Source organism: Panthera tigris, chromosome A2 (genome assembly GCF_018350195.1).
Source record: "Panthera tigris isolate Pti1 chromosome A2, P.tigris_Pti1_mat1.1, whole genome shotgun sequence".
NCBI lineage: Eukaryota > Metazoa > Chordata > Mammalia > Carnivora > Felidae > Panthera > Panthera tigris.
Genome location: NC_056661.1, coordinates 8,921,664 through 9,387,246, shown reverse-complemented (window position 1 = coordinate 9,387,246; position 465,583 = coordinate 8,921,664). Strand labels below are relative to the sequence as shown.

The following is a 465,583-nucleotide window of genomic DNA, read 5'->3' as shown; positions in this document are numbered from 1 at the left end:
AAACATACAGACACACAGGTTGATTTAATGTTACATGTGTTTTGCCAAAAGAAAGAAAAAGAAAGGAAAGAAGGAAGGAAAGGAAAGAAGTGGAAGGGAGGGAGGGAGGGAGGGAGGGAGTGGGGAGGGCAGGCAAACCCACTGACCGCGACGGACGTGTCTCTAGACCCAAGGTAGTGACAGCGAATAGCACCCAGCGAGGGAGGTGACAGCAGGTGACGGCAGGGAAAGGCTGAGGAAAAGGGAAAACACTGGGACAGCAGAGGGGACGTGGCGGCTGGTTAGATGGGCCGTGGCTCTTGGGGTGGTTCTGTTGGGGCTGGAACCCTCACCGCGTGTCCCGGCTGTGCCCGCCCCCCTCCTGCCCCGACCCGTTGTTCAATCCCACTCCACTTTGAAGGCCCAGATGTCCCCCCACCGCCTGAGGACCATCCTAGCCTCCCCTTCCCAGCATGATTATCGGTCCCTGTGTGTCCCCGAGCCACCCACACAAACGCCACCCACCTGTGCACTGAGGCAACATCCCCAGAAGCCCTGAGTCAGAGGAGGGTTGACGCTCAGTTCTCAGGCCCTGTAGAGCAGGGGTCTGCAAACTTCTCGGGGGGGGGGGGGGGGAGGCCAGACAGGAAGTATTTTTTCTTTTCGGCTTCGAGGGGTCAGGCAGTCTCCATTGCAATGATTCAACTCTGCCACTTCGAATAAAGGCCGCCACAGCCGACAGGGAAATGAGCGGGCGCAGCTGTGTGTCGATAAAACTTTATCTGCGGACACGGAGTTAGTCCACGGAAATACATTTGCCGGGGAACACCGTGTGGATTCGAGGAGTCCGAGATGTGAATCTGACGCATTTAGCTGTTGGAATACGATTGCCATCGGAACGATAACTAGCACCTGTATTGCATCGTGGAATTATCATCTCCTGGTCGGAGTTGCAACGATCAAGAGTTCTGGTCTCTTAGCAAATCTGATGGTTATGATATTGTGTATATCCACTCTACCCTGCGTTAGCTCTTCAGGACTTATTTTCTACTCGTTGCCAGGTTGTACCCTTAAACAACATCTGTCCTATCCCTCCAACCCCCTTGGATACTGAAATCTGAACTGCATATAATTTTCACATCGTGGTGGGTTGTCTTTTTTTTTTTTTTTTTTCCCAACCATTTAAAAACGAAAAGGCCATTCTCGACTCGCAGGCTGTGCAGAAACAGGCAGCAGGCTGCATTTAGCAAATGAGGGCTGTGGATGGTTCCAACGCCACCTCTTGCCCCACATCTGCTCCTTCTAATACCATAGCAGGGAGTCTGGAAGGATGATCCGGGGCTTTAAAAAGATAGCATCATGAAGATAATAGAGGGGCGCCTGGGGTGGCTCAGTCGGCGAAGCATCCGACTTCCGCTCAGGTCATGATCTCGCGGTTCGTGAGTTCGAGCCCCGCGTCGGGCTCTGTGCTGACAGCTCGGAGCCTGGAGCCTGCTTCAGATGCTGTGTCTCCCTCTCTCTCTGTTCCTCCCCCACTCGCACTCTGGCGCGCTCTCTCTCTCTCTCAAAAATAAATGAAGATTAAAAATTTTTTAAAAGATAACATAGACTCACATTGCTATAAGCAAAAGGTCCCGTGGTACAGAGTCCTTCTGTCTCCCATCCTGCACCCATAGCTTCATGGGGGTTCCTTAGGATCAGAGAACATTCAGGCTCCGGCTACAGATGGTTCGGCACGAGGCGCGGGCAGCCGCTGGAAGCAGGGAGCGGCAGTACCTCTGTCCCTTCCCAGGACACCCTGGAAGGACAGTTGCGAAGGGCAATCCTCCCAGCCTCCCGGCGGGCAGAGCTTCAAACAGGGCACCTGGCTGTTCATTTCCGTTGGAGGGAGAAATAGCCGATGTGCAATCATATGCCGGTTCGTGGGCTGCAGCCGGGAGGTCAATGACTTGAAAGGAAAATGACTGGAAAACTGGTGACGGGGTCGCCTGGGAAGGTGTGTGGACCCACCTCTCTGAGTGGACAAGGGAGAGTGAAGGTACTTACGCCCCCTGATGGTCTAAATATGTCCCCGCCCCCAGACTCACACCTGGAAATCCTAACCCCCAAAGTAATGATATTAGAATGGGGGTTGGGGGGCCCATGGGTGGCATGCTAAGCATCTGGCTTCAGCTCAGGTTGTGATTTCGTGGGGTTTTTTTTTTGTTTTGATTTTTGAATTTTTTTTTGTTACATTTATTTATTTTTGAGACAGAGAGAGACAGAGCATGAGCGGGGGAGGGGCAGAGAGAGAGGGAGACACAGAATCTGAGGCAGGCTCCAGGCTCTGAGCCATCAGCACAGAGCCTGATGCAGGGCTTGAACTCACCAACTGTGAGATGATGACCTGAGCCAAAGTCGGATGCTCCACGGGCTGAACCACCCAGGTGCCCCAACACTACTTTTTTTTTAATTAATTAATTAATTATTTTATTATTTATGTTACATTTTTTTAAATGTTTACTTTTGAGAGAGAGAGAGAGAGTGCGAGCAGGGGAGGGGCAGAGAGAGACACAGAATCCGAAGCAGGCTCCAGGCTCTGAGCCATCAGCACAGAGCCCGATGCGGGACTCGAACTCACAAGCCGTGAGATCATGACCTGAGCCGAAGTCGGACGCTTCACCGACTGAGCCACCCGGGCACCCCATCCGCAGGGGAGGATTTTAATAAGCAAGTGAATAGGAGGACCCATTCTGTGGACACCAACAGGCCTCTTTCTCCAGACACCCCTGTCATCATTCCAGGCCCCCCCCCCCCGCCCCATCTCCCCTCCCGCCTGGGTGACCCGTTAACCACATGCTCTATGCTGTGGCTCCGCTGTCCCCACCATCCACCTACCTCGGCTTCTGAGGACCTCCAAGGGGGCCGGCACCCGCGATGCACCCCCCCACACACACAGGCCGAAGGCCAGGCCACCTCCACTTGTGCAGACAGGTCTGGGAGGAGGGAAGCCTCAGGCTCCTGCAGGAGCAGGGCCTAGCACGGGGCAGGCTCCTTCCCCTTACTCCTGCGCAGCGCTGCCTCCCACCACACACCCCTGTAAATCCTTTCATTTGAAGCCAGAGCAGAAGCGTGAAACACTTCCAGCTTGCTGACTTCCTTCTGTTTTTTTAATTGTGATAAAATTCAGAGAACATAAAATTAACCCTTAGCCACTGTAAAGCGTATGATTCAGCGGCACGTGGGACTTTCACAATGTTGTGCAACCATTGCCACTATCTAGTTCTAGAATATGCCCACCGCCCCGCCTCTGAGCCCCCTGCCTCGCCAAGGAATAATCTGGACCCCTTAAGCAGTCGCTCCCCGGGGTGCCTGGGTGAGTCAGCCCACTGAGCACTGACTCTTGGTTTCTGCTCAGGTCCTGATCTCAGGGTTCTTGAGTTCGAGCCCCGCGTCCAGTTCTGCGCTGACAGCTCGGGGCCTACTTGGGATTCTCCCTCTCCCTCCCTCTCTCTCTGCCCTCCCCCACTGGCGTGCGTGCTCTCTCTCTCAAAATAAACAAAAAACTTAAAAAAAAAAAAAGGCAGTCACTCCCCATTTCCCCCTCCCGGGCCCCTGGCAACCACTAATCCACTTTCTGTCTCTATTTGCCTGTATTGAATATTTCATGTAAATGACGTCACAATAGTGGCCTCTTGTGGTTGGCTTTGAACATAATGTGTTTGAACATAATGTGTTTGAACATAAAGGTTCATCCACGTGGGAGTATGTATCAGAGCTTCATTCCTTTTTATGGCCAAATAATAGTCCATAGTATGGAGGGACCACATTTGTTTATTCATTCTTTTTTTTTTTTTAAGATTTTATTTTAGGGCCACCTGGGTGGTTCAGTAGGTTAAGTGTCCGACTCTTGATTCCGGCTCAGGTCATGATCTCAAGGTTTGTTAGTTCGAGCCCCACATCCCACTCGCTGCTGTCACCGCAGAGCCCTCTTCGGATCCTCTGTCCCCCTCCCTCTGCCCCTCCCCTGCTTGCGCGCTCAAAAATAAATAAACATTAAAAACACAACAGTACAGCAAGGACATGACAACGGAGAGCTAGCTCAGCAAATGTGGGTGGAATAAATGAATGAATCAACGTTTTGAGGAACCTTTCCTCCGCAGCACTGCCGTTTTGGGTGACTGAGAAGCTGTCTGGCTAAGGTGAGAGCCTCAAATGCCCTAGCTGGGGGGATAGGGGGATGCAAAGGCAGAGGAGCCCCGCGAAACAGAGGGAGGGGTATAGACTCCTTCCTGAACTCCTAGTGGTTTTCTGGAAAGGTCCCAGAGGTAATGCCCAGCTCTAAGGGACAGAGGAAGAGGCTGCCAGGGTTCTCCCAAGACAACCCAGGAGGTGAGGTCAGCCTGTAGAGCGGAGGCAGCACCCCCAGCAAGGATGGGCCCGCTGTCCCACGGGGCTCACCGCCCCCCTGGCCACCTGCTCCCAGCCCACCAAGTGCCAGGGAGGGGAGGGCGGAGGAAGGAGAGGCACAGGAAACAGACAGGATCGGACAAGCCCCTCGACAGGACAAGCTCTTGGAAAGGATCAAGGAACCATGTACAGGTGCCCAGCCTGGCCCTGCATCTGCCAGCTCAGTGTGGCGGTGAGGAGGATGGCAGGTCACCTCAGTCTCTGTCACCGGCCGGGGACGGCCTCTCTCTTGTCTTCCTCCCCTGTCCCGGCCCCCCACATCTGTCACCTTCCAAATCCCCAGGGCAAACTGCCCAGAGACGCCGTCCCGAACCCTCAGACACGTCACTCGGTCACGGCCACAGTCGGAAGCCACACACGCCACCACCCTCCTGAGCAGCAGCCACTGAGGGCCGGGCCTCCACCGGTGGAGACACACGGGAGTCCCTGAAGGCCCCTGTGGACTCCCAGGAACCCCCGCTGCCCGGGAGAAACAGGCTGCAAGAGACCAGATGAGGGCCGTTTACTGCAACAAACAGAGACCTCTCCCTTCCTGGCGGGGGGTGGGGAGCAGAACATTCTAATGTGCCCCTGCCACAGGCTCTCCCTGACCGCCTTCCCAAATCAGCCACCACTCTCCCCAGTCCCCTACAACTCTCTCCCTCTCTCACAACCCTATTGTATTTCTTCGGAGTGTTTATCTCTATCTGACTTCACAGTGTCTGTGGCCACTCAACCCCGCTTGGCCCCCACCCCGATAGGAAACAAGGTCTCCACAAACCATAAGAGACTCTTTAAATTAAAAAAAAATTTAGTGTTTATTATTTATTTTTGAGAAAGAGAGAGAGAGAGAGAGAGAGAGACAAGGCATGAGTGGGAGAGGGGCAGAGAGAGAGAGGGAGAATCCAAAGCAGGCTTCAGGCTCCGAGCTGTCAGCACAGAACCCGACGCGGGGCTCGAACTCACAGGCTGTGGCATCATGACCTGAGCCGAAGCCGGACGCTCAACCGAATGAGCCACCCAGGGGCCCCCCCATAAGACACTCTTAAAACAGAACAACCTGAGGGGTGCTGGTGGGCTGTTGGGTAGGGGGATGGGCTAAATGGGCAATGGGCATTAAGGAGGGCACTTGCTGGGATGGGCACTGGGTGCTACATGTAAGTGATGAGTCACTAAATCCTGAAATTATTACGCTATATGTTAACTGATTGGGACTTAAATAGAAATACATACGTACATACAAGGTCTCCAAAGACGGGGACCCCCTGGACCCCCAGTCCAGGGATTGGCAAACTTCTTTTTTTTTTTTTTTAACATTTTTTTAAATTTTTTTTTTTTAATTTATTTTTGAGACAGAGAGAGAACATTAGCAGGGAAGGGGCAGAGAGAGGGAGACACAGAATCTGAAGCAGGCTCCAGGCTCTGGGCTGTCAGCACAGAGCCCGACGTGGGGCTCGAACTCACAGACTCGGAGATCATGACCTGAGCCAAAGTCGGATGCTCAACCGACTGAGCCACCCAGGCGCCCCGGGATTGGCAAACTTCTGCAAAGAGCCAGATAGGAAACGTGCTCGGCTTTGCGGGTCTCTGTGGCAACAACCGTGCTCTGCCCTCTCACCCACGGTGGTGGCCACCATCAAAAAACCCCAAACGGGCGTCAGTGGGGAATGTGGAGAAATCGGAGCCCCTGCACACTGTTGCCACCAACATAAAACGGTGTGGGTACCCTGGAAAACAGCATGCTGGTTCCCCCCAAAATTAAAAATAGAATCACCATATGACCTGGCAATGGCGCTTCTGGGTCGACGCCCCCAAAGAATTGAAAGCAGGGTCTTCAAGAGATATTTGTAGGGGCGCCTGGTGGCTCAGTCAGTTAAGCATCCGACTACGGCTCGGGTTCCTGAGTTCGAGCCCCGCGTCGGGCTCTGTGCTGACAGCTCGGAGCCTGGAGCCTGCTTCGGATTCTGTGTCTCTCTGTGTCTCCCTCAGTCTCTCGCCGTCCCCGGCTCATGCTCTGTCTCTGTCTCTCTCTCTCTCAAAAATAAAAAGATTTTAAAAAAAGAAGAAGAAGTGGGGCACCTGGGTGGCGCAGTCGGTTAAGCGTCCGACTTCAGCCAGGTCACGATCTCGCGGTCCGTGAGTTCGAGCCCCGCGTCGGGCTCTGGGCTGATGGCTCGGAGCCTGGAGCCTGTTTCCGATTCTGTGTCTCCCTCTCTCTCTGCCCCTCCCCCGTTCATGCTCTGTCTCTCTCTGTCCCAAAAATAAATAAAAAACGTTGAAAAAAAAAATGAAAAAAAAAAAAAGAAGAAGAAGAAAAACAATCGCAGACAATATGGACGTGACTGCCGAAACTGTAATTTCCTATGATTCTGTGTCTCATGGAATACTCATTTTCTCTTGCTTTCATCTGTTTAATCATGTAAAAACCATTCTGAACCAGAAGGCCGTGAGGAGGACGGGCGGATGTGGCCCGCGGGCTGTGGTTTCGAGACCCCGGTCCAGTCTGCCGGCCCTGCGTGTTGTGCCTCTGGACTGGCAGGGGCTGGGGTCGTGCACTTGCTGCACGAACGGATGCATGCATGCACGAATAATGGCACAGCTGGCCAGCAAGCAAACCCCAGAACCTTCGCTTCTGTCCTGAGCACCTTCGGGAAAGCCAATTAACCTCTCTGGGCCTTGGGTTTTCAGCTGTAAACGATCTAGGCTGGCACCCGCGCTGGGTGTGCCTCCACTCACCGGGCCTCCTCTGGTTCCTCCCACTCCTTCTCCGGCTCCGGGGCAGGGGTGGGGGAGGGCGGTTGGGAAACCAGGAAGCTCTAAGAGAGAAGATAGGAGCCTCCCGCCCTGGCTCAGAGCCGGGACCTCACTCCTTGTGTGCACCCCTCCCCAGCCCAGGCCGACGCTGAGGTCTGCTGGGTACCACACACACGGTCTCTCGTCCAGGCCTAAATATATTCCAACCTCAGGGACATTCCACACCCCACGCTCATTTCCGCCTTTCTGCCCAGCATGGTGTCAAGAACAAAGATCCAAGTGGAAGGTTGGGGGCCATGGAGGAAGAGGAGGAGGGAGGGAGCCAGTGTGATCAGTCTGAGATGTGGCTTCAAGGGTCCTGGTGGTGATGGGGATGCTGGGAAAGCTGAGAATGAGGGGGCCTCCCCCCCTCCCTTCCAGCCTGCACAGTGCTTCCCTCCTCTGCTCGCAGCTTCGTGAGTCACCATTCCGGCATTCGCTGGCACAGAGCCAGGGCTGGGTGGGATGTCAGGGCGGCAGGCGGGCGGGCGGGGAGACCTACTTTAGCCTTGGTTTCTCCCCCACGCCCACAAGGGCCTTGGGTCTCAGAGCACACACCCCACACCTACTCAGTACATCCAGAGGCCAGGTTGGGGCTTCCCACGTCTGCTGCCCTGGGAACCAGGAAGGAAGGGCTGCCACCCACCTGGGGCACTGCCCAAGTCCAGCCACCAGGGGCTGGGGAGGCCAGCACCCCTGTCTCCAGGTAGAGCGGATGTGGCCTAGAAAGGGCGCCCTGCTGGCCCCTCCCCAAGATGCCAGAACCTGCCAATCACCTCCGTGCCCAGGACTCCAGCCAAGGCCCCAAGTTTGACTCCACATCTGTATTTGGGAAAAGACACACACACACACACACACACACACAGTGGGGAGAGGCAGGGCAGTAGAAGGCGGGCGGCGAGCCTACGCCTCACCCACTCCACCCCAACATTCAGCCACGCTGGGGGACGTTTTTCGGCTGCCACAACTACAGGAAGAGGCACTTGTGGCACCTAGTGGGTGGAGGCCACCGCTGATGCTCGACACCCTCCGATGCACGAGGCAGCCCCACCGCAGAGAGCCATCCGGCCGCAAAAAGTCCAGAAACGCCAGCCATGTGCCCAGGTTCAAATCCAGGCTACAGCACTTTTCAGCTGTAAAGACTATATGCAGGATAGCCCCGTGGTGCCTCAGTTTCCTCCACGGGAAACAAGGAGAATGTCATAATAAGGCAGTGAGGACTCTGGGAGTGGAGCACTTTAAGTACTAAGCAGTAGCTTCTATGGTTGTTGTCATTCTCCTTTTTTTCTTTTTTTCCTTTAAAAGTAATCTCTAGGGGCGCCTGGGTGGCTCAGTCGGTTGAGCATCCGACTTCGGCTCAGGTCACGATCTCGCGGTCCGCGGGTTTGAGCCCCGGGTCGGGCTCTGGGCTGATGGCTCAGAGCCTGGAGCCTGCTTCCGATTCTGTGTTTCCCTCTCTCTCTGCCCCTTCCCCGTTCATGCTGTGTCTCTCTCTGTCTCAAGAATAAATAAACGTTAAAAAAAAAAAAAATTTAAAAGTAATCTCTATCCCCGGCGCGGCGCTCGAACTCACGGCCCCGAGATCAAGAATCCTATGCCATACTGACTGAGCCAGCCAGGCAATCCCGCTGTCATTCTTAAGACGTCAGGCTTCGGGGCGCCTGGGTGGCTCAGTCGGTTGAGCATCCGACTTCGGCTCAGGTCATGATCTCGCGGTCCGTGAGTTCGAGCCCCGCGTCGGGCTCTGTGCTGACAGCTCGGAGCCTGGAGCCTGTTTCAGATTCTGTGTCTCCCTCTCTCTGACCTTCCCCCATTCATGCTCTGTCTCTCTCTGTCTCAAAAATAAATAAACGTTAAAAAAAAAAAAAAAAAGACCTCAGGCTTCAAGTCCCACAGACTTGAATTCGAATTTGACATTTGTCGTGGGGCACCTGGCTGGCTCAGTGGGGAGAGCATGAGCCTCTTGATCTCGGGGTCGTGAGTTCAAGTCCCATGTTGGGCATAGAGCTTACTAAAAAACAGGTAAACAAACCACACACACACACACACACACACACAAAATAAAACAAAAAAACCCTGACACCTCTCAGCTGGATTTGGATAAGTGCTGTCACTGCCTGTCTCCGGAGTCACTAGGGGCAACAGATGAGATACTGGGCACACAGCCTTAATGTGCGTTGGGGACACAGGGGTGCTGAGTAAACTCTTGCTGAGCTCAGGAGGGCCTGAGCCTGGAAGGGGCAGGAGGGGACATAAGACCATCTGGCTTCTGGGTTCCACGGATGCCATGGCAACGGGACAGGATGGGCTCAGGTGCAAGAGAGTTGGAGGCGAAGGTTTCAGGGAGGATTCACGCTGGCCACAAGCACCAAGCGGGAAGCATATGGCCCCGTGCGTGCGTGAGGCCAGGCCAACCTGGAGTGTGGCTGCCAGGAGCCTTCTAGCTGAGGAACTTTCCCCAGCTTTCTAGAACATACAGGCCAGCTGCAAGGAGGGGAAGTCACTGAGAGCAGGGAACAGGCACACTAGGGTAATCTAGGACAATCGGGGACAGAGGATTTCTCCGGAGCCGCGTGTGTGTGCGTGAGCGAGCGTGTGGGTAACCCACTGGGCCTAGACTCAGCGCACGGTGTCGAGGGGACTGAGCCCGCTCTCCCCGGCCGACCAGAAACCCGGGTCCAAGCTTGGGACATGGCCCTGGGGGAGGCTCCTCGCTCTGGCCTTCCCAGCCTTCAGGGATAGGGCTGGCTTGAGTCACAGCGGAACTGCTGGGAGACTGTGCATGTGTGTGCCCACACCCCCCCCCATGGTGAACAGACAGTCGTGAGAGAGAGGGGCAAGCCTAAGGAGAGAGGAGGGAGGCACAGGGAAATACGATGATGCCCGGAAGCAGCCATTGATGCATAGCGTCCCCAAGGGCCCTGCAAATGGCAGCCGGGGCTCCACAGAGGCCAGGGACGCAAAGCAAAGCAGGAGAGGGGAAGACATCCCCCCCCCCCCGCACCCCCTATCCCGGCTGAAAGGAAAGCTTCGGTGGTCCCAGTGCGGGCCCCGTTCCCACGGCCCGCTTCTCTGTTTTCTTCAGAACCGGCCTCACACCCACCCCTCTCAGAAGAGAATGCCTTGTCCCAAGCCACATGTGGCCCCTTTGAAAATTCCGGTGACTGTTTATAAGGCAGTGTCCGTGGGGATTTGGAGGGTAGCTGGGGAATACATGGCACTCAGTGCGGCAGGCTCCAGCCGCCGCTCCGATTCAGAGCCTGAGCGGGAAAGGGTCTCGAGACTACCCCCCCCCCCACCCCGCCTCTACCCCCCCCTACCCCCGAGGAGTCTGAAAGTTGCCGCCTGCAGGGACTCGGCAGTGGGTTAACTGCAGGCCTGCTTTGCCTTCCCCGGTGGGGTGGCGGTGGCTAGAAGCCAGGACAAGGTTCATTCCGGAAGGGCGGGCCACAGAAGGGAGGGGAGGAGAGGGGAAGGGGGCCTCAGGTGGATGCTGGCTGGCGGTAGGCTGGCCTGGGCCCGAACCCCAGCTGCTGGGCCTCTAACAGGCCCCCCCCCCCCCGCCGCCTGCCCTCCGGTCTGAAAGGCAAAGCAGTGAGCCACTTCCTGTCCCAGACACCAGCAAGGGGGCCTGCCAGCAGCCTTTGCAGTCTAGAAGTTTGGTTTTGCTCAGTAAATAATGATTACAAAAAAAAAAAAAAAAAAAAGAACAAAACAAAACAAAACACCCCAACCCCCAAACCAACTTGATCCTCCTCAAGCCCTTGGGTTGAACGTGCACACATTGGCCCTTGGGGAGGTTTTTGCTGTGAGAAAGGGGAGGAAAAAATGATACAGTCACCCAGCAAGTGGGTGTGAAAAAGCTGAAGAGGGCATTTGGTGGGCCAACCTGGGGGGCGGCGGGCCAAGGATGCAAGGAGAGAGAGAAAAGGCTGCCCAGTGGTGGCAGGGAGACCTGGGGCCCCGTGGCCCTCGCCCTGCCCCACCCCACCCCACCCCAGCTCTCTTTCCTTATCAGTGAATGGAAGATAAGCCACTGGGTATATACAGGCAAAAGTCCACTGGGGTGGACAAGGGCCTACGTGACCCCTGCCCCCCACCCCATCCCCCCCAATCCAGGAGAGAAAGAGAAACAATGCACTTTGTTTTACTAGACACACGTTTGCTCTAGGCCTTAATTCCCTCATCTGTAAAATGAGGCCAGTGAAAGTGTCTACTTTAATTGTTTTTGTTTCTTTTGAGAGAGAGCGAGCGAGACAGCAGAGAGCCCTGCTAGCGCACAAGTGGGGGAGGGGCAGGAAGCAGGAGAGAGAGGATCCCAAGCAGGCTCCACACCATCAGTGCAGAGACTGACATGAGGCTCGAACCCACGAACTGCGAGATCATGACCTGAGCGGAGATCAAGCGTCGGATGCTTCCCGGACGGACTGCGCCGCCCGGGTGCCCCAGGCCTACTTGAGCTCTGATTTAGGCTTGCAGTGATGGGTAACTGAGAATGTGGGAGGGCCAGGCACAGCACCTGGCTGGGCGGGAGGCATCACTGTGTGCAGTCTCTTCTTAGAACAGGGCATGTTATCTGGCCTGTAACTACCCAAAAGCCTCCGGGGCCGGATGCTGGGGCTCCAGGGACCCTCAGAAGCTCCTGGAGCCTCACAGACTCTCCTGAGGGTGAACCTCTCTGGCTAGCTCTGTAAACAGAAGAGACTTCGCATGAATTCTCAAGGAACACAACAGCTAATTCCCCAGCGTATCTTCCCGGAGCTCCAAGAGACAGCAAAAGGTCTCCCAGACCCCCAGCTCAGGTCGCTCGGGCCCATTAGGATCACGCTGTGCTCCTCTCAGGCCCTTGGAAGAACTTCCCAAGCAGGGAAACTGAGGCCCGGACCAGGGAGCCAACTGGCTGGGGGGTCGTGACCTCCGGCTCATCTGGCAGGGCAGCAAGACCTTGGATTCACCTGGGTCCCTCGGCCGGGCCAAGCCCATCCCCCAGAGATCCTGGGATGTCTCAGCCCTCAGCACAGCGGATTCTCCCAGGCTAGCTATGCCCCGTCCCCCACCCCCCGGGGGGGGGGGCACAACCCTCAGCTCACCAGAGAGCAGAGAACCAGGCTCTATCACTCCACTGAGGACCGCAAGGGGTGCATTCGCCTTGCCCTTTCTGATCATTTGTGAAAACAAGACCTGGGACGGGAGAGAAAGAGCTGCACGTTCCCTAGCTCGGTGGACAAATCCCCTCCGGCTCCCTTTCCACAGGCCAGGCCCCTGAGATGCTCCCCCAAGCTGCACCCCGAGGGAAGGGTTAACAGGAAGCGCCTGGCCGTCCAGCAGCTACAGAAGCCCATTGTTCTGTCAGTCCCCTCCCCCTCGTCCAGGATGACCCTCTGGGGAGCCCCTTCAAAAGGGCCGGACTGGTGTCTCCAGGCTGCTGGCCAGCCAGTCGGGAGAGTGAGCACAGGAAAAGGAAACCCGCCGGGCGCGGGCTGGGGCACAGCTGTCACCGCCACATCCCCCGGGGGCTTTCCGAGGAAGGGGCGGGGGTGCTCAGCCTTGCCTGCCCCCGAGTGGGCAGCCCTCCCTGCGGTCCCCATCTGGAAGCCAGAAAGCTTTGATCTCGGGCCTTTAGGTACAACTGAAGCTCCTGCCTCCCTCCACCCCGCTTCCCCCTCCCGCCCCCGCCCCTCCCCCCCCCCCCATCTCTGGTTCAGAAAGTTTCACACCCCGCCCCTCCTCCATCGGATTTCAGATCTTCTCTTCTCCAGGTCCCGTCAGCTTTTTCTGATTAGCAGCCTCGGGTGGGGGGGTGGAGGAAGCGGGTGCTTTGGTAGGGCGTCCTGGGTTTGAGGGGCGCTCGGAGGAGGAGGGCTGTTAGCAATTCCCTGGGAGACCCTGGGGGCGGGCAGGGCGAGGACGAGCAGCTGGCCACCAGATGTGGGTGGACAGACGGAGGAGGAAATTAATTGGTGCCAGTCGGTGGCGGGCGAGGAAAGGCAGGTCCCCAGGGGCCCAGGGGAGCCGCCCAGGTGCGGGAGGGAGCTGAAGGAGTGAGGGGGGCAGTGAATGTTTAGGTTATTATTATTTTTAATGTTTATTTAATTTTGAGAGCGAGAGGAACAGAGCACAAGCGGGAAGGGGCAGAGAGAGGGAGACACAGAATCCGAAGCAGGCTCCAGGCTCCGAGTTGTCAGCTCAGAGCCCGACGCGGGGCTCGAACCCACGAACAGTGGGATCGTGACCCGAGCCGAAGTGGGACGCTTGACCGACCGAGCCGCCCAGGCGCCCCTGTTGAGGTTATTTCTTCACTGAGAGCCAACAACGTGCTGGGGGAGAGGGGGTCGATCTTGGACGGATTGGGTATGTAGGTGGAGGGCCTTAGGCCTTGGGCTCAGCTCTCCTGGACACAAATTTCGAGGTGGGCGGAATACACCTCCAGGCTGAGCCTGGGGGAACAGAACAGGTGCCCTAGTGAGACCCATTGTGGACACAGGTGGGAAGGTGTGGACCCCCCCTGAGCACACGTGTGTGGATCCGAGCGCCACGAGACACTGCTGCGGGGGCTCTGGTTCCCCGTGGACACCGGTGTGGGGTTCTGGGCTCCTCTGGGCACGTGGGGAGCTTCAGCAGCCTGCACGACAGCGGTGGGTAGCATGAACCCCAAGCTCTGGCAGCCCCCTTTCCCTCCCGCTCCTTCCGCGATTTACCTGATTCGATCAGGCCCCCAGCCCCACACGCCCCGGCGCGGCCTCCGCCTTCCGGCCCGGCCCCTCAGTCCCACTCCCGCATCCGCGGGGCGTGCTTTGTGGAGGGGGGGGCGCCCCGCGCGGAGAGCCTGGGCGGAATCCGGTCCGGAAGAGACCGGTTTGGGGGGCGAGGGGCGTGGCCCAAGTCACTGACTACGCTGGGAGTTCTTGGAAGTCGCTCGGTGCGGCGCGCAGGGGCAGGACCCGGGGGAAGAGCGCGAGACGAGGTGAACTCGTCTATCCCGCCCCCGTCCGTGATTGACACCCCGATCGCTCCGCCCCGCGTTGTGGTAGTTACTGACCTCGACCTCCCCGCCTAGGACTCACATTTCCTGGCGGAGATCGAGGCCCCGCCCCGCCTGGCCTAGGCCTGCGCCTGCCCGGCTCGGACGCGCGGACCTCGCCCCAGGTTCCTGGAACCGGGCAAACCGGTCCGGGTGCTGTTTCTGTGGCTCAGCCCTTTCCCGGGTTTGCGGAGGCTTTAGCGGGGCGCCTGTCCCTTAGGTCCTGCCGAGAGGAGAGTGGAGGGGATCTTGGATGGCCGACACGACTAGAGCCGTCCCTTACTTGCTCTCCTGCAGGGCGATCCTCTCTGGCGTCAGTTTCCCATCCGTAAAAGGTGGAGTTAAAAGGACCAGTCTCAAAGGAGAGGGTGCAAATGAATCATTCATTCACAAAAACCACTTAGTAAGCACCTGCTAGACTCGTCTCTGGCCTGGAAAGGAGGCCCCAGGCCAGAAGAGGAGACAAACCCAGAAACGAATATAAAATTGCTTTGTGATGTTACAGGGGAAAAAAAAAAAAAAAAAAAAAAAAAGCTCCTAATCTGAGCGTCCGTAAACAAAGGTCGTGGACCAAAATGGGGGGCATTTGTAGCTTTGTCTCTCTTCCAGAGGCAGAATTTTCCTAACTCTGGAACGGTGGCCAAACTGATTCAATGCTATTTAAATAAGAGGACGAATCCCTTTGTTTCTCTCTTTTCAGCTTTTAGACTTTCCCTAGTCTTCTGACTGAAGATAGGCCCTTTCCTGTCTCCTGTGGTAATAACGCTAATCTCTGTGCCTAACTAAGAAAGCTGTCTGGACCCTCATACTGGCTACTGTTTCAGCAGAATCTTATGACATTGTTTTGTTTTCACTGTAGCTTGTATTAAAGGTTACCTTCTAAGTATGGTCCGTGATTAACAAGTGACTTACGTTCAGAAAAATGTTTAGATAAATAATAGTACAGTTGTTTTGCAGATATGACAAAAATCCTGGCCATCAACGGTCTGAAATTTGGTAAATTCTATGCTAAGAGTCATGGGCAGCCACTGATGAAATGCGACAATAACTACTAAGCACTTAGCACTTGCCTCCCCCAGACAACCTCATCGACTCTTCCAGGCCTGGGTTGGGCATTCCTGGAACGGACATTTGAACACAGATGCGAACTAGAACATTAATTTACCCTTTCAGACAGTGAGTAGTGTTTGAAGGAAGGCTGAGAAGAGGGGTAAAGGGGCTGGGAGGCAGAGTGGGGAGCGTCTTTAGATCAGATGGCCAAAGAAGGCCTCTCCCAGGAGGTGACAGTCCAGCAGAGATCTGAACGAAGTGAGAATGGACGTCTGGGAGAGGAGCATTGCAAACGGAAGCAACAGCAAGTGCAAAGGCCCTGGACTGGGACATGCCTGGCCTGTTCTCCAAGCAGAAAAGAGGCCACGGTGGATGAAGCAGAGGAGAGCTGGAGAGTGACATTATCCAACTTGCATTTTTAGAAGATCTGTGTGGCTGCGGGGTAGGATAGATTGTGGGGGCGAGAGCAGGGGGGAAGCCACTGCCCCTGATCCAGGTGAGAGGTAATAGCAGCCCACACCAACATCCGACCCAGGAGGTGGAGAAAGTGGAGTGGGATGAGAGGTCAAGTTGACAGCACCTGTGACTGGGTACCATGGGCGGGAAGGAGAAAAAGGGATCCAAGGAGGATTCCTCCGTTGGGAGGCCAGGGAGACATGGGGAGGGGCCTTGGACAGAAAGCCTGGGGGTGGGGGAGGGGGTCCAGGATGGAGAGCAAAATTTGGGAGCCGGCAGGCATGGATGAGACCACCTACAAAGGGGTGAGTGTAGACAGCAAGAGGCCCAGGGCCTGAGGTGGGAGGAAACCAGAAGTGTGGAGGCCTGGGAGGAGGCAAGAGTCAACCGGGTCAAATCCCTAGGATGGAACCAAACTCGAGCTGAGCGGGGACGCTGACCCTCATGCACACGGAGCTGTTGGAGGCAGGAACTATGTCTCCAGCTCTCTGGGATGAGCACGGCATCCGCACACACATTCCCACACCAAATGCCTGTGTTGCTGTATGCGCCTTTAACTGGACGGCACTGTTACCATTCTGAGTTCTACCAATAATAAAATAACACCGCTTCCGGTGTGCCAGGCATCCCACCAGGCCCTTTATATGTATTATCTCACTTAATCTTCGCAACGGACCCCAAGAGGTAGGGGCTATTGTTGCCCACAGTGTACAGCCAGGGAAACGGAGGCCCAGAGAGGTGAAGTGACTCGCTCGAAGCTGCACAGCAAGCAAGTAAGACCCGGTGGTCTGGCTCCAGGATCTGTGTTCCCACCCCCACAAGGTCTGCCGCCGGCCCTTGTCACTCAGCGGCATGGTTCTGAGCCATTGGTGTCGCCAGAGAGTGTAGATCTGTCCCCGCTCAGGCCATTTATTCTCCGGGGAGGCATGGATAGTCCGAATTCTACCAGACCGGTTAGATGGGATGGGCATGTAGGTTGTTTCCAATTTGTGCGGTGGACGACACTGTAATGAACAGCCTTCTGGAGCCTCCTGCTGCAGGCCTGAGGTTCCCCCGGGGGACCCTACTGGTCAAGGGACTTGTGACACTTTTAGTTTTCACAACTATTGTCCCATGAATTACTCCCCCAGAGGGCCTAGCCCAATGATCCAATGCCATGTAACGGCGTGAAAACCCAGGTTATTGTGACGAATATTCAATGTTGCCTTTTCGGAAGGGTGGAATGGGGTCTTGGGAAGGGGGATATATTAAAGGGATGGGGGGGGGGGCTTCTCCTGTCTCCCACTTCATCATCTCCAGCCCCCAGCCCGGAAACCCCCAGGAGGTGGGGCGGAGATCAGCCTGACCGCTTCGCTTCCCGGGGAGGAAGGAAGGGCCAGGAGGTTCCTGCGACAGGATGCGCACTGAGGGCCCCCTCCCCAGCCGCCGGGGACTTCCCGGGGCAGGCCAGGTTCTCAGGGGAGCTGCTCCCACGCGAACGCACTGAACTGCCGCTGGGGTGTGGGGCTCCAGTCTCCCCCCCCCCGCCCCCCACGTCCCACTGGGGAGTTACGGGTCAGGACCCCGAGTGGGTGGCGCTTAAGTCTCCCGTGTTTCCCCAGGAAAGAATCAGGTGGCCGCGGAGGCGAGCTGGGCTAGATTCCCCTGGGGGAACCCAGAGGGAGGCGGGGAGCGGGGTGGGTGGACGAGGCTGGAGGGGAGACGGAGGCGGGAGTTCTGGGGCGGGTCCACCCTCCATCTCACCCTCCTCCTTCCACCCTACGGCCTCGGGGTCAGGTCCCCCGGGGTCGCGGGAAGCTGGCAGGGCCGGAGCCAGCCGTCTGGAGGCGGGGCGGCTGCTTTCCCGGCGCCTCCCGCCGCCCTCACTGCCCGCACCTGCGGCTCCTTTGTCCTCCTAACAGCCACCCCGCCACCCGCCCTGGGGCGACGCCTCGCAGCCCCTCTCCTAAATCAGCACTGGATACATTATGAGCGTTTTCTCCTCTGGGGTGACTGGAGCTGGGATGGAGCCAGAGCAAACAACTAGGGCTCTCAGGGGGGTGTTTCTACATCTACAGCCACCTTTCGGGGAAGCTGTTTAGAGGCCCACTTCACAGATGGGGAGACTGAGGCTGGGAAACTCCCCTCCCAGCCTGAGTCACAAAATGGTACCGCCAGAGATAAGAAGGGTATAAAGGGCGCCCCAAAGCGCACTTCAGCTCCCCCGCAAGCTGAGGGACCCCCGCCAAAGCTGATTCAGTTGGTCAAGTGGGGTGGGGGGAGCCTCCGAAGGAGGCGTGGCCTTCCCAATTCTGTTTGGGGCGCTGGACCCATCGGTAATCCCCCTCAAAGGTCTGAACTCGTCAAGCCCTCTCCGCGCCCCCCCCCCCCGCCCCCGCCTGCCCCGAGTTGCAGGATTTCGACGGAACCACCGAATGTGGGGGAGCTGAAGGAGTCAGAGGACCAGAGCACCCAGCACGGAAACGCTCTGGCAAAGAAAAGGGGGCCCAGCCCCATCCCGCCCACTCTACCCACGTGATAGCCGGTCAGACCGGTTTCTGGGGCCCCAGCAAGCCGCCGCCAGCTCCTGACCCCTTAACCCTGCCCCTCCCCCATCAGGGAAGAAAACCAGACGGGCAGCACAGACTTTATTCAAATGGTCTTTATTTTCCTATCTGGCGTTTCTAGCAGAAAGCCAGATAGATGAAATTAAACAGAATCCACCACAGTAAAGGTAAACAGACCTCAGCACGCCCTGGCAAGAATCTTCCCCTTCCCAAACTGGCCCAGTCTCACCAGCAACTGGTCCCAGCGCAGCCTTACAAGCGCTCTAAACACCCCCACCCGATTTTGTGATTCAGACCAGGATCGTCTGGGTTGTGTCTGTGTGTCTGAGGGACGGTCACGCCGGAGACTGGGAACGTATTACCACCTCTAACGCACCAGACGAGGAAAATTTTAACCTGAAATTGAATCGGGCCCCCACCTTGCCCCCGCTATACAGCCGAAGGCGCAGGGGCGCGGGGCACAAACCCGCAGCGCGCGGGGCGAGGTGATTCAGGACGCCCTCCTCCCATTCCCCAGGGCGGTCCACACCCCAGACCCTCCTCCCAGGCCCCACACCCACGCAAGGCAACAGGAAGCTCCCCACGTCTGCCCCATGACGCAACGATGACCGCTTGCACAAGTATGTCACTGGTGGGGGAAGGGAGCGCCTGCCTGGAATTCTGAGGTTGGAAATGCAAACACCAACTATTGAAAAACCTTGAAAGGGCAGTACAGCTCCCAATAAAAAATAAAGTCCGACCCTGAGGAGTTTTAAAGAACCTAGCCTCCCTGCTCCCAGTCCCAGAAGGAGAGGGAAAGGTCCACGTCCCAGTCCGTTAAGACAGCACCTGTGGGCGCAGCAGGTCTCGGCGGAAGGCGCTCGCGCTCCCCGCTCAGGCTCCTCGGCGCCGCCGCTGCGCGCAGGCGGCGACGGCTCCCCGGGGGCAGAGTCCCTCTTCAGGCCTCTCAGCAGCCCGGGCGGCAGCTCCTCTCCACGGTTTCAGCGGGCGCTCCCCCGGGGGCGGGCCTCGCCTCGGGTGTGCGCACTCCGGCCGACGGTTCGGCCCGCGCTCTGGGCTCCCGTAGCGCCGCTCGGGGACCCTCAGAAGGCCACCACGGCCCGCACGAGCACGTTCAGCATGCTGTCCGCAGGGCGGCAGGCAGGCTTCGCCTCGCACGCCGGCGGCGCCGTCGGGGGGGCGGCGGGGCTGCAGTTCAGGAGGCCAGAGAAGCGCCTCTGTAGGACGCGCGCCAGGTTGGGGAAGGCGCCCTCCGCTTGAGCGGGAGGTGGCTGCAGGCGATCAGGGACCTCCGAAGAGGCCCCTGCCTCCTCCTCCTCTTCTTCTAGACGGGCTTTCTTGCTTGGGACCAGTCCGACGTCCCCGCCGTCACTCAGGCTGCTGCTCCGCCGCTTGCGGCTGACTTTATTGGGGCGCGGGGCACAGGGAGCTGGGGTCTCCGCGGCTCCCGGCGCCTCCCGCGTGTCCATGGGCTCCGGGGAAGGCTGCTCACCGTCGGGGGGCGCTGCCTCGGCTACAGCTTCCGCTTCCCGCAACTGGTGCAGGCGAGGATCAGAGGAGCGGACGGGCGGCAAGGGCACCTCGGGCTCGTGGGCTTCCACCTTGGCCGAGAGGTAGAGCTCTCGCGCGCTGCGCATGACCAGCGACAGCTGCAGACTCCGGTGCAGCCGCAGGCCACCGCGCTGCATGCGCGAATGGTACATCTTCCACACCGACAGGGTCATGATGCGTTGAGCCTCCTTCTGCACCTCCATGGCGGCTAGACGGCGGGGGCGAGGACGGCGGGGGCTCCCTGACTGGGCAGGACAGGTAGCAGGTGCACTCCGGGCTACGCGCTCGTTCACGCTTCTCCCCTCGCGCCAACCCACGCCGTGACACTGCTAGGACGCTCTGCCCCGGCGCCCGCCACCCGGACCCTTTTGTACCCGGGGTGAAGTCACGGAGACGCCCCGCCCAATCCGAGAGCCGCATCCGGGCTTCCCAACGCACCACGGCGAGAGACTCCTTAAAGCGACAGGGTAGAATTTACCGAGGCGGGAGAAGGGAGGGAGTCGGGGCGTGGGGGAGCATTCCCCAGTCCACGCAGAGCTCTCGGGGTGGTCTCCTTTCCCAGGGCCCTCAATGAGCAGACGCGCGGGCCCAGAAGAGCAGGGCGGCGGATGGGGGATCAGAGTCCACCCACGTGCCTGCGTTTGAAGCCCCAGTGGCTTGTAGGCAGCGAGTTTCCCTTCGCACCGGGGAAGACCGGGGTTCGAACCGGTATATCCCCCGTGGGCACAGTTCCTAGCAGCTACTAGGTGTCTAGTTAATATTTTTTGAATCAGTAACCGATTCGTATTTCTTGAATCAGTAACCGTGCTAACCCTTACGAAAGCACTTACTACCCGTCAGGCGCTGTTAAGGGTTTTCCTTTACTAAATGCCTCACCTCCACTCCGCGGAGGGTACCGCTGTACCTGATTTCTTCCGCTGGGGAAATCGAGACAGAGTGACTCGTCCAATATTTGCTAAACGAATAAACGGCCACTGCAGTGAAAGGGGACACTGGGGCCTCCAGCTCTTGCGTCTTTCTAGCGTAAGCCAGCCCTCCTCACTCCTCTGTAGGCAGTAAGCAGGCGGGCAGCGGGGGCTGGCTCCTAGGCATAGCTGCCCACTCCACGGGCATTGGATGTCTGCAGACACGAACGCAGCCCTGGGTGTCATTCCTGCGCTCCACACCGAACACCCCCCGCCCCTTTCCTCTACTCGAGCTCCACGGGTGGGCTGGGTGCTCGCAGGACGCAGGACCCGGGCAACAGGACAGTCCGGGTGAACACGTGGCTGCGCCCCTTAGACAACACGGCCCTGCTCCGCCCCTGCGCCCCAGGAAGCGTGCTTGGGGTAGGAGCTGTAAACTGAGCAAGGCAGAGATAGAGCGGATAGATAGAAAACATCGGCCCCACCCTCCGCTACGCCCTATTGCTCCAGTTCCTCCAAAACAAGATGCAAAATTGTTCCTATAGCTCCATTCATTCGTGGCAAGGGCCCTTTAAGGGAAGGCTCGTCTCCCTCCCCCCTTGCCGCGCCGAAGGGAGAGCGGAGTCTTCCGGCCACTGGAAGCGCCAGACTTCCACGACTAAATTTGGGTATAATGACGTAGGGCAGGCGCGCGAGCCGCTTCCGGCTGCCCATATAAGGACAGGGGCCGGGATCTCCGCTCTGAGCTGAGGCAGCCTCCTTCCGGGCGGGCGGGGGCGGTGCCTGGCCTCCGAACACGCCCCCTTCCCTTCCCTCCCCCGCTCCCAGCCGCTAAGGATGGCTGTAGTCCCGGGCTTCCGGACCAGAGTTTAGCGGGGCGGGCGGGAAAGGAGGGGAAGGCTTCGCTTCCTTCCCTCCGGCGGCCGAGAAGGCGTGACGCCTCTCCGGGAAGCCCCCCGCCGGCAGGTAGGGGCGATCTCTGGACTTCCACTGACGCCATCTCCCAGAGACCCTCCCCAGAGACCTTGCTAACACGAGGGGCGATTCGCTGAGGACCCATTCGTCCCTGTTCCCCCATAGAGACCCACACAATTATTTCTCCCTACAAGGTTCTCTCCCAGGTGTTCCTTCTCCCCCCCCCCCCAAATCATGCACCCTTGGAGAACCCCACGCCCCGCCTTCCCACCTCCTGTACCTAAGGACTCAACAATTTTATCTTTTTGACCCCTCCAAAAACTGTCCCTAGTCATCGATCCTGCCACACACTAGGGCGACCCGCTGGGGACGCCCCCATCTCCCCCAGGACCCCCACGGCGAATCCACAATGATATTCCCAGCCCAGGCTCTGTCTCTGAGAGACTCCGAAACACAGGGGCACACAGGCTCTCCAAGAACTTCAGACATCCTGCCCAGACTTCCCCAGAGACAGACTAGGACCTCACTCTGGTGATGGCTCCCCCCGCCCCTCCAAAAAAGAGTGCTTTTCCGGAGACCTTGTCACACAGATCGCCTCTGTCACACAGGGATCCACTCTATGAGTCTCCAGACATTCCTGGCCCCTCCCCAGACGGAGACCCCACACACCGAGAACTTTCTTGTATACAGAAGCCACCACCACGCCCCCTTTTCCCGACTCCTAGCCTCGCACGCAGAAAGATCCCACACCCCAGAAGCATCTCTGGGGCTCCCACTCACAACCACCCCACCCCAGGGCGATCTTGGGGCGCCCCCCTCCGTAGAACAAAAGAGGAGGGGCAGTCCAGCAAGACTCTCCACCGGAGAATGCCCGCACCTCACTCCACCTCCTGCGGTAAAGTGGGGAGGACTACCTCTCCCCCCACCCCTTCCCAACTCTGGGCTGGGACGATCTCCGAGTACAGGATCAAGGTGTAGGCTCAGGAAGTCTGTTAAGAGCGTCTTCAAATTGGGGGCGCCTGGGTGGCTCAGTCGGTTAAACATAAGACTTCTGCTGGGGTCACGACCTGGGGTTCGTGGGCTCGAGACCCGCGTTGGGCTGTCTGCTGTCAGCGTGGAGCCCGCTTGGGATCCTCTGTCCCCGCCATCTCTCTCTCTGCTCCTCCCCGGCGCTTGCTCTGTCTCAAGAATAAACAAACATTAAAAAAGAGAGAGAGAGAGAGAGAGAGAGAGAGAGAGAGAGGTTCTACCAATCGAATGATCGCCTTCCCTAGTCATAATCTCTGATTTGAAGAAGGTTATTATTATTCACATTGCCCAAAAGGGAAACTGAGGTTGCTGCGGCAACAATGCGAAGGGCTAGCCCTCCAACCGAGAGATTAGGAGCTCCGACCCCCAACCCAGCCAGACTTAACTGGGACTCTGCTGGGGGCGGGCGCGGCGAGCTACGGGGACGCGAAGCTGTTTCTGCCCACAATAAAGATGGCCACGAGGAGGGCGGAAGCGCGGGCCTCCGAGGCCTCTCTTTCTACCCTGGCGTCCCGGTTCTCGATGGTGATGCGGCTCACGTGACGGGGGCGGGGGAGGCGGCGCTTTCCCTTCTTGCTGGAAGGGAACCCGCTACCGAAGCCGAGAGGGGAGGGGGGTTTGGCCTCGGGCGGGGTTTGTGTGACATGTCTCTCGAGGACCCATTTTTTGTTGTCCGAGGGTGAGTGACAGCAATGGGGGAGAGAAGAGGGTGCTCGGTCCCCCCGCCAACTAATGCCCGCGTGTCCGGCAGAGCGTGCTAGGCAGTTTGGGCACGGCCGTCGGGGTGCGCGGGTCAGGGAAGACCCGTGGCCGAGTGGGATGGGTGCGCAGGGGGTTATCAGGATATCCTGGGCCCTGACTCGTTTGGGGGCGCAGTGGCCGGCGGGAGGACCGCCTGCCCCCAGCCGTGACCGCTGTGTGTGCCCCTGCCCGGCAGCGAGGTGCAGAAGGCGGTGAACACGGCCCGCGGGCTGTACCAGCGCTGGTGCGAGCTCCTGCAAGAGGACGCGGCGGTCGGACGCGAGGAGCTGGACTGGACGACCAATGAACTGCGGAATGGCCTGCGCAGCATCGAGTGGGACCTCGAGGACCTGGAGGAGACCATCGATATCCTGGGGGGTTGCAAGGCGTCCTGGGAGAGCCCACTGTTGTGGCAGGGGGCAACTGGACACCTGGGTGGAGTGGAGGGCTTGAGGCAGAGGAGGGGGGTCATGTCTGGCTTTGGCCTTGACCCTTGACTCGCGACTTACGCATAGTGGAAGCCAACCCGGGAAAGTTCAAGCTCCCAGCCGGAGACCTGCAGGAGAGAAAGGTGTTCGTGGAGCGGATGCGGGAGGCAGTCCAGGTGAGGAGAGTGTTCGGTGGCGCGAGTGTGGGGAGGTTGGAGTATCTTTACTCTCTGATGGCGTCCTCACCCCCCAGGATATGAAGGACCATATGGTCAGCCCGGCAGCCATAGCCTTTATGGAGAGGAATAAGAGAGAGGTAAGGCATCCGGACCCAGCACCCTCACCCACCCGAGCCCAAGCCTGACCCCTCTGTGTGTGTTCACTTGTCTCCCTTGCACGTACAGTCTGTCTCTTCTGTGCCAGTGCCCATCTCCTCTGAGCAGTTGGTTCCTGGCTGTCTACCTGCCCGCTCTTTCTGGGTGTAGAATCCTTTCTGCCTCCTAGTGCGGGTCTGTATCCCACCCCCTCTCTCTTTTTTTTTTTTCTTTTTGCTTGTTGCGTCACTGTTTCCAGGATGTATGCCTGCCTTTTTTTCTGTGTCTGTACCTGGCCCTTCTGAGCCTGTGAACTTGGCCTCTGAGTAGATCCCCATCTGCAGTCGGCTTGCATACCATTTCCCTTCGTGGGTGTGCCTGCCCTGTGTGTGCCTGCGTATGCCTTTTGTGCGCACTCCCCCGGCTGCCTCTGTTGGTACTTTTTTTCTTCTGTGTGTCCATCCAGCCTGTCTCCAACCCGTCGTGGGATGCCCATGTGGGATCGGGGAGGGTGTAGGGCCGAGACCTGCACGAGCTTGGGGTCGTATAGCAGTGCCCACGGGCTTTCCAGGTGTGCTGCCTTGAGGGTCAAAGTCCAAATTCTTAAATACATCTCTTTATATGATGAGTCCACCATGGATTCGGGCAATCCGCATTCCAGCCCCAGGAACTCCCCGTTTTACAGAGGAGGAAACTGAGGCACAGGGAGGTCAATTGATAGGACCTTGGGGTCACCTTGTTAGCAAGCGGTGGGCTTGGGGAACCCGGGCTATCCCATTCCTAAGACTACCTTCCTGAGCAACAGCCATCTAGATTTGCCACCGGTCTGTGTCTGGCTTTGCTGTGAGTGGCCCTCTCTCCCTGAACGTGTGGTCTGTGCCCCCATAGATGCTGACAGGCAAGCCAGCCGCCCCACAGTCATCCAGCGACCTGCTGGACGCCAGCATGGCCGCAGCCACCTCTCGTTACATTGAGGAGCAGCAGGCCACACAGCAGGTCCGTGCGGGTAGTCGGGGATCCTGGGCCGGAGGGGCCTCCGGGCAGCTCAGGGCCCCCCGCTGACGGCAGTTCCCACTCCTCCAATCTGCAGCTGATCATGGACCAACAGAATCAACAGCTGGAAATGGTGTCCGGGAGCATCCGGGTTCTGAAGCACATGTCTGGCCGTGTTGGGGAGGAGCTGGATGAGCAGGGCGTGTGAGGCCAGGATCCTGGGGGTGGGCCGGGTGCCCTCAGCTGGCCGCGCTGGTGTGCCCAGAACTTTTGGAGGCTAACGCCATCTCGGTATCAACAGCATGCTGGATGCCTTTGCTCACGAGATGGACCACACCCAGTCCCGGATGGATGGGGTCCTCAGGAAGATGGCCAAAGTATCCCACATGACGAACGGTAAGCCCCCTTGGGGAGGCAGCTCAGGGGTGGTGGGTGGGGGGCGGAGGTGGTACCTGGTCCCCCCACCCCCCCGTGACCTCTGACCCTTTTGCCCCCAGATCGCCGGCAGTGGTGTGCCATCGTCGTGCTGCTGGGGGTGCTTCTTCTGGTTCTCATCCTGCTCTTCTCCCTCTGACGCCGGCCCTCCCCAGGGCGCCGGTCCCTCTAGCTGTGGGAGCTGGCAGGGTCCTGCCCCCTGGGAGAAGGGGCTCCTTCCTGGAGAGCTGTCTCGAGGTTCTCATCCGGAGCCAGTGGGACCCTCGGGGCCCTGGGCCAGAGCCCCTGCCACTGGTCCTGTCTCAAGTGTGCTTAGGAGGTGGCAGAGGTAGGGGAACCTCAGACCCGCCCCTCCCCATTTCTACTCTGGTGCCCCAAAGCCGTTTGCTCCTGTGCCTTCCGCGCGTGCCAACTTGGAAATAAAAATCCCAGCCTTTTTTTTTTTTTTTTTAATACACGTCTATGCCTTACTGTGTGTTGTGGCTCGTTAACTCGTGCCCGTCCCCTAAATGGGACTCCCATTGCGAGCCCCTTGCTTGCACATGCTGGGGCCCGGGTGCGTACCTACGTGCACAGGCACGCGCCTAGTAGGGGTACCAGTGGTCAGGCTTTGGTGCAGAAGAGACTAGTCCAGTTTATTTCTTGGTTTCACGGCGGATGAGGCTGAAAAACCCCAAGCCTGATTCTTCCTTGAGCGTTTGAAGTTTAGTCTAAACGTCTTCTGCTCGTCCTCGGCCCACCGGAGGCAACCGCCTCAGCAGTGGAGCTGAGCAAGCCACTTCTGAGGCGCCCGAGTACCGCCGGGCTCCAATGTACACCTGGTCACTGACAAGGCCGTGTTTGTAAATTCCAGGGCTTTGCCAGAGCTTGCCCAAGTGATTCCTGTGAGCCAGGAAAACTCCTAAGTGCCGCGAACCTTAGATTGCCATCTCAGATGTTTCCATTCCGACGCAGTCCCGCATCAGAACCTCACGTCTTAGCGGCTCATTTACACATCGCAAAGTGCTGCCTGTTACAAGGGTGTTGTTCCGTTAGGCTGATTTGTCAAACCTTAAAAAGAACCCGTGTTCAATGCGCCGATTCCCTTCTTCATGCAAACCCCCTAGAGGTTTGGGTTCTCTTGATCGCTCTGTTCCAAGTCTTCCTGAGGTTAAAAGGTGCACTTCTGGGAGGGGGTGGTGTTCGCACGTACGTGGGTTTGCCCGCATGTTAAGGCAGACGAGACTTCCTGTTACCCAAGGTGACTGGATCAGTCACCTCTGGATTTTTGGTGGTGGTGTTGCTGGCTGTCAGAACCCTACTTTCTGGCAGCCGAGGCTGGGGCTGGTCTTCCTCAAGTACGACCGAGCCTCCCTGGGAACTGAGATCCCACCCGATCACCTCTCCAGGACGTCTGTCTGGATGCTCTTGCTAGTTACGAGGGCGGCCAGACCTGTCCCGGGCAGGGATGAAACTTCCTTTCCCACCCCAAGGCGAACACTTTCTGATTTGATGGGCTCCCTAACCTCAGCGAATAACCTTCCTACACTACTAGAGACATTTCTGAATCGGGGAGACCTTAGCACACATCTGCGTCTTTCCCATCTGGTTCGAGAGAACATCTTGGCTTCATAGCCTCAGAACCTGTGGCTCTTCAAGGTACCTTAAAGGATGCCCACCGAACGGGACTTACCGTCTCAACTTCTGTGTTCCTTCTGATGCGTGCGTGGGCCCAACGGCTCAGATGCCGTGAAGGGTGTGGGTGTGTTCAGGATGTGTATCTGGGGCTGGGGGTGGCAAACAGACCACAGAAGGGGAGGGAGCCAGCGGCTCGGTCATGCAGCCAACTCAACAGAGGCCCTTCTTGGAGGCGATCCTGTAGGACACTGATGTAGGACCTAGGGCTCATGCGTGTGTAGGAACAGCCCTGCCCTGGGGGGGATGTATATATATCCCAGTGTCTATATACTAGGGTAGCCAGAAGGGGGTTTTAAGCGGAAGCTACTTAAGTATGCTCCATACCCACTGTGGGGCTTGAACTCAGGACCTTGAGATCCAGAGTCCCACGCTCTACCGACTGAGCCAGGCCAGGCACCCCGCCGTAAGTGGAAGCTATTGGCCGCTTGGCTTGGAGCCTGTTTCCCAGTGGCAGGGGCTCTGGCCCAGGGCCCCCCTCGGGACCCCCCCTCACAGTGGCGTTCTGAGGTGTGATGTTTGGACTGGCTGTCCTGAGCACACGGTGCCCTAGTGTGCAGCGACCGTCCCTTCCTGGGCCCGGCGCCCCCAGAGAGCAGCATGCGGCAGGGCTGTTACAAAGGCGTTTAGTTTATTTTCCTCAGTGTCACTGATATTCTCATGGTTCACATTTCCCAGTGCGGCTCCTCTCCTTACAGTAGTTAATGTGCAATCTCACTTACGGGCCCGGGGAGTGGGGGGTCGGCCCAGGGCGGGGAGGGCGTTGGCACTTCACACGGACAGGGCGGGCGGTCTGTCCTGCGTGAAAGAGGCGGGTGAGTGGGCGGCCGGGGGAGGCGGAGGGGGGGGCCCACAGTCTTTTTTTTTTTTTGCGTTGGTTGGTGATTCTCCATTCGTGCTCCTCCCTGGGCTGCCCGGGGTGGGGGGGACCATGCAGCTCAGAGCAGGGCAGGGCAGGGGAGGGAGAGAAGGAAAAGCAGCAGGCCGCCCAGGAGGTGGGGAGGGCAGGGCGGGAGGGGCGCAGGGGTGGCTCCTGGGGTAAGGCACAACCCTGTCTTTGGCTCTCCTGGTGAGGAGTTTCCTCCCCGGCACCCCTGCCCAGCCCCCCACCCCCCAACACGGTCCCGGGAGCCAGGGGCACCTCCTGGGGTCCCTGAAACGAGGGGCTCTGCCACCCAACCCAGTGCTGCAGGGGCTTGGAGGAGGGACAGGGGCAAGCCCCACCCGAGGACAAGGCAGGGAGGGGCTGGGCAGGGGCCTGTCCAGGACAAAGGGGTGGGGAGGGAGAAGACCCCAGTCCCAGAGAGCTGGCCCCTGCTAAGGCCTGGAAGGAGGGGAGCGCCTGGGGACTCCTTCCTTGTGGGGTCTGGCTGGAGCCCCAGCCCGCCCCTTGGCCTCGGCCGGCCCGGCAGCTTGCCAAGTGACCAGGATATTGTGCTTTGGGATAGATGCTGGGGTGGGATGTCAAAGCCAGGACAAGGGCGTGGGGGAGGTGCGACTAAGGTGCTTGTGCTTTAGCTGGGGCGTCGACTCCCCCCATACACTGGGCCGGCTGAGGGCTAAGGTGCAGGGGCCAGGCCAGGAAAGTGGGATGCCAGGACCCCAGCCAGACCAGACGCCCCCCCCACCCCCACAAAAAGATGTCAGGAGGGGACCCCTTCACAGACTGGTGGGGGCTGCTGGAGGGGGTGGGGGAGACCTCTGAGTCAGATTCCAAGGGTTGGGGCTGACCCCCACCCCACCTCCCACAATCCCCCTGCCTCTGGAGAGGCTGCCGGAAGCAGTGGGCTGGTCAGATTGGGGAGAATGCGGCGAGAGGCAGTGGGGACAGGGCTAGAGGGAAAGGTGAAATTGTAAAGGACACCCAGTGTGGGGGGACAGGGAGTAAAAAAAAGAACCCTCCACAGAGTTCACATGTAAAACTCAAAAAAACACAACCCCCTCGCACTGGGCGAGGACAGAAAGAGGAATGGTTAGAGAAAATTCTGCAAACTGCTAACAATGGAAGTGGGCCCTGCCTTGTCCCCAGAAGCTGGGCTCAGCCAAGAGGCCAAGGCCAGGGCCCCCCCCCCCTTCAAATGGAGCCCCGCTGGGGAACAGAGGAGCAAGGGGGGAGCTGGTCAGACCCACAGGAGCCTGAGCAGAGGCCTGGCCGGGTCCCCACCTCAGAAATGCGCACCCACACTCCACACTCACGCACGCACGCATTCAGCCTGCCCCCATCCCCCACCCCGTCCTGCCTGCCGCGTCCCCCGGGGACTGAAGGGGACATCAGACAGTCCCGTTGGTTTGAAAAATAAAAGGAATCTTATACTTCAATATTTCATTAGCTAAAAAAATGCTTTAAAAAGTATGTACAGGGGGTGGGGGCAGCGTGGGATGTGGGGGTGGGGGGGGGAGGGCAGCAGCCCCCCAGCCTGCTCCCCTGGCTGCTAGCCCTGGCCCTACTGCCTCGCATATCCATTTGTTTAAAAGCAAAACTTCTACACACACACACACACACACACACACACACACACACACACACACACACACACTTCTGTGAGCCCAGGAAACCTGTCGTTCTATTCGCAGAGACCCTCAGTCTTTCCCCAAGAGCCTCCCACTCGGGACCTGCCCCACTCAGGCCCCAGGGGAAAAGTGGGGGCAACAGAGGTGGGCACAGGGTGGGGAGAGAGAGGGGCGCCGGGCCCGCCACTGCCCACCACCTTAGATCAGTTGTGAAGTTTCTCTGAGCCTCAGTTTCCTCAGCTGTGAAACGGGCAGTCCCCTCAGCCTCGCCTACCCCAGCCCCCAGGCGCAGGGACAGACGAGGGAGACAGGAAGGCGCTTTTGGAAACATGGAAGCACTGGGAGGTGGTGGCAGGAGGGGTCCTGAGAACCCTGGGGCCCCCGCAAGTCCCAAGAGGTTGCAGCAAGGAGCCCAGGGCCTGGGGAGGGAGCCTTCCTGAGCCCCCCAGGCCGGCCCCTCCCCGCCTGGCCTGGCGAGTGGGGAGACCACTGCTAGGGGTTAGGAGAGGGGGAGCAGGAGCCCCCCTGACGGCGCCCGAGTGTGCTAGGGAAGGCAGTGCAGAGCTCGCACCGGCCGCTGCCCTCTCCCAGCCCGCTCGGATTGGGGTCAGAGAGTGGGACGGGGAGGCAGAGGGGCTGGGAGCATGCAGCGCCCCCCGCGGGTCCTGGGGAGGGACAGACAGTAGCTCGTGACCAAGATGGTAGGTGGGCGTGATGGGGGGGGGCGGGGGGGGGGAGGGAGTGTGACGGCCCCGCGGGGAGGGTCCGGTGGTAGTTACTGGAGGGCCTCGGCCGAGGGGCCGGCCTCGCCGTCGTGGCTGGCCGTCTCGAAGCTGTGCTCCACGCCCATCATGTCCGGCTCGATCTTGCCCGTGTCGCTGATGAAGGTGGTGTAGGCATCGCCCTCCGCCATGAGCACCTTGAGTTTGGGAATCCAGCTTTTCCGCACGACGCGGCGGGCGTTGGTGCACATGTCGGCTGCGATGGCGTTCATCTCACTCTCCTTGAAGTTGGGAGCAAAGTTCTGGCAGTAGTCTGCGAGGGCACAGACAGAGCGGGGCTCAGGCAGAGTGCGGCCCCGGCCGCTCACACTGCCAGCAGCCACGCGGCCACGCTGCTCCTTGCTTCCCAAACACACGCCCAGGGCAGCCCCGAACCCCCCCCAGAGGTGGCGGAACGGAGGAACTCGCGAGCCACGACGTCAGTCGACCCCATGCCTGACTGGGCTCGGCCGTGTGTGGGGTTTGAGAGGACGGCCCGGGGCTCTTGAAAAGTCTGGGTCATTTGCCAGAATTTAGGAACTGCGAGATTCCACACGAAAACCCGGACTTCTCTCCCGACAGCTGGCTGGGGCCTGGCTGCTGCACCGCTCCCATGACTCCCCGAGGACCCCTCCCCCCGCACTCCCACCCCCACAGCTGACACAGGCTGACCTTCAGTGCCCCCCGCCCCTCACTACGGGGAAATCTCTATCCAGTCACAGCCTTCTTCCCCACAGGCCTAGATCGAGCCTCAGAATCTTGACCCCAAACCCCACCCATCTGTCAGGGCCAACGCGGAAGAGGACCATCTGCCTGCCCTGGGCCCCACCCCTCCAGAGACTCACACTTGACAGCGTGAAGGACGCGACTATCCAGCGGTTTGCGGCTGGGGTTGTTGGAGGAAGAGCGGATGCCGGTGCCACAGCTGTTGGCCAGCGTGTTCCTGGGGTGGAGGGCACGGAGGAGGGGAGTCAGGCCGCCCGTGGCAGGGGGTATGGGGCGGCCCCCCTCCCCTCCAGCCGGGCTCTGCGAGGGCCTCACCGGTCAAAGAAGGAGGCCAGGAGGCGCCGCAGCAGGACCTTGTGCCGCGTGCCCGCGCTGACGTGGCAGTTCATGAGCTGTGCCCTCGTGATGTACACATTGGTGCCTGGAGTGGGGAGCAGGAGGGTGGCCGGGGGGCCCCAAACTGCCACGTTCCCCACTTGGCCGGGCCCCGGCCTGGGCCCGGCCAAGACGCTCCCTGACAACTCGCCCCGGCGTGGCCTCGTCAGCGGTCAGGCGAGGACAGATGGTGGTGCCGCTGTGCGCGGGGCACCTAGAACATGCCGGGCCCTGCTTGCACACGGGGGGCTTTTGCCCACACAACCACCTGGGCATCAAAAAGAACAGGCAGTGGAAGCTCACGCCAAGGCACCCTGCCTCCAAGAGCCGAGATGCTTAGCCACCGTATCAGGTAACCCCCAAACCACCCTAAGAAGCCGCTCATCCACCCGCGTGGCCAACAGTGCCGACCCACGATTATACCAGCCTCTGGGGCAGAAGCCTGGAGGCCGGCCTTTGGGACGAATCAACACCAAGGGGTGTCAGCTGCCCCAAGACACGGCCAGCGGTGGCGGCGGGGCTGGAGTCAGATCCCAAGTGTGGCTCCTAAACAGCGGGCCAGGGGCGCTGGCTCAGAGGGCGGACGTGGGCGAGGAAAGGGGGGTTCTGGGGAGGAAGTGACGCTGGCCCACCTGTCACCAGCTCCAGCTTCTCGGAGGGGTCCCCCTCGTCGTAGAGCTTGGGGTGGCAGCGGTTGCCGATCTGGTTGATGAGCTCGGCCGGGAGAGACGCCAGGTCTTGCCGCACCCGGATGCGATTCCGAGACTCGGGGGCCACCTGCTCAGGGAGGGCCTCCACCTTCTCGGCTTCGGGGGGCAGAGAGCAGCACGTGTCGGGGACGGGGTGGGGGCGGGGACTGGGGGCGGGGACTGGAGCGGGAGGGCAGGGCAGGCACCTCACCTGTCTGGCCGACGTTCATCATGCTGTACATGGTGTACATGTTGCAGATCTGCCGGTACTGCTCGTCCGTGCCCTCCTCGCCGGCATCCTCCTCCTCATCCTCCTCGTTGTGGTAGGAGCCGGGGCTGTCGCTGGTATAGGCACTCGAGGTGCCTGGGCTGGTCCGCTCTGACGTGCTGGGCCCGCTCACCACGCCCCCTGCCGCCGCCGCGGCCGCCGCCGCCGCGGCCGCCGCCCCCCCAGCCGGTTGCCCGGTGCCGGCCCCCGCCGCCGCCGCCGCCGCCGCCACGGCCACCCCGGCGGGCTGTGCCGCCGCCACCACCGGGGCCTGCTGGGGCGGCCGGTTGGCAGCCAGGTCTGGCGTGGAGAACTTGGCCATCTTGCGGCTGCCGTTGCCACCGCCACTGCCGCCGCTGTCCCACAGCCGCTTGGCCACGGGTGTGCACTGCACGGAGTCCGACTCCTGCTGCTCCGTCTTGACGCGGGACACGAGGGGCAGCGGGGTGCCACAGGCCGGCCAGCTGGACGTCTGGGCCACGGGGCTCTGGGGCTCGGACGATGGGGCCTCCTCGGCGTGCAGGCCCTGGGAGTCGCAGCTGGGGGAGCTCACCTTGAGGAAGAACTCGGTGCCCTTCTCCATGATCTCCTGGATCTGCAGGAAGCCGGCCGTGTACATGAGCAGGAACTGGTCCCCCACGTTCATGCTCAGCCGGCCTGTGTAGCAGAAGCTGAGGATCCGCTGGAAGGACTGGGGCTGCACGGCAGCCGGCAGCTCCACCACCGCGCTCCGGCTGCTGTTGAACAGGTCCCGGAAGTAGGAGCTGCTGGCGGCCAGCACGGCCCGGTGGGCCTTAAAGGCGTGGCCCTTGACCACCACGGACACGTCACAGTACAGGCCCTGCAGCCGCTGCTCGTTCAGACACTCCAGAATGCTGTTGCCGAAGTTCGGGATCTCCATCTGCAGGGTCTGGGCCATGGCGGCAGCTGTGCGGGGGCGGGGCGGGGGGGGGGGGGGACAGGGAGAGACAGACGGAGGGACGGGGTCAGGCAGCAGACTCAGCCCTCCTCTCCTCCTCTCGTGAACCTCACCTGCTGCAGGGAGGCACGTGGGAGCAGCATCCACAGGGTGGACTCGGCCGCGGTTGTGAGAATCACCGGGAGCCACCCACGCCTTCAGTCCCGGCACAGACTTGCCTCCATGACAGACTGTCAGATCAGTTATGTCAGCCACAGGCCCCGGGTGGGGGGGTGGGGGGGCGTGCTGGCCGTCCCTTGCAGACAGGAGGGCAAATGCACACTTACACGTATGTGCCTGAATTTGAAATGAGCGAACACGGTGAGCGTCTGTGAGCCTTAAGCATCACCAGCACGACACGCACAGATAGGGCAACCCCTAGCGAAGGGCACTGGCGTCAAAACACCAAGAGGCCAGGGCTGTCTGATTTTTCACACTGCGTCCACGGGGCTGAGCACGTGACCCCCAATCACCGTTTGATGAATGAATGAATAACCTACTCAAGAAACCCCGAAAGCGCGCGAGAACATCACTAGTCGTCAGGGTAACTACGCGAGCCCAAACCACAGTGAAACACCATTTCATACCAACGGGGCTGGATGGGATAAAAAAGACAGACAAGTGTTGGCAAGGATGAGATCGGAATCCTCCTACGCTGCTGGTGGGGATGCAAAATGGTGCAGTTGCTATGGAAAAAGTCTGGCAGCTCCTCAAATGATTAAACACGGAGTTACCATATGACCCAGCAATTCCATTCCTTAGAATTATACCCAAGAGAAACAAACACCTAGATCCACAGAAAGTCCTGTGCACCGTTCACAACCGCCAAAGAGGTGGAAACCCAAATGTCCGTCAACTGATGAGTGGATACATAAAACATGGTCCAGTCATACAACGGAATATTATTCAGCCATATAAAGGAACAAACATGGATACAGGCTATGATATGGGTGAACCTTGAAAACATTACGCTGAATGCAAGGCAGACAAAAGACCTGTGTATTATATGATTTTATGTATGGATGGGTTCTTTCATTTACTTATTTAGCTAAAAGATCAGAAGTAATCTCTACACCCAACGTGGGGCTCGAATCCACAAAATTGAGATCAAGAGTCACGGGCTCTGCTGACTGAGCCAGCCAGGCACTCTTACATGATCCCATGTATACAGAATCTCCAAAACAGGCAAATTCAGAGCTGGCAAGGTGGGGGGGTTGGTGAGCAGAAGAATGCAGTGTTTCTTCTTGCCATAATGTAAAATGGTCTAAAATTGTGGGGATGTGTGCACAACTCTGAATAAGCAATTGTGATCTTTGAATAACATAGGTCTGAACTGTGTGGGTCCACTTATACACAGAATTTCTTCAACACGGCTCAGTACCATAAATGTTATTTTCCCTGCCTTATGATTTTATTTTCTTTTAAGTAATCACTACGCCCAAGTAGTGGGGCTCAGACTCATGACCCAGAGATCAAGAGTCGCATGCTCCTCTGACAGAGCCAGCCAGGTGCCCCTTCCTGATGATTTTCTTAGTTAACATTTTTTTTTTCTCTAGCTTACTTTATCGTAAGAACACAGTAGGGGCGCCTAGGTGGCTTAGCCAGTTAAGCGTCCAACTTCAGCTCAGGTCATGATCTCCCGTTCATGGGTTTGAGCCCCCGCATCTGGTTCTGTGCTGACAGCTCAGAGCCTGGAGCCTGCTTTGGATTCTGTGTCTCCCTCTCTCTGTCTCTCTCTCAAAAATAAAGTGAACGCTTAAAAAAAAAAAAAAGAAAGAACATAGTATAGACTACTTATACAAAGTATGTGTTAATGGACTGTTTTCATTATCGGTAAGGCTTCCGGCCAACAGTAGGCTGTTAAGTTTTTGGGGAGTCAAAGATTATGCATGGGCTTTCGACTCTGCACATCCCCCCCCCCCATCTCAACTCGTTGTTCAAGGGTCACCTGTAGTGAAAACCATGGAGTTGTACACTTTAAATGAACTTCATGGTATGGGTATCTCAATAAAGCTCAAATAAAGAAATAAGAATCCACAGGACCGGTTTCTTCTGGGCAGAAGACATGAGAAACTTGCCACGAACACTCCTGAGTCTTGAATTTTGAACCTGGTGATCGTATTACACCTACTTACAAAAATAGGTAATATTTTAAAAGACGTAAAATGTGTGAAATCGTATCATACATGTCTAACTTGTGAAAATTAACCCCAAAGTGCTAGAGGGGGATAGAAATGCCAATTTAAGAAACTGTGGCCCTTCTCAGGGAGGCCCAGGCACCTCTCAAATGGGAACTTCTGCATCACAGCCGATTCCATCAGTGCACATGCCAGCACATTCCAACCCAGAACTGGTGGGGTGGGATGGGTATGTCCAGTACTCTAAGGGCACTCATAAAAGGGCACTGAAGGACAAGGCGGCTTTATAACTGTACCCATGGTAAAAGTGAGTCCCCTGCAATTCTATGGAATATAGAAGAGAGTGGTCCTGAATGGGCTGGGTGAGTATGAGAAGAGTCCAGCTGGTGAGAAGGAAGAAAGTCGGTGTGCAAAGGCCCTGGGGCAGGTACCAACTAGAGCCCCCAGCTGTTTCCCCTCATTCTCAGATTAGCTCGCCTGCTTCTTTCACATTTTTCATTCACTAGCAAGTCCATTCTGAGCTGCTTCCACGGGCTGAACCCTGGGACACAGTGGAACTGTGGTAACACCAGGTACCAAGAGGACAACAGAAGCAGCCATGCGCCCATGGGTAAGTCCTGGCTCTAGGACCAACTTGTTCCTGAAGGCAGGAACTCCAAATCTCTGCTTCTCCATTTGGAAACAGATGTTGGTTAAGGCCAACCCGATTGTGCAAGCTGCTACCTGTGGTGGACCCTGAGGGAGACACTGGCAGGCCCTGCCCCCCCCGGCACCCGGGCCACCAGAGAGCTGACAGTTGGTGTTGGTGACCTACAGGAGTTCTCTGAATCCTCTTAGCAAACCCACGGGGCTGATTTCATACTCCCAATTTTCAGACGGGAAAACTGAGGCCACGGGGGGATGGTACAAACAGTCTCAAGGTCATTGCTGAGTAAACAGTAGGGACAAGATTCAAATCAGGGTCTCTGTGGGCACTGACACTTGTGATTTCCCTTAGCTATGCCCTCTGCTTCCTTGTCCTCATCAAAATCACTGTCACCCCCAGGAAAAACAATTTAAGGCAATCCCGGGGGGAGACAGGGACAGGGACTCCACCGCCAGAAGGCAGCACCTTCCTTCAGGAGTTCAAACTCAATACCACACGGGCTAGGAGCTGGCCCTCTGTGTGTGGATAAGAGAAACTGAGGCACCAAGTGGAGGCAAAGGACGCAGCCCAGAGAGCCCGCTCCAGGGGCCTGGCACCCCCAACCCGATTCCCAAGGCTGCCAAAACGAAGCTACCCCAGGTACTGGGGCCCGAGTGACCAGAGCCAAGGGGGTCAAGGGTGAGGCTAGCTCCCTCAACAGGATCACTAGACCCCCAGTTGGGAAGGCTCTCACGGTAAGGGGAAGGACCAAGGCAGGAGAGGCCTGCAGTGGAGTCCAACCCCAGACCCTCCCCTCTGTGCCTTGGTTTGTTCATCTGCAAAATGGAGACTCACTCATCCAACCCACCCTGACAAACCGCAAGGCGCGAGGGACACAGCCCTAAAGGAGACTGGCTATTTCCACGTGCAGTTGTCTAGCGGGAAGACACCGGGAGGGACACATTTACCGCTGGGGTGAGTGTGTCAGAGGGGCTGGGCTGACTCTGGGGGTGAGGTGAAGACAGGGGGACAGAGGGCCACCAAGTCTCGGGCAGGAAGGAGTGAGGTGCAGTCAGAAGACCCCCAGGAGGCCAGCGGCGGCTTGAGGCGAGTGCAGGGGCAACAGGGCTGCCGGGAAAGGGGTGGGACGGGGGGCCCTGGTCTGGTGAGGGGAAGGGAGCAAGGGAGACACAGGCCCAACAAAAACAGGGGAGACGCTGAGGGCTGGGCCAGTGGTGGGGCAGGGGGCAGTGGGGCAGCCACAGACAGAGGATGGTCAGACTCAGGAGTGAGCGGCTAGGAGGGGGGAGCACCAAGGCGAGAGTAAATGGCTCCAGTCTGGGACGTGGCAGCTGCCGGGGGAGGTGCTGCATCCCAGGGCTGCAGGAGAAGTTCTGGGGGGTTCTCCTAACTGTGCTGGTGTGCCAGTTGCTGCTAAGGGCACAAGGACCGCCCGCTTCATAGGTGAGGGCTGAAGCGCGGCCCTGCCCCCTCACCGGGAACCGGCACCGGATGGCAGCTCAGCTCAGCTCGGGGAAAGCTCAGCAACGAGAGTGCTGAGGTCCCTGGGGTGACAGCGGGAACACACACAGGGAGGCGCTCCCAAAGGCGAGAACCAACCTGACACTCAGGCTGGGGTCCCCCAGGCCTTGTGAACCCCAGCCTCACAGCCCAGCACCCAGGGCTTTGACGCCTTAACCATTGGGCGGGGGGAGGCAATTAGTGCCAACGGCTCAACCAGTCAATGCCAGGAACCCCCTCCACGGTGCAGGGGAGGGGGGTGGCAGGGCTTGAGATGCAGAGACCCCGGGTGGCCTTGCTGTCCCTGCAAGGGCAGCGAAAGGCGAGGGCTTGGCTGGTTTTAGAAGCATAGGACAGGTCACCCCCAGGCTCCCCTCCTTCCCTCCCTGGGCAAATGCCCCAATCCAGTCCTTTGGACTCAGAAAGAACGGCTGTCCTGGCTCTCCCTGAAGCCCCTCAGCCACACTAGCCCTGTGAGGGGAGGGACCGTGGAGCACGACGGGCTCCCAGAAAACAGGTCTATAGTACCTGCTGCCTAGGCAGTGGTGATGGAGTCGAGTCGGGGGTTTCTAAACCATCCAGCAGTCCTGTCCCCGCCAAGCACACTGCATGGCTCTCCCACCCGCCCCAGGCGTCTGTCCCAGCTGTGCACCCTGCCAGGAGAACCCTTTTCCTCCCACTGCCCACATCTTCCTCTCCCACTGTTACCCCCTGGCTCTGAGAATTCTCCAGACTGGAGAAGATGCCCTTCTTCTGCACACTCTCCCCGGCTCCCACACGCAGCGCCCTAACGCTTACCTCTGAGAAAACTAAATCCCACTCGACTAGAGACTCCTTAAGGGCAGAAGACCTCACAATGTGGCATATTAGCCTGCCCATCTTCTGGGGTCCCCAGACTCCCCTCGAAGGAAGGGGCGGCTCCCAGCCCTATGCAGGGCCAAAGGGACCCTCCCAGCATCGCTAGTGTCGTGGCCCCAAACACGAGCAGGTCTCCCAGTGAGATGCAAGGGCCCAGCACTCCGTTTCCATGACCTCCCAAGTCACTCAACAAATATTTGCCCAGCGCCTGCCTGGGGCGTGAAGTGCCTGGGAGCCCGGGGCAGGCCATGAGCGAGACAAGGCCTGCCTCCAGGGCTCATGGTCCAACAGGGAACGTGGTCTTACATCCAAGTTCCACAGATCAACGTGCCGCATGTGTGGGCCTCTAACATTACAGCTGACATACTGGAGCGGGGACGGGGGGTGGGGGGGCAGATATGACGAGGCAGTGGTGGAATGGGAGCATAGCCCTCAACGTACAGGGAGACCATGCAGAGTCCTGAGAGAGAAGCAGGCACAGTCCTTCCAGAAAGTGAAGGTAAATGAAGGCTGGTGCTGGGCCCAATCCTTGGTTAGTTTCTCTCTTCCCAGGGATTGAACCCAGACCGAGGGCTCTGCTCTGGACCCAACTGTGCCTCCTCGCCCCAATTCATGGGTTGAACTCTTGCCCCCCAACACGTCTGTATTTGGAGATACAGTCTTTAGGAGGTAATTAAGATTCAACAAGGGCCTGAGAGTGGGGGCCCTGATCTGCTAGGACCAGTGAGTCTTGGAGAAGGGAGAGATTTCTCTCTCTGTAAGGACACACACCAAGGCCGTGTGGGCACATCTGGTCTTGAACTTCCAGGCTCCAGAAGTGGGAGCCATGTCTGTTGTTTCGGCCACCCCGTCTCCGGCATGTTGTTAGGGCAAGCTGGCTCAAGACAGGCTTGAGGTAGCACCCTCTCGCCTACAACTCCCCCGTGGAGCCCCTGTCCTGGGCTTCCTATGGGTGCCAGACGTGTATATGTCCCAAATACTAACTCGACGTGCCTGCGGCCAAACCCCTCCCCACACCCCCAAGTCCACCGGCCAAAGCTCTCACCAGCTCCAGCCTTCCTTGCTCAGGCCAACACCCTGATCTGACCCCCAAACTCTTTCAAAACCTGTTCTCACCACCTGCTCTTGGGACTTCCTAGAATGCTGTCCCCGAGATGGCCACAGCTCATCACACCTGCCCAGTCACTTATCTCAAACTCCCAAAGACAGAACCTCTCCCAACCCCAATTCCTTCGCTTCTCCTGCTTGATTTTTCCTCCTTGGTGCTTCCTACCATCTAGCTAGCTAGATGCGGCCTTGGCTTTGTGTCAGTTCCACCAGGGCAAGGTGCCTGCCTATCCGGTTTATACTGCAGTGCTCGCTGCCCCCTAGGACCAGACAGGTACACAGTGGGTGCTCAATAGTTGTTTGTGGAATGAAAAATTATTTCCGTTACTTCCAACCTAACTCCCCTTTTTGTTCCACACGAATGTGACCCAAACAGGGTGGGAGCCCCCAGGGCCAGTGTAGAGGGTGCCGCGCAGACCGGTGCCCCCCTCGGGCAGCCGCACCAGGCGGGTGGCCTGCAGTCAGGGTCCCGCTCTGAGCTCAGTGTCACCGCATTTCGGATTCCCACCAACTGTTCAACTACTGCCTGATCATGCCGGGGGTGCGGCAGGCTTGAACTGCAAGCGCTTGGGGGGCAGGGCGATTCCTGGGAGTGGAAACTGGCAGGGATTTGGAAAGGGAAGCTAGGGGTACAGATGTGCGCCATCACCAGGGACGGACCGTCCGTCTTTCCGGCTGACTTTCCAGGGAAGCTGTGAGCTGCCCGATGTAGTGCAAGCCAGTTCAGGGAAACCACCAGCCCCAAGTGAAAGGACCAGAGGCCCTTGGAAAGCCCCACAGGACTTCAAGCGGCTCAGCAGGAGGTCAGAGTAAGGTGGGGGGAGGGGATATACCCCCAGGCTGCCAGAGCAGCCTTCCTGGCCCAGAGCCATTCTGACCCTCAGTAGGCGCCAACTGCAAAGCAGCTGAGGCAAACATTTGCTAATGAAGAACAAAGTGTTACCTGACTGTACAGATCTCTACTGCTGGCATTTAAAAAAAAAAAAAAAAAAAGGACTTTATTATTATTTTTTTAGTAATCCCTACACCCAACATGGGGCTTGAACTCACAACCCCAAGATGAAGAGTCGCAGGCTTTTCCGACTGAGCCAGCGAGGCACCCCCCCTACTGTTGGCATTTTTAAAGTAGGTGCACATCCCCCCCCCCCAAAAAAGTGGCCACGATATCCACAGTGGGTGACAGGATTGTGACAGGGCATTAGCTGGCAAGTAGCATTTACATTGCCCCTACTGTGCACCTGCACAGGGCAAGGGCTCTGTTACACTTCTCTGGTTTCTGAGGAAGAAACAACTCTTCCCGCCATTTTCCGGGCGTAGAGAGCAAGGCCCAGAATTGCGCCCAGGCCCTCTGGCTCCTGTCCCAGAATCGGAGGTAACAGTGGCTGAGGCTTCCTCGCCACGGCTGGCCCATGCCAAGCTCGTCCCCCACGTGGTCCCATCGCTCCCCGAGGCACGCAGGCCACCGTGACTAGACCCATCCCACGGATGGGAAAACTGGGGCTCAGAGAGGCCAGAGCTGGGGCTCTTTATCTTCACTGGGTATGTCTTCTCCACAAATGGGATCTCGGGTGCCCTCTGAGGGCCAGGCTGCGCGCCGTTCCTGCCTCCCCTACGGGAGGCCCTCTCCTTTGCCCAGCCTCCCCCAGCTACTCCCTCCCCTTCCCCGCTGCCACCTCTGGGAAATGAGCAGTCCAGTCCCACGCTGGCCCCAGGGTCTCCCTCTCTCCTCCCACTCTCCCTTCCTCCGCCCACAGCAGCAGCCCTACCCCCCACCCCAAGCCCACCTTTCGGAGTTACACCCTAATCCCTGTGTGCCTTCAAACTTGAAGGAGGAGGTGGTGGCAGGCACACAAAGGGTCGTGGAGGGAGTGTCACATGCTAAGGCCCTGAGGTGACGCTGGTGTGGCTAAGGCAGGAGGCCTGGAGGGCTGGAGGGCAGGTGGTTCCTGGGAAGGGGCCTGTCGAAACGGGCTTGGAAGGCGACGCAGGACCTTGGCAGGGCTTACGAATACGAATCTTGTTATTTTACACAAAGCGCAAAGCTTCCTGCTTAGAATTGTGCTTCCTTTCCTCTACACCGCCAGAAAACATCTCCCTGTAGCGGCGCTGACAGCCTGACATCAGTCTGCCCAACTCGAAAAGGGGCTAACAGCAGCAGCCACCTCCCGCGGCCATTTCAAGGACTGAACCAGCAAGCAATGCAGGCAGACTGCTGCTTACCCTGAGTCCGGGACCCGGTAACACCAGCTGTTATTAGCCACGTCCCCTCTGTTCCTCCCCCTAAGCCCCTCGCAGGGCTGTAAGGTCTCTGACAGCAGCGGCCACATCCTACACCCCCAGAACCTTATGCCATTTCACGATTAATCGAGCAGTACTTGCTGAGGGCTCCCTCCCTGCCCCAGTGCCTTCCCAGCATCATCAAACACCCCAGACACCAATCTCTGTGCTCCTCATGGTAACAACACAGCGAGGATGCCCCGACCTTGTGGCCACTGGGACCAGATCACTCTTTGGCGGGGGGGATGGACGCACCACCCTATACATTACGTACGATGTTGAGCAGCATCCCGGACCTCTACGCTCACTAGAGGCCAGTACCAGCCCCAGCTGTGACCACCAAACCTGTCTCCAGACATTTCCCAGACACCCCTTAAGAGGAGGCGGAATCATTCCTCATTGAGAACCACTGGCGCACAGACATGCCTGCTTGTCCCCACTCATCAGAGGGGGACACAGGAGGTGCCCGAGGTCGCAACCTTCGCCCAGGGTCTCGTGGCTGAGGAGGATGGCGCTGAGGGAATCCGACTCTCCACGAGACCGTGGTTGCTCACCTTCAGCCACCCTCCGCCTAATTCAGAAAAGAGCCACAGTCCTCACAGGGGGCCCTCGGGTCTCGAAGGATGCTGAGACCTTCACCAAAGGAGGCAGCACAGGAGAGATGGGACGATGACCACAGGCAGGCACTGGGCACAGCCTCTAACAGCCAGCCACCAGACCGGATTCGCTTCACTGCAGCTGCAAGCCGCAGCTCAGAGGGCTCTCCAGGGGGGACCCAGAGAGCAGAGGCAGGGAGACGGGCCTCCCCCGCACACCCCTGCTAGGCACAACGCGCGCCGAGGGCCTGGGGAAGGAGGAAAGGGATCGGGGTGATGAGGAGCCGGGAGGACCCCAAGAGGGAGCACAGGCTGTTCAAGCAGCGCCGCCTCGTCTTCAAGCCCAGGGGGGCTCGTCATCGCCTCAAACACAGGCTCCCTTCTCCACCAACCTGCTCTGGCACGGACACTGATGAACTCCGAGTCAACCTGGCCGGACCCACCCCCAACCCTCTTCAAACCCGCGCCTGCAGGCTGACCCCAACGACAGATCCTGCAAGACTGACAAAAACTCAGCTGTCCTCACAGCCTTGCTCGCTGGGGCTCCCCACTGGCTGGCCAGACTTTAAAAGGCCTGGAGGCAGGCCAAGGGGTCTGGACTTTCATCTGGGGGCAGCGGGGAGATCCAGGAGACCCTGCGACCCGGGTGCCTTTCTGTAAATGGCACTAAGGGTCTTCATTTCCACACTGGGGTCACCCCCCTCACTCCTTCCCTCACGAGGACAAGATATTTAGAGTACTTAGCAGGAGGCTGGCACATGCTCAATAAAGGCTTTCAATGTGCTGTCCCCTCTGCCCAGAACATTCGCTCCTCCCCTGCCCCAGCTTCCCTCACCAGGCCGATTTCTTCTTATTCAGGGCTCAGCTCTCCCACAAGCCGTGCCTGACCACCCAATTTGAAATTCTCCACTGTCCCCCCACCCCCCCCCCCACCGGATCTGTTATTCAAGGCTGTTCCCCCACCCCCACCCCTAGCAGGCAGTCGACACCCTAGTGAAATAAAACTGTCCCAAGGGTCCCCTTACTTGCTGTACTTGCTATTTTGGCCTCCTCTGGCACCCCAGGTCTGTGTGCCCCGAAGTCCGCACAGCAAAGCAGCCTTTGAGCACCTTCTCCTCTAACTCCAGAGGCAGCTCAGAGCCACTGCCCTCCTCTGCCATCCACACACCACGGCCAGCCCCCACCAGTCGCTGGCCCCATTCCAGCCATGTGACCAGAGGTAGCCACCCCCGGCCTCAGTACCCAGCCCTGAGCCCCAGTCTGTGCCACAGCAGCCAGCCTCGGCCCAACCAGACAGGGAAAAGGCACCTTTAAGTGGGGCTGCTGGCCCAGCTCCTCCCGCTCCCAGAACCAGGAGGCTAGCCAGGGAGAGGAGGGCAGGGCCCAGGTGGGATGGGTTCGAGGAACTACAGGCCGACTGGGGGAAGGCAGGGAAGGAGGGTGACAGCCCATCATTAAGCCCAGGCCCAGCTGATAACCACTCGACCCAGCAGTTTGTGGCTCTTGCCTCAGGTGTGGAAGATCCCAGAACACACTGGTAACAATTAGCCCAGGGAGAGCAACGAACGCTGTGGACGTCTGACCGGGAACCAAAGAGGGGGAAAAAGACAAACCAGGCAAGCAGAGCACGATGCAGCTCTGGAGCCAGGCTTCGTCCTCGAAACCGCCTCCCCGAGCCAGCCCACAGTTCCGTGACCTCTGGGCTCCCAGAAGGGAGTCGGGGGATGAGGTGTGACCAGGCCCCTGAGAAAGACGCTTCCACTCTTCCCGCCCCTGGAACGCCAGGAAAACTCTGTCCGCAAGGGCACGGATCCATTCCTTGGGAGGGCCAAGAGGAAACGCCCGGGCACAGAAGCCCCGCCAGGGAATCCCAACAGCGGAGCTCCTCCAGCCATGCCCCTCAAAAGCCAGCTGGGGAGACTGTGGGTTTGAGCCGAGGGCCCGTCAGTCCCAATCTGCCACTGTCTAGCTGTGTGGCCTGGAGCAAGCCACCCGAAGCCTGAGCTTCCTCCCATCATGGAGAAGGCGGAAGCGGATCCAGGGGTGGGCCGGCAACCAACGAGCTCATCCCCCCAGAGGGCACCTCACAGGCCAAGAGGCCCAAAGGCCTGGGCCAGGGTGGAGACACCAGACTTGGTGTCATCACGAGCCTCCAAGACACGATGAACAGAGCTGTATACGCTCCCCTCCCAGTCCTTCACCCCTGGGGAGCTGGTGCCTGGGAGGCCATGGTATAAGATGGTGGGTGGCCGCGAGGTCCCATCGCCTGGGCTGGAGCCCCGAGGCTCTGCTCACAAAAAGTGGGGAAAGAATCTAGCACCCCAGGATACTCAGGTAAGGGCAGCTGGGCGGCCTCCCAGCAGATAAACATGCCCAGCTAGGTGTTGCGGACTTTCCCAAGCTCTCCACGCAAACACCCACCCGGTGGGCCAGCGCTTTGGAAGAGCCAGCAGAGGCTTGCTCCAAGGGTAGGTCGGGGACCCAGAGCCCGAGAGGGACGAGGAAAAGAGGACACAGCCCAGGTCTGGCCCGGAGCGAACACCTGGTGGGGGAAGGGGTGGCATGTACCTTTGGATCGCACTAGTTTCTCGGGACGCCCCGTGTCTCCACTAGCCGAGCCCAAAGGCGCTGTCCCCCCCCCCCCCCTTCTCCCGATCTCCTACAGTAGTTCCTCAACCTACCTGATGGCCCCCGGATCTGGCCTTCCCCCCGCCCCGCGCATCTCTCCAAGCCCTAACCTCATATGACCCCTGCAAACATCTCTGGGATCTCCTATCCGCCCCCACCCGAACTAACTCCGCCCACACCCACCCTGCCCCACTTCCTGGGCTTCTCCTCAGCCGCCCCCAGGCCTGTAACCTGACCCACCCACCTCCTCCGGCGCCCGGACACTACCTGCAGGTCGGCCCCTCCCCGCCCCCCCCCCCTCTGGGCCCTTTCCCTCCGGCCGCGCCGCTCTCCCTCCTCCCCCCACTCGGCCGGCCCAAAGCCCGACTCCTCCCCCCTCTCCCCCCCCCCCCCCCCGCCCCGGCCTCCCCGGACGCCTCCTCACTTTTCTTCCTCTGGCCTTCCAACTTCCCGGGCCTCCGACACCTGCCCGGGCCCAGCTCCGAGCCCCCAGTCGCCGAGAGTGAAGGGGGGGGGGGGGTTGGTCTGGGCCCGATCCCGCCACCCCCAAGCCCCACGGCCCAGCCCGGGACTGGACACTCAAGGCCGCTCGTGAGGGCCGGGCCTCTCCGCACTCGCCGGCCCGGGCAGAGTGCAGGCTGCGGACCCGGTTCCTTTTCTGTCGGAGGAGGCCCCCCCGGCCCTCCCCGCTCAGCCCTCAGCCGGCCCTCGGATGCCCTCGGGCCGCCCCGGAGAGAGGAGGCCGGAACCGGGCCTGGGGCGGGCCGCCTCACCTGCGCCGTGGCCGCGCTCCGGGGGCTCCCAGCGGGCTCCGCAGCGGCGGCTGGGGCCGGGCCTGGGCCCGGGGCGCGCCCCCCTGCGCCGGGGCCTCGGCCTCCGCCTCCGCGGCCTCCGCGGCCTCCGCCTCAGCAGCAGCGGCAGCCGCGGCGGCCATTCATTGTGGGCCAGGCCGCCCCAGCCGAGCGCCGAGCGAGCGCAAGCCGCGCCGCCGCCGCAACCCGGCCGGGGAGGAGCGGCCGCGGCCCCGCCCCCTGCCCGCCTCCGGCCCCGCCCCCGAGACGAGGCCAGCTGAGCGCCGAGCGCGCCCCTTCTCACCTCGGTTTTCTCCCTTCGCCCCTCAGGGTCCCCCGCCTGTTCCTTGATCTGCCGGAGAATTCGACTCCCGACCCTGCCACTTCCTAGTTCCGCGACCTTGGACAAGTCTCTTCGCCTTTTCGATCATTCGTTTCCTGTAAAACGAAAACAACAATGACTTCTATTTATTGTGCCTGGCACTGTTTTAGGCACTTAATGGGCATTATCTCGTTTAAACGCCACAGTAACATTTTTAAGTAGAAATGACTACACACTTATACACCCTTCATAGAAAGAGAGGCACACAGAAATGAAAAATACCTGCTGAAGATTACCAGCAAGTACGTGATGGAGGGTGCCAGGATTCAAACCCAGAATCAAGAATCGACGATGAAATTAATGCTTTCATGGTTATGCCACACCTGATTCTGTTCTAAGCATTTAACCTGCACTAAGTCGTTTAAAACTCACCACAACACAATAACGAACGTTAAAAAGTTATGTCCATTTTGCAAATGGGCAAACTTAAGCATAGATGGAGACAAGAACAAGTAGCAAGGCTAGCTGGGACTGGAATCCAGGCAGTGCAGGCAACTATGCTCCCCTCCCGTCCTACACAGTTAGAACCTCCTGAGAACTTACTACGTAAGAGGGGATGCTTTGCACACTTTCCAGGCATTCTGTCCCTTAATTTTTGCTCTATATTGGAAGTTAGCATTCCTATTTAGCAGGTAAGGAAAGTGAAGCCCAGAGAGTTTAAGTAACTTGCCAAGACCATGTGATAGGACTGGGATTCAAACTCAGTAAATCTGATTTCAGAGCCTTAATTATTCCTGCAGAGTGCCCTGAAATAATGTGCTTACAGCACTCAGTGCACAGAAGCCGATCAGTAGATGTTGAATTTCTCCGCTTACCGCCCCTTTTCTGAGCCTCACCTTCCTCATCCGTGAAATGGGGCGAGTGATGCGTCCCTTCCCAGGGGAGCCGACGTGATTAAGGCTATCCACACTACACTTTCCGAGCTTTCCGCCGTACATTTTGATCCCGGCCACCCACTGTAGGTAGCATCACTGACTGGCTAAATTCTATCATGTGACCTGCCCTCCCACTGTGCCAACATGGCGACGCCCAGGTCCTAATCCGGGAAACGTGCATCCAGGCTAATACTGTCCTGGGCGCGGGGCGCGAAGGTGAGAAGGACGTGGGCGACGCGGGGAGGGATCCAGGCCAGTGTCGGGCCCGCTAGAGGGCTTCTGGCCTCTGGCTTCTCAGGGGCCGGTACTCCGAAGATGGGGTGTAGTGTCAGCTTACCGAGGCCGCAGGGTCTTAATCTTTACTGATGTATAGGCCACCTGGCCCGGGGACGCAGCTCCCTGATGCTCTTCCTGTGCCCTCCCCCGCCCCCCCAAACCAGGCTTGGCAGGGAGAGGCTCCCGCGGATGCCCCGTGCGAGAATCGGTCTGTGGCTGAGTCTAACTCTCCGCTCCACGCGCAGTCTCTGTAGAGCCGGGTTTATGGAGGGGCAGCCGCAAGGGCCGCCGAATCCAGCCGGCATGGAGAACGGCACCGAGCCCTGCGGAGAAGAGCGAGCATCCGAGGCTCAGGAGACGACGGTCACCGAGGGGGCCGCCAAGATAGCCTTCCCCAGCGCCAACGAAGTCTTCTACAACCCGGTGCAAGAGTTCAACCGGGACCTGACGTGAGCAGGGGTGTGGGGTCAGCTTGGCAGAGGGCAGTGCATCTGCAAGGTTGAGGGAGTGTGAGCTAACCAACCCCCCGTCTCTCCCGCAGATGTGCCGTGATCACCGAGTTTGCTCGCATTCAGCTTGGGGCCAAAGGAATCCAGAGTGAGTTGAGGTCCAGTCTCCCTGTGGGCCGGGGTCACGCAGAGCTCTCTCCCTGCCCTGCCCCGCCCCCTTTCCCTTAAAGTTCTAAAAGGCTCCAGGCACCTTGCAGGCCCTGGGTTCATTTTCTTCAGGCTTTCCCCACGGGGTTTGAGGAAGATTTTTCTCCCATGAATCTTCTGTATACGGAGGAATAGGGGGAGGTCTCTCAGAGGGAGCTTTGAGACCCCTGACTTGTGCTTCTGGGTGGCTGCAGTCAAGGTGCCAGGTGAGAAGGACGTGCAAAAGGTGGTCGTGGACTTGTCAGAGCAAGAGGAGGAAAAGGCTGAACTGAAAAAGGGTGCAAACCTGGCCCCGGGAGACCAACCTCGAACGGCCGCCGTTGGGGAGATCTGCGAGGTGGGGCCTGGACAGAGGAGGTGGCGGCCCGGAGTCCTCCAGTAACGGAGGAAGGAAGGCTCCTGAGGCCGGAGAGCTATAGGAAGTGGGTGGTGGGGGCTCCTCGGGGCCCAGCAGAGGACAGAGGTATCCACGTGAGTGGGGCTCCCCGATTACTCCAACAGGAAGGCCTTCGAGTGCTAGAGGGTCTGGCAGCCTCGGGCCTACGTTCCATTCGCTTTGCACGAGAGGTGCCTGGACTCCAGTCTGTAGTTGCCAACGATGCCTCTGCCCGAGCCGTGGATCTCATGTGCCGTAATGTGCAGCTCAACGCTGTGGCCCACCTGGTACATCCCAGGCAGGCCGATGCCAGGTAGGTTTGGGGCAGCCGAGCCTGATGGCTGGAACGTGCATGCCAGAGCAAGGCTGCCTGGGCTCAAGTCCTAAGTCCGTCGTATTCTTGCTCTTTGGCCTTGGGAGAGTGCCTTAGCCTCTCTGAGCCCCCGTTTTCTTGTCTATAAAATGAGAATGTTAGTATTACAGGAGTTGCTCTGTTGATTAAGTGAGAGATGATGCTTAGCCAGAAATAAGTCCCATTATGGTTTCCATTTTATTTTCATTTGTATTTATTTTCTTATTCTAGAAACAGTGCATGAGCAGGGGAGAGGGACAGAGGGAAGGAGAGAGAGAATCTCAAACAGGCTCCATGCTAAGGGTGGAGTAGGGCTCCATCCCATGACCTCCAGGACCATGGCCCAAGCTGGTCACAGGTCACTGAGTGGTCCACCAGCTGAGCCACCCAGATTCCCCTATGGTTTCCATTTTACTTTTATTTTTTTTAATTAATTAATTTTTTTTTAATTTTTTTTTTTTTAACATTTATTTATTTTTGAGACAGAGAGAGTCAGAGCATGAACAAGGGAGGGTCAGAGAGAGAGGGAGACACAGAATCCTAAACAGGCTCCAGGCTCTGAGCTGTCAGCACAGAGCCCGATGCGGGGCTTGAACTCACGGAGTGCGAGATCATGACCTGAGCTGAAGTCGGACACTTAACCGACTGAGCCACCCAGGCACCCCTAATTAATTAATTTTTTAATTCACATCCAAGTTAGTTAGCATATAGTGCAATAATGTTTGCAGGAATAGATTTTGTGATTTATCCCGTGTGTATAACACCCAGTGCTCATCCCAACAAGTGTCCTCCTTTTTTTTTTTAACGTTTATTTATTTTTGAGACAGAGAGAGACAGAGCATGAACGGGGGAGGGTCAGAGAGAGGGAGACACAGAATCTGAAACAGGCTCCAGGCTCTGAGCTGTCAGCACAGAGCCCAACGCGGGGCTCGAACCCACGGACCGCGAGATCATGACCCTAGCTGAAGTCGGCCGCTTAACTGACTGAGCCACCCAGGCGCCCCCCAACAAGTGTCCTCTTTAATGTCCCTTACCCATTTAGCCCATCCCCCCCCCCACAACCCCTCCAGCCACCCTCAGTTTGTTCCTTGTATTTAAGAGTCTCTTGTGTTTTGTCCCCCCTCCTTGTTTTTATATTATCTTTGCTTCCTTACCCCTCTGTTCATCTGTTTTATATCTTAAAGTCCTCATATGAGTGAAGTCATAGATTTGTCTTTCTCTGGCTGACCGATTTCGCTTAGCATAATACCCTCTACTTCCAACCATGTAGTTGCAAATGGTAAGATTTCATTCTTGATTGCCGAGTAATACACTATTTTGTGTGTGTGTGTGTGTGTGTGTGTGTGTGTATATGTGTGTGTATATATATATATATATATATATACACACACATATATACATGTACATATATATATGTGTATGTATTTGTATATGTATATGTATATGCCACATCTTCTTTATCCATTCACCCATCCACGGACATTTGGGCTCTTTCCATACTTTGGCTATTGTCAGTAGCACTGCTATAAACATGGGGGTGCATGTACCCCTTTGAAACAGCACACCTGTATCCCGTGGATAAATGCCTAGTAGTGCAATTGCTGGGTCGTAGGATAGTTCTATTTTTAATTTTTTGAGGAACCTCCATACTGTTTTCCAGAGTGGCTGCACCAGTTTGCATTCCGTCCAGCAGGGCAAAAGAGAGCCTCTTTCTCTGCATCCTCCTCAACATCTGTTGTTGCCGGAGTTGTTAATGTGAGCCGTTCTGACAGATGTGAGGTGGTATCTCATTGGGGTTTCGATTTGTATTTCCCTGATGGTGAGTGATGTTGAGCATTTCTTCATGTGTCTGTTAGCCAGGATGTCTTCTTTGGAAAAGTGTCTGTTCATGTGTTTTGCCCATTTCTTCACTGGATTATTTGTTTTTTGGGTGTTGAGTTTGATAAGTTCTTTCTAGATTTTGGATACTAACCCTTTGTCTGATACGTCGTTTGCAAATGTCCTCTCCCATTCTGTTGGGTGCCTTTTAGTTTTGCTGATTCCTTCGCTGTGCAGAGGCTTTTAATTTTGATGAGGTCCCAATGGTTCATTTTTGCTTTTGTTTCCCTTGCCTCCGGAGACCTGTTGAGTAAGAAGTTGCTGTGGCCGAGGTCAGAGAGGTTTTTGCCTGCTTTCTCCTCAAGGATTTTGATGGCTTCCTGACTTACATTTAGGTGTTTCATCCATTTTGAGTTTCTTTTTGTGTATAGTGTAGGAAAGTGGTCCAGGTTCATTTTTCTGCCTGTTGCTGTCCAGTTTTCCCAGCACTATTCACTGAAGAGACTGTCTTTATTCCTTTGGATATTCTTTGCTGCTTTGTCGAAGATTAGTTGGCCATATGTTTGTGGGTCCATTTCTGGGTTCTCTATTCTGTCCCGTTGATCTGAGTGTCTGTTTTTGAGCCAGTGCCATACTGTCTTGATGATTACAGCTTTGTAATACAGCTTGAAGTCCGGGATTGTGATGCCTCCTGCTTTGGTTTTCTTTTTCAGGATTGCTTTGGCTATTCAGGGTCTTTTCTCGTTCCATACAGATTTTAGGGTTTTTTGTTCTAGCTCTGTGAAGAATGCTGGCGTTATTTTGATAGGCATTGCATTGAATATGCAGATTCCTTTGGGGAGTATCGACATTTTAACATTTGTTCTTCCAACCCAGGAGCAAGGAATCTTTTTCCATTTTTTTGTGTCTTCAGTTTCTTTCATAAGTTTTCTTTAGCTTTCAGCATATAGATTTTTCACCTCTTTGGTTAGGTTCATTCCTAGATACTCTGTGGTTTTTGGTGCAGTTGTAAATGGGATCAATTCTTGATTTCTCTCTCTGTTGCTTCACTATTGGTGTATAGAAATGCAACTGATTTCTGTGCATTGATTTTATATCCTGCGACTTTGCTGAATTCATGGATCAGTCCAGTAGCTTTTTTGTGGAATCTTTTGCGTGTTCCATATAGAGTATCATGTCATCCTGCAAAGAATGAAAGTTTGACTTCTCCTTGCCGATTTGGATGCATTTTATTCCTTTGTGTTGTCTGATTGCTGAGGCTAAGACCTCCAATACTATGTTAAATAGCAGTGGCGAGAGTGGACATCCCTGTCGTGGTCCTGACCTTAGGGGGAAAGCTCTCAGTTTTTCCCCACTGAGGATGATACTAGCCGTGGGTCTTTCATACATGGCTTTTATGATCTCGACGTATGATCCTTCTATCCCTACTTTCTTGAGGGTTTTTATCAAGAAAGGGTCCTGTATTTTGTCAAATGCTTTCTCTGCATCTATTGAGAGGATCACGTGGTTCTTGTCCTTTCTTTTATTGATGTGATGAATCACATTGATTGTTTTGCTATGGTTTCCATTGTAGACTTAACTTCTCAACTTCTGGTACTTTTATTCATTCAAATGAGCCAGCACAAAGCCAGTATCCACAATGTGCCAGGCATCAGTAAACAAAATAGGCAAGATCCCTGACCTTGGGGCATTCACATTCTAATGCTGGGGTCCAGCAAACAGCAGCCTGGGAGGCCCCCTGGGAGGCCAGAGCCTGGGTTGTTGTTGTTTTTGGCCCACCAGCTAAGAATGTTTTTTGCATTTTCTGTTCTTTTCTTGAGAGAGCGCTCGCACTTGCTGGAGAGTGGGGAGAGGGGCAGAGGGAGAGAGAGAATCCCAAACAGGCTGCCTGCTCAGCACAGAGCCCAGTGTGGGGGTTCCATCCCACGACCTTGGGATCATGACCTGAGCCGAAATCAAGAGTTGGACCCTCAACCGGCTGAGGCAGGCATCCCATGTTTTTTGCATTTTTAAAGGGTTTAAAAAAAAAAAAAAAAGGGGGCACCATTTGTGGCCCACAAAGCCTAAAATATTTACTGACTTTTTACAGAGCACAAATAAAGAAAAAGTATTTGTTTTCTGGACTGTATTAGAATCTGATAGGAAACAAAGACAGTGACAGCCAGATCAATGAGCAAACTATAGTAAAAGTGGTGAAAAAGTAAAAAGAAAAGTAAAAGAAAAGTAAAAGGTGAAAAGTGCTCTGGGAAAAAACTGGAGGTTGGAGGGGATGGAGGAAGGTGGTGGATGGGTTGTAATTTTATTTATTTTATTTTATTTCATTTCATTTCATTTTATTTTTTATTAAAAGTGTTTTTCAATGTTTATTTTTGAGAGAGAGACGGAGACAGAGCATGAGCGGGGGAGGGGCAGAGAGAGACAGGGAGAGAGAGAATCCCAAGCAGAGCCCGATTCGGGGCTCGAACTCATGGACTGTGAGATCGAGACCTGAGCCAAAATCAAGAGTCGGATGGTCAACCCACTGAGCCACCCAGGCGCCCCAGGTTGCAATTTTAAATAACAGTTAGGGTTGGCAACTTGGAGAAGACAGCATTTGCATTTCCTCACCTACAAAGGAAATGATAATGATTCCAAATTCGTAGATTTGCCTGGAAGGTTATTTGATTAAATGAGTTAATCTATAAACGGCTTGAAACAGTTGTCAGGCATATGTATGTCACATCACCATTGGCTGTTTATTATTCCTGTTGTTAGACACGAGTACACTGAGGCCCAAGGAAGAAAAGTCACATGGTTGGTTAGCACATGGCCAGGCCAGGGTCCCAACCTAGCCAGCTGGCCTCCAAATGCAGGCCGAAACCATCACACCCAATGAGAGGACACGTGTAGGGGACAGAGCAGGTCCCTAATGCAGGGGGCTGAGGACCGGGGCCTTCTCGCTCCCAGGATGCTGATGTACCAGCACCAGAGGGCATCGGAGCGGTTTGACGTCATCGACCTGGACCCGTATGGCAGCCCCGCCCCCTTCTTGGATGCAGCGGTGCAGGCAGTGAGTGAAGGAGGTGAGGCCACACTGACCTGGGCACAGAGCAGGGCTCGGGGTTTCCGGAGGATCCTCACTGCTCAGGCCTTCCTTGCAGGTCTGCTGTGCGTCACCTGCACCGACATGGCAGTGCTGGCGGGGAACAGCGGGGAGACCTGTTACAGCAAGTATGGGGCCATGGCCCTCAAGAGCCGGGCCTGCCATGAGATGGTGAGCCGCCCTCCCCCCACCCCTTCCCACCCCGCAGACTTGCTTCACTTCCTCCAGGCAGCAGGGGCCAGATCCGTCCCAAGATGTCAAAGACAAGCAGGTCTATAGCCAGAATAGTTCTAGAGCCCGCACTTCCAGTTCTGGTCACTCGGACGGCTGCGGTTTTGCCCAGGGCAGGAGCCAGTGGCCACATTATTTTTCCTAGTACCCTCGGTTTTAACAACTTGTTCAAAATTGTTATTTAAGACGGTTTCCAGGAGTGGGTTTGGCTTTGGGTTCAAATCCTAGCTTTGCTGGCGCCTTTGGGTGATTCATTTCACCCTTCTGGGCCTCGCTTTTGGCCTCTGTGAAACGCGCACGACGGTGAATTGCCGTGGGGATTCGAGAGGGCGGGAGCCGGAAAGGAGGATGGCTTGGCTTTGTTCCGTAAGGGCCCTGTCACCAGGTCAGTCTGGAAAACCGGAACACAGGTCCTTGGAGCCCATCGCATAGCGCGGGGCACGCGGATGGTGCTGCCCTGGATGGCGGGCCTGTGCGCTCCGTAACCACGTAGCACCCCCAGGAGGCCCATAAAGAGACATAGGCTGTTGTGATTCCGTCGATGGGGGAACTGAGGCATTCACTTGGCAGGGGTCACACGGCCAGGACGCTTGGGCCTGGGCTTGCAACACCGGGGAGCCGCCCCTGAGCCTGTGCTTATGAGCACCTGGTGTGGCCCCAGGGTAGCTGGGAGGCGTCCGTGGAGGCAGGGCTGCTGGCTGATGCCCGCCTCCCACCCTCAGGCCCTGAGGATCGTCCTGCACAGCCTGGACCTCCGAGCCAACTGCTACCAGCGCTTTGTGGTGCCACTGCTCAGCGTCAGCGCTGACTTCTACGTGAGAGTTTTTGTCCGCGTCTTCACCGGCCAGGCCAAAGTCAAGGCCTCAGCCAGGTTAGTCTGGGGCAAGCAAGGGAGGCAACGAACAGAGGGGGGCAACAGGGCCCTTTGGGGCACGGGAGGAAACGGGACTCCTAACGGGGAGGAGCTGGGGTGCGGCGGTCAGGCTGGGGAGCTTATGAGCCCTGCCCCCCCCCCCCCCCGCCCCCCCAGCAAGCAGGCACTGGTGTTCCAGTGTGTGGGCTGCGGGACCTTTCACCTCCAGCGCCTTGGCAAAGCGTCCGGAGCCTCTGGCGGCCGGTGAGCACGGGTGAGCCGGGGGAGGAAGGTGAAGGAGGCGGCCTAGGGTCGCCGCCTCCTAACCACCCCTCTCTCCGCAGGGTCAAGTTCTCTGCGGCCTGTGGTCCCCCGATCGGCCCTGAGTGTGAGCACTGTGGGCAGCGACACCAGGTGAGGCAGGGCCGGGGAAACCAGGGGGACGCTGGGGTTCCGGCTCTCTCGCCACCTGGCCCTTCGCCCCCCCCCCCCCCCCCCCCCCCCCCCGCCCCAACCCCCGCCACGTGTCTGTAGCTTGGCGGTCCCCTGTGGGCGGAGCCCATCCACGACCTGGACTTCGTGGGGCGCGTGCTGCAGGCTGTGAGCACCAATCCCGGCCGCTTCCACACCTCGGAGCGAATCCGAGGGGTCCTGAGCGTCATCACCGAGGTGGGGGCCCGGGGTGACGGGGAGGGGGCCCCGCCCGTGCCCAGCCATCCTTCCCCCACCCACCCCGCGCCCGTCCTGTCCCCACCGGCAGGAGCTCCCGGACGTGCCTCTCTACTACACGCTGGACCAGCTGAGCAGCACCATCCGCTGCAGCACGCCCAGCCTCCTGCAGCTGCGGTGAGTGCCCAGTCCCGGGCGGGAAGGAGTCTGCGCCCTTCGCCCGCCCTCCGGGGGCCCTCCGGGGGCCCTGGGGCAAGGCCGGCCCCCCTCAAGGCCAGAGTCTTGGGTAAAACAGCTTCCCAACAGGCCTCTGCGCAGGTGCTTAGAAGAGAGCGCGGAGGCCTTGAGCCTTGGGGAGGGAGATGGTCTCGCCATCACGATCACTGGCATTCCCCGGGGCCGCGTAGTCACCGTGAGACGTTCAGCTGCGTCACACCCGCACGGATCAGCACTGGCTTTGGGGTCCGGCCCCCCGCCCCCCCACCCACGGCCCCTCTTGGTCCCCAGGTCAGCCCTCCTCCATGCCGGCTTCCGGGTCTCACTCTCCCACGCCTGTAAGAATGCCGTGAAGACGGACGCCCCGTCCTCAGCCCTCTGGGACATCATGCGCTGCTGGGTGAGGGCTGGCCTGACCAGATGGGGGTGCGAGGGCGGGACATGGTCAGGCCCAGCGTCCCCTGACCTTTGAACTTTACCTCCCAGGAAAAGGAGTGTCCGGTGAAGCGGGAAAGGCTGTCAGAGGCCAGCCCTGCGTTCCGTATTCTCAGCGTGGAGCCCAGGTACGGGCACTGGTGTGGCTGCCCGCGGGCGTGGGGGGCTCACGTGTGGGCAGGGGACAACGCAGATCCTTCCCTCCGCAGACACATGCTCATTCAAGTGAGATCCAAAATCTTCCCGCTTCCCCTCCCCTTCTGCCCCTGCCCTGGTCTGGCCCCATCACTGCCCAGCTGGAGCAGTGCTGCTGGCTTCCCCCCCCCCCCCGCCTCCGGCCCCCAGCCTCTCCCCACAGCAGCCACAGTACATCGGTGAGGACCGGAGTCAGACCTGTCCACCCTCTGTTTAGAACCCTCTGTGGCTCCCACCTCACTCACTAGAAACCCAAGTTCTGCCTGCAAGCTGTGCGCCATCTCCCTGTCCCCTCCCTCCCCCTTCATCCCCACTCTCCCTCCCTCCCTCCCTACTGGGCCTCCGCACTCACACTCCCCAGACCGCAGCGCCCCCTTACGGCCTTTATAAGGGCTGTTCTCTGTGCCTGAAGTGCCCATCCCGGGTCCCCTGAAGGCTCTTCCCTCCCTCCTGCAGGTGTCTCTGACCGCTCTGTCCTGTCCTGCGCCCCTTCCCCCGCCTCCCCATTCCCTTTGTCCTGCTCTGTTTTTCTCAAAACTCTCATCCGTGCCCTAACACGATACACTTCACTCACCTCTGATCTGTCCCATCGTCTCCCGCACTGGAACGTCGGCCTTACCAATGGCAGATCTTAGGCTCGCGGTAGGCACTGGATACACGTTCATTAACTGGATGAGAATCCCGACCCGGGCGGACACGGCCTTCCCAAGGCACGTGGAGCTGCACGGGGCTTGGCAGGTGGTCCGTGCGCACCTGCAGGGCACCTGCCCCTCAGCCCCCACTCCCACGTCCCCAGGCTGCAGGCCAACTTCGCCGTCCGGGATGACGCCAACCCCAGCTCCCGCCAGCGAGGACTCAAGCGTTTCCAGGCTAATCCTGAGGCCAACTGGGGCCCCCGGCCCCGTGCCCGGCCAGGGTGAGTGAGAGCGCGGGTGGCGGTGGGGCCTGTCCGGGGCAGGATGGGGTCCCAGCTACTCCTCTGCCTGCACAGGGGCAAGGCCGCAGGTGAAGCTATGGAGGAGAGACGCAGGCTGCACCAGAATAAGAGAAAGGAGCCAGCTGAGGACCCGGTCCAGCGGGCTGCCCGGCTCAAGACCTTTCCCTGTAAAAGATTCAAGGAGGTGAGGCACCCCCACCACCCCACACAGCAGCACCCAGGGATCGCCCTCCCTGCAGCAGGGCTGGGAGAACCGGGGCGGGCAGGGCGTGCGAGCGAGCTCCCCGTCTAGGAAAGGGACCCAGCAGAGGCTGCTGAGCACTGAGCCAGGGTTCACACCCACCGTTCTCCCACCAGGGCACCTGTCAACGCGGGGACCAGTGCTGCTACTCCCACAGCCCCCCAGCACCCGAGGACACCGCTGCAGCCGCCTCCCCTGACCATCCCAAGACCTCTTACCAGAACCCGCCTGGGTCTGGCGTTGCCGCTGGTCCGGGTGTAGACTGAGCCAATAAAGATATGTCACCTTTCCGACTGCCATTCGTCTGGGTCGGGAGGCTGCCTGCGGGTCTGTCTGTCCATCTGCCTTAGGGGCTCTGTCTGTCTCTCCAGCTTCGTGTCTGGAGCCTGCGTTCCTCTGTGCATCTTTTTTTGTTTCACTCCCTGGGGAAGCGCTACGCATCTGGAGGTTTGTTTGTCCCTGCCCGACCGAAGTGCTGTCAGTATTGCCATCTGGAGTGTTCTGTCTGTATGGGGGTGTGGGAGCTGACCGTAGGCCAGCGGGATGGTCTGTCTCGCAGCACGAGGCGCTCAGCCCCCCGCCCCTTTCCTGGCGCCTGCAGTTCCCGAGCCGGCCACGGGGCGGCAGCCGTGCGCTCGCGTTCGTGGGGCCTCCGCCCCCCTGGTTGGCGCGCACCCAGACACAGGCGGGCCCTCCAGTCACCCAGCCCCTACCCTGCCTCGCGTCGCCGCCCGGTTTCTCTGGCCGAGCTCCCCACAGGGCCGCGGTGGCGGAAGCCGGACCGGAACCAGGCGCCTTGTGCATCCGCTCCAGGCCAGGTGCTTCCTGCTCCGCGGCCCCTCGGGCGAGCACACTGAGGCACTAGCCGGCCTGCCGCTTCCCCTCCCCTCCGGGACGGAGGGTTAGCAGCGTTAACGGAGAGGCTTAGGGCAGAATCCCCACCCCCACGTGGTAGCCGTGGGGCCCCCCCGCAAACACCTTTCCCTTGGCTTCCTCCCCGCCTGTAAAAGGAACCTAGTTTGTTGGGGTGATCCGTTAACTTGGGGGCTCAGAGCTGACCTCGGGCTTCCCTGGGGCAGTGGGATGGTTGGAGGCCGGCTGGCTCGGGGCTTCACCAGACTCCTGGGAGGGTGGTGGTAGTATCCGTGCTGGGCGGCTCCTGCAGGCCCCCAGATACACTGGAGGCAAAGTGTGATGGACGCGGGTGAGGGGGCCCTGGAGAAAAGTATTGTCCCTGCTCCCTAGCTATTCCCAGGGCCCTGCCTTTCGCCTTTCTAGCAGGCTCCAGCCGGGTGCTGAGCACCCCCACCACTGCAAGATGCTTGCCCAACGCCTCTTTATCACCGTCCTCAAAGCGGCCTGTGATGTGGGAGGAGGGCCAGAGACCATCAAGTTGGGGCTGTGTGACCCGGTGGCCTAGAGGATCCACGTGGCCACAGGGCGGGCTGGGGGCACCTATTGTAACGTTCTGCCAGCCCCGGCTCCCTAGGAAGTCCCTCCCAGCCATGGTGCTTCCTCTCACCCTCCTGGGCCTGAAAAGGTGGTGTGGAGAGCAGGCCTGGGGGCCCAGGACACTTGGGCCAGGCAGGACACTCGAGGGCAGACTGTCAGAACTGCCTTCCCTCCAGTGCCCCAGTCCCGGGTGGGGGTGGCGCGAAGCCCGGCAGGCGGTCTGTAAAAAGAGGAACAAAGCAGGGTGAGGAGAGGAGGAGCAGGAGGGGGCCCTGGGTCACGAGGCCGCAGACTGCCGGAAAGGGCTCTCCTCCACCCCCATCAGCGCGGACACTTGAGCAGGGGGTGTTCAAAGCCGGAGGCGAAACCCAAGCGCGATACTGGAGGCTGCTGCTTCCCTGCCTCAGTTTCCCCCTCTGCGTGCATCCGGGTACCTCACTCCCAGCGGCGCGCTGGGTCGGGGTCCTCAGAGACCCTGGGCCACTCCAGTGCCTGGGAGGACGTAAGGTGAGGCCCTGAGGGGTGACGGCCCTGTCCGTCGCCGGCCGGGGGCGGGGCCGTGAGGCCCCGGCTCGGAGCTCCCCGCCCGCCGGTTTCCTCCGGGGTCAGCCCGGCTCCTTATCAGGCGCGGCCAGTCGGCCAGGGCCTTATCTGTGCCGGCCCGGCATCCTCCGGCGCGGCCCGGGGGTGAGAGGGAGGAAACTGGGCCGCCGGGGGCGGGGAGAGGGCGGGCCGGCCAGGAGCAGCTCACTTTCCCTCGAGGGATCCACGCCGCCGTCGCCGGGGCCCTAGCGAGCCCGGGAAGAGGCGCGGCCCGACGTCGCTGCCGGGAGGGGGCGGCAAGCTCCCAGCGGCCCAGAGCGCAGAGGCCGGACCGGATCAGGGCCACGGAGCCTGGCCTGCAGCCGAACCCGCATCCTGGCCCTGCGGGACAGAGCCGGGGCTCTCACCAGGCAGCAGGACCAGCGCCGGGGTAAGAGCGGAGTCCGCCTGAAGGTGGGGTATCCCAGGACCGCCTGTATTCATTCATTCCATCCATCCTTCATTCATTCATTCAACGGGGGGGGGGGGGGGGGGGGGGGGGATGCTCACTAAGTGAGAGCCCAGGGCCTAGGTAGGGAAGACAGGACAGAGGGGCCAGGAGTCCCAGAAGTTGCTGGGACACTCCAAGCCGTGGGGCCAAGAGTGAACAGGGACGGCTACGCAGGTTGCAGAGGAGTGGATGCTGATGGGGTGGGGAGGGTGGGGGAGGCTGCTGATAGGGCCAGAGAAGGATTGGGACATGACCCTGTCTACTGGGCAGTGGAGTCCGTGTTTGGGATCCTGGGTCAGCATTTTTTATCATCATGTCAGCAGTGGGGTTACAGGGTTAGTAAGGGGGACATTTTCAGTGGGGGCGGGCGTCAACGGAGCGATTAGAGAGGACTTTCAGGGTGTGACAGGGAGGCGTTGGGAAGAGCCTCTCGGGGTCATAGCTGAGGGCCACATGGTCAGCTGGGGGAGGGGTGGGGGGAATCGGCGAAGGGCCAGAGTCAATTACAGAGGGATTCTAAGATCACACGCTACCGGTGAGGGGTCTTGGGATCAGATCTGAAGGTTACGGGGTCATCCTGGGGGCCGCAGGATCCGTCATGGGTTCCTGGCCTCGCCCCTCGCTCCCGCCTCCAGGTGAGGAGGGATTCTGGAATAAGGGAAATTTGCTCAGGAGCTGGGCAGCTGAGGCCCTCGTGGGTCACAAACAGCTCAGAGAGAGCACTGCCCAGCTCAGCGCTGCCCAGGGGGTCACTGGGTACCTCCTGCCCTCGCGTCAGGTCCCCTCCCGTGTCCTGGTGGTTTCGGAGCCCGCCTGCTTTTGCCCACCGAACCCCCGCCCCCACCCCCACCCCCACCTTTTCCCTCTCATTTGAGGGCTCTGCTGGGCTGAGGGATGTGCGTGGCATCTGATTCTTCCCTCCCCACTGGCTTCCTTGTCTCCCGCAGGTGAGCACCCCTTCGGGGTCCATGTGCCCTCCCCAGGCCCAGACAGAGGTGGGCCCCACCATGACTGAGAAGGCGGAAGTGGTGTGTGCCCCCAGCCCAGCGCCCGCTCCGCCCCCCAAGCCTGCCTCACCTGGGCCCCCAAAGGTGAAGGAGGTTGGCCACCGAGGCTCCTCACCCCCCAGGCTGCCCCCTGGCGTGCCAGTGATCAGCCTGGGCCACACCAGGCCTCCCGGGGCAACCGTGGCCACCACGGAGCTGAGCACCCTGCGGCCCCCGCTGCTGCAACTCTCTACCCTGGGAACTGTCCCGCCCCCCCTGGCCCTGCATTACCACCCTCACCCCTTTCTCAACAGGTCAGTGGCAGGGGGGGGGGCTGGGACCTGGGGGGAATTCGGGGCCAGGGTCCTTGCCCACAAGGCGTTAGTGACCCACGACCCCTTACAGCCTCTACATTGGGCCGGCAGGACCTTTTGGCATCTTCCCCAGCAGCCGGCTGAAGCGGAGACCTAGCCACTGCGAGCTGGAGCTGGCCGAGGGTGAGTGCGGGTTCGTGTGTGTGTCGCCATCCCTGCGGGGGCTCGCGTCTTCCACGGGGAGAGCTGTTGCAGGCGCGCCCAGGCACACACAGGATAGCCCACACGGGGGCTCAGTGCTCAGGTTACACTCCTGTGCAAAAACCACAGGCCCGGGGCCAGTCCCACACGACCACAGCCACCCAACAAGCCACGGAGAGTCATGGCAAAACGTACCGCGTGGCATGGGGGCCGCGAAATGACAGCTCCAGGCGAATGCACGGCCACGCAGGGAACAGCCACAGGACGACCACCACAGCAGAGACAGCCACACAACCACAGCCACTCAGGACCATGGCCCCACAAGAGTCAGCCACAGAACCACAGCCACACGACCACAAGCACCCGGCAACGATCATAGGCAACCACAGCCATTTAGATATCCCAGGAGTTCAGCCAGCCACCCGAGTCGCGCAGGCCCACGTTCACACCCAGAGAACCTCTCAGACCCGTGTGCACATCCAGCCACGTGCAGGGCCACACTCAGAATGGGGACCGCAAGGACAGCTCTCCAGACTGACAGCCACAGGAAACATTTCCCTAGGGAGTCTCGGCCACTGACATAGAAGTGTGGACAGTCGGGTTCGGAAGGCTTCGGCTGCCTGCAACCTGGGCCGGTGACGGTCCTTGTCTAGGCCGCTGGGGTGAGTAGGGTGGGAGAGGGGCGGCTACCCAGCAGGGGAGCGACCCATGGATCCTACTTGTGGAGCCCTTGCGTGGAAAAAGCCCCAGCCCGCCGCCTGTGTGGAAGTCCCCTCGGAGATTCTGGGCGCTGAAGTGAGGGCCCCAGGGGGCGCCCCCTGGGCCTCCGCGCCAAACCTGCCCCTCGTGTTCCCCAGGGCACCAGCCCCAGAAGGTGGCCCGGCGTGTGTTCACCAACAGCCGGGAGCGCTGGCGGCAGCAGAACGTGAACGGCGCCTTCGCAGAGCTCAGGAAGCTGCTGCCAACGCACCCGCCCGACCGGAAGCTGAGCAAGAACGAGGTGCTCCGCCTGGCCATGAAATACATCGGCTTCCTGGTGCGGCTGCTGCGCGACCAGGCGGCCGCTCTGGCCGCAGGCCCCGCCCCGCCCGGGCCCCGCAGACGGCCAGCGCACCGAGGCCCGAACGACAGCGCCCGCCGCGGGCCGTGTCGCAGGGCCGAATCAGTGATGCGCTCGCAGCCCGCGCCCCCGGCCGGCCCCGACGGCAGCCCCGACGGGGCGGCCCGGCCCATCAAGACGGAACGAGCGGCCGTGAGCCCTGAGGTGCGGTGACCTCCGCGGGCGTGGCCTCGGAGCCGAGGGGCACCGGGAACTCAGCCCGGGGCGGTCGAGAAAGGGGCGGCCGATGCTCTGCGCCTGCTCGGGAGCGAACTCCCCGGAAGAGGGACCAGTGAGGACGTTCCCAACGGGGGAATAGGGCCCGGGGATCTGGAGGGGCGACTGTCGCCCGCGGGGGGCCCTGTAGGCCTTTTTACCACCCACCGCCCGCTGGAAATGACCTTTCCCGCGTCTTCCTCCGGGGGACGAGGTCCGGGAACCAACATGGCAGACAGGTCATCGGACTAAAGTGGTGCCTTTTTTTCCGGGGCTGGGGTCACCGAGAGAGGTGGGGAGGGACGGGGTAGGGGGCTGGGCTTTGCCCTTCTCGCCGGCGCCCCCTCCTGGAGACTCACGGATACGCGCTCCTGGACCGCGTCTGCGGCGCGCCAGGTGCGCCGAGGGAGGCGCAGAATGGACGCCGGGACCCACCCCCCACCGATCCCGAACCGGTCCCACACGACGGCGTTAGCAAAGGCTCGGGCGCTCTTACTTTTGTTTTTCTTTATTTCTTTATTTCACATACACATTAGCCATTCAATGGAGAAGCCGGAGAGAGTCAGGCAAAGATGGTGTAACAGAAGCGCAGTGACGGGGGCGGGGCGGGGCGGGGCGGGGCGGGGCAGAGAGGGAACAGACGGGCTGGCTGCCTACTTGCATTCCGCTAGGACACTGAAAACCCAGAAAACAAAACAGACAGTAAACTACCCTTGTTTCTTATGTATCTCAGTGCAGAGACGGGGGTGGAGGGCAGAGAGAGGGGGAGACCAGGCTGAAGGAAGAGGAGCGGAGGGACGGGGGACGCTAAGGGGGAAGCACACCAAATCCATTAGTACTATATATAGAGATACTCGTATATACTGCGTTTCTTAGCCTAAGAAGAAACTTGTTTGACGGGACGGGCGGCCTTTGCGGTCCGCGATGCTGGTGCTGGTCGGGCGCACGGATCTCCCGGGAGGGGCCGAAGCGGGGCTGGCCCAGGCTGGCTTGGGGGGGAGGGGGGCGCCCCGAGGGTGGGGGGGGTGGGGGGGAGCAGAGGCGGGGCTGGGGTGCCCCTCGGGCTCTCGATTGGGGGACGAAATTTCTCGTGACTTTATTGCTCCTTTATTTTCTCTCATGTGGGGGGGGGGGGGTCCGTTCAGCACGGTCGGGGTGAGGAAATGGTGGGTCGTCTGAGCCACCCGGCCCCTCTGGGACCCAGAGCGCGGCGTCCGCTCCGCCAGCACGGGGGTGAGAACAAGGCACTAGGTCGGCCGGCCAGCGCGGGGGCGGGTGTGTAAGGCAGTCGACGGGGCTGGTTGCAGGGTGGGGTGGGGCTGTGTGCGGGGCCGTGTGCGTGCGTGCGTGCGGGCGCGGGCCTGGGCGAATCGACCTGTCAGCTTGGCTGGTCCTGTCCTGGAGCTTCGAGCCTTCCTCGTGCTCCCCGGTGGGTGACGGGGCTAGGGGTAGGGGTGGGAGGAATGATGTTGAGTTGGGGGCGCCGGGGAAAAGGGAGGGTAACTACCAACTTGCTGAGCGCGCTCCTGATAATGCTGGTGAGGGTCAAGTTGGCGTCTGGCTCAAAGAAGGGCGCTCGGGGCGGAGAGGGAGAGGGAGAGGGAGAGGGAGGGAGGGGACGTTTGTTCGTTGGCATTGACCTCTGCGGGGGAGGGGCTGGGGACCCCCCCGCCGCGCCCCCGTGCCCGGACGGGGATGGGGCGAGGAGGGGGGCGCTGGGCCCTGGGGAGGGGGCGCCCGGGGAGACCCGCGACCAGAGCAGCCCAGCCGCCGGGCGTATGCCGCTGTCCCGTTCCGTTAAACTCAACAAAGAAGGGATATGCGTGTTCCTAACAAGTGCAGGATATTTAATTGATTCATAAACTTATGTATAATAGTTTGTGGGTTTTTTTTTTAAAACGTACTTTATAATGTAAGAAGCACCAGGGTTTTTATGTTGAATTATCTTAAAAATAATTTTCTCTCGTCCTTTTCCTTTTTGATCTTGTTTTTTTTTTTTTTTTTTTAGTGTCGAGGTGTTTTTTTTTTTAAACTCTAAAATGTGAACGTTTCCTTCAGCCCTCCCACCGAAACCGAGAACGAACGACGAAACAAATAAAAACCCCAGATCATCCTCGTCAACGCAGGAAAACGACTTAAAAAAAAAAAATTAAAAAAAAAAAAACTTAAAACGAACAAAAAAAAAAAAAAAAAGGAAAAAAACACTCAGCTTTCGTTATCCCCGCGCAGGGCGGGGCGGGCCCAGTTCTTTTAGCGTCCCCAGAGCCGCGAGGACATTACAACAAAAATAGAATTTTTCTTAACAATCTCTTAACATACAAAGATAGGAAAACTCTCTGATGCATTGCACTTGGTTCAATGAAAAAAAAAAAAAAGTTCATTTCCCCCATATATATTTTTTGTGGGTTTTTTTCTCTTCTAACACGTCCCCACATCTCCTGTCGCCCTCGTAGCCCCTCGCCTGCCCCTCACAACGACACTTGGGAAAGGAGCGGCCCCCCACCCCCACCCCACCCCTGCCCGCCCGGGCAGCCCCGCCGGGCGCGCTCCCGCCCCGGCCCAGCTGGCCTGCAGCTTCCGACCTCGCCCGGGCGGGCGCCCCGCCGACCCCGGCTCCCGCGGGCCCACCGCGCCCGCGGCCCCGATTGTCTTCGAGGGAAGGGGCGCGTGCGGCCGGGCAGGGGGTCCCTTCCGCTCCCCTCTCAGCTCTGACCCTGTTTAGCCAACCAAACTGAAAAATCATTGCACTTTGACCGCGCGTCACGCCCGGCCCACCCGGCCCCCCCACCCCCCGCCCTACTCCCCACGCCCCCCACCCCAGGCTCCCGTGGGATCCCCTGTCCCCTGCTTCTCAGTCCCGGTCTTCCCCGAGGGCTGCACGCGGATGGGGGGAGGGCCTTCGCTCAACTTCCAACAAAAGCCACTCCTGGGGCCAGCCGCCTTGTGGCTTCCAGTCGAGGACCGCACCGCACGGCGCGCTGGCCCCTTCTGCCCCAGGTAAGGGCCCTCCTTGCCTCCCCAGCCAGCTCCCTCCCCTCCTTCCCTCCCTCCCTGCTGGGGCCACAGCCTCGCAAACTAGATTCACAATAAATAAAGCCCACAACCCGCCCCTGCGGTGCAATGTTGGGTTGACTGACTTTCAGAGGATCCTGACCTGTGCTTTGTGTTTTCATACAGTTAAGAAAGAGAGAGAGGCACGAGGACTCGAGAAGGGGGCCTAGGAAGGGAGATGCAGGGAGGAGGGAGTAAGGCACAGAAAGACAAGCCAGAGGGGCCAAGTCACACCCTGGAGGGGGGGGGCTGGGCATGCTCTTGCTTCCCTCCCTCCCAGGGGGCTTCTGAAGACCCTCTGGACAGGCCCCCATCCATCCCTTGGGAGGAGGAAGGGGCTGCAGGGAGGGGGAGAGGAGAGCTACTTCCTGTCGTGTGTTACCAAATTGTTCCCAAGTTGCTCAAATGGAGGAGTTCCCAATTGCAACAGCAAAAAACCCAAACGATGAATGCCCCACCCCTAAATAAAGAGTAAAGACATTACAGCTGAAATCCAGAGAGAAGTGGCCAGGAGGCCCATGTGGTGGAGAAAGTGGGGCTGGGGGGGGGGGCGGACAGAGAAAGCTCCAAAACACTTTTGAAAAAGGACAACACCCAACACCCTCCAAAGGAACTGAAAGTCGGCGAGCAGGACGCCTACCTAGCGCAGGTGGCGGCTTAGCCAATGGCAGTGGCGGCTGCCTCGTCCTCCTCGCTCGGCTCCGGGGTCCCCTTTCTGCTCCACTCTCCGGCCCCGGCCACAGCAGGGCTGTCTGTGTGAGGGGCAGGGGCAGGGACCGGTGGGGCGGAGCGAGGGCACCTGCATGCGGGGCTGGGGTGTGGGGGCGACCTAGGGCCCGCCTCCCCTCACTTGTGGCGTGGCAAGAGAGTGATTTTCCTGGCCTGCAGAGAGGAGGGAAGAGGGGGCCTGTCCCAGGCTGGGACAGGCTGTTGTAGCATTCCGACTTTTTCCTGTGGACTGTACAGAGAAGTCTGGGGCCCTGAAACTACCCCCGAAGCTCAGGGTGGAGTGGCAGAACGCCCTCCATTCCAGGAGCAAGAAGCTAGCTCCAGAGGACGCTTCCTGACCGCCCCGGCGGGAGGGGGGGCCTTCTAGCCCAAAGGTAGGGCAGGGAAACCTGGAAGCCACCGTGCCTCACCTAGTCCAAAGCAGCTGGGGGTGGGGGGGCGGGGAGAAGCCAGAGGCCAAGGCAGTGGGGGTGGGGAGGGGGTTGGGAGAGAGGGAGACAGGCAGGGAGGAGGCAGAGTCTGGAGGGAGAACCCTCTGGATCTGCACCCCGTCATTTGTACAAGCTTGTCCTCTGAGCTCCCTAGTGAAGCTCCCGGACTGAGTTGGGGGTGGGGTTCCCCTAGGAAGGGTGACGGTGGAGGAGAGGCCCTTTCGAACCGTGCTGGTTGCTTTGTTGGGTTGATTTTGTTCCTTCCCCGGAAGGTTGGGGCGGGGTAGGGAGGGGAGAAAGGCAGTTCTGCCGCATCCTTTCTTTCTTTCTGTCCTCTACTTAACAGAGTCCGTTTTGCATGTTTCTTTCTGCTTGGCTGCTGGTGCACAGCTCCACCGAGACCTCTTCTGAGGGCTCTCCGAGAACTGGGCTGCTTCTGGGGGCCTGCAGGGGTCCCCGGGCTGGAGGAGAGAAGGGCTGAGTGGCTGACGACGTCTAATTTTTGCTTTTTCGGTGGGGCTGGGCTGGGGGATTTTTCCACGTCTCAAAATTTCTTCTCCCCCCGTTTGAGGAACCTCTTCTTTACATTTTGTCATTTCTTCTGTCGATCTTATCAGAGGAACCAGGACTGAAACGGGACAAAAAAAAAAAAAAAAGAGGCGACATTGAAAAGAGCGGGGGTGGGCACCGCTCTTCTTGACCCACCTGGCCAGCTGACTGGCGGCCAGTGTCCAAGGTCCCTGGAGGGCCCGGTCCCAGCAGAGCCAAGGACACCGGCACCCCACGAAGAGGTACCTCCCCATTCTGTCGAGACCTCCGATGGGAATCCTGCCGCCCCCAAGAGACCCTGCCCCCGGTGCCAGAGTCCAGCTGGCCTTCCCGTGGGCACTGTGCCCAGCGGGTGGGACCCCCGTGGCTGAAGCTGGCACAGGCACAGACCTGGGATCTGGCCATGTTTCCAATTGTTTAGGTTTTTGTGTGGGTCCTGGAGGGTGGGGAGGATGCCAGGCTGGAGCTTTTGTCCCCAGAGGGGTTTTGGGAGTGGGGTGGGGGGTGGCACAGCTTCTTGCTGAGTTTTCTTTCTGTCTCTTTGGATTAAAAGCAGAAATTCCCGTCTGTACTCCCCAGCCAAGGTCCCACAGGCTGAAAGGCTGGGGAGGGGGCGGGGGATGCCACATGGCTTTAGTCCCTAGCGGGACCAGGCCTGGGGGAGGGGCTCTGGAGCCCACTGTGCCTGATCCTCTATCCTCAGGGCACCTGGTGCTGGGGAAGGACCGCAGTCTCCCTGGGGCAGGAGTGGCTTCCCTAAGGGTGCCAGCAGGGGGAGCCACCTTCCCACAAACGAGCCTTGGTGGCTCCTGCTCACAAAACACACCTGACCCGGAGGCCGGGCCGCCCGGCAATGCCCTCCACCAAAGGCTCTGGCCCCACCTTGTGGCCAAGGGGCAGTGGGGGAGGGCTGGAAGGGGGACGTGTTCTCTCTGGCCTACAGTACCTGGGTAATACCCTTGGGGCCAAAAAGGGGTCCCTGAAAATGTATTTCAGGGCCCCTCTGGGGCTCCGGGCCGCAGACTCAGATCGGCAGGGGCCAAGCCGGTCTAACAGAGCCTGCACTGGGTGGTGACCATTCTCCCCTTGCTCCAAGAGAGGGTGGCTGATCTGCCTGAGGCTACACCGCCCACCCACGTGGCCTAGCCAGGACTCAAATGCGGGGAACGGTTCAGAGTCGATGCTCCTAACTGCTTCATGTGGCATGCTCCCAGGGAGCCCAGGGCCAAGGCTGCCACATTGGAGTGAGGGCCTGGGGGGGGGGGGGTAGGTGGGAGGGGGGGGCCCGATCGGCCAACTCTTCAAAAGAAGCCAAAAGGCCAGACGGATTTTCATGCGAAAGTTGTCAATGTTTAACAACACTTGTTTCAGACACACAGATCATGCCTGCAGGCCGGGCCTGCCCCGCAGGCTCTGGTTGGGGACCGACCGCAGGTTGTCATCTACTGTGAGATAAACACATGGAGTTTTAGTGTTAGAAGGGGCCTGGAAGATCACCGAAAACCTTCTGTGACGACGGAAACATCCCCTGTTTGCTCTGTCCAATCTGGTAGCCAGTAGCCACGCGGTGGCTTCTAAGCAACTGACATGGGGCTCGTGTGGCTGAGGGACTGAAAGTTTTCTCTAGTTAGTTATTTCATTTAAACTTCAACCGCCACACGTGGCCAGCGGCTGCCCGGGTGGATGGTGCAGAGGGAAGGCATTTGGAAGCATGGGGCTCTGGGGGTGCCCCAATGACTGGGGTGCTGCTGGCATTTACCGCACGGGCAGAGATGCTCACTGCCTGCGCTGTGCTGGACGGCACGCACGGAGGAGACCGGCCGTCCTGCGGCGGGGCTCCCAGGGGACCTGCCCGAAGTCCAGCCCCATCCGCTGACTGAAGGCGAAAGGGAGGCTCATGGGACACGTGGCCCTGCGTGGGGGAAACCCAGGCACAAGGCACCCCCTGAGCTGTTGGCGGGGCCTGAGTCGGCAGCTAGCCCCTGGGCTTCCAGTCCCGGCCTGAGAAGGTAGGGGAGCTGTCTGCAGTGAGCCCCTGTCACTGCGGTCTCAGGCCTCGGTGTTCTTTGGAGCCCCCTTCCCAAGGGGAGACCACACCGGAACCCTCACGCCACGGCTGTGCGAGCCGGGTCCTCACCCTCCCTGTGACGGAGGGGGCGGGGGACAACCGGGACACGGAGGGCCTGCTTGGCCCCCGTCTTTGTCGGACCAGGCCCAGACCCCAGGCTGGTCACCTTGGGGTCCCCTGAGCTACACAGCAGGGGGACAACCACCAGTGCTCGGACGGGGCGGGGGCTGGGGGGTGGGGGGAGCCCCCCTCCCTCAGAGGAAGACGACTCCAGTTCAAGGCCTGGAGTTAGGGACAAAGGTGTTTCCAGGAAAGCTCCCCAGTGCCTCCTCACGGATCCCAGGAAAGGGGGGGGGGGGTGCATCGGCTGCCAAGCACAAAGTGGTTTTTTCTGCTCACCCTCTCTGCTTCCTGAGCCAGGTCCAAAATTGATTAAAACTAAGTAAAAAGCGCTGCCCAGGGAATGACAAAATTGCTAAAATTCTCTTTTCTTCCCTCATTCTATTGTTCTCTCTCCATCTGGTGCTCCAGAGATCAGCTAAAGTCACTGGTTACTGTGGAAACCGCCCCCCACCGTACCCCCTGCGCCCGCTGCAGTCGCCTGCCTGCCCCCAGGCCCAAGGGCTCTCTCAGCGGCTGGGCCCTGTCCGGCTCCAGTCTCCCCCACCGGCACCCCCAGACACACCTGCCTGCTGGGGCCCGGGGCCCAGGCCCCTTGCAAAACAAGAGGGAGGAAGACCGTTTCCCAAACTTGCCTCAAACTCTGACTTGGCCCCAAAGTCTAAGCAAAGTGCGCAGAGAAAGTGAAGAAGGGAAAGCACACGGAGGCGGAAACAGGGTGAGTGGGGGAGGCCGGGGCCGTGGTCCCCAAGAGTGAGTAAGTAACACAGAGCTATAGGCGGCTGGGGCGGAGGGAGGGAGGGAGGGAGGGAGGGAGGGAGGGAGGGCGAGAGTGCGACGCAGCCCTGCTGCCTGGTGCCGGCCCACAGCCAGGAGGGGAGGCCCGCCTGCTGTCCCTTCCTCTGGCACCCCCTCCCGCCCTCTGCCAGCAGGGCTCTCTCTGCCTCCCTGGCACAGAGCAGCGGAGGGGGCTGGCTCCAGCCCCTGCTCGGAGCCATTGTTTTTCTTCTCAACACCCCCAAGTTCAAGTTCATCTGGGTGTTACATCATGTCTGGTTGCTCCTGGAAACCAGACGGGTCAGACGTGACTCTGGGGAAAGGGGGTGGGAAGCTGGAGGGGGTTGAAGTTCCCCTCCCCTCCCCTCCTTGCCACTAGGGAGCTCTGAAGTTTGAAGTTTGACAAAGTTTTTTGGCTTTTTTTTTTTTTTTTTTTTTTTGAGGGAGGGAAAGGAAAAGGGAAAAAAAACAAAAAAAACAAAACCTCAAACCACACACACAAAACTTCCATCCACCAACTTTCTCTGGACTCAGGCCTCAGAGCAGTAAAGGAGCCTGGGCTGAGGTGGATTTCCTGGGGCTGAGAAAGCCTCCAAGGCCTTGGGCTCACAGGGTGATGTTTTTGTAAACCGTGAAAAAGAGAAAGATATTTGCATGTTCTTTTCCGAGAAGCCCCCGCGCTGTAAAAGCTGCCTCTGCCCGGCTCCTGAGGTGGGTCCTCCCTGCACCCCGGGGGCCCTGGGCTCCGTGGGCTATTCCCAGCCTCTTGGGGACAGGCACAGGGAGGAGGGGGCCCACATGCGTGTGTGTGCACAGATGCCTGTACAAAGCCGGATCCAGGAGATTCCAGCAGGAGGGCTGGAGGTTTCCTTGTGAGGACTGGGGACAGACGGGGAGCTGGACTGGAGGCTCCGGCAGCCCAGCCTCCCCTCTAACGGGATTCATGGGGACTTGAGGGAGGGGCCTCCAGGGTGGCAACAGGCCCTGCCCTACCCTGGGTGCCAGAGTCTCTGGGCACGCAGCCCACCGGGACGGCTCTGTCCCTCCTCCACCCCTCGCCCAGCCCACCCAAAGCCAAGGAAGAAAGGAGGGCTGGGGGCCAGGGCTTCCAGCTGGAGCGGGAGGAGAGCAACAGGCAGACGCTGTCCTCTTCCTGACGGGGCCTCGGGCTCCCACCAGGCCTGGCCCAGAGCGCCTCTAGCCTCAGGTCTTTGGCCGCCTTCCCCAGGGCCGGGGCTGTCAGAGCTAATTATCCAATTAGCTGATTAGCCAGAGGACCTGGGGGCTGCCTGGGGAGGCAGGCTCAGCTGGGCGCGCAGAAGCCCGGGCCCTCCAGCCCTGCCCTGGCCCTTTCTCCCGGATTGGCCTCAAGGAACCGGCCTCTTCCCCAGATGCCCCCGCCGCTGCCTGTGCGGTGGTCCCCCCTCCCCTGCCCTTGCCCACATCCACAGCGTGGGTGGGGCCTCCTACCTGAGACTGCTGTGGGATGTTCAGAAAGTTGCCGTCCCGGGGTCCGATGCTGACAAACCGGTTGGCAGAGGAGGCGCCTGTCGTTGCGAATGCTGTGGGGAGCAGGGAAGAGAGGGAGAGACCCCGTGAGGCCTTGGGGCCTGCCCGGGCACTGCCCTTCGGGGCTGCTGAGAGAGGGAGAGACGGGATTAGACCATGCTGCCAGGGCTTAGGCTGGCAGTGGGAAGGACAGGCCGGAGGGGTCCCATCATCCTCTCACTGACCAGGAGCACACTCCGTCCCCCACCCCTAGCACCCCGCCTCAGCCAGGCGTCCTCTTTCCTGGCCCAGGGCGAGGGAGGGGCCCTGGAGGCTTCAGCCGAGGTCCCACAGACCCTGTTCTGTTCCCTAGCCAGGCACTGAGCAGGACTGAGGACAGCCTTCACTGAAGCAAGGCACCCTTGCTTTCCCACTGACCCTCCCGGGTCCGGAAAGAGGGAGCCTGGGAGGGCAGGAGGGTGGGAGCTCTGGCGGGCCGGCCCCACCCTGCTCAGGGAAGGACGGCTCAGCCAGGCCACCTCTCCAACCAGGTCAGCTAGGTGGGTGCTGCACCGCTCAACCCCACTGGGCAGTCCCAGGGATGGGGCCGATGGCTCAGGGAATTTGAAGGGGCCCAACAGAGGGCTGCGCGGGGTGGGACAGGGTCAGAGAGAGGAGCCGGCTGCCAGCTCGGGCCCAAAGGTGGCAAGGCTCAGGCCCAGCAGGCGCTCTCGTCCTCTGATGGATGAGCCAGGTCCTGTGGTTCCCAGGGCCTGAGGTGGGCCAAGGCACCAGAGGAGGAGGGCGCTGGAGGGCCTGGCAGAACGCTCGGGCTTCGGTGCCCAGGGGTGGTTGTTCTGGAGCCTGAGGGGGCAAATGGGCAGCCAAACGGCCCCGAGCTCTTCTCAGGTTTTCTGGCTGGAGCCCCATGGGAGGGAATGGGTCCTGCACCCCCGGTAGAGAAGATGTCCCCAGAAGGGACAAGGAGTGTCACAGGCTGCCGGGGATCCCCCCCCCCGCCCCCACACGCCCTCCCCACCAGACACACTCCAGGGACTGCGTGCTCACCAGATTCTGTCCAGGGTGCCCCCCGCCCCCCGCCCCCCTGCAGCCGGGCGCCTCCTCCCCCCACCCTGCCCACCTCCAATGACCATGACCATGACTTCGTGTCTTATGGCGGATGTAGATGGGAAGATGGCATGAAGAGGACGGAAAGGGGAAAAGAACTCAAACCATGAGAAAGAAGGCAACAGAGAGCGCGAGACGGAGAAAAGTGAGATGGGCCGCCCCTCCCACTGCTGACCAGGAAGTCCTGCCAGCCCCCAGGGCGCCCAAAGTGCTGCCCACCCCGCTGCCCGAAGACGGCACGCTGCCCACCCTCCACCTCTCCTGTCCTTCACGCGTCGGGTCTACCTTGGGCCTCTCAACTCAGATTTTCTTTTCCCTTTGACAAAATTTGTCGTTGGTTAAAAGAGAGAGACAGAGAGAGAGAGATGAAGGAAGCCAAGGCCCAGAGCCCGCCCTTGTCCTTGGAACATTCAACCTGGGGAAGGGACAGGGGTGGGAAGGGGGGGAAGGAACAAAAAGAGGAACAACGAGAAACCAAACGTGAGATTGAAGGGGAGGAGGTCAGGGGCTGGCCTGCTGCACCGTCAGAGGCCCACGGGCCCCGAATGGAGGTGAGGGAGCAAGGCCAAAAGGGGATGGTGGTGGCGTCGCCTTGTGGTCACAATTTTTTTTTTTTTTTTTTTTTTTTTTTTTTTTTGGTGTAGCGGGGCACAACGAAACAACAAAAATCAAAAAACAAAAAAAAAAAAAAAAACGAAAAATGAAAAAAAAAACAGCAATCAGGCATGAAGATGGGATGGCTGCGCCTCCCACCCCCCTCCCACCCTGGCCAGCACCCCTGGCCTGCGTGCCCCACTGTGCTCCCCCTCCCGCCCCCGGGAGGGGCCTGGGCCGGGGGCGGGGGGGGGGCGCCCCGGCTGGGAGCCGCGGGTGGGCAGGGGGGGGCTTGTGGGGTGCTGGCTGGTGCAACTGAGGCCCAGGAGGCCATGACTGGGGGGGCTCAGCTCTGCTCTTGTCCGGGTGGGAGGCTCCATGGCGCTCTGGGTTGGGGTGCTTTGGCGGTGGGCGGGGCAGGGGTTTTTCTTTTTGCAGTGGAGACTGTTTGGACGGGCCAGGGATGCTGGGCGTTGTGGTTTCGGTTTCATCGTCCACTTACAAGGTGATGGAGGAGTCAAGGCGGCGCCGTCTGGGGCAGTGCTGGTGGATTTGGAATCAGGCATAGGAAGGGGCACAGGTCTGGCCACTGGAGGCGGCGGCGGTAGCAAAAATGACCCCGGGACTTTGCCCTGGCCGCTACCGTTGGGCTGCGAACAACATAAATAGAGTGACGCATGAAGGCACATCACACACAGACACACGCTCCCCTGCGCGGCCACGCCAGCTCGCTCCTGAGAGCGGGCGCTCCCGGTAGAAGATGCAGGATGGGGTCCTCTCCTCCGGGGCACAGGGTGGGTGAGGGTGTGAGGCTTCTATTTGGTCTCTCAGGTGTTTCTCTCTTTTTTTTTTTTTTTTTTTTTTTTGTGGTCCTCTTTTGAAGTTGAGGGAGGGACGGAAGGGGGCGTCCGACGAGTGGTCTGTTATTTCTCAGGGAACATGTTTTAGGTACTAAAACATGTCTCCTAGCCATATAAGCAGCTGCGCCTAGAACGCTCACGCTCTTGAAGACCTTCTCCCTCAGCAGGTAAGATGCGCCAGCTCGCCCCCACCCCACACACACTGTCCCCGGAAAACACACGCATGCCTCCCTCTGTGGGCCCCCGGGGTGGGGCCGGCTGACCCAGCCAAGAACTACAGGCCCTCCAGCGTCCATCCCACATCGCGGCCTGGGGAGATGCTGGGCGCTGGGGGGGCTCGCCCGTGGCTCCGGCAGCCTGAGGATCCCGGGGTGCCGGCCTCTTCTCTACAGAACGGCCCGAGAGGAAAATCCATCGCTGCTCCGGTTCCCACGAGGCTCTTTGAGAGGACTTCCGTGTCCAGTGCCCTCGGAAGCCTGGGCTGCCCGGTCACCAGGTCCGCTCCTTGTCTTTCTTCCCTCTCTGGCGCCTCAGATTCAAGTTTCCTCCCCAGACCCGGACGTGGCCTTGGGTGCGTCAGCCTCGGGGATTCAGGGGGCGAAGGCACCACAGGGAGGGGCGGAGCACAGCTTCCCTGGAGAGGCCTCCCCGGAGCTCCGGGCGGCGCTCTCAACCACCACCTACTGCCTGGGCCGGGCCAGACCTCTGGGTCCTGAACGGGCCCCTCTCCCGAGGGGCGATGTTCTGCCACCCAGCCACCCAGGTGTGAGACCTTGGGAGCTTCCTGTGCTCCTTCTTCTGCTGGTGGGCGGGCCCTGTGGAGTCCACTCCCTTGATGTCTCCAGCCAGCCCAACTTCTATCCTCCCTGGTTTCACCCGGACTAGGACAATGAGACTCCCAAGGGGTCTCCCCTATGCCAACGGTGTACTCGTTAGCCCGGGTCTCGGCCTAGCTCTGTACCAGGCACTTGACTCACGTTCCGTCCAGTCCTCAGACCCAGTAAGGCAGCACTGTTTGCTTGGGGCAGGGACGGTGCGGTGGATTCTGCCCCGGCAGGGGACACTGGCAAGGTCTGGAGACATTCTGGGTAGCAAAGCTTGGGGAGGGGGGTGCTGCTGGCATCTGGGGGCCGGGGCTGCTCCTACACACCCTGCAGCCCACGAGATGGCCCCCAGGATAAAGGCACAACAATCCAATAGTGTCACGGGTGGGAATCCCTGATGCAAGGGGAGCTCCATTCTCCCCCCTTTCACAACCGGGGAAACTGAGGCTCTGTGCAGCTAAGCGGTTTCTCCAAAGTCACCCGGCTGTAACTGGTGAGGCCTGAAACTCACAACCGTGTCTGTCTGATTCTGGGGATCCTATAGATTCTTTCCAGCAGGCTCATCCCAACCCTCTTCTCCAAATCCAAAGGTTCTCGGGCTTCTCCCCTTGCTTTCCACAGCTCTGACCGCGTGTAACACAAAATACAAGCTCCCCAGTTGGGCATTCAAGGCCCATGTGGTGGAGCCCAAATGGGGGGTCTCCACCATTCATGCCCCTACACTCCCTTCCCGCCAAGTACGTCCCACTGCCGACCACCTGGGCTTTCCGGAACACAGCCTGAGCAGGAGTTGCACACGCGCTCCCTGCAGAACGTCCTGTCTACAACACCCCTTCCCACGCCCTTCAAGGCCTGCCCAGAAAACACCGTCCCCGACGTGGGGCCAGCCAGATACCCTAAGCCACCATCCATCTCTCTCTGCCCCTGTTTTCTTTTTTTTTTTAAATTTTTTTAAATGTTTATTTATTTTTGAGACAGAGAGAGACAGAGCATGAACGGGGGAGGGGCAGAGAGAGAGGGAGACACAGAATCAGAAGCAGGCTCCAGGCTCTGAGCCATCAGCCCAGAGCCCGACACGGGGCTCGAACTCACGGACCGCGAGATCGTGACCTGAGCTGAAGTCGGCCGCTTAACCGACTGAGCCACCCTGCCCCTGTTTTCTAAGATGCTCTTGACCTCCACTGGAGCCTTTTAAGTAGGCTGCCTCCCAGGCTCCCCAACAAGCCTGCGGACTACCACCTCTGGCCCATGCGGCACCTGTCAAGTCCCACTGACTGAGTTGAATCCACTCGTCCATCCGGCCGCACTTTAAACCATCGAGCCCCATGGCTGACTCGTGCAGGCCATACCCTTCTGAACTCTGGCTGTTCTACCCACTACCCTTCACCTCTGATGACCGACACCAAGGTCTAACACCATCCCTCCATATGGTTCCCTTGACTTCATCTTTCCTGCGCGCTCAGAGGCCCCTGACCAAAGCAAGCCGGGGCTGCTGGTCCCTGTTTGTGTCCTGGGCTGGAGACCCTTTGTGCCAGGTGTCATTTCAGAAACAGGCAAAAGCACAGGCCGGAGGGCAGGGGTCTCCAGCCCTACAGGGGTGAGGCTGAAATGCACACGGCACCTGCCTTTCCCCATTTCTACAGCCTATCTTGTGCCTATCCTCCATCAGGGCAGGAAACAGACAATCCCAACAGATCACAGCCTCACTCCTTCAGGCCAGGCCATCCTGAGCTTGGGCCCCCAAGGAGCTGGGACACGTGGCCTTCCAGGCAGCCCTTGCTCCCATAGGGTGGCCCGTGCCTCCTCCTAGTCCTCAGACCCTGTCTCCCCTCAGGAGGATCTAAATCGTTAATCGCACTCGATAAAGCCAATCCCAGCCCCATATGGCCGGACGTTGAAAACCGCTGATGTACGACATTTAGTTTCTGGAAGCTACTTCCAAGCAGGCTAGGATGTCTCAGCTCTGATTGGGGTACAAGTTGAGGTTTTAAAATCTCAAGGTCTTGTGATTTTGTGGTGCCTGAAAACCTCAGGAGTTAAAAGCCAGAAGGAACCTGGAGGCTGGGATAGCTCTTCATTCTCCTCTGACAGGTGAAGACGCAGGCCTGGCTGCTCGGGCGCTGCTGGATGAGGCCGAGCTACGACCAGTCTTCCCGCCTCCCAGACTCACGCCATCCCATCAGGCCCTGTGACCTCTCCATCGCGTTCGCTTCGTCGTCTCTTCTCTGCCAGAAAATACAGCGAACCAGGCATCCTCCTTCTGCCCTTTGCGTCTCCTCCGAGCGGTGTCGCCACTTGGCCTTGGCCGTCAGTGATTTGGCGCTTCTCAATTAGGGGCTCGCGCTGTGGTCCGAGGATGAACACAGGGGTGCCTGGAACCCTTCTGCAAACGGTTAACATTTCTGGGCGCGTGTATTTTTCTGCAAAGATGGTCTGTGACTCCCGGTTCTCAAAAAGGTGAGGAACTTACTCCTTCAGGCTTTCGATCAGTGAGTCTCAAAGTGGGGTCACCCGACCAGAAGCAGCATCACTGGGCAACTTGGGGAGAAGTGCGGATTCTCGGCCCCTCCCTGGACCTGCTGAATCAGGATCGGGCGAGGCCCAGGCAGCTGAGTGTTAGTGGGCCCTGGAGGGGACTCTGGAGGTAGCCACGGAACAAGTGCAGCCTGCTACTGCCACTCCCTGTCACCAGGTCAGCTGCAGAGTCTGGGGCCTCCGGCTCTGTCCTCCTCCATGGCCTGGTGACGTCTCTAGCCTCCTCTCGGAAGCTGAGCCCCATGGAGCAGGCTCACTGAAGACAACCCTCCTCCCTACCGCCCCCCCCCACCCCGGCTCTTGGCACAACGGGCCACAGGAGGAAACCCAGAGAGACTCCCCAGCCGGGCTAGCCTCTCTGTTTAACCAGGGTGACTGCTGGCCCTCCTGTCTGCAGTGTTTTATCCACGGAGCAAGCATCTGCCTTGAGAAGAAAACTTCTGGACCCAGTGAGCCCTTAATCTTGAATGGTCAAGTCAAGGGAGAGGCTCAGGACCCAGCCAGCATCAGGATGCTTAAAGATGGACTGACCCATATTCTTGAAGGTCCTGTGGGTTTAGGCTTGACTCTCTGGGCTAAAATGGTCCTTCGGGTCAGTCTCATTTTGACTCCAAACCCCAGCTGCCTCTGTGGGCGAGAAGGCAGGCGAGGCGGAGCTTCTGGCCTCCCTGATCCATAATCCAGACCCCAGGCCTCTTGGACACTGGGACAGAGGCTGGCGGCTCCCGCAGACTCGGCTGGCATCTCTGAAGGAGGTGTCGTAGCTGTCGGGGGTCATGGCCACTTCTCCCTCCATGCCCCTGAAAGTGGACAGAGCTTGTCCAGAGAGGTGGGTAAGGCTCCGAATGTGCTAAGGAGCTACAGAGCCAGCAAGAGAAGACCTCACAGGGAAAAGGGGAAAAGGGAACAAGGAAAGCAGAAGGAGGGAGAACAGGAGACGGAAGAGAACTGGCTTCCGTTCTGGACAGCGAGAGCGAGGAGGCCGAGCCGTAGCCCTGCCCCAAATCAATACACCAGCACTTAGAAAATGCCCACTCTGCACAGGGCGCCCTGAGGCAGTACCGGGCTGAGTCGCCAAGAGCCGCCCACGGCTCTCCCCGGGCTGCGTCTGGCACGGGCTTCCGAACGCCTTTCCCCACCACGGCCCTTTGAGCATCCCCCCCCTACCCCACCCCACCTGACCTCTCACAGCAGGTTTCCAGCCTGGACCAGTGGCAGGGAGAGGAACTGGGCCTTCTCACAGCGCAGTGTGCTGCTGGGGCTCTAGAACCTTCTCAGAGGTCTAGAGACCACCCGTGTCCCAACCCAGAGTGGTCTCCCAGGGACTAAGGCAGAACCACTGTCCCATTGAAGGGTCACCTGTGGCCCAGCACTGTCTGGAATAAGCCCTTTGCTGAGTGGCCTTTGTTTCTGCTGGTCAGTGACTGGGCCCTAGGGCTTGCCGACGGACAAGGGCAGTGGGGCGGCAGAGCTCCAGGGGGAACCAGTGTCTCTTCCAGGCTGAGGAGCGCAAGGGCTTTGCTCCAGAACAGTGAATGGCCTGGGAAACTCTTGTTAAGAGTTCTGCCAACAGGAGACTCCGAACAGCTCCCGTGGTGGGGGGCCTTTCCTCTACTCAGGCCTTCTCACCAGGAAACAATGATGCCCCTGGGGCCCACTGAAGTCTGGAGACATCCTGGTCATCGGGGCTGGGAGGGGGTGATGCTGCTGGCATTGAGTGGGTAGGGGCCACAGAGGACACAGCTCCACAGAACAGAGAATGAACAGCCCCAAATGCTAACAGTGCCAAGGCTGGGAAGCGTTGGTCTAGAACCTACCAAATCCCTGTAGCCCTGAGGTTTTGAGAGGGGTGTTAGGAGGCAAGGAGCCCAGGTCGGGTCGGATAGATCACGGATACACTCCTACCGGGGGAACAGACACCAAGGGCGGGGCAAGGAGCCCGAGCAAGGTGGGCCCAGCCACTGCCCCGCCCTTCTCTAGACCGTGACCGACAGACCCCGGCATCATACACAGACCCCTACCCCCAGATCCAGGAGATCGAGGCGTCTGGAGTTACTGGCTGTCTGCTGCTCCAGCCCCAGGAGGGCTCCTGGCTTCTGGACCCTCTCCCTGTGAGCCCCGAGACAGACGGACAGATGCAGAGATGAGCTGTGGCGGGGCTCCTGGGGCCCTCGGGACTCACCTGTCCGGTAGCCTGGCCCGAGCCGTCCGAGCACACAAACTGCACAAACTCCTTCAGCGAGTCCTGCCCGTGGTGGTGGTGGTAGCGGATGGTCGGGTGCGTGAAATACGGGCTCGACTGCTGGATGATGGACGTGGAGGGGAAGTGCAGCGCTGATGCTGTGGCCCGAGGGCTCCCTGCGTGTACATGAGCGGGAAGAAAAGGGCATCAGGGCCTAGGAGGCGGGGGGGGGGGGGGCACGGTGGGCGACAGTGGGGGCGGGGGCCGCTGGTCAGACAGAGAGCACTGAGGAGCCAGAGGAAAGGGGAGACTGGGGTGGGAGCAGGGCCAGGACCAGGGCGAGGAGAGTGAGAGACTTAAGGCAGCGCCTACTAACTCAGCAACCGGGGTGAGGAACATTTTTTCAACGTTCTCCGTCTTCTTTATTTACGTAATCTCTGCACCCAACGTGGGGCTTGAGCCCATGACCCCAGGATCGAGAGTCGCAGCTCTACTGACTGAGCCAGCCAGGTGCCCCGAGGTAAGTAACGTTTCCTTTTTAACTTGAGAGAGAGCGTGCCTGCTTGTGCAAGCACGACTGAGGGAGGTGCAGAGGGAGAGAGAGAATCCTAAGCAGGCCCCAGGCTCAGCGCAGAGCCCGACGCGGGGCTCGATCCCACGACCCTGGGATCACGACCTGAGCGGGAATCACGAGTCGGGAGGCTCAACCGACCGGGCCACCCAGGCGCCCATGAGGTAACTAACATTTCAATGCAATATTTTTAAAAAAGTCAAATTGGCAAACCAGGGCTAGTCAGCCAGCTGCCTGTCTTCGTAAATATTGATTAGAACCAGGGCTGGAGTTAGAGCGACACGAACAAAGCAGGACCGTGCAAGTACAAGGCCAGCCCCGTCTTTTGTTGAGAACGTTGATATCTGTCCGTCGCGTGTTTTTCTCACTGGTTCTAATTTTTAAAAATACGACACTACATTTCATGTGTCTCGATGGCTAGGGTTTCGGCTCCTCGTGACGTCCTGCATCCTGGTGAATGCCGCACTGGCTTCACCCCGGCCCAGGGCCCAGGTGGGAGCCTGGATGAGGGACAGAGGAGGCCAACAGCTCCTGGTCTCTGGGTAGAGACAGGGCCCCTTGCCCGTGTAGGATGAGCCCTGGACACGCATACCCCCCCCCCCCGCTCCTGCATACAAATGACCGTGCATCTGGCCGAGGCGCCCAGGCCACGTTCTGGAGCGCTCAGCCCCAACCGTCTTCGCACACGCATACATACAACTCCCACCCCAGCGCAGGCCCCGGCTCTTCCCTGAGCCGAGTCCTCCCCCTCCAGTCTGTTTCCAATCAGCTCGCTCTTGCTCTCGGTTTCATTAGGGGGCTGAGGAAACTTGGCTTCTCTCTGGAGTTCATAAAAGCGGAGCCGAGCTGGGCCTGCCGCCCTCCCGCTGCCTGTACAGAGGGCCTGGGGTCCCCGCCCCCACCTTGCGGCCACCACACCCTGCCCCAGTGCAGGCTGCCTCTGGGCTCTCAGCCAGGAGGCCCTGAGGAGGAAGCCGGGAGGGTAAACCTCACTCTTCTCTGCGTCCTACAAAAGGGCCCACAAGACGGCGGGCGGGCGGGCGGGCGGACACGGGGCAGGGTCCTCTTTCTGCCAGAAGGTGACCAAGGGGGTGGGGGGCAAATGAGGGAGTGGCTAGGATGAGGACTCAGCTCCCACAACTCCCTGCCTGATTCCATCCCCTCGGGAACACTGAGGTGTTCCCCCCGCCCCCACCGAGCCCCCTCTCCCAAGACTGAAGCGAGACAGCCCCCCACAGCAGTGGGCCTGTTCCTCTCCCTGGAAGACAACCCAGGAGCCAGCCCAGCCCTTCGCTTTCGGAAAAGGGTAGGGAGGGCCTCAGAAGGGAGCCTGGCTTCCCTCGAGTGCTCTTGTCAATCTGTGCCCCCACACCGCCCTGGGCTGGTGCCGGGGACACCGGACCCCGACCCCGGGCTCAGCCGGCGGCCCGGAGAGAAGAGGCAAAAGGGGGACCGAGGGAGGAGTCGGTGCTTCCCCAGCCGCCGCTGGCAGGAGGAAAGAACTGGGCAGGCGCAGGCCCGAGGCCTGGCGAGTCACGCGACAAGTCGCAGAGGGCCTCAGGACGGGCCCGTGCGGCACAGCACACACGTGCGCACACACCCAGGCACACACGCAAGCACACACGCGTGTGAGAAGCCTGGGAACAAGGTGAGGAGGTGCCGCCTGGGACGCAGGGCCCGTTCCCGTGCCCTCTGCCTACTCAGAGGGCCTGGGGCTGTCACTCGGGGTGGCCCTAGCTCCCTCACCTGGCCAGCTGGCCCACCGCCTCCCCCGCTGCCCCCCCTCGGGGCCCGCAGTTCTCACCTGGTCTGACTCCAGCAAGCACAGGCAGCGGGTGGTGAGTGAAAGCCATGCGCGGGGAGCTGCCCTGAGAGGAGAGGGCACTGCAGAAGTCCAGCTTTCCTGACTTCTTTAGAGAAGCCGGGCCTGGGGGGAGGAATCGGCAACACAGGGCAGGTTTAGCTGGGCTGGGGTGAGAGCAAGGGAGGGCGGGAAGCCAGCAGCTAGCTCCTTCTCTTCTCAGGCCCCCTCCCGGCTGCCCCTGCCCCACCACACCCCTTCCTGCCTCCTTTGCCCAATTCCAGCTCCGACTGGCCAGCTACTTCTGAAGGGAGAGGAAAAGGAGAGCCCTTGGGTGTGCCGGGGAGGGGACAAACCCGAGGGCCCATCTTGCTCTCTGCCGAGCGGATAAGTTCAGAGGGCACAGAATGAAGGGTGGGATGTGGCAAGGGGGGGGGGGAGAAAGGTGTGCAGGAGGAGCCCTAGAGAGCTAGGTTCAGGGTGAAGGAGACCTCAAGGAAGCACATGCCGGGGTCTACTCTGTGGGGCCCTGCAAGGGGGGAGGCTCTGGTAGGAAGAAGCCACCAGTCCTCAGGAGGGACCGAGGGGGTGATACCACACCCGACAAGAGAGTGGGGAAGGGGCTGGAGGGCCTGGGTGGGCCCTGGGGACAGAGCTGGACAGGAAAGGACTCCCCTGCCAGGGGATCCAGAGGCTGGGCAGCCACAGGGAGGGATATTCCAAGGCTTTGCTCTGCTCCCGCTGCCAGAGATGGGATGGCATTCAGCGGGAACCGGGGCACAGAGCACACCCCATCAGAGCTCCGCCTGTAGGATCCTGATGATGCCAACCAAGTTCATCTCTGAGCCCAGGGGGGGCACGATGTCCAAATGGTGCTATGACACAGCAGGGCCCCTGGGCCAGGTCCTCCAGGGGAGTCTGTCTCCGGTCCTGGGCTGAGCCTTGAGGCCGTGCCCAGGGCTGGGGGTGGGGGGAGGTGGGGGGGGGGGCGGGTAAGATGGTGTGGAGACCTCCAGAGCTGCCACCTTTGAGGCAGAGAATCCGTTTGCATGGGGGGTGAGGGGGCTGCAGTCTTCACTGCAGGAAGGGTGGGGGGAAGGGCGAACTCCCAGCCGCCAGCAGAGGCGTTATCTGGCAGCAGCTGTGTGCCACCTGATAGCTGGCACAGTGAGGGGGTGGGGAGCACCCCCACCAGCTGTGCACAGCTGTCCCCGTGGCCGCACAGCGCCTCCCCAGCTGTTCCCTGTCCTGCAGCTGGGCTGCTTAATTGGCGATTTGTCGCAGCACGGGGAAACAACACAGCGGGGGGAGGGGGGGGCGGGCATGGAGGAAAAGAGGGGAAAGCGAGGAGCCAGGGGTGCTGCAGGAGGATGTTGGGGGCCGTGCGCGGCAGGACAGCTAGAAGGAGCAGAAACGGCAGGCACCAGAGCAGACAGCTGAGAAAAGAGAGCGGGAGCCAGGGAGGGGACATCTCCTCGGGAACCAGGTCTGGGCAGAGGGACTTGGGGGCTGAACCCCAGGAAACAGCTGTGGATGTGGCTCTCGAGGCACTTGAGTCCTTGAGGGGGCAGTCCCTTAACTGAGGCCCTGGCTGGGGAGTCTCCAGGGCCTTTTCAACCCCTTCTCTCTTCCCCCGGGGAAGTATCTGGGCTGTGTTGGCCCGGGCACCTGCTTGCCACGAGGGAACCCTGGGGGAGGCACCCAAAGGCCTGCCAGGGAGCTGTCCCACAGGGATGAGCTTCGCAGTGGTTACAGCCCGTACCCTCAGACCCTCCTCCCCTCCTCCCAGGGAGCTGAGAGCGGGAGCCTGTGTCTGGGCAGCGGGAAAGCAGGAGCGCCTCCCCGCCCTTCTGCCTCGCTTTCCCCCAGTTCCTACCCCTGCCCATCCACATGGCCCATCTCTGTAGATGCACTTCTGGAAGACGCCAGGCAAAGGGACATCGAGTCAGACCCTTCTCTTCCGGCTTCGAGAGCAAAGCCCCAGGCCTGACCACAGCAGACGTGCCCCACGTACAACGCCCACACATGGGTCGCACTCTCTGGCCCCGAGAAACCCACACCTCGAGGACACACACAGGTTGTACCACCCGTGCGTCAGGCAGAAATAGCCTGCAGCCAGTCTCCTCATACATTTATATGTGATGCACACACACACACACACGGGAATACACATGCACACACTCTCCCTCCTTTCCATCTGGGCTCTCTGGGTCTGCTTATGCCTCCCGTCAAGACTGGAGGTGAAGGTGGGGGGGTTCACCAAGAAAGGGGTGGTTGGAGGCTATTGGGAGGACTGAGCTAGCTTCCTTTAGACCTCTGCCCTTCCCTACCTTTCCTGCTTGATTGGAAAATGACTCTGGTCATTCTTTCCTAGGCTCTGCTCCTCTCTGTGATGCTGGGCCCGTCAGACCAGTGGTTCTCAACTCAGGATGATTCTGGTCTCCTCTCCCCCTATGCCAGAGGATGTTCAGCAATGTCCAGACGTTTCTGGTCATTATACTTTGGGGAGGACGGGGGAGTTGCTACTGGCTGGCGGCTGGAGGCCAGAGCTCTGCTCCGTGCCCTGCAGTGCATGGGATGGCCCCACTACGGAGAATGACGTGGCCCCAAATGTCAACAAGTGCCCAGACTGAGAAACTGCTTTAAACCATGAGGACCGCGGGAGCTAGGGCAACCCCTCCAGAGAAACGGCAGGAGACGGAGACCGAGGAGGCTCGAAGTCTAGGGCCTCTGCCTTCCTTCCACCACACCTGTGGGCTCTGCGGCCGAGTTAGCCGCAGCCCAGCTCCTCACCTCCACTCCCTCCTTTGGCCCGGTCTGCCCTCCTCCGGAAGATCAGGAGGTAGCGCCTCCCATGGCAGGGGAAGCAGAGGGAGGCTCGCCAGGTACACCGAGAGGGAAAAAGAGGCGCCAGCCGCCCCGCTCCGGGTTGGCCCTGCAGCACCCATACCTGCATCCACATCGTTGGGCCACCCACTGGACTGGCTGCTGCCAGCTGCTGGGGAGCGGCCTGTGCCAGGATAGAAGACATCATCGACGGGGCTCTCCATCTCGCTGTCATCGATGGACTTGGGGCGCTTGGTGGTGCTGGGGAAGAGGATCAGGCGGGACAAGGCAAGATTGACGTACCGGCACCGGAACTGCTCCCCGGTTCGCGCCCGGTGACCCGCCGGGTGGGGAGCAGGCGCCTGATGACAGCAGCATTTCCAAGTGCTCGCTACGTGCCTTCCCCTGAGACCAGACGGGCCCTAGAGTCCCTCGGGACCCCGCAGGTCTGCTCCTCCTCCTCGAACCCCTTCTCAGCCCGTGATACCTTCATCCGCAAAACCCCCCTCAACTGCTTCTGTGGTCCCACCTTCTATTTCCCATCAGCCCCCAGGGCCAGGGCAAGTCGAGAGGCACTCGCCAGGGACAAAAATGCCAAGGGGTGCTACGGAATTCAGACATCAGGATACTGTGTTCTCTTATGTTAAAATATCACTAATACGAAAACATTATAACATCATAGTGCGATACTTTAACAAATAAAAATAAATTCCCAAAACCTCACGATGAACCAAACGTTCAAGCTTTTTAAAAAAGCACAGGGTCCCTTCCTGCCCCCCAACAACTGGCCCTGACAAGGGCCGGATGTGCCCACCTCCCCAGAACCTCTCAGCTCCGTCCTGTCCTCTCATGCCATTCCCCCGCCCAACTGAGGCCCTCCCCTACTCCAGCCCGCTGGGAGGGCCTCTAACTGGCTGTCAGCCCCGCCCACACGTGCTGCAGCTAGGGGTACTTTCTAGAACACAAATTCCCAGCATCTCCTGCTTGAAACCTAAAACCCTTCAGTGGGTTTTACGTCTAAACACCTTCCGCTGGCCTCCAAAGCCCTCTTTGGGGGTCCCACCCGGACGTCCACCCTTGCCTGGGACAGAGGCTACTCTACCTGGAGCACCCACCCCGTGCCTATACCAGCCCCCGTATGTCTGGGCTCATGTCACTTGCCCAAGAGAGAGGCCTTCTCAGATCCCCATGGGGAGTGCCTTGTAGGCAGAGCTGTGCCCCGTTGGGGTTTCTGTCCCCAGCACCAAATGCCCAGCGACAGCACAAAGCAGGAAGCTCAGGGGGCTGGCGGCACGCTGGGCCCGGGGCTGCTCTGGAGTCAACACCCTCAACAAGGGGTGATAGCTGCCTGCAGCCCCCCAGACGGCCTGGGGATCGGAGGGGAGGGCCAGGGTCCTGGGCTCACCTGGTGGAAGGAGGGGAGGTGATGGACCGCCGCCCCAGGGTCACCTGGTTTATGTTGTAGTAGCTGGGACTCTCCAGGTCCGCCAGTGAGAAGTTGGGCCCTGATGCTGTGGCAACAGGAGCTGGGAAAAGGCGAGAAGGGGATGAGGTTTGGACGGTGTGGAAGGCTCAATGGGGCCTGTTTTGTTGTCACGAGCAGCTCCCCAGAAGCCTCCTCCTGGCTGGGGGGGGGGGGGTCTTTGGGGAAGAGCCCTTGGTTATGATTTTGTTTTCCTCCAAAACAGTGGAGATTAGAGATAGGGCTCTCTGGGCACCTCTGCTCCACCTAGCCCAGTACCAATGGGCAGAAGGTCCCAGGAAATCCCATCTGCCCCCTACTAGGACCCCACCAGCTGGGGGGGGCACATGGGGTCCGAATCCCCCCTCCTTACACCCCCGGTCTGCTGAGCTCAGCCACGGCTGGAAGAAAGAACTCACTTACTCTGTGATACTCTCACCAGCTCCGTCACATTCCAGACCCCGGAAGTCACAAAACAGTCCTGGAAACTTAAGTGCCCTGAAGAGTGGAAAGGACAAGTGAGTGAGTCAAGCAAGGCTCGGAGGGGCTACCTGCCTGTCTCCCCAAAGCTCTCCCCACTCTTGCTGCGACTCGCTTCCTCCCAAGCCTCGTGTTCCAGACACAGGCTGGCCCTCAGGCCCTCACGTCCACACGGGGGACCGAGCATGCTTCAGGGGAGCCCCCACCCCCTTGGACATCAGCTGAAGTTCAGCTGAGGAACAGCTGAGTCGAGGGGAAGAAATGGGGGCAGACAGGAGGCCAGGCTGGCCAGGGTGTAGGAGGGCAGAGGAGGGCGAGGGGGGCAGGGCAGGCCCAAGAGGCCAGGCGTGGGCCAGCGGGAGTTGTGGAGGGGCACTGACCGTTGGGCAGTGGTTTGATGTCCGCATCTCCTTGCTGGTTTGAACTATCTGATTGTCCGGATTCTGCGGGAGACACAAAGGGGAGAGGAGGTCAGGATCGAGGCGCCCCACCAACGCCAGCCAAGGAGCTGCGCCTTCAGCCCTGCAAACACCTTCACAGCACCCTCTCCTCGGAGGGGAGCAGCCTGGGGAGGCCTGGAGAGAGGAGGAAGAAAACACTACTGACAGTGGAGCCAGACCATTCTCGGCGGCGGGGCATCCTGGGCACCGCAGGGTGTGTCTGGCAGGAGCCCTGGCCTCCACATTCTAGATTCGAGTAGCCCAGTGTGCCAACCAGAACTGCCCCCATGCACACTGCCCCGTGCGCCCCGGGGGGCGAAGTCGCCCTCAAGTGGGCAGCAGTGGCTGAGAACCAGGGCAAGGAGGGTGCCCGTGAAAGAAGCCAGTGACCGCCTCTCTGCACAGCTGGGACGAACCCCAGGGTCCCCCATCCTCCGCTCAGCCCAAGCCCCCAGAGGAGCAGCCCCGTCCTTCTCTCACTTCATTAATTACAGCCATTCCTGTCAGCCTGAACCACCCCCACCTCACCTTTATGCTTACAGGCGGTGCCTGGCAACACAGAGGGGGGAGGCTTGCCCTAACGCTGTCGCCCGCTCTGTGCCAGCCTGTCTGGGCTGTCTCATGCCCCGGTGCCACAGCTGCTCAGAGGGAGCCCCGAGACAAGGGCCCATTGTGCGGTGGGAGCTCACAGAGGGCTGGGGCAGGGTGGAGTGTGTGTGTGAATATTTTGCTGAGCTTGGGAAAGCCCCCCCCCGCCCCCACCCCCCCCCAGGTCCTCAAAGCTTTGTGTGCCAGGGGCACAATGGGGACCTCCAGAATGCCTGCCCAGGCACGACAGCTGGCGAGAGGGTGGCAGAGGGGGGCCAGGGCAGGTTGTGGGGCAGGAGGAAGGCAGGCGTGGGGGTGGCATCAGAAAACCGTGCCCTGGTATTGGCCGGGGCTTTGCCCAGCTCTGGCCCTGCCTCCTGGGTCTCAACCACCGCCCCGAGGTCAGCCTGCTGGCCAGAGAGTCCACCCCTCGCTGGCCTCACAGCCAAGCTGTTCACACTGGGGAGTGACCAGCGAGGAAGTTCCCAAAGGGCAAGGTGTGGGCCCAAGAGATTGCAGCAGGGGGCCCTGCGGCCACTCGGGAGGGATAGAGAGTGATGGCCACAGGGGCTGGTAAGAACAGCATCCCTATGGGAGCGCAGGCCCAGCCTTGGCTCAGGCCAAGTTCTCGGCCACCTGCCTCAAGGTGACCAGTGGGAAAGGACAGGCTGCCTATAGGACAGGTTTAGGCCCCACTCCCCCGGATTCTTTACCTGTTCAATTTTCTTTTTCTCTAATTCCAAAAAAGAACAGTAAACCTTGTCACAAATCAAACACCCAGAGAGGTTCACAAGGGAAGTGCTAATGGCGGTCCTTCGCCCCCCCCCCCCCACCTCCAGTTTGGGGTGCAGCCTTCCAGGGTTCCCTTTGTGCTCACCCCTGTGGTGTGCGGAGGGGTGGCGAATCCTATCCCAGGCCGCCTCTTTGCCCGTGGTGCTCTCCGCTCTGGAGAGAATCCACAGGACCTCCCCCCACGCAACCTCTCTGTGCCACGGTGCCTTGTGGGTATGAATTTCGTCCTTCTCTCACCTTGGCCTCTTCCCGGCTATTTAGGTCTGATTCCACCCCCAGCTTGTCCAGGAAGGAGCAGCTGAGGGGCTAAAGTCGTGGACACCCCACGCTAGGCCCTCCCTGGACCCTGAGCCTGCTTCCTCTCTCCTCCATTCAAAACTCAGGAAGGGCACAGCCAGGGGACCAGCATGTGGAGCCCACTGAGGGGCACATACTCTGCTGCCCTGGGGTGCCCGCTACCGACCCCACCCATCCTGGGACCAACTCGTTCCCCACCGGCCTTCCGGGGCCGGGTCGGTGGAGCTGCGGGAGACAGGGGAGTCCCCCCACGGGTGCGGTCCCGGGCCCCCTGAAAATGGCCACGTGGAGACAGAAAGCTGCGCGCATGCGCACACCCAGCCCAAGGACAGAAAGGCTAGAGAGAACCCGACAAAGAGATGGAGATGGGCCAGCGACTAAGGCAGAGACAAATGGGGCTCCAGGAGAGCGCGATAGGCAGGAAATCCTTCTGAACCAGGACACTGCCCCGAAACGTTATTGCTGTTATTACTATTAGCTTGATGTAAAGGAGCAAGCAGGAGCGAGGATCCAGCGCGGGCGAGGCCCGCTGCCACGCGCCTCCAGGCGCTGCTGGCAGCCATTTTAGCCCTTGGCAGCCATCTTACGGCTGGCGGCCCAGCCAGCGTCCCCACAATGCCACCCCCGCCGGCCCCCGGCATGCTCAGCTCGGCTCCAGGACAAAAGGCAGAAACACTGGAGATCTGGACCCAGGCTCGGAGGCTCAGGAGGCAGCCCTGCAGCAGGGGCAGCTTCAGCCAGGGCCCCATCGTCCTGCTCCAGCGGCACCCCCTTCACCCTCGGGGCCAGCACCCAGCAGAAGGAGAAGGGAGGGTTGAGGCAGGGGCCCTGGGGACGCCACGTGCTACTCAAAGGCAGCCGAAGCCCCCATGGGCCATCCCCGGGCCCAGGGGCTCAACTAGGACCCCTGCCCTGGCAGGACAGTAAGGGACACGAGGGGGGCAGGCCCTCGTCCACCCAGTGGGCTTAGGGGTGCGCCCTGGACGGACGGGGGCAGGGGACTGGCAGGAACCCATACAGCAGCCGTGGGGCCCAAACCGGCCACCGGGCCCTGGTGGACAGGCTTCTAGGGAGGGTAAGGAGAACCCCCCCCCCCCCCGCCCCAGGAGTGGGAGCCAGCTGGGCCGGCCTTTGTGGGCTCTTTGGGGAGCCGCGCCTGGAGGTCGGGGCTTGCTCTAGACAACCCTCTGGGATCAGCCTAGCCCACCGGGGAGCACGCCAACCCAGCATCGTGACTCCCTTCCCTGTTGGGAGGGGATAACCCCAGGCCTCAGGACAGACAGGAGGAAGGTCCCTTTATGACACCCCTCCCCACGCCCCGCCTCATGGCTGCTCAGCTTTTATCTGGCAGAATGGGGCTTATCAGAGCCACCAGCTGAACAAACATACAAATCCACGGTTAGTGAGAAAAAACCCTCTGCCTGAACTCTTTATCTCCTGTTCACAGGCCCCACGCACTGCCCCCTGCCAACAGCACAGGAGGAGACCTGACTGCTGCGCGGCGGGGGCTCCTGTCTCCGCTGCCCCCCCCCTTCTCCCCTCGCCCCCGACCCAGAACAGGGTGGCTCTCCCCTGGCAGTCCCTGCCGGGCGGGTTTGCATGGGAGCCCCCCTCCAGTGTCTGCTTTCTCGCCAGGGATAATGGGCCAGCTGGTGGCCTGTGGGCCAGTGGAGGGGCAGGGACAGTGTTGGCTAGCACAAGGCAGACAGGTGCCCAGCTCCATCTTTTATCCTCCCTCCCCCAACCACCCGGCCCACGCCCCCCCCCCCCCCCGCCCACCCCCAGAGGCTGTTACTCTGGTTCCCCGGGCTTCCCGGGCCACATCCCCTGGAAGCCTCTGTGGCCTCGGCTCTCCCCAGCCTGGCTGCCAGAGCAGTGGGGACCCTAGGTACACACCCCCAGTTCAGGGCCACCCTGACCAAGGTCAGCAAAGCAACCCTAACCCCGCTGCCTACCCCTCTCTTCAGAGACAACTGCTGCCTTCACATCCTAGAGACCGGAGAGGGGACGCAGCAGCCGGGGGGGGGGGGGGGCACCACTACCCGCTCTTGGCCTTGACACAGCTCAACCTTCCCCTCTTTCCTGGCGCTGGGACCAAAGAGCACCTTCCCTGGTTTGAAGCTTTCTCACATGAGGCCTATCAAATATAGCCTCCTAGGAACAGTCCAGCCACTGTGTCTGATGCCCTGGGATGCACGCCCTGGGCAGGCAGGCATCAGGGTCCCTGAGCCCGGGGCCAGGTTTGGGGACGGAGAGAATCTCAGAGCCCACAGCTTATTCTTCATGCTGCCGAGGGTCACGCCAGCTCATGTCACCCACAGGAGCATGCTCTGCTGACTGCCCTCTGCTTGGGACCTGGGCTTCTCATGTGATCCACACCTTTGAGGGAGAGGCCACCTGCCAGTAGTGCCTTAGGGCTCTGGCCGCTGTGGAGGCTTCCAGAAGGGAGGATTATGCAGAGGCAGGTGACAGATCTGGACTCTTGTCTCAGCATGGCTCCTGGGTCTGGGGCTACTCCCCATTCGTCTGCACACCTGTCATCGGTCACCCCCCTGCATCAATGGCTTGTGGCCTCCTGCAAATACCCGGACCTGGGCCAAGCTCGGCCAACAGTTGGCAGGCAGTGTGGACCCCTCTCTTCCTTAGGTCCCTTCACATCCCCTGGAACAGCCACGATGTCCCCCTCAAGCACGGCCTCTCTCAACCCTCCACCAGCCCTTCTCAGCCCTTGAAGCCCCACTACTTTCTTTATGGAGCTCTTCACCTTTCCTTTTGGAATCCCATTTCTGATCTCCTTTTTCTCTGCCTTGGCTCCGACCTCCTCTCTGTCCTTCCTTCTCCTTCATTTTCCCTCTCTCCCACTCTCTTTCCTCTCCTGACCTTGCCGGTTCTGTGTGTGTGTGTGTGTGTGTGTGTGTGTGTGTGTGTGTGTGTGTGTATCCAAAAGGGACACTTCACTGGAGCTCTGGAGGGGAAGCTCCAGCAGCCAGGAAGAGCCCAGTGTTGCATCCGAACCCCAGTTGACAGCATGTTATATATATATGTATAGATATTTCCACTCACAGACGGGGAGATATTTACGGCTCCCGCTAGGTGAAGGACGAATTCCTGCTCGCTGCAGGGAACGCTCTGCCTCAGCTCCCACCCGAAACAAACTCTCTCCGCGAAAGGGGCCACATGCAACTTGCTGGCCGGCTGCCTCCACGCACATCACTGACAGAGTGAGTTCTTAGGTGGCCAAGAGGGGCGGAAAGACCCAGCTCAACCACACCCACAACGTGCGTATACTGAGGCAAGCGCAGTCAAACGCGCACGCGCTTGGACACGCAGCCAGCGATTTCCTGCTGCCCCGAAGGGGTAGGAGCAGACGATGCACGCAGAGCCGTGGTCCCACCGGGCACAGCATGTTCAGTGCTAAGCACTGGGCCAGACAGGAAGCCACCTCTAGCTCGGCCGGACCTCTGACCTTTGGGGGCTAGCGAGGACAACCCCCGGAGTTTGCAGTTTGCTTGCCCCTCCCCGGGCTTTCTCCAGGTCTGGGGTTCGGGAAGCAGGCGGGAGCGTGCGCTGTTCTGGGGGTCCTCTGAAGGGCCGATGCAATTCAGGAGCTGATCCTGGCCCTCCCCAGTGTGACACTCCCCTCCCCCTCCCTGGCTCCCCCTCTTCTGCGATTCCGGAGCATCCAGGGCACTGGAAACCCAATCTCAAGGGGAGCCAGAGGCCTGGCCTGCGGCAATCAGAGCCGGAGAATGTAACTATTGTGCCTCTTGAAACCTAAGTCTGAGAATCTGAGACACCCTGAGGAGGGGAGCAGTGGACGGATGGGGGGCTAGGGAGACGGGTCACAGAGGGGTTCTCCCCATCTCTGCAAACAGGAGACCCAGGGACGGAGGAAGTCCTTGAGAGGGCAGGGCAGCCAGAGGGCAAAGAGGGGAGGGGCTCGGCCTGGGCCCGGCCCAGGGGGCTTCTAGGATCTTTCCTTCCTTCTTTCCACTCTGTGCTCCACCCCCAGCTTCATGCCTACACACGGGCCCTGGAGCCATCCTGAGGTTTATCCCTCTTCTGTCACCCCAGAGCCCCACGTGGTGGGGACAGGGGCATGACCAGGAAGCACAGCCCCGAAGATCTGGGCCGGGGTGTGGCCAGGGGCAGGATAGGCACACACGTCACCCCCTCATTACCTTCCTCTCTCCTTTCCTCACTCCCCCTCTACTCATGGATCTGAAGGGGCTTGAGCCTTTGACCTGAGTCACCTGTGCAGGGGAGGGAGGTGGCGTGCCAGTCACACCTGCGTAGGCTAGACCTGCTCTGGCTGCCCCTGAGGCCTGAGCTCAAGAAGGCCATGAAGGGAGGATGGGGCAGGGACAACAGATCAGGCCGCAGGGAACATCTGGATGGGACACTGCAGTCGCAGGCCCTGGCCCTGGAGGCAAGCACGACCGTTCCCACCTCCACCCACCCTGCCTCCGCCAGTGCCGTCTGTGGTCCTCCCCTGGCGTGAGCTGCTCAGCGTCTCTGCCCCACACCCGACGGGAGAACCTTCCTTGGCATTGCCCCCAGCCCAGGGAGAACTAGAGACGCGACCCGGTCACTGAAGCCCAAGGGAACTCGGTGCCCGACTGCTTATTCCCATGAGAGGTCAGACAGCGGCCCATAAAGGAGACAGGAGGAAGGATACACTTTGATGCAGAGCACAACACCCAGCAGGTGGATGGAGGGGCAGAGGCCAGGTCCATCCGCGAGTTGGGGGCCTCTCCACGCCCAGCCCGGCAGGCAGCCCTGGGGGATGCGGGCGGACCCACGGGCTCCTCCCAGGTCCCCCCTTTGCAGGGGACTCAGCACCGACCTGCAAGACCTCAGACGTCAGTGCTCCGTGGCTCTCTCTGAACAAGCAGACCCCGTGCCTTGCAGTAACACCATCTGGGGTGTTCCAGAGGTGCCCAGGGGCCAGCAAATCCCATCAGATCAGAATTCCTGTCAGACAGGGATTGGGGGTGAAGTGGCCACTACTGAAGAAGCCAAAGGAAGGGGTCTTTGGGGAGGGGGGAGGAGGGAGGAGGGAGGAGGGAGGCAAGAGGTGGGAGCACCCCCGCCCCGGGCCCTGGCCCACCTTTGCCCAGAGCCTGCCCTTGGCCTATCCAGGGGAGATGTCCTTGGTCTGGACCCCATGTCTGCTCTAAGTGGGGGGGGGGGGCCTCACCCCAGCGCAGGGAGGGCAGAGGGGGACAGAGGTGGATAACCAGCGACAGTGGAAACTCCTCTCGAGTTCACATCCATGCTCTAGAATCTACCAGCACAGTGACCTTGGCCAAGTTCTGAGCTGTTTCTTCCTCTGTTAAATGCAGGTGCTACCCACCACCCAGGGTTCCTGGGCGAGGAAAATGAGAAAACAGGTAAAAGGTGCTTCACCTCCATGAGCTGAAACTGCTCCTCCTTCTCCCACTCTGCTCACAGGCTGCTTCGTGGGGGAGTGTGGCTGGCCCTCAGCTCCCTGCCCTCAGGCGTGCATACTCTTTATGACACCCTGAGCATGCCCTAGATTACTATTTTTCGGTGTCTTGCCCCAGAGAACACAGCCAGTAAGCTGAGGGGCTCCCTCAGGGCCTGGCCCATGACGATCTGCAAAGAGGCGCAGAGAGGTTTGTCTGGAAATGAAAGAGCGGGATGCCTTCTACAGGCGTGTCCCTCCCCAAAGTCAGTGGTCACGGTAAATGGGTCTCTGGACGGCCACCACACTGGAAATCCCCTTACCCGGGGGATGCGTAAGGGCAACAGGGAAGGGGGAGAAAATGCTTGTGCCCCGGATTCTGAGGACGCTGGGCCCTAGGCCCTGCCTATGCTAGCCCAGCGGTAAGGGTATAGAGAGCTGAGGACACCAGAAGCATGGGTGCTGCCCCAACGGGTGCCCAGCTGCCTCTCCTGGGAGCGCCGGCTGGTGCCACGGCTCAACCAGCAGCTCGAGCCAACATTTCCAAGAGGGCCTGGGGCCAGGAGTCATGTAATAGTGGGGTCCAGAAGAGTGGCCCCCAGCCCCTAAAGCTTCTGTCCCCTCCTCAGCCTGACAGACAGAAACTGACAGTGGGCCCAGCACACCAAGAAAAGATGGGCCCTGTGGAGGGTGTCCCCCCATCCAGGCTAGGGGCACGCGGAGCTGCTCCCCCACCCCCACCCGCTCTATTTCCAGCGTTGCCCTTTCTGGCCCTGTAAACTGCCCAGGCCTGGCCAGACAACTGCCCCCACCTCCAGCTGCTCTTAGGACTATTAATAGTGTCCCCACCTCCCAGGGTCAGGCATCACCCTCCCCCCATCCCCCAAATACACTTGTCCTTGGTCTAATTATTTGTTAAGGCACAGAGTCCTCTGGGCGCTAATGCCCACCAGGGATGAGAAGTGGGGGGGGGGGCGCAGAAGCTCTGGAGGGACACACCTGGCACAAGTGGGAGTTTGGGGAAAGGAGGGAAGGAATCATTGAGCCCCCGAGCAAGAGAATGACAAGAAGACAACATGAAAACTAAAAGAGAGAGAAAGAGGCCAAGACAGCACATCAGAACCAAAGCAAAGTGGTTCAAAACAAGGCTGCCATAGAAAGAAATCAGAGAAGGAGAAGGTTCCAAGAGGGAGGAAAGAGGGAAGAAAGCAGAGAGAGAAAGAGAAAGGAAAGGAGGAAATGACTCCTTAAAAAAAAAACAAAACAAAAAAACAGAAGGGGAGAAAACTTTCCTGAAAATACTCAGGAGTGGCTTCCTAAGCACAGTTGTGCTGCAGCCAGCCGTTGGCTGCCGAGGGCACTCATCAGGGTGAGGGCCTGGAGAGCCCCCAGGCCAAGGAGCCTCTACCCACACACCCTTGCAATGTGCTGGGGAAGGGAGGGGAAGCAAAGAATGAGAAGAAGGGGCAGAAAAAAGGAGCAACTGACCAGGAAAAGAAGGTGGCAGAAGTGAGTCCCCACAGAGAGGAAAGGTACCCTCGGCCCTGGGCAGGGGAAGCCTCCCACACATGGAGCTTCCTTACCTATGGAAAGACGGACAGACTGGCCAGGAGACGGCAAGGATGGGGCAACATGAGGGCTCCCTGGCCTCCTTGGGCTCCATGCTACCACTCCCGTCGTGGCCATGAGCACGGTCTTACCCCACCTGCCCCCCCCCCTTCCCTAAGGAGAATCCCGGGGGCCTGGGAAGGAGAACCCACTTAAGCGACAGCCGGCCGAGGCCACCTGCCTCCTACCCTCAGGCACTCTAATTTCCTCAGCCCCCTAAGGGGCAACACCTGACATTCAGGCTAAAGGAGCCTCTTTACCAAGGACTTGCCTTCTGCGGGAAGACAGACTTGGGTTCACGGAAGGGCAACAAACACAAACCTGTGCCACAATCAAAGGTCTAAGTGGAGGACCGCTGCCTGGAGGCTGGAGGCCAAGTAGCCCTTTCTTCAAATCCCATCCACACTGGGAGCCTCTGGCTGGGCCAGGGCTGGAAGAGTGGAAAACTCTGGCTTTGGAGGGCTCAAGAGCCCTAAGGACTTGGCCACCAGGCCTCCCAGGTCCAAGGGTTCCTGCCTGGGAGCACCCCACCAGACCATCATCCCCTTGGGGTCAAGGCCTATCAGTGTTTTGTTCACGACTATATCCACCACTCCTGGACGTGCAGTTGGGAGCGGTTGACAAGACTCTAAACAGATCCTTCTAGATCCTTCTTCCAACTGTGGCTACACTGACCACCCGGGGGACAGAAGCACCAGGTGTTTGGCACTTTCCGCGTCCCGAGAACATTTTTTCCTGCAGGTCCGTCCTTGACGCTCAATACCCGAGGAATTGACGTGGAAACCCCAGTAGCACTAATTCTCCTGCAAAGCCCAGTTGGGCCCGGAGTGCAGGCCTGGCCACACAGACCCCCGCGCCCGAGGGCTGGACTAACCAGAGGAAGGATGCAGTGTCTCCCTGTGGCGGGCAGGGCAGGGAGACGCTCTCGCCAGCTTGCTCTGCTCCCCACTCCCCAGCCCCAGACGCCTTCAGGCAGCCACCGTCCAGAGCTGTCCAGATAAGACGTGAAGAATCTGGGCCTCTGACTCAAAATCTCCAACTTACAGCCCTGAAAGCCCAGGCTGGGTTGAATAAGTGGGTAGGCAGGTGGCCTCCTGAGGGGATGAGACGGCTCTGGGTGCCAGAACGAGCCCCGGGCCTGGAATCCAAATCCTAGACCTGCTGTTATGAGGCACCCGGTGGTCTCCCAGGCCTCCTTTCCCTCCCGGTCCAACCCATGCCAGGCTTGCCTTGGACGGCACAGTGAGCTGTGAGTAGGGATTTTTACAGAGAAGACCCGATGGTTTTATACTCTATAAAGCGTGAGGCACACATAAAGACAGCATAGATGGGGCAAGGAGGTCAGCTTCCAGGGCCCTGTGTCTCAGCTTTGCTGTGATCCTCAACAGCAGCTTGAGGGGCATCTCCCAGAAGCTTGGACCTGCACACAGTACCGAGGCTGGCCACCTGTCAAAGGGCAGCTACGCAGAGTCACAGGGCTGGGATGGTCCGGGCTGCTAGATATCGACCCTCCAGGTTGGCAGGTGCCGAGTTCTCCACTGACAATGCCCTGAAGGGCCGGATGGGGCTTTCCGGAGAGCGGGGCATCTGGGCCCAGGGGCCGCACCCCGGGGGAGCGGCGCGCTGCATTCCCGGACGCCGTAGCTAGGTGGCGCAGCGAGTTAACACTAGCTGCCCTCCGCCGGCAGCGCCAGGGACCCGGCCGGGGGCGGGGGCGGCGAACCCGCGCGCCGCCCGCGGGAGGCTTCAGGGGCCCGGGTTCCCTCTGCAACACCCACGAGGCCTGAGCAGGAAGGAGGACCCGGCCAGACCTAGGCCGCTCGAACCCAGGGCTGTGCTGCCCGAGGCAGCGGCTCCCGTTGCCGCCGTTGCCGCTGCCAAGCACATCCCGTGATGTAATGTGAGGGCCGAGCTTCCCGTTCTCATTGATTAGGAACAGCTTGCGGTGCGGGGGCCGGATGGAGGGGGGCCGGGGAATGGGCGAGCGAGGAGGAGCGGGAAGGGGGGAGCTGCCAGGTGCATGGCTGTGGGGGTAAACCAGCGAGCCCGGGCCCACCCTGCACGGCGCCAGCGCGCCGCTCGGTCCCTACCTGCCTTCCCCCGGAGCGGGGCTGCTCTGGATGTGGGCGAGTCTGCGGCCGCGTGACCCCAGGACTGTTCCCAACACTCCCACGACGCCCCCACCTTTGGGCAGCACAGACCTGCCCCTGTACTTGATACACGCTTGTACTTGATAGACGCTTGAAGAGGAAGATTTCCGCCTCCCCCCCCCCCGCCCCCGCCTCTCAAAAAGTTAAAAATGGAGACTAAAAGTCAGAGATCAGGCACCAAAAAGAGGGAGAGAAATGGAGAAAAGTCAAGAAGAAGAAGAAGAAGAAGAGGAAGAAAAAAACAACAGCGCTCTCTGCAGTGGCGGCAGCCGTCGGGCAGGCACACCCTCCCAGGCGGGTGTGGAGAAAGGCCCCTTTGTTCGGCAGGGAGGTTAGCCGAGGTGAGGCCCGCTCCCCCCACCCCCCTGACCCTGGGCAGTGCAGATCGCTGCTCAGGGCTCCGGACTGGGTCTGGCCGCTTCCCTGACCCCCCAATCCGTCTCCCACTCCTCCCGTCAGCCAGTGGAGCAGCCTAGCAGTGGGGGGTAGTGGGGGGAGCCCTGCTCCGTACCCCCTGCCTTGTCCAAGTACCTAGGGTCACACGTGTGGGGCTGGGCTGGGCTGGATCCTCCAATGGGCCTTCTGGATGCCTGCACTACCGGCCATTAGCAGTTTGCCCAGGCTGCTCTTAAGCTGTGGGGTTTTGGGGGGAGGGCAGATCTGCATGCAGCAGGCCTCCCCACAAAAGCATGGCCAGGGAGGGTGGCACATGCTAGAAGATGGAGCCCCAGGAGGCACAGGCTAGCTGACTACACCCCTCCCGCCCACAGTGAGGCCCAGGGCGTCCCCTGTACCTACTCTAGACATGGGACCTTTCTAATACCCTTGGGCTCTGGGCTCCTGCAGGGCTTCCTCAAAGTGAGGGCTGGGTTCTGGTGCTGGAGTCATCCTCAGATGACAGACCGGGACTGAGGTCACTCCTTGTTTCCCAAGAAGGGGCCAGAGTGGGGTTGTAAAGGGAGGCTGAGAACAGGCCCACCTCCACAGCCTGCCAAAGCACAGGCTTACAGAGGGAGCCTGGCAGCAGTGGGAGGGAAGAGACGTAGAAAAGCATCCCCTTCGCCTTGCACACCCTATGCCCTACCCCACCCCATGGGCTCAGGTTGGGGAAAGGACCTGAGGCACGGTAGTCCTCCCACCCCAGCACTGTGTGCCCTCTGCTGGCAATCCCGCTCTGCCCATTAGGGAGGCCGGGCGTGCGGGCTCCCCGGAGCCCTCAGGCCTGGCAGACAGAGCTGGATGGCTATACAACGGGCCAAGAAGTGCGTCCCATTTCCAACCAGTGACACCCTGTAGCTCCGGACCCTGGCATGGGGCAGCAGGAGACCTGGAACGAGGGACTGGACTGGACGGGTCTGCTCCAGTCCCCTGGCCTCATGCTAGGGGGTACCTGCTTTTCAGGAGGCCCGACCCCCTGCCAGCAGTATCTGAACGCAAGGCAGGGAGTGGAGAGAAGAGGAGTAGGGTGTCGCTGACCTGGCCCCTCCCAGGCCCCTGGCTTGAAAAGTGGGGGAAGGAGAGGGGAGAGGAACAGCAGCAGCTGGAATCGCAGGGAGCCTGGACCATCCTGTCCGGAGCTGAAACGGCTGCGAGAAGCTGCAGCTCGGATACACGATGTCCTGCCAAACCCCAGTCCTTTAATTCAATTAAGCGCGGGACAGACTTCCCAGATTTTTCTGTGTGTGTGTGTGTGTGAGTGCCTGTGAAAGTCCTGATGTGTGTGAATCCGGGAGCTGGGAGCATGTGGCTGTGTGAATCCTGATGGGGGCAGAGGAAGACAAAAAGGATGCAAATGTCGGGGGAGGAGAGGGGTGGGTGGGGCAGGATGGCTCCAGGAGAGGGTGGGCATCTAAATCTTGCCGGAGGGCCAAACTCCAGGGTTCTCAAAAACCCCACCCCATGGCCCATTCCCTGTGGTGGGGCAAGATTTGAGCATCTCTGGCCTCCACCCACTAGATGCCAGTAGCATCACACCCCCTCAAGGAGTGACAACCAGAAGTGTCCCCGCCATTGGCGAATGCCGCCTCGGGGAAGAATCAGCCTGGTGGGACCCGCCACTCTGGGGCACAAGATGAAAACTGAGACTCTCGTATTTACTACCAGGGCCTTGCCCTACCTCTCCCCCTTTGGGCTTACATCCCAGTGGCTTGACTTCCCAAGTGTCTCAGGTCTGGCTCTTTTTTTTTCTGAAATATTCTCCCCACCTTACCCATCTGGCCAGAGGAGTCTGAGGGCAACTCCAGCTCAGCAATGGTCTGATAAGGAGCACGGAGCTAGGAAGTGACTTGCCCCCACCTCCACAGAGGAAGGGAGAGCTGTCATGGTCAAAGTCAGAAGCCAAAGTCATGCCCTGAACCAGACCTGAAGCCTGACCTCTGTATCGCTGGAGTGGGGGGGGGGGGGCAGCGGAGTCCACAGGAGAGGTGGGGACTTGCCTGGGGACAGACCCCTGGAAAGATACGCTACCCTGCTCAGTCCCTGGAGGTCGGTGGAAGGAAATCAATGCACCACCCTCTCAGCATCCTACCACCCCTCCTGCTTGGGGGCTCCAGAAATGCCGGAGCTGGGTGTCCCCAGCTCAGCCGTAGCAGAGGCCAACTCGCCTCCCCTGTTCCCGGGGTCACCTGTGGCTGTCCTGGCAGGGATGGGGGGAGGGGAGACTTAGTTCCAGCAGCCCTTCTCCCCGGGCCCAGGGAGCTCGCTCGCTTCTCTCCCTAAGCCCTCCTGGAGCCTCGAACAGCCCCCTTCTGGGAGCAGAGCCAAAAAGATGGGAGAAGGATGTTTATAAGCTGCTAAAAGGGAAAAGGAAAAAAGTGGGAGGTGGGGCAGAGAGGCCCAAGCCTCCAGGTAGTGAAGACTGGAGACTCAGGTAGGGAGAGAAGGAGGGAGGCCACCTTCCCCAGTAGCCAACATCTGACTAAACTGACAGGTGGTGCCCCCCACCCCGCCCTGCCCTGCTGGACCACAACCAGGCCTAACCATGTACACACGCAGGGGTCTCTCACCCCACGCTGACCTGCCAAGCGACTCTTATCCCACCCCAGAGGATGCTGAGACACTACTGGTTTTAGCTTGTTTCCTCCGCTCAGCCTGAGAAGGACAGAACCAGGGAAGGGTGCAGGGCCCTGGGGAGCCCGGGCTGGGGGTGTTGTGACAGGAGCCAGGCTCGGCGGGAGCGAAAGCCGAGTCCCCAGCTCTGGGGCTCGGCACACAGCTAATGGGAGGCTGGCAGCGCAAATTGTTGTTTACTTTTAATTAAGTAAACAATGTCGGCTTTCCGCCTCCTCCCCTGCCATCCCAGCCAGTAATTTGGGGGATGACAATGGGGTTGTTTCCTTCCTCCTGCCTCCTTCCCTCCCTCGAGCACTCCTGCTCACTCCCTGCTCTGCTCAGCCTTCACAACTTGCCAGTGCTGGGTGAGGCCCCACCCAGGGGGTTGGGGGGACAGGAAGGTCCAGGCTGACGGGCAGGCTCTCTGGGGAGCAATCTCACGGTCAGGTTCACCTCAGGTGCCAAGGGCGGCTAAGCACTTGGATGCGGCCCATTCTCTTTCTGCCCCCTCCTCCCCCCCCAATAACCCTCGTCCCTAACCACCAGCTCGAAAATCTAAAAAACAGGTGATCCAGAGTCTGAGCAAAGCAGTGGAGACCAGAGCCCCAGGTGAGGAAAGTATTTTCCCAGGAGTGGGATAGGTCTTCCCCGCAGGTAACCAGAAGGTGGACCTTCTGGTTCACTGGGGCAGGGCAAGGGCACGCCCGAGGCTGGTTCATCTGTGGGGCTGGAGTTCACGGAGCCAACTGGCAGCTGAATTGTAGGTACCAGCTTTCCTCAGAAGCAGGGCTGTGGCTTCGGGGCCTTGGTTTCTGCTCTTCCTGTAGGTGGTTCTCCTGAAAGGCTGGAGCAGCCGAAGAAAGCAAGCTGAGCTGGCTTTCCACTGAGTGGGTCCCCTAGCCTGGTGGGGAGGGGGGGGGGCGCAGACACAGGGCTCCCCCCGAGTGCAGGGGCAGCAGGCAGGAGGGGCTGAACCCTAAGTCTTTGGGAGAGGCCGAATTTCAAATTACTCCTGGCGGGATCGACTTGCACCCAGGATCTCCGTGGAGACAGAGCGCTCTTCGCACCCTTTCTCAGTAAACCTGTAAATGGGTCCACCTCTCTGAGGACCTCCGCCCGCAGTGGGGGCTCTGCGAACGTGGTGGAAGGGAGAGGAGGAGAATCTCTCCGTCCCCTCTCCCGCCTCTGCCTCCCAGGGATCAAGCTGTAGGGTCCTGAGCCAAGCCTGGCCCTGGAGCTCACTTGAGTCCCCTCCTCCCCCGAGAGCCCGGAAGACTCTCTCCAAGGTGTTGGGGGGGGGGCAGGGAGGAGGGGGTCTGAGTCTTGTGCAAGCCCCGCTCCTCCCCCTGCCCAGGGCTGCTCCCCCACCTCCTTCCGAAGGGCGGGACTGCGGCAGCAGAGTTGGCTCGGGCTGGATGCAATTTCAGCCGCAGAGCAGGGCTCCCTGGCTGGAAGCAATTTTCTCATTAGGACCCCAGGCCTGCCTGCCCGTTGGTTCTCAGCCCTCACTCCCCTTCTGCGAAACCGCACCCCACAGGCCTCCCCACAGACCACTCACACGCACAGGGAGCCACACGTGTACAAGTCAGAGGGGGCGATCACGGGGTCACCACAGTGGAGCCGGGCGCGGGAGAGAGGTGCTGGCACAAAGCCGTGGCTGGGGAGGCCCTAAGCGGAGGTCGGAGCTCCCCCTCCACCTCCTAGGCGCCCACTTCGGGCTCCCAGACCCAGACAGCTGGCTCCTCCCTGCTGCCCCAGGGAGAGAGGATCGCGGACCCCAGAACCGGCAAGGGAGGCCGGCGGACCTCGAGCCCCGCGGAGCCTCAGGGCCGGCCTCCTCGCCCAGCACTCCCGGGAGCCCCGAGCACTCAGCCGCCTCCGCGGCCCTCCTCGCCCAGCTGGGCCGGCGGCAAGCAGATGGGCTCTCGGGAGGCAGACCCCCTCCCCCAGCCCCGAGGCTGCTCCGAGTGGAGGGTGGTCTCCGGCGAGGGAGGGGAGCCGAGGCCCTGCGAGGGGCGGCTCCTTGCTCCGCAGACACATGTGGTTGGACTTAAAAAGCTATTAGGGAGCGAGGCGCTGGCGGGAGTGCGGCCGGCCCTCGCACCAGAGAGGGGGAGGGCAGATGCCGAGGCGGTGAGCTCAGCACCTCTCGCCTCCTCCCCGGAGGGGCCCCAGGACTCCTGGAGGACTCGGGGGACCCTCACTCAGCAGGGGAGTGGGGCAAGCCCTGGGGGAGGGCGGGCACGGCTGGGGCCCGGGGCGATTCTGGGAAGGGCTGCTCTCTGAGGACTCTAGGCCCAGGTCAGAGATCTCTGGGGGCGAGGGAGGTGGTGCTGGGGCTTGGCTGAGGCCCAAGGTCGGGGGGGGGGGGCACAGACAGGTCCCCAGCCTTCCTTCAGCTTTCTGGGGGTGACAGCCGGCTATAGGTCGCCTAAAGCGTGTGTGTGTGTTTAGTGGGGCTGGGGGAGGGGGATTATTAGGAGAGCTCGAGAGAAGGAAGGGAAAAGTGGGCCCCACCCATCACGAGGCCAGAAAGAACCCGACGGAAAGTTCCCTAGAGCCGCCAGCTTGTAAAAAGCTTCTTTTCTTTCCAAATTATGAACATTTTTTTTAACAAGGGGGGGGGACCCCAGAGCAGCAATCTAGGACTTCATTAGGACCGTGTGTGACCATGAGTAACTGGTGACTGGAGGTGACAGGGGGTGTATCTGCCGACTTTCCAAAGTGCTCTATTGCTAAAAGCACAGCCGTCTCTCCATTGGGCTCCCTGCCTTCACCCTTCCCAGGTCCCCTTATTCAGAGATCTAGCCCCTGCCCTGGCCCACGTCTAACCCAAAGAGGGCTGCCCAACTCTGTTACAGATTGAGGTAGGTGCCAGGAAGGGCAGGGGGCACAGGGAACAGGACCATGCCTGGTATTGGTGGGCCACTGTTAAGGACCTAGCTCTATCCCACAGGAGGGCAAGGGCTCCCCTAGCGTAAGCCTTGGGTTCTGGGTCTCCCATGGGACTGTAGGAAGTGTCCCACTCAAGGCTCTGGAGACCCTCTGAGCTCCTTAGCCATCCACCGAAGTTACCACCGGCTCCCCAAGCGCCCGGGGTGCAGTGCCGATGCGGGGAGCTTGAGTTACTTGGTACAGCCGCTGTGTGGCAGGCAGGAGCTGGGTGTTTGGGAGACATTTGACCGGTCTGATAGTTCCACGGGGTAGTTATTTCCCCCCATTCGCACAGAAGGGAACATTAAGGCTCAGCCGAACGGACTGAGATCAGTCAGAGCCAGGATGGCTGGAATCTCCGCTTGCCCCTGATAGCTCTGTGGGCCCAGAGGCTGAGCTCCTAGGGCTCTCCCTTCTCGACCCACATCTGTTGACAGGAGGGATGGGAGCTGTGGGAGGACCCTGGGCAGGGCAGCAGAGAGGGGACTGCTCTGAGCCCAGAGGAGTTGGGCCAATGGGGGAGGAGCTGACCACTGAGCTGGGATCTGTGCTCAGGAAACACGCAAAGAATGTGGCTGGCAGCGGGCCAGTGGGCCAGGACCACAAAGAGGCCTTTGTTTTAGGAGGTGTCCAGGGAGTGGATGGACAGAACGGCAGAGGTGGGGGCAGCGCCCCTTATGGGTGCGACCAGGGGAGGACAGTGGTGCCTGCACGGTCCCCCCACACCACCCCCTCAAGTCTGTCCCCCCACCCTTCGTTCCAGCAGTGGTGGGTTCTCTTATCAGGCCCCAGAATATGGGGGAGGGAGCCCTTGGGGCCAGGTTACCTCTCTTCTCAGCTCCTGACCTCACTCACTCAGCTTGGGGGGTTGGTGCTCTGTCCCAAATTCAATCCTACTGAACCCCAGAAGTCACTTCCTTTGCAATGTGATACTGCAGTCCCTAGGAGCCCTGTGGACATTATCCTCTGCTTCTGCCTCCCCACACTGGCGGGGGGGGGGCGTTAAGTGAGGCTGGGCACATGTTGGGGATGGCAAAGTGGCCCTCTGACCTCCAGGTGGGCTGTCTGAGGTTCCAAAGTCACCCTGTTCCCCTAGTTTCCCTCCTTTCCACCGAGCGGGGGGGAGGCCTTGGAACATGTTCCCCACCCCACCCACCCACACCCCCGCAGTTGCAGGGTTTCTCTGGCCTCTTCTTGGCATCTGGAAAAGTTTGGGAAACTTAAAAAAATTTTTTTTGAAGAGTTTGTCTATTTCTCCCCAGCCTTGCCAGGGAGCCACAGCCAAGAGGAAGAAGGGAAGGAGGGGTCTGGGGGAGTGGGGGGACAGAATAGAAAGTCACAAGAGAGTAAGAACACCCAGGGAAGGCGGGGAGCACCCAGGGGTACCCCACTGGCCAGCCTGACCCCCAGCTGGGATTCCTGGGCCCACCGGCACATCCACAGGCAGTAAGAAAGACCCCTGCAAAATGTCAAGCCCACCCAAGCACACAAGGCCTGTGGTGGCCTCTCCCTGCTGGAGCCCCACCAGCGCTCTGTTCGGCACGTTCCCAGGGGCCATCGCCGGCCGACAAGTGTGTATCTAGTCGAGACGCGTGGGGCAGCCTGTGGCTCTGCCCCCCACAGAAGGAGAGAATGTGTTACGATGGGCGAGCGGGGCAGTAACAGAAGCTCAAAATGGGGGCAAAGAAGGCAGGCGGACTCCCGGCCTGTGGGGTCTCTTCCACCTGGGTGTCCTTCTTGCTGTGAGCAGGACGAGGCCAACGTGGGAATACAGACTCCTGGGTGTCAGGGGCCATACGGAACAATGCCAGAGGTCAACGTCCGTGTGCCCAGCATTCTCCCTCCCCTGGGTGTGTGGGTGTGTTACACGCACGTGGGCGTGGGGGAGGCCCCCTGCAGCACGCAGCAGCTGATGCTATGCGGAGATGGCCTACGGTTCCATCAATGGGTAGAGTTAAGGGCACATTCCAAGAAAGGGGACACCGGTGGGGCACCTGGGTGGCTTAGTCGGTTAAGCGTCCAACTCTTGATTTCAGCTCGGGTCATGATCTCACAGTTCGTGGGTTGGAGCCCCGCATCAGGCTCCGCGCTGACAGTGCAGGCCCGCTTGGGATTCTCCCTCTCTCTCTCTCTCTCTCTCTAAATAAATAAATAAGCTTAAGAAGAAAGAAAGGGGACACATGTGACACATAACTCTTGGGAGGACCCAGATTGTCTTGTCTAAGTCAGGAGGGTGGCCCCTCATGCTGACATGGCCCCGAGCAGAGTCAGGGCCAGGGGGTTCTCCCTTGCATGACTCCCAACAAGGGTCCCACCCAGAAGACCCTGCGTTATCTTTTTCTTTCTTTCCTTTCCTTTCCTTTTTTCTTTTCTTGTAAACTCTACCCCTAACGTGGGGCTCAAAGTCATGACCCCAAGATCAAGAGTCTCGTGCGGTGCTGACCGAGCCAGCCGGACGCCTCAACCCCTGCATGATCACCCTTCAGGTGACCCACTCCTGTGCTCTGGGAATACAGTGATTGCTGGAGGGGAGGGTCCGTGCCCCACAGGGATGACTCCCGTCTGAGCTTCCCACCAAGGTGGCCAGCAGTTTGCCTCCTCAGCCTCCCAAGTGTGGCCTCACCCCTGGGGACAAAGGTGCAGACGGGGGTGGGGGGAGTGGGCAGCTGGCAGAGGCTGGGGTGGGGAGGGGGCAGCCCGGAGGGCCAGCAGCACCTGGCAACTAGTTGGAAATGCAGATGCCCTCAGGGCAGGCCCAGGGATCGGTGTCTAACAAGCCCCCCAGGGGATGCTGATGTAGACTCCTGTGTGTGAGAACCCCAGGCAAAGTGGGAGGATCCTGACCAGGATTGAAAATGAGAGGAGGAGGAGGGAGAGGAGGAGGAGGGAGAGGAGGAGGAGGGAGAGGAGGAGGAGGGAGAGGAGGAGGAGGGAGAGGAGGAGGAGGAGGAGGAGGAAGAAGAGGAGGAGGAGGAGGAGGGAGAGACAGAGAGAGGGAGAGGGAGAGAAGGAGTGCAGATGGGGGAACAGCAGAAGGGCAGCACGACCTGGACACGAGGGGGCATTTGGTCCTGATTTCTACAAGGCAGAGTGGAGAGCAAAGGAAAGACCGGAGGAAGTGGTGGCAGAGAGGAGGGGACCGTGGGCTGGAGGGGGTCTGCAGAGTAAAAGAGAATCCCAGAGAGCAGGAAAGGGGGAGCAGGAGGGCGGGGTGAAGTGGGGAGGGGGCGGTGCTCAGGAAGCTCCTTTCTGCCAGCCGCACTCCCAGGAGCCACCCTGCCCCCTCCAGGCACCTGCTAAGGAGGCAGCTCAGCGGTTGTGTTTCTTTAACCCCTGGGGCCTGTTGACACAGATTAGTATCGCTGGTCAGGGGTCAATAGGGAAGGCTCTTGAGGTCAAGACCTGAACAACTGGAGTTGTAATGAGCCACGTGGGGAAGAGGCCCAGGGAGAGGAGAGGGCTGCTGAGGGAGGCGGAGGAGGAGGAGGGCCAGGCAGCGCCTAGGAAGGCGGCGAGTTGCCAGGAGCGGGGCCGCTGGGCCTCCAGCTTGTCTGGGGAACCTGCCTGTGTGTGGCTGGCTGACTACAGCTAGACCCCCAGCTAGGAAAGGACAGGGTAGGATTCGGTGGCAGTGGGGGGGGTGGGTAGGCCATAGGGAGAAGAGGGTGGCCTCCCCTGCCTGCTGATTGGTGCAGACCCCCTCAGGTGCAGACTGCATTTCCCCTTCTCTTTCCATCCCCCCTACCCTGAGTGAGCGCACCCCCGCTTCTCCCTGGGCCCGCAGTGGGGTGCCCGGCATGGTGCTGTGCCCCCTTGAGCCACCCACCCACCCGGGCCACCTGGCAGAGCCTGAGTGGGGTTGGTGTGGGGGGGCAAGCAGGGTCCTTTACACCTTGTGGGACAGCCTCAGCCCTACCCTCTGTGACGGGATCTGGGATCCAGGCACAGCATCCATCCAAGCCTGGGGCAGCTGCCTCCTGGCTCCTCTGCTCGCCCCCTGCCCTGGCCTCGGGAAGGTCCCCAGGGTGCACAGGGCCCTTCAGGCGAGCCCGTGCTCATAGCCAACGACACTTGGCCACGGAGGCCACTCTGGGGCCACCTCCAGACCGGCTGGGTCTGGATGGGAGGAAAGAACGACCCTTCTGTGCTTAGAGGAGGAGCGAAGAACAGCGAGAAAATGGGTCACAGGTGACCTGCTGTTCACCTATTTGGGTTAAAGGGGGCTGGGTTCCGTCAGAATCACCTCTGGGGCTCCTGGAATCCCGTCCCATACGCCTCCTTTCATTGCTCCCATGGGGCCATGGAGAAGCGAATGTGAGGACGCTAACACCCTGGGGCCCAGAAGGTGATGGGAGGCATACTGCATGAGTATATTCATTTGTGCGTCTGCAGGGGCACCCAGGTGGTTCACCCAGAGACCTGCCACTTGCAAGGAAGGCACATACGATGCCTTAACGTTAATCCAACAGGTTTGTTAAGCACCTATTACCTGCCAGATGCCCCTGAATACAGGACCAGAGAAGCTGCCCTGGGAAAATCCCCCCACAGTTCGAAGCTGGGGGGCATAATGGCTAAAATGCAGGGCCTCCCAAAGGAGGGCTAGGCTCTGGGGGCGAGGAGTGAGGTGGGAGAAGTCTGCACCAAGGGTAGGTGACAGCTGGGCTGGGGCGTAAAAGATAGAGGTGTTTGGACAAAGGGGTAAAGAGGAAGGTAGATGGAGAGAACCGTGAGCAGAAGCCGAGAGGGGAGGACGAGCACAGCATCCTTGAAGCCTGCAGGGAGCTCTGTTTGCAGGAACACAGTGCCAGGGACAGTGAGGGGAGATGATGCTGGAACCACCAGCAGAGGCTAGACTGTGAGAGATCCTGGGTTCCCACCTAAGAAGACGGCAGCTGGTACGACCAGAATGGTATGGCCACCTGCCCAGTCGAAGGTGGTCACAAAACTCTAGAGGAGAGAGCAATTCCCCCCCTCGGTATATACTCGAGAGAATTTAAAAATATATATATGTCCACGTAAATTACTTGTAACACACATGTTCACAGCGGCACTGTCCACAATCGCCCCCAAGTGGAAACACCCCAAATGATCATCAACGGGAGAATGGATTTAAAAGACGTGGGACACCCACAGCGGAATATTATTCGGCCAGAAAAAGGAAGGCAGTCCGGATCCACGCTGCCGCGTGGATGAATGACAACAGGGTGTTCAGTGAAAGAAGCCAGGCAGGAAAGGCCACAAAGCGTATGATTCCATGGATGTGAACGGGCACATGCATAGAGACAGTGGCTGTGCCTGCACCATACTGTGAATGCACTAAATGCCACTGAATCATACACATTATTTCTCTTTTTCAAAGGTTTTGTTTTTAAGTAAGCTCTGCACTCAGAGGCTCACACAACCCCGAGAGCAAGAGTCGCATGGCCTTCCAACTGAGCCAGCCAGGCCTCCCTAAATCACATACTTGAAAGAGTAGCATGTGGGGGCACCTGGGTGGCTCGGTCGGCTGAGCGTCCGACTTCAGCTCAGGTCATGGTCTCGTGGTCTGTGGGTTCGAGCCCCGCGTCGGGCTCTGTGCTGACAACTCGGAGCCTGGAGCCTGCTACGAATTCTGTGTCTCCCTCTCTCTCTCTGCCTGCCCTCCCCTGCTCGTGCTCTGTCTCTCTCTCAATCTCTCTCTCTCAAAAACAAATAAACATTGGGAAAAAAAATAAACCCAATGGACTGCTCTTAAAAAAAAAATAGTGGCATGTGGGGCGCCTGGGTGGCTCAGTCGGTTAAGCGTCCGACTCTTGGTTTCGACTCAGGTCATGATCTCACGGTTCCGTGATTTGAAGCCCTGCGTCGGGCTCTGTGCTGGCAGTGCAGAGCCTACTTGGGATTCTCTCTCTCTCTCTCTCTCTCTCTCTCTCTCTCTCTCTCTCTTCTCCTTCCCGACTCACGTTTTCTCTATGTCTCTCAAAGTAAATAAATAAAACTTAAAAGAAATAATAAAATAGTGGCTTGTTTCCCAATAAAAAACAAATCTGGAAGAGGGAAGCTGAATTTGGAAAACGACGGTGATGGTGAAGAGGCAGGGATGCTTCAGAGCCACCATAGGGCCACATTAATTTGGTTGCAAGGGCTCACAAGCTTGGGTAGTTGGTGACAACCCAAAGGAGACAGGCATGGAATGGATACAAAAGCAAGGAGCAGGGAGTGTTGTGAGGTCACTATGGATACTGTTTCAACTGGCTGTTGGCCGGGGTGGGGGGGAGCTCGAAAGAAGAGTTTGGAGAAATCAGTCCTGAGATGAGCCAGGGAGATCAGAGGTTGGGGGCAGATGTGCATGGAGGGGACAGGCCCCCAGGCTGACGCTCCCTAATGCACGGCCTCCAGCAAGGTTCTTCTGTCCACAGGGTTTCCAGGCATAACTCGGGGTAATCCTTACAACAGTGGGAGGGGACTGTCGTGGGCTTAGGTGAGATGGGGCTCGGTGACACTGACAGGATCATCCATTACAGGAAGAGGAGAGGAGAGTGGGAGGACCCTGGGGAAATCAACCTTTAGAAGGCAGACAGAGCAAGAGAACCTAGGCGAGGTACCTGGAAAGAAAGGAGCCTGGATGCCGCAGGGCAGGTGGGGGCGGGGTGTGTGTGTGTGTGTGTGTGTGTGTGTGTGTGTGTGTGTGTGTCTGTCTGTCTGTCTGTCTGTCTACCCGGGGTCAAGGGACTAACGGGACCACAGGCAATCGCAGATGGAAAGCCAGACCTGGGAGAACAGGCCAAGCGGCAAGTTCTCGGATCCTTGACCAAGGCACGTGGAGAGGGCGGCAAGCAAGGCTCTCGTCCCCAGAGCCTCCGGAGGCCGAGCTTCCACCCTCCTCGCCCGGAGCAACGCCCTGCCCGTGGTGCTGGGCCCCGGAGCTCAACACGGGGCACCACTCAATGGTTTCTGGCACCGGAGAGGAATTTATTTCCTGGACGAAGCAGCCAAAATCGTTCTGCACCTTTGTTGGCAAGACGGTGTGGTTGGAGCCGACATTTTCTAACAGGGCCGGGGAAGAGCAGCGCAAAATGGATTCGGGGAGGGTGTCAGCTGAGGAGCAGCTGAAAGGGAGGGTATTCCGCGGTCTGGAAGGCTGATGGCGGGGAAAACGGATGTGGCTGAGCTAGCAAAGTCAAGTGCACCGGGGTTTTCAGTGAGTTTACTACGAGCCCAAATCCTGGGATAGGTAAGCCACCTGAAGCTTAAACAGGGGGCCAATCCAAGGCAACAAGAAGCCTTACTCTCTTTATTTTTTTTTTATTTTCGAGTAGGCTCCGAGCCCAACGTGGGACTTGAACTCAGCCCTGAGATCACGAGTTGCGGGCATTACCGTCTGAGCCAGCCAGGCGCCCCAAGAAGTCTTACTTTAAAACAAAACCAAACAAGGGGTGCCTGACTGACTCAGTCGGCAGAGCATGCGACGCTTGGTCTTGGGGTCATGAGTTCGAGCCTCACGCTAGGGGTAGAGGGTACTCTTTAAAAGAAAGCAATCAATTAATTTCAGAAACATTAAAAGCACAGGGAGTGGCTTTGTATTGCCTAGGAGACAGCCTCGTGTCCAGGGAAAAACGGGCCCCCGCCCATGGGTAGAAGACCAACACTGCTCCCGAGAATCTGAGGTGACCAGCTGATGCTGGGCGGGAGGAATAGTTCCCTCCATGACCCATCTCTCAGGGCCTCCGAATCCTAGATACCCAGAGTCACAGGCCCACCGTCCCATTCCAACCTTCCAAACAGCCAGTCCAGAAACACCATAGCACACAACGGCTTCTTCCCTGACAGTCTCCTTGGCCCTCGAAGGGTTTGGGCCTTGGGCCCTCTCCTGATCAGGGCCTGTGATTTAGGCCAAGACAATGTCCCAGAAGGAAGGGAACCAGGACCCTCAGCCGCGATCCCTCTCCTCTCTCCTCCTCCTCTTCTCTTTCTCTCTGCTCCTGACTTTCACAGGCACGGAGACGTGCACAGACACAAAAAGACGCTCTAGTGCACAGGGATCCGTGTAGAATTAATGCCTCACAGCCTATTTACAGACACTTTACCAAACAAAACATCAACTCCCAATGTTTGACAGGAAGCCCCTCCCCTCTTGTCAGGAGCGATTCCTCCTAAAGGGGGTTCCCAGAGACGAGCAGCAAAAACCCCAGGAAGGGGAGAGGGAAGGAAAGGAGCAACCGCGAGACGGGAGAACGTAAAATTATAAGGTTGGAGCTGTCAAGGCAGAAAAGGGGGGGGGGGCAGGCAAAGTGACTCCACTATTAAGGACTCGGTGTGAAACACAGAATTCACAACAGCTGAAAAGCTCAGCGCTTTGTCTGCGGAATAACAGAGACTCGGCTGCCTGAGGGCGGAGAGGGCACCAGAAGCCGCTCCGCGCACAGGCCGCTCGCAAGGAGTGCACACACCCTAAGAGGGAGGACCGAGGAGTGCCCACATCCACCTTGCCCAGCACCACGGTCCACTTCCTCGTGTGCCTCCTATTCGACCACCCTGTCCTCTCTCCCAAGGAGCACCTTGCGGCGGCGGGGAGGGTGGGGGGGGGGCAAAGTTGGGAGCAAAAAGTGGAAACAGGAGTGGAAAGGGGGCAGCAGTGTCTCTTGTGGACAACAACGAACAGTGAAGGAAGGCTTCCCGCGCCCATCCAGAGAAGGGCAAACTTGGGTTCACTGGTGAGGCCGCTGCCCTGCTCTGCTCCATGCCTCAGAGCAGAAGCCGGGCCAGATGTGCATTCCGGAGAAGCCAGGGTGTGGCTGGTGTCCTCGCAGGATGGCAGCAGGAGGGCGAAAGCCCTTCCCATCCCTGTACACCCTCCTCCCCGCCATTCCCACCAGGAGGGGCCTGGGAGGCTCCAACTGAGGGAGAATATCTGAGCCCCTCCCTTCCAGATGCCTCAGTGGGCGATGAGGACGTGGGCCGGGGGCAGTGAGAAAGGGCGAGAACCCCAATCTGGGTCTAGCTCTTGCTGCCAGAAAAGGGAGGGAAATGGCTAGGAACGCCCATAGCCTGTGGTCCCCCGACATGGGGTCAGGACACTGGGTTGCTGGCCTGGGCTGCCACCAGGGACAGACTTGCTCAGGTCTCCAGGAAGCCCTCAGGGCCTTCCTCTAGTCTGACTTGCCCGCTGCCATTCCTTTCCTCTGCTGTGTTGAGGGTTCCCCACCGTGACACCTGTGACATTGGGGAAGGATCATTCTCTGCTGTGGGGGGCTATACTGTCCACTGTAGGACAGTTGGTAGCATCCCTGGCCTCAGCCCACTGTCACCAGTAGTGACAACCAAAAATGTCCCCAGACATTGCCCGAAGTCCCCTGGGGATAGAATCTCTCCCTCTCTTTCTCTCTCTCTCTCTTTTTCTCACACACACACACACACACACACACACACAGACACACACACACACACGCTGAGAACCTCTATGTAATATGATCACCCGGGTCCTTTTCTAGGAGCATGTCACACACAACTCTGGGCTGGCACACACCAGGTGCTCCTGCGTGTCCACACAAACCAGTGGGGGGCTGGTGGCTGCGGAGCCCCTTCAGAAAGAGCCACTGTCCCATCCTGACAAGTGCCACCATGTCTCCTCCATTCTCGGCCTGCAAAGGCTTGTTCCTTCAGCATGGGGCCTGTGAGGTCAGAGTGGCCGGGGGCCCTCGTCCTGCCCTCCCCGTCCTTAGCCCCGTTGACCTCCTGTGTCACGCCAGAGCCCACAGTGGGAACCCAGCCCCCCCCCGAGCCTCCCTCCGCCCCCCCCCGCCCCGGGAAGAGCTGTTGTCCCTGTGCCATATCAAAACATGGGGCTTTTAATAGCAGCTTCCTGTGGGGCTGGACTCCCCCCACCCCTCGCCTCTCACTCAGCCCTGCTCCTGACGGTGGAGCCATAGCGCCCTGTAATTATGGCAATTGTAATCTCTTTTACTAACAGGTAGATTAATAGCAAGGCAGGTTCACAAAGAGCCCCAGAAAGGAGCTGCTCAGGCGCCGAGCAGGCAGGGCAGGCCTGACACTTTGTGGCAAGTGCACACGCTCCCTCCGTGGACGCTCGCTCCAGGCCAAAGGGGCTCAGGGCCTGGAGTCCTCCGGCTGTGCCCCTGGGTGACCTGGGTGCCACTCGCTGGGTGGCGGGGGTGGGAGGGGCAGGTAACCGCACTCTCCTTGGGCTTCTGCGTCCTCATGGGAGCAAGCACAGGGCGAACCTGGTGACCCTCCAAGTTGCCTCTTACGTCCCCAGGGTGTGCTTCGCGCTGACATTTACGCACACCCTCCAACCCACACTCACACACAGACGCCCACCTTCTGACACTCAGACACACAAGCACCGCACAGGCACTCACAGGGTAACACTTGCCGAACCCTCGCGGAGGAAAAGAACGGACTAAGTTTCATAAACACGCGTGCCACCCACGGCGGCGTGGCCACGGGCCCTGGAGGCAGGGATGCCACACCACAGCTGCTGCAGCGAGGAGGGAAGAAAGGCCTCCCTGTCCGCGGCTCCCTCCGCCGCTGCACCTCACAGGCCTCCCGCTGGGCCGCAGGGGTCAAGAGGAGGCTCCGACCTTGCCGTGCCTGGGGACGGTCCAGTTCCGGGCGAGACGGCGCACCGAGCAGAAGGGTGGGGGACGAGAGTCGCCAGGGGTCTGAGGCCCCGCAGCCTCAACGGGCCAGAGAGGGAGAGAGTGACGACACAAGGCCCGGGTTCAAGGCAAACGAACACACGCGCGTGCACACGCAGAGGCAGGGGCACGGGACAGGTGCCGGTGGGGACGGAGCCTGAGGAGAGCAGCTCACGCACGCGTGCCTAGACACCTGGGGGAGGAGACAATCCTGGCTCCGGGGTAGGGCATGGGGGCTGTGTGGCCCTGGGGGATGCCATCTCTGGGGCATAGGATGCATGTCCGTGTGTGTGTGTGTGTGTGTGTGTGTGTTAGTGAAGACAGCGTCCACGGCCCAGAGTGAGGGATTCGCCCTCCCTTAGCCTCCCCTCCAGGCACAGGAGGAATGCACCTCCCCAGGCAGGCCCAGGGTGCTGGCGGCAGACGGCCGGGCTGGCCTCGGGGGTCAGCAGCAGCTGCTTCCTCGGGAGCTCTCGGGGCGCTTGCCGGTGGCCACCGTGGGCCCGCGCCTCCGCCGTGGCGCTGGGGGGCTGCTGCCTTTCAGATGCTGTGTCCAGCACCTGCTCACTGCCAGGCGGTCCCGGGGCTCCCCTGCCAGCTGCCGGCCCGAGGGAACGGACACTGCCATGCCAGGACCCCGAGGACCTCTCCCCTGCCAGCAGTGCTAGCCCAGAGGTGTCCTGGGGTGATGTCCAAGATTAGCTCTTACAGGGGATGACAGCGCCATGTCTCCTGGGGACACGTGAGCTGACGCAACAGACAGACGTCTATGACAGGGACGGGAGGGTGGGCTCATACAAAGCGCATCCTGGGGGCACCCGGACATGGTAGAGGACACGACTCTTGATCTTGGGGTTGTGAGTTCGAGCCCCACACTATGGGGTGGATTGTATCAATTAAAAAAAAAAAAAGACATCCTCATGTAACATATACAGGATGGGCGTGTAATGTGTGTAAATGATGGTGGTGTCTTTCTGGGGCTCTGGGTGGCATGAACAAAGTCCTCATGTGTCGTCTGTGGGAACCCAACTGCCAGATAGCAATGTAACAATCCACATGAAGAAGAGTCTGTACCCCTCGCCTGGTAATTCAACCGCTAGGAAGTCTTGTCTGAAGTTCATACACAGAGCTGCAAAGTTCGGTGCACCAGGATGTCCACCCCAGCAGGATGTACCCCGTAAAGGCTTCCATCGATGAGGGATTACATCAACTCTGGCCCGCTCAAGTCTCACGCAGCAGTTTAAAAAGCATGTTTGTATTTTTTTAAGTTATCTGTACACCCCACGCGGGGCTTGAACCCATGACCCCAACATCAAAAGTCACATGCTCTTCTGACTGAGCCAACCAGGCACCCCTGTATTTTTTTTTTTTAAACAAGCACCAATAATAGGGCACCTGGGTGGCTCAGTCGGTTAAGCATCTGGTTCTTTTTTTAAAAAAAAATTATGTTTTTATTATTTTTTTAAAATTTTTTTAACATTTATTTATTTTTGAGACAGAGAGAGACAGAGCATGAACGGGGAGGGGCAGAGAGAGAGGGAGACACAGAATCGGAAGCAGGCTCCAGGCTCTGAGCCGTCAGCCCAGAGCCCGACGTGGGGCTCGAACCCACGGACCGCGAGATCGTGACCTGAGCTGAAGTCGGACGCTTAACCGACTGAGCCACCCAGGCGCCCCTGTTTTTATTTATTTTTGAGAGGAGGGGGCAGGCAGAGCATGAGCAGGGGAGGGGCAGAGAGAGAGAGGGAGACAAAAGCTGAAGCAGGCTCCAGGCTGTGAGCACAGAGCCTGATGCAGGGCCCGAACTCATGAACCGTGAGATCATGACCTGAGCCGAAGTCGGACGCTTAGCTGACTGAGCCACCCAGGCACCCCAGCATCCAACTCTTGATCTTGGCTCAGGTCATGATTCCACAGTTCATGAGTTCGAGCCCCACATCGGGCTCTGCACTGACAGCGCAGAGCCTGCTTAGAATTCTGTCTCTCCCTTTCTCTGCCCCTCCCCTGCACACACCTGCTCTCTCTTTCTCTCTCTCTGTCTCTCTCAAAATAATTTTTAAAAACCCAAGCACCTCTTACATTAATAATAAAAGGTAATTTCTCATTTCCAAAATGAAAAGAGGATAGAATTCATTAGAAATGTTGAAAATGAGGGGAAATGCAGCTAAGAAAAAATGCTAAACCACCAAAAATTAGTTTTTGAAAAATTGTGATACGGTCGAATACACAGAGGTGTTAAAATTTTTAAAGTAGCACCCAAAAGTGTTAGTATCATAAACTCGAGAATTTTTTAAAAATAAAACATGTGCACAAATAGGTACAAAAAATACAACAAAAGCTTAATAGTGGCTATTTAAGCGGCAGAATGTTGATAAAAACGATTAAAAAAATTAAAATTATTTTATTTTTTGAGAGACAGAGACAGACAGAGTGCTAGTTGGGGAGGGGCAGAGAGGGAGGGAGACACAAAATCGGAAGCAGGCTCCAGGCTCCGAGCCGTCAGCACAGAGCCCGACGCAGGGCTCGGACCCACGAACCGCGAGATCATGACCTGAGCCGAAGGCGGACGCTTGACCGACCGAGCCACCCAGGCGCCCCAGAATGTTGATAATTGTTGACCCCTCTAGACTTTGTGCTTATGTGGTGTTTTTATGATGAATGTGCACGAGTCTTAGAATCGGGAAAATATCTTTTTTTTAAACCAGCGGATGGATGAGAGACTGTATGTAGGTGACCGCCCCCCACATCGTAGAAGAACATAACGAGGCAATGGGAAACCACAGCGCTGCGGGTCCGTCGGTGTTCACATGAAACTTGCATGCTCACGTGGACACTAGGCCAAACGACACAGAGCAAGGAGGAGCGTGACACCCCCAAACCACTGCCACACCGCAGCACGCCATACTCCCACCTGCCCCACCCCCGAGATCAGGCAGGGGGCCACTCCTCTAACTAGACAAGGGGGACTCTGGAGGGGAAAGGGGCCTCCTAGAATGTATCGGGCAGGCGCGTGGGGCCTGAGGAAAGAGGCTCAGGGAAAGGAGGAAGCAGCTGGCTGGAGAGTCTTCAGGCGGAGAGGGAAGAGCTGGGAATCACCTCGAAAACGAATGGGACCCACTCTGAGGTCTGAGGCCAGCAAAGGGGCAGCAGTGGCGGAAGAGACGTTGGGATTGGCCCAGAAAGGTGACTGTGCGTGTGCCACTGTGCGAGAGACTGTTCACATTCCTTTAATAATTTATTGTTAAGAACCAAAGCCAGCCACCAGAGCCGGGAGCACAGGTACCAGCTGGGGGACGGCGGTCATCTTCGGCCGGGGAGGCCAAGGCCAGAGGGGTCTTCCCGAAGACAGGGCTGGAACAGCAGCCACGAGTCTGCCTCCACAGGAGGGGCCTGGAGGCCAGGGCTTCTGAAGCAAGAGGAGGGGGGCGAGGGGGAGAGCCAAAGGCAAACACTCCGGATGCCTGAGCTCCACGCCAGCGGGAGCGGATGCTCCGGGCCCGCAGCCTCCCAGCCTACGCTGCAGGGCATCTACGAGGTTAGCAGGGGGGGAGAGGATCTGACACGGGAGGAGATCCTGTCACGGGTGAGCTCGGCAGCCCCGCAGGCTGCCTCTGCAGAGGCCACGGGCTCAGGGGACCATGTGCTTGCCGCAAGGCCAGGAGGGGGGGGGGGTCACCCCTTCTGGTCCCGCAGGGCCAGCCAGAGAGACAGAGGGAAGGCCAGAGAGCGCGGGCCGGCCGAACCAGGGCCGGTGGCCCACCCAGAGGGGCCCCTCTAACAAAAGGCCAGGGGAAGGAGGGGGCCAGGAAGAGAGCTGCTCTTTCCCTATCTTCTTGATATGTCAATGGCCATAAAGCAAAAAATCATATACATTTTTTGAGAAACCGAACCCCTTTCAACCCACTAACCCACAGCTTCTCACTTGCCTGCCGCTGTCCTTCCAGAAGCTTCTACCACTCCTCATCTGTCAGAATTCTCCCCTCGTGATGGCTACTTAGCACACCGGCCACTCTCCCCTGCCTTCAGTCCCTTCCTTCATCGGCCCCTTCTCTGATTTGTAGGCCATTCGGTGCCTTTGTGTCATCTCAAGGATAGGCAGTCGGCTACTTCCCATCTGAAGGTAATTCAATATTCAAAATGGGTTTGGGGGTGGTACAAAGCTACACACTGGGCAAGAGACCGATGCAAAGGCAGATACAACACAGTCCTAGTTCCAAGATTCTAGCCTAGCGAGAAAAACCTACAAAATGAGCGCAAAGTGTCCCAGGGAAGCAAAATTACCCGGCCACCCGCCGAGCCCGGGTCAAACTTGCATTCAAATGGGGCCTCGCCCAGCTGACTGTTCACTTCTGCCGCAGACTCCCCAGAGGTGCCGGTCTCCTAATGAGACACATCAAGGCAGGACTTGCCACCATGGGATCGCCCAGCCTCTCCCAGAGAGGGTGTGCCAAGGAGGCCAACACATGCCTCTGCCCACAGTCCACAAACCAGTGAGTGGGGCTCTGGCACACCAGGGGCATCCCTGCAGGCAGAGCGCTTTGTCGGAGAGGAACACAATTCAAGAGACCTTGCCAAGCCAGGCTGGCATCTGAGTAATTATATTAATGAATCTCTGAGTTACAAAATCTAATATTAAATGGTGGCTTCAGAATCATCATCCTCAGTTACTGACCCACGTGGCCGAATACTCCTGGGCAGCAGCACGGCTTGAACAGACCGGGTGTGTGTGTGTGTGCGTGCGTGCGTGCGTGTGTGTGTGTGTGTGTGAGAGAGAGAGAGAGAGAGAGACAGAGACAGAGACAGAGACAGAGAGACAGAGAGACTGCATGTGTTGTTTAATTTAAAAGAAATGTTTGTATTTGAAACTGTGCCCAGAGATCCGTGTGCCGGGCCCGCTTCATAAACCACAATACCATAAATAAGTGAGAGAAATCTGGCCCATCCTCGGGGCAGGGGCCTCTCATTTGGCCATATTCTCGGGCTGGCAATACCCTGAAGATTACTACTCCGTGGAGCAGCGGCCTTTGTGCTCGAAGCCAACGCTGCTCCCCGCAGAGTTCCCCGTGGCGCAGCAGGCAGGGCCTTGCCTACAGACTTGTGGGCCCTGCCTCCCCAGCCCGTGCTCATTAGCTATCTCGATCCCAAGTCCAAACTCAAAAGTTGAGCTCAACACACATAAGGGGCAGCCTGCAGCCCAGCTGATCCTCCTGCTCTGGCCAGCTACCCGGTGCAGACGAGACCACGGAACCACCATATTGGCCATCGTCTGTGGGCCCCCTCCCGGCAGAAACAATGACCTAATTGGCCACACTATGCATGTGATCAGGGCCAGAGGGCGCCAGGCAGGCCACAGCCGGGCAGTAAACGAAACAGGCACGAAACACAGGTGAGAGAGAAAGTGCTATATACTTCCGTGATTACATTTCACGCATGAAGGCAAAATGTTGCCTGCCACCAATGACATCAGGTAAACCAGATTTCTGTGAACCCCACGTGCCAGAACAGGATTCAGAGCTTCCTCATCTGTCCCATTTGCAAAGTGTTCCATTTGAGTGGCAGAGTCCTGCCCTCGTTGCCGGGTCTGGGAGTGGGCTTTTGTGAAAACAAGCTCTTGCCCTGGGACTGGTGCACTCAGGGGACCCCTAGGGCCGGCAGCCACGGTGGCCTGCTCAGGCCTACACGGGAAGAGCTTGCCTGAAAGGCGAGGGAAGCAGGCAGGTTTTGCCTCTCGGGAACTCTTTGGTAGGCAACCAGGGATGGCTACTTAATGGCTTTTCCATTTTTATTATTTTTTAGTAACAAGCAAAAGATCCACACCAGGGCCATGCTGCCTAGCAGGCCTCATGCTCAGCACGGTCTTAGCTGCAAAAGCCTCTGAGCTTTGAGAGGGGGAAGGACCCTCTCAGAAGCCCCAGGATTCCCTAGAAAAAAAGTCTCCGGGCCCCAGAACCCTACACATCACCAATCAAAGCACAAAAAAATAGAGCCGCAAGAAATGCAGAGAGGAGGCGGGGTAAGTAAGGGGCTCTCTGCTAGGCAAGGGAGGTCTTGAGGAGACCCGGAAGCTCTGCTTACCACACCCCCCGCAACACAGGGCTTCTCCGTCTCACCACTAATGACATTTGGAGCCAGACGATTCCTTGTTGAGGGACTATCGACTACCCTGTGCCCTGGCCTCGACTCACTAGATGCCAACATCATCCTCCCCTGGCTGTGACAAGCAAAAGTGCCCACGGACATTGCCAAAGGATCCCCGGTTCAACCCCTGGTTGAAAACCATTGTTCTAGGATGACCAGCCGTCCTGGTTTGCAAGGGACAAAAGGATTTCCTGGGACAAGGGACCTTTAGTGCTGAAATCAGAAAACTACCGGTCATACTGTGACAAGTTGGTCACTCATCCTTCCTTCCTCCCAGCCAACCTCAATCCCACCACCTGCCAGCAAACGGATCTCTTCCTCTACCCTCAGGAACTCGAAGAGTAGCTCTTCGCCACCCAGTACGAAACCACTGCGTCTCAGACACATAAATAGATTGCATCCCACCCCCTAGCTTCTTCTGGGGCCAAACACTTTCCGTGTCTCCTCTTTCTTCCCGGGCGCCATCTCCCAGTGCCATGACTTCCACAAGGCTCGCTGAGATGCGCTCCAAATTGTTCACATATTTCTTATATTACTAAGGCCAAAATTGGCCTAAAACCTCTGGTAGGGGAAGCGGTCCCGCCCCGTGGAGGATATGACTGGGGTGCAGAGCCCTGGTTTGCCCCTGTTCAACTCCCCTTCAGCGAGTGGCCCCAGAGCCACGAAGAGGTCACCTGGGAGAGGGAAGGATGGAGAGACCATGTGGCTCCCCCGGCTCTCTCGCTAACAGGCAGCAGAGTCAGCACCACCTGCCACACAAGGAGGCGCCCTGAAACCCTCTGAAGAAGAGACGAAAGAAAATGGAGTTTCCTGCCCCGGCGTTTCCTACACCTGCGGGGAGATGGCCTGTCTTACGCCTGCAGCCCTCTGCCCAGGGGATCCCACCCTGGTCAGCCCCAGGCAAAGCACCCCCACCTAGCTTCCTATCCATTTGCCTCCTCCCTTTAAAGGCCTCTCTTTGCTTGGTCCCCCAGGGAGCGTTCTTATTACTATGGAAACAATGATGTCATGTGGCCGGGTGGGGCTGAAAGTCCCTCCCACCACCTCCTAACTGCCTACGTCACCACTCAGAAATTTATAGCCCACTGCTGGGTATTTATAAGGTGGCTCTGGTGTGACCACAGATTCAGTGCAGGGCTGGCAGCTATTTATAGCCAGAGAATATACACTTATTACACACACACACACACACACACACACACACACACACACCCCGTATTCTGGGCCACGTGTTATATAACTGCCATTATGCAATAACACCCATTATATAATAATTATGCGCTAATGGGGATATAATAAGGACACACTCCTCAAAGGCTGCACTCAGTCAGCCTCCTGCAGGCCACCTCCGGGGATCTCCTGATCTCTCTGCACACTCTGCCCAGTCCAGAAGAGTCACCAGGTGTCACCCTACTCCCAGCTGTCATCTGCAGCTTCCCCTAGACCGGCTGACCCAGCCGCAAAGCTCTCTCCAGATTCCTTCCAGTCTTGTCCCTGCCCCTGGCCTGGAGAGGACACTCTCCTCTCTGCCATACCTTTAAGCCCAACATAAAGAATTATGATGGGATAAATCCTGGAAGGCTGAGGGACATTTCACCCCCTTTCCTTTAAGAAAGGAAAAAGGCAGCAGCCACCACCAACCCTGGAAGGAGACTGGAGGGTCTAGAAAAGCCTCTAGGATGCCAGGCTACTTGAAGAGTCTATCCCACACAGAGGATCACTCTGGCCCTCTAGGAAGGAGCTGGGAAGCTGGCTCCAGAGAGGAGAGGCTGGGGCCAAGCGGGGCACAGCCAAGCAGGCCACTTCTCACCCGCCCCTCCTTCCCTCAGTGCCCCTGCCACACCCCAACCCCCATGGTGGCTGAGCCTTTGGCAGGGGGGTGCTCAGCAGGGGCTGGGCCTCAGGCCCTGACTTCCACCATCGGTGTCATACTGCCAGCAGAAATGCCCACGGCAGGATCCTGGCTGCTCAGATACCAACGTACATCCTGCTGGTCATCATGCTCCCGGAAGGATAAGCAGAAACTGTCACCTGGCAGGGGAGGGGGGTCAAAGAGAACAGATACCGGCTCTGCACCTGGGGTGATGGGGGACACATTGCTGGAACGGGCAGGGAATGGGTAAAGTTAAGACCACAGTGGCACTCCCTGGACCCGGTTCAATTAGCCCAAACATACCATCTGCTCTTAAAATAGATATCTCCATATTTAAAAGTTATTTGATACGGGAATTAATGAAAAGAAATGAGAAGAACTTACACAGACCTGAGAAGTGAGTTTCCCTCTGGCTCAGGAGGGTTATTTGGGGAGCTTGTCTGTCTCTCTCATTTCTCTATTGTTTGAATTTTTTAGAAAGAGCGTGTTTTACTACTGTAATAAAAAAAAATCAAATACATCATTTCAAAAGAGTAGTGCTGAGGCTCAGGCGACACTTCTGGTCTCTGCATCCCACGCTGCAGAAACAAATGTCTGCTGCTCTCTGGGGTCTGGGATGGGCCTGACGGAGCCGCTGGCTCGCCACATAGGTCTGGGTCAGCTGGAGAGCAGACCCCCTCTTCTAGTCCCCAGATCAGTGGCCTCAGCACATGGAGAGACCATGATGCGAGATATGAGGAGGGATATTCGGTAGGAGACTCTCAGATGGGCTCATGATTCCCAGGAGGGAGAGGAGCCCCCAGATGGCTTCAGCCCAGGGTCCTGCTGCCCAGAAAGGGAAAATGGCATAGGACATACAGGGGAACAGCCAGGGCTCAGAGGTTCTGTTGCCATGCGACTGAGGGGAGAGGCCAGAGGTGAAGGCGGGCAATGTTCTGCCTGAATCCCTCCGTTTCTTCTACGCCAGAGGCTCTCAGCTGGGGCAATTCTCTCCCCGTGGAAATGTCCTGAGGTATCTCAGTTGTCACACCCGGGGTGGAGCGTCGCAACTGACATCTAGCTGGTCGAGGCCAGAGATGTTGTTAACCACCCCGCAATGCACAGGACGGTCTCCACAACACAGAATGATCTGGCCCCAGTGCCGAGAGAGCTGTGGTTGGAAAACTCTGCTCTACAGGAGCTGTTATCAGTGGTTAAGAGGTTATGTCCCTATCTTACCAGCCACGGAAACAGGAAAATCTCTAGCATGGGCTAGCCGCTCCTATAACCCGACCCCTCCACGTGCTGGGAGAGTTTTTATGTACGCAGATCCAAAGTTTTCAAACTTTAAGAAAGGGGTAAGCGTGAGAGTGTATGTGAAGGAGCATAAAAGACAATGCAGAGCAGATTACTGCAAAACTTCCAGCCATCATCTGGTTAATTGCGACAACTGCATTCATTTTTCTTATTTCAAACTTCAGTTCCAAGCAGACTCCCAGGAAAAGGGCGTGACACAGCAAGGATCAGGGATCCCAAGATCCAGCCGAGCGGCCTGGCCCCAGGCCTGGACTTCCTGCCCGCTCTACCTGCCCTTCCCCACACTCCAGGGAGAGGTGCCAAGAAGCCGGGCTGGCCACAGCAGGGTGGAGGCATCCAGTGGGCCCAACCCGTATCATGCTGCCTCTTGGGTCAGAGGCAGGGGGCCAGCTGGTGGGGAGGCCAGTGTCAAGGACAGGCCAGGTGCCCGATCACTGTCTCCACCCCACGTGCTCAGCAGCTGGGGGAGCCCTTGAGCTGAGCCACAGGCTAGGCTCCAGCCTCAGCGTCTCAGCTCCTAGAGAGCAACGGAGACCATGGGGACCCGCACAGCTTTCTCCTCTGAGACTCTGCCAAGGCCAGCAATCCCCATGAAGTTCCAGGAGCAGCAAGGCCCACAGGTGGCAGCTTTGGGGTCCTTCTGCTGGAAACTCATCGTGTGACCTCAGTGCCGTGACATCTCTGTACTTGGGTTCCCTTCTCTGTACACTGGGGATAATAATACCTGCCCTGCCTATATCACTCCACCATTGTGAGAAAGGGGATCAGCTTCGGGCGGCTGAAAAGGCTCAGCCAGCTGACGAAAACGAGCTAATTCCTCACTGTCCTTTCAAGATGGGGTTCAAACAGGTTATCTTCCGGGAAGACTCCCAGGCCCCCGGGTCTGATTCACTGATCCCCCACCGCACCGATCCCCCCGCTGTGTGTCACCTGAGCACAAACACACACATGCAGCCAGGAGCACAGATTCAAACTCGGAATCGGTGTGAGAATTGGGGTGGTTAACACACAGACAGGACTCGGCACGATGCCTTGGCCACACGGGGCCTTCGGTGGAAAAAATGGAATTAAAGAAGGGGATGGAGAGCAGGGGTGTGCCCCGCCCCCCCCCCCCCGCATCGACGGGGAACAAGAAGCTGTCGGGAGCCTGAACAAATGGGTACCCCTTCAGTTAGCAACCCCAAAATATTTTTGTGCTCCCCAGAGGACCAGAAAATCAGTTATGAGATAGCCATCCGGACAGAGGCAAAAACACAGGCACCCGGGGAGGGGGGGGCCGAGGCAGAGTCCAGCCAGACCTCCCTGCCGCAGCCCCTCCGCCTGCTGGGACCCTCTTCTAACGCCAGCCACCCCTCGGCTCAAACATGCTTAAAATGGCGACGGCGGCCTGTGGGGCCGGCGTTTGTCGTGCTGTTTTCCACGGTGCCCTTGGTGCCAAGAAAAACCTATCATCAGAAATGCCATCAGCTATATTTATCTATCTCTCAGCCCCCCAGCCTCCTCCTCCCGTCTGCCAACCAGGCCCTGCGGAGCCCCCTCACCCAGTGGGCACGCTTCCCTGTTGCTGACGCCCGTGACCACCTGCCCAACACTCACTCTCCGGCGCTCCCTTCCGAGCCGCGGCAGTCGGGCCTCCACACAGGCATGACAACCCATGGGCTGCCCCTCTTCTTACTGTATGTTGGGACGCACCCACGTGTGCTTGAAGTAGGCACCCCGACAGGCATCGGTCTGGGTGCCTCTGGTCCCAGACTGCTGGCGAGGGAGGCCGTCCGGCTCCCTTCGGCCTCAGCCCCCTGTCCTCAAAGTCCTCCTCGAGCCATGGGCCTTGTGCTCTGGGAGGGGCACCCGCGCTGCAGCGGTCTCACAAACCATCACGGAGAGAGGCAAGAGGTAAGGGGAGGGCCGGGGGGGGGGGCGGGGAGGTGAGAGAGCAAGCCTGCGAAGACAGGGGCTTGTCCCAGGCCCCGCCCCACAGGACACCAGGCTGCTGGGTAGACCGGTCACCCCTCTACTTCACGCCCTGACAGACAGTGGGGAGGCCAGTCTGTATGTAAAGGATTTTCAAGGAGTCCACATGCTAGAAGGGCCCCCGCTCCCTTCCCATCCAACCGAGAGGGAAACAGCAGAATCTGGGACGATAAAGGGAAAACGGCAAAGTCAAGGTTCAGGACCACTCCAATCCTACAGCTGTGACAAAGGCCTCTACAGGGGACGTGGCTACCAGGGGAATGTACTTCGGTCCCCGGCACGTCGGACCTTTCCCTACCCAAGCAGTAGGTTCTAACCTGCCCCTTCCGGCCCTCTGGCCTAGCACAGGCCCGAGGTGAACCGACGACTACATCCTGAGCCCCCCACGCTTCCCCCTCTTGCTTGGTGGGGGCAGCCCCCACTTCCTGCGTCAGCCCAGAAGACCGCCCATCGCCTCGAGCCCCCAACTCAGAAAGGAGTTCCAGGGACCCGACCCCTCTGAGAATGAAGCAACCCAAATAAAAATTTTAAAACCCAGAAGCTCTTTCTCTCCAGCCCCCTCCCCCTCCACTGGCAAATGAAAACAAACAAGAAATCAAAGAGGCCTTTTGTGCGAGCACCGCGCTGACACGGCTGGGGCCTTTGAAAGGACTTCTGAATCGGACACTGAAGGATAAAATAACTGAAGCGTGGCAGCTCCTGAGACAGGGGTGGGGGGTGGGACTGATGGGGCAAAGAGAAAAAGGGGTGGGGAGGGAGCCACCCTCTCCCTTGGGCAGAAAAGGGGATGCTCAGCTGTGTCCTCTCCACACAGCTGCTGCGGACACCAGAACAGAGGGGGACCATGGCACGGCCCTCTGGCCAACCCTTCCTTGGCACCCCAGGTCTCTGCAGCACTAGAAAGCGGCAGAGGTGGGCCCTGCCTCCCTCTTCACGGCCCCTGGTGAAGCCCCAACGGGTCTTCCCTCCCTCCCAGCACGGATCACTGCACACTCAACGCCCACGGGACCGCATGTTCTAGAAGTCACTATGAGGCCCTCACCCAAACCCCGCCAGCCGAATGCGGGAGTCTCTCATTCTTAGAACGGCCTCGCTCACAGTAGGTTCACCAAGCGCGTGTTTCACGAATAAAGGAAATTCGACCACCCTCCAGCAATGCTGAGAAGTAAACGGAATCCTCAGGAAGTCCTTCCGCGTGTCTGGACCCCGGCCCTCCTGCTGCAGAGCGGCCCCGTTTCCTCTGGGTGGGTGGTGGAGCACAGCTGGTCCCCATGCTCAGGGCGTCCAGGTCCCCTCTGGCTTGTTCACAGCCCACAGCGCTGGTTCAAGCTCAGACGAGGGAGATTCTTTTTTTCCCTTGAGCTATAGCTTCCAACTCAGCCAGCAGAGTGAGCACTCCACCGAGAACCCCTGTGCATCGCAACCAGCGTGGACCCGACTGGTTGAGCAGACAGGCTATGGACAAAGGTGACACGAGCAGATGGTCAGGGGAGTCCTAGAAGGAGACCAAGCCAAAGGACTGTCCCAGGCCTGTAGGCAACAGCTCGCCTGACTGGGCATTTCCCATCGCCTCTTTGGGGTCACATCCCCTTCTTGAGGCTAGCCTGAGCCCCGTCACCCTTCCACCCCACCAAGCAAGGCATCCCATGTCACGTTAACAGAGCACAGGCGGCCCGGGCCGCCTTCACAGGTATGCAACCTGGACAGTCACACGCACCCCGTGCTCGGTCTTAACGCTCTCACTGTCGTCCCGTCGCAATCCCTAATCATTCTGAACTAGGAGCCCCGCACTTTTCGTTTTGCACGGGGCCCCACACATTACGTAGCTGGAAGGCCCTGCAAATCCCGCAGCGACCATGGGACCTGATCGCGCCTGGAGTTTCTGTGTTCCATACCAAACGCTCCAGTTTAAGAGGGCCTCCAGGAAGTGGTGACCACAATGGCAAGGGCTCGAGGAGCTGCATCCAGTGCGGGAGGCGTGAGGGACAGGCAACGTTTGGCCTGGAGAAAGGACAGCTTCCTGGGGAGAAGCGTGGAAAGGAACCATGAGAGCAGGCTTCAGCATCCGAGAGGCTGCCGTGGCACGGAAAACTCAGCGCTCACCTGAGTTGTCCCCTGACAGAAATGAGACTGACAGGTAAAGGCGACAGGGAGGCAGCCTTGGGCTCATGAGATCCTAACAACAGCAAGGACAGCCAGCAGCGGCGATCCGCCACCTGCCTGCTATGTGCTGGTATCTTTACAGGCTAGCTGCAACCTTCTAACCATTCTCTGGGTTGGACGAACGGAAGAATTTTACAGTGGCCAAAGCTGACCTTTGAACAACAGCGACACCTCCTCCAGGATGTTCTGAAGGGGACCCTGCGTTGGGTTAAAAGATGATCCGCACCTCTCGCGAGCCTTACGAATCTGGTTCCTGGGCCCTGCAGTCTACGCCAGCCCTGGCACCAGATGGTGCTGCCTCAACGACGCAGACCAGTGGCATTTCTGGGCCTTGAAAAAAGAGGCAGTGGGTGAGGTGGCCCAGAGGCCGCGCTAGGGGCCAGTCCCCCAGGAAGGCGGCCGGCGCTCCTGTGGTCTCTCCCACGCACTGCCACCAGAGCCACCAGATGGGCCGAGGATCCAGCAAAGGCTTAGGGCCATCGCTGGCATCATCTGTATCTTGGCAGGGCTACCATGGCCGAACGATGCCCTGTACCACCATGGAAGGGCCCCGAGGAAGAGTCCTCCCTGGGACCTGAAAACCAGCACTCACTGCAAAGCCCCGAGCTCTGAAGCAGAGAGCAAAACCAGGGAACTCTTACACCGGAGAAGGGTGACTGTACACTTGAAAAAGTTCACTTAGACAAATCCTTAGGTGCTAATCCATTTCCTGCGACAGGTAAGGTCCGGCCGTCCCAGGACCCGGAGGCGAGGAGGGAGGCAGAATCTCCTTTCAGAGTGTTGCACACACAACCCAGGGGAGCACAGTCTGCAGAGCCCAGATGGAGAAACCCTACAGGACAAATGACCCACTTCCTTCAACAGCAACAACCCAAAAACTGCCCGAAAAGAAACCAAGATGGAGGAGGACCGCCTAGAGGTCGTGAGTCTGAAAGACGTAGCGACCCGTCGCAATGCGTGCACCTGATTTTCTTCCTTCCTTTCTTTTTTTTTCTTTTAAGTAAGCTCTACGCCCAGCGTGGGGCTTGAACTCACGACCTGGAGATCAAGAGTCCCACGCTCCACCAACGGAGCCAGCAAGGCGCCCCTGTGTGCACCTGATTCTGGTTTCGATTCCGATCCTGACCCAGACAAACGAAACTGGGAGATAATTAGGGAAATGTGAACACTGACTAGTCCGACCATGCTGAAGAAACGGTTGATTATTTTTAGGTATAGTGATAGTGTGGTTGCGTTCTTCAAGACTCCTCATCTTTAGAGACATGCACAGATATATTTACAGATGAAAAGCTACAATGCCTGGGTTTTCTTCTAAACAACCCAGCGTGGGTGGGCAGTGGGGGGTATGGATGAGTGAGTGGAGCCTGACCGTAAGTAAGTCAGCAGCTACCGGCACTGGTGATGGGGGCTCCTTCTACATGTGAATTTCTCCATCGTGAACACGCCGAGATAAAGAACAGAAGCACCACCCGAGTATCTGGACTTCACGGGCTTCCACTGGGGCCTGTCAGAGGAATCCGACAGGGAGAAGCTGACATGTCCATTCGGTGAAGCTTTTTATTACTTTCAGACTCTTTTTTCACTTTTAAGCAATCTCTACACTCGTTGTGGGCTCAAATTCACAACCCCAAGATCAAGAGTCACATGCTCTACAGGCTGAGTCAGACGGGCGCCCCAGATTTTTCCATTTTCTAGGACCGAAGCCTAGGTTAGGGCAGGTCCGAAGATACCAGATCACCTTCAGAGCCCTGCAGAAGCAGCTTTGGAGATAGCCCAGCAGCACTTCTGGACCAGCTTGCCACCCTAGCCCCTACTCCTGGTTTATACTAGGAGGAAGGAGCAAGGGGCACCCTGCTGAGCATGTCCAGGGGTGGGGTGGGGGGGGGCAGGGGCAGGAGAAGGCTGTGCTGTCAGATCCATGCTGTTTGGGGGCTCGGCCAGAAGAAGACATTTTCTAGCCAACTGGGGTGGCTTGGGGAGAAGACTGTGGCTGCACCTCACTATCTTGAGACCATCTACCCAAGGCCCATGCTGCACCGATTCACCCCTACTCCTTCAGTAAGGCACATGTGAATTAAAGCAATTCCAGCAAGAAATCCTACCTTCGCCGAAACTATCTGGAGTCCAGGGAGCTAGAGTATAGACGAATTCTTTTGAAATATCCCCAGTTCTCCACTCAGCTTTTATCAAGGAACTGGACCTCAGCCGGGACAGAAATGGCCGCGGCCGCATTCGATGGGGCAGGAATTCACTCATATTCCTGGGCAAATGATCTCATTATAGCTGGGGGGCGGGCGGGGATGCCTCCTTTCTCACGACAGACACCTGCCTGGTTAGTCCAGGAGCCAGGAGGCTGGCCAGAAACGGTCTCCTTCCTCACACACACTTCATCCTACCTTAGCCTCATGCTGGCAGCCGTCAAGAATTTGGCCTAAAATAGAGGCGCCTGGGTGGCTCAGTCGGTTAAGCGGCCGACTTCGGCTCAGGTCATGCTCTCGCGGTCCGTGGGTTCGAGCCCCACGTCGGGCTCTGTGCTGACAGCTCAGAGCCTGGAGCCTGTTTCAGATTCCGCGTCTCCCTCTTTCTCTGACCCTCCCCTGTTCATGCTCTCTCTCTCTCTGTCTCAAAAATAAATAAATGTTAAAAAAATTTTTTAAAAAGAATTTGGCCTAAAATAAAAGAGTCCAGGGAAACAGCTCGGCTACAGGGATCTAGCTAGAGAGCAGGGTAGGAGGAAGCCAGAGAGAGGTGAGTATTGATTTCCATCTCAGCGGCCCTAGTTCTAACATCAGAAGGTACAGAATCCCCTTGCAGAGGATCTATCTGACAGACACAAACTCAAGGCTCCAAGCCTCCCCCAAGCTCCCTTCAGCACTACCAGGCACACACCCTCCCCACTCCGACTTGCTGTAGAGACAGAGAATGAGAGGATAACTTTAAATTTTGTTTCTTCAGTCTCATTTCCAGAAAGAAAAAGGACGAACAGAGGAGAGGACTGGCAGCTGGTCATTCTTCATGAGGGGTCACGATAGTCACACCGGGCCAAGTGCAAGCCTAGAATGATCCACGGAGGGAGGAATGGCTGTGGGGGCGGTGGGAGGGGGATGTCCACTGCCTCCAACAAACTATCAAAGCCACCTCTCAGAATGAGAGAGAGTGTGAGTAAGGAGAGAGGCCTCAAATACCACCTTTTCATCCCCAGAGTTCGCCAACATAGAAACCCTCAGTGCTAATCCTAGTGGAAGTTACTTTCCCGACGCAATGCTAAAAGTTCCCCAAAATTTCATTTCTGGATTAAGTCATACGACTCCTCCCAACTTCCCAAACAGGCAAGGGAGTGACCACAGCAGAAAAGTGAGTTGCTTTTCTTTTTTATGAATGAACAGGAAGGAAGACACACACACACACACACACACACACACACACACAAACACACACACTTGCGGGAAAGAACACTCACTAGAGTTGAAGTTAAGCCACATTCTGTTACATTTGCATAAAGACAGAAAGAAGGGAAACAAGGGAGAAAAAATACCGGAATAGTGGAAAGGGAAAACACACACACACACACACACACACACACACACACACACACACAGAAAAAGGTTTGGTAGCCCTCTCATTACAAGTTGGTTGGGCATAATGTAAACACACTTCTGCCTTGCTTAATCACAGAGTGCCGCCCGTTTAGGTTTCAAAGGCGGCAGTAAATTGGGCGTAGCTGAGTGGAGGCTAAAAATTAACCAGCCATCTCTGTTTCAATTTGTAAGAAAACAAAAGCGGAAAGAAATTATAAAAAGGGAAAGGGTGGGGGGAAGGAACGGAGGAAGAGAACTGAACCACCCCGACCCAAAATGCTGGGCAAAACTGGAAAAGCAAAGCGGAGAACTGGAACTGCTTGGAACACAAAAGGAAAAGGGAAATTTACAGAGTTTTTGGATTGTTTGTTCCTTTCAGACCACTGCTGCAACTACGCCACTCCCCGACATGCCTGTGCTGGGGACTGCCTCTCCGCTTCCCAGCAGAGGGGTGGGGGCCGTGGGCATCCATCCTGGGGTCTCCCCACTTCAGCCGGCACACACCTCGGAGGGGAGAGCGGAAGGAATCTCATGCGCCTTTTCACTCTCTGTGAAGTCAAATGACTTTCCTACTCTCCGACAGTCAAATCCCAATCCCAGCCCAAACGGCTCCGGCTCCGGCTCCGGACTGGGGATCTGGGCCCCAGAATCTGCCCACCTCTGCCTTCTCTCCTCTTTTCTATTCATTCTGGCTCATAACCCGGGCTTTTACACGCCCCTCTCTCCACCGAACCGCTGCCCACCCGGCTTGTGCCAAATCCCGCTTTTCCCCAGGACTTGCAGGGAAGCCGCAGGCAAGCCAGCACCTGGCTCCCGGTGCCTCTTCTGACTCATTTTAAATCTGAGCAACGAGTGATTTCTGCATGTGTGCAGTAGTGTTCATCACCAACTCTCACCCTGGTGGATAATTCTGGGGCAGCCTGGCCCCGGTCCTGAGACCTGCAGCGCCTTTGGGGTAAGATGAGTCCTCCAAAGATGGAGACGGACGACAACCCCGCAGGTAATGTGGCAAGGGAGCAAAAGAGGGAGCATAGAGAGCGTGGAGGGAAACGGAAGAAGGGAACAGGGAACATCAGACCGGCTGCAGCCCTGGGCAGGACGGGCGCACTCGTGAGGCCTACTGCCTGCATCCCTCGGAAAGAAGAGGAACCGTACACGAAACAAATGCCAGCGAGTAAAATAAAATGGGGGGGGGGGGGGGGGGGTTGAAAGTGACCTACCTGGAGTGTGGACAAAGTAAGCCAGATAAAGATCTAGTTCTTTGATTGTGACTCCAATGTGATGTGGCTGGACGCAGAGGCCGGGGTTCGAGCACTGGGGCGACTTGTAGAGCCGCTCCCCATCAGTACTTTCCAGGGGGATCCCCTTAAACAAAATCACCATGACCAGGTCCAGCCGCCACACCTTGTCGGCCTGGCGCAGGCAGTCAATCCGCCGGATCTTGCCCTTCTGGTCGGGGTTGGAGAGCACGCAGCAGGGGGGCTTCTTGCCCGTGATGGTCAGCACAAAGTCCTCTCGGAACTCGGGCCGGATGTCTTTGCGCAGCTTGGCCAGCAGCCGGGATGCCCACTTCTGCTTGATCTCGGGCTTCTCGCCCAGCAGCTCGTCCTTCACCGCGCGCTCCTCGTCCTTCGACATCCGCTTCTCGTGCTTCTTGAAGTACTTGCGCTTCCGGGCCTGCAGGTTGAACCAGGTGTAGGAGAAGGCGCGGACGTGAGGCAGCAGCGCCTCGATGAACGGGTGGAACTCATCCTGCAGGCGGCAAGCCGGGAGCATGCGGGGCGAGGGAGGACGGGAGGAGGGGAAGACGGGGTGAGGGGGAAAGAGAAAAGGAGAAAAGAAGCGTTAGAAGGGGGGCACAAGAAAAAATCGCCGCCTCCTCCTCCTCCTCCTCCCCCCCTCCCACGGCAATTTTCGCTCGTGATTGTTCTACGAAAGTGTGGTCTGGAGCCACCGCCAGCCGAGCCAGCCGCTCGCTCCCATCTCAGCCTCAGCAGCCAGACAGAGGCACCCAGAGCCTGAGCACACACCTATTCTCTCTCTCTCTCTCTCTCTCTCTCTCTCTCCCTCACTCACTCACTCACACACACGCGCGCACAGACAACGTTGCCGTCCACACACACACGCTGCTGGTATCCCCGCCAGGCTCTGTCGCGCCCATGACATCTCCATGGTCTATCGCAGCCGCAAACTCCCGGCAGCTCGCCCCGGTGGCGCGGCGTCCGGGTCTGCGCGGACTCCCGTGGACGCACAGACGAGGCGCGCGGGGGCCGCCTCGTGTCCCGACACCGGTCGATTTTTGGCCACCCCCAAAAAGAGAGAACATGACATCCAGGAGCCAGCGAGGAACCGGATTTGGCTGTCCCCTCCCCACGCTGTTTTCATTCCCTTTTCTCCTGCTCCAATTGGAACATCCACCCCAGCATTTTTTTTTTTTAATCAGATCTAAATCCTAAATATGTGATTTCAGCTTTGTTACCGACACCGATACTAATGTTAATTACGGTAATAAGGAACAAAACACTTCTTGTTAGCACAAATAAGGTGGTTGCCTCGGCCACATTAGGGTTAAAAGCCTCGTGGGGCGTCCTGCAGCCCCTTCCCCACTGACCCCTTCACCCTCTTTCCCACTCAGGTGACAGAGGGCTGGGCTCTCGCTTTTTGGTTTTTTTTTTTTTTTTTGGTTTTTTTTTTTTTTTTGCTTGTTTGCTTGTTTGAAGTTTAAATAATAATTGATTTCTGTTTACAAAAATAAAACTGGAAAAAATTAAATAATTACCATTGATCTGAAGCACCCGGCAAAGCCCAACGCCCGATTCTGAGCTTCTGGACTCAACAGAGTTGTGAGTTGGGGGCGGGTGGGGGGAGGGGGGAGGGGGAGGAGCAGGGGAGGAAGGTAAATGTTTTAAAGGGGGTTATTATTGGTGTTCTGGGGAATAGGGGCCGGGCTTGGGTGGATTCTCAAACCCTTCCCCCTCCTCCCCCCTCCACGCTCCATTGCACAGAAGGGGGAAATTAATATTTTTTTTGAAAAGGAGCAAAAAGAAAGAAAGGTCAGGGATAGCAAGCAGAGAGAGGGAGCGAGCCGGTTGCCACACACGCCAGGTAAACAAAAGCCAACAAAAAAAATGTTCAATTTCGCCTCCTGTGCATCCTCTTTCAGTTTAAGAAAAAAGAGAGAGAAGGAAAATATGCAAAATTTCAAAATCAAAACCTACCTCCCAATCACCACCCCCAACACACAGCACACCCTACCCCACCCCCCACCCCACTCCACCCCCCCCCCACCCCGTGCAAAACAAAACAAAAACAAAAACCAGGAGGGGGAAGGCGGCAGCTGAAGAAAAAGGCTTTCGGCTTTGGCAGCGGCACAGGGATGTAAACTTCTGCCGCCTCCCTCCGCCTCTGAGCCTGATCACAGGCAAAGGGGGAGCTCGCAGATTCCCGGGGAAGAGGACGAGTTCGGACCGGCTGCAGACCGTCGCTGGCAGACGCGTGCAAAAGAGAGAGAGGGAGTAAGGGAGGGAGGGAGGAAAGAAGAGAAAGAGGGAGAGAGCGAGGGAGGACGTGGATGGGATGGTGCTGTGTGTGTAAGTGTGTGCGAGTGGTGTGTGTGTGTGTGTGTGTGTGTGCGTGCGCGTGTGTGTGTGTGTGTGCTGGTTGGATTTTGGATATATATATATATATATTTTTTTTTTTTTTTGCTTTTCTCTCTCAAACTCCCTCTCTCTCCCTTTCATGCTCAATCCCCATCCATTTGCCTGTGCCAAAGCCAGTAAAAAGGGGGGGAAGGAAGAGAGAGAGAGAGAGAGAGAGAGGGAGAGAGAGAGAGGGAGAGAGAAGGATCCACCTATTTGGCAATGAGACATCCTCGAGCAGCCAATGGCTGTGTCCAAGGGGAGGAGGGAACCAGGCGAGCCGGGAGGGTGGGGAGAGCCCCCGGCAGTTGGAGACCAAAAACAATTTGCCCAATCGACAAGTTCACGTCTAATGAACAAGCAAAGTCCAGCAGTTATGAATTTTTCATTCCAGGCTCCCACTCGGGTCCATTTGGCAGCAGCCAGCCAGCAAATTCGGAGTGGGGGGGGGGTAGGGCTGGGGGGACTAGGATTGAGGAAGACACGGATTTTTTTTTTCTTTTTTTAAGCCAGAAAAAGAAATAAATAAAGGCCTGGCTCGGGCGGGCGCCCCAGAAGGCCTTGGGGAGAGCAGCTGCGCCTTCTCTGTGTTTTGGTTTCAGTCTCTTTCTCTCAGGCCCTCACACTCTCTTTCTGGTTCTATTTCTTTTTTTATTTATGGAGCGCACAGGGGCGAGTGGAAGTTTTCCTCCCTGGCCAGACCCGCGAGCCTGCGGTGCTATGAATAGAGAAGAAGAAAGAGAGCTCGGAAAGTGTCCGTGCCAGCCGCACTTCCAGGGCAGGGACCTGGCGCCCAGGGTGCGGCCACCCCTTCCTCCCCGGGGCCTGGCTGCCGCCGGCAGGAGCACTCCCAGACGAGGTGCACCCCCACCCCCAGGCCCCCAGCGCGCTCGACCGCCTCCCTCAGCCCACACCCAGCCACGCACGCTCCATTAGCGGTGACGAGGGATGCCAACGCAATGCAGCTCGGCTCGGGGGAAACCGCAACAGTTTATTAAAATAGCCTCCTGTCACAGCACTCCGCTGACAAGCACTACATGCAGCCACAAACACAACAGCCAATCCCAGGGAGAAGTGACAAAGGCAGGAAGATGGACACTGCTTCCGAACAGAACAGTCGCCGAGTCTTACGATGGTGCCTCCCCCCAACCCCCAGGAGCTTCATTCTTTGCCGTCTCTAGCTCTGCCCCTTCCGTCCGTCCACTTGATCCGTGTTTGGGGTTTCTTGGCTGGAGCAGGGACGGCACTCCCCTAGCCCCCAGTTCAGTTCAGGCTAAGGGGCCCGAACCGTACGGAGCAAGGTGCAGGAGCGTACAGAAAGAAACCGATGTGAGAGGGGAAAAGCTAAGAGAGGAAACAACAGAGAGGAAAGGGCTCTAGCAGGAAAAGCAGGGCAACTTTGGGGAAACCGAATCACAGAGAAGAGCCCTCCCCGCCCCCCCCAACCCCCCCCCCACCCCGCCCTTCCAAGCCAGGCAGGACCAGGCAGGAAGGTGGGCACGAGAGAGGGAGGCCAGGAGAGCCATCTCCACAGGCCTGTCTCTACTAGGGGCTACTGAGCGGCCTGCCGTAGGCCTTGGAGAAGCTGTAAGGAGGAAACAGTTATGAGAGGACGAGCAGAGGGGTACACAAACAGACATGGAGAGACTGATCCCGCTCAGAACTGTCCCTACAGCTCCCCTCTCCCCAGGCGAGGCTCAGCCCTCAGCTGGCAGCAGAAAAAAGGTCACTGCTCACTCGTGCCCCTTTCTTCCCCATCTGAAACCCTGTGCTCAATGGCCTTTATGCTGGCAGAAAGGTTCCCGGAAGAGCGCCTGGGGTGTGCCAAAACCAAACATACAGCCCTGGGCTGGCGCTGAACCCTGACAATGAGAAAGGTGCTGGCCAGCACCTGGGACCCCAGTCCAGGTCCCCGAATGGCCTGAAGTGAGCCCACAGCTGACCCCAAGAGAAACAGAGGTGAACAAGCAGGAGGCAGGTGTCGTTGCGGACAGGCCTCTTAGCGTAGGGTTCAATAATTAACATCACGTTAATAACCAGCTTCAGTCCAATTAGCCAAAGATGTTAACTGAGTGACATAAGATACCAAACGCTGCCTTTCCACCTGGAGAGAAGCAATCTTTCTAAAGTCAAGATGGGATGGTAAAAATTACAAGTGAATTTATATTTGGCATACGGGTCTTTTCCTGGTATTTTGATTTATACTGAATATTGGACACCACACAGAATATGACCAACAGGAGACTCCTGGAGAATTCTGGCATATCCCGTCTCAGAGACCGCAGGGTTGAGTGGAAGAGATGTGCCGAACACGGCTTGATTCCGAATCCGAATCCGCTGGTACAGCTGGGTGGGTGAGGGGGAGATGGCAGGTGGAAGGATCCACGTGGAAGTTAAGGACATAGGACAAGATCCATGATTCACTCCTGGATGGATGGAGGGGTCAAAGGTCGATGGCGTGGCAGAGAGACTGGACATAGCAGAGGCCCAGGAGGGCCAGTGAAGCATCTCAGTAGAGCCTCAGGGATCCACACAGGGCCCACTGTGCCCCCTCAATGATCCCTTAACAGAAGCAACAGGCCCTTCCCAGGGGAGTAACACGGAAGGAGAACAATCGCCAATTGTCCTTCTCCTGCCAGTTGCTGTAACCTTGAAGGTGGGCAGAGTGGATCCCCAGGGTGTGCTCTCCCCTCACCCTGTTCCCACAGGGGCCGCTGTCTGCGGTGTGAGGGAGAGTTTACTGGAAGAGTGGCCAGGGGCCAGGGTATTCCTAACTCTTGGAGAGGGAGGGGAGAAGGTCTCTCTCTCTCTCTCTCTCTCTCTCTCTCTCTCTCTCCTGTGGGCACACACAGAGAAGAATCACTCGGGTTCCATTAGAAACACTTGGTGTGCCCCTACCCCTGCAGCCTCCTCCTCCTGCCTGCCACTGGTGGTGGCTCCAGGCCCTGGCCACGCCCCTCAGGAGCCCCAGACAAAAGGGGACTGTCCCCCTTTTGTTACGAGAGTGGAGGCTCTGTTGGAAGATTACCTGTCCCAGACTCAGCCTCCTTCCCTTCTCCCCTCCCGCCGGGGCTGAGAGCTCAGAGACTGTGCACCCTGCACACGGACGAGAGCCAAGACAAAAAACCCCCAGACAATTCAAGGCTTCTCAGGGCTGAGTCACCCACAAGTACAAGGGTTAAGGGGATGGAGGGAGCAAGGGGACGGGCAGGCCTCTGAGCCACAGAGGGGAGGGGGGAAGAGAATGACAGAAAAAAACAGGGAGGGGGAGAGGAAGCCAGCGGTGCTGGGAAGAGAAGTGAGCAAAAAAAGAAAACTAAAGACAAGAGGGAGGCATAAAGGAAAAGCAGGCAATTTGGGGGGAAAGGTATTTTCTTCATGTAAAAGAAAAATTGAGAAGCCAGAGATAAGACTTTTAAAAATCAACATAAGGGATTTTTCTGCCTTTGCAAGAGGAGGGCCTCTCTTATTCTGGTCAAGTATATAGAATTTGATTTTTTTAAAGCAACAGTTTTCACTGGAACATTTCTGAAATACCCAAGCCAGTTTCAGCCATCACTAGGAAAAATGTGCCTCCAAAAGAAAAAGACTGATTAGACCACAGAAAAAGAGGAAAAGAAAGAGGGAGAAAGAGAGAGAAAGAGAGAGAGAGAGAGAGAAGAAAGCCAAACCTGGAGAGAGAAAGCCAAGCTGGGCCCAAAACTGCAAAGAGAGAAAGAAAGACAAAGATGGAGGGAGAGAGGACAGGGCTGAAAAGAAAAAAGAAGAAAGAAAAAAAGAAAAAAGAAAAGAAAAAACAGGAGCAAGGACAAAAGACAAGGGCTCTGGGTCAGGGGCCAAAAAGAAAATCCAGCTAAGGAAAATGACCGCTTCCATCGTAAGAAAGTAAAATGTGTGCTTTTCCAGAACGCCACCAAATAAATGAAGCCTTGTGTATTATTTAAGGGAAAATAGGAAAATTCATATAGAACTTCACGCAGCCTTCAAAAGTCTTCAAGGAAACAAAATAATTTTCCTAGCCCAAGACAGGTTTCAAAAGCGGCCTATACCTGCCAATAATGAAACACTGAGAAGGGTAAGAAGTTAGATCTTTAAGGGCAGGGCTGCTGTTTGAACGTTTCTTTATCGTTAAAAATAATCCTATTTGTCCACATCCTGCTTGCTTTAAGACCCAAATTTATTCTCTCAGACCCTGGACACATGCTAACTATGTGTGTGTGTGTGTATACACACACACACACACACACACACACACACACACACACATACTCACTCCATGCTAATTTCGATAACTATACACAGTGAGCGCAAATAACTGACAAAATCCAAGGCCTACATAGGAATAACCAGATATTTCAGTATCCATTTTACTACTATATTATCTGCAGCCTGGGTGAAAAAGGAAGCAGGAAATTTTAAAAAGCCACGAATAGAGCCCTGATTAATCTGCCCAATTCCTGGGATTTTCTAATTCATCCTTGGGCCGAAGCCAAAGAGGCCAACTTCGTATCCCCAACATCTCCCAGCCTGCCCCACAGAAGGAGGGACACAAGAAGGTGCAGGAGAAGGCAGTGTCCCGACTCTGGGGCAGCGATGGAAAAAAAAAAAAAAACAAAAAAAAACAAAACAAAACTGTAGGAAGCAGAGGGAAGGGGCCAGGCTGCTTATCCTGGAGGTAGGTGGGGCCTCCCCTCTCCGGGGGGTGGGGGAAGGCGGGAAGGGGCTCTGCAGCCAGAGTAAAATCATCCAAGAATCTGGAAATGCCAAGCATGGAAACCAGAAAATGCACATTGCGAGGAGGCTCAGAGAATTTGGACAAAGCGGGTTTTTGGCTGACTTGGGCCTGTTTTCCTCTGCTCAGGAAAGGCAGGCCCACACGGTTTTTCTAGCGTCCTCACGCTTGCTGAATGGAATCGCCCCACACCCCCATGCTGGGTCTAGGACAGGGCCTGCATCAGAACCAGGCCACTCATTCCTCTCCTATAAAACCGCCTCCCTTTCCCTTCTTTTTCTCCTCCTGTCTACAAACCGGGAACGGTGGCCTGGGACCGGGCCAACAGGCAGCTTCGGTCTGGCTCCCAACGCTACCCTGTTCCAGGCACATCTCCCCTCACCCTCCTGGCACAAATAAAATAGGGTAGGAAGAGAGGTATTGGGGAGACCGTCTATTCTCTCTAGTGCCTCTGTAAATTCACTTTCATCCTCTGCAGAGAATAGAAAAACAAAAACTCTAGGCTTTAATTCACTATTTAGCTTCAAACTTCCTTGTGTCACTGAACAGAAGTAAAAGCCAGGGAGGCCAGAGCCCAGACCTCCGCCCCGAGCACACAGGGCAGATGACAGACAGGCACCGGCCTCGAGGGGCAAGAGCGGTGCAGAGCCTGAGTCTCACCCACTGAGTACCACTGGAAAGGGTCACCCCATGTGGCCAAGGCGCGCCCCCCCCCAGGAAGGAAGAACCCCCACAAGCCAGCTTCATAACTTTCTCTGAGAACTGAAAAACTGCCGAAAGGCAAGGGGAAGAAGAGAAACCAGCACGTCAAGATGAGGTCCCTGCGGGGCCACTGTAAAAATACCCAGAGGCCAAGAGAGAAGGCCGGAGCAAAAGGCAAAATGTTGAAAGGCCAACTGTAACTCCTGATCCCAGAAAAGGCTTGCGGAGCGGATCCTCCCGAGGGGATGTCCCCCTCCCTCCCCAAACCAGTCATCCCCGCACCTCCAAGACCCCTCTTGCAGCCTCCCCAGGCCCTCTTCAAGAGCTCCGTCGGCATCCCTTGTGACACCCCTTTGCTTTACCTGGTCTGCTCTCCCTGCCACAGGACAGAAGGGCCAAGGGCAAGAGGAGAGTTTCTCCAAACCCCCGGTGCCGGTCTGCACTCCTCACACCCTTGGCCCACAGAGAGAGCCTATTTCTTGCAGTTGCTGCGGCAACAGGCAGTGCCCAGAGCCGGGGGCAGAGAGCAGGGTGGCCAGGATAGGAACGGCCTGGGATTTTGCACTGCTTGAGGGCTCAGGGTAGCTGGGCCGGCCCTGTCTGGGCAAGCGGCTTTCCCAAAATGTACAATTTTAGGAGTTGGAAGGAAGACATTTTTTCAATCCCTCAAAATGTATTGCTCCCCCCCCCCCCCCCGCCAACTATTTTATTATCGGGATCATTGCCAAGAAAACCCGAGAATCCTCATTCCCCCTGGTGTCTAGGCCCCGCAGGGGCTGGCACGGGGCGGGGCCGGGGGGGGGGGTGCCGGGAGCTCAGGACCTGACCACCCCTCGGCCACAATCCATCCCTCTCCAGCTCCCTTTCTTTCTCCCCCTCTCTCCCCCTCTGTGTCCTCCAGCTCCAACACAAACTGTTTGCACGGGAAGTCTCCCTCTATGACCCGATTCAGCACACACAAGAGAAAACTGTGGGCGACAGACCCAACGTCCTAACGAACTTGAGTTAATTAATGCTAAGGAAGAAAAGAGGCGCCCTCGCTCTGTTGAATCACGGTTCACTAGCCCTTTCAGTTTGCTGTGGGTGGAGGAAAAAAAAAAGAGGCTTTTTGGTTCAAATATTTTTGGGGGGCGAAGGGAAAACAAAAACACCGCAGAAGGGCCGTGGAGGGTGAAGCCGGTAGTACCTGCCCAGAGGAGCAGAGGCGAAGGCAGCCCAGAAAGTCCTCCCTGGAAGCCTCTGGCCTAAACAGTCCCGAGAAGGCCGAGAAGGGGAAAGAAAAGGGAAGGGATGATCAATTGATTGCCAGCCTGCTCAAATAAACTGCTCAAAAAATTATACTGTCAGACTAGAAGATACATGTGTATGTATTTAAAGCCCAAGCCCAAAAACAACTCGATTTGAACAGAGCCGTGAGGATGTTTTAGCAGAGCAGAAAACCGAAATATGGATGGCACGCGTACAAAAATTTAAGTGTACAGAAAAAAGGAGAGGTGGTGATCGGGGGGGGGGGGGGGCAGGGAGAACAGCTGCAATTTCGCTTTCCAGATGTTGACAGCAAAATGTAATTGGCAAGTAACTTCTTCCTTAACCACTTTTCATCCTTGGGTCCTGAGATGTGAAAATCCTACGGCTAAGCCTGAGTCTGCAAGCAGTTTCCTGGCGCTCGGCACACACGTGGATGGGTCTGGGAGCCTCGTGGGCCACACGCCCCGTGAGCTTTTTTATCAGCCCACTGATTTTTACAAGCCCTCCCACCGCTCCTTAGCGGGAGACGTGAGCACAGCAGGCTGGAGGACGTTCTTATTTAAATCATCATTTATTACGATGATAATAACTATTGTTGTTATTATTATTATTTTGTGAGGTGATGCCTTTTCTTTTGAGGCTGGGTCTTCCTTGCTTTCTTAAAACTAAACTTTTTAATTGAAGTGTGCGGAAAGAGCAGGTCGCACGCTTGTAAGGCTGGTGCGCGATACACGTTCACGAAGTGAACTCACCTGTGTGACACCACCCGGATTGAGAAATCGAGCATATTCGGCACGGCGGAACAGGCCTTTAGCGTTTAAGCCATGGAGTTCTCAGAGTGTATGTGCCTTAGAAGGAGCTCCTGCCCCACCAGTCGTGTCAAATGTGAGCACCTCTGCACACACGTGTGTTAACAGAGCGGTCTGTACTCCTCCTAGGGCCACAAAAAAATGCGTGGTGAAAAGAAGCCCCTCGAATCCTCACTGCTCCAAAGGGGTTTCGCCTCTCTGTCCCTCTTTCTCTCTCTGTGCCTGCCCAGCTCTGATCCCATCAACAGGGCAACCAACTGTGCAGCGGGGTTAGCGGACCAGCAGGGCATGTGTATGGTGGACAAACAGGGCCCACCGAGCTGAAAACCAAACAGCCATGGCGACCAAGGGGGGAGTAAGAGACCCTCCGTTCACCCTGCCTGCAGGCGGGCAGAGACTGCGGGGGAGGCTCGGGTGTGTGTGGGTAAGGGCGGGGGGTGGGGGGGTAGCTCCGTGGAGTCAGAGATTCCTGAGGGGTAAATGAGCACCTATCCAGGCAGGCTGCCCTCATTCCCGTCCCCAAGAGTCTAGCGGGGAGAGGAGTGAGGGGGTCCTGGGGCAGAGCTGGCTCGGGAAGGGAGGCCCAAACCTCCTACATCTGCCTCCCCCTTCCCTGGCTCCAGCCCCAGCTGGCTCCCCCCCTCACTTTCACTCGCACTAAATTTACTTTATAATTTTAAAATTAAATTTTAAAAAAAGCAGGAAAGAGAAAGCACTGAAGGCAAAGTACCTCCCACAATATCTCTCCGAGGGGTGGGGGGGGTTTTGCTTATGTAAAAAGACAAATGCAAGGGATCGCTGAAAAGTCTAAGCACCAAATAACAAGGAAAATCAAAAGAGAAACACATTTAATGAAAAACACCTGAAGCAAATAAAGAACTCCTTTGCAACGCGAAGGCACTGCCTGTGGTGCCTGTGGGCACAAGTCTCTACCCCCGTTTCTTGTCCACTTTTCCCTTTCCTTTCTCACAGGGAGCCGTGACTTCCCCAAGCACTACGGAAACCCCTCTTCCTTTTGAGCCCATCCACCCCACCACTAAGGGGAAGACCAAGGGCAGTCACTTAGCACCCCACCAGCCTGAAGCAGACCTCTGCAGCCCTAGTGAAGAGCCCTTCCCTCTATTCCCACATCTCCCCAGGCCGTGCCCGCCACTGGCCCTGTACCCTGTTCCCCTGCCTCAAACCTAGGCCCCGTGGGCGGTAGCACTGTCCTGGGGCTGGACGCCAGGCCCAGCCCAAGTGGGCAGCTCGCTCCCCTACCACGGCTCCTCCGGGCTGCCAAGGCAGGCTCAAGGACCGAATTTTCACTTCCTATTGCATATGGGGCCGAGAAGAAAGAACTGTTCAGCTTAATTTAAAATATGACAAGGGATCTGAGCTCTCTAATCCTGCGATCTTTAGAAATACTTGATTCTTTTGCGGGGGGGGGGGCGCTGGTGGTGGTGGAGCGCAGGGTAGGCATCAAGACTCTGCCTCTGAGACCCCACACCCCCCACCCGGTTTGACTTTCCCACCAGCCCGCCGCCTGGGAAACGCGCCCTCGGCTGGCACAGGGGTACCAGAGCCGGGCTCCTTTCTTCCTTTCTTTCTTTTTTAAATCGCTCTAGCGCAAACCAGGCAGTGGGTCAGGGCCCAGAGGCGGGGGAGGGAAGAGGAGAGGGTTGTCTCTGAAAGAGGGGAAAAAAGGAAAGCGAGGCTCCCAACTCCGGGAGAAGAACGGCCTGCCGCAAGTTTCCCGGCTGGTGCCAGTTTGGGGATTTGCGAATCAGACCGGAGCGGAGGGAAAGGCAGGCGAGAAAAAAAAAAAAAAAAAAAAAAGCCCGCATTAAAACTAACCAGCTCTGCCTAAAAGCACGCTTTTCACCCTTAAATAAGACAATGACGAGGGGAGAGAAGAGACGAGTTATTTCTCACTCTTTAATTATTCCAATGCTTAGCATTATTTAAAAAAAAAAAAAACCACACACATTAGCCAATGATACATTCTAACCCTCAACAAAGCTGGTATTTTTCTCTGATTACAGACTTTGCCGCGGCAAACCCGGGCTCCGACGACAGAGGCAGCGCAGAAGCGCGCTCCTAAATGAGACACAATTTTATTAAAATCATAATAATTCCTTGCATTTCTATAGCGCCTTTTCAGCAGCGGAGATCCCAGGTGCCCCCATGCCCGGTTCTACAAGGGAACTGGCGACCAAAAAGCTCAGTCGTGAGGCAGGCGAGGCTCGCCAGCTCCAGAGTGCCACCGGCATGTATCTTTCTTTCTTTTTTTAACAGCCCGTTTCCATCAGCCTCGGTCTCACGCTTAAAAAAAAAAAAAAAAAAAAAGTAATAAAACTCCTTTAAATTAAAAAAATATATTTAAAAAAAAAAGGGGGAGAGAGAAAATGACCTGAGATATAAAGTGGAGGGGGGGGGGGGGGGGGGGAGAGCCAAGTGTGGTCTGGGAGCCTGGGGCCCTAGGGTGCTGCTGGGATGGGCCGCCTCTGGGTTCAGGGTGCAGGGTCAGCCGCTGCCCGGGTCACCTCCCCAGGCGCAGCTGGAGTAGGCTGAGTCATCTGCACATGGAAAAGTTAAAGGACCTAACACCACCAAAGCGCATTTAAGTAATTTGGGCGATAAGAAGTCGGGTTAATGACTGGTTTCCGCGGGGCCGGCTGGGAGGCCCCCGGGGGCAATTTCTCCGAATGCCAGGGTGCTGCTCGGAGCTCCGGAGGAGCGGCTGGGTGGCTTTATCCGGACACCAGCCTCCTCCAACAGGTTAAGTCGGGCCCACTCGGCGCACACGTTCTTTTCCCACTTTTCCATCCTTTTCCCCCCAGGGCCTGCCCAGGTAGTGCTGCAAAATGGCTGGCAACGGTGGGGGGAAGGGGGCTTAGCACCCCCAATTCAAGAAGTCAGCCAGGAGAGAGAAGGCAGTGTGGCTCAGAGGGGATCTGGAGGAAATTTTTTTAAAGGTTCTTGGAGACTGCGCAACTCCCGCGGCCTGAAGGCAGAGGAGAGGGGAAGGGAAAGCACATTTTCTGCCACTTAGTCACATTTCTTCCCCGTGCTTGCTGGAGGCCAAACGCCCCCAAACCCAGCCAACCCTCGAAACAAACAAAAATCTCCCCTGGTAAATTTCTCCTCCCTCGTTCCCCCTCCCCCCCAAAAAAAGCGGCCTGGGGAGAAGCCGGGAGGCTCTTCGGAGGCCTGGGGTCCGGAGACAGCGCTGCGCGCACAACGCGGCGCAGAGAAGAGACCCTCTCCAGATTGAGGACCCAAAGTTGCCGTCGGATTCTGGGGGCATTTAGCCCCCAAGGTCCTCCGCGCAACCAAAGAATAACAGGAATTATCAACATCGCATTCATTCCAAAGCCCTCGCGCGCATTATCCCCTGTCGCGTATCCGGACGGGCACGAAAGAGGGAAACTTAGGCAAAGGCGGCCCACAGCCCCACCCGGGGCGTCTGGGGACCCAACCAGCTTACAGGCCAAAACGCCGCCATTTGAGCCCCTTCTGGCGGCGGCCTTTGCCGCTGCAAATGGCAAGGGCCTCCGAACGCGAACCCGGCCGGCCCTCGACGCGGGGCCACTTTTGGGTTGTCGCCACGAGGGGTTAGGCCGCGCCCGGGCGGGAGGGAGCCCGGGCGGCTTGGTGCTGCTGGGGCGGGGAGGGAGCAAGGACACCGAAGGTTCCGGACCTCAGGGCCACATAGTTCAAAGCCTCGCCTTGTGCCTCCGCTCCTTCACACCTGTTCCCGGTTTCCCCTCACCTGCCCTCGGGGGCAGTGGTCCTCACTCCTCTCTCAACGCCCGGCGCGGCTCCGCCCAAGCGACCCAACCGTCGTGTGCACAGGCGCCTGTTGCACGACGGCTTCCCGCCTTTTCACCTCCGCGCACGCGCACACCAACCAAGTCCCGCTCAGGGCCAACGGCCCTCTTGGTGTCCTAGGGCCGGGGCCATTCGTCCCGTCGAGGGGTATGTTGTCCTTTCCCACCCCGTGGTGTGTGGCGCAAGTGACCGTGACTGTCAGCACCCGTGTTCTGCCGGGTGGAAAGAACACTGCCCTCCTCTTGCCCGAGCCGGTGAGGGGGGTGCTCCCCATGACCTCCACCCACCTGTGCCCCACCACCCTACCCCTTGGGGCGTGAGCTAATTGCAGCGGGTCCGGAATGCCACGCAGAAAAAGAACACCTTGGAGGCGACAATGAAAGGAGCTCGTAGGTGGCGGGCACCTGGCAAGGGGCATAGGCTGGGGCTAGTACGTGGCACGGGTGGCACATTTCTGCCGGGGTTTGCAAAGGCACACGATTGTGATGCATGGCGCACTGGTGGGGAGGAGGGATATCTTCGGGGCGACGTGGGAGACGGCCTGGTTGGGGCATCAGAGCGCCACAGTGGGGCAGTGGGGCCATCTACGGAGTCCTGAGGCAACCCCACCACCACCTCTACTCAGCAGTGTGCTTCTATTTTAAGATTATCTCCCACTCCTCCAAAATCCACCCACCCTCGCTCCTGAGGTCCGTGGTGCGCACCAGGGAAACTCCCTCGGCCCCAGGCACACCTGAGGGGAAGGCCAGGAGGGCAGCGCAGGGTCTGAGTCGCCCAGCTGGACTCAGGGGGGCAAAGGGAAGTTTCGGCGGAGGAGGGGGCATTAAATGGCCTCTTTGTGGAGAGGAATTGTGGGCCGTCACTCAGGATTAATTTAAGCAGCAACAGCAAACACACACCAAAAAGCAACGTCTGGCCGCCAGCACCCACCCCCGCGATTGTGTTTCGGGTGGGGGGGGGAGCGCGGCAGGATTCATTGGTGTGGCCCGGCCTTTAAGAACGTGGGGCGTCCACAGTGGGAAGGGGGAAGGCTGCTGCCGCCTGGCCCCACGTCCCTGCTTGGCGAAGTGGGTTTGCAGGTTTGGGATGAAGCCGAGTGGGGGGGTGGCAAAATCCAAGTAGAAACGTGGAGCAGAAATGGGGGGGGGGAGGTTCTATATAAATTATATTTAAAGGTACAAATTTCCAATATAAATATATCACATGCAGGGCGCCACTGGGTAGCAGTTCTGGGCGCTCACCTTCGCCCCAGGGACATTTGGGGAGGCGGGTGTTCTAAGAGAAATCCGGCTGGCGGCTGGCGGTGGGAATCAGGCCTCCGCTTCCCGGTCTCCTCCCCCAACAACCTGAATGCTGCTTTGGAGCCAGGTGCCCTGGGCGGCCTGGCAGGTGTGCGGCTCACGTGAAACACACGCGTGTGCAGCCTGGGGAGGTGAGTACCTGCGTGGGCCTGGAGCCGCGTGTGTGGGCACCAGCAGCTCCCCTAGGCTCACTGGCCCACCTTGGCCCAGCACACCCATGGGGGCACAGGGCAGTGCCTGTGCTCGCTCGGAGCCAGGTCCGGGCACAAGCAGGAGAATGCATGTGGGGTGTGTGTGTGTGTGTGTGTGTGTTGGGGGGACCCCATCTGATGTCGGGCAAGGGCATGTTTATGGCCATGTGTGCTCCTGGCAATCTCACTGGGGTGCCAGGCCTGCGTGTGCATATTAACTGGTGGTGCCTGGGATCCCCATGGGGGGAGTGCCAGGCAAGGGTGTGCTCGAGACCCATCTGAGCCTCTGTGCAGGACTGTGCTTAGGTGTGCACACGAGAGCCCGCCTAAGTGCCCTGCTGGGTGGTCAGACGTGGGTATGCGGGTGCCAGGGTGCACCGTCGGGATGCTGTGCAAGGGCGTGCACATGTGCTTTCAAGCCCCCTAGGAGTGGCCACGTGTGCTGGGGCCACCGTTGAGGCCAGCAGAGCCTGAGCAGGCCAGGGGGCAGGGCCAGCTGCCCGGCCAGCCTCGGCGGGAAGTCATTGGAGGCGTGTTGGTTTTGGCCAGGGCAGCTCTAATGGGGGAAGCCCCGGGGAGCGGCAGGGGTGGAACAAAGAAGGGGAAAGTGAGGGAAGGCGGGCAGCAGAGGGGGAGGAGGAATCGCCCTGGAATGCGGAGGGCCTTGGGGAGTCTCTGGGCCCTGGCTAGGGCTGAGGGACTTCACTGGTGCCTACAGCTGCCAGTTCCCCGCTCCCCCGCCCCCACCCCGTGGACAGAGACCCTGGCCCCAGTCAAAGGCTCCTACACACGGAATCCTGCCACCACGGGCCCACAAGGAGCCAAACAGCATTTGGGGTGGAGAGCATGGCTCAAATTTCCTCAGCAGAGGGCAGACAGTTTGAGGCCCCTTCCCCTGTTTCTTGGCTGGACTGCTCAGAACCTCAGTTCTGCCCATCCAGGGAATGGGAAGGGAATTCCCACGGGGGGGGCCAGGAAGGTGAGTACTGGCTGAATAGGAGTGAGTTGAAAGGCAGGGTGACCTGTTTAAGCCTTGCTTGCCCCTGGGGGCCTGACTAATTCCTCCCCCACCCCCATTTCTAGCGCCATGACCTTGGCACTTGACCTTGTGGCCTCTGTTTCCTCATCTGTAAAACAGGTTACTCATAGCCGCCTCAGGTTGAGAGGGTTACAGGAGGTCACGTGCATACACGCGCTCGCACGCGCTCGCGCACACACACACACACACACACACACACACACACACACTCCGCCTGCTGCCCAGGCATAATTGCTCTGGAGTTGGTAGCTGTTATTTTTATTGTGAGGAGTCTATGGCTGTGACAAGCTGTGACGCTTGGTGTGATGGCGGGAGGCTGGCTGTGCGTGCGACTGTGCCGCTGTGTGTGTGTGCGTGTGTGTGACAGGTTGTGTGTGAGACTGTGCGTGGACGACAGATTGTGCCGGTGTGCGGCAGTGCCTGTGACAGGCTGTCACTGCGCGACAGACTGCGGGTGGCGGGGTGTTGCGGGTACCGACTGTGAGTGGAGATGAGGCAGTGTGTAGGGCTGGGACTGGGGGACTCCCGAAAACCTACCTCAGTGAGGGTCTGGCTGACAGTGAGAGAGGGAGGCTCTCAGGGACCACAGAGAGTCAGTCCAGTGTCTTCTCGGGCCTTGGCTTTTCTGTTGTGTCCAGTGGACTCCACTTTGCTTGTGAGCCTCGGTAGGTGACGGGTCAGGGGGACCCTACGATAAAGCCTCCCCTTTACCCGCTGTGGTCAACTCGGGTGCCCACCGCTTCCCCCCCCCCCAGCTTCTTGCTTGGGTTCAGAGGATCCCGGGAGGGCCATCGGGGATCTCAGGGTGCGCAGGACCCCCCGGTCAGGCTGGCTTCAGTGAGAGACACAGACCCCAAGCCTGTTTCCCACACTTTCCCTGAGCTCCAGGCCTGGGCAGGGCTGGTGGAGACCAAGAGAAGGAGGGATTTGGGGAAAGCTCAAGAAAAACCAGGGGAGAAATGGAGGGGAGAAATGGAGGGGAGAAATGGAGGGAGAAGGTGAGAAGACCAGACACTTCTTCCCTGGGACCTGGAGAACCCGGGGCTGCTTGAGGTTGGGGCCTCCAGTCGCGCTGGGCACGTATCAGGTTTTGGGGGGTGGCCAGGGCTGCCAAAAATGCCCGCTAACACTTAAAAACGCTGCTTGTACTCTAGGCTCGTATCAGACCCTGATTTTAGGGACTCGCTCCTTATATCAACGCTGCCGGAGGGACGAGAACACACACCACCCCGGCCCACCTCTTCCCTCTACAGCTGGGGAAACTGAGGCCGAGAGAGGGGAAGGGACTTGTCTGAGCACCAGCTCATGCCCAGGAGACCTGAGAATACAGGACTTCAGGTTTCGAGAAACCTCACCGGCTGGAAAACTCCCAGGCCCTGTGGGCTGGGGGCAGCACCCTGTGAACCCCGCCCCCCTCTCGGTGTGTCAGGACGTGTATGTTTTGTGTGCTATATGGGCTGTGGTCCACGGCTGTTGTGCGTGTGGTGTGCAAGACACCGCATGACGGATGCGTCCCTCGGTCGGTGCGGGCCTCTGTGCGTCTGTGTGTCCATTCAGGGCCAGCCCCTGCCACAGAGGGGGGAGAGACATCGAAGCACACCCCCCCCCCGAAAGCGTGTCTTTGATACTTGTAGCCTCGGCAGCGAAAAACAAGTTTCCACAGGGCCGCCTTGGGCTGAGGCCAGGCCGTCCTCAAATAACATTTGAAGTTACTTAGCAAACTTTGTTTAGTGCCGAGAGAGGCAGAGAGGCCCGGGCAGCGAGCTTGGGGGGTGGGGGGGTAGTAAACCGGTTCCTCCAAAGTCCCTTGCCCCTCTGGGGGCATGAGTGCCCAACATGGGGCTGAGTTCCCCTCCCCAAAGTTCCAGGAGGAGGAGCAGGAATCTTGAAGCCCTGGGGGGACCTGGGGGCGGGGGAGGAAGGATCTGGGCACCCCACAGATAAAGCCTTGCCTCTGCCAGTCCAGGCCCTGGACATTGGCAAGAAGGCCCACCCTGGTCTCCTGGTGGCCCAGAGGCTGACTCTGGGTCCCTGGGTCTGGTTAGAAATGGGTCTACGCTTTCTGTGCTGCCCCCTTTCTGCAGCCCAGCTCTGCCAGCCTTGAGGCAGGTTGTACGCGCTGGCTCGGAGCACGTGTCCCCCTCCAGACAGACAGACAGACACACACACACACACACACACACACACACACACATGCACCCAGAAAGCCCCTGGTGCCCACGCGCCTGGCCCTCCCAAACTCTTATTTCCAGGGTCCCAGCCCCAGGCAGCAGAGAAGGCCTGAGAGCCAGCGATGGCGGGTGTGGAAGTGAGGTTGGTGCCTAGGGGAGGGGGAGGGGGAGGAGATGCCAAAAATGGTGAGCCATTACAGGCAAGCAGGCGAGCAAGGGAGGAAGCGAGCAGGGATGATGGAAGCCAGCCGGGCATCCTCGCCGAGCTCTGGGCTGCAAAGGGGTGGCGAGAAAGGCAGCCCGGGGCCTTCTAGGCAGCAGGCATGGGGGCACAAGCCCCAGGTGGCACGGGACAGGCAGGGGGCCGGGAGGCGCCCAACGCTCCCCCACCCCCACCCCAAGCTTTGAAATGGAGACTGGCAGCAGCAGCCGCTGGGCTCTGCCCGGGCGTGGGGTGGGGGTGGCGGGCAGGCAGGGCGCCAAACCGAACGCCACCAGGCTGGGCACGGTGGTTGCCGGCCGGCGGCGCTGACCCCAGCGGCCCCGGCCCAGGACCCCTCACATCTAGAGCTTTGGGGATGGAGGAAGGCGGCGGCCCAGCGGGGATCAGAGGCCCGGCAGACAAAGCCGGGTCCCCTCGAGCCGTGGGCAGGTCCCCAAGACCCTACAGAGATGGCGCGGCCTGGCATGGCCAAGGTGACGGGCTGGGGTAAAAATAAACTGGGCCCGCCCCGGGGGAGCTAAATCGAGGGGCCCAGGTGGAAGTGCCACTCCGGGCCACCAGCTGCCCCCGCCCCACCCCCAGCTCGGAGCAGCAGGGTCGAGAACACCGGGTGCCCGTCGACGCCCAGTTTCTACGCAGGGGAAACCCCGGCCATCTTGTCTCCTGGTCTTGGGGGGGCAGCCTACGGTGTAGCCACAAGCACAGGGAACGGGTGATCTCAGGCCGCACCGACGACAGGCCGCGCGTTTGGGGCAGACGGCGGGGGCATCCGTGCTAAGCCACATATCCTTGACCTCCAGGCTGTCCCCCCTGAGAGGGAAAAGGGCCTGGGAGGCCACACTTGAGCTGTGGCAGAGCTGCGTGGGGTTGAAGGTCAGCACCGTGCCGCGAGGCCTCCCGGATCACCTCTGCTAAAACCACGGCTGCCCGGAGCTTCCGTGGGCCCTACCTGTGCTTTCCCTCTTAGCACCTGTCACTGTCTCAAGTACTGGGCACTCCCTTGTTTATCAGGTTCACTGTCTGCCCTCCCACTGGGGCCGGCGCCTCTGCTGATTTTGCTCCCTGCTGAGCCCCCGGGGTCTAGAACAGGGCCTGGCACCCAGAGGTACTTGGTAAATATTTGTTGAAGGAATGCAGAGGCCCCCAGCTGCACCCCCAGCACTCAGGCTCCAGCAGGGTGCCCAGCGAGGTGTGGGAGAAGGCATCGTGCCCATTGTCAGGGTACCGAAGGCGAGCCTGGCCAGTGGTGGTGCAGGGGGGTGAGGCAACCAGCCGCTGTCACTCAGAGCCCCGAATGGAGGAAGATCTGAGGGTCAGAGTGGTAAGGAGGCTTCAAGGGCTGATAGCTGGGGCAAGCTTCCAATGGGAGTGTGGGGGTGTACCGGCCCACTCTGAAATTTTGGTAAAGGCCAGAGAATAAGCTGCCGAACGATTCTGTTCCATCAGTGGGACTTAGAGTGGCGGCCACCAGAGAAGAGGCGCAGGCTCTGCCACCTCCTAGCCCTTGACCCTGACGCTGGATAGGTCTCTCGGCTTCTCATCTATAAAATCAAGCGCTTATTTCGCATCAAGCACTATGTGAAAGCACGTTCTACAAGCCAACTCCTCTGATCCTTACCATAACCTGGGAGAGGAAACTAGAGGCCCAGAGAGGTTGAGCGACTCGTCCAAGGTCACACAGCTAGTGAAGAGCAGAACCGGGATTCAAACCCAGGAAACTGGCTCCGAGTCCCCACTCCCCTGATAATGACTAAATGTCCCAAATGCCTGCCTTATTAGCACCCACATGGGCACAGCTAACCCCTGCCACCCCTGCCTCACGTGGAAGGATTCCACGGGGACAAGCTGGGAAGACACTCAGCACAGGGCGCAACATAATAAGCACACACACGGCACACTTTAGCCAATCACTATGGCTTTTAGGACATGTCATTACAATCCTAGAAAATGCTCTCTCCCTGCACAATTCTGCCAGCCATCTTTCTGGTCTCTTTCTGCGGAGTCAGAAATGAAGAGTCCGTGGCCAGAGGAGTAACGAGACAGCCCCACGGAGGACAAGAGTTTCAGAAATTAGCCTCGCCTCCATCCTGGACTGTCTCGATGGCTTCCAGAAGCGGGACGGTCAGAGCAGGGCCGTGAGGCCGGAGGGCTGGGGGTGCCCCGGGGGCAGGGTAGGCATATGGCTCCCCAAGCTTCTTCCCCAGGCTGCGACAAACCGGCCCAAGGGATTCAGAGTCCCAAATTCCACCAGGAGAGGTCAGGGTGGTTGAATCTGCCGCTCAAAGACAGCCAGAGGGCAGGCAGGCAGAGGGGAGGTCCGAGGAGGCCAGGTGTCATCTCTCAGACACCATTTCCAAGCAGGGCCAGGTGTAAGCCAGGTGTGAATGTCTGTGTGGGCGTGACGCTCAGCCACATGGACCTGGCAATTCGGGACTGTGTACCGCCAGACCGTTTGTGCCCGGGCTTATGTATAGGGGGTGTTGCATCTGCGACAACCTCTGGGTCCTGATGAGCAAGACTGTGTGTGCGGCTGCTGGCAGCAGCCTCCTGTGCGTGTGTGTGCGTGTGTGTGCGTGTGTGTCGTGGGTGTGAGTTGTGTCCACGTGTGTGTTACTGCGTGCGTCTGACAATACGAGGGCTGGGTGTCTCCATTTCGGCGCTGGTGACATCGGGGGCCGGATCGGTGCTTGTGGTGGGGGCGTCCTGGGCGCTGCCGGGTGTTGGGCGGCATCCCTGGCCTCCCCCCACCGGCAGCGGACGCCCCTCCGAGTGCGATGACCAAATGTATTCCCAGACGTTGCCAAGTGTGTGCGTGTGCGTCACGGCATGTCTGAGGGTGTGTTGCTGTGTGCAACACACTGTGTGCACGTGCACGCTGAGCGCATGTGCTCCTGTGTGTCTGGGGGGTGGGGTGGGTGCGGGGATCAGGGCTCTCGCGTGCGTTTCTGGGTGCCTGGCACGTGCACGTGCCTCTCGCCGAGTGTCTGTGGGTCCGTGAGACGCTCCACACCCCTGTGTGTTTGCCAACAAGCAGCGCGTGTGTCTGCGCCGTGTGCCGCGTGGCGCGTCTCCGTGTGACCGTGCGCGGCCGCGGGTCTGCGCCCAAGCGCACGTCCCTGCGTGCGACGCCCACGCCAACGTGTTCGGGTGTGGTGGGCGTCTCTAGGCGTTGGCGTGCTGAAGGCAAGTCCCTTTGTGTGGGGACGCCGGTGTCTGTGCGCTCCCGATTCAGGGAAGGTGTGCTGTGCCTGTGTGTGACGGCGTGATCCTTTGTGCCCGCGTGTGCCGGTGACGGGGTGCGACTTTGTGTGAGATGGGCCCAGGATAAGCCGCCCGAGACGATTTTACGGGAGCCAATATTTCGATGGGATCTCCCGGATGATCTGCCCCCCACCCCCACCCCCAGGTCCCGACTGCCCCCGGGGCTGAAAGCCACCTCCTCAGGTCAAGGGGGTAGGGTGGGCCTCTGAGCTGCCCCTTCCTCCGGCTGGGCTCCCGCAGATTCAGGTGGGGACAGACCCCCGCCCTTGCCCGATCGGTGCCAGGAAGACCGGCACCGAGCTTTCGGCCAAGGGGGCAGGGTCCTCAGCAGCGGTGGTGGCACGGCCCCCTGCCCGCTGCTGGCCACCACCCCCCAGCTTCCCCTCAGGGTGGGGCCCCAGTAGGGGGAAAGCTCCCCAGAGCAACCCTGGCTTCCGATTGGCTACGGCTCGCCGCAGTGCCCGCCACCCGCCTCCCCCTCCCCGGCTGGCGCAGCCACATCGGTAGTGGTGGCAAACGCAGCTCAGAGTTCTGGGCACAGCTGCGCCTCACAGAGGCCTGCCAGCCCCACCAGAAGCCAGACACCCCAGCTCCATGCCCCCGACCCCTCCCCACCTGCCCGCCCGGCCAGCCAGGCAGCACGGTCACCCTGGCGGCCGCCCCCCTCAGGCTGCCAGGCCCTGTCCACCCAGCCCCCTCACCCATCAGGCCTGTGCCCCCTTGGCCCAGCCCACTTGGGGGGCCCAGGCCCCTACACACGGCCACTCCCGCTCTCAGAGGGGCTCCTCAGGAGGGGGGAGGCAGCGAGGAGGGGGGGGTAGGGAAGGGGGGAGCTAGCCCTTCTTTTAGTGAACGCGCCCAGAGCTGGAGCCAAAAATCGAGGAGGAGAGATATTCAGACAGAGCCAAGACGCGTTTGGCAGGAGGAGAGAGAGAGGGAGAGAGGGAGCGGGAGGAGGGGAGGAGAGAGGGAGGAAAGACAGAGAGAGAGAGAGAGAGAGAGAGAAAGAAGGGGGGGCCCTCAGTTTCCAAATCTGAGCTCTCAGAGCCTCTGAGGGACAGCGGGAGGCACAGGAGGTGTGGGACTCAGGGCAGGCTTGACTGTGGGGGCAGTGGGGGCGGAGGGCTCAGCCCACAGAGACAGCCGGACACCCCAGCTGGCCAGGCCAGGACGGACACAGGCAGAAGCCAAGATCAATGCGCACCCGGCAGACAGAGGGAGGCCTGTGGGCGGCCCAAACACACACCCGCACCTCGCCACACAACGGGCTTCTGTCCATGCCGGGCCAGGGGCACGGGCGGGGCCCACAGCAGGGCCACCACGGCTGCCCGACCTCATGGGAAGCCGTGGAGAGGCCGGCCCGCTCCCAGCCGCTAGCCTGGCCGCCATAGTGGGCATTTCGCACGCTGCCAAAAAGCCAAGGGAGGCCAGGGAGAGGGGCCCTTGTGGTGAGATGCACATTGGTGGTCAGAGGGACGAGCCCAGCACGCAAAATGCCACGGGGGAGGTGACACCTGGAGACGCAGGCACGGACACGGTTGCTGACACAGGTCGACACGCAGAGTAAGGCGCACGGATACGACCTTTGCCACACATCCAGAGGATACATTGGGTTGCACAGGGACATGCCATGCCACCGCAGCACCGCGACACAAAGACGACATCAGACACCCAACGGGCACACACCCTCAACCTCACTGCTGCCAGAATACACAGAGATAGAACTTCGGATGACCCCCGGAGACACAGGCAGGCAGCACCCAACGATGGACACCTGGAGACTCGGGGACACTTGCAAAGGGACCCGTGCAGACATTCGCGGCCACATGGCCGTCTGCAGCAAAATGGTGGCTCTGAAGCCCAACACGCCAGCGACCACATGTGGATCAGGGAGAACCCAGTTGGCCATTCACAGCCCTCCCCCTGGCTCCTGCGCCTCCATATCTGGGGCTTTGTGGACGGGAAAATGAACACACACCCTTCTTTCCCCCACCCCAGCTTGGGGGGACGGGAGCCCCGTCCTCAGCACTTTGTTGGAGGAAAACGCAGGTGTCTGTGCCTCCTCTACCTCTCTTGGCCCAGCTGGAGGAAAGTGAGGGACCCCAAATCTGTGCTTCGAGAGCAGAAAAACAAGGACCAAGCCGACGGAAAAGACCAGGCTCCCAGCAGGTTGAACATGGAAGGCAGCAGTCAGACATTCACTACCAGGGGAATTTCACCAGCAGGCACAGCTGTGTGCCCACCCCCTGCACACACCCGCAATGACTGCCTGACCCTGCCAAGTGCCCACATAGGACCCCCCCCAACATGCATCCTATCCCCGTGGTGGGCCCAGGTGACGCCATTCGGGTGCAAACGCAGAAACGGCTCTGGAGCCACGCAGACATCCCTAAGCCATCATCGGGACCCACCCCCAACCCCAGGCTCTTCGCCCCACTCACATTTGGACACTCATGTACACACACATTCCTGCACACTCCAGAACAAGACTTCAGAGCCCAGCCCCAAAGTGAGCCTGGTTGAGGTCAAGGTCAAGATCAGGGAAAGGGTCAAGGCAGCCAGTGGTCCCCAAAAAGGTATCTGGTCCCCACAGGGCAGTCAGCGCGTGGCTTGTCTCTCCCCTGCCACCCCCTGCCCACGCCCCATCACCTCTGCTGCCCTCTGCCTGCCTGATAGGACCCCACCCAAGGGAAAGGAGCTGGGCCATGAGCCGGCTTCCCTTCTCCCAAACTCTTCTCTTGCTTCCTCCTCCAGGCAGTCCACTTGGACTCCTATGGTTGGGAGGCACTCACTCCACTCTGCCTTCCACCCGCCTCAAGCGGTTTTCCCTCAGTCAGGAAGGCCTACGGGTGATTTAACGATGATAACCAAAATGACAACAAGTCATTCCATTTCTTGTACGTACCAGGCACTGTGCTAAGCCGAACCACAGCCTGAGAGATACCCATTTTGCAGACCAGGAAGATCGTGTGGTTCAAGTCACAGGATTAGAAGATGCAGAGGCAGAGCTCAAACCCTGTGCTGTCTTATAAAAAAAAAAAAAAAAAGCCCAATTCTTGATCTCTGCACCCACAGCCTCCATCTGGGAGCCCTTGAGGCCACACAAGACATTCCTGGCTCGGCCAGGACCCCTGGCTCCAGCAGCCGGCAAGAAGGGAGCATCCAGCCCCCCAGATTAACCCAGCATGCCCCTCGGCTCCAAGCTTGGCCTGGTCCAGCCTCAAAACATCTAACGGAGCCTAACGGAGCCCCCAGCATGGCCCGCCCCATGCCGGCTCCGGCCTGCGCACACCTCCTGTCCCAGAAGTGGGCATGAAGCAGGCAGGGCCGGGGACAGGAAGAAAATGTGCCATACAAGGGGGGCGCTGCACTGTGCCAGGGGAGCAACGGCATCATGGGGACAGCAGGGCGGCCACAGTGACCCAAGGAGACAGCTGAGGCAGGGGCTTCAGGGACACCCCAGCCATTCCCCCTTCCCTGGAAGGAGCGTGTGCGTAGCTGCACAGAAACAGGGGTCCGTGAACATTCTACTGCCCACGTGGCTGTGTGGCAGGAAATGTCAGCAAGCACGCAGGTCTATATATGCACCAAGGTGAGCCAACAGCATTGCGTCTTCCATACAGGTGTGTGTCTGTCCATCCCTCGGTCCTTGAGTCTATCTGTCCTCGAGTCTATATGAGCGAGAGCGGGGTGCGGGGGGGGGGACACACACTTGAGTCAGCCTCTCGCGGACTGTCTCTTGGATATGTCTTCATGAGCCTACATCGATGTACATGTCCCATCACAAGGCGGGGTGTGTGTGTGTGTGTGTGTGTGTGTGTGTGTGTGCGCGCGCGCGCGCGCGCGCGCACGCGCGCGCGCTGTGAGTGGGAGCGAACACAGGTCCACCATTTCCTGTGTCTGTAAGTGTGTCAATGTCCATGTGTCTGTCTGGATGATCAGCACGAGCAGGTCATTTATGTCCGCATTTTCGGGGCGACGGTGACGTATGTGTATGTCCACGTTCTGGAGCGTGTCTATTTGCCGGGGAAGGGGGTCCCATCCGTCCATCCCCTCCTGTCTGCCGAGGACTCAGGCCTACGGCTGCAGTGGGCTCATGCAGCGCCAGCAAGCGCCCCGCCCAGCCGCCCTGGATTTCGATGCTTTTTCCAGAAGGAGATTTCCCCCCCCCCCCCACCGCCCTTCCCCCTCGCCCACAGTGCCTTTCCCCGCCAGGGCCCCGCTGCTCCAAGCTCGTTCCTGCTCAATCATTTATTGACTTTAAAATCGAAGCCAATTCTGGGTTGAAAAAAAGAAAAGGGGGAGAGGGAGAGAGAGAGAGAGAGAGAGGCCACAGAGACAGAGAGAGTCCGAGACTCATGGGGAGGGGAGAAGCAGAGATGGGGCCAGAACCAAAGTCAGAGACAGAGACAAGGAGAGACAGGGACAGTCAAAGATCTAGAAGGACAGAGGCAGAGAGAGAGAGACAGAAAAGGGGCAGAGCAAGCCAGATATAGAGACAGAGACAGAGAAAAAGGCAGAGACTGGCAGGGCAAATTATGGAAGCAGAAAGATTTGTAAAAACAGAGACTCTGGATCCAAGAGATGTGACTGTCGGGAGGGGCAGACCAGACCCTGCTGACCAGCTGACAGCAGCCGCCGGCATAGAGCTGAGGGATGCAGCCCAGAGACACCATGCCCGCTCTCCTCCCCATCCACCCTGGCACACTCAGGCCTGTGACAGAGCTGAGCCCTTGCTCCCTTCTGGGGTATCATAGAGTCAAGCCCTGGCCATGGCCCACGGCCATGGTGTGCCCCAGCCCTTTCCTAGTCTTATCACCGGGGGATCGGCTGGCATTTTCTTTCCCAGGGGCCCAAGCCCTAGCCAGGTCTCAGGGGGCAGGCCAGGGTGCCGGCGGTGTAGCCGGTGGGCGAGGAGACACCCGAGCATGGGGTCTTGATTCCACTAGGCCCCGAACACCAGCACGCAGTCCAGCCAAACACAGCCCCAAAGGCAGCCACAGCTCAGACCCCGCTGGGTGGACGGGGTTGTCATGCGGCCCAAGACAGGGCGACTGGCCAGTCAGAGGCACAGATGCGGGGGCCGGGGGTGGGGGGTGGGGTCCCTCATACTGACACAGTGGCCAGAGTGCCTGCCCACACCTGCATGCACACTGTGATACATACATGTGCGCGTGCACCTCACCAACACTCACGACACCCAGTTGCGAAACAGGAAAACCCGCTTTCTGGGGCACACACATGTCCATACCACGCAGGCCTGCCCACCGCCACCCAGAGGAGCCACAGGCAGACCCCAAGACTGACACACACATACACACTCGCATCTGTGGTTACAGGAGTATGGTGTGGCCACGGCTGACACGCAGCCCCTGACATGCTCTCTTGCCCCCTCGCCGCACATCACCACCTGGTAGCAGCCATATTCACTTGGACTCCCACTCCCATCTGTGGGCACGCTTGGCAGAAGGCTGGCAAGGCTCAGGCTGGGCAGAGGAGACAATTAGGACCCCGGGCCCGGCCTAAAGATTCCCCTCACACACGCAGGCCTTGCTGGCAGGCAGGGCTAGGCAGCCCCCAGGTGTCCCCTCTTCCGAGTCTGTGTTGCCAGCAGCGGCCTGGCCCGGCAGGCAGCGCTACCAGGGCCACTGCGGGACTCTGGACAGTTCTAGTGCCCTCTCGGAGCCTGGGGCCACCGCCCAGGGAAGGCGGAGCGGCAGGGCAGGCATCCCCCGCGCTTTTGCCTCCGCGGAGCGCTGCGCAGGGAACTTCGCTGGAGGCGGGACGCGCTCTGCTCTCGCAGCGCGCCAAGGTCGGCTCTGTAGTGCCCGCGGCTGACCCGACGGCGTGGCCGCAGCACCGTCGGCCGCATCCACGGTTGCCTCCCGCCCCTCCCGCCTCTGGGCGGCAGGACAGGATTCCCCCACCCCGGCCCGCCTGGTCCACCGCGCCGCAGCCGGGGTAGCTGGGGCCGGAAAGTTTGCGCCGAGGAAAGTTTGGGGCGGCGGGGGGGGCCGCGGCTGCGACGTCCAGGGTCGGCCGAGAGGCGCGGCCCCGGCTGGCAGCGCGCCCGTCCCTCCCTCCCCTCCCCTAACCCTCCGAAATTTGGGAGCCCCGCCATTTTCTTAGCCCCGCTCCCATGTGAGGCCTGAACAAAGACTTTGGGGCGACGCCCGGGCCGCTCGGCCGGCCCCGGGCACCCCGGCTGCACGCAGGGGCCGCCGCCACGCATGCCGGCCGCTGCCACCCTCGGGAAAAGCTGCGCCCGCCCCAGAGAGCGCCGCGGGACCCAGTCCCCGCTCTGCGCCCTCGGGACCACCCCCCTGCCACTCTGTCACCCCCGCAACCACTGCCAGTGGCCACGCTGCCCGGGTGCACAGCACAGTCGCCCACAGGTCGGCGGGAGTCCACCGCACCCCAGTCGAGCGCGCGCGCGCACACACACACACACACACACACACACGCACTCCCGCTCCGCGCTCCAGGGGCAGCGCCACGCACGCAGCCGGCCACCCCCAGAGCCCCCAACAGGAGTCCGCCCGGTGGCCAGGGTCGCACGCGCACTGTGACGCCCGCAGGCGTGCCGGGACTGCCCACAGCACGGCTTGCACCCCTCGGCCGCCCGCAGGCTCACTCCCCCCCCCCCACCCCGGCCGCCGCGCGCCCCCTCCGGCCGCCCGCCCGCCCGCCCGCCCGCCGGCCTCCTGCGCCCGCTCCCCTCCCCGGTCGCCCAGGGGCGGCGGCCGGTACCTGGGTGAGGCAGTACGGGGAGTACATAGCTGGGCGCCCGGGCGGGAGCGCGGCGGCCGGCCGCGGCGAGGGGAGGCCCGGCAGGCGGCGGCCGCGCTCGGGCTCCGGCTCCGGCTCGGCTCCTCCGGCCTCCGCCGCGCTGCGCCCGCCCGGCCCGCGGCCCCGCGCTCGCCGCTCGCAGGCTCGGCCCCGCCGGCTCCGGGGCCGCCGCCGCCGCCGCCGCCGCCGCCGCGCTCGCCGCTGCCTCTCGCGTCCGCTGCTGCCGCCGCCGCTGCGCGTCTACTCCATGCCGCCGCCGCTCGGCCGGTCACCCTCGCCCGCCGCCGCCGCCAACGCCGCCGCCGCCGCCGCGCTGTGAAAGTGAAAGTTTAGACAAAGTTTGGAAGCGGCGCACTCCGGGGAGAGGGAGCGGGCGGGCGGCGCGGGCGGGAGGAGGGGCGCGGGGAGGGGCGGGCAGGGCGGGGGAGCGGCGGCCGGCGCGCACACACACATACACACACACACTCTCACACGCACACACGCACACATGCACACACACGCGCGCGCGGGGGCGCACACCGACACAGCCACCCCGACACGTGCTGGCTCGCGTTCCATCGCAGACACATGCTGACACACAGCAGGGTTCGGACCCCGCCACACATGTCACGTACAGAACGCATTGCCACACGTTCCACGTTCCAACAACCGAGCACACACAGACCCCTACACACACACACACACACACACACACGGCATGGACACACGCCCCCGCACACCAGCCCACGACCCACACGCTGACGGGCACCCAGGCCCACCATCACATGATGATAACCTGCACACCCGCGTTCCAGTTACGAACCACGTTTAGACGTGCCAGCAAGGGCCTCACATGGACACACACCGATCCACACGAAGACACACACACCAGCGCATGCTGGCACATACATGGTATTCACACTGACACACTGACAGGCATCATCACACAACCACATTCTGACGCACTCCAGACACACAGCTCCTATACATAGACACCCAAAGGCACACACAAAGCCACACCAAAACATCTTGGCAGCTGTGGCATTGCAGAGGACACAGCCGGGCACGCAGAACGACACTACTTAAGGGGAAATGTGCTAACACGCTCTCGTGCAAACATACGCCATCAGATACCTGGACACACATGCCTAATGACCCAGAGAAGGAGCACACTGACCCTGATACAAAGACATACGAGGTGTCACTGACACAGACACTGGCAGTCACAACCACACAGGGACATACATAGCACACACCCGGTGCCCAGATGTCCCCTTGGGCCTTGGGCACACTGACCAGTCGTCCTTCAGAGGATCACCCAGCCACGAACACGGGTATGACATACATACACCCAGGCCCCTCCCACACCCCACCCTTATGACACTACACAAACACACACACACACACACACACACACGTACTTGGATCTGATCATGGACATACACAGATCTAGCAAGTGCCGTAGAGCCCAACCCGCAGGGACAGAAATGGGCATAGACATGTGTCACACCCCCCCCCACCATGAGACCAGTCTCTCATGCAGGCCGCTGACCCCTCCTTTCCAGAGCAGAAAGGAATGGAGGCAGAAGTTGGTGCTGAGGACCCGAGTGTGGGGGCAGGGGGAGCCCTTAGGTGACCCCCAAGGTGGGCGGGGAGGCGGTGCCTGCAGCCCCTGGGCAGCTCCTGCTGAGACAAAGCTCTCTCCTGCTGCCAGGTGCAGCCAACACCTTCTTGCCCTCCCGGGCCAAGAAGCTGTGGCAATTCTAAGCCATGCATTGTCTGCTGGAGGGGTGTTGGTGCCCAGGTGTGTGTGTGTGTGTGTGTCTGTGTACGTTTGTGCAGGGCTGGCTGTGTGGGGGCTACCATGGCTGCGCCCATTGGCTCCCAGAAAGCAGGCACAAGAGTGTGCATGTGAGAGAGAGAGAGAGCGAGCGAGCGAGCACACCTGAGGGGGGTGTACTTCTGGTCGCATTACATCACTGAGGCAGGGTGACTAGACTTGTGTCCTCAGGTCCGGGTGTTCTCTGGGGGGAAAGAGACACAGGTCAGTGAACGTCCAGGAGTCTCTCTGCGTGGCCCTGTGTTACGTAGTGGTGGGTCTCTCGGTGGCGGGGGGGGTTGGGGAGGCTGGGGGGTGTCTGCGAGCCAGAGAGGGTGCGCGTCTGCCAAACCCTGTGCCAAGCGCTGGGGACATCATGGGGAACAGGATAAAAGAGCCTGCCCTCAGAGGGCTGACATTCCAGGGGGAGTTAGGTGTAGACGGGGTCTGGGTTGGACAGAAAGTACTGGGTGAACAGACACGTGTGTTTCAAGCTGCCCGCGCTGTGTATGCCAGCTCTGGGGATCTTTCCGTCAGAAAGTGTCAGTGTGTGTGATGAACTTGTGCGTAACGTGGCAGGGATGTGAGTCTGTGTGTCCCAGAGTATGTGCCACCAAGCGGGCAGGTGGGCGAGGGTCCCAGCGAATCTGTCTGTGATCAGGGTGTCCGTGTGGCGGAAAGTGTTAACGGGCGTTATTAGGCGTGTGCTTCTGTGGGGTGGTCTCTGTGGGTCTGGGGCGGTGATGAGGATCTGCGGGAGTGTGTGTGTGATGTGTCACGGAGGGGGGCTCTGTGCGCCCGAGGGTGCGTCTGGTACGTGTGTCAGTCATTCAGCGCTTTGGGGGCTCCGTCCCTAGAATCCTGCGGGTCCCACATGGCCTCGCCCGCTGTGCCGCAGCCACTGCCGGCGCGAGGCCGTGGCAGAGGGAATCGATACGTCCTTAAAAATTCAAGGGCTTCTCGTAAACAGAAACTTTTAACACCGTTTAAAGTTTCAGGGCCATTGCTGCCTGCTCCTCACCGCTGCAGGAGGAATGCAGGGGCGGGGGGGGGGGTCATGAGCAATGGTTTGGAGAGAAGGGGCCGGCTGCATGATGCATGGGGGACCGGGGTGGGGGTGGGGGCTGTGAGGGGCTGAAAGAAGAGACCGGAAAGGGATTTAGAGATCAAGGGGGCCTGGGGCCTTAACGGCTCAGGGAAGAAATTGAGAGGGTTGGGGTGTCTGGGACTTTTAATATAGCTGGAGGCTTGGGGCATCCTGAGAGCCGGGCAGACCCTCCTTGCCCCTCTGCAAATGGCCACAAAGGGCCACGCCCCTCAGAAGCCTACCCCCCCAACTTGGGTCCAGTTCTCCCCCCACCCAATGGCCTGTCCTCCCAGCCCCATCCACCAGTCCTGCCGGACCCCGAGGCTGGGATCTGCCCACTCCCTTGTCACCCTCCTAGTCCTGTATCTGGCCCCAAACCTAGGCTCTTGACCAGCCTCCCATACCCACTTACACCCACACTCATACCACAATTCCATTTGCACACACACACACACACACACACACACACAGGCACATTATTCATCCTCCATTTACATACACACTCACACCACAATATTCACCCCTCTGCTCATACTTACATGGACACACACTCACACACACACACACAGCAGCTATATATACACACATACAGGACATCCTTTCATTGACACACACACACAGAGGACACCCATCCTTTCATTCAGACAGACAGACATATACACACAGAGGCAACACCCATTCATCCATCCAGACGCACACAAACATACACAATATCCATACACACACACACACACACACACACACACACACAGGACATCCATCCTTCCATTTACACACACACACAGACAGACACACAAATCCAACATCCAGATACACACACAACACCCCTCTCGCCATTCATAAACACACAATACCCATTCTCCCGTTTACACACACTCTCGCACCACCGTGGGCACCTCCCCACACCCGCTTCCTTCTGCAGTCACAAACTACATCCAGTCGTGTTCACACAAATACTCGCCCCCGTGTTCGTGCACGTCCGCCCTCAGAATTCTCCCCACGCTGAGACCACCTCCCCACCTCCCGCGACACCCCCCACCCTGTACCCACACCCACCCACACATATGCACGCACACATCCGCTCTGCTCCCCGCTCCACAGCTGCCAGCTGGGAGGATTTTTGTGAGGCAAAGGAGGGGGGGGGGCTCTACAGGGCACCCGTGCCCCCCACCCCCTCCCCCACAGAGCCCGGGTCTCAGGGCACACCTGGCCTTCGAGAATTCTCGGGGGAGGAGGGCACTGCCAGGGGGCTGGGCACAGCTGGGATGCCGCAGCTGGAATCCCCCACATTCCTCCCTGCCGGGACTGCCCACCTGGCTGCAGCTGGCAGCAGGTGTGTTCTTACAATGCAGGTGTGTGGAGTAACGAGGAGGAGGGAGGATCGGGAACCAGGCTGACGGCATTACCTGGCCAGGGCGCTGGGGGTTGGTGGAGGGGAGGGCACTGAAACATCTGGGCTCTGGCGGCCATGCCCCGGGCCACTGAAGGCGGGGCCGGGCACCGCTGGGCTCCGAGACAGCTGGGCAGGCCTCCTGGGGGAGGCGGGAAGACATCTGGCCCACAGGATAAGTGAAAAGCCAGTCTATAGGTGTGGCCAGGGTCAGGGAGAGGGGTGCTCTAGGCCTTCCCGAAAGCACTAGGGATCCCCACTCTCCAAGAGGGCCTGACGTCTCCCCTGCCCAGCCTGGCAGGCATGGTCCGCGCCCCAAACCCGGGGTTCTGGCATTGTGCTCGCTGCCCTCACCCCGGGCTGGGAGCCCCTGATGGGTGGGGTCTGAGCCTGAGGTATTACGGGCCTGGCTCCCAAGGCACTCACACCTGGCCAGGCACCCGGGACCACGGCTCTCACGCGAGAGAATCCCAGAGACACACGGGCATACTCAGACGCACAGAGATGCGGACCCTCCCCCTCTGGGGGAGGACATCCAAAACGCCATGATCACACACAGACCCACAAACACACACAGAGCCACACAGAGAATCCCACCAGACCTTCCCAGATCCATCCACAGAAAAACACCAGGAACGCTCTCACCATCACAGAGACCCCCACAGAGACCGAAACCCACACAACTTGCCAAGACACAAAGACACACTCAGACATAGGCAGCCAGAGCTGTACAGACTCCCAGAGTCAGTCACCCTGAGCCCAGTTACACAAAGTCACGTAGGGCCCCCAAATCCCGTACGGGACAAGCCCATGCGGTCATCCACGCCGATCCTCTCAAAATCATCCATGGAGGTGGCACGCGCAAAGTCACACAAAGGTACAGAGATCACATACATACAGACGCACGGACACCCAGAGACACAAGATCGCCTGTGATCACAAATGGTCACACACACAGATAGCTGGTCGCGCCAACACCCAAACACGCACACGCACACACGCACACACGCACACACTCCTAAGTCACAAATGGGAACCTACAGGCCAGCCCACAGCTGCACGCAAGGCCCACAGGCGCATATTCCCACGCGCCCCTGGTGGCACAGCCTGGCCGGGGCCAAGGAAAGGTGGGCAGCAAGGCCTCCTGTGGCCAGCACTCATCTGCAGGCAAAGGGAAGGAATTGGGGAAACGTTTCATTTGCAGCCGGCAGGAGACCCACCCCACCCGCCCTGGAAACCGAGCCCGGGCTCCTGAATGGGGCCTCTGTATGCTGCCACCGCCCAGCTGACCCAGGGAGTCGGTATGGGGGGGGGGGTGAGGCTGGCTGCACCGTGTCCCTAGCCAAGCCTCAGGGGCCACCCAGCCACACACCAGGACCCAGGCTGGAGTCCCCCAGACCGGAGGAGCCCTCCCCGCACCCGTCGCCACTGCCTCTGCGGGCCGCTCCCCAAACCCAGCCTGCACGCAGAAGACGGATGAGCGAGTGGTTATATCTCCAGGTGTCCCTGCCTCAGGCCCACGTGCGTCCCCAGCCTGGGCGGCTGCCCGTCTCCCGCCATGAGGCCCCTTGGTCCAGCGCGAAGGTATGACAGCAAGGCTGTCTGTGACAGCGTGGCTGAGGATGTGACCGTGTAGTCGTGGGTGACAGTGTAGCTGGGCTCCCTGTCGCAGCCTGGGGATGGGGGTGGGGCAGTCACAGCCCCTTGGCTCGTGTCATCACACACACTTGTCACACACACAGCGTCACTGTCACACCTTCGATCGCACAGCCACACACACAGCCACGCTATCTCATCCTCAGTCACACTGTCACACACAACCACACTGTCACACATGCTGTCACACATAGTTATGCTGTCACACCTTCAACCAGCGACACTGTCTGTCACACCCTCAGCCACGCTGTTACACGCAGAGACACCATCACGCCCTCAAACAATTCTGGTCACACGCGCCGTTAGCCACGTGGTCTCGTGCGTCCTCACGGCTAGCCTGGCATGCTGACCCTCACCCTGCACCAGTGTCACGCTGACCAGCAGAGGCACACTGACATACTCGGCCGGGTCCCCCCTGCAGCTGCGGTAGCCACGTGGCCACGCGGAGTCACCGCCCCCGCCCCCACCCCCCCACGCGGAAGGGAAGCAGAACGATCACTTCATCCCCAGGGTGTGGTGCACAGCTGTCCCTCAATCAGCGCTTGAAGCAAACCAGTCCCTCTGACAACACGACAACATACCCCCCCTGTCACAGTGTCACAGAGCAGACGGCCAGCAGGTAGGGGCCCCTGCAGAGCTGCTCAAAGACCCTCCGGAGACATACACTCAAGGCCTCGCTATTGCAGGTGACGGGCACACATCTCACGTCGCCGCACAACACCCAGAGTCCCCGGACAGAGCTACAAAGAAACGGTGGGTGACAGCCGCCACCACTGTTACAAGAACATCCTGTCATCCAACAGTCTCTCTCCCCGGTGCCTGTCACAACATTGAGACAGCCCCTTAGCTGTCCCACCCGGCAGCCAAGCGTTCTGACATGGCCCCCACGATAGTCACCAGGATACCCCCCCCCCAGCTTCCCAAGTCGTGGAGACAGGCACAGGCCCACCCTGGCACCCCCCCCCCCGACTCTGCTGCAGCCAGTGTGTGGAAAGCCAGGGGGCTAATGGACTCTCAGCTGTAGGCAGTGGGTGTCAGCCCCCCCCCAGTTCATGAATATTCATCAGCTGGGGCAGTCCTGAACCCGTGGGGAGTCGGAGGTCCCAAGCAGCTGGGCACCCCCTTCTGTGCCAGGAGGCCCCCAGGTGACGGGGGGGCTCAGCCAAGCCCCGGCAGTCCTCAGAGCTCAGCCCAGTTCCACACACACACACACACACACACACAAACCTGTGAACCAGACCCCCAGACACACAAGCAACAATCCCACAAACTCAAAACCACACCCAACAACACAGCCGTCCAACACACACACACACGCGCGTCATGCAAACACAGGGGTACGCAGTCACACAACCACAAACACACAGAGACACCACCACCCCCACACTGCATAGACACTATCACACACAGGTGTTTATCACACATATAAAACACACACACACACACACATGCAATCACCTCCAAACCGCAAGCTCCTTCCCACAAAAACACGCACGTAAGCGTGCAAACATGGACCCACACGTTCATACATGTATAGTCCCACTGACTTTCAAATGCAAACTCGCAGACACACAACCATCCCCAAACGGCAACTTCATGGGCCATCTCGCTCTTTCTCTCTCTCTCTCACTTTCTCTCCCTCTCGCTCTCTCTCTCTCTCACACACACACACACACAGGCACGCACCCACTGCAATCTCACTCTGCGCACCACTGCCGTTTTAAAGAAGGGGAAACTGAGGCACTGAGTTCCTGAAGGCCCCGTGGAGGACGGCCCCTCCTGACTCCCGTCAGAGGCTGCGGCCGGGCGCCCCCTGCTGGTCTGGTCCCTTCAAGAGCGCGCGGGGCGGAGGCGCGCGGGACGGGCACGCGCCTGACGTAACCATGGCATCCTCTTGGCACGCGCGGCCCGCGCGCGGGGAGGGCGGGGCGGGCGCGTTGCCATGGCGCCGACGGGCCGCGTGAATGGGGCATTGTTCGTCGCGGCGCCCGGGCCGGGCTGTCCAGGACCCACCCGGACCCACCCGGTCCGGCAGAGACCGGGAGACGGGGCGGGGAAAGACAGAGATGGAGAGAGATGGAAAGACAGGGAGAGACAAGAGGTAGGGAGAGACAGACAGAGCCGTAGAGGGGAAAAGAAAGACACTTAGAAGAGACGAAGGAGAGACAGATGCGGAGAGACAGAGAGATGATCTGGAGAGACCTGCGAGATGGAAAGACGTGCACAACCGAGGAAGGACGGACAGAGGAAGAGGGCCACGGAGAAGCAGAGGAGGGGATCGAGATGGAAGACGAAGGCTGGGTGGGAAACAGAGGCCCACTGTGCCCGGCGCCTTGCCTGGCAACGGGAGGAGGCAGAGGACCAAGACCCCCCCCAGGCAAAGTCGGAGATGCCGAATGGGGGAGCCAGCCAGACGGAGGGTCAGAGAGACCCAGGAAGGAAATAAAGGGGAACCCTCCGAGGGTCTCTGGTCCCACCCACCTCAGTCCCTTCTCCACTCCCTTTATAATTATTATTTTTTTCCATTCCCTTCTAGAGGACTCGCCTTCCCCTGCCTGACGCTCTCAGAAGGCAAACCTGTGTTCTACACATCTTTACACACCCGCTACAAGACACCATCAACACAAAGATCCAGTCCTTGGGGACGCCGCCCCAGACACCTTCACAGACACAGTGACACCTACGAACATGCCCACAGTCACCCAGAGACACTCACAGTCATGGTTACGGCCAGACACACCCATGACAGGAACTCCTGCCCGCCATCAGTGCGACAGTGACACATATAGTTCCATAGATGCACCATCGTGCAAGGACCCTACCAGACATGTGGTCCTAAGCCACACATCACCCCACAGGCTCACACTCCAGGAAACGCTGTCATATGTGCCTACCCTAGAGACAGAGTGCTCCTTCACACCTACACATGTCTCCCTACATTCATTGACACCTTCATAGACACACATGTGCCTTCCCCCTGGTCTGACTCACTGACTGGCTCCCTGTCCCCTGGTCCAGATTGGGGGTCTGTGGGGCTGCTGGGTCCAGTTCTCCATGTTTGACATACAGACATCTGTCATCAGTGGAGGTTGGGAAGGAAAGGGACGGAAGCAAAGCCCCACCCCACTCTGCCTCAAAGGGCTGGGTCAAGCCAGGCCAGGGTGTTCCTCTACTCCGGGCTAGCTGGGTCAACTTGGCCCAAACCTGGACCAAGGGTGGCCCCTGGTGGCCATGTGTGGTCTCTGCACCCATCACGTGGGGAGACGGTGGGCGGCCCGATGGCCCAGGCTGAATAGAAGGGCAGAGAGGACAGGCCCAGGCTCAGCCCAGAGCCTGGAGAACACATCAGGGTCCAGAAGCGGGAACCCAGACCGAGAATTCAGAGCTTGAAATCCAGATCACGGTTTTCAGAACCCGATCTCAGAATCCAAAATCCAAAGCTGGATTCCCAGCTACCAGATCCAAGAACTCAGTTCCCAGAATTTAAAATCCAGGTCCGAATGCCCAGAATCTAGAATCCAAAAATCCTATCTTCCAGAATCTAAAGCCAAGGACCCGGAATCCAGATCCAAGAACCCAGAGCCCAGAATCCTCCTGAGAGCCGACTCCTGCCTTCCCCAAGCCCCCCACACTAGACCCTGGGCCACAGAGGTTGTCGAGGGCAAGGACGCTCTGAAGGCACAGGAGACGGGCCCTGCGGTGACCCCACAGAGCCCCTCCCAGCTGCTGTCCCCGTGTGTTGACACACACACACTTCAACAGGATCTTACAGACCCCGCGCCCCAAAACACACAGCCCGTGACCATCACAGGCACAACACCACACACAGCGTGACACAACCTAAAGAAAAGAACCGCCATACGCTCCTCTCCCCAGCGCGTGGACGCATGGGGGCCCTCGCACCCATACAGCCTCAGCGCCACCCCCAGCCCCCACCCATCCCACCGGGCTCAGGCACACAGCCACCATACCCAGAGATCCACAAAAACCCAGGACCCCCAGGGTGTTGTGCTCCGCGTCCAGACACGCTCACAGAATTGTGGAGGCTGTCCACACACGCGCACACACACACACACGCGCTCCCCCAAGCATGGAGAAGCCCCGTGCCTTGGCAGCCATGCAGCCCCTGGGAACGGGACCCCCGGGACAGGGCTTGTCGTGCACCCCCGTGCCCACCCCAGCCCTCCCCTGCCCGGCCGGCTGGCGGGCTTTAATACAGATGCCAAACTCATAATTGTAACTGAGGGTGACAGGGTCACCTTGAGCCCCAGATGCTCGCGCGGTGACAGATGGCGCTGGCAAACCTGATTAGCGGCCCCCGTGCCAGCGCCTGTGGCACCTGCATCCCTCGCCCCTCCCCCGCTCCCCCAGCACTCATTACCCACCCATTACTGGGCCTGGGGGGGCGGGGGCCGGCTGGCACTGCCCAGGAGGGGGCAGGGACTCCGGGGGCCCCCTGGCACCAAGGCTCCCAGCTGGCTCCCCGGCTGGCAGGAGGTGGGCACAGCTGAAGGGGGGGAATCAGGCGCCTCGTGCCTGCCAGAGCGAGGGGTGCCCGCGGTGCCAGGGCTGAGCTGCCCGCTCGGACTCTGCCTGGGGTTTGGCACAGAAGCCTGGAGGGAGGGGGGGAGCGTGCGCCCCCTGTGGGCCCCTGGTGACCCTGCCCCCCACCCGGGGCCCTTGAAGCAGGGCCTTGGGAGCTGGCCGCCTGGCCCGTTCCCACCCCTCTGTGCAGGCCTGTAGGGTCAGAGGTCGCAGGCTCCCACGCCCTGCTGGCCCATCTGTTTCCTCGGGTCCCCTCCTTCTGCTCCCCTCACCTGGGGCCTTCCTTCCTGAGGCAGGAAGAGGGCTGAGAGGGGCCTGGCCGCCCCCCCCCACCCCGCCCCACGCTCCGGGGGGCATTTGGAGTCAGCCCTGACAGCGCCACATGTCCCCACGTCTGTGCCAGACGAGCCCATCTGCCAGGGCCCCGGTTCCAGCCGCCCGAGCCAGGCTGCCCTCATGCGCTGCAGACCCTGTGCCCAGCTAAGGAGGGAGCACCCCTGACGCCCACACCCCAACACAGGGCCACCCGTTCCCAGGGAGCCCCAGTTGGAGGAACACACACACACACACACACACATGCACACATGCACACACGCACAACTGGGTTTGGCCAACCTTTATGGTTCCTGTTCAATACCACACTGTGCGTGGGGCTGTGTGGAAACTTAAGGGAGCGGGGCAGGAGGGGCGCTGGGATCACACGGGTCCTGCCTCTGACTTGGGGGGGGCCCAAGTCTCCCCCAGCAGCTATGTCTGCCTCCCTGTCTTGGTTTCTTGGGGGGGGGTCCCTAGGACGGGGTCATCCCTGTGTCTCCTGGTCCGTGTGGGACCATCTGTCCTCCCTGTAGCTGGGAGCGTGTCTTTCATTCTAGGAGAGGAGGTCCAGCCTAGGGGTCAACGTTGGGTGCCACACTGTCCAGGATTCGAATGCCAGACCTGCCACTTACTGCTGTGGGACGTGAGCGAGTGGCTTTGCCTCTTAGAACCTCAGTTTCCTTCTCTGTAAAATAGGGTGATACTAACCCCCATCTCATTGGGCTGCTCCGGGGATGACGTAAGTCAGTGTGTGTCAAACGCTTAGCGCAGGGCCTGGTAAACTGAGTGCTATGATTATGAGTGGCCCAGCCCCACAGCTGGGGACGTGCCTGGTGTCCCTGGGAGCAGGGCAGGGATGTTGGAGACCTGTCAGGCTGTCCCTGTGTCCCTAGTCTCTTGACCCAGCGTACATGATCCAGGTTGGCATCTTTCTGGGCGCGTCTGCCCCCATCTCCCCAAGATGTGCACATTTGCGTGTCCCTCCGTCATGCTCAGATCACGCCTTCGGGCTGCACTGACACCCTTCAACCAGCACAGTAGACGTCTTCATCCGTCGACGGGAGCCGGGGCCGCTCGCCCGACACCACAGGACCACGGGTGTCCAGCGTTTTCGAGTGGGCACACAGCCGTTGCAAAGGACGAGTGGGGTGGGGTCCAAGCCGGGGACGTAGAGGGACGAGCAGTGGCCAAAGCAGAGGTGGTTTCGGAGGTGAACTGCCGTGCAGCCGGGCTGGGAGATCACCTGGGACAGGGAGATCAGTGGAGTGTGGGGCCAGAATGGTGAGAATAATCTCCCATCCACTCCCACCCCACCTCGAGAGGCCAGGTTCAAATCCTGACTGCCATCGGCTGGCTGTGTGACTTGGGGCAAGCTACCCAGCCTCTCTGGTCCTGTTTCTTTACCTGTGAAATTATGGAAGTTCAACCAGGAAAAAGAGAAATCAACCTACCCTTTTTGTTGTTGTTGTTGTTAATGTTTGTTTATTTTTGAGAGACAGAGCGTGAGCGGGGGAGAGGCAGAAAGAGAGGGGAGACACAGAATCCGAAGCAGGCTCCGGGCTCTGAGCTGTCAGCACAGGAGCCGGATGTGGGGCTCGAACCCTCGAGCCTCGTTTGGTGCCCCAATCTACCCTTTCAACAGAAAGGATTAATACAGGGAAGGGCCGCTCCTCCTGAGCAGGAGATGATGATGAAGGAGGCACCTCTCGGGATAAGGGATTGCAGAAAGGGCTAGCATTACAGGAACCTGGTGGGGATTAGACAGAAAGCCCTAGCCTCTTGCCTAGCACACAGTAAGCGTTCAGTAAAAGTCCCCCCCTATGGGGGCCCCTGGGTGGCTCAGTCAGTTAAGCATCTGCCTTCAGCTCAGGTCATGATCTCGAGGTTTGTGAGTTCGAGTCCCGCGTCGGGTGAGCTCGAGCCCTGGTTCAGGTGAGCCCCGCTTCTCTCTCTCCCACTCTCTCTCTCTCTGCCCCTCGCTCACTTGCACTCTTTCTCTCTCTCAAAAAAAAAAATTCCTCCTCTGGTCCCCTCCAAGTAAGTGGCTCTATCAACTCGCCCCAACTTCTCTGCTTAAACCCTGTGTTCCTGCCGCCCTGCGAGCCCCGTCCTCCTCAGTCATCCTGCCCCAGCCACCCCGGCCTCTTCCCTGTTCCGACACAGCACCATGCCCACCTCTGGTCCACTGGTCCATTGCCCTTGCTGTGCCCTCCACCTGAGTTCATCCCAACGCATCTTTTCTCAGAGGCGTCCCCAAGGGAAATGTCACCCCCCTGGTGATCTTTTTCCTGGGGCTTGTAGTAATTTATAGTCGTGTCTCTTCTTTTAATGTTCCTCTCCTAGAATACAAGCTGCCTGGGGACGGGGACTTTCTCTCCCTTGTTTATGGCTGTAACCCCAGCAGGTGCATCATAGCAAAAGCTAACACTTACTGACTGAACACTAACACCATGCCGGGACCCATGCTACTCACCTTAGGTGAACTCTCTCCTCCCACAATGCTACAAGCTGGGGCCATTATTGTCCTCATTTACTGATGAGGGAACCCGAGGCTCAGAGTAGTCCCTCACCTAAGTCCACACAGCTGCCAAAGGGGCTGCTGGCCCTGAGAACACCTCTGTGCCACCCCGGGGCAGTTGCCGCTCTGGGAGAGGGTTCACAGCTGGATCCCAGGCCAGGGGTCCCCTCTGCTGGGCACAGCGTGCGTGGCTGTGCGGGGAAACTGGGGCACAATTCAGGGCAAGGTAACTGGCCCCAGGCCATGCAATCGCCACCGTATCACCTTCGGCGAAAGTTTGCCGAATGAATAATGAGCCAAGGGGGCTTGGGAACTGACACCCTGCGGGGCATCGTTCCAAACACCTTGCGTGCATTCACATCTGTCATTAAGTCTGTTTTGCCAAGATAGGAAACGAGGCTCAGAGAAGGGAAGCCACTTCCCCTGGGTCACACAGAAGTCATCAGTTAACTTGAAGCCAGGTACACGGAGCACCAAAGCCCGGGTTATAAACACATGGCGTGAATTCCCACAGCTCTTAAAGAGCACTGACTGAATGCCCATAACCATATCTGTCTCGTTCTGATGCCCAATAGCCCTTAGGAGGCAGGCACTATTATTCATTTAATCACTCATTCATTCAACAAACACTGAGTGCCCACCGCGTGCCTGGCTCTGTTCACAGGCCTGGCGATGGGGATACAGAAGTGAACAAGGCATAATAATAATTCGTGCTCTGCTGGAGAAGACATCCTAGTGAGGGAGACATGATAAATGCAACCACAAAATCAGTTTTACATGTTAGGCGATGAGGTGTACTACAGTGAGAAATAAAGCAGGAAAGAAGGAACAGGTGAAAGGTGTTGCATCTTTGAATTGTGTCTGAGAAAAAACCTGAAGGAGGGAAGAGAAGGAGCCACAGAATATCTGGGGGTGGGGGAGTGGAATGGCAGAGGCAAAGGGAGCAGCCAGTGCAAAGGCCCTGAGGTAGATGTAGCATTGGTGTGTCCGGAGAAAAGCAAGGTGGCTGGTGTGGCAGGAGTGAAGTAGGTGAGGAGAAGAGCAGGAGGAGGCGAGGTCGGGGAGGTGACAGGGCCTTGTGGGCCCCGGGAGGGACATGGCTTTGCTCTGACTGGAGTGGGAGCCGTGGAGGGCTCTGAGTGGAAGAAGGAGGAAATCTGACTCAGGTATTCACAGGTGCCCTCTGGCCACCAAATGGAAAAATAGGCCTGGGGGAGAAGGCAGCCATAGAAGGGCGGGAGACCAGGATGGAAGTAACTGCATGGTTGGGTAGGAAAGGCTTAGGCCTCATCTTCTAAGGGAGGAAACAGGATAAGAGATGTTTAGGTGGAGGGTGCGAGGCCGGACCCAGATCTGTGCAGGACCACAGTCTGTGCTCTCCGCCAGTGCTGAAGCTCGGCCCTCCTCTCCCCCTGCCACCCTCACCTGGGTGAACGGCACAGCCTTGCACCTCTCCCGGGTCACTTCGTGCGGGTCCAGGGGCAGAGACATGGTGGGGGCCGCTTCCTGCCCCTGCTGCAGACTACCTCTCCCCAGCCGGCCAGTTTTCTGCAGGCCCAAGAAGGCCTTCCAGCTGCTGAGGGCAGAGGATTGTACCTGGGAGGCTGGGACCCCTCGGCCCAGAGCCCGGGTCTCGTTGGTGGCAGCCCAGAGCCGAGATGGGGGCCCCTGGGGTCCGGGCCTCCCAAAGCCTGTGGGCAAGTGGGCCCCACTGAGCAGGCTCAGGAGAGCAATCAGCTGGCGGAGGAACATCTGTCCGTCTGTCAATCTGGGACTGGGCTCAGGGTCCTGGGCAGCCGACCCTGCTGTCTGGTGGGTGGAACCGAGGCCCTTCGGACCTGCTTTAAATGGCTTTCCCCCAACCTCTGCAAACCCACAGTGGGGAGGAAAATAAACTGAGGCCTGCTGGGTTCCCACCCCTCCCCCCACCAGCCTGGCAGGCGGGGGGGGGGGGGGGGGGGGGGGAGGGGCTGGGTCTGTGGGTGTGTGGGCCGTGGGGACTGGGAAAGGCAAGTCTGGAAACAGGGACTCAGGGGCACGATGCCTGGAGGCTCTGAGGGGGCTCCTTTCTAGGTCTGGGGCACATCCATCCCTCCGTTTAGCAAAATCAGACAATTCCAGCCAGGCCTCTCGGGTTTCAGCCTGAGCATTGCAACTTTTTTTTTTTTTTTTAATTTTTTTAAATGTTTTTATTTGTTTTTGAGAGAGAGAGAGAGAGACAGAGACAGAGACAGAGCATGGGTGCGGTAGGGGCAGAGAGAGAGAGAGACACACGCACGCAGAATCCGGAGCAGGCTCCAGGCTCCGAGCTGCCAGAACAGAGCCCGACGCGGGGCTCAGACTCGTGAACCGTTGAGATCATGACCTGAACCCAAGTCAGACGCTTCACGGACTGAGCCACCCAGGCGCCCCAGCATTGCAACTTTCTGGCTGTGCAACCTCTGTGAAGTCCCTTCACCCCTCTGGGGGCTCAGCGTCCTCTTTGGTTCCGAGGATGAATATAATATGTTATTAACTCTCCCTACCTGGTGGGGCTATTCTGAGGACTCAAAGGAGATAATTTCCACAAGCAGCTTACAATAGAGGCTGATACACAGTAGAACCATGAGTAAACTATGATTAACTTCATTATAGCTGTTTTTCCTTTAGCACCTATTAGAGGCCAGGCGTGATTCCCAGCCCTGGGGACTCGGGTTGGGGGGGGGGGGCAAGACAGAAATGGGTTCTCGCTGTGGATGTGACACTGCAGTGCAGAAAACAGGCAGTACAAGATACGATGATGTCAGGGTCTGAAGTGTTAGGTTATTTAAATAGCATGTGCCTTACAGGAGTCAGGGCGGGGACTTCTGCCCCCCAGGGTGGTCAGAGAAGGCCTCCCCGAGGAGGTGACATTTTTGCAGAGCCCCGAGGTGGTGCTGGAGGCGATGGGAACAGCCCGGTGGGGGGTGGAGGCTGGAGGGCTGGAAGCACATGAAGAGGGTGGGAGCCGTGTCCCAGGCTTTGGAGCCCCGGGGACGCCTGGGTGGGGGGCCGGGCCGGGCCCTGGCACCCCCGTAGCCCCCATTTCGCACCCAGGCGAGGAGCTGCCGGCGCAGGGGCCGTGAGAAGCCGCACGGCCGGTCCTTCCCGCGCCCCGCGGGGCTGCGAAGTGCGATGGGGCGCGCTCGCCCTCTGGCGGCGGCTCTCGGGACTGCGCGGCAGCCGCGCCCAGGGCATCTGCCTCCTGGACGCCCCACCTGGAAGGTGCGAGGGTGCTTCCCCCACACCCCGCTGCATCCGAGCTCCTGGGCGTCCCCCAGCCCGCCCCCTCGAAGTCCTCTAGACCCAGCTGATGCCCAGTGCTAACGCCCCAAACTTTGGAGCACCGTTGACCTCCTCGCTTTCTCTGACTGCACCCGCCTCCCCCCATCTGCTATGACGGCAAATCCCGTCTGCTCCAGAATCTACCTACGATCCGTCCACTTCTCACTCCTCTCTTCGCCCCCCGCCCAGACACGGCCCCTGTTATTTCCCCGCTTGAACCAGTACGGCCCCTCCACCCTGGGTTGGTGCTCGAGCTCCCAGCACCTCTCCGCAAAGTCTGTTCCCCCCACAGCAGCCAGGAGGCGCCGGTGAGCACTTGGGTCCGGGCACTTCTCTTTGCTCAGAACCTTCCAGGGCTCGCACCTCGCTCGGGTGACAGCCAAAGTCCTCACTGCAGCCCACAGGTGTCGCCCGTCTGCTCCTGTCACCACCACCCCTTCCTCCTCTTTCCCACCCTCTCCCCCTTTCTCACTCCCTCCAGCCCCTCCAACTGCCCCCGCCCCGGCCTCCTTCGCTCTTCTCCAGACTCACCAGGCATAATCCCATAATACTACACAGTGGTACAGGGCTAAGGAACCTCTTTTTTTTTTTACACGGAAGGATATCCAAGAAAATTAAGTTTACAGGTTTTTTTAAATGTTTATTGATTTTGAGAGACAGCGTGCAGAAGCTGGAGAGGTGCAGAGAGAGACACAGAGAATCCCAAGCAGGCTCCCCACTGTCAGCACGGAGCCCCACACAGGGCTCAAACTCAGGAACTGTGAGATCACGACCTGAGCCGAAATCATGAGTGGGTTGCTTAATGGAGTGAACCACCCAGGCGCCCCCAAGAAAATTGAATTTAAAGAAATATTCGGATGTCTATTACATGCTGACCTTTTGGAGGAGCAGAGTAAAAATTTACAAGCTGGGGGTGGGGGTGGCTTAGTTGGCTAAGCGACAAACTCTGGATTTCAGCTCAGGTCATGATCTCATGGTTGGTGAGATCAAGTTCTGCCTGGAGCTCTGTGCTGACAGCACAGAGCCTGCTTGGGCTTCTGTCTCTCTCTCTCTCTACCCCGCTCATGCACTCACACACTCTCTCAAAATAAATAAATGAACTTAAAAAAAATTTTTTTTTAAAGAATTTACAAGCTATGGTTTACTTGTACTTGCATTAAAATTTTTTTTAATGCATGTTAATTTTTGAAAGATCATGAGAAGGGCAGAGAGAAGGAGGTATAGAATCAGAAGCAGGCTCCAGGCTCTGAGTTGGCAGCACAGAGCCCAAAACAGGGATCGAACCCACCAACTGGGAGATCATGACCTGAGCTGAGGTCCCTGCCTAACTGATTGAGCCACCCAGGTGCCCCTGCTTGTATTTGCATTTAGAGTTTACTTGTATTTCCATGTTGAAAAGAGCAGCAAGGTTTTCCTTTTAGGGAGGCGTTTCACTTCAGAGTTTAAAAACCCTTTTAAGCATACAAAACCGAAACATAAGAAAAGAAAAAAGCACAAATGAAAGCAATCTATATACCATTGTCCTGCCCTTTGCTTTTTAGGTGAACTATTTCAGGCATTCAAATAAGTATAGGTAAAAAAAAAATATGACACCCCTAAAACATTTTTAAAAAATTAAAAAAGGGGAAAAAAAGGGTGCCTGGGTGGCTCAGTCAGTTAAGCGTCCTACTCTTAATTTCAGCTCAGGTCATGGTCTCATGGTTCATGGGCTCAAGCCCCACATTGGGCTCTGTGCTGACAATGCAGAGCCTGCTTAGGATTCTCTCCCTCTCTCTCTCTCTCTCTCTCTCTCTGCCTCTCTGCCCCCCACATCATGCACACTCACCTGCTCTCTCGCTCTCTCTCTCTCAAATGAACTTAAAATTTTTTTTAATGTTTATTTATTTTTGAGAGACACAAAGCATGAGCAGGGGACGGGCAGAGAGAGAGAGAGAGAGAGAATCTGAAGCAGGTTCCAGGCTCTGAGCTGCCAACACAGAGCCCGACATAGGACTCGAACTCACAGGCTGTGAGATCATGACCTGAGCCGAAGTCAGATGCTCAACCGACTGAGCCACCCAGGGGCCTTAATGACCTCATTTTAATTACTTTCTTAGAGATCTGACTTCTAAATATGGTCACATTCTGAGGTACTGGCAGGTGGCACTTTGACATGTGAATCTCGGGGGGACATGACTCAGTCCAACAAGGACTGATACATGTTACAATATGGATGTGCCTCAAAAACCTGCAAATGACACAAATTGTCACAAACGGCTCCATTTATATGAAATGTCCAGAACTAGGCAAATCCAGAGAGACAGAAGGGAGTTTACTGGTTGCCAGGAACTGATGGGAGGGGGGACTGGGGAGTGACTGTTCATGGGTATGGAGTTTCCTTCTGGGGCGATGGGAATGCTCTAGAACTAGATAGTGGTACTGGTTGCTCGATATTGTGAATGTACTAAATGCCACTGGATTGTTCACTGCACATGATTGATTGTATGCTGTGTACATTTTAATTTAAATGTAAATTAAAATTTCAACTTAAGACCTGCCCTCAGGGGGCGCCTGGGTGGCTCAGTCGGTTGAGCCTTCGACTTCGGCTCAGGGCACGATCACGTGGTTCGTGCGTTCGAGCCCCGCCTCGGGCTCCGTGCTGACAGCTCAGAGCCTGGAGTGTGTTTCGGATCCTGTGTCTGTCTGTCTCTGTCTCTCAAAAATAAGTAAAGCTTAAATTTTTTTTTTTAATTTAAGACCTACCCGCAGAAGCCTTACCCCTTCTTTCCCCCTTGCTCCTTCCCGCCCATCCCACCCTCCCTCCGGCCTGTGCCATCTGGCCGCTGCTGTGTGCAAAGCCCTGGCCAGCAGTGGGGGTGGGGAAGCTAGTTTGTCGTCAAAGTGCCTGCTCTTAACTTCTAAGCTGATGTTTCCCAGAGTGGATCCGAAACCTCCTGACCTGGTAGGAAACTGCTGTTCAGAAATCCTGCACCATTGTGGGGACTTCCTTCCTCTTTCACCATTGTAGTTATTTGTGCGTCTCACCCACAAGACTGTGAGCTTGTCTTTGACTTTGAGGTCAAAGACCAGTTATACTTCATTACCTGTCTCTTCAAAGGTTCAGGAAGTAGAGAAGGTGACCACTGAGTTAAACCTGCACGACAAGAAAGAGCCCACCATATAAAGATCTTGGGAGACAGTTCTAGGCATAGAAACAACAGAGGTGATGCAAAGGCCCTGAGGCCAGTGCGGGTCTGGGACCACGTGGCCCCTCCTGCCACCTAATGGGTCTTTCTGCTTCTCCATGTTGCTCCACTCAATGTCTTTTCTTCTCAGCAGCCAGAGGAGAACTATAAATCATATCCATCTCTTCTCTGCTCAAAGACTCCCCATGGCTCCCCATTGCCCTTGGAATAAACCACATTCCTCACCATGGCCTATAATGCCCGCAGGGCTGGCCCTTGCCTATCACTCTTCACTGCACCTCCTTCCCCAACCCCCTTCGTTCACTGGACCTCAACCACAGTAGCCATATGTCCCTTGGCAAATCCTGGGGAAAGACTTGGATTTCTTGGGCACTTCAGGGAAACCTCCTCTCGTGGGCACAGGGGAACACAGATAGGGAGGCTCACTGCAGGATTATTTCTGCAGTGGAGAAAAATTGGAAACAAACGTCCATCAAAAGAGCCTGCTGTAATAATTATAGTTTATTCCTACCATGAACGATATGGAGCACAGATTTTTTTTTAACTTTTTTTTTTTTAACCACTACGCTCAGTAAGAAATACACTTCAAGGCGCCTGGGTGGCTCAGTCAGTTAAGCGCCTGACTGTCGATTTTGGCTCAGGTCATGATCTCACAGTTTGTGAGCTTGAGCCCCCTGTCGGGCTATTCACTGACAGCACAAAGCCTACTTGGGATTCTCTCTCTCTCTCTCTCTCTCTCTCTGCCTCTCCCTGACTCACGCACACTCTCTCAAAATAAGTAAACATTAAAAAAAAAAAAAAATTGGGGCGCCTGGGTGGGTCAGTCGGTTAAAGCGTCAGACTTCGGCTCAGGTCATGATCTCACAGTCCGTGAGTTCAAGCCCCGTGTCGGGCTCTGTGCTGACAGCTTGGAGCCTGAAGCCTGCTTCAGATTCTGTCTCCCTCTCTCTGAGCCTCCCCCATTCATGCTCTGTCTTTCTCTGTCTTAAAAATAAAAATAAACATTAAAAAAATTTTTTTTTAATTTTTTTTTAAAATTTTTTCCAACGTTTTTTTATTTATTTTTGGGACAGAGAGAGACAGAGCATGAACGGGGGAGGGGCAGAGAGAGAGGGAGACACAGAATCGGAAACAGGCTCCAGGCTCCGAGCCATCAGCCCAGAGCCCGACGCGGGGCTCGAACTCACAGACCGTGAGATCGTGACCTGGCCGAAGTCGGACGCTTAACCGACTGCGCCACCCAGGCGCCCCAAAAAAATTTTTTTTTTAAATAAGACACATACTTTATACTGTGAACCAGAAGCAGATTATATTTTCCAAAGAGACCTCGACGATATGCCCCATTCTCTGGGCTCTACATACAATCTTTTGTACGTGACCTTGAAAATCCTTTGATTGCATGACAAAGTCTTTGATCCCTCCCCTTGAACCTAGACTTTGTGACTGGCTCCACCAATAGAATCAAACAGAAATGATGTCATGTGACTTCTTTTTTTTTAAATTTTTTTAACATTTATTTTTGAGACAGAGAGAGAGAGAGAGAGAGAGAGACAGAGCCTGAGTGGGGGAGGGACAGAGAGAGAGACGGAGACACAGAATCCGAAGCAGGCTCCGGGCTCCGAGCCGTCAGCCCAGAGCCTGACGCGGGGCTCAAACTCACGGACCGAGAGATCATGACCTGAGCCAAAGCTGGATGCCTAACTGACTGAGCCACCCAGGCGCCCCATGTCATGTGATTTCTGAAACTCAGTCCTAAAAATGCCACGCACTTCGGCCTGGTTCGCTTGGGACCCAGCTACCATGTGGTGAAGCAGCCCAAATTGGTTCACACGGAGAAACCACTCTGCAGACGATACTCCACCCAACAGCCCAGCTGAGACTTCAGCTGGCGTCAATGATGAGACAGGAAGGAAGGAAGATGCCTGCCGAAGATTCTGGAGGCTAGGCGTCAGGTCATTCAACTTCAAATTCTCCCCAGCGAGGGCCGCAGAAAGCATGGAACAGAGACAAGCCCTCCCCACTGGGCTCCGCCCAAATTCCTGATCAATAACACTCTTTGAGCATAATCGAAACGGTGGTTTGGGGCCAGGTTTTCTTAGCAGCGATCACGACTGGAACATTAGTATATCCACATACGTATATGTGGCAGAAAGTTTTCTTTTACCAGAGGATACTTACCCTTACTACATGCGATACAATCTGGTATTTTTATTCTACTCTTTTTTTTTTCCTATTAAAAATAACCACTCTACATTCATGTTCATGGAACATTATTCACAGCAGTCATAAGGTGGAAGCAGACCAAGGGTACGTCGGTGGGCGAATGAACAGACCAAATGTGGTAAACACATACACCAGGATATTATTCAGTCTTAAAAAGGAAGGAAATTCTAACACATGCTACAATGGGGATGTTATTGAGGACATCAGGCTCCGTAAAATAAACCAGCCACAAAAGGACAAATATTACATGTTTCTACTTCTATGAAATCCCTGGAGTTGTCAGGTTCATAAGAGACAGGAATAGAATGGTGGCTGGGGCGCCTGGGTGGCTCAGTCGGTTAAGCGGCCGACTTCAGCTCCGGTCACGATCTCGCGGTCCGTGAGTTCGAGCCCCACGTCGGGCTCGGTGCTGACAGCTCGGAGCCTGGAGCCTGTTTCAGATTCTGTGTCTCCCTCTCTCTGACCCTCCCCTGTTCATGCTCTGTCTCTCTCTGTCTCAAAAATAAATAAAACGTTAAAAAAAAATTAAAAAAAAAAGAAAGAAATAGAATGGTGGGGGCTGGGGGAGGGAGGAATGAAGAGTTAGTATTTAACGGGGACAGTTTCTGTTTTGCAAGATGACCGATTCCAGGGATGGATGGCGATAAGGGTTGCACAACCACGTGAATATGCTTGAAGACACTGAATAGTACACTTTGTTACTTTTTTAAAGTAATCTCTGCACCCAACAGGGAGCTCGAACTCACAACCTGGAGATGAAGAGTTGCATGCTCCACCAACTGAGCTAGCCAGGCCCCCCTAAATAGGACACTTTTTGATCGGGCGCCTGGGTGGCTCAGTCGGTTAAGCATCTGACTTTGGCTCAGGTCATGATCTCCCGGTTCGTGGGTTCGAACCCTGAGTTGAATTCTGTGCTGACAGCTCAGAGCCTGGAGCCTCCTTCAGATTCTGCGTCTCTGTCTCTCTCTGCCCCCTCCCCCCCCCCCACCGCACTCTGTCTCTCTCTCTCAAAAAAAAACCCGAATAAACATTTTTTAAAAATTAAAAAAACAAAGTGATGATGATGGGGTGTGTGGGTGGCTCAGTCGGTTGGGTCCCTGACTTTGGCTCAGGTCACGATCTCATGGTTCGTGAGATCAAGCCCTACCTCGGGCTCTTGGCCGACTGCACAGAGCTGTCAGCAATCCCGGTTGCTTGGGATCCTCTCTCTCCCGCTCTCTCTGCCCCTCCCTTGCACACGTTCTCTAAATAAATAAATAAAAATTTAAATAAGTAAGTAAATAAAAGATCTGAAGCAATCCAGTCAAATGTTAATATCTGTTAAGTCTGGGTGATGACGCATGTGACTGTACTCATCTGTCCCTGTGAAATAATTCGTTAACACTATAAGTGACAATGCATAAAGCGAGGCTCTAGGATACATCAGAAACTGACACAAGTTGGGGAAGCAGCTCAGTCAGGGGAGTGGAGGATGGGAGACAGGTGGGCCTAAGACTGCTCACTGCAATCCTTTTTGTTGCTTGTATTTTTGTTTTTTTTTCACTTGCAAAATATAATAAATCTACAGGAAAGTATGCAAGCCACACATACACAGCTTAAAAAATACTTATAACTCAGGCGTCACTGTAGCCAAGAAAGAACCCTGAATACAGTCTATCTGGAGAAAAGCAAACAGAACAGGACTGCCCAGCCCAATGACCTGTCACGAAGTGGCCCCCTCCCCTTCCCACCCTGCCACGTGACCCACCAGATGCCTACTCGTCCCCGCCAGAGGTATCCCACCTGGACTTCCAGAATGATCGCTGCTGCCTTGCTTTCATCGGTCACCCCTCAAGGTGCGCATCCCTAATGACACCACTGGCTCTCCACTTTCTTTCTTTTTTTTTTTTTAATTTTTTTAACGTTTATTTATTTTTGAGACAGAGAGAGACAGAGCATGAACGGGGGAGGGTCAGAGAGAGGGAGACACAGAATCTGAAACAGGCTCCAGGCTCTGAGCTGTCAGCACAGAGCCCCCGACGCGGGGCTTGAACTCACGGACCGAGAGATCATGACCTGAGCTGAAGTCGGCCGCTTAACCGACTGAGCCACCCAGGCGCCAACTGAGCCACCCAGGCGCCCCTCTCCACTTTCCACAAAAAGGATGACTTGTGAAAACTTCGCACAACGAAAAACACCCCCTTGTGAAAAGGAATCACGTGGGTCCTGCTTGTTATAAATGATGTCCCTGGGAATCACTCGCGTTGCTGTGGGCGGCTGTAGTCTCTGCGCTTGCATTCCTGTGTAGTATTCTGTTGGTTGAAACATCAAAACCTAGGTCTCCGTTCTGCTGTGAATGGACTCAGGCACCCGCTGTTTCCGGTTTGGGATTGATGCATACACGGCGCTGTTACGAGCTAGGGTTCTTCTCCAGGCTTCCTAGTTCACTGCGCAAACTGCGATTCATGTGTGTGATAAAATACATGTAACGTAAAACATACCATTTTAATCATTTTCAAGCGTCGTGTGCAGTGCTATTAAGCACATTGACATTGTTGTGCAACCACTGCCACTCTCCAGCTCCAGAATTTTTTCGTCTTCTCAAACAGAAACTCCGTCCCCCTTAAACAGTAACTAACGCCCATTCTTTGTCCTGCCAACCACCATCTACTTTCCGTCTCTACGGATTTGGTTCCCCCAAAGGACCTCATATAAGTGGAATCACACAATATATGTTCTTTTGTGACTGGCTTATTTCACTCAGTATAATGTCTTCCAGATTTACCCATGTTCTTCATCCCATTTCCTTCCTTTTGAAGACTGAAATCCTGTTTTTAAAAAGTAGTGTTGGGCCACCTAGGTGGTTCAGTCGGTGGAGCATCCGACTTCGGCTCAGGTCATGCTGTTGCACTTAACGAGTTCAAGCCCCGCGTCAGGCTCTGTGCTGACAGCTCGGAGCCTGGAGCCTGCTTTGGATTCTGTGTCTCCTGCTTTTTCTGCCCCTCCCCTGCTTGCGCTCTGTCTCTCTCTCTCAAAACTCAAAAACATTAAAAAAATTTTTGTGTAAGTAGTATTTAATTTCTGCACCTTGATCAACCAATTTAAACATTTTTTAAACATGAAAAATTAAATTAAAAGGCATAAAGTAACAAAATATTTACAATAAAATTTAAGATCGAATTTCTACATAAATGTCTTAAATAATCATAGAAATTTAAATAAGTGTTTTAAATAGAAATTTAAACATTTTAAACAATTGTCTAGGTAAGGTTTTACATAATTCTTTAAAATAAAAACCTTGAGGGCACCTGGGTGGCTCAGTCAGTTAAGCATCGGACTTCGGCTCAGGTCACAACCTCACAGTTATCGCGTTTGAGCCCTGCACTGAGCTCTGTGCTGACAGCTCAGGGCCTGGAGCCTGCTTTGGATTCTGTGTTTCCCCCTCTCTCTGCCCCTCCCCTGTTCACCTTCCCCGCTCACACACTCTTTCTCTCTCTCAAAAATAAATAATCATTAAAAAATAAATAAAAATCCTGAAATAGTCAAAATCAAATTTAAAGCATAAAAGGAAGCATAACAAATATTTAATGTTATGAACAATAAGTATTTAAGATGAAATTTAAACATTTTAACGAATACCTTAGATTCTAAATATTTAAAATATAAAGTAATATGTAGTTTAAACTTCACATGGAAGTCATATTTAAGTTTTTAAACATTTCATATTTACATTGTAAAATGAAAAATCAAATGCTACTTTAAGAATATAAAATGAAAATATAATGCGATTTTAATAAATAACTGGTAAAAAAAAAAAAATTCTAAACTATACTTGAAGACGGATAAAAAACTTTCTACCCCCTCCTCTCCCCAGCCGGGAGCTGGGGCCACGGGGACTCCCCCTCGCCCCGCCCCGCCCAGCCCGTCTCCGGACCTCGCGCGCAGGCAGTGTTGTGGCCAGCCCGGCCGGCCCGCGAGGACCCCGCACAGCCAAGATGGCGGCGTCCGTGCGGCGGGCGCGCAGCCTGCTAGGGCTGGCGACGTCCCTGGGCCGGGGCTCCCGGGACTACCGGGCGCCGCCGCCCCCACGCCGCTCGCCAGGGCCCTGGTGGCCGGACCCGGACGACCCACTGACCCCACGCTGGCAGCTAGGGCCGCGCCACGCGGCCAAGCAGTTCGCGCGGCACGGCGCCGCCTCCGGGGTGGCCGCCGGTTCGCTGTGGCCCTCGCGGGAGCAGCTCCGCGAGCTGGAGGCCGAGGAGCGCGAATGGTGCCCGAGCCTGGCGGCCATGCAGGAGTCGCTGCGGGTGCAGCGGCTGGCGGAGGAGCAGAAGCGTCAGGCCAGGTGTGTGCGGTGGGGTGGGCGCGGGGCTGCGGGCTGTGCCCTCTGCGGCCGGGCGGATGAACTGTTGTGCACGGCGCTTAACTCTATCCAGCGTCCATCGCAGGGGGGTTTGCGTGCTGCACGTAGATTTACCTGTATGCTCACCTAGCTACAAGACAGATTTTTGAGTAACAATGCGTTTAGCCACTCATCAAATCTTTACTGAGGGCCTCCTGTGTAAGGCCTTGTCCCAGGTGCCGGGCACAGAGCAGAGAACAAAACAAGATAAGTTCAGGTGGGGGCAGAGAACCATGAGGAAGAGAGATAAAATTGAGTTAAAAGTGTGCCTTGGAGAGAGACTTTGGTTTGCAAGACCTCGAACCTCGGTCTCTGAGGACTTGATACTTAGAGACTTGAGTGGCCAGACACAGCCGTGGGGAGATCGTCGGGAGAGTGTTACTGGTACTGGGAACAGCTGGTGCAAAGGCCCTGAGGTAGGAATATGCTTTAAGAACTGCCAGGAGGTCAGTGTGACTGGGGAAGAGTGGGAGGTGATGGGGCCTGCAGTCAAGGGCAGAGGTCAGACTTGGAGACAACTCTGAAGGAGACTTGAAGGATGCAAGACCAGGGGCATCAGGACGGTACCACTTCCCAGAGGGAGTGGGCAGGCAAGTTGGAGGAGCAGGCCAGGCACGTTCCTGGTTTTCATTGTTCACGTCCTCACAATAGCTCTAAGAGGAAGAGGGGATCACCTTCATTTTAGAGATGAGAAACCGAAGCTTGGAAATTTGGAATCACTTGTCCAGTCACCCACGCATTGAACAGTGGATCTAGAATGTGAATCCCAGGCTCTACCCCATCCCAGCGGGATAACCCTGCCATCAGGCTTCAGATCTTTCACCTTCACGTTTCTGATCTTTAAAATGGGGCTGTGCCGCTTAACCAGCTGAGCCACCAGGCGCCCGTGTCATTATTTTTCATCTCTGATAATATTCTTGATATTGAAATCTACTTAATCTGGTATTAATATAGCCACCTTGGGTTTCTTAAAAAACAAACAAATGAAATAAAATGGGGCCGTGCCTCACAACTACTCATAGGACCGGAGGGAAAGGTCCAATCCATTTCTTGCCTTTACAACTGGGCCTGGCATACAGCAGGTGCTCAAGTGATGTCTGTAGGATGAAAGCGCTGTGGGAATGGCCATACGGTGTGTGGCTCTGGGACGGCTCAGTAGACAGCTCAGTGAAATGCTGAGTTGACTCTGGGTCTCCTCCTGGGGGTTCTGGGGATCTGGCTCTCCTGTGCTCAAGATCACACGCAAGTTAGTTCCTCTCTCCTGCCCGTTACTTCAGTTGTCAAGGATTTTTCCCGACAGTTTTAACGAGCACCGCGTCTTCCCAGTTTTTCATCTCCGCGGGGAAGTCAATGTGGGCAGACTAGGGGGTGGGCTGTGGGCAGACGGGCGCTCCTTTTCTGGCTGGGCGTCGCTGTTCTCACCGCCCCGCCCTCCGCCGCAGGGAGCAGCTCATTGCCGAGAGCATGGCCAAGATGCCACAGATGATTGAGAGCTGGCGGCGGCGGCAGCAGGAGCGCAGGGAGAAGGAGCAGGCGGACAAGGAGCGGCGGGCCCAACTGCAGGCTGAGGCTCAGGAGCGCCTGGGCTACCACGTGGACCCGAGGAGCGCCCGCTTCCAGGAGCTGCTGCAGGACCTGGAGAAGCAGCAGCGCAAACGCCTCAAGGAGGAGAAACAGAGACAGAAGAAGGAGGCACGAGCTGCTGCGCTGGCCGCTGCCACAGCCGAAGACCCGGCAACCTCCGTGGCCCCCGGTTCCTGACTGGTCTTCTCCCAATAAAACCCGCCGCCTGATGGCCCCACCCCTGATTTTGTCCTCCTCTCTCATCAGGCCCCCTCCTGGGCCCCCTGGTTCCTTCCCAACACCTGGGGCCAGGGAATCCCCCACCTTTCCTGGCTCTGCTCACTCGGGGACTCTGGGCCCTGCTAGCTCAGGCTTCAGGGGGAGAAAGAGAGACGCAGTGGGGAAATAATGGAGGAGCAGATGGCAGAGGAGAAGAAGGCTTCTGTTTACCAACATTAATCTCCAGTAATTAGCCAATTACTAAGGGGGGAAGTGTAGCCAAAACAGACTGTGGTGCTGATGGGGGGGGGGGGTGGGCAGGGAGAAGCAGCCCTTCCAAGGCTAAATTGGGGCTGGGGCCCACTGCCTGGGAACGAGCTGGCCTCAAAGGAGGGTGTGGAGACGGGGAGCCCCAGTCTGCAGAGGCTGACAGACCACTGCCCCTTCTTGGCACCGCTGTATCACCTGTGCCCAACCGGCCCCCAGACCCAGAGGAGCCAGAGTAGGAAGCCCCAGTAGGCACACACCACAGGACGAGCGTTTAAAACTTTATTCGCTTCAAAACCTTTATCAGAGACACGTTCTGTCCTGGGGTGGGGGTGGCCTCGACCTCCGAAGCAGCTCTGATGTTACCCCCTCCCCAGGCAGGACAAGCCAGGCCTCCTCCTCCCCAGCAAAGGGATGCAGGCCAGAGGCCAAGGCCAGACTAGGGAAGGGATCCTTAGGCCTCCCGAGGTGCTCACCCGAGATGGAAAGGTTGGGCCACTCCAATGGAGGATCAAAGTTTGGGGCTCCAGCTTCCCCTCACCCTGGAAGAAGGCGGGCGGGGGGGAGGTCTCAGGGGCTCTTTGGGGGAGGGGGAAGCAGGCAGCCGCCTCTCCATCTGGCCGCAGGGAGCTGGGACAGAGGCCAAGAGGGGCCCATCTGTCGCCTCCAGTCCTGCCAGTTTCTTGGAGCAGGCAGGGCTGGGGCGGGGGATCAGGGACAGCTGTCTGGCCTGGGTCTTCTCAGGCCAAGATGGGAATTGGAGCCACTTTGGGAGGATGGGAAGTTGTTTTTTTTTTTTTTTTTTAAGGTTTTTGATTTTTTTTCCACTTCTTAAATAAACATGAATATATATATATTTTTTTCTTTTATAAAACTTTTTGGAGCTGGGGGGGGTGGGGAGGTGGGGGGGGGCCTGGCCTCCCTGCATCACTCGTCCTCAAAGTTCTGACTCAGGAGGAAGTTGGCTGCCAAGTTCTCGTTCTTTTCACAAGCGAAGTAGGCCTGGATCACCAGGCTCTCTGGGAAGCCCAGGGCCTTCAACTGTGGGAAGATGGGCAGGTATGAGCAGGGGGTGAGGGCCCGGCCCACCAGGGAAGTCACCCCTCAGCCAGGCCTCTCACCCTCTCTATAGCTTCTTTCTCCTGTGGCGTCACCTGGATGTAGTTCATCTGCGGAGCCTCCTCACCTATGGCGCCCACCTCACCCTCCACGTCCGAGATGTCTGCCAGCTCCCCGGGGGGCTCGTTCAGCATCTGGATGAACTGCTCCTGGTGCCGACTGATTTGCTGTGTGAGACGGAGAAAACGAGACTGTGACTCCTAGCCCTTGATGCCTTCCTCCCCAGGTCCTTAGCCCTTTTTCATTCATTCAGCAAATATTTAAAGGGTGCCTGTTCTGGCCAAACAGCAACATAATGGTGGATATAGGCCCCATCCTGGTGGAGCTGATGTTCCAGGGTAGGAAGATAGACCGTGAACAAGCAAACGAGTGGATAACGATTTACAATGTAAATAGCGGCCCCAGCATTCAGTAGGGTAAACGCTGGGCTAGAAAAAAAACATTGCCTGCCAGGAAAGGGAGGTCTGTGATCTGTAGGAGGGGAAGGGAAATTTCCTCCAGATAGAACAATTAAGTGCAAAGGCCTGGAGGTAGAAATGTACTTGGCAAATCCCAGAAACAGAAGACCCGTGTGGCATGAACAGAGTAAAAGAACAAAAAGGGGACAAAACAAAAGATGAGATTGGAGAGGAAGGTGCAGGGACCAGACCTGTGTTCTGCTTTCTAGTATGAGGGAACACCACAGTGATGGTTAAACAGCAAAAGATGTGATCCATATACTTTTTAAAAACATTAACTCATCCAGGTGTTCTACAACTCTATTTACATGTGACTTTATTTATTTATTTATTTATTTACTTATTTATTTCTGGGAGACAGACACAGAACGTGAGCGGGGGAGGGGCAGAACGAGAGGCAGACAATCTGAAGCAGGCTCCAGGCTGTGAGCTGTCAGCAGAGCGTGAGGTGGGGCTCGAACCCACAAACCGTGAGATCATGACCTGAGCTGAAGGCGGACGCTTAACCAGCTGAGCCACCCAGGCGCCCCTATGTGTGACAGTTTTTAATTTCAAGGCAAAGAGTGCTCTTTTAGGAATCTGGCTCCTGGTGCAGCATGGACCATGAGGCAGTGCAGAAGCCAAGGCCTGGGTGGTGGCTGCCAGGAAACCAGGTGGGAGATGAGGTGGCAGCCACAGAGGTTGGGAGAAGGGCTGGGCTGAGTGAGATGTTCTGGCAAGACAGGTGATGGGTGACCCCAGCAAGCCCCCAGGGCCTGAGGCTCAAGCAACCCCAGGCTGGTCCTTGCAGGGAAGGGGAGGCATGAGAAGAGGGTCTGCTCTGAAGTCTTAGACCTCTAGAAAGCACTTTTAGGAGTACCTGGATTGCTCTCAGTCAGTTAAGCATCTGACTTCCACTCAGGTCATGATCTCGTGGTTTGTGAGTTCGAGCGCCGTGCTGGGCTCTGTGCAGACAGCTCGGAGCCTGGAGCCTGCTTCCGATTCTGTGTCTTCCTCTCTCTCTCCACCCCCCCCCCCCCCGCCCCAAAATAAACACTAAAGAAAATTTTAGAAGGATCGTAACATTTGGAGGTCCAGATTGGTCACGTCGATTTGGGGGACATCACTGCCCAAGACGATATGCAGGGAGGACTAAATAAAAACAGAGGTGTGCAGCCTGTGCCCTACAACATCTGGGGAAAGTAAAAAGGAGGAGCCAGGACAAGAGACGGAGTGAGAAGTGGAGAAGCAGCAGATGACAGGTCTTAAACCAAGAGAGGGAGACCTTCACAGAGGATCCAGAAAACCCTGTCACACCCAGGGGCCACTGCCCGTGTGCACAGGAACCTTCGACGGCCGGGTGGAGCCTCGTTGAGCACAGTGGTCCCAGAGCCAACTGGGACACGGTGGTTCTGGGCAGTGCCACGCAACCCGGTGGGCGCTTATGATGCACCAAGTGTATGGAAGCCAGACACAAAGGACCCAGAGGCTGGAGGCAGACACACACCACACCAGCTGCCAGACTACTCCAAACTTCTGGCATCTGCCTCCATTAGAGAGAAGGACAACAGCACTTACACCTCACAGGATGTTTGGGAAAATTACATGAAACCAAGCAGAGCATCATACTGCCTGGAGCATCAGGGGGCATCAGACCTGCTTTCCAAACAGAGACTCCCACATACCAGGCCAGGCCAGGCTAGCTTTCTGGGGCCGTGACACCCGCACGGGGAGTGGAGGTGGTGCCTGCCCTGGCTCCCTCCACCCCCAGGGCCGCACCTGCAAAAGCTGAGGATTCTCCTGGCCCAGCTGCTGGAGCAGGGCGGGCAGTAGTGCTGGGTTCTGCTGAATCACCTGCCGCATGTTCTGGAACTGGGGCTGGTCCCGCAGGAACTCCAGGGGGTTCTCTCCTGCCGGCAGGAGGAAGGTGTGGAGTTAGACGCCATGCTGGACTCCCAGAAGCTCGGGAGCGGGGGAGTCAGATGCCTTGACAGACACCCCACATGCACATCTCCCAACCCGCTCACCTCCTTCCGTGGCTGGCTGCTCCGACACCTGGCTCTCCTGGACAGAACCATGTTCTGGCTCGGGGCTCCCAGGAATTCCCTGTCAGGGGTCCTATTTAGTTCTAATGCGCAGATTGCCCGCTGCCCCCCTCCTGCACGCACGGCCCTGCCCTCCCCAGGCCCACCCCACCCGCTCATGTCCAAGCTCCTGCAGGAAGCCTTTCCTGGCTGGAACCACAACCCCAAAGCTTCTGAGGGCAGGTTTTGCCTCTCTCACCACCCGTTAAGGTATTTAAGCCCGAGTACTCCCTTGAGGCCTCCCCAGGAGGCAGCAGCCCCACCTCACCGTGAGTAGATACTCCACGGCTCGGTGGGGGTTGTTGTAGCTGGCTCTCAGGGCGGCCACGACCCGCTCCCGCTCATAGCCCATGGACATGATCTCTGTCAGCATCGTCTCATACTCAGAGCCAGTCACTGTGGAAGGAGCAGCAAGGCCTGGGTCACCAAGGAAAGGAAAGGACAGCTCCCAGGCCCTCCCACACCCACACAAGGCCCAGCTGCTGGCTGGGGCACCCAACTGCTTCTGCCCTGGGGACCACCCACCCACCTAGCGTGGATGCCGCGTCTTCCTCTCGCCCGCTGCTACCTGAAGAGGGAACAGAGCTGCAAATTCAAGAGAGAGAAATCGGACCCTGACTTCCGGTGCTTGCCCTCCCCCAGATATGTGGGAACATGTATGAGGGCGTTGGAATGTACTGGGAGGACAGGGCCCAAGTTGGGGCTGCTGCTCCCTTGCCTTACCCTGACACAGACTCCGGGGATGTCGTGGGGACTGATTCCTCTGACGGGCTCTTGTCCTCTCTGGCAGTAGGTGAGGGCTGGGACATGCCTGAGGCAGGGGCCGGAGGGAAGGATGTGGAGGACTCCGGGGCAGCAGTGGGTGAGGCCTCTGGGGGTACTGAAGTGCCTGGGCTAGTTTTGGCCTGTGACACCCAGAAAAAGGAGCAGGCATCAATATCCCTATCTAGCCCCAACATCCCATCCTGTCTCTGCCCCGCCCTATTCATAGCTAATCTCTCTGGGGCACACAGGCTCTTTACCAACTCCCCAGCTAATTCACCCACCCCCCACCCCCAACCAGCACACTTCACCCACCTTGGTCACCATGACGACTACGAAGTTCTTCTCGTCGATGCGATAGTCCCTGATGGGGACGTCATCACTCAGGATTTTGCCAGCATAGATGAGCTTCTGTCCGGCCACAGGGAAAGCATCACGACCCTTCTCAGCTTCTATCTTCTCCTTTAGAACCTTCACCTGGAAGGAAGGGCACACTCATTGCAAACCTCAAGATTCTTTCTTCTGGGGGCAGAGGGAAGCGGAGGGAAAGACACCACAAGCTTCGATGGCACAGAGGCTAAGCTTCATGGTCAAGAACACCAGATTCAAATTTATTTGCTCATCCCACCATGCAACGGAGCATTTCCTCAACACTTATGACATGCCGGGCGCTGTTCTAGGTACTGGGCACAGAGCAAGGAACAAAACTCATCCGAAGTCCCTGCTTTCGTGGAGATAACACTAATGTGAGAAGAGGGAAACAAAACAAACGTAACTTCAAAAGATGTAAAGTATGCTAAACATAGAAGGAAAAAGAAGTAAGATTCTTCACTGCACGCTGATGACAGCGCTCAGTTTTTCCAAAAACGCCTTACGTACATACTATGTATACACATCACTTATAAAACCTCATTGCTGCATAAAACAGGTATCGTTAGCCTTATTCTATACTTGAGGAAACACAGACACAGAGAAAAAATTAAGTAGCTTGCCCAAAGTCAAACCGTCGGGCTAGTCAAAAAATGAGTGCTTCTTCCTCTTCTACAAAAAGTGTACTTCGATGTCTCCTTCATGAGCTAGTTGTGCAAAAAGTACCAAACAGAGTTTAGACACTCAATATATTTCTTAGGTCCTAAGTCTCTTTTCAACTAAAAACGCAGCATAATGTTTACGCCACGGGCTCTCACCTGAGGCAAAACCAAATTTCAATCTCTATTCTGCTATTACTTGCTTTTCTAATGGTGACAAAGTTTTCTCATTCCTAAATTTCCACATCTGTAAAACGTGGTGGATAAGTCAAGAGTGCTCAAATGACAAGCCTGTTTTGCAGATTTAGTTAGATTAACACTAAAACGCTCAGCGGCTGGTAAAGAACAAACCACCAACCAACAAACATGGATCACTGAAAGTCAAATGGTTTATCATTTTCATCGTCACTGCCGTCACTACTTGGAATCTCCTGGTCACTACTCCCAAATTCGGCCACCAACGTCCCAAGGAGACGCCTGCAAAGCTACGAACTCGGAGCTCCCGTCCGGAAGAGCGTGGCCTGTCCGGGAATCGGAGCCAGCGGCTCCAGCGACCCGCGAGGGCACTGACATTGGAGACGGGGCCTGATGGGTGCCCTGGGGGGTGGGGCCTCGTCCAGAGACCGGCCCACAAACGCCATCAGCACGAGTCGCTGGGGGCTGGGCCGAGAACCAGAGGGAGGCTCGGGAGCCAGGCGAGTAGGGAGGGGTGGGCAGGGCCCTGCCCGCGCCGTCCACCCCGCCCCTCCAGTCGGGAGCCCGTCCTCCCCGCCCCCACCCACCCCCGGCCCCCATCGTTCCCGCCCCCAGGCTCCGGTCCGGCTCCCACCGTCTCGTCAGGCTCCATGCGGATTTTGAAGGTCTGCTGCTGCAGCGTTTTGAGTGTGATGGTGACGGCCATGGCAGGGCCCGAGCGACGCGGCGGCCCCGGGATCCTCACACAACATGCAACTCACGCCGCCGCCATCTTAGCGCCCAGCCGCGCCGCGAGCCGACCGCTTCCGGGGCAGGCGGTGCGCGCGCCGACCACCAGAGCACGTGACCTGCGCGCGCCCCCTTAGCCTTGGTAGGCATGCGCAAGAGAGAGAGAGAGAGAGAGAGAGAGAGAGAGAGAGAGAGAGAGAGAGAGCGAGCGAGCGAGCCCTTTGGCCAGGCATGCGCAGACTACAGTCTGCGCCCGGGGTCGGGGCGAGCCGCTTCTCAGTCAGCGCGCATAACGTCACGTGGTTTCCTGCGAGTGACGCCATGCCCGTTAGCGGTGACGTCATACAGCCACAAAATGGCTCCGACGACCCCACTTTCGTGCTCCTATGAGTTTGTTGATTACATTGAACAGTTTTTCATGTACTTATGGATATTTATATCTCTTCCATAAAAACTTCATTTTTGTCTTCCAAATGAGTTTTATTCTGGTCTGGCCACCCTCACAGGAACCCTTACTCAGGGCTGGAAAAAATACTCCAAAGGTCACCAACAATTAAATAAAAATTCGAGAAACCACATTTGGCTGCGGAAACAGGAACGACTGGCATTTTGTGGCCTCATTCGTTACTGAGGGAGAGTTGGATTTTGGGAATGAACCTACAGTACTAGTTCCTGGGTGCCCCATCTCTCTCTTGCTCCTTCCCTGACCACTTTGTTCACCCCAGTATCCCCAGTCTGACCCAATTATTTAAGTAAACTTTCACTTTTCAAGGCCTCCCTACACTGAATACAGAATCTCTCCACCAACTTTTCCTGGATACATCAATTCTAGAGGCCTCCCAGAGGGGTGGGGCTGGACCACAGAACACGGTAGGGTAGGCATGGTGAACCATCCAATGAATATGGACTTGAAGGATTGCTTAGCCTAAGCTGAATATGGTGTTTTGTGGGACTGGTTGGAAGCAAGGTTGGGCTTATCTCCCAGTTACTAGGTGGCCTTCCCATCCTGAATCACTTCCTGCCTCCAAACCTGCTCTTTAGTTTCCAAGCACTCAACCCAAGCGCAGCACCAGGCAGTTACCAGATACCTCAGGCATTGCTCAACTGTAACAAGGTCCTGCTGTTTTTCTCCTCTACAGCACACCAAGCCTAGATGTTTCCACCAGAGGCCAAGCCGTTGAGGACTTCTTGCCTCTCCCCTGCAACAAGGGACATGAGCTCCAGCCTACTTACAGGACTTCAGTGACAGCCTTGTGGTCCCCAACAAGAGATGGGCCTAGGAGAGCCTCAGAGGCCTAGACTTCCTTGACCGGTCATCTCTGTACCATCCCCCCTGTGGGACCATCTCTTTCCCTCCGAGAATTTAAAGACCACCATTAAAGTATTTACCACCTTTGAACCTATATTCACGATTATAAAAGGAATAGCTTTTAACACCAGCTGAGACTTTTACAATGTGGTTAAGGGGCTCCTGGACGGCTCAGGTCACCATCTTGCAGTTTAGGAGTTCGAGCCCTGCGTAGGGCTCTGTGCTGACGGCTGAGCCTGGAACCTGTTTTGGATTCTTTGTCTCCCTCTCTCTCTGTGCTGCCCCACCCCCCTCACTCATGCTCACTCTCTCAAAAATAAACGTTAAGAAAAACTTTTTTTTAAAAAATAAGTATATATGGATGAGTGTCCAATGGATGGCATGAAATGGTGCTAAGGTGTGGGTTCATAGCCCTGCTCTATCTCTTACTGAATTCTGGCACACAGCCTCAAACCGAACTGGTATTAGAAACAAACACCAATTCGGTGCAGAGACTCAACGAGTTCTCATGTGGAGTATCTGTAATGGCACTTAACAATTGCTCTCCTCCGACTGGTTTGGGGTTGTGGGGGTAAACAACAACTCCTATCACCTTATGAGACATTTAATCAACACTTCAGCTGCTGAAAAATGAGCCTTACTCGAGTCCCATCCCCCAGAAGGAGACACAGGAGGAAGACACAAAACTTAATTTAATAGAAATTTTGTTTGTAGTTCTTACATTCTCAGTGTGACCCGAGCTGGAACCCACTGCCCCACCCAGAAGTGGCCCAGTCCTGGGAGCAGGGGAGGAAGGGAGGCGGTGGGTAGGGGTCAGAGCTCAGGCCCTAGGAGCCCTGTTCTTCCTCAGTGCTGGGGGGGGCTGGGGATGCCACCCTCTTCTCCTGCCCCCCTCTGGGATCCAGGAAGGAGAGCAGATGGAGTCTCGGGCCTGGGGCTTCTCCTCCACATTCCCCTGCCCCCTCAGGTTGGAGGGGAACTAAGGGATCTGGGGAGAGAAGGGGACAGAAGAAGGCAAAGATGTCAATCAAGAAAGAGGAGGATCAGGAATAAGGACTAAGGAGAATCAAAGACAAAACACCAGTTTAAAAAAAAAAAAAAGGGGGGGGGGGGACAAAACCAAAATCCACCCCAAATCACAACCCGCCTGGAAAAAATGAAAGTTCTCCAGTCTCATAGAGACATTATTTGGCGCAGCCGGCTCTGCGGCAGGAGCGCTCAGGCCTCAGTCCAGCCCTGGAGGCGGTGGTGTGGCCCCTACAGCTCGTCCTTGGCCTGGCCAGTGGCAGCATCTTCCTCCTCCTCCTCCTCCTTCTCATCCTCGTCCTCGTCCTCCTCATCCTTGTCTTCCTCGTCTTCCTTGTCTGCCTCCTCCTCTTCCTTACGCTTCTTATCCTCCTCTTCCTCCTTTAGTCTCTGTTCCTCATCTTGCTTGTCCTTCATCTGCTTTTCCGCCGCCTGCACACACACCACACCCGTACTTCAGGGCCGGGCCCCCACCCACCAGGCCTGCCCACCCCCTAGCCCAGGATCAGACCCTGGTCCCACCTTCGTGACACCCCAGGTCTCGTTTCCAAACTCCTCTGCATACGCCTCGTCGTTGGTGATGAGGAAGTTGTCAAAAATGGTGCCAGACTTGACCTGGGGGGCAGGAGGATGGGTAGGTGGGTGGTCAGAGGGGACAACACTCCCACCCCCTCTGTTCCCAGGACCACTACACAAGGCCCTTCACTTTCTTCATCTGTAAAATGGGGGCTCGGTCCCTTGTTCAAATATTTTTCCAGTACCTTCTACCACCCAGGCACCATTCTAGGCACAGAGTATTTGTCAGTGAATAAAACGTCAACCTGGTCTCTCTAAAATTAATTTTCTTCCTTTGATTTTTTTCTAAAAGTCACATTTATTTATCTGTTTATTTATATTCTTTCAGCAAGCTCTACTCCTGACATGGAGCTTGAACTCATGCCCCCAAGTATCAAGAGTCGCATGCTCCACCAACCGAGCCAACCAAGCGTCGGTGAAACTAATTTTCTAATGGGGTAATCCAATTAACTTCTAGTTGTTGAGGACAGTTGAACAAGCTCCTTTGCATAAAGGGACTGAAAATGGTAGCTGGCACATAAATAAGCAAAACCTCAAAGAGAGTGCTATGAGCGCTCCATAAGACAGACCACGAAATCCTTCAGAAAAAGCACTACTTTTGGATCAGACCAGCTCGGGGTTGAATGCTACCGTCCCTTTCCTCCTGGGTGACCCTGAACCTGTGAAGTGCTCCAGCTCCAGGTATCCCCTCGGTCTCACCTGCCAGAGATCTAAGCCCAGGACAGCAAAGTTTTCATAGGCATAGATGTTGCTATCAGGGGAGTACTCGGGGTTGTCGATCTCTGGGTGGATCCAAGTGCCCTTGTAATCTGGGTTGTCGATCTGCCGGGGCTTCCACTCGCCCTGCAGAAGAGGAAGGTAACCAGTGGGTGAGTGGGGGTCAGCATACTCCCCACTGTGCGTCCCCCCAACCCCGCTCAGAGCCCCACCTTGTACTCAGGGTTCTGAATCACTGGTGGTTCCCACTCTCCGTCCATCTCTTCATCCCAGTCCTCTGGCTTTTTAGCATCAGGGTCAGGAATGTGCTCGGGTTTGTCCCAGTCCTGAAGGTACACAGAGAGGTCAGTCAACCCAGCTGTCCTCTACACCCTCCATGTAGGGAGAACCTGCCCAAACACCAACCTCAGGCTTGGAGTCTGTGGGGTCATCAATCTTGGCCCGCTCGTCCCAGTCTTCAGGCTTCGCAGCATCAGGATCCTTTATCTTCTTGGGAGGCAAGAAGTCCCAATCATCCTCCAAGGAGCCCGACTCCACCTGGCTGTTGTCGATCTTCACCTCATAGGTGTTATCCGGCCGCACAATCAGCGTATACAGGTGTGTGAATTCATCATCCTGAAGAGAGTGGGAGATGAGTGGCCCCGCCCACCAGGCTGGCCTCTGACACTCCCCTATCCGCCTTTTGTCACCACCCCCAGTCACACCTTGCAACGAATGTCCTTGTTGATCAGCACGTTCTTGCCCTTGTAGTTAAAGATGACATGAACCTTCTTGGTGCCAGGGCCACAGATATCCGGGCCTACGTGAAGAGTTGGTCCAGTTAGAGCAAGAGGATGCCCACCGTAGCAAAGCTCCCCGCTCCCCGCCCCCCCCCCCTTTACAAAGCAAGACTTGGTTCTTAAATACAGATCTGCAAAGGGTCACAACACAGGAATCAGCCTCTGACGGGCTCTAAGGGGCCGTAGGTGGAAACTTTCAAAAAGGAAATAACCAACCAACCAACCAGAGCTCTAGAATCTGATACAGCTAATATCAGGAAATAACTACATAAAACACCACAAATTAACAGTTTCACACCAACAAATAACAATGCAATCCTCTCGTTTCCCCTCCCAAGGCCAGCCTCAACTACATAAATACAGTCCATATCCTCAAAACTACCTGTCACCAGCTTTAAGGGTCCTTGACATTTAAGTCTCCCTGTAACTAATCAGAGGTCAGCACCAGGGCGGGGCCCCTCACCAAACATGATGTTGTATTCAGAGTCTCCGTGCATGTCCGTCTGGTCCAAGCCCTCTGGAAATAGCTTCACGTAGCCGCCCCCACAGTCGATGTTCTGCTCGTGTTTTACTGTGAACTGCACCACCAGCGTCTGGCCCTTGTTGCTAAAGGGCTCAAATCTGGCCGACAAGGCATAAAAGCGGGCATCCTGGCTTGTCTGCAGCCCTAGCAAGAGACCAGAGTGAGGTCATGGCTCAGCCCCAACCTCCATAGACCCTAAGTATTGGCCGTACAAACCACTGCCCCTTCCTCCCCCCCTGCCCTGCTCATGGGGATCCCAGGCTGTGTCTGTCGTGTGCAAGAGCTTCCTCCAGGAAGTCCCCCTGAATCCGATCACCGCCCCCCCCCCAACTCCGCCAGGCTCTTACCTTTATCCTTTTCCTGGTCACCGTAGAACTTGCCGGAACTCAGAACAAATTTACCAAAATCTGACTTGTGTTTGGATTCAATCCAGCGGTCGGTCCACCCCTCTAGAGGATCAAAGGGGCAGGCTCAGTGCGGCCGTACTGACCCACTCCACCCCCACCGAATACCTGCCAGTAGCCTCAAACTGCTGCGGATTGGAAAAGGGATAACCCCCGACTGCCCCCACCCCAACCTCTAGTTTGACACTTCGGATGGCTTAAAGGATCCTCCGCCAAACCCTAACTCACGCCGCGAGAGTCCGCTGCACCCTCGACGCTCCCCAAGGGACACACAACGGAGGATCGCCTGCGGCTTTAGTCCCCGGAGGCCACCGTATTGGCCCTCTAAGCAGTAATTACAAGCGACAACGCAGATCTAGGCTGGGGGACCGCTTTCGTCGTCGCGGCGGCCTCGAGGCGGGACCAGGCCTTACCTCCGTCCAGAAACTGCTCCTTGAAGTAGACGGTGGGCTCGGCGGCGGCCAGGCCGAGGAGGCCGAGCAGCAGCGGCACGGGTAGCAGCATGGCGGGCCGAGGGGGCGGCGGCGCGCGAGCCCTTTAAACCTCTCCTCCGGCGGCGACTCTGCAGTAGGGACGGACGCTGCCGCCGGCCGCGCGTTTTTATACCCTACTGTCTCTCAAACCAACCTGGCCCGGCCTCTTGTCCCGCCCTCCGCACCTTATGATTGGTCAGTGGTCACGGCCCTGACTTTCCATTGGGTCCTTGTCGTCTGAGCATGTTAGTATGTGCCTCGGAACGCAGGGTTCCCAGATGGCCGATTTCTATTGGCCATACAACTGGCCAATGAAGGACGACCACGCGTTGTGGGGGCCGCCCACCGATGTGGTGGGGGCCTCGAGCCCCTCTGGCCAGGTCATGTGACCAGACCTCGACCCAACCCCGCCCTAGCCCGCGCGCTTAGCTCCCGATCTGGGAGTTTAAAGAACGCGCGCGAGTGCCGCTGTCACTGCTCAGGACCAGGGTCCTGCCCCAGCTCGCCTTCTCTCGTCCCCTCTGCGGGTAAGGGTGGGCAAGGTTTTCCCAGCCACTTTCTACCCTGCAGTTGGGGAGCCCCTACTGACGCGTTCGCTCTCGCTCGCCCCCGCCCCGGGCCACGGTGGGGCAGAGGGCGTCTGAGCTCAGAGGCCGAGTCCTTGGGTCTTCACTTCATCCCGGTGCCACAGCCTTGCAGGCCAGAGAGTAAAATGTTAGCTCTCTCCCCTCTGGCCCCTAGTGCCCTGGCCGCCTGTCAGACTGCTGCTGTGTGACCGGGGCAAGTCACTTAGCATCTGAAGACACAGGAGCCCCTAAGAGGCTAGGAGGAGAAACTTTGGCTCGTGCCGCCCTACAAAACCGCTTTCAGTGCTGTTAGGGTTGTCCTGGGACAGAGGGAAGGAAGCCCAGAAGGCTCCAAGATGTGACTATAGGCTGTGGTTCCCAGAGTGGGGTAGGGTTGTTCCTCTAATTGCGGCCTCTCCTTTACCCCTCCCTCAGCCAGTAAAGGGGTCGCTGCCTGTGGTCTCCCACAAACGGCCTGGCTTTTGCAATTAAACGGCTAAAGAAGAGAGGATGGGGGTTCCGTTGGGGAGGAAAAAAAGAGACAGATGGTGGGGAAGATAAAGTCCAAGGGAGATGGGCAGGACCCCTGAGTCTAGAGTCTTCTGAAGCCAAAGGCACGTGACTGACAGTGACAGACACCATCTCCCTGCCCGCAAGCTGCAGGAAGCAGGAAGGAAGGCTGGGGGTTTCCCAAACCCTGAGCAAACAGGCTCTGGACCTGGGAACGTGGGCTTGGAAGGGGGAATCCTGGCAAAAGCGGGGGGGGGGGGGCTTTGGGGATAGTGGTGGGGACTCAGAAAAGGGAGGAATAAGGCGTCTTGGAGAAGTTGGGGTTCTGCCCTGCCCCAGGCAGTATCCAGTATCAGCCAACCTGACCCCCCCCCACCAATCCCTGGTCATGAGGAGCCCCAATCTGGGGTGGCCGCTGCAGGCCTGCCACTGACCCTCCAGCCTTCCCTCCCTCCCGCCATATGTCATGCACACATGAGCTTGGTGCTTCCTGCTCGATTGTAGACACTCTGACGGTCTTATTCACTTTACCATCCCCCAGTGTCTCTTGCAGCACCTGGCACCCGGCAGGCTTAAAACCTACTCGCTATGTGACAGAAAGAAGGAAAGACTCTTGGAGGAATTCAATAAACAAAACAGGAAGAAAGTGCTTTGAAGCTAAGAAGGGACTTTGAGGGACACATCCTGAATTTTTATCAGGAGCTTATCGTAGGGTCAGGATTGGGTGATGTGCGTAAACCCATTTTCCAGGCTCAAATAGTAATCGTGATGGTTAAATGAGTACAGGTGTTCTGCTTAGAATCACACTTGTCACATGCTCCACACAGTTGACTCTTAGCAAGTACGTGTACGTGTGTGGGTAGTATTTTCACTTAAATAACCTGCGTTTATAGCATCTCTATCCAGGCAAGGAAACAGGCACAGAAAGATTAAGCGATTTGGGTGAGTGGCATAAATGGGATTAGACTCTACTTACACTGCCTACTATAATCTCCACTGGCCACACGTGACGGTGGACCATTTGAAATGTAGCTTGTCCCAACCGAGATGTGCCATAACCGTAAAAGCACTCATCAGATTCTGGAGACTTAGTATGGAAAAAGAATGTGAAGTATTTCATTAGTAATTTTATAGTAAGTATGGAAATAATCATTTGGACCTGGCAAGTTTGGTAAATTCTTCCAATTAATTTCACCCACTCTGTTTTTGACACTGCTACTAGAAAGCTTAAAATCAGATTTGTGTCCCGCATTCTATCTCTATGGGCCAGAAGTGGTTTCGAGTATGCATTATTGCCCTGACATTGATCTTCTCCGGGCATTCGGGGATGGGGGGTGGGATCGGAGGTGTTTATAGTTTCTGGCACTATCTCTAGCAACTGTTTGTTGCTAGAACATACCACCCTCTGGAGCCTCCATTTTCACGTTTGTGAAATGGCGGTGATATCAATATCTGTATCAAAGTTTTTGGGAAAATGAAAAAACACACCTGAAGCACTTAGCACTGGGCAGAGCACACAGGGATGTCCACATAGGTTAGCTGCTACCTTGACTGTAACTATATTTAGTTGACTCCCTCTCCCCTTTGTATATAAGGATAGTCCCTACCTAGTCTCCCTTTAAAAACTTAAAAGGGCGCCTGAGTGTCTTAGGTAAGTGTCTGACTCTTGATATTGGCTCAGGTCATGATCTCACAGCTTGTGGGAATGAGCCCAGCCAGGCTCTGCGCTGACAGTGTGGAGCCTGCTTGGGATTCTCTCTCCCTCTCTCCCCCCCCCCCCCCCACTGTTTGTTTTCTCTCTCTTAAAAATAAACACTAAAAATTAAGGGGGGGGGGGACCTTAAAAGTAGTTGACCAGGGAATGACTGTCCCTGAAGCCCACCACCTACAGCCCTCCCACAGGCCAATACAGAAAGGCAGGGGGCTCCTGGGCACAGAGAGACAGAAGTCCAAGGTCACACCGCCTGCTGGAGGTGGGGCTGGGTGACACTTAAAACAACTCTGTGATTCTGTCCTTGAGGTTTGCAATTTGGCCTCTCTAGTCCACCAATCACCATTATTCCAGCTAGGGTGGAGGTGGGCACGGTGTCCCTCCCACCCCCTAAGTTTCCAGCGCCACACTGAAGATGGCGGCATTCTGAGCCCGGCACAAGGTCCGCCACGCTCAAGATGGCGACACACACTCCCGGCGCCGGTTCCGGTTCCGGTTGTTCAGGCTCCGGCGGGATACGCCGAGCACGCTGGGCACAGCCATGGCGGACGGCCCGGTGGCGGAGGTGCTGCTGAGGCAGCTGGCGGCGGCCGATGGCGGCCTGGACAGCGCGGAGCTGGCGGCTAAGCTGGGCGTGGAGCACCAGGCAGTGGTGGGCGCCGTGAAGAGCCTGCAGGCGCTGGGAGAGGTAAGTCGGGCCCGTGATGCCTGGCCTTCTCGCTTTTGTACCTGCAGTCCTCTTGCCTGGAAGGCACTGCTTCTTGAGGAGTCCTTCAGGAGTCCATCCTGGGGTGCGCGGGCAGGGAGTCGGAAACAAGTGAGAGCCCGGGAGCGCTGACGTTCCGTTCGCAGTAAATGTCCATTGAGAGAGAGTTGGCGGGGGCGAGGGGCACGATGGTGGACCAGGAAGAGGCGGTTCCTGCCCTCGCGGAGATTGCGATCTAACGAGGGAGACCCTCAGGTGACCTGCAGAGTGATGGAGGGAGCACAGGCAACCCAGAGGTGACAGCTGGCCCAGCCTGGGGAGTCAAAGAGGACCTCCTGGAGGAGGTGGCAGCCGAGTCGGGCCTCTGCACTGAGGAGGAAAGCTTCAGGATCAATGGTGGGAACGGGAAACAGGCGTAGAAAGGCATTAGTAGAGCCAAAACTTACAAGGCCTCGTAGGTCTTTATCTCATGGGGGTACTGGGAGAGCTGGAACCAGTCAGATGTATGTGCTGTCTGCATCACTTTGGGGAAGGATTGGCAGGGGCAGGACTGGTGGTGAGGGGAGGAAGGCAGAGGCTGGCACATCCCCAGGGTAGAGGGCATGGTGTCTGGCTGTAGGGAGGCGGGTGGAAGGGAGAGGGGATTCCTGGCAAGGCAGGGGGAGCGTGGATGAAGCCCAGCCTTTTTGACTTGGACAAGTGAAAGGTGATAGAGCCATAAGAGGAGATTCCGAGAGGCCTGTAGGCCCCCCCAGGAGGCTGGATCCTCAAGGCTAGGAATCAGAAAATATAACTGGGGTATGTATTCATTGAGCTCATATTCTGTGCCCCACTTTGGTCTCAACTTCATTTATCATCTAGTCCTTGCCATAACCGGAGCATGATAGCACTGTTACGCCCGCTTTGCAGATGTGACAGTTTCTGAGCACTGGTCGGTAACTTGATCAGCGTCATGAGAAGGGACAGGCAAACCTGGATTTGAAATTAAGCATTCAGGGGAGCCTGCGTGGCTCAGTCGAACATCTGACTTCGGCACAGGTCATAATCTCCTGGTTCACGAGTTTGAGCTCCACATCTGGCTCTGTGCTTACAGCTCAGGGCTTGGACCCTGCTTCGGATTCCGTGTCTCCCTCTCTCTCTCTGCCCCTCCCCAGCTCGTGCTATGTCTCTCTCTCAACAATGAATAAACATTAGCAAAATTTTTAAAAGACAAAGAAATTGAGTATTCTGGCTGCAGATCCTGAGGTTATCAGTGCAGGAAAGGTATCTTGGGTGGGGTGACAGTACCTTGTTTGATGTGGAATTGACTTGTGCTGGTCACAGAAGGTTAAATAGTGGCTATTTAATGTGGTTCAGTCTAACAGCAGAGATGGTAATAACAACGATAGGAACAGTGGTTAGGATTTATGCAGCATTTGCTGCTTACTGAATGCGTTACTTGTCAAGAAAACTTCCTGTGGTAGAGCCCATCACACCCTTCTCTTGTGGATAAGAAAACTTGCTCAGGGAAGTTTAACAACTTTCCCAAGTTCACACAGGGAGTGAGGAACAGAGCTGGGAATTAGAATGAAAAGGGAGCTAAGCCCTATGGGCCCCAGCCGGCCTTGCCCCTCTTTACATGACCTGGACCCATCCTTACCACGGAGCTTTGGGTCCCTGTGTGTAATGTGGACACGGGGGCCCTTCTCTGACACTCCAGGCGCTGAGATGTGAACACGTCAAATGTGGAGACAAGTCAATTCACCTGGGACCTTAAAAATCTTTCTTGGATTCGAAAGCAGTCGAGTTTATTTTTTGGCTAGGTAGCATTCTTAGCACTTTACCTCGCTCTGGGAGGTGTGAGCCATCTCTCATTATCTGCATGTTACAGAAGGGAAACTGAGGCTCAGCAAGGGGCAGTCACTCAGCTGGGAAGTGGTGCAGCTCGGTTGTGAGGCAGGCTTCGGGCACTCTATAAGCCCAGTGCTGCGGTGAGGGCGTGCCTGGCTCTGAACCCTGTCTCTGTGCGTGCCCCCTCCCCCATTTCCCTGCAGATCATTGAGGCTGAGCTGCGTTCCACCAAGCGCTGGGAGCTTACCGCTGAGGGCGAGGAGATAGCCCGGGAGGGCAGCCATGAGGCCCGGGTGTTTCGCAGCATCCCGCCGGAGGGCCTGGCCCAGAGCGAGCTTATGGTAAGGGCCTAGGGACAAGGCCCAGGGAGGTGACGGGGTCAGGTGGCCCCATGCTCCACTTACTGTGGCCTCACTCCCCCAGCGACTGCCCAGCGGCAAGGTGGGCTTCAGCAAGGCCATGTCCAACAAGTGGATCCGCGTGGATAAGAGTGCAGCTGATGGGCCCCGTGTGTTCCGAGTGGTGAGTCCCCGCGTACAGGCGGGCAGGTGTGCACATGGGCACCTGGCCCTCACGGTGCCTCACCCCTGTCATCATCACGGCAGGTGGACAGCGTGGAGGACGAGGTGCAGCGGCGGCTCCAACTGGTCCAGGGTGGGCAGGCTGAGAAGCTGGGTGAGAAGGAAAGGAGTGAGCTCAGGAAGAGGAAACTGCTGACCGAAGTGTGAGTGGGTGCCCCCTTTCCATCAGCCATCACCTGTGTGGCCCCGGAGGAATGGGGGGAGGGCGCCGTGCTGCCCACACTGGGGCAGTGCCGTCAGTGTCCTCCAAGCTGTGTTTTACCCTATGGTTGTCAAGCACTCATGCCAGGTTCGTGCCGCCTCAGGGCCTTTGCTCATGCCACGAGTTCTGCCGAGAACTGTCTTCTCTTTTTTTTCTTTTTTTTTATTTTTTTAACGTTTATTTATTTTTGAGACAGAGAGAGAGCGTGAACGAGGGGAGGGTCAGAGAGAGAGGGAGACACAGAATCCGAAACAGGCTCCAGGCTCTGAGTGGTCAGCACAGAGCCTGACGTGGGGCTTGAACTCACAGACCGCGAGATCATGACCTGAGCTGAAGTCGGATGCTTAACCGACTGAGCCACCCAGGCGCCCCGAGAGAACTGTCTTCTCTTAAGCCAAGCTCGCGCATCACACCTGTGCCTGTGTGTCACCTTAAAGAGGCCATCCTGACACTGATCTCTCCCTTTGAGTTCCGTAAAAGCTGCTCGCTTATACTTTCCATTCTGGGTGCCATGTTTATTTCCTTTACGGCTCTGATTTCAGTGTCTGAAATTGATTGAATGCTGGGACCTGCACAGGCTGGGGGCTCTGCTCTCACAGGGCTGATGTACCCTTTGAGCAGGTACCAAGTGGCATAGTGGTGATGAGAACACAGACTGGAGGAGGGCTGCCCAATCCAGGTCCGGGCTCCTGGCACTTACTGGTTGGGTGACCTTTGCCAAGGCATTCGATCTTTCTGGGCCTCAGGTTCCCCATCTGTAAAATGACCTCTTTTCACAAAGTAGTGGGATGATTGCAGTGGAAGAGAAAAGAGCCTGGCACGGGATAAACCCTTGAGACTTGACCTATTATTCTTACTCAGCTGGGTGCTTAAGTACCTTGAACAGGTCCTGGCACATAGTAGATTCTCGTTAAGTGCTTGTTGAACGAATAAGTGAACGGGCACAGCAATGTAGGTGTGGGCCAAATAAGAGAATTTCCGGTGACGATAAATGTTGGGAAGAAAATAAAGTGGAGCGACTGAGTGGGGAGTGTTGGGGTCAGCCTCAGATAGGAGTTCAAGGGAAGCCTCTGGAAAGAGGTGACAGTGGGCAACTCCTCCTCTCCTCTGGCCTCAGGACCCTGAAGACCTACTGGGTGAGCAAAGGCAGTGCCTTCAGTACCAGCATCTCCAAACAGGAGACGGAGCTGAACCCAGAGATGATCTCCAGGTAGGGAGTGGCCCCAGGGACTGGGGTAGGTCAGGGTGGGAGGGCAGCCCTCACCAGGCCCCTGTGCCCTGCATCCTCTGACAGCGGCTCCTGGCGGGACCGGCCCTTCAAGCCGTACAATTTCTTGGCCCATGGCGTCCTCCCAGATAGCGGCCACCTGCACCCTCTGCTCAAGGTCCGCACGCAGTTCCGGCAGATCTTCCTGGAGATGGGGTGAGCACAGGGCCGGGGGTGGGGCCGGCCCAGCCACAGGGCACAGGCCAGACGGTCAGGCTTCATCTCCCTCCAGATTCACGGAGATGCCGACCGACAACTTCATTGAGAGCTCCTTCTGGAACTTTGATGCACTTTTCCAGCCCCAGCAGCACCCAGCACGTGACCAACATGACACCTTCTTCCTTCGAGGTAGGTGGGGTGGGCGCCACCATCAGAGGCGCCAGGCCCGGGCAGAACTTTTTGGAGTGGCATACTTACTTTACGGAATAAACTCCATCCTCGCTGTGGCCCGCTGGGCCCGTTGACCTCTGTGACTTCCTCCCACGTCCTGTCCTGCCCACTTCGTGGCCCTGGCCCGTGCTGCCAGGCAGCTCTCGGCCAAGGACCATCTTCTCCCAGGTCTTCGAGGTGGGCTGCAGCATCAGACCTCTGCTAACGTGTCACCTCATAGAGGCCACCTTGACATGCCTTTGTCCCCCCAAGTTCAAAACATCCCTTGTCCCTAGTTTCTAAGCTTGGTTCCCATTTTTTTCTTTTTTTCGCAGTGCTTAGTACTGTCTGAAATTGAATGACTTTCCACAGTGATTGTCATCGTCCCGCGCAGGAAGGCAGGGGAGGCCACTGAGTTGGGTGCCTGTTACCCGGCCAGGAGCAACAGTAGCATTGCTGTCATAGTTACCATGGCCCCCAAAACTTAAGTACTCACCATACGCCAGCCGCTGTTCTAATTCTCCTGCCAATTGTAGGAAGTACCGCTGTTAGGTCTCTTTTATAAACGAGGAAAGCGGGGTTCAGAGAAGGAACATCGCCTGCCAGGGTCACACGGCTCATAAGCAGTGAAGCTGGGATTTGATGTCAGGCTTTTCAGGTGCACCAAAATGATGTTTCTGGAAAGGGATCTTAAGAATTCGCATATTCACACAACAAGTGATTGTTCGGCCTCTCCTGTGTGCCAGGATCTTTATTAAACACCTGGGTTACCGCAGGGCACCTGGGTGGCTCAGTCGGTTGAGCGTCCGACTTCGGCTCAGGTCACGATCTCGAGCTCCGTGGGCTCGGGCCCCACATCGGGCTCTGTGCTGACAGCTCGGAGCCTGGAGCCCGTTTCAGATTCTGTGTCTCCCTCTCTCTCTGACCCTCCCCTGTTCGTGCTCTGTCTCTCTCCGTCTCAAAAATAAATAAAATGTTAAAAAAAATTTTTAATAAACACCTGGGTTACAGCTATGAATGAAACCAGTTCTTGCCCTGGTGAGACTTGCATCCTGGTAGGACAGATGTATGTCAAATCCCGAGTCCTATGTAAATGCAGTCATGCAAGGTGGCAGTAAACACAGTGGAACCTGGCATGGAGGGGAAGGAGCTGTCCATTTAAAATCAGCCCTTTGTTTAAGTAAAGGCCAAAGGACAGAAGGGAGAGAACCATATCTGGGAAGGAAAGTTCCAGGAGAGAATGGCCAGTGCAAAGGCCCGGAGGCTGGAATGTGCCTGGTATGCTGACGTATCAGCTGGGAGGCCCTGTGACTGGAGGGAGTGATCAGTTAGGAAGGAATGGGAGGTGACAGGACCGCATCACCAGAGAGCGAGCTTTGTCATCTCCCCCCATCCCCCCCCACCCCCACCCCCAGGGAGACGGAGGGCTCTGGGCAGAGGAGGGATGTGACTGGGATGTTCGCCAGCACCCTCTGGCTGCCGTGGGTGGCGAGGGTGGGAGCTGCACGTGTTGCTGTCTGTCCTCTGTGCAGTGGCTGTTTGAGAAATGCTCCTTGACTGACCAGGTGATGCTCTGTCCTGCCCAGATCCAGCTGAGGCCCTGCAGCTTCCAATGGACTACGTCCATCGGGTCAAGCGGACCCACTCTCAGGGTGGCTACGGCTCACAGGGGTGAGGCAGGCCCAGGGCTTCGGGGTGTCGGGATGGGGGAAGAAGGTCGGGGACCCGAAGGCCACAACGTGGCCTTGCCATTTGTCCTCCTGAAGGTACAAGTACAACTGGAAGCTGGAAGAGGCCCGGAAAAACCTGCTGCGCACGCACACCACGTCCGCCAGTGCCCGCGCCCTCTACCGCCTGGCCCAGAAGGTGCAGCTCAGCCTGGGCAGTGGGGGAGGCTGGGGGCTGTCCTACCGACCTTCTGACCTACTCCCGGGCCTGGCCTGCCTGTCGCCCCCAGAAGCCCTTCACACCGGCCAAGTACTTCTCCATCGATCGTGTGTTCCGAAACGAGACCCTAGATGCCACACACCTGGCCGAGTTCCACCAGATCGAGGGTGTGGTGGCTGACCACGGCCTCACCCTAGGCCACCTCATGGGCGTCCTGCGGGAGTTCTTCACGAAGCTGGGTAGGCAGGCGGGGCCACGGTGGGCGGTGTTAGTGGGGCCGAGGAGGCCATGGCTGCCAGGCTCATCTTCCACTCCTCTGTTCCCCTGCCCAGGTATTACCCAGCTGCGCTTCAAGCCGGCCTACAACCCCTACACGGAGCCCAGCATGGAGGTGTTCAGCTACCACCAAGGTCAGGGTGGAACCTGGTCCTGGGAGGGGGAGGGATGTCTCAGGCTGCCTACGCTCAACCCGGGTCCCTTTCACTGCCAAGCCCACTCCCAAGCTCACTGCCAGACCCAGCATCATCCACACGATCTGTCCTGTCCTTCTCCTGCTTCTACAGGCCTGAGGAAGTGGGTAGAAGTCGGGAATTCTGGGATCTTCCGCCCCGAGATGCTGCTGCCCATGGGACTCCCCGAAAACGTGTCAGTCATTGCTTGGGGCCTCTCCCTGGAGCGGTGAGTGCCCAAACCACTCAGGGTGTCTGACTTGACGGGCCCGGGGGCCTGCAGACCTCCAGCACCATCCATCTATTCACTCAATAAGCCTTTAGTGAGCATCTGCTGTATGCTTGGTCCTGTGCGATGAGGATGACAGCACACATCCCTGCCTCTGTGAAGTTAGGGTCGTAGTGCAGTGAAAAGGATAATAATTAGTAAGATACATAAGTAAATCGAACAGGTAAAGTCTGGAGTGTGTCTGAGGCCAGTAAGTGCTGTAGAGAAAATGCAGCAGGGAGGACTAAGGAGACATGGTTGTCAGGGAAGGCTTCAAGGAAGAGGCGGTATCTGAGCAAAGACTGGAGGTGAATGGAGTAAGCCAGGGGAATATTGGGAAGGGTGTTCAGTCAGCAGGAACAGGCAGTGCAAAGGCCCTGAGGCGGGAATGTGCGTGCTGTGTTTGGAGAACACTGAGAAAGGTCCAGGTGGCTGGAGGGAGTGAGTCAGTAGAGTGAGATGATGTGAGGGTGGGAAAGGGGCAGGACACAGGACACGCCAGGGCCTCGTGAGCCCTGGGAGCAACTCGAGCTTTTAGTCGAAGGAGATGGGAGCCATCGGAGAGGGTGTGATCAGAGGAGAGCGTGACCTGACGTGGCGTTAAAACTGTTTCCTCCCCTCCCCGCCCAAAGCCCAACGATGATCAAATACGGCATCAACAACATCCGGGAGCTGGTAGGCCACAAGGTGAACCTGCAGATGGTGTACGACAGCCCCCTGTGCCGCCTAGACGCTGAGCCGGGGCCCCCACGGACACAGGGCACCGCATGACGTGGACCGCCCTGGGATAGCCCGCCTTCCCTGAGCCCCTGCCGTCCAGCCCCTTTGCATCCCTGCCAGTGACCCTCTCGTATTTATGAGGCCTCTGTGAGGCCATCCCCCCGTCCCTGGTAGCTCCTCTTTCCCCATCTGCCCCACGGTCCCGGGGGTGGGGGTGGGGGGGGCAGGTCGCAGGTATGATCTATGAAGGTGGGCCCTAGGGAGCCCTGCAGGCCAGCTGCTGGCTAATAAAGTGGGCATTTGTCCTCATATGGTGCCTTTCCTTAGGGATGGAGGAGTGTGAGGAGTCCTTGGTGTGAGGGGTGCTGGGTTGGGGATCCTGGAACCTCAGGAGCCCCTGGCTTGCCTGAGCCTGCTCCATCCCCCTGGGGAGGACTGGCTCCATCAAGCATTTACCCATCACCTGGTGGTGCCAGGCTGTCCTCTAGGTGAATGGAACAGAAGCCCCCCCGCCCCGGGCGAGGGGCATTTGGGAGGGGAAGGTCAGGGCAGGTGCCGAGATTCCCCCTGGGAGCCCAGCATGGTGGGGTGACAGGGGCAACTTTAAAACACCGCCCCCTCCCCTCCTCTTTTTTTTAAAGAGCAGTTTCTGGCGCACGGCAAAATTGCGCAGAAAGTACGGCAATTTCCCCGTATACCTTCTGCCCCCGCGCATGCACAGCCTCCCTTCTGTCAACATCTTCGCCGCCAGAGGGGTGCATTTGTTACAATGAATGAACTACACAGTCACCCGCGGTTGGTTCATGGTTTACATTGTGGTTCATGCTCGGTGTTGTACATTGTCTGGGTTTGGACAACGTAAGATGATGTGTTTCCATCACTACGGTATCGTGCAGAGTATTTTCACTGCCCTAAAAGTCTTGTGCTCCGCCTGTTCATCCCTCCATCCTCCCCCTAAAAAGCTGCTCTTTTTATGTTAGGAAAAAAATTCTCATAAGGGGTACCTGGGTGGCTCAGTGGGTTAAGCGTCTGGCTTCAGCTCAGGTCATGATCTCACGGTTCGTGAGTTCGAGCCCCATGTCAGGCTCTGCTGACAGCTCAGAGCCTGGAGCCTGCTTCAGATTCCGTTGTCTCTCTCTCTCTCTGCCCCTCCCCTGTTTGAGCTGTCTCTCTCTCAAAAATAAGTGAACATTAAAAAAATTCTCATAAGGATTTCACGGGGGCTCAGAATAGGGAGATGAGTAGGACAGAGCTTCATGAGCCCACATTGAACGGTGAGTGGGATCTCTGTTTCTGTGCAGATACTTTAAAGCAAATCTCAGCCTCCACGTTGCTCACCCCACATCTTCAGGGTCAGTGCACTTTGGAAATGTGAACAGTTGTATAACCATGAAGCCGTCGTTAAACCCAAACAGTTGGCAGCTGAGGCCGTGGGCTTCTCCAGTCCCAGGGCCTGTGGGCACCAATCTCCCAAGGGCTACTTGGTCGATTTTTTTTCCTTTATTTCAAATTAATTCACTCATACGGAAAAATACTCATTCATGCAACAAATGTGCACCTCCTGAGTCCCAGCAACGTCCTGAGCTGAAGACCGCAAAGCTGACTCAGGTCCCTGCCCTTGAGAGCTGGCGTGGGGGGGGGGAAGGGAACACAGGAGGCATAAACAGATAAATGCAGAAATGGAGGGAGAGGTGAGGCCACAGAAAAATGAAGGTGGGTGGGGAAGGTGAAGCATATATAATGTTAAAATTAAGCCTAACGGGCACCTGGGTGGCTCAGACGGTTGAGCGTCCGACTTCGGCTCCGGTCATAATCTCGCGGTCGGTGAGTTCGAGCCTCGCATCAGGCTCTGTGCTGACAGCTCAGAGCCTGGAGCCTGCTTCGGAATCTGTGTCCCCCTCTCTCTCCGCCCCACCCCTGCTTGTGCTCTCTCTTTTTCAAAAATGAATAAACATTAAAAAAAAAAAAAAAAAAGCCTAACACCATCTGCCCAGGTTGGATCAAATGGGCACATTGTTTTGGGTCTTTCACATTTTAGATCCATTTGCCTAATGGTTTGAAGAGCCTGTGGGCTTGTCCTATCTCCTTTAGCCAGCACCTTGCTGAGATTGCTCCCCCCTAAATTTGGTGTTTCTCATTCTCCTGTGTTTTTAAGCTTTTGCTATTGTATATATTATTTTCACAAAACATGGTTGGACTTTGCTTGTCTTCAGAAGTTACACAGACGCTGCACCATTAAAAAAAAAAATTCCAGCAAATTGCGTGTTGCTTTTGTTCCCGGTCAGTGTGTACGTGTTTGTGTGTGCATGCTTAACAGTAAATCTTTGAGATTTTTCTCAGATAATCCTCAAATCTTCAAATCTGGTGCTGCAGGAAGCTACATTTTGCTTACATTGTGGCTTTGCCACAAGATACTAGTGTTAGCTGCTTTGTATTAAACTATTGTGTTCCATAGGTTTTTCTCTGAATCCCTTACAGTAGTCTGACGTTTTAGATTTCATTGCCTCAGTTACAAGCAAAGATGGATTTTGAGATTGAGTGGCAGTTTTATGCCGCCCCTCCAGCCCCTCTTGCTGGTAAGAGAGCCCAGATTCAAGCCACGTTCTCCAGAATGTAGGTGTCAAGATGTGTGCCCGTCCTTGTGTGGCAGGAGACAGAGCCCTGCGCAGGATCCCTGCTGCCTCTCCTACCTGGACACTATGCCAGGTGTTTCAGAGAGCAGGTCCACCTTACCAGTGAACTGGAGCAAAATCCTAACCCCTTGCTTCGGCTCCCAGCCCAAACCTGCCCAACATTGATCCCTCACCCACAACCCCTGTTTCTCCCTCCCCACTAGGCCTAGGTGCTCAAGCACGCTTGAGTTTGCTCCCCTCAGGACCTTTGCACTGCAAACGCCTATTCAAATCCTTTGCCCATTTTTAAGGGGGGGGGGGGTTGTCTTATTATCCAGTTGTAAGAATTCTTTGTAGATGCTGGCTGTGAGTTATGGATACATGTTCTGCAAATATTTTCTCCCCATCTTTGGCGCCTCAAGTGTCCAATATTACTGTTATTACTACCATTGTTCGTAAGAGATATGGGTCCGCGTCTGTAAAGCAGACCCTACCAAGCTTTTAAGAAGCTGACGGTTTTAGAGTGCACAAGTAACTCTGACTCAAGGTGGCACTGCATAAGCTTTTTCACTTAAGGCAATAGGTCACAATCAAAGAACAGCAACCGTGAGGCCTTTTTCTTGCAAAGATTTCACGGGACAGCGCGGGTGAAGAGAAACCTAAGCGCTAACGCCGAGGCAGCTCGATGCCCCCCACCCACCGAGCGCCCAGGATCCTCCCTTCTGGGCACACGCACGCCCAGAGACCGCCCCCTCCTCCCTCCAGGCGGCGCCCGCTGCGCGCGCAGCCCCTGGGACGGCCCAACCGCGGATTAACGGCCGACTCCGCCCCGCTGCGCGCGCAAGTTCCCAGAAAGAGGCGGAACCAGGCGCGCGTGATGCAGCACGTGCCCGGGGGGCGCGCGAGCCGGGGGGGCGGGGCCGGCGCGTGCGCAGAGAGAGTGAAGGAGAAGGCGGGAAAAGACAGGATGGAGCGGCAGGGAGTACGCGGCGTTTGTTGCCTTCGCGTGGGCGGCGGGCGGACAGACTGGGAACGGCCGAGATCTCGGGCTTCCCTGGCGGACCAGAACCCGGCCGCTTGCCTCCTACCGTCGAGGCCACGCCTCGCCCGGCCGGGCCCCGATTTCTTGACTGACTGACCGGGGCCTGACTGACGGACGGGGGGGGCCGTGTGACTGACACGGGCCGGAAGGACAGACTTCCACGCATGGCGCGTGGCAGGAGCAGGGTAGAGAAAGTCTCAGACACCCAGGCGCCGCACCCTTTTCTTTTCTACTTTTTCCCCTGCCTCTTCTCCTTCCTCGAAGGACTCGAGCCAGCACACACACCCCCAGTTAGGAGCCCGGGGCCCCCAGCGCCCCTCCCGGAGCCCCTGCCCTCACCCCAGCCCGCCCCGGTCTCCCCGCCTCCGTCCTCCGGCGCTCCGGGCGCAGGGCCGTCCCAGCGCACGTCCCCGACCTCGTGGTGCCCGTCCCAGCCCCGCGCGTCTCTCCTGGGGGGGGGGGGTCCCCGGCCTTGCGCCCCCGGGGTCGAAGGGACGGGAAAGGGGAGGGGGGGGGATCTGACCCCTTCTCGCCTTCCCTCCTCTGGCCTCTCAAGCGCTGGCTGTGCTCACAGGTCGACCTGCCCCACGTAGAGTGCAAGGACCCGGAGCCACAGCCGCTGGGGGACAGCAAGGAGCGGCAGCAGGACGAGGAGAGCCGCGAAGAGGAAGCCGGTCGGGGGCCAGCCAGGTGAGGAAGCCCCCACCCCACCCCGGCCCGACGGGGTCCACACCCTTCTCGTTACCCCCCACCCCCCACCCCCACCCACCCCGGTTCTTCCGCGAGCCCCTGCCGGTGTCTGCTTTGGGTGCCTTTGCCCCGGGAAAAGGTCGCGCACCTGCTACGTGCCCGGCATGGTGCAAAGCGCTGGGACACAGCCGGGAGCTGACACTCGAGTGGAGGAGACAGACCGGGGGGGGGGGGGGGGGGGGGGAGCGGCGGGAGCGGGAGGGGATAGGGAGAGAGTGCCGGTTCAGATCAGAGAATCGCGGAAGTCTTCGTGGAGGAGGTGACGAGTGCACCCTGAGGGTAGGCAGAACTGTGCGGGAGGAGCCCAAGAGGAAGCTGGTAAGAGAGACAGACAGGTTAATGGGATTTTGGGTGTTCGTTGCCCGTGAAAAGGTTTGAAATCGGGGGACACGAGGAGAGGACAAGCCGGGCAAGGACTGTTGTTAATAAAGCTTTATTGGCACATAGGCACGCTCGTCTGTGGCTGCTTCTGCCCAGTCGAGTTTTTGCGGCTGAGACCACAGGGCCCCCAAAGCTGAAAAGGTTTACTACCCGGACCTTTGTACAGGTTTGGAGTTCTCTGGGCGAAGGCATTAAAAGTCTCCCTCTGGCTGCCGTATGTAGAGAATAGATCGGCGAGGGCAGGAGTGGAATCTAGGAGACCAGTGAGGAGGGAGTCGGAATCATCCAGGTGCCAGGTGATTCCAACGTGGCCTGGGGTGATCTGCTGAGATGATGAGAAGTCGGATTCTGGGTATATTTAAGAAGGTGGGGGGAGTGGGGCGCCTGGGTGGCTTGGTCGGTTGAGCATCCGACTTCGGCTCAGGTCATGATCTCACTGTCCGTGAGTTCGAGCCCCGCGTCGGGCTCTGTGCTGACAGCTCAGACCCTGGAGCCTGTTTCAGATTCTGTGTCTCCCTCTCTCTCTGACCCTCCCCTGTTCATGCTCTATCTCTCTCTGTCTCAAAAATAAATAAACATTTAAAAAAAATTTTTTTAAAAAAAGAAGGTGGGACAGACAGAAACAGCCAAGGGACTAGCTGCTGGAGCCAAAGAAAGAGCGGCATATCAGGGATGACCCAGACAGCTTTTCTCTCGCACATTTCTTTATTCACTACGTAAGTTTCTTTATTGAGGGTCGTCTTTGGCCGGACGCTGATGCCGAGCATGCAGCAGTGAACAAATCGGAATTTCTGCCGTCCTGGAGCTTTCTTTCACTGAGCAGTATGCACTTAAAGTTCCTCTGTGTCTTCTCGTGGCTCGATAGCCCATTTCTTCCCGGTGCTGAATAACACTCCATGGTCTGGATGGACCGCAGTTTGCGCATCCGTTCACCTGCTGAAGGACGTCTCGGTTGCTTCCACGTTTGGGCAATTCTGAACAGAGCTGCTGTAAACATTCACGTGCAGGTTTTTGAGTGGACCTGAGTTTTCACTTCCTTTGGGAAAATACCGAGGAGCACAAGTGCTAGATCAGACGATAAGAGTATATTTAGTTTTGCCATGGGGCGCCTGGGTGGCTCAGTCGGTTAAGCGTCTGACTTCAGCTCAGGCCATGATCTCACGGTTCATGACTTCAAGCCCCGCGTCGGGCTCTGTGCTGACAGCTCAGAGCCTGGAGCCTGCTTCGGATTCTGTGTCTCCCTCTCTCTGACCCTCCCCCGTTCATGCTCTGTCTCTCTCTGTCTCAAAAATAAATAAACGTTAAAAAAAAAATAAAAAAAAAAAAAGAGTATATTTAGTTTTGTCAGAAACTTCCAAACTCCTTCCAAAGGGGCTGTGCCAGCTTATAGCCCCGTCATGAATGAGAGAGTGTTCCTGTGGCTTGGCATCCTTGCTAGCATTTGGTGTTGTCGGTATTTTGGATTTTTCACCATTTTAATAAGTGTGAAGTAGTATCTCCTTGTGTTGACTTAGAGTTTCCTGAGGAGATACGAAGTCAAACAGCTTCTCATTTGCATGTTTGTCATCCATATGTCTTTTCTGGTGAGCTGTCCAGATCTTTTGCTCATTCTTTAATCTGGTTGTTTATTTCCTTATTGGTTGTTTTTTTGTTTTTTTGAGAGAGAGAGAGAGAAAGTGCAAGCAGGGGAGACGCAGAGGGAGAGAGGGAATCACAAGCAGGCTACACGCTCCGCGTGAGCCCAGCGTGGGGCTCGATCTCATGATCGTGAGATCATGACCTGAACCAAAATCAAGAGTCGGACACTCAACCGACTGAGCCACCCAGGTGCCCCTGTTTCCTTACTGTTTCGAAGAGTTCGTTGTATATTTTAGACCAGTCCTTTCTCAGGCACGTATTTCACAACGATTTTCTCCCAGTTTGTGGCCTGTCCTTTCATTCAGTTTGTTCACTGTGTCTTTTGCAGAGCAGAAGTTTTTCATTTTAATGAAGTCCAACTTACCAATTTTTTTCTGTTGATGTTATATCTAAGAAGGTCCTCTAGATTCTTTCCTTTGATCTCTTCCGGAAGTTTTATAGTCTTGTGTTTGACATTCAGGTCTGTGATCTAGTTTTTGTGAAAGTGTGAGATCTGTGTCTAGTTTTTTTTTTCCCCCCTACAGCTCTCCAGTTATTTCAACACCATTTGTTGTAAAGACTCCTTTCTCCGTTGAATTTTCTTTGCTCCTTTGTCAAAGATCAGTTGACTGTATATGTGTGGGTCTATTTCTGGGCTCTCTACTCTGTTCTGTTGATCTATCGTCTGTTTGTTCACCAATAGCACACTATCTGGATCACTGCAGCTTTATAGTAAGTTGAGGTCAAGTAGCATCAGTCCTCCGCCTTTGTTCTTCTACTTCAGTATTGTATTGGCTATTCTAGGTCTATTGCTGAGCTGATTTTCTAAAAGACAAATTAATAATAATGTGATTTCAATTGGTGGCAAGTGCTGTGAAGAAGCAAAATAGGGTAAGGACCAACTAGAGCGATAGGGAGTTTGGAGTAGTCGGGGAAGTTCTCTAAGGAGGTCTCGGGAGAAGAAACAGCCGCGAGGCCTCGGGGGCCCATATATGCCAGGCCGAGGATGAAGTCTCTGAGGTAGGAATAAGCTTGGTGTGTTCACAAAACAGTGATAAGCCCAGCATATCAGGCGTTGTGATTGGCAGCAGGGATCCCCTGAGTCCACCGGGCAGATGTGTTCATACCCTCCCGGTGCTTCCATCTGACCGAGAGGCAGATGCTGAACAAGCACTGACAAAGAAGAGATTGGGGTGCTGGGAAAACATTTCCCCCGGGGGCAGCCAGCCCTGACTAGGGAGCCAGAGACGGCGCCCTTGAAGAAGCAGCGCTGAATCCAAAGGTAAGGGAGAGTGGATGTTGGGTGGCCATGGGGGTCGGGAGGAGGAGTTTAGAAGAGTTCATGCAAAGCCCCTGTGCGGTTCAGGGAGCTGAAGGCAGGTCAGTGTGGCTGGGTGTGGGTGTGGGTGTGGGTGGGAGTGCAACAGGAACGCCGGAGAGCTTGGCAGACGCCAGGTCACAAGGCGTTGTGTCAGCTATGGACTTACTCTGAGGACTTTTTTGGTAATAACTTTATTGAGATATAATTCATGTGCTTTACAATTCATGAACTTACAATGTACAATTCAGTTGTTTTTAGTATATTCACAGAGCTGTGCAACCATCACCACAGTCAGCTATAACCTTTTCTTCGCCCCAAAAAGAAACCTTGCACCCCTTAACCATCATCCCCTAGTCTCTGCATCTTCCCCAGCCCCCTGGTAACCACTACTTTCTGTTTCCATGAATTTGCTTCTGCTGGACATTTCATATAAATGGAATCCTACACTTATGTGGTCCTTTGTGACTGGTTTCTATCACTGAGCCCAGTGTTCAGGGTTTATCCATGTATCAGAACTTCATTTCTCTATGCGGCTGAATAATATTCTATATTATGGGATCCACCACATTTTATTTATCCATTCATTGGTTGGTGGACATTTGAGTTGTTTCTGCTTTTTGGTCCTTGTGAGTAATGCTGCTGTGAAGATCCATGTACAAATTTTAGTGTGGACATATATTTTTTCATTTCTCTGGGATAGATACCTAGGAGGGGAATTGCTGTGGCAGAGACGTGCCATGTTCTGGTTCCTGTATTCCAAAGACACTGGCTGCGTTGTGGAGAATGGGTGGGAGGGGACGTGAGTGGACATGGGGAGACCTCCCCTGGAGGTAGCATCTAGCAGGGCAGATGGTGAGGAACTCTTGAGAGGGTGGCAGGATCATTGAGTGAGGCATGAGGAAGGGGAAGAACCAAGGATGCCTCCCGGCTAGTGTGCTACGAAACAGTGAAAATGCCCCTGTGTCAGGCATTGTGATTGGCACCAGGGACCCTCCAGCTGTGGTGTGCTGGAGCCAGCACCTCCCAGCTCGAAAGAGCTGGTTCTACACATCTCTTCCCAACATAGCACTTAGTGACTTTTTGTTGGTAGCTTGCGATTGGCTATAGTGGGAGTCTGCACCATGGAAATTGGCAAGCATTACCAATCAGACCTTTTTTTCTCCCCCACAGAGAGCCACTTGCTAAGTGTTTACTAGCACACTGCTTTAGACTGGTTTCCAGCAGGTAGTGGTTTCGGTGGCAGAGGCAAGAACACGGGTTCCATTTTACCCTTATTGAGCTTGAGGTGACTGGGGACATGCATGCGAACGCATCCAGAATACAGCCGGACTTGCTGACCTGGAACTCAGGGTGGGACAAGGGACTTCAGGTGGACTGTGGGTGTCACTGTTTCAGAGACAGGGGCAGGGTGAGTGAGCTCACCTGGGGAAGGAGTGAGACAAGGCCAGGCTCAGGACAGGACTCTGAGGACTCTGGGTATAAAGCCAGCTTCTCCCCACCTCCCAGATTCCTCAGTTGTAAAGCAGGCTACAAGGTGGGGTGGTTTCTAGATGTGTATTATCAATTCAGGACCAGAAAAAAAGAAGGAAATGACTGAAGTCATTTGCTTGATAACATCTTCCTGCAAATAGCATGTTTAGACCTGGATTTAAGTGACAGACACAGGCAATAGCATATCAAAGACTTCATAAGTTCCACAGGAGCTTTGGGCCGAAAAAACAGATGGATTAGAACCGGTGCAAGGGCCAATTAATAGATCAGCAGCAGACACTCAGTGACATGATTAAAATGTGAACACATTTTGGGAGAGAAAAGCAGAATGTGAAGAATGGGTTCAGTAGCTTTGAGTCAAACCTTCCCCCTTCCTGGCTGTCCTTCAGCAAAACCTCATTTTGCCCAAGCAGCGGAGATTCTGTTGTGTTCCTCCTTGAATGTTTGATTAGCTTGCCTCCCCTCCTGGGCCTGCCGCCTGCGGTGGTCAGAAGTGGCTGGCGGATTGTTTACTTGTATATCTGTTAGAGGCCACGGAGGGAGGGCCCCGCCAGCGGGCGGCTCTGGCTCAGACGCCTGCCAATCACAGCTTTACCTGGAGCGAACAGATGGTCTCTTTACTTAGACCCATTTCCTCACCGTTCCCAGGCCCCCTGCCAGCGCGGGCCCTACTCGGGAACTGTGTCCTAATCCTCACAACCGAATTTGGGACTCCTTAGGAGGACAGATCGTAAAAGATGAGCATGGTAAAGTGTTCACAGCCCCCACCCCGAGTCTCCCCCACTCGACCCCTCTGCGGGCCATGCACACCCAGCCTGCTTTGTTGGGCCTACTTCCATTCTCTGGCATCCATCCAGAGTTGGGCAGCAGAAGCAGGCCTGGGAATGGGGGAAGCCAAAGAAGAGGACACTGTGCATTTTGTTTATTAAAGTTAATTGGTGAACGCAGGCCCAGGGAAGCCTATGATTCATTAGCATCCCGATTAATATGCAGCTGCTGAGTATTAAGAAAAATGAAATGGAAAGAAGGAAATCCCCAAAGGAGAGGTTGGAAAAAATCAGGAAGCTCTCTGCAGACATCTGATGCAGGCCTTTGTCCCACCACGAAATTTGAATGAGATGAATTCAAGTGATTTTTCACCATTTGCATAGCTGCCATGAAGCCCGCTCCAGCCCCATCCCTCGAGCCTGAGAAAGGAGCGACTTGAATTGTCAGCAGCTCCAGCAGCTTGTGAGCAATTACATAAAAAGAAGCACCTGTTTTTATCGTTGATTTTAATTTCAGGATCCTTACGCTGTCGGGACAAGGCAACTATGGGTACAAGGAAGTTTGTGAGCAGGAATGTTACACCTGGCTCTGGAAGAAGTTCCTTCCTTTAAGCATTCATTGAATATCTGTGCCGCCTTGGGGATGTGCAGAATGCAGCCCCCATCCTGACCGTGCACAGTGTGCTGGAAGGATTGAATGTGTATAAACCACGGGAGTGTTGTGATCAGTAAGTGGAGGTGCTGTGGGTGCAGTAGCAGAACTCCGAATGGTGAAGCTGTATGAAGGGAAAGTCGTTTCAGGCAAAAGCTGATGGGTTTGGTGAAGTTGTTGAAGGTTCCAAATTGCTCAGAGTGGAGGGTAGAAAGGGAAGGTGGCAGCTAGGGCCCTCCCTGGAAGGCCCTGTGTGCCGTGCTAGGGAATGTACTTGATCCCGTGGCAGGTGAGAACTCTCATAAGCTGTCAGGCAGGAGTAGGACATCAAATTGCAGTTCAGAAGGTCCCTAGGGACCGGGTGAGACATGATAGGTGAATTGCACATGATGGAGACGACATGATAGATTTGGGAGAGATTAAGGAGTTAGAAAGGAGGGCTTTCTCACAGGATGTGGAGGATCAGAGAGAAGCTGGACTCTAGACTCACTGCTGAGTTTCTGGCATGGGAACTAGGTGGCTTTTGGTGTCATAGGAGGATGTTGATACCAGCGTGCAAATTCGAAGGAGTTTCAGATGCTTCTGGGACAGCTAAGTAGAGAAGGTCTGGAGGTAGTCAGATATGTTGTTGGGAGCTCAGGAGACAGACATGGACCAAGAATAAGCTTGAAGGTTGTGGTAGCTTGAAGATGGATGGTAATGAAAGCCCTTGCTGGCCATTCATTTATCCCATGCCCCTTTACTACTGCTATCATGAAGCGTAGGTGAGTGACACATAGCCCAGTCCCCCCAGAGACTATGGGGGAGAGGCTAAGGTGCAGTCGGTGACACGGTAGGTGCTGTGTGCACGTAACTCAGCCAGAAGAGAGTTTCTAGAAGAGGCAGGATGTAGGTAGGGAAAAGGACTGCCAGGGCATTCCAGCTACAAGGGTGCCTTTGGGGAATGACAGGTTGTGCATTGTGAGGTGGTGGGTTAGCAGGAAAGGCCAACAGGGAGGAGGTTTGAGGGTTCTGGCTTCAGAGCAAGGATGTGAACGATGGTGTAAAGGGAAGAGAGCAGGGCCAGCAACAGAGCCTGGGGATGCCACGTGATGGGAATGGCAGGGAAGGGTGGAGTCAGAAGGTCAAGGGACTTATGGTCTGAGGTATCTTCCAGGTGCCACTGGGGACCTTGGCAGGAGACTCTTCATTTGAGAACTGGGGCAGGAACAAGTGGGCTGAGAAGAGAGTGAGAGGTGAGACATGTGCTCAGAAAGTGTCAGCAGCTCTTTCTAGAAGAGCTACGTGGCTGTGAAGGGGAGGAAAGAGGAAGGTGGCTGGCCGAGGGATAGCTGGTGTCTGAGGGGAGGGGTATGGGTATGTGTGTTGTTTTAATACGTAAAACTGGAGATGCCATGCCTTGGAAAGGGCCAGCCCGGAAGAGAGATCAAAGGTACAAGAAGAGGGCAAGGTGCAAAGGGGATTGGGATCAGGAGCCTGGCAGAGGCATGGAACCCTTCACTGACTGCCAAGCTGGGAGTTTGGAAAGAGGAAGGGTAGTTGTGGATGCATTTACGGGGGGTGCAGTGGAGGGAGTTATTGGCCTGCACTGTTTCTGTGTCTGCTCAGCCTGAGGGGAAGCAAGTGTGGGATCAGGGACAGGAGAATTATGAAAGTTTGGAATGACTTGAGAGGAATGAGAAGGAGGAGACCAGAGCACAGGCAGGATTCCCAGTCCTAAGGACTCCCAGAGGCTCGAGAGCAAGACTCTGCAGTAACCCTGTTCACGGGATCATGATTTCGTCCAATGTCATTCAAGTTCCTGAGTTTGAGAAAAAATACAGCACTTGGTTACGAGAGTCAGGGTGGAGTTTTGGTGTGGGTGTGACACAGGGTTGAAGGGAAGAGCAACTGAGGCCCCCAGCTGGAGACTGAAGTAATAGAGCCCCTGGTTTAGGCTGAACAGGAGGGCAGTCAGTGCTTGAGGTCTCAGGGAAATCAAACGCCAGGTTTTCTTGAACCTGTGTCCCCAACTTCATTACCATCATGCAAAGCATGCCTGTCTTTTTAGGAGCCATCCATTTTGTGTTTTTCACATGCATCCAAATGTTACAAAAGTCTGAATGTGAAAATACCAGTGTGGGGGTGCCTCACAGTCTCAGGGTTGTGAGTTTGAGCCCCATGTTAGGTGTAGAGATTACTTAAGAATAAAATCTTAAGGGGCACCTTAAGTCAGTCAGTTAAGCATCTGACTTTGACACAGGTCATGATCTCATGGTTTGTGCGCTCGAGCCCTGCTTCTCTCTCTCTCTGCCCCTCGTCGGATTCTCTCTCTCTCTCTGCCCCTCACTCACTTGAGTCCTTTCCTCTCCCCCCCCAAAAATAATAAATTTTCTAAAAATCTTAAAAAATAAGAAAAAAGTGACAGTGTCCAAGGTCTGAATTAATCTTCTTTTGCCTCACTTCCCTGAAGGAAAGGAGTAATCGCAAGCTAAGGGGGTCATAAACTCCTTTGGTAAACCTTTGTCCTACAGTAAAATGACTTTTTATGAGAATGCTCAGGAAGCCTTTAGTTGCTCTGTTGTTTTCTAGTTGACATAAGTCTTCGCTATAGATCATCTGCCTCAGGGACACACTTTCCCATCTTGATAAATGCACGCGTGTCCTGCCTTGGAGGCTGGTGAACTTGTATGTTTTGTACAAAGCCAGAGGAGGAAAGAATAGATCAGATGGAAGGTGTCCTTAATTCATTCGACAAACAATGGAAGATTTACTATGTGGTGAGTGCTGGGAATTCAGAGATAAATAGGACACAGCCCTCTGGCGGGGGGGTGGGGGGGGGAAGGGATGTGAGTTGTGACAAGCACATGCAGTGATAGAGACAGGCACAGGGTCCTGGACACGTTCTCAAAGGAGCATTGGCCTGGGCTAGGCCTCATAGGTCAAGTCAGAGAGTCAGCACAAGCCAATGAGGCAAGAAATGATCTGGCAAAAGGAATACTCAAGGGCCAGGACACAACTGAAGTCTTGGGCCTGGGAACTTTCATGCAGATGAGAGCTCTGGACACCCAGGCTCTTGTGCTTAGGGATTTTACTGTGCTTGTAGCCTGAGCCAAATGAAGAGCTTAGCCAGTCAGGAAACCACCAAGAAAAAATAGTTTTATGGGGGAAGCATCCAAAACTCAAGATGTAATTTTCTAAGGAATCGGTGCCTGGCTTGTGGTCTTGGCTGACCTTATGGTTGCTCGTCACCTGGTGTGTTTAGGAACTGCTCTCTTGGCACCTCTGAGTCTCAGCCATTAAGACCTGGGAGGACCTCAGAGGGTGAAGAAACTGAGGACCCCAGGGGCAGCAGGACGTGGGCTGTGAGTCAGGCCACCTGGGTGCCATACCCAGCTCTGCCACACACTGGCAGAGAAAGTGACATAACCACGCTGAGCCTGTGTCCTCAGCTGTGAGGTAGGTAAAGATGATGAGTGGACCAACCCCAAAGCATGGTCAAGAGGATGCAGCACAGGCGTTGAGCTTAGCACAGTGCCTGACAGATGGAAGGTGCTTACAGATCAGATAAACCAGAGGTGAAGGACAAAAAGAAATGGGGCCCAGAAACAATGATGCAAGTCCCCCTAATCCTGTTTAAAGAAGAGAGAGATTTGGGGCACCTGGGTGGCTCAGTCGGTTAAGCATCCAACTTTAGCTTGGGTCATGATCTCACCGCTCATGAGTTTGAGCCCCATGTTGGGCTCTGTGCTGACAGCTCAGAGCCTGGAGCCTGCTTCGGATTCTGTGTCTCCTTCTCTTTCTACCCCTTCCCCACTCCTACTCTGTCTCTCAAAAATAAATAAACGTTACAAAATTAAAAAAAAAAAAAACTCTTGCAGGTCTTGAGAAAGCAATCTATATGCAGACTCCTTTTAAAAAAATTTTTTAAATGTTTATTTTGAGAGAGAGAACACACACAAGAGCAGGGGAGGGGCAGGGAGAGAGAGAATCTCAAAGCAAGCTTCGTGGTATCGGTGCAGAGCCCAACATGGGGCTTGATCTCTCGAACCATGAGATCATGACCTGAGCCGAAATCAAGAGTCAGACACTCAACTGAATAAGCCACCCAGGCACCCAATATATGCAGAATCCTTCTAGATTTTTACAGTCTCTGCCCGGATCTATAGTTGTTTATATACTATAAATAGTTTAACTGATGCTTATTTCAAAGCAGCAAGTGGTGTAATGAAATGACTGTGGGTTTTGGACTCAGGCAAATCCCCCTGTTCTGGAACCTTAGGTGGATTTTGTTTGCACCTCTGGGTCTGTTTCCTCAATTATAAAATGAGGATACTGCCCCTGCCTCTCAGGGCAGTGTGTGAATGAAATAAACAAGTGTCGCCCACAGGAGACACACAACACTGGTTCCCCTCCCACCACAGAGCTAATTCAGATCAGCAGCACTCTCAGGAGAGCTTGGTGTTGACCTCAGTTTCCTGTACTTTCAGAAGTCAGGTTTCTAGCCCCTCTATCGCCACCTCCAGTGCCAACCGCCAGCTGATGATGCTAGAAGGGAAGTCAGGACCCTACTTTTCCTCTCTGGACTCGAGCATCGACATCCTGAAGAAGAGGGCCCAGGACCTGATTGAAAACATCAACGAGAGCAGGCAGAAGGACCATGCACTCATGACCAACTTCAGGGACAGCCTCAAGATCAAGGTGACAGATTCTCCCACACACTGCAAAGCCCCGGTCTGCAGGGAGAGGGAGTCCTATGTAAAGGGTGAAAGGGGAGGGAACGAGCTGCTGCTGCTAAGCGAACTGCATATAGTACCACATGACAGGGCCAGGATGAGGAATGAAGGTCCCTCTTGCACCCACAGCCCAGCCGGCCTTCTTATTTCATGCCAGTGCTAATGGCCAGGGGAGTAGGGACTGAGACAGAGCCTTCATTGTCACACCCATTTGTCCTCCAAAAGTTGAATGGTTTGTGGGGTGTCTGACTGGCTCAGTCAGTATAGTCTGCAACTTTTTTTTTTTCAATGTTTGTTTCTTTTTTTTGAGAGAGAGAGAGACAGAGTGTGAGCAGGGGAGGGGCAGAGAGAGAGAGGGAGACATAGAATCCAAAGCAGGCTCCAGGCTCTGAGCCATCAGCACAGAGCCTGACGTGGAGCTCGAACCCAAAAGCTGTGAGATCATGACCTGAGCTGAAGTCAGACGCTCAACTGATGAGCCACCCAGGCGCCCCTATAGCCTGCAACTCTTGATCTTGAGGTTTTAAGTTCAACCCCACATGGGGTGTACAGATTAGCTAAAATTCTGGGGTACCTGGGTGGCTCAGTTGGTTATAAGTGTCTGACTTTGGCTCAGGTCATGATCTCACTGTTCGTGGGTTTGAGTCCTGCATTGCACTCTGCTGTCAGCGCAGAGTGAATTCTGTCTCCCTCTCTCTCCGCCCCTCCTGCATGCATTCTCTCTCCCTCTCGCTCAAAAATAAAAATAAACATTAAAAAAAATTTCTATGATCCCACTACCCAGAGGCTACTTTGTCACATTTTCTTTTTGAGAGACAGAGACAGAGCATGGCGGGGGCGGGGCGCAGAGAGTGAGAGGGAGACACAGAATCCGAAGCAGGCTCCAGGCTCTGAGCCGTCAGCACAGAGCCCGATGTGGGGCTCGAACCCACGAACTGTGAGATCATGACCTGAGTGGAAGTCAGACGCTTAACTGATTGAGCCACTCAGGCACCCCTGTTACATATTTTCTCACTAACTTGTTTGAGTCTGTTCAATATATATATACATACATATATCTGGGTGACTCAGTCAGTTGAGCATCTGACTCTTGATTTTGGCTCAGGTCATGATCTCACTGTTTGTGGAATTGAACCCTGCATCAGGCTCAACAGCACGGAGCCTGCTTGGGATTCTCTCTCTCCCTTCCTCTCTCTCTCTCTCTCTCTCTCTCTCTCTCTGCCTCTCCCCTGCTGTGCTTTTTCTCTCTCTCAAAATAAATAAACATTAAAAAAAATTCAAAATACAGGCAATTTCACCTCCAGTCACTGGAATTTTTTTACCATTTTTATAAGATATATTGCAGAAATCTTAGCCATTTAAAACAAATGTCTTGTGATGTCCCTTCCTTGATTTTCTAAAAATATGCCTTATTCTTTAAAAGGTTTCAGACCTGACAGAGAAGCTAGAAGAGAGGATGTATCAGATTTACAATCACCACAACAAGATCATTCAGGAAAAGCTCCAAGAGTTCACCCAGAAAATGGCAAAGATCAGCCATTTGGAGACGGAGCTCAAACAAGTGTGCCACAGCGTGGAGACCGTGTACAAAGATCTGTGCATCCAGCCTGAGGTACGAGATATAAACTCCTGCATGGGGCCACCTCCTGAGGAAGGAGAGTTGTGGAGGCTAAGACGAAAGCAAATGTCAACACAAACCAAGTCTGTCAGCACCGTGCCCAGCCCTAAACCCCACAGGGGCCACTGTCACTGCAAAACTCCTTCAGATGTTCTTGCCGTCTCACTGGTGGCCCCAGGTTCCCCTCTGCGGTGGTGTGTCTGAGCTGAGAAGCTGGACCGCTGTTATTTCCCACCACTGTGTGGTCAGCTGTGTGGTGACAGAAAGGACAAAGGCCTCTCTGTCTACAGCCCTCCGCCCTGGTCAGCACCTAACCAGGGTTATTACAGCAGAGCCCAAGACTCAAGACACAGGCCAGACCACTTGAGGGGGGGGATCCCCACCACACGGCCCCACGTTTTTCCTGTGACCGAAATGACTTCTTGGGTGCTTACGATTAAACATGGCCCAACACTGTGGGGTCAGACACGCAGACTCTTTATTATTCTCTCTTTCGCTTTCATTCTGCTCCAACCTCCAGCATAAGGCACTTACCCCAGGATGGGAGGATCAGAGGGCACACGGTGAACTCTTGCTGTGGCAGGCGGGGGGGGGGGGGGGGGGGGGGGGGGGCGCGGGGAGGCGGGATTTGCTCAGTCAGACATCAGATCAGTGTCACAGAGACTGTTTCCATGTCACTCTCCTTCCCTCTCCCTGCTCCCCTGTCAAGAGAAGCTTCTGTTCCAAGATAAGTGGAATCCATTCCCATCCACAGTTAAAAGTGGGTTGAGAAACTTGGTACAGAGAGTCCCATCTTCTTTTTAAGGAACACATTTGAATGACTTCAGAGGGAAAATTTTGATAATTAAGAATCAGTGTCTCTCACTTCCCACTATAAAAATTGGCTCCATCTGCCACCTCCCTGAGTAAGCTCAGAGCGTAGCATTTCCCTGGGAAGGAGCCGGAGGCCATCTGGGCTCCCGGGTGAAGTGTGCTCACTTGCTGGCCGTGAACGCTTGGATCCCCGTGATTGCCCTTCCAAGGATCAGAGCATGAATGTCGTGAGTGCCTGGACAAGACAAATACAGAGTTGGTTTGGAGTCTGAACAGCTCATGACTTCCCTTTAAAGTCAATCTTCATGTCTCTCCTCCCCCTAGGCTATTACTGCGGAAGAAGAACAAACCCACAGAGATGGTGAGAGCTGACAGCTTCTGGGAGAGTCCCCTCTTAGGCTCAGAGGCCACCATTCAGGCCATGCTGAGAAAATTGTTTTTCACAGTTCTGTAAGGCATCTTGGCAAAAAATGAAATAAAATAAAATAATCCAAAAGTCCTTGTGCCAGACCCAAAACTTCAGCAAGCCCAGCTCTGGCCATGGGCCCGGCTTTGGCACTCCCTACGCTTGGCAAATTCACCCCCTCCCCTGCACAGGTGGTTAAATGTTTGATTTTCAACCCATTCATGCTCCTTTCCCAGAGGCTGAGATTGCTGCAGAGCTCTGTGGGGACAGGTCAGGCCCTTCTTAGCTACAGATGGGATGGGAAAGCAAGTATCAGACAGATTGCTTGTCCCAGCTGATCTCCCCTGTCCTAAAGCCACTATCCCCGTGTCCCACATCCTCTGCTCTTAACTCTGGGTAACATTTTACAGCCCTCAGTGCTCTTACATGCTTTTCCTCAGCTTAAAGGGGTAGAAGGCAGGGATTACTGCCTCCTTCTTATGGAGCAAAATAAGTGTGTTTATTTCCTAAAGTGTATATCTGACCTGGTCCCTCCCCTGCATAAAACACCCTGAAGGCCCTCCTCTGCTTGTCCTCAGGGTCATTCCCACACCTCAACCCTCCCTCTTGCTTTTTCTGGAATGTCCCATCCAGAATAGCATACAGAAGCTATTTCAAAAAAAAGAAAGAATAAGAAAAAGCTATTTCACTGCCTCTGCCCAGGGAGCTATACCTCTCTTAAGGCCTAACATGCTCCCACTTTCTTCCCAAGATAAGCACCCGCCTCTTACAACTCCCCCTTTTTCTGCCTGGCTCATACTAGACTGTACTTTTTTTAATGATTTTTTTTCCATGTCTGTCTTCCCCAGGGGTTCTGGGCCCAGTGTTAGTCACAACCAGTTCCCAGGTGCAGACACCACAGCCTGGTCATGATTTATCTTTTTTTTTTTTTTTCTCTTAACATAAAAGGGAGTGGTGATTCCCGTGTGTAGCTGCACTCTTGCTCCCTGGCATCCACCAGCTCACTCTAGGCATCGTGCCCCACTCTGGGGATGCCCAAGGAGGTTGGAAGCAGTCTGGGGAGCACCCCTCCTCCCGAGCACCCTGGGGGAAAGGGCTGAGAGCATTTCACTTCCACAGTCCCAGTGTGAGCTACCCCTAATAAGAATACAGAGTGGGACTTGTCCCAGGTCACACTGCTAGTGATGACAACTGGGAGCAGGGCTCAGGCCTGCTGTCCCCACCCCCCTTCTCTAGACAGTGAGGCCACTGTAACACTCCTCCCCACAGAGCCCCAGCCCTACCTTCATAGGTGTTCACAGACTCCAGGTTCATGACATGCCGGATCACGTGATACTCATCAGAAATCCCATTCCCCCCTAGCATGTCTCGGGCCTGGCGGGCGATATCCAGGGCCTTCCCACAGTTATTCCTCTTCAGCAGGGAGACCATTTCCGGAGTGGCCCTGGGAGTGGCACAGACATGGAACAAGTAAGGGGTCACAAAAACCTGACCCCAGGCATCCCTAAGCCCTGGGCAAACCCCCCTGGGCAAAGCCAGGGGAAAAGATTCCCCAAGTCACAGACACAGCAGCAGACACTGAACTCCCAGTTAGGGATAAGCGGGCAGTCTTGTCCCATCAAGGCCAAGAGGGCAAGAAGAGATAGGTCCCCAGGAACCACCAGGCAGGAAGGACATTTCTCCCCAGGGCCAGCCACCACCATGTCCAGGAGGGGCACGGCGTCCCTTCCTTGCTGCCTCCACCCTGCTTCCCCGATATGCGGCCCCTACTTGTCTTGGTCCTTTAAGCGGCCAAGCTGCAGGCAGGCGTGAAGGCCCAGCGTGATCTCAGTGAGCATGTCTGCCAGCTTCTTCTGAATCAGCTGGTTCCTGGCCAGGGGGGCCCCGAACTGGATCCTAGGCGGGCAAGTTCAGGGTAAGTATGAGCAAGTTCACGCCCCAGCCTAGGAAGCCTTCCCAGGCTGCCTCAGCCCTCGCTAAGTTCACCCTGGCCCTGTCATTGACTCAGCCCCTCACTGCTCAAAAGGACTTCCCAGGCTGTTACACCGAGTGAGAAACTTACGTCCGGTGGGCGGGGAATGGGGAGACACCAGTTGGGTAAGGGATGGAGCCCCTGCCCCCCCATCCCCAAGAGCCCTCCTGGCAACCCCACAAACCTATCCAGGGTGTACTGCCGGGCTGTGTGCAAACAGAATTCGGCAGCTCCGAGCACGCCCCAGGTGATGCCAAACCGGGCATTGTTTAGGCAGCCAAAGGGCCCCTGTAGGGTTGAGAGAGGGGCCTCAGCCCCACCGGGAGCTGAAAGGCCCTGTTCTCAAGTAGGGGGAAGCCCCCTCTCCAGACACGCAGTCAGTATAAACAGAGGGACTCAGGGCAGCCATTTGGATCCCACACGGTCCTGGCACCAGAGCTCATGCACAGCAAGTCTTGCTCGGCGCCTGCTCACCCTTGGTTTGCACGCAGTTTTACCCAGCCCAGGATCTGGGTTGGATGCTCAGGTCTAGGAGGTGACATAAGGAGACAAAAAGATGCACACGCATCAAAGGGTTAAACTGGTTCCGGACTGTATGTGGCCAGGGCAGAGCCGGTATGAGCAAGATGGTCACCAAAGGGGCAACTTCCACACATCGGAGAGCCAAGCAGAACCTCTCAGAATCACTAGTGTGTGGGCTCCACAAGCACAGGGACTGTGTCTGTTCCCCAGCTGGGTCCCCGGCCTGGCGCCTGCCCAAGAAAGCTGAGCCAGCAGGTGACCTGATACCAGTTCCCAAGGTGGCCATTGCTCACCGACAGACCAGATACGTCAGGCAGCACGTTCTCCTCCGGCACCTCCACACCGTCCATGACGATCATGCCTGTGGACGACGCCCGCAGGGAGAACTTGCCCTCAATCTTGGGGGCTGAGAGGCCCCGCATCCCCTTCTCCAGCAGGAAGCCCCGAATGCGGCCATCTTCACATCGAGCCCACACTACAAACAGGTCGGCCACAGGTGAATTGGTGATCCTGGGGGAGGGACAGGCAGTGAGGATCTGGCCACCTCCCCCCTGCCCCTGCCCACCTGCCTGAGACACCCAGACCCCTCACCAGGTCTTGGTCCCGTTGAGGGTGTAGCTCTTGTTAGATGGGTTGTGACGGGCTCTGGTCTCCATGCTGCCAGGGTCACTCCCATGGTTGGGCTCTGTGAGCCCGAAGCAGCCCAGGAGCTCCCCCTTGGCTGCAGGCACAAGACAGGGTCACAAATCTGCCTGTCCCCCACTCATCCCCTCAACTGAAAATTGTCAGTCTCTCGATCAAGCCAGGCCAAAGGCAGACCCAACCCTGCTCTCGTGGCACTCCCGGGGGGTATGGGGACAGCCTCAGCCCCCCAGGCCACAGTAACAATGCCACGATGGGGAGAGGCCGCCACAGGAGTCAGGAAGGAGTCAGATAATCTGTCTTAAAGTCAGTGAAAAGGAGTTAAGCAGGAGGAGGAAGGACGGAGAAGAGTGGTCCCAGCAGGGGGTACAGAGGTGCCAAGGCCCAGTAGTACATTCGGAGAATCCCAAGAAGCCGAGTCTGGCTGAGGAGAAGCAGTCAAGAGAGTGGCCAAAGGTGAGCTGGAATGGTCAGCAGAGGCCTACTCATGCGCGGCCTTGTGGACTCAGTCAGAAAGTTAAGACTTTAAACTCTGGGCTGGGGATGGGGGAGCAAATCAGGAGGGAGATGATGGTGGTGAGAGAGGGGCAGAGTCGAGAGAGACCTAGGAGGGGACAGTCCGGATCAGACGGAGCAGCGGGGCCCCGGGATCTGCAGGGAATCTCGGTGGCCACTGGGGCTATCTTGCAAGTAGGGGAAGAAGGCAGGCTCTGGGGACAGTCCCATTCCCAAGTTCCAGACCACTGGGACGGTCTGGTTTCCGGCAGGCTCCACAGGCAGCTGCTCACCCAGCCGGGGCAGGTACTTCTGCTGCTGGGCCTTGCTGCCATAGGCGTAGATGGGGTGCATGACGAGGGAAGACTGGACGCTCATTGCTGACCTATAGCCGCTATCCACCCGCTCCAGCTCTCGGGCTAGGAGCCCATAGGCCACAGAAGAGACTCCAGCACAGCCATACCCTGAGGGGAGGGGAGGGAAGACAGGGCAACGGGAGACAAAGCCCAGTGTGACTCCTGGGGTCCAAGAGACGGAGCTCCATAAGGGAGCCCAAGGAGGGGGCACCAGCTGGCCCTAGCTTGAGGGTTTATTCATTTTCCCTCGCAGCCACTTTCAGAAGGAGGCGTAACCGCCTCGCTTTGCAGATTGGGAAACTCAGGATCAGGGATAGGAAGGGGCTTTCCAGGACACAGTGGGCGCGGCGGCGTGTGGAGATAAATCTGTCCCTACCTTTGATGGTGGGGCCCAGCACACCAAGCTCCCCCATCTCTGAGATGATCTCCCGGTGAAAAACTGCAAAGAGACAGATGCCCAAATTCAGGCCCAGCCCCAGCCCACTGGAGCCCCCATCCCAGCGGCACAGGAGTCCAGGGGCCCAGCTAAAGCGGGCAGAGCAGGTGCGCACGGTAGGGAGTGCCCACCCACCCCCGCCTGCCTGGGCACCTTCGTTGCGATTGGCCAGCAGGATTCGGGGCATGAGGCGCTCCTGGCAGTAGGTGCGGAAGGTGTCCCTGATGAGGATCTCATCCGCGGTCAGCTGCTCCTCCAGCAGCAGCGGGTCCCTCCAGTCAAATTCAGGACGTGAGGCTGGGACAGGGAGCAGAGAGTGGGGCCGGGCTTGACTCAGCCCAGCCCACCACCGCACCCTCCTCTCCTGGAATCCTCAGCCCCACTCCTCCACTCCCATCTGGCTCCTGGTGGATGTGGGTTGCAGAGAAGACTGACAAGATGGCATTTCTCCGGGAAACTCACTGCCTCTGGCCCTGGCCACGCCCTGCCTCCCCGCCCCGGCAGTCGTCGATTCTGGGACAGAACCCACCCGGGGCAGACAGACAGCTGGACAAGGGCCGCAGACGCCCGGCGCAAGGAGGGGTCCTTACACTTGGCCGCTCGGTTCTGTGTCTTCCCGCCCTTTTCTGCAAACACAGGACGGGAAAGTCACCCCGGGAATGTTCCCGAGCCTCCAGTTCCACCCTCCCCGCCCTGCCCCCGACCCGGCACTGACCAGTTTGCGTCGCCGCCGAGCCCCACCCGCGCAGGAGGCTCAGGCCTGGTCCACGGCTCAGCAGCCGCCCGGAAACGCCTCTCAGGGCCATTTGAGCAGCGGACGGGCAAGCGGAGCAACCACGGCCAACCTGGAGGAGCAGGGGCGTCAGAGCGGCGTGGCTCCCACCGGCAGGCCTGGCCCCCGGCACCAATCGCCCCTCTCGCGGGTGCTTACCTGAGGCCTCCGCGCTCACCGTACGGTCCACAGTACAACAGGCAAAAGCTTCTGACCTCTGGAGGGGGTGGGAGGGGCGGATGCCGAATGAGGCCTCTCATTGGTGTGTGCTCGGACTCGGCTCCTCCACAGCTCTGCCTTTTAAAAGGGCCACGGTGGCCTTGCCGGTGGAGCCAGCTCGGCCCAGGCCAAGCTTTATTAGCTGCTTTAAGAAGCAGAACAGGGAGGGGGCGGAAGGTGAGTGCTGGGAGCCAATTGGCCAGCTGGATTCCTGTTCTGATTGGCCCTAGGAGGGGGCTCGGCCTACACCTGATTGGTCAGTTGCAGGGGGCGTGTGCGGAGGGATTCTGGCGTTTAAGTGAGGCAACTGAAGCCCGAGAAAAAAAGAGTCCTGGAACCCAGACCTCGATGTCTCCTCTAATGGGTGCTGTGGGGGTGTGGGGTGGGCTCCAGCGGCCGATCTCAGTCCAACCTGCCAGTCTGTTCCAGGAAGTATGGGTAGCCACGTGTGACTGCGTGCGTGACTTGGAGTGATGCCATGCGCTGTGCTTCAAACGTCTACGTGTGTGATTGTGGCTCTGCATCTGTAGGTGCGTGTGCGACGTTGTGGGGCGGTTGACTGTGGGGCGGTTGTGTGCCACTGTAACTGGGGCTGTGGCTGTGTGCCTGAATGTCTGTGCATTTGTAAGCTGGTTTGACGGTGTTCTGTGTGATCGTGTGTCTGTATGTGTGATTCTACGTTGTGATGGTTTTCTCTCTAGGTGTGTCTATTATTTATGTGACAACACGGCTGGATATTTGTGTGTGTGTCTGTGTGGTTGTGTACCTACATGTGTCAGTGTGATTTGGCCTATGTGCACTTGTGTGTGATTGTGAGTGTGATACGAGTGTCCGCCTGAGTGAATGGCTAGGCTCACCCAGGTCACTTTTACGAGCATTTGTGCGATGTACATTTCAATCTGGGTGCACTGTGCTTAACCATCTCTGTATCTAAGAGGCACGTATCTACCATGACATGGCCTTTTCCCAGGTGGGGAAAGTAAAGCCCAGAAAGCAGAATGATCTTACTCAAGGTTACAGTGGGCCAAGTGCAGAGCAGGGACCAGCCCTGGGATCCAGGCCTCCTGGGAACCAGGAGGCAGGGGGTGGGCCCCTCCCTGCCCACCCTGCCCACCCAGGAACACATCTTCCCACATAGACACTCTGGGTAATTGTATGTGTGTATCATCCCCTACCTCATGTATCGGCTCTAAATGACTTATGGGATTGCGTCCAATCACTGGCCTGCATGTCCCCAAGTGCCTGGGGCCTGGGTGTCCCTGGACCCTCCCACTTTCTGGGCCCTTCTTGCCTTTATTTTTATTTTTTTTAACATTTATTTATTTTTGAGACAGAGAGAGACAGAGCATGAACGGGGGAGGGTCAGAGAGAGAGGGAGACACAGAATCCGAAACAGGCTCCAGGCTCTGAGCTGTCAGCACAGAGCCCGATGCGGGGCTTGAACTCACGGACCGCGAGATCATGACCTGAGCTGAAGTCGGACGCTTAACCGACTGAGCCACCCAGGCGCCCCTTGCCTTTAATATCCAACTAAAACAGTTTGAACCCTCCTGTTCACGGTGGAAGGTTCTCTCATTCTTCTAGTCACCTCCCTCCTCCTGCAGCCAGTGGCCTCTCTCCTTCCCCAAAGCTCCCTGCCCTGGAGCTGGTGTGAGTGTTGGAGTTCTCTGATGCTCCGTGGTGTCAGAGGGTGACGTCAGTATACACAGCAGGAAACCCAAACTGAGGTTCAGGCCTTGCCACCTTGGGAAGTCCATCATTCCTCTTGGCCACATGCTCCTAGGGGACAAATGCTTTCAGCCAAATGCTCCCCTCTCTCTGGACCTTTACCTTCTTGCCTTGCGTTTTAGAGCCAGACATGCCTGTTTAGTGCCTCATCCAAGGAGATTTCTCTCCAAGAGACACTCTGCTTTCCAGGAAACCACTGTAATTCCAGCCATGTTGTTTACCGAAGTGAAATTCGCATGACATAAACGAACCATTTCAAAGTGTACAATTCAGCGACACCTAGCACATTCACCGTGTTGTGCAACCACCACCTCTATCTAGTTCCAGAACATTTCCATCGCCCCAAGGAGACCTTGGACCCATTAGCGGTCCTCCCCATTCCTCCCCCCTCTGCTCCTGGTAACCACTAATGTTTCTGTCTATATGGATTTGCCTGGATATTGCAGGGACTCTTTCGTGACTGGCTTCTTTCACTTAGGTTCATGCACATGAATATGCATTAGAACTTCATTCCTTTTATGGCTGAATAATATTTCATTGTATGGATGGACCACATTTTGTTTATCCATTCATGTGTTAATGGACATTTGGGTTGTTTCTACCTCTTAACTATTGTTAACTGATGCCGCCGTGAACTCAGTGTACCAGTATTTGTTTGAATACCTGTTTTCAATTCTTTTGGGTCTATACCTAGGCGTGGAATTGCTGGCTCACATGGTAACGCTTGTTCAACTTTTTAAAAAATGTGTATTTATTTTTGAGAGAGAGAGACTGAGACAGAGAACAAGTGGGGGAGGGGCAAAGAGAGAGGGAGACACAGAATCCGAAGCAGGCTCCAGTCTCTGAGCTGTCAGCACAGAGCCCGACGTGGGGCTTGAACTCACAGACAGCGAGATCATGACCTGAGCCCAAGTCAGACACTTAACCGACTGAGCCACCCAGGCGCCCCTCAACTTTTTGATTGTTTAACTTTTTGAAGAATCATCAAACTTTTCCACAGTAGCTGTGCCATTTTGCATTCCCACCAGCAGCTTACGGGGTCCCAATTTCTATAAATATGGCCATCCTACTGGGTGCATTGAGCTGGCTTTCATATTACTTGCTTCCCCCTCCCCTTGTGATACATGATCATTTTTTGCCTTTTGCGCAATGCGTTCATGATGCAGAAACTCTGATCGTGCGTCTGTGGCGATGTGTCTATGTCTGGCCCGGGTTGTGTGCTTTTCACTATCAGCATGTTTGACTTCATGTTGGTGCGGTTGTGTGTCTTTGACTGGGTGTGCCTGCGGGAGGCATTGGTAGCTGGGCAATTGTGTGACTAACTACAAACTGGGGCAGTGACAGGTGGCGTGAATACGTAAGGTTGCAGATTTTATATGATGCTGGGCATGATTGTGTCTGTGTCTGATGTTTAGCTGTGTGCGTTGCTACATCATTGTGTGTTTGTGAATGATTATGTGCCGGGGGGGGGGTGTTTTATGCTTTTGTGTCTGGAGGTGGGGGTCGTGTAACTGAATCTTCTGTAGCTCTGTGAGAACATATCCAAGGATATCTGTGTGTCCGTTCGGTTGTGGCAAAATCACGTCAACGCGATTGTGTGTTGTCGCGGTGTGTGAGTGCATCAGCACCCGTCCGCGTGATTACGAATTCTGTGTCTAAGAGATTGTGTGACTACAACGTTGTGTAGCCAGTGTGGTGTATAGCTGTGGTTTGTGCCTGGGAATTGTGTGTCCGTGCGACACACACACACACACACACACACTTACACATGCCACGGGACTAGACGGTCCGTGTGACGGAGGAACCAGGAATTTGTGTCACTGTGGAATTGCACATTGTGTGTGCATATGATTGTCAGCTGCGTGTCTGTGACGCGTGTCTGTATCATCCACCCAGCCTCCAAGGACGCAACACCGGAGGTCCCTGGCGCACAACCTTGGATTCCTCCCCCATGTGGGGCAGGAACCAAACGTCAGCCAGGCCCAGAGCAGGAGGGTGGCTGTGAGGGCCTCCTGTAGTTCAGGTACTTGAGTGTCCCGTTTCACGCAGGAGGGGAGGTCATCTCCCCTGCCCCATCGCATCAGAGCAATGGTGGCTGCGGTGGCCCCGGCCTTCACACACCCTACGACGTGCGGCACCACGGTGGGGGCGGGGGAGGGCATGGTAGACAGCGGCAGCTGTTTGTCAGGGGGTCCTCCTGGCACCGGGCTCGACCCTGGAAACTCACAATCCAGGCAATTTCAAACCAACCTAACCTGAAGCCCCAGCCCCCAACCCTCCTGCCCGTCGGGAACAGAGTTTGGCTCTTCTGGGCCCCCACCTGATAACAGCGTCCAACATCTGGGCCGTCTGATAATGCTCCGCTTGGCAAGGACTTCGTGCCAAATCCCGCCATCAGCAAGGTTACTGCTGTTTAGTGGGGAGGGGGAGAGCTACAAGGCCGTGGTCAGGGGAAAGGGGGTCTTGAAGCCCCTTCCCAGGATCCCCATTCTGTCTGTTATCCCCTCCTACAGGAAGGTAACTAAAAACAGATGCCCAAGTCTCTCTTTTTGTGGGGACTCGGTGCCTCGCTTTACCCGACACCTGAACCCTCAACCTCAGAACCCCCAGCCCCTGAACACCTGACTTGGCTTTGGATACAGGGTCAGTCCTTAAGGCCCAGCCCCTAAGAAGGCTGAGATGAGGTCTGTTCCCCAGAAACGGTGACCCCCCGCCTTGCCTGCCTCTTATCAGGGACTGTAGCCAATCAGCTGAGGGCAGAGAAGAGCCCTCCAAGGGGCCATTGGTGTCTCAGAGCCCACGAGGCCACGGAGGGAGAGGAGGCCTGAGGCCCAGGGTGGGCACCAGCCGGCCATGGCCGCAGCTGAGACCGCCTTGCCCTCCATCAGCACGCTGACCACCCTGGGCCCCTTCCCGGACACACAGGAAGACTTTCTCAAGGTGGGGCCAGGCGGGGTGTAGGTGGGCTGGCTGGGGTCCTGGGCTGTGGCTAGAGCTTGTGGGGGGGGGGTCTAGTCTGCATCTTGCTCTGAACCTTACCCAAGGCTGGGGGTCCTCAGTCCAGGCCAAGGGTCTGAACCTTGTCTAAGAACCTATGTCCGTCATATAAAACTGAGGCTTGTAGGGGCACCTGAATGGTTCAGTCCGTAGAGCATGCAACTCTTGATCTCAGGTGGGTTCAAGCCCCACATTGGGTGTAGAGCTTACTTAAGGCACAAAAAACCTGAGGCTTGGAGCGGAAAACTGCAGGGGTCCACAGTGAGCCCACCCCAGATATGGGGGGGGGCAGCAAATGCATATAGGGAACATCCAAGTATTAATCTTGGGAATTAATTCTTGGGGGGGGGACAGGGAAGGAGAGGGAGAGTGGGGAGGGTGGAACCGAGGCAAGGCCCCCCCTCCACCCCCAGCCTTCCATTCTTGTCTCTTCCACCCCTTCCCCCAAGCCTGAGTGTGGCTCCAGATAATGTCGGTCTTATCTTGGGTCTCCAGCCCCATCGACCTCTGTCCCTGGACTTGGGGGGGGGGGGGGGTGCTAGAGCGAGTCTGCCCTGTAAGGGAGGGGGACAGACTGACATGACAGACAAGCAAACGAGACCCCTTTCCAGAGCCTCTGGCCAGTCTACCCCCACTAGGGCGTCAGGCCCCGTCCATCTCTGGGCAGGGTACCCTGATGTCCACCGAGCCTCACGCTACCGGCTCCCCTCCCCAGTGGTGGCGCTCTGAGGAGGTGCAGGACTTGGGTCCGGGTCCCCCTGATCCCACCGGGCTGCCCCTCCACGTGAGGCCGGAGTCGCAGGACGCGCCCAGGGAGGACGAAGACGACGAGAGGGACTCGGCTACCTCCTGGGATCTGGATCTCCTTCTCACCAATTTCCCGTGCCCGGAGCCGGGCGGCGCGCCCCAAACCTGCGCTTTGGCGCCGGGCGAGTGCCCCGCGGCGCAATTCCCGCTGCCGCCCCCGCAGCTGCCGCCGCAGCCGCAGCCGCAGCCGCCGCCACCCGAGACTCTTGGCTCGTATGTGGGCGGCTCGGGGCTGGTGGCTGGGTTCTTGGGTCCCGAGGAGCACCCGGGCTGGGCACGCCCGGCCCCCAGAGCCCCGGGCCCCGACGCCTTCGTGGGCTCCTCCCTGGGCCCGGTTCCCGAGCCCAAGGCACTGTCACTGCAGCCGGTGTACCCGGGGCCAGGCGCGAGCTCCTCCGGCAGCTACTTCTCGAGGACCGGGCTTTCGGTGCCCACGGCGCCAGGCGCCCCCTACGGGCTGCTGTCCGGGTACCCAGCGCTGTACCCGGTCCCGCAGTACCAAGGGCACTTCCAGCTCTTCCGCGGGCTCCCAGCGCCTGCTCCCGGCCCCACCGCACCCCCCTCTTTCCTGAGTTGTCTGGGACCCGGGACGGCGGGTGCGGGACTCCGGGGGACCGCAGGAGACCCAGGGGGGATCGCGGAGGCCGCGCCATCCAAACGCAGCCGGCGATCGTGGGCGCGCAAGAGGCAGGCGGCGCACACATGCACTCACCCGGGCTGTGGCAAGAGTTACACCAAGAGCTCACACCTGAAGGCTCATCTGCGCACGCACACAGGTGAGGGAGCGGGCGCGGGGCTGGAGGATGAGCCTCGGGAGCAGAGAATGGCTTGGGGAGCTAGAAAACCCGAGCAAGCGGCGAGGCTAAAAGCGGAGCAAGGGGCAGGGCAGAGCAAGCTGGGACCCGGCCTGGGACCTCAGGAGCCGGACAGGCAGCGGTGCGGGAGGCGGGCGGGGGCACAGAGACAACCGGGGAAACCTGAGGACCGTTTCAAGGAACTGATGACAGGTAAGACCTGGGCAGAGGACCGGCTAAGACGCAGAAAACCTGCCTAGATGAGGGACTGCGGGGAGGTGACAAGCTTGGAATGCCAGCGGCGAGGTCAAAGACATCGGGTTCAGGTCTGGGGCAAGCGAAGAACGGAGTTAGGAGCCGGGACTTTGAAAGGCGGGTTGCTCGGCACGAAGGCGGAGCCAGACCGTGGGGGCGTGGCTGGCACTCAGGGGCCGAGGCAGGGCCAGAGTCAGCTTCCGGTGCCTAGATGCAGAGGCCGACCCAGGAGGATAGAGACAATAGCTGGGAAAGAGGAGGGTGGGCACAGGAGGAGAAGCCAGGTCCAAGGATCCTAAAACGGGGGCAGGCCTGTGGAACAGAGGCTGCGGGGAGGAGAAAGGGAGTGGCCTCGGTTTAAGAGTCCGCGCAGAGGGTAGGGCCAACTGTACATTCCTGGGCGGGGACTCAGAGAGAGGAGCCAGGAGGAGCCTAGGGAGAGAATAACCCTCCTGCACAGGGCCTGGATTTCAAGACTCAAGGGCCAAGGCCAGGGGTAGAACTGGGCCAACAGCTGGAAGGTCCCCTGGCACAAGGTGGGGCTGGAACATAGGGAGCAGGGCCAAAGGACGAAGGCGAGGATGGCTTTAGGACTCAGGGGCATGGTAACATGACGCAGGAAACGAGGCCAGAGAGGTAGGGGACACGATTTGGGTCCAGGAAGCGAAAATGGGTTTGGCGCCAACTGCAGGTACAGAGGAAGGGTCGGGGTCACAGAGGCTGGACCTGGGTGCAGAATCAGGGCCGTCCCCTGGGAGTGAGAAGGGCCCTCCCCTGAGAGGGAGAGCCTCCTTACATCTTGCGCCCTAAGGCGCCTCACTTGCCTCACCCTAGTACCCGGCCAAGGCTGAGCAAAGGAGTGGGGCCAAATGCAGAGGCAGACCCGGGGGCGGGGGCGGGGGGGCAGTAGTGCTCACGGCTTCCTCGCCCCAACCCCCCAGGAGAGAAGCCCTACGCCTGCACGTGGGACGGCTGTGGCTGGAGGTTCGCGCGCTCAGACGAACTGACCCGCCACTACCGGAAGCACACCGGACAGCGCCCCTTCCGGTGCCAGCTCTGCCCGCGCGCTTTTTCGCGCTCCGACCACCTGGCCTTGCACATGAAGCGTCATCTTTGAGCCCTGCCCCAACACTTGGACCTTCCTGGGGATTGGGGATGGAACAAGAGCAGATCCACGCAGGGTGTTTTTCCCTCGGATGGACCCTCTCCCGGATTCGCAGTCCCACAGATCCACCCAAAGATCAAGGACTGGCCCATAGACAGACCTGTGGGAGCCTCCAGCCAAAACTCCCACACGTCCTCAGCCACAGGGAGCCACACAGAGACATCCAGTGGTCACACAAACACGAGACAACCCTCCAAATAAATGGGCTCGGTTGGACACTCAGACACTTCGGACAGAGAGACAGACCCTCAGAGAGCTGGACCCTCAGACCAGTTTACAAGACGCCCTGGGCAGTGGGAGTTGGGGGTTGTGGGGTGAGGCTTCCCAGAGACCCTGGGCCTAGCAGGGGACTTCACATCGTGACTAATGAAGCTCTGCATAGTGCCTGGATCCGCTGTGAATGGTTATGGGTCCTGTACCAATGCCCTTCCCAGATAAAGGTTCAGCGTTGGCCTGACTTTGTGGGTTTTGGGTGCTGGAAGACGGGAGGAAGCTGTATCCTCAGGGGTGACATTGGGGGCCGTACACACCTTCACACCCTCATCTCCTAAACTTCAGCGATCCTTCTTGGCACTGTAGGCTTTGCCGCCCCTCACCACCACACCCCAAGATCAGGCTACATCGCCTTTATCTCCTCCCTTGAGCCCCAGTTATATTCACTGGGACCGTCTCCTGCTGTTTAAGAGCCCCTCGGCCCGGTCCCGGAGTCTCAGCACCCTTCACCCAGACATGATCCAATGTAATTCTTTGACTAGCTCAGGGGACCCCGGGAGAACATGTGGAATGAAAAGAGAGAGGATCAGGAGCACAAGCGCCCCTTAAAAGAGCAAAGGTCACAAGAGTTGGACCTCAGATTGTACAGCAAGAGAGGAAAAAATCCAAATTTGCGGCTAACCCAGGAGCCGGGGAAGGAATGGGGTCCTGGCGGAAGAGTGTGGTTTGAGACTAGCCCGAGGTGAAAGAGACGGAGGCGGGGCCTAGCGGAGGGATGTGAGCCATGATTGGCCGGGAGAAGAGTCGGAGGCGGGACTCGGGAAACCACCTGGCCACCGGGGGCGTGGCCTGAGCCGAGGCAGCAGGGGTAGCGTATCTCGGGTTGAGTGCGCCGGAAGCGGGAAGCGGCCAGGGGCGCCTGAGGGGAGTGACCTTCAGAAAGGAAGCACCGCCCCCGGAGCGCCCCTAATTGACTTTCAAATCTCTGCTTCTCATTTGGTGGGCGGAGTCTCCATCCTCCTGAGGTCCTGGCTGGAGTTCCCAGGCTGTTTGGGGAAGTGAAATTTGCCTAGGGACCGGCCCGGCCCAGCTCGTGACCTGGTGCCCCGTGGTCCCAACGCAGATTCCTCGACCCAAGCAATCGCCATGACCACGCTGACCTCGCTGCTTCTGGCCGCGCTGCTGTGGGTCCCTGTAAGGACCCTGACCTGCTACGGGGACTCGGGGCAGCCTGTGGACTGGTACGAGTGCGCAGGCGCCGACCCTCTCCCGGGGTTGGCCTGGGGGTTGCTGCACACCTGGGTGAATGAAGCCTGGAGTTTCCTCTCTTTTCCTCCCTCCATTACTGTCCATTCCTCAACTTCAAGGTTCGTCGTCTACAAGCTGCCGGCCGAGAGCGGGCCCGGGGATGCGGCGCAGAGCGGTCTGCGATACAAGTACATGGATAAGGACTCCGGGGGCTGGCGCGATGGCGCGGGGCCCATCAACAGTTCGGCGGGGGCCGTGGGCCGCAGCCTCCTGCCGCTGTACCGGAACACCAGCCAGGTGAAGGGGCTCCTGGGCTGGACCTGGGATGGGACTCCAGGGCCCGGACTGGGGGAGAAACTTCACGTTGCCCCGTCCATCTCCCCCAGCTCGCCTTCTTGCTATACAACGACCAGCCACCTAACTCCAGTAGGGCTCAGGACTTTTCCAGTCGGGGACACACAAAGGGTGAGGCCCGGATTGGGGCTGGGGAAGAGCTCTGGTTTTCCCATGCATTTTCCCCAACCCCTAACCTAACCCCTAACCCCTGATCTAACCAGAGGGGGGGGGGGTGCGCTCTGTCAGACTCTGGACCTTTGCTTCCTCATTTTATATTAACATGGTCTTTCTTTTTGACTATGAGAATTGACAGCTGCGGAAAGTGAGCTAGCTCAGCAGTGATCTCCACACTGCCCACACCTTCTCCAGGCCCCCCCCCCAAAAAAAAAAACAAAAAAAACTGAGGCTGCTCCTGGTGGTACATGTGTTTGTTGGGATGCCTTAAACAGTCCTCCTGAACCCTGTCTTCTGGTTTAGGTGTGCTGCTCCTGGACCAAGAAGGGGGCTTCTGGCTGGTCCACAGCGTTCCTCGCTTCCCTCCACCTGCCTTCTCTGCTGCATACAGCTGGCCTCCCAACGCCCAAATCTATGGGCAGACCCTGCTTTGTGTGTCTTTTCCCCTCACCGAATTCTCGAAGATTGGTGAGTGTGGACAGGGAGGCAAAGTGAATCCCTGATTCCCAGGCCAGAATGTGGAATAGTCCCTCATTTTCTCCACCTTTGCCCTCCAGGCAGACAGCTGACCTACACCTACCCCCTAGTGTACGACCACAAGCTAGATGAGGCCTTCGCTCAGCAAGTCCCCAGCCTGGAGAAGGTGGTCAATGGCCAGCATGTTCTCCGAGGCCCCTGGAACAGCAGTGTAACACTCACATCCAAGGCAGGGGACACCTTCCAGAGCTTTGCCAAATTTGGAAAATTTGGAGATGGTGAGTCCGGAGATGGAGGGTTGCCAAACTCTCTTTCTGCAGAGGGGCTGTCTAGCGTGTCCATGGCTGAGGGCAAGTCAGGAATAGGGACTAGGACTCTTTGGGAGCCACAATCAAATGTTGGTAGACAACCAACAGACCTGGTTCACATATTGGTGTCTGGCTATGTGGTGTGTGATTTAACCAGAGCCTCAGTTTAACCCATATGAGAAATGGGGATACTGATAAAGGATTGTTACAAATGAAGCAATGCACATAAAGCATTTGGTAAGGGCTATAACTTTTAATGTTATAATTCCCTGGGTTTCCAGGAATTGACAACTGAGGAAACTGAGCTCAGAGAGGGGAGATTGGCCCTAGCAATGACCCTGACCCTGACCCTGTCCATGCCCTTTTTCCGTCCTCCACAGACCTGTACTCTGGCTGGTTGGCAGAAGCCCTTGGCAGTAACCTGCAGGTCCAATTCTGGCAAAACTCTCATGGCATCCTACCCTCCAACTGCTCCAGGGCCCAGCATGTGCTGGATGTGACTCAGATAGCTTTCCCCGGGCCAGCTGGGCCAACCTTCAGTGCCACAGAAGACCACTCCAAGTGGTGTGTAACCCCAGAGGGGCCCTGGGCCTGTGTGGGTGACATGAATCGGAACATCAGAGAGGAGCACCGGGGTGGGGGCACGCTGTGTGCCCGGCTGCCGGCCCTCTGGAAGGCCTTCCAGCCTCTGGTGAAGGCCTGGAAGCCCTGCAGAGAGAACAGAACCTTCTTTCCAGGAAGCCCAGTAGAGCATGTAAGAGCTAAGGCTCAGGAGCCAGTTGGGACCTGAGTCTGAACCCCAGTTCAATGCCTTCCTAACTGTGTGACCTTAATTATGTGCCTTAACCTTTGACTCAGTCTACTCATCTGCAAACTGAGAGTCACAATACCTGACTCAGGACTGTCGAGAAATAAAAAGAAATTGGCGGACGGGGCTGTTAACTTTTTTTTGTCTTCCAGTGGACGCTGGGACTCCAAACCACCCTGCAGCCCTTCTCTCCCTGAAGGTCGGGGGGCAGCTGGCACATAAGTGAGACCCGAAGTGGGACCACAAGGACGGGTCCACCCAAGACTCGCCTCTCCTCTTTTTGGTAACCAGGCCTGGAATTCCGTCCCTCAAGACGCACACAGGCAAGGGGGCTAAAACCCGATGTCTTGCCCCGCCAGGGGAGGTGGGGTGAGCCCCAGAAAGCTCACACAGCACAGACACACTTTATTTATATGTGTACATATGTATACAGGTGGCTGTACAGAGCAGAGCCAGCGGCCCCCTGGGCTACGGGCCCGGAGGCGTGGGGCAGGGCGCACCTTTTTTGGTCAGGCCCGCTGGGGGTATAGCGTCAGCAGGGCACCGGGAGGTCAGCCCCGCCTCAGGCTTGGTGGCTGGGGCCGAGAGGGAAGCGGGTGGAGCTGGGGGCCCTGCACCGCTGGACCCATTCTTTGTGGAGGCTAGGGAGGGGGCCTGGGGATCTGGGGAGAGTTTGGGGGAGGTGGGCTTGGAGCGAGGCCCGCTCAGCGTGGTCCGCTCCTCCACCACCTCCAGCACCCAGCACTCCCGACCCCGGGGGACCTCAGGTGCCGGAGGTGCCAGGGACGTGGATTCCTGCAACCCCTTGGAGTCTGCACCAGGAGGCTGGGGCGTCCCGGCCTTGGCCCCGGGACGCACAGGCTCTACGACAATTGGCACCGGGGGTGTGCCCGCCTCACCCGAACTGCTGCGCCTGCCGGTCTCATGTTCCTGCACCGGGCTCAGCGCGGCCTTTGCCACAGCCCTGGCCACCCCACCCGCTCCATCCTCTGTCTGCACGCTCTGGTGCCGTGTGCCGCTGGCATCCCGCTCCAGGGTCCGGCCCCCGGGAGTTGTCGCGCGGGGTGGGGTGCAGGCCTCGGCACCCCCGGGGGACTCCTTCTCCTTACTGGACGCCGGCGGCCTCGGGGCGCCCTCGGGCAGCAGCGGGTCCGCGCCCAAGCTCAGGGGCGACTCCTGGCGGCCCAGGCGACGAACGGCGACCTGCCGGGGTGCGCCAGGACCCTCGACGGGGGGCGTCTCGCCGTCAGATTCAGCGAGGCTATGTAGCGCCAGCTCGCCGTGAAAGTCCTTGCGGAAATCCGGGTGGCCGACCTCTAGGCTGTGTTTGCGCAGTGCGCCCTTCTTGTCCGCGCCCAGCGAGGCTCCCAGCTTCTCCGCCGACTGCACGCGTTTGAGGAGAGGCGAGCGCGGGGGCTCTGCACTCTTGGGGCGCGGGCGCACCACCGGCGGCGACGAGTGCAGCTTCGCAGGGAAGCTCTGCGTCGTGTGCGAGCTGCCCACCGTGTGGCCTGGCAGCGGCGGCGGCGACGCCTGTGTCGGGGACGGCGTGTGCGCCAGCGGCGACAGCGGGATGTTGCCGGCCGACTTGCAGCGCGCAGAGCGGTACTGGCGGTGCAGTTTCGGCGACAGGCCGTGCAGCGTGCTGGGTCGGATGTGGTGCGACGCCGACGACGCCGGCGAGTTGGGCGTGCTCGAGGCCGGCGAGCTGCTCTGGGAGGAGGCGCCTGCGGACGGGCGAGAGGGGCTGGAGCGCGCGGAGGGCACCGCCAGGGCACAGCCCCGCCACCCTTCGCCGCCTGGCCCGCCGCGCGCAGGCGCAGAGCGTACCTAGGTAGGCGGAGTCGGGCGTGGAGCGGTAGCTGTGGGTAGGCGAGCGTGCAGGCAGCCCGTGCGTGGGCGAGCCCGGGAGGCTGTCGCTGGACGAGAGCGACCGATTCAGCGACGACAGCGAGCGGCTAGTGTGCAGCAGGTTTGACTGCTTTGTGATCTTGCGGAAGAGGGAGCTGCGCTTCTTGCTGGGGGACAAAGAGGGGGCCACCTACCCTTCACCAAATTCCGGGACTCCCGGGTTCTCCCGGCTTCTTCTCCCACTTCTGGGCCGCACGACCGCCCACCCTTCCTGGCCCCTCCCTTCCCGGCTGCAACCCACCTATCAGAACCAAAAGAACTTTCCTGGCCGCTGGTCCCATTAGGCTCCTCCCGCCTCAGGCTCCACCCATTCCTTCCTGGACGCCCCCACCCCAAGCTAGGAAAACACTCCTCAAGACCAACTTTAAAAAAAACAACAAACAAAAAAAACCCCAACTTTTTTCTGGCCCGCCCACCTCTCTAGCTCCTCTGTCTCCAGCTACAGTCCACCTGACAGGGGCTGGGAGAAATTCTCCTGACCCAATTTTGTTTAGCTCCTCACTCGAATCCCCCTCAACGACGCATCCAGGACAAACTCACTGATCGAAACACGACATTCTCCCGGCCCCGCCCACCTCTCCTAGCTCCTCCTACCTAGAAAGGAAGAAATTACCTCCATTGGCCCAGTCTTGCCTAGCGTCCTCATTTCACCTAGAAATCCCTTCTCCCAGCCCTCCCAGCCGTCTAAATACATCCAACAGGTCAGGACCGTCCCCTAGATGGTCTCCTCTTTAGTTGACAAGTGCTGGCGCTGCCCACCTTCCAAGGTTTTCTTCCCAACCTAGAAACCTGGCACAGCTTCCTTCCCTGGCTTCTGCCACTTGCCCAGCTCTTCTTTCTCTGTCCTCTTGTTTTTGCTGCATGGCCTCGACCGGCCACTTTTCCTGGCCACTTCCCTCCTCAGGTCCCCACCACCTCCCACCTTAGCCCCGCCCACTACACACACACACACACACACACACACACACACACGCGCGCCGCGGGTTTCCTCAGCCCGCTGTTTAGAGCCCTGCCCACTGCATTTGGCCCCACTCACCTCTCCTGGCCCTCCTTGGCAGAGGGCCGCTTGTTCCTCCTAGCCATTTTGGCTTTGTAGCTGCTGCGCCGGGCAGGGCCAATGCGAATGGAGGTATTTTCGAAGGGTGTTGTAGTCACTGCTACCTTATTGCCACTCTGGGGGTTAGAAAGGGGGAAGTGCTCTGCGGGAGGCTGCTCCAGTTCCCCAAGATCTCTTCACCCTTCCCCCACCCTCCGGGCAGGGTGCTCCCTCCCTTGCACTCACCTTAAGGATCAGCTCGACGACCTCAGGATGCACCATGCCGTGCACAGGCTCTCCGTTCACGTGGGTGATGAGGTCACCAGCACAAAGCCCTGCTTCCTGGGCTGGGCCCCCCTCTTCCACGTGCTGGGGACAGGACACCCCGTAGGGGTAGGGTCACAGGATTGGTAACAAAGAAAGCTCCCTGAGCTTCTTGCACCAGGCACCTAGCTCTGTGTGCGCAACAATCCTCGTCACACCTTGTGAAATAGTAATTATTCTCCCCGATTTACAAATGAAGAAACTGAGGCTCAGAAAGGGGAGGGAGAGTACTGGTCACAGAGGAGTCTTACCAGGCTACCCATTTCTACAGTTTGAGCAGTCTCTCATCCCCCCGGGGGGGGGGGGACTTCTCTCCACCCACCCACCCCTCATCTTGGGACATAGACTCCAAGCACGAGCGCTCACCCAGACAATGTGATGAACACTGTAGACATCTGAGTCACCCATGTAGACGCGAATGGCACGCAGCGTGAAGCCGTACTTCTTGCCAGAGCGTTGGATGGTGATGGGGGAGCGGAGCCCACTGACAGCCGGTGAGTAGTCCCGGCTGGGTGAGGAGTCCCGTGAGGATGGGTTGGAGGAGAGAGATCGTGGGGACATGGGGCTGGCCAGGGGTGAGCTTCCATGGGGGTCCACTGCAGACACAGAGCCAAGGTCAGAGATTGGGGCCGACTCAAGACACATCTCTCCCTGTATCTGCTCCTCCTTCCTCCCAAGTCAAAGTCCCGGGGTTCTCATTGGTCCATCCCAGAGCCAATCATTGTGGACAGGGAAAATACAGTGTTTCCATCGGCCTCTCCTGGCACAAATGGAGACAGCCCCTCCCCTGCTATGTGGAACCCAAGGTCACCTGCAGGAATCATGACGGACAAAGCAGTGGCCGAAGCTGACTTGATGACTTTGCCCCCAGTTCGAGAAGGCCTCTTCTCCACTGCGGGGTCTCCTGACAGCTGCTGGTGCCGCGCCCGGCGCAGAACCAGGTCATTGGTGGCCCTAGGGCCTGATGAGTCCCCATCCTTCGAGGGTGGGCAGAGGTCACCTGGGCGTGGGCGGTCAGCTGCAACAGAACAAGTGGGTTAGGGGCCAGTCCGAGGCCACGGACTTCTGCGAGCTGTTCCCTCTGCCTGGAATGCTCTTCCCCTTCTCTCTCTTACTTGTGAGTTTCATGAAAGCAGGTGACATACCCATTTAGCACAGCTCCTGATACACAGAAGCGCTCAAATACACTTGTGGACTGAGAATGGAACACGAGGTGTTCCCCATGTTGATGAGAATCCCAGGCTGGAGTGTGAAGAGTGGGTGAGATCTTGTATAAACAGCACCACGCTCGCTGAATGCTCAATATACGGTCACTGGGGAACTGGGGAAGGCGGCGAAGGGGACACTCACTGGCCTCGGGGTCCCCAGCGCTGGGGGTGCCGTCCCCATGAACCGCCTCTTTGGCGGCTCGCGCATCCAGCGAGCCTGGGGGGTCGGAGCTGGGCCGGGGAGGCCTGCGCATCCGGGCCTCATCCTCGTCCTCTTGAGGGGCGCTGAAGCGGCTGGGCTCTAACAATGCAGAGAAACGGCGGCGCGCGCCCAGCGGGGGACTGGCCTCCCCTTCTAGGAAGCTGGCCTCAGAAGCCGAGAAACGCTTGCTGCTGGAAGGGGTGGGGGTGGGGGGGGGGGTCAGAGGAGACACGCCCCTTTGGGCCCCGTCCCCAGACCCATTCCGGTCCCTGCTCACATCTCCGGGGAGCCCCCTCTCCAGGTCTTCTCGCGCAGGGTCAGGCCTCCCAGGCCCTCCCGCTTGCCGGCCGCCTTGTCCTCTGGGCCCTTAGCGCTGGGCTCCCGCTTGCCGGGCCCCGCTGCCGCCACGGGGGTCTTGGGCTCGTGGTGCGACAGTTGCTCCATACTGCTATACACCTGCAAGGGCAGACGCTGGGTGGTGGGAGGCAGGTCCGGCCCGGCCCCAGGTCCCGCCTCCGCTCTCGGGCCAATGCGCTTCCCGCTGCCGGACCCGCCCAAACCACGCTGCACCTGCCCACGGCCGGGCTCCGCCCAGTTCTGGGAAGTACCCCGGCCACCTACAACTCAATTCAGGCCCCGCTCCACGGTTAGGCCCTGACCCGCCCGTGCCCTCAAGAATCTGTTCTTGCCCCACCTTCCTAGGCTTCCCACAATTATGTCTCGTCTCGTCCCGGCGAGGCCTGCACCCCCTTCCGCTCTTTCCCCGGGCGAGATCTTGCCCAGCCTTGTCCCCGCCCCCACTGCGCATCCTCCCAGGCCCCAGGTCCTGAGCCCGCCCCATTCAGAACTAGCCCAGCCCCACCGCGGGCTTCCTTTCTACAACTGTCCGGGTTCCCGTTAGATTCCACTGGAGGCCACGGGGGCAGTCCCAAGACCCCCATGCTGCCGCCCCCGAAAGCCTTATCGCTCCCGGATCTCTTACCCCCTCAGTGGCTTCCCCGGCTCGAGACCTGGGTCCCCACCACCATTGGCCCCGGCCCCCCGGGTCTCACCCACCCCTAGCCCAGCCTCGGCCCACCTTGCTGAAGCGCGGCGAGCAAGAGGAGAACTGGCGTATTTCCACGGGCTCCTCTTCTGTGGTGTCGTCCTCATCATAGGAATTCACGTGATGATACCTGTCTGAGCGGGCTGAGGATTGGGGGGTGGGCCATAACCGCAGGCAAGGGTCCACTCCTCAGATCAGACACAACCCCCACACCCCGCCGGAACAGGCCTGCAGGCCTCTGCCCCACTCCCCGGTCGGACTCGGGCCCCTCCCCCAAGCTGGGGCCCAGCCCCACTCGCAGAGGCTCCAGAGAAGCCACACCTCCAGATCCCACCTTCAACCCCGGGCCCTACCTCATTCTGGGTCCTAGCACCGCCCACTGGACCGGGCCCAGGAGCAGGCCCAACTTGAGAACTCCTCCCACTCCAGGACCCATCCCTACCCCGGCCTCTTTTCTTACCCACTTCTCAGGCTGAGCCCCACCTCTACGCCAGGCCAAGCCTCCCAGCAATGCACACCCCCACCACAACCTCAGCCCTGTCCTCTGGGAGGTCCTCCAGCCAGCTGGGGTCCCCGCCCAGGCTCTCTCACCTCACCGGATCCCGCCCCCTGTCCCTGCTCACTGTCGAAGTAGCTGGTGTCATCCTCGGACTCCAGGTGCGGGATGAACTCGGCCTTCTGCCTCAGCAGTCCTGTCCAGTCCAGGTCTCGAAAGAAACTGTGCTGCTTCACCTCAAAGGCACCACCTGGGGAGGGAGCAGGTGGAGTGGGGAGGGGAGGCGGTCCCGGAGGGGCTGAAGGCCAGCCCAGCAGACAGCCCCAGACCGCGGCCCTGGGAGTCCTGCTCTCTGACAGCGGCCCCCCGCCCTCAGTTTCTCTGAAAAGCAGACCCCTCACCTGCCCCAAGCCGGACCAAGGGGTTGGTCTGCAGGAGACTGGATATCAGGAGCTGGGCATCCGAGGGCAGGGCCTCGTCCCCCTCTGGCCACAGGATGTCATCTGCAGAAAAGGCGGGCCTGGGGGTCACTTTTTGGAGTCTACGAGGCCTTGGGGTGGCCCATGACCCCACGCCCCCTCCTGCCCACCACGGAGGCACGCACCGCTGATGACCTGTCCAAAGAGTTCTTCGGGCGTGTCTCCAAAGAAGGGTACGCAGCCCACCAGGAACTCATAGAGAATGATGCCCATGGCCCACCAGTCCACCGGCTTGCCGTAGCCCTGGCGCAGGATGACCTCGGGTGCGATATACTCTGGGGTCCCACACACCTGGGGGCAGGCCGTCAGCCTGCGCCCTGGCCGCAGGAGGGGCCTCGAGGGAGAGCCGAGCCCCCCACCAGGCCCTGGGCCCCGCGGTTCTGTCGGGTCACTCCACCCACGGTGACCCCCATGCCCGCACACACACCTGTTTGTCCAGGAACTCCCGGGCGTCCTTCTCAATGTGGCCTTCATACAGGTTGGTGGTGAGGCTCATAAGCCCCATCTTGGAGAGGCCAAAATCCGTGAGCTTGATGTGCCCCATAGAGGTGATGAGTAGGCTGCAATGGGTGGGGGGAGGGTCGGGTCTCAGAAGTGAGGCCCAGGTCCACTCCTGGCCCTCCCATGCCGCGGCTTCCCGACCAGCAGGGAGGCAGTGATGGGAAGGGCCAAGGCTCACTTGTCAGGCTTGAGGTCGCGGTGAACGATGCCGTAGTTGTGCAAATACTCCAGAGCCAGCACCGTCTCGGCAAAGTACATGCGCGCCATCTCCACAGGCAGCGCCCCGATGTTCTTCAGCAGGGTGGCGCAGTCCCCCCCTGTGGGGGAAGGAGTTGGCCCGTGTGAAGAGCGAGGCACCCTCAGCCTAGAGCTGAGCCCTCAACACGCACCGTAACATCGAGTCCTCACCTCACATGGCTCCCATTTCACAGCTAAGGAAGACTGAGGCTCAGAGAGGGGCCTCCCTCTCCCCGGATCACATGGGGAGTGCCCTCTACCAGGCTTCTCTCCTCCTCTTAGCCATCCTCCAAAGTTAATATGATCAGCTGATTTCACAGGGGAGGGGACTGAAACTCAGAGAGAGGTTGGGTCGCGCAAGGAGTCGATGCTGGAGGATAGATCTGGCCAGTACAAAAGCCTGACTTGTTTTTTTTTTTCCTAAGATTTTATTTTTAAGTAATTTCCACACCCAACATGGATGGGGCTCGAACTCATGACTCCAAGATCAAAGGTCACATACTCTTCCAACTGAGCCAGCCAGGCACCCCAAGCCTGCCTGCTTATTGACTGAATCTGGAAGCATATGGCTCTTGATCTCCTGGAGTCTGAATCTTGATGGTCTGGGGCCTTAAAATGTAGATTCCTGGCCCCCACCCGATTGACTGTAAACAGCATTCGTGTTTTGGTCTCCTAAGATCCGTTCCTCCTTCCTGTTACAAAGGCTGGGGTTTCTTCCGGGCGCAGCAGCCAGACCAGCATGTAACCCAAGTTGCTTCAGTGAGTCAGTCCCCGACTGACTTTCCCTTCTATTTTCACAAAGATTGCTGATCTCATAGGATGTAAACTGGGATCGGCTGGATAGCAACTCTGCTACATCAGAGCCTGTCTAGAGGGAAGTCTACACATGGAAGGACAGGGTCAAGAGACGAAGAGATTCCTGATGACATAGTTTGAGCACCCAGATACAGCCATTCCTGAAGGTGGCATGATTTTTTTTTAATCACAAGTCAACAACTTCCTTCCTTCCTTCCTTCCTTCCTTCCTTCCTTCCTTCCTTCCAGCTTGAGCCAGGTTTAGCTGGGTGTCAGAAACTGACAAATCAGACTCCCTGAGGGTGGGGCCCAGGAATCTGCATTTGGCCACAACCTCAGGGAATCCTGACACACACTGATGCTGAGAACCAAGTGGAATGACTTCCAAATGAGACTTCGGGGCCGGGCCACACTCAGGGGGCGCAGGACCTTAAACTTGTGCGGTCACCTCCATCTTGGTCTCCTTGCCTCTGCCCTCACTGCAGCAGCTGAATGGGTATTTTAAAACATAAATCAGATCACATCCACTCTGTTTAAGACCTCACAGCCAATGTCTGCTGCACCTGGAATGAAATCCAATGCCATTCGGGGCTCTGCAAGGCCCTGCGTGCCCAGCCCCGTCACCTGCCCATCTCCCCCACCCCGCCCCGCCCCACCCCTCTCCCCGTGGCTTTGCTCACTTGGCTCCAGCTTCCCTGGCCTCCTCACCGCTCCTCCAAATCCAGACACCTTCTCACTTAAGAGCCTTTGTGCTCGGGTTTCCTCTTCCAGGCCCCTGCCTCTTTGAGCCTCATGGTCCCTGATGGCATCCTCGCTATATGAAATCACCTGGCCTCCTCTGTCTTGTTTTGCTTGTTTATTGCCTGTCTGCACAGACCAGAATGTAACCTCCATGGGGGGAGAGGTGTGCCTGTCTGGGTCCCAACTGTCACCAGCGCCTAGTGCAGCCTGTGGCATGAGGAAAACGAAGAGGGGACATCTGTTGGGTGAACGGATGGTTGACTGAGGCTTGGGGGCAGCATAGAGACCCTGCGTGTCCTAATAACCACAGGATGTGTGTTTCGGGCAATGGATGAATTAATATTTGGGTGAATATAAGCATGGATGGGTGGATAAGCAGGTGAAAAAATACACTGGTGGCTGGATGGACAGAGAGTAAACAGATGGGTGGATACATGGATGGATAAATTGCGGAAGAACAGAAGGAGAGAGCCAGGTAGGATAAGGGGGCTGCTAGAATGCAGTTGTGGATGGATCGATAAAAATATGGACAGCAAATGGGTGGATGGACGATGAAATAGGTGCATAAATATTGGTGGATAAATGAGTGTCGGATAATGGTGGGTGAATAAGTGGATGGGTGAATGAATGGCTCGATGTATAAAAAGACGGATGCATGAAAATAGATGTGCAAGGCAAAGAGGGAACCCCAGTATAAACTGGGGACTTCAGTTAATAATCACGTATCCACGTTGGTTCAATTGTAACAAATGCGCCACAGGAAGAGAACGGGTAAATCGTAGAGGAAACTGGGAGGAAAGGGGGTTATCTGGGAACTCAATGTACTTTCCAGTCAGTTTTTCTGTAAACCTAATATTCTCTAAAACATGAGCTCTGATAATTTTTTAAAATAGATGTAATGGATAACAGATGTATGGATGGGCAAACGGAGGGATAATCAAATGGGTGTATGAATGGGATGGACAGATGGATGGACGGATGGATGGATGGATGGACGGATGGATGGATGGATGGATGGACGGATGGATGGACGGATGGATGGACGGATGGATGGATGGATGGGCGGATGGATGGACGGATGGATGGATGGACGGATGGATGGACGGATGGATGGATGGATGGACGGATGGATGGATGGATGGATGGACGGATGGATGGACGGATGGATGGATGGATGGACGGATGGATGGACGGATGGATGGATGGATGGATGGACGGATGGATGGACGGATGGATGGATGGATGGATGGATCGACAGATGGATGGATGGATGGATGGATGGATGGACGGATGGATGGATGGATAGACAGATGGATGACGGATGGGTGGGTGGTGGATGGGCAATTGGATGGATGTACTTATACTGAATGAAACCAAAGCAGATAGATAGACAAACCAATATGCGGCTAGATACAAATAAACAGATGAGATGGATAATCAATGGCTGGATAGATAAATAGGTGGATAAACATACAAGTGGAGAGTCAATTAGGTAACTGAGGCTCAGACAGGCCACCGAGCAACCATGACCAGCGTGCATCCCCCCATCTTCCCTGCAGTCCCACGGGCAGCCACACCTTCCACGTATTCCATGACCATGCAGAGGTGGCGCCGGGTCTCAAAGGAGCAGAACATGCCGACCACAAAGGGGTTCTCGGCGAAGGTGAGTATATCCCGCTCCACAAAGGCCTGCTGGATCTGGTTGCGCAAGATCAGGTTCTGTTTGTTTATCTTCTTCATCGCGAAGCGCTGCCTCGTCTCTCGGTGCCGCACCAGGTAGACAGCGCTGCAGGGGGAGAGAGCGAGGACCGGCCATCACCTCCGAGACACCCGGCCTCCGCCACCCTCCCCCCGCCAGAGCCCCGGGTGGCTCACCCGTAGGCACCATTGCTTATGAGCTTGATGGTCTCGAAGTCATTCTCTCCGGGTGGTTTCTTAGCCTTGGTGGTGGCGCTGCGGCCCTGCAGGGGAAAAAGGGAGACCACCACCACCATCATCACAAGACTAGAACTCTTATCCCATTTTACACATGAGGAATCTGCGGCACAGGGAGGGGGTGGATGGATCCTTCGTCAAGTGCCACAGTGAAGGAGTAACAAAGTCAGGCCTGGAACCTGATACTGACTCTGAAGCTATATTCCTAACTTTTTTCCACTAGGAAAGAAGCCTACGAAATAATCACCTTCCTATACAAAAAGCTACCAGAAATCAATAACAAAAAGCCCACCAATGGAAGAGAAAATACAGACAAGATATGTGAACTACAATTAGAGCTTGTAACCATATGAAAAGATGCTGAACCTCACATAGAGTGGCTGAAGAGCAAATCAAAACTACCCCAAGATACAGTTTTTCACCTGGCAGACTGGCCAAAAGGATCCAAAAAGCTGACACACTCTGGGTGAAGCTGTGTTGGAACAGGTACTTTTATACCTTCCTATCGGGTGTGTAAAATGGTACAACCTCCATGCAAGGTACTCTGGCATATAAAAAGAAGTGCGCGTTCCCTTTGATCCAGTAATTTCATTTTCGAGTTATTGCTACAGATATGCATGTGAAAAATTACATATGCATCACCTCGCTCATTGCAAGATTGGAAGCGACCCATATGTTCATCTTTAGGAAACTGGTTAAACACATGAGAGGCATCTGCGTAAAGGAATACTGTGCCACTGTTAAACAGCAAGGAATCGCTCAGTACACTGATCCAGTATTTTATTAAGTGGGGGAAAAAAGCAAGGAGCAAAATGTGCTGTAAGTTTTTTGGCAAAATGGAGCTATCTAATCGTATTTAGGGGGTGCTCAGTAGCACATATACTAATATTTGGGGGGGATATAGGTCAATGGGGGGACAAGAGTGGGTGTAAGATATTTCTCTGTACACGTTTTGTGAAAATTATGCTTATTTTTCTTTGGGACAAAGAGATTTATCCCATAAGTATTTCACAAAAATGTGTGATATGAAAATGTTAGATTTGTATGCTCCTAAGAACGTAGTCTAAAAACATCTGACCCAAAACTTGACAGAATTACAGGAAGAAATTGCTCAAAACAAGGATTTCACACATATTTCTCAGAAACGATTAGATTAACCAGGCAAAAAAAAAAAAAAAGAAGAAGAAGAAGAAAGAATAGGGACGTGGAAGATTTGAATCACTCAATTGACAAGTTTGATTGAATGAAATAGGTAGAATCCTACAAACAACAATTAAAGATAAATACCTTTTTAGAGTTTTAGAGTTTTGAGTGATGTCATTCCATTACCTATTCAAAAAATTAAACAAATGGCACGCATAGTGAGATTCTGTTCAATATATAGATAAAGGAAAGATGTGCGTGTGTGATGTGTGTGAATTCATAGACACAACTTGAAACAAAGGTTACGAATTCAAATGCCTTAAGGGGCCAGGCAGGCGGGGGGGGGGGGCGGGCGGGGGGGGGCACCATGCATGACTGGGGGGCCAAGTGCCCCATATCCTAGGGGCAAGCGCCCCCACTTAGAGCCAGCTGGCTCCACCACGGTGTTATCAGAACTTCCAATTTTTCAAAAGAAGGCCCAAACCCAGATTGTGAGTCAAGATCTTCTCATCTCTAGATTTTGCTGCAATTTGAAAAAACAAAAACAAACAAACAAACAAACAAACAAAGCACTGCAGAGTTCAGAGAAAGCACATGTGCGGCCACCAGAGCTGGCAGTCTCACAGAAGGAACATCTGTCAAAGCGTGGCTGGCTTAGAGGTGGGACCACGGCAGTTTTCACTATGTTAAGTGGCTAATGCAGAGACGTCCAACCGACCCAAAACCCCACGCGGGGTTCCTCACGATCCACATGACCAGCAATTCTGCTCCTGGCTGTGCACCCAAAAGGACCGAAACGGTTATACACACATGTCCGTGGCAGCACTTTCACTTTCAGGCAGCAGCCAAAAGAGGGAACAACCCCAACGACCATCAAGAGACAAAGGATAAACAAATGCAGAAGACCCATCCAATGGAATACGATTCAGCCATAAAAAGGAACCAAGCGCTGATTCATGTCAGGACATGGATAAACCTTGAAAACATTACGCCGGGCACAAAAGGCCACAGAGTGAAAGTAAACCTATATGGAATATCCAGAAATATATATGAAATACACATTGAGGCCAACTATGAAATTTACATGAAATATCCAGAATGGGCAAATCTGTAGTGTCCCAATTCAGAGGTTGCCAGGAGGGTCGAGGGGAGGGGTGGGCAGGGAGAGTGGGAAGTAACTGCTAGAAGTGAGGGTTAGGGTTATACCTTATTGTGAATATACTAAAACCCACTGAATTGTTCATTTTAAAATGAATGCTTAAGGGGCGCCTGGGTGGCTCAGTCGGTTAAGCGTCCGACTTCAGCTCGGGTCATGATCTCGCGATCCGTGAGTTCGAGCCCCGCGTCGGGCTCTGGGCTGATGGCTCAGAGCCTGGAGCCTGCTTCCGATTCTGTGTCTCCCTCTCTCTCTGCCCCTCCCCCATTCATGCTCTGTCTCTGTCTCAAAAATAAATAAACATTAAAAAAAATTAAAATAAATAAATAAATAAAATAAAATGAATGCTTAAAATGGTACGTTTTAAGTACCATGGGTACATGGTTGGATTATGTATATTTTACCATGAAAAGAGAAAAGGCCCACGGAGGAATGGCGATGGTTAACCCAGTTCACAGATGGGGAAACTGAGGCTCGGACCAGGGACCAAGAGATCCACCCAGCCTGAGGACACAGGGCCAGGAGGTGAGCCCTGGCCTGTCCTGCCGAAACCAGAGTGCTGACCGCTGGCCCTCTTGGCCTTACCTCAGAGAGGTCGTCCTGCTCCGGTGTATTGGAACCACCGCTGTCCTGTTCCTCCAGGTGTACCACGTCTAGGAAGGGGCTGAGTGTGAGCGGAGGCTGGGGTCCGGGTGGGTTCACCCCAGCCCCCTGCACCCACCAGCCAGCACCTGGAAAGGGGTCACGGGTGAGGCCCAGCTGGCGGATGATGTAGCGGGGGATGTCAGTCTTGACAAGGTGGCCTTCCTTGGCGTGGCCCTCCGCCGCCTCCAGCAAGTGGTAGAACTCCTCGGGGTTGAATTCCTGGGGCAGGGCAGCAGCAGGCTCAGGGTGGGCTCCAACCCTCCCCCAACCCCTACCCGCCCCCCCCCCCACGCCCAGTCCCCTCACCAGGCACTCCAGCAGCCTCGCGGGGCGCGAGATGATGATGAGGAGCTTCTTGACCAGCTGGGTGACGAAGGCAACCTCCATGCTCTCTGAGCGTTCATAGGCCTGGGGCGGCGGGCACAGTGGGGGTAGCTTTCACGGGTGCCCCGGCTTCGGCCAGGCCCCTCTCCCCACCCCACTGGGTACACACTGTTGCTGTTGTCCCATTTTACAGGTGAGAAAACTGAGGCTCGGGCCACACGGTAAAAAGAATGACAATGATGGTAGGCAATGTTGTCCTAAAACCTTCTCTCATTCATCTTCAAAACAGCCTATGCTCAGGGGCGCCTGGGTGGCGCAGTCGGTTAAGCATCCGACTTCAGCCAGGTCACGATCTTGCAGTCCGTGAGTTCGAGCCCCGCGTCAGGCTCTGGGCTGATGGCTCGGAGCCTGGAGCCTGTTTCCGATTCTGTGTCTCCCTCTCTCTCTGCCCCTCCCCCGTTCATGCTCTGTCTCTCTCTGTCCCAAAAATAAATAAAAAATGTTAAAAAAAAAAAAAAAAAAAAAAAAAAAAAAAAAAAAACAGCCTATGCTCCAGGCCAAGTTAGAATCCCTCCACCCTGGGCATGCTTTCCCCTCCGGTCCCTGTGTGGCTACCTGATCCGCGTCTAAAGTCGCACCCCACCTCCTGGCTGTGCCCTCAATCCTCATTAATGACCGTACTCTGCTTTTCCTGTTTTCTATCCCATGAATCCCCTTCTACCAGGCCACATGTCAATTTCTCTATTGTGTCTATCAAGGCCAAGACTAGGGTGAGGCAATGAGGCACCTCACCCTGAAGCCAAAAATCTCAGTCTTCAAGGTAACTAAGATTTTAATGCAGTATGTGAAAAAAGCATGCAAAAAAAAAAAAAATCCATGATAAGCAAAATAACAAAATTTAAGGGAGGATAGGATCTGTTAGGGTTGTCCTGAGCCACACTGGAGCTTGAAGCAAAAGGGAGGAAGTGTGTGGAAATCTGTACATGTTTTCTCAGTGATTAACAGCTTTAATAAAAATATTGTTGGGGCGCCTGGGTGGCTCAGTCGGTTAAGCATCCGACTTCGGCTCAGGTCATGACCTCACGGTCCGTGGGCTCGAGCCCCGCGTCGGGCTCTGTGCTGACAGCTCAGAACCTGGAGTCTGTTTCGGATTCTGTGTCTCCCTCTCTCTCTGACCCTCCCCCATTCATGCTCTGTCTCTCTCTGTCTCAAAAATAAATAAAACGTTAAAAAAAATTTAAAAAAATATTGTTGATGATTAAAACCAGAAAAGTAAAATTCTAACAAATTCTGGTTTGATTATAAATAAAATACTCAAAATAATGTTAAGTTTTAATATACCCACTTTTCAATTTTTCCAATAATTACTTTAATATCCTGAGGGGGGGGAGATTAAATACTTGTCTTATCCCAGTCCCAGCCCTGATGCTTTTTATCTTCTGACTCTCCTTATTAGAATGTCAGCTTCCTGAGGGCGGGGACTTTTGTTTGTTTTATTTCCAAGGAATTCTCCAGCTTCTAGGCCAGTGGGAGGCCTGGAACAGATGCTTAATAAATATTTGTGGAATTAATGAATGAGCAAATTCCCTTTTTATAGCAGAAGGACTGAGGCACAGAGAAGATAAGTGACTTGGCAAAGTCTCCACAGTAAGTGATGAGCTGGATGTGAATCTGGGCCGTTTGGTCTGTGCTCTCAATTCCTACGAATCTAGTGGCAGAATCCAGACTCAAACCAGATCTGATGATGAATCCCATAAGTCAACATACTGCCCTTTAGGTCGGAGTGGGCGCCTAGAGCCCAAAGCCCCGTATTCTGGTCTTTGTGCCCTTATCCAACGTCATTCCCTGAAGACAGTACAGTCACTTGGCTTCTGTGCTCCTAGAATTTCCCAGATTGCCTTCTCACCTCAGGGCCTTTGCATGTGCTGTTCACCCTGCTCGGCACACATTCCCCCCAGCACTTCTCATAACTGTCACTTCCTCATTATTCTTGTCCCAACTTCAATGTCACCTCCTCTGGGGAGGCCTTCTGGACCTAACAAGGGAGTCCTTGACACTCCATCTGATTGCCCTGTTCCATTTGCTTCATAGCCCTAAGCATCAGGTGAAATCACCAAATACCTTGATCTGTTTCCATGTTTCCTATCCACCTTCCACATTAGAATATCAGCCCCAAGAGGGCAGGGATATTTCTCTAGTTTGTTCACTGTTGGGTTCCCACTGCCCCAGCACACAGTAGTTGCTTAATAAATGCTACCCACTGTCATTGAGTTAAGTGGGGGTATCATCTTGTTTACTTTCATTCATTCATCCATGGAACCAAAATTTATTAATCACCTACTGTGTGCAGGACACCGTGCCAGGCATCAGGGCCGCAGCAATGAACAGACAACCTCATCATCCACCCGTGGGACTGACATTTGAGCAAGTGAGACAAGAAAGAAGATAAAGAAAAATACACAGGAGGACGGAAGGGGCTAAGTGCTAAGGAGAAAACTAAAGAGACAAGAGACGGTGGGTCGTGGGTTTGACATTTTAAATAAGGGGGTCTAGACGCCACCTGAGATGCTGATATTTGAGTAAAGACCTGAAGGAGGTGAGGGAGGTTAAGTCCCTGCCTCCCCCATCACTCCGGACGAGCACCACGTCCTTCCACTGGGGACCACGTCTTTCTCTCCCACCCCTGAAGTCCCACGGCGGCGCCCGGCACGTGGTAGGCGCCCTCTGAACGGAAGTGGGGTGAAAGAAGGCGTCGGGCCTGACCGAGCCAGCGCCCCCCGAAACACACACACTCACATCCTGCAGCAGCTTCTCCAGGTTCTCCTGCAACTCGTAGAAGTACACGGTGGTGATGAGGCCGTCGCGGGACTTGGTCAGGCAGTCCCGGGCCAGCTCGATGATCTGGTGGTGGATGAAGCTGAGCACGCCGTCGGCCAGCGGCAGCACGCTGTCAGGTTCGTAGGCACGGGCGAAGTCGCGCAGCTTCTCCTCCATCTGCGCGGTGGCCTGCGAGGGGGACAGAGGGCCGGGGTGCCGGCGCGGGGCTGCGCCCGGAGGCTGTGGCCGCCGGGAGCCTGCGCTGCGCTGCGCGCGCCGGCCACCAGGGGGCGCGCGGAGCTAAGGCGAGCGAGGGCTCCCGCCGCCCGGGCCTCCCCGCGGCCGCCCCCCGCCCCGCCTCACCTTCGGGAACCTCTCCTTGTAGACATGGTTCATCATCACGATCTCGTTGTCGTAGGAAGAGGGGGAGCGCCCGGGGCTGCGGGGAGAAAAGCGCATCCTGTGCAGCCCCCAGCCTCCGGAAGCAGCCAGGTGTTAGATCCCACCCCCGCTCCCCCGTAAAACTTCACCCGTCGTGCTGTCACCCGTTTAATCGCGCGGGCAGAGGTCTCACGGGACACGACCACCAACTTGGGGTGGAGGGAGGTTATCTACCCACCTGAGGCTCCGCGAGCGGGGCCGCACTGCAGGAGAGCGGCGGCCACCATCTTCGTCTGTGATGCTCTCGGTGCTGCCGAAGTGTTTGGAAAGGAAATGGAGCTCATCCACGGTGGGCTGGTAGGGCAGCTGGTGCAGGCGCTCCTGGGAGGAGCAGGAAGACTGGGGGGAGGAGCGGGGCCGGGGTCAGAGCCACCGCAGTCCCCCCACAGCTCGCGACCCTGGGCTGGGACTCCTGGGGGCTGATGGGCCCCTGGGCAGGGTCGGGAGCAGGACCTGGTTTATGATCCTTGGATCCCAGGGTCCAGGTTGGGACTCCTGGAGATAGACAGGGGGGACAGGGACAGACACGGATGCGAACTGTGACACACACAGATGTGGCCAGTGGGAGCCTGTTAAAGCCTGAATCAAGTCATATCCCTCCTCTGTTCAGAACCCGCCGTGGCTCCCACCTTACTCAGTATGGACCCTGAAGTCCTCCTCAAGACCCACAACGTCCTGCAAGATCTGGTCCTGTCTCCCTGCCATCACCTCCGCCCACTCTCCCCATCAGTTACTCGGTCCAGCTGCACAGGCCTCCCGGATGGTCCTTGAACCAGCCAGGCACACTCCTGCCTCAGGGCCTTTGCATTGAGGGGCCTATGCTCCCTCTGTCAGGAGCGTATCACTACAGATCGCTCCTCCTTTACATCTTGGCTTAAATGTCACCCCTGTGGGTGACATTCACCCCTCTGAACACACATCCCTCACCCCCTCTCCCTGCCTTATCTTGTTTCTTCTTGCTGTATTTATCTCCTGACTTACTATATCTTTATTATTAATTTTTATTGCTGCCTGCTCCTTGAGGGCAGAGACTTGGCTCTCCTTGGTCCCGAGTCAGGGTCTAGCACGCAGTCGGGCAAACACAGACCCGCAGATATCAGTGGAGAAACAAAGATCTCCACTTGATTCTGCAGGCAGAAGGGTCTTTTGAAACGTTTACGTCACTCACTCCCCATCCCACCAGTATCTATTAAAATAATTTTTTTCAATGCACATAACGTATGATCTACAGAACCACAATGTCAAATAGCTCAGGCTGAAATTTTAGTAAAATTTAATATAAAGCAAAAAAAAAAAAAAAAAAAGCCTTTGTATGGCTTCCCATCACATTTAGAATAAGATCCGCCGCCCTGCCCTGGCTAAGAAGCCCCAGCATGACCAGGGTCACTGCCTACCTCACCCTCGTTCCTCCACATGCTGTTCCCTGGCCCTCTTCGTGAAACACCCCTCCTTTCCTTCCTCCACCTGCCAAACTCCTACGGATCCTTTGTCTTGGCTTCAATTCCACCTCTTCCAGGAAGCCTTCCTGGACCCTCCCCCCCAGCTGAGTCAGGTGCTCCCTCCTGTTATCACCTTACCTGGTGCCACTCCCAAAACAGCTCCAACACCCTGTACTGTAAATATCTTCTTACCGGTCTGTCTCCCCTCATGAGGGCTGCATGAATCCTTGGATCCTGGCCCACCTTATAGAGCCCACCCACCATATGACAGCCAGTCGCATGATAAATGTCTGCTGAACATCATACCAATGGAGGGATGAGTGGACCAGAGACACAGGCAGAAAAGGGGGCAGGTGGAGAGAGACTTTGGGTATTGCGGTGGTTGAGCAAATGCACTCTGGGGGAAGAGTGTGCTGGCCCCGGCCAGCTGAGACCCTTGGCAAGTGGTTCGACCCGTGAGCCTTAATACCATTATCTGTAAAATAAGTCGGCGATAGGCAGGACCCCCAAGAAGATATGTTGAGGGTGGAGAACAGGGCTTTCAAGGGGACCTGTAACTTGCCAATAGATGGACGGGTGATACCTTGGAAAACTAGAGAAACCCAAAACCCTCATTAAGGCCAGCGCAACTGCTGGCCTGGGTGAGGGCTCCCGCCCACTCGCCCACCTGCCGACTCACCGAGACGGTGGAACTGGGTGTGTTGGTGCCATAGCCGGACGAAGGAAGTGAAGCCAGAGACCAACGGCGTCCGTCCGCCCTGGAACCCAGCCAAGACGCTCAGAGGCTGCTAGGCCCCACTGGTTCCCCCCCTCCCCATCCTCAGGGTGTGAGGGAAGCTACTGGCCACCACTAGGGTAGGGGCTGGGGGTATATCTGTGCTCTACGATTCCGAAAGGCCCTCAGAGCCACAGAGGTAAGGAGGAAGTCTTCCAGCCGGGCACCAGGGACCTGGAGCAAAGATCAGGAATCCCCAAAGCTGCCCCCATGATAAAGTGCTCAGACTGAGGCCACTTGAGCCTTCTCGGAGAAGAAGGGCCCCTCTTTTTCAAATACACACGCTGCCACATCCTCCCACACCTGCTCACTCACACACAGATACGGTCACTCCCACAGCCACACCCACTAGTGTTAGTGTGACTCGTGTGGTTGAGATCACACACTGACAATCATACACCTTCACGCGTGACTCCTCAACACGGACACACACACAACACCTGACCCGTACACGGGCCCAAATCGCACGCTTCCCTACACGAACACACCATCACGCATGCAAACACACACGTACACACACACACACACACGGGAACACGTACACGTAGAGATGGAGTACTCACACTCTGAAACAAAGACGCACACTCCCTCACACACGTTCTACTCTGCCACGTTCACACAGACACATTCGAGAACGCTCACGCACTCAGTCACACATTCAAACTCCCACGCAGCCACACATTCATTCACACTCCCACCAGATTGCACACTCACATGGAAACGTACTTGGAAGGGCATGCTCTCTCACGCATTCACACACATTTACAAATGCACAGGGATACCTTCACACACGCTCACACTTGCACGCTGATGCACGCCCCCGTGGGCATATGTGTGGGCAGGGCCGCCTCACACGACCACAGTCTCACAAGCCTACATTCACACATCCACATCAGCACAAAGATTGCATATCACAGGGACACACACTCCCAGGCATTAGCCTCCCTCCGGGGGGCGGGGCCCTCCTAGCCCACCCACCATGCAAGCGACCAGATCAGGTTCCAATCTTAGAGCCCTTTTCTGGCTCCCTAATGCCTTCAGCCGAATTCCGCAGCCAAGGGGATCTCTCCGCAGCCACCCCAGGGAGGCATCCTCTGTCCCCACAGTCCTGCGTGACTTCCACACGACAGCCTTCACCAGTCTTTGCAGTGATCTGCGCTCTCTGGCCCGCCACCCCAACTCCACCCCGAGGACAAAGACTGTCATTCACCCCTTATGCTCAGCTCCCAGCTCGCACCACGTGTTCAGACAACGTTTTTAGAATGAATCAAGTTCAAAGAAAAAGAATCCCGCCCAAACATCCTGGTGACTCCCAGAAGTTTCTCCAAAACGCATCGGAGGAATCTCTCTGCCTCCCCCAATTTCGCCAAAGGCCCCAAGAAAATTCATTCGCGACATTCTAGAAACCCTCAAAGATCCCCGTAGGGAAACCTATGATTGCTCCTCTCGGGCCCTGGAGAAATAGCTCTAGGTGCCCTTTCTCACGTTGGAGACCAAAGTCCCTCAATGGGCATCTTGCAGTCTGCGCTTGCGCACTTCATCTCCGTTCCCTGTCCTGTTGCTATGGAAACGCCCGGCCTGGAGCTAGAGGCTGGGGAGACTGAGACCCTGGGCTCAGAGCGCACGCGCTTTCGCTCCGCGGCAAAGGAAGTCCCACTCCCCGTTTGATTCCGAAAAGGCGGTTGGCCCCGCCTTCTCATAGGCCCCGCCCCTAAGGCCTGGCGCTTATTCCCGCTGGGACGCTGGGGCACTCTGCGGGTCCCTCAGGCCCCGTCTCAGGTGCAATTAGGAGGGGAACAGATGGAGGCCCAGACGGTGGTTGGGGAGGGTCCGGCCAGGGTTCTAGGGCCCTGGGGAGAGGGACTCACCTTCGGGAGGAGGCAAACGAGAAGTGGGCGGGGGTGTTGGGGGAGAAGTTGCGGGGGCTGTCCAGGGGACTGCTACCTGTAGCGGAAAGAGGGGGATCTTAAAGCTTGGTATGGGAGGCAATCCCACCAGGCCGCTCCATCCCCAAAGCGGGTTGCCAACAGCAGCCCTTCCCCTGTTTAGTCTCGTCCCACCCCCGTATGAGTGGACCACGCCCCCTTAGCTGTAGCCCCGCCTCTCTAGACTGTTTTGGTTATGGAGTCAGCCCAGCCCCCCATCAGGCCGATTCTGTCTACATCTGAGATGGCCCCGCCCTTCAGGTATGGTACCTCCCCTCAACCCCAGCCTCTTCACAGTCTTGCTCCGCCTGTGCCTCCGCCCACAAAGGCCCCTTCAGCCGATTGACCACTGCCACACAAGATGGCCCCGCCCTTTGCCCAATCTGGGTCCTCCTCTGTTCAGTCTCCGCCCAATCCTGCGGCACGGACACGCCCCTACCCCGTAGCCACGCCTCCTCTAGGCTGGTCCGCACCCACCACCTGTCTCACCCAGGTGTCCAGGCAGTGGGGAGTGGGGTCGCGGCAGCGTGGGCGAAGTGCTGGTCAGGATGAGGCTTTTCCGGTTACTGGTGCGGCAGCTGCGGGGAAGGCGAGGCAAGGGGACCGGGCCGGGCCGCAGCCCAGTGAGTTTGTGAACCCAACCAGCCAGCCACCTTCCCATCTCAGATCCCCGCCTGTCTCCCATCTGTGTGTGCTTGGAGGTGGCCCCAGAGGATTGCTCAGAGGAGGAGGTGATGGAGGCCTAGGCAGGGCTGCGTATGGGAAGGGATGTGCGTGTGGCACGTGTGTGCAAAATTACCTGCGTGGATCATGTGTGACCATGGGAGGCACGGCGTCAGTCATGGAATGATAGGAGCGTATATTGTCTTTGGGGCTGTGCGTGACATCCTCTGTGTGTATCCACGTTGGCGCCCAGTGTGTGAGTTCAGCACTGGGTTGGGTTTACCTTATGTGATAGGACCTGTACCTTTTGTGTCTGTGTGAAACAGTGTGCCATGCCACTTGCCCATGACTAGATGTGCCATTGTGTGTTAGAGCGCGTGCGTGCATGATTTTTGCTACATGTGTCTATGTCTTTGTGAGGCATTCTAAGTCTGTGTGATACCCTGCCCTTGTGTATGTGTGTGACATTCCCCGTGTGTGTCCACGGGAGGCATCTAGTGTGTGTGAGTTTCATACCCTGTGAGCCTGCCACCATGTGTGACATTCCCTAGGTGAGTCTTCTCTATGATGCGGTATGATACTGTGTATCTCTCCGTCTCGGCGAGATTCCCTGTGTCATTTATTCTGGCATCTGTGTGACACCGCATGTGATAAGCTTAGGTGATATCATGTGCTGTGACATTCTTGGGTACATAGATGTCATTGCCATACATGTGTCTGTGTGCGTCCTGGATGCCATAATCGTGTGTGTGTATCGTCATGCATGTGACATCGTCCTAGATGTACACAACACTGTACCTGTTGGGCTGTTCATCTGTGTGTGACGCTGGGGGTGCCCCCCTGAGTCTGGGTGGGCATGACTCTGACCCACGGCCACTGTATGCGTGATGGCTCCAGGGTGTATCTGGGCCACTAGGGCTGTAATGTGTGCATGTGTGTGACATCATGTCCTACGTGACGCTCTGTGTCACTATTTTCCGGCTGAGGCTGTGTTCTTGGTGGGGGGTAGTTTGTGCTATGATAAAGCCCCCCCCTTTCCTTCTGCCCCTCAGGATCCCAGATTGTGAAGAGGGAGCCCCCAGCCCCTCCATTCCCCTCACCCCCTGCCACAGTGACTGAGCACATTAGCGAGGCCAAGAACACGCGGCATGGGGGCGGGGGGAGGCCAGGCTGCGGCTATTGTTCCGAGGGTGCCAAGTCCCCCACCCTCCCCTTCTTCCCCTACCCCCACTGGGTTGCCGGAGCCCGCAGCGCCAGCAGACAAAGGCGCCGCAACACCCCCCCCCCAACAACCGGCGCAGCCTCCTCCCCCCTGCAGCGGTCCTCGCCGGCGCACAGTGCCCCCAGTCTCGGCCCACACTGTCCCCCAATTCAGCCCCATCCCCTGCAGAAGGCGCCGCACGGGCACCTCTGGCGCAGCTGGACGGGGTGCAGCATCCCGGGCCCCGCCCTGCGGCAGCGGCCGGAGGGGCGGCTTTAGTGGGGAGGGCCGGGTCAGGGTCTGAGGGATGGGGTTCTACCTCTTGGTGCGACGGAACATACTGCCGCCAGGGAAGGAGGGCATCGAGAAATTGGAAAGCGCTGTCCAGAGGGAGTCAGACATGACCCGGCGGCGGCGACATGGTGGCAGGTGCGGCAGTGGCGGCGGCGGCGCGGGGAGCGAGCGCGCGGGGCGGAGGCTGGAGCCGCAGCGGGCAGGGGAGGGCGGGGGAAGGGAGGGCCGTGCCGCTGCCGCCCGCCAGGAGGGGGCGCTGCTGCTCACCAGCGCTCCAGGCCCCGCCCGCGCGCGCGCGCCTGGCGCCCCCACCCGGACTCGAAAAGGGGCGGCCGGCCCTGCGCATCTCTCCCCAAGGCTCACCTGCTGCTTTTCCGGGGCAGAGGCAAATCCTTCTAGAAGGCAAGGGGGCAAAAGGATAGAGGTCAGAGTGGACCAGCAGCTGCTGTCTGCAAGCCCTGTCACCCCCGGGAGCGGCAAAAGTTGGGTGGGACAAGCTACTCATCAGCATCCTCACCCACACCTACGTTATGCACGGAGGGCGGGGCTCTTCGGGGGAGAGGGTACCAGAGTGATTTCTCTCCCGACCCCAGACACCAGCAGAGCCCAATATAGGACTCCTGAGTTGGCACCTCCATGTGTGTGTGTGCAAATCAAACGGGAGCCTATGTGGAAAATATTTCTTGAGCACCTGCTGTATGCCAGGCCCTGTGCTAGGCACTGGGGACACAGCAGCAAATGAGGAAAAACCTCCTGCCCTTTTGGGACTAGCATATAAAGAAGGGAAGCAGACAATAAACAAATTAACACAGACGTAAACACGATAATTTTAAACAGTAATAAGTGTCATGAATAATATTAAGGTGATATGATGCAAAATGGCTAGGAGGAGGACACAATAGTCAGAGAGGGCTGCTCTGGGGAAGTGACTTTTAAGATAGTTATTGAAAAAATAAGAGCCAGCCATGGAAGAATCTATGGAGAGAGCATTCCAGGTAGAAGGAACTGCCAAGGCCCAGAGACAGGAATGAACTTGGTATGTTCAAGCATGAAAGTTGAATGAATGAATGACTCCACACCCCAAGGGTTCTACCCCACTCCCAGACAGATTCAGTGTTGGGGGTGGGATAGTTAGGGTCGCTCAAAACTGAAATTTGCAATGGGAACCAGACAATGGCCAAGTGGTCTTTTTTGATAATGGCAATGATAACAATTGCTAACTATTAACTTTATGTGTCCAGACCAGAAGAAGGTTGTGTTCTGTTTGTCAAGCGCTCGGGAAGCCACTATAGGGATTAAAAGTTATGGAAGTCTGTGCCCTCTTCCCAGGAAACCATCGGGCAGAAGGAGTGCCACCTTCCAGCCAGTTCAGTGTCCACAGGCCAAAGTGAATAAAGGAGGCTGGGTAGGGCTGCAGATGGAATATTCTGGTGAGAGTTTCAAAAGCCTTTTGGTATGGACTCTAACCAGGGGAAAATGAGTTATGTTCTAGATCCTTTCTAGGATCTCTGAAAGCAGAAAGCCCTGGGTTCAAAGCTCAGATTTGCCTCTTATAACCTTGGTAAATGACCTTCCAACACTCCAATGACCTTATAACCTTGGCAAATGACCTTCCAAAGAAGGTCCAGCAGACCTGCCAACAGATGACTCTGTGAGATGATTCAGGTGCCTGGCACCTTAGCATGAGGCCTAGCACATAGTAAGCACTCAATAAATATTAGGTCATAGGAGCAGGAGTTATTATGAATGGACATGCTGCTTGACAGAGGATGGGCCAAAGGTACCTCCCACTCCCATGGACAGAGGACAGACATATGGTTGGGGTCAAAGAGAACACTGTCCAGATCTCCAGCCATGCTCCCCTGAGCCACGGGTGACCAGGAATCCATTCCAGGTTTTCCCTCTGTTTTTGCAGGATCAGTTTGAATGAGGAGCAGCTGGGACCAGCCGGCTGGGTGGGACGACCGCAATGGCCCAAGCGAAATCTAGACCTGGATTTTTCGGCCACGGAGGCCAGGATTCCAGATCCGGGTACACTCGGCCTTCGAGGGTGAGCCCCTGGGGACCTTGAAACACCTCCCAAGTAGTCCTCGAACCTAGCCCCATTTGCTAGCGCTCCTAAATATTCTAGAATAGAAGTAAAGGGCAAACTGGAGAGGTAGGGGATTTGGATCCTTGCGTCAGAGTAAACAGACGCCACCTCCATCACTAGCTGCAGAGACGCTCTGCCAAGCAGATTCTGCTTCTCCCAGTGGTTGATGGACGGCGCTGGGGATGGGCTTTCGAACTCAGGATGCTGTTCGTATATACGATCCCAGCTGCACACAATTGGAGGCCCTCGGGAGCTCCGCAGTTGTGGGACAGATCCTAGGGGGTTGCATCAGTGGGTGGGGGTGTATCCAAGGCAGCGAAGTGGTTAATCCCGCCAGAAAGGAAGAGGTAGGGACAGGACTCCGGCGGGATAGCACAGACTAGGGATTGCCTCAGGAAGGAACGGTGGGTGAGTGGGAGGATCCCAGGCTGGGGGCGGGGTCTTGAGCGTTGGTAGGCCCGCGTGGCGATGAGCCAATGGGAGTCGGCGCTGGCCCGGAGGGCGGGAACACACCGTCTTGTAGGCTCCGCCCCTTACCGCCCTTTTCCTGGGGACCCGACGGCGCGGACCCAGTCTGGCTGCTTCAGCACCTGCTCTGGCTTTGCCGCCCCTTCCTCCCTTTTCCCACAACCCCTTTTCCCACCCCAGCACTAAAACGGGTGGGAATCCAGGGAAGTTCTCAAGAGCCCAAGGCTCTTAGATGGAGCCATTTGGGCTCTGTTCGAAAGCAAATTAGCTTTCCAACCCAGTTCTGTCTCCAGCATCCTCCAGACACCTGGGAAGTCCCTCCTATCATCTAACTCCGACTTTTCCTGCTGCAGTGACGGATCGGCTTATCTTGGTCTCCAACCTCAGGGATGGTAGGTTAGAGGAGTCCAGAAGTAGACCCTGGATGAGGGTTTGAATCCTCCCCTTTTTTGTCCAAGCTCCAGGCTAGGAAGTAGCCTGAGTCTGGAGCCACCTAGGCTTTATCTAAACTCCTCCAGATTATGTAGCGTGGGTCTGGGCTCCAAGGAGGATCAGAAGGACCAGACCCCAGGCAGGCCTTGAGATGAAGCTTTGATCAGTTTCCTCGCTGGGGTCAGTTTAGGGACAACATCGAACCCTCGTATTAACCCTTAGAAACGCAGTAAGAAGATAGTAGAAAAGAACTCTTCTCAGCTTCAGAATCCCCACCCATCTTGAAGGTGGGAGTTCCTGACGCCTGGATTTCCCCACACTCCACAATCCTCAGTGTCCCACTCTGTGCAGTGGACTCACTCCCGCGCCTGCGCAGCCTGGAGACCAGTATCTTCTAAGGCTGCAAGGAGCTAAAAATCGCTCCCGCCCACCCACAAGCTGGGCTGGACTTGAGGATCTCGCGGGGGGGGGGGTAGTGAAGGGAGGAGGAATGAAGAGTGAGGAGGAAGGCTGTCTAGGGTGTCTGTCCAATTAGGGCAGTAGGAAGAATCCTGGTGGCTGGGCAGATGCATGGAGGTCGCAGGGGTTCCCCATGCCTCAGAAAGGGGTTCCTGGGGTGCTGAGGGGCGAGGCTGCAGTATAAACATGTTTACTGCCTCTGCGGCGCCGGTTGCCCCGAGGGGAGCGAGCCCTGGGGCACTAACTTTGCTTTGCGCCCCCTCACCCCCAGATTGGCGTTGAGCCAGGGCGATGACTTCGGTCCCAGCCCCCTCCCCCTCTGGCGGGCCAGGTGCCCCTCAGGCTATCCTCGAGGGGGAGCTCTAGGCTGCACCCCCTCCGTCAGCTCCCTGGAGCCCCGGGCGGCGCCTGAGGGGCGGGGTCGCCAGCGCGGCGGGACGCGCGGCTACCGAGTTCCCCTCTGGTAGCGTCCCGAGGCCGTGGGAGGGGGCGCCCTGGCCGGCCCAGGCGCAAGTTCTCCCGCCCCCTGCCGGGCCCCGCCTCGGGGCTCCGACCCCTTCACCGCCACCCGGGACCGGGGCTGCCGCGTACCTGCAGCCTCCGGCGGCGAATCAGGCCCGAATCGTCCATGGCGGCGGCGGCTTCGGCCCCGGGGAGGGAGGAGGGAGGTGGCGGTAGCGGCGGCGGCGGGAGGAGGGAAGAGGGAGGGAGTGAGAAGCCGCGGGGACCGCGGCGGCGGCGGCGGCGGCGGCGGCGGCGGCGGCGGCGGGTGGGGGGGGGTGGCGGGGGCGGAGCAAAGTGGGGCGGACCCGGCGCCGTCACTGCGTCTGGGCGCCCGAGCCCGGCCTCGGCCAAGGCTGCCCGCGCTAGGGGGGGCGGGGGGGGGGGAGGGTAGGGGCGGAAGGGGGTAAGCTAGGGAGAAGCTTCCATATGCCCCCAAGGGAGCCAAGCTACGAAGAGACACCTATGAGAAGAGACACTCCAGGAGAGAAACATGCCCATGGAGAGACTTTCAACCCAAGAAACACCCAAGGGAGACAGACATTCTCACTAAGATATATTCCTTATGCGGAACCCTCCCCCCTCCTCGCAGCGACCCCCTCAGGGAGACACATTCCCATGGATTGATAGTCTCCACGGGGACGCCCTCTCCAATCAGGAACTCTCCCCTCACCCTGAAAATCATTCCTAAGACAGATGGTCTCTGAGAGGTGACACTGCCTCTCAGAAGCCCCCTGTTGCCCCCAAGAAGAGACATTTCCGCAGAGAAAAATCCCCACGGGTGAACGTGGGGAGCCTAGTGAAGACACCCCCAACGAAAGACCTCCTAAAAGCCATATTCTTTGTGGGAAATTGCCCCCACCCACGAGACCTCCACATCCTGAGAAGGTACATTCTTACAGAGTGACATTTACATTGAGGACACCCATCCTCGCGGGAGATGCTCCCAAAGAAAAACATTTTGCATGCCTATAAGCCCCCCTTCCCAACCAGAGTCTCTTCAGGGAGTCCTGCAGCCCCTCTAACGACCCCCTCCCTCACCGTCAGGATTAAGTAGCCAGGCCAGGCTGCGCTATATTTATAGGGGCGATTAGCTGGTAGTTGGGGAGGGGGGCAGCTGAAGCGATTTTCACACACACACACACACACACACACACACACACCCGCAGTGTTCCTACAGCTGAGACCAAGCCGACTATGCTTCCCAGAGTTGGTGCGGAAAGCGTCGGTGACCTCCGCACTCCAAGTCTAGGCTTTGGGGGGGGGGGGGGGTAGGGTGGGAAAGGGGCTTCCCAAGGGTCCTGGCCCATAATTGGCCAGGAAGGCCCTGGAGGGCGCGGTCACTGGAGGAAGCGACCCCTGCCGGCCAATGAGGGGGAAGGCAAGGCAAGGTCTAGGTCCAGGTGTTCCCCAGACGCTTGTTTCCTCATCTCTGTGCCTTTGCCCGAGTTATTTCAACGTTTTTCTGTTTGTCGGCATGTTTGTTTGCCATGTCGCTGAGTCTGTTTCTCAAAACTTCTCTGTCAAAGGCCCAGACTCCGCTTTTGTCACCCCTTCTAAAGCTGGCTTCGTGGGAGCTCTCCGTGGTGCTGATCTCATGCGCTCCTGTCCACGGTGCTGAATTCCGAGGGCAGCGTTGGGGGCTGAGGTCAGGGGAGAGAAAGGATTGGCGAAAGGCATAGCCCAAAGCCTGGACATATCTGACACACGAGCACCCTGGCCTACCCAAAAATGGACAAGAGGAAGGTGAGATCCACTATATCTTGATTTCTGAAGCCTATAGGACATTAGTGGGTGCCCATTAGGGGCCAGGAGACAGCACCTCCTAAATGGCTCATTTACTCAACACGTACTGAGCACGCACTATGTGCACAGTAGTGTTTTGAGATCTGAGCGTCCCATAGTGAAAGAGACAGACAAAAACTCTGCATTAGCCTGATAAGACAGGGAGATTTGTGGTAGTGGTCATTGCTCACAAAAATACATGTGCACACTACAAGCACAGGCACACACACCCGCTACACATATATACATGAACACGAACATACCAACACATGCTCAGGAAACAGACTCACATACACATAGTTACACACTCTGCAAATATGTACTTGTCAAAAATACACACACATACAAACATATTATCCGCAAACACAGACTCACACACAAATACATACACATTGCAAATATCCACTTAGCAAACACAGACACACTGAATCCTTTACCAACACACTAACACAGAATGCAAACACAAAATCAGCAAATACAGACACACACAAACACATATACACATCAACTCACACTCTGCAAAGACACACGTATGCAAACACAGTAGTGTTAGAAAACACAGATATACACACACGCAGCGAATACAGACATACAGACAACATGTACAAACACTCAACAAACACAAGCACACACACATCATACCAAAACCAATCTCAGCTCAGCTACACACAAACTCTCCTCCAGCACACAGACACAGTATCCTTCCGACACAACACATGAACACACACACATACTCACATGCCCACTGCAGGACTGCTCCTCTCACCGACTCTCCCACTATAATGTCAGCTCTGTGAGGCTGAGATATTCATTTCTTGGTCACTACTTCATCCCCAGAACCTGGCACACAACAGCTGCTCAACAAACATTTGTTGAATGGATGGGTGAATTGAGGGAATGTTTGTAAGAAACTTGCATTCACAGAAACTGCAGAGAAACACACACATACATTTCAGATGCAGACACATACTCTCTCCACACATATAAACACCCTTTTGTGTTCACTAATGGTCAACATTCATGGCCAAAAACCTTTATCCACTGACTTATCCACAACATTGTCACAGGACAGCCATCCTAATCCTGCTTCCCCGTCCTTCACATTTATTATATCTGACTCAATTGGACACACTTGGCTTGAGATACATACAGGCCTCCTTAGCCAAATTTTGCACACACACACACACACACACACACACACACAAAACCACTCAACCAAGAGTCACACATACCATAACCTCACCCAACAAACACATGCTTTACACACACACAGCCATACAAACACACTCTCATCCAACACATATACACACAGATTGAGTTTAAGCCACAATCTCAACATAATGCTCAGTGCAAGGATATATACACAGCAGTCCCCGGGCCACCGGCCTTTGGTCAGCTGGGGCAGGGGGTGGGGCCATGGGAAACTCCTCCTCTGCGTCAGACCACACCCCCTCTGGCTGTCACTCTTTCTTGCACTTGACCCTGAGGTGTCTCAGCAGCGCCCTAGACCTCAGTTCACTTAACAGGTGAGGGGTAGCCCAAGAGGGCAGGGGAGGGGAGGGAATTGTCTTGTCCCTACAGACCCTCAGCTTCCCCTACCCTGGGGCTTTTGGATTCCAGCAGCAAAACTCGAGTCCTGCCACAGCCAAGCTTGGCTCCAAAGGGCCAGCCATAGTGGAAGCCCCTAAGCCGATTGTGGGCCGAGAGAAGGTGACCATGAAAGGGGCCAGCAGGGATCAAGAGGGAGGGAGGAGACTGGGCAAAAGAACAGGAGGAACCGCTGGACAGAGGAGGGAGATTGAAAGAGCTGGGGTGTCCCTTTAGTTCTGAAGACAGCGGGAGTCACCTGAGGGTTGACAGGGTGGGAGATCCTGCTGGGTGTGAGGGGGAGGGGAACTGTGGTCAAACCAGAGGGTGGGACGCATTGGGCCTAAAGGGATGGAGGGGACATGAGTCTGGTGGGGGAGAAGGGGCTCCTGGGTCAGAGGCATGACTTGGTGGCCCCCTGGGATTTGGAGGTCCTTGGTCATTGCCTCCTCATCAACTGCTCATTCTCTGTTCTGCCTTGCACTGTCTCCTGAGTAGGCATCAGGAGAGTGCCACCCTGAGCTTCCAGAAAGGGACAACCAAACCTTACCCTATACCCCAGCTTACTCTTATCTCAGGTGGACATGGCCTGCAGGGGCCACACTCGACCCAGGGGCCTGCCCTGGGCCCTAAGACTGACCCTGGTGTGGATCCTGCTGGGGTTCTGTGGAGGGAGCCGCCCACTCCCAGCTCTGTCCCGGAGACACCATAGGCTGGCGACCGATTTCGGCACAGTCCAGCTGCACCTTGCGGGTGAGCACTCCAGACCCTCCCTAACTTCCAACACCCAGGAAATCCCACATCACCACAGCAATACCAGACTTTCCTTCTGAGAGGGGCTTAGGAAGAAGCACGGGCTGGGGGAGGTGGGCAGTTGGGGCTAGTGCCGAAGAATAGTAGTTAAAGTGCACTGATTCTGGAATCAGACTGCCTGGGTTCAAATCCCAGCTCTCCCACCTCATAATTGTGTGACTCTGAGCAAGTCACTTAATCTCTCTGGGCTTCATGTAGACCATGAAAAAGGGAGAGAAATAATAGACCTACGTCATAGTGTTGTGAAGGTGTGTATGTAAGCATATGAAAACGTGTACCACTATCAGGGACATAATGAACGATAAGCTGATTATGATAAGCCATCATTTTTATTATTACTAGAAATTGCATTTGGATCCCAAGAGAAGTGTCTTTATTTAAGTTTTATGTTTGAGGGGCCCTGACATAACTGGGGTCTCCCCTGTTCAAGGGGCCCCCAGGCCTTAGTTCCCCAATCCTACATGAGGATCTAAGACCCCACCTCACAGGAGTACCCTTCTCCATGGTCCTGTTGTCCCTCAGAGATGGACACGCCAGAGGCATCGGACCCTGGGGCGGTCCCAGAACGCTGTGGGGAGCCGAGCCCTGGGTGAGTACAGTACCCGCCAGCGTTTCGTTGTGTGTTTTGCTTCAGTTGGCCCTGCCACATCCTGACCCAAACGAGCCTGTCTTTCCCGATGTTCAGGTGCGAATCCTTCCTGGGACATCTCCAAGCTGCCCTCCAGAGTCGCTTCCGCCTGCTGTTATTGGGGATACGCCAGGCGCAGCCGCTCTGTTCTGAGCTCTGCGATGTCTGGTAGGGGAGGTGGGGCATGAGGGGCGTGTCCTATGGTTTGGGCGGGACCAAAGGAGGGATCTGCAGCTTGTGTTTGAAGGGGTGTGGCCTGCCTCCAATAAGGCCAAGGTCTAAAAACGAGTTTAGAGGCCAGGTAAAAAGGGACGGGGCCTGTAGAGGACCCGGCTTTTAAGATTGGCAGGACGGAGGCGTGGCCTTCCACGGACCTGGGGTTTTTTAAGGGGCGGGACCTCTTGCTAGAAAAGAGAGCTGAAAACATTGGGGAACGTAAGAGGCTGGCCTGAAATAGATGGTATGAAGTCTGCAGGGATGAGGTCAATTGTGACAGAGCCCCGGGTATGTGTGGAGAATATAGGGTAGGGTGAAATCTGGAGGACAGCGTCTGTTGGGGCGTGGTCCTAAGAGGCGGGGCCTGGGTCTGGGGGCGGGACATACACTGAGTGAAGCCTTGGAAGGCAGGATCCCAACAGAACGCGACTGCCCACCTTCTCTCCACGCACCATCCGTAGGTTTGCCACCTGCGAAAGTGATATTACCTGCGGCCCAACTTGGCTTCCATTCCCAGAAAAGCGGGGCTGTGAGCCTGGCTGCGCTACCTATGAGCAGGTGAGCTTGAGACAGAGAGTGCGGGTAAGAGACTGGGACCTCCCCTTACTATGTCCTGTCTTAACCCGCCTAGGGCCCGGAGTCCGGACTGGCACTCCCAAGGCTCCTGTTCCCACTCTTCCCCCTTCCGCAGCACAATCTCCATAGTGGGATACGTCCGTATGCTCCCTAGGGCCCATTGAGTCTAGATTTGGCCTCCCCAAGGGACCGTCTCTGCTCTAGGCCCATCCACAGTTCCCCCTGGAAGACTCAGAAGCCCGAATTACCTTCTCTAAAGCCCCAATCTTAATTTGACCCTCCCCCACCCCAGCCCTGGGGCCCAGGAAGGATAACTCGCCCTCCCCTGTACTCCTCTCCTGCCATGGCCCTGCTCCCACACTCCCGGGAGGACCCAAAGCGGGTAACTGCCCGCACCTAGGCCGCGCCTCTGCCCTGGCCCCTACTTGCAAAGAAACTCGGGGACTCTAGGTTTCCAAGGCCACGCCCCTGAATTGCCTGGACTCCGCCCACTCGGGCCCTAACCCCACCCCTTTTCCCAGACCTTTGCCGATGGGGCAGACCTTTGCCGCTCAGTCCTGGGCTACGTGCTGCCGGTAGCAGCTCCTGGCGCGGATCACTGCCTCAACATTTCCATCTCGGTACTGCCGGGTCGCAGACACGAACGGAGGGCCCGGGAAATCAGTTTCCCGCGGTCCCGCCGCTCCCGCACCTGGATCCTGGATGCTGCGGGCAGCGGGAGTGGTAGTGGAAGCGGCAGCGGCCCCTAGGGGGCGCCGGGCCTTGGATGGAAGATGCGTCCCTTCCCCCCACCCGGCCCAAGACACCCAGAGCGCCACCCCTCTCCCTCTCCGCTTTCTAGTTTCCAGAGTCCTGTCCCTCCTTCTGGAGTCCCAGAGACTAGCCCTTCTCCAGGTTATTAGAGAAATAGCCCCAACTCTAGCTCATTTTCCCCTCTTCCCCCACTGAATAAAGTCGCCAGCTCGAAAGCACTGCGATGTGGCTGCTTCTTGGGGAAACAGGCGGGAAGGACAGCTGCCAGAAATGTCACTTCAGAGGCCTCAGGTCCGAGAATTAATAAGTGATTCACACTAACATGTAAATGACAGCCTATATTGTGAGCAATTTCATAACTTGGAATATCCGGGTGTCAGAAACGGAAAGGGGTCCAGAAGAGGGGCTGACAAGGGCAAGAGGTATGCTCCCCAAGTGCGTGCCACGAGGCCCAAGAAGCTCCTTGACTTGTACAGACCTCAAGACAAGCTTCATGGCCCTCCCTTCTAAGCAGACCCAACAGTGGCTGGCATAACACCCCCTTCCTTCTTCCTCCCTTTCTTCCAAATCCCAGTCCTCGACCTCAAACGACTTGACTCATTTAAAATCTGGGATGTAAGCATTACTCCTAATCCTCCTCCTCCTATACACAGGCCCTATGACAGCCTCAGCTTCCTCACCAGTAAAGCAGGGGCAGTGTGCCTTTTAGTTCTGTTCAATAGGACACCATTGACGGATGCCTCCTGTTCTGAGTTAGGTAGATCAGGCCCATTCTCTGCCCTCCAGGAAGATGGGACAGAAGAGAAATGCCTCACTGGGAGAGTAGCAGGCCTCTTTCAGAAGCAAGAGAAACTCAGTTCAAAGTATCTTTAGCCAACAGTGATAAGCTTCAGGATTGGCTGTATCTAGGTCCTTAAATGTTAGGAATCTATCTGTATCTTTTTCTTGGCTATACTTTTGGACAGGATCTCCTCACAGTAGCTAAGATGGACCAGTAACTACATGATTCCAGTGGGTCTATTTCTTTCTTTCTTTTTTGTAATTTTTAAAAATGTTTATTCATTTTCAAGAGAGAGAGAGAGAGACAGAGCACAAGCAGGAAAGGGGCAGAGAGAGACGGAGACACAGAACCTGAAACAGGCTCCAGGCTCTGAGCTGTCAGCACAGAGCCCGACAGGGGGCTCGAACCCACAAGCTGTGAGATCATGACCTGAGCTGAAGTCAGATGCTTAACCAACGGAGCCATCCAGGCACCCTTCCAGTGGGTCTCTTTCTATTTCTCTGTAAAACCAGCAAAGTTTCCAGTGCTGGCACTCCGTGATCCAGTTTCATTATGAGCCCATCACCAAACCAATCGTGGTGCCCAAAGGTGGCCTGATAATGGGTCACGGGCTTGTGCCTGAAGGCCCAAGGTGGGCTCAGTTCTATCTGAACCGTATGGACTGAGGATGGGGGAGGAGTGGTCCCAAAGGAAAATCAGGTGCTGGAACCGGAAGGGAAAGGAGTGCCGGGCAGGGAATCAAGATATAGTGGCCACAGAGACTGAGGGCTATGACCCTGACTCTGTAGTACGTCTACCAGGGGTCACATCCCAGTTCTACCACTTACTCATGCTGTAACTCTGGGAACGTTGTCCAGCCATTCCCTCTCCTAGGGTTGTTGGAAGGACTAAATCAGTTAATGCAAGTTGTTCTGGTTATACAGTGCTGTGTAACAACTCCAAACTTAGCGGTAAAAGGCAACAATTGTTATTCTTTCACGGTTCTGGGGCTGGTTCTTGTTCAAGGTATCTAATGCAATTGCAGAAACTGGCTGGGGCTGGGCTCACCTGAAAGGCTTCCTCACTCACATCTGGTGGCTGGCACTGGCTTCTGCCTCGAATCTCTGCTGGGGCTGCCAACCGGCGTCACGACACGTGTCCTCTCCCTGCAGTTTGGGCTTCCTCACGGTATGGCAGCTGGGTTCCAAGGACAAATATTCCAAGGTCAGAGCTGTCTCATCTCTACCAGTGTCACCTCCGCTTTCTATCCACTGAAGTTGTGTTGCCAGGGCCAGCTCATATTCAACAGGAAGCATCTAAACTCCACTTTCTAATGGGAGGGGTATCAAGTATAATACTTAGAAAGTGCCTGGGACGTAATTAACGCTCCGTAAATGTAGGCATCGTCCGTTATCAGTTGTTATGCACTGTATTGTGACAAGAATAAGCAGGCATTCAATTCAAGGAAGAAAGTAGATAAGCCTTTGGAGGATCTCCAGGCAGGTGGCCAAGACATAGGGAAGGGCATTTCAAGGAGGGGGCCTGGGGATTTCAGGTTCTGGGAACTCCCAGCTGCTCAGCAAGCCTGGAGCAGAGCATGGGAGGTGGGGTCAGATTACAGAACGCCTTCAACACCAGACAAAGGCCCTTGGACCCAATCATAAGGGATGTGAGAGCCATGGAGGTTTACACAGAGTAAGATCCATCAGACTGACACTCTTGCCTGCCCTTGCAAGCAGGATAGGGAGGAGGTGGGACTGGAGATAAGGGACACCAGTGAGGACCTTGGGACAGGAACCAGAAGGTGGGCAGAGATGGGTGAAGGAGAATCAGAGGAGTCACCCACATGGCTGTCCTAAGGAGGGCAGAATTGTTTGCAACCTTCCAGAAAGGGGTTGTTAACCTCATTTTATTATTTTTGAAAGTTGACTTGGGGGGGGAGACAGAGTGTGAGCAGAGGAGGGGCAGAGAGAGAAAGAGAGAGAGAATCCCAAGCAGTCTCCCCACTGCCAACACAGAGCCCAATTTGGGGCTCGAACTCGTGAACCCTGAGATCATGACCTGAGCCAAAGTCAGAGGCTCAACCGACCGAGCCACCCAGGTGCTCCTAGCACATTACATCTTTAGAGCGCCCACTAGCTTCTGCTTATTGCCAGCGGTGAAGAAAGGGGGATAGTTTCCTTACCCTGTCCAGGCAAATTCCATCAGCAGTCGGATGGACCTACAACTTCAAGATGAACTGTAATTCTAATCATTCTGAGGGGGGGGGGGGGAAGTAGATCGAAAATTTACAGCATACATTTACGTATTTACGTAGAAAAGGACAGGGCAGAATTATAAATGGAATCAGCATGGGTAATGTTTTGCAACTATGATGCTAACCAGAGGCTGAGGCTTGAATAGAGGGCACCCCTAGTGTGGGGAAATGGGGGGGGGGGGAGGGCACAGCTCCTCCCCAAGGTCAGCCTTCACTATCCCTGCCCTCCCGCCTTCCCAAAGCAGGGCCTCTCGGTTCCAGGATCTGTATTCAGTTCCCACTGCCCGGGGCCCTCTTCACCCTCCTGTTCTGTTCCACCCCTCACCCTTCAGATCTCAGCCAGTCAGCTCCTCAGGCTCTTTGAGCCCCAGAGCAGAGCTGGCGTCCCCCACTGTCTACTCTGAGGTCCCCTAGACCTCCCTGGGCACTCAGACACCTTTTGTAGCTGGGTCAACGCTGCCTTCCTGGTGCCCAGCACGGGACCTACACAGAGCGGATAGTCTGTTATGGGCTGACTTGTATCCCTTCCCCCCAAATGCATATGTTGAAGTCCCAACTCCAGGACCTTAGAATGTGACTATATTTGGAGATAGGGTCTTTAAAGAGGTAATTAAGGTAAACTAAGGTCCTATGGATGGGCCATAATCCAATGACTGGAGTCCTTAAAAAAAGATTAGGACACAGATACGCACAGAGGGAAGGTCGTGAGACACAGGGAGAAGACAGCCATCAACAAACCAAGGAGAGCAGCCTCAGAAGAAATCGACCCTGCCAACAGCACCTTCCTCTTGGACTTCTAACCTCCAGAACCGTGAGACAATGTTTCTGTTGTTTCAGGCACCAAGTCTGTGGTACTTTGCTAGGTAGCCCTAGGCGTCTACATGCTCCATACATAGTACTCCCACAATGCCCTGGGCTCCTGCTATCAGAACATTTATTACAAGGTGAAGAGCCATCCCTTTTCTTCTTTCCATTAAATTGCTACTGCTCAAGTCAAGGAGGGGTCACGGGGAAGGGATTGGGGGAGTGGGGGGCGACACCAGGTCTCTCCCTACCCCCAGGAATCAGCTTTTGATGCTTTCCCCAGATATTCCATTTCCCCTGGTACTCCCCCTGCTTTGGGCATAGACGTGTCCCACTTGCAGCCAGGAAGTGACAGGGCAGCTGCTTGAGGAGACCTTTGGAAGTTGGGATGTGATGTCTGGAACTGTGGCAGCCATGGTGGGAGGCAAAAAAAACACCAAAGATGCAAAACAGAAGATGAATTTAAAAAATGGTGTCCTGGGTGTCATTGAGCCACCCGACTTCCAAACTTCTCCTGGGGTGAGACAAACCTGTCCTGCTGCTGCTGAGGCTGTGGAGGAAACAAGTGGGGGGGGGGGGCGGGGAGTGCTACCGAGTACAAGCCTTCACAGAGAGAAGTTTGGAAATCTCTCTCCAAGTTACAAACGGCATAGATCCTCTAACCCACACAGCAAGCCCACCTCTGGGAATCTGTCCTACAGACAAACTGCATTAAAATGATGGCACATCCTGGTCATCCTCTGCCATACATGCTTAACGGCAAGCTGGGTGACAACTGATCTCTTAAAAGCATTAAATAGGGGCGCCTGGGTGGCTCAGTCTGCTCTGGTCATGAACTCGCGTTTTGTGAGTTCGAGCCCCACGTCGGGCTCTGTGCCGACAGCTCAGAGCCTGGAGCCTGCTTCGGATTCTGTGTCTCCCTCTCTCTCTGCCCTTCCCCTGCTCACGCTCCGTCTCTCTCTCTCTCAAAAATAAAGATTAAAAAAAAAAAGCATTAAATAAACTACAGGACAGTCACACTGAGCACTCTTAGCTATAAAGGGAATGAGGAAGGTCTTTAGACACTCACTTTGGAATTACCTCCAAGATGTAGCGAAGAATGGTGAATATGTAGGGTATAGTTTCCATTTGTAAAAACAAAACCTCAAGAAAGTATCTGCACATATATTTGTAACATGCCAGGCTAACTTCAGAAGGACCTAAAAGGTAGCCGCTAGGATCTAAATGTCTATGTGTACCCCCCCCCCACCTCCACCTGAAACTCATGTTGGTATCCTAATTCCCACAGATAATGGTATTAAGAGGTGGGGCTTTGAGGAGGTGATTAGGTCAAGAATGGGATTAGTGCGCTTATAAAAGGGACCCCACAGGTTCCTTGACCCTTGCACCACGTGAGGACACAGAAGTTGGAGGTCTACCCCCGGGGAAAGAGTCCCCCCGAGGACCTGACCATGCAGGCCCCGTGATCTTGGACTTCCAGCCTCTAGAACCATAATTAACGTCTGTTATTTATAAACTGCCTAGTCTGCGGTGTTTTGTTACAGTGGCCCCAAAAGACTAGGACAACTTGGTAAGCCCACCAGTGAGCTGGCTGCAGGTATGAGCGAGGCTTCTCAATGTGCTTTTTTTAAAAAAGTTTATTTGAGGGGCGCCTGGGTGGCTCAGTCGGTTGAGTGGCCGACTTCGGCTCAGGTCATGATCTCGCGGTCCGTGAGTTCGAGCCCCGCGTCGGGCTCTGTGCTGACCGCTCAGAGCCTGGAGCCTGTTTCAGATTCTGTGTCTCCCTCTCTCTGACCCTCCCCTGTTCATGCTCTGTCTCTCCCTGTCTCAAAAATAAATAAAACGTTAAAAAAAATAAAATAAAATAAAATAAAAGTTTATTTGAGAGACCATGTGCGAGCAGGGGAGGGGCAGAGAGAGAGAGAGAGAGAGAGAGGGAGGGAGAAACCTCAAGCAGGCTCTGTGCTGTCAGGGCAGAGTCCCATGCGCCCCTCAACGTGCTCCTTCCTAATTCTGCATCCTACACGTACATCACGCATTTGAAAACTCAAATCAAACGGGGGCACCTGGGTGGCTCAGTTGGTTGAACATCCCACTCTTGATTCCGGCTCAGGTCATGATCTCAGTCGTGAGACTGAGCCCCGTGGTGGAGCATGGGGCCTGCTTGGGAATCTCTCTCTCTGCTCCTTCCCGCGTGCGGGCTCTTGCTGTCTCTCAAAATAAATAAATAAATCAACTTAAAAAAGAAATTAAAACAACAACAACAAAATCAAATCAATTAGGGTCCATCCTGTTTAGGTTCCTGACGTCTGTAGTGGGGCCCAGCGGCACGGCACGCTTCCAACCTGCTTCAACCCCGAAGTTCAACTCCGTGCTTGGCTTTCTTTAAAGAACTTTAATCACAGGGGCGCCTGGGTGGCTCAGTTTGTTAAGTGTCGGACGTCGGCTCAGGTCATGATCTCACAGTTCGTGAGTTCGAGCCCCGCGTCGGGGTCTGTGCTGACAGCTCCGAGCCTGGAGCCTGCTTCGGATTCTGTGTCTGCCCCTCCTCTGCCCCTCCCCTGCTCACGCTCTGTCTCTCTCAAATAAATAAATGTTGAAAAAAATAATTAAAAAAGAAATACAAATACATTAAAAAAAAAAAAAGAAAACTCTAGAAAATTCTAAGATGCTTAAAATTTAACATACTTTAAAAGACCTAATGGTCAAGGGGCGCCTGGGTGGCTCAGTCCGTTAAGCGCCCGACTTGGGCTCAGGCCATGATCTTGCAGTCGGTGAGTTCGAGCCCCCGTCGGGGTCTGTGCTGACAGCTCTGAGCCTGGAGCCTCCTTCGGATTCTGTATCTCCCTCTTCCCTCTGCCCCTCCCCCGCCTTGTGCTCTGTTTCTTTCTCTCAAAAATAAATAAACATTAGGGGCACCTAGGTGGCTCAGTTGGTTAAGCGTCTGACTCTTGACCTTGGCTTGGGTCATGATCTCACAGTTTTGAGCCCCACGTCAGGTTCTGTACTAGCAGAGCAGAGCCTGCTTGGGATCCTCTCTCTCTCGGCCGCTCACTCTTGTGCTCTCTCAAAAAATAAATTAAAAAAAAATTAACTAAAAAACAAAACCAAAACAAAACATAAAAATAACTTTAATCACAAAGCAGGGGTGGGGGGTGGCGAAGGCACAGAAACGAGAACAGGCCGGCGCCTAGAGAGTGGTGGCTGACTCCAGACCCCGCTCCTGGAAGTACCGGTGGGGCAGGCGGGGGCGGACTCGGGCGCCTTCGCTGAAGTAGGACGTGATCCTCCCAGGTCCCTCCTGATCCCCTGTCAGTGAGTCCTCCCTGTGGGAGAGGCAACACTGACCACTCTGGGGTGATGGGAGGAGCCCTGGCCTCCCTCCCTCCTTCCTCACAGCACCTCCAGGGCACCCACCACATAACGCCTTCTGCCTCCTTCTCCAGGATGCTCTGGGCCGTGCGCCAGCTGAACCGGACAAACTGGGGGAAGCCGAACACGGGCTCCACATGCTTCCTCAACCAGGCTTTGGTCTTGGGATCTGAAAGACAGGAAGGGGTGGGGCTGGCAGTGCTGATGGGCCCCGACCCCTGACACGGTGCCCGAGTTCCTCAGGCTGGCAGCTCAGGCCTCCCGAGTACCCGAGGCACCTCCGCTGTTTGAGGCCGTTCCTGCCTCGGAACCTTTGCACAGGCAGCACCCAGACTCATCACCTGCCGACAGGTGCTCAAGGCACAAGTTTAGGGAGACTGCCTCTGAGACATGTCTTCACCCACTCAAGGACAAGAGTCATTAAACCAGCATCTGCAGACCAGGGGGGGTCAATGCTCATCATCCCCAAGTAACTATGAGCTCCGGGGGGACAGAGAGGTCTTTCTTTGTCTTGTTCATGGCTATATCCCCAGGGCCCAGACCTGCATGGCGCATACAGGGAGGACTCAGTAAGCACCCATCTGCCCATGCTTCCCCGGGCCTCAGAAGGACAAGAGGGTTCCCTGAACCCAGTCACTCGCTCTTTAAATCTACTCACGGCGGGGGGTGGGCACACATTCATCTACCACACAGGCAACGCCTCATAACTGGGGGGAAAGAGTAGGTTTACACGGGGGCTATTGGACATCAGCTGACCTCCCTCCCCCCTGCCCCCTTTCCCCTTAACAAACAGAGACGCCCGCCAAGGGTGTGAGGCCCTCACTGGGGCTCCAGAGAGAAAGTAGGGATGGAGGGAGAAGGGAGGAGAACGCCTGCCCACGAGACTCCGGCTCTGCCTCACGCTGGCCATAAGCAAGCGGCCCTCCTGTCTGAGAAGGCCGAAGTGTGCTCCAGCCTGCCTCGTTGGGGCTGTCGCCAATGTCGCCACCTCAAGGCGGCTCCAGGCTGCTCACCATTGGGGTAACCGGACCCATAATCGGCGTCCAGGTCCTGCAGTTTTTCCACAAAGTGCCAATTCTTCACAGCCTGGTCACGGGCCACCTGTGGGGAAGACAAAACACCGGGCTCTCCCTCCCCCGGAGCAGGCACACCTGCCCCCTGGCCCCAGGAGATGCCAGAGGCTGGCTACGGCCAGCAGGCGCCTGACCTTGGCACAGATACTGGCGGCGCTGACCACAGGGTACAGGGCGTCCGCTTTGGCCTTGACTGTCACCTCGATGCCGGGAAAGCGCTGCTGCAGCCGCTTTTGGTAGGTGTCTGGCAGCCCCACGGTGTCCACAAACACCTGCCACGGTGACAGAGATGTATTCGTTCAACAGACATCCGGGGAAACAACCGAGCCGGCCTCGCAGCGTGTGCACTGGATGCTCCCGCTGCCTAGAATACTCCTCTCAGCTCATCCCCAGGCTGTAGCTTTCCCTGAGGCATCTCAGCTCTAAGTCCCCTCCCGGGGCACCTGGCTAGCTCAGTTGGTACAGCAGGCACCTCTCGATCTCGAGGTCATGAGTTCGAGCCCCACGCTGGGCGCAGAGAGTATTAAATAAGCACATAATTAACAAGTCCCCTCCGAAAGAGGCTGTCCCTGTCCAGGCTGCATCTGTTCTACATTTACTGAGCACCTGCTATATGCCACGGCTGCACTAGATGCCAAGAACATGGCAGGAAAACACACCAGACAAAAATCCCTTTCTTCGTGGACGCCCTGGAGAGGTCCACAGACAAGAAACAGGATAAACAGGGGCGCCTGGGTAGCTCAGGATTTCAGCTTGGGTCATGATTTTGCAGTTCGTGAGTTCGAGCCCCACAATGGGCTCTCAGTTGACAATGCAGAGCCTACTTGGGATTCTCTCTCTCCCTCTCTGCCCCTCCCCCCTGCTCACATTCGTTCATTTACTCTCTCTCTCTCTCTCTCTCTCTCAAAATACATAAATAAAGTGGAAAAAAAAAACAAACAGGAGGGGTGCCTGATTGGCTCAGTCACTAAATGAACATTCGACTTCAGCTCAGATCATGATCTTGAGGTTCGTGGGTTTGAGCCCCATGTCAGCCTCTGTAATGACATCACGGAGCCTGGAGCCTGCTTGTGATTCTATGTCTCCGTGTCTCTCTGCCCGTCCCCCACTCACACTGTCTCTTTCAAAACTGGATAAACATTAAAAAAAAAATTTTTTTTTTAAAAAATTTTTTTTTAACGTTTATTTATTTTTGAGACAGAGAGAGACAGAGCATGAACGGGGGAGGGGCAGAGAGAGAGGGAGACACAGAATGGGAAGCAGGCTCCAGGCTCTGGGCCGTCAGCCCAGAGCCCGACATGGGGCTCGAACTCACGGACCACGAGATCGTGACCTGAGCTGAAGTCGGACGCTTAACCGACTGAGCCACCCAGGCGCCCCGGAAAAAAAAAAAATTTTTTTTTAAAACAGGATAAATAATAAAGGATAGAAGAGAGTTGGGAGGGATTTTCATTTTATTTTTTATTATTTTATTTTTTTAAACGTTTATTCATTTTTGAGAGACAGAGCGTGAGCAGGGGAGGGGCAGAGAGAGAGGGAGACACAGAATCCCAAGCAGGCTCCAGGCCCTCAGCTGTCAGCACAGAGCTCGATGAGGGGCTGGAACTCAAGAACCGTGAGATCATGATGTGAGCCAGAGTTGGACGCTTAACCGGCTGAGCCACCCAGGTGCCCCTATTATTGTCTTTTTTTTTCAAGTAAGCTCTACGTCCAAAGCGGGGCTTCAATTCACAACCCAGAGATCAAGAGTCACGTGCTCTACTGACTGAGCTAGCCAGGAGCCTGGGAACGGGTTATCATTTTAAACAGTGGTAGAAGAGATTTGGGGAAGGTCACTCTGAGGCGGTGACATTTAAATAAAGGCCTGAAGGAGATAAGGGAATGACCATGTGGAGATTCCAGAAAGAGGATTCTAGGCAGAAGGAACAGCTGGTGCAAAGGCCCTGAGGTGGGACCACGCTGAGTATGCTAGACAGCAGCAGGGAGGCCTCATGGCTGGAGTGGAGAGATGGGGTCAGTGATCTCCAGAGCTGCTATTCTCAGAAATCACCTTTATTATTTGCTTACCAGCTGACCATCTGTGTCCCCTGACTTGGCCATGAACCGCGGAATGCAGGGCCCTTGTCTATCTGTTCCAGTACTGCACTGTCAGCTCCTCATGCCAGTCCTGGACCTCAGCCACCTCTGCAGCAAGGTCTCCCTTGTCACATTCCCTATCTCAGGTGTATTTGCCCTTGTTATTATCTCAAAACAGCCTGTTTTTGTTTTTGTTTTGTTTTTTTTGCCTCAGAGTATTGGATACAACGCCAACTTAGATTTCCCTCTGGTAATTTAATCTCATTCTCTTCCTCTTGACTCTGAGCTTCCCAGGTTTAATTTCTACCGGGATCAAAAAATTAAATGTTGAGATTTACATTTCAAAAGAGGACTATTTGCTGCACTAGGAGCAGATTGTAAAGGATAGGCCTCAAAGTGGGAGGAGGACGGGGCAGGAATCCAGGAGAGGAGGGGCCCTGGGCTAGGACTGAGGCTGTAGGCAGGTGGACAGATACAGATTTGCTCTGGACTCCCAGCCTTCAGAATAAAGAGATAAATTAAATGGGGGTGGGGCTGGGGGCTCCTCCATGGTCCTGGGTGAGGACACACGTAGGGTAGGAAAAGTGGTAGGAAGTCAAAGGCAGCAACAAATAGTCCTGAGGTCATCCAGATACGTCTGACCCTGAATCATCCACTACACTTGTATACCCCCATTTTATCCTGAGGTATTCAAATGTGGGCAACCCAACAGCTCACCTGGGCAACTTTCACACCCTGGTCCAATGCAAACTGTACCAGCCCAGTGGCTGTATCATGGGAGAGGGAATTCAGGTTGTACTTGACCCTGCAGTGGGAGACAGAGCCCAGTCAACCTCAACCTCAATCCAGCTACCAATCCCTTCCAGCCCACCCTGGCCCCTCCCGGATGCCCCTCACCGCCCAAGCATGCTGGTAGAGATGAGGTTTGGAGACAGCACGTCCAATGCCCAGCCCACAAAGTCCCCGTCCTCCTGCATTTTCACAAAGAGCCTGTCTCGCTCGCTCTCCGATAGGGTCTTTGAGTCTGGGAGGAGGATTGGGAGAGAAGGGAAGTGACTGGTTCCCCCAGTTCCTGCTCTCTCCTCCAGTTTGCACCCGCCCCTCCACATGCCCATGAACCCCCTCCCCAGACTCACACCTCGGGCTCACCTGCCACTTTCAGGGCTTCCAGATCTGCCAGACGAGACAGGGGGCAATAACAGATGGCGTAGACCATGGGGCCTGGGGAAACGGGTGTCCAACCAGTGAGCCGTGAAAACCGTTATCCCTATTCCATCATCACCGCTTTTCCCGGTGCCATCACTACTATTACCCGCCTCCCTGGGTAGGGTCCAATCCTGGCTCCCGTTTCATTGCAACTAGCATTCCCCTTATCACACCCCTCCCCCTGCCCAGCCCTGGGGGCGCACCAAGCACCGGGCCCCGTCCCGCTTCATCGACACCCAGGATGCAGGGCTCCTTGCGGCACACCGCAGGCACAGGCGAGTTCAGGCGACAGAGGCCCGTACTGTCTCTGTCCAGCTCGCTGAGATCCATGCTGCCTCTGCCGCCGCTACAAGCCCCAACAATGAAATCTGCGGGCCCAGGTCTCGGCGCGCGATTTCCGCGGGTCCGGAAGCGGCTCTCGCTCCCGACCAATCGGTGCGCAGGACACGCCCCCGGTGCGCCTGCCGCCGTTAACGTTTGCGCAGGGGCCGCCGAAGCTCCTGCCGTGTGGCCTCTTGGGAATTGTAGTTCCCAAGGCCGACCGCCGAACTCTTCGTTTGGGGAACGGGGTGGGCGGGGTCGCTTTCCAAGCTCCGTCCCTGAATCTCTGAAGCCCCGCCCGTCGGGGCTGGTAGTTGGATGGAGAAATAAAGGGGAAATTGATGCGGGTCTCGGAGGATTCCACCCAGTCAGGACCTAGAAGGTCAAATACCACTATACAGCCAGAATAAAACAGTGTCCACATCACTGGGTCCCTGTCTTGCACAGTCTAAGCCTTTTGGACTAGGTATTCCCACTTACACTGAGCTCAGGCCTCCAGATTTGAGGTCCCCCAACTCCCTCTCTCTCTCCGTACTTCACCCCGACCCTCTCCCCCCACCCCCTGCTTCCTTACCCTCTAATTGGGGCTAAGCCCCCCCCTCCCCCCCAACTGTGATCCCAGATCTCAACAGACTTCTGCTCAGAGTCTGTGCCTACCAGGCAAGGCCATTCCCCCCAACTCAAGGTTCATGTCCCCCAATTCTCTAATCTCAGCGGGGCTCATGTTCTCGGCCTGGAGGTCCCTGACCTGCAACAGGCTCATACCCCTTCCTCAGGGTCACAGTTCCTCCATCTCCGATTCCCCCTCCCTGCCCCTCACCATCTATCTTTCTTTCTTTCTCCCCGGCTATCAGTGGGGCCCAGGGTTCCTGACTCAGCTCTTCCCTCTCCCGCCATCCTCAATTCTCAGCCCTAGGCCCCCCCCCCCTCATTCCCACCCCACCACCCCGCCCTTCCTCTCTCCCCGCCCACCCTGGGAACTCTCAATCCCGGACTAGACAGCCCGTCCTGACCCCGCCTCCTCTGCGCCAGGCTCTCACCCGGGTTCAGGGCCTCCAGTCGCAATCGGTCGGTTTGCAGGACATACAGTCACGTTGTCTGCAGGGCCGCACTTGCACCAGATTTTCGCGGTCCATGAACACCGGGCCCGGCGCTGTGCCCACCACCTCGCGGCTGCGCTCTTGCTTGCCCAGGTCACAGAAACAGCGCCACTTTCCCCACGGGCCAAGGATTGAGTCCAACACTTCTAGGGATGGAGGGCCAGGTAGGGGGGAACCTACCCCCCCTCGCCTTCCTCTAGGAAGGGAGGAGGATAAAGACACTAACAAATGACATCTTCTGTTTGCTGGGCTCTGCCTCTGTGCCAGGCACCCCACCATAGACTATTTCAGTTTCTCTTCCCCCATTGTTCCCGGGTGGGTAAACTGAGACCTTTAGAAAGCAAGTCACTCTTTGAGCTCATACACCTGGTGTGTGGCCCCGAGGGACTGCAAACTGACACTTCCCGCTTCTGCCAGCCTGCCCAGTTGGGAGTGTGATACACCATTGGTGCCCACCATCTGAAGCTGACTCCCTCTGGTCTTCACGGAGGTGATACTGGGCCTGTTCAGCAAGCCCTGACCAGGAGGCCTGCCAGGTGGTAAATCAAATGACATAATTGGCATAATGAAGGTACTGACAGCCTGCGGCGATGTGCTAGCTTGTACTACAAAAACCATTATTATGACCACTTTTAAAGCTGCTCCAACTTTCTTTGTGCTTATCGGAGGCTCTTTTACAAGGTCCTTTTACTGACTCCTCCCTGTGCCCCTAGGTAACAGGTCTTATCCCAACTCAGCACCTCACAGACACTCCTAACACTTCATCCCCCCCCCCCCCCTCCAGCCTCTTGGTCTTGGCACCTGCTGTTCCCACTCCCTGGCACACTCTTCCCCCTAAATCGTTGCATGTTTTGGCTTTTGCTGGATTCCTGATGCATTGGCTATCTATCTTCTTCGGTGAGGCCTTCTCTGACTTCAGAAGTTTACCGGTTCCCTTCTTTCCCTATCTCCACTCTTCCCAGCATTTATCCGTGAGTTTATGGATGTGTCTGCTTCGGTATTTATTGCCTACCCACGTCCCCTCTCCCTCTGTAAGCTGCTTTTAAGTCACTCTCTATTTCAGCCTACAGATACGAAAAACTGAGCCTCAGAGAAAAGTAACCTGCCCAAGAGGGCCGCGCCAGTGCGCAGCTGGGGAGAGATTTGAAGTCCCTGGAGGGGGATCTGTTTGCAGCCAGCTGGCGAAGTGGGACAAAGGGGCTTCTGCGGTTACCTTTCTCCTGATGCTGCTGCCGCAGCTGCTCCCAGGTGTCGCCTTCGTCCTGCTCGCCGAAATAATGGTACTCGGGGGAGAACTGGGCAGGGGTCGCCAGCAGCAGGAGCATCAGAGGCGGCAGCAGTAAGTCCGCCGGGCTCCCGGCCATGCCGGACTCCAACCGACCCGGGCGCGCTCCAAGGAGGAGCTCCTCGCGGGCTGTTTGGTGCCCGCACTACCCCCGCCGGCGGTGGCAGTGGTCGGGGCCGGAGGCTCTGAGACTCGTCCCGCTGCCTGCAGGCGCGTGGACCCGGCCGTCTTCTCTCCCCCTCCCCTGCGGTTGCAGTGGACCCGACCGCTGCACTCGTCCGCCCACCACTCCCCCGCCCTGTGCGTCATGGTTCGGGCCGCGCATAAAAGGCACAGAGGCCGAGTGCACTAGGTACTGAGAACGCGTGTTCGCGCGTCTGCGGTCCGTGCGTCCAGCTCGTACCCACGCAGGTATGGACCCCTGGAGGGCACGGGGCTCTGGGGAGCCCCCTCGGAGCAGCTCCGGCCGGGCCCAGGCCTCAGCTCTGCAGCCTTTGTTTTCCGCCCGCCGTAGTGCCTGCCTTTGTCCTTGCAGGGGAAACCGAGGCCTCGGCCTTGCAGTACAGGCCGCGTCGCCGAGCTCCCCGCCACCTTCTCGCGGGTCTCCTCCTGGAGCGGTGGGCTTGCGCTAGGGCGCTCAGGGCCGACACGCTAATGGAGGGGGCCCGGCGGCTGCGGCCCGGCCGCTAGTGCTGGTCAGGGGGGCGGGTCTCCCGCAGTCTCAAGGCCGCGCAGACCCGGCACCGGGGAGGGTGTGGGGGCAGTGCTGCGGCCTCTGCCTCTCGGACTCAGTAACTGGGCCCAGCGCGCAGCGTGACCTTGGGAAGGGAGGACAAAGGGTCTCCCCGGGCGCACTGACCGGACTGGGGGGGGGGGGGGGGTCTCAGCTTTCAGTCATGACCTCTGGCAAAGCGCACGTCGGAAAGCCCGCCCCGGACTTCCACGCCACCGCCGTGGTGGATGGCGCCTTCAAGGAGGTGAAGCTTTCCGATTACACAGGTGAGGGCGGCCGAGAGTGGGCCCAGGTCGGGGTGGGGCCCAGACCTTAGAGGCCTAATGCCTTGGCTATCTCCTCTCCCTCCCCCAGGGAAGTACTTGGTCCTCTTTTTCTACCCGCTGGACTTCACCTTTGTCTGCCCCACGGAGATCATCGCTTTCAGCGAGCGTGCTGAGGACTTCCGCAAGCTGGGCTGTGAGGTGCTGGGGGTCTCTGTCGACTCTCAGTTCACCCACCTGGCTTGGTATGAGCGGGCACCAGCAGGGAGGGAGGATGCATCTAAGTCTCCATCCTCCACAGGATCCCAGCTGTGTGTTCTAGTGGCTGTTACTCAACACCTGTCCCTCCCTTTCCCCACCTTGAAAATAATAGAATTGATGACGCCCAAGTCCTTAATGACGATGGCAGTAATTAGCATTTGAAACCTAGTTGCTTGGCCCAGAGAGGTGGAGATGCTTTATCTCAATTAGGACAATACAGCCTCCCTTCCAGTAGTTATTTCAAACAGGTGGAAACTCCAGTTCTAGAGAGGGAAGGGCTGCGGCCCAGCACGGAGAGCTAGAGCGAGGATGGGGACTCTAAGGCAGGCCTTCTGCCCCAAGATGGGGGGGGGGGGGGGGAATCATCCGCACATGTGAACACACTTTGCTGGAGCCTTGGCTTAGTCTTCCCAGATGTGGGAGCCAGCCCCTGCCTCCTCTTGAGGGTGGGGTGGGTGGGGATCCTAGAGCCTTGCTCTAAAGCCCCTTATCGCTCGGTTCCAGCACCGCCTCTCCAGCCTTTATCACACTCAGACACACAGGGGGACGACCCTGCTGTGCCAGGCCATCTTGAGGTGCCAGCCCTGTCTCCTCTACCCCTAGGATCAACACTCCCAGGAAGGAAGGGGGCTTGGGTCCCCTGAACATCCCCCTGCTGGCTGATGTAACCAGAAGTTTGTCTGAAGATTATGGCGTCCTGAAGGAAGATGAGGGCATTGCCTACAGGTAGTGTTTGGCCCTCAGGGAGCCCCAGTCCTCAGGGTGAGGGGACTGCCCCCAGCTCTGTGGCCAGGAAGGAGCTGATAGTCCCTCCCCGGCCCCGGCAATGGGAGCTTCCAGCTCTTCACCATGAACCCTGGTATCTTCAGGGGCCTCTTTATCATCGATGGCAAGGGTGTCCTTCGCCAGATCACTGTCAATGATTTGCCTGTGGGGCGTTCGGTGGACGAAGCTCTGAGGCTGGTCCAGGCCTTCCAGTACACGGATGAGCATGGCGAAGGTGAGCAGACACACACATCCACCTGGGTTCAGACGTGGGTCCGTACTCAGCCCTCATGCAGGCATTTACTGCCTGCTCTGTCACTTGTGTGGGACGGACGTGAGGGCCCCAAAGAGTCAGCTCAGGGTCTTGTCGGCCGGAAGTTCGTAGTCTGGAGCGGGAGATACCCCAATAGGAAGGCGAGGGGCTGGGAAGCAACCGATCTACAGAAGGTATTTGAAAAGATGTGTGTGCCGAGGCGGAGTTTAAAGAATAGTTGGGCCAGAGTATCTTCTCACGTGGAGGACATGGCCTGATCACAGGCCCTCAAAATCCAGTGGGTCTACAGCTGAGGGAGAAAGCAGCATTAAAGGGGTCAAAAAGAAATAAAAATATCAGCCCGAACATCCTGTAGCTGGACTTGGAGGCCTTGTCTCGACATGCTCTTGGGCCTGTACCACTTAGCTCTGGGCTTTTTCTTTTGCCACTCAGGCTCTTGCTTTGCCTCTGTTCATCCCCTCATACTGCCCCTATCTTAAAGATATGGCTCTAGTCTCACATGTGCCTCCCTGTGTCTTCCCACAGTCTGTCCCGCTGGCTGGAAGCCAGGCAGCGACACGATTAAACCCAACGTGGACGACAGCAAGGAATACTTCTCCAAACACAACTAGACTGGCAGAGAGGTGGAAAGCTTGAGTTGTTGGCCCCCACCTACGCCCCTACCTGGATACCCATGTTGACCCAGGAAAGGCCAGACCTGCCCCTTTAAACTTCGTAGTCCCTGAGCCTGGAGGGCTTGGCCAAGGCCTTCTCATTCTCCCAGCTGGGAGCTGGTGAATGCTGAGTCCCTTCCTGGAGCCCACCTAGCGGGGCACAGGCCTAGAAGTGACCAATAAAGTATTAGGACAGACATTAGTCTGCATCGGTGTGGTCTGTCTTGGTGTCCTTGCTCCCTACCTCCTCCCCTTCTCCCTGACCTGGGAAATTGACGCTGTAGTTACTGATCTCCACCACAAGGTGGGAGCCTTACATCATGCTCACTGCTTCCTCTTTCTCCATGGCCTGAGGGTGGTTTTCAAGGGGGAGCAGTGGGTAGGGAGTGGGGTAGGGGGTTGGGTGGGCTGCTTGTCTCTTGCAGGGAGCAAGTCCCAGGATGCCCTACCTCCTGAAGCCTGGCCGAGCAGGGTAGCACCCACACTTTGCCATCTGCCAGCCGGGGTTCAAATGCCATTGAAGAGCTGTGATATTTTTTCCCCGGGGGCCTCTTCAACAGTGAGATGAGAATAAAGACAACGAAGGCACATCACTGTGCACATTACAAGGGATACAGTTTGTGAAGCTCGGGGCCCAGTTAATGGTTCTTTGGACAGGTCCTTGGGACTGGAAGAAGGTGGGGACCCAGTCCTAAGAGCAGAACCGAGAGTGGAAGCTTGAGCTACATGCACAGTCTCTGCTGCAAGGTCTGCCCCACTCTGGGTTGGAAGGGCCGCCGACCTGCCCCTGAGGTGGGTGAGGCTGAGGCTAGGAGGCAGGTGTTAGGAGCAGTGTTCCCAGGGAGTGCAGTTTGATGCTGTGCATGTTCAGGCAAGTGGTTGTGCAGGCTCATTTAATCCACAGACTTATGATTAATAGTACTATTCAGCCTAATAATCCTCCAAGGTCGTTCATCTGGGTCTTGTAATTTTATCTACACTCCCTCCCCAAGGCCCTCCGTGGTCTTCCCCAACCTCATCTCCCTATTTCTGGTTCACTCCAATCCAGGCACACTGGCTTCTTGCTGCTGTTTGTTTGTTTGTTTGTTTGTTTGTTTTTAATAAGCTGATCTTGTTCTGGCCACAGGAATTTTGCATGTGCTTTTCCCTCTTGCCCAGGATGCTGTTTTCGCCGAGCCTGGATGCAGATCTGAAAAGCTGCATCATTCAAGGTCCATGTTTCCAATCCATTCTTCAAAGCAGCTCACCTCCCCTGCCCCGTCACTACCTCTTTGACCGGTTTTTGTTTTTGTTTTTGTTTTTTTTTCCTCTTGCTAGCACTTACCATCTCCGAATCATATTTGCTTGTTTACTGTCTGTCTGCCATGATCCAGGCGGTGTCTCCAGGGCTACGTTGTTCAGTATTTTATAAGTGAATTAATGAATTATCTGTTCTGCCTACCTCACCCCTGCGGTTTCTCAGCCTGTTTTTCTCTGCCGCTCTGGGGGCTTCCGGCTCCGAAGCCGGCTAGACCCTCCTGCTCCCGGCGCACCAGCCACCTTCCCATCCGTCCCAACTGCGGGGGAGGGCGTCCCGCGGGCGGCGCCCGGCGGCCCAAGCAGCCGCCCCGGCAGGACCAGACCTGGCAGTCGCCCCGCTCCCAGCCTGGCACCCGGGAGGGGAAATTGGCAGGCGGGTGCCGCCCTTCCTGGCGGGGGTAGGGGGGGGGGGTGGGTACCGCGGCGGCAACAACGCGAAGACTGCAACAACCCCCCGCCCGGGTCAGTTCAGATGGAGCGGGCGTGGGCGCGGCGAGGCCCGGACGCCAACCCCAGGGGGCGGGCTCTGGGTTGGCTCCGGGACCAGGAGCGTGGCCCTCCCACCGCGGACGCTCTGGACCCAGGCCTGGGGCTTTCCGGGCCCGAACAGCCGCCTGCCTGGGAAAATCCCGGCCCCCTTCCCGGCGCCGCAGCCCTGCCCGGCAGAGCGGGGGAGGGGATTCCCGGAATCTGCCCGGAGACCGCTGTCGCGTCACTGTACAGAATCGGCCCATGTAGGGGCAGCGCTTCCGCTGCGTCAGCGGGGAAAGCCCCAGCGCGCGCAGCTGGGCGGGGCTGCGCCCGCGCACTGCGCGTCTCGCCCCAGGCCTCCTGCCCCCAGGTGATGGGCGGCTGGACAGCGTCCCCGCCCTGGACCTTCCAACCCCAGAGATCGGGCGACAAGAGAAGGGTTGGACGCCCGGAATAGGGATACAAGATGCTCGGGTAGAGCTGGCGAGGACACAGATACAGGAGGCACAAACAGGAGTGGGGTGGGGGCAGCCCAGTATTCTCCTCCCTCCGCCCGCCCAGCTTGGAAAAAAAAGACAACAGAAATTAATAAAGAACCATTTTTTTTTTTTTACTTAAATAGATTCAATAAAAAGTCTGAACAACAAACACACACACACACACAAACACGTCTTAAAATAAACTCTTTAGCGACCAAGTGCGTGTTTCTTATCCACAGTACAGTGCAGAGGGGGGAGGACAGGGGGCGGGGGTCCCTTCCCCAGTGTCCCCGCGGGCTTGAGTACCGGGCGGCGGGGCCAGCTCCGCCGCGATCGCCCCCTCCTCCCCTCCCTGTTAAATACACAAATATATTATATTCAATATGAATCGAGTCTGTTTCCAGCAGAAAAAAAAAAAAAAAACATACAAAAAAAGGTGGAAGGGGGCTTGTAAACGTCGAGGTGGAAGGACTGGGCGCAGAGCGGGCGGGCAGGAGTCCAGTGTGGTTTGCGGTGCCCCGGGGGCCGATGCCCACCGCCTGCCCCCTCGCCCCGTGGGAGGCGTGCGCCCAGTCGTCCAGACTGGGGGGATGTCCGTACGGGGGGGGGGGGGGGCGCTCAGAAGGCGTGTCCCTTGACCCCGAGCAGCAGCTGGCAGCCGTTGCTGACATGGGTCATGACCTTCTGTTTAAGCTGGGCCACTTGTTCCCGAAGGAGCCCAGCAGTGCTCGACAGCCCCGCGTTCTCGGCCTTGAGTGTCTTCACCTTGTCCTCCAGGCGCGCGATGCGCTCCAGCTTCCGCTTCCGGCACTTGGTGGCCGCCAGCCGGTTCCGCAGCCGCTTGCGCTCCACTTTGATGCGCTCCTGGTCTTCCATATTGATGGGGGACACCGGTGGCGTGGCGTCACGGCTGCGCGCCTCAGGCACGGTCTGCGGTTCCTCCTTGAAGGTGGAAGCGCCGCGGCCCAGACCCAGTTGCGCCGGGTGGCCGCCAGCGAAGGGCGGTGCGTGTGGGAGGTAGCTGATGGTGGCCGTCGGGTACGAGCTCCCAGTCCCGACGGCGGCCCCGGCGCCTCCAGAGGGCGCAGAGGCTGGGGAATAGCTGCTGAGGTTGGTGTAGACGGGAGGAGGCTCCGGGCCGGCGTAGACGCCCCCGGGCCCAGCCGGGGGCCCCGAGCTGGCGCCCAGGGACACGTTGGGGGGCGTCACGTGGTTCATCTTGTGCAGGTCGTCCAGGGCTTTGACAAAGCCGTCAGCGAAGCCCTCCTGCTCCTCGGTGACACCGCCCCCGGCGCCCCCCGCACCTCCGCCGCTGCCTCCCCCGCGGGGGTAAAAGTACTGTCCCGGGGGCGTGGGCGTCGTCGTGATCACACCGTTGCTGTTGGGGACGATCAGGCGCTCCAGCTCTGATGAGGCAAGCTTGAGCGATGCGCCTGTGTCCGAACCTTGGCCGGAAAAGTAGCTGCTGCCACCGCTGCCCTCTGGTCCTGGGCCCCGCGCCCCGGGCGCTTTGAGACTTCGGTAAGGGTCGGCCAGGTTGAGCGCCAGGCTGGGTTTCAGGAGTTTGTAGTCGTGTAGAGAAAGGCCGCCCGGAGCCCGGCCGTATCCCGCTGCTGCGTATGAGTCGTCGTGGTAGAAGGGCTGTTCCATTTTAGTGCACATCCGGGCGGCCCAGGCGGTCTGGGGGGGTCCCTGCGGGGCCGCCCCGGGCCTCGCTGCAGCGAACGGCGCTCTGTCCGCGACGGTGGCTGGACTGGGTATCTGGATGCGCGTTCCCAGGAGCTGGCACCGGCCGGGAGAAGCCAGCCGGCGGCTGTGCGCGGAAGCTCTGCGCGGCTTCTCGAGCCCCTCTGCCCCTGTCTGGCGCGCTCGCTTTCCTGGTGTCGCTTCCCCCTGCTCCCCGCTCCCTGCTGACTCCGACGCTAGCCTGGCGGCGCTCAAGGTCCCGGCAGCTCAGCCTGAGCCACACGCCTTTATACCTCGATTGTCAGCCACGGAAGTGCGCTCCGATTGGCCGTCGCGCGAGCCGGGCCCCCGCGCCCCCCTCCTCCAGCGTGGGGAAGGGGAGGAGGCGGCTCGCGTCACTGTCAGGAAGCGCGTGTCCTTGTAAACAGCGGCCACGGGCTGGGTGGCTCGCCGCGGCTGCAGGGGGGAGGGGCTCAAGGGACCCCGGAGTGCGTGAAGAAAGGGGTGCTGGTCCGAGGCACACAGGGAGGGACTCCAGGGAAGGCGATGATTCCCCTGGATACCAGGAACTGATACAGAGCAAGTGTGTGTATGGGCGGGGGGGGGGGGGGGGGGGGGGGAGAAGGGGGGAGGGCTCCAGGGCACACATGAAAAAAGGCCCGAGGGACTCGCAGTATCCGAGGGGGGGGGGGGGGTTGGAAGGCTGATAATACACCTGGGAGACCCCACAAAGGTGAGATGGGAGGGTTAGCAGGGTAAATGAGGGAAAGGTAAGGAAATGCCTGATTCAGGAATTGTGTGGGGGTCTTGAGTACAGAGGGTTTGAAGGATTTGACGTTCTACTGGAAGGACTGAACCCAGGAAAAGTGGGGGTGGGGAATCAAAAGGGTAATGGGAGGGGCTAGAGGTTCCATTATGTAAGAAACTAGTAGGGGTCCTGAAGTCCATGGGAGATACTGAGGGCCTCCATAAGGGGAAGAAATTGGGGATGGGAGGGGGCATCTAGATATGTAGAAGGTGAGGTTTCCGGGGTACACTGAGTCAGGGAAAACACGGGGGTGAGAAGATGGGGACACTATCAGGGGCTGGGGGTCATTGGGGTCATCTGCAAAGCCTTTATGAAGAAGAGTTAAAAGGTTAGGGACACGCCTTCAGAGCTGAGATGACAATGACACAGGGTCTCCCGTTGAGACACGAGAGGAGGGGTTTTTGAGGATTCTGAGGATTTGGATTACTGGATCTTCCATGATTGGCACCCCTTCTTGTGGGTGACTTCTAGGCGCCTGTATACTTTGTTCCCGTCTCAAAGCCCTCCCCCAGTGACCCTGGGCTCGACCGACCCTGCGTCGGCTCCTAGTGCCTGAACCTACCCCGACGGCCGGGGCGCGGTCGCCCAACCCCACTCCTTCCTTAGAAACAGGCTGGGGAAAGAGCGCCGCGGCAGGAAGTGTGGCAACAGCCCCCGGGGGAAGGAGCCCGGCCCTGCCTCCGTCACTCGATTCCTACAGGACCGTGAGCCCCGCCCAGGGTCCGGTCGGGTTCTGCGCCTCCGAAGAGGAACCTGGACGTGCGACCCCGGCCGAGGCCAGGGTGCGCAGAACTCGCCCAGCCGCCTTGGCCTCCAGTCACTGTACCCCTCTCCCGGCAATGGTTCAGCCCGCGGTGCCCGCAGACGATCACGGAGGCAGGCAGTCCGGGGACGATTCCATTAGCCCGATGGAGGGGGACACACCGGGGCGCGGGGCCTGGTCGCCATGGCAACAGGCCGGAGTCCGCGGGCAGGACTGGGGGCGGGACGGCCCAGGAGTCTCTCCCCGACGCCCCATATAAGGACACAGGAAGGGGTGGGACCAGCGCTGGCCCGGGGCCCCGAGCCAGGACCCGGGAGCCCGGGTATCTGCCAGGTCCCAGGGCGCGCCCGGGCCCCCGGACGGCTAGTCCCGACCAGCCCCGCCGCCGCCCCCGAGGCCCCCACGGCCGCCTCGCTGGGCCCCACCCAGCCGCTCTGGGGCTGCGTCCTGCCGGGCCCGGCCCGGCCCAGCCCGGCAGGTCCCCGCCTGCCCGCGGGCCTGGGTCGGACTTCGCCCCCGGCCCGACAGGGCGCGGAGGGGCGGGCCAATGTCTCGAGGCGCCCCCGGCGCCTGGGCGGGCTGGCACGACTGCCTCCTTCCTCGGGTGGGGTACCCTTCCTTTCCGCCGAGAGGCCCAAGCCCCTCCCCCCACATCCCTAGGGGCCGGGATGCCTCTTCCCTCCAGTGGGCTAGGCGCCCTACTCCTATGTTAGTCTGGGGGTCCGTCAACCATTCGGAATACCTGAAGTTGGGGTTGTCCCTTCCCTCCCCAGGGTGTCTCCTTCATCTCCATCCAGTCCGAGGAGACCAGAAAATCCAAAGGGAGGGGATCTGCGGGAACCCAGTGCCCCTTCCCCGGTACTGTATGGGAGGTTTAGATGGTGAGGCTCCTAGTTAGACTTAAGGTGGGACTTCCGAGCAGTTAGAATGTGTGCCAATAGGAACAACAGGTGAGAAACTCAGTCTCTCTCTCCCTCTCTGAGAGAGAGAGGCCTCTATGTTCTGGAAAGATAGAAGCTTCGTTAGGGTAGAGACAGGCTGAGGGACGGGGGCTAGCCTGCCTTTGTAAGGCAGGCAGACAGCACGCCAACTATGAGGGAGAGAAGGAAAATGAAAGAGGCAAAAAAGAAACTGAGCTATGTGGGGGCAGGGGGAAGTCCAGCACAGCAGTGGAGTTAGAAAGGAAGGTCCCATGAGAAGCTAGGGGTATCCCCATCTTTGGAGGGTCCTTGTGACCCCTGAGTGCCCCCTCCCCTCCTCCTCTTGCTCGAACTGCTCCCCTAACCCCACCCCGGGCTCAAGGGAGATTCCAGCGGCTGGCCGCTGAGTCTGGCGGGCTTGCTGCCAGGCCTGTGTCTCCCGCCCATGCTAATAACTGCAGCTGACATCTGGCCGGGCCCTGCGGGGGCGCAGCAGGCAGCGTTGGGGGGCTGGGCAGGTCTGGCCTGAGGGCAGCATCTTGGGAAGCCAGCCTGCAGGTCCCAGAGGCCAGGAGGCCAGAGTGAATCAGCGCTGGCCAGTGCTGAGGTTGCCCATGCCAGGGGAGTCCTGGAGAGAGGTGAGGCTGGCCCAGAGAGGGTCGAGACCAGACGGAGGACAAAGATTGGAGCAAGGACAAGTGGATGTATGGGGGGGGGGGGGGCGGTCAGGGCAGGGAGAGATGCCCAGAGAGACAAACCGGGGGCAGGGTTAGCGTCATGCAGACTAACAGTGAGACTCAGAGACACTTAAGATAGGCAGACAGACTGTGGAATAATAATTATTATTTTAATAGCTGACACTTAACATGGGCCAGGCACTCATTGCCCGCTTCCAGCAACCCAGCGAAGCGCATGCTGTTTGTGTTCCCATTTAACAGACAAGAAAACTGAGACAGGGAGGTAAGGAACTTGCCTGATAGCCCCATAGCTACAAGGGCTGGAGTCAGAATAGAACCTGAGCTGTCCGGCTCCACAGTATTAGCCACTATCCTGCGGATTTTCACAACCAGAGAGGTGTTTATGCTGTGCCAACTGTGTGTCCGGCTCTGCAGGCCATTTCATGAAGGGTCTCCTTTAATCTGGGGAGAAATGGGAGTTGGGCACAGGGCTGAGGGGTGGGGGTGGGGACAGGCTAGCATGGAGTGGGGTCGGGTTCCTCCATGTACTCGGCATGGGTGTTTGAGCAGGGGGTGGGGACTGGGCCAGCAAAGGAGGGCGGGGGCCCAGCCGAGCTGGTACAGCCGGTTCCAGGCCCCTGCCAGTCTCACCCTTGTGGCCTGGGCACCACCCCCTCACGCCGCCCCACTGGCGCCAAGGCCGGCTGTGAGGAGGGTGTAAGGATAGCCCCCTCCCCCACCCAGCCTGGGTGCCCAAACTGGCAGCTGGGTCCTGCCCAGCCCCTGGGCTTCAGATCAGCATCTGGCTGAGGAGTCTGTGCCCAGACTTCTCCAACGCCCTGGGGCCTGGGGCCTGGGGAGCGGAATAAGGAGGAAGTTCACCCACCCCCACCCACAGGTCTCTCTGGGGCTTTTGGCCTTGAGGGACTTCTCCTTCTTATAAATAGCCTGGTGACCCCCTTGCCCCAGCCCCACTGACCAGCCGGAGCCCTCACCAGGAAACTGGGCCGGGGGCTGCCCGTGAGTCAGCCAGTGGGCAGGCCAGGGCGAGAACCCACAAGTCATAGCACCCAGCCTCCCGCGTCCCTGCCCCTGGGTGTGGACAGACAGCTGGGCAGGAAGAGGCTGAGGATCACGGAGGCCCTCCTCCAGGAACCCCTGGCCTGCCAGCCACCTCCCTCCCCCACCTCTGCGGTTTGGGGGTCCCTCACCCCCTCTCCTGGAGAGGAAGCTTCTGGGTTTTCTTGGAAGCAGGAAGGAGAGTCTGGCTCCTCAGGCTGACTCAGCTGGGCATGAGGGGAGTTTCCCACAAAGCTACTTCTGTCCCCCCAACTGCTGGAAAGGTCTTGGGGGGCCTGAACACGGCAGACATCCTGGGTGCCCCCCTCTACAGGGGATGTGGTGAAAATATAGGCCCACACCCCACCAAGGACTGGGCCTGATGAGCTGGGCCTCCTAGGGGAAGTGACAAACAGCAGGGAGGGAGGGAAGTGGGGGGGGGGGCGATGTTTGGAGAGAGGAAGCACCAGGATGCGGAGGGGGGGGTGCGCGGCGCAGAAACAGGCTGGAAAGCACAGAGACCCACCCACAGCACCTCAGCACGGTCCGGGAGCGTGTGTGTTTCTGTTTGGCCGTGGGTCTGCACGTCGCTGGCCTGTCAGGGCGTGTGAGAGTGCGTGTGAGGCCTGCCTCCTCAGTGCATGCGTCTGTGTGTTGGCCCAGCCCTGCAGGGGTGTGTAGGGACTGTCCGATTTAGGGGACGGGGAGGTGGGTGAGTGTGCATGCATGAAACAGGTTGCGTGTGGCCGACCCATGTTGTTGTTTTGGAGTTCACAGGGCCGACCTGTTCACATCTGGTGTGTGTGTGTGTGTGTGTGTGTGCACGCGCGCGCTAGCCAACAGGTCCTGTCAGGGTGTCCCTGTGCCAGTGTGTTTACGAATGTCCGACTGTGGCTTGTCCGTGCCTCTCTGTGTTGGGCGTGACTGTCTGGCCAGACCATGTCTGTAAATATGTCCGTTTGTCTGCTTGCCTCTGTCTAGTCTGTAGGTGGGTCGGACTTGTGTGTGTTACTGCTGAGGTACTGGGAATCTGCAAGGCTGTGTCTTAGTGTCCTTTGGAGCCTTGGAGGGTGTGGGCAGTGTGTGTGGGTGGCTGGGGCTCTGGGTGATGGCGTATCTGTGTCCTCTCCATAGGCTGAGGTTTATGTCTCTTGCCTCGGAGTCCCTTTCTGAGCTGGCAGTCTTGGTCGTGTGCGTGTGTGCGCGTGTCTCTTTTTCTTGTGTCAGGATCCGACGGTGGCGTGTGTGTGTGTGTGTGTGTGTGTGTGTCTAAACATCTCCTGTGCAGCAGTAGAGGTACCTGTGCTGAAAGCGACTGTGTCTTCTTTCTGAGTCTATGGAGATGCGTGTTGCCTGCCTGCATCCGACACCCAGTTCTTCTAGGTCTCTCTCCTGTCTCGCTGGCCTATCGTGTCAGTCTCGGGGTGAATGTGAGCGTGGCACTCTGTCTACCGGGGTGTGTGCTTCTCGCTGGGAAAGTCAGTGTCTTTCTGTGCGTGTCGTGGTCAGTGTGTCCATCTTGCCTGTGTGCCCACTTGATTTATCCGTCACGCGGGCCCTGCCTGCGGGCTTCTGACCTGCCAGTGTCTTCGCGGGTTGGGCAGCATTTCGGTCTTGCTCCTGAGTCCGCACTGTCACTGCCCTGGGCGTGATAGCTGTCACTGGGTCGGCTTGCCCAGATGTGCGTCTGACCCTGTCAGCGTGTCCCTGCGTGGCAGTCTCTCTGTGGCCAAGGTGACAAGGGTTTGTGTGTCTGGACTGGTCTCTTTCGGGGTGACTGTGTGTGTGTAGTCCCTGTGCCACCCCCTCCCCCAAGTCTGGCCTCCCTGGGCCATGTTTACTCTGCCCCCAGCCGATGATTTCTGCCCTGCCCGGGGAGGGGCTGACCCTCCAGTCTGTCCAGCCAGCAGTCCACAGGATGTTCCCCAGACGCTGTCTCCGCCGACATCCCCTCCCTCTGGCCACCCTTGGGTCAGGACCCAGGCGTCCAGGGCAGCGGGGGTGGGGCTGCAGCGTGGGGTGGGGGGTGGCCTGTCAGGGCCCCGGAATGAGGGTGGGAGGTGGGCAGGCAACGGGCCCAACAGGTTCCGCCTCATTCCTGCCCCGCCTCTCACTTCCTGGGTGCCCGCCTGGGGCAGGGGGTGGACGGGATGAACCCCGTGGCCTCAGCGCGCCTGGGTGGGGCACAGCCCGCCCCGCAAGGACTGGCTTCTGCTGGGCACCTTGACATCCAGGCCTGAGAGACAGGAGGAACCTGGGCCCTCCTCTGCCTGCCAGGCCTCCTCCTACTCCTTTGCCCAGCTCAGGATGCAAAGCGTCCCCTCTGTTATTCACCTAATTCCCACAACAACACAATGGGCCAGGTATAATTATCCCCCATTTTCAGATGGGGAAACTGAGACCGAGGCAGTAATGACCACAGAGGCAGCATTTGAACCCAGTTCTGAATGCTACTCAAGACCCCCCCCACACCCCCCCACCCCCAGCCAGCTCATCAACCGCCTTCCTTCCCTTCTCTAAAAATGGTACATGTAGGGTGGAGTGTAAACCCAGGGCCCGTGAGGCCTGGCTCAAGGGGGCGCCCGGCTAGCTCTGAGTCAAAAGGGGCCCCTGTTTGAAATGAATAAGAAAACGGCTTTAACCGTTTCGTCGCCACGATGGGCTCTGCCAAAACTTCCTGTGGGCTGGGGGGGGGGGAGGGGAGGGGAGGGGTGGGAGCTGGGTTCCCGGAGGCTTGGGGGTGGGGGGAGGCACCTCTAGCGACCTTGGCGAGGTCTGGCTAAGAAGACACCATCTGCCCCCACCCCCCCGCCGCCCAGCCCAGGGCCCCCTAGAACTTGGTTCTCAGCCCCCACGGCCTGGAGGGGGTCTCAGAGCCCGGAGCCCCCTCCCCAGGGGCCTGACTCACACTCGGGGAAAGCCGCGAAGGGTGAGTCACGTGGGCGGGGATGGGGGAGCAAAGTCGGTTGCGGCCAAGGGACCCCGCGCTGGCCTGAGTCACGCATGCTCCAGCCTCGCTGACCCCAGCCCCCTTCCCCAGAGACCAGGGGCGGGAAGCGCATTGCCGAAGGACTACGGAGCTGCAGAAAGAGCAGGAGGTGGGGGGGAGGCTGGGGGGCGGGGGGAGGAAGCAAGCGCCAGGCCGCGCGGGAAGCTCCGGTTCCCATGGTAACTGGGGGGTGGTCCTCCCAGCTCCAATGGGGGGAGTTCCTCTCTCGGCAGGGACGGCCCCGGTGCGCCGGGGAAGCCCCCGCGCGCTCTGTCGAGGGGCCACCAGTTTCAGGTCCGCCAGGAAGGGGTTAACGGCGGCCCCCTCCCGGGTTTCACCCGCGCCCAAAGCCCCAGGGGGGGCGGGGCTATGCCCCGCGTGGCCAGCCCCCGTGGCCGCCCACGCACACGCGCACGCAGCTAGCCCATCCCCCGCCCCGCGCTCGCACGCACGACCGCGTCGGGCTCCACGCATGCAGCGATCCCCGTCGTGTCTCACGTCACGCACGACGCACGCGCCCCCGCAGTGCCGGGAGGGGCCCTTCCAGGCATAGAGCAGTGGGAAGTGGGGCGTCAGATGCCCACTGCGCACATCTCCGCCTCCGCTGGACGTGGTGTCCCGTGTGACTTTGACACCCCCCCCCACACACACACACACACACAAGGTCATAAACTCTCTGATGACCCACAGTGTCACACGAACACAGGATACACCTGCCCTACAATGGCACAAGCGTTCAGTACTATAGCCAAACCCCGCAGCAGACGCGGACAGGGTCACCTGTCATTCTTTGTTTACGGAGACAGACAAGGCCATCTCCATACAGAGGTGGCATATATAGGTATACTCATAAGGTCATACCATCACCATCAAGACAAAGTAAGCCACAGATACAAAGTCTTGGACATCAGGACTCCAGTTGCAACACGGCTATGCCTTATCACAGAGATTGTAGGGCTACAGAGACACACGGTGGGGACAGAAACAACAGCCATGCTGTCTCACGGCCATCACAAATAGGGCACACAAGTCAGAGTCAGACAAACCCACAAGGCCACACACAGGGACACTCAGATTGTCAGGGGGGTGTGGAAAAATCAAGGATATACATGCCAGGGTCATGCTGTCACAGAAAGCCACGTGATGGAGAGAAAGGACATGGTCACACAGAAACACAATCTAAAGCCACACTGAAGGACTGATTGTCACACATTCACTTCTCATACAAAAAAAAAATGACACAGGAATATAGACACAAAGCAAGGTCGTATATAGAGAAGCGTTATGCCCCAGTCCCCATCAGCTTCCCCACTCCCATCAAATCCTAGGTAGTCTGTTGCATAAATTCCTAGAGCCCCAAGACACAAGTGGATGCAGACCCACAATCACAGACCCACCATCTCACACCTACATAAATATGAGCACACTTCACATGGACTCAGACACACACACACACACACACACACACACAAAGGAGGAGGACAGGATGGGAGTTCCCGGCCAAATGTCAGTCTTTAGTGCAAAAGGCCTGCCAGAGTCCCTCCTCGTATGGAGCATGGTGTCCCCCCCAGCAGCTGTGGTCGGCCCTGGGGAAAGGGCATCATTCTCCCAATTGTGTGCACCCAGGGTCCCCGTCCTAGCCCTCATGACTGTGGGTCTCTGCCCAGATGTGAAAGCTGGAGGGGACGGGCCGGGGTCCAGCTGTGGCCGCAGGGAGGGGCTGAGTCACCGGCTTCCCAGCAGTACAACCCAGGCTGGGCCCAGCTGTTCCTGGAAACAGGCAGGAGGGGGTGGGGTCTCCAAGCCAGCTGGGGGCTGCCGGCCCCCACCCACACTCTCCGTCCCTACTAATGGAGGCCTCTGGACCATCCCCCAAATTTGGGGGCTCCCTCCACCAAAAATGGAGGCTCGCATCTTTCCGCCAAAATAGGTTTCCTGTCCCGAAACGAGGGCTCGTGACCCCTTTCATTGAATTGAAGGTACCCGGATCCCCCCAACAGTGGGATTCCTTACATCCCGTAATAGAGATTGCTGCTCTTCCCTGCCAACATGGGAGCTTCCTTTCCCCACAAACGTAAGAATCCCTTCCGCCCCAAACTGAGAGTTAATGGATCCTCTCCCAAATTGAGGCACCCAGACCTTTCCTAAACTCTGGGGACTCAGGTCATTGAACATCTAGAAAGCCCATAATCACATTAGGACAATTCCAGTCCATGCCCCAAATATCTGGTTTCCCACATTTTTCTTACACATCAAGATCCTGCGGCTTTTGCAAATACTGGGTACCCCACACCAAATATCTGGCGGTCACAGCATGTCTCCCAACGTTGGGCAACCGGGCCCTCGCACAAATATTCCTAGCACCCCATCCTTGTAATAGACGTAGTTCCCGGCCATCGTCCACTTTTACCTGGGAGCAGCGTGGCCCCATTTCCCCCTACTGGCAGCACCCTTTCCTCCGGTGGGTGCGGGAAGGGGGAGCCAGCGGCAGTTGTTCCCACGCCCGCCGGAAGGCAGCCCAGTCCGGAAGCCGGCACTGCCGGCCCTTGTCCCCTTCCCTCCTCCCTCTCACCCCGCTCCCAGGGGTTGGAGGCCGAAAACAACGCGGGAAGGAGATATGGGGGTGTAGACGGGCCCGGGAGGCCCTCGCGTGCGTGCGGCCGCGCTTCTGAGTGGGCTGTAACTGGGTATCTGATGGTACAGTGACTGGGCTGCTGTGACGCGGCGTGGCGGCTCCTGTCATCCTGATCAACCCGCTCCGGGACAGGGTCGCGGGAGCCAAACTCTGGGCTGGAGAGAGCAGCGCCCCTCCCCTCAGACCTAGACCCACCCCCAAAGCAGAGCCCGCCCCTCCCTCCAGGTACAGCTAATAACCTCTAATTACTGGTCATTACCTTGCCCGCCTCGTGGGAGAGGAGCTGCCGGGGGTACTCTGGCGCCAAAGGCTGCGGGCCAGGACTACCCGCCCCCCCCACCCCCCAAGCCACTTAGAACCTCTGTTAACTCCTGCGACCAGGAATTGAAACAGCTCTTGCCACCTAGAGTCGTGGGGAGATTTCAGCCGCCTATATATTTAAATCGCTTAGCGCAGCGGCTGCACACTGTAGACACTCAATAAATGGTGACTGCGATTTTATTAAATACTATTGTTATCGCTTTCCTTTGAGCCCCCTCCACCGCCAAGGCGGGGTCTCAGAAAAGGCACGTTGCTTCCCCGCAGGCTGCGTTCCTGCAGTCTGCGCGCCCCCTGGTGGGCCTGGGGCACCAGGGAGGCCAGGTCCTGCGATCTGAAGCCAGAGGACCTAAGGGGTTCGGGGCTGGGGAGGGTGGTGCAGGAGAAGCTCTGTGGAAATGGATCCAGACTGGGCAAGGGTGTCTGTACCTCACCCAAGACCTGAGTCCAGCTGATTCACCCTGCCCTCGACCTAGGATCACGCTCGTGTCCCGTTTACCCCTGAGGCAAGACTCCCAAGTGGTGACTTGGGAAGACCCCTTTAGGAGCTCTCCTCGAAATTCGTAGAATGTGTTACGGCCTGCCCCTTCCCCGCGCAAATAAAGGCTCCGGTCATAAGGTGGTTAGGGGCCAGAATTTCTTCCAGCTGAAGAGAGAGGACGTGAAAAAGCCCGTATAACAGGGTGGGATAGCTCCGCCTCACAAGATGAGGAATTATCCTGAGGTCTCCCGCTACCCTCCCCCCTCCAAAAAGAGCCAAGGAGGAGGGGTAGCGGGTCTGCGCTAGGGATGTGCAAGCTTGGCCCAGACTGACCCCTAGCGGCAGGGCGGGCGCCCAAGTGCTGCCCGGATCCAAGATGGCGGAACTGGAGGTATGATCTGGCGCCGGGTGGAGACCACGTGTCTAGGGCGGGGCCTGCGCCTAGGGGGCGGGGCGGGGCGGCGCTCTAGGCCGAGCGGGAGGTCGGGGCTGCGGGTGCTCGCTGGTGGCGGATCAGAAGGCGGCTGCGGTGGCGGGGCTCCGCGGCCGAGGTCGAATCCGATCGGGAGCCATGAGCGTGGACAAGGCCGAGCTATGCGGGTCTCTGCTCACCTGGGTAGGTCGGGGGCGGGGCCAGGGCCAGGTATGCGCCCGCTCTTCTCGCCTGGGAGCCCTGGCCTTGGTTCGTTCTACCCTTCTGTTCTGGGGCTGGGAGGAGGAAAGGGCCTTCGGCCTGCAGGGCGGTTGGACTCTAGCCTGAGCACCCGCCCCTGTCACGTGGCAGGTCTGCATGGAAAGAACAGGTGAGGCCCCGCCCCTTCGCGGCTGGGTCACGTGGGTGAGGGCACAGGTGAGCTGGCCTGGTCACGTGGGGCGTGTGGGGACCAGGTGACTCGTGGTTCTGCCCTGGCCCGGTGGCGCGGGGTTTGTTGACCACAAGTGAAGTGAGGCCACGCCCCCTCCAGTCCCAGGTGAGCTGTGGCCACTCCTCCGCGGAGCTGGTTTGCCAAAGCCACAGAGCAGTCCCCGACAACCGTGTGAGGTTCCCGCTGACCGGGAAAGTCAGCGAAAGAGGAGTGTTTCGATTTTTCCCAGGCCCTAACTGCCCATTGCCCTTTCCTCTTCCTCTCCAGTTGCAGACGTTCCATGTCCCGTCCCCCTGTACCAGCCCCCAGGACCTGAGCAGTGGCCTCGCCATAGCCTATGTGCTGAACCAGATGTGAGTGGGGCTGAGGGGGAGGGTCCCGAAAGGGTCCCCCAGCAGCTCATCCCACCTTCTCGCCCCCAGAGATCCTTCCTGGTTCAACGAGACGTGGCTCCAGGGCATCTCAGAGGACCCGGGTCCCAACTGGAGGCTGAAGGTGACAGGTGGACTCATGACTGGGGGACAGACTGGTGAAGAGATCATCAGGGAAGGCTAAGCTAGACATGTCCTGGGTGATGGGTCAGCCAGACACACGTCCTGGGTGATGCACAGACAACTTGGCCAGGAAGAGAGACAGATTTCTGGTGACCAGCCAACTCTCTTCTTTCATGCTCCTAAGGAGCAGGCCTGGGTGTGCCGCAAGGAATGACACAGACAAAAACCTGCACACACGAACATAAACTTCCAGTGGCAATAAGTTCTATGAAGACAATAAAAGCTGGGCCGTGAGAGAGGGCAACTGGGTGGGTGGTTGTCCCCGATGGGCTGATCTCCACGTGAAATTTGGAGGAACAGGGTTCCAGGCACTGGGAACAGCCAGTGCAAGGTTGGGAAGAAGCCTGGTGTATCGAGGAAAGGCAGGGAGGTCAGAATAGAAAACAAGGGGGCAGAAATGGTGGATGAGGTCATCAGGAGCGGGGCAGGCTGGGGCAGGGAGATGGATTCTATTTTAAGTGCTACGCAAAGTCAAGGAAGGATTTTAGCAGAGAGGAAAGACAACCTGGCTTGGGATTTAACAAAGCTCCCCCTGGCTGCTTGGAGAGGAATGCAGAGTAGGCAGCGAGAGTGGAAATGGAGACCCGGTTGGTGCAATAATCCAAGTGAGAGATGAAAATGGCTAGGGCCAGAAGGTGGCAGGGCAGGTGGTGAGACGTGACTGGATTCTGGGGACATGTGAACAAGAAAGGCAGGCAACTAGACAGGTCGCCCCTAGGAGGGAGGACAGAGGACGGTACCAAACAGGGATGAAATGACCAGGAATTGGGAAGTGAGGCAGAGAAAAAAAGGCTGGGGCAGACAGATTCAGAGTGGGGGCTGCTCGGCTCCTTCTGGGGGGCTCTGGGACCCTGGACACAACTCCTTGCACCTCCCTAGGTTAGCAATCTGAAGACAATCTTACAGAGCCTATTGGAGTACTCCCAGGATGTGAGTAACCATAAACAGAATTTAGGAGCTGGGGTTGGGTTGGGAGGAGATGGGTGTCGGTGAGTCCCAATGCCCCCTATTCGCACCCCTACCTCCCTGTCCTCAGGTCCTGGGGCATCCTGTTTTGGAGCAGCACCTTCCAGACGTGAGCCTCATTGGCGAGTTCTCTGACCCAGAAGAGCTTGGCAAGCTGCTTCAGCTGGTGCTTGGCTGTGCCATCAGCTGCGAGAAAAAGCAGGGTATGGGGCGGGGGGGGGGGGGGGGGGTTAGAGGATCCCCAGGGGAAAACCTGAGAAAATCCTCCTCATCCCGTACCCCCACGTTTCAGTCTTCCTCACCTTGATCCCCAGAGCACATCCAGAGAATCATGACGCTAGAGGAATCAGTTCAGCATGTGGTGATGGAAGCCATCCAGGAGGTAAGTGGGGGTGCCCAATGTGGCAAGGAGCTTCAGGGGAGGAGACATCAGGGCAGAGGCGACTGGGCATGGGCTCTGCCCTGGTAAGTTCTGGGCTCTTCCTGGAACTCAGTTGGCCAGATGCCCCTGTCTCAGGTGTCTGCCAGCTCGAAGTCACCATTTAGCACCCTCAAAGGACCCAGCCTCCCTGCTGGATACACTGCGGGAGGGCAGCCTCTAGATTGGGGTTATTGGGGAGAACTGGCTTTGGGCGCAGGAGGATTGAGAGGTCCGTAGGCTGGATTGTAGAAGCTTTCAAGGCCACACTCAGAGGGCCCAGCTCATCTCACTGTCCTCCCACCTTGCTCCAGCTGATGACCAAAGACACCCCCGACTCCCTGTCACCAGAAACATATGGGAATTTTGATAACCAGGTAAGAGGCGGGGGACCTTGTTAAAGGCCCAAATCCATCACTGATTCTCAGGGCTGCCTAAGGAGGAGGAACCTGTCCTTACCTGTGTAAACCACCTCAATCCCTCAGGGTCCTAGCCTGTTCCCTCGCCAGGTCACCAGTGTCCCCACATCACCTTTCCTTGAGTCCCCTGGGGTCCGAGCTCTCCCTTGGATCTTGAGAGTTTCTTGACTCCTTTCTGCCACTAGAGACGCCAGCCTCCCTTCCCCCAGTCTCCTCCCGTGGACTCCTGACTTCCTTGCCCCTCCCCGTTTCCCCCCCCCCCCCCCGTCCCTCCCCAGTCCCGAAGGTACTACTTCCTGAGTGAGGAGGCCGATGAGGGGGATGAGCTGCGGCAGCACTGTCTGGACCTGGAGCGGCAGGTGAGGTTGAGGTTGGCGGAGAGGGAGCGCGGGTTGCTTGCCTCCTTCCCTTCCAGACTCCAGCTCATCTGCGCCTCCTGCTGGCAGCTGGTGCTCCTGTCCGAGGAGAAGCAGAGCCTGGCACAGGAGAACGCGGTGCTTCGGGAACGGGCGGGCCGGCCAGAGGGTGAGGGTGCCACCGGCCTCACTGCTAAGAAGCTGTTGCTGCTGCAGTCCCAGCTGGAGCGGCTGCAGGAGGAGAACTTCAGGTGCGGCGAGCCGGGGTTTGGGCCCCAGGCCAGGGGATGGGCGTGGGCCCAGCCGCCTCGAGTGCCCCCTCCTTCCCTACCCCTCCAGGCTGGAGAACGGCAGGGAAGATGAGCGTCTGCACTGTGCCGAGCTGGAGCGGGAGGTCTCTGAGCTGCAGCAGCGGAACCAGGCACTGACCAGTCTGGCCCAGGAGGCGCAGGCCCTCAAGGATGAGATGGACGAGCTGCGGTGAGTGGTGGGTCCCTGGGTCCCCACCGCCTACTGTCGTTGCCGCAGCGTCCCTCTGATGCCATAGTACCTCAAAACCCCCCAAATGCCCGGTGAACCCTCCCAGTGTCCCCTGGACTCCACAGTGATGGTGCAGTGGGCGGAGTTTTGAGCCGGGCCTGGGGGGGTGGGGGGGTGGGGTGGGGGGAAACCAGGCAAGGGCAAGGCCGCAGGAGCAGGTTAGAACATTCATAAAGGATGAACTCCCCCACCCCAGTTCTTGCCCTTTCTGCATCTTGCTTTCCCGCAGTCTTGCTTTTAGGAATGTTCTAACCTGTAGCCCCGCCCTTGCCTGGCTCCACCCCCAGGCCCAGCTCTCGAACCCCACTGCACCATCCTGGATTCCACCACGTCCTCTGGGTGCCACCAAGATCCCTGCTTCTATGGTGCCCCCCAGGACCTCATAGTGTGCCCTTTTGAGCCCGCGTTATATTCCCCAGACATTGTAGCATCCCCACGACCCCAGCTACCAGCCCCCCGCCCCTGCTCCAGTGCTGGCCAGGGGCCATCACGCCCCAGGATCCCGTTGTGCCCTCCAGGACCCCCAATGCGATAACTTTGCCACCCCCTTCTTCACCCATCTGTGCCCCTCACGAGAGGACATTTCCTTCTCGTGACTCCACAGCACGCCTGCAATCCCAAAGCACTTGGTGGGTCCCCCCAACACCCACTCCCTCGACTTCACTGTGTCTTCTGTAACCTCTAAAGGCTCTCCTGTGACCCCCAGCACCCCTGTAATGTTAGAGTGCCTAGGGAATCCCTGCTGCATCTTAAAGGACCACACAGTGCTCTGCCCCGAAGGACCTCACCGTGCCTTCATTTGATCCCATAGCCACCTCGTAACCTCAAAGTGTCCTTGAGGGCCCCTCAGAGCCTCTGGGCCCCATCATTCCCCCTGTAACGCCTCAGTCATTCTATTCACTCCCGCCCCCGAGGAACCCTGATTATGACCCTGGGCTAACAATTGATACTTAGGGCTCCCTCTGCGCCCCCTAAAGACCCCCCCCCCCCAAAAAAAAAACCCACCAGGCCCTGGCTGGCTCCTGACCCTCATGGTCCACCACCTTGAACCCCCACATCCCCAGGTGACATGACACCTTCCCCTACCCGGGGGGGGTCCTCAGATCCAAGCTGAACCCTGACCGCAGACCCAGGCCTCCTCTCCCGACTTGCCTCCTCCCCCAGGCAGTCCTCTGAGCGTGCCGGGCAGCTGGAGGCCACGCTGAGCAGCTGCCGGCGCCGCCTGGGTGAGCTGCGGGAGCTGAGGCGGCAGGTGCGGCAGCTGGAGGAGCGGAACGCGGGCCATGCCGAGCGCACACGGCAGCTGGAGGACGAGCTACGCCGGGCCGGCTCACTGCGTGCCCAGCTCGAGGCACAGCGACGACAGGTGCGGCAGGGATCAGGGCAGAGCCCGGAGGGCGTGGTGCTCTAGGCCGCTGGACCCCTCGCCCCTTTCGCTTTGGCGGGTCCTCAGCGTGCTGCCGAGCCCCTAGCCTCCCGCCTCGTTTATATGTAGGTACCGCCCCTCGGGCAGGCCAGCTCCTCCCTAGGCTTGTAAGCCCCGCCCCTCCAAGTTCTCTGGGTCCGGTCCCGCGGGGCCCGATGCCTTCACCTTGTATTCAGTCCCTGCCCCTCCTCCAAACCCCGCTTTCTCACCCCTCCTCGGTGTTCAGGTTCAGGAACTTCAGGGCCAGCGACAGGAGGAGGCCATGAAGGCCGAGAAGTGGCTATTCGAGTGTCGAAACCTGGAGGAAAAGTATGAGTTGGTGACAAAGGAGAAGGAGGTGAGGCCGAAGTCCCGCGTCCAAGCCCCACCCTGTCCATCTTAGCATAGCCCAATCCCCAGGAAGCCAACCCTGCCTCAAGTGGCGTCTTGCACCCCGTCCCTCCAGCGGCTGCTGGCAGAGCGGGACTCCCTGCGGGAGGCCAATGAGGAACTGCGCTGCGCCCAGCTGCAGCCTCGGGGGCTGACCCAGGCCGGTGAGTTGGAGGCCTGTCATCCTAAGGGCCTGGGGCACGGGTAGCCTAAGGTGCCGTTAGGGCAGACAGAAAAGGCGTCCCAGGCCTTGTCCAGGCCGGGGACAGATCTAGGCCACCTCGGAGACAGGCCAGAACGGAAAGAAATGGCAGGGGCCGTCCCCGGGGATCAGGGCAAACTCGGGGCAAGCATCACCGCCCGCTGTCGGGTTGAGGGGTGAGGCTTATGTTAACCCAGTCTTTTGGTCGAACTTGAGTCCTCAAAGATGACTCTTGGAAAGTGAACCCTAGGGATGGGGGCAGGAGCTGTGCAGCAACCTGAAGACATTTCCCACACTCTCCAGACCCTTCGCTGGATCCCACCTCACCAGCTGTGGAAAACTTGGCAGCAGAGATCCTACCTGCGGAGCTGAGGTATCCTGGGGTCGCTCCGAGGTCTAGCTGCACCCAGAGCTCACCCCCAGCTCCGCCCCCAGTGCAGGCACCTACTACTAGCCTGGCCTGCTGTGTTGGGTTCCCAAGTCCTCCCCTGGCTCCTAGGCCCACTCACTCCTAATTCTGCCCTTATTTGGCCGGAGCTCTAGCCCTATTGCCTAGAGGCAAGCCCTCCAGCCCCAGCTTGCCTCTCGGGGATCCATCCTCGGTGCGCAAATTAGGTCCAACCCATCTGGCTCCACCCACCGAACAAAAAATCCTACCCTCAGCCCTGCTCACCGTCGGCCTCTGCCCCCAGGGCATAGCCCTGTCCTCAGTGTAGACCCGGTTAGGTGCAGTGCCCTCTGTCCTGCCCCGATGAACTCCCCCACCCCAGTTTCTTCCCCTTTCTGCGTCTTGCTTTCCCGCAGTCTTGCTTTTAGGAAGGTTCTAACCTGCTCCTGTAGCCCCGCCCTCGCCTGGCTCCACCCCCAGGCCCAGCCCAAAACCCCTCCCATTTTGGTTCCCCCGCGCTCTGCCCACCCACGCCTAGGCCGGGCCCCCAGTACTCCGACCCTTCCCTAGGATCTAACGGGGCTCTTCCCCGGGGCTCTGTCCCTCTGCTAGCCCTGTCCGCCCAGTCTCCCCGCCAGAGCCCCGGCGGGCCTGCGGGCTGACCTGTCTCCAGCCCTGCTCACTCCCCGGTCGGCAGGGAGACGCTCCTGCGGCTTCAGCTGGAGAACAAGCAGCTGTGCCAGCAGGAGGCGGCCTACCGGGAGCGGCAGGAGGAGCTGCAGCGCCACCTGGAGGAGGCCAACCGCGCGCGCCACGGGCTGGAGACGCAGCTGCGGTGAGGACGGGGGGGGGGGGGGGGGGGGGGGGGGGGGTCCGCGTGGAGGGGGCGTGGGGTGCGGGGCGGAGGGCGGGCGCAGGCACTGAGCGGCCCCGCCACTCCTGCAGGCTGAACCAGCAGCAGCTGTTGGAGCTGCGGGCCCAGGTGGAGGACTTACAGAAGGCCTTGCAAGAGCAGGGGGGCAAGACGGAGGATGTGAGTGCCCACCTCCTCCCTGCCTGGCCCTCCCTCGTGCCCCCCAGTAACCCTCCTCTCTCTCCTCCCTGCTGCTCGATGCCCCCTGCAGTCCATCGTAAGTACCGTGGGCCCAGGGTGGCACCCTCTACCCTCACCCCAAGATGGAGTTGGGACGTCTGGACCCCCCATTCACCCGGTGCCTGTTCTCTCCCCCCAGTCCACCCTACTGAAGAGGAAGCTGGAGGAGCATCTGTGAGTCCCAGCGGGAGGGCACTCGGGTGGGAGGAGAGTCTGGGGCACAGATGCGGGGGACACTGGGTGTCTTAGGAGAAGCAGGAAGCCGAAACATAGAAGGTTCAGATCAAGTAGGGTCTCATGAGCCAAGGGAAGGAGTGAGAACTGTTTCGGGGGAACGATGGGGAGCCATGGAGGGAATTTCAGTAAGGTAGCATGACCAAATGACAGTTGCCTTTTACTTTTTCATTTCATTTTATTTTAATGTTTGTTTATTTTGAGAGGGAGAGAGACAGAGAATGAGCAGGGGAGGGGCAGAGAGAGAGGGAGACACAGAATCCGAAGCAGGCTCCAGGCTCTGAGCTGTCAGCACAGAGCCCGACGTGGGGCTCGAACTCACGAACCGTGAGATCGTGACCTGAGCGAAGTTGGGCGCTCAACCGACTGAGTCACCCAGGTGCCCCCTTTTTTCATAAAAAAAAAAAAAAAAAAGAAAAAAAAAAAGAAACTAAACTGGGGGCTCCTGACTGGCTCAGTTGGTAGAGCATGTGACTCCTGATCTCAGGGTCATGGGTTCGAGCCCTACATTGAGTGCAGAGATTAGTAAAAATTAAAGTAAACTTACAAACTGTTTGGGGGTAGGGCGCCTGGGTGGCTCATTGGATTAGACATGCAACTTAACTTAGGCTCAGGTCATCATCTCACAGTTCATGAGTTTGAGCCCCATGTCCGACTCTATGCTGACAGCTCAGAGACAGGAGCCTGCTTCAGGTGCTGTGTCTCTGTGTCTCCCTCTCTCTCTGCTCCTCCCCTGCTCATGCTCTGTCTCAAAATCAAATAAACATTAAAAAAAATTTTAATAAAAAAATATTTTGGGGTGCCTGGGTGGCCCAGTTGGTTAAGCACCCAACTCGGTTTTGGCTCAGGTCATGATCTCACAATGATGAGATGAAGCCCCACATTGGGCTCTCCACTGACAACACAGAGCCTGCTTGGGATTTTCTCTCTCCCTCTCTCTCTGCATCTCTCTCTCTCTCAAAATAAATAAATAAACTTGGAAAAATTAAAAAAAAAACTACCTTAAGTAGCTATTACATTCATACCTTAAAAACCAAAATATAGGGTGCCTGGGTGGCTCAATTGGTTAAGCATCTGACTTCGGCTCAGGCCACGACCTCATAGTTCATGAGTTCGAGCCCTACATCAAGCTTTGCACTGACAGTGCAGAGCCTGCTTGGGATTCTCTCTCCCTCTCTCTCTGCCCCTATCCTGCTTGCTCGCTCTCTCTCTGTCTCTCAAAACAAATTTTATTAAAAATAGATATATAGAGATCTATATACTGAGCAATATAGAGAGAAGGGGTATACCTCTTAGTCCCCCCATTGACTCAGTTTCCACCCCACCCCCATTCATACTAGTTTATTACAACAATCCTTACAAAGTTTTTTAAGCACATGCAAATGAATATGAATATACATTTTTATTCTGATTCCTTAGTTACGTGAAAGGTAACAGGCTATCTGCTAGTCTGCACTTGGCTTCTCCTCCTTAAGAAGATGGCTGGGGAACGTCGCCATATGAATCAGTTTTTGTTGCCTTTGTCAACTGGGGGTCCGTGGGGAAATCGGGCCTTCCAGAAAATGACTTGTGTGACCCATCTCAGTTCCACCAAAGATGGAGTGTAGCCTGCGCCCACCGGGAGCACGGAAAAAGTTATTTCCTTACAGAGGATGGCTATATGGAAACATTAGGGCTTGATTCACCTGTAAAATTCCAATCCAGAAGGGCTGGCCTGTAGCCTTTTTTTTGCGAAGGGCCTCACGTGTTTAAGTCATCCTAGGTATCTGCGATTGCCAACAGTGCAGCAGAGTAAAACCTTGCACACGCCTCATTTCGCTTGTGTGCGAATTTATCACGAAAGTGGAATTGGTGGCTCAGAGGGCACGTGCCTTGGTAACCTGAGACATAGCCCAGGTTTCTCTATTAGGTCTTTCTACTATGTTCCATATCCAGTGCATGATAATAATAATAATAATCATCATCATCATCATCATCATCATCTCACTGGCAGGGGGCGTTATCAGATCCTTCGGCTTTTGCGGCAGGCAGCAGAACTGTAGCTTTTTACCTGGCGTTTCTTTTGGTCAGAAGACATTTGCCTGCTAGAAAGATCCCTGGCTGCTGGGTGGAGAAAGGAATTGAGATTGAGTGTAGAAGAGGCCGGCAAGGGGTGGTGGTGCCCGTGCCAGTAGGCGGGCCGGGGCGCGGAGAGGAGTGGACACACGGGGGGGCCGGCCCAGGGGCCACCGGACTAGGGGGTGTGGAAGGTTGTGACTCCAGCGGCTGAGCAGATGGTGGGACCAGGGCACGCGGCTTCTGTGCTCGGGGCGTGGGGCACACAGAGGGATCTCTGCAGCCGGGCAGGCGCGTGCTGGCCGGCCGGTTAGGCTGTGGCCACCGGTGGGAGGAAGGGAAGGGGGCCCGGAGGTCAGCCTGCGGCTCGCCTTCCTCCGTCCGCAGGCAGAAGCTGCATGAGGCAGATCTGGAGCTGCAGCGGAAGCGAGAGTATATCGAGGAGCTGGAGCCCCCCGCTGACAGCAGCAGTGAGTGGGCCTCAGCGGTTGCGTGGGGGGGGGGGGGCGCCAAGCTTGGCCGGGAGCTGAGGGGTCACCTTGCCCCCCCCCCCCAGCAGCCCGGCGTATCGAGGAGCTGCAGCACAGCCTGCAGAAGAAGGACGCGGACCTGCGGGCCATGGAAGAGCGGTACCGCCGCTACGTGGACAAGGCGCGCACGGTGAGGACACCGGGTGCTCCGTGGGCCTCCTGCCGAGGCTGCCGCGTCCCACTGAGTCGCGCCTCCCGCCAGCGTGCACCCCTGTGCCCTCCACTTCCGCCCTTGCCGCACCCCATCGTATCACAGACTCCTGCACCACCGCCGTGAGCCGTCACCCTGAACACGGCCCAACACATCCAGGGGCCTGAAAGGCCAAGGTCACCCTGGCTGTGTCTTCCCCGACCCCTAGGTCATACAGACCCTGGAACCCAAACAGCGGCCACCCGGAGGGGCACCCCCAGAACTTCACACCCTGAGGACGCAGCTCCGGGAGCGGGACGTCCGCATCCGACACCTGGAGGTAGGTGTCCTCATCCCTTCTCGCTGTCGCTGCCCACCCTGCCCGCCCCCCCCCCCCCCGCCCCCAACCTCCCGCCCCAGCATATCCGGGCCCTTGACTCTTGCCTGTTTGGCAGATGGACTTTGAGAAGAGTCGAAGCCAGCGGGAGCAGGAAGAAAAGCTGCTCATCAGTGCCTGGTACAATATGGTGAGTGCTCGTCCCCATGGCCGGAGTACTAGGCTGTGCCGTGGGCTCACTCGACCCCAACCGTGCCCCCTTCCTCCCTCCAGGGCATGGCTCTGCAGCAGCGAGCTGGGGAGGAGCGGGCACCTGCCCATGCCCAGTCATTTCTGGCACAGCAGCGTCTGGCCACCAACACTCGCCGTGGCCCGCTGGGACGTCTAGCATCCCTGAACATGCGCTCCACTGACAAACACTGACGGACCTCAGGATCCTGCCCCTGCCCAGCCAGTCAGGGCTCAGCGCCCCCTGGATCCCCTCACCTCACGTGAGGCCCAGCATCGGGAAGGCCTCAGTCAGCTGCTTGAGAGTCTGGAGGTCATGACTTCTGCCCTTTGTTCCCTCAGCCGGGGCAAGAGTGCAGGATAGGGCAGGAGGCAGGGATAGGCCTGTTCTTTTTAGCAATGTGATTCTTATCCTTGATTTTCAACCTGGGGTTAATGAGATGCCAGGGGAGAGAGTGATTTTATATTTGAGAAGACAAATAATAAACATTTTCAATCTGCCCTGGCCGGACTCTGGGCACTGAGGGGAGGGAGAGAAGATGGGCCAGGGACTCAAATCATTGCTTTTAGAAAGGCCTGGCTTGTGTTCTTACTAAAGCACGCGTGACGGATAGTACACATGGGGAGGTGAGAGTCATGTTTGTGTCTGTGTAACTGCAGGTGTGGTAGTTTTTCAGGAGGCTTCGGACAAAAGTCCCTGCCTTATGAAGCTGTCATTTCTAATGAAGGGAGACAGACAATAAACAAAATAGATGAAGGGAAAGTTTGATGGGAGGAGTGCCGCAGAGAAAAATAAAGCAGACAGAAGTGATGGGGATGGAGGATGTGGATTTGGGAGGTGGTGGTTTTAAGTAGAAGTCCCACAGAAGAGGCCTTACCAAGGAAGTGAGATAATTTAAGTAGAGACCTAAAGGAGGTGAGAGAGGGGCCATGTAGGTATCTGGGAAAGAATGACCCAGCTAGAGGGAACAGCACATGCATGAGGCTCTGAGATGAGGCCTTGCTTGGTGAGAAGGCCAGTGTGGAGTGAATGAGGGAAAAGGAAAAGATGTGAGGGCAGGGAGGACTTTAGCTTTTATTCTAAGGGAGATGGGAGCCATGGAGGAGTCTAAGGGAAGGAGGGACATTACGTGACTCAGGTGTTCACAGGCTCTCGGGCTGCTGTGGAAGAGACAGACTGGGGGGTGGGGGTTAGGGCCAGAGCTGGGAAACCAGGGCAGAGAGATCAGTGGTCCAGGTGGGTAGGTGGGTGACACTGGGGGCTCTGGCTAAGGAGGGGGTCCTAGAAGAATGGGAAATGGTTGGATTGTGGATACAGTTGGAAGGCGGAGCTGATAGGATTTGCTGCTGGGTTGACGGGTGGGGGGAGTAAGAGAAAGAGTTGAAGAGGGCTCTTTTTTAATGTTTATTTTTGAAAGAGAGCATGAGTGGGGAAGGGGCAGAGAGAGGGAGAGGGGAACACAGGATCAGAAGTGGGTTCCACACTGACGGCACAGAGCCCAATACCGGGCTCAAACTCCCGAACCATGAGATCCTGGCCTAAGCCGAAGCTGGACACTCAACCGATTGAGCCACCCAGGTGCCCCATGACTGGAGTTCTAAATTCAGGGGTCATCAGCATAGGATTGAATTAAGACCTGGGCTCTGAAGGGATATCTGAGAATGCAGGGACTTGGGGCAGAGGTGGCCTGGGGAATCATAAAACAGGAGTGGCAAGGAGAAGGCTGTGGTCTTAGGACTGCCTGGCACATTAATGAATGAGTAAAGGCATGGACACTGATGGGAGCATTTCAGAGGGCAGGGGGTGATCAAAGAATCTGGAAGAATTCTCAACTCTTATTTAGCCTAATACCTGGCAGGAAAAGTCAGGCTAATAATGTTTGGTCAAAACCACTAACATTTTATTGAGCACCTATTATGCACCAACACTTTAAAGCCATCATTTCATTTCATCCCCATAACTCAATGAGGTAGGCACTCACATCTCCGTTTTAAGGAACGAATAAAGGCAGGGCACGCTGATCGAGGCCTCTCAGGCAGGGGAGGGAGGGAAGCAGAACTGGGGGGAAGGATGAACTGTTCAAATAAGCTGGCCCAGTGCCTGGCTCACACGAGGCATTCCAAAACCTAGGGTCAGAGGTGAAGTCTGGCGCGCAGGAAGCGGGAACCCGTCAAAATCGGATAGGTGGAGTCCACATGTGGCTTACGTAGACCCAGACTGCTGCCTGCGTGCCCTGTCGGGGTTTGTGTCCCTGTCCTTGGGGATCCAGTGCCTGCGGATCTCAGGCTAGACTCTCCTCCTCCTCGCCAATGGGGCTGGGCAGCCAGGGTGGAGCCGGTCCCCGGGGCGCCGGCATAGGCACAGTGGTGAAGGGCTCGGCGGGCCCGGGGATGGGCAGTTCCGGGCCAGGGGGGAACTCCGACTCCGGCTCCCGCAAGCCGGTGTCGAGCAGCGGGTCCCCGCAACCGCATTCCGGGGCCGCGCCGTCGGGGGCGCCTGCGCACGCGCAGCTGGCGGCCGTGGACGTTTCCGACACGCCGCTGTTCTTGCGGCGCAGCAAGGACAGGCGCCGGCCCAGCAGGCCTCCTGCGGCCATGCCCGCACCTACCGGCAGGAGGCGCTGCAAAAAGTCACCATGTGCCTCGCCCAGCGGCGCGTCCACGCCATCCAGCCTTTGGAACTGCATGTCCTCTTTGGCCAGCCTGTCGAACAGTGGATCAGCGTTGCCACCTCGCTCCTCTCCTGCACTGACAAAGCTGAGACGCGGGCACGCTGCTCTTCCTGCCTCCACCCACCCCTTCGTCGCACTTATCCTCAAAAGACCTCGGCCCTGTACCAGAGCGCCTGATTTTAGCCTCTGGCTTTGGCTAAGGTCGAATTTAGGTCTTAAAGCCTCAGTTGTGACTGCCGCGTCTCTGGCCCAGCCTCTGGCCGCCAGTCCAGTCCTCATAGACCTTAGCCCTTAGCTCGGCCCCCAATTAGTGGCGGGGTCCCAGACTTTGACCCAATTCCCTGCCTCCTGCCCCCATCCTAGTCCTCACAGACTTTGGGTCTCAGCCACGAATCTCCAAGCTTAGCCTTTCGCCCTGTCCTGGCATCCCAGAGCCCCATCGATCAGATCCTCCCCGCAGAGCCATAAGCCCCGCCTCCAAGAGGCCCCCCACCCGTCCAGCTGGCTCACGTGATATCAAAGGTGGAGCCCTGGAAGGAGGGCTGTTGCAGCAGGAACGCGGTGGCTGCAGTATAGGGGGCGCGAGCCTCGGCTGCGTCCCAGTACAAATCCTTCTCCAGCATGGCCAGGTCGTCGTACATCTCGTCCACGGCCAGCATCGACACCTGTGGGCGCCGACATGCGGGGGCAAAGCGCGGGCACCTCCGGGTGGACCCCTCTCCCCTGCCCCCAGGATGCGTTAGGACTGTGGTGACCAAAGAAAGAAGGCCGGTTCAGGGTCCGGGCCGGGGTAAATCTTGGCGAGGGTGGGGCCAGGGTTCCTCTGGGAACTCGGGATGGACGCAACCGAGTCTTACCTGGAAGTTGCGGTCGATCAGAAAGTTGGTCTCAAAGTCATCGTCGTCCTCACCGAAAGGATTGATGAGCTGCTCGGCTACCTGAAGGGGGAGGGGGTAGCTAGGCAGGGTCCTGAGAACCCTGCCTGTCCCACCCTGGGAGTCCCTCCCTCAGGGCCACCCCACCCCACCCCACCTTGAGCCAGCCGGCATAGAAGAAGAACTGTAGCAGGGTGAAGATGGGGACGCACAGGTCGAGGTTGTGACCCTGGTAGCCCTGAGCCGGGTCCAGGAACTGGCGACCGATGAGGCAGGCCAGGAAGTAGCTGTACACAGCGATGGTCACCACCTGGGGGCGGGGCGGGTTACCAGGTCAGGGTTCTCCCAGTCTCAGGAAGGCTTGGAGAGACCAGGACTAGGGTGGGACATCACTGACACGGGGTCTTAGCTGGTCCTGTTTCACCGTGAGACCAGTGGGTCAGGGCCTCTGGAGGCACGGTGGGGTTACCTGGGTATAGACAAGGGGTACGCTGATCCAGTCGTAGTGAAAGAGCATCCCACACTTGCCCCGAAACACAGTCAGCTCCTGGGTGCAGATACAATCATGAGAGGGCCTGAATTGTGAGCTCACACTTGGGGATCAGGTGTGGGTGCTCGGGATGGAGGTGAGTGATTACCTGGTGGCATGTGGGTGGGGGCTTCAGGTCTCCAGGGGGAACATTTACATTTTTAGCGTTTTTGTGAGGCTTTTTTTCTTTCTTGAAGTTTATTTTGAGAGACCGAGAGTGCAAGCAGGGGAGGGGCGGGGGGAGAGAGAGAATGCCAAGCAGGCTCCACGCTCTCAGCACAGGGCGGGACGTGGGGCTCAGACTCACAAACTGTGAGATCGTGACCTGAGCGGAAATCACGAGTCCACGATTAACCCACTGTGCCACCCAGGCGTCCCTCCAGGGACAGACATTTAGTGGTGAGGGTACATCTGGGGTAGGGGGCACTATGTGCCTAGGATTCGGCCCCCCAGAGGTAAGTGTGCACCTGGGGGCTGCTTGGTAAGGGTGTTGGGAATCTGCCTCACGGGTGGTGCGTGGCAGGTCGGCATCTGACACAATTCCAGGGAGGTACAATTTCCCTGGAAGTTTCTGTGAGTGACCCCCCCGGCGGGCCCACCTCCAGCAGCAGTTTAAGGGCGCTGTTGTCGCGGATGCGGCCCTCGCGCCGGGCCTGCGCAGCCAGGTTGGAGAACCAGACGCAGGGCACCCAGTACTTGTTGTAGGACGAGTTCAAGTTCTCGAACTTCTTGCGCTCCTCGCGGGTCATAAACCCTGGAGCGGGGGCGGGGAAGTCCGGGGTTACTCGCCCCGCCTCCCGTCCTGGCCCCGCCCCCGGCCCGCCCCGCCCCCGCTTCAGGCAGGAGCCTCACCCGCCTCCACCACGTGGTCTATGGTGGGGAAGCGCTTGAAGACCGCGGTGCTGACCGAGCGCAGGATAAGCACGGCCGAGAGCCCGGCGTAGCGCATGAGCGTGCGCCGGTAGAGGCGGCCTCGCTCGTCGCGGCCGTGCACTGTGCCTGCCACCACGCACATGAGCGCGTCGGGCAGCGGCATGCATAGGTACTGGTTCCACCAGCGGTGCACCACCAGCGTCACATAGAAACCTGCGGGACAGCCGGGAATGGGGGGCTCAGTGGGGATACTCGAGCCGGGTCGTGGGAAGAGGGATGAGAGGGGGTCTGCATCAGAGACACCAGGAAGGCTCATCACCCAGACCTTGAGGGGCCACCTGGGTTGGGAACTCGGGGGTCTAGCTCTGAGTTTAGAGGGTCTGGAGCAGGCTGGGTCCTCCCGGCCACTTGATTGTCACCTGGGACATGGGATTGGGATCTCGGTATGGAGGTGGGGACACATGCCTCTGTCAGGGGCACATAGGTCGTCACTCTGGCCACAGGGAGCCACTTGGTTGGGAGCCTGGGGACCTGAAAACGGGAGGCTGGGGTCACGTTAAGTTACTGACTTGTCAGAGGAATGTCCTCCAGGCTGGACTTGAGAGGATGGAGTCATATGGGGTCACTGTGGGAGGGGGGGGGGTCCCTAGGGCCCAGGACATGTAGGGAGCCACTAGTAGTCCCATGCAGACACAGGTGGGAGACCCTGAGATGACCAGGGATAAGCCTATGGGTGACACGGAACTCTAATGGCTTACTGTGACCAGGTGACATCCAAGGTCTCTGGAATTGGGGCCACACCTGGCATGAAAGATGCAGAAATGGGGAGGTTTGAAGGGTTAGAGGGGGGCCCCAGAGGACTAGGAAGGGGGGGGGGTCTCCCAAAGGCCTGGGAATGGGTTTCTCAGTATTAGGGGAATGGGGAACTCAGGAGCGAACGCACCCAGCACGAAGGAGACCGGGATGAGACTGGCATACTGGTCACAGTAAATGACGAGCTTCTCGAAGTAGCGCTTCTGCTCTTCAGTCAGCACGAAGCTGCGAGGGCGGGGGGGGGGGGGGGGGGGGGCACGGGGTCACAGGCGAGCCTCCCTCCGGGGAACACCCAAGGCCCCTCCCTAGTCACCTCCGGCTGGCACCCCCCCCCCACCCCAGGACCACCTCACCGATAGGCGGCACTCAGCGCCATGTAGAGCCCGAGGAAACAGAGCAGCTCGCGCCACAGAAGTTTGTAGATGCTCCCGCGCCACAGCAGCAACAACTTCGAGAAGCCGCCGAAGCGCGCGTTCGCCACGCGGGCTGTGTACGTGACGGTCATTGCGGCGCCAGGCCGGTCGCGCGGGAGGAGAGGGGGGGCCGGACCGGACCCCAGGCTGTGGGCGGAGGAACGGGGCCCCAGGAGGGGCCCGGGGGGCTGCGGGCAGGGGCAGAGAGGTGCCGGCTGGCTCAGTTTGGCGTCCCCTCTTACAGGCACCCCAGCCTCCTCCTCCTCCCTCTAGGGTTGCGTCCCTTGCCCAGGTTTCTGGGCTCTTCCCAGGCCTGCTCAGACCTGCCCTAGCCCTCAGTCATCCCCAAGCCCCTTCTCGCAGACTCTCTTCCCGGGACCACGGGTCCCAGAGCCTTGCGTCTACTCCTCGGGGGCCCTCTCCCTCCATCCTCCACCCCCAAGACCCTTGGGTCCACCGCGCAGCCTCAGCAACCCTCTGTGCGATCCCGTATCCCTTACCTGAGCTCCGTCTACAGCCTTCCCCACTCCGAGCCTCCGGCACCTCGGTTTCTAGAGTCTTAGGACTCCAGCTCTTCGGCAGCCTGGACCTCCTCCCTCAGGTCCCACCTCTGCCGCCTCTCCACGCTTCTACAGCCCCCGGTCTCAGCCCATCTTCCACACTCGCACTCACTTTTGAAGCCCTTGGAAGCCCCAGCCTCCAGCCTCCAGCAGGCCCCCAGGTCCTGTCTCCCTGGGCCCTCTGCCTCGGGCTGGTCTCTCCCCTGCACAGCTCCCCCAGCCTATCCACTCAATTGCCCCCACTTAATTGCCCTGGCTCTGCCCCTTCACCCCTCTTCTGGACCCACCTTGACCTTTCATCTGTCCATGCCCCTCCAGCCTTCCGAGCCCTCAACTCCCCACCCCGAGGAGGCCAATGGAGACCCATCTGTCCTCAGGGTCCTCTGCTCCCCCAGGCCTCCGCCCTTCTCACCTGGTGGTGGGTGCAGGGACAAACGGGGCCAGGGACAGACTGGGCGGAAGGCTTCAGCGTTAGGTGGGGCTGAGGCCAGACCCTGGGGAGAGGGGGCTGGGGAGTGGGCGTGGGCAGCCCCTCCCTGGCCCGCCCCCCGTTGGCTGCAGCCTCAGAACTTTTGTTTGGAGAAGCGGAGCCAGTTTGTGACCTGGGGCAGGGGGGAGAAATCCGCCCTGTCCTCCCTTGCTCCTCCCTGTCTCTCTCCCAGTCAGTCACTGGCAGGTCCAAGGGATCTTGGACCTAAGCTGGGGGAGGGGGCAGGGCCTGTCTCCTTCCCAGTTCCAGAGAGAGACACACACTCACTGCTCAGTGAGGCTGTGTCATCCCACAGTCACTTGTAATCACACACCGTCACAAAGATGCATATAGAAACACACACCACAGACTCAGACCCAAGTTTAGTTTAACACAGCCTCCCACGACCACGGTAAGCCAGAGGGCTGTCAGTACACATTGTCACACAGACTTACAAAGTCACGCAAGACACTTAGCTCCACCCGTGCCCCAACACTCAAATATAGGCAGATGGGCCCTAACCCAGCAGGCTGTCAGCTCTCGGGTACCCACATGGTACTCCAAACAGCCACACAGGAGCACATGGGCGGGGACCTGGGACCCTGCATTCCCTCCTGATTCCCCCCCCCCCCCGCCATGTAACGAAGACACATGCAAGGTCACACAACCGCTAAGCAAACACCCCACAATGCCTTCACAAATACACAATCACACACACACAGGAGGTAGCACACATTTATTCCCGGTCTCTCCTGCGCCAAGACAGACCCGTGTTCACAAGCCAGATACAGGAACACCTGCCCTCAACATAGTGGGACATAGTCCTGGGTCAGAACAGGGTCCTAAACACACTCATACAACAGAGACCCCTCCCCAACAGTCCCACAGACCCTTCTATCCCGCTGGGGTCAGGCCCATAACCCCCTCCTCCCCTCCCCCCCCTCCCCCGCCGTGAAAATCATCTGCATTTGCACATCAATGCATAGGACACTCTCTCCCCAGTGCTCCCTCGCTGTATTGTGTAAGCATCCACACCCATACACACCCCCCAGGTCTGATACTCTCAGTATTGCCGTGAACACACAAGCTTAGGGATGCAAAACCTTGTCCCCAAATGTTGCACAGACGCAGACAGATGTCCCGCCTTCACAGACGTCTACAAAGGGGGTACTCCCAGCCTGACACAAATAGCCCTTATCCCCAACATCAAACTCGTAGCCCAGTGTGGAAGGGTGCCTACCCCGAGGGGCACCCTTGAAGGCCCTCAAATTCACCATGTGCCCTAGGAGTGCGGATGGCCCGTTGCAGCCCCGCCCTGAAGCCTTGCCAGCCGGGACACTGTGTTCCCAGACTGGCAGATGTCTGCCCTGCCCCAGGTAATTAGGAACTGGCCCGGGCTGGTCACCCTCAGACCCAAATCTCCGCCATCCAGCTGCCGGACGGCCTGTAAAAGGGGGCGAGGGGGTGGTGTTGCCAGCTTCAGGGGCCTGGGGAGGGTACGGGCTTCAAGTTGACGGTTGGTTCCTGACCAGAGGCCCCCACTTCCTAGGATGCAGCCTCACCCACACTACAGCTAGCCCCCAACCTGTGCTCATCCCCCCACCCCCAACTCACACGTGTCTCCACACACTTCTGACTGCTGGACCCCCGCTGGATCCGGGGCAGGTTGCCCAGGCCAGCTCACATGCTTAATACTTGTAACAGCAAAGAATAACAAACACTCCCTGGCGGCTACGTGCCTGGTGCTGTTGCAAAGACGTCACCTACTTCGTCTCATGGAGTCCTTACAAGCAGGAGTAGGAAATTGCTTTTGGTATTTCTACATCCGGATGGGGAAACTGAGGCTCAGAGGACACATGCTCGTTCGTGGCATGGCTGGTATTTGAACTCAGGCAGTTTGACTTGGAGCCCGGGGTCTCTGTCACAGGCTGCACCACCGTGTTTGTTGACAAAGGCCACCAAACCTGTCCACACCTGCCTGCACACACCCAGTGGAATAGTGTAGGGGGGACACGTCTAGGCTTGTGACTGGGTTTCCCTTACACAAACACCCTGGCTCACCCATGGTCTGGGTGTGCACAGTCTAAACACCACTTCCTGACTCATGCATGTCCTCAAGCACCCCCTCTCTGTCCCCTCTAACCAGCTCTGGCTTGGAACTTGCAAATAAATGGTCAGCATCACAACCAGTCTCGGGTCTGTCAACTGGGGAGGACATCGGCTGCCCAGGCAGTGGCAGAGGGAGCATGAAAGGATGTAAGGGACCCCGCTAACTGCCTTCCAAGCTGTTGTTGAGAACCCTTCCAGGGTCTGGTGAATTCTGCCGTGACCCTGAACGGCCACCCTTTGTGTCTCCGTTTTAGGGATAAGGAGCTCAAACTGCAGGAAGCACGTTACCTATAACTCAGCGAGGCTGCTCTCGAGACACACGGGACTTCAGGGGCTCACCTGGCCTGAGTCCTCTGCCATCCCGCCTCCTAATTAGCTCCCCTGTTGCATCCTGTGCAGCCTCGGTGGCAGAGGGAGCAGCAGTTGGGGGGGTGGAGACTGTTAATCCTCAGTCTGGCAGGCCTAGCCTCTGCCCAGGGCGCCCACTAATTCCCAAACCAAACAGCAGGCAGTGCTGGGCCCGTGCCGGCCTAATCCGCTCCCCACCAGCCTGGGGCTGCCGAAGGGGCCTCCCCGTTCCCACGCTCTGAACCTCAAAGGAAGTAGGCAGATGCTCCTCTTCTATTACAGGTCTTAGAGCCCCAGCAGGGACACCGCTATCCATAGCGTTAGAAGAGGACACCCCCTTGCCGAAGATACCCTCCTTCCAAAATGGCCATCATAAACATACATCTCTATTAGATCTCTGTTGTGACGGGGTTCCTCGAGGTGCCATTTTTGTGCAGTGTACAACCTGCGCAACTGTACGTAAAGCTGTCGACCCCCAACCCCTCTACATCAACATCCACAGTGATTTAAGATCATTTTATTGAGGGGCGAGAGGCAGGGAGAGGTGGGGGGCAGCTACAGCCCCCCCAGCCCCACCAGGGGGAACACACCTCCTCCCCGCCTCCCACCCCCCAAATGACTCCCCCTACACTATGGGGGACTTTGTGCAAATTCTGCCCCGGGGGCGGGGGTGGGTGGAGGGTGGGTGTGAAATGGCAGCGACTGGGGCTGGCAGCAGTGCTACTGGGCACTGGGGGGCTTGTAGGGCTCCAAGAGGAGGGCAGAGAAGGTGTTGACCTTGTCCGCCCCCCGCACCTCGTGGGGCAGCAGCGGCAGCTTCACAATGTGGAAGTCTTCATACAGATCCTCCATCTGTGGCCAAGGCATAGGGCAGATGGCAGCAGTCAGAGGGCCGTGGGGCAGGGACAGAATGTGGGTCAGTGGGAGGGGTCGGACTGGGAACCGCCCAGGATTGGGGGAGAATGTGGGGCAGGGGCTTCACAGGGTGATAGGTGGGAGTGAGCCCAGTGAGGTCAGAGATCACTGGGCTGGACCTCCCCCTCCCCAGGGTCAGAGGTCCCCAGGTCAGGCCAGCTACAGTCCTTGAGAGCCAGAATTAGGGTGCAGAGCAGGAGGCTGGGGCAGAGGGTCAGAAGACGGGATGGAGCAAAAGGTCAGGGGACGCAGTAGAATATGGGTGGTGCCTTGCTTGGGCTGGGCCAGGCCCCAACTTCCAGGGTCAAAGGTGTGAGGGCTGGGCAGGCAGTTGGGCATGCACACCTGGTCCAGGTACTTGGCCTGAATCTTATGGCGGGCCTCACACATCTTGCAGGGCTTCTCGGGGTCAGGGAAGACGAGCTGGTTGACGATGATGTTGTGGGTGTCAATCTTGCATTTGGCCAGCTCCTGAATCAGTCGCTCCGTCTCGTACAGGGACAGGAACTCGGCAATGCACACGCAGATGAAGGTCGTCTGCTCCTGCGGGGCGTGAGAGTGGACAGTGAGGGGCAGGTTCGGGCCCTGTCCCCATCCCAAGCCTCTCACCGCCAGCCCGGACCGGGACTCACAGGGTCCTTGAACTGCTCGCTGACGGAGCGGATGACGGGCAGTGTCTCCTCCAGCTTGGAGGCCAGCTGGTCCGCGTTCATGTCCCCTAGGCCCAGCATGTTGCACATCTGTGGGGAAGACGTGGGAGGCTCACGGCTTACCTGGGGCACATTCCGGCACCTGAGCTGGGGACTCAGAAACCACCAGGGGGACAACAATTTCTGACACCTCTCAGCATTAAGGGGCCTTGAGCAGACCACGGCGGGGGGGGGGGGGTGTCAACCCAGCTCTGCTGTTTCTGGGGGACCGTGGCCAGGACAAGGAAGGTGAGGCCCAGAGAAGCGAACTGACTTGCTTGAGGTCACACAGCCGTGTCGCATCAGAGTGTAGAGCATTTGAGCCTGGGCCGCCGGGCTCTGGAATACGTGTTTTCAAACTCTGTCTGGAGCACTCAGTGGGTGGGGCAAGACGTGACTCCTATGGGGCAGGGGGACAGGCCGCCCACCCCACTGCGAAGGTCCATCCCTTCCGCTGGGAAATGCGGACCGAGAGGCCGTGGGTGGGAAAGGCCTCTGTTACGGCTCCCGTGCACGCTCTGACACAGGGGGTGCCCGGACGCCCCGGGGCCCTGCCTGCCTGTGAGATGAAGGGGCTGATCTGGTTCTTGATCTGCATGAGGCGGCCCAGGCCCCGCTCCACGATGGTGGGGAAGTTGAGCAGCCTAAGCGTGTGGCCTGTGGGAGCCGTGTCGAACACCACCACCGAGAAGTTCATGCCCTTCACCAGCCTGCGGGGAGATGAGGGTCAGGCCCGTGTGCCCTCTTCTACCCCAGCTCCCCCTCCCCCTGCCCCGCCCCTGCTGGCAGGGCCTGACCTCATGACCTCTGCGTAGCTCATGGCCTCGTCAATGCCGGGGAAGGCGCTCATGGCCTCCTGCATCATCTTCTTGCCCATGCTTAGCATGTTGTCCTCCTCGAAGAACTCGTCGGGCAGTTCAGCCACGCCAAGGCTGGGGTCGATCTCCTGAAGGCCGAGGGGTCAAGACTCAGGCTGCCGCCGCCACCGCCGCCAGGCCTTTGACCCAGGCGCCGGGCCAGAGAGAGCCCACGGAGGCCCCGGATACATCCCTTCATCAGGTCACGGCTGGGGACACCCCTGAGGTGCCACGGCCCTCCTCCAGGCACTGCAGGGCTTGTGAGGTCACACAACGGGCAAACTATTTCACCAACATATGGAAAACTGCAAACTGTGATTGGCCCCCCAGAGGGAAGTCAAAGCCCACGGCTGGGCCCTTGGGCTGGCTGGTCCCCAACTAGGGCCCCGACCTCCTCCAGATCGTTCCTCGAACACGAGCCCTCCCTGACCATCCCATCCCATAATGAGGCCTCAGCTCCCCCTGTCCTGCCTTCATTTCTCCTCCACACCCAGCCCTTCCGGACGTGGCTTACTCGTCACGTTTACCACCTGTCTCCCCAACCAGAATGTCAGCACCGCGAAGAGAGGGAGTTTTCTGTCTTGTTTACTGCCATGTCCCAGCACCTTCTGGAAGTGTCTGGCACACAGTAGGGCCTCAACACGTATGTGGGATCCACGAAGGGACGACTGTCCCTGGGGTCTCCGGTCTGCCCTGGATTCGGTGCCCCCCTCTCCACCCTCCTCCCATGTCACCACTTCGTGACTTCACAGGGCCCACGGTGAAGCCCCCAACTCGCTGGCCTCAGAGGTCATTTCCATGCAGGGAGCTTGTCCACCCATCACCTGCTACAGACACACCATTACCGAGCGACTGCTACTAAATGGCCACCTCTAAGCTCCCGCGCCTGACTCTCTGACCTGGGCCTCCTCGCCTCCTACCTCAGTTACTTAAACCTCTTTAGGCCACCTTGTCCCCACACCACTGCCTGCTTGTTCACTGTCAGTGTCCCTCACGGCTAGCATTCTTTTTTTTATTTGTTTAAAAAAAGTTTTTTGCTTTTTGTTTTTAACATTTATTCATTATCGAGAGACAGAGAGAGATAGAGCACGAGCATGGGAGGGGCAGAGAGAGAGGGAGACACAGAATCCGAAGCAGGCTCCGGGCTCCGAGCTGTCAGCATGGAGACCGACGTGGGGCTCGAACCCACGAACTGTGAGATCATGACCTGAGCCGGAGTCGAACGCCCAACCGACTGAGCCACCCAGCCCGACTCCACAGAGTGTCTCTGCAAACATTCCCTTCTCCCTCTGTCGCCGGCAACATCCCCACTCTGGTCATTCCCAGCTCTCTGATATGGCTGCACGGAGGTGAACATTGCGGAAACACACTTGACGAATGACTCCCACCTTGCTCCCCATTCCTGAGCACGAATCTCCAAAAGGCACTCAAGCCAGACAAACCCTCAGGAGTTTCTTTCTCCTCAACCCTCGTCCGTCCCATTCACCCCTGGCTCTCTGCCGAGACCAGTGCTCTGCCTGATTAGAAAAAAGAAGCCACTGGAGCATCTGGGTGGCTCAGTCGGTTAAGCTTCCGACTTCGGCTCAGGTCATGATCTCGTGGTTTGTGAGTTCAAGCCCCACATTGGGCTCTGTGCTGACAGCTCGGAGCCTGGAGCCTGCTTCGGATTCTGTATCTCCCTCTCTCTCTGCTCCTCCCCTGCTCGCCCTCTGTCTCTTTCTCAAAAAATGAAAAAAATGGGGAAAAAAAACCAAAAAAAAACAAAAGAAAAAGAAGCCACTGGCTGCCAGCACCCTCCTCTCTCCCCAGGCTCCCCACACCTTGCCTCTATGTCCTGGGTCTGTGAGCTGAATGGGGCTCACAGCCGCCCACCTGCCTGAGGACCATCCTTGGCCAGCATCCTTGCTCCCTCCCTGTTAGAGCATTTGCATCAGCCAACAAACTTGCTCTAGCACTCCCTCAAAAAAAAAAGAAAAAAAAAAAGCCTCCTTAACACCCCTCACCCTGTCTCCCTCCGGCAATGGCCCCCTTTCTCAGCCCCCATCATGGCTGATCGTTGTCCCCACCTCCTCAGCTCAGCCACTCTGGGCAGGCTCTCGCCCTCACTCCCAGACTGGTCTCTCTAAAGCTTAATATGCCTGCTAGAGCCCACAACTCCTTCCTGCCTCGAGTCCCTTTGTCCTCCTGGATTCAGGAGCTCACAATCCCTGGCTTTCCTCCCACTTCCTCCATGGCTCCTTCCTGGCCTCCCTCACTGTTCCCCCCGCTGGACCCTAAATGCTGACATGACCTCAGTTTGTTTCCGGGCTTCTGGGCAGTTTGTTTTCTCATTCTCCTCTACTCACACTGCTTTGAATCCCATCCTTGGGACGTCTCCACTTGGATGTCCTGGATGCCTTGGATTCACTGTAGCCAAAATGGAATTCCTGACTTGTCCCTTCAAAACCTGTTTCTCTCCTGGCCGCCACCATCCCAGCTGCCCAGGCAGCCACTAAAAGATGTACTTAATTCACTTCTTTCCCCATCTATTACAACCAAGGACTTGCAGCGCTTTACTCCCAAAACACATTTCAAAGGTGACCACTTCACCCAATATTCTGCCCCTGAGTCTAGGCTGCCATCATCTCTAGCCTGATCACTGGCCCACTCTCCTTGTTAGTTTCCTTGCTTCCATCCTTAACTTACAATCCATTCTCGGCACGGCAGCCACAGGAAGCTTTTCGAAAAATGAATCTGGAGGGGCGCCTGGGTGGCTCGGTCAGTTAAGCAACCGACTTCGGTTCAGGTCATGATCTCACAGTTGGTGGGTTCAGGTCCGGCGTCTGGCTCTGTGCTTACAGCTCAGAGCCTGGAGTCTGCTTCGGATTCTGTGTGTGTGTGTGTGTGTGGGGGGGGGGGTCTCTCTCTCTCAGCCCCTCCCCCATTCGTGCTCTGTTTCTCTCTCTCAAAAATGAATAAACATTAAAAAAAAAAAAAACTTATAAAAAAAAGAAAAAGAAAAATGAATTTGGCCATGACATTGCCCTGCTTAAAACAAATAGCTTCCCATTTAAACTTGGAATCAAACATAACTGCTCCCAGTGGCTGGTAAGATCCTATGCCACGTGTCTGTGATTGACCTATCTGACATTTCTTCCCCTCCCCTTGTTCACTAAACTCTGGTCACTCCGGCCTCCTTTCTGCTCTGCAAACATTCCTCACTCATTCTCCTGTGGGTATGTTAATGGGTGAAATTGGAGACATGATGCAGAATGGGCAGGACAAGGTAGCCGATGGTGGGTGTTCACAGAGAGGGGCTGAAGGGCCTTTGCCAGAGTGGGGAGCTGAGCCCAGCTTCACTCACCATGGCGAAGAGGTTGTCATAGCCTTTGACCTTGGTAGGCACCTTGGAGAACTTCTGGTCAAATGCATCGGAGATGTTGTGGGCTGGGTCGGTGGAGATGATCAGAACACTCTCCCTCCCCTTGGATAGCTGGACCGCTAAGCTGCAGCTGGCCGAGGGAAAGGTCAAAAGGCAGGGAGTGAGGGGTCAGCCTCTGCTCCCTAGGTCTGCAAAGGGTTATATAGGCCCCAGGGGCAGGGGACCCTGATCAGCAGGGACCTTGAGAGAGGAATATGGGTAGCTGCAGAATCAAGCCTTAATTCCTGTGGAGGGACCCTCTCAAACTTCACCCACTGACCCCTCTGGGTGGCTACAGTAGTAAGGTTCAGCTGTCTGAGTCGGTCTGGCCTGATGCCTACATCTTCTTTGTTGGTATGGAGTGGCACGGTCCAGCTAGCCTAAATTGACCCCGTGCCCCCTCCCTAAACACTAAGCTAAGGGGTCCCTTGCATTACCCTCTAAACTCGGGATGGTTCAGTCCACTTCTTCAGGATAATTTGCCCCAGGGACACTCCCCCTCCTCCCAGCAGACAGGGATAGTCTAATCACGTGACCCCTCCCGCCTACCACCTCTACCCCCACGTGGCCTTGGAATGGCAAGGTTCACCCTACTAGGATAGTCCGCCCCGATGCCCCTCCCCCTACTTTGAGTTCACTCTGGTACATTCCAGCTGATTAAGACACCTAAGTAGTCTCCTGGCTCCCGTGCGCTGCGTTCAATGCAGTTCTGCCCTTGAACCCCAACGGGGAGGGTCCAACTCAGGGGGTTCCAGGCCTGCATCCGGCAGTATCTTCAATTTGCCCCACGTAACTTCTGGAGTTTGACAATCGGGAACACGACGGCCCAGCCCCCTTGCCCGCTTGGGGTGGAAGAGCCAGTCCCGAGCCTCCCCTTCGCCCAGTGGTACATCCCACCCGTCTTCTCTACCCCCCGCCGGAGTTTCCTTACCTGCAGGTGGTCTTGCCAACGCCACCCTTGCCCCCGACGAAGATCCACTTAAGGCTGCGCTGTTCGATGATGTTGCTAAGCGTGGGCTCCAGCGGCTCCACATCAGGCGCATCCTCGAACTCCTCTGCCTCAACCCCCCACCCGGCCACCCCTGCCGCCATCTTGGAACGGGCTCACGTGATCAAGCGGAGCGCACCATGAAAAGCACCTACAGGGGAAATTTCCTACAACATACCCATCAAGTCGAGGAGCCTGGATTAATTTCCTCATGGCCTGACTTTTAGAAGATAATAGAAGCTATATTTCTATTGTCTTCCGCTTCTAGGGTTCACTTTGTCGCCCTTTTGTCTATGTTTCTTCAAAGACTCCCCCTGCCGAGTTGACATATTGGTACTTTTCAGACTACTCCCCTTCACTGATTGGACCTCAGGTCTCCTAGCTCTCCTTTCATTGGCTACAGTTTTTTTCTCACTTTCACCAATCATTTTCTCGTCCCGGTAGCCGCCAACCTCTCCTTAGCAACCAGCCAAACACCCAGTCCAGGCCCTCTCCAAGAAGTTAGAGCTGAGGTCCGCCCTGGCCTGACTCCATAGGTTCAACTCCCTGTCGATCATTTTCCCTATTTTCCAAATTGGTTCCCGATATCTCCTCAGGTTCGTCTCCTCTGTTATCCAATTGGCTGTGAGCCACCTGGCTCTTGACGCAAACCAATCACAGACGAACCGATTAGTTGGCCGAAGACAGGTTCCTGGACTGCAAATAGGTTAGAGGGACAACTCCAGTTGTGGGCAGGGTCCGCAGATCTTTGTCCAGTGCGCCGTGCTGGGCAGTCCAGGGCAGGGACCACACCTGCAACTGCACTCTTTGTCGCAGAAAGGACCCTATTCCCGAAAACCTTCTTGCACTGTTTCCTGTTGGGAGGGGAGACTCCTTCGAATTCCCTGTTTGAACCTCTGTCCTGGGCAGGAATACAGCAGGGTCCCAGGCCCTTGGTGAACACTCTTAACCTTAGATAGACTACAGCCTAGAAATACCCGCGGCTTCACTTGAGTACTCCAGCCCCCCAAATACACCCTTGTTGTCAGACGGGGACCCCAGCTCCACGGAGCCAGCTGTGTTCCCATTCCCAAAGGAGAGCTCCATCTCAGAGGCAGATACACAACCCAAAAAATCCCCATTTCTAGTCGGGGGCGGGGGTCAGGCTAGATATGTCCTCTAGACCGAGATAGGGACCTCGGTTCCGAGGTGTCAGTTGGGTACACAGTCTCTGATGGGGTCCCTTCCCTCAGAGAGATTATCCCTGGTGCCAGAAGGGGATCTTAGCCCCGGAAAGCTAATGTGCCCCCAGTTTCAAGCGGGAACTTCACTCCGGAGAGCCAGCTACAGCCCCAGTCTCAGACAATGGCTCCATTCCCCGGGAGACTATGCGTAATGCCTGCCCAAACCTAGCTGGATTATGAGAACCCGCGTGGCTGGGCGGGCTCGTCGCTTCTGGTTTTACCCCTTATTCGCCCCGCCCCACATACTCCGCCCCCACTGCGGACGCTTGAGGGCCGGACCGCTCTTCCCGGCATGCATTGCCTGGGACGGGGCAAGTCGGGCGCCAAGCGCCTGGCCGGAGCCGCCTTCCCGGAGTCCTTTGCGCGGCACCTGGCGACAAAATGGCTGCCCGAGGGAGACGGGCGGAGCCTCCGGGCCGGGAGGCGCCGGGCCCCGCGGGCGGCGGCGGCGTCGGGAGCCGATGGGCTGAGTCTGGGCCCGGGACGTCGCCCGAGAGCGGGGACGAGGAAGCGTCGGGCGCGGGTTCTAGCCCGGTGTCGGGCGGTGTGAACTTGTTCGCCAACGACGGCAGCTTCCTGGAGCTGTTCAAGCGGAAGATGGAGGAGGAGCAGCGGCAGCGGCAGGAGGAGCCGCCCCCGGGCCCGCCGCGACCCGACCAGCCTGCCGCCGCCGCCGCCGCGGGCCCTGGGGATCTGAAGAGGAAGGGCGGCCCGGGCCCCACGCTCAGCTTCGTAAGGAGCCGCGGGGGTGGGGGCGGGCGCCAGGGCCTGCCTTGGCAGAGGGATTCGGGGCCCGAGAAAGGGGATCGGGATCGGGGTCCACCCTCCAGCCCAGATGAGGGGGCTGTTCGGGTCGCCCGCTAAGGATCCGGAAACTGGATTCTCGACGAGAGGTTTGGGGGGCGGGGGTGGGGACCCCCGGAGCCCGCCCGCGGGGGCCGGGAACCAGGGAATTGCATTCGAAACAGCGCTCCGTGGAGGGGGAAATCAGGATCCCGGGATTCCTATTTGAGTGGTACTTGAACTTGGATAATGGGACCATCTTCCACTATGGGGAAGGGGGGGGCAAATTCAAATCTGGAATCTGAGCTGTGTGGATTAGAGACTCTCAGAACGCTTACTGTGTGACCTTAGGAAATTTGCTCTATTTCCCTGAGTTTCATTCGTCCAGTGTCCATTTATTGAGCACCTTACCTTATGCTGAGCATTGTGCTGGGTGCTGGATATGCCGTGTTGAACATGACAAGATCGTTGCTTTCCTGGAGTATCTGGGCTGGCCTATCCTTAAATTTCCTATTTACAAAAACGGATATCATTGCATTTTCTGACGTGGTGGGGGTTCCGTGAGGCCATCCGGGAGGTTAGTGCCGGGTTTGTCTTATAGGAAGGGTTAAACCACCAGTGATTCTCAATTGGGAATGAACACCCCACCCCACCCCACCCTCCACCCCCACAATTTGGCAGTCTGGAGAAATTTTGGGTTGTCAGAACTGGGGGAGGGGTGCTGTTGACATCTGTGAGTAGGGGCTAGAGCTGCTGCTCAAATCCTACAGTGCACAGGATAGCCCCCTGACCCCAAGCAAAAATGATCCAGCTCAAAATGTCACCAGTGTGAGGTTGAGAAACTCTAGGCTAAATATATGGCAGCTATATTGATGGTCATCTCTGAGCTTGCTTTGTTTCTGATATTAAGATCAAGTCCCTGGGGGCTCCTCTCTGGCTCAGTTGGTAGGCCATGCGACTCTTGATCTCAGGGTCTAGAGTTCAAGCCCGACCTTGGGCATGGAGCCTGTTTAAAAAAAAAAAAAAAAAAAAATCTGACAAGTTTCTTTAATAACAACAACAACAACAAAAAGAAGAATGAAAAACAAGCAGCTGATTCACAGCCTGGGTATTCATTTGTTCAGAGATGAGGTCTGTGTGGTGTGGAGAAAAAAATGTTGGCTTGAGAGTAACAGACTGGAGGTCAAGTTTTGGATCTAACAGTGTCGTTTGGGGCAGGTGATCTAACCTCTCCGAGCCTCAGTTTGTTCGTTTGTGAAAAGTGCATGGGACTAGTCCCAGCAGCACAGGTCACTTGATGCCTGGTTGAGGGGTAGAGAGGGGATGATGTGTGTGAAACCTGTTTGCCGCACGTGGGCACAGAAAGTGCCGTCGGTGGGATCAGGTGGAGGACCAGGATGAGCTCTAGAGGGAGACTTCTGTTGGAGGGGAAGTGTTCAGAGCTAGGTTCCTAGGGTTGGTGGAGGAACCAGAGGTGGAGGCTGAGTACCCCTTTGTTAAGTGACAGGAACAGTGGTTGTCACTGCCTTTTGCGTTTATTCATGGAGGGGCGCTCTTAAAGGGGCCAGTTGAGGTGCGGGGGAGACGCTGTCGCTCGGCGGTTAAGGATGTTGCTCTGTGACTTGGACCCATCTCACCCTGAATCCAGTTCCGTTGTTTGCTGCCAGCGGGACCTAGGGTAGGGCCCTCTCCTTAAAGACGTTTCCTTATCTGTGAAATGGGGATGGTTGTAACCTTCACCGTAGGGCAGCTGTGGAAGTGAAGGATGACACATCCCAAGTACTTGGCACAGAGCTTAGCATACAGTGAGTGCTCAGTAAAGGGAGCTGTTGCTGACTGTGTGGTCCCTGCTAGGGGAGGGGGAAGCTTCCGGAGGGAGAGTGAGGACAGCCTGTCCCCACTGACGTGGGGCTTCTTCTCGCTTTCAGGGAGGGCAGCCCAGGGGCCCAGGACTGCCAGGGCATCATGGGCCCAGGGCAGGCGCTAAGAGTCGCGTGTGCTCCTCTCTGATTGCTGCGCAGGTCGGCCGGCTGGCGGAGCTGGGCGCGGCGTCGGGACGGGCCACCGGGCCGGGCTAGGAAGGTGTAGTGGGCCTCAGCGCCGCCAAGGGCGGGCCCGACTCCTGTAACCGTTGCAGTCTTCTGTCCCTTCACCCAGGTGGGCAAGCGCAGAGGCGGGAACAAACTAGCCCTCAAGACGGGAATAGTAGCCAAGAAGCAGAAGACGGAGGATGAGGTGAGCAGGCTGGGGGCGGGGGGGGGGGAGCGGGGTGGGGGGCACCACTCACCGTGCCTTTCCCTTCCAGCCTCGGTGCCTGGCTGCTGAGCCCTTTCCCTCTCTGTCTAGCACCTGGGGGCCTTGGGTGGGTGTGCTGGGTGCGGGTGCGAGGAGGAGGGCTTTCAACAGGATCCCCAGATAACTTGAGTCTGCATATCTTTACCTCAAACGCAGGACCTTGAGGGTGACTTGGGGGAAGGTGGGTGTCAGCTGTCTCAGGACAGTCCTGACCCCCTGTCCCTGGCCTCCTTGGTATCCCCTTGCAACCCCTGTGTGCCCCCCACCCGCAGGTATTAACAAGTAAAGGTGATGCGTGGGCCAAGTACATGGCAGAGGTGAAAAAGTACAAAGCCCATCAGTGCGGCGATGATGATAAGACTCGGCCCCTGGTGAAATGACCCCCTTCCCCCGCCTGCCTACGGCCTGGGACTCTCTGCGATGTACATAACTATTTAATGCAGCGGCAGCGGCGGCAGCCTTTCCCCTCCCCAAGGACTTCTACACAGAAGGAAATCGAGATGCTTCCCGCAGCCGCGGACGATTCTCCAGGACTCTTTTTTACCTTGAGCACTTGCCTCCTGAGACTTCATAGAACAGTGGTTTACTGTCCCCTCTCCTCCTACCTCCTCGCTCTCTCTGGCTTTTTCTGTCTTCCTCCCCATCCCACCCCACCCCCACCCCACACCCCCCCCCACCCCACCCCCTTAGCCATCACTTCTGGGAAGTAAAGAACTTGACTTAGTGCCGGAGCTGTGTGCTTGGTCTGCCTTCTTTGTTCTTTCCACCCTAAGCCTCCCCTCCCCGCCACGGCCTAGTCCTGCACCAGGTCCTGGGTCTGGCTTGGTGAGGGGACTGTTGGGGAGCACGGGGAAGACAGGAGGGCATCCTCTCCTGTTGGCCTGGACTCTCCTCGGGACCCGTTTCCCCCTACCCCTGACGGAGCCCCCACTGTTGCTCCTCATGTTCAGGATCATATCCTAGCCCTATCTGGCTGGGCCACAGCTGTCAGTTTGTTCATTCAGCAGACACTTAATGAGTGCCTACTGTGTGCCCCAGGGTTTTCTGGGACCTGGGGCCACAGCAGTGAATGGAACAGACCATGTACACTTCCTGCCCTTCTGGAAGGAAACACACACAGACAAAAAGGGGGAAGCCATTTTGGGAGGTGACTGGGAAGAAGTACAGGGTGGAGGCTAGGGGGAGGGTGTCTGTTTCCCTTGACATCTGATCTGAGTCCCGAGGGAAGTGAGGAAGCAGGTGGAGGGAATAGCCAGTGTGAAAACAGGTGGGAGAACATGGGGCCTTTGTGGGGAGCTTCAAGGTGGCCCGTATGACTGAGCCTAAAGTGAGGAGGGTGTGTGGATTATATACAGAGCCTTGTGTGCTAGGGTCAGGATTTGGGACTTCATGCTTAGAAGAAGCCTTGGGGGAGGGGGGGGGGCCAGTATGAGCCTGGGAGCCACAGGTTATATTTAATAGGCCCCTTTTTTTTTTTTTAAGTTTTTTTTTTTTTTTAAAGTTTATTTGTTTTTAAGACAGAGAGAGACAGAGCATGAACGGGGGAGGGTCAGAGAGAGGGAGACACAGAATCTGAAACAGGCTCCAGGCTCTGAGAGCCCGACGCGGGGCTCGAACTCCCGGACCGCGAGATCATGACCTGAGCCGAAGTCGGCCGCTCAACCGACTGAGCCACCCAGGCGCCCCGGCCCCTTTTGGCTTCTGTGTGGAGAACAGACTGAAGAGGGCTCTGGGGCAGAACCCAGAGATGAGGCTGGGCCGGGACCCGGGGAGGGGAAGAGGTGGACGGTTGGGGGTTGAGGAAGTGAGCAGGGCTAGGATCTGGACTCTGGCAGGGCTGCTCTGTCCTGCCAGCTCCCTGCAGCCCTCCCAGGGAGGCTGGGTCGACCCCACCCTTACGTATATGTGATCAGCAGCACAGATGCCACCTTGCAGAACATGACTGTTGACATGTCAGGGGATGGAGTGTCCTAAAGGAAGCCTGACTCCCCTCGTGTCCTTTTAGTGCTCCTTGTACTTCTGTGCCCTCCTGGAAGCTGCCTGGCTGCCTGTTCTCCAGTGAACCCACAAACGCTTTAAGACGCCCGTGCCTCCTGATGATCCCTTCTCGAGTCTCCTAGACCTGGAGTGACATCTGGGTCCCCCCAGCCTTGGGCCCACCTCCCAGGCCTTCCCGTGCAGGAATGCCGAGCAGCTGGCACTCCTCCCCATCCCAGATTCAGGCTCCCATCCCCCTTCCGTCAGGAGGACCACGACTTGGAAGGTGATGGCAGATCGTGAGGGCCACCTGGCGCCTGGGACCTGTGTAGGCAGAGGGACGAAGGCTGAAGGGGTATCCACCTGGCCTCAGACTGACAGATCCAGCCTGTGGGGGATGGGGTGGGCCTTCCAGACACGGAGCACCCAGACAGGCAAGACTCCTTGTTTTAGTGGAGCTAACATTCTAGATGAGGAAACAAGAAACAATAGAATACAGAACACATCACACATCGGAAGGTTATACGTTCTATGGGGGTGGGGGGGGTGTATGAAAGGGGGGCAGAGATGAGCGTGGGAGAGATGGCAAGTTTCAGTTGGTCAGGGATGGCCCCGAGAAGGTTAACATTTGCCCCAAATTCTGAGAGCAGTGAAGATCCTCGGAAGTGTTCAAGGCCAAAGGAACAGTAGGTGCAAAGACACCCAGCTGAGAGCACCCCTGGCTCCTCAAAGAGAAGAGCAGTAGCGGGCTTCGGACAAGGAGACCTGCCCCTCTCGCTTCCTGCTAACTTCCTGCTGCAAGGCTTGTCCGGTTTATCTTCCACATTGGCTCAAAGGTCTCTCCCTCCTGTTTTTTGGGATGGTGAGCTGGCCCAGGTGTAACTTCGGCCTCGGGGATGTAGTGTTGGGGGAGGGGACATAGAAGGCCGACGGCGCCACCCTTACCTCCTCCCTCAAAGGCACCAGCAGCCGCTGGATCTTTAAAAAGAAACACAAGTGGGAGAAGTAGGTCGCCCCTGCAGCAGCTCAGCCTCTTTTCTGGAGTGTCAGGAGGCAGGAGATGCTGATGGAGTCCCAGCATCCCCCTTCACTGCATTCACCAGTCGTGACCTGGGGAAAGCCTGAAGGGGAAGGAGAATCAAATTCAGGGTTTGGTGAGTCACACGGTCGTGGCTTCAAACTATTCTGATGCCTGTTGGTTGTGTGATCTTGGGTAAGTCACTTAGCCTTTCTGTGGTTCAAGTTTTTCATCTATAAAATAGGGGTAAAATACAGAAGCATCGGCAGTGTCAAGATCTTTTTTCTTTTTTTAAGTTTATTTATTTGGAGAGAGAGAGAGAGAGAGAGCGTGGGCGCGAGCACAAGCAGGGGAGGGGCAGAGAGGAGAGACAGAATCCCAAGCAGGCTTTGCACCATCAGCCCAGAACCCGGTACTCACCAACTGTGAGATCATGACCTGAGCTGAGATCAAGAATCTGTCGCTTAACCGACCGCACCACCCAGGCACCCCAGAGTCAAGTTCTAAAGCAAGGGCAATATTGATGAAGTCAACATTAACCCTGACATTATTTGAAACAGCTGTCATTATTCTCTGGGTGAAGCAGTTGGCTTGGGTTGGGGGACGTATGGTGACCTTTAAGCATGGGAGCAGCGCGAAGAGATGCTCAAGCAGAGACACTGTTGTAAACGGAGAGGCCTTTGTCTCCCATTTCAGATTAACAGTGGAGCACCAGCTCCTTGAGTTTCTTTTTTGCACTGTTTCTAGCTGAAGTAAATTTCTAGTTGAAGTAAGTTTGCTGTGTACAGGGCTGTTGTGAGAATTACATTAGGAAATTGCCTGACAGGCAGTAGGGTAGGTCTTAAGAAATAGTGAAATGAGGGCACCTGACTGGCTCATTCAGTAGTGTGTGACTCTTGATCTTAGGGTTGTGAGTTTAAGCCCCACTTTGGGCATGGAGCCTCCCTTAAAAAAGGAGGGAAAAAGTCTGGATTCAGTACTCAAATCCACTAGATGGGGAGAGGAAGAAAGACTTCCATGATCACACAGGGGCCGATACCTTGGACCACAAAAGCAGGGTGGGTCACTTTATTCTGCCCAACTCTCCTCTCCCCCAAGGCTTGGCGCGGGACCAATGGGAACTTGACTTATTATTTTCTTTTTGAAACTTGACATATTAAAAGAAGGTGAGCATTAAATTTTCTCGCCCATCTCCAACTCTCTCCCCACCTGACCCTTATCTGGAGCAATCCCCAACCCTGAACAGAAAACTCCCACACCCGTTCCCGAAACTTCCCGTCCCAGCCCCTCAATGTCACTCTTCCTTCTGCTCAATGCCCACCTCCGGGGGGGGGGGGTGGGGGTGGGTTCCAGACCCCCGGGTTTTGAGTCACAGCCAGAGTCCGTAAGCGCGGCAACGCGGGCGCGCGGTGAGACGGGATTTGTAGTTCTGGGGCCTCGGGGCAAGCGAGGGAAGGCCATTGCGCATGCGTAGGCGGCGGGTTTCCGCACGTGTCTCTCCAGCCGGGTTTCGGTACAGCAAAGGTGGGAAACTGGGTTGCTCCTGTAGGGAGTCTTCCCCGACCGAGTGGCGTTCGGCGCCATCAGATCCTTCTGAAACCTGGGAGGCCCCAGTGGAGAGGTCTTCGGCACCTGTTTTTCATGAATGAACGGAGGGGGGCTGACTTTGCTAATGGAAAGTGGGCTGAGAAACGTGCCTCCTTCCTCCAGGTTGGGGCAAAAACTGACCTGCCTGCCCTGAAACCAAAAAGTTCTTGAGGCAGTGCTGGCTTGCCCTTTGAGATTAGAGGCCTAGTTGATTAAGTCAATTCAGTAAATATTGGTTTAGGGTGTGGCTGAATACAGTGAAAGGACGGCCTTGAGGTCTGGGGGTGGGGTGGGGTGGGTAAAAGCCACGTTTTTAAAGACAGTTTACGGCAGGCCTGGTAATGCTTAACGTGATGATCTCCAACCCAGCAAACTGTTCTTATACCCATTTGACAAGTGGGGAAACCAAGGCTCAAAGCGGCAGGAGGTTGCCCACCTTGTTATTGGCCTGGCTAGGAAGAGGGAAACAGGCGCTCCAGGGTCTCCAGCTCCTCCCTACTATCCTGCTCTGCTCTTAAAAGGGGTGCCCTACTTTGTTCTCAGGTGGCGAAATGATTACGAAGATGCCTTTCATCATGACCCTGACCTTGCCTAAATCTACTGGGCTCTTTCACCCTATTCAACTTAGGCCTTTTGCTTCAGCGTTTATTAATTTCATTTAGAATTTCATATTCATGTGGGTTTTTCTCAGATCCGCATAAAAAGTATGAAACGGTACTGGAAAGCAAATAACACAAAATGTGGCAGAGGCTTCTTCAGGAACGCAAAGGTGCTCCGCTCCCTTTGTCCGGCTTTCCTTCCTTTGTCTCTGGGGTCTAAAATCCACCCTAGGCTAAGTCTTCTCTGGTCTTTCCACGAGGGCGCTTACTGTGCTCCTCCCAGGAGCATCCTCTGGATGCGAGGAGAAAGACACAGTTCAATTCCTGGAGGAGTGGGGGGACAGGCTCAACTAGCTGTGGCCGAGAGGTTACCGGGTCCACCAAACACCTGAAGTCCCCACGCGCCACCAAACTCCGCTCCCAGCAAAGAGCCGCTGTCAGGCGGGCGTGAGACACGCTGAGAAAACGAGACGCTGGGAAGACCTAACGGCCAGAGAGGCCAGGAGAGCCGCCTACTCTCCTGTCACGTGACCTGGTCTCGGCGGGGACCGGTTCTCCCCGGAGCCAGGCCACGTGTTATGACTGCCTCTCCCCATTGGTTCAGCTGGGCCAGTTTGAACGGTGTACGGAAGCCGCCGCGGCCCATCCACGGCCGCGTTTTTTTTTTTTCTTTTTTCTTTTTTTTTTTTTTTCTTTTTTTTTTTTTTTTATTCCCTCTCTTTGGCTCCCTCCTTCCGCGCGAGTCTCAGGAGAAGCCGCAGCGCAAGGCGCCGCTGCTGCCACCCGGGGCCCGGTAAGTGGGCCTTACCCGAAGCTTGACGGGCTCGGCCCGGGCTTGCGTTGACCCCCGCCGGGGTCCGGGTCTGCGCCGCGCGCGGCCCGGCCGTCGGGACCGCGCCTGACTGGGAAAGGCCGAGAACCTGGTTTGGGCCCCATTCTCGAGGCAGCGAGAACGGGCCGGGGCGGGGGAGGGGGAAACCGAGCCGGGCTTAGGGGGTGGGGCCTCGGAGCCCGGCCAGACTCTGGTGCCTCGAGAATCGGGCCAGTGGGGCGGCTGGGGTCGGGCTGGAGGGGATCTGGGGGAAGCGTCTGGGGACTGCTTAGGGCCTGATTGGGGAACATCGCGAGGATCGGGTGTGTGTGGGGGGGCTATTTTGGTGGAGCTTTGGCTGGGTCTGGTTGCGGGAGGCCTCGGTGAAAAGTTGGGGGGTCTTCTTGGACCGTGACAGGGAGGGGCGTCAGACTTCGTTCTAGAGGGCTTTGCGGGGTCTGACTTCGAGGCGTCGCTAGGATCCGTTGGGGGGAAGGCTCCGGGCGGTGTTGGCGGCCAGGCCTAACTGGGGGAAGCTGCAGAGATCGGACGAAGTGGGTTTCCGGCTCGAGGTGGTGGGGGGCTTGGCCGAACTTGATTGGGGGAAACAGCAGAGATCCGTCAGCAGGAGTTAATGCTGACTGGGGCAGGGGGCGGGAGGGGGGAAAGACTTGGCCAGACCTGATTGGGGAAAGCGACGGGGACCCGTCCAGGGGTCATCTTTCGTGGGGTGGGCGGGCTTGGCTGGCTGTCTTTCCGAGAGGGAACTCGGACCTGTCTGGGGATTGCTTCGGGCCCGATGAAGGGGAATCTATGGATGGAGTCTGGCTAGGCCAAAAAGAGGAGAGTCTGGCATCCGGCTCAGTTTGGAGGGACAGATTAGAGGAGGTGGCAGGGATCGGGACGATTGGAGCACCTTGAGGCCGTGCATCTGGGGAGGCTCAGGGACCAGACCAAGGCGGAGGAGGCGGCTGGGATCTGGCGGAGCGTGAGGGCTGGATTTCGGAAGAAGAGGGTTCTTTGGGGACCGTGCCTGGACCAGGGAGACCGCAGGGGCCGGGGCGCTGTCGCGGTCTGGGGCAGGGCCGCTGGATGGAGAGGTGGCTGGGGCCTTGCCTAACGGCCGTGAGGCTGGCGGAAGCCGTAGGGCCCGCAGCCGGCGGAGGCAGCATGGGCTGCCCTGGGCCGAAGGCGCCGCGCTGGGCCTGATGAGGCCCCGCCGGGGCCCCGCCACCGCCTCCCGTGGCCCGCTTCCATATCCCCTCGCCTGCGCTCCCTAGCCCGAGACTGCGCGGACGTGGATGGCGCAGCTGGCGGGACCCCGCACTTGGGCTGGTGTGGATCGGGCGACCCCCGCCTGTCCGCCGAGGGCGCTCCCGTCGTGCTGCCGCTGCGGCCACCTCCACGGCGGCTCAGCCCGGGGCTCACACGGGGCCCCTGGGACCCAGCGCTGACCCTGGCCCCTACCCCCGCAGCTCACCTCGCGCCATGGACTGGCAGCCAGATGAGCAGGGCCTGCAGCAGGTCCTGCAGCTGCTCAAAGACTCGCAGTCGCCAAACACAGCCACGCAGCGCATCGTGCAGGATGTATCCTTCCTTCCTTCCTTCCGGGCCCAGGGGGAACTGGGCAGACATCTGCAGCCCCTGAAGGCCAGAGGAAGGGGCCCGCTCCCTAATCCCCAGACTCTTGTTCTGTCAGGAGCTACAATTGGCAGAGAAGCAGGGATCCGACCCCTTGGGTCCCACGTGCAGAGAAAATGTGGCCCTGTGGGGGAGGGGGAGGAGGAACACCGTTCACTGGCACTGGGCCGTTTGGTTAGTTTCACCGTCAGGATTAATTTTTTTCAATCGAGGTTTGAAATACTCTGACTTAAAGGTTAAGATACTTAAACCATCAGCAAGTTTCACTTGAAAATATGACTTCCCTTCTTTTTTTAAAAAAGCAGGCAACGTGGGACTGGTGGCGAGCAGCACTGAGTGGCAGCCGCCTCCTTCAGACAGAGGGGCTCAGCCATGCTCCCCCACCACCTGGATGAGTTTCAGGTGCCTGAAGTGCTGTGTTATTCTGGCATGGAGCTTGACAGGTGGGATCCCAGGAGCTAGCCACCTCATCCCAGTGGGCAGAGGGACTTTCAGCCACAGGACAGTGAGGGGACCCACCAGGGGAAGGCCCTTGTCTCCCAAGTCCCTTAACAGCCTGGCAGAAACTCAAACAACTGAACCAGTTTCCCGACTTCAACAACTACCTGATCTTTGTCCTGACCAGACTCAAGTCGGAAGGTATGTCCTCAGCGCCCCTCCACTCCAGCCGGACCCCGCTTCTTCCCCTGTGGTCCCCTGACCCTCGGCCCTTTTTCCCCAGACGAGCCGACTCGGTCCCTCAGCGGTCTCATCCTCAAGAACAACGTGAAGGCACATTACCAGAGCTTTCCGCCACCCGTGGCCGACTTCATCAAACAGGAGTGTCTCAACAACATTGGCGATGCCTCCTCGCTCATCCGAGCCACCATAGGTGAGAGCGGGTAGTGGGAATCGGCCAGTGAGGACCCCTGAGTTCTCGCTCTCAGCTAAGGAGCTTTTTAGCCTGTTAAGAGTATCAGTTCACTGAAGGCTCCAGTACCGTGGTTGGTAGTTCCGTTACGATTGCCATCTTACAGATGAGAAATCTGAGGCACAGAGATGTTAAGGGACTTACCCGGTAAGTGGCAGAGCTCAGAAGTGGCCAGTGCAGGTCTGTGCTCTGAACCACTCCCCCCGAAATAGCCATTCTTTCTTTTGAGGCCATCACTCAGTGTTTAGGCCCTGAGGGTGTAGCACGTTAGAACCCGAGGCCTCCCTGTCCTGAGGAGTTGGGCGTCTCCGGCTATTTCTCCCCAGTAATGAGATGACACGGGAGTTAGTTTTGTGTTGGAGCCTTCCTGGCTCTCGGAGGGCTGCCTGAACAAGTTAAGGGAAGGACGACGGAGAATTCTCTAGCTGTTTTACCCCAAGCTTTTTCACTACTGATAAACACCAACTCAATACTTTGTTACCAGCTTGCTTTTTTTTCCCCCACCTTTACTGAGCTGTACTTGACCCCCAATGGATTTATGTTGGTATTCTTTAAATTGTCAGCTTTTTAACGTTGCTTTTAGAAGAAAGTTGTATCTAGCTTTTTTTTTAAGTTTACTTGTTTAGTTTGAGAGAGAGAGAGAGAGAGAGAGAGAGAGAAAATGATCAGGGGAGGGGCAGAGAGAGAGAGGGACAGAGGATCCCAAGGGGGCTCGGTGCTGATAGCACAAAGCCCGAATTCAGGGCTCGAACTTGTGCACCGTGAGATCATGACCTGAGCCAAAGTCGGATGCTTAGCTGACTAAGACACCCAGGCCCCCCCTAAAGTTGTAGATAGCTTTTAAATGAAAAGATGTTTGTTTGCCATAAAGAGCAGGTAACCTTAAAAACATGCAACAAAGACACAAAAATAGTATTAAGTTGGAATAGATACTGGGCCTGCCAGAAGTGCTGATCTTGGGGCCTGCGTCCTCTGTTAAGTGACCCTCAGCCCCGACGATACCCACTGTGAGACCAGTAGAAGGATCTGGACTTCCCGAGTTCACTAGATAGCCAGGTTCTGCTCTAAGTGTTTGAATTAAGGCATTGAAGCTTCCAACATCCCTAGGGACCCATAGTGGGTTTTTCCCCCCCCCTTTTGAGTCACAGAGGGGTTAGGACACGTGGCCAAGTTCGCACAGACAGGGACAGGGCTGGAACTGCTCTCCCGAGTCCTCAGAGCCTACCCACCGCAGGTCACCCCTTTTCCAGCAGAAGCAGGAGCCAGAGTCATCTAGAGTGATGGCAGTGACAGCTTCACCCTGCTGGGGAAACACTGCCACCTCCTGGCTTTAAATCCTATGTCTACGTCACCCTCACCTGTGTTCCCTTCGGCCGTATTCGGCTCAGCCACCAGACCGTCTCACGGCCCTGCCCTTCATTCGCGTATTGCACTTCACACTTGGGTTTCGAATCAGCGGTACGAGGCCTCCCCAAGGCTACGTGGTCCTGCACAACCTGCCTCTGTCACCTCTCAGCCCTCGCCTCCACCTGCTCCCCACCCTCACCACCCCCTGCTCAGCCCCTCTGGCTCCTCACCTGTCTTTGAGCACACCCAGCCTGCCTTTGCACCTGCCCGGGACGCCCTTTCCCCAGGGAGTTGGACAGCATCCCCTCATCTCCTTCAGGTCTTTGCTCAGAGAGCTAAGCGTCACCTGGGCAAGGCCTGCTCTGGCCACCCGTTTTTAAATTGCTGTTCTTGGGGCTCCTGGCTGGGTCCGTCAGAAGAGCATGCGACTCTTGACCTCGGAGTCGTAAGTTCCAGCCCCACCTTGGGTGTAGAGTTACTCAAAAACTAAATAAACTTTATAAAAATTAAAAAAAGATTTTTTTTTAATGTTTATTTATTTTTGAGACACAGAGAGACAGAGCATGAATGGGGGAGGGGCAGAGAGAGAGGGAGACACAGAATCCGAAACAGGCTCCAGGCTCTGAGGGGTCAGCACAGAGCCCGACGCGGGGCTCGAACTCACGGACCGCGAGATCACGACCTGAGCCGAAGTCGGACGCTTAACCGACTGAGCCACCCAGGCGCCCCTCTAAAAATTAAAAAAAAAAACGTTAAAAAGATTGCTGCCCTCACTCTCCGCCCTTGCCGGCCATCTTCTCTGCTTTCTTTCCCCCCTTAGCTTTTGGCATCTAGCCTCCCAGTTCTTTTGCTGATTTATTTTTACCTCGGAGCCTCTCTCACTAGGCAGTCTGCGCCCAAGGGCAGGGCTTTTGTATGTAGCTCTGTGCTGCTTCCCTGGGCCTGCAACAGCTGGCTTACGGTAGGGCCCCGAGGATCTCGAAAGGAGCGTGTAGGGCTTCTGGGGGACCGCGCGCGGACAGCCTGTGAGCCAGCGGAGCGAGTGCGCGGCAGGCCCGCACCCAGCCTGAGGCGGCGTCCTTTCCCGGCTGCCCCAGGCATTCTCATCACCACCATCGCTTCCAAGGGCGAGCTGCAGATGTGGCCCGAGCTGCTGCCCCAGCTGTGCAACCTGCTCAACTCGGAGGATTACAACACTTGTGAGGTTGGTGAGCGGCTGTGGCCCGCCTGGCCGGGAGCCGGGGAGCCGGGCTGGGGTTCACATCCGTCTGCCCGCTCCTCTCCACCCAGGGGGCCTTCGGAGCCCTGCAGAAGATCTGCGAAGACTCATCCGAGCTCCTGGACAGCGATGCCCTCAACCGGCCCCTCAACATCATGATCCCCAAGTTCTTACAGTTCTTCAAGCACTGCAGCCCGAAGATCCGGTGGGTGTGGCTTCCCAGGGTAGGGGCGGGGGTCTGCGGAGGGGCTGGGCGGGGGCGGAGTCAGGGCCGACCCACGTGCCCCCCTCCCTGCCAGGTCCCATGCCATAGCCTGTGTGAACCAGTTCATCATGGACCGGGCCCAGGCGCTGATGGACAACATCGACACCTTCATCGAGGTGGGCTGCCGGGCTGAGGGTGAGCAGGGCGAGGGCCGAGGGCCGGGCTGCAGCTGATCCCACCCTCCCTGCAGCACCTGTTCGCCCTGGCCGTGGACGACGACCCCGAGGTGCGGAAGAACGTGTGCCGTGCCCTGGTGATGCTGCTGGAAGTGCGGATCGACAGGCTCATCCCCCACATGCACAGCATCATCCAGGTGTGCATGGCTAGCCCGGGCGTGCTGTGGGGTGGGCGGCCGGTGGGGAGTCGCCCCGGGCTGGGCCAGGCCTTAGGCTTTTTCCCACCCTGCCCTAGTACATGCTGCAGAGGACCCAGGACCACGATGAGAACGTGGCCCTGGAGGCCTGTGAGTTCTGGCTGACGCTGGCCGAGCAGCCCATCTGCAAGGAAGTCCTGGCCTCCCACCTGGTCCAGTGAGTGCCACCGCTGCCCTCTGTCCCACCTCAGCCCCCACCCCTCGCTGTACTCTGCCTTCCCTCTGGTTGTCTCCTGTGTTAGTCTCGGTCTGTGTTCTCTGTCTCCGCTTACTTTCGATCCCTGTGCGTTTCTGGTTGGCAGGCGATAAGAAGATAATTTCTAATGACTTAAACATGTGGGGGCTCCTGGGTGGCTCAGTGGGTTAAGCGTCCGACTTCAGCTCAGGTCATGATCTCACGCTCTGTGAGTTTGAGCCCCGCGTCGGGCTCTGTGCTGTCAGTTCAGAGCCTGGAGCCTGCTTCGGATTCTGTGTCTCCCTCTCTCTCTGCCCCTCCCCGACTCATGCTCTGTCTCTCTCTGTCTCTCAAAAATGAACGTTAAAAAAAAAAAATTTTTTTTTAAATGCGGTAAATTATAGGTGAAAGAAATGAAAAATCAGCAGAGGCTGCAGGCATAGCTGGATCCAGGTGCTCAAAGGATGTCAAAGATGTCTGTGTAGTCTCAGACCTACTCCTGTGTTGGCTTTGTCCTCAGGCATGACCTTCCCTCATGGTAGTGCTGTGGTCTTCTGCTTACCTTCAAGCTTAGGAACCTCAGAATAAAGAAATTCTCTCTCAACCAGTATCTCCAGCAAAAGTCCTAGGGCTCACCTTCCTTGGCCAACTTGGATCACTCGCCTATCCCCGAGTCATGAATCATTTTCTCCTGAGGTGCGTGGGCACCAGCTGAGGGCGCCTGGCTGCCCTGCCTGTTTCTTCTCTAATCTGGCCCGTCCCAGGGAAGGGCCTCATGTCCTTGCCTTACAGCATGCTAGGGTTCGGCCACCGTTTGAAGCTCTCTGGCGTTTTCAGGGGTCTGGACTTCATTGAGTGGCCAGGTCTGGGTCAAGAGCCCTCGTGGGGAGCCAGGAGTCATGTCAGCTCTGTCCCAGTGACCATGGTTGACTAGGTTGGGATAATAGCCCTAAGTTCCATACACTGCCCCTTGGCTCCTTGTTGCTTCCGTTTTGCCCAGGCTGTGAGCCCTCCTGGGGACCCCTGCGTCCCATCCCAGTGAACAGCCTCTCTCCCCACAGGTTGATCCCCATCCTGGTAAACGGGATGAAGTACTCAGAAATCGACATCATTCTGCTCAAGGTCAGTCTGGGCCGACCGCCGGGCGTGAACAGGCAGGTGAGGGCTGGGGCGTTGGGGCTGCGAGCCCTGGTGGTGCTTAGTGATCTGTCTGGCCTTCCACAGGGGGACGTGGAAGAGGACGAGGCGGTCCCTGACAGCGAGCAGGACATCAAGCCACGTTTCCATAAGTCGCGCACAGTGACGCTCCCCCATGAGGCCGAGCGGCCTGATGGCTCGGAGGACGCAGAGGACGATGACGACGACGATGCTTTGTCCGACTGGAATCTGAGTGCGTGGCCTGGCCTGTGGGACCTGGGGGGGTCGGGGGCAGGAAGCCCAGGGGCTGCCTCTCGGGAGGTGATGAGGGGCCTCCTCAGAGCAGATCGTGACGACTCTAATCACGATCTCTGATCCTGGGGATACGGTCCAGGAGGCTGGCAGCCGCCCAAAGAGCCTCCCTGCTTCTGCCCCCCTCCCCTACCCCTCTCGTCCCAGGGAAGTGCTCGGCAGCTGCACTGGACGTCCTGGCCAACGTCTTCCGGGAGGAGCTGCTACCCCACCTTCTCCCCCTGCTCAAGGGGCTCCTTTTCCACCCTGAGTGGGTGGTCAAAGAGTCGGGCATCCTGGTGCTGGGCGCCATCGCGGAGGGTGAGTGCCCCGCCGGCCTGGTAGGGGCCTGGCCCCTGAGCCCCTCACTGGTGCGGGGCGGGACGGGGCGGCCCAGGCAGGGCTGTGTCCGGGGTGTGGCCGCACAGCACGGGCGACGCCACCCCCAGGTTCTCTCTGAGGCCTGCCCTGCGCCCTCCAGACAGCTCTGGGATGTGAGTCTTCCCCACGGCCCGTGGGCCTGAATGGAACCCCCAAACCCCACAGTGCACGCCCCCCCCCTTGAATTCTCACAGACAGCGGTTCTGCGAGGCTGTCGGCACGGTTACGGTCGGAAAAGCGACAGGCAGCCTGCAACGCTTGCCCCACGGCTGGCAGCCCGGTCCCCCGGGCTCAGCGCAAGCCCGATGAGGTGGGGCGCATAGATGAAGAAACTGGGGTGCGGGGAGATTTACGCCGTTTCCCCGGTCACCCAGGGCGCGGCTGGGCTTTAGCCTGCCACCAGCTCCCAGGCTGGCCTGTGAATCGGAAGAGTCCACCGGTGGTATTTACGCAGACCTCTGTCCTTTTCGCGCCTTTTGCGCTCCTTCGTCCCGGTGGGACGTACAGCTTGAGTTACAGGTGTCACCAGTGCCCGCCTCAGCCTCCAGGCCTCTCATAAAAAGTTCAGACGCGACAACAGGAGCCGTGTGTTTAAAGTTTATCTAAAGAAAGATTTCCTCACATAACCGGCCCAACGTACGTTACGTTAGCACGGGAACGTGAATTAACGGGTTATGTCAGGCGTCCTAGCTTTTAGTGGAAAAGGATCTCGAGGGATTGACCCGTAACTGGTTAAAATAGTTCTTGGGTCTTGGATCATTAGATGGCGTGCTGTTATCTGTGTTCTCCGAACAAGAGATTCATGTGTAGCTTTTTTTCTTTTTAAGAAAATGTGAAAAATAGAAAAAGCACAAATACCCCAGAAATGTTTCAAAAGAAAAGTACTTGGGGTGCCTGGCTGGCTTATTCAGTGGAGCGTGTAGCTCTTGATTTTGGGCTCGTGAGTTCGAGCCCCACGTCGGGCGTAGAGTGCAGGTTGAAAAAGGAAAATTACTTCCCGACCATTTTGGTCACCGTGCTGCCCGGCCATCTGTGAATTAATGAGTGACTGTCACGGGGTAGAGCCAGTGGAGGGGAAAGGCTTGTTCTGACGCTGCTTCCCATCGCGGCTTTGCCTTTCACCGTTTCTGTGACTGAGCCATCGTGTCTGTGGTTCAACCTCCCAGCCTCAGTGTCCCCCTCCCCCATGGCAGGTGCCACTGAGCTCTGTGCAGAGGGTGAGGTGTGGCCAGGCCCAGCTGGGCTCAGGCTTGCCCTTGTGCTGCTGCTTGCAGGCTGCATGCAGGGCATGGTGCCCTACCTGCCCGAGCTGATCCCGCACCTCATCCAGTGCCTGTCAGACAAGAAGGCCCTGGTCCGCTCCATTGCCTGCTGGACGCTGAGCCGCTATGCCCACTGGGTGGTCAGTCAGCCACCTGACATGCACCTCAAGCCTCTGATGACAGAGCTGCTCAAGCGCATCCTGGATGGCAACAAGAGGGTGCAGGAGGCGGCCTGCAGGTGACCCTCAAGCCCTGGCCCCACGGCCCCCACCCCTGCCCCACTGGCTGCCTCCTGGGAAGTGATGATACTCCTGACCCTTGACGTCACGCTGATCTCTCACGTATTCGTACTGGCTGATCCCGGGTGCATGCCCTCCCCACAACCCCACCCAGGGCCCAGCCCCGCCTGCGGCCGCCCCCCTAAACCCCTTCCCCACTCCAGTGCCTTCGCCACCCTGGAGGAGGAGGCCTGCACAGAGCTGGTGCCCTACCTCAGCTACATCCTCGACACCCTCGTCTTCGCCTTCGGCAAGTACCAGCACAAGAACCTGCTCATCCTCTACGATGCCATCGGCACCCTGGCTGACTCTGTGGGCCACCACCTCAACCAGCCGGTGAGGCCCCACGGCATCTCCCTCTCTTGATCCTCACGCCCCTTTGCGTCCAGTGACCTGGCGGCAACCTCGTGTCGCACGCCGGGGACATGGCCGTGACCTCGAGAGGCAGACAGACGGACCCTGCCCCCGCCCTCGCCCTGCTCCCGGTCTAGCGGGGGAAACGGTTATGCGACAGCGTGGCAAGTGCTGTGCTGGGGAAACTCAGGGGCCTGCGGGAACCAGGAGGCGCCGACCTGGGCTCCGAGGGGGGCGGAGAGGGGAGGCCGGGACTAGGGACGAGAAGGGCCTGGGGGTCTGGCTGGATGGCAAGGCCCTGTAGGGCCCCATGAGCCACAGCAAGGAGCCCAGACCTCATCACTCAGGCGATAGGTGCCTCTGAGTCACGAAGAGCCCTGCGGGTTCCAGGCTGCCACCCCCGTGCGGGGGGCCCCAACTTCACGCTTCCTTTTCAGGAATACATCCAGAAGCTGATGCCTCCGCTGATCCAGAAGTGGAACGAGCTCAAGGACGAAGACAAGGACCTCTTCCCTCTGCTAGAGGTGGGTGGGCTCCAGGCCCTCTCCCAAAGCCCTGCCCCATCCTTCCTGAGTTCACCTCTCCTGCCTTCCGCCCGACCAGTGCCTGTCATCGGTGGCCACCGCCTTGCAGAGCGGCTTCCTGCCCTACTGCGAGCCAGTCTACCAGCGCTGCGTCACCCTGGTGCAGAAGACCCTGGCCCAGGCCATGGTGAGCATCGCACCACCCCTGCCCCGCCCTGCGGCTGCCCCAGCCCGGGCCCGCTCCCCTTACCCGCCTGCCCCATCTGTGCCCAGATGTACACCCAGCACCCTGAGCAGTATGAGGCCCCCGACAAGGACTTCATGATCGTGGCACTGGACCTGCTCAGCGGCCTGGCCGAGGGCCTGGGCGGCCACGTGGAACAGCTGGTGGCCCGCAGCAACATCATGACGCTGCTCTTCCAGTGCATGCAGGTGGGCGGGCCCCTCGCAAGGGCCCGGGGTGTGCCCCGCGGACAACAGGAGAAAGGGACCCGTAGGGAAAAAAAAGCTTGTGCTTAGTTTAAAAAGTGATTCAAAGAAGACATGAGTAAAATCTCGTTGAAAAACAAGGAGCTCCCGGCTGGCTCAGTCCGGGGAGCATGTGACTCTTGATCTCGGGGTCGTGAGTTCCAGCCCCACGTTGGGCATAGAGATTCCTAACAAAAACAAAGGTAGAAAGAGGAAATAGGAAAGCATAAGCCCCTCCCACTTGACGTATGTGCGCACCCCCAGGGTCTCCGGACGGGCAGCAGTTAACCCCTGCCGCTTCCTGTAGCGGTACCGTGAGCAAAGCCCTGCAGTTCACGGGCCCCGAGTGCCCGTGATGGGGCCTTGAGCTTCCACGACGGGAAGTGGCAGGGTCAGGCCGTTCTCCCCGGGCTGCTCCCCTAGCTGGCCTGCTGGGAGGGATTAGTTTGGGACCCCTGCTGGTTGGGGGGAGGGGCATCTTGCCACGCCAGCCCTGCTCTGACCCCCCAGGACTCCATGCCTGAGGTCCGGCAGAGTTCCTTCGCCCTCCTGGGAGATCTCACCAAAGCCTGCTTCATCCACGTCAAGCCCTGTATCGGTATGATGCCCATCTCGTCACCCCCGTGACCCCCAGCCCTGGCCTCGAGTGATGGAGAAACGACCCTGGGAGGACAATGACCAAATCGGGATGTATTCGTACTGTCTGATGGGGTCTGCCCGGGCCAGGCCCGGGAGCTCACCCTGGCTGGCCCCCCTGCCCAGCACTCTTCTTTCTCCCCACCAGCCGAGTTCATGCCCATCCTGGGCACCAACCTGAACCCTGAGTTCATCTCTGTCTGCAACAATGCCACCTGGGCCATCGGCGAGATCTGCATGCAGATGGGTGAGTGTGCTGCAGGTTGACGGGCCCCGCGCTGTCACCCACATCGGTCTGTTCCCTGTTGAGGGCAGACCCCTGGCCGTGCCTGCCAGGCCCCTGGGGAGAGAGCCCCGGTGCTCCTTGAGGATTGCCGCAGTTGGTCTGGCAAGAAGACCTCTCTGAGTGGTTTCCGCCGGGAGACTCCCAAATGGCTGAAAGGCCGTCTGTGATTGGTCTTCCTAAAGAGGCGGGACAGGCGGCCTGTTCTGGCTGGACTTTTGGCGACCTCCCGCCCCCACGCAGTCGGCCCACTGGGATTGGTTGGGAGACTTTGGCGGCTTTCTTCCTCCCCACCTACCCCCACGGGGAATCTGGGTAATGCGGTCTCGCCCCGGTGTTGGAGCTGTGACTCCAAGGAAGCTTCTGGCGTTTGGAAGGCTTGGGTCTGCCCCTGGTTGGCCACGGGTCCTGAGCCGGGGACCAGCTGGAGAATGTTCTCCGTTCCCTCAGCGGTTGCAGGGGGTCAGTGTGTAGATGCAGCTGAGGTCAGCATGGGTGGTCTGGGCTGTGCGGGGCTCTGACTGACCGGTCCCCCAGGGGCAGAGATGCAGCCCTACGTGCAGATGGTCCTCAACAACCTGGTGGAGATCATCAACCGGCCCAACACCCCCAAGACGCTGCTGGAAAACACAGGTGGGCGCCAGGCCTGAGCTGTTGCCGTCCCCTTACCTGGATGGGGTTCCCAGCCGGGAGGGTAGTGCCGAAGAGACCTTGGGAAAGAAGCAGGGAAGGTTTCTGGGAAGACGTGGAAGGGGGTTCTGAGGAGAGCCCCGAGAGAGATGTGGGCCTCGGGGGAGACCCCGGTTGGGCCTGTTCCCTTGGGGCCCATGGGGCGGGGCTGGTGCCTCGTGCCAGAGGCCCCGCCACGTACCGTCCCGGGGCCGCTCGGGGTTGCAGGTCGCCTGACGAGTCCCTCTGCCATTCCAGCCATCACCATCGGCCGCCTGGGCTACGTGTGCCCACAGGAGGTGGCACCCATGCTGCAGCAGTTCATCCGGCCTTGGTGTGTGCCCCCCTGCGTGGGGCCTGCGTACGGTGGGCCGGGCGGCAGGGCGGGGGGGGGGGGGGGGTGGCAGGCCCGCCCCTAAGTGCACGCGTCCCGGCCCATCGCCCGCCGAACCCTCGCTCCCGCCACCCTGCGTAGAAACACAGCGCACCCCGGCCCCACCACCCGCTGACCTGCCGCTCCCCACTGACCCCCCCGCCCCCTGCCCCCCCCCACCACAGATGCCCATCCTGCCCCAGCCCTGCCGGCTCACTGCCTGCTGCTCACCTCCCCCACAGGTGCACGTCCCTCAGGAACATCAGGGACAACGAGGAGAAGGACTCGGCCTTCCGAGGCATCTGCATGATGATAGGCGTCAACCCCGGGGGCGTCGTGCAGGTTGGGGCAGCTGGGCCTGGAGGGAAGGTGCGGGGGCCGGGCCCGGCGGCCCCTCACACGGGACCTGTCGTGTTTCAGGACTTTATTTTCTTCTGCGACGCCGTGGCTTCCTGGGTGAGCCCGAAGGATGACCTTCGGGACATGTTTTATAAGGTGAGCTCCCGCGTGGCCCTGCCGCGATCCCTGGGAGTCGGCAGCCGGGAGGGCCTCGGGGGGAGGGAGGCCGAGCTCCTCTCGCTCTGGCCTGGGGCGCCCCTCACCCCCTGCCCCCCGGCCTCCCCGCAGATTCTCCACGGCTTCAAAGACCAAGTCGGGGAGGAGAACTGGCAGCAGTTTTCTGAGCAGTTCCCGCCTCTGCTCAAGGAGAGGCTGGCCGCCTTCTATGGGGTCTAGATGAGCCTCGCGACCGCCAGGTGAGGAGGCTGCCCGCGGGGGTGCTGTGGCTGTTGTAGGGGGGGCGGAGGGGTGCAGGCCCTGACCCCCGCCTCTCCCCACAGGTTTCTGTCTGCGTCGTTGGAGGGGTTGCTGGGGAGCACGCTGCGTCCGGAAGTCGCCGTGCCCTGGTCGAGGGGGGTTAGGGAGGAGTGAGCGGGACCCAAATCCAGACGCCTTCCCCGTCCACCTACCTGCCACGGGTGTGTGTGGCCTGCCGGCCAGCGGGCGAGTGGGTGGGGTCTCCACACTCATCCTACAAACAGGGGAGGGGGGTGGGACTTCTTGGCAGCAAGGGCCCTTTGCTCAATCGGGGTCACCTCGGGCAGCCCACCTGGGCCAGCCTCGTGGGAGGGAAGATTCAACACGGCCGACCGAATCCGGCTTAGGATGAGGCGAGGGGAAAGCAGGCGGGGAGGGGGGTCCTTGTAGAGACACGTACACTCACATGTACACACGTGGCCACACGCATGTGCGGCGCTGCAGCCAGCCGGGCTGGGCCAGCCGCCCCACCATTTCCCCGACTGCATGGAGACAGTAGAATTAGTGAACCCCTGAGTTAACCCGTAAGGCCTTCCGTGTAACCTGCATCTAGAGTTTAAGAAGCTTCTGCTGTTTTGCCGGAATTGGTGACTGGGGAGGGCTGGGTGGGTTGGGGGGCCTCCGCCGGGACCCTGGGGCGGGGGAAGAGGACGGCTGTCTTCAGGCCGCCCGAGTCAGCTCGCGCACGCTTCGGACCTGCTCCGCACACTTCCTGCCGGCTCTGTGGCATCCACAGCCCGTGCGTCCCCCTCCTTGTTGTGTCCCAGCCGGAAGAGTGGGGACTGCCGGAGTGGCCGAGGCTGGCCAGAGGTTGCCCTTTCTCCCCCCACTGTGCTCCAGTGACTTTTGAAGACGCTGGGCCAGGACCTTTTTCCTGAAGAGCGCTCGGGGCAGCCAGAGCTGCTGACCTCTACTCCCTGCGTCTCTCCATAAGCAAGTGCGTTTCAAGGGCAGTCTGTTTCTCTGTGCTTCTTAAGAGCCCTCCTCTCAGGTTCCAGCCTGAGTTTTAACACGAGGGCTGGGGCCAGGGCATTTAATTGGTGGGGACAGAGGATGAACGTTCAGGCTTTGCCAGCAAGAAGCAAATGAAGGGCTTTGGAGGAGGAGAAGGTGGTACACCCCCGACCCCACTCTCTCTGTCCCTGGGGCTTCCTGTCTTCATGGCTCCCAGCGGGCTACAGGGCCCCACCAGATAGGGGCAGTGATTCTAGGGAACCTTCTGGGAATGGTTGGAGATGCAGTCACAGTGTGGGCGGCACTCCTAGAGGGGCGAGGGGGGTGTGGTCACTTCTCACTTGGCCTCAGAACTGAACCGGGCCCTGCAGCCCCCTTAATGTTTTCCTTTTTCTCCTCCCTTACTTTTTGCTTTTCTGGGGGTCGTTTTGTGGGGCTTTGACTGGATTCCTACATCCTGGGACTTGTTCCATTCATCCCCGCAGGGCCCTGGACCCGGCCCCGTTACAGCCTTGTGTCTTCTCCCAGACAGGGTCGGGCCCTGCCTCGATTCCAAGGGGTACATGGTGCACATTCCATAAACTCAGCTGGCTTCCTTACCCTGTCAGACTCCCAACAGGTCTCTGGAAGCCATTTGTTTAAAAAAAAAAAAAAAAAAAAAAGGAAAAAAAAATTAGGTACCATTGAATTTTCTGGTAATCCAGTTTTTTGGGGCATCCTCTACTGGGCCTTGGGGGTTGTGGGTGGAGCGGCTGGCTGCTGGGATTGGTAACCCCTTCTCCACCCAGGATGGGGGGCTCCAGCCATTCAGGAAAGGGAGCCTGGTTCTAGTTTTCTTTCTTCTTCTTCTTCTTCTTCTTTTTTTTTTTTTTTTTTTTAAGAAAACTATTTAATTTTTTAATTTATTTTTGGTTGATTTTTGCACAACGAAGTTTCAGCTTCTCAACCTTCTTCCCTGCCCAGGGCTGCAGACCCTGACTGGCCTCGATCTGCAGTTCCTCTGTTTTCCACATCCCTCCTTCCCCCTCCCCCTCCTCCTCCTACGGGCTCCAGGGTCTGTCCATTTGTTACTGTGCCGTGCTGGGGATTGGCGCCGAGGTGGCGTGAGATTCCACTTGTGTAGAACTTTGTTGAGTAAAGATCAGTTTCTTGTGAAACACTTGGTCTCCATCCAGCCTCCTGTATCCTCGGCTTTGGCAGTAAAGACGTGGAGGGGCTTGCCTGGGACGCTTTAGAAGTAGGGATGCACAGGACTCAGGAAATCATTGGCGGAGTAGGGAAGTAGGTAAGCATTAACAGCGTACGTTTCTTGGTACCTGGAGCCTCTCCCCTTTCTTCCCAGTGAAATGGAAAGGTGAAAGGGAATGACTAAGATTAAATGTCATAACATACACGTGTAGTGTGTTCTCCAGAATGTAATTACAGGTCTCTTGAATTCAGTAAAAGGGAGCCTTTAGTGTTGCAGATCCCCATCCTCCTTAGACCAAACTAAGGGGCAAAGCCTTGCAGCACTCCTCTCCGCCTAACCCCACCACTCCGGGTCATGGGGCAGGTTAGATGTTTTTATAAAAAGCTCGGCACCGGGCCTCTTGGAGGTGTAATAAGTAAGTATGAGTGACCGTTACTGAGGCAAATGAAAAACTGCTAAGCTCTTGGGGACACAGCCTCAGAATACAATCTTGTTGCAACCTCAATAGGGCCCAAAGTCACGTGCATCATCTTGGGGGAGAAAAGCGGACACGGACATGCATCCGGCATCCATTCAACATACATTTTTAGCGAGGGCACAGGAGATAAGCAGTGCAACAGTCATCTGTCCCATAGAGAAAAAGAGGGGAGGGGAAAGAACATTGGGAAAATGGTCAGTGTTACCGTAGGGTACTGTGGGGAGGCCTCACTGTGAAGGTGGTAACCGGTTAAGCATCCGACTTCTGCTCAGGTCATGATCTCGAGGCTCCTGATTTCAAGCCCCGCATGGAGCTCTGTGCTGACAGCCCAGAGGCTGCATCCGATTCTGCGTCTCCCTCTCTGCCCTTCCCCCGCTTGCACTCTCTCTTTCTCCCTCTGTCTCAAAGATAAATGAACATTTAAAAAAGAGTGAGGCAGAGAAAAACAGCAAGTGCTCTGGGATATTTATGTGGCTCGGTTAACACCGCCTGGCTCAAGAGAGGCTTTCAGTAAGTAAGAGAGAAATAACGATTATAGGGAATTCAGAGGTTTGTTTCACCGGGGACTCTGCAGTACAACTGCACCTTTCTGGCTCCGGAAGGAGAGACAGGAGTTGAAGTCCCTATAAAAGCCCCAGACTTTGAACTCAGAAGAGAGACTGCATTTCTAAGCCCGGTGTCTCCTGTGAGCGATGCCTTTGGCCGAGCCGCGTCAACCCGGAGTCGGCTGGCCGTCTGTATCAGGACCGCCACAGATGCCTGTTTAACAAACGCTGGTTGCAGGAACCTACATTTTCCAGCCCAGGGCCCACGGAGCTGCACCGTGGGAGCCCTCAAAACAGTGGGGTCCTACGGCCCGGCCGGTTTCCGCGCGCGCCACTCGCTTCCGGTCGGCGCTGCAACATCATTAAGCGGCGCCGGAAGTGCCTTCGCGCTGCCTAGGAGACGGGACGCGGGGCCGTCGGCTGACAGGGCCGGGCTGGCCGCGCCCACTCGGTCGCCATGGAGCTTCCCCCAGGGCCTCGCGACGATCCCCGCGCCTGGGACGATGACTCGGACCCGGAGCCGGAGCCCGACCCCGACGCGCAGGCCGAGGCTTACGTGGCCCGCGTGCTCAGTCCGCCGAAAGTCGGGCAGGCGCTCCCGCGCGCGCCTTTGCTGTCGGCTCCGGTCGCGTCCCCCGGCGCCCTGGAGCCGCGGGCGGCGTCCAAGGGTCCGCCCGTGGGCGTCCCGGGCCTGCTGAGCCTTCCTCCGGAGCTGCTGCTCGAGATCTGCGCCTACCTAGACGCGCGTCTGGTGCTCCACGTCCTGCCGCGCGTGTGCCACACGCTGCGCGACCTCGTGCGTGACCATGTCACCTGGAGACTACGCGCGCAGCGCCGCGTACGCGCGCCCTACCCAGTGGTGGAAGGTGCGCGCGCCTGGGGGGCCGGGGTCAGCTGCCCAGATTGGGTTTGGGGCAGGGGATTAGATACCTGGGGTGCTGTGAGCAGAGCCCTGGAGCAGGCTTCCTGGTTGTTCCGGCTTGGGTGGAGGCTGACTGAGGTAGTTACCGATGGTGCCAAAGCCCCTGACCTTCCGGGTGGACCGTGAACCAGATGCTTGGGGTTCCGGGGCTGTGGAGATTTATCCTGGGGGGTTGGGGTCCCTGAACTCAGGACCCAAGGATCCTCAGGCTTGGGGTCCGGTGGTTGACACAGGGACTTGAAGTCTCAGCTTCTGGACTCTCTTGGGGGCTCAGGGTAAGCCAAAGAATCCTCTGAGTATAGATGCTGAGCTAGCAACTGGTGATCCAAAGCCCCTCACTCTTAGAGTCTTGACCTAGGTAGGAGTGAGGAATGGTCTAAAGGTCCAGAGCCCGCAACCCTTGAACCCAATCTAGAATTTAGATACCCACAATCACAGATCCCCAAGCCCAGGGTCTAGCCTGATCTTAGGCAAGGGCTGGTGGTAATTCATCCTGTCCCTGAGGTCATTGGTCCCTGGGGGATAAGACAGCTTTGGTGACCTTGAATTGATGGGACTTTTCTGAACAGCTTGATAAACATAGTTGCTGGAGCCCCATTATACCACTGACTCTCTGCACCTGGGGCTTGAGTTCTACATCTTGGCAGAGCTCCCAAGTTTACAGATAACTAATTTGACAACACTTCATTGGGTCTGGTTAAGATCACTGAGGCAAAAAGTCCTAGTTCCGAGGCTTAGCCTGAGGGTTGAGGCAGGACCTTCACGTCCTGAGGCTACTATCCTCAGGGTTGGGGGGGGGGGGTGCTGAGGCCTGGGAAAGCGGCACTGAGTCTCCAGTTACCCAATTTTTGGAAACTGGGGTGAGTTGTTCTAGACCCGCTTGGAAGGCTGGTGGGCTGGTGGTCCCAAAGCTAGATCCCGGGCCTCCTTGGGTGGGGTGAGGGCTCCCGGGGCGGGGACAGGGGGAGGGGGGTGCGGTTTCCAAGTCTGGTGAAGGTTGGGCTTCCCGGAAGCCAGAGGTGGGCTTGGAGCTGGTGTGGATGTCGGGATTCCTGCCCACTGGGGACTGTGCTCACGGTGCCCCACAGAGGAGGACTTTGACTGGCCGACGGCCTGCATTGAGCTGGAACAACACCTGTCGCGCTGGGCCGAGGACGGGCGCTGGGCCGAGTACTTCTGCCTGGCCGACGGACACTTTGCTTCCATCGACTCCGTGCTGCTGCTCCAGGTGAAGCAGGGGCGGTGGGGGGCAGGCAGGGGTGGGCTAGGGTGACCCCGACAACACCGCCTCACTCTCTTCCCAGGGTGGGACGCTTTGTCTGTCAGGCTCCCGAGATCGCAACGTCAACCTGTGGGACCTGCGGCAGCTCGGGGTGGAGCCCAGCCGAGTTCTAGTCAAGGCCCTGGGCACCCAGAAGAACAGCACCCACAAGGTGAGGGGCTGGGAGGCCATAAATAAATATTTTTAAAAGGGGGGGAGGTTGCCTGGGGGGGCTCAGTCGGTTGAGCGTCCGATTCTGGATTCCGGCTCCAGTCATGATCTCACGGTTCCTGAGTTTGAGCTTCACTGGGCTCTGCACTGGCAGCGCAGGGCCTGCTTGGGAGTCTCTGCCCCTCCTTGAGCTCTTTCTCTCTCTCCCTCTCAGGTAGAGAGAGAGAGAAATAGATAGATATTAAAAAAAAAAAAAGGAGGCCAGACAGGGGTAGGAGGGGAGAAGCCTGGGTAGGGCGCCGTGGCTAAGGGCGTGAGTTTTCTTTGGCACTGGACCTCAGAGATTTAAATCTTGCTCTGCTACTGTTAGTGTGACATTAGATGAGACGTAGGGCTTCTCTGGGCCTCCGTTTCTACTTTGTGTGGGGTCCGGATGAGAATGAATGGGATGAACGCACACGAAGAGCTTCGCTTAGGCTGGGACACACCGCAGGCGCTCGGTGGTCGTCAGTCAGACCTTGAGAGGCACAGGGCACGGCAGGTGGCAGTTACGAGGCTGCCGGCGGGGATCACAAAGCTCTGAGCATGGCTGGCATCTCGTGAGAAATGGCTGGGGAGGGCACCTCCACCAGTCATTGAGGTGGTCTAGGCAGGTGGCCAGGAGCTTGGTCTCAGAGCCAGGCTACTGGGTTCAAATCCCCACTCTGCTACTTTCTGGCTGTGTGACCTTAGGCATGGGATGCAACCTCTCTGTGCTCCAGTCTCATTTGTAGAATGGGACACAATTACAGTACTGTCCTCAGAGAGTCTGCCGGGGGGGTGGGGGGGGAGTTAGTCACCAGCCAGTGCTTTGTGCACGTTAGCTCCTGAGACAGGGGCTGTTTTTTGTGCCCATCTTCTCAATGAAGAAACTGAAGGAGGGTACTTCATTTGCCCAGGCCACGGAGTGAAGGCCCCATTTTTTTTTTTTTTTTAATTAAAAAAAATTTTTTTTTAACATTTGCTTGTTTTTCAGAGACAGAGACAGCAGGAGCGGGGGAGGGTCAGAGAGCGAGGGAGGGAGACACAGAATCCGAAGCAGGCTCCAGGCTCTGAGCTGTCGGCACGCAGCCCGATGCAGGGCTCCAACCCACAAACCACGAGATCATGACCTGAGCTGAGGTCGGCCACTTAACCGCCTAAGCCACCCAGGCGCCCCTAGTGGAGGCCCCGTTCTTAATCGCATTGTTAGGTGGCCTCAAACCACCACTGCTGCTGAGTCTCACAGGGATTTAGGAATATTCTGTGTGGGTGTGTTCCCCCCGGGCTCTGGAGTCAGACCCACGGACCTAAGTCCTAACCTCTACTTGGAGCTGACTTGTTCTGGGTCCCTGGGTCAGTTGTCTCCGTCCTCTGACCCTAAATTTTATTACCTCTGAGAGGGGGATGATCGCAGGTCTGGTCCGCAGGGCTGGGTGTGGTCGCTGGCAGCGCTGGACCACCGCGTGTGCTCCGGTTCCTGGGACAGCACGGTGAAGCTCTGGGACATGGCGGCAGACGGGCAGCAGTTTGGCGAGATAAAGTGTGTGGGGTCCTGGGCAGCGGGGGCAGGGCAGGGCCGGGTGCTGCGCAGTCGCAGCCCCGACCTTGCGGTCCGTGTGTTCCCAGGGGCAAGGCGGCCGTGCTGTGTTTGTCCTACCGGCCTGACATCCTGGTGACTGGCACCTATGACAAGAAGGTGACCGTCTACGACCCCAGAGGTGGGCTAGGGGCCCTGGGGCCTAGGTGGGGAGAGCAGGGCCGCCTGGGGTCTCCAGGGTCATGCCGGGGAAGGAGACACTTGAACCTCACAGCCTGGCTGGGACGATAGTCACAACCAGAGGCTGACCACTCAAGAGTGGCCTGGGCTGTGCTGGGGGCAACCAAGGCAACTGGTGGGGGGGCCGGGTGTTGGGGCAGAAGCCCCCTTCTGCCTGCGGCGAAGGATGGGAGGGCTCCGGAGGAGGGGCCTCTGAGCCTCAATGCTGTGGGAGGTGGAACAGCCCCCGAGAATCCTGGGTCCACCACTTCCTCGCTCTCAAGCTCGAACCGCAGTCTCCGCATCTGTAAAATGTGGATAATGACTCCAGCCCCCTAGGGTTAATTGGAGGAGAGGACAGTAAGAGCCTTGGTGGAGTAAATGTTCACATAAAAAGCCTAGGATAAACACTGCCCAGCATATGAGCCTTTTCTGTTGTCTATTTATTCTTCTTTTACTTGAAGGGCTGGGGCTCTTGGCCCAGGCACAGCCAGAGCAGGGTGATGGGTGGTGGTGGGACTCGTCTCCAATCAGTCGGCAGGAGGAAGCGTTTTATGCTGGGACTTGCCGAGGTCTGCTCTGCACTGCGAGCAGATGGGGTTGCGATGGGAGATGGGAGGGCAGAGACTTGGGGGTCCTGGATGGCCCAGATCCAGACGGGACAGGAGAAGAGAAAGACGGGACCACTTGCAGGATGCGGGTGGGCGGGGCAGACCAAGGATTCAGCCGAGTGGGGAGGGGCCTGGGGCCCCCTCCGAGGGGCTCTGACGTCTCCCTCCTCCCTGCATCACTCGCGAAGCGGGCCCGGCGCTGCTGAAGAGCAGGCGGCTGCACTCCAGCGCGGTGCTGGCGCTGCTGGCGGACGACCGTCACATCATCTCGGGCAGCGAGGACCACACACTCGTGGTGTTCGACCGCCGGGCCAACAGCGTCCTGCAGCGACTGCAGGTGCGCCCTCCCCTGCGGCCTGGAGGGACGGGGGCTGCGGCTTGGCCTGGCCTGAGCTGCCGTGTCCCGCGTCCCTCCCACAGCTGGATTCCTACCTGCTCTGCATGTCCTACCGGGAGCCCCAGCTCTGGGCTGGTGACAACCAGGGCCTGCTGCACGTCTTCGCCAACCACAGTGGCTGCTTCCAACTCGTCCGGGTCTGCCGGGGCTCTTGCCCCTTGCCCAACCGTCCCTGGGCCTCCTCCCTACCTCTCGACCCCTGGGTGGTTGTCGGGCTGGCGTTGGGAGAGCCCTTACCTGAGTGTCACCTGTCCCTCTTTTCCGCAGTCCTTTGACGTGGGCCACAGGTCTCAGATCACAGGCATCAAACACTCACTGGGGGCCTTGTACACCACGTCCACCGACAAGACCATCCGGGTGAGGCCCCAAGACAGGCCCCCTCCCTTCCCTGCCCCCCCTCAACCCCCCCCGCCCCCGCCGCCGGTCAGAGGTGCACTTCCTGACCTTTGCGCATCGCCCCTCACCAGGTGCACGTGCCCACGGATCCACCGAGGACCATCTGCACCCGAAGCCACAACAATGTGCTAAACGGGGTAAGGCCCTGCCCTGTGCACCCTCCCCAGCTGCCCAGAACGGCCCTGACTACTTCTGTCCCTGCCCTCCCAGATTTGTGCCGAGGGCAACCTGGTGGTAGCTGCCTCTGGGGGTCTATCGCTGGAGGTCTGGCGGCTGCAGGCCTGAGCAGGCGGACGTGGATGTGGATGTGGGTCTGCCGGCCCGCAGGCTGGGCCAGGGCTTCTGTTCTCGGGGGACCTTCCCCCACGCCGGTGCCGCCTCCGCCCTGTCCCAAAGGCCTGGGGCCCGAGGAGTCCGGGCCACGGTTAGGCAGTGTCCCCGGGCTGCGCCCCGCGCCAGGGAAGGTGAGGCTGCCGTTCAGGCCCACCCAGGGGACTGCTTGCTCCCCTCCCTTGGGCCCAGTTTTTGTTACGGTTTGGACACCTGCTCTCCCTGGAGAGCAAAGGAGAAATAAACTTGATGTACTGGTGTCACCCGAGGGCTCTGCCTGTGCTTGCTCGGGGCGGGGGGTCTGCGAGACGGTCGTGAAAGCCTTGGCAGCCACTACTTACGTCTGCGGGCGCCTGTGCCCGCTTGAGTGCATTTCTGTGATCACGTGTGTCCGGGTGTCACTAGGGAGGTGACCCTGTCTGCGCACATCTGTGTGCTGGCGGATGTGGGTGTGTGTGAGGGAGGAGGCCCTTGAGAGCATGCGCACATCTGTACGACGGCACCTGTGGGCGCGTGTGACGTGAAGGCGCGTGTGATGTGTGTCGGCATGTAGAGCGGGACCCCGACCCTAGGTGTGTTTGTGCAGTAGGAGGGGGAATCTGCTAGTGCTGCCCAGAGGTGCAGGGTGGGGGCGGTGCACGCCCTTCCATCTGGGAGTCCAGGTGTGTGTGCTGTTTGTTGTGGCCGTGACCCTGGGGTGGGTGGGGGAGGGAGGCTGGGCCGGGTGTGCGGGGGGGGGTGGGGGGGGTTGCGAGTCTATGGTCCCCCTCTGTCCCCGTGAAGCCTGGCCAAGCCACGTCCCGAGGATCATTCACTTCCTTTTTATTGAGGCCTCCTGGGCGGTCGGGGCCGTGGGTTACAAGATGGCACAGGGCTTCTTCTCCTTGAAGGGGTTGGTGGCAGCCGGGATGCCCACAAGGAAGGGGTCGCTCTTGGCCTGCTCCGCGCAGAACTGCAGCAGGTCACCGGCCGCCTTGGACACCTGCGGGCCAGCCTGTCAGCTGGCCCCGGGCTGTCCGCCCGCCCCCTCTCCCGGACACGCCCATGCCGCCCTGGTCCTCACCTTCACGCGGTCGATGCCCGCCTCCACCCGCAGCTGCTCCACGGCCCGGCGGGCCTGCCCGATGTCGCTGCCAATGGCCACCTTGCTGGACATCTGCACGAAAGCGAGCAGGGTCATAGGCAGTGGGCTCGATTCCAGACCTTGAGCCCTAGGGGCTACCTGAGAGTCTCCCAAACACCTCTTGCGTCCTCTGGGGACTGTGGGAAGGGGGTGGCGGTTCCCCAAGCCCCGTCAGGACCACATACTTCAGCTGAGGACTCCGGCGGATTCCCGGCGGCTCAATCCTCCAGCGGCCCGGTTCTGGCTCCCTCCCTTGCCAGCCCGGCCTCTCAGCCCCCTCCTCTCCTCCCCCACCCCTGCAGAGACTTTGAAGCCTGGACACTCGTGGAGTGAAATGTCAGCGGCAGCAGCTGCCTCAGCTGAGGGGGGTCCCTGCCCCAGGGGGCCCAGTGGCTGCGCTGGTGTCACATGTCACCTTGGCTAAGGGGAAGGCGGGGTTCCCGGCCTCTGCTCCCCACCGTGTATAGAGTGTACCCTGGCTCAGGTGCGGGCCCGCCTCTCCCCCCCCCCCCCATCTACACTCACCCCCGGGATCTTACCCACAGATTATGCTGATGGCTCCACCTGTCCCCATCCCAGCCCCGTCCCTGATTTCAGACCTGCCCAAAGAGCTTCCTGCTCTTCAGTCGGTCACACTGATGTCTCGGGGGTCTCTCATCAAACTCGGCCAAAGCTGGGCTCCAGATTATCCTCTCCCCCCCGCCCCAGATCTTCTGCCCCCAAGTTCACCACCATCCACCCAACTGCCCTGGCCCAAATCTTGAACCCCTTTAATCCTCCCTTTCTGGTGTCCCCACATCTGATCCTTTCCCAGGAACCCTCAGATCAACTTCAAATTAGGTTCTCAGTCTGGTCACTTCTCTCCACACCTGTTGGCATCTCCCAGGTCCTGCGCCCACCTCTGCCGGCTCGGACCTGTGCAGTTACCTCTGCTCTGGTCTCCCCTGCTCTTCCCTTCCCCACTGCCCCCGCTCCCCACCGCCCTTCTCAAGGCATCCAGCGGGATCTGGTAAAAAATGACATTACAACACGGATGCACCTTGAGAACATTATGTTAAGTGAAATGAGCCAGTCACAAAATGACCGATAACGTACGATCCCGTCTATGTGAGGTCCCTAGAGGAGTCAAATCCATAGAGACAGGAAGCAGATGGTGGGAACCAGGGGCCGGGGGAAGGGTGAGGAGTTAGTGTTTCCTGGGGCAGAGTTTCAGTTTGGAAAGATGAGAAGGGTCTGGAAATGTATGGTGATGATGTTTGTACAACAGTGTGAATGTGCTTAATGCCATGGAACCGTACGCTTTACAGTGATTATGATAATAGGGGCGCCTGGGCGTCCTACTTCAGCTAGGTCTCTCTGCTGTCTGTGCGGAGCCTGCTTGGGATCCTCTGTCCCCTCTCTCTCTGCCCGTCTCCTGCTCTGTCTCTCAAAAATAAACATTTAAAAATGATTATGATAATAGATTTTGTTATATACATTTTACCACGGTGGGGGCGCCTGGCTACCTCAGTCAGTGGAGTGTTTGACTCTTGATTTCGGTTCAGGTCATTGTCCCAGGGTCGCGGGACAAAGCCCTGCATCGAGCTCCGTGCTGGGCGTGGAGCCTGTTTGGGATTCGATCTCTCGCTCTCTCCTGCTGCCCCTCTCCCCCGCTCTCGCACTGTCGCTCTCTAAACAATAACAACATTTAAAAAGGAATGATGTGTCTGGCTTCTGTTTAATGAGCTCTCTGGCCACAGCTGGAACATGAATCAGAGGGAAGGTAGCCCAGCGTGGAGGCTGAGAATGAGAAGCACCTGGATACAAATACCCATTGAGTTGCACACCTGAAACTAATAAAATGTGCTATGTCAATTCTATTTAAAAAAACAAAACACCTGGATTTGAGACCTACTTTGTGGGTAGCCCTTGGTGGCTGTGCTGAGGGATGGATGTGGGTGTGAGAGAAGGGGAGACATCAAGTTCAATTCCCCGGTTTTGAACGTACCAGGTGTGTGGAGCGCTCATTTGCTGAGTTGAGGGCTCTTTGTTGAGGTGTGGAAGACTTCAGGGAGATCAGAGTTAGGAGGAGAGGGACTGAGGTGGTGAGTTTGAGATCCAAGTGGAGACTGTCAAAGATGGTCTCTTCTTCCAATTAAGTAGGCTAATCTCTGGCCTCAGGACCTTTGCACTGGCAAAGGTTTCTTTACCAACGGGGGACGATGGGGGAACGGCCTCCCCAAATCTTCACATATGGGGACTTTCTTGGCCTTCTGGCCTTGGCTCAAATGTCACCTCCTCGGTGTCCTTCCCTAACTACCTGTCCCTGCAAATAAGGCCACCGGTTACCCCTCCATCCATCCCTAATTCAAAGACACATCATCATTTCTGAATCCTCAATAACACTTACCGCTATCGTTGTTACCTTTCTAGCTCCCCGAACTGTGGACTCCAGTAGGGCAGGGCCTGCATCTCATTCACTGATAAAGCTGCCGCGCCACACACAGGGCTCAACGTATAGTACAGACTTCATAAATTGTAGAGTGACTTGTTAAAAGAATCCCCCTGGGGGACCAGACCCAGTCCAGGGCTCTGAGGACCCATAAGATACAGACCCCGCCTTCGAAGGTCTCACGGCCTTGCTGGAGGGAGACGTCAGCCTTGGATCCCAGAGGAGGTCCCTTACTTTGAGGAAGGTCAGGGAAGGCTTCCCGGAAGAAGCGACAGCCGCTGCTGCCAGGGGAAGATCAGAGAGTTAGGTAGCTTGTGGAGTCTCTGGAGACCTGTGAGGCACGAACAGGGATCACTAAACCGTTTGATGAGAGACGCCCAGAGGCAGAAACTATCTGACATCTCCTGATGACTCGAATCCTGTCCAAGGGCGACGTCTAAGAAGCCATCCTTTTCCCCCAACGGGACAGAAACGAACGGGAGAGCGCCGCGCAACGCGGTGGGTGTCCAGCAGGCGGCAGTAAAAGTAGGACTCTTCATCTCGGGCTGACAAGGGGCGAAAGGGAACAACGGCTCCTCGCGGCTTCCATATTACGGAACGCACGCGCAAAGATGGACGCGTCCTGGATTACGGAAGTCACAGAGAGTCATGTGACCAAGCAACTTCCCGTCCCCTTCGGCAGGTTCTCCGAAGCCCTACTTCCTGCACTGTCTTACAGAAGAGCGTGCCGGGGCTTAGCGCGTTTCGAGGCCGCTGGAGGCCTGGCCTGGGGTGGCTGTGATCTGAGAGTGCGGCCGCAGGAGCATGGAGGGTCCTCCGGAGGGGGAGGCACCTGCAGCGGCGCTGGCCGCTGTGCTGAAGCACAGCTCGGCGCTGCCGTCCGAGAGCGCCCAAGTCCGAGGCTACGACTTCAACCGCGGCGTAGACTACCGTGCGCTACTGGAGGCCTTCGGCACCACTGGCTTCCAGGCCACCAACTTCGGGCGCGCAGTGCAGCAAGTCAACGCCATGGTGATGCCTGGGGCGGGACTTCCTGGATGGAGGGGGCGTGGTCACCAGTAGCAGCAATGCAGCACTTGAAGGGGGCGGGGGCTCCCTGGAGAAGGAGGAGTGTCCTTTGTTGGGCGGTCCAATAGGTGGAGAGAGGCAGGGCCCGTTCCGGGCGGGAGTTTCTGCGCTGGGAAGAGGACGTCGTTCCTGCACCCTCATCGCGTCCTACTTTCCGAATGATTCCAGATAGGGGGCAGGTTATAGGTGACCAGTGGAGTTCTGGACGGTGCAGTTGAGGAGGAGCCTGAGTCAGGACGGGGTCTGAGCTCGGATTTGCTTTTTCCGATAGGGAAGGAGGCCGGGCCTGCAAAGGTCATGCTCTCCAATTCCTTGAAAGAGGGGTAAAACCTGAGCGTGTGCCCTGAGATTTGGGCTGTGAATGGGGAGGAGCCTGCACAGGGGGCGTTCGTTCCCTGGTTCCAGGTATTCCAGGTAGAAGTAGTCCCCCACCCCTGAGTGGGCAGAACCTGGGGGCGAGTCCTGTGGCTAGTTTGGGGTCAGAGGGTGAGGGTAACTTGACCCCTCCTTTACATCTAGATAGAGAAGAAACTAGAGCCGCTGTCGCAGGATGAAGACCATCATGCAGACTTGACCCAGAGCCGCCGCCCACTTACTGGCTGCACCATTTTTCTGGGCTACACATCCAATCTCATCAGTTCAGGCCTCCGTGAGACCATCCGTTACCTCGTGCAGCACAACATGGTGGGGACCTGGTGGGATTGTGGCCTTGGTCTTAGGGGCAAGATTATCGATCATTTAAATGACATGGGGAGACAGGGTCATTTTTTTTTTTTTTTTTTTAAGTTTATGTATTTTGAGAGAGAGAGCGAGCTGGGGAAGGGCAGAGAGGAGAGAGAATCCCAAGCAGGTTCACCACTGTCAGCATGGAGACCAATGCGAGGCTTGAACCCATGAACTGTGAGATCATGACCTGCTCTGAAATCAAGAGTCAGACGCTTAACTGAGCCGCCCAGGTGCCCCCCACAGAGTCAGTTTTAAGCAGAGGGACACGATCTAATTTTGTTTTGTAGTAGAGCTTCCCCCAAGGGTCACTGGATGAGAGTTGGGAATTACGAGCCATGCCTGGGATGAGGACAGGCCCCTTCCCGGGCCAACCTCACTGACTTGCTGCAGGTGGACGTCTTAGTGACCACAGCTGGCGGTGTGGAGGAAGATTTCATCAAGTGCTTGGCACCCACGTACCTGGGCGATTTCAGTCTCAGGGGGAAGGAGCTACGTGAGAACGGGATCAACAGGTGGAGACCCTGAGTGGTGCTGGGCAAGGGAGCTGGGCTGAGGGTCCTGGGACCCGATGCCCACATGCCTCATGTTCGCAGGATTGGAAACCTACTGGTGCCCAATGACAATTACTGCAAATTTGAGGACTGGTTGATGCCCATTCTGGACCAGATGGTGCTGGAGCAGAACACAGAGGTGGGGCAGGAGTGACCTGGGGGCAGGCATGGTAGGAGGCAGGGGAGGCACTGCTGCTTGAAGCCAATGTCTCCTCCTAGGGTGTGAAGTGGACACCTTCCAAGATGATCGCCCGGCTGGGCAAGGAGATCAACAACCCAGAATCCGTGTATTACTGGGCCCAGAAGGTGAGGGCCTGGGTGGGGCAGATACCAGGCCTGGGCACGTGTTAGCTGGTTTCATCTTCATAGCCACCTGGGGAGCCAGAATGGTTTTCATCATCTCCACTTTTAGGTGAAGAACCTGATGCAGAGGTTAGGTGGTTTGTCTGAGGTTGCACAGCCAGAGTGTGGTCTTGGTATCCTGGCTCTATTCCTAGACCACCTGGGATCAGTTGGGGTCGTGCCTCGAAACCCTCGTGGGGCAGGGCACATGGTCCCACGCTCCTCAGAGGCTGAGCTCCAGCAGCCGGAATAACGAGAGCTCCCAGTCTTTGTCAGACACGATCCTTAGCGTTTGCCTTGGGTTTCATCCCGTATGCCTCTTCATCTGTGAGGGAGGTGCCGCCTCAGCACTTTAGTTGAGGAAACAGAGGCCCAGGGAACTTAAGCACTCTGCCCAGAATCAGGCAGAGAGGAGGGGATCCCACTGGGATGGGGACCAGCCTGCCCACCCTGGGCTCTGAGCCCCAGCTGCTCTCCTGTCTTCCTGTTTCCCAGAACCACATCCCCGTGTTGAGCCCAGCGCTCACAGATGGCTCCCTGGGCGACATGATCTTCTTCCATTCCTACAAGAAGCCAGGCCTGGTCCTGGACATCGTTGAGGGTGAGGTGCTGGGGCCACGGAGGAGCGGGAGAGGAGGGCTGGCTGGGCCCATAGCCTGACCACGGCGCTCTCCTCCCAGACCTGAGGCTCATCAACACACAGGCCATCTTTGCCAAGCGCACCGGCATGATCATCCTGGGCGGGGGTGTGGTCAAGCACCACATCGCCAACGCCAACCTCATGGTGAGTGGGGTTAGAGTACCTGGTCCCTAGCGAGGGTGGCACTTGGGCTTGCCATGCAGACATGCCTGTGCCATGTGCCAGGGAGACAACCGTGGACTAGACAGGCCATAATCTCTGCCTTCTCGGACTGAGGTTCTAGACAGGGCGAAGGGCAGCACACCAGGGCCATGCACGTCAGGTGGCAGTAACTGCTATGGGAAAAAAAGAGGGATGACAATTGGCAAGAGAAAGGAGTGCTCTTCAGAAAAGGTAAGCTCTGGGAAATCCAACCTGTGAGCAGAGAAAACAGCCAGTGCAAAGGCTTTGAGGTGCCTGATTTAAGTCAAGGAACACTTAGGAGGCCGGCGAAGGGGAACGGGAAGTAAATAACCAGTCAGGCCTCCAGGGCCACCACTAGGGTCCTCACAGGCGCCCTCTGGCTTCTGTGGGGGGAACAAACGGCGGGTTCTGGGTAAGCAGTGATGGGACCCGGACCAGGGCGGGAGTCTTCTGTATATTTGGTGGCAGTCCCTGCTGAACAGATGCAGGAGAGTAGTTGCTAGATAGCAGGTGGGTTGGGGGCAGCTCTGGCCACGCATTGACATGGGCCTTTCCTTTGAAGCAAGGGGCCACTAAGGGCTTCCTTCATGCAGGACACATCCCTCAGCCTCTAGCTAGTCCCCTGTGTCCGTGTCTTTCTGCCTGCCTGTCTCCAGTGACTGCCTGACCAGCTCACCTTGCCCCTCCCCACAGCGGAACGGGGCCGACTATGCTGTCTACATCAACACGGCCCAGGAATTCGACGGCTCGGATTCTGGTGCCAGGCCAGACGAAGCAGTCTCCTGGGGCAAGATCCGGGTGGACGCACAGCCTGTCAAGGTGAGGGTGGTCAGCTGGGGGGTGGGGCGCAGTCTCCCAGAATGCGGTCACAGGCCCCGCGGTTCACCCAGATCCCCTCTGCAGGTCTATGCCGATGCCTCCCTGGTCTTCCCCCTGCTTGTGGCCGAAACCTTCGCCCAGAAGTCAGACGCCTTCACGCCCGAGAAGAATGAGGACTGAATGGCTACCGCACCAGCGAAGCCTCCCCTCTATTTATTAGCGTGCAGTTCTCCCCTCACTCCTTGGTCAGCAGCAGGTCTCCAATAAATGGTCTCTGTGAGCCTGGAGTCTGTGCCCTTGGTGGCGGTGGGTCCCCCGACTTCAGCCCGTGCCACCCTCCGCCTCATAAGCCTCTTCCCGCCAGCAGTGGACGCTGCCCCCCACGGCAGTCAGCAGGCAGGGCTCCTGGGGGTGGTAGGACAGTGACTGCACCACACCAGGACCCACGGGCAGGGCCAGTGCCAGGGCACCCTGTGGAGGGAAGGATGGGGGGCAGTTACCGGTGCAGGTCTCTCCCCTGACCTCCAGCCACCTGCCTCGGATCGCTTCCCCGGCACCGCAAACCTCACCTGCCCCAAAATGAACCCGTCTGGCGTTCCATCCCTCCAGGTGCTGGGCCAGACACCTTGGGAGTCTCTCTCTCTCACACCTCCCACCCCTTTATCACTAAGTGCTCCTGGCTCTGCCTTTAGACCACGTCCAGACCGCGGATGCCCTCCACATTCACAGCCACCACCTTGCTCCAATCTTGTGTCTCTTCCCAGCTTCTCCCCCACGCTGCCACCGTCCAGACTCTACTGGCCCACTGGGCAGCCTCCGTGCTCACTTCCTTCATCACCTTACAGTCCTCGCTCAACACATACGGTCCCTCGAGCAGGCTCCAGATTTCTCTTCCCACTTCAAACATGTCCCTGCGTGTGCCCTTCCCTTCAGGGTGACTTCCTGTCTACCAGACTCTTGAGAAGTAGGCAGAACACTGGTGTGTTCTTAGTTCCCAGGCGCCACCCCCTCCCCCCCGCCCTCCGTTTCCTCCATCCTCTTAGGGGGCTTACTTTCCCTGGCCAAGCCTCAGCCCTGACCCCATGAGGCCAGAACTGTCTGTTCCCAGCCTGACATCCCCACCAGACACATCAGGACAGGGCTCACAGGGTTGGGGACTGGGAACGGCAGGGATGCTCAGAGATAGCTCAGGTTTCCTGAACCACAGCCCCATCTCAGCTTGGCTTCTGTGGCCTTGGTTAACCTGGCTTCTGTGACCTTGGTTAACCTGGCCCTGCAGCTGCTGCCACGACCCCACAGTACTTGTATCTCCTGACCAACATGGGCCACACCTCCAAGCCTAAGCACACAGTTCCCTTTGCCGGGAATGTCTTTCCTGCTTCATCCTGCCACTCACTCCTCCCAGCTCCCAGCTCTAACAGCATTGCCTTTTCCCGGTGTGGGAGTGATGGAGGCACCCTGGTACAGAGCTGGGGTGAGAAAGCTCACCTCTACCAGGTCCCAGAAGTACACCTTCCCGTCCTCGGAGCAGCTGACCACGTGTGTGTCACGCTCACTCAGGCAGCAGTCCAGCTTGTACTCCTGGTTCTTATGGCCCGTGTACCTAGGGGTCAGTGGGATCAGAAGGGGCTGGGGCTGGGGGCTGGGCGGGGCTGGGGGCCACATCCTTGAGGACTCACTCGCCCAGCAGTTCCCCGGTGTCCTTGTCTAGAAGCCGCAACGTGGAGTCCAGGCTGGACACCAGGGTGCACTGCCCGTCCCGGCTGAAGCAGGTACAAGTGATGGGGCCTGGGGGGGGGTGGGGAGGGGTGCGGGTGAGTGAGACCAGGGCCCCATTTGCTGCCCCCGCCTTCCCTGCCTGCCCCACAGCCCGGCCACACTCACTGCCCACGTAGTCCGAGAAGAGCTGCCCCATCCTCAGGTCGTAGCGCCTCACCCGGCCGTCCACGGAGCTGCAGGAGGATGGATGCAGCTGAAGCATCACCCGGGGCCAGTAGGTCCATGGCTCCAGTCCCAGTACCCTCCTTGACCCTGCCAGGACCCTGGGGGCAAGGCTGGGCTTGCCCATCCTGTGTACCCTTCACTGTCATGCTCACACTCAAGGCTAGCCGTGGAAACTACGCACTAAAGTGAACTCACGAGTGTAATTCCGAGACGCTGGCTTTGAGACTTACACACCCAGGGCCAATCGGGACCCACTCCACCTGTTTCTGATACCGACTGAGCATGCTCTCTGGGCTAGTCCTTGGGACACAGCTGCCACCCAGCCAGGGGCACTTTCTGCCATCGTAGAGCCCCACTGACTGAGAGTAATCTAGGAAGACCTCTCCGAGGAGGTGACATCTAAACTAGGACTTGAAGGATAAGGAGACAAACGTCTGTGGTCCAGGAGACGTGTGGGAACAGGCCAGCAATAGGCTGGGAAGCCCCAACTGCCCCCACAGGGGGGAATGGCACTGCTCTGGTTTTTGGCAACACTTGGGCACCCGGGCTTGGGCTTGGGAATTTTAATTGTTCGCCTCCCGCAACTAGAATACCAACCCAATGTGGGTGGAGATTTTTCCCGATTTCATTCACTGCTGTGTGTGCACTGACTAAATCATATGCAGGTGATGCTCAAAAAACACTAGGAGTAATTAGAAAGGGAGTCCAGGTAGAGGAAGAGCAAAGGCAAAGGTCCTGGGGTGAGAGCGTCCTTAGCACATGAAGAGAAATGAGACCAAGAATGAATAAAAGCTGAAAAACCAGCAGAGACCAGACTGTACAGGGCCCTGTAAGCTGAGGGGAGAAGAGGAGATTTACAATCTAAGCAGAGAGGCAGCGGTGATCCCCCATGGCACCCGGGAGGGGTGAGGTCCTGGCTCCACTCACCCTGCCAGGATCTCATGGTCCGACACCTTCACACTGGATATGCCATCCCTGGCTTCGTCCAGCGTCTGCACTGGCTCAGGCCTTCGAGATCGGCAGTCCCAGCAGCGTATGCTAGAGTCGATAGAGCCTGTGAGGCCAGCATGACGGTGAGGTCAGGTTTGGGCTGCAGGGGCAGCACCCTGCCTAGGCCCCAGACTCACCAGACAGGATGACCGTGGCCTCTTCATTAAACTGGACCGTGTTCACCTTCTGAGAAACAGGAATTGCCACTCAGAGGAGGCTGGACTTTGGAGGACTGGGATAAAGGCAGGGTTCCGGGTTCCAATGCACGTTAAGGCAAGGGCAAAGGCTAGAGACAGGGGAGGTGAAAGGTTCTGGGGAAACTGCATGCTGGGCCATGGGGAAAGGATGCTTGCTCTGTAGTGGGGAGGGGTGGAAAGGTTCCCTGTCACCAGCTACACAATAATGCGGGTCCTCTCCGTCATCCACGCCTTAATGAGGCCCCTCCTTGCTCGTACTCACCCCCGCGTGGCCCCGGAATTTGCGAACGACCTGCCCTGATGCCACATCCCACAGCACCACCGCCTTGTCCCCGCCGCCGGAGCAGAGACTGCTGTTGTCAAAGGAGCTAGACGGCATAGGAGGGAAGGTCGGTGTTGACGTCGGATCCCGACCTCGGCACCCGTATCGCGGCCTGGCCCCCAGCTCACCCGGCCGCGTCCAGCACCTCGTAGCCGTGGCCACTGTAGGTCCGCAGCAGCGTCCCCCGCAGCGGGTTCCACAGCTTCAGGGTCTTGTCGCTGCCGCACGTCAGACAGTAATTGCCATCCACTGGGGAACACCAGGAGGGGATTATAGGGCCGCGGGCCTCAGGAGGCAGGAGGACACGGAATGAAGAGGGAGCTCACCATTAAATCGTACAGCTCGCACTGCTCCCTGCCCGCAGTCCAGCGTCTTCACTCGTTTTTGCGGCAGCTCCGGGCCCCGCGGTTTGGGCTCAGGGAAAGCCATTTGTGTCAGGACCCTTCCCCACCGCCCTAAATCGGTTGGCACCGAAGATTTCGAGCCCTCGGAACCCACGCTTGGGTGTAACCTTGTGGTCTTCCGCGGTCTACTTCCTGTCTCTCACTTCCGGTTCAGATGTTTGGCTTCTTGAAGATAGTTTTGGGAATACTGGAGCCTGATTCCAGCTTCCAGGTTTCTTTCCCCACTTCTTGTTTTCAAGGAACATTTTTGGTCTCTTCTAATTGTCTGTCCCCTGCCTGGGAGGAGTCCTGGCCCCCGCCGCCGGGAACGGAAGCTCGAAGTCTGTGGGTGCTACTCTAAAAGCCATCCTCCGTTTCCGCGCCGGAAACTGCAACTCCCGCTGCGGAAGAGGCTCGACCTCCGACCCGCCATGTCCGCTAACAGTATGTCGGACCCACGGAGGCCGAACAAAGTGCTGAGGTGAGGACCCCCACGTCATGGGAACGGGGCTCGGGTTGTGGGGCGAAGCCCAGGGAAGCGCTTGTCCATCTCGGGGGTGGGACTTGAGTGCCTCTGACCCTTGACCCTGCCGCAGGTACAAGCCCCCGCCGAGCGAGTGTAACCCGGCCTTGGACGACCCGACGCCAGACTACATGAACCTGCTCGGCATGATCTTCAGCATGTGCGGCCTCATGCTCAAGGTGGGCGGCGCCGAGTTTCCTTCGGCGTAGCTCCGCCCGACAGCGAAGCCTGTCGGGGCAGCGGATTCGGAACGCAGCGGGGCTGCCGCTGAGGGGGCGGGGCCTGGCCGGGGGGGCGGGGCTGAGCCAGGCGAGGATGTGAGGGAAGCGAGGGGTCTGGGTGGGTACGTGGGAGGTCTGTCTAAGGTTGGGGGCCAGGTTTTAAAGCGGTTTGGAGGGGACTCGAAAGGATGGGGTTCTTAGCATCATGAGGTGTGTTAGAGGCCAGTCTTCTTGGGCCTGAGAGTATGTGGAGGGGTCAGAGACGCACGCCGAGAGAGTAGGACCAAACACTGGGTGCCTGGAGTAGGCTAGGAGGAATGGGACTGAGGGACTCTTGGGGGCAAGGTCCAAGCTGCTTCAGATGGAATCAGTCGGTTGGAACCAGTGCCTGGTAATGCCCCGCGGGTGGGGGTGGGGGGTCATTGGTGTGCCTTTCATTGACCAAATCCCACCCACCCACCTACCTTTCCCTAGCTGAAGTGGTGCGCTTGGGTCGCCGTCTACTGTTCCTTCATCAGCTTTGCCAACTCCCGGAGCTCTGAGGACACTAAACAGATGATGAGTAGCTTCATGTGAGTCTGGGCCTAGAGAAGGAGGACTGCTGAGTTAACGGGGAGTGGGGGACCCAAGCCTACCCCTCCTGGACTGACACCTGTCTCCTGTCCCAGGCTGTCCATCTCTGCCGTGGTGATGTCATATCTGCAGAACCCTCAGCCCATGACGCCCCCCTGGTGATGTCAGCCTAGGACCACTCTGTCTGCCTTCCCCCAGGCCTGGCCCCTGGCTGCCCAGCCTCCTGCCCTCAGCTGCTGTCCTGGGCTTCCATGAATGCGGTAGTCTCAGGGCCCGCAGCTGGCTGGAGGGAACCTGACCCTTTCCCTGGGATTCCACTTCTGCTGGGCAGAGGGGAATACCCTGGGCCTACCCCTCCTGCCTGCCTTCCCCAACCTGCCTGCTGCGGTGGGAGATGCTGTCCATGTTTCTAGGTGTATCCATTCGTTTTGTTGTTATTGTTGTTGAAACCAGTTAAATAAAGTTTTGCATTCTGGCTGTTCTTTGTGACCTCTCTTTTCTGTGCATTGTGGGTGATCTTCCTCGTTGGGGGGGGGGGTGGGCTCCAGCTCTTCCACTCAATCAGGCCTTTGGTGGGGCTCTAGCCTGGAGCCTTCTGGTGGTTCACTTGCTTATTTCACAAGCCTTGTGACTTAAGTCAGCTGCTAGAGACAGGGAAGTGACCCCTGTTCTCTGGCAATTTAGCACATGGGCTCTGCTGACCTGAGGAATGTGGGCTTTGATTTTCTTATCAGGCGAATTGGGTAATAGCCAACTGGATGGACTGACAGGGACTGGGAAAAGCATGAAAGGCTGAGACCTCCCCCACTGGTCACTCCCCACCTGAGTACCGTGGGTATTTCTTTAACAACTAGGCTGGATACCTCCCAATCTCAGCACTCTCAGGGCAGTTCCCGTATCCGTAATCCTCGTAGGACAGAACAGGACCGCCATCAACCCCTGCTCCTAGCCAAGCTAGGTCCCTCCAAGACCCCAGCCTTAAAGGTCAATGGGACACCCTAGGATCCTGGGCACACACTCCCACCTCCTAGCCGAAATTACACCCATGGGAAAATCTGAGACCGATGCATCCACGGGGACAAAGGGGCACTCCGAGGCCACTTGGAGGCAGGGAGACACTGAAGGCTCTTCTTGCAAAACCAGCACCCTGGACGGGGGGGATGGGGGGGGGCACGCCCAACGCCTCCCTACACACCTAGCTCCTCAGGGGTAGCCAGAAGTACAGCCTCAGCCCAGGGAGGCGCCAGGCCCCGGTCGCACTTTAGCTCCGCCCCCGCCAGCAACCATTGGCCAGGTCGGGTCCTGGGGGCGGGGCGTTTGCCCCGTTTTTGCCGGGCCCGGGAACCCCCCCCCCGGAGGCGGCCGCGGTGGCGGTGGAGGCAGCGGCGGCTGCGGAGCCATGGGGGCCGACGCGCGGCCTTTGGGGGTCCGCGCTGGCGGTGGCGGCCGGGGCGCGGCGAGGCCCGGGACGAGGTCCCGCGCGCTCCCGCCACCGCTCCCGCCTCTCTCCTTCCTCTTGTTACTGCTGGCGGCGCCTGGCGCTCGGGCCGCGGGATATGAGGTGAGCGCCGCCCGCGGGCGGAAATGTACAGAAGCTCGAGTGAAGCCCGAGTAGGATCGGGAGGTGTGGGTGGGTTTGTTCTGTGGGTGCCTAGTGAATGATTTGCTAATACGACAGTGTGGTCTCAGGGCATGCTTTCCGTCATTGAAAGGTCTGGCTGTGTAGTCTGAGACTAGGGCTCTCTGTACCTGCCTCCCTGCTTCTGTGGGTTGGCTCGCCTGGACTTTGCACGCACCCAACTGTGTGATTGAACATATGTGTGTATGTGGGTGGGGGGGGGGGGAGGGTGTTGCTTGAGAGCTGGGACGCTGGAGTCAGCCTGTCCCGAGTTGCAGTCTGGCTCCCTGACTTCCTGGCTCGTGACTTGGGGCAAGTCACTTAACCGCTCTGATCCTCAGTGGTCTCATCTGAAAATGAGATAATATCGCCCCCACCCCCCAGGGTGGCTGCTCGGTATTTGCAGATGCTTGATAGACATTAGCTACTGCTATTACCATTTCCCCACCGTGTGAATGAGAGCTTCCCTGAGGGACTGTGTCCAGTGGGAGCTTCTCTGAGTGTGTCCTCCCTGGAAGGGCCGAGCCCCATTTCTCGGAAGCACTCACCTCTAGATCGAGACTTATCTTGCGCCCCCACCCCAAACCCCTACCCCAGCTTGCCTCTTAACCTTGGGTAATTGACAGGGTGTGTGTATTTGGGGTCCCTGTGCAGACATGCCCTATGGTACATCCGGACATGCTCAATGTGCACCTGGTGGCCCACACACATGATGATGTGGGCTGGCTCAAGACGGTGGACCAGTACTTTTATGGCAGTGAGTAGAGCGTGGGGGACTTACCCCTGGGACTCCCGTGGCCCCTTTGAGCCCTTCCAATCCTTTCTGGGTCCTGGACATTAGGGTGGGGACAATGCCCAGCTTGGGCTCCTGTGTTGAAGAATATCCCCCCCTTGGCTCGTTTGTCCCTGACTGCCTGACCCCTGTGTCCACAGTCCATAATGACGTCCAGCACGCAGGTGTGCAGTACATCCTAGACTCGGTCATCTCTTCTCTGCTGGTGGAGCCCACCCGCCGATTCATCTATGTGGAGATTGCCTTCTTCTCCCGTTGGTGGCACCAGCAGACAAATGCAACACAGGAAGTTGTGCGGGACCTGGTGCGCCAGGGTGAGCCTGCCCCAAGGAAGTGAAAAGAGGAAGCCCAGCTCAGCTTCTGTTTCTGACACACCGAAGCTTCTGAGATTTTATCATGCCGTGTGCAGCCTGTCTGTGCATGTGGCTCCGCCTACCTGGGATGTCCCTTACTTGTAGAACTCCTATGCATCCTGCAAGGCCCCACCTCCAAGGGATCCTCAGGGGAGCCTGCCGGGCAGAATGCCCTCTCTTCCATATCTGGCTTCATTGGCCTAGGAGTGACCCCTCTTCTCCCTCCAGGCCTGGGTTCACAGGCAGGTCTTCCTATCCCCTGCGTTGCCAACCCTGGCCCCATTCATGGCCCTGCCAACTGTCTTTGTCTTTCCGGGCACAGGGCGCCTGGAGTTTGCCAACGGTGGCTGGGTGATGAATGATGAGGCAGCCACGCACTATGGAGCCATTATAGACCAGATGACACTGGGACTGCGCTTCCTGGAAGACACCTTTGGCAAAGATGGGCGCCCCCGTGTGGCCTGGCACATTGATCCCTTCGGTCACTCTCGGGAGCAGGCCTCGCTGTTCGCACAGGTGATTTCCTGACCTCTCACGAACTGCCCATTCACCAGCTCTGACTTCTCCCTTGGCCACTCAAGCCCCACCCTTCCCTGCAAGCTCACAGGGACCGGGCCCTGTTCCCTGGCCCTTTGGCCCCTTGAGATCCTACCTCTTGGGTGAGTTGTGAATCCCATTACTGCTACACGCCCACCCCCCCCCCAAAAAAAAAAAACCCCGCTTCTCTGCTCTGCCTCGGCCCAGGCCGACTCCACTCCGGGCCCCACACCTACCCCTCACTGGAGCCCCCACCCCCGTTTGCTATGATCCCAGCTCCTCCCCAGTCCAGGTGGCAGGTGGAGGCCTGCCCCTCTTTTCCACCAGTTTCGTAATCTTTGCCTTGACCCGGCTCCCTTTCCATGCTCTGATTCCTTCAGGCTGCATAAGGGGGAAAGCCTTGAGCCAGGCCTCTTTCCAAGCTGGGGAAGGTGGAGGTCTGTTCTAGCGTTAGACCTACCCCTCCAAGCTCTCCCGCGGTGTGATCTGGTCCTTCCCCAAGCTTCGAAATGGGCTGGAGGCCTTCTGGTTTCAGACCTGCTTTTCCTCCCTGTGCTCCGACCCGCCCCTCCCATGTGGAGGGGTCCGGCGGTGGGTGATGAGAGGGCTGGGCATCTACTCCTCCTACCCTCTGATCCCGCTCATCCCTCCCCACCACCAGATGGGCTTTGATGGCTTCTTCTTCGGGCGTCTGGATTATCAAGATAAGAGAGTTCGGGAAGAGAAGTTAGAGATGGAGCAGGTTTGGCGGGCTAGCGCCAGCCTGAAGCCCCCAGTGGCCGACCTCTTTACCAGTAAGGAGTTGGGGTGGGGGCAGGGCTGGCCCCAGGGGCCTGGGACCTGGGACCGTGCTCAGAGGGCCCTGGGTGTGTTTTTATACTCTGTTGTCATTGTCCTGAAACTCTTAATAATTTACGAACAAGGACCCAGCGTTTGCACTTGGCACGGGGCCCTGCAAATTCTGAAGCCCCTCCTGGGTGGGGCGTGGCAGGCTTTGACCCTAGGGCAGGTCTGGGGCGCAGGGCCTCCTCCTGAGCCTGGTGTGGCATGCAGGTGTGCTCCCCAATATTTACAACCCACCTGAGAAACTGTGCTGGGACACGCTGTGTGCCGACAAGCCGATCGTGGAGGACCGGCGCAGCCCTGAGTACAACGCCGAGGAGCTGGTCAATTACTTCCTGCAGTTGGCCACTGCCCAGGTAACCCTACTGTGCAGGACCCATGAGGCTGGTGTTTGTAATGCATCGGGCACTTTCCACAGCCTGGGCGTTCCCTAACACCTCCTTGGAACCCTCGGAGGGAGGGAACACTTCCTTCCCTATCACCACGTTCCCCTTTCAGATTTGTATGCATTTCCTTTTTTTTTTTTTTTTAAGTTTGTTTACTTATTTTGAGAGAGAGAGAGAGGGAGTGTGCACGAGCAGGGGTGGGAGGCAGACAGAGAGAGAGAGAGAGAGAGAGAGAATCCCAAGCAGGCTCTGAGCCGTCAGCATGGAGCCAGATATGGGGCTCGATCTCACTGACCATGGGATCATGACCTGAACCGAAATCAAGAGTCAGATGCTCAACCGACTGAGCCACCCAGGCTCCCCTGTGTGCATTTCTGATTACAAGACTGACAAGGGGCGCCTGGGTGGCTCAGTTGGTGAAGCGTCCGGCTTCCGTGCAGGTCATGATTTCACAGTTCAGGAGTTCCAGCCCCTCGTCGGGCTCTGTGCTGACAGCTCAGAGCCTGGAGCCTGCTTCGGATTCTGTGTGTCCCTCTCTCTCTGCCCCTAACCCACTCGCATTCTGTCTGTCTCTCTCAAAAATAAATAAACATTAAAAAAAAAAAAAAAAAAGACTGCTGATGACCTTTGCCACCCCAAATGCTCACCGGGGCCGTGAGACGGCATGACACTGTGCCTCAGTGCCCTCATTTGTGTGCTGGGCCCAAGAGACTTACTCAACAGCTTGTGGCTGTTTTCACATGTGTCCCTGTACTCCCACACGACCCACTTCCTTCCCTCCTCTGTGTGCACCCACACTCTTGACCACATGTATACCAAGAGACAGCTGAACACAGGGGTGGTTTAGGACCCTCCGGCCTGAGAATTCTCCATTCCATCCACAGGGCCAGCACTTCCGCACCAACCACACCATAATGACCATGGGCTCAGACTTCCAATATGAGAATGCCAACATGTGGTTCAGGAACCTCGACAGGCTCATCCAGCTGGTCAACGCCCAGGTAATTGTGCCCATCTCGTGAGCACGAGTGTGCTTGTGTCCCTGGCCTTTGGGTCATATGCATAGCAATGGGTCCTATCTTAGTTTTCTATTGCTATTATAACAAATTACCAACAAACGCAGCGGCTGAAAAACAACAGAAATATATTACCTTCCGCTTTTGTAGCTCAGAAAGTCTGACACAATTCTCACTGGGTTAAGATCAAGATGTCAGCAGGGCTGGGTGCCTTCTGGAAGCTCTGGGGGAACGTTTCCTTGCCTTGTCCAGCTTCCAGAGGCCAGCCCCATTCCTTGGATCACGGCCTCCCCATCCTGCAAGCCAGCCGCACAGCATCATCACTTCTCTTTCTTACTCTCACTCCCACCTCCCTCTTCCATTTTTAAAGACCCATGATTACATCGAGGCCTGGCAGATCTTCCAAGATAAGCTATTTTAAGGTCCGCTGATCAGCAACCTTAACTCCACTTGCAATCTTAATTTCCTTTGGCTGTGTAACCTAACAGGTTCTGGGAATCAGGGCTCAGACACCTTTGGGCCTTTCCCATCTGAAACGTCCCCTCCTGAGGCACCTGGGTGGCTCAGTCACTTAAGCGCCTGACTCTTGATTTCACAGTTCGTGAACGATCTCGCGGTTCGTGAGTTGGAGCCCCGAGTCAGGCTCTGTGCTGATGGCGCGGAGCCTGCTTGGGATTCTCTCTCTCTGCCCCTCCCCTGCTCGCTCTCTCTTTCTCTCTCTCAAAATAAATAAAATTAACGTTTACAAAAAAAGAAAGAAATGTCCCTTCCTATCAGTTCCATCCCCAGGGTTGTCTGCTGGCAGTCTCCACGTCCACACCTTCTGCTCACTGCCTGCGCTGCTGTTTCACCAAAACCGCTCAGGAACATCACCACGGGCCTTCCAACAGACGTTTCTCGGTCCTCCCCATGACCCTGCGGAGACCTGAACGCCTTGATCACTTTCTCCTATAAATATCATGTTCCTGGGCTGTCACTGGTTTTTCTCCTGCCACTCACTGCTTCTCTGCCCACTCCACACTCTGTTGGAAAGAGTCCCTTAGTTCCTATCCTTAGCCCGCTGCTTCTTGGTTCAGGGACCTTGAGAAAGGTTCTAAGCACTCTGCCTTAGTTTTCTTCTCTAGAAAGTGGGCACAATGGTGGCTCCCACCTGAGAAGGCTGTTAGGGTTTAATGAGTTTATTTAATGTCTTTTGTTTTGTTTTGAGAGAGCACAAGCAGGGGAGGGGCAGGCAAACATTGGGGAACAGAGGATCTGAAGCGGGCTCTGCGCTGACAGCAACGAGCCCAACGCGGGGCTCGAACTCACAAACCGTGAGATCATGACCTGCGCTGAAGTCGACACTCAACCGACTCAGCCACCCGAGGGCCCCTTTAAGGAGTTCATTTACACAGATTAGTAGAACAGTGTCGGGTAAATAATATTATGGTTGTTTATTATTATTATTATTATTATTATCATTATTATTATTAGGGGTAGAAATAAAACCTTCTGCTTTTCCTTTAATACACAAGCTGCGAAATCTCCTCCTCCAGGAAGGCTTCACCAAACTCCAGGTGGAGCTCTTGTCCTTTCCGCTGTGTACACGCAGTTCCCATAAATACCTGTGATGCCACATCCAGGCTGATCATAACCAACTGTGTTCACAATGCCTCTCCTCTACTTGGCTGCGAATTCCATGAGAATGGGGCTGGCCTCTGCTTCTTAGACTGTGTCTGAAATCCTGAGCATATTGAAGAATCAAGCGATTGTTTGCTGAGCGAATACTGTGTGTGTGTGTGTGTGTGTATGTGTGTGTGTGTGTGTGTGCGCGCGCGCGCACGGGCGCAGGTGTAGACATGTGCACGCACATAAAGGCATGTGGTGCCACTCACTTCCTTTCATTCACTCAAGTGTTTAGTGAGCACCTGCTGTATACCAGGCACTGGGTTCACAGCACAAGCAGACCAGACATCTTTGTTTTCACGGAGGTCACCTTCTCGTGCCTCCCTCCACCTCCCTCAGCGGAAAGTGTGCCTCCTTTAATTATAACAGCGGTGTCATTTAGCAATAACCTGACAGTGCTGAGGGATTATTCCCGCCCTATAATGTCACACTTAGTTTTTCCACAAACATTTTTAATAATAAAATTGGAGGGGCGCCTGGGTGGCTCCGATTTCGGCTCCCGTCATGACCTCACGGACCGTGAGTTCGAGCCCCGCGTTGGGCTCTGTGCTGACAGCTCAGAGCCTGGAGCCTGCTTCGGATTCTGTGTCTCCCTCTCTTTCTGCCCCTCCCCTGCTCAAGCTCATGCACGCACTCTCGCTCTTTCTCAAAAATAAACAAACATTAAAAAAAATAATAATACAATTGGAATTTTTCAAACAAGCTTAGTAAAAATTTCAGGTTTATTCTTGCATCCGTGAAATTCTTTCCGTGCTGGTAATATTTAGCTTCTGGCAGAATTCAGTTTCACACTTGGCCACTGTTTTGCGCTCAAAATGTGTGTTAAGAGAATCTGAACCCCCGCATGCATGAATGCGTGCACACGTGTGTGAGGATGTCGGTGCACACCTGTGGGCCCCCTGGGAAGGTGCGGACTCCCCAGGGCTCACACACGGACACCTCCCCCCAGCAGCAGGCCAACGGGAGCCGCGTCAATGTTCTCTACTCCACTCCCGCCTGTTACCTCTGGGAGCTGAACAAGGCCAACCTCACCTGGTATTTGGGGGGCGGGGGGGGGAAGGGGAGCTTGCGGGGTGGGGGGGGGTTGGCATGGCCTTTGGGTCCTGACCCTGCCCTCAACACCTCTGCCGCTGCAGGTCTGTGAAACAGGATGACTTCTTTCCCTACGCCGACGGCCCTCACCAGTTTTGGACTGGCTACTTTTCCAGCCGGCCGGCCCTCAAACGCTACGAGCGCCTCAGCTACAACTTTCTGCAGGTGGGTGGGTGCTGAGCCCAAGCGGGCGCCCAGCGCTCCCGCCAGGTCCAGGGCCACGACACGCCCTCTCTGCCCCCCAGGTGTGCAACCAGCTGGAGGCGCTGGCGGGTCCGGTGGCCAACGTGGGACCCTACGGCTCGGGAGACAGCGCACCCCTCAGTAGGTGTCGGGGCTGGCGAGGGGACGGGAGCATGTCCGAAGCTGGACGCCAGACCCTCGCCACCCCCTCGATTCCCTTCATAAAGCTCCTAAGGACGCGGCCCTCACACACGTGACCTGTCCCGTGTCCTTGGGGTCGGGACTGAGAGCCCTGCAGAGATCCCACCCGCTTCACAATCTGCTTGCAGATGAGGCGATGGCCGTGCTCCAGCACCACGACGCGGTCAGCGGAACGTCCAAGCAGCACGTGGCCGACGACTACGCGCGACAGCTGGCTGCCGGCTGGGACCCCTGCGAGGTGCGCGGGGTGGGGCCTGGGAAGGGGCGGGGACAGGGAAAGGCCGGTACCGAACGGAAGGGCGGAGACTGTAAGAGGTGGGCAAAGTGGGGGGGGGGGGGGGGGGGGGGGGGGGGGCTAGAAGGGCTCGTAGGGGCGGGGCTTGGGACAAGAGAGGCGGGGGCAGGGATGGGGCGGGGCCTGGCAGCACTCCTGGGCGGGGCCTAGGGCGGGGTGGGCGGGGCCCGGGAGGGGATGGGGAGGAGACCTGGGTGGGCATCTAGAGCCGACCCACACCCTCACGCTCCCTCCCGCAGGTTCTTCTGAGCAACGCGCTGGCGCGGCTCAGCGGTTCCAAGGAGGACTTCACGTACTGCCGAAACCTCAACGTCAGCGTCTGTCCGCTCAGCCAGACAGCGAAGAACGTGAGCGGGGCTCCGGGCCGGAGGGGCGGGGCCGGGAGCCAGGTCTGGCGGGTGGAAAGAGCAGGAACCTGAGGACTGCGGGGCGGGGCCCGGAGGAGGTGGGGCTCAGACGGAGGGTCTCTGGAGGCACCCGCGGGCTGCGAAGTTGTTTTGTTGGAGGGGCGACCTGTGATCACGTGGGGCGCAGTGAAACTGGGGTGGGACGGAGACCAAAGAACCCCGTGGGGGCTTGGATCACCCGAGGGAGTTGCCGCCTGTGGTGGGTGGGTTTCAAGAAGGCCTGCTGTAACCCTTGCCCGTTCTGACCCTCCCACACCAGTTCCAAGTGACTATTTATAACCCCTTGGGACGGAAAATAGATTGGATGGTGCGGCTGCCAGTCAGCAAACACGGTTTCGTCGTGAGGGACCCGAATGGCACAGTTGTGCCCAGCGATGTGAGCCCATTCAATGAATATTCGTCCTATGAGTACCACCCCCCCCCCATGGTTACCTCCTGCCTTGGACACCTCCCCCTGAGCATTTCTACCCGCCCCCCACCTCCCCCCCCCCCCCCAATTATCTGCCTTCATGGATACCTCCTCCCATGGACACCTCCCTCTCTTGGGTAACTCGTTCTCGTGAATATCTTCCCCTCCATCAATACCTTGTGCCTGGTACTTTCTCTTTCTGTGAATATCTTCCCCCTCTGCCCCTTAACATCATTCCCCTTGGCCACATCTGTCTCCCTACCCATCCCCCTGCCCTGCCTCCTGAGCAGTCTTCCCCATTTTTAATGTCTCCTCATGACTTTTTTTTTTTTAAAGATTTTATTTAAATTTTTTTCAAATTGTATTTAAATTTTAGTTAACATAAAAGGATTTTTAAAAAAATTTTTTTAACGTTATTTATTTATTTATTTATTTATTTATTTATTTATTTTTGAGACAGAGAGAGATAGAGCATGAACGGGGGAGGGTCAGAGAGAGAGGGAGACACAGAATCTGAAACAGGCTCCAGGCTCTGAGCTGTCAGCACAGAGCCCGACGCGGGGCTCGAACCCACAAACTGCGAGATTGTGACCTGAGCTGAAGTCGGACACTTAGCCGACTGAGCCACCCAGGCGCCCCTAAAAGGATTTTTTAAGTAGGTTCCATGCCCCAGTGTGGAGCCCAACGGGTGACTTGAACTCATGACCCTGAGATCAAGACCTGAGCTGAGATCACGAGTTGGATGCTTAATTGACTGAGCTACCCAAGGCACCCCGGGATTTTATTTTTTGAAGTAATCTACATCCAATGTGGGGCTCGAATTTACAACCCTGAGACTGAGTCGCAAGCTCTACGGACTGAGCTAGTCAGGGGCCCCAAATTTTATTTTTTTAGTTTTGTTTTGAACGCTTATTCTCTCCATCCTGGAACGCCTCTTCCTACGAATCTCTTCCTCCCCCAAGAATCTGCCTTTCCCTCCTTCCCTTGCTTCAAGGATCTCTTTCTTCCACTTCCTCCCTCACTTCTCCTTCTCCCACAGTCTCTACACCCTCCAAGCAATGCTTTCTCCCCACTTTATGAATCTTCTCTGCAATCTCTAACTCAGAATTTCTGACACCCCATCCTCCCTGGCCAACGCTTTAATTTCTTCCTCCCATTTGGGGCTCCTTCTCCTGATGGAGTTTGACCCGGCCTGTGTACAGCTCAATAGGTTACTCACAGTCTCTTGACTCTGTTTCCCTCTTCCCTTACTTGAGGTGGTGATGCTTCCTAGCTCAGACGGTCAGGAACTGCTTTTCCCAGCCTCGGTGCCTGCCCTGGGCTTCAGCATCTACTCAGTAAGCCAGGTGCCTGGCCAGCGCCCCCACGCCCACAAACCCCAGCCCAGATCCCAGCGGCCCTGGTCCCGTGTCTTGGCCATCCAAAATGAGGTGAGACTGTCGGGATGCCCTTCCCTGTCACTGTGACAAATTCGAGGTATCATGGCGAGCCTCATGGAGTGGATCAGTGGGTGAACTACATCAGTTCGTGGTGTGGTTACCAGTCTCCCGTTATGTGTCCTCCAGTGAGTGACCACTTCCCTTTGAACCTCAGTGTCCTTTCCTGGGACTGTTGTGCGGACCCAGTGTAATCACGTGTGACACTTGACAGATACGAAAGAGCTGACGGTGGTAGGGGTTTGCAAATTAAATGAGGCAAGTCAGAGCCTTGAGGGAGGGAGCCACGTGGCCACTGGGAGTGGAGGGGCGGGGGGTGGCACGGAGAAGGACCCAGGCAGGCAGGGAGCAGCGGAAGCAAAAGCCCTCAGCCAGGAGGGTGGCGAGTGTTCAAGGAACCCTCTGTGGCTGGAGGGGCGGGTGTTGGGTGACAGGTCAGACTGTGCAGGACTTGAGGGCCCAGGGGAAGACTTCGGCTTTTACTTCCAAGGAGCCACGTGAGGGACAGGGCTGCACTAAGACTGTCATGGGGCCCCAGCACTTTTGCCTTTGTGGGTCCCTTTTTCCATTAAAAAAAAAAAAGTTAAAAATTATATTTCAGGACCAGGTGGGTATAAAAGGTGAATATTATTAACCAGTCTTCGTTATAACATACTCCTTATTATTACATTTAAGTTTTCTTCTGATTCCAAGAGAAATTAAAATTTACACATTTCCGTTGGCCCCTAAAAGTCTCTTGGGTGGTGGCACTGTGGTTACTCCGTCAAACGCCCAAGTCAGCCCTGGGTCCCAGCGGACCCGGGCTTAGGGTGGTACTTAGGGTGTCACTGGCGCCCTCTGGCGGCCGCAGGGCGAACTGACGGGGAGGTGAGCCCGGAAGGGGTCAGCGGCATTAGTTCCAGAAGGCCACGGAAATGGTTAAGAAGTGATCAGCTTAAGGAGAAGGTAGAAGGTAGATCTGTTAGGATTTGTTAATAGGGCCAGGTGAGGAGATAGAGGGAGGGAGGGTACCTCCTGAGCCCCAGGAAGGATGAAGCTGCCCTTGGCTGAGATGATGGTCATTAACGTCTGTCTGCCTTTTCTCTGCAGCACATCCGGGCTAGATTTGACCCTGACACAGGGCTCTTGGTGGAGATGGAGAACCTGGACCAGAACCTCCTGCTACCTGTTCGCCAAGCCTTCTACTGGTGAGGCGGGGGGGGGGGGGTACCCCTAGTCCAGGGAGGGGGTGTAAGGAAAGCTGGGGTCACCTACCTTGACTCTCACTTGCCCCGGTCCAGGTACAACGCCAGTGTAGGCAACAACCTAAGCACCCAGGTCTCAGGTGCCTACATCTTCAGACCCAACCAAGAGAAACCGTTGATGGTGAGCCGCTGGGCTCAAACGCGCCTGGTGAAGGTCGGTGCCCAGGGATGAGGAGTGGGTGTGGAGGGGGGAGGGGGGTGGAGTCTGGGCGGGTGTGGGGGGCGGGTGTAGGATTTACACCTCCATCATATCCAAAGACAGCTAAGACCTGAGGGGAATACTTGAGGATCTCCCCACTGGGCGGGTATTCATGGCTGGTTGAGTAACAGCCCTGTCTTAGAAGCAAGAACAAAGGCTTTCACATCTGCTGTGGGTGTCGGGATTGTACTTGGCCTTGGAAGCTGGAGGTGGGGTGTATTCAGTTGGCCCGGGAATGGGGAGGGCCCGGTGGAATTGCTTGAAGGCTTCACTGAGGATTATATCTGAGGTGGGGATTTGAGAGTTCACACTTGGATAGGGCTTGGCTGAGTCTCCCTTGGGGTGGATGTCTGAGGGTGCATCTGGCCGGGACAGGGCCCACCCTTGTGGGACCTCTCGTTGATGTTTCCTCGTAGGGCAGGGATGCCGCAGGTAATGGCAAGGTTCACATTTGCCCTGCTTCCCCTTGAGGTGAACCTTCCGCATACCTGGGTCGCTGTGTTAGGATATAGTTTCGCCTGTAGTAACAGTTGCCAAAATTCATTGTGCCTAAAACAGGATCGGCTTTCTTTCCATCTAACAGAAAGTCTGGCTGGGCCATCCAGGGCAGGTGGGGTGATTTCACAGTCATCCAGACCTCTTCTTCTTTTTTTTTTTAAATATTTTTTTAATGTTTATTTTTGAGAAAGAGACAGGGTGTGAGCGGGGGAGGGTCAGAGAGAGAGAGAGAGAGGGAGACACAGAATCCGAAGCAGGCTCCGGGCTCTGAGCTGTCAGCACAGAGTCCGACACGGGGCTTGAACCCACAGACTGCGAGATCGTGATCTGAGCCGAAGTCGGACGCTCAACCGACTGAGCCACCCAGGCGCCCCCATCCAGACCTCTTCTGTCTCATTGCTCTACTTTCCTCAACATTCAGCTTCTACCTCCTGGCCCAAGATGGCTACTCAAGCTCCAGCCATCGTACTTGCATTTGAGCCAGTGGGAGAGGGAAAGAGGCAAGGAACGTTGTTTACGCCAGGTTGATCGTTTTCCATGGAGCAAGCCATGGTCACACAGCTACCGATAGCCTCAGGGAAGACTGGACAATGTAAAGACAATGTCTTTAGTCCGGGTAGCCACTTGCCAAACTAGAATCCCGTTCTAAGGAGGGAAGATGGGGCAATGGTGGGCAACAATCCTATTGCCACACTCAAGAATGACGCGGTCACATCTGACGGAGGAAGTGTGGGCATCACACCTAGGCAGGTGGGAGAGGTGGGGGAGGTTCCCATGCTATCGGTGGGGTTGACCCGGGTGTAGGCCTCTGTGAGGTTTATAGCAGGGGTGGATATTTGCAGGGCTCACCCGTGCTCAGGTGTATGCTTAGACCTGCCCTCCACCCCTACGTGCCTGCAGACACCCTTGGTGCAGGAGGTTCACCAGAACTTCTCAGCCTGGTGTTCCCAAGTGGTTCGCTTGTACCGAGGACAGCGGCACCTGGAGCTCGAGTGGACGGTGGGACCAATCCCTGTGGGGTGAGTGGCACCCGCTGGGACTGGGGGGCTGGGCGCAAGGGCAGAGTGGCGCCGGTGGAGCTCACAATCTCGCCATCCCCTCGGGTGTAGTGACGGCTGGGGGAAGGAGATCATCAGTCGCTTTGACACGGTGCTGGAGACGAAAGGACTCTTTTACACAGACAGCAATGGCCGAGAGATCCTGGAGAGGAGGTCGGGGTGACCGGGGGGCAGCCACGGGTGGCCTGCGGTGTGTGGAGGGCCCTGGGATCGTGGGAGCATCTGCTGATCCTCTGAGTGGGGGAGGGAGGGGATGGCGGGGGAGTGAGGAATGGATGAACCGGGGAAGGGGAGCTGGAGCCCGGGCCTGACCGAACCCCTCCACCTCCCCAGGCGGGATTATCGACCCACCTGGAAGCTGAACCAGACTGAGACAGTGGCGGGAAACTACTATCCAGTCAACAGCCGCATTTACATCAGGGTATCCCCCCCCATCCTGCTCCCCACTTCTCAGCACCCCTCCACAGAGTGGGGGTCACCCCTCAAGCTGAGCGTCTCCCAGCTGTCCTCGGTGGTCTCCCCCATCCCCTGTGGGGCCTGCCTGGGGGCCGTGGCTGCCTGGCTGTGGGGCCCCTCACTCTCCTCCCCCCCCGCCCCCCACCAGGATGGCAACATGCAGCTGACGGTGCTGACCGACCGCTCCCAGGGGGGCAGCAGCCTGAGGGATGGCTCTCTGGAGCTCATGGTGAGTGGCCAGAGCCCTGAGCCAGTTCCCACTCTGGTGCCTACTGGACCTTGAAGCCTGTGTCCGTCCCCGTTCTCTGCTAGGTGTAGCGCCCCCCCCCCCCGCCCCCGTAGCTCCCACTAAGCTGAAACCTCTGTTCCTACGTGACAAGTTTACTCCTCCCTTTTGTCCCCTCCCTACCCAGCCCCCCACCTCCTCCAGGCCCTGACTTGCCTGCCCTGTCCCGTTAGATCCCTACCTCCCTCTGTCCCAGGCCCTTGCTAGGTTGACTCCCCACTTCCGTGGCGACCCTCTACCGGACCTTTCTCTGCGTCCATGCTTCCCACTCTTCGGTTTCTCTTGAAATTTCCACGAGCCCTGGGCCAGCAGTTGGCCAGAGGGACCCCTCACCCTGTCCTGTGGACTCCCTGCAGGTGCACCGAAGGCTCCTGAAGGATGACGGACGTGGCGTAGGGGAGGCGTTACTGGAGGACGGGTTGGGGCGGTGGGTGCGAGGGCGCCACCTCGTGCTGCTGGACAAGGTCCGGACCGCGGCCACCGGGCACCGGTTGCAGGCAGAGAAGGAGGTCCTGGCCCCACAGGTGGTGCTGTCCCCGGGTGGCGGCGCCCCCTACCATCTGAAAGTCGCCCCGCGCAAGCAGGTGAGTGAGGGGCCCTGGGCCGCCTGGTAGGGGACCCCAGTGAGCCGCGGTGGGTTTTCCCGGCCTTATGTGGGTCCCACTCCGCCTGCTCCTAACTCGTCCCGGGGAGGCCATAAGCTAGTCCCACCCCTCAGCTCAGCCCCGTTGCCCCGCAGGCCCCGCCCAGTACCAGCCTGTTCAGTCCCCTCTGCCGGGACTGGGTCCAGGCACAGCCTCCTCCCTCTCCCCTTCCAGCTCCCGCCCTCCTCCCCCTACGTTTGGTCCAGCCCTGCCTTCAGCCCCGCCCCCCACCCCAGTGGGTCTCCGGCCAGATCAGTTCGGCCCTTTCAGCGGCTCGGTCCCGCCCCCAGCCCGGCACCGCCCTGTTCCTGGGTCTCTTTATAAGGGATCATCGCCCCTCCCCGACTAAACCCCGCCCCTTGCGTCAGAGCCCCGCCTCCTAGCCTCACTGCCTCAGCCCCACCCCGCTTTCCGCAGTTCTCGGGGCTGCGCCGGGAGCTGCCTCCCTCCGTACACCTGCTCACGCTGGCCCGCTGGGACCAGAAAACGCTGCTGTTGCGCTTGGAGCACCAGTTCGCTGTAGGGGAGGACTCTGGCAACCTGAGCTCCCCCGTGACCTTGGATTTGACGGTGAGGCGGGCGGAGGTGGGAAGGAGACAAGACCCAGGCAGAGAAAGGAGGGAGAGGCGAAACCCCGCTCTGTCCCTACTCAGCCCTGCCCGTATCCACTGCCTGCAGGACCTCTTCTCCGCCTTCACCATCACCTACCTGCAGGAGACCACGCTGGTGGCCAACCAGCTCCGGGCCAGCGCCTCCAGGCTCAAGTGGACACCAAACACGGGTGCGGGCCTGCCCGGGGGGGCTGGGAGCTGGGAGCCGTGTGGGGAGGTGTGGGAATGTTGGCCAGGACCCAGGTGTAGAGAGCTCTAGTGTTCCGATCCTGGTTAGCAGTTTAAGGGTCTTAAGTGGGTCCGAGCAAACTAGCAGCGGGTCTTGAGGGTTTGAGATGGAATCCCATGGGTATCTAGTTCATGGGGAAATCCCATGGGTATCTAGTTCTAGAAAGGGAAAGGTGTGTCTCTCACCCGTGGGGTTGGCATGATGGTCTTTAGAATAGGGCTGGAGGGTGTGATGGAGATGGCCAGGCACTGGAGACAGATTTGGGGATCTGGGGATGGCATTCAGGGCCTGGGGCGGGGGGGGGCAGTTGAAAAACAGGTCTGGGAATAACGCCCCAGGGACAGATTTGAGAGTGTATGGCCATGTGCAGGCCCAGGGAAGGAGCAGGGGGAGGGGGTGAGACAGAGGAAATCTGTGGCCCTTACTCCTCCCTTGCTCCTCCCCAGGCCCCACACCCCTGCCCTCTCCCTCTCGGCTGGACCCCGCCACCATCACGCTGCAGCCCATGGAAATCCGTACCTTCCTGGCTTCGGTCCAGTGGGAGGAGCATGGCTAGACACGCTGGGAGCAGGCGGACCCTCCCCCTCCTCCTCCTGCTGCTTCTGCCACCAACAAAAGCCACTAAAATGCCACTACCAGGGTGATTGAGTGGGGTTTTTTGTTGCTGTTTTTTGGAGGGGATTTAATTTGTGACCTAGAAAAGTCAGCAAACATTATGTGACTCTTGACCTGAGGCCTTGCAGGAAAGTCACTTACGGGCCTGAACCCTGCCTCCAGACTACATCATTCACACCCCACCTCATCCACCACTCTGTCTTCCACTCCTCCTTCCCTCCTTTGTCCACTCAGGCTGTGGCACAGCTGTCCCTAGGAGCCACTGGGGGGCGGGGGGGGGGCTGCATTGGATATGGGCCCAGAGAACCGAACATACCTGGCGGGTGGAGGTAGGGGGGGCTTCCAGACCTGGCTTTGGGGGAGCCAGGCCCTGAGGGCAAGGAATCTAGGAGGTCCTGGTGAGGGGGGTGGAACTGGAGCCAGGCCCCAAAGAGGGGCCTGGGGCAGGGGGACTAGAGCTGCAGGGCTCCCAGGAGCAGGCGGAGAGCCCGGCGTACCCTGGTGTGCTCTGGGGTGTGTTACCGAGGAAGGAGGCTTCGGGAGGAAACTGGGGGTTGAGACTTGAAGGTGAGGGACTTTCCCTCCAGTAAGGACAGCCTTGTGCAGGTCCCTTAAAGGCGCATGGAGGCCAGGAGGGCATCCCAGACCAACCTGCAGTCGGATGCACCTCCAGAAAATGTTTTTAAGTCCCTCTTGGGTGGCAGGCATGAGCCTGGGTAGCTAGGAACCCCCAGGGAGGGCACTGTGGGCCTGGATGAGGTCCCAGATGGGGCCTGGGTGCTGGATGGGCCTCGAAATTTTCTCTAAGTCTCCCCATAAAGAGATGGACGAGAGAGGCCCAAGGAAGTGGCCATCCTGTCTGGGGTCCGGTCACTTGATGCACCTCTTTTTAAACTTTTTAAAGTTTCCCTCCAGAAGGGAAAGGCAGCAGAGCCAGCCAGGGTAGTCTGGGGATTGTGCCCCAGGGCCATCTGCTGTCCTATGTAGGGTCCCATCTTAGCAGGTACCCACCAAATTTGCTTGTAAGTATTCCTCTGGTGGCAGGAAAAAGGCTGGCCAGGAAGTGCACCCTAGGGATGACATCCTCGGCCTGGTAGGCCATGGGATCTCCTGAAAATGTATCCAAATCCCCCTCCAATGGCAGGCGCTGTCCTGGCTGGCCAAGGAGATCTGTGGAGGTTGCCCTGGGTCCTCCCTCAGTCCCACACGGTGCCCGATTGCTGGCTATACCGCTGTAAACCTCTCCAGCTCTTCTCTGGTGACAGGGACAAGCACAGAGAGACCGGCCAGAGAGACTCGGGGTGGGTGCCCAGGGCCAGGCTGTGGTTCTGCACAGGGCCTGCTATTGGACCCGCCTGGTGGTATCTCCTGAAAACGTATCCACATCCCCATTTAGAGGGAAGACCGTGGGGACACGTGGGTGGCTCAGTCTGTTGAGGGTGCAACTCTGGATTTTGGCTCAGGTCACAATCCCGGGGTCGTGGGATCAAGCCCTGCCGTGGGCTCTGCACAGAGTGTGGAGTCTGCTGAAGATTCTGGCTCCCTTCGCCCCTTCCCTACTCTCGCTCTCTTTCAGGACAAAAACAAAACCCAAAAATAACAAACGGAAGACCCCCAACTGGCCTGGCTAGACAGGTAGACTCCTGGAGGATGCCTTGGGCTCAGGTGGTGTCACTCTTGCGTCCTGGTCATTGGGAACGCCTCCTGAAAACTTTCTATGCCCTTCTGCGGAGGTCCGGACTGCACTCCGGTTGCTGGATGCCCTCCTCCTTCCCCTCATTGTTCTCGGTCTCCCTCTCGGGGAGGCAAGCAGCCCTAGCCATCCAGGGAGGCCCAGCCATGGTCACACGTGGGCCTTATTCACATATGCCACTGGAAAATGTTTCCACCTCCCCCTCCAAAGGCAGCAGCCAGCTGGGCTAGGGACCAGCGGGGAGGGTGTCCCGGGCCCACCAGGTACTCCGCCTGCTATGGGCCAAGATAGGCAATTTTGGTGGAACCCACACAAAGCGGCACCCGGGGAGGTGGGAGTGGGGGTGGGGGGCGGGTTCCAAGTTCATCCCCGTCGCGCTGGTTGACCCGCGCCACCTAGCGGCTGCTTTTATATCGTCCTCGGAGCTCAGCGGTGTGGGCCTGGGATGGGATCCGGCCATCAAACCCAAGGCGGAGTTCCAGGAGGCGGACAGCAGTTGTCATCCCGGCTGCATGGGTCCCCCTGAGATTGTCACATAGAGGAGAGCGGCATCTAGAAACTGCATGGATGCGCTGGCTGGCACACGGTGGTCCCCTCTGCACGTGGGGACTCCTTTTGGGACATTGCGGGTGACAGTCGTTTGTCCTGGGCTGGGCCGTATTCTCACCTGGTGCCTGATTATTGGGCGTGTCTCCCGAGAATTCTTCTAGATTCTCCCTCCTGAGACCGGGATCGTGGCCAGGAAGCCCTTGGGAGCGTTCCCCTCCCCTGGCTGCCAGCCAACCTGCGTGGACCCCGCGTGGAGCAGGGTCGCTGGCTGTGCATCCTGAAACTTTGCCTTCGGAAGAGGAGACGCTCGGGCCCAACTGCAGTCCCGGTGGGGCCTGTTCTGAGACACTTCCCTCAAATCTCTAGAGGTCTCCTTGCAGTGGCAGGGTCCATCCCGGGCCGGAGGGATGCAGGGGTGGGCTCACTGGATCTGGTGGCCGTCCCCAGCGGGCACTTGGTAATCTGAAGCACTTGCCTGAACCGTTTCCAATTCTGCCTCGGGCTGGGGTGGGGCACTGGCTCCGGCAAGTGGAAAAGGTGTGAGTAGGGATGCCCTGGGGGTGTGGGCCTTCCAAAAAGCATTCTAAGTCTTCAGAAGGCTGAATCCTTTGGAGGCTTCAAGGGGGGCTCGAGGAGGTTGTACTGGTAGGTAGCTGTCCTCAGTGGGATTCCAGTCATTACCTGTCCCTTTTGAAAATGTTGCCTGAGGGGAGGAAGGCCACGTCAACTCCCTACCCCAGGGAAGAGCAGTCACGTGTGGGTTCCTTGGATGCACCTCCTGAACACTTTGTTTTTTTGTTTCTCTCCATGGTAACAAGCCAGCCAGACAGGGAGGCCCTCCCACCCAGGGAGGGGGGCCCAGGTCCGGTCCCCAGCCCAGATTGGGCCCAATAGTTGGTAGAAACATTTTCAGGGTGCTTAGGTGTCCATCCTGCATGGGGGATAAGAGATCCCTTCTACACCAATGGTGGAGAATCAGCTTGTCTCGTGTCAGTGGTGACTGGGGGAGGCATCCGGGTCTGGCCACGGTGATGCCATAGGTCCTGGCTGTCACGTGCACTTCCTGCAGGCGTTTCTAGTTCCCCTTCCTGGAGGGGAGGCACGGTGTTGGGGCCAGTTAGGGATGCACTATGAGGGCTCCCTGGAGTAGAATGTGGATCTTTGAAGGGCCTGGTTGTCGGAGGTGCCCCCTTAATGTTTTAAGTCCTCATCAGTGGAAGCATCGGCCCGTGTCGCCAGGTCCCATGTTAGCCCTGGTGATCTGATTCAGCTCATGGAGACATTTGCAATTCCTGGTCAGCCTGGCAGGCTTGCAGAGGGCATCCAAAGCTAGGCCTCAGACCACCCTGGGTTATGGTCACAGAGAATGCCTCCCCAAAGTTTTCTTAGTCCCTCTTTGGAGGCTGGGAATGGCTTGGGCTGGATGGGGAGGGCTAGGAGGAGGACCCCAACCAGCCACAGTCCCACATGGGGCCCATTTTAGTATGTTCCAAATTTTCTAAATCTCCAGCGTGAACATGCTAAGGACACCCTAGGAGAGTTCACTGGGCACAGCCCCCATCTTTCATGAGGCATGGCTGTCGGACGGGCTTTCTGGAAATTTCTCTGAATCTCCGTTGTGTCCTGGGCTTGGGCCACGTCTAGCCAGGGAAGCCTGAGAAGGTGCTCTGGGCATAACCGTGGTCCCACACAGCTTCTACACATTTGGAGCACCTCTCGAAATGTTATTCTAAGTACCCTACGGAGCTCATCCAGAGCTAGGGTGCAACCCAGGGTGGCTTCTCTATTAATTTGCTAGGGCTGCCATAACAAAGTACCACTCCAGGCTGGGCCCTTAAACAGAAATGTATCTCACAGTTTAGGAGGGTAGAAGGTGGAGCTCAAGGTGTGGGCAAGGTGGTTTCATTCTGAGGTCTGTGAGGGAGATTGTGTCCCCTGCCTCTCCCCCTGGCTTCTGGGGGTTTGCTGGCCATCTTAGGTGTTTCCTGGTTTGTAGATGCACTCATCTTCTCATGACCTTCTCCTTGTGGGAGCCTGTGCCCAAGTGTCCCCTTTTTATAAGGTCACTAGTCGTAAAGAATTACCCCGAAGACCCCATTCATCTTAATCACACGTGCAATGACCCTATTCCCAAATAAGATCAGGTTCTCAGGTACTTGGGGTTAGGACTTCAATATTTGAACTTTAGGTGACACAATTCAACCCATAATGGGTTCCAAACATTGGAAGCGCTCCCTGTAATTTTCTTAATCCCCTCCCAGAAGTTGGGCCTGGCTTAGGGCAGATAGGCTGGTGAAAATCCCTTTGGCCACCCCCCCATCTTGGGGTCCCACTATATATATATATATATACATATATGTGTATATATATATATATATATATATATATATATATGTATATACACATATATATATTTATATTTTATATTTTAAAGAGACAGAGTGTAAGTAGGGGAGAAGCAGAGAGAGGGAGACACAGAATCTGAAGCAGGCTCCAGGCTCCAAGCTGTCAGCCCAGAACCCGACATGGGGCTCGAACTCATGAGCCATGAGATCATGACCTGAGCTAAAGTCGGACGCTTAACCAACTGGTTAAGGTGCCCCTTCCCCGGATATTTTTAGTTCCTCTATGAGAAGGAAGACAGTCCAGGCAGAGCAGGAGGCCCAGGGAGAGCACCCCAGGACCACACGTGGTACTGACTGGTGGTTGGCTGTAGAAGGCTGCCTGCACAAATGTTTCTAACTCTCCCTCTGGTGTTCTTGGGGTGCATCCAGGCCCTACATGAGACCATGGCTGAGCTCAGCATCTTCCCCCAAATTCTCTGGTTGCTGGATATGCCCGCAGAATGTTTTTCTATTATTATTATTATTATTATTATTAGAGAGCGAGAGAGCAATGCACATGAGCAGGGGAGGGGGAGAGAGAGAGAGAGAAAGAGAGAGACTCCCAAGCGGGCTCTATGCCTGCCATGTGAGATGGTGACCAGAGCCAAAATCAACAGTCACAGTCACTCAACCGACTGAACCGTCCAGGCGCCCCTGCCTGCAGAAGATTTTTCGAAGTCCCCCTCTACATATCTGTCCTTTTGCCAGTGCCTTAATGTGTTGACTACTGGAGCTTTACGTTTTAAAATCAGGGAGTGTGACACCCCCAACTTTTTTCTTTTTAAAGATTGTTTTGTCTATTTGGGGTACCTAGAGATTCCATGTGAATTCTATCTTATTTATTTTTTAAAAATAGGCTTCATGCCCAGTGTGGAGCCCAGTGCAGGACTTGAACTCATGACCCTGAGATCAAGATCTGAACTGAGATCAAGAGTCTGACACTTAACCAACTGAACCACCCAGGCGCCCCTCCATGTGAATTTTAGAATGGATCTTTTTTTTTTTTTTTTTCCCATTTCGGCAAAAAACACTGCTGGGATTGCACTCAGTCTGTAGATTAACTTGGGGGGTGTCAACACCTTAACTCTCCCAATCCATGAACACAGGATGTCTTTCCATTTATTGTGATCTTTTTCACTTTCTTTCGGCAACATCGGTAGTTTTTAGTGTATGAATCTTGTCTCCTTGGTTAAGTTTATTCCTAAGTACGATAAAATCTTGGATGGCGAGTAACTTGTTCGACGAGTGTTCTGCAAGATGAGCAGACATTTCTCATATATTTTAACTTGATGCACGAGCGGTGTCTTGCAATACTAGTAACACATGATGCCGAAAGTCACAGGATCATAAGTGAGCCAATAGTTCTTGAAATTTGCTTTGATGTACAAGTGCTTTGGATTACAAGCGTGTTTCCAGAACGAATTGTGCTCAAACCAATGTTTTACTGTATTTTATTCTTTTTCATGCTTGTAAATGAAATTGTTTTCTTAAACTTTCCTTTTTGAATCGTTCATCGTTAGTGTACAGAAACACAACTGAGTTTTGCTTGCTTTGGATCCTGCAAATTTGCTGGATTATTTTTTTGTATCTGGAATCTTTAGGGTTTCTCACATGTAAGATCGTGCCCTTTTTTTTTTTTTTAAATCATGTTAACTGTCTTTGCTGCATTGAGATGCTCATGTTTTTTCCCCTTCATTCTGCTAATGTGGTATATTACACTGATTCTCTGATGTTGAGCCATCCTTGCATTCACGTTTAAGTGCACTCATGACCCACTTGGTCATGGTGTATAATACTTTTAATGTGCTGAATTTGGTTTGCTAATTTTTCTTTAGTATTTTTGCACCAACATTCATCAGGGATATTGGCCTGTAGTTTTCTTTTCTTGTCTTTGCCTGGCTTTGAATTCACCAGTGAAGCCATCTGGTCCTGGCCCTTTCTTTGTTGGAAGGTTTTTGACTAACGATTCAGTTTCAGTACTAGTTATTAAGTCTATTTAGATTTTCCATTTTTTCATGATTCAGTTTGGGTATATTGTGTGCTTCTAGGAACTTGTCCATTTCATCTAGGTTATCCAGTTTATTTGTGTACAACTATTCACAATTTTCTCTAATAATCCTTTTTATCTGCAAAATTGGTGGTGATGTCACTTTTTATTTATTGTAGTAATTTGCATCTTCTTTTTCTCTTAGCCAACTGAGCGAAATGCTCATTTTTTTTATTTTTTCAAAGAACCACCTTTTGTGTCATTGATTTCTATTCTTTATTTCTCTATGGCCTATTGCTTTTCTGTTCTTTATTTTTTAAAAATCTTCGGGATGCCTGGGTGGCTCAGTCGGTTGGGTCAGACCTCGGGTCATGATCTCACTGTTTGTGGGTTCGAGCCCCACATCGGGCTCTGTGCTGGCAGCTTAGAGCCTGGAGCCTGCTTCAGATTCTGTGTCTTCCTCTCTCTCTCTCTCTCTGCCCCTCCCCTGCTCTTTCTCTCTCTCTCAAAAATAAATAAACATTAAAAAAAATTTTTTTTAAATCTCTTTGGCGCCCTCGGGTGGCTCAGTTGGTTGAGTTTGGGACGGAGCTCTGCGTCGGGCTCTGTGCTGAGTATGGAGCCTGCTTAAGATTCTCTCTCTCCCCCTTTGCCCCTCCCCTGCTCACGCTCCCTCTCAAAAAAAAATCTCCTTGTCTAGTTAAGTCTGACATTTGTTCCTCTAGGGACAGTTTCTGTCAATTTTTCTGAGTGGGCCGTGTTTTTCTGTTTTTTTTGTATGCCCTATGAATTTTTGTTAAATGTTGGGTATTTGAGCACCTTCATAGGGGAACTATGGAGATCAGAGTCTTTCCCTTCTCTAGAGTTCGCAGGGTTTTTTTTCTTTTAATTGTAAAAAGATGTAGTAGTTTTGAGACTCTTCTAAACTGTTTTGGCAAACCCTATTCCTTGTGTGATCACTGAAGTCTCTGTTCCTTTAGCTTGTGTCTAGCATGCTCATACATACATATAATTTTTATTTATTAAGCAATCTCTCCCCACAACGTGGGGCTTGAACCCACAACCCCAAGATCAAGAGTTGCACGCTTTACCGACTGAGCCAGCTGGGTGCCCCTAGCTTATGTTGTGACAGAGATTCTTTTTTTTAAGTTTTATTTATTAATTTGAGAGAGAGAGAGAGAGAGCATGAGCAGGGGAGGGGCAGAAAGAGAGAGAGAATCCCAGGCACTGACAGCCTGGAGCCTGACATGAGGCTCAAACTCAGGAACCGCAAGATCACGACCCAAGCTCAAATCAAGAGTCAGAGGCTCAACCGACTGAGCCAGCCAGGTGCCCCGGACAGAGATCCTTGAATATCAGGAGTCCCTCCAAGTCTGCAGACCGGCTCTGCTCTGTCACTCTTTCAACACTTGGCTAGACTTGTCCTAAACCTGAGGTAAAAGCTTAATGTCTTCTTAGCCTTTTTTTCTGAGTATGTACCTCACCTGGGCATGAACGTGGCTTTCAGACTCCCCTGTACAGAGCTGCTTTTCAATGTCCTAACTTCCCAAAGAGTTTGACCCCATCTTCTCCTCGGACCTCAGATGGTACATTGTCTTGCACCAGGCATCTGCGGGTCTGTCTGTATTCACCTTGTAGCTTTTATAAGCCATCGGTTCACTTGGTCCACCTGAGTTTCTAGTTAGGTGAAAAAGACAAGTACTGGGGTGCCTGGGTGGCTCAGTCGGTTAAGCGTCTGACTTCAGCTCAGGTCACCATCTCGCGGTTTGTGAGTGCAAGCCCCGCGTCGGGCTCTGTGCTGACAGCTCAGAGCCCGGAGCCTGCTTCAGGTTCTGTGTCTCCCTCTCTCTCTGCCCCTCCCCTGTTCGCACTCTCTCTCTCTCAAGAATAAATAAACATAAAGAAAGAAAAGAAAGAAAGAAAGAGAGAGAAAGAAAAGAAAAGAAAGAAAGAGAAAGAAAGAAAGAAAGAAAGAAAGAAAGAAAGAAAGAAAGAAAGAAACAGACAAGTACCTTGTGTCAATCCTTCAAGATCCTCCAGAAAGGTTAGAACAGACCCACAATAATTTGCAAATAAGGTCTTCTCTGCTCCCTTGGGTTCAACGGAGGAGCTGGGAACCAAGCTGCCACGGCTTCAAGACCAAGGCCACCGATGTGCTGGGGAGAGAGTCAGGAAGGGGTAAGTGAAAAGGCACAACACTTTCCCCCCATTTGAACGTGGCTTTTTCTTGAGTAGGTATTCATTTGGTTGCTGTAAACCTCGACTTTCCCGAGCTCTGCTGGAACTCTGGTTCACTTCCTGCTTCCTCCCTGCCAATGTTTCTGTGGGGGAGCAAGAACTTGGAGCTTCCCAGCCACCATGTTGCTGACGCTGCTCGAATAGTTTGCTGCTCCCTCTTTGTCCCGGGTCTGACTCACAGAGACAGACAATGCACCGAGCGATTACATCTCTTGTAAATCAAGTTTAACTGTGTGTTTACATAATAGTCACGGGCTGCTTGAGTGGAACCATGGCAGAACCGAGGAGCTTCGACAGGGATCAGAGACTGCCCAGATGAACGGGTCTGGGACCTGGCCCTTTGGCAGAAAGTTTACCTGATTTACAACACCCGGCACAGGAGAGATGCCTCAAAATTAGAACTGCCTTGAGACCACAATCTCTGAGCCAACTGGCAAGGGTCTGAAGTCAGTCTTTTATCTTTTACTAGCTTTTGTGACCACTGGAAGCTTGCTAAAATGTACCGCAACCCCTTGCTTTTTTAAAAGACAGGAAACAGAATTACTTTACAGAATTTGCTCAAGTTTTACCGTATTAATCTGTGGGTGCTCGTTTCCACAAAACGATGGAAATGGTGCCTGAGAGGCCTTGGTGTTGCTAGTTGCTGGCCTGCTGTGACAAGGCTATACTGTTCCGCTGTTGAGCATAAACTATCTTACAACCCAAATCCCACAGGTTCACTCTCTGTGATGGAACAAGACCAACACGAGGCCGCTGTCATGTCTGTAACTGAATTACACAAGAAAACTGCCCCAGCCACAACAATGACCACATGTATCACTATTCTGACACAGACGATTGACTATTGTTGTGTGTTTTTTTTTTTTAATTTTAACGTTTATTTTATGTTTGAGAGAGAGAAGAGACAGAGTGCGAGGAGGGGAGGGGCAGAGAGAGAGGGAGATGCAGAATCCGAAGGAGGCTCCAGGCTCTGAGCTGTCAGCACAGAGCCCCACGCGGGGCTCGAACCCACAAGCCGTGGGATCACGACCTGAGCCAAAGTCGGACACCCAACCGACTGAGCCACCCAGGCGCCCTGACCTATTGCTTCTTTTAACCCCATTCCATTTGTTCTTTCTAGATCTACTGATTAAGATACCCAATCACAGAATTACATTGACTTTTTTTTTTTTAATTTTTTTTTTAACGTTTATTTTTGAGACAGAGAGACACAGAGCATGAACGGGGGAGGGGCAGAGAGAGAGGGAGACACAGAATTGGAAGCAGGCTCCAGGCTCTGAGCCATCAGCCCAGAGCCCGACACGGGGCTCGAACTCACGGACCGCGAGATCGTGACCTGAGTTGAAGTCGGACGCTTAACCGACTGAGCCACCCAGGCGCCCCTTACACTGACTTTCTGATATCATTAATCAAAGTTCCAATTCTTGGAATTCCCTCCCCCTCCGCCAACCAACTAATGTAAGCCCAAATCAGAGATAGTAAGTCCATCCATCCTACCAGCCTCTACTGAGACGCATCACGATTCCTCATGGTGTATGGTCTCCACCATTACAACGTATCAGCAACTCAACTATGTTCTACTGTAACTGTGTTCCTGGTAATCTTTGGCTGCATGGCATTGATGAAAGCAGGACCTAAGTTCCTACTAAACTAATGTCATTTTCATGGGAAAAGATGTTAACTATATGGAAATGAAAGAATTTAACCTTAAAAAATTGCTTTGGGGGTGCCTGGGTGGCTCAGTCGGTTGTGTGCGACTTCAGCTCAGGTCATGATCCCACGGTTCATGGGTTCAAGCCCTGCATCGGGCTCGGTGCTGACAGCTCAGAGACTGGAGCCTTCTTCAGATTCTCTGTCTCCCTCTCTCTCTGCCCCTCCCCTGCTTGTGCTCTCTCTCAAAAATAAATAAACATAAAAAAAAATTCTTTTAAAAAAATTGCTTTGGATCCTAGAAGAAATCAAATAGTTCAAACCACAAAAAAGGAATTAATCAATGATGTAATAAAAATACTGAAAAAAGCATCTTGAAGTAAGTGATTATGAAAATAGAATATCAAAATTTATGGAACGCACACAAAAACTTTAGGGTCAAATTCATACTTTTAAATACATTAGAAAGGAAGGAAGACCTAAAATCAACAATCTAAATTTCAACTTCACTAAACCTTAAGGAAAAGAGTATCAAAAGTAATACTGAAAATAACAGAAATCAATGAAGTAGAGAAAACCAATAAAAAAAAATCCACAAAACCAAAATTTATTCTCTGACAGGATAAATAAAATTGTAAAAATCAAAGCAGCACTAACCAAGAAATAAAGAAGACACAAATTACAAAAATAGAAAACCAAGGAAACAAATATACATGCTCCAAAAAAACAAAAACAAAAAACCCCCCAACTCCGCCCCTCACCCACCCAAATCTACAAACATACCTGAGATTTTTTTTTTTTTTTTTTTTTTTTTTTTAAGCTATAAAGGAATCCGGGCACCTGGGTGGCTCAGTTGGTTAAGCGTCTGACTTCAGCTCAGGTCATGATCTCACGGTCCTTGAGTTCGAGCCCCGTGTCAGGCTCTGTGCTGACAGCTCAGAGCCTGGAGCCTGTTTCAGATTCTGCGTCTCCCTCTCTCTCTGCCCTCCCCCACTCACGCTCTATCAAAAAATGAATAAACGTTAAAAAAAATTTAAAGCTATAAAGGAATCATGTAAACCTCTTTACGACAACAGATTGGATAATTTATTTGAAATGGACAATTCCTAGCAACATTCACACCTACTAAATCAACTCAAGAAGAAACACTGAAAATCTGAACAGGACTCTATTAAGCTAAGAAGTTCAACTAGTAGTTAAAACATCTTCACACAAAGAAGAGCTGTGGTCCAGATAGCTTTACAGCTGGAATTCTAACATACTTTTTTTTCTTAAATTTTTAAACGTGTATTTATTTTTGAGAGAGAGAGATCACACGCACAAGCGGGGGAGGGGCAGAGGGAGACAGAATCGGAAACAGGCTCCAGGCTCTGAGCTGTCAGCACAGAGCCCGACGCGGGGCTCGAACTCACAAACTGTGAGATCACGACCTGAGCCGGGAGGTTTAACCCACTGAGCCACCCAGGCGTCCAGTTCGAACATACTTTAAAGAAGAAATAATACCAGTACCAAACTGATGAAACAGTAGGAACTACATTAGAAATAATTTTATCAAATCTAGACAAAGATATCACAAGAAAAAAAACGGCAGGAACTCTTTCACACTGTATACTTGTGTCAAATCGCCATGAATATTAATTAATTAATTCAGACAGCGCATGAGCACAAGTCGGGGAGAGGAACAGGCAGAGAGAGAGAGAGAGAGAGAGAGAGAGAAAGACAGACAGACAGACTCTTAAGCCGGCTGCACATTTCAACATGGAGCCCAACACGGGCTCGATTCTATGACCCCTGAGATCATGATCTGAAATCAAGTTGGATGCTCGACTAGCTGAGCCACCCATCGCCACGATGTATGTTTTAAATATCTTATAATTTTATTTGTCAATTATACCACAGTAAAGGCTGGAGGGGGAAAACACTGATACACAAGCAGGTTTGGGCAGACTGAAAAAAAGGGGGGTGGGTGGGAAACAATTAGATTAATGACCTTCGCAAACATAAAATCTCTTAACATACTGAGAAATGAAATGTGGCAATACATATAAAGGTTTATACAGTATAGCTAAGTGAAGCTTTTCCAAGAAGGCAAGTGTGGATTTAACATCTGAAAACCAACGTAAGATATTAAAAGACTAAAGAGAAAGTATATAATAATCCCCAGAGGAAAAGAAAATGAGAAAAATCCAACATCCATTCACTCTACAGCTTCTCCTCAAATGATATCTAGAAGGAAATTTCAGGGGCACCTGGGTGGCTCAGTTGGTTAGGTGTCTGACTTTGGGTCCGGTCAGGATCTCGCGGTTTGTGAGTTCGAGCCCCGTGTGGGGCTCTGTGCTGACAGCTCAGAGCCTGGAGCCTGCTTGGGATTCTGTGTCTCCCTCTCTCTCTGCCCCTCCCCTGATCGCTCTCTTTCTCTCTCAAAAAACAAAACAAAACAGAACGTTAGAAGGAAACGTCAATCTGATGAAACATGAAAAACCTACAGGTAGCATCGTACTTAGGGGTGTAAGACTGAATGCATTCCTCCTCCGACTGGAAACAAAACAAGTACTCTCTCCCACGACTTCTATTCAAAACTGTCCTGGAACACCAAGCTAATGCAAGGCAAGGAGGGAACTTAAAGGAACAAAGGTTAGAAAGAAGCAAAACTCTTTATTTGCAGATGACACAATCTTGTCTGTAAAAATAACCATCGAAACAGGGCACCTGGGTGGCTCAGTCGGTTGAGCGTCCGACTTCAGCTCAGGTCACGATCTCGCGGTCCGTGAGTTCGAGCCCCGCGTCGGGCTCTGGGCTGATGGCTCAGAGCCTGGAGCCTGCTTCCGATTCTGTGTCTCCCTCTCTCTCTGTCCTTCCCCCGTTCATGCTCTGTCTCTCTCTGTCTCAAAAATAAATAAACGTTAAAATGTATTGCTAACTACTAGTAATGAAAAATCCAGAACTGAAATTAAGAATGTTCCAGTCACCACAGCATCCAAAGAAAAAAATACTATTCTGCAATGACAGCATATTCTGCAATGACTAAGCTCTGTGGGATCCTCTCCCCAGCAAAACAAATATAAATGATGAGCCGCTTTAAAAACCCAATCCTTTTAAGGCTCTGGGAAAGTGTCATGAGGGTGTATAACAAAGAAACATTTATTCAATAAAACCTCAGGGTGAGCACGGCTTGGCTCCTGGAGCCTGCTTCAGATTCTGTGTCTCCCTCTCCCTCTGCCCTGTCTCTCCCTCCACTCTGTCTCTCTCTCTTTCAAAAATAAACATTAGGGGCATCTTGGTGGCTCAGCTAGTTAAATGTCTGACTTTGGCTCAGGTCACGATCTCACGGTTCGTGAGTTCGAGCCCCGTGTTGGGCTCTGTGCTGACAGCTCAGAGCCTGGAGCCTGCTTCGGATTCTGTGTCTCCCTCTCTCTAAGATAAACATTAAAAAAATTTAAAAAACGTTAAAAATCTATACATATATATGAAACAAGTAGGCCAGCTAGTTTACCAGAGAACCAGGGGAAGAGCGAGATAGGAAAGCCCTCTTAGGATTAGAGCAAACCTCAAACCCTGGCCTCGAAAACTACCTCTACAAGGGGGCAGGAGTGAAATTGGATCAGACTCTAGAGCAATTCATGTCTCAGTGTCAAAAACAATAAAGCAGCCAGCCTGCCGTAACGTGTGATCAGGGAAAGACTCAGTGAGATCCCTGCCCAAACCAGCCATCCCATTGTGACTGGAAGCAAGCTCTTGTGACAAGAGGAACGTCAGAGGCTCGTATGTGGAAAAAAACAGATGTCACCAAAATGTCAGCTAATCACCGACCACATAAACACGCAAACAACAAGCAGCCCCGAAAAGTCTATAATCTAGAATGTCCAATTTTTTTTTAATGTTTATTTATTTTTGAGACAGAGACAGAGCATGAACGGGGGAGGGTCAGAGGGAGAGGGAGACACAGAATCGGAAGCAGACTCCAGGCTCTGAGCTGTCAGCACAGAGCCCGACGCGGGGCTCGAACTCACGGAGTGTGAGATCATGACCTGAGCCGAAGTCGGACGCTTAACCGACTGAGCCACCCGGGCGCCCCTAGAATGTCCAATTTTCAACTGAAAACGTAGAATACATGCAAAAAACCGGAAAGGATGGACTTACAGACAGAAAAAAAGGCGGACAGCAGAAACTGCCTGTGAGAGGGTCTAGACAGATGATAGATTTAACAAAGACTTTGGGGCACCCATTATAAATATGCTCAAAGATCTAAGGGAGACCATATTTAAAGGAGTAAGGGAGGGTATGATGATGACATCACATTAAAGAATATCAACAGTGAGAAGTTACAGATGAATAAAGATTATGCAATTTAAAGAGCAGAGGAGAATGAAGAAAACTGAATAGAGCCGCGGGAAAATGTGGAATACTGAGTGCACAAATATGCATAATGGGACCACCAGACAGAGAAAGGAGGATATTCCACTATTATTGCTGCAAACAAATTCTCTGACCCTTTCTCTTCTTCCACTCTTTTCTGGGACTCCCATATCGTGCATATTGGTTGGTTTAATGGTATCCCTTAAGTTCCTTGGCTTAGTTTACTTTCCTTTATTCTTTTTTTCTTTGCTCCCCAGACTCGAATTTCAAACGACCTGTTTTCAACTTTGCAGATTGTTTCTGCTGCTTGTTCAAGTTTGCTTTTGACCCCTCTGGTGAATTCTTTCAACTCAGTTCTTGTAGATTTCAGCTCCAGAATTTTATTTTTTCTTAAAGGTTTATTTATTTTTTAATGTTTACTTTTAAGAGACAGAGTACAAGCAGGGGAGTGGCAGAGGTGGGGGGGGGGGGCGGGCGGGGGGTCAGAGGATCCGAAGCAGGCTCTGGGAGCTGTGCTGATAGCAGCGAGCCCGAGGTGGGGCTCAAACTCACAAACTGTGAGATCGTGACCTGAGCTGAAGTCTGATGCTTAAATGACTGAGCCACCCAAGCGCCCCAAGGCTTATTTTTGAGAGAGCGTGAGCAGGGGACAAAGAGAGGGGGGACAGAGCATCCGAAGCAAGCTGCGTGCTGACAGCAGTGAGCCCGATGCGGGACTCTAACTGGGGTGAAGTTGGATGCTCAACCGACGGAGTCCCCCAGGTGCCCTGGGCTCCAGATTTTCAAAAATGATTTCTCTTTGATAGTCTCAATTTCTTCATCCATTGTTCTTTGGACTTTATTTTCCTTTTAAGCTCTTTAGGCGTATTATTTTAAATTCTTTGTCTACTAAAGTCTGAGGCCTGTGTTTGGTTAGGCTTGGTTTCTGGAGATTGAGGGTTTGATTTTAGTGGGCCAGGTTTCCAAGTTTCTTTGTATGCCTCATCGTCCTTTGTGGAAACTTGGGCATTTGATAAAACACCCACATCACCTCTGTGCAGACTGGCTCCATGCAAAGAAAAGACTGCCTCTTCAGCCCAGCATGAAGGCCTTTTCTGGGCAAGGGTCTTCCCTCGGTCTGTGGGTGTGCTTTGTTCTCAATTCCCCTGTAAAAATATCTGCTTTTAATTGTATTAATTTCTGTAAGAGTTTCACAAGTCCAAATCCTAGACCATTTGAGCACCTCCGCATTGACTCCACCGTTTTTTTTTTAGAAGATTTTATTTTTTTTAAAGTAATCTCTACACCTAACGTGAGGCTCGAGCTCACAACCCCGAGACCAAGAGTCGCGCGCTCCGCTGACTGAGCCAGCCAGGCGCCCCAACATAATCCCGTTTCGTATGTGGTTTGTGGTCACCTTTATCACTGCAATTCATTCCACCTCTCTCTCTTTGACCACAGATGTCACCCTGGCAGTCTTTGGCAAGAAGGCACTGACAAAACCATGATGCGAATTTTTGGCATCAATAATGGAGGACGAGAAATTTAATTACAAAAATTATGACTACAGAATAAAAAATAAGATTGGAGGAAAAAACATCTGAACTCGTCTGCACACGATGACCCTCGGAATGCATAAGGCTGACAAAATTACAGGTTGGCTTGAAAAGCCACGATTGCAATGGGACGTTTTAATATATCCTATCAGGAAATGGAGAAGATAACATTTGCTAATATCCAACAGTTAATAAAGAATTTTAAGGACCATGGACAGAAACAGTGGTTTGAGCTTTAGAAAATGTTTTAAATCACATAAAAACATAATTGAAAATACACCGAAGACTTATGTTCAGATGTGAGTAATCAGAAACACCCACAATCTGCCTGGTAAGGAGAAGGTGCCTATTTTCACACGAAAAGGCTTATTTTCACAGAAGTCACTGTACAATGCGGTAGAGGAATAAGTTGCCATGGGGTTCCTCTTGGCTGCATGTTGTAGCTGTACCGGTGTAATCAGAAACACACAGTAATTAGGAATATTAACACAACAAGGGGCTTACTACACAAATTAGACCCTATGCAAATACAATCCAGAGAAGAGGGAAGTCAGCGCTTTAAAGAACATTCTCCACCATGACGGTCTGGTGGACACCTGATGGCTTGCGGGAAGATCCAAGTGGCATCAACCTTTGCCAGGTCGTAGGCCTCGTGGCGGCATCTGTGGAAAGCTACAGCTCTGAGAAAAGGGAAGTCAAGTAGCTGGCGGTGGTACTGAAGATACTCTTGACGGGCAGGGCAAAGAATCAGCAAAATGGGCTGGAAGCTGTAGGCAAAATTCCCATGGTATCGATCACTGTCTGTACCGTGATTCCAAAAACTAAGGCCTTCTTCCTTTTTGCCTTCCGACTCTCATGCAAGTGAGGCTACCGGTGAATTCTAACATGAAACTATAAAGAGAGCAGATTCTAGAAAATTAGGTCGCAACATTACCCATGTTGACCTAACGCATTCCAGGAGTGCTATCTCCAATGCTACATTTTTTTTTTTTTTTTTTTGGTCTCTTAAAGTATAATCTCCAAATCACAGTCGGAAGAAATGACAGAGTCAAGGGAAAAGATGTAAACAGCAATTCCAATGAGATTATACCCTATGATAAACTCTGCATACTTACAAATTGATGCCTACAATTTATTAACCAGGAAAGAAAAGACTCTTTGGATTCAAAAAAAACAAAACAGAAACCATTTCACATATGAAAGGAGGAATATTTATAATAGACAAGGAATATCCAGTACCTGTGACAGAAGGTCAATAAGAAAATCCCAACAAATACCCAAATGTCATTATACCATGCCCCTTCACGTTCAGAACAGTTAAAAAATTATATAAAAATTAATACTTACATATTACAAATACACCGTAACTCACCCATAGATCCAATAGACTTGAAAAGGGAAAGACAAAACTTTTACAAACTGATTTAAGGAAAAAGACTACCTACTAAGCTTCCGTACTATTGCTTAAACAATGCTCACAGAATTGTCTCAACTCAACGTTCAGCTGAAAAGCAACAACCAGAAGCTACAGTCCAGAGACTGAGTTTCAGAACAAAATTCATTATCTTCAACTTCTGAAGCATTCCTTTCATGTTGTGAATTCTCTGGAGTACTGTATTTGGATTTGCATCAGACTTTCCCACATTTCTTACATTTACGTCATTTTTCTCCAGTGGTGTTTTTACGTGACTCTGTGTTTGTTAAGACTGAACGCTTTCCTGTACTTTTCAGTTACAATTTACCTATCTTGTGTGCATTCTCATCACATGTTTATGTAAGGATGTGGGCCAATTGAAGGCTTTCCCACAGTGTTTACATTCAAGAAGTTTCTCTCCAGTGTGAATTCTTTCATGGCTTCTGAACGAACTGGGTCGACTGAAGGCTTTCCCACATTCTTTACATTTATAAGGTTTCTCTCCAGTGTGCACTCTCATGTGTCCTCGAAAGGTCGTACGATAAATGAAGGCTTTCCCGCATTCCTTACATTCATAGGGTTTCTCTCCCGTGTGAGTTCTTTCATGTACCTGAACATAACTTGAACAACTGAAGGCTTTACCGCATATTTTACATTCATAGGGTTTCTCTCCCGTGTGAGTTCTTTCGTGTATCCGGAAGGAGCTGGGGCAGTTGAAGGCTTTCCCACATTCCTTACATTTATAAGGTCCGTCTCCAGTGTGTGTCATCATATGTCTGCGAAAACTGGTGAGGGAAACGAAGGCCTTCCCACATTCCTCACATTTATAGGGTTTCTCGCCAGTGTGAGTTCTCCCGTGTATTTGCAAACCTAGAGGAGAGCTGAAGGTCTTCCCACACTGTTTACACTCGTAGGGCTTCTCCGCGGTGTGAGTCCTTTCGTGTCTTCGGAAGGACGTGGGACAACTGAGGGCTTTCCCGCACAGCTTACATATATAGGGCTTCTCTCCAGTGTGAGTTCTCACATGCACTTGAAACGTGGTGAGCCAATGGAAGGCTTTTCCGCATTCTTTGCACTGATAGGGTTTCTCTCCAGTGTGAGTTCTTTCGTGTGTTCGGAAGGAACTGGAACAACTAAAGGCTCTACCACACTGCTTACATTCGTAGGGTTTCTCTCCGGTGTGAGATCTTTCATGTATCCGATACGAGCTGGGACAGCTGAATGCCTTCCCGCACTCCTTACATTTATAAGGTCCGACTCCAGTGTGTGTGATCATGTGTCTTTGAAAGCTCCCGAGAGAAATGAAGGCTTTCCCGCATTCCTTACAGTCATAGGGTTTCTCTCCGGTGTGAGTTCTCTCATGTTTTCGAAGAGAGCTGGGACAACTGAAGGCTTTACTACACTTTTTACATTCGTAAGGTTTCTCTCCCGTGTGAGTCCTCTCGTGACTTCGAAAGGAGCTGGGACAGCTGAGGGCCTTCCCGCACTGCTTGCACTGATAGGGCTGCTCCCCCGTGTGCGTCCTTTCATGTGTCTGAAAGGTCTGATGATATCGAAAGGCCTTTCCACACTGTTTACACTGATAGGGTTTCTCTCCGGTGTGAGTCCTTTCGTGTTTTCGAACAGACTGGCGATATCGAAAGGATTTCCCACATTCCTTACATTTGTAAGATTTCTCCACGCTGTGGTTTCTTTCATGTTTTTGAAAAGGCTGGAGATAACTGAAAGCTTTTCCGCACTCTTTACATTTATAAGGCTTTCTTCCATACTCCTGATACTTGTATGGCTTTGGCGAAGTGTGAGATCTCTTATGCCTATTAAGGGACGAATGGCGCATAAAGACTTTTCCACACGCGCTGCACTCCCACGGTTTTACCTCGGGAGAAGTTTTCTTGTTCAGATTAAGATGCGGAACAAGGCTGAAGTTTCCTCCGCACGGACCACCTTCTTTACTCTGATGGAGCCTCTCTACCATAGGACTCCTGAAAAAAAAAAAAAATCCAGAAGTGTATTATTGATTTGTGACTTCCTACCTATTAGTAAGTACTAGGATTACATTGTTACAATTCATAGGAAAAGGGTAGGTTTTTCTGTCTTGTCTGAACTGTTTGAAATATTCTGCTCGACCAAAACTCTTACATGAAAGTAGTGAGAGTCATATATGGAGTTTCTGAATACTATTTACAAACGAACTCTTTTGCAAACACTGAACAGCTGTCACATTTAAGAAAACACTTTGGTGAAAATTTTCTAGGAAAACCTACATCTGAAGCTGGGCTGTCTTGTGTCTGCTTGCTTTTAAGTTTTTTTTTTTTTTTAACGTTTATTTTTGAGAGAGACAGAGAGAGAGTGCGAGCAGGGGAGGCACAGAAAGAGAGGCAGACACAGAATCAAGAGCAGACTCCAGGCTCTAGGCTAATAGCACAGAGCCTGACGTGGGGCTCAAACCCACGAACCACGAGATCATGACCTGAGCTGAAGTCGGATGCTTAACCAACTGAGCCACCCAGGCGCCCCATGTCTGCTTGCTTTTCAATTCTTGCAACATACAAAGATTCCTCTGGATGCTCCTTTCCACCGTGAGTGCAAGTTACCTTAGATTTCTTCCCTGGTTTCTGTACTGATCATCAATGTTATGGTCTTTCCATTTTTTCCCTACAATGCAAACCCAGAAAAAAAACCCAATAAATTATAGAAGAATTATCACAGGTCCATGATGAGCTCTGCCCATGCCTGATTTGCCAAAGTACTCCTTTGCCCCGTTCCAAACCAAAGAGCACTGATGGGCAAGAAACACGCGTCCTCTAACTGACGAGGGGAAAGTGAGCGGTCATCCTTACCTACTGAGGCCAGGTTCCTCAAGGTTTCCCGCATCACATCTCTGTAGAGTTTCTTCTGTGAAGGATCCAACAGAGCCCATTCCTCCAGGGTGAAGTTTACAGCCACATCCTCAAAGGCCACTGCGTCCTAAAACATCCCACATACGTGTGGAGGAGGATGGATGAGACAGCACTAGGAATCTATAGTCAATTCATAAGAAGTTCACATGATTCTGTGATCTCAAAATACTCTATGACTTGGTCATCAGAATTCCCACTCTCTCTACACAATCATCTCCTCATAAATTTGGTAGTGTCATGAATACATGGAAATTAGCTCTACTTTGGGGGCGCCTGGGTGGCTCAGTCGGTGAAGCGTCGACTCTTGATTTCGGCTCAGGTCAGGATCTCGCGGTTCCTGAGATCGAGCACCGCGTCAGCGCACAGCCTGCTTGCTCCCTTGCTCGTGGGCTCATGCTCCTCTCTCAAAATAAATAGATACAACTTTTTTTAAAAGAATTATTCCTACTTTTACTACGTTTACTACGTTCACTTCCAGTCTCATTGCTTTCTAATGGTAGAGTCCCAAGCACGTTGGGAAAGGAAATACTATGCAAATGAAAGAAACATTTCCATTGTAAGGCCACCAATTGCTTGTGAGAAAAAGCTCGCCTCCTTCTTTATTACCCACCATGTCACACAGCACTCCATGAAGCAGAGGGGCACAGCCACGTCAAGTTTTAATGAATAAAAACACAGTGAAACATTGAGAGCTTTGGCTTCTTTAAAAAAAATTTTTTTTTTAAATATTTTTGAGAGAGAGAGAGAGAACACGTGCGGGGGAGAGGCAGAGAGACAGAGGGAGACGCAGAATCTGAAGCAGGCTCCAGGCTCCAAGCTGTCAGCACAGAGCCCGATGTGGGGCTTGAACCCCCGAACCGTGAGATCATGACCTGAGCCGACATCGGATGCTTAACCGACTGAGCCGCTCAGGCGCCCTGAGAGCTTTTGCTTCTATTTCCACTGCCAACCATGAAAGGCCAGAAGGCCTGTGGGAATCCAATTGGTAACTAGGACACCAGCTAGCCATATTGTCCCCAAGTACCCCAGGCCATCAGGAATAGTCTGACGCAGCTGGCTGAACGAAAATATTCTGGCAGAGAAGTGTTCGTTTTCATTTGTCTATAAAAATATCTGTCAGAGATTCACTCATTCCCTCCAATCTGTCCCATTTCATGGGGCGAGGATGTCATTCAGATAGTACAGCTTATGTATGAAAAAGAAGGCATCACAACTCCGAACCCCACAAAACCTCTCTACGCAAGGGCCTCGGAGCCGCTTCTCGCCAACTTTTAAGCACGTGTATGCACACACGCTGAGATGACAGGATGCTCGGCAGAACCCTAACAGCGTATCTCAGGCCCTGCTGAGCTTGAGGAACTGGATAAACTTTGCAATCTGCGAGAAAGTTCACTTGAAAGCCACAGTGGTTTGACGGTCAATGCACTCATCATTATGAAACACACAAAAGGTTCAGCAGTGTTTTTTCTTAAATAAGTTTATTTACATTGAGAGAGAGCATGAGCAGGGAAGGGGCAGAGAGAGACAGGGAGAGACAGAATTTCAAGTAGGCTCCACGCGGTCAGTGCAGAGTCTGATGCGGGGCTCAAACTCACAAACCATGAGATCATGACTTGAGCCGAAACCAAGAGTCAGACGCTTACCCAACTGAGCCATCCAGGAGCCCCAGCAGTGTCTTCTCCCAAAAGAACACAGAGGTTCCCTTCTCTGATTTCAGGAGGCAGTGATATTCAACCAGCTGCCCTAGAGGCTGCCCTTCCATTTCCTGTACTTCTGACCCCTCGTGTGGGGCCCAGGGGCATGCCAGCCTAGCCTCTGGGCACAGACATCCCTCAGCTACACGATTCCCCTAAATGCTGGTCTCTGAACAAGATCATTAACTCACTGAGGTCTATGTGCAGGTGATAGAGAAATGGCTCCCATTCGGTAATTTGGATGGTAGATTTCACCCATCTGGTGAAGAAGAGAGAACAGGAAATCCACACTTCTTGCGAGATCCACAGAGTAAAAGGAACTACTTGGATTGGCTCCAATTACTCTGCAGCGCTGGCTCATAAAAGTGTCCTAGTACCTCGCATGGGGAAGAGCGTTAACGTTATTAGCAGGTCTGACACGGCGGATCCTTACAAATGCCTGCTCGCGGTGTCTGTCCTTCCTTCGTTGGTATCTGGGAGCCAAGATATAGGAGGGACCTCCCCAACCTGATGAGAGTGACTCAGTGTGCCCAAACTGTTTAGGCAAACATTATGACGTATCCCAAACTCTTGTGTTCGTTCTGAGAGTCCAAACTTTTGTTATGCGCAGTAGAGGGTGCCTATGTGATCTAGGCACGGAGTCCCGAATGAGCTTCCCTGGAAGACAGTATTTTACGTGTGTTGTTACAACTTGTTGCTTGGGGAAGTGAGCCCATCCTATGGGTTACAGTAGGAGATAACATCTCCTTGAAGCTTGCATGTGGTTTCCTCCAAAACAAATTTATTTATATTTTTTAAGGTGTGTGTGTGTGTGTGTGTGTGTATTTTTAAGCCATCTCTACACCCAACAGGGGGCTCCAACTCATGACCCAGAGATCAAGAGTCACAGGCACCAGGGGCACCTGGGTGGCTCAGTCGGTTGGGTGTCCGACTTTGGCTCAGGTCATGATCTCACAGCTTGTGGGTTCGAGCCCTGCGTGGGGCTCTGTGCTGACAGCTCAGAGCCTGGAGCCTGCTTTGGATTCTGTGTCTCCCTGTCTGTCCCTCCCCTGCTCACACTTTCTCTCTTTCTCTCTCTCAAAAATAAATAAACATTAAAAATAAATTAAAAAAAAAAAAGCATCACAGGCTCTACTGACTGAGCCAGTGGGGCATCCCCCTCCAGGACAGATTTAACTGAACACTAAACAAGACTAATGAATGATATTTAATAGTCCTAATGGAAAAAGATGTACATTTTTCTCGAACAAAGAAGAATGAAAAAAAGTGAAAATATGGTACATGTTCTTAGAAATAACTCCACTTCTTAAGATGTTTCCTCTCCCAAAATGTATCTTTATTAAATTCCAACAATCCCCAAAACAGACTTTTTATCAGACCTCCAGACCTAAAAGGAAAAACAAATGTCCAAAAATGGTCAAGGTCTTGCAAAGAACAAAGTGGCGGCTTGCCGAATATACATCAAAGATTTTCAAATCACAGTATTCCAGACAACATAGCATTAGCAGAGAGAAAAACAGACCGAGGGAAAGGAAAAGTGTCTTCCGTGGACCAGCATTAAATATCGAAAGCTGGTCAAGGGCGGATCAGGCACTGTGGAGCACCGGCAGACATGTGAAGCCCTTTAATACATGGGGCAAAGACAAACTGTCACCTAACTGGAAAAGCGCATTATATTCCCTCCTATCCCGTGGAAAATAGCCAATTCACTGTAGACTTAAATGTGAAAGATAAAACCAAGGCACTTGTAGAAGCCATAGATAAATACTTTATTGATCCAAAAATAGGGAGAATTTTCTCAGATAAGGGAAAGAGTAACCTCTAAAACGAGATGGGGGCGCCTGGGTAGCTCATTCGGCTGAGTGTCTGACTTCGGCTCAAGTCATGATCTCACGGTCCGTGAGTTCGAGCCCCGCCTCGGGCTCTGTGCTGACAGCTCGGAGCCTGGAGCCTGCTTCAGATTCTGTGGCTCCCTCTGTCTCTGCCCCTCCCCTGCTTGTGCTCTCTCCCTCTCTCTCAAAAATAAATAAACATTAAAAAAAATTTAAAAAGGTCTAAACGAGAGACTGAACAACTCATATATAAACTAAGGAAATCAAAAAAAAACCCAAGATATAAGAAAATATCTGTAATACATGCAACATTAGAGTTTAGTGTGCAGAGTAAGACGCAACATATAGTTTAAAAAATGAGAAAATAATCAAAACGTATTTAACAGAAGATGAAAGACCATATGAGAAAAAATGTCTCTCTCAAAAATAAATACTAAAAATATTTTTTAGGGGCGCCTGGGTGGCTCAGGTCATGATCTCGCGGTCCGTGAGTTCAAGCCCCGCGTCGGGCTCTGTGCTGACAGCCCAGAGCCTGGAGCCTGTTTCATATTCTGTGTCTCCCTCTCTCTGATCCTCCCCCGTTCATGCTCTGTCTCTCTCTGTCTCAAAAATAAAATAAATGTTAAAAAATATATATATATTTTTTAAAGTTAAAACTAAAAGAACACTGTTTAGTGGGGGCGGGGGGGGGGGGGAACAGATGGTAAAGGTTTTGAAGAATAAAGAATCCAGACAGGGGTCACGTGGTGTCGGATGGAGAGGAGTCAGGTCAGGAACATTGGGAGGCTGACAACTGTTCAATGCCCACTTATAAATCTTAATGATCACAAACATGTTTATACTGTTATTACCACAAAGTCTTCTGATAAGGCATCAGGCACATTATTTTCTGAATATATTTAATGATAAAAATTTAAAGAATTAAGTTTGGAGAAGTATGTTTTTTCTTTTTTTTTTTCTTTTTTACCCTGTAAGGTGGAAATCTGAGTACTAGTTCACAGATTTTTGGCAGCAAAAACTGGTAACAAGGGTCTATTTTGAAAGAATTGGTGGGGCGCCTGGCTCAGTGGGTTAAGCGTCCGACATCAGCTCAGGTCGTGATCTCACGGTTCGTGGGTTCGAGCCCCGCGTCGGGCTCTATTGCTGACAGCCGGGAGCCTCCTTCGGATTCTGTGTCTCCTTCTCTGTGCTCCTCCCCAGCGCACGCTCTGTGCCCCTCTCTCAAAAATGAATAAACACTAAAAACAATTTAAAAAAAGAGAAAGAATTGGTTATATACTTACCTTTTACTTATTTTAATGTTTATTTTTTGAGAGAGAGACACAGCATGAGTGGGGCAGGGGCAGAGAGAGGAGGAGACAGAATGTGAAGCAGGTTCTAGGTTCTGAGCTGTCAGCACAGAGCCCCATGTGGGGTGTGAACCCACAAACCGTGAGATCATGACCTGAGCCGAAGTTGGACATTTAACAGACTGAGCCACCCAGGTGCCCCACATAGTCACCGTTTAAAAGCAAAGGGTGGGGGCGCCTGGATGGCGCAGTCGGTTAAGCGTCCGACTTCAGCCAGGTCACGATCTCGCGGTCCGTGAGTTCGAGCCCCGTGTCAGGCTCTGGGCTGATGGCTCGGAGCCTGGAGCCTGTTTCCGATTCTGTGTCTCCCTCTCTGTCTGCCCCTCCCCCGTTCATGCTCTGTCTCTCTCTGTCCCAAAAATAAATAAAAAAAAAAAAAAAAAAAAAAAGCAAAGGGTGACGTGTACTGGTATGGAAAGATGTGAAGGATTTATCAATAGAATAATTAAGCAAAATGTATTCCAATAGAGACACCAGTGTACCTTTTTTTTTTTAATTTTTAAATTTTTTAATGTTTATTGAGAGATAGCATGAGCAAGTGGGAGAGGGGCAGACACAGAATCCGAAGCAGGCTCCAGGCTCCAAGCCGGCAGGCCAGAACCCGACATGGGGCTCGAACCCATGAGCCATGAGATCATGACCCGCACTGAGGTCGGGCGCTTAACCCACTGAGCCACCCAGGGGCACCGCCCCCTTTAAGGCTTCTGACAGAAGTTTCATTACGTAGGCCCAAGTGATGAACTCAAAGCCTTTGGTGATGAACTCAATCTCCAGCCCCTCTTCCCTCCCCAGAGCCTGGGAAGCGGAGCTGAACATTCTAAGCCTCCAATCAAGGCCTCGTGTTTCTGGTGTCCAATCCCCATCCGGAAGCCATCTGAGGCATTTCTGGGCGGGCTCCTAGAACAGAGGACTGCCCCATCGCCCTTATCACTCAGGAAATTCCAAAGGCTCGGGAGATCTTGGCTAGGAACCACGGACAAAGGCCAAGTATCTTCCCCGTATCTATGAGGAAGAAGAGGGCAGCCCGGGGGCCCATGCTCGCGGAAGACTGAGACTAAACCCTATGACTGCAGAATGCTTTCCCCTCCGCCCACACTTACCTCGGCAGCAACCGGGCTCCTGTTTACTAGCACGCGGAAAAGAGCTGCACATTTCAGCCCTTACTTGAGAAGCTTCTGGAGAACCCCACAGATGACGTGGGGGTGACAAAAGAAAGGACGCCCGAGAAGTTTTAGTTTTCTGCCACGGGTACAACAAATCATAATAGAGACTAACCCTGTGAGAAGTAAGGGAGAGGATCCACCTTCAGAAATGCCAAAATAAAAGCTGTCTCGTTAACATGTTTACAACCTACTGGAAATATATATGACCCCCTCTCCCCCCCCCCCCATAATGGAGTCCCGAATCCTTGGACACTTCACTTCCTGGTTTTTCTTCCCCGCTCTATTTTGCAGGCTTATTTTGGTGGGCTCTGAAATGAGCATGAGCCAAAGAACAAAGCGGGGACTGAAAGTCTTGGCATCACCTCAGGAAATGTACATTTGTTCCAATTAGACTACTTTAAATTTTTTTTTGTTTTTTAATGTTTATTCATTTTTGAGAGAGAGTGGGGGTAGGGGCAGAGAGAGAGGGAGACACAGGATCTGAAGCAGGCTCCAGGCGGTCAGCATTTAGCCCGACACGGGGCTTGAACCCACAGACCGTGAGATCATGACCTGAGCTGGAGTCAGCTGCCCAACCGCCTGAGCCATCCAGGCGCCCCAGACTACTTTTTTTTTTTTAATCTTTATTTATTTTGAGAGAGAGAGAGAGCGTGCGCACGAAAGAGAAAGTGGGGGAGGGCCAGAGAGAGAGAGAGAGAGAGAGAGAGAGAGAGAGAATCCCCAGCAGGCTCCACGCTGTCAGCGCACAGCCCGACGTGGGGGCCGATCCCACGAACCAGGAGATCATGACCCGAACTGAAATCAAGAGTCTGACGCTCAGCCGACTGAGTCACCCGGCTGTCCCCCAGTCAGACTACTTTCTACTTCACATGGGCACAGGCGACGTCCGGGTAAGGCTCTCGCTTCAGCCAGTGAAGAATCAGGGGAGGGACACGCACCCTGGAGACAAACTGTCTGCTGTAACCGCCCCGAGCTTGCCTGTCCACCAAGACACCCGCTGCTGCAAGAAGGTCGAAGAAAACCTCGATCCGCTGTGCTCCGAGTCTCCACGTCCTTCCTCTGATTGGGTCGGTGGCCTTATTTCTCACAAACCCTTAGCGAGATAACCTGAAAACATCACACTAAAGGCCTCCTTTTATTTTTTTTTTTTTTGAAAGGCCTATTTGCCTCAGTTCCTTCTCCGCACATGAGGTCTGCCTTCAAACAAATAAAACAAAAAATCCCATAGCATACTAAGACATTTCATCTTGAAAGAAACCAGAGGGAAAAACACACCTCAGATATAGAGAAACAAAGAATTAATTTATACTCATCCCCCCCCCCCAAAAAAAAACCATGCAAGCAAGAAGAGAGTGGAATGAAATATTTTAAAGGGTTGACAGAGAAAAACGATGTGCCCACAATTCTGTGTCGAGCAGAATTATTCTTCAAGGGTGAGGGAGAAATAAAGACTTTCTGAGACAAACAAAAATGGAGGGAATTTTCCACCAGTATACCTGCTTTGCAAAAAAAAAATGTGGAAGAAACTTCCTTCAAAAAGCAGGAAAATGATGAAGAAAGGGAGGGCATTTCAGAAGGAGTAAATTTTAAAAATTCTTCACCTGAAAAAAAAAAAAGAACTTCACCTGATAGATAACTATGGTATATATTAATCCAAGGATATCAATAGTCACTTTATTTTTTTAAGTGTGTGTGGGGGGGCAAGTGCGCATGGGGGAGGGACAGAGAGAGAGAGCGAGGGAGAAAGAGAGCATCCCGAGCAGGCTCCAAACCATCAGCATGGAGCCCGACGAGGGGCTCAAACTCACAAACCGTGAGATCATGAACTGAGCCAAAATGAAGAGTCAGACGCTTAACCGACTGAGGCACCCAGGCACCCCCCTATCAATAATCACTTTAATTTTTTTTTCTTACAGAGTTTAAAAAAAAATTTTTTTTAATGTTTATTTTTGAGAGAGAGACACACACACACTGAGTGCGAGCAGGGGAGGGACCGAGAGAGCGGGAGACACAGAATCTGAAGCAGGCTCCAGGCTCTTGAGCTGTCAGCACAGAGCCCGACGCGGGGCCCGAACCTGGGAGATCATGACCTGAGCTGAGGTCCGATGCTTAACTGACTGTGTCACCCAGGTAACCCTCTCTCTCAAAATAAATAAACATTAAAAAAAATAAAACTATCTTTGTCACATATGACAGGACTAATGTCAGATGACAGGAGCAAATGTCAAAAGAATCTACAATAACAAAGCCCTTTGAACTAATAAGAGAGTAGAGCTGAAGGATAAATGGCTAATATACAAAAGCAAAAGTTGGGCGGCCTGGGCGGCCCAGTCAGTTGAGTGCCTGACTCTGGATTTCAGCTCAGGTCACGATCCCAGGGTGTGGACTCTGGCCCTGTGTTAGGCTCCGCTTAAGATTCTCTCTCCCTCTCTGTGCCTCTCCCTCACTTGTGCTCTCTCTCTCTAAATAAAATGAAAAAACAAAAAAGTTAATGCTTTCCTATAGATTCAAGTAAGTACAGTCAACTGATCCTTGACAAAAGACAAAGGCAATTCAATAGAGAAAACACAGTTTTTTTGGTTTTTTTGTTTTTGTTTTGTTTTTTTTTTTTTGAGAGAGAGACAGAGTGTGAGCTCAGGGTGAGGGGCAGAGAGAGGGAGACACAGAATCTGAAGGAGAATCTCCACGCTGTCAGCATGGAGCCTGAGGCGGGGCTCAAACCCACAAACCGTGAGATCATGACCTGAGCGAAGTTGGACGCTTAACCAACTGAGCCACCCAGGAGCCCCATAAAACACAGTCTTTCCAACAAAAAGTGCCAGGAAAAGTAGAATCCACACGAAAAAATCTAGACACAGAGCTTGCACCTTTCACAAAAATTAACTCAAAATGGATTCATAGATCTTATAGAAAACCAAGACTAAAAAATTCCCAGGAGATAGCATAGGAGAAAATTTAGGAGACCTAGGGTTTGGTAATTATTATTTTTAGATACAACACCAAATCAGGATCCACGAAAGTAAAAGATACTAAGTTTGGCTTTATTAAAATGAAAACCCACTCTGTGAAAGACAGTTAAAGAGATGGAAAACAGAAACCACAGACTGAGGGAAAATCTTTACAAAACACTTCTCTGCTAAAGGGCTGGTATCCGAAATGTCCAAAGAACTCTTAAAATTCAGTAAGACAAGCAACTCAATTAAAAATGGGCAAAAGAGGGGGCGCCTGGGTGGCTCAGTCGGTTGAGCATCCGACTTCGGCTCAGGTCACGATCTCGCGGTCCGTGAGTTCGAGCCCCGCGTCGGGCTCTGTGCTGACAGCTCGGAGCCTGGAGCCTGTTTCAGATTCTGTGTCTCCCTCTCTCTGACCCTCCCCCGTTCATGCTCTGTCTCTCTCGGTCTCAAAAATAAATAAACGTTAAAAAAAAAATTTAAAAAAAAAATGGGCAAAAGATCTGAACACACACTTCACCAAAGAAAATACATAAATGCTAATTAAGTATATAAAAAGATGCTCACACCATGTCAGAAGAAATTGAGAAGGGGTGCCAGGGGAGGCTCATTCTGCTGAGTGTCTGACTTCAGGTCGTGATCTCATGGTTCGTGAGTTTGAGCCCTGCATCGGGCTCTGTGCTTACAGTTCAGAGCCTGGAACCTGCTTCAGATTCTGTGTGTCTCTCTCTCTGCCCCTCCCCTGATTGTGGTCTCTCTTTGTCAAAAATAAATAAACAAAAATTAAAAAAAAAAAAAAAAAGAAATTGCAAATAAAAGAATGAGATATAGGGGAGCCTTGGTGGCTCAATAGGTTAAGCATTTGATTTCAGCTCAGGTCATGATCTCATGGTTTGTGGGTTCAAGTCCTGCATCAGGCTCTCTGCTGTCAGCACAGAGCCCACTTCCGACCCTCTGTCCCCCCTGCCCCCACTCTGTCCCTCCCCTGCTCATGCTTCCTCACTCAAAAATAAATAAACATTAGGGGCGCCTGGGTGGCTCAGTCAGTTAAGCATCCAACTTCGGCTCAGGTCAGGATCTCGTGGTTCGTGGGTTCGAGCCCCGCATCAGGCTCTGTGCTGACAGCTCAGAGCCTGGAACCTGCTTCAGCTTCTGTGTCTCCCTCTCTCTCTGCCTCTCCCCCATTTGCGTGCTCTCTCTCAAGAATAAGTAAACATTAAAAAAGGAAAAAATAATAAACATCAAAAAAATGAGATACCGCCAGATACTTATTACAATAACTAAAATTCAAGACCTTGAAAAAAAAACCAAACAATAGTAAAGATGTGAGAGAAAATCATTCATTCATTCCACCCTCATTCATTGCTGATGGGAGTGGAAAATGTATCCCTATTCTGGAAGACAGGCAGTTTCTCAAAAAAATAAACCTATTTTTTTTTTTTTTTAGCATACTATCCAGCAATCACCATCCTTCCTATTATGCCAAATGAGTTGAAAACTCATTCATAAAAAAACCTGCACATGAGGGGCGCCTGGGTGGCTCAGTAGGTTAAACATCCAACTCTTGATTTTGGCTCAGGTCACGATTCACGGTTCATGGGATCGAGTCCTGCACTGTGCTCTGCGCTGACAGGGCAGAGCCTGCTTGGGATTCTCTCCCCCACTCTCTCTGCCCTTCCCCTGCTCTTACATGCGCTCGCGCTCTCTCTCTCTCTCAAAAATAAGCAAATATTTAAAAAAAAACTTTAGGGGCGCCTCGGTGGCTCAGTGGGTGGAGTGTCTGACTTCAGCCCAGGTCACGATCCCACACTTCGTGGGTTCGAGCCCCACATCAGGCTCTGTGCTGACAGGCTCAGAGCCTGGAGCCTGCTTTGGATTCTTTGTCTCCTCCTTTCTCTGCCACTCCCCCACTCTATCTCCCGAAAACAAACACTGAAAAAAAAACTTAAAAAGAAAAACCCAGCACCTGAATATTTGTAAGAGCTTTATTCACAGTTGCCAAGACTTACAGGTAACCAAGATATCCTCCAACAGATGAATGGAAAATTAATCAATGGAACATCCATATGATGAAATATTCAGGGAAAACCGGAAAGGAGATATCCAGCCAAAAGACACGGAATAACCTCAAAGTCACATTGCCAGGGGAAAGCAGAGAATACGGTAAGGCTACAGACTGTAGGATTCCAAGCACAGTTCTGGACAGCAAAGTTCTGGAAGGAACAAAAGCGGGAGGCGGTGGACGAGCTACGGTTGCCAGGGATTTGCGGGTGGGAAGAAGGAATGAATAAACAGATGGACGACAAAGGACGTTTAGGGCACTGAAAATACACTACGTGATACAGAAACGATCGGCACACATCATCTCACATTGCCAAAGCCCTAAGACTGTGTAACGCAAAGAGTCTAGTTATTGCAATGTTTGTTTATTTTTGAAAGAGAGAGCGAGCAGGGGAAGGGCAGAGAGAGGGGGAGACAGAACCCCAAGCAGGCTCCGTGCCGTCAGCAGGGAGCCCGATGGGGGGCTTGAACCCACGAACCGTGAAATCATGACCTGAGCCGAAACCAAGAGTCGGATGCTTAACCAACTGAGCCACCCAGGCGCCCCAAAGCGTCCAGCTATTGTAAAGCGAGGACTTCGATGCATTAATACTGGCTCATCGAATGTAACAAATGTACCACACTGATGTAAAATATAAAAAAAAAACAGGGCAAGCTGTATGAAGGCAGGGGGGTTATGTGGGAACTCTGTACATCCTGGTGGAAGTTTTCTGTAAACCTAAAATTGCTGTAAAAAAAAAAAAAAAGTCTATCGGGGGGAAGAAAAAAGAGGAAGACAGATGCGCTATTCACCCCCGATGACTGAAAGAAGCCACTGTTCACTCAACTCCTTTGAATTTATTCCAATAACCTACGATAGCACTCTATGAGGCCTAAACCCCGAGACGCGCGCGACCAGAAATTTCCACCCAGTGTCTTCGTGAGAGCTCGCCACTGTATGCTCTGAGCAGGGAAACGAGTGCCTTCGTTACCAGCAGGAGCGTCTGGAACTCTGATGTGGATAAGGAGCCGATGTGGATAAGGAGCCGATGTGGACAGGCGAGGACCTACACAGACGCCTTAGCAGACGCGGAGACATATTACCTTGACTTGTATGTTGTGGGTATCTGTGAGGCGAGAGAGTCCCAGAATTCTTTGACCACAGAGGGGCATCTCTTGGACAATCACCCAAGAGTCTGTAAACACAGGGGACGCCACTGCTGCTCAGTGCCAAGACTGACGGCATGCAGTTTGGGGCCTAAGGCCATCTCGCGCATCAAAAACCTAGGGCCAGCTTGAGGCCGTTGCAGGGAACTCCAGGAGGCACGAGAGGAAGTCACTGAAGCCTCTGCTGTGAAACCGCTAACAGGTGTGCCTGCTGCACAGCAATTTGACCGGCGTCCAGAATCTTCCTGTTTTGTCGTAAGGGGTGCCTATTCAGGACGGGCCATTTTACAAGTAACAGCAAAAACGGGCTCAAGTAAAATTTTAAACAAGGAATATGTTGCCTCCACAACACCAAAAGAATCTGAACAATAGTTCTCTCTTTACCAAGAATTTTTTTTAAGAACTTAGACAAGGTGCGAAAGCCTCACATCGTATATACGGTGATGGCACGTCCCCTTTTCATGAGCTCTTCTCGTCAAAATTTTTGAAGTCCCAAATGACTTTAGAGGAGGATGTCGTTGGTATTACACTACTTGACGGCCAACTGCACCTGGCAGACTGTTGAAACAGGCACCGAACAAAACAGACGTGGCCAAACCTGTGACTGCACGACACCAATCTGTCGCTGAAGGGAGTCAGTCATTTCCGTAACGGTGGGGACTGGGAACACAGCCTCGAGTTTGCACTAATTCATTCTGAGGGGGCATTCATTGCTTGCAGATTTAAGAATAGGTCAAATAAGGCTGTTAAAAGGAGAACCAGAGGGAATAATTACTTTTTCATTAAATTAAGTGGTTTCTAACCAATGGTTTCCAATCCTTCAAGGCCCTTTTTAGTTTACAATGGGTCAGATTAAGTAATTTAACGGGGTGGGGAGGGGTGCAGTAAGATCTGTGGGGTCCCATAAGTGCCAAACACAATATTTAAACTTAATTTAGGAGACACTGGGTTCAGACCTGCTCTGCTCAGTGCGGGATATTTAAGAACAACGGGCGCTAAGACCATGGGAGATCAGGGAAGACCATGGTTCTCATGGTTAAGGGGAGACATGCTTAGCTGTCCTATCATAGTCAGCAACTCCCTTAAAATGATCAGGGGTACCCTGCTTAAGTTTAGTGGGGTCCCCGGGTGTAACTGCAAGGTAAGCCCTAGTACCGATCATGTGCCTGAGGTTCCTAAGTTAGCGCGTTAGGGCAGCCGGCCAGATGCGTTCGGAACCTGTGCTGTGGAGGCCGGAAGCAGCAAGGAGGGTACTTTTATCTTTTTTTTGTTGTGTAAATTCTTTTCGCAGATGTTGAATTTCCAACTGGTAAAACTGCAGACCTGGGTTTTGAGACAGGGCAACTGAAGGGACCCCATGGGAAAAAGGCTGTTTTCTTCTTCTCCTCTCTGCTCCTTTTCCTGCTTCTATTCTTGCTAGGGCCTGCATCCCTGCCTTGCACGTACCTTAACGTATGCTCTCTTTGTTGTTCTTTTTGATAATTTTTGTAATGTTTACTTATTTGAGAGAGGAAAGGGGGGGGAGAGAGAGAGAGGGAGGGACAGAAAGAGAGGGGAGACACAGAATCTGAGGGAGGCTCCAGGCTCCGAGCTGTCAGCACAGAGCCCGACGCGGGGCTCGAACCCACGCACCGCGAGATCATGACCTGAGCCGAAGCTGGACGCCTAACCGATTGAGCCACCCAGGTGCCCAAAACGTGTGCTCTCTTTGTAAAGGTCAAGGAATTAATGATATCTTTGGTGTTTTCCAGCAAAATACGTAACTTCTAAGGAGTCAGCAGGGGGTGTCATCATATACGTTTTCCAGGAACACTGACTCCAGATGATGCTGAGACCCCTGGCTCCAGGGCGTAAGTGACTTACGGAGGACACAGGAGCACTCGCCCTCGTTGGACGAGTTCCCCGACACCCGAGAGGACACGTACACCAGACCACCGTCCTCAACAGAAACCCCAGGCCCTAAGCAAAGATGAGACTCCTTCTCCTTCCTGAGTCTCCTAAGTGCTCCATCTGAATCTGCTCTCTCTCTCTCTCTTCAATAAACTCTCTCTCACTTCCTGCTGGCTGGCATTTGATTTCTATCCTGCGCACAGCCAGGGAGCCTCTCGGCTGGTCCAGCGGAAACCCCTCTGGGTTCTCAGTCCCCGGCTGCCTGCATCAGCTTCAACACTTTTTTCTTTTGCTTCCCTCCTGTCTTGTTTTTTCCCATCACAGGCTATACTTCGAGGGAGGGGGCGGCCTCTCTGTCCTGGTATTTACACGCTGTTTCCTCCAGAGAGCCTGAGAACAGTGCCATCAGGGTTAGGAGCCTCTCCCGTGACCACTGGCTGCCCTACAGGGTTTAAGGGCCCTGGACTTAAATCAAGTGGAACGAATCCCTTTGCTGTGCCACAGGGGCACCTGAGTGTCGTGCCCTCTACCTGGAGGCTCAGGATCTTGGCTGCAGTAGAGGCAGGGGCAGAAGCAGCAGAGGTGCTTAAAGGTCCTGGTGAGTCCTCTGGGGTTAAGGAGTGTGGACTCAGGCCCCCATCTACTGGCTGCCTTTCACCCTTTCTTCTCTTTCTCTAATTAGCTGTTATTTCAGGACCGACCACGCAATGGGCCCTCCTTTTGCACAGGGTATAGTGCACCCCACCCAGGCATGTGAGGCCAACCCAGCCTCTGTCACAGCTTCCCCCCAACACAGATCCAAACCAGCAAATACGTGGAACAGGACCACTTCAAGGAGGGCCTCAATCCTACATCCCTCCTCCCAAACACCTAGGGATCCTGTGAACGGCCACCTCTGGTGGGCTGAACACAGAGCTGAGGCTGGGGAGGGTCACCAACACACCACAGGGCAGCACGGGTCACAGCGCGAGCTCCCCGGCACCCAGCGCCCACAGCACACGCCACCTTCGGGCAGCAGAGCTGGTGAGCAAGTCAGAGCAAGAGAAGCAGGCCCGCAGCATGGGGGTCACGTCTGGACATGGCTCACGGTGACAAAACTTACGGTCGCCTGCAGAGATGTGGTTCCCGTGTACACGCATACATGCATCAAGATGGGAAGAAAAGGCTTACAAATCACGTAACCAAGGCTCTGGGGACGGCAGGGCTGGCCCCTCAAGCAGCTCTGAAACGGCTTCAGAAACCAATGAAAAGAATCTGGTTTGGTGTTCCCCGGAGCTGGGAGGTGGGGCCGCGGCAAGAATTCTCGCACAGGGGTGGGGGCCTCCGTGATTGGAATCTCTTGCCATCTCTAGAGACACCCCCCAGACTTTCCCATCAGCTTGACCAAGTTGGGGGCATAAGAGAAAGAGGGAAGGAGGAGGCTTAAACCGTGAGCAGCCAAACACCCAAAGATGTGAAATCTTACTGCTCATTACAAGGAGGAAAACGTGGGGAAGAAAAACGTGAATGTGCGAGTGCTTGTTTTCATATAAAGAAACACGGACAGGATGCTCCAGAAATGATCACCGCTTATTTCTGGGGGTGGCTGAAGCCAGAGCTCTGGAGTGGACCAGATATTTACGAACCCATGCATCCATTAGCTAAAGGTTTTGTTTTTTTTTTTTTTAATGTTTATTTATTTTTGAGAGAGAGAGAGAGTGCAGTGAGGGGCAGAGAGAGACAGGGAGACAGAGAATCTGAAGCAGGCTCTACACGGCTAGCAGAGAGCCTGATGTGGGGCTCGAACTCATGAACTGAACCGTGAGATCATGACCTGAGCTGAAGTCAGTCACTCAACCAACTGAGCCACCCAGGCGCCCCCCATGCATACATTATCTGAAGTAAATAGTCACTGGGACGCCTGGGTGGCTCAGTTGGGTAAGTGTCTGACTCTTGGTTTTGGCTAAGGTCATGATCTCAAGGTTCACGGGTTCAGGCCCCACTTCGGGCTCTGCACACTGTCAGTGCAGAGCCTGGTTGGGATTTTCTCTCTCTCCCTAGCTCCCCGCCCCTCCCCCACTAATGCAGTCTCTGTCTCTCTCAAAAATGAAAACTAAAAACTAAAATGAAATAAAATAGTCATATATACAAACCACATTTTTTTACTGTTATTTTATTTTTATTTTTTAAGATTTTAAGTAATTTCTACACCCAACATGGGGCTCTAACTCATAACCCCGAGATCAAGAATCACGTGATGCATCAACAGAGCCAGCCAGGTGCCCCATATTTTTCTAATAGCCTTTATTTTGAATGAACTTGTTTTGCTCTTTAAAATTAAAAAAAAATTTTTTGGGGGGGATGGGGGGGATGCCTGGGTGGCTCAGTCAGTTAAGTGTCTGACTCTTAAATTCAGCTCAGGTCATGATCTCACGGTTTATGAGTTCACGTCCTGAATTGGGCTCAGAGGCTGCTTGTGATTCTCTTTCACTCTCTAATTCTCTCTCCCCCCCTCCCCCGCCCCTCCCATTTGTGTGTTTGCTCTCTCAAAATAAATAAACTTAAAAAGTATTTTTAAGATTAAGTAGCGTATTATAATATACTAGGGATTTAGTCCTCACCCATTAAATGTATTAGGATTATCAAAGATTGATGCAACTTTTGAGTAGTTTTCCTCATATCAATTAAAATAGGAATTCATTTACCTTAAACTTTAACAATATTACAGAATTCAAATTTCCAAAGCTCTCTGGGGGCATACAAATAGAAAGCTGACCTAAAACATAAAATCTACCTGAGAATCTCAAATACACCCATCTCACATCTTGAGACTCTTTTGCCTAAAAAGGAACAGATACTCTGTTTGGTTTCATAATTCCTTGCCTTACTCCCATTGTATCTTTATTATTTTTTAAGTGTTTATTTATTTTTTTGAGAGAGACAGTGTGAATGGGGGAGGGGCAGAGAGAGAGACAGAGGGAGACACGGAATCCGAAACAGGCTCCAGGCTCTGAGCTGTCAGCACAGAGCCCAACGTGGGGCTCGAACTCACGGACCGTGAGATCATGACCTGAGCCGAAGTTGAACGCTCAACCGACTGAGCCACCCAGGCGCCCCCTCCCATTGGATCTTTAAATCAACCTACATTTTCAAAGTCCAAGAACTAAAAATTCATTGCTCTCGCAAACAAAACAGGATCACTAATGGCTAAAGGAAACTACATGGAGTTAAAGGCTGCGATATGCAATATATAAACTTATATGAGAAAAGAAACGCAGGGGCACCTGGGTGGCTCAGTCGGTTAAGCATCCGACTTTGGCTCAGGTCATGATCTTGCGGTTAGTGGGTTCGAGCCCCGCGTCAGGCTCTATGCTGACGGTGCAGAGCCTGGAACCTGCTTTGGATTCTGTGTCTCCCTCTCTCTATGCCCCCACTCCCCTGCTCATGTTCTGTCTCTCTCAAAAATAAACATTTAAAAAAAGATATATATATAAAAACTCCATACATTCATATATCTCACGGTTAGTGGGTTCAAGCCCCACGTCAGGCTCTGTGCTGACAGCTCAGAGCCTGGAGCCTGCTTCGGATTCTGTGTCTGTCTCTCTGCCCCTCCCCTGCTCTTGCTCCGTCTCACTCTCAAAAATAAATAAACGTTAAAAAAAATGCAAATATTTGAATCAGGTGAGATAAGCAGCCTGCTTCCCCACGAAAACTCCCATTCCCAGTCTGTGGTCCAGACCGCACCTGTTGGGATACAGCCCCCGGGCCCAGTTCCTGGTGACGGGGGTGTGGGGGTGGGGGCAACACCTGAGCAGCCACAGGAATGAAGTGACAGGAATGAAGGGTGGGAGCTACACATATACCTCTCTCAGGGCATAATGGAAACATTCGTCTCTCAGGGTTCAATTCTTGCAAGTCAGGAAACCACTGGCCAGATGTGACTTAAGGATCTGACTCAAAAGAACTTCCAAATTCACAAACTCTTTGTCCAGAAGGCAGATCTCCTGACCTTCCCGGACTTTGTCAATGTACACAAATTACTCCGAGTGCACCTACACTGCAGACGCAAAGCTCAAGCCTGTGTCTAGAAACAGGCCCAGGAGGGGGGCGCCTGGGTAGCTCAGTAGGTTAAGCGTCCAACCCTTGGTTTTGGCTCACGCCATGATCTCACGGTTCGTGGGTTCGAGAAACATGTCAGGCTGTGTGCTGACGGTGTGGAGCCTGCTTGGGATTCCTTCTCTCTCGCCCTCCCCCACTTGCACGGTAGGAAGGTAGGAAGGTAGGAAGGTAGGAAGGTAGGAAGGAAGGAAGGAAGGAAGGAAGGAAGGAAGGAAAAGAAGTCCAAGGAAACCACGATTACAACCTCAGAAGGAGAAACACTGCCCTGTTCCCTAACCCCATCCCCCATGTACACAAGCACCCCCAGCTTTCCTTGGTTCTGCAGATTCTCTCAGCTCCTTCTGGGGTGTCTGAACAGGTAGGGCACCTGCTGGGGGAGGCTCTCCAGGAAGAACCAACTGGGCCTTCAAGTATTTCCCTTTCTAGGCTCAAGGTGGGGGGCCTTGCCATAATTTTTTTTTTAATGTTTATTTTTGAGAGAGACAGACAGGCAGAGTGAGCAGAGGAAGGGCAGAGAGAGAGGGAGACACAGAATCCAAAGCAGGCTCCAGGCTGTCAGCACAGAGCCCGACAAGGGGCTCGAACCCACAAACCGCGAGATCATGACCTGAGCCAAAGTCGGACACTTAACCGACTGAGCCACCCAGGTGCCCCAAGGGGGGAGCCTTACCTTAGAAACACTGACCTCAGGCTTCTGGTTCCTACCAACTTGCTCTGGACCACCAGTAACATTTTAAAAGTGATAAGCCTACTGTGAAAAAAAATCGCTCATATCCAGCGTTTATGTATGTGTAAGGGAGGGAAGAAAATTGTAAGGCATTTTTTTAGTTCAACAACACACACACACACACACACACACACACACAAATATCTACTCTTTTCAAAAACCATAAATATGTCAGTTAATTATTATTTCCATGGCAAGAAAACTGTTTGGAAACAATAATTATTGAACACCTTTCGAGGTGGTACAAGTCTAAGTCCTGATATTGCATTTGAAATCACCCAAAAGGACAACTCTCTGAGCGTTACTACACCTGCTCATGGGAAGAAAAAAAGGAAACAAAAATTTTAATAGATGAAACAAGGAAATGTTTCCCCCCCTCCCCAAAAATTTACCCCTTTCTTGCCTCTTTGTAGAATTTTATACTTTCAAGATCTATGCATTAAATACATCTTATTAGAAAACGCAGGCTTAAAGAAGTTGAATACAGTCACAAACTCAGGTGAGGCAATCCTGACAGGACACAGCACCCAGGGAAGTTTCCAAAGAGGAACCGCCACCCAAAGGACTTCCCACAGGATGTCTGTGCTCAGGAAAGATACTGGGAGGAGAGGCAAAGGAATTTCATGCTATGTATTCCAGGTGGTTACTCTCGGCTTTCCTCTTACGTAAAATATTCACAGGCAAAAAAAAAAAAAAAAAAAAAAAAAAAAAAAAAAAAATCTTTAAAAAGAGCCATTCGCGGCTCTGTAGATAAACGACAAAATACTGCGTAATTTGAAATGCATCACGGAGAACAAACAGTTAATAATGATGCTGTGAACTGGAGAGGGAAGATGGCGTTTCGGAATGCAGGGAAGGATCTGGAAATCGAGGCATTTATTTCCAGTCTTACGAAGAGCTAGCCTGGGGGCACAGGGTCGTGGCTTTGAGACCCCACTCCCCGGACATCTGGAAAAGTGAGGGGAAAACGGGTACCCCCCCCTCCCTCCCGGGAGAGACGGACTGGGGACCCCACAGACCACAGCTCCTCCCGCGCCCGGACCCCGGAGACCGAGGCGTGACCGTCCCCCGATGACCCTCCGGTGGTCATCGCCCAGTCTACGGGAGGCGCGGCCGCGCACAGCGACGGGACAGGACGCCCGGGTCCCCGGCTGCCGCCCGGCCCCGCGCTGCGTGCCGCGCCGGCAGCGGACTCGGGTCCGCACACTCCGGGCGGGGGTCACGGCCGCGAGCCCAGGTCCCGCCGCCCCCGGTTCCCGACTCCCGGCCCCGCACACTCACCATCGCTCGGTTTCCGGGGTGCCGGGTCGCCCACCATCCGGCTGCCGCGGCCAGCGCAGGTCGCGGCGACCCAGGACGCGGCGGAACCTCCCGAAGCCCTCAAGGACCGCGCCAGCGGGTGCGAGGCTCGGCCGCACAGCAGCCACCGCACACGGCCCTCGCCGTCCACGGCGTCCGCGGCGCGTCGCCCGCACGTACGGCCCCAGCGGCTCCCCTGATTGGACGGCTCGCACGGCCCCGCCCCCTCCCGCCTGAGCGACAGCGGGCCGGAGGTCACGCCTTTGAGCCGACCTTGCTTGGGCGGGGGGCTGCCGCCTGTTGTCTCCAAGGCCATGGCTGGGAAGCGCGAGGCCGCCGGGCCGCTCGCGGAACCGTGACCCTTCCTCACAAGCGCACACGCAAGTGACCTCGCCATTCGTAAGCATGAGTCCGGTTCCATGTTGGTCTTTGATCATTTTCCAGCAGGGAGTCGTCTGCCCACCGCGCCCCCAACCCCCACGCCTTTGGTCTTCAAAGACTCTCGAAGCCTTGGGGCCACTGAGCTTGGTGGGAGTCCCAGACCAGGCCCGAAGCCTCAGGTGCTCGCATGTGAGAAAACCTTACAGTGTAATTCCGTGGATACTTCTCTGTCCAAAGACAGAAGAAGGAAAACCGAAAGAACACTGCTTGATGGCAAAGAATAGACGGTGAAGGTCTAAAGGATGAACAAAGCGTCGGGACGGGGTCACCTAGGGGGCAGGACAGTGGTGAGCCCGGGAGGGAACCAACATGAGACTCTCGCTGCGGCCCACAGTTAGGAATCTTCGTGATGCTTCCAAGGATGTATTACTAGCAAATCCTACCACAAAACATTTTGTACACTCGTTTCTCAGTATGTTGGATGATCAAAGACTTTAAGACGTTATTAAGGTTTTGTTTCTTCTGTAACGGGGCAGTGTGAGTTTTCATTCGCAGGTGTGGCAGAAAAAAATTGGTAACAAGCCAACTGTCTATTTAGAAAGAATGAGTTACATAAACTCATCATACGTACTTTAAAAATCAAAGGGGGAGGCACCTGGCTGGCGCCAGCTCTTCATTTGGGCTCAGGTCATGATCTCACCACTTCTGGGTTCGAGCCCCACATTGCCAGTGAGGAGCCTGCTTGGGATTCTCTCTCTCTCTCTACCCCTCCCCTGCTTGCGCACGTGTGAGCTGCTCGCTCACGCTCTCTCTCTCATAAATAAGTAGATAAACTTTAAAAAAAACCTGCTTTGAGGGGCGCCTGGGTGGCTCAGCTGATTGAGCGTCTGCCTTCGGCTCAGGTCAGGATCTCACCGTTTGTGAGTTCGAGCTCTCTGTTGGGCTCTGTGCTGACAGCTCAGAGCCTGGAGCCTGCTTCCAATTCTGTGACTCCCTCTCTCGATGCCCCTCCCCTGCTCATGCTCTGTCTCTTCCTCTCTCTCAAATAAATAAACATTAAAAAAATTTTTTAATAAAAAAACACCTGCTTAAAACAAAGGTATGATATGAAAAGATCAACGAGTATACATTAATAGAACAAATATACTAACTATATATATATACATATATATGTGTGTATATATATATACACATATATACACATATATATGTATATATATATACACACATATATACACATATATATGTATATATATATACACATATATACACATATATATGTATGTATATATATATATATACACACATATATACACATATATATGTATATATATATATATATACACATATATATGTATATATATATATATATATATACACACATATATACACATATATATGTATATATATATGCCAGGTCACCTCTTGTATAACCTGTAGAGACAGGAGGATCCCCACCACCCTCCCATCCCCCTCACCAAGGTTTGCTTGAGTAGCAGAGACTAAAACGCACCTACCAGAAACGTGTGAAAAGGTTTATCAACTTTCATAATGGAAGTTTCTGGGGAGGGCAAAGCAGGCCTTCTCAAGCAGGCGAGAAATGCCTTGAGAAAGCAAGGGAAGGAGACTGGCCTGGTTTTTATTCAGGTTGGCTGGAGGGTGGCTAGGGTGAGAGTTTGTGCTCATGGGCAGGGACTTATGTGATTGACTCTCTTGCCAGGGCCAAAGCTGAGCACCCAGGCTTTCTTATCACCTTATACAGATGTGGAGCCCAAAGGGTAGAGGGAGGGATATAAAATGTTAAGAGTCATCTGTCAGATAATGGGAAATATCTCTGCCCCAGGTGACTGGCACTTGTAAATTCCTAGGGATAAGAGCACTAAAAGCCAGTCTTGGCCTAATATGCGGCCTTTAATTCTGTCCCTGACACAGGGCTCTTGAAACTATGTAAATTTCTTAAAAAAAATTTTTTTTGGATGTTTATGTTTTGAGAGAGACACAGACAGACAGACAGGGACAGGGTGTGAGCGGGGGAGGGGCAGAGAAGGAGACACAGAATCTGAAGCAGACTCCAGGCTCTTAGCTGTCAGCACAGAGCCTGCTGCGGGGCTCAAACTCATGGAACACGAGATCATGACCTGAGCCGAAGTCGGATGCCCAACCGACTGAGCCACCCGGGTGCCCCGAAACTATGTAAATTTCTAAGTGATACCAGCATTGGGAGAAACTTTTGTTCTAATGAGTCGACTCTGGGTGGGCTCCTGGGTGGGGGCTGGTCACCAGGAAGTCCAAGCCATGATTAGGAGCTTGGAATTTTTAGCCCAGCCCCCATCCCCCAGAGAGGGGGGAGAAGCTGGAAATGGAGTTAATAATTGATCATGCCTACTTTAGTAAGGCTCCATAAAATCCCAGTAATATGGGGTTTGGAGACTTTGGGGGTGGGGGACCCAACCATGTACTGGGAGGGTGACATACCCCAACTCCGTAGGGGCCAAGTACTCTCCCTACCTATCTCTTCACCTGGCCTTTCATTTGCATCTCTTATCATATCCTTTAATAAACTGGTTAAGTGTAAGTAAGTTTTCCCTGACTTCTGGAAGGTGCTCTAACAAATTAATTGAACCCAAGCAGGAGATTGTGAGAACCTCTGATTTGTAGCAGGACAGAAGTTGTGACTAACCTTGTTGGGACTTACTACATGTGACCGGCATCAGAACTGGGATGGGAGAGGTCCTGTGGGACTGAGCACTTAACCTGTGGGATCTACACTACCTACAGATGGATAGTGTCAAGACTGAGTTAAATTACAGGACCCCCAGCTGGTATCACAGTTGTGGGGGGGGGGGGGGGAACCCTCACACACGTTTGGTGACCAGAACTGTTGGAAGTAAAGTGTTCTCAGGAAATATAAAGGAGACACATAGGGGAAAAGAAGTGGGTTTTCTCTACTCCAGAATAATACTGGATTTTCCCAATGTATATCAGCAGTCAAATATTTAAAAGTGGAGTCAGAGACTTCTGGTTTCTTCTCTGGCACGTAAGAAGTTTAGAAGGTAACATTTCTATATTTGCCAGGTAAAAGCAAGTAAGCTTAAAAAAAAAAATCAATGATCTATCAAAGAATTGAGGTCACAATACAAACTGCCTTCTCCAAAAATAATAGCCATTTTAATACATTCCTACAATGGTCTGTTCTTAACAAGACCTGTCCTCCAAAGACTGTTTTTTCAAGAATCACATGGGGGGCAGGGAGGGAAATAACTAACTCCATTTCTCCCCAGCCTTTCTGCCTGACCTAAGGTGAGGGTGTAGGGAACCGAGATAGACTTGTGAGGTTCACAGGTCGTTTTTCACCGCTCACAGCCAACGCGTGGTGTGTTTTCCAAAACTATTTCCCCAACTCTCCAACACCAGCTGGGTGGCCTACAGTTCAATGCAGTTCGAACGCTAACCAGAGTCCGTATCAGACTCTACGGTTTAAGGGCACAGCCCACAAAAGGGCCGCCGCATCAGCCGCCAGCTGCAAAGGGGAGGCCCCGACCCGGGAGGTTCTCTAGGTGCACTCCCATGCTTGTTAATTCAGCAGAAACACTACCGGAACTCACAAAAGCTCTTTATTTTTTATTCCTGATTTATTATAAAAGCTACAAGTCAGGAACAGCCCAATGGAAGGGGTGTGCAGGACGAAGTAGGTGGGGGAAGGGAGGGAACTCCCGTGCCTGCTCCGGATACAACACCCTCCCAGCACACTGATGTCTTCACCAGCTTAGCATCTCTCTGAATCCTGAGGTTTAAGGGTTTGGGTGAAGTTTCCGTGCGTAGATAGGCACGACTGATGAAATCATTGGTGGTTGGGGAATCACTCAAACTGTAGCTCCTCCCCACTCCCTACAGGTTGGGGGCTGGGCTGAACGTTCTAAGATCCGAGCTGAGATCAAGATCTTCACTAACTGAGCCACCCCAGGTGCCCCAGACATTTTTCTTATTATACCAAAGGTCACAGCCCAGAGACATGTGATCATTAAAATAGTGACATCAAGACTATAGAACACTTCTCTCCACCCAAGACATTCCATCAGAAAACTCCCGTTTAACAACCGTGGAATAAACAAAGAACTGTACGTTTCAGAACTTAAAGAAGTCTCTATAGTACCCCCAAAGATAACATGGGTGACAAAAGGGCACCTGAGAGCATTTTAGCCTTTGGCAGCTACACCAGAGAGTAAACACAACCTAAACCCTACTCAGATAAACACAAACCCTTACACCAAAGGCCTATTTACCTCAGTTCCTTTTTCACGGTACATCGTGCCTGGCATTCAACAACAGCAACAACATTATCAAAATACACAGTTTGAGGAGGTTATACAAGTAAAAGAACTCGACTCAGATGTAGCAGATATGTTACAATTATTAGACCAGAGACATAAAGCAACCATGATTAATATGCTAAGCACTTTTGGGGTGACTGGGTGGTTCGATCGGTTCAGCGTCCAACTCTTGGTTTTGGCTCAGGTCATGATTTCATGGTTCGTGAGTTCGAGCCCTGCATCGAGCCCTGTGCTGACAGGGTAGAGCCTACTTGGGATTCTCTCTCCCCCCCCCCTCTGCCCCTCCCCTGCTAGCTCTGTCTCTCAAAAAATAAATGAAGGGGCGCCTGGGTGGCTCCATTGGTTAAGCATCTGGCTTTGGCTCAAGTCATGATCTCACAGCTCATGAGTTTGAGCCCTGCATCAGGTTCTGTGCTGACAGTTCAGAGCCTGGAGCCTGCTTCGGATGCTGTGTCTCCCTCTCTCTCTGCCTCTCCCCCACTCATGCTCTGTCTCTCTCTCTCAAAAATAAACATTAAAAATTTAAATTAAAAAATTAATTAATTAATTAGAAAAATCAGGGGTGCCTGGGTGGCTCAGTAGGTTAAGTGTCTGACTTCGGCCCAGATCATGAACTCATGGTTCATGAGTTCGAGCCCTGCATCAGGCTCTGTGCTGACAGCTCAGAGCCTGGAGCCTGCTTCAGATCCTGTGACTCCTTCTCTCCCTGCCTCTCCCCAGCTCACTCTCTGTCTCTTAAAAATGAATAAAAGTTAAAAATTTTCTTAAAAAATTAACAAAAAATATGCTAAGTATTTTAATAAGAAACAGTGGAGGGGCGCCTGGGTGGCTACGTCGGTTAAGCGGCCGACTTCGGCTCAGGTCATGATCTCACGGTTTGTGAGTTCGAGCCCCGCGTCGGGCTCTGTGCTGACAGCTCAGAGCCTGGAGCCTGCTTCACATTCTGTGTCTCCCTCACTCTCTCTGCCCCTTCCCTGCTCATGCTGTGTCTCTCTCTGTCTCAAAAATAAACATTAAAAAAAATTTAAAAATAAATAAATAAATAAATAAATAAATAAAAAGAAACAGTGGATAACATGCAAGAACAGATAAGTAGATAATATTTTTTGTTTTTATTCTTAAAAAATTTTAAAGAAATTTTTTTAACATTTATTATTGAGAGATAGAGCATGAGCAGGGGAGGGGCAGAGAGAGAGGTAGACACAGAATTCGAAGCAGGCTGCAGGCTCCAAGCTGTCAGCACAGAGCCTGATGGGCGCCCAAACTCACAAACCACAAGATCATGACCCGAGCCGAAGTCGGACACTCAACTGAATGAACCACCCAGGCACCCCGTAGATACTCTACTCAGAGATGAAAACTAAGAAAGAACCAAAAGAAATATGCATGAAATGAAAAAAAAAAAACAAAACAAAAAACCAACAACCACCAAAACAATAGAAGAAAAATGAAGAATTCCTTTGGGGGCCTTTTGAATACAGTGGAAGTATGTGAGGAAGGATTCAGTGGGCTTGAAGAAATGTCAATAGAATTTCCAAAACTGAAATGCAAAGAGAATAAACGAAAAACACAAAACAAATCTAAGAAATGTGGGACAATTATACAAGGTGTAACATAAACATAATTGGAATACATGAAGGAGAAGAAAACCAGAAAGGAACAGGAGCCAGAAGTCAAACAATAGTACCCAATTAATGTTAGACACCAAACTACAGATCCAGGAAGCCCAGGGATCACCAAAGAGGATAAAAACCTAGAAATGCACACCTAGAAATGTCATATTCAAAGTTGAGGGGAAAAGGCAAAGAGAAAAACTTGAAAGAAACTAGGGGGAGAAAACCTTAAGTATATAGAAAGAAAGAAAAGAATTAAATCTGACTTCTTTTCAGAAACCATGTTGGGGCGCCTGGGTGGCTCAGTCGGTTAAGCGTCCAACTTCAGCTCAGGTCCTGGTCTCACGGTCCGTGGGTTCGAGCCCCACATCGGGCTCTGCGCTGACCGCTCAGAGCCTGCAGTCTGCTTTGGATTTTGTGTCTCCCTTTCTCTCTGCCCCTCCCCTGCTTGCACTCTTTCTCAAAAATAAATAAACATTAAAAAAATTAAGAAAAAAGAAACTCATCGGGAAGAAGGTAATAATAAAGAAAGGGAGAATGTTAGAGAAGGAATCAGTAAAGGTAAAATACAAGGACGTGCTTTTGCTATTTGTATTTAATCTGACAGACAACACTTTGTTCAAAGCCATAATAGCAATATTTTCAGTGCATAGACCTTATAAACAAAAATGAATGACAGCAATGTCACAAGGGAGAGGGAGGGAAGAATTGGAAATACTCTGTTATGAGGTACTTCCTCATCCAGAGAGTGGTATAGTGTTGCTTCAGACAGGGCTTGGGTTAGCTGTAAACATATATCAAAACTCGAGCCTAACAACTAGAAAAGGTATAATGATATGATGGGAGAGCGGAAGAAATGAAATGTGGTAAAATGTTCAATAAAAGGCAGAGAAGGAAGAAGAAAGTAGAAAACAGAAAGAACAAAGGCAGCAAATGGGAAACAATAAAATATATAGGTTTTTTTAATGCTTATTTGTTTTTGAGAGACAAAGAGAGCACAGGTGAGGGAGGGGCAGAGACAGAAGGAGACACAGAATCCAAAGCAGGCTCCAGGCTCCGAGCTGTCCGCGCAGAGCCCGACGTGGGGCTTGAACTCGTGAACCGCGAGATCATAACCTGAGCCAAAGTCGGATGCTCCATCAACTGAGTCATCCCAGTGCCCCTAGATTTTAATCAAACAATCTTCTTAAACATTAGTGGTCTAAATACAAGGGAATGACAAAAACTGTCTCAGTGGATAACAAAATAACAATTACATGTTGTCTACAAGGGTCACGCTTTACATACAAAGATTCACATAGATTAAAAGTAAGAGATGGGAAAAGATATACCATGGCATGCCAACACTGAACACAAGAAAGCTGGTATAGGTATATTACCTTTGGAGCATCACATGATGATAAAGGGGTCAAGTCTCCAAGAAGACACAGCACTCCTTCAAGGGTATGTGTGTAACAGTGGGGCAAAACACATGAGGCAAAAACTGAAAGAACTCTAAGAAGAAATAATTGAACCCGTTACTACACCAGCCCCCATCAGTAATTAGCAGGTCCAACAGGCAGAGATAATGAAGGACACTGTTAACACCATCAGACAAGTGGCTTTCATTGAAACCTATGCAACACCTCATCCAAACACAGCACAATGAATATTCTTCTGAGGTTCATGTGGACCTCATTCTGGGCCACAACCAGACCACATTCTGGGCCATAAAACACACCCTAACAAACTCGGAGAGAAAAGGAAGAAAGGAAGAAAGGAAGAAAGGAAGAAAGGAAGAAAGGAAGAAAGGAAGGAAGAAAGGAAGGAAGAAAGAAAGAAAGAGAAAAGAAAGAAAAAAGAAAAGAAAGAAAGAGCGAGCAAATTATGCTTGTAAACCAAAATTATATTAACTTGGAAATCAATAATAGAACAATGGTTGGGAAATCTCCACACACCCAAATATCATATGGGTCAATAAGAGCTACTGTCATATCCCCACCAGGCACCGATTTTGAAAGCCACCCAATGATGAGAGTACCTCTGTGGAAATTTCCAGTGGTCCAGTTCACGCACCCCAAAGGAGCAAAAACTCTGAGAATAGACCCCATGAGGAGGTAAGAAGAGTGGTTTTATTTTACCTGTGCCACCTTCTCCCCAAAGGCAGCACAGCTCCTTCCCAAGAGAGACGGTGTTGGCCCATAATTCCCCCCATGGGGAAAGTGAAACGTTGTAAGAGAGCACTTTGATTCCCCCGGTGGTGTGGGATGCTGTTCAGAAGGCTCGCCACTTTCCTGTCTCACCGAAAATACTGAGGATATCAACACAGCTGAGTGGCTGGAAGGCTGGGAGCAGGGAAGGACTTGGAAAGACCTAAGGCAACCAGAGCTTGGAACTCAACAAATGGCTGCGGATCCTACTAAGTGCTTGCATATTCGATCTGGATGCTTGCATTTCAGCCACTTCGGAGGCAATGCCCGTGGACACTCCCAAATGGCCCATGGGCACGCTCAATACTTCATACGCCTCACTCCCACCCATATGATCCGCTCCCTTGTAGCCCAGACAGTGAGTACAAGCCTCTTAATGTCTTGTAAGCACATGCATTCAGAGGGCTCAACTCAGTGGGATTAGAAAAAGGTGCACAGGAGCACCTGGCTGGCTCAGTTGGTAGAGCATGCAGTTCTTGATCTCAGGATTGCGAGTTCGAGCCCCACATTGGGTACAGAGATCGTTTAAATTAAAAAAAAAATTTTTGAAAAAAAGAGAAAAGAATGCACAAACTGGAGCATTTCAGGGTACCACCCCAGGGGAAACAAAAAGGAAGCTCTCAGCACCTGGCCTGGCTTTGAGGGATCAAAAGAAGGTGTATAATCTTCAGAATTACCCCTAATGAGGGGGCTGGAGGTATGAAGCAGGTACATCAGTAGAAAAGATCTGAGAGAGCCTCAGAATCCCTAGCTGGGCTGACTGGTGACGGTGTTTCTCTCCCAAAGTGAGTTAGTAAAGACTGGAGAAAGTGGCTACTTCCTCACATGCAGAGACACCAACGTGAGACTTCAAGGAATTCAAGGAACACACACACACACACATACACACACACACACACCAAGGAAAAATGATGCCAACAAAGGAACACAACAATTTTCTAGTAACCTATCCAATAGAAATAGAGATCTGCAAGTTGCCTGATATAATTGTTCCAAGAAAGCTCAGACAGCTTCACAAGAGCCCAGATAGACCATGTGGGGTCTCTCTTGATCAGATGGGGACCCCCAAGCGTGGGGTGACAATCGGGTGGAAGCCAGTGGTGCGGACAGTTGAAAGGATTCACCCGAGGCAGAATGAAGAAGTTTATTGAATACACTGCAAGGGAGCAGCAGGCAGGACAGCAAAGGAGGCTGTGAACGGGGGGCTGTTGTTAGAGAGGGAAGGTAAGGGGGTATAGTGACATATGGAATTTTCCCTTCTTTGGTAACTGTGCCTAGAGCTAAGTAGCCCATTGGTCAGTTAGGGCCTATGGATATTTTGAGACAAGTGGCCTGACGGGCCCGTCTGTATTCAGCCAGGGGGGTTGGGGTCAGTTTGGGCTCTCCTGCCTTGATCATGGTTCCATTGCACGAGCCTGTTGTCCAAAAGCGGCCTCTACAGACAACTCCATGAAATCAAGAAAACAATACATGAACAAAGCAAGAAGTATGGCAGATAGGAGAAATCATAAAGAACCCAAATAGAAATTCCAGCACTGAAGGAAAAGTGAAATGAAAAAAAAAAAAAAAGAAATGCAAACAGAGAGGCTCAAGAGCTGACTCGATGAATACGATGAAAGAATCTGTGAACTTGAAGACCAGTCATTAGAAATCGTACGGATGAAGGAGAAGAAAAGAAAAATGAACAAAAAGGAGTGAAGAAAGGTTAGGAGACATAGGGGACACCTGTAAAATAAACAATGCGCACATAACGGAAATTCCAGAAGAAGAGAGAATGGCAGAACGCTTAAAGAAATAATGGCTGGAGAGACACCTGGGTGGCTCAGTCAGTTGAGCGTCCGACTTTGGCTCAGGTCATGATCTCACAGTTTGTGATTTCAAGTCTCGCCTCGGGCTCGCTGCTGTCAGTGCACAGCCTGCTTCAGATCCTCGGTCCCCCTCTCGCTCTGCCCCTCCCCTGCTCATTCTCTCTCTCTTTCAAAATAAATAAATAAACTTAAAAAAAAAAAAGAAAAAGATAAACCAAGCTGACAAACCTTTAGCTAAATGAAGAAAAGATTAATAAAATCAGAAAGTAAAAAGGAGAAATTATAACTGATAGCACTGAGATTCAAAGTATCGTAAGAGACTACTATGAATAAATATATGTTAACAAATTTGATAACCTACAAGTATAAATTCCTTTAAATGTACAACTTACTAAGACTGAATCATGAAACAGAAAATCAAAACTCAGTAAGGAGTAAGGAAATCGAATCAGGAATCAAAAAAAAACTCCCAACAAAGAAAAGCCCAGGACCAGATGGCTTCACTGGTGAATTCTACCCAACACTTAAAAAATTCCTGGGGCACCTGGGTGGCTCAGTTGGTTAAGCATCCAACTTTGGCTCAGGTCGTGATCTGGCGGTTGGAGAGTTTGAGCCCCACGTCAGGCTCTGTGCTGACAGCTCAGAGCCTGGAGCCTGCTTCAGAGTCTGTGTCTCCTTCTCTCCCTGTCCCTCCCTTACAAATGCTCTGTCTCTCTCTCTCTCAAAAAAAACAGTTAAAAATTCATACTAACTCTTCTCAAACTCTTGCAACAAATTAGAAAGGAGGAAATACTTCCAAAATCATTTTATGAGGCCAGCATTATATTTTTTTAAGTTTTTTTAAAATATATTTTTTTAAATTTATTTATTTATTTATTTATTTTTTTTAACGTTTATTTATTTTTGAGACAGAGAGAAACAGAGCATGAACGGGGGAGGGTCAGAGAGAGGGAGACACAGAATCGGAAACAGGCTCCAGGCTCCGAGCCATCAGCCCAGAGCCTGACGTGGGGCTCGAACTCACGGACCGCGAGATCGTGACCTGAGCCAAAGTCGGACGCTCAACCGACTGAGCCACCCAGGCGCCCCTAAAATTTATTTTTGACAAAGAGCAAGACAGAGTGTGAGCAGGAGAGGGGCAGAGAGAGAGAGACAGAAACACAGAATCCGAAGCAGGCTCCAGGCTCTGAGCTGTCAGCACAGAGCCCAATGTGGGGCTCAAACTCGTGAACTGCGAGATCATGACCTGAGCTGAAGTCGGATGCTTAACCGACTGAGCCACCCAGGTGCCCGTTATTAAAGTTTTTTTTTTTTAATTTTTTAATGTTTATTTATTTTGGAGAGAAAGGGTAGACAGAGCATGAGTGGGGGAGAGGCAGAGAGAGAGAGGGAGACATAGAATCCTAAGCAGGCTCCAGGCTCCCAGCTGTCAGCACAGAGCCTGATGCAGGGCTCGAACTCACGAACTGTGAGATCATAACCTGAGCCTAAGTCGGACACTTAACCGACAGAGCCACCCAGGCTCCCCTATTAAAGTTTTTAAAAGTGTATTTATTTTGAGACAGACAGCGATAGTGTGAGAGGGGGAGGGGCAGAGACAGAGGGAAAGAGAGAATCACAAGCAGGCTCTGTACCATCAATGCTTAGCTGACTGAGCCACCCAGGTGTCTGAGGCCAGCATTACATAGATAACAGTCAGACGAGGACACTCCAAGGAAAGAAAATTAAGGGGCGCCTGGGTGGCTCAGCTAGTTGGGTGACTGACTTCGGCTCAGGTCATGATCTTGCAGTTTGTGAGTTTGAGCCCCGCGTCAGGCTCTGTGCTGACAGCTCAGAGCCTGGAGCCTGCTTCAGATTCTGTGTCTCCCCCTCTCTCTGTCCCTCCCCTGCTCACACTCTGTGTCTTTCTATCTCTCAAAAATAAAATGTTGAAAAATTTTTTTTCAAAGAAAATGACAAGCCAATATCCCTGGGAAACATAGGTGCAAAATTCCTCTATAAGGGGCTTCTGGACAGCTCAGTTGGTTAAGCATTTGACTCTGACTTAGGTCATGATCTCATGGTTTGTGAGTTCAAGCCCCATGTAGGGCTCTGTGCTGATGGTTCAGAGCCTGGAGCCTGCTTTGGATTCTCTGTCTCCCTCTCTCTCTGCCCCTCCCCTGCTTGTGCTCTGTCTCTCTCTGTCTCTCTCAAAAATAAATAAACATTAAAATTTTTTTTTAAATCCTTTACAAAATACTAGTACATTAAATTCAACAGCACACTAAAAGGCTTATACAACTTGATCAAGTGGATTTATCCCTGGTATGCAAGGATGGTTCAACATATGCAAATCAATACATGTGCTATACCCAATTAACAAGATGAAAGATAAAAGTCATATGATCATCTCAGAAGGTGCAGGAGAGGCATTTGACAACATCCAACATCCTTTAATGATGCAATAAAACAAATTAGGTAGAGAAAGAATGTACCCCGGGGCACCTAGGTGGCTCAGTGGGATCTCAGGGTCGTGAGATCAGGTCCTGCATGGGCCTGCTTGGGGTTCTCTCTCTCCCTCTCTCTGTCTCTCTGCCCCTACCCCACTTGGACATGATCTCTATCTCAAAATAAATAAAGAAACTTAAAAAAAAAAAAAAGAATGTACCTCAATAGCGTAAAAGCCATAGATGACAAATGCACAGCTAACATCATACTGAAGGTAGAAATGTCGCCTCTTCCAGAACTATGTACCTGGCAAGAAACTGAGGAAAGGGTTAAGGTGAGATATATCTATTTGCCCTCTATTTTATACTCAGGAACTCCCCTACATTATCAGGGGTAACTTGCTTAAATTTTCTGGGATAGAATTTGAGCCTTAGTATCATTTGCATGAAGGTTTCGGACTTAATGCATTGAAGCAGTTGGCAAAATTAATTCGGAATCTGTGTTGTAGAGGCCCCCAAACCCTGTGTCTTTTAAAAGGTTTATATAGTGCCCTGCAATCTTTTTGGTTGTGTAAATTCTTCCTTTAGCATATTTTGGATTTCCAATTTGGTAAAATTGTGGACCTTTTAGTATTTTTCTCTTTTGTTCCTTCCCACCTGTCCTTCCCGATTTTGCTTTTTGGGGATTTTTTGGTCACTGGATGAACTTCAGGGAAAGGTGGGTCCTCTCTACCCTGATATTTATTTTTTAATTTTTATTTAAATTTTTTTTTATTTAAAAAAAATTTTTTTATGTTTATTTTTGACAGAGAGAGAGAGAGAGAGAGAGAGACAGAGCATGAGCGGGGGAGGGGCAGAGAGAGAGGGAGACACAGAATCTGAAACAGGCTCCAGGCTCCGAGCTGTCAGCACAGAGCCTGACGCGGGGCTCGAACTCACGGACCGCGAGATCATGACCTGAGCCGAAGTTGGATGCTCAACCGACTGAGCCACCCAGGCGCCCCTAAAAAAATTTTTTTTTAATTTTTTTTTTAACGTTTATTTATTTTTGAGACAGAGAGAGACAGAGCATGAACAGGGGAGGGGCAGAGAGAGAGGGAGACACAGAATCTGAAACAGGCTCCAGGCTCTGAGCTGTCAGCACAGAGCCTGACGCAGGGCTCGAACTCACGGACCGTGAGATCATGACCTGAGCCGAAGTTGGATGCTCAACTGACCGAGCCACCCAGGCGCCCCCCTAAATTTTTTTTTTAATGCTTTGTATTTTTGAGAGAGACAGAGTGCAAGAGGGGGAAGGGCAGAGAGAGAGACTACCCTGATGTTTATATATTTTTTCCTCCAGAGAGCCTCAAATCAGTGCCATCAGGAAACTCCCCTGTGACGACTTGTTGCTGTATAGGTTTTAAAGATCCCGGACCTAAGTCAGTTTCAACTGATACCTTTGCTGTGCCGCAGTGAGGCCGGGGGTATTGTCCTCTAGAACCTCGTGGGTCACAGTCATTGCTGCAATACGGACAGGGAGGCAGCAGCAGAGGCGTTTAAGATCCTGGTGAGTCCTCTGGCATGTGGGGTCAGGACTTACCCCACATTCTACTGACTCCCTTTCTCCTCTCTTCTCCTCTTTTTCTTTTTAAAGTTTATTGAGAGAGGGGCACCTGGGTGGCTCAGTCGGTTAGGCGGCCGACTTTGGCTCAGGTCACGATCTCGCGGTCCGTGAGTTCGAGCCCCACGTCGGGCTCTGTGCTGACAGCTCAGAGCCTGAAGCCTGTTTCAGATTCTGTGTCTCCCTCTCTCTCTGCCCCTCCCCTGTTCATGCTCTGTCTCTCTCTGTCTCAAAAATGAATAAACGTTAAAAAAAAAAAATTTAAAGTTTATTGAGAGAGTGCAAGAATGAACAGAGAGACAGACAGACAGAAAGAGAATCCAAAGCAGGCTCCACGTTCAGAGACCGACTCGGGGCTCAACCCCACAACTGTGAAATCATGACCTGAGCTGAAATCAAGAGTCGGACCACTGAACCGACTGAGCCACCCAGGCACCCACCTCTTCCTCTTTTTAAATGGGAGCTGTTTCAGGAGTGACCCCTTGATATGGCCTCCTCTTGCATAGTCCTCTCTCCCACCCCCCCCACCCCGGGGATATCTCAGGGCCAACTCTGCCTCTATCGCAGCTTCCTTCTGATGCACAGATAAATCTCTGCAGACACATTAACCCAGGACCACTGTGAGGAGGGCCCCAATTTTGCTCTGAAAGGCCTAGGAATCCTAGAACTCTGGTCGGTTGAATCGAGAACTTCGGGTTGGTAGGCTTGCCCCAAGACAGGGCAGCACAGCACACAACATGAGCTCCCCAGGACCTAGCAGCCTACAGGACATGCCACTGTCATGGAGCAGAGCAGGTGAGCAAGTCAGAGCAAGAGAACACAGACCCACGGGCAGTGGTTTTGTCTGGACATGCTGCTCATGGCCACCTGTTCTGGTCACATGCAGATATGCGGTTCCTGTATTAAGACTGAGGCCCGCCCCCATACACCAGGAGGGTAGGACAAGGCTTAGGTCTCACATGACTCACATAATTGAGATCCAGGGGAGGGGAGGGCAGGGTCAGTCTCTCAAGCGGCTCTGAACTGGCTTCAGAAAGCCAGGAAAGGAGCCTGGAATGGGGTTTCATTGTGGCTGGGGGGTTAGTGAAAAAACATTCAGCGACACTCGTCAAAGATGGGAGAGCAGATGGGCTTAAGACGGTTTCATTCAGAACCATCGTGACGGGTGTAGAGACACCTGTGATGGGATTTTCACAGGGGATGAGAAACGAGATGGGGTTCAACTCTGGACACAGCATGGGCAGGTGGGAGTTCATGGCCAGAGAACAGGGTGGAGGTCAGTGGATGGAAAAGGACTCAGAAAAATCAGGGGTAAGAGGGTTCTGGCTAAAACGACCTAACAGGATTCTTCCTGAAGACAGGCCAGGGTGATCACTTTCAACTGGGGGATAAGGGGGGGGGGGAGGGGGAGGAACTTGATCAGCTATCAAGGGTGGTCAGACATGGAGGGGGTGGGGAGGATTTTGGTTCAGCTGACCTAGCAGGGTTCTTGCTAAAACTGAATTTTACAGGGAGCTACCCAGATAGACCTACGAGAAGGTTTAGGAGCCTGACACAAGTTTGGTCAAGCAAAGAATATTTGTCGGGGGTGGGGCCAGGGCAAGAGTTTTGCACACAGGGACTTGTGTGCTTGGAATCTGAGGCCAGTGCCATATAAGGGAGCCTCTAGACTTTTTTTTTTTTATGTGTATTTATTTTTGAGAGTGAGAGAGAGAGACAGAGCATGAGCAGGGGAGGGACTGAGACAGAGGGAGACACAGAATCCAAAGCAGGCTCCAGGTTCCCAACTGTCAGCGCAGAGCCCGACGCGGGGCTCGAACCCACGAGCCATGAGGTCATGACCTGAGCTGAAGTCCGACGCCCAACTGACCGCGCCACCGAGGCACCCTGAGCCTCTGGACTTTCTTGTCACTTTGTCCAAGTGGTGGAGATAAGGGAAAGGGTGGGGGGGTGGTGAGGAGTAAGCGGTCAGCAAACATGAAAAGATGTGGAGTCTGGCTGATTATAAGGACACACATGGGTAAGAAGAATATTTCTACTTATTTCTATATAAAAATGGCTTATTTCTATATAAAAAACTAACACCAACAGGAAGTTCATGAAATGATCGACAGTGTGTATTTGGAGATGGCTGGAGTCACAGCACTGGAAGGGGCAGGATGTTTGGACAGTGAGTTTTCTTATGTTAAACTTTCTATCTCACGGATATACTTAAAATAGAAGTTGGTAGACACTGTGTTTTACTAGTTAGCAGTCTTTATTCAATTTTAACTTTTGTACATAGGAAACCATTCTAAGATTTAATTCCCTTTTTTTTTTTAAAGGTTTTATTTTTAAGTAATCTCTATACCCAACATAGGGCTCGAACCCACAACCTTGAGATCGAGAGTCCCACGCTCCACCAGCTGAGCCAGCCAGGTGCCCCAGATTGAATTCCTTTAAACACAGTTACAAAAGTGAAACCATAAAAAAATGAATATTTTCAAATCTTTTTCTTTTTAATTCTTTTAAGTGTTTATTTTGAGAGGGAGGGAGGGAGAGAGAGGGAGGGGAAGGGGAGAGGGAGAGAGAGGGAGGGAGGGAGGGAGGGAGGGAGGGAGAGAGAGAGAGGGAGAGAGAGAGGGAGAGGGAGAGAGAGAGAGAGAGAGAGAGAGAGAGAGAGAGAGAATATCTCAAGCAGGCTCCTCGCTGTCAGCACAGAGCCTGATTCAGGGCTCAAACTCACGAACCGGAGATCATGACCTGAGTCAAAATCGAGAGTGGGATGCTTAACCATCTGAGCCACCCAGGCGCCCCTAAATCTCTAAGTAGAAGGACATGTGGCATCATAGTTTGTCCTTCCCTTAGTTCAACACTGGGGTTATTTCCAGGAATAAGTAGCATATTCTAATGCGATAGGGGTTGGAATTTAGGTCCTTAAATGCACTGGATTTTCAAAGACTTACATAAGCTATAAGTAGCTTTCCTCACATCAATTAAAATAAGAATTCACTTTCTTTACCCTTTTATTTATTTATTTGGAGACCGAGAGGGGGACAGAGACAGACAGACAGCGCATGCAAGCGGGAAGAGGGGCAGAGAGAGAGAAAGAGATGATCCCAAGCAGGCTCTGTGCTGTCAGGGCAGAGCCCAATGACCTAGGGCTCGATCCCATGAACTGTGAGATCATGACCTGAGCCGAACAAGAGTCTGAGCCACCCAGGCATCCCCTTTACCCTTTTAAACGCCACTGTCCCCTAAGGCCATGCATAAACACTGATGTAAAAATGAAAAATTGTACCGGGAAGCTCAAGCACATTCATCTCAAACCTTTGCCTAAAAGGAACAAAAAGTTCTATTTAGTTCTGCAGTTTTCCCGTCTTACTGCCATCATCTCTCTCAATCAACTTACATTTTCAAGCCCAAGAAACTAACAAAAAAAATGTTATTTCTCCCACAGGGAGCAAAATTAAAGCGCTAAGGGAGACCAGAAGCAAAGGACTGCAATACTCAATCCATTAACGGAATCCGGAGAAAAGAAACATAAATATTGAGCTCAGCACAGACGAGCAGCCAGCTCCTCACAGGACAGAAGGAAAGTCACAGTCAGAGAGTCTCTTTAAAAAAAAAAATTTTTTTTAACGTTCATTTATTTTTGGGACAGAGAGAGACAGAGCATGAACGGGGGAGGGGCAGAGAGAGAGGGAGACACAGAATCGGAAGCAGGCTCCGGGCTCCGAGCCATCAGCCCAGAGCCCGATGCGGGGCTCGAACTCACGGACCGCGAGATCGTGACCTGAGCCGAAGTCGGACGCTCAACCGACTGAGCCACCCAGGCGCCCCGAGAGGGTTTCAAACACACTCCAGACACTTCCAGTGGAGACAGAATCCCTGGAGGTGGAAGATCCCTGCTAAGGTAGGGAGTGGGGCGGGGGGAGGAAGGATACCTGAGCAGCCACAGGAATGAACCCTGGGACCCCTGAACCCCCTCCCTCCCCCGGGGCCTAGTGGAACCCCTCTCTCCCTAAGGCTGCTGTTCTCCAAGTGAGGAAACTCTCAGCAGGATTCACTTGTAGGTTGTTACCCAAATGAACTCCCAAATTCACGAGCCCTAGCCCGGACACAGACCTCCCGACTTTCACAGGCTTTCTCAATACAAACAAATGACACTCCGTGCACTTACATGTGGATGCAAAACTCCAACCTGGGTCTAGACCCAGGACCAAGCGATCCACACTTACCTAGAAAGGGCATCTCCTCCCCACCCCTTTGTGCACAAGCACCCCCAGCTTTCCAGGCTCTGTAGCTTCTCTCCATATAAAGGCTCCTTCTAGGGGCACCTGGGTGGCTCAGTACGTTGAGCGTGTGACTTCAGCTCAGGTCACGATCTCACGGTCCGTGAGTTCGAGCCCCGCGTCGGGCTCTGTGCTGACGGCTGGGAGCCTGGAGCCTGTTTCAGATTCTGTGTCTCCCTCTCTCTCTGACCCTCCCCCGTCCATGCTCTGTCTCTGTCTCAAAAATAAATAAACATTAAAAAAAAAAATTAAAAAAAAAAAGAAAACCCATAAGTATTTATTACTTTCATAAAATAAGGATAGTAAACATTACTTCCATGGCAAGAAATTGTCCTATAAACAATCTGACTTGAATGCTCAAAGTGCTGGAATTATAGTTGAAATTGCTCTCCTTCCCCCTCACCAACAAAACAAAACAACAACAACAACAACAAAAAAACAACAGCGGGGCACCTGGGTGGCTCAGCAGGTTAAGCAACCCGGACTTCGGCTCAGGCCATGATCTCACGGTTTGCGAGTTCGAGCCCCGCGTCGGGCTCTGTGCTGACAGCTCAGAGCCTGGAGCCTGCTTCCGATTCTGTGTCTCCCTCTCTCTCTGCCCCTCCCCCACTGATGCTCTGTCTCAGAAATAAACATTTTAAAAAAAATTTTAAAAACGGCAACAAAACAGACCTCAGAATATTACTGCAACGTCTCCGGAAGAAAAACGAGAAACAAGAAATGTCAACACATGCGATGTGATACTAAAATTGTGTATATATATATATATATATATATATATACACACACACACACACATATATACGTGTATATATATGTATATACGTATGTATATACAGCTGAAATTCAC

The 465,583-nt window shown here is 56.1% G+C and overlaps 32 protein-coding genes, 7 long non-coding RNA genes and 2 other non-coding genes across 94 annotated transcripts; 21 read left to right on the top strand and 20 right to left on the bottom strand.

Annotated features, from left to right (window-relative positions):
- Positions 1-18,912: 18,912 nt before the first annotated feature.
- Positions 18,913-21,697, bottom strand: IER2 (immediate early response 2). The gene has a single exon (XM_042978328.1). The coding sequence runs from the start codon at positions 20,025-20,027 to the stop codon at positions 19,356-19,358; it is 672 nt and encodes a 223-aa protein (XP_042834262.1). The 5' UTR covers positions 20,028-21,697; the 3' UTR covers positions 18,913-19,355.
- Positions 21,698-23,232: 1,535 nt separating this feature from the next.
- On the top strand, positions 23,233-26,052 carry STX10 (syntaxin 10). 2 transcript variants are annotated; one of them, XM_042978326.1, is made up of 8 exons: positions 23,233-23,352; positions 23,611-23,780; positions 23,924-24,018; positions 24,096-24,158; positions 25,045-25,152; positions 25,247-25,353; positions 25,451-25,545; positions 25,647-26,052. In XM_042978326.1, exons 1-8 carry the CDS (start codon positions 23,318-23,320, stop codon positions 25,721-25,723), a joined length of 750 nt encoding a protein of 249 aa, XP_042834260.1. In that variant the 5' UTR covers positions 23,233-23,317; the 3' UTR covers positions 25,724-26,052. The 2 variants fall into 2 exon arrangements, with proteins under 2 accessions (XP_042834260.1, XP_042834261.1); XM_042978327.1 differs by lacking the exon at positions 25,647-26,052 and having other exon boundaries at positions 25,247-25,349; positions 25,451-25,539.
- Positions 26,053-27,870: 1,818 nt separating this feature from the next.
- NACC1 (nucleus accumbens associated 1) lies at positions 27,871-47,401 on the bottom strand. Of its 3 annotated transcripts, XM_042978319.1 has the most exons (8): positions 47,306-47,401; positions 46,392-46,525; positions 32,532-33,515; positions 32,264-32,437; positions 31,572-31,677; positions 31,376-31,473; positions 30,549-30,804; positions 27,871-28,056 (listed from the first exon to the last, which is right to left on the bottom strand). In XM_042978319.1, exons 3-8 carry the CDS (start codon positions 33,505-33,507, stop codon positions 27,960-27,962), a joined length of 1,707 nt encoding a protein of 568 aa, XP_042834253.1. In that variant the 5' UTR covers positions 33,508-33,515; positions 46,392-46,525; positions 47,306-47,401; the 3' UTR covers positions 27,871-27,959. The 3 variants fall into 3 exon arrangements, with proteins under 3 accessions (XP_042834253.1, XP_042834254.1, XP_042834255.1); XM_042978320.1 differs by lacking the exons at positions 46,392-46,525; positions 47,306-47,401 and adding an exon at positions 46,070-46,136; XM_042978321.1 differs by lacking the exon at positions 27,871-28,056 and having other exon boundaries at positions 30,545-30,804.
- Positions 47,402-47,473: 72 nt separating this feature from the next.
- Positions 47,474-57,971, top strand: TRMT1 (tRNA methyltransferase 1). Of its 4 annotated transcripts, none has more exons than XM_042978315.1 (17): positions 47,474-47,560; positions 47,866-48,069; positions 48,162-48,217; positions 48,471-48,613; positions 48,778-48,965; positions 53,769-53,884; positions 53,963-54,075; positions 54,858-55,006; positions 55,166-55,252; positions 55,333-55,402; positions 55,523-55,657; positions 55,749-55,834; positions 56,165-56,273; positions 56,360-56,436; positions 57,300-57,419; positions 57,495-57,624; positions 57,798-57,971. In XM_042978315.1, the coding sequence occupies exons 2-17, from the start codon at positions 47,885-47,887 to the stop codon at positions 57,945-57,947; spliced, it is 1,914 nt and encodes a 637-aa protein (XP_042834249.1). In that variant the 5' UTR covers positions 47,474-47,560; positions 47,866-47,884; the 3' UTR covers positions 57,948-57,971. The 4 variants fall into 4 exon arrangements, with proteins under 4 accessions (XP_042834249.1, XP_042834248.1, XP_042834250.1 ...); XM_042978314.1 differs by having other exon boundaries at positions 47,475-47,560; positions 47,785-48,069; XM_042978316.1 differs by lacking the exon at positions 55,523-55,657 and having other exon boundaries at positions 47,475-47,560; positions 47,785-48,069.
- On the bottom strand, positions 57,526-59,658 carry LOC122236594. The gene is made up of 3 exons (XR_006214682.1): positions 59,568-59,658; positions 57,900-59,353; positions 57,526-57,605 (listed from the first exon to the last, which is right to left on the bottom strand). It is a non-coding gene; the product is annotated as an uncharacterized LOC122236594 (long non-coding RNA).
- Positions 59,392-65,292, top strand: LYL1 (LYL1 basic helix-loop-helix family member). 3 transcript variants are annotated; one of them, XM_042978322.1, is made up of 5 exons: positions 59,392-60,106; positions 61,114-61,466; positions 61,558-61,649; positions 62,525-62,931; positions 64,991-65,292. In XM_042978322.1, exons 2-5 carry the CDS (start codon positions 61,135-61,137, stop codon positions 65,018-65,020), a joined length of 861 nt encoding a protein of 286 aa, XP_042834256.1. In that variant the 5' UTR covers positions 59,392-60,106; positions 61,114-61,134; the 3' UTR covers positions 65,021-65,292. The 3 variants fall into 3 exon arrangements, with proteins under 3 accessions (XP_042834256.1, XP_042834259.1, XP_042834258.1); XM_042978324.1 differs by lacking the exon at positions 59,392-60,106 and adding an exon at positions 60,390-60,801; XM_042978325.1 differs by lacking the exon at positions 64,991-65,292 and having other exon boundaries at positions 59,394-60,106; positions 62,525-63,596.
- A 645-nt stretch (positions 65,293-65,937) lies between these two features.
- LOC122236592 lies at positions 65,938-73,940 on the top strand. 2 transcript variants are annotated; one of them, XR_006214680.1, is made up of 3 exons: positions 65,938-65,979; positions 70,342-70,648; positions 73,382-73,940. It is a non-coding gene; the product is annotated as an uncharacterized LOC122236592 (long non-coding RNA). The 2 variants fall into 2 exon arrangements; XR_006214681.1 differs by lacking the exon at positions 65,938-65,979 and adding an exon at positions 67,835-67,984.
- NFIX (nuclear factor I X) lies at positions 67,226-162,374 on the bottom strand. Of its 7 annotated transcripts, none has more exons than XM_042978307.1 (11): positions 162,281-162,374; positions 133,623-134,154; positions 87,839-87,901; positions 87,402-87,476; positions 86,922-87,042; positions 85,641-85,777; positions 82,694-82,816; positions 80,319-80,494; positions 74,420-74,567; positions 72,178-72,269; positions 67,226-67,821 (listed from the first exon to the last, which is right to left on the bottom strand). In XM_042978307.1, the coding sequence occupies exons 1-11, from the start codon at positions 162,305-162,307 to the stop codon at positions 67,807-67,809; spliced, it is 1,509 nt and encodes a 502-aa protein (XP_042834241.1). In that variant the 5' UTR covers positions 162,308-162,374; the 3' UTR covers positions 67,226-67,806. The 7 variants fall into 7 exon arrangements, with proteins under 7 accessions (XP_042834241.1, XP_042834247.1, XP_042834242.1 ...); XM_042978313.1 differs by lacking the exon at positions 162,281-162,374 and adding an exon at positions 143,475-143,549; XM_042978308.1 differs by lacking the exon at positions 162,281-162,374 and adding an exon at positions 135,182-135,228.
- Positions 162,375-162,576: 202 nt separating this feature from the next.
- LOC122236374 lies at positions 162,577-170,090 on the bottom strand. Of its 2 annotated transcripts, none has more exons than XR_006214439.1 (3): positions 169,937-170,090; positions 164,244-164,322; positions 162,577-162,632 (listed from the first exon to the last, which is right to left on the bottom strand). It is a non-coding gene; the product is annotated as an uncharacterized LOC122236374 (long non-coding RNA). The 2 variants fall into 2 exon arrangements; XR_006214438.1 differs by having other exon boundaries at positions 169,961-170,090.
- Positions 170,091-174,107: 4,017 nt separating this feature from the next.
- On the bottom strand, positions 174,108-177,380 carry DAND5 (DAN domain BMP antagonist family member 5). The gene is made up of 2 exons (XM_007098157.1): positions 177,054-177,380; positions 174,108-174,353 (listed from the first exon to the last, which is right to left on the bottom strand). Exons 1-2 carry the CDS (start codon positions 177,378-177,380, stop codon positions 174,108-174,110), a joined length of 573 nt encoding a protein of 190 aa, XP_007098219.1.
- Positions 177,381-188,306: 10,926 nt separating this feature from the next.
- GADD45GIP1 (GADD45G interacting protein 1) lies at positions 188,307-190,523 on the top strand. Its single transcript, XM_007098186.2, has 2 exons — positions 188,307-188,663; positions 190,163-190,523. Exons 1-2 carry the CDS (start codon positions 188,314-188,316, stop codon positions 190,479-190,481), a joined length of 669 nt encoding a protein of 222 aa, XP_007098248.2. The 5' UTR covers positions 188,307-188,313; the 3' UTR covers positions 190,482-190,523.
- A 1,130-nt stretch (positions 190,524-191,653) lies between these two features.
- Positions 191,654-197,198, bottom strand: RAD23A (RAD23 homolog A, nucleotide excision repair protein). Its single transcript, XM_042978306.1, has 9 exons — positions 197,029-197,198; positions 195,487-195,648; positions 195,133-195,314; positions 194,939-194,994; positions 194,678-194,805; positions 194,353-194,431; positions 194,105-194,235; positions 191,891-192,055; positions 191,654-191,810 (listed from the first exon to the last, which is right to left on the bottom strand). The coding sequence occupies exons 1-9, from the start codon at positions 197,098-197,100 to the stop codon at positions 191,697-191,699; spliced, it is 1,089 nt and encodes a 362-aa protein (XP_042834240.1). The 5' UTR covers positions 197,101-197,198; the 3' UTR covers positions 191,654-191,696.
- Positions 197,199-199,106: 1,908 nt separating this feature from the next.
- On the bottom strand, positions 199,107-203,045 carry CALR (calreticulin). The gene is made up of 9 exons (XM_007098188.2): positions 202,871-203,045; positions 202,401-202,502; positions 201,994-202,197; positions 201,456-201,550; positions 201,157-201,366; positions 200,964-201,077; positions 200,734-200,877; positions 199,981-200,073; positions 199,107-199,890 (listed from the first exon to the last, which is right to left on the bottom strand). The coding sequence occupies exons 1-9, from the start codon at positions 202,959-202,961 to the stop codon at positions 199,690-199,692; spliced, it is 1,254 nt and encodes a 417-aa protein (XP_007098250.2). The 5' UTR covers positions 202,962-203,045; the 3' UTR covers positions 199,107-199,689.
- Positions 203,046-203,290: 245 nt separating this feature from the next.
- On the top strand, positions 203,291-214,305 carry FARSA (phenylalanyl-tRNA synthetase subunit alpha). Of its 2 annotated transcripts, XM_042978305.1 has the most exons (14): positions 203,291-203,457; positions 206,072-206,405; positions 208,457-208,594; positions 208,677-208,775; positions 208,859-208,977; positions 210,154-210,246; positions 210,331-210,459; positions 210,536-210,651; positions 212,259-212,343; positions 212,439-212,538; positions 212,630-212,798; positions 212,892-212,969; positions 213,123-213,237; positions 213,909-214,305. In XM_042978305.1, exons 2-14 carry the CDS (start codon positions 206,259-206,261, stop codon positions 214,045-214,047), a joined length of 1,527 nt encoding a protein of 508 aa, XP_042834239.1. In that variant the 5' UTR covers positions 203,291-203,457; positions 206,072-206,258; the 3' UTR covers positions 214,048-214,305. The 2 variants fall into 2 exon arrangements, with proteins under 2 accessions (XP_042834239.1, XP_007098251.2); XM_007098189.3 differs by lacking the exon at positions 203,291-203,457 and having other exon boundaries at positions 205,871-206,405.
- Positions 214,306-217,504: 3,199 nt separating this feature from the next.
- Positions 217,505-232,274, top strand: SYCE2 (synaptonemal complex central element protein 2). Of its 6 annotated transcripts, none has more exons than XM_042978303.1 (5): positions 217,505-217,590; positions 218,225-218,340; positions 229,135-229,309; positions 230,768-230,956; positions 232,100-232,274. In XM_042978303.1, the coding sequence occupies exons 1-5, from the start codon at positions 217,576-217,578 to the stop codon at positions 232,145-232,147; spliced, it is 543 nt and encodes a 180-aa protein (XP_042834237.1). In that variant the 5' UTR covers positions 217,505-217,575; the 3' UTR covers positions 232,148-232,274. The 6 variants fall into 6 exon arrangements, with proteins under 6 accessions (XP_042834237.1, XP_042834235.1, XP_042834233.1 ...); XM_042978301.1 differs by having other exon boundaries at positions 229,099-229,309; XM_042978299.1 differs by having other exon boundaries at positions 217,522-217,590; positions 218,207-218,340; positions 229,099-229,309.
- On the bottom strand, positions 231,561-237,713 carry GCDH (glutaryl-CoA dehydrogenase). 2 transcript variants are annotated; one of them, XM_007098158.2, is made up of 12 exons: positions 237,536-237,708; positions 237,320-237,449; positions 237,195-237,230; positions 236,758-236,901; positions 236,545-236,607; positions 236,106-236,276; positions 235,267-235,396; positions 234,969-235,185; positions 234,338-234,441; positions 233,952-234,077; positions 233,465-233,625; positions 231,561-232,010 (listed from the first exon to the last, which is right to left on the bottom strand). In XM_007098158.2, the coding sequence occupies exons 2-12, from the start codon at positions 237,408-237,410 to the stop codon at positions 231,937-231,939; spliced, it is 1,317 nt and encodes a 438-aa protein (XP_007098220.1). In that variant the 5' UTR covers positions 237,411-237,449; positions 237,536-237,708; the 3' UTR covers positions 231,561-231,936. The 2 variants fall into 2 exon arrangements, with proteins under 2 accessions (XP_007098220.1, XP_042834231.1); XM_042978297.1 differs by lacking the exon at positions 237,195-237,230 and having other exon boundaries at positions 237,536-237,713.
- Positions 237,714-241,297: 3,584 nt separating this feature from the next.
- Positions 241,298-245,798, top strand: KLF1 (Kruppel like factor 1). The gene is made up of 4 exons (XM_042977300.1): positions 241,298-241,346; positions 242,057-242,263; positions 243,036-243,903; positions 245,118-245,798. Exons 2-4 carry the CDS (start codon positions 242,177-242,179, stop codon positions 245,291-245,293), a joined length of 1,131 nt encoding a protein of 376 aa, XP_042833234.1. The 5' UTR covers positions 241,298-241,346; positions 242,057-242,176; the 3' UTR covers positions 245,294-245,798.
- A 695-nt stretch (positions 245,799-246,493) lies between these two features.
- Positions 246,494-249,048, top strand: DNASE2 (deoxyribonuclease 2, lysosomal). Its single transcript, XM_007098159.3, is given in 7 exon segments — positions 246,494-246,795; positions 246,922-247,099; positions 247,189-247,267; positions 247,616-247,780; positions 247,870-248,067; positions 248,478-248,818; positions 248,821-249,048. Coding segments are annotated over 7 exon segments (1,098 nt in total). The 5' UTR covers positions 246,494-246,700; the 3' UTR covers positions 248,863-249,048.
- A 154-nt stretch (positions 249,049-249,202) lies between these two features.
- MAST1 (microtubule associated serine/threonine kinase 1) lies at positions 249,203-272,762 on the bottom strand. Of its 3 annotated transcripts, none has more exons than XM_042978282.1 (26): positions 272,663-272,762; positions 270,969-271,057; positions 270,423-270,498; positions 268,459-268,537; positions 266,519-266,679; positions 266,263-266,338; positions 265,879-266,088; positions 263,065-263,166; positions 262,845-262,977; positions 262,699-262,766; positions 259,755-259,840; positions 259,457-259,665; positions 256,286-256,424; positions 256,034-256,166; positions 255,732-255,897; positions 255,529-255,630; positions 255,255-255,377; positions 254,665-254,774; positions 253,864-254,042; positions 253,527-253,777; positions 252,988-253,194; positions 252,543-252,772; positions 252,099-252,221; positions 251,853-251,989; positions 250,736-250,923; positions 249,203-250,632 (listed from the first exon to the last, which is right to left on the bottom strand). In XM_042978282.1, exons 1-26 carry the CDS (start codon positions 272,743-272,745, stop codon positions 249,374-249,376), a joined length of 4,719 nt encoding a protein of 1,572 aa, XP_042834216.1. In that variant the 5' UTR covers positions 272,746-272,762; the 3' UTR covers positions 249,203-249,373. The 3 variants fall into 3 exon arrangements, with proteins under 3 accessions (XP_042834216.1, XP_042834217.1, XP_042834218.1); XM_042978283.1 differs by having other exon boundaries at positions 253,527-253,774; XM_042978284.1 differs by lacking the exons at positions 270,423-270,498; positions 270,969-271,057; positions 272,663-272,762 and adding an exon at positions 270,040-270,099.
- LOC122236590 lies at positions 254,049-260,392 on the top strand. The gene is made up of 4 exons (XR_006214679.1): positions 254,049-254,232; positions 255,103-255,288; positions 259,439-259,542; positions 260,038-260,392. It is a non-coding gene; the product is annotated as an uncharacterized LOC122236590 (long non-coding RNA).
- On the top strand, positions 270,243-283,165 carry RTBDN (retbindin). Of its 12 annotated transcripts, none has more exons than XM_042978290.1 (11): positions 270,243-270,333; positions 270,664-270,740; positions 274,553-274,687; positions 275,551-275,589; positions 278,119-278,335; positions 279,995-280,084; positions 280,540-280,714; positions 281,297-281,363; positions 281,460-281,570; positions 282,080-282,176; positions 282,716-283,165. In XM_042978290.1, exons 5-11 carry the CDS (start codon positions 278,321-278,323, stop codon positions 282,941-282,943), a joined length of 783 nt encoding a protein of 260 aa, XP_042834224.1. In that variant the 5' UTR covers positions 270,243-270,333; positions 270,664-270,740; positions 274,553-274,687; positions 275,551-275,589; positions 278,119-278,320; the 3' UTR covers positions 282,944-283,165. The 12 variants fall into 12 exon arrangements, with proteins under 12 accessions (XP_042834224.1, XP_042834219.1, XP_042834225.1 ...); XM_042978285.1 differs by having other exon boundaries at positions 275,491-275,589; XM_042978291.1 differs by lacking the exon at positions 275,551-275,589 and having other exon boundaries at positions 274,553-274,668.
- On the bottom strand, positions 281,371-282,859 carry LOC122236589. Its single transcript, XR_006214678.1, has 3 exons — positions 282,737-282,859; positions 282,006-282,088; positions 281,371-281,567 (listed from the first exon to the last, which is right to left on the bottom strand). It is a non-coding gene; the product is annotated as an uncharacterized LOC122236589 (long non-coding RNA).
- A 1,610-nt stretch (positions 283,166-284,775) lies between the features above and the next one.
- Positions 284,776-288,876, bottom strand: LOC122236373. Its single transcript, XR_006214437.1, has 3 exons — positions 288,835-288,876; positions 285,893-285,963; positions 284,776-284,904 (listed from the first exon to the last, which is right to left on the bottom strand). It is a non-coding gene; the product is annotated as an uncharacterized LOC122236373 (long non-coding RNA).
- Positions 288,877-289,883: 1,007 nt separating this feature from the next.
- Positions 289,884-297,422, bottom strand: LOC102955880 (ribonuclease H2 subunit A). Of its 6 annotated transcripts, none has more exons than XM_042978278.1 (10): positions 297,130-297,343; positions 295,857-296,137; positions 294,699-295,191; positions 294,439-294,510; positions 294,187-294,313; positions 294,007-294,094; positions 291,348-291,485; positions 291,154-291,241; positions 290,186-290,309; positions 289,884-290,094 (listed from the first exon to the last, which is right to left on the bottom strand). In XM_042978278.1, exons 3-10 carry the CDS (start codon positions 294,823-294,825, stop codon positions 289,959-289,961), a joined length of 900 nt encoding a protein of 299 aa, XP_042834212.1. In that variant the 5' UTR covers positions 294,826-295,191; positions 295,857-296,137; positions 297,130-297,343; the 3' UTR covers positions 289,884-289,958. The 6 variants fall into 6 exon arrangements, with proteins under 6 accessions (XP_042834212.1, XP_042834213.1, XP_042834210.1 ...); XM_042978279.1 differs by having other exon boundaries at positions 294,699-295,209; positions 295,857-296,112; XM_042978276.1 differs by having other exon boundaries at positions 295,857-296,112.
- Positions 297,423-297,506: 84 nt separating this feature from the next.
- On the top strand, positions 297,507-300,352 carry PRDX2 (peroxiredoxin 2). The gene is made up of 6 exons (XM_007098162.2): positions 297,507-297,612; positions 298,089-298,200; positions 298,289-298,442; positions 299,062-299,184; positions 299,328-299,458; positions 300,023-300,352. The coding sequence occupies exons 2-6, from the start codon at positions 298,098-298,100 to the stop codon at positions 300,106-300,108; spliced, it is 597 nt and encodes a 198-aa protein (XP_007098224.1). The 5' UTR covers positions 297,507-297,612; positions 298,089-298,097; the 3' UTR covers positions 300,109-300,352.
- A 2,642-nt stretch (positions 300,353-302,994) lies between these two features.
- On the bottom strand, positions 302,995-304,366 carry JUNB (JunB proto-oncogene, AP-1 transcription factor subunit). Its single transcript, XM_042978274.1, has one exon. It carries the CDS (start codon positions 304,059-304,061, stop codon positions 303,018-303,020), a length of 1,044 nt encoding a protein of 347 aa, XP_042834208.1. The 5' UTR covers positions 304,062-304,366; the 3' UTR covers positions 302,995-303,017.
- Positions 304,367-315,000: 10,634 nt separating this feature from the next.
- Positions 315,001-326,347, top strand: HOOK2 (hook microtubule tethering protein 2). 2 transcript variants are annotated; one of them, XM_042978273.1, is made up of 22 exons: positions 315,001-315,351; positions 315,869-315,954; positions 316,024-316,096; positions 317,035-317,085; positions 317,192-317,324; positions 317,436-317,503; positions 317,854-317,916; positions 318,237-318,317; positions 318,405-318,565; positions 318,654-318,794; positions 320,019-320,220; positions 320,507-320,617; positions 320,726-320,813; positions 321,155-321,224; positions 321,937-322,074; positions 322,185-322,272; positions 322,472-322,506; positions 325,009-325,091; positions 325,181-325,281; positions 325,511-325,621; positions 325,737-325,808; positions 325,892-326,347. In XM_042978273.1, the coding sequence occupies exons 1-22, from the start codon at positions 315,307-315,309 to the stop codon at positions 326,039-326,041; spliced, it is 2,151 nt and encodes a 716-aa protein (XP_042834207.1). In that variant the 5' UTR covers positions 315,001-315,306; the 3' UTR covers positions 326,042-326,347. The 2 variants fall into 2 exon arrangements, with proteins under 2 accessions (XP_042834207.1, XP_042834206.1); XM_042978272.1 differs by having other exon boundaries at positions 325,178-325,281.
- Positions 326,348-327,670: 1,323 nt separating this feature from the next.
- On the bottom strand, positions 327,671-332,113 carry BEST2 (bestrophin 2). Its single transcript, XM_042978268.1, has 9 exons — positions 331,962-332,113; positions 331,739-331,833; positions 330,775-331,008; positions 330,522-330,676; positions 329,863-329,940; positions 329,551-329,703; positions 329,376-329,456; positions 329,029-329,183; positions 327,671-328,549 (listed from the first exon to the last, which is right to left on the bottom strand). Exons 1-9 carry the CDS (start codon positions 332,111-332,113, stop codon positions 328,129-328,131), a joined length of 1,524 nt encoding a protein of 507 aa, XP_042834202.1. The 3' UTR covers positions 327,671-328,128.
- Positions 332,021-335,694, top strand: LOC122236586. Its single transcript, XR_006214676.1, has 3 exons — positions 332,021-332,098; positions 335,197-335,306; positions 335,414-335,694. It is a non-coding gene; the product is annotated as an uncharacterized LOC122236586 (long non-coding RNA).
- A 446-nt stretch (positions 335,695-336,140) lies between these two features.
- On the bottom strand, positions 336,141-342,468 carry GET3 (guided entry of tail-anchored proteins factor 3, ATPase). Its single transcript, NM_001290603.1, is given in 7 exon segments — positions 336,141-336,359; positions 336,768-336,965; positions 337,055-337,162; positions 337,671-337,821; positions 337,909-338,057; positions 341,312-341,459; positions 342,300-342,468. Coding segments are annotated over 7 exon segments (1,047 nt in total). The 5' UTR covers positions 342,461-342,468; the 3' UTR covers positions 336,141-336,227.
- A 1,301-nt stretch (positions 342,469-343,769) lies between these two features.
- Positions 343,770-347,323, top strand: TRIR (telomerase RNA component interacting RNase). 2 transcript variants are annotated; one of them, XM_042978270.1, is made up of 3 exons: positions 343,870-344,311; positions 346,520-346,597; positions 346,930-347,323. In XM_042978270.1, the coding sequence occupies exons 1-3, from the start codon at positions 343,961-343,963 to the stop codon at positions 347,035-347,037; spliced, it is 537 nt and encodes a 178-aa protein (XP_042834204.1). In that variant the 5' UTR covers positions 343,870-343,960; the 3' UTR covers positions 347,038-347,323. The 2 variants fall into 2 exon arrangements, with proteins under 2 accessions (XP_042834205.1, XP_042834204.1); XM_042978271.1 differs by lacking the exon at positions 346,930-347,323 and having other exon boundaries at positions 343,770-344,288; positions 346,520-346,596.
- A 1,878-nt stretch (positions 347,324-349,201) lies between these two features.
- TNPO2 (transportin 2) lies at positions 349,202-368,164 on the top strand. 8 transcript variants are annotated; one of them, XM_042978263.1, is made up of 25 exons: positions 349,202-349,470; positions 354,125-354,236; positions 354,854-354,929; positions 355,012-355,161; positions 357,645-357,751; positions 357,838-357,971; positions 358,066-358,147; positions 358,222-358,344; positions 358,443-358,561; positions 359,641-359,701; positions 359,804-359,969; positions 360,176-360,328; positions 361,663-361,888; positions 362,093-362,264; positions 362,720-362,806; positions 362,886-362,993; positions 363,080-363,238; positions 363,785-363,872; positions 364,059-364,157; positions 364,731-364,826; positions 365,091-365,196; positions 365,478-365,577; positions 365,656-365,730; positions 365,863-365,990; positions 366,075-368,164. In XM_042978263.1, the coding sequence occupies exons 2-24, from the start codon at positions 354,138-354,140 to the stop codon at positions 365,968-365,970; spliced, it is 2,694 nt and encodes an 897-aa protein (XP_042834197.1). In that variant the 5' UTR covers positions 349,202-349,470; positions 354,125-354,137; the 3' UTR covers positions 365,971-365,990; positions 366,075-368,164. The 8 variants fall into 8 exon arrangements, with proteins under 8 accessions (XP_042834197.1, XP_042834200.1, XP_042834201.1 ...); XM_042978266.1 differs by having other exon boundaries at positions 349,336-349,470; positions 365,121-365,196; XM_042978267.1 differs by lacking the exon at positions 349,202-349,470 and adding an exon at positions 352,559-352,631 and having other exon boundaries at positions 365,121-365,196; positions 365,863-365,964.
- On the top strand, positions 361,944-362,013 carry LOC122236825. Its single transcript, XR_006215072.1, has one exon. It is a non-coding gene; the product is annotated as a small nucleolar RNA SNORD41 (small nucleolar RNA).
- A 1,428-nt stretch (positions 368,165-369,592) lies between the features above and the next one.
- On the top strand, positions 369,593-375,134 carry FBXW9 (F-box and WD repeat domain containing 9). Of its 2 annotated transcripts, none has more exons than XM_042978257.1 (10): positions 369,593-370,083; positions 371,228-371,367; positions 371,444-371,572; positions 372,993-373,132; positions 373,219-373,310; positions 374,148-374,296; positions 374,380-374,493; positions 374,624-374,713; positions 374,824-374,889; positions 374,963-375,134. In XM_042978257.1, exons 1-10 carry the CDS (start codon positions 369,675-369,677, stop codon positions 375,035-375,037), a joined length of 1,404 nt encoding a protein of 467 aa, XP_042834191.1. In that variant the 5' UTR covers positions 369,593-369,674; the 3' UTR covers positions 375,038-375,134. The 2 variants fall into 2 exon arrangements, with proteins under 2 accessions (XP_042834191.1, XP_042834192.1); XM_042978258.1 differs by having other exon boundaries at positions 369,595-370,083; positions 373,020-373,132.
- A 750-nt stretch (positions 375,135-375,884) lies between these two features.
- Positions 375,885-377,954, bottom strand: GNG14 (G protein subunit gamma 14). The gene is made up of 3 exons (XM_042978256.1): positions 377,711-377,954; positions 376,146-376,238; positions 375,885-376,064 (listed from the first exon to the last, which is right to left on the bottom strand). The coding sequence occupies exons 1-3, from the start codon at positions 377,783-377,785 to the stop codon at positions 375,939-375,941; spliced, it is 294 nt and encodes a 97-aa protein (XP_042834190.1). The 5' UTR covers positions 377,786-377,954; the 3' UTR covers positions 375,885-375,938.
- A 1,331-nt stretch (positions 377,955-379,285) lies between these two features.
- On the top strand, positions 379,286-383,245 carry DHPS (deoxyhypusine synthase). Of its 2 annotated transcripts, XM_007079293.3 has the most exons (9): positions 379,286-379,647; positions 380,224-380,388; positions 380,821-380,942; positions 381,024-381,120; positions 381,201-381,287; positions 381,819-381,924; positions 382,004-382,107; positions 382,840-382,965; positions 383,050-383,245. In XM_007079293.3, the coding sequence occupies exons 1-9, from the start codon at positions 379,441-379,443 to the stop codon at positions 383,143-383,145; spliced, it is 1,110 nt and encodes a 369-aa protein (XP_007079355.2). In that variant the 5' UTR covers positions 379,286-379,440; the 3' UTR covers positions 383,146-383,245. The 2 variants fall into 2 exon arrangements, with proteins under 2 accessions (XP_007079355.2, XP_042834189.1); XM_042978255.1 differs by lacking the exon at positions 383,050-383,245 and having other exon boundaries at positions 382,240-382,926.
- Positions 383,157-386,946, bottom strand: WDR83 (WD repeat domain 83). The gene is made up of 9 exons (XM_007079292.3): positions 386,745-386,946; positions 386,547-386,667; positions 386,359-386,464; positions 386,037-386,085; positions 385,837-385,963; positions 384,850-384,917; positions 384,645-384,753; positions 384,454-384,568; positions 383,157-383,436 (listed from the first exon to the last, which is right to left on the bottom strand). Exons 1-9 carry the CDS (start codon positions 386,845-386,847, stop codon positions 383,287-383,289), a joined length of 948 nt encoding a protein of 315 aa, XP_007079354.1. The 5' UTR covers positions 386,848-386,946; the 3' UTR covers positions 383,157-383,286.
- Positions 386,947-387,142: 196 nt separating this feature from the next.
- WDR83OS (WD repeat domain 83 opposite strand) lies at positions 387,143-388,595 on the top strand. The gene is made up of 4 exons (XM_007079291.3): positions 387,143-387,282; positions 387,398-387,503; positions 388,020-388,117; positions 388,214-388,595. Exons 1-4 carry the CDS (start codon positions 387,233-387,235, stop codon positions 388,278-388,280), a joined length of 321 nt encoding a protein of 106 aa, XP_007079353.1. The 5' UTR covers positions 387,143-387,232; the 3' UTR covers positions 388,281-388,595.
- Positions 388,596-389,472: 877 nt separating this feature from the next.
- MAN2B1 (mannosidase alpha class 2B member 1) lies at positions 389,473-405,218 on the top strand. Of its 2 annotated transcripts, none has more exons than XM_042978254.1 (24): positions 389,473-389,679; positions 390,391-390,493; positions 390,670-390,843; positions 391,205-391,398; positions 392,081-392,213; positions 392,473-392,618; positions 393,533-393,649; positions 396,282-396,364; positions 396,466-396,586; positions 396,667-396,745; positions 396,934-397,043; positions 397,340-397,447; positions 397,767-397,883; positions 399,173-399,346; positions 400,442-400,539; positions 400,633-400,750; positions 402,194-402,312; positions 402,403-402,504; positions 402,685-402,772; positions 402,956-403,036; positions 403,450-403,677; positions 404,155-404,307; positions 404,416-404,518; positions 405,024-405,218. In XM_042978254.1, exons 1-24 carry the CDS (start codon positions 389,518-389,520, stop codon positions 405,131-405,133), a joined length of 3,021 nt encoding a protein of 1,006 aa, XP_042834188.1. In that variant the 5' UTR covers positions 389,473-389,517; the 3' UTR covers positions 405,134-405,218. The 2 variants fall into 2 exon arrangements, with proteins under 2 accessions (XP_042834188.1, XP_042834186.1); XM_042978252.1 differs by having other exon boundaries at positions 396,279-396,364.
- A 16,207-nt stretch (positions 405,219-421,425) lies between these two features.
- LOC102959769 (zinc finger protein 791) lies at positions 421,426-427,700 on the bottom strand. The gene is made up of 4 exons (XM_042976790.1): positions 427,677-427,700; positions 425,839-425,965; positions 425,593-425,653; positions 421,426-424,980 (listed from the first exon to the last, which is right to left on the bottom strand). The coding sequence occupies exons 1-4, from the start codon at positions 427,698-427,700 to the stop codon at positions 423,327-423,329; spliced, it is 1,866 nt and encodes a 621-aa protein (XP_042832724.1). The 3' UTR covers positions 421,426-423,326.
- Positions 427,701-462,806: 35,106 nt separating this feature from the next.
- TRNAE-CUC lies at positions 462,807-462,879 on the bottom strand. Its single transcript has one exon. It is a non-coding gene; the product is annotated as a tRNA-Glu (tRNA).
- Positions 462,880-465,583: the final 2,704 nt, after the last annotated feature.

Excerpts from the sequence above, each read along its gene's own strand:
- NFIX (XM_042978307.1), bottom strand. The coding sequence starts at position 162,307 with ATGTACTCCCCGTACTGCCTCACCCAG. Across the intron at positions 87,477-87,838 it reads CATCAAACCACTGCCCAACG|GGCACTTAAGTTTCCAGGAC; the intron begins GTCAGTGCCCCT and ends TCCACTCTTCAG. Across the intron at positions 87,043-87,401 it reads GCTGGTGAGAGTATCACAGA|CTCCTGTTGCCACAGCATCA; the intron begins GTAAGTGAGTTC and ends GCCTTTTCCCAG.
- RTBDN (XM_042978291.1), top strand. Across the intron at positions 280,085-280,539 it reads CGATTGTGGGCCGAGAGAAG|GTGGACATGGCCTGCAGGGG; the intron begins GTGACCATGAAA and ends CTCTTATCTCAG. Across the intron at positions 281,571-282,079 it reads TCTGAGCTCTGCGATGTCTG|GTTTGCCACCTGCGAAAGTG; the intron begins GTAGGGGAGGTG and ends CACCATCCGTAG.
- WDR83 (XM_007079292.3), bottom strand. The coding sequence starts at position 386,847 with ATGGCTTTCCCTGAGCCCAAACCGCGGGGCCCGGAGCTGCCGCAAAAA. Across the intron at positions 386,465-386,546 it reads GAGGTGCTGGACGCGGCCGG|CTCCTTTGACAACAGCAGTC; the intron begins GTGAGCTGGGGG and ends TATGCCGTCTAG. Across the intron at positions 383,437-384,453 it reads ACTTCTGGGACCTGGTAGAG|GGTGCCCTGGCACTGGCCCT; the intron begins GTGAGCTTTCTC and ends TTCCCTCCACAG.
- LOC102959769 (XM_042976790.1), bottom strand. The coding sequence starts at position 427,700 with ATGCCCCTGGGCCCCACACGAGGG. Across the intron at positions 425,654-425,838 it reads GAGGAACCTGGCCTCAGTAG|GGAAAAAATGGAAAGACCAT; the intron begins GTAAGGATGACC and ends TTTGCATTGTAG. Across the intron at positions 424,981-425,592 it reads AACCAGGGAAGAAATCTAAG|GAGTCCTATGGTAGAGAGGC; the intron begins GTAACTTGCACT and ends TTTTTTTTTCAG.
- MAN2B1 (XM_042978252.1), top strand. The coding sequence starts at position 389,518 with ATGGGGGCCGACGCGCGGCCTTTGGGGGTCCGCGCTGGCGGTGGCGGC. Across the intron at positions 404,308-404,415 it reads CCGTGACCTTGGATTTGACG|GACCTCTTCTCCGCCTTCAC; the intron begins GTGAGGCGGGCG and ends CACTGCCTGCAG. Across the intron at positions 404,519-405,023 it reads CAAGTGGACACCAAACACGG|GCCCCACACCCCTGCCCTCT; the intron begins GTGCGGGCCTGC and ends GCTCCTCCCCAG.
- FARSA (XM_042978305.1), top strand. The coding sequence starts at position 206,259 with ATGGCGGACGGCCCGGTGGCGGAGGTGCTGCTGAGGCAGCTGGCGGCG. Across the intron at positions 208,978-210,153 it reads AGGAAACTGCTGACCGAAGT|GACCCTGAAGACCTACTGGG; the intron begins GTGAGTGGGTGC and ends CTCTGGCCTCAG. Across the intron at positions 212,799-212,891 it reads GGAGTTCTTCACGAAGCTGG|GTATTACCCAGCTGCGCTTC; the intron begins GTAGGCAGGCGG and ends TCCCCTGCCCAG.
- SYCE2 (XM_042978298.1), top strand. The coding sequence starts at position 217,815 with ATGGCGCGTGGCAGGAGCAGG. Across the intron at positions 229,310-230,767 it reads GGGACAGCCTCAAGATCAAG|GTTTCAGACCTGACAGAGAA; the intron begins GTGACAGATTCT and ends ATTCTTTAAAAG. Across the intron at positions 230,957-232,099 it reads ATCTGTGCATCCAGCCTGAG|GCTATTACTGCGGAAGAAGA; the intron begins GTACGAGATATA and ends TCCTCCCCCTAG.
- TRIR (XM_042978270.1), top strand. The coding sequence starts at position 343,961 with ATGGCTGCCCGAGGGAGACGGGCGGAGCCTCCGGGCCGGGAGGCGCCG. Across the intron at positions 344,312-346,519 it reads CGGGCCCCACGCTCAGCTTC|GTGGGCAAGCGCAGAGGCGG; the intron begins GTAAGGAGCCGC and ends CCCTTCACCCAG. Across the intron at positions 346,598-346,929 it reads AGCAGAAGACGGAGGATGAG|GTATTAACAAGTAAAGGTGA; the intron begins GTGAGCAGGCTG and ends CCCCACCCGCAG.
- KLF1 (XM_042977300.1), top strand. The coding sequence starts at position 242,177 with ATGGCCGCAGCTGAGACCGCCTTGCCCTCCATCAGCACGCTGACCACC. Across the intron at positions 242,264-243,035 it reads CACAGGAAGACTTTCTCAAG|TGGTGGCGCTCTGAGGAGGT; the intron begins GTGGGGCCAGGC and ends TCCCCTCCCCAG. Across the intron at positions 243,904-245,117 it reads TCATCTGCGCACGCACACAG|GAGAGAAGCCCTACGCCTGC; the intron begins GTGAGGGAGCGG and ends CCAACCCCCCAG.
- TRMT1 (XM_042978314.1), top strand. The coding sequence starts at position 47,810 with ATGCCCCGTGCGAGAATCGGTCTGTGGCTGAGTCTAACTCTCCGCTCC. Across the intron at positions 53,885-53,962 it reads GCAGGCAGTGAGTGAAGGAG|GTCTGCTGTGCGTCACCTGC; the intron begins GTGAGGCCACAC and ends CCTTCCTTGCAG. Across the intron at positions 54,076-54,857 it reads GCCGGGCCTGCCATGAGATG|GCCCTGAGGATCGTCCTGCA; the intron begins GTGAGCCGCCCT and ends TCCCACCCTCAG.
- NACC1 (XM_042978319.1), bottom strand. The coding sequence starts at position 33,507 with ATGGCCCAGACCCTGCAGATGGAGATCCCGAACTTCGGCAACAGCATT. Across the intron at positions 32,438-32,531 it reads GATGAACGTCGGCCAGACAG|CCGAGAAGGTGGAGGCCCTC; the intron begins GTGAGGTGCCTG and ends TGCCCCCCGAAG. Across the intron at positions 28,057-30,548 it reads CCCTCGGCCGAGGCCCTCCA|GACAGACCGCCCGCCCTGTC; the intron begins GTAACTACCACC and ends TCTTTCACGCAG.
- GNG14 (XM_042978256.1), bottom strand. The coding sequence starts at position 377,785 with ATGCAGGGCTTTGTCCCGCGACCCTGGGACAATGACCTGAACCGAAAT. Across the intron at positions 376,239-377,710 it reads CAAACACTCCACTGACTGAG|ATGTCCAGCAAGGTGGCCAT; the intron begins GTAGCCAGGCGC and ends GCTTTCGTGCAG. Across the intron at positions 376,065-376,145 it reads CGGGCATCGACCGCGTGAAG|GTGTCCAAGGCGGCCGGTGA; the intron begins GTGAGGACCAGG and ends GCTGGCCCGCAG.
- BEST2 (XM_042978268.1), bottom strand. The coding sequence starts at position 332,113 with ATGACCGTCACGTACACAGCCCGCGTGGCGAACGCGCGCTTCGGCGGC. Across the intron at positions 330,677-330,774 it reads AGACCACGTGGTGGAGGCGG|GGTTTATGACCCGCGAGGAG; the intron begins GTGAGGCTCCTG and ends CCCCCGCTCCAG. Across the intron at positions 329,184-329,375 it reads TGATCGACCGCAACTTCCAG|GTGTCGATGCTGGCCGTGGA; the intron begins GTAAGACTCGGT and ends CGGCGCCCACAG.
- LOC102955880 (XM_042978278.1), bottom strand. The coding sequence starts at position 294,825 with ATGGATCTCAGCGAGCTGGACAGAGACAGTACGGGCCTCTGTCGCCTG. Across the intron at positions 291,486-294,006 it reads AGGGTGTGAAAGTTGCCCAG|GTGTTTGTGGACACCGTGGG; the intron begins GTGAGCTGTTGG and ends TCACCGTGGCAG. Across the intron at positions 291,242-291,347 it reads CCGCCAGTATCTGTGCCAAG|GTGGCCCGTGACCAGGCTGT; the intron begins GTCAGGCGCCTG and ends TCTTCCCCACAG.
- GADD45GIP1 (XM_007098186.2), top strand. The coding sequence starts at position 188,314 with ATGGCGGCGTCCGTGCGGCGGGCGCGCAGCCTGCTAGGGCTGGCGACG. Across the intron at positions 188,664-190,162 it reads GAGCAGAAGCGTCAGGCCAG|GGAGCAGCTCATTGCCGAGA; the intron begins GTGTGTGCGGTG and ends CCTCCGCCGCAG.
- LYL1 (XM_042978322.1), top strand. The coding sequence starts at position 61,135 with ATGTGCCCTCCCCAGGCCCAGACAGAGGTGGGCCCCACCATGACTGAG. Across the intron at positions 61,650-62,524 it reads CGAGCTGGAGCTGGCCGAGG|GGCACCAGCCCCAGAAGGTG; the intron begins GTGAGTGCGGGT and ends CGTGTTCCCCAG. Across the intron at positions 62,932-64,990 it reads GAGCGGCCGTGAGCCCTGAG|TGTCGAGGTGTTTTTTTTTT; the intron begins GTGCGGTGACCT and ends TTTTTTTTTTAG.
- CALR (XM_007098188.2), bottom strand. The coding sequence starts at position 202,961 with ATGCTGCTACCCGTGCCGCTGCTGCTCGGCCTCCTCGGCCTGGCCGCC. Across the intron at positions 201,367-201,455 it reads ACAAGGACATTCGTTGCAAG|GATGATGAATTCACACACCT; the intron begins GTGTGACTGGGG and ends CACTCTCTTCAG. Across the intron at positions 201,078-201,156 it reads CCACAGACTCCAAGCCTGAG|GACTGGGACAAACCCGAGCA; the intron begins GTTGGTGTTTGG and ends GTGTACCTTCAG.
- DAND5 (XM_007098157.1), bottom strand. The coding sequence starts at position 177,380 with ATGTTCCTCCGCCAGCTGATTGCTCTCCTGAGCCTGCTCAGTGGGGCC. Across the intron at positions 174,354-177,053 it reads AGGCTGTGCCGTTCACCCAG|GTGATCTCCCAGCCCGGCTG; the intron begins GTGAGGGTGGCA and ends TCCCTGTCCCAG.
- IER2 (XM_042978328.1), bottom strand. The coding sequence starts at position 20,027 with ATGGAGGTGCAGAAGGAGGCTCAACGCATCATGACCCTGTCGGTGTGG.
- FBXW9 (XM_042978257.1), top strand. The coding sequence starts at position 369,675 with ATGGAGCTTCCCCCAGGGCCTCGCGACGATCCCCGCGCCTGGGACGAT. Across the intron at positions 371,573-372,992 it reads AGAAGAACAGCACCCACAAG|GGGGATGATCGCAGGTCTGG; the intron begins GTGAGGGGCTGG and ends TACCTCTGAGAG. Across the intron at positions 374,890-374,962 it reads ACAACAATGTGCTAAACGGG|ATTTGTGCCGAGGGCAACCT; the intron begins GTAAGGCCCTGC and ends CTGCCCTCCCAG.
- PRDX2 (XM_007098162.2), top strand. The coding sequence starts at position 298,098 with ATGACCTCTGGCAAAGCGCACGTCGGAAAGCCCGCCCCGGACTTCCAC. Across the intron at positions 298,201-298,288 it reads GAAGCTTTCCGATTACACAG|GGAAGTACTTGGTCCTCTTT; the intron begins GTGAGGGCGGCC and ends TCCCTCCCCCAG. Across the intron at positions 299,185-299,327 it reads GATGAGGGCATTGCCTACAG|GGGCCTCTTTATCATCGATG; the intron begins GTAGTGTTTGGC and ends TGGTATCTTCAG.
- JUNB (XM_042978274.1), bottom strand. The coding sequence starts at position 304,061 with ATGTGCACTAAAATGGAACAGCCCTTCTACCACGACGACTCATACGCA.
- RAD23A (XM_042978306.1), bottom strand. The coding sequence starts at position 197,100 with ATGGCCGTCACCATCACACTCAAAACGCTGCAGCAGCAGACCTTCAAA. Across the intron at positions 194,995-195,132 it reads TCCCCGGAGTCTGTGTCAGG|CTCTGTTCCCTCTTCAGGTA; the intron begins GTAAGGCAAGGG and ends TTGAATTTGCAG. Across the intron at positions 194,806-194,938 it reads AGACGCGGCATCCACGCTAG|TGACTGGCTCTGAGTATGAG; the intron begins GTGGGTGGGTGG and ends CTCCTTCCACAG.
- MAST1 (XM_042978282.1), bottom strand. The coding sequence starts at position 272,745 with ATGTCTGACTCCCTCTGGACAGCGCTTTCCAATTTCTCGATGCCCTCC. Across the intron at positions 252,222-252,542 it reads GTGTTCATCACATTGTCTGG|CACGTGGAAGAGGGGGGCCC; the intron begins GTGAGCGCTCGT and ends TCCTGTCCCCAG. Across the intron at positions 251,990-252,098 it reads TCGTCGAGCTGATCCTTAAG|AGTGGCAATAAGGTAGCAGT; the intron begins GTGAGTGCAAGG and ends TCTAACCCCCAG.
- TNPO2 (XM_042978267.1), top strand. The coding sequence starts at position 354,138 with ATGGACTGGCAGCCAGATGAGCAGGGCCTGCAGCAGGTCCTGCAGCTG. Across the intron at positions 357,972-358,065 it reads CACTGCAGCCCGAAGATCCG|GTCCCATGCCATAGCCTGTG; the intron begins GTGGGTGTGGCT and ends CCTCCCTGCCAG. Across the intron at positions 361,889-362,092 it reads GTGCAGGAGGCGGCCTGCAG|TGCCTTCGCCACCCTGGAGG; the intron begins GTGACCCTCAAG and ends TCCCCACTCCAG.
- GCDH (XM_007098158.2), bottom strand. The coding sequence starts at position 237,410 with ATGGCCCTGAGAGGCGTTTCCGGGCGGCTGCTGAGCCGTGGACCAGGC. Across the intron at positions 236,902-237,194 it reads ACAGAACCGAGCGGCCAAGT|CCTCACGTCCTGAATTTGAC; the intron begins GTAAGGACCCCT and ends TCCCTGTCCCAG. Across the intron at positions 234,078-234,337 it reads CGGCAGTACACCCTGGATAG|GATCCAGTTCGGGGCCCCCC; the intron begins GTTTGTGGGGTT and ends TTGCCCGCCTAG.
- DHPS (XM_007079293.3), top strand. The coding sequence starts at position 379,441 with ATGGAGGGTCCTCCGGAGGGGGAGGCACCTGCAGCGGCGCTGGCCGCT. Across the intron at positions 379,648-380,223 it reads TGCAGCAAGTCAACGCCATG|ATAGAGAAGAAACTAGAGCC; the intron begins GTGATGCCTGGG and ends CTTTACATCTAG. Across the intron at positions 380,389-380,820 it reads ACCTCGTGCAGCACAACATG|GTGGACGTCTTAGTGACCAC; the intron begins GTGGGGACCTGG and ends GACTTGCTGCAG.
- WDR83OS (XM_007079291.3), top strand. The coding sequence starts at position 387,233 with ATGTCCGCTAACAGTATGTCGGACCCACGGAGGCCGAACAAAGTGCTG. Across the intron at positions 387,283-387,397 it reads AGGCCGAACAAAGTGCTGAG|GTACAAGCCCCCGCCGAGCG; the intron begins GTGAGGACCCCC and ends ACCCTGCCGCAG. Across the intron at positions 388,118-388,213 it reads CAGATGATGAGTAGCTTCAT|GCTGTCCATCTCTGCCGTGG; the intron begins GTGAGTCTGGGC and ends CTCCTGTCCCAG.
- HOOK2 (XM_042978272.1), top strand. The coding sequence starts at position 315,307 with ATGAGCGTGGACAAGGCCGAGCTATGCGGGTCTCTGCTCACCTGG. Across the intron at positions 317,086-317,191 it reads TATTGGAGTACTCCCAGGAT|GTCCTGGGGCATCCTGTTTT; the intron begins GTGAGTAACCAT and ends CCCTGTCCTCAG. Across the intron at positions 317,325-317,435 it reads CAGCTGCGAGAAAAAGCAGG|AGCACATCCAGAGAATCATG; the intron begins GTATGGGGCGGG and ends CTTGATCCCCAG.
- STX10 (XM_042978326.1), top strand. The coding sequence starts at position 23,318 with ATGTCTCTCGAGGACCCATTTTTTGTTGTCCGAGG. Across the intron at positions 23,353-23,610 it reads CCATTTTTTGTTGTCCGAGG|CGAGGTGCAGAAGGCGGTGA; the intron begins GTGAGTGACAGC and ends CCTGCCCGGCAG. Across the intron at positions 25,546-25,646 it reads AGTATCCCACATGACGAACG|ATCGCCGGCAGTGGTGTGCC; the intron begins GTAAGCCCCCTT and ends TTTTGCCCCCAG.